Source organism: Phyllostomus discolor, chromosome 2 (assembly GCF_004126475.2).
Source record: "Phyllostomus discolor isolate MPI-MPIP mPhyDis1 chromosome 2, mPhyDis1.pri.v3, whole genome shotgun sequence".
Classification (NCBI taxonomy): domain Eukaryota; kingdom Metazoa; phylum Chordata; class Mammalia; order Chiroptera; family Phyllostomidae; genus Phyllostomus; species Phyllostomus discolor.
Genome location: NC_040904.2, coordinates 80755244 through 81209337, shown reverse-complemented (window position 1 = coordinate 81209337; position 454094 = coordinate 80755244). Strand labels below are relative to the sequence as shown.

Sequence of the window (454094 nt, the reverse complement as noted above, 5' to 3'; positions counted from 1 at the left end):
GAATGTTTTAGAAAAATTATTTTGATCAATTTTTGGAGAAGAAACAAATAGTAAAGCAGGAGATATTTGCGCAGTGACAATCCAGGAATGGGATGAGAGGCTGATGGTGGGTGGTCCTAACCAAGCCTCAAGAGTAAGGGCCAGATGTCAGGCCAGGTGTCAAGGTTTAAGGGCTATAAAACAATGGAGCTATTTCCAAAGCTAGGAAATGGCATGAAGAATGGAAAACTGAAAAGACATTGGCAAGAGTGAATTGAACTTGGGGACAGTCCCAGGATGGCCTTATGAGGGAGAAGGAAGCTTGTCCCCAGGGTGGTTTCTTCACATTGACACACTTGGAAAACAGGGATGGCACCACGGACAGGAATGTATAGTCCACCAGCAGAGCCCATTCCAGGCAGGGAAAGAACACACTCTGTTTAGTTAGAGTCTTGCCTCCAGATGAGCCTTTGGGGGAGGATGACAGGCACCAACCACCAGACTTGGCAATCTCAGTAATGCAAGGGAGGAAAAAGACTAACTGGAAATTAGTAGCACTATTTGCAGACAAAAATTATGAAATTGCTTTAAAATCTCCTTTACTTACTGCATGAATTTATTTAACAAATCCTTTCATTGTAGATACAGCAAAGGTAAATGTCATCCCAACCCACATGGAATCACAAGTAATTCAAATATACAGGGCCAACACACAGTGTAAATCAATCATGTTTTACTCTGTTTCAGGAAAAAAAAATTCGTAAATTCGTGAATGGTCCTTGTTACTCTAAAAATGCAAATATTTATGCTCATTCTATATCATGAAAAAAATATCTGTGGAGTGAACGTTGGAATTATCTTTCTGTTAACAAAGAGTTAACAGAATTTCTAATGCTTTCTGCCATTTTCAAAACAAATATTTGTGTGTCAGGACAAATTTTATCCTCAGCCAAGCTATTCTTTATGCCAAATAGTGGTTAATAATTTTTATTATTAGAAATGTTTTTGCTAATTCCTGGAGATAAGTGTAATGGAATTTAAATCAAAAGTGGAGCACATTGTCCCTTTTTAACAAGTAATTCAGAAGTTTCTCTTGTGTATAACTAAAACACAGGACTATCTCATCACGTTTTCCTTTGAGGCATCCAGAACCTTTCCAGAGATTTTTTTTTCTTTGCTATCTTACTGCAAATAAAAAATATTTTTATTAGAATAAAAAACACCTTTAAATTAAAGTTAGTGAATCCTGCAGAGACATACACTTTACATGCCTTGTTAAATCCACCGAGACCTCAAAATTAATTTTGTAATGAGCACAGCCAAGTCAGTTCTCGTCCGACAAGTGAGTGGCTGGCAGCAATGTTCACATCTGCTCCTCATTTGTGGGGTGGGAGGCACATGGGAAAAGCTAATGGAACATTGACCAGTCTCCAATTTCCTACTACTAATAATATTTGCCTTTCCTCACCAAACACAATGCTGTCCTTGTCATTTGTTCTGCCAGAGTAGAGTCACCAATATAGAACATGTGAGGAGAGGGCTTTGGGGTCAGACTCAGAGAACAAATTTCAATTCCTCCATTTACCAGCTATGTCACCTTCACTCAATTGCTTCACCTCTCTAACCTTCTGCTTTTGCACCTGTTACATAATGTGCTAATAGTGACCACCTTCTATAGTAGATGGAAGGGTGGATGATGTACTAGGGTGTGGTATGGAGAGGTAACCATTGTTACCATTTGCTGAGTGCCAACCATGTCCCAGAAACTGCTTTACGTGTTTTTATGTATTAAAACATACATAAAACCTATGCCCTGGCTGGTGTAGCTCAGTGGATTGAGCGCGGGCTGGGAACCAAAGTGTCCCAGGTTCGATTCCCAGCCAGGGTACATTCCTGGGTTGCAGGCCATAACCCCCAGCAACCGCACATTGATGTTTCTTTCTCTCTCTCTCCCTCCCTCCCTCTCTCTCTCTCCCTGCCTTCCCTCCCTAAAAATCAATCAATCAATCTTTAAAAAAAAACATACATAAAACCTTAGTTACTCTAGTAACTCTAGAGTTTTCCTCGTAACTGTAGTATTAGCTCCATTTTACAGCCGAAGTGACGGGGCATAGTAACTTGTCCAAGAGTGAATAAAAATGACAATTCTAGGATTTTAACCCAGGTATCTATCTGGCTTAAGGTTCACACTCCGAACTATTACATCATATTACTTCAAGGCAGGGAGTAAACGTTCTGAACTTTCTAAGAAGCAAACAACTGCTCAGAATATTAGCTTGCCTCAAGAGAGAAAGCAATGGCAAATTTCTCAGGTATTCCTTACCAGACACAGGAGAAATAGCCAGCTACCAGAAGGCATATGGATAGATGTGATGGTGACATTCCTGTCCATTTGGACATATGAGGGCAGATATATATGGCTTTAAACACTAGCAAGACCACCTCACACCCATAAGGATGGTTATTATTTAAGAAAAAAATGGAAAAGTGTTAACAAGGATATGGACAAACTGAAACCCTTTTGTGCACTGCTGGTGAGAATGTAAAATTGGGCAACTGCTACAAAAACAGTATGGTCGTTCTTCAAAAAATTAAAAATAGAATTACCAAATGATCCAGCATTTCCACTTCCAAGTATGTACCCAAAAGACTTAAAAGCAAGGACTCAAAACAGATACTTGTCCATCAATGATCATAGCAACATTATTCACAATATCTAAAGGGTAGAAGCAACCCAGATGTTCATCAGTACATGAATGTATGAACAAAATGTGGTGTATACATACAACAGAGTATTATTAGCCTTAAAAAACGAAGGTAATTCTGACCCATGCTACAGCATGGGTGAACCTGGAGGGCATTATGTTAAAGAAAAATAAGCCAATCACAAAAGGACAAATATATTATTCCACTTATTGAGGTATCTGTAGTAATTCAATTCATAGGCAGAAAATAGAAGAGTGTTTGCCAGGAGCTGGGGGAGATAGGAATGGGGAGTTATTGGTTAATGGGTATAGAGTTTCAATTTTGAAAGATAAAAAGAATTCTGGACATGGATGGTGGTGATAGTGAGTGTATTTAATGCCACTGCACTATACAGTTATAAAATGGTTACAACAGTACATTTTATGTGTGTTTTATCACAATAAAAAAAGACACTCAAGGGAAGAAACACCTACTAATAGGAATAACCCATGATGTAAGTGGTTATTGGAAATGACCTCCAGCAGCCACCCTCACCTCCAAGTTCATCACGGTGTTTCCCTAATGGATAAAGAATTTAAGCAACACCACTGTGGCGGGTCAGAAACCACAAATCCCAGCCTCTAGGCCTGTCCCGGGGAAGCTCTGCAGACCCCGATGGGGACTGCCACTTACCGCACCTCCTCCACTTCAGTGGATGTTACCTTCTAGGGACCTTAAGACTTGCCTGCCACTCACTCCCCGCCTTTACCCCATAATCCCAAATTGAAAAGTAGGATGAGTTTCCTCACTTCAAGCATAAGCATGCAATCTGCATGTCAATTTTCTGTGCTAACGGTGAAATTAAAGACCAGTTTTTTCTTTCTCTAAATGAAAGAATCTTTACAGAGCCATATGTACTCAAGATATAAGATAAAGAAAAGTTTTATTTAGGCCACCTGACCTCACCAGGCCATATGGAGAGAGAAGAAAAATTTGTTGCCACTCTGGGCAGAGTATCCAGCCGTGGTTAGGAGAAGGGGAGTGAGCATGGTTTCAGCATCTGGCAGGTCCCAAAGGAACAAGTGCTCCCTCTCATGGCCAGAGGAGAAATAGCAGTTCCACAAGCAGGTTTTTTCTTAACATGAATTCAGTGGGTCAGGAATTTGGAGAGGACAGAGTAGGGACAGTTTCTGTGATATCTGGGACCACAGTCCAGGGTGAATCAACAACTGGGACCCAGAGAAATCTGGAGGCTTCATTATCTGCAGGCCTAGCTGTTGATGCTGGTTGTCAGCAGAGACCTCAGCTGGGCTGTGAGCTGGAATACCTACATATGTTCTTTCCATGTCATTTCTCTATGTTGGCTACTTTGGGCTTTTTTACAGCATGATTCCTGGGTTCCAAGTGTAACAAGGTGGAAATACATTGAATTTTAATAATCTAGCCTCAGAATTTTAGAGATCTAGCCTCAGAATTCACAGAACATCCATCCCTTCTACCATATTCTATTAGTTGAAGTGATAAAAATGTGCCCACGTTCAAGAAGAGGAAATGCAGACCTCACTGTTCAATGAGAGGCATGGAAAGGTAACATTGTAAGAAAAGTATGCAGGACAGTATATATTCCTGGGCACCTTTGGAAAATACAATCTTCCAGATACCTACCTGGTTGTTCGGTGTCTTATCTGTGACAAATATTAGACATGGTGGACCTGGACATGGGACACAAGAGTCACACACTTTTGCCACTCCCTCAGGTCCCTCCACATGCTTCTTCCAGATCTCTTTGCTATTGAACTTCAATTATTGTCCTACAGGTCCTTGACACCCTCTAACATACCATTCACTATTGCTCAAGACTATGTTCATCCTTACCTCAATTTCTCTCTCCATTCAAAGGCAATGACTAAATGTACATCTCGGAGGTCTGCCCACCAAGATTTTCCTCATCACTGTCCTCTAGAGCCCCTCCTTGAGGGGGACTGTCATGCAGTAGTAGTCCAGCTCCACCAACACACCTACCTTGAACATTTTCCTCCATAATCACCTGGCCATAGGTGTGAGTTGAGGAATACAAGCTCACACTTATGGAGTACAAGACATGGAGATCTGGACCATCTGTTCACATAACTTACGACTTCTGGACCTGATTTTTTTTTTTTTTTTTTAGATTTTACTTAATTTTAGAGACAGGGGAGGAGAGGAAGATAGTCATCGATGTGTGAGAGATACATCGATAGGTTGTCTCCCCAGCTGGGAACGCAGCCCGTACTCCAGGCACGGGCCCTGACTGGGAATTGAACTGGCAACCCTTCAGTTCGAAGTCTAGCACTCCACCACTGAGCCACACTAGCCAGGGCTGGACCTGCTTAAATGTGATCTCACCTACACCATTTCTATGGTTCAGTGGATTTTTGCTGTGCACACCTGACCTTACAAAATCCAGGTCCTGTGACACAACCACCGACCTGCAGTGACCACAGAATGCTGCAGATGGCTCATCAAAACACAAGAAAAACATACACAGAGACAACCAGGTCCTGTGGGGAAATAGGGACAGAATGGCCACTCTCTCTAGTGGGGAGCACCTCAGCCACCCTCCCTAGGGGAGAGCGCTGCAGTCTCCCACCTGAGCAGGCTTTTATTGGGTTCCTTTACACAGGAATTCAGGTAAAGCTCATTAAACATTGCCAGGATGTAAGGATCAAACAATGGATAACAAAGAACTCTGAGGGCCTATTTTGAGTCAGGGTCAGATAGCTAAAGAGCCCTAAAACTTTGAGGAACAAACTTACTTCTTCCTTGGACCCTTATCAGTTAATTGAGAGCATTCTAAACAAAGCAGGTTTCACAGGATTTTACATATTCTCTCTTAGGCCTGATCACCCGGGGAACCCGCCCTTTCCAGCAAAGGGCTGCACCACCCTCTGTCATTGTTTCAGGCTTAGGTGGAGCAAGGGAAGTAAGGCAGCCAAGAGATTAGGAGATTTTCTCGAAGACAATGAGGACTCAGGTTTTGCCAAAGCCGAGGGGCAAGGGTCCATCACCCCCTTTTGCTGTAGCTCCCAAAGTCCTTCCTTGGGGGCCTCCCACATGATCATGCCTGTCTTAGATCATTCCCCCCTTGGGGAATCTCACCCATCATTGGATAACGGACCAAGCATTGGGGGCCAGGCAGGGTGAAGTAAAAGGAGCAGAAGCAGTGCTCCTGCCAGGGAGATAAGCTTTTGTCTCCTTGGTGGCTTATGGTCCAAGGCCATTCCCTCAGCCTTAGCCTTGGTGGGGGTTACAGCTTCTGATACCAGGCAGGGTGGTTCCCAACAGTCCTGAAGGGTAGCTGTGCTCATATAACCATTTCATGTTCTATAGTCAAAGATCAGTTTCTACTAGAGCTCAGTATCATGGCAGTAGGTGCTGTCTGAATGGTTTGGCTGCAAAAGGCACACGGTCTTATTTTAGAACCCTAGGAGTTTGTGCTGCAGCTCTCCTTTTAGGTCTTGCTAGATTCCACAGAGCATCATCATCACTTAGCACCTTGGAGTCGACCACACCATCATGAACTGAGTGGAAGAACAGCTTGTACCACAACGGGAATACGCTGCCAAGCCCTTTCTTCTCTTAACCCTACTCAAAACTGGTAGCCTTTTGACTCACTTGATAAATGGGTTACAAAAGTATTTCCAGATGTGACACAGGCTATCTGTCCAATCCAAAGAGGTGCAACAAATACTGTTTCTTTTCCTTGGTGGTGGGAAATGAAAGATTCAGTAACTTTTCCTTTACCTCGAAGGGGACACCCAGGCATGCCTCAGATATCCAGACTCCTAAAAATGCGATCAACATTGCAGAACCCTGAACATTTGTAACCTATCACTCTTGATGAACTATATAATGACAAAAAGCAGGAGAGTTAACCAGCCTTAGAAAGTAGGAAAGCATTCACAGCTTTGAGTAAACATGAACTCAATATTCCCAAGTGAATGCAAAATTCTTTTGACCTTGTTTCCTGATAGGAATTGAGTATGCTTAGCATATATTTTCCAGATGAAAATCACACAGAAAAGTGCTAGAGGCTGTGTTGATGGGTTCAACCAAAGGTACAACACCTGAGACAGCCTCTATGATTGAAGATATCACTTAAGTCAGGGGTGTCACTCATTTTCACAGGGGGCCACATCGGCCTCGCAGTTGCCTTCAAAGGGCTGAATTTTAGGACTATATAAAAGTAACTACTCCTTAACTAGGGGCAAGGAACTCAGAGCTGCCACTGGGTAGAAACAAGGTGCTGGGCCAGATAAAACAAGGTGGAGGGCTGGAGTTGGCCCGCGGGCCTTTGTTTGCCACCTGTGACTTAAGTTTACAGTAGCTCACCATCATTTGCTATGGTCCATCTGATTTAGGAGGGACCATGCTGGCAAACCAAACCCCCTGCAGCCTCTAAGTCCTTCAGGTTGTCATTAATCTCTGCAGTTCCACCAGAACGAGATAGTGCTTCTGAGTTACTATCTTTATGATGGAGTGGAGTGGAAGAGGCAGTTTTAGGGCCTTTCACTTGGTTCTTCCTACCGTAATGGTTCTTACATCATAGGTCAGAGGGTCAATGCAATGGTTCTACATACTGCAAAGTATAACTGTCTTAACTATGCACTTGGCGACTGAAGAGATAACCAACAATTGATGGATCCATTGGAATCGCCACGAACCAGATTTGGACTAGGACTCTATTACCTGGCCCCTGTATGCTCTGCTCTAAGAGGAAGTTATGGTAGCAGTGCAGATTCCCTGCATCAATGTAGTTCACCCTCTATCCAACACCCCTTGAAAGAGCTGGACATTTTCCCAGCTCTTTTCCCCAGTGTAAAATATCTCTGGGAAATGGGCATAAGTTCTGTTGGAAAAGGTTTGAGTACATACTGTATACAAGATAGGGTAAAGTAAGTTTACAGTTAGGAGTATGCAAAACACAGATTTTATTCTTGTATTATTGTTAATTATTGTATTTTTTTCCATATGAACAACTTTAAACCTCCTTTTGCCCCAACCTCTATACAATGGCATTGCAGAGAACTTCCTTGGGGGAATTCACATTCCCTTTAGATCAATGCGCTCTTGGTTTGAGAACTGGCTCATTTCTGCAAACAGGTCCAGAGATCATACTTTTCCATCTGGCAGTTGACATCTGCCTTCTGCTCACCGGTTGTTGATTGTATTGTTTCTGGTATGTAAATCAACCAATGGCTTCATCAGCTTCTGATCTATCTTATCTCTAGGAACACCATGGTCTGCCAGAACACCAGACCCCCTACATTTCAAAGATCCCTGACTGGTAATTACATTCACTTTCTTATGATTAAGTGATGCAAACTGCCCTTGCTATTCTGGAGTCCTGTCATACTGATTAATGCTAGGGCATCTCCTACTGTCACATCCGGCCTCCACAGAACAATCACCACTGAACCCCTCATCTAAGTCAATACCTACCCATTACTGCAATCTTCTTGCTTTAGTGAAAGGATTGTCCTCTGGGCCCTCCCAGAGAACACAGCTGGCAAATTCTCTGGTCTTATATGACAAATATATTCTAAGAAGTTCACTACTCAGAGCCTCCTGACCCTTTCCTTAATAACCTACTACGACAGTGCTGAGGTCTCCATCTCATTTACTGTAGATAAACATTGCACCCGAGCTTCAAGTTGCTATCCTCACAGGATGTTAGGACTTGCTGAGACATTAAATCATCAGCTATTGGATATCAACTTCATTCCTACTCAGCTTTACACACTGCCGGTCCAATACTCTCAAGATCCATTACCTTGTGAAATTCTTGGTTCCTGCTGACATATATATTAACCTGTGGTTTTTCTTGTGAATAGTTTTCTCCTGTAGTAAAAGCTGCACTTTCCATTCTATCTCTACTGAGATCTAACGCTAGCTATTCGTGAAGAAGCAATGAGGGAAGGCAAGGGTACAAACATCATCTGGTGAGGCAGCTGACTGAGGTGCAGCTTTGAATCATCTCCAGGTAATGGGAGTTTGCTTTTTTCCAGCAAGGGAGAAAGTGCCCTTCTGTCAGCCCAGAAAGCTAAGGAATCTGGGCATTTGGGCACCTCAAACATATCTACCTAAGTGTCCCCATCTCAGTCCCAGAGTTTGACTTGGATTTAACACAGAAAACATGTCAGCCTGTGCATTCAATCTTTTTATAGCTCTGCTACCCTTTTGATGAATTTCTGGGTTGAACTGAAAGTACAGTGTGACCTCTGGTTGCAGAAAATAAGGGTCTCTGAATAATGCTATGTTGGTGTGGATCATTTTTTAGTCACAGACTGCTTTGGGAATGCTGTGAAAGCCATAGGAAGATGGGAAACCACCTACTAGAGGGGTGACAAGAGCAAGTGATTTCTCTGTGCCTTAGTTTCATCATTTATAAAATGGAGAGAATAACAGTACAAACCTAGAGCAGATGCTTTTTGTACACCCCCCCCCCCCAGGTGGCCCTGAAGCAGTCCACCCACAGAGGAAAGTTCTGGTAGCTGCCAGCATCCCACCTCAAGGAGGCAGAGGTGTGGCTCTGCTCTTCTGCCTCAGGGCTTTCTCCAATCGCAGCATAACCTGGGATGAGCTGGAAATTCAAATCCCCTGGGACAATCTTCACCTCCCCCCTGCCCCACTACTCCAAGGTAGATTGCAAGAGGTGGATAAATGTCCTAGTCTCCTCCTTCCAGAGGATAATTCCAAGGCACAGTCTACATTATTTCTTGGAAAGTCCCCAAGAAGCTATAAAAGCCAGTTGTTGACCATATCGACAACCAGTTTAATATTCACCTTCCTGGTCTCACTCTCCTTGCCTTTATTCCTGTTCCCCACCTCCTCCATCACCTCCCCCATCACCTCCCAAGTAAACTACTTGCATCCATGCCCTGCCACAGGTTCTGCTTTTCAGGGAACCCAAAGAAAGCCAGAGGGAAAAAATGACCACTTTAAACTGGATAATTGAAAATAATTTAGTAAAGGGATCATGAAGATGAGGTAGAGTTAGGGAAACAAGGGATGGTGCAGATCACTAGGGCTAGTAATACAGCTAAGGAAGTGAGTGGAAGCCCTGGTCTTTTTTAGTACAGGCAGGAGGGCCAGGACTATGGTGAAGCATGTACGCACCCCCAGCACAACATTTAAGGAGGCATGGACTCTCAGGTTTGTGTAAGTGCCAGCCTGAGAGTGAGTGCTTCCTTAAATTTTGCACCCTAAGTCTCTGCTTGCCTCGCCCTGCTCCCAGCCTTGGAAAGAACACATAGGTGTCATTTTTCTCTCATCCTTTCCTACTGATGCCTCCAATTTGCTGAACCCAAATGTGAACCCAAAGCTCCAGGGGCACTTATATTAGCTGTCTAGAGCAGTGGTACCCAACATTTTGGCTGACACCAGGGATCAGTTTCATGAAGACAACTTTTGCAGGGATGTGGGGGCCGGGAGGGGATGCAGCTCAGCAGTAATGGTAGTGTTGGGGAGCTGGATGAAGCTTCACTGTGGAGGGCGGGGGCAGGGGGGTTGGAGGCCCCTGTTCTAGAGCACAGAAAGGTACAGTGTTAAGCAGAAACTACCCAATTCCGCACAGTGCCTCCATGCAGTTACGATGATTATATGAAGATATCAAGTGCTTAGAGAGGTACTTGAAACATGCTGTTCTTGTTCTTATGACTATTGTCCATATGATGCAAAAATTTGTATATTGGGTTCATGGAGCCCCTGAAGTATATTTACAGACGAGGTTTCAGGACTAAGAACCCCCGCTTTGACTAAGTTCTTTTCATTGTATGGTGAGCCTTCACAAACTGGCCTTCAAACTTTTTTCCCTCCCCCTAGTCCAGTCTTTCCCAACGTTTTTACATCATAGTACTCAAAGAAAATAGCAATATTTATACAACACTAGAGTGAAGAGATGAGGTGGCCCTCAACCTGGAGTAAATGGCTCAGGGACTCTGCCTGCCCCAAAGACTGAGGGGCTCAGTATCTCAGAACACCCCTGCCAGATGGAAAGCTCTGCTCAAATCGATTATTTACCCTGCACAATAACAGCAATTTAGCTTTCCTAAAATACTTCCACACATCCTTTGTATGTAACGAAAATAATACCCAGAATTCTTGGTCTGATGTTCAAGATCAAGGCATGGGGTTGAAAAAGACAGCAGAAATTTTCTTTATTTTACAGATGACAAGGTGAAGCCCAAGGTTAAATGACTTATCCAAAACATGCTAGTAGAGGTCCATTATCAAGGTCAAGTTCAAGTACCACTACCTTTATCAAGGCTTCTCAGTTCACATTAGGAAATGAATGCTTCCTCCTCTAAACTCTCAGAATACTCAATCACATACTGTACAGGAAGAGGAAGCAGATCAAGACCTGTTTCAGCCTGACTTTCTCTGTGTTAAAAGAGGTGATCATTTGCTAGGTGCAGGATTTTATAATGGACTGATTTATAAATTAGAATGCCAATTCACTGATAAATAGAAAATAAATGTACAACTTAAACTGGACAGTCAATGTAACCTGGGGTCAGCAAACATTTTTCTGTAAACTGATAGTAAATATATGACAAACATAATCTCTGTTACAGCTTTTCATATTTTTTTACAATGCTTTGAAAATGTAAATATCATTCTCAGTTCACCATAACAAAAAAGGCCATGGGATGCATTTGACCAGGTGCCTTAGTTTGCTGACCCTTGATATCTATTACCAGAAAGAAAGCTGACTTGGGAAGCAAACTGCATCATCAGAAGGCTGTTTGATGAGTAAAACAATCAGAATAAATTCAGTCAGGAAGTAAATATAGTTTGAGAGTCTACTCTGTGCCAGGTACTGTCCTTGGTCCTAGGGCCACAGTAGTGAATAAGATGCAAATCCAGTCCCAAAAGATGATGAGTATGATGAGAGAAGACTGAAGCATTTTAAACAGAGGAGTAAGATAAATCATTTGCAGTGCTGTTCAGAAGCAAGACTGAGGTGGGACAAGAAAAGTGGAGATGGAGTACAAGGCTATTACAGTAGCCCAAGAAAGAGAGGACTGTCTCAGACCAAGGTAGTAGTGGTGGAAGTGATAAAAAGATGGTCGAACAGTTAGATTTAGGATATATTTTGAAGACAGATCAACCAGAGTCACCAATGAATCAAATGAGAATGCAACCAGGAAGATGGTGTTGCTATTCTTGAAACTGAGGAGGTTAGAAGGTGAATAGGATTTGGACCCTGGGCACAGAGGGAGATTGGTCCTGGGATAAGCTCAGGGACATGGAAAAGTGAACTCACATGGGGAAGGCAGAAGGGCTATCTGGCACCTTTGAGTATCACTTTAGATGTAGGGCCATTACAATCACTTTAATTGTAATTTTTAGTGAGTTCTTAACAAAAAGTACCCAATTTAACTCTACCGAAAATGTTGTTTTTATAAGTAGATCTTTTCCCCTTTTAAATTATATAGATAAGTATTTCTGATGACAAAAATATATATAGGTACAAGTTAGAAAGCATAATAAATTCAATCTGCCCTTAAATCTTTGCCAATAATTTATATCTACCTTTGTTCTCCTTCCTAATCCCATCTCCTTGTCCACTCCCTTCCCCAACCCCCAACAATCCATATCCTGAATTTTGTGTTTACTGTTCTCTTACCTTAAAATCACGTATGCATTTTTTTTTGCGTAAACAATTTTTAGTCTTCCTTGTATTTGAACTTTATAAAATGGCATGTAGGACTCAGCTTTTTAAAACTCAGCATTGTTTCCAAATATATCCATATAACATGTGTATTCATTCATTTATTCTGCTTACTTTTATGGCAGTATTATAATTTAATTATCCATTTTCTATACAAATACGTTTGGTTTTTCCACTTTTTGCTGCTATTAACAGTGCTGCTGTGAATATGCTTTTATAGTTTCCTGGTGCATATATGCAAGAGTTTCTCAAGTGTATATTCTGGGTCAGTAAAAAGTCCATACAGTTTTTTCCATAAATTAAAAGACACATTGTTCATTTTTACCAATAACTTTATTGATCTGGGTATTTTGAATAAGTCAGCTATCTCCTGCTATTGGCTTCCAATGGGTAGAAACCAGGGGTGCTGCTAAACATCTTGCAGTGCATAAGAGAGCCCCACAGCAAAGAATTATTTGGCCAGAATGTCAATAGTACCAAGAAACTTTGCAAACCACTTTCGACATGTTCGAACAGTCACAGCACCTTCTTCATATACTGCACAAATCTTTTTTTGTGTTTCAGTTGCATTTTTACCTTCTTTGAAATAATAAAACATAATACACTGAAAATGTTACCTATTTTCTTCCGTCTTCAAAATTAAAAAGGCTGCACAAAAATTCAACAATTTTGGTGATTTTTTATAATGCACGCTGATTTGACACCTGTCACAACACAGTCTATCAAAATTGTTTCAAATGAAGTTAAAGATAACTAACCACTACTAGAGCCATCGTTCGGAAAAAAACTGAATGAACTTTCTGGCCAACCCATATACAGGGTCCAGCACAAATAATACCCCTTTTCTATTACAAAATAATAAACATATAATTCTGTAACAAAATAATATCACACTCAAGCACACCATATAACACTTTAGGTGAAATGTTTAAATTAAAACCATAAATTATTACACCCATATTACCCTACAAACCACATTCAAGCAGGCTTTACTTCTGCTGGACCCTGTGTATGAGTGGAAGCTGCTGGATCATAAAGTGTGTATGTTGACCTTTACAGGATTTTGCCAAATTGCTTTTCCAAGTGGTTATATCAACTTACACTCATGGCAATAATGTGTAAAAATTCCTATTGATGCACATGTGCTCCAGAATTTGGTATTCCTAGACTAAATTTTGTCAATTTACCGAATGAAAAACAGTATCTCAATGCAGTCTTTTTTGTATTTGTGGATTAATAACAGACAGGGCATCTTCTCATCTATTTATTAGTCATTGCATTTCTCCTTCCACATTGGTATTTCTTATCCATTTTTCCTTTTCAATAATCTATCAACCATCATAACCTTCTGCTACTTACATTTTCTCATGAAAGATTACAGGTTATTTTACATTTGCCACATGTATACCTCCTATTTCCCCTTTTGGGGCACTTAGAGCACATTGATAAAGTAGAATCTGTAACGCATTTATAAGCCACCTAATTAGTTCTGTGGGTTTTGGGTAATTGTTCACATATCACTAATCCTATCCTTCATCAGATTAAGATTCTCAGTCTTTGTCATTTACGAGGATGTATATCCTACATTAGTTTAGACCTTTATTCTTACAAGTTTTAACTCCTCTACTCCGTGACGTTGAAAAGGCGCGACCATGTCATACATATCTTTAAACCACTATTGCATATATAGCGCCAGCACACTGCGTGTATTTAATACCTTCTTCTATGATTTTTACCGCTGTGTACGAAGACCGTCCTGAAAATAGCGTCCACACTTATTTTACAACTGGCACCAGCATTCGGCGACCATGGGGTTTTACTCGCCCATCTCTGCCACTTCACGTTGAAAATGTGCCAAGAATCACCTGCAGGTCTCTCCCTATAGTTAGGCGGCGATGGGCTCCTTTCTTGTCTTGTTTCACAAAACTGAGAGAGGGGTCACAACCGAAGGGGCTGTGGGGGAGAAGGTTCTCACCTCTCCCTACAACCTGGGCTTTCCGCGGGAGAACACTTCAGGAATTGTTTTTCTTTAAATATACAGCATAAAAAGAGCAGTAACCACATCTACAACAAAGGCCCAAAATTCATGGTCATGAGTTCTTGTGCAAGTTTTGTAAGAGCAAACTGTACAAACACAAGGTCGCCCAAACACTAACACACGTGCGAAAACACACCCACGAAAACACACCCACGTGCTCGGATCTGGTCCCGCGGCTCCAAGTCTTTGAAACCGAACAGAGAAAAATTACCTTAGCATCCTACTTCACACTTTCGACAATACCTTTTCAGCAAAAGTAAGGCCTAAAGATTCAAAATAATTCATTAAAAATGTAATCTTTTTTGTTTTTATGTGTCTTTTTGTCTTTGTGTTTTTATAAGGATTAATTTGAGTCTTCATACTGAGCCTGTCCAGGAGCACACGTGTGGAAACTGCGACGAATTAGACCAGGCTGCAGGGGAGGCAGGATGGAGATTGTGACGCCATCGCTACGGGGCGGAGGCGACGCTGTCAGAGGAAGGGTTCTGAGTGCCACTACCGCCAGACACCCCACCCCCACCCCCCCACCCCGCGCGGCTAAGAGACGTCGAGGGTCTCTGTCCCCTTGAGCTTTGGTCCGCCGACGTGGAGTCCCCGCGTGAAGATGGCAGACGATCTTGGAGATGACTGGTGGGAGAGCCAGCGGGCTGGAGCAGCCAGCAGCCCAGGTACCTACTCTGCCTCTTGCCTGCGGGGCCTCATCCAGCCCCCACCACCACTAATCCGCCCCACACCCCCGGCACGGCCCCAAGCCCTTCCTGGCGCCTCCTCTGGGGCCCGCCTGTGCCGGTCACCGGTTCAGTCCCGTGGTGGCGCGCACAGCTGTGGGAGCGCACGAGCACAGCCGAGGGGGTGCGTGCGACTCACTAACACGTGGGACAGACAAGTATGACATTACCTAAGATCTGCCCGGCAGTCACGAAGGGCCCTTTTCCAACCTTTGTTTTTCTTTGCCTTATTTCTTAATGGATAAAACAGTTTTTATAAAGACATACATTTTGGGTGTAGTGATTAAGAACAACTTCTGGATTAGGTTCAGACTGCTTCTGCTCAAGTGACGACTGCAGCCCTCTAATAGTGTTTTGATTTTTTCCCCCTCGTCTGTAAAATAAGGATAATAATGATGCCAATTTCATAAGGTTGTGATGAGGATTAAATGAAGATAATATAAATGAAGCACTTCAGCACAGCTCTTGGCACATAGTATGTGCTTGGTAAAATAAGCTGGTTTTTCTTGCTATCATCATCATCATCATGTAATTTGGATTATTAGAATCTAAAGGAAGCTTAGATAGAGATTGTCCTTTTGAACTCAGTCATTTTACAGATGAGGAACATGAGACCTAAGGATTAAGTAACTTGGCATAACTAGTTGGGATAGAAAACAAGCCTTTAATTCAGTTAACACAATTCAGACAATGTTTACTATGCTGTGTATACCCAATGCCAGTGCAGTTGACATTTTATTCTAGAGTAGATAGCATTAACTCCTCACAGTAGGTCTGGCCTTGAACTTTTCTTTTCAAGTCCCATAAGGCTTAGTAAACAATTATGTTCTTTATCTTTATTCAAAGTCTGCCTCCTTACTAGCTTCTGAGGTTTGTTTTTTGTTTTTGTTTTTGTTTTTTGGACAAAGCCGAAGTCTGATTTGTGTCTGTATAGTTCACAGGGCCCTGCACATGACTGACACTTGATACAGATTTGCTGCACACATTAATGTTGAAATATGAGTTGTGAGATATCTGTTAAAAACAACAAAATTCTACCAAAGCATGTTTCCACAAGGGCAGCTCTCAGATACAAACTGAGCAGATGTCATTTTAAAAAACATAGCCTTTATAATACTTTCTCCATTAAACTTCCTGACTCTTTTGCATCTTTGTTTCTAGTAAACGTATCTCTTGTGTTTCAAGGCACAAATATCTTTCTGTGTAGCCTGTGTTGTCCCAAATTTACGCTAATAACCCTTGTCTCCCTAACTCAGGTGTTAAAAGCTATATTTGATGGTATGATTCAAGGGTAGAAACCCCTTAAATAATTGAATTCTTTTCTAGTGGTGAAGTGGGTCCTAATTCTTGATTCTAGTCCTGCCTCTTGTTCCTCATCAGCTATGTGTCTCTGAAGTTAGTTACCCTTTGAAAAGAGGGAAATCCACTTGTATAGAGCATCAATTATATGCTAGATATTTTCATAAATATGAATTTATTTCATCTTTATAACATCTTTTAAAGATAAGTGTCATTTTTATAGATGAAAAACTGAGAAATAGTAACACACAGCAAGGAAAAGATCTGGGAAGAGTTTATTCAAGTGTGCCTGACTTTCTAAGTCACAGTTTCCCACTGTTACTACATGGCTTCTCTGGGCCACAGTATCCTGTTTTGTAAAATGAGGGATCCCTAAAGATTATCTTTTTAGGGGTTTTACCCACCAACATTCTACGCATTAAATCTAGTAGGACTTTAAAGTGTTACAGCCTCATTCATCTCAGTTGCCAGGATCCCCATCAAGATAGTGTGTTGGAGTCCCCAGGATCACCGTACTTCTTAGATTCCCTCTAGCTGTAAGATTGAAGTTTGAAAATCAGTAACATTAATTGTTTCAGAGGCCTTTGCTTTGTTAACTGCTTTTAACTAAAGTGAGCATGTAAGCTTCCTTGAGATCTGCTTGAGTGATTATTTACTAGTCATTTGCCTAACTAAGGTTTTATTCCTGTTGTGTATTATGCTACTTGCCTGTAAAAGTTAACATCTTTCCTTATCACCTCTTCACAGTTTATACCTATGGTGATGATACAATGGAGCATTTTAGTTACTTATTCAACAAATATTTGTTGGCTTTACACTGTGTATAACACTTGCCTAATATATCCACTGTTTATTGTGTGTCTAAGAAAATGTACCATGTTTTTGCTGTTTTCGTGACTTCTTAGATGTGGAATGAAATTCACAGGCTCTTACTGTTGCTCTTGACTTAAATATGACCCTTTTTGCATGCATTTTATGGCTCTTCAAGACCTGTCATGTTCATATTAGAATCCTGCATTGTACTGGAGCCCAACATAGAGCTTGGCACTTGATGTTTCATAGATATAGCTGAATGAATGTGTGAATACATACATACAAGATGCTATAGAGTTCTTGGTGACCATATCCATAAGCAGACATATAATTTCTCATCCAATCTAGACACTTTTGAGAGTGGAAGGCCATGCTATTAGAATTTTGCTGGGACTGTCTTGGTCCACCTGGGATGTCTGATCACTCGTTTGGTGATGTCATTGGTGGTGATTGGAGTCACTGTCCAGACAAGACAGCCAAGGGTTACTTCTGTTGAGGAGCATGCAGTGCAGTCTGCTTTAGGCAGCAGAGCCTAGGAGTCATCTAATGGCTTCTAATATTTCATTTTATTTCACTGATTTTCTTATGCCCTGCCTACTTTAAGAAATTATTTGAATTGATTTACAGTAAAGAATACATGCAACAGTATCATGATTGCAAACATTAACGATAAAGTCAGCAAATGCATCTGCCTGAGATTTAATGTAGTTGACCCACTGTGAGGCTGAAAACTGAGAGAATGTTATTCACTGCATGGATTTTGTGAATTATGGAGTTGGAGGTGGCCATTTAATCAGTCACTAACTGAAAAGAACACTGTTTCCCTCTTTATTCCAGTAAAATGCCTATTAAATTACCAAGTCAGTGTCCAGCAGGCAGCTGGGTTTGGAGCTCCAGGGTTGGGTCAGGGCTGCACATACAGATTTAGGAATGACTGGCAAGCACGTAGCTTATTTTTAAAGAGGATGGTGTTAACAGTCTACAAACTCTTAGCCTCCATTTCTTTTAGGTGGGGTTTTCATGTGCTTCCCTAGCTCATTCTGTGTCTTTGATGACATATCTTACCAAGCACCTAACTAGAAAACTGAAGTGTGAAGGCAGACACTTCTATGTGTAGTGTGAGAGACTGCAGATAATAATACCAACTGGAATCGTTGAGTGCTTACTGTATGACAGATACTGGTTTGATTGCTTTATATGTATTAGCTCATTTAATCTTCTTAAGTACACCATGAGGTAGTTAACTATTGTTGTCCCCATTTTATAGATGAGGAAATTGAGGTATTAAATGGTTAAGTGATTTGCCCAATGTTTTTCAGTTGGTGAGGAGGCTGTCATTCATAGGCAGGCAATCTGAAACCAGTCTGTGTGCTTAAATGTCTCATAGATAATTACTCTAATTATCAATGGTAAGAATCTCATTGCTAAAATAATAATCCTTTATCAATTCAAAGAGGCCCATACCTTACAAACCCTTCTGTTTATATACATTATTCTTATCAAACTGTGTCTATTAACCCCTAATCTGCTTAAGTTTACTCTTAAGTATATTGATTACTTGGATACAAATACATAGGTTGTACCATTGGACTTTGAGAACCATCTCTTTGCCAGGAACTCAAACTTGATCCTGGAGCTCAAGGCTCACATACTGGCTGTCTTGATGAAGTCTTTACTTATTTCATAGGCATGTCAAATGCAGATGAGACCCGATTATTCCCAAACCTGCTTTTTCTCCAGACTTCCCTATCTCAGTAAATCAAATCACCAACTTCCCGATTTCACAAAGACCTAGGGATATGCCAATTTATTTATTTATTTCCTTCTCCTCTCACATCTGATCTGTCAACTCTTGACTCTACTTCCAAAACATATTCTAAAACTTTTTTTCCATTTTCCCTTTTTTGGTAAATCCATCAGAATACATGTTATCATCCTTTGTTTCCTTCACTATTGCAGTAAATTAACAGTGCTTCCAGTTTCCATCATGTCCCTCTGTGGACTGCTCTTCACTCAGCATCCAGAGTGATTCTTTTAAAATAGAAGTAGTTTCCTCCTTTAGTTTCTCCCTGACACACAGGATAAAATCAAGATTACTGATCGTGGCTGGTGTCTGCCAGGTGTTCTACTTACTCCACTTTGTGCTGTCCCAACACACCAGCCTTCATTTTGTCTCTCAACAGGACAAGCTCATTCAGTTTTAGGCTTATGCAATAGCTGTTCCTTTTCCTTTCTGGGCCATCCTTCTCAATTTCAAATGGCTAGCCTTTAATATTAAGACCTCAGTTCAAATAGCACCAAAAAATCAGCCAGTCTAGAGTAGTTCTACTAATTATCACATTATGGTAATTGTCAGCAGAACACTTATCACCAGCTTTTTTCCTTGATAAATTATTATAGTCTCCTCACACTAGAATGTAAGCTCCGTGTGAGCAGGGATTTGTTTATCCTGTTCTTTGCTGTATCCTCAGAGCCTAAAGTAGTATCTCGGTACACAGGGACACTTATTAAGTATTTGTTCATTAAATAATTAATTTCATAATCACATCTTAGAAACCTCAACATAGGAGTTGCACATCTAAAGAAATTTGATCCACGAGAAGAGTTGCCATAATCCTGCCTAGGGTTTTGACAGAATTGGCAGATGCTGCTTTTCTCTTTCAAAAATATGTTAGAAATCCTTGTTGTACAACCGTACAAGGTTGTATTCTAACCATATTTGGATTTAGTTTTATAAGTTATCTTTTGAAAGGGGACAACAGACTGTTGCATTGTAAATGAGCCAATAATTCCTACAGGTGACAGCTTTTGTCACTTAGAATCAATGTGATCATTTTGTTCACAATTGCTGAAGTGATCATTGTAAAATTTTTGGTAATATTTATAGTGTCTCCTTCAAATCATGTTGCTTTATCTGTTTTGATTTCCTTCTTGAAATGATGAAGTAGGGGAATACCTTGAATTTATCCTTGTAACCTGAATAACTCAGGTTTTTGTTTTTTATTCCTTTTTCACACCAAAGTTAGGCCTTTACACTATCAGTTTTACCTATAGGCAGATGTTGTAAAGCAGTGCCTCTACATATAAAACTCAGACTTGGAATGTTTATAGTAGTTTTTGATAACAGAACAGAGAGTCAACTTTAGGGCATGTCGTTTTCAAAATAATTTATTGAGTTCTCACACTTGGCCCTATTTGAGACACTTGTAATGGAATTAGAGGAGGAAAATAATCTGCTTACATTAAGGGATTTATACATTGATATGGTTCCATCAAAATTCAAATAATATGTTAAGACACATGTTAAAGGGCAAAAAAAAAAGGGCAGGATACATTTTAAAAGGCAAGATGGAGAAATGGAGAGAGGGAGCACTTCACTATTAGTCATTGTTCTGAACTTGAAGACTATAACATGTGGATCCACAGGCAACAGTCATTGGCTAGTTTCACTTTACTGTGTGTGTTATATAGGACAAAGGTCTCAAGGTCTGGGCCATTCTGACTAAATGCTATCCTTGCTAAATGTGAAAATGTATAACAACATTTTGCAAACCAGCTCTAAATAGGATAAACTTGATGGGAACCCAACTTGATAAGTACAGCCAATTGCAAACAAGAAAGCAACCTGTAAAATTGATGAAATAGCATATATAAGCAATGGCTAAGCTTCCCTTCAGGGAGGCAAACCTTAGGATATGAGCACCCTGTCTCTGACTTGCTAGAAGTAAATAAAAGTACCTTGCGACATCCACATCTCGTTTTGAATTGAGAGTGCCCCAAGTGGTGAACCCCTTGAGTTCAGTAACATTAGTAATTTCTGCGATTCTTGCAAATGATTAAACAAGTTCTTGAGAACAATTATGAATGCTTAAAGATACAATTCACACAAATTTCTCCAAATCACATGGACAGTAGTAGTTCTGTAATTTTGCTAAATGTCTATGGATCTCTTCAAAAATACCAGGAGTCCGGAAGGCTTAGAAATTTTTCCATTTCCTCCCTCGGATTCAATAATAACACATTATTTTGTGGCACAAATTCTTTGATCTGTGCTTATTTGATGTTTTTTAGTTGAATACTTTAGTGCATTCATAGAATTACATACACATTTACTAACTATATCACAAACAGCTTGAAATATAGTTTCCCCATTTTTATCAGCTATCATAGAATTCTTAACTGAATTATTAGTATTTAGTAGTATTATTAGCAATTACTAGGATTGCTCCTGTTCCTGAGTTACTTGTTAGTCCAAGTCACACTAGACAGAGGTCAGCAAATGTTTTTTTGCAAAAGGCCAGATGGTATGTATTTTAGGCTTTGCTGGCCAGATGTTTACTGCTGCATCTACCTGACTCTGCCATTTTAACAAAAATAATTGCAGACAATAAATATGTTAACAAACAAGTATGACTGTGTTCCAGTAGAATGTTATCTATTGATAATGAAATGTGAATTTCATGTAATTTTCACATCTCGGAAAATTTTCTTCTTTTGAGGAACAGATAGTAGGCCAAATTTGTGCCCTAGACTCAAAGTCTGATGTCAAGTTGTATGGTGCATCTTTCCTGAAGAAGGAGAAATTTAAATGTATGCTAGAAAGAAGTGTGTTTTATATCAATTACTCCATTACTCAGCCCATAATTATCAGTCATATGTTAGAATAGTCACATTCCTGATAAAGTCAGATACAGGCACACCTTGGAGATATTGCAGGGTCAGCTCCAGACCATCACAGTAAAACAAGTATTACAGTAGTCAGCCTGTTGGAGGAGCTTGCCCTCAGTTTGTAAAAATACACATCTCTGTACCTGTGATTTATTTCTGTTACTAAGGAAAATAGTTCAGAATTCACTGAAACTAAATATTCAGTTGGCCAAAAAGTCTGTTTTGTGTTACATATTGCTTAAAATAAGTATGGTTTTGGTTGGTAATCCTTTTGTTAAAATAGACTTTGTTAGTTTAAAGACGTTTCTTTTATTGGGATAAGAACTGTACTGTCATTTAAAGATGGATTTCTGTTGCTTACTGGAGAAGTATTGCTATATTCCTACCTTGTTTTAGTACTTTGTACAATATCTTGTCCCTCTTTTCTTTCTTGAGCTTGAACTTGGGCCAGCTTGCCATGAAAATATATTTTAGGGAGTCTCCTGACACAGGAGAAAACAATTTTGGAATCTCCAACATAAAATGTATTTTGTGCCCAGGGTAAAATGTTCCCAGGGTATTTGGATTTGCTGGGGCTGTTGGTGCTTGGTGCTTTTTCCTGTTTTATGCTTCTTTTCAGTCTGTTTGGTTTCCACTATAGGAGGTCCAGTGTTTTTTTCTTTCCATTAGTATAATCATCAGTGTTGGATGTTATGCAAGCAGCATGCTCTTTTTCCCAAGTCTATTGTACACCATCGCCATCTCTTAGGACATCCTCTCACTTATGTGTTAACTGAATAGCTCTTTTATCCTTCCTTTACTCATCCTCTGCTCACTTTACATTACCTGATTATGACAGGCACAGTGCTGAGTTCCCTACACAGTGTTTTCCCACTGCACTATCCACCTGTTACTGCCCTGCACTTCCCTCTGAATTGTCTTTTGTATTATTTTTGGTTTCACAGCTTCATCACCTTCTTTTGTAGTCCACTTCTTTCCACTATTCTCTTACTGCTTTCCTTTACCTTAGATTTTAATTCACCTGGCCTTCCCACCTTTTACCTCTGTTATTTGCCTTCTGGGACCACTGCACATTATCCCTTTCTTTGGCTTGCATAGCTCAGCTGCCCTTGCTTCCAGTCCTTCTCCTCCTCCTTGAAACAGAGGCAGGAATGGCATCAATGCTTTGAAGCCAGCTTCACTGGATGAATATGGAGAATCGCAGTTTCTTTGCTCCTGCTCTGTTGGCTCCATCTCGTGACAGTGGGCTGAAGCAGTGAATTTAGCCATGAGGATTTCTTCCAGGATTGTGCCTCCAGTTCCCCATGCAGGATCACAGAGAACATTAGGTCATGCTCTTCATATTTTTTTTCTGACTGAAGCTTTATAAAATATAACTGTCTCTCATGTCAAAAATGCTTTGTCTCAAAACATCATGTTACTCTATACACACTGAATTACAGACACTTTTTTTTTATTCAATGAGAGTTTTCAATGTGATGAAAAGAATGACTTTAGCTTACTGCTAGGTAAGTTAAAGTTCCGCCCTGTAGATGACTGGTTGAATTCAACATTTAGTACTTGGACATACATATGGGTAATCAGAAATGGAAGAGACATGAAGAATAGTTCAACTCTCCTGTTTTACATATGAGAAACTCAAAGCCTCAACCAATGAATGCCAAGCTCAGTGTCAAATGAGTGAAAAACTAAGGTTGGAATCTGCGTCTCCTGATGCCAAGTTTTTGTTTAACCAATTGATTTTTCTATAGAGTTGATTCGGGGAAGAGATGTTGATTAAAGAGTGTCCTATCATTTATCATTTTATTTTAACACTCAGGACAATGATTCACATCTCCCTAAAATATCTCAATGTTATTGAACTTTGACTCTCAAATGTCCCAATTGCTTATACAATAGAAAGCAGCAGTACCAATTTGAAATGGTTTGCCTTACAAGCCTATGATTGCCTTACAGTATAATCCATGGCCTGGTATATACAGGGGGAGCAACTTACTAGAAAAATGGGATAAGTATCAGAAGTCAAGTGTGCACAGTGCACCAGCAATTATCAGGTAGGCCACATAAAGGGTGTATTCAGCTGTTACTCATTTTTGTTGTTCTTTTTGTTGTCCTTGTAAGTAAGAATTGCCACTTACTGTTTTTCTCCAGCTTGTAAAGAAATCATAGTTTTAGACCTAAGTGCAATTTTAATTGCCTCCTCATTTTGATGGAAATAATATTACTTTCTTGAAGCAGATTAGGAATTCGTACCAGCACATCTTCTTAGCAGAGTATGATTCAGTAAAGTTCTATAGAAAGAAGGATTACTTCTCAGTTCACCAGGAAACTTTTGAACTATTTGAGTGAATTCATTCCTGTCCTAGCATAACATAGATAGTCTCAACTTTGGATTGGGATACAGTAGGATGAAGAATTGAGGGGTATGTGTGGACCAGTGATTGTGTGTATCTGCATTTGCACATATTAGTAAAAATAATTGTAGATATGATGCTCTTTCATTATGCTCTTTCATAGTATTCACAGGTCCAGCCACCTGTGAATAAACTATCTGTCATTTTGCTGCTTCACCATTTCCTGGAGAGATGGCTTTTCCTCTTTGGCCTTCCATAGTAGCACTTGCAGCTTTCCAGGTGTTTCTATAGATGAATTTATCCAGGCAGTGCAATGGCATGACTTACCTTTTCCCTCCCATGTGGAGGAAAGTGTTAGACGTTACAGTCCTTATGATGTGTAGCTTCCCATAACCCGTGTGGTGAATAGGCTTATCCATTGGCCCTGGGGGAGCTTTAGGGTAAAGCTTATTGATGCCTGTAGATTTTGGTTTAGGGATCCATGTTGGGACTCTCTGCTTGCATACCTCCTTGATCTTGAATTAAACAGAAGAACAAAGGTAGTTAATGGTACAGTCAGTGGAGAAGCAGACATTTTCAGGACACAAAGTCAGCTTGGGGGATTTGACTTCTTTGAAACCACTGGGTTCTAGGGACATACCCGATTAAAGATCGTGGGGTTAAAAAAAAACAACTTCAGTGAAGCAATCTCAAAGGGTCATAAGGTTGCCAGATTAATCTCAAAGGGTCATAAGGTTGCCAGAGAAAGGTTAATTTACCTGAGGGGTCTAAGAGAGCTTCATGAAGAAAATAGCATGACTTGACTTAGACCACCGAAGACTTGTGGATTTTTAACAGCAGGAATGGGAGGGCATTTCAGAGTAAGGAAATACTTTTGACAGTAGGATAAAGGAATGCTCTTGACAGTATCTATCCCTGGGGTAGGAAATCGGACACAGTTGAGAAATGAAGTGACTTCACCTTAGCACCTTAGCTTGTATCTGAGAGCTAGAATGGGAATGTAGATGGGGGCCAGGTAGGGAAAATTGTACTGATTCTATAGACAGTGGGTAAGTGGTGGGGGGAGGTGCTGGGGGGTTAATAAGGACAAAGTTTGGAGGAAGACACATTGTAGAGATAGACTTGTATTGATATTTGTTCACTATTAGTGAATGAATGGTGAGAGAGGACTAACAGCTAAATGATCTGGACTAGGAGAGTGGGTTGTGGAATGTGAAGAGTGCAGGCTTGATTGAGTTCATATTCACTTAGAAATATACTTATTTTATTTAAGGAAAACTCCTCTTGGATAAGAATAGTAATTGTTAAAGAGATAGGGAAAGGTAATTGTAGTTCTTCCATTATAATCCATAGTTGATTGTTGTTAATATCATTTCCCCCTCTTTGGTTGCATTTTCCTTTCCTTTCTATGAGCTCAAAAATATAAATCTTTTAAAAATGTATTTTAGTTTTCATCAGAGATTTCTAATACTGTTTTTATGGGAGCCCTTCTTATATTGTTTTATTGTTTCCACATTTTATTGTACTGATAAAGTACAGTAGTGAAGTCCCTTTATCGCTACTTACTTAAAATGGGGACAGCTGTGTTTGAACAATAATAAAAAATGATTTAAAAAAAGAAACAGAAATGTATCCAAGTAGAGAAATGATTACATAAACTATTCTGTGAAGTGATAATTATACAAATAATTTTCAATTGTGTGGTAAAATGTTCATAATATAATATAGAATTTAAAAAATATCAGGATAGAAAAGGGAATATTCAGTATTATTCCAAATATATATATTTCAAAAATAAAAAACTAACAATAAAATGCCACCAACTTTTATAGCAACCATATTTAGATTTTCCAGTAAACACTACATAGACTTGGTTAAAAATATGAATCTTGAAATTAAGGATATGCTGTATGGTTAATATGATTTCTGTTGGTACATTAGTTAACATAGCAAATGAAATGTTGATACCCTGCTTCAGTCTCCTTATATAAATGGTAATTGGTATTCCTACCTTTCATCCTGACCTCATGGTCTCATCTTCAGTGCTAAAGAGCTCATTCAATGTTTTTACCTCTCAAATAGGCAAAGTTTTTTTTTTTTAATAAACTCAATGCCTAGTAATGGTTTGGTGAGGTGGGTAACCTCCTGATGATTAGAAGAGTAGGTTAGTTGTGTGTATCAAGATCCCTAAAACTCACACCTGCACCGTGACTCATTTATTTTGTTGCTAGGAATTTTTTTCTAGAAAATAATCAGAGATGCTCACAAGGCTCATTTTAGCATCACAATGATGATAAATGGACAGTTTAAGACTCCAAAAATCAGGATGGAATAAAGGAATTATGCCATGATTATATGAAAATATCATGCTTAAAATATTTGAATAAATGATGCTTTTGAAGATAAACAAAGTGTTTATTCAGAAATGTTGAAAGCAGGATTCAAAACTATATACATGCTTTAACCACGTAGTGAGAAGAGAAAATACTGGAGTACATACACCAGTGCCATCAGTGGTTAACTGGTCAGTAGAGTTATAGATTTTTATTTCTCTTACATTTTATATATTGTCTACATTTTCTGTAGTAAGTATACAGTTATAAAAGACAACACTAAGTTATATTAAGGGATAAAAAAGGAAGGAGGCACTTCAGAAATCAGAACATCTCTGTGAACATCTACCATATATTGTTCAATCCATGTGCAGTAGCAGCTGCAGTTGAAATTAGTGGTGGACTAATTGAAGTCAGCTGACCTTGTGACCATAGCATTAATTATAGCCTTTCTAAGATAGGTTTCTTTGGTGTCTTTTAATTCTGTCAAGATTTAGATTAGTTTTGCCTATTCAGTATACAAAAATCTATGTTGGGGTTCTATATAAATTATAAATTGCTGTGTCTTCCTCCTAAAAATTATCATTCATTTGTCTATGGATATGACTAGTAATCCACACTTTAATAAACTCCCAGGGTGATTAATCTGATACAGCTGGTCAGCCTGCCACACTTTGAGAAACACCTCCATGTAACCTCCTTTAGAAGTTAGCTTGAAGGTTTCTTTCACCGAGAACTCTGGCCTACCTGGATGTGGGAGGTTTAACACTGTGAAATGCCCTGGCCCAGTGGTTTCCTAGATGCTTGTCAGAACCGCCTGTGGGGCCTATAAAACAGTGCACATGCCCAGATCACACCTTAGAACCTACAGACTCACACTGTCTTGGGGATATGGGCGTGTGAAGTTTTAATGAACACCACAGGTTATTCAGAACTGAAGTCTGTTTGATAAACCAATTGACACGGAACACAGTATTGATGGGGCTTGTTTTCTTAAAAAGCTATGCTGATACATGTTGGTGAACTGCAGCCTGGAGTAGTGGTCACTGTTAGGGCCAGCTGCCCAAATTGGTTTTCCCTTGTTTCTACACCACTGACACTGCAAGTTAATTTTTTTTTAACTCTGATTTTACTACATAGTTTTACCTTTAGATGGCAGCAAAGGCTGGTTATTTTATTAGAATAACCCTAAATGTCATTCCCAAATCTTACCAAAAAGATGCTGGGAGTTTTCTGTTTTTTGTTTTTGTTTTCTCATATGAATTTTATACTCCAATATGTTTCAGTAAATGAGGAATGGACCTTTAAAATATGTCATCTCTTGGACCATTTTTATAGAACATTATATCAAATAGCTCCAAGAAAGTTCTATCCCAATTTGAAGTGCATATTGAAAGAAGTGCATATTGAAGTGCATGTGGCTTAAGACCACACAGTGAATGTTCTACTCAGAGTTGGACACTCCTGGTTTTCATTAGAAAGCAGATGTCTTGGAGGAGATTAAGGAAGTTGGAAAGCTCATTCATAGAAGAAAAAAAAATTTAGTGTTTAACTCAGTTCAGCATGGAAATTGGGATTTGGAATGAATTACACATCTGAAGGATGCTTAGTTCAATGAAATGGAGTCTTTGGTTCTATCTGGAGAGCAATAGAAAGAAAAGTGTATGTGTGGGATGTATTTCTTAAGTTCTTAAAATCTTGGCATATTTGGTCCATAGGTTGTAAAATGAACTGAGCAACCTACAAGACTTCCTGGTTATAGTAAGTCATTAGATAGTAGTGAGTTTTAGTGACCAAAAGAAGTACAGAAAGGTGAAAATATTTTCAGTTTTATTTGAAGTCTTAGTTCTAGATCCTGGTTTCTACCTGATCCTTGTACTCTTTCACATTATTGTGGGGGGCAAACATCTGAAAATATACTGGAACAAAATCAGCATTTATGAGGAAGTTATCAGGTCCTAGTTAAACAGCTGGAGTCAGGATGTTTTATTTTTCCTAAATAAAATTAGTTTTGTAAGCTCTTTGAACTTTTGGAGATATATTGGCAACATACTGTGTGAGAAAGCAGTGTTCCCTCAGGAGTGTTCCTGACTGCAGGGACTGCAGGGCCCTCATTACATCTCTAGCTCTAGAGATAGAAAGACTCAAGACTCCTGAAGAGATCAGATCATTTTGATTTGTGGTCATTGGGGAGGTTCAAGGCTGCCTGACTCCCTCAGGGACCCAACTGTGGAATGCGTGGTCAAGGCCGAATGTTATCAGAATGGCTGTCTTTTGTATTTTTGTTTTTTTAAATCTCTGTTTAATGGGAAAGTGTCTAAATAATGATGATGGATATGGTAATGAAAAGGAGGAAATGTAAACTAGAGAAAAATATCCTTGAAATATTATTTCTTCTTTTGTCTTTTGTATTGTTTGATAAATCACTGCTAATATTGTAAAAAAGGAGGGGGCAGCGGTAGAATAACAGATAATGACTCTGGCAGATAGCCCAGGATCTTATAAGCTGCTTTGGCGTTTTTCTCTTGATTTTTCTCAGAATTTCTTCATTAAACAGTAAAACTTTATCACTAAACATTTTATAGTTTTGTATGGCAAGAGGCCCTTCAAAAGGAAACTTGTGTAATTTGATTAGCTTATTTTCATTAACCTCCTGTGAGAGAACATTGGGTTTTAAATATTGTTACAGTGCTATGATTTATATTAAAGAGTTGTCTGGTTTCTGAAGTGAGGGTTAGAGGAAATTGATGCCTTTGAAAAACAATATAACATGGTTTGTTATTGTATCTATTCACCTCCCAACCTCTCCCTGGTAATGACACCATGGGCAGAGAGGGCAATCTGAGAATAAACACTGAAATACAGTTTTGAGAAATCCTTCCTAACCCCAGTTGCTCCATTTTGTGCTCCAGACACATAGCATCACATGTAGAAATAGTATGCTAAAATAAAGAATGCTAGCCTTGACATGTCTTCCTTGTTTTATCCCCTTTCTTTTTATTCATCTGTCAGTGTTTCATCTTAGCTTTCTCATTCTGACCTCTCCCTTATTTTTTATTCTTTTATTTGCACCCATTTACTTTTTAAAAATCATCTGCAGGCTTACATATTACAACATCCTCAGCTTAGTGACTAGAGCACAGGCTGCAGAGCCAAATAGACCTGGGCCTTCATCCTGGTTCTGGCACCAGCTGTGTGTCCTTGAGCAAGCCAGTTAGCCTATGCACACCTCAGTTTCTGCATCTGTAGTCCATATCTGAGGATTAGAATACGTATTGGCAAGTTCTCTGGGAAGTGGAATTGTTTTGGAAATTCCCTAGCACATCCAAAGTGTCAGGTAAGTGCTAGTTGTTAATAATGTCAACATTATCATCTTCGTCTTCTTTCCTTATATCCCTTCTTAAGACGCCCATTTCTTGATCATAATCATAACTTATCTTCTTTAATTATTTTACCTTCTTGTTTTCCTGCCCTGTCCCTTGTTCCCTCCTCTCTTGGATTAATTATTGGAAATACATTACTAAGCCTAGTGGTTGAAACAGTGCCAATTCCTAGGCTGTGTTTTTAACCACCTCTGGCCCAGAAAAGGATCCTGTCACACATCCTTTTCCCTCCTTCCTCTACTTGGTTGGTCATTGTGACTCTTTCTTTTTTAGAATTACCCCTGCAGACATTATTTTCTACTCTTTTCTGTCTTTTCCTATTCTTTACTTGTTTGAAAAAATGAGCATTTATACTATCTATAAAGTCCTTTGGTCCTGACATCCTGTGATTCTACGAAAAGAATAATGCTGGTCCGCTAAGGCCACCCAGGTGTTGTGTGGAGCCGGTGTGTCTTGTTGAGCATGAGTAATGTAAGCCCGGTCCTGAAATGTTATATGTCCAGGAGTGACCCAGGGAGCTTGTTAAAGATGCAGATTTCCTGCACTGGAAATCTTGGGAGTTCTAGGTGCTTCTGATAAAGGTGATCAATGACTACATTTAGAGAAATATTGACATGAGTTTCAAAAATAAATGATAGCTGTTTCTTGCTCTCAAGAAATTATAGGATGGAAAGAGTGACAAAGAATTATAACAGGAGGTGAAATGAAGGCTATAATAGAGGCATGGAGAGAAGCGTTTGGAAATTCAGAGGAAGAATTGTAAAAAAAACAAGGAGTGTTTTTCCAGAGTACATGGCATTGAATTAAGGAGTAGGTTTTCAACATGAGGAGCAAAGAGAGAGGAGCATCCCAGCCTTTGGAACAGCATAAGCATAGGAACAGGGTAAGAAAGTGTGATGTTATTTGTGAGGATGGTCAGTACCATGTGCTGGTGAGGGTATAGGGTATGTGCAGAATTTCAAAGGGAGATGAGGTGAGAGATGGAGGCCTGGTAGAAGGTTTGGACTGGGCACTTAGTAACGTAAGTGCTAAGTAAATGATGGTTTTGGGGGGACTAGAGAATTGCCATGATCAGAACAGTGTTGTAGAAAGATTACTAACAGTACTACTGAAGGTTGGATTAGAGAAGTGAGGGGTTCAGTGTAGTATTAACTGTATTAACTATCTTACAGTACTATCTGTATCGAGGGCTGGGGACTGGGGAGTAGTAACACAAATAAAAGGGGGAGGGCAGAGAAAGAGTGAGAGTGCCCCACAGTGTTGGGTGCATGCTTAGCTTGAATGTAGTTGGAGCTTCTATGTGAAACTTTTTGGTAGGCTTTGAAAATTAAAGATGTTGCTTTGAGAATCATCATAGAGAAATTGTTGATACCATGTAAGTGTCTGAGACAGCCCAGGGAGAAAAATGTAATTCTTCTTCACTTACCACTCTTCTTCTCCACCCTGGGTACTTTTACATCCCTTTCCCAGAGTGTGAGAGTTGAATTTTGTCTGGCCTTATTCTGTGCCCATCCCTTACACAAGGCTGTTGATCTTATTAACTGATAAGAGTGTAATCAGTTCTGAGAGCAGCCCCCCAAGGAGGCATTTCTTTCCAATACTTGAACACTGCACAGCACGTGAATCATTATCCAGGCACTGATTGGCTAGCTGAGGGAAAGGAAATCCTGTCTCTCTCCTCCAGTGACCAGGCTGGCCCCCCAGCCATTGTGTCTGTGCTGAGCAGACAGAACACGTAAACTTGTACTCTGTGGGAGGATCTGCCACGTCTTGGTCCAGAAGTGTTCAGTTAAGCACAGGATAGCCCTCTCAAAGCACATTTCCTTCCTCTTTGGCAGTCTGAGAAAACCTGGAATAGGGCCATAGTTGATAGGCTGGCCTAAAAAAATTAGTATAATTGCCCATTGTTCTCCCTAGTTCTCTTATTCCCCTTTTTAGAAGCTAAAAGCAGCAGTCCTAGCAGCATTTAGTTTCCAAAATTTTTTGTAACAGACATGTTATTTCTTATAGTCAGAAAAAGTGTTTTATATAAAAAATAGTGTGCTGCTTCGTCACTTATGAAAGATGTCATCCTTCTTAGTGTTTCCCTACCCACCGACCCTGTCCCTGTTGCCCTGTGGAAATGTCAGGTATTTATATGTTTCTTATGTTATGGACCCTTTAGGAATCTGTTGAAGTTGTTCATTAACTCTTTTCTATAAATTGCACTTTTGTGTGACTTCAAAACTGACTGATACCAGTGAATTCAGGCAGAAACTCCATTGGAAAGTCAAAGAACAGAAAAGGAAATGGCTCTGTGTTTTTTAAGAGAGGGGAAAACCACCAACTCACTAACAGTGAAGGATAGTCAATCATTCTTGAGGAATTTTTTGGAGTTGTTTGGAAGGTTGTTGCATTGAATCAGGCTTTTAAATGCACTTCATTGTTATGAGAGTTGCATTGGAGAACAACTTGAAGGTTTGACTCTAAAACGGCAATTTCATTGGGATGCTTCCTTGGTTTACAGTTATTTAATCCTGAATTGGAAGCAGAATTTGGAGACTGACAAGGTTGAACCCTTACACTTCTCTCCCTGAGCTGGGAAAATACACAATGCTCTTTTTAAAGTGATTTTGGACTACTAGTCTTTTTAAGTAAGTTACGATGTTGCTTGAGAAATGGACACCCTAATTTAGGGTATATACCATCTAGGAAATTTTCTAGGCTCCTATAAAAGCAGCAGCCCCCGCATCTCTGGGCTACTCTGATGGTAATTATCTTTGTGTGACTAGACCTTGATCCCTTGACTGCATTTTCTGGTGGTCTTGGGTCTGTATAAGGACTATATAATGGCCACCTACTTACAGCTTTGATGTGCATGGTTGTGATGCTCCTTCTATGCATCATCTTTACTCATTCTGTTGCTTTTCTTCCAGTCAGCCTCTGAGGTCCATCAGGTACCCTCCTGCTCTGCACCTGTTTGATAGACTGTCCAAGCTCATTCATTATTCAGACACTTGTGCCTGAAGTGTCTGAAGAAGTATCTGCTTATAGAATCTTGCTTTAGAATGGAGTGGGCTTTGACTGCAGCTCTAGTACTCTGAGCCCCTGGCGATGAGGACTCGTGCTACTCCCTGGTCATGCTTTCTCCCATCTCCTGTCCACAGAACCCATCCCCAGGTCCCTCTTCCCCATGCCTGCTCATTTGTGTGGAGCTTGGCCTCTCACATTGATTATCTCTTGTTACCCTAACAGTGCCCTCCAGGAGATGGGAGGAGTTGGAAGGGGGCAGATCAGTCTTGGCTATGAAGAAGTGAGAGCTTGAGCCAGACCTTTCAGTGTGGGTAACTTAATTATTGAAGAGAATTCTGTCCATGTAGAGCAGTGAGGAGCAGAAAAGGAAAAACCTTGCTTATCTTTAGGGCATTCTGAGTGTTGCCATGGAAGGAGAAATGGAACAATGAAGTGAGACCTGTGTTCATACTTCATTTTGTCACATGCTAACACAATGATCTGGTACAATTTTCCTTCTCAGAATTTTAATTTCTTCATGTTGAAAATTGGATAATACCCACTTTATAGGATTGTTGTGGAATGAACTAATGTTGTGTAAAGGAGGGGTTTTCAACCTCTGGGCCTCAGACAGGTAAGGTCCGTGGCCTATTAGGACTGGGCCACACAGCATGAGATGAGCCCGAATGTAATGCATTTGAATCATCCTGAAACCATCTCATTCCTTACCCCGTCCGTGGAAAAATTGTCTTCCACAAAACCAGTCCCTGGTACCAAAGATGTTGGGACCACTGATATAAAGGATTAATTTTTCTCCCCTTTGTTTTATGGTCTCACTGCCCAGAAGCCTGCTCTGGGGACACAGAACACTCCCTAGCACTGTATCAAGGCCTTTACAACCTGACAGAACTATGCCCTTTGAGCCTTACCCCTGTCCCAACCATCTCAACTTCAGCCATACTGTCCTGCTCATTGTTCTTTGAATGTTGATTTTCTGCTCTCCTGCCTTGCCCTCACACTTCTGCTCTGTGGGCATCTCCCAGGATACCTTTCATCCTCTCCCTGTCTCTTCATTCCCCAGCCCCTGATCAAATATTATCTGTTCCTGAAATCTAACCCCCATACCTTGCCCCAGAGCAACCTGCCCCCGATTCCTATAGTACAGTGCTTAGTAACTATAGTATGATTTTCCTTTTTCTGTGTTGTGCTCTTAATTACCTTTAAGGTTGTCCTCAACTCCACTTTCAATTCTAATCTTATATCTGCAAAGCTGCCTAGCATAGTAATGGGTAATATTAGGGTACATCATAAAATATGCAGTTTAATCTTGTAGGTACTTGTTGAGAATGAATAAACTTGTATCCTAAGACGAGGACATTCATGCCTGTGATGGTTATAATATAATACACAGGGAATTAAAACTCCTCAAAAAGGACTTTTTAGAGAGGTTGTAAAATAGTACAGAGAGTTATTTCTTAAGTTCTTTGGTTCAATCCTCCTGAAAATCATTTTTTCCTCCAACATCGTTTTTTTTTCCTCCTTTAAGGCAAAGGTGGTTGGTTGTCAGCTCTCTTGCTCATCTGAAAAGTCTAGCTTTAATATGGTGTCTTGAAAGAGACAAAGGTACAGGAGTCTTAATACAAATATAGATGTTTAAATATTCACAAGCTTGGGTCAGTCTGTCAATAGAAACAATCTTTATGCAACTATAATCTTCAAGGCAGATATTTAAATTTGCTTTGAGGCTTATGTTTGTCATATTCAAGATTCTCATCTCTACACACCAGACATAAGAGATTTCAAGTGAGCTGTCAATTTTTTCCACAGCAAGTAATATAAAGGAGGAAACTGGTTTATAAAGTCGGTTTTGTCTGTCTCTGAATACAGCAGTTCTCAACCAGGGGCAATTTTGCCCCCCAGACATTTGGCTATGTCAGAAGACATTTTTGTTTGTCACAGTTGGGGGATGTCACTTGGCATCTAGTGGGTGGAGGCCAAAAGTGCTTCTAAACATCCTACATTGCACGTGACATCCCCCCACAACAAAGAATCACTGGACTCAAACTGTTAATAGTCCTGAGAAACTTTGCTCAAATGAAAAAAGGGAGCTGATCTGGTGAAGATAAAAGGACGTTAATTCATAGACTCTTAGAGAAAAAAACAAATCTTTAGAGACCATCTCGTAGTGTTAAAACACCTACAATCTGGAAAATGAGGAAGGAGAAATTTAATTTCTGAAAGGAAAGAGACTCATGCAGGTAATTGGTTTATTTATGCCCCAACTTTATTTCCCAAGGGAATTTTTAAACTATTAAAGGAGAGTGGCAAGACTTGAAGACAGTTCAGAAATCATTGAGTTAGAATTAGATGTGATCTTAGAGATCACCAAGTCCAATTCTCTTTATTTCACAAAAATTAAATGATTTATTCAGGACCCCACCGCTGACTGGAAAAGGCACAAACTGGAACCTGATCTTCTGTTTGCTGGTCTCAGATGCACGCCCCCCACCCCCACAACCCTGTCCATCACTCCACTTACCTAACTCTTTCCTTGCCCAGTTTCAAGTCTTAATTGCCAAATGAAGCTTTGTTAATCTACTGTAGTCCCTCTTAATCTCTAGATTTATTGCAGGAAATTTAGTTTGCCACTTGAATAAATATTATGTGATGCTCTAATTTCATGTCTCCTTTCCTTGCCCAGATTAATAAGCTCTTCAAGGATAATGAATCTCTTGCCTCCATAATAATCTGCCCCAGTGTTAGGCAGGAGGTAGGCAATTCGGTATATCATGATCAGTGGATTGATCATTTGTGTCCATGTGAGGCTTTGAGGAGAAGATACTGAGTGTTGGGACACTGTGCATGTCACTGAGACACAAGTGGTACATCAATTAGTAATCCCACTCCGCATTTTCAGAGGCCTGAGGAACGGCAGAGAGTGAGGCAGCCTTTCTAGGCCTATATGCATTGTTAGTTATTCAAAGATGAAAACAAAAACAAAACTCTGAGATTAAAAAAAAGGTTATCCTGGTAACCTTAAAAAATATGCAGGAAAAGTACAGATTGGAGGTTACAAAAGAATCACAGGAATGTAAAATACAGCATGGGAAATATAGTCGATAATATTATAATAACTATGTATGGTGCCGGGTGTGTACTGGAAATATCAGGGGGAATGCTTTGTAAAGTATATGATTGTCCACCACTGTGCTGACACCTGAAACTAGTACAAAATAATATTGAATAGAAACTGTAATTGAAAAAAAAATTTAATTTTAAAAACACATAGGGCCATTTGGTTATGAGAGGGAAGGGAGCTCACAAACATAAAACTAATTTAAGGCTTTAAAAAATTGTCTCAAATAATCAAATAAATTTTATTCTCATGCCCAATAATTTTGTGGAAAAAATAAGTGAAACTTTAAAATGACACAATAGTATTATCCCCAGGATAGCTGATTGCAGTGCCAGAGTCTATTTTTATGGTACCTTTCTAAGTGTAAAACTGTGTGTCCTGATGGAACGTTGACAGATTTGTGTGTGCTGCCATATAAACAGTGTTAATTCATTATCAAATTATAAAGTACTTAGCAGTGTTGGCCAGTTAACTTGCTGAACTCCCTAAGGATTCCTTATCCTACAGCATTGCCTTCTGGGGATGCTGCTCTCAGATATTCGGCTGCATGAAAGCTTTACCCTGCTTGACTGAGTTTGAAGAGTAGAAGGGTCCATCATTTGGAAAGGAAAGGACTTAGAGTGTAATCTAAATGAAAATGAATTTTAAAGGGGTTTAAGGTTTGTAGACTTTAATGAGCTACTTGTTTTCTTTGCTCTTTCTTGCATTTGCTTCACTGTGGCCTGAGGTGAATGGAGTCCTTTGTTTCGGTTCATCCAAACTGCTCTCCTTAATGTGTGTTCTGGACCATTACCAAGAAATGCTGTAGGCTTATGTTGAAGGCCTGGGACCTGAGAAAGAAACGGAGCTTGAAGGTGTCAGACAGCCTGCTACCGCTCTGTTAAGGATTCAGGCATCTATGCTTTCCTAAGCTATAACACTGGGAACCTTCCCTCCCAATAAAATGGCTTGTTTTTTTTTTTTAATTGAGCTTTTCTTTTGAAGAAAACCTGAGGAACAAGTCTTCTGTTTGTCGTGCCCACCACCAGAGGGCAGAATAGTCACATTTCCTGGAACAGGTGTTATGATTAGGGTGAGCTCAGAGTCGGGACACATTTACTAATGTTTATCAATATAGAATTTGCAAAAACAATGGAGTTCCTACTTTAGGGTGCAATACTAATCAGTGGAGAACCTTATTAAAAATTCAGCTTTGTGGGCCTCTACCCTTGGAGATTCTGATTTGATAGATTTGAGTGGAGTCCAGGATTCTCTTACAAGTATCTTGGATTTTATTTTAACAGATACTTATCTTAATGTTTTGGACCATGCATTGTTACCTGATTTTTTTTTCCTCTTAGGATTCCAAAGCAAAATGATTATTTTGGAGGAAAAACTTAATAGAAAGCAAGGTGTAGGGAAACTAGAATGTCGTTTATAAAGATCTTTGTTTAACAAGTTTATTTAAAAAAATTTTTCCTGTATCTCTTTTTTTCTAAATAGGATTTTATTGTTGTTCAAGTATGTTTAACAAGTTTCAAAGGAGACTGGCTTTGTAAAGATTCAGAATCAAAGAAGCTACTAAAAACTTGTTTTTGTGTAGAGTTGTATTTCAGTCAAAAGATTATAGAATCCTTAGGCTACAAGTCTGAGAAATGTTAATTAAATATCTCTTTTATGGCCATCTCACAGTGCAACCTAAGGATAAAATGAACTTTTAGATGTCCTAAAGACCCCACATAGAATGTCTTGGCAGTGTGAACTGTAGTTACAGAGACCTCCAGAGTTCGTGGAATCCAGTCATCATCTTGAACAAGCATAGAGACTTTCCTTTATATGTAAAGATCCAACTACAGTAATGTACATTGTCCTTCTAGTGAGCACAATGATTTTATTTTCATCAGTACCTCCAGAGAATAGTGCATCCTTGAAGGGAAAGTTTTGCCATTGTTCATAAACGGAAAGAAGAATGTGGTAAAATCATTCAAATCTGATAGGATGCCACAGCTCAAAAAGTTAAAGAGAAAGAGAGATGAGTGAAATGAAGCTTGGTTCTGAAACTGGGACTTTGACCAGTGAAAGGAAGATACTATTTTCTTCAGATGTATATAAAAGCAATCTATCTTCTGTGACCCTCTCCTGGGCCTTTTTTCCAAGAATGCAACCCTCCACCCTCACATGTCTCATACCAGGATTTTTTAGTGTCACTTCCTCTCTCCTTCCTAGTTTTCAGGGTTCTTCTGTGATTATATGTGGGTGAAAAAGTAAGCTCTGTAACCACACACACAGATGTAAACAAATTGTTTTTTAAATTAGAGTTTACAAATCTAGAATGTGATTTTAGGGATGATTTTGTAGAAATAGAAATGATTTCTCTTAGAAATGATGCTCTCTTTACAATAGGCTTTAATTAGTAGCACTTTGAATAATCTGTATATGTTATTAATCTGACAGTGCTCCTAAATATTGATGCTGATATGAATTATTATACTGAAGTAATCCTGCCAGTACAGGAATCTAAAAAAGAGATTGGTTCCTTGAAAGTTCAGTAAATCCAATAATGTTAATCACTTGGGAAGTCTGTTTATAGTTAATATCTGGAACAGATGGTAAATGAGAATCTGTGCATTATGATGGACTTGTGGTATGAACTTTATTGTAGTGAATTGCCCTGGCTCACATAGGATAAAAATGTTGAATCCTTATAAAATGGAAGGACTAATAAATAGCCCAGAGCTTCTCAAACTCTCTTAATTACAGGTGTGTCAAGAGTCAATCTTCCCCTCAGAACTGGGGCAGCCAGAGGAAACCTGGTGGTGACAGGGGTCCTTGGCTGATCATCTCTGTTTCTTCATCCATTTCCCCGAGGGCCATGGAAACAATTTTTCTGTTTGTGCCATTATGTGACAAAGGCTGGGAAGCCCTGGAAAGACCTTGTCCTTTAATTCTTTCTAGTTTCTGTTAATAATTTTATGGTCAGTTGATCAATACCCTTCAAAATCAGTACCCTCTCTTGATTATTATCTAGAAAAACATCTTGTACAGCAGCATTATCAACGTCTACTTTGCAATATGTAAAATGAAATACTCAGTTCCTTCTAAAGTTCTAGCCCAAGATGACTTAAAAATAAAAATAGTTTGGAAAAACATTTAGGCCATCATGTATTTTGTAATACAGTTGGGTGACTGCCGATTCCCAAGATAAATGTGTTTAAACAGAAGCTTTCTCATTCATCACTAGCCTAAACGTTCATCCAAATTTATTTAATGATGATGCAAGCCCACAGCATTGGTGTTATAGTTCATCACCATGGAAGTGTTTCTGTCAACAAATCCTTGCTTTGCTATCATGAAACTGATTTTACAGGGAAAAGGAGGGTAACTGTGAAAGATTTCTTTTACTTCTAAAGATCTTTATAGTTTGCCTGAGTGTCTAAATGAATTGTATTTAAAATCAATAACTAGCAATAACATTAACGATACTAAATTAACAAGAGGTTGGAAAAGGGAAAATGGTAATGAGTTACTTTGAAACCATCTCTTTGGAATTTGACTTGGGGACTAGATTTATAATTTAAAATGTTCCTTTGAAAGTTGTTCTCTGCTACAGAAGTATGGATTATGCTCAGAGACTCCCATGAGCTGGGTATCAGATTTTTTAAGGCTGCCTTGGATGAGATTTTATCACCTACCTTACAAGTGGCTTAAGTGGCATAACAATAATCAGAAGAAACATCCTTAACATACTTGAAGATCTTTTTAAAACATTCCTTTTCTATAACTGGTGTTTGTAACTTTCTTTGGCTTTTATTTGCTTGAGGTTAAAAAAAAGACACAATTAAGTTGAAAGCTTCTAAAGGCAGCCCACTTACAAGCAAGGTGGGGAGCCACCTACCTTAAGTAATCCAAACGATTTGGGGAACTGAATAGGAAAAAGGAACAAAAATGACATTTTTGCTTTGAAGTAGAATGTTCAAGAGTATATGTCATAGTAGCTGATTCTTGGTTTGAATGTATGCATATATATTTTATGGAGATTTTCATCTATGGTAGAAATACAGTCAACTCTTGATTGTCAAGGTAACTTGTATTTCCAAATGTGCTTTTTCTGGCTTCCTGGCACATTTCAAATCTTTTTACTTTCACCATCAGTTCATGTGCTCACAAAAGCTAATTATTTAATATTATTTTATTCAGTTGTTATCAGTACATTAAGTTCCTAACACATGCCAAGCACTGTGCTGGGCCCCAAAGACATTGAGACACATCTCAATCATGAAGCTAAGTTTGCTCCTGAGAGATCTTATCGTTCACATTGAAATCAAAGAGACATAAATTTTTATTTATTTAAACTTTTCACTTCCTCTGATATATGATCAAAAGTTGACTGTAAATGGGAAGTAGGTTGTTTGTTCTTTTTTTTTTCAGGAAGAATTAATAGACATTATGAACAGGAAATAAAATTCTACTGTACATGCAAAAATTTAACACAAAATGACCAAAGAAAATTCAGCAAGCAATGGTAAAAACAACAAATTATTTACTGCTTTATAATGTTAAAGTATTTCACCAAAACAAGTTGCAATCAAATTAATGTGAGTTATGGAAAATGAAATACATAAAGATGTATTTATACAAGTGCAGACTACATGTTTTCCATACAGCTATGTAAATGAAAAGATATACAGTAAGTGCACACTTGATATGACTATGCAGGCAACAGTTAGTTCAGATACTCTTGAATAGTTCATGCACAAACCTTCCCAAAGTACAAGTTCAGTCAGTCTCTGGGGGATGTGGAGGGATTATTAAAGAGGGTTGAGTTCTTTGCAATAATATCAGTATACACTGGATGAGGGTCAGTTATATATATTACTTACTGTAATTTGTGATTGTCGAGGAAGAGGTGTGGCTGTTGGTGTGATAGTAATACTGCTGGTGACTTTATTGGTTGTTTTGTTTAGTGCTCCGTTAGTTAAGCATTGAGTTCGGTTATCCTGCGGTGGTGTTGAAGGGCTGGCAGGTCTCACGGGGCTGGCTACAGCTTGCATGTAAGGACTTCCTAAGTGAATGTGGATTTTATTATCCTCAGTAGTTATCACACTTGAACTATTACTGTTTGAACGTTGAAACTGCCATGATGACTGCCGGTCTGGGGAGACTCTGAAAATTGTGTGCTTGGCACTGATTTCTATTGGCTCTGGGGAGCGTCCCTGCTCAGGAGAGCTAGCTGAACCAGTCACAGCCAAAACCTGAATAGGTGACATTGTCCTTTCTGGAGTTATAGAACCACTAGACTCTGGGGTCTGTGCTCTGGCAAAGGCTGCCACGGTAACTGGGGACATGCCTTGCTCTAAATTCATGAGGCCTTCGGCAGAGGTTTTGGATTTCACTGGTGTTATGGAGGCATTTTGGAGGATGGTTATCCTTGCTTTGGGGTGCCACAGTTTGGTATTACCGCAGTACTTGTGTAAGAGTGAGGACTTTCTGTGGTTGGACTTGTGATTTCAAGAGTGGCTGTGTTTTGGACGTGGTCTGGAGTAACTTTATATGAAGCGGCTGCCCAGGTGTGTGGCTTAGGACTAGATCTCCAGGTTGCACGAAGTTGCCATTGGGTTTAGTTTGTATTTTTCCATTCTGAGGATGGCCCTCCTTGGATTTCATCCAAGGAATCCACAGCTTCCTGTTAACAGGACAGGGAATAGATGAATTGCATTTGAAGGACAGCACAGATTCCTCCTCATTAGGATCCTCATCCTGGTCCTCACTCTCATAAAACTGACCATTGATGACTGCTCGTTCCAGAGGAATGAGACTCTTATAATCGGGTGGTTCATTGTCTACTGCTTCTGTTTGCACTTCTTTGGAAAATACTTGAGGGTCAGAGATTTTTCTTCCATTGAGACTAGGTCGTAGGCTCTTACTGAAATGCCGGTACCTCTCTAACTCTTTAGTGAGGTTTTCAATCTCTCTTCCCAAATCTCTGTTCCTGTTTTCTTGTTGATTGAGTTTCTTTTGCAAAACTGAATGGTCTCCCTGGAGGTGACATATCAGGTCCTCAGTTGCCATGTATTCATGAATTTTCTCTTTCAGTGCTTCCACTTCTCTTGAGAGATGCCCTGATTTAGCTTCTTCTTCTTGTAGCCTTTTGAAAAGCCATTGTTCATGGCTGGACTCAGTCTTTTCTGCTAACTGGTACTTGGCGAGTTCCATTTTAACAAGCTCCAGCTCTTCAGATAAAAATCGAGCTTTGTCTCGTTCATTAGCATACCTCCGCTCTAGAGTCTCATACTCATCTTCTGTTTTCATGAGGTCGTCCTCGATGGCTTTCATATCCTTTAACCTCAGTCTCAGTCTTTCTACTTCTTGAGAGAGCTCTTTAATCTTATTGTTTTCTTGGTGTATTGCTGTTGTGGACTTACTAGAATCCTGATTTAGTTTGTTTTTAAGGAAATCTTTCTCAATTGCTTCCAATGATTGAAGCCTATTTTTCAACATATTAACTTTGGACAGGAGATCATTTCCTTTCTCTTCTTCTGCTTTTAGTTTGTTTTTTAGATCATCTCTCTCCTTGGTTACACTGTACATTTTTTCTTCCACCTCAGTTTTTGACTTCAGTGCCCTCTTAGTTTCCTCAATTAACTTCTCAGTAACTGTTGTCACTTTATTTTGTTCCACTTGAAGCTGAGAAGAAGCAGCTTGTAACTTATCTTCAGTTTGCTTTAATTTTTCACTCATTGTTTTTCGTTCATCTACCAGCATCACAGTTAATGTTTTCAGTTTAGTTAAATCTTCTTTTAGGGTGAATTCTGTCTTTTCCAGCTGACTTTCAATGGCTTCTAGCTCTTTGATCCTTATTTTAAGCTCTCCAGTTCTTGAGACAACTGCTTTGTGGTCATCCTTTCTTTTTCTAAGTTGCATTTTAGAGAGTAACATTCTTGTTTGCTTTTGTTGAAAGCATCTTCTAATTTTTCCAGAGCCATAATCCTTTTATTGAGTTTTTCAACCTCGAGTTTAAAGTCTTTACTCTGTGATGTTTCCTTTTCGAGCCTCTTATTGAGATCTCTGCACTGCTCCTCCATTTTGATGAGCTCTTCATCCTTCCCTTCCATTTCTAGCACACGTTTCCTGAGCTCTTCCACCTCGGCCATGATGCCAGAGTTTCCGTATTCTCCCTTGTTTATTTTTTCTTTTATATCTTGGAGCTCCTCTTCTGCTTTTCGTAAAGATCTATTTGTCTCTTCTAACTCATCAATTTGCCGGCTGAGTGCTGCCAGCTTTTGTCGAAGCTGGCGATTTTGGCTGTCCTCATTGGTGAGCTTCGCCATAATTACTTCTTGGTTCTGGTGAAACTTTGTGGTCTGCGTTTGCAGTTCTTCCTCTAGTCTGGTTGCCTTCTGCTCTTCTTCCTGAACCCTGGCTTCAGCAAGGGCTAGTTTAGCATGTGTTTCCTTCGTACTTGTGGTTAGGTCTCGGATTTTTTGTCTTTGAAGGGCAAGCTGTGCTGTCAGCCTTTGTTGTTCGTCCACCACCATCAAAGCAAAAGACTTCAGTTTGGTCAACTCCTCTTTCAGGGTGGCGACCCTCTTTTCCTTTTCTTGTTCCTTCTTCTCCTGGAATTCAGTTTCTTGGTCAATTAGCTTCTTTAATCTGAAAAATACAAAAGTGCATTCTATTTTGTGATTGGTGCTTTAGTAACTTATCAGCTGTGATTAAATTCTTACATAATTTTCATTTAGAAAGATTGTATCAGTTGTTAAGGATACAGAAACTCTTGAATTTGATGGGAGAGGAGAATCTTGATAAACAGTTATCTTGCTTTTCTGCTTTCTATCATCAATCAATCCCCCTGTACCTCACTGATTGGTAACAGTTGCAGTTCACCAGGAGCCTTAGTAGAAAAGTAATGGCAAGAATATTTGGGTTAAATTATTGCTTGCATAGTTTATAATCCATATGCAGTCTAGCCTGAAGGCTGTAAACACAGGCACAAGTTTGAGACTCAGCTGGACCTGGCTTCAGGACTGGCCCTGCTCTTACCAGCTAATTAATCTGGACAGTTGTTTAATATCTCTGAGCTTCAACTTCCTCATGAAAAATGAAGGCAATAATTATATGGTATTATCTCAAGGGTCATTTGTGAAAATTAAATGAGATAATTCATCTAAGATTGTCGCAGTGCTGGCACATAGTAACCATATGGTGTTAGTTACAATTATGTTTTTTTATTAATGTGGCTATTATTATATTTATCAAATAGTTTGCCTGAACCATTACAATATGTGTACATTAATGTTTGGTGCTCGACTTCCTGATTCATAGTTAAGGTAAAATTTTGTTCACATTGCTTAGAAGTTATGTACTCCACTGATGGACTTCTCTGTCAATTCAAGCTTCGTTTACACTAGCATGACATTGTTCCAGGAATCACTTCCATATTCTTTATCCCCATAGTGGATGGTAGTTGAATGAAGGGAATTGAGAGGCATCTGAAGGGGGTTATGGTTTTTGTAATATGTGGAAAGAGCACAGGGTTTGATAGAAAAGCTTGCTTATTTGTTTATTTACCTATTTTAATCCTCACTTAAGGATATATTTATTGATTTTGGAGAGAGAGAAACATCGATCTGTTGCCTTCTGTAGCACCCTGACTAGGAATTGAACCTGCAACCTTTTGGTGTATAGGATGATGCTCTAACCAACTGATCCACCTAGCCAGGGCAGGAAAGAGCTTATTGATGAGAGTCAGATGCTAGAGGAAAAATTTTATATCAGGAACATAATGATATCCTCTTAAAAATGATTCTGTTGTAGCTTTTTTTTTACATTTTAAATTTGTCAGCATAACAGGAGGGCACTTTACATGAAACATAAACTGTCTCTCTTCTATATACTTTTTTCCTTAGTAGTAAGCTCATGGTTTTAAATTTGTGGTACTCTTAATTACACTAGGAATGGGCTGATTATAGAGAGTGTAATTATAGCTTTGAAGTATTGTTATACAGAAGCTAAAATAGAATGGAATCCCTGAAGAATTGAACTGAAATACTTGTCATGGATGAAAGTTATAAATATTTGTTTTCTGGTCAAGCATGAAAAGTTCATAATATTTTAATACATCTTTTCTCTTAGGAATGAGTTAATTATTCAATGCATTGGATAATTATTGGATAATTATCCTTGCCATTGCCAGAGAACTTTCTTTTTAAAAGTTGTTTAAGGATCTGAGAGGACATTTTAAAAGGGAACTAATATGGGTGAGGCTTTTTGGAAATAAGAGAGTATTTTTGAGATCCTAATCTGCTCTTCTGTAATTACACTACACAAGAGGAACATGTTTAAAATAACTGTATAATGTAAGAATTCCATACTTTTTGTGGGGAGCATCCACTTTTAGTTTTCCGTGTTTTGAGAACCTGACAGGAGGCTGGGCCAAGGGCTGTGGTCCCAGAAATTTTGAGAAGCTGGGCTAGATCCTTGGGTGGGGTTAATGATGATCTCATCCACAGTCTTGGCAAGACTGTCCCACTCCCTACTTGAGACACCTGGGAGCCTGAGAATAGAAATATGGCAGCTCCTTCCTGCATGGTCATGGAACTCCTCAGACCGGTGACAGAGTGCATGGGTGCATTGCTGTAGTGGTGAAATAGTTACAAAGACTTTAGCAAAGTGCTTCTTTCTCCAACCTTAGCATTAGAATTGTGTTAAACAATGTGCTGAGCATAATTGCAGCAAAATATTTTCCCCTCTTCTACATCACTGTTCTTAGAGTTTTATCAGAGCACAGCTTCACAAAACCTTTTCAAGATTTCTTTTCACCTTATTTAAATAATACCATATGCTATTTCATTTTCATGAGAAGGTGTGTTTTCTTAGAATATAAAGGCGGGGGAGATTGTTTCGCAGTGTAATGAAAAGACCACTAAAATTTAATGGTGATTAGTGAATCTTGGCAGTGCCATGACAGACAAGAAGGATTTTGAAAAAGTTTAAAATGTTCCCATTGTGTTCAGTGTTTTTAGCAACAAGCATGATGCACGTTTCTCAGCATGGTGCAACCTCACATATCTCTGTGGTTTCTGGAAATTGGTGGGCATCCCCATCTATTCCTAAGCCCTATCTTACAAGGTAGGCACATAAAAATGTCAATTTGAATACATCTGCTCTCAGCATTTCCTTACTACTTTCTTCCTAACAACCCGCTATTTCCCTGGGCCAGTCTCATGAGCACAGCATATGATACTCAACAAGCAAGTCAGGTAAAGCCCGTCTGGAGGGAAACGGGAGTTTATGTGCAGAAAGAGTTATACCCCAGCCATCATTTAAGGTAGACCACCAGTGATGTAACCCTTTTGGAGCCAGCTGGGTGCTTGTGCTTGTAAAGCTATTACATTGTGGCGTTGTGTACATGTATGAGAGAAAGACAGACAGACAGAGAGAGAGACAACAAACTAGTTATGCTACTGTATTGAAATTAGCACTTCTTCTGGTATGGTGAATGGGCTTACCCCAAATCATTGTCCAAAACTTTTTAAGTCACATATTCTCAAAAACCCTAAAGTTTTCAAACATTACTTTTTTAATGAATTTATTGGAATGACATTGGTTAATAAAATTATTTAGGTTTCAGGGGTACAATTCTATAATACATCATCTGTATATTGTATTGTGTGTTCACCAGCCCAAGTCAAGTTTCCCTCCATCATCATTTATCCTACCCCCCTCCCCTTTAACCTCTTCTACCTCCCCCTAGTTTTCAAATTTTAGAAAGGCCAGAAGGAGCACCCACATATTATAACAGCTCCAGCAAAGCCTGTGGCACCACCTTCTAAGCAAACCTCTAAATATTTCTGCAGTGAACCATGTGAATGGTTACATTAAGTGGGATAATTAATAGCCTCAAATCTATTCAGGTTTTGCTGCTAAATGAGTTCAGGTAAGAAGCTTTGCTACCACAATTTAGCAAAAACTTTTGTGTAGTCTTTAGATTTTTGAAATTGCAGACAAGGGATTGTACACAGTGAAAGTGTCTTTTGGGTAAGGAGGTTGTGTAGGTGAGGGTCTACGTCCACTTCCTTCTTCAGTAGGATTGGGTTTTAAACCAAACAGTAACTTAGTTTTCTGTCTCCATTATTTTTCTTTGCTTAACAGGTTTTAGGCACTGATGCTAACTGACTTTATATGCTAATACACGTTATCATTGACTCTGGGTTTGCTAGGAAAAGCAAGTAAGTGGTTTTGAGAGCTTTTAACCCGGGTACCCATAATCTTGAAAGTAGCGTAGATCCTGAGATGCAGAATGTCCACCTATGAAATTCATTCCACAGAGCTGTATAGTCAAATTATTGTTCCTTTTTCCCCTATTGACATTTTGGGCCAAATGATTTTTTGTTGTAGGGAATGCCCTGTGCATTATAAGATTTTGAACAGCATCTCTAGCCTCTACTCACTAGATGCCATTAGCAACCCGTTGTAACAACCAAAAATGTCTCCAAACATTGCCCATTGTCTTCTAGGGGGTAAGAGAGGGGGAGAGGGCAGCTGTCCCCAGCTGAGAACCACTGATCTGTGTATGTGTGGTGTTTGTTTATATGTTAGTCTATCGTTAGAAATTAGACACTCCATAGCCCTGCCTTACACAGCTTTAATTAAACAGATGCAACAGAAAGTTCCTGCCTGAGTTACATACACACCCAGTGTTTTCTCTGTGAAGGGCCTGTTCTTTACCAGTACTTACCACAGTTTTAGGCGCATTTAAAAATCACCTGGGAATCTTGTTAAATCTCAGATTCCAATTCAGCAGGTAAGGATGAGCCTCAAATCTCGTAGTATAACAAGCTACTAGGTGATGCTGCCACGATGACTGTGGATAGTAAGGCTTTACTGAGTATACATCAGAAATGGTGTTCTGACTGAGTATTAACACAGCCAGTTCTTCATTATTGATTATACCACAATCTGTGGACACAGCCTGTATTCCTAACCTATATGGCCATTCATTTTCTCACAGGGAATATCATGACTGAATTAGCTAACACCTGTCCACATTACTGGAAAAATGAATGAATATGCATATTATAGGTGGTTGGTCAGTAGCTAAATTTTCACCTCAAAAAGGTAGTAAATAATTTCAGTTCTAATTGGTGATTTTCCTTACACAGCCCAAACACTAAAATTTGGAGACTATATAATAACTACCATTCTTTATTTAGTGTCAGCGATGTGTTGCCAAACTGTGAGCTAAATCAGTACATCTATTGGTGCTAATTATCATGGTAAATTTTTAGGGTTTGGGATTATTATCTCTATTTTTCAGTTATGAAAATCAAGGGTCAGAAAGGTCAGGAAGGGCAAAGACTGTTTCTGCATATCACATTGCCTCTCCAACAAAGAACAAAAACTATGGCAGGGACCTGGTCCACAGACAAAGTGTCTTTCTCCAGGAGCACTCTCTGTAGTAGAAAAACTGTCCACTTGAAGAAGAAGTCTCACCATTGTGCATGCATTCTTGTTCATTCATATTGCACAGAGCAGCAGTTTTCAAATGTTTGCTCTTACCTCTCCTGAAATAATTATTTTATTATGTACAATTAGTTTGTTCATATAAAGAGTAATCATGGCACTTCCCTTTAGCACATGTTATCTACTTTTTAAATTTAGCCCATTGGGGTATGAGTGAAAAATAAAGTTGTCAGATATTCAAAGTATATAACACAATTATTTAATATATACATAAATTGTGAAAGGATTCTCATCTAATTACCACATTAACACATCCATCACCTCACATATGCACCTTTTCCTGTGTGTGTGAGAACACTTAGTTCCACTCTCTTAGTCAGTTTCAGTTGTGTCACAGTACTGTCAACTCTGGTCACACAGTATACATTAGATCCCCAGACTTGATTCATACTATAACTGTGCTCTTTTACCAGCCTCTCCCTATCTCCAGCCCTCGGCAACCACCATTCTACTCTGTTTCTATGAGTTAAACTATTTTTTAAAAGATTTTATTTATTTATTTTTTTAGATAGAGGGGAGGGGGGTGATTGAGAGGGATAGAAATATCAATATGAATGAGAAACATCGATTTGTGGCCTGTCATTGGTGCCCCTAGCAGGGACCAAACCTGCAACCCAGGTGTGTGCCCGACAGGGAATCCTGCTGATGATGACCTTTTCCTTTGCAGAAAGACGCCCAACCTAGTGAGCCATACTGGTCAGGTAAACTTTTTTTTTTTAGGTTCCACATATAAGTGATACTAAGCAGAACACACCTGCCTTTCTTTGCCTGGCTTATTCATTACCATAATCCCTCCATTTACATCTACATTGTCGCAAATGTCAGGATTTCCTTTTTTTTAAATGGGTGAGTAATACTACATTGTATATACAGGGTCCAACACAAATAATGCCCTGCCCTGTGTTATTACAAATCTTTTACTACAAATATCATAGCATGGAATTCTGAACATAACAACATCACACGCACGCACACAGAAAGACCATTTTAGATGAAATGTTCAAATTAAAAGTAAAAATTATTCCACCCATGTTACTACCCTACTACTACACTCAAGCAGCCTCAGTTTGCTGGACCCTGTATATACACATGTTGTGCATTCAGAGGTTGGCAAAAGTAGGTTGTACAGTTGTCATATAAAAAAATACAATAATTAATGATGCAAAGAATAAATGGTTTTGGTTGTACTTATAAATGTAAATGTACTTTTGCCCACCCCTGTGTGTGTGTGTGTGTGTGAGTCATATTTTTTTTTATCCATTCCTCTGTTGTTGGACATGCTTTCTCCACCTTGGCTCTTGTGAATAAGGGTGCAATGAACACAGAAGTGTAGATATCTCTTCAAGATAGCGATTTTCACTTACTTTGGATATATACCAGAAGTGGGATGGCTCGATCTAGTTCTATTATTAATTTCTTGAGGAACTTCCATACTGTTTTCCGTATTGACTGTACCAGTTTACTTCACACAGTGAACAAGAGTGCCCTTGTGTCTATGTCCTGGCTAGCATTTGTGCCTCCTTTGATAATAGACATTTCAACGGGTGGTGACTGATATCTCATTGTGGTTTTGTTTGTGTTTCCCTGATGATAGTGATGTTGAGTACTTTTTCATGTACTGTTGGCCAGTTGTGTTCTTTGGAAAAAAACACTATTTAGGTCCTTGGCCCATTTTTTGTGGGTTACTTGTTTTTTTGCTATGAGTTATGAGTGCCTTGTGTATTTGGATAGTAATTCCTTATCACATAGGTGGTTTGCAAATATTTTCTCCCATTCCACAGGTTATCATTTATTGTTGTAGTTTCCTTTGCTGTGCAGAAGCTTTCATTTGGTTTAATCCTAATTGTTTAATTTTTTGGGTATGAATGCCAAAAAAATCACTGCCAAGACCAGGTCTAGGAGTTTGCCCCCTATGTTTTCTTCTAGGAGTTTTACAGTTTCAGGTCCTGGTTTCAAATCTTTAATCCATTTTGAGTTCATTTCTTATGTAATGTAAGATAGCTTCATCATTTATGATGTAAGTCCAGTTTCATTCTTTAGCATGGAATATCTAGCTTTCCCAGCACCATTTCTTGAAGAGACTATCCTTTCCTCATTGTATATTCTGGTTCCTTTGTTGATAATTAATTGATCATATATGGATAGGTTTATTTCTGGGCTTTCTATTCTGTTCCATGGTTCTATGTGTCTGTTTTTATGCCAATTCCATACTGTTTTGATTACTATAGCTTACACTCTGGTTTAAAATTAGGACATGTGATGCCTCCAGTTTTGTTCTACTTTCCAAGATTGCTTGGCTCTTCAGGGTCTTTTAGGGGTCTTATTTCATATATCTTTTAGGATTAAAAAAATTTATGTGAAAAATGCTGTTGGAATTAATCGGGATTGCACTGAATCTGGATCATTTTGGATAGTATGGACATTTTAACAAATTAATTCTTTTAACATGAACACACAATATCTTTCTATTTATTTGTATCTTTGGTTATTTCATCAATGTCTTACAGTTTTTACTATACAGATTGTTTACCTCCTTGATTAAATTATCCTTGAGAGTTTTATCTTTGTGATGCTATTGTAAACGGGATTTTTTTTTTTAATTTCTCTTCAGCCCTGGCTGGTGTGGCTTAGTGGATTGAGCACCACCTGCGAACCAAAGGGTCATGGTTCAACTCCCAGTCAAGGCACATGCTTGGGTTGTGGGCCAGGTCCCCAGTAGGGGGCACATGAGAGGCAACCACACACTGATGTTTCCTTCTCTTCCCCCCCCCCCCCCCCCCCCCCCCCCCCCCCCCCCCCCCCCCCCCCCCCCCCCCCCCCCCCCCCCCCCCCCCCCCCCCCCCCGTCTAAAAATAAACAAATAAAATCTTCAAAAAATTTTCCCAGCCCTGGTGGCATAGTTCAGTGGATTGAGCACGGGCTGCGAACCAAAGTGTCGCAGGTTTGATTCCCAGTCAGGGTACATGCCTGGGTTGCAGGCCATGACCCCCAGCAACCACACATTGACGTTTCTCTCTCTCTCTCTCTCTATCTCCCTCCCTTCCCTCTCTAAAAATAAATAAATAAAATCTTTAAAAAAAATTTCTCTTTAGTACTTTGTTCTAAAAGAATTTTTAAAAGCTAAGTACCCCTTCACACATTTTAAAATTGGTATCTGGAATTTTTTATTCAAGGTAAATACTTGAAAAGATATATATTAACCTCTGCCATATAATCTAGAGTCATCATTGGCAAACCAGCCACCCAAATACGATATTCAGGAAAAGTATGATTTCATTTTTTTTTTTAACTTAAGTAAATGTGTAAATACCATCGACTTCTGAAAAAGCCGAGGCATAGGAGCTTGCCTGAATTTGTCTAGATGAAGTAATAGACATTGCTCCATCCAGTGGTTGGTTCTGAAACTGCAGCTGGTCTCTCATTGGACCCTCTCAGGAATCTTTCCATAGCTTTCCCCTTGTCTGTGCCCCAGAGGTGTTTCTAACCCATGGAGATGCATTTGGTAAGATTTTAAGTAATAAGATTATTTCGAAAGGGTTGTTGGAAAGGGAGAGCTCAGAGCACAAGCACCTTTTCTGGCAGATCAGTTTTGGAAAGCATGTGTGTGTGAACTGCAGATGTAGACATTGATTCCCTTAACGCTCTCCAATGCTTGTACCTCTGGAAAGTCTTTGCTGCCCTCAGGGGTATGTGTACTCCAGTTTAAGGACTACTGTCTTGGAGTACTCATATTCATGTTCAAGTACTGACACCACAGGATTATAGGAACATTCATTGAATCCTGTCCAATAAAAACAGGTTGTGGAAGCTGGTTTTATGGACACAAATGTGAGGCAGTTAAATCCAAACTGGCTTAAAGCAGTATCTTATTACAGCTTTTCTTTACAGTTTCTAGTATGACTTAGAACTGTTATAGCTTACTGTGGTTTATCACTATTAATATGCAATACCATTTTCTTGCTTTTTTTAAAATACCACATCTATCATCTTGAATGTTCTTTGGTACTAACTATGATACTGGTTCTTTATTATAAATTATATGTTCTGAGGGTGTTTTCAGTTTTTATTTATACACACATGTCAGCATGTGTGTGATACACTGAGTGTTGATAATATGTATTTATGTAACACACAAATGAAACATGATGTGCTCAAATGCTTACGATAATGTCAGCCATACTCATAATAATTTATATTATTGAATATAGTTCTCACCACTTTCCATTTGGTCTTATTTTTGTTCATTACTATCAACCCTACTAAAATATAAGCCTGTTAAAAATAAGACACATGTCTGATTCATTTTTGTCTTCTATAGTGTCCACCACAAAGCCCTTAACCTGTAGAGGGCACTAAATGAGTATGTTTTGAATGAATGAAAGAATAAGCAAATATACCTTCCTGTTGAAAATACTGTAACATTGTTCTAAGTCACTTTATTCATCTTTTAAATAGGATGCTTTCTTTTTTACCATATGCATGGTTTTAGATATTTAAGAAAATGAGGTGTAAATGGGTTTCTCATTGGTATTCTCCAAATACATTAGCTTCTAGAAAGAATGGAGACTTGGAGCATCTCTGTCTCTTCCTTCTTCAGATCCCTGTGTTAGAACTGTATGTGCTTGCTGGTTGGAGAAGAGAGATGGGCAGTCAACGTCTACATCCTGTCCCCTCACTAGCCTTTGGTTATTTCATCTCTGCAAAGATGTGGTTCTTTTATTTATTTTTCTCAGAGTCCAGAACTCTACTGGACAAATATGCTTATTTATCACAAGGAATATTACATAAACCAGTGAATGAAATTGAAACGGAAATATTCATCTATAATCTGACCATCCCAACACATTAATTACATTTCTACTTTTCCAGATTCTTACCCAGTTTTTCAGTCACCTGGCCCATATAAACTTAGAACTAGCTAGCAATAGTTCTAAGCCATTAATGACATTATGTTTTTTCTGTTAGCTATAGAAATCAACCCATAAGTAGTGAACAACTCCAAAAACTTGACTGTATTCACTATGTGGATCTTGAATTTAAACTTTTTATGTTATGAATATGGCAAGACTTTTGTTCATTTACTTTGCAAAAACATTAAATGATTATAGTTAGTACTGGGGCTGTGCTGAGATGAAAAAGAGTTTCCTGTTCTTGGAGTCTGCAGGCTGTTTGGGAAAGAATGAGCAGACAGTTCCAGTACAATTCAGTAAAAGGTCCAGAGTGGTAGTTCTCAAATTTTTTATCTCATGACTCCTTTACACTCTTCAAAATTACTGAGGGCTCTAAAGAGTTTTTGATTGTGTGGGCTATATATACCAATATTTACTGTTTTAGAAATTCAGAGGAACCCATTTTAAAAATATGCATTTATTCATTAATAAACCTATTATATGTTAACATAATAGCATGTTTTATAAAAAATAACTTTTTCAAACCAAAACAGTGGGGAAAGTTATATTGTTTTATATGTCTGCAAACTCTAATGTCTGGCTTAACTGAAGACAGCTGGATTCTCAAATCTGTTTCATATATACCATTCGTTGTCACAGTCCTGATGTCACCACACGTCATGTATCCTCTGGAAAACTCCTTGCACACTTGTGAGAAAATGAGAGTAAAAAAGATAGTGTTGTTATGAAAATAGCTTTGACCTTACAGACTTCTTGAAAGGGGCCACACTTTGAGAACCATTACTCACAAGGACAGACCATTGAAGCCTAAATGGTAAATGTCTTTCTCTGGAAAAGTCTCTGGTTTGTTAAGCAGTCGCCGTCTTCAAGCTGTTACTAAGCAAGCCCTTTGCTTCAATCTGATGAAGTCGCCAGATTTACTGGCCTAGTCACTGTTTCAATGTTTCCATCATTAATAAAACCAGTTGTTTGCTCCCTACCACAGATGGAAGACTCTCTGCTTTGAAATCCCTCTCTCCCAGTTCTTAGAAAAATCCTAAATGACAAAACTGTCTTCATAAGATACTGGGTTTTGTTTGAAACCACTCTTTGAAAACAGGCATTGAAACCACCAAGTTGTCTGGTTTTTAAATGGGTCCATCTGCACAGTGATGTGCATGCAGGTCAGCTGACATTTCATTCATTTCAGATCTTTACGAGGCAATTACATTGAGCACCTACTGTCTGCACAAGGTACTGTGCTTTTACTTATCAGTTTACCTTTTTCAGTCAAAACCTGCTTGTATACTTGCACAGATCACCCTGGTCATAACTTATAATAGTTTCCCATCAACAACCAAATAGCATGATATCAAATCTTGCTTGGCCTTTCTTAAGGTATATGAAATATAAAATTATATGTCTCAATCCAAAATTTGTAACTTCACTTTAACAAAGCTCAATTCCTATATTTGCTTTCATTCTTCCAGAGCTAGTTTAATACATTACTTTTTCTTCCAGATTTACATGTTAATTACTAAGCAGAAAACTACATATATATATCACACTGCTTTATTCAATTTTATATCTGCTCTCACAGCTAGACTTTGATAATCTGGCATTTATTGGAAAGCTTCCTTAGGCTGAAATAGGTTCTTGGTAATTGAGCCTATAATTTGTTTCCTTGCACTACTCCCTTTTTCAATGGGACTTTTCACTATTTAGTCTGATTTTTAGGAGCACTCATAAAAATAGCTGTGACTAGTCTTTGTTTTATTCCATGTATGTTGCTTCCTTTTATTTCTCTCACAAGTCAAAGGTTTTTTTAAAATTACAGCTACAGCATACCATAGTCATAATGTAATGCTCAATTCATTTGATTTGGTCAGCAAGATGTAGAAGAACAGTAACACTTTTTTTGGCATCTGCTAGCTGAATATGAGTGTACATCTGTGTCTGTTTTATGTCCTTGTTACTGAAAATCCTGTCATCATTATTGAGATCATTTTGAGACACCAAAAATGGGTCCAGATCCAGCAAGCTGGATTACCATTTTCCTTCCTTGTGAAATAAGGGTTAGGGCATGGAGTGATGGAAGAGTCTTCAGGTGCTATCAGAGGGATATAATGTAAAAAATTGGACATCACTAGTCAGGGCTTTTCATCACCTGAATAATCTTGTTTAGCTCCCCAGAGAATGGGAAAGTAAAAAAAGAAGATACAAATAATCAGATGATCTATTAATTATAAGGTGCTTGGGAGCTTTTAACAGAGAAATTGGATCTTGAGAGTTCATGAAATTCTCAACTTGAGCAGAGGGACCTGGGTCTGGGGCAAATCTCATTTTTTTTAAAGTAGAAAAAAAGAGCAAAGTAACTAACTGAGACAAAGGCTCTCCTAGAAAGAAAAACTGAAAGATGAGGTTTCAGAACCAGAAAAAGACCAGTCTGAGAGCTAACAGACACAGAGCTTGGAGAGTAAGGCTACAAGGAGACTATTTTCAGTTTGAGACTAGGTACTCTGGGCTGGAAACGAAAGACTCTCCGCACCTCAATCAAAGGGCCAGGTAGACTTGGAAAGGTGCTCAGTGTAGGCCTGGGAGAGAAAAATGGGAACTAACACAGAAGTGACAATAAAGGACAGCATGTGTAAATCTGTACTGGGATAACTACTTCGAGCCTGAGTCATGCATTGTCGCTTCTTCAATGTTGTATTGTCATTTAAGGAGCTTTTTAGAGAGAACCATCAGATGATGGATGTTCATTTAACACCACTAAGCTGTGCCTGCCCATCCCACATTTTAATTTGTCATTAAAAAATATCTACTCAAATGGATTTTTTCCTTTTTGCAATTTACTCAAGTGGATTTTTTTTTGTCTTGCTTTGAGTATAGTATAGCTATCAAGAGGGAACTTTTTAAAAACCAATTACTGTGAATACACTACTATGCTTAAGAGCCTACTCACTTTTCTTTTTGCATTCTTAATTATTTGAAAAAGAGTCCTCAGTCCTGGCTGGGTGGCTCAGTTGGTTGGAGTGTCATCCCATGCACCAAAGGTTGTGGATTCAATTCCCAGTTGGAGCACACACCTAGGTTGTAGGTTCTATCCCCTGTTGGGGCACATACGGGAGGCAACCAATTGATGTTTCTCTTTCTCTCTCTCCCCCTTCCTCTCTTTCTCTCCCCTCCCCTCTAAAATCAGTAAGTATATCCTTGGGTGAGGATTTAAAAAAAGAGTCCTCTGACAACATAACACTTTTTTCCAGATATTCCATTGTAATTACTACTACACTATGCCTACCACTACCACCACCACCACACACGCATGCACGCGAGCGCGTACACACACACACACACGCGCGCGCGCGCGCTAGCCTTTCATTAGACTGAGACTCCATGTCCATGGCAGACTGAAAGTTTCAGGTCGGTGTCTCCCTGATCTTTCAAGGCCTATCTGGACCTGAGATAGCCATGATGCCTTCTTCTGGCTGCCTTGCCCCTCTCTAAGGAGCAGCATTCAAAAAGCTACCCAGCATGTGAAGCTTTGGATTGTCACAGGTGTGTGTGTGTGTGCGCGTGCACACTCTTGAACTTCTAAGAGTACCTTGCCTGATACATAGCATGCAGAGCTGCCTTTAAGTTTCAATTGGTGATATGATGGTGATATAGGGCTTATCCCCAGATTCCTAATACTCTCACTGTTGATCATTCTCCCCTTTCCATCCTGCCCCTTTCTGTGGTTGATTTTATACTCCTTGTGACCTCTGTTCTTCTCTGTCTTACCCCACGCTTGCCCCAAGGTAGCTTTCTTCTGCCTGTTCCCTACTGCCACTGCAAATAACAGTAAACAGTGAGGGTGGCTGAATAGCAAGAGGCAGCCAGGATGACTGACAGGGAGCAAGTATGCTCGCTAACACTGAAGCACCAGTAGGAAAGAGTCAATGGAGTACTATGGGCGGCCGGTAGTTGCTGGGGGGAGAAATTCAGATTCTTGAGTTCGATCTTCAGAGTTCAATCTTGACTTCTCCAATTTCTACCTAGTGTGACAGAGGAAGCTATCTGACTGCATTTTCTTCATCTGTAGAATGGGGATAATATTGGATCCTCCTTCATAATAGTGTCATTCTAAGATTAAGCAAAATAATCCAGACAAAAAAGCTCCTAGCCTACTGCCTGTCATAATACATGTTGCCATTAAAAGGAGAAAATTGTACTGACGGTGAGACAACACAGAAGAGCACCTCAGCCACAATGTGCTGGCCTAAGGTAGAGGTCACTTGGGAGAGGGAGTCAGAATTTACACCACAATGAAAGGTATCATTACACAGTCTATTTACTCTCATCTGCCTTCAGGCCATTCATGCATCTGTTCAGCCCTGCACGTGGATACCCATACTGTTTGTCATTTCAGGCCAGGGTTTCTCAGCCTTAGCACAGTGGACATTTTAAAGCAATTCTCTGTTATGGGGGTTGTCCTGTGAGTGTAGCAGCATCCCTGGCCTCTACATATTGATGCCAGAAATAACCCAGTAACCCCGGCTCAGTTGTGCTAACCAAGAAAGGTCTCCTAACATTGTTAAAAAATCTGGGAACAAAAATCACCTCTGGTGGAAAACCATCATTTTAAGGCATGGTTAATTTTTTTGAAAAAATTCTGCTTGATCTTTTTCTGTTAGCCGTCTCTGACATTTATAACTGTTCTTCATTATCTGCTGCTCAAGTGTATTTGGGACGAGCCAGTATTTTCCATTTTCCATTTGTTTACAGATCTACACCATATAGCTCTTCTCCCTTCCTGGAAAAAAATGATGCTTTGAATGTTCATTCTGTTGAAATGTCAGCAAATCACTTAGTGGATGCTAACAGCTGACCTTCCCAAAGCCTCTCTGATGTTCTGCTCATCTTACCCCATCCTTCGTCCCTTGAGAGTGAACGTACACTTTCTTTGCTGGGGTCAGATACTCCTAGACATGTCTATTTGCCGACTCAAATGGGGTGGGCTGACCTATCTGGCACAGACCTGAAGGGAACAGTCTTTTTCTGTATGTGCTACTTCTGGGCTTGGTTTCCACAGTGAAAAAGATGGAGAAAACTTTTGAAGATAGCTTAAAAGTTTTTGCACTTCAGAAACAATACAAAATAATAGGTTGAGGGATGCCCAAACTGTCCAAGAAATAGGTCATTTGCAGTTTTTATATTGTTGTATAATTAACTTTGTAATTATACAAAGTTCATTTTTGTTCATTTTTAACCCTTCAAGCAAGTCTGAATTTTACTTAGATTTTAGATTATTATGCATTCCCAAATACATAATATATATTTCCAAATATGTATATTAAAAGGTATACTGTAAAGTATCTTCTTCTCACCTCATTATTCCATCTGCCTATTCTCCCCCCAACCCATAACCATTGGTTAATTTCTTATATGTACTTTCAGAATGTCTTAATATGAGTAAACAAGCAAATATAAATAAAGATTCTTATTCTCTCCCTTTTTTATCCAAAAATACAGCTTACTATAAACACAGTTCATCTTGATTTTTGCAGTTAAACATTTTCTTGGAAATCCTTCCATTAGACCAGTATTCTTAAACAGGGGCAGGAAAAGGGAGTGAAACATGACTGCCAAATAGATCTTTACTACTCCATGCTAAAACAGTTAAAATTTATAGGGTATTTTATCAAGTGATGTAGAGGAATGGGAGTCACATACTTTTGTTGCTTTGAAACTTTAAATACTAACATAGACTATAAAAATAATATTTGATTATAATTTTAAAACAGCATTTTGACTATTATATATCTGTGTTTATAAGGTCTGTGTGTAGTATTTGCATTTTGTTAGTTGGGAAACTGAGGCCCAGGAAGATTAAGTATAAAGATTTATTTAATCCTAGTCTAATTATTATTTTTACCAATTTAGAGATGAGGCTAGAGACCAAAACACTAAAATTTAGAGTGGTTAAATAATTACCAAACAGCATAAATAACCAAACCAGAATAAAAACTCACTGACTGCAAAGCATGTGTTCTTTCCACTTAACCAGGCTACATTCCAGAAAGCCCAGACAGAGTACTGACCTCGAGAGTTTCCTCTTTCTTCCATCCCACGTTTTTAGTGCTCATTTGTTCATCCCTGCACTGTCCTCACCTCCTTAGCTCTCTGACCCCTCCTACCTTTGCTCAGGCTGCTCCAGTCGCACCAGCTTCCATATTATTCCTTGAATACAGCAGAGCCTGTGGCTTTTGTACTGGCTGCTTCCCCAGGGAGCTTCTGGACTCCCTTCTTCATCTCTTCTAGTACCATCTGGCATACTACTATATTTTACTTATTTGATCACTGGCTATCTCTCCTGCTATAATGTAACTTTCATGGAAGTAGGGGAATAGGAGTATGTGTGTGTTTTATTCAATAACTGGTCAGCTATTTGTTTTATTCAATGTTGTATTTCTAGCTTAAGTATCGTGCCTGGCACCTAATTGGTATTCAATAAATACTGGTTAAATTTTTAACTGCATCTATTCCAGTTTTGAACTAGTACCATTTTGGGAAGTAACTATGCAACAGTCACATGGTAAACAGTTTCTTCTTTTTACAGTCTGTGAATAACATAATTACCATTTATTAAGCAATTATTATATGTCATGTAGCATGTTAGTCCTGCAAACAGTCATAGCAGGCAAGTATTACTGTCCTTATTTTACAAATAAGCAATTGAGGCTCAGAGATGTTAAATAATTTTCTAAAGATAATGCTAGTAATTGTCAGAACCACAACACCAACTCCAAATCATGTTTCTCACCACCATGATATACATCCACACATCCTACCTCATGTATGTACCATCCTCTGCAGTGAATTTCTATGTTGCAATATTCTGCCTGTCAAAAGCACAGAAAATCACCACCACTCGCAACCCACTGTTTTGTCACAGTATTTTCTGTAGGTTCATGGCTACTTTGAGCCTTGATCATGAGACATTAGCAAACATTCTCTTAATCACTGTAATAATAAAGCAAATTTAGTCATTTGGCATAAATACATAATTATTTTTGGATGGTTTAAAAATTTGTGACTTTGCCAGTAATAACATATCATGTTCCCCAGAGGAGGTGGGTTTGTCATAAATACCATTTCCATAGAACATTTCAAGGAACTTAAAGTTCTTGGAAAATATTTTTAACAGGCAGCCTTTTCTCAGACAGGCTTCAAGGGCATAGTACTATAAACCTTTAAAAATGTATGTGTTTTATCTAAGAAAATTTATATGTATTTCTCTTATTGCTCAAAATCCATTTTGTATCTTGTATCTTAGTAGATTGAGGAAAACAGAAATTAATTCTTCAGAAGCGCATTCTGATGTACCTGCAGAATTTTCTGTTTTTAATTTCTGTTAGTCCTTTTTTTCTCTTCCCAGATCAGACTGTTTTCAAACAGATATTGTAAATAGGTGTTTTGGAGGATTAGTATAATTCCTTTCTCTTAACACTTATTTATTCTCTGGTAGGTTGCTTTTCTTTCTTCTCTCCCTTTTAAAAAGTTTCCAAATCTTATTCTGAGCCAAAAAAGAATTTTTTTAAAGCCTCTAGTTCCTGTAGGCTTTAAGAAAAAGGCTTCCCTCCTTTATTTGGCTTTCATGCGTTAATTCACTGGTGTTCAGTTTGTCAGATTTAAAGTAAAAGGCCAAAGCAGGGACCAGTCATGTGCCCAAGTGGATGAGTTCACTGATTTTCCTTCACCTCTTTGTAGTGTGGCTGCCTGAACAGAGGCAGCGGCTAATGTGGTATGCTTGGGAAACCAAAGTTTCCTAACTTGTTAGTGGGAAATTCAAACTACAGAAACTTAGAAACCACAACAACAGAGGCTTAGGTTTTGTTGTGACTACCAAAGTCATAGTTTGCCATGAGAAATGGTAGACAGGAGCCGAAAGAGTGTAAAATATGAAACATTTTTATCCCTAGAGAACTTTCTTTTTATCCCCCAGTTTATTTTAGCTACAGATCAGTAAATAGGGGAAAACAGAACTGGGAACACTTAATAGCACTGAATAGTATATTTAGATGTCAGGGCCATTGGAGGATGAAGGCTGATGCCTGGTTTGGCTTCCTGCTGAGCAGTCAGATCATGAACCACAGTGAGTATCCCCCATATGCCCTCACCCACCTTTCCTGGCTCCTAAGGATGGTTGGTTTCTGTTCCCTCCACAATGTTTTAGAGGGCCAGAGATTGGGCCATATGTATAGTTCAGTTACACACAGGTTTTATTCTAAAATCCATTGAAATGTAAATGATCATTTTTCTTGTGGTCTGTGTTTTACACGTCCTCTTATGTACACTATAAAATTAAAATTACTTTAGTTATCTGAGCCATAATTTTCCCAGCTCTGAATTTGGCAGTTCAGAGTTGTTTGCATTACATTTTCCTTTTCTGTCACTTCCAAGCATTGAGAAGACAGAATTCATGAACACAGAGTTTGACCCTATCATCTCTTCTCTAATTTGGGTTCTTTTAAGATGAAGGTGTTTTAGGGTGAGGGGCAAGTCAATCAAGATGTCACAGTGGTTAGCAACAGTCCTGCTAGAGATGAGAGCAATGACTTGACACTTCACTTCCCTTGGCCCTGGGTCTGTTGCTGGTTTTGTACTTGAGCAAGAGTTTGACCCATTTAGTTATGTTTATCTGTGAGAAAAAAACTCTGTTTATAGCAGAATTAAAGAAAAGGCTATAGTGTCTCTCATGTATGGGCATGAATACCCACCCAATTTTGCCCTGACCATATCTTGTGATTTGAATTCTAAGGGAGGGCAAACTATTTCAAACTATGTAGTTGAAAAAAAAAAGTGTTTTTGAAAAAAGTACTGACTTCACTCTACCTCACTTTTAAAGTTCACTCATTCACAGCTAAAAACAAAGAAAAAAGCAAAACCCCAATTCTCAATAGGAAAGCCACTTTCAGAAGAGCCATGTATTCTAATGGACAGGGAATATTAGACCAAAATCTGCTATTAATTCTGTGACCTTGCCTCATTTGCCTGTCACCTCAGCTGCAACATGGGGAAAGCAATACAATTTATTCTCTAAGGTTTACAAAGATATTGATGATCCTCAAATATCAGTTCCATAGAATAAAAATCTCCATGAAACTTTTAGAGTCCTTTCCCTTAGCATTGTGTATAAATTCGCATGTCAAAAATGTATGTTTCGTTCCATCGGAAGAGATTTTATGACCTGTCTAGTCTCAGTGGTTCATAACTATATGAAAAAGTCTAATTGGAATGTCACAGAATTCAGATTTGGTTTTGGTGCTTTATATGTCAAACATTTGTTCCAGTTCAAGATTATAAGTGTGCTGTAAAAGTAAAGAAGTAAATCTTTGAGTGTCTGACACCAAAAATGTTATGCTAAATTGAAAGTACAATTAACACCTGGGAGCAGTATTTAGACTATTAGTTTCTGAAAAGGGAATCTTCATTAACTGTGTCTAGGATATGATAAAAGCTATTGGGTTGGCCAAAAAGTCTGTTTAATTTTTTTCATAAAATAAAAGGCACACTTTTCATTTTAGCCAATAACTTTATTGATTAGGATATTATGTCAGCCATCTCCTGCGTGGTATAACACTGACTGTTTTCAATTAATGTCTTGATTTGATCGCTATCAATTTCAACTGGTCTATCCAACCTGGAGCATCATCCAGTGAGAAATCTCCAGCATGAAACTTCACAGACCCCTTCTCACACATTCAATCTCTCACAGCACCTTCTTCATACACCGCACAAATCCTTTTTTGCGTTTCAATGGCCTTTTTATCTTTCTTGAAATAATAAAGCATAATATGCTGAAAATGTGTATTTTCTTCCACTTTTAATATTAAAATGGCTACATGAAAATTCACCAATTTTGATAAGTTTTTGTTTTAATGCATGCTGATAGGACAGCTATCACAATACAGTCCAACAAAATTGTTTCGAATGAAGTTCAAGACAACTAAGCACTACTAGAGCCACTGTACAGAAAATAACCAAATAACCTTTTGGACCAACCCAATATTTAGCCCAAGTTGTAAGATTTGTCTTTTTGTTTTTGTGTGTGTGCCTCTCAGGCATGGTAGAACTTTCCAGGTAAAACGGAAATTTCAGGCTAGCTTTCAAACCTTTGCTCTCTTTGGTCCTTTACTCAGTAACTTATTTCTTAGGCAACATATTTAGGAACACTAATGTGGTTTTCTCATAGGAAGAATTCCCTTCTATCAGAGAAATTGGGATAAAGGATAACCTTGGTTTTTAGAGTGGCTATTTTAGAGAGGTCAGACACTAAAGACATGGATTTACTCCAACAAGCTTAACCTTTTGCTTCACTTATGGCTGGGTGTAAGAGAAGAGCTCTTCAGGACTGCATCCTATAAGGCACTTCTTTAGCCCTGAGGCAATGCCTTGTTGCCCCCGCCTGGCAGAAGCCCGTAGCAGCTATGATGGTGAAACACCATTTTGTGGGAGGCTGACATAACGGGAGTGTAATAGGGTACTGAATGGGTGTTATGATTCTGCCAGTGTACTAACTGCTTTATCACTTTAACCATCACTTTAAGATGCCTTCCTGTGAAAGTTGAGGTTGTTTTAAATATCAGAATTTGGTTGTTCTGATCGTGGTTCAAGCCTTCTTTCTCTTTTAACCTCATATGCCCTTTTCATAGTAGACTTCCAAGGAATAAATTTGGAATGCTCTGTTCAGTAGCCTCCACTGACATTTCAGTTCCCATCTTTTCTGAGAATGTTACCTAACTTGTCTGACCCTAGCTGATTCCCACTTTCTGATTCCCAGCAGCCCCTTACAGCTTTGTGACACAAATATTCTATATTGTTTTATAGCACTTTCTAATTTGTTTTAATATATTTGTTTTGCTCTTAAACTAACTGTAAGCTCCTTGAAGATGTGATACCTCTCTATCCCTCCATGGGTTTGAGCTCATATACTTGATGACCAAATGATTGTGGGGAGAGAAGAACCATTTCTGAGGGGAACATAACCCCTCTTAAGCTGAATTCTTCTCTCAGAATTCACTTGTTACTAGAGCAGAAGTAGGGTGATGTTCCTCTTGTTCCTGTCACGTCTCAGGAGGGAGAACCATTCAGTGAAATGAGGAAATCACGTAGCGACAAATTTAAATAAAGTTCAGATGCAGGACATACAGCCAGAGAATCTTAACTTTGCTGCCTATGATTTTTTGCATCTTTGCTCAACCCAATGAATTTTATGGGACTATAAGAACCTTGTGAGGCATAATTTTAGGAGAAATGAGTGGAACTCCAAATAACTTGACAAGGTTGTTCTCAACTTTATCTAAAATATCTTAGTGTGCCATATAGCCAGTTGCATGAAAGCCTGAAGAATAATATGTAACCTCAAATATAATGCATTTCTTTTAATAATGAGTTTTTAACCATCTTGATAGCATATTGATATATTTTTAAGGAACAGATAATCTTCCTTTTATCAGCAAAAGATTAATTTTCACAAAACTCCACAGTGAATTTACCTCCTCTGCCATTCCCACTTTATAGACTAACAAGTAGATCAAGGGACTTGCACAGCATCTCACTGCATAGCCCTTTGTCTTAAGCAAAAAAACCTGAGAACTTTCTCATGCTCTCCCCAATGTCCTAGGCCAAGCGGCTCTTTCCTTTTCTTTAAATGTAATAGCAGCAGCCACTTAAGTCTTGTCAACCCAAATGTGATGAATGTTTTACATTCCTCTTAGGATTTCTGCTCAGAGGTTTGTTTTTGTTTTGATTCACTTAAAAAAAGAATTTTAGAGAGAGAGAGAGAGAGAAACTTAGTTCACCTTTAAACTTTTGTTCCAAGACTGCTGGGCCATGAGATAAGATAAATCTGGCAGATTTGCTCCTGTCAGAGCAGCCAGTCCTGGAGGGCTGACCTCATCCTTGAGGCTGCTTTTGGTATAATGGTTTCGAGTTCTCACAGGCTCATGTACTGCAGTTATGTTAATCTTTCCTCTGTGCTTGAGTATGGACTTTTTCCCTCACATTCTTCCCATTTTCTTCAGCTGAGTTGTCTCGGTAATGATACAATCAGTAGCTTATATTTTTGTCCTCGTTACTGCCCACTATTCTGTCTTTCCCAGCACTGAGGTGACTTATGGTGGATGACACTGTTCCCTTTTTATAGGTTTGTGGAAGTGAAGGCTACAGAAAGCTTACCCAGTGAATGGCTGGCAGGGCCAGTAGGAGCAGAATTTGGACTTATGAACCATTATTCCTACTCTTCAGTCTTACCATTAAGATAACACTATTTGTCCATGTCAGTTTAGTGTCACTACTAAGCAAGCTTGGAGACTGACTGTATTCTGTTGAATTTTTTTAAAGAGTCCCACACTGTTTATCCTTACTTAATTTTTATGTACAACTGACCTGTCTTATCTCTATTGCTTTATCAGTGCATTAAGAAAGAACAGAAAAGTACTCTAGCTATAGTGAGAGGTGTGTCAAAACATCCTGGACCATGACTGAGTCTTTGTGCAAGAGCAGCTAATGATCTTATTAGTCCTTGTCATCAACACAGTGCCAGTCGATGCTAAAAAGTAAAGCTGTGTTAATGACATGGTGTGGCATGTAGAGAACTCAGTTGCTGGTCTATTGTCCTGCCTTCCAAGGAATTATGAGCCCTAGGCTGGCTTTATAGGTTGACATTGGAGTTATCTAACTTAAAAAAAATACAGGAAAATCACTTTTTGTTTTCTGTACAATCTGGTAGATGTATGGGACTACCCACAGGAACTTTGGAATCCAAATGTATGGTTGGAAAAAGACAATCTGAAGGTTTCTAGTTACTGTAAGGACAAACTGTTTGGGCCCAGTCACTGCATCTTCTGGGCCTCTAGCTGAGGCACAGACATTAGGGAAAAACAGAGGAATCTACCCTTCATTAAAGACAAACCTCTATAGTCTGCTCCTTCATATGTTACATTAGAGTCCATTCCATGCCCCAGGGCAATTCACCTGGTATTCTTTGACCAACTTTATTCTCATTATTTTGGGAGGAGGTTAAAGTAAGGTAGGCAGAGGTGGGCAGCAGTAGAGAAGCATCTGACTTAGTCTGCCTCCACAACAAGCACTGTATAGTGCTTATACAGCAGATTGGACTGTCTTGACTTCATCTGAGCCTAATATGGTTTCTGGGTTTTGTGTTTGTTAGTCAATTCTATGTGGATACCTCAAATACTGGTAGAGATTTGTTTTGGGATCCTGAACAAAATCTAGAAGAAGGGGCCCTTCTAGTGGACTAAGGTCCACTGTTTTCAGAAATACTCTTTTCTTACCAACTAAGAAGCTTCTAATTGTAATTTATTTGTTTGTACATTTATCTAACACCTTTTGACACACCTCTGACTAGCTAGAGTACTTTTCTATGTGCTAGGGATAAATTGGTTACAAAATTGACCCTAAAGGAGTTTACAGTCCAGGAGACAGAAAATAACCAAATAAGCAATTAATGTGTAATTTCATGTCATGTAGCAGTGCAGTGTGCAAGCAGGGCAAAGTAAAGCAGGATAAACTTCCTCTGCTGTTTTGGGGGGGATTGTTTTCAAGGATTAAGTCACTTTTAAGTTTGAAAGAGAACCTGCTAGTTGGGGAGGTCTGGGGGATGCAAAATGCTTAGTTGGAAGATACAGAGAAAAAGTCACTTGTCAAGTTAGTGGTTCAGACATAAATGTCTTTGACTACAGAGCACAGACTTTTTCTAGCACACCTCTCAGATTCAAAGCAAAGTGAGCTTTGCCATCCCAAGAACCTTTATGTACATTTATTATTTGTTTTCTCTTTCCTCACCTTATCACCCCCTTTCCATTGTTGCAGCCTGGTTGAACTACACTGACTTCACCTCTTTCCTTTCCCTCTGCCTTCTTGCTGCCTATACTTACTAACAATAACTTTGAACCTTTTATTTTCCTTTTTAAATGGGTTTTATAGCCAAATTAACACTCACAGTGTCAAGACTTTTGGGGCTTCTGTATTATTCTCTTCCTACCACTAATTTACAGAGAAACCAAAGGCTGTAACCTCAAAGTTCAACGGGCCCTGGCTCTGCCTCTGAGTAGCTCTGTGTCTGAAGCAAGTCACACTGTGGATATCAGCGTCTTTTGTAAGGTGAAGCATTTGGATCAGATGGCCTCCAAGGCCTCTTACAGCTATACAATTTTCTTGCCAGGTGTGCGTGTTTGTGTGTACATCTGTGGAGTTGAGTGTTCGGTATTCTCATGTAATATATGCTCTCTTTTACTGATAGTGACTGTCCTTTAGGCTAGAATCAGTAGTTATAAACAGAAACAAGGAGTTGGGTGTTCGTTTGTCTGCACCCTTACCTGCGCCAATAATAACACTTACCACTTACTCCTCTATACACTTCACTAGCCCCTACAACACACAAATGTCCTTCCCCAAGCTTATTATAAAAGGATAATAATTGTATCTTTAAGATCTAATCTTATTTTGGAACCAGTGGGGCATAGGAGTGTGAGGATAGTCAGATTGGAGAAAGGAGACTACTAATGTGTTATTCCCATTTCTTGGACTCAATTAAAACTGCTGCTGTCCGGTCTTAATTTGCTAAAGCATCTGAGAGAACAGTCATTAAAGGAGAGTGCTTCTCCATATCTGAAAAAGAACCAGGGACTTTCCTTGGTGAGCCTTCCCACTTTTGTTTGCCAGGCTTTCTTTCCCAGTCGGAGATAATGTTAGTGCATAAGTCCAGAGAGAGAAAATATCTACTCTGTTTTTAAGAAAAAGGGATGTAGAAGTGCTTACAACAGTGTTGGTGACCATCACTAGGAATTAGTGCATCTGACATTAGTGCAAGTAGAAACTGACCAGCCAGAGGTTTGAAAAGTCTTTGTAGCCCACATCAAGCTTAAGGATTGGGTTGGTGGCCCAAATATACTGTAATGATGGCAGAAGCAGTCATAGAAATATTTCTTTGAAAGTTTGTGATGTTGGCTGTATATGCAATGTTTCTTCATCTCTAAATTCTTATTTAAACATAATGTATAAAAACTAAATAGTTTGAATTAAAGCTAAATTCATATTCAAATACAAACTACATTCTAAAGACATTTAAAATTAATGATATGCCCGAGAGGATAGGTAAGATGTGTCAGATGTTTTAAAAGATAATGACTGGCTATGTGAACAACAGATTTCAGTTTCTAAAGTGGGTTGAAACCAATATTTCTTTATATCCTCAGATTATTACTCCACAATATCCAGACTTTTATAAACAGTTCTCTTCCTGCTCCCCTTCCTTTTCCCCTTAAACAGGAGGTTCTGTTTTGTTTCCTCTCTTCATCTTATAAAAGCATTTACTTTGCCCTGAAGCACTAGATATGGACAGAACATGACCTAAGAAGAATTAATGGAATTTTATTCTTCCACATCTTGTTACCTCAAAATACATTTATTACCAAAGTCACTTTTGGGGGTGGGGGAGGAGGGGTAGCATAGAGCCCTAAAACAAAATTTACAGCCTTTTGAGAAAGCAAGTTAATGGTAATTGCAAGTAGACTTGAAAATTAGGAAGCTCAAAGCTTAATTCATGTTTTTATATTGGCTGTTACTATAGACTCCATCACAGCATTAGGAAAAATATCACAAAGATACCAGTGGTTTAACAGTTTTATGGCTTAATCACCATAAAAGTGCAAATGAATTTAGTTAAGCATAAAATATATGCTTTATTTGAAAATGTAAAAAAAATCACTTTAATTCTATGTATAACATTTTTTCCATCATATAGATTGTCCCAAGGACTAAGAAATGATCACTCACAGAACCATTGTGGCTTTACATATCCACAATAAATCTTGTTCAACTTTGAGTTTTAAAAGGGGTCTTAACGGGTTATTTTCCTTGAACATGCTTTTAAGTTAATAAAAGGGAAACAGTGTGGAATATTGAAGTGTGTCATTTAAATTTTTTTTCAAAATTGATGCTTGCCTGTTTTAAAAAAATAAAATGCAGACTCTGGGAAACAGCTGTTAGAGCTTTGATAGAGGTTATGATTTTCAACAGTTGAGCTACAGTTGATGGTACAGATGGTACTTTGGGTATAGCTGAAACAATAATTGATGGTTTCTGTTTCCCTCCTCTTCTATTAGATTCAGAAGGGTGGAATACCTTTTTCCCAAGGCAGGAATTTTTCAGTTTCCAATTACAGCCTATATCAAATAAACAACTTTTCTATTGCATATTCCATACTTCTCCACAGTGACCTGGGTGTTGGTCCTTCTCTCTTTTCATTATGGTAGGCTTTTCTAGATTTGAAATAATAGTTTTAGGAAAATCCTACTTCTTGTTACTAACCTGCAGTTTATATAGCCTATCTTCAGGACAAATAACATATAATTTCTCTTTTAGAATACTAAAACCAAAACCTTGTATTGCTCTAAACAAAATTAGCAAAAAAAACCCACAAAATCCTATGAAGCAAAAATGGTAGGCACCAATGTCTTATACTTTAAAAAACTCACACAGGAATTACTAGAAACACAGATACATCCCAATTTAAGCATGTAAAAATGTGATGTTTCAAATGATAAATAAAACAGAGGCTATTTTAAATGGGAAATAATTGTCACAATTTCTTGAAAGATTTGTTTCACAATATATGTTCAAATCAAATAAAGTTTGAGTGATAAATCAATTTTCATCTCTGATTCCAGTGTTTTTAACTTGACACAGCACATTTTAATTATTCTGCTTATTTTTATTCTGTAAAAAATGTAGATTTTCAGCATCTACCAATTGTTCAATTATCAGACTTTAAGGGTTCATTTATAGCAGTAGCCTGTTCAGAGTTCAAATGTAACTAATTGTGGTTTGAAATGCCACTGATTAGCAAAAGTCTCCCATAGGCTTTATCTTTTAAATAAGTTTTGTACATAATAAACTATTCCCCAAAATTTACTCTAGAGAAACTAGTTTATCTTTAATTTTCAGTGCAGTATGTCATTTATTCACTGACTGGAGTTGAAGTAAAAAGTTATAGCTCAAAACTGTGATAGCTGTTACTTCCTTGTGCAAATTGACGTAAACTTTTAAGACAGAATAGCGTTTGTAAGATTTTTTTGTAACTTAAAGACTTACATTTCTATTACAAGTTGTATTCCCAACAAGAGTTTTTTAGTCTTTTATATTAAGATTTATAAAAGGCGTGTGGGCGGGTAGGGGGTGTTTCACTAACAAATCCACTACCATGTGGCAGTGTTTCACACTCTGCTCTTGTAAAACTTAAGGGAGTTCTAGTCGGAGGGGAGAGATCAGGAGATAGAGTTGTATTACAATATACTCCTCTCCACCCTTTCCCCGAAGATTTCTTAATGCAGGTAGTATTCAATGTGTAGCTCACTTGGGAAGTCTGTGTAATACATAATTATACCCCACCTCTCATCATTTAAAATTAAATCCCAATCCGTCTTCTCCATGAAAGAAAACTTTTACTTTCAAGTTTTGTAGCAGTTGGAAAATGTTTTGAACCTAGAGTTCATTGGACGCACTTTTCAAAACCTGTCTGCAGTTCATGATGCTGATACCTTTAAAATCCACCTACTGTCTACCTGGCTTTCTGACAGTAGTGCCCTTGCTGGAGCAGAGCGGCTCTCTCGGGCTTACCTGAGCTCCCCGCGCCAGGGCCGGGCTGGGGCTGCAGTCGCGCCGCGCTGCAAGCGGGCTGTGTGCGCTCCGGGAGTCGCCCGAACAATGCGAGCTGGGCGCCGAGCGCGCCCGGCCTATGGGCGTTACGTCACTGCGCTGCCTTATAAGGCGCTCCGCGTGTGCGGCGCGGACTGCAAGGGCGCCGGTGACAGCCAGCCCCCCGGCGGCGGCGGCGGCGCAGCTAGCGCCCGGGTCCACGCTGAAACCGTGTGAAAAGACCCTGAGTCCCAGGTTCCCCGCAGAGAATGGGCGGCGGGCCGGGGATGCTGGAGCCGTCCTGCAGGAGAAACCAAGTGTTTGGGGTTCATGGTTAAACCGCTTGTAACTTTTCTCCTGCTGTTGGGCTCTAAAGCTTCCTTTATTGCTTCGGATTCTTAAGTACACATCCTGTTGTTATTTTAAAAATTTTATTATTTTATTTTTTAATTACAATTTATATTAAATATTTTGAATTAGCTTCAGGCGTACAGCATAGTGGTTAGACAATCACATACTTCACACACACACATCCTGTTATTCTATTTAAACTTTTGTAAATGCATTTTTTTTTACATTTGTTTTTTGGTTGCTGGGGGGAGGCAGGAAAGGAAAGCCAGAAGTCTTTTTTTAGGGGGGGATATCTCTAGGGGGGACTTAGACTTCAAACTTTCTCTTTCCTCTTTGTAAAGAGTAAGGGTCCTCAGAGGATAGTATTTTATTTCCTGATGATGTAACTACCAAACAATTCTTCAAGTGATGATGGGAAGGCCAGATGAAATCTTATTTTTTCAGTGTTTTTCCTGAAAGAACCTCTTCGTTCCTCATTTCTGCTTGCCTGTGTTTTAATGAAAGTAGTTAAAACTAATCAGTTTGGGAGGGAAAATATTTATTAAAGAAGTTAACTGTTTCCAAGACAAAGTATAAAAATAAGTTTAGAACTGGTTTTAATCCAGTTGTTCTCTTCCACCAGCAACAAAATAAAAAATAAAGATATGAGCAGAAAAAGGAAACTGACCAAGTATTACTGAATTAAATCTGTTACCCTGTAGTGTGGCGCAGATTTACTTACATAAATCCTTTCTTCTGATAAATGAGATTTAGCTTCCTAATTACTTTGCACATCAGTAAGAGAGGTAATCTCTGAAGTCTCAGCCAACTATATGAATCTGCTAAATAAATTAGATATGTGGCTGCCATATTTGCAAGCTTCATATGACTTGAGTAGTTTTTATTACTTGAGTCTATTTAACTCTTTTTAAATTACATTAAGATAAGATTGCTTTCTATTATGATGTACATATGTTTATAGAACTAGTGTTTCCTTATGTTTTGTCACACAAGAATAATGAAAATAGTGTGCTTGTTTTTCAGTATGCAGTGGGGAAAGGCCAGTTGCAGAGAATGTAAAGCTAGTGAAAATGGTGTGGAAAAAAGATGCAGGGCATAAAAATAAATGTGTGTCATCATTGCTAAACTATGGGCTCACTTAGACAATTCTAGATCACTCTGCCTGTCAACTGAAAAGCCTAAATTAAACTAACCTTTACTTTTCACATAGAGGTGAATGACCATACCCTTCAACTGAATTTAATATTTGATTAGCAGTTTTGTGTTAACCTTTTAGATGTTGGTTTGTTAGTTTTATTATTCTTTATACTTGTAAAGTTCATTTGAATCATTTTTAGTCTCAAGCCTTGTGCTTACTAAACATCCATTTTGAGACTTTAATGCTAGATTTGTTTTATTACAAATAAGATGAAATGATTATCATGAAAGTTACATGAAGCATAAACACCTGAAACTCAGCTCCAAACTGGTAACATAAACTTACCTTTACTTCAAGCTAGTATTTGTAACTTGTTTTGCTCCTTTTCTTCATTGGTGGGTACAGAGGTTTCTTAACATTTGACACTACCTTTTATTTCTTTCTCACCTTTTTGTACTCATGCTTAGCATTTATATTCATTTTTTTGACTTCCAGTTCCTCTGTAAAATTTGCCAGTATTATTCCCCCCCCCACCTTTTTTTTTTCTCCCAGCTGGGGTAACTGCAAAATGGAGAAGTTAAGTGGATACAAGAGTTGTCTAGGGCTTTTGTAGCAAGAGAAAAAAGAGTCAGGACTCCTACTCCTTGTGTGCCTTGCCTGGTGCCCTGTAGTACTGGTTTCTAACCCAGTTATGGCTCTGTTCCAGCTGAGATTGCAGTATGTGAACACTCTTCAGGAGCCCATATTAACTCATTTGTTGATCTTTTAATTCAGATTCATGCCAAACACTGTACTTAGTGTTCTACATTCACTCTGTCATTTAACCTGCACAACACATTTTGAGGTGGTGTTAATCATACTTTTCAGATAACACAGTTGGAAAGGTAAAATGACTTGACCAAAGTCATGCTGCTACTAAAGTAATGAATGCAGAGATTTGAACCAGACTTAGTCCCATTTTCTCTTAATGGTTTAAGACTTTCTCAAAAGTATTGTTGGTAAAGAAGTGTTCTGATTTAATTGAGAAGTTTCCATCTCTATTTTCCAGATTGAATGTTGAACTAAGAATACCAAGACTCTCTCTCTTCCCAGGCCATACATGGAGCTCCCCTGATTGTGCACTGACTAACTCTAGGGAGTGTGTTGTTCACGTTGGATCTATTTACTAAGGTAGTCTTCTTGACAATGTTAACAACATGTCTTGTTCTGATGAAATTAGAATGTTATAACAATTTCCCAAATGGTGAAAGTCAAGGGTCTTAAGGAAAGGGGATCTTTGATACAAGAACACCTGGGGTCTTGTGTCACGTACTCCAGCCAGCCATTGGCATTGTGCTCCATTGGCCATATAAGTTGAAGAGTAGACTTTTATTTCTTTCCCACTTTCTACCAGCATCATCTTTGAGATGAAATTTTGTTCTTTTGACTTCTGACATATATTTATTATGAAAAGAATAAATAGAGTTATGACCACTGTGCCTCAGTCTTGGCTAAGAAAATTTTACTTCCTTTTACTGAAAGTTTTACTCAACCATTGCTATATGACTCTTCTTATTTTATAACCAGGAATTTCTTACAATTAATCATACCTACAAATCAAAGTCCTTTCTTCAACTAGTAATCTGCATTTATGATCTAAATCAGCAGTAGGTTTAAGTTGTTATTTGGAATTAGTACAAAGGAATTTTCCTACCAAGCTAATTACCTTCTAATGTGGAAAAAGGGTTTGCAGGCCACAAGGCTGACAACTAAGATGTATTCATTTGATTGAACTGTATAAAGTCACTTTTGTTAGATAGTCAAAAACATTTGAATATCAACAATTTCCCATGATTCAAACTAACACCAAGTTATTACAATGACCATGGCAACTAGTATTAGTAATATCCATGATATTTGCATTATTTAACTGTTTTAAAATACCATTAAGATGTTACTAAGCATGTCAAAGCTAGTTCCTCTTTGTGAAGTAACTGTTCTTATTTTCTTTCATGTCCTGTCTCCCAGCCTTTGTTTCTTCTTAAGACTGGTAAAGTCTTCTAGTCATCCAAATAAGTGCCAGAGAGGTAGTATTCATAATTAATGGAACCTTTCTTGCAGTTGCCCACAATTTTTATTACTGGTTCTTTCATCACTTCAGGGGTGATGTACACTGCTGCCTGAAAGCTGTGCTTCAGGATATGGGATGGTAACGCTAACTTCAAATGTTGGCTCTTTTATCTCTATAATATAGCATGTGTGGTAACACTATAACATGCAAAGAAAAACAACAATTCTTAGTATAAACATGGTCCTATATGAGAAACTGAACAGAGTGAAGACAAATCCGGGACAGCAGGGGAAGAAGCAGAATATTGTGATCCTGCATAGCTTTAGGCTGGAGTTAATTGGCCAGAGTGCCTTAGCGCCCTTGGCATTAATGTATTCCATCTCATGGAATATTCTGACACCTCACTTTTATCCTTCTTGCAAAAGCAGCTTTGCCTCCAAGCACTGGGCAAACCTGCCATGGATCCAGTGCTGATTTCTCCTCCACCCCACAATTAAGGAGAAAGGCTGAAGGGACTGAGCACACAGGTGGGCAATTTTAGAATGGGGAGCTGAAAGGAAAGACTGAGGGGTAAAAGCATGTTCTCTCCATGCCAGGTGCTGTTTTCTAACTACCCTCTTTCTTTCTCTCTTCTTTCTGTTCCCCAGTGGCATCTGCCTAACTCTGTACACATAAATGCCCACAGAATATACATCCCCAAGCAGCACAGCACTTAACACTGAGCACTGAGAGCCTTTTACCAGCAGTTAATGACCTGCAGAGAACTTGGATTTACCTGAAGACCCTCTCACTTCTCTACAGCCCAAATGTCCTGTCCCAGAGCTCCGTAGTTCTTGAAGCTTCTAGAGTTCTGCAGCTATTCCTATTCATAGTCCATCTAGCTTTGATTGTAGAACAGGGACCAATACCCTTGAGAGCTAACTTGGACTGATTACAGCAACAGTGTCAGTGGTGATACTGAAGAATGGAAAGCCCTTTATTAACATGAAAATGAATGCTATGTTGTGGCTTTAAAAATTAATTTTTTAATTCTTTGAGTTTAAAGAGAGAGAAAGAGGAAGAGAGAGAAACATCAATTTGTTGTTCTACTTATTTATGCATTCATTGGTTGACTCTTGCAACTGCCCTGATCAGGATCAAACCTGCAACCTTGGCTTATCAGAACAGTTCTCTAACCAACTGAGCTTCCTGGCCAGGGCTAAAAAGTAAATTTCAAAATAGTTCAGTTCAGTGCCCATGATAATTTGCAAAATGTAAAACACTCAAAGACATTTTACACTTAGTCCTACTCTATGAATACTTCCAACTATTAACAATTTGATGTACTATATTCCTTTTTAGTCTTTCTCTAAACATTTATAAAACAATTGTTTTCATACTGTGGGTATATGTGTGTATTATGTCTTAACCTTTTACCTTTTTAAAATATATTTTAATCATGTGTACACATTGGATTATTTAAAAGCACATATTTGTATATTTTCCCTAGAAATAATGTCACAAGGTCAATCACTGCCTAGTTCCGCAGCCCCCCTCCGCCGCCCCACCCCAGTATTGCCATGGTTTTTGTTCTTCACCAAGCAGGGGAGTCTGTATTTAATAAGGAATCTCCTGCTGATCATAGATCTTCTGGTCTTGGTTTACATGGGATGCTATGAGTTGGCTATGGAACTCTAGTGAGCTGCAAGTAGGTAGCAAAAATGGCTTGGAGAGAATGAAGAATTGATCATATGATGCCACCATAGATTATTAAATGGGAAGCAGGAAAATCCTGCTATTTAGGTCTAGTCCATTTGCTTATTTATTCCTGCAAACACTTTGGGTTTCCTTGGCAACTAATAATAGTTTTGAGAAGTTGTTGAACTCACAAGTATTACTGCAGGAGTAAAAAAATCCTCAAATCACAGAAATTAGAGACGGAAAAGACCTATTAGATCATCTTCGTCCCTTGCCAGTACAGATTGTTCTCAATGCTTTGTCCAGTTCATTTTTTAAAGGGACCTTGTAAAATACTTTGTACACCTTATCTGTTTTAAGAAATGTATTTTTAAAGAAACCACTCTGACAAATTTTCTGTGGTTGTGGAGCTTGATTTCAGGGTAAATATTTGTGGAAAAAATACCTTTGAATTTAAAGTACAATTTAACAGGTTTTATTAGTTGTAAGTCATTGGAACTGTTAAGTGTATAATTGAGATAGTCCACCAGGTAAGGGTTTAATAAATGGGTAAGTTACATTTAGTATATGATTTCTTTTGTCATTGGAAACTTAAATATAGGAATGTATGAGAATTAACCTTTAATGATATAAACTAATTAAAATGGGTTTAGAAGGCCTGAGGAAATTAAGCACCTAATAAGTAAAGAAAAGTAGGAGTAAAATAGTTCATTCTAAGATTAGTTTTATTAAAGAGACATTTTTAAACCTCTTTTCCTGTCCCCAATTCTGCTTTGTCCATTATTTTATGATAAATATTGCTTGATAGGAAGGTGCCTTTTAACTGTAAAATCCTTTCCTTCAGTTGGGCAACTTCTTCCAAACCCCACCAAGAATAGAATTAAATTGTCTTGTAGAGCACTCAGTGGTGGTGTTACGGACTAAATTATTCAATTCCCTGTGTTATGGCTAAAGACGTCTTCACTAGGAAAAATGATGAACAAATTAAACTAAGAAATATGCTTTGGGTTTTATTATGAAGGATGATTGTTTCATAAAACATTTTAGAGTAAAAAAGGCCTTAAAAAACATCTACTCTATTTATTGCCTCCTCTTATTCCTTCCTTTTAAATAGATGAGATCATTGGAGCTCAAAGAGGCTAAAGGACTAGCCCCAAGGTCAACAGTAAATTGGTGACTCAGTCACTATGTTTTCTGGGTTTGCATGTCTGTGTTGCAAAATGTGAAAAATTTTTTAAAAAAGGCTTAAACAAAGGGATTAGAACTGTCAAAAAGAGTATGTCTGAAATCCTGATTTAATATTACATCAATTTACCTAAGTTTGTACTAACTACAGAACTAATTTGGAGCATTAATGAACTAATTTTTTACTTTATTGATTAACAGTGCAGTTCTTTGTTGCATTTCTTTAAAATAGGAGATTTATATATTGCTGGTAATCAACTCAAGCCCTTAAGATTGGCCATTTGTTGAAAATTCTGGCTAAAAATTTAATGGAGAGGCCTAAACTTTTAATATTCTCTGTTATTCTTTAACACCATTGGTTTGCATGCTTATCAGTTGTTCATTCTCTATGTGAGAAATCCTTTTATAATTTATGTCATTATGCATCCCATCTACATCATAAAATACAGAATTGGAAGGGATTTCAAAAGCTGTGTGTCCACCCATATGATACTGAATTCTCTCTCAAATGAGAACTTCATCTTTCTTTCCAGGAGTTGGTCCGTATATGTTAGTTGTCATTAGTTTCATTAGTTAGTGCAGAACAGTTTGCAGGGATTTGTTACCCAAAAAGTCAATTTTATTCCAAACATAAAAGTGGCTACTTCATAAATTAAATGATCACAATTTAAAACTTATCGAAATTTTAATCATCTTCTAAAAAATTTAAGGACCTTAGAATACTGTAACTCTGAGCATACCCTCTCAATTAATATGTTGTTGTTACATATTCTAGTTCTTTTTTGAACTCCATAGACTTCATCTATTATTATTCTTTTAGTCAATGTTTCTTTAGATATACCAATATATTTACCACTTTCTTTGCTCATCATTCCTTCTTTTGTTCCAGACTTCCATCTGGGATCACTTTCCTTCAATCTAAATGCATCCTTTGAAGTTCCTTTACTGGAAGTTGGCTCTTTGCAGATGCTCTCTTTTTATTTATTTGAACATGGTTTTATTTTATACCATTGTTATTGGGAAGATTTAAATTCTGAGTATAGACTTCTGGATGGACACTTGTTTTTTATCAGCCTATTGAAGATATTATCCAGCTGACTTCTGGCGTCCCATGTTACTGTTTACAAGTCAGTTACCAGTCTAAAGTCATTCCTTTTCTCTCTGGCTGCTTTTACAATTTTCCCTTTGTCTTTGATATTCTGCAGCTTCATTATTAGCCATTTAAGTATACATTTATTTTTATCCATTCTGGGTTTCATTGAGATTCCTGAATATGTGGATCAGTGTCTTTTTTTCAGTTCTAGAAAATTCTCAGCCAATACTGATTCATCAACTATGACTTCTCCAATATTTTTCTCTCCTTACCTTTTAAAACAGACACATGTTAGACCTTTTTACTCTTTCTTCATATGCTTTAACTACTGTTCCAGTTGTTTCATCTCATTAGCTTTTCACACTGTGTTGTATAATTTCCTAAGATTTTTCTTCTAGTTCACTATTCTCATTGCTGATCTGGAATTGTATATTTCATTTTCAAAAGTTTTGTTTTCCCACTAATTTGTTTGGCCTTTAATAGTCTGTTACTCTTTTTTAATATATTTTATTGATTATGCTGTTACAGTTGTCACACTTTTCTCCCCTTTATCCCCCCTACCCTGCACACCCCTCCCACCAGCATTCCCCTACCACCCCTTAGTTCATGTCCACAGGATGTACATATAAGTTCTTTGCATTCTCCATTTGCTATACTATTCTTAACTTCCCCCTGTCTATTTTGTACCTAACCTTTGTGCTTCTTATTCCTTGTACATTTTTCCCCATTCTCCCCACTCTCTCTCCCCTCTGATAACACTGCACGTGATCTCCATTTCTGTGATTCTGTTCCTGTTCTAATTGTTTGCTTTGTTTTTTGTTTTTTAGGGTCAGTTCTCGATAGTTGTCACTTTGTTGTCATTTTACTGTTCGTATTTTTTATCTTCTTTTTCTTAGATAAGTCCCTTTAACATTTCATATAATAAGGGATTGGTAATGATGAACTCCTTTAACTTTTGACCTTATCTGGGAAGCACTTCATCTGCCCTTCCATTCTAAGTAAAAGCTTTGCTGGATAGAATAATCTTGGATGTAGCTCCTTGCCTTTCATGACTTCAAATACTTCTTTCGGCCCCTTCTCGCCTGCAAGGTTTCTTTTGAGAAATCAGCTGATAGTCTTATGGGAACTCCTTTGTAGGTAACTATCTCCTTTTCTCTCGCTGCTTTTAAGATTCTCTCCTTCTCTTTAATCGTGGGTAATATAACTATGATGTGCCTTGGTGTGTGCTTCCTTGGGTCCCACTTCCTTAGGAATCTCTGAGCTTCCTAGATCCATTTCCTTCATCAGATTGGGGAAGTTCTCCTTCATTACTTTTTCAAATAAGTTTTCCATTTCTTGCTCTTCCCCTTCTCCTTCTGGCACCCCTATAGTTCAGTTGTTAGAATGTTTAAAGTTCTCCCAGAGGTTCCTAAGCCTCTCCTCATTTCTCTGAATTCCAGTTTCTTTGTTCTGTTCTGGCCGAATGTTTCTTTCTTCCTTCTGCTCCAAATCGTCAATTTGAGTCCTAGTTTCTTTCCCTTCGCTGTTGGTTCCTTGTACATTTTTCTTTATTTTACTTTGCATAGCCTTTGTATGTGGTGGTGGGGTCTGAAAGGGGACAATGCCGCTTGCTCAGCTCTCGGCAGGCTTTCAGTCACCTCCTCTCCTACCCAAGCAAATTGGGCCCTTCTGGTGCTGATTCCCAAGTGGGTGGTTTTGTGTCCATTCTAGGACACTGTGGGTCTCTCCAGTGAACTCTCCTGTGAGGCTGAGAGTTTTTCCTACCACCCCAAAGCCCACAGATTTTTACAGCCCGAGGTTTTGAGGCCTTATTTCCCTGGGTTGTGCCATCTGTCTCACTCCCCAGTTGTTCCTCCCAGTTTATCTGAACACAAATGTGGGACTGCCCAGTCTGCCAGCCACTGCCTTGCCCCTCTTTTCCTCCAGCTGCAGCACATCATCTCTGCTGCCCCTCCTACCAGTCTGAATAAATGTTTCTTCTTTAACTCCTTGTTTGTCAGACTTCCATACAGCTTGATTTTCTGGCAGTTCTAGTTATTTTTTGTTTTTAAAGTTGTTGTTGTCCTTCCTTTAGTTGGGCAAGGAGGCAAAGTGTACCTACCCTACGTCTTCATCTTTGCTGAAAGTGCTCTATTACTGTTTTAACAAGAAATGTTAACACACGCTTTTTATTTTTAACATAGTAAGTATGTTTTGTATTCTGTTTGATCATTTAAATGTTTGGAGTCTTTAAATATCATCAGCCTTGATTCTACTGCCATTTCTCTGACTTTCAATCATTGTGCATTATTTTCTACTGTGTTTTTGAAATTTTTCAAATGAAGTCATACACCTCAAAACTTTATATATGGGCATTCTTTTAACCCTGGGCTGAAGGTGGCTTTCTCTAGAGAGGATTTACATTTGTTTTTGCCAGATGCCAGAATCCCTAAGCCCAGGTTTTTGTTTTGTTTTGTTTGTTTTTGGACCACCTAGTTTGTATGAATTTGTGCTGCAAAGTCTCATATGGTTTATCTTGTTATTATAAATTCTCAATAAAGTATATTTCTCCCCTTATTCTCAATGCCATAATTCAAGTAAAACAGTTTTCCTTAACAGTTTCTAGATGTCAGTTTTGTTTCTAAGTCACCTTTATTTTATACTGATGGTTTAGCTCTTTGCAGTCCCAGCTTTATGTGAGACTTGGAGGACCCTAGGCTTTGTCCTGTGTTCCCCATGCCCTATTATTGCCATAAGAACTAAAGTTTAAGTTCTCAGCGATTAAAACATGCTCTCAAAGCAAAAGCCAGCTTTGGTGCTTTGCCTACCTCACTGGGTTTTCACTTTTATTCAGTCTTTGATCTTTGAATGTTCCTTAATAACTTGCCATCTGAGAGAGGTATATTTTATAATATTTTGTTTTATTTAAGCATTTAAGTGGGAATTTTTATTTGTTTTGTTTTTAAGTGAGACAATAGCTTAGAGTAGCTAATCAATTTAACCATCAGAAATGGACATTAGTACAATATAATCTAATACTGAAAATCAATATAAAAATGTAGGAAATATCTAAAAGGAAATATTTCAAATTAACATGTTAGAACCAATTGTTTGGTCTTTGTTAGGTTCACATGTTAATGGAAATATAGGTCTGCTGTCTAGGATTGCTGTGATCTCCTTCTACTTCATAGTTATGTTTATATTAAATGTAATCATTTCTCTGAGTTTTCACAGTTGTTACTCCTTTGTTTAGGCAAACACAAAAAAGAGAGATGGTCTAAGAGAGTAAAAGGAAGCTTCCTTTATACTTTTAATGAACCACTATGGGAAACCGAGCATCATTGAAATCTCATTCCCAGTGTTTCAAAGGGAAATTATTCTCATGGGAAATAAGCCACTTTCAGTTAGGCAGCCCCAACTTAAATCCAAAAGCTTTTGACAGAGCTTTAGGCAAGCCTCTAATTTTGTATAGAATACCATATAATGTAAGATGGCTTCACATTTTGGAAGTGCTCCCAGCATATGGTGACTTAAACTTGTTTGTCTCCACTTAGAACTGTCCTCCAAGTAGTCTAGAATGTGAGTAACCAAAAGGAAATGACATATTAGCTAGGATGCTTCCAGCTGCAGTCAACAAAAAACCTGGACTCCCTTTGGCTTGAACAGTGGCAAAATTTATCATCTCACAACAAAAAAAACAAATCTAGGCTTCTGACATGACATGTTGCTTCTGCTTCTCTGGTTTTATGTGCTTCTGGCCTCTTACCCTGGATGGCTTTATCGATACTCTGGTAGCAATATGGCCTCAGCAGTTCTAGGCATCATGTCCAGACCCAGAGGTAAAAACAAGAAACAAGGACTATCTCTTCTGGTGTCTCCTGAAGAGACAGTAGACATTTCCCATAACTCTGTGTCTCCTTTGCCACCCACCCAAAGGCTTGCCCTTATGTCTTATTGTCTGGAACTGTCAGAGGGAAGAAGGACAACATGACTGGTTTATAGACCAATCAGATTTTATTCCTGACTTGAACATAGGTTCACACTCATGTAAATCATATGGTCTCAGTGGATTATTAGTCTTGTTTCTCTTTTGTATAAATTCTGAGTACAATATTTACCTATAATTTTCTCCAAAAAGGGTATGGAGACCCCTATTGATGCTGATTCCCACAAAGAGAACTGCAGGGATGCTATGCTCAGCATACTGTAGCAATGTTCACAGACTGGATGCATTGAATGGTACAACAAACTAACCCAGCTGGTCTGGACCTTCATATTGCTGTCTTTAAATCACCAGATGACTTGTACATAGTTCTAAGTGAGTGAGTGACCCATTATTCTATGAAGTAAATTTTAAGGCCAAAACAGGAAGTTAGGAAGTAGTAATATTTGAAATTCTGTTTTGTACCCACAAATGCATGATTTTCATTTTTTACCTCCCCCAACCCCAAATTAGAGGTGATCAGGCTTAAAGCTTTGTGGCATTTAAGTCCATCAATCTTTTTTTTAAAAATTACTTTATTGTTATTCAATTACAGGTGTCTGCATTTCCCCACACACACACAATTCCCCCCAACTCCAGCCAATTCCACCTCCCTCCCTTGTTTCCACCCTCCCCCTTGGTTTTGTCCAAGTGTCCTTTATAGTAGTTCCTGAAACCCCTTACCCCCATTATCCACTCTCACCTCCTCTCTGGTTACTGTCAGATTATTCTTAATTTCAATGTCTCTGGTTATATTTTGCTTGCTTTTTTCTTTTGCTGATTATATTCCAGTTAAAGTTGAGATCATATGGTATTTGTCCCTCACCGTCTGGCTTATTTCACTTAGCATAATGCTCTCCAGTTCCATCCATGCTGTCACAAATGGTAGGAGCTCCTTCTTTCTCTCTGCTGCATAGTATTCCATTGTGTAAATGTGCCATTTTTTGATCCACTCATTTACTGATGGACACTTAGGTTGCTTCCAGCACTTGGCTATTGTAAATTGTGCTGCTATGAACATCGGTGTGCACAGGTTCTTTTGGATTGGTGTTTCAGGGTTCTGAGGATATAATCCCAGCAGTGGAGTTGCTGGGTCAAAAGGCAGTTCCATTTTTAGTTTTCTGAGGAAATTCCATGCTGTTTTCCACAGTGGCTGCACTAGTCTGCATTCTCACCAACAGTGTACTAGGTTTCCCTTTTCTCTACATCCTCTCCAACACTTGCTTGTTGATTTGTTTATAATGGCCATTCTCACCATTGTGAAGTGGTATCTCATTGTGGTTTTAATTTGCATCTCTCTGATGGCTAGTGGTGCTGGGCATCTTTTCATATGTCTCTGGGCCCTCTGTATGTCCTCCTTGGAGAAGTGTCTGTTCAAGTCTTTTGCCCATTTTTTAATTTTTTTTGTCTTCCTAGAGTGGAGTCGTGTGAGTTCTTTATATATTTTGGAGATCAAAGCCTTGTCTGAGGTATCACTGGCAAATATGTTTTCCCATATAGTTGGTTCTCTTTTCAGTTTAATGCTGCTTTCTTTAGGCATGCAGAAGCTTTTTAATTTGATGAGGTCCCATTTGTTTATTCTTTCCTTTATGTCCCTTGCTTTAGGGGATATATCAGTGAAGATGTTGCTTCATGGAATGTCTGAGATTTTCCTGCCGATGTTTTCCTCTAGGACTTGTGTGGTGTCAGGACTTATATTTAAGTTTTTAATCCACCTTGAATTTATTTTTGTGTTTGGTGTAAGTTGGTGATAGAGTTTCTTTTTTTTTCTTTTTTTTTTTTTTTTTTGCATGAAGCTATCCAGCTCTCCCAACCCCATTTGTTGAAGAGTCTCTTTTTACTCCTTTTTGTGCTTCTCCCTTCTTTGTCAAAATTAATTGACCGTAGAGATTTGGGTTTATTTCTGGGCTCTGTGTTCTGTTCCATTGGTCTATGTGTCTGTTCTTACGCCAGTACCAGGCTGTTTTGATTACAGTGGCCTTGTAATGCAGCTTGATATCAGGTATTGTGATCCCTCTTGCTTTGTTCTTCTTTCTCAAAATTACTGCAGCTATTCAGGGTCATTTATGGTTCCATATAAATTTCTGAAAAAATCCATCAGTCTTGAAACTGAAACATCACTACAGTTTTGGGGAGGAAAAATCCCCCGTGATTTCTAACTCTTGCCATTATTTTAGAGACTCTTTCTTGCCCTTAGCCTTTAGTATCTATGGAATAGAAGCAACAGATATAATGCTTTATTGGTAAAACTGGAAATTTTTTTTGTGAAAAGTGAATGTTAATATCACAGTGATCTTTTAATCTTTTTCTTTAGACAATATAACATTTTTCTGTAGGCTAAATGTATTCTGCTTATTCTCATAGAATATTAAATGCTTGACAAAGTGAATTTAGACCTCTTCTACTGCCTCCTTAACACTACATGTGGAAGATTATGTAGCTCATGTGAAGAACATCACATCTCTGATTTAGGGTTAATGTAACATTTTATGAAGTTTGTGTGAGAATGTAATGTTAGTTCTTCTTAAGAATCTCAGCTGTAAATGATAATGAAATTGATCATTATGTTGACATAGTGGCTCATGTTTCTATATGCTGTAGTTCTGATATAGAAAGAAATCAGGCAATAAAGTCACTTCCTTTCTCCGCAGATCATTCCCTTTCTCTTAATTCACTGTCATTCTTTTACCCTTAAAAAGTGGAAACTAGTTTTGGAGTAGAAACAGAGTGGTAGCAAAATCGAAGAGGTTCAGTTGATAGAAATGTTTTTGAGGGCTCTGTTGGCAATGTTTTCTGATTTTGCTAAGCCTTTCTAGTTAGAAGAAACAAGTCACCTGCCTAAGGCTATTTATTGGGATGTTGCCATATATTATTGCCAGATCATTGCTTTATTGATATGATTTGGTGAATAAATTTGTTTTAAATACCATAGAAGCCATTTATTTCTGTTTGCATATTTTTAGTCACTCATTAAGTAGATGAATGTGAGTACGTGCACATGTGTGCAAGTGCTTGTTATAGTACCTGTTTGTGTGTGTTTGTATGTTTTCATTATCACTGTATTACAGTTGCTTTATCCTCAGCTTGAAGTTAGGAGAATAAGATTCTGAAGATAATTTTCAGGAGGGAATGACTTGAAGTTCTTAACAATGTATTATAACTCTCAAGTGAATAGGCCTGCAGTCCTCACCTCAAGTCAGACCTTCATGTTTAATGGTCCTGGTCAGCCTTCAAAGAACAAAGCCTACAGCTGTTTCCAAAGAAGGTGGGGGGCACTCCAGTGGTACCTGTGGACTAGGAGTGGTAATGCCTTGCTTAGATGAATGCAGGATGCTTTCTGTGTCTGTTCTTTTAAGGTGTTCCTATAAGAATATCTGGGGACTCTTAGGACACATCCTTCTGTGTTCAGGTGTCTCCTTTTCCAGTAACAACATTTTGGAATCTAGGTATTTTTAAATGGTAAGCTCAAAAATATTATTGTACATTTCGTAGAATTTCAAGTCTTCTCTCCAATTTAAGACTAGATAATAGCTGTTTAAGGTATTAGATGTATGGATTTTCTTCTGTCATTGTGGACATCTAAGGATTATTCGGTTTGTTTGAAAGCAGATAGCTCATTCTTTTCATGTAAGTTATCAGAATTGGCTCCTTTCAAATGCCTTAATCTTTACAACCTTTTAGGCTTTTTAGATAATTGATTTACATGTTTTTATGAAAGAGAAGTTAAGTTCTATACTAATGAAAATGATTTTTGTTTATCAACACTTTTTTAAAAGATTTTATTTATTTATTTTTTAGAGAGGGAAGGGAGGGAGAGAGAGAGAGAGAGAAACATCAATGTGCGGTTGCTGGGGGTCATGGTCTGCATCCCAGGCATGTACCCTGACTGGGAATCAAACCTGTGACACTTTGGTTCCCAGTCCGCACTCAATCCACTGAGCTATGCCAGCCAGGTTATCAACACTTTTTTATAGAATATATATATAATTTTAAAAATATAACTAGATTTTACCACTAACCCCAAAGGTATTTTTAAGGTAAAAAAATCTGATTCCCTCTTTTCTGAATCCACGAATGTTTTATTAATTTCTGTGCAGTTTTCTTCTTGAAGTTGGGTGACTAGACATACAACATTTACTTATTAAATATCTACTATTTTAAGTGAGATAAATTTGAGGAGAGGAAAGCTACTTAACATAAAACCAGCATATAAGTAAGTTTCATTAAACTTAGTTCCTTTCCTTTTTATTATTATATCCAAAGTTTTGTGCTCTATGGGGAAAAGTAAGACAATCCCTCTGCTTCAAGGAATTTACATCTAAAACTTGGTTGGAGAAGTATTAATATGGAAGAGGAGACTGACTAGTTAAAGACTAAGTGAATTACACAGGTACATAAATAAAGTGCCCTTCCTGTGCAGAGGAAGAAGTTCTGCATCTAGAGAGGTGTGAGGGAAGGTGGTACTCAGAACTTCAGGTAGAAAGTTCTGCCCCATTTACTTCTCTGCTGTGGGTACATAAAATGTACAGCCACTGAGGAAGAGCTGATCTGGTGACAGATCTGACTAGGCAGTGGGGATTCGCTGACCTTGTTACTCTCATGTGCTGTTCTCTTTTTTCCCTGAACAACCATTTCTTGGGGGGGGGGCAGTTATGTTTTTAAAGTCTGTGCTGCTTATAGTTTCTTCTGCTTTTGGGATAATGCTCAATATACATAGATCTTAGAGCAATTTGCATTCTTATAGCAAGAAGGAAAGTGAATACTTTAATCTTCAAAATGTAGGAAGTTCCTCATCTTGAAAAAAGACTTTCAAAGGTTTATTTGTAAGATGTTTCCCACTAATAGTCGCACACTATGACAAGGAGTCTTACTAAACCTACAATAAGGCTGAAAACCTGTATGTAGGTAGCTGTGATGGAATGGTGATATTGTAGCACAGTAATATAGTTCACGAGATTTATAAATGTGATTATTACAGCATGTGCTGAAGAACAATATTCTTGTAAATGTATAAAATTCAAACTATATTTGGAGTCAGCTAGCTTTGTGGGGACTAGCTGGGAGCCCATGTTTTACATAAAACATGGTATTTATTAGTAAAGGTGTATCATGTTCATACTTTGGATTCCAGGTGAATACCTCCCTGTCATATCCATGACCACCCTTGGCCAACTGGCCTGAAGAAAATTAAGTAGCTCTGGAAATACACTTGCTTTCCAGGTGTCATCCTTTTGAGCAGAAGTGGAGCTGGCTTTTTATATAGAGGGAACCTTCAATAGTCACATGTTTGTATCCCAGACAGTGCCTGTCTATATTTTATGTAGCCAGAATCATTAAACTTAATATATTTTATTCCTAGCTCTCTGAGGTTCAAACATGACAGCATGTTCATTTGGCAACTTGCAGTCACCCATGTTGATGGCTGGAAAAGCTGAAACCATTCCCCTTTAAAGGATGAATCATAATTCAACCACCTTAGCAGTTGTCTTCACAGATTTAATGGGCTGTCACTCAGCAGGACTGCTTTTTGTTTGTTACCATATCCATAACACATGAATGGTAATATTTGTGGATTCTTCAGGGTACTATATTTCCTTTCTGCGCATGAACAAGAGCTTATTTGGGGGGTCCTATCTCCTTTAACAGAAAAGACCAAATTCCTGGTAGTATCAGCCAGATACAGTTCAAAGAACTTAGTTCAACAATAACCTAACTATTAGTCCATGGCAATGCTTTTGACCTACAGATTAGTTTCAGTTAGCCAAAATAGAACAGTCGATAAAGACTAAGGATTTCCAGCCAAGACAGAGCTGTAGATAGATGTACATTGCCTCCTCACACAACCAAAAGCAGGACAACAACAAATTTAAAAACAGAAAATAACCAGAACTGCCAGAAAATTGAACTTCATGGAAGTCGGACAACAACTTAGTTAAAGATGAAACATTCATTCAGACTGGTAGGAGGGGCAGAGATAGGCAGCCAGGGCAGAGAGGATGCACAACAAGGCAGTGGCGAGTGGACTGGGCAGTCCCACATTTGTGTGTGGATACCAAGAAGAACAACTGGGGAACAAGACAGGTGACGTGACCCAGGGTTCCAGTATAGGGAAATAAAACCTCTGATGGCAAAAACTGGTGTGGGGGGGGAACTCCCAGCCTCACAGGAGAGTTCACTGGAGAGACCCACAGTGTCCTAGAATGGACACAAAACCACCCACTTGGGAATCAGCACCAGAAGGGCCCAATTTGCTTGGGTAGGAGAGGAGGTGACTGAAAGCCTGCCGAGAGCTGAGCAAGCGGCATTGTCCCCTTTCAGACCCCACCACCACATACAAAGGCTATGCAAAGTAAAATAAAGAAAAATGTACAAGGAACCAACAGCGAAGGGAAAGAAACTAGGACTCAAATTGACGATTTGGAGCAGAAGGAAGAAAGAAACATTCGGCCAGAACAGAACAAAGAAACTGGAATTCAGAGAAATGAGGAGAGGCTTAGGAACCTCTGGGAGAACTTTAAACATTCTAACAACTGAACTATAGGGGTGCCAGAAGGAGAAGGGGAAGAGCAAGAAATGGAAAACTTATTTGAAAAAGTAATGAAGGAGAACTTCCCCAATCTGATGAAGGAAATGGATCTAGGAAGCTCAGAGATTCCTAAGGAAGTGGGACCCAAGGAAGCACACACCAAGGCACATCATAGTTATATTACCCACGATTAAAGAGAAGGAGAGAATCTTAAAAGCAGCGAGAGAAAAGGAGATAGTTACCTACAAAGGAGTTCCCATAAGACTATCAGCTGATTTCTCAAAAGAAACCTTGCAGGCGAGAAGGGGCCGAAAGAAGTATTTGAAGTCATGAAAGGCAAGGAGCTACATCCAAGATTATTCTATCCAGCAAAGCTTTTACTTAGAATGGAAGGGCAGATGAAGTGCTTCCCAGATAAGGTCAAAAGTTAAAGGAGTTCATCATTACCAATCCCTTATTATATGAAATGTTAAAGGGACTTATCTAAGAAAAAGAAGATAAAAAATACGAACAGTAAAATGACAACAAAGTGACAACTATCGAGAACTGACCCTAAAAAACAAAAAACAAAGCAAACAATTAGAACAGGAACAGAATCACAGAAATGGAGATCACGTGCAGTGTTATCAGAGGGGAGAGAGAGTGGGGAGAATGGGGAAAAATGTACAAGGAATAAGAAGCACAAAGGTTAGGTACAAAATAGACAGGGGGAAGTTAAGAATAGTATAGCAAATGGAGAATGCAAAGAACTTATATGTACATCCTGTGGACATGAACTAAGGGAGGTAGTGCGGGTGGGAGTAGGGATGCAGGGCATCCCTAAGTGGGAAAATGGGACAACTGTAATAGCATAATCAGTAAAAAAAAATAAAGACTGAATAAGTATTTGTGTCTTGTTACTGTACATATTATGCCAGACTTCCACATTTTTATCTCCATAAATACTTTTTATCTTTGGCAGAAAACCCTTTCTTCTTTACTAATCTCCATAGTGTTTTCTCCTCTTGACTCAGGGCAATCAATCCCCTAGCAACCTGAACCCACGGAGCAGGTGGCTTATTAAAAGACTTTAGGTAAATGTTGGATAAACTCTAGCAGATATTGCTAGAAAAGGAAAGAATGTTGATATTTGGTGATGGTTTGACAAAGGAGCCCCTCACCTATGTTTGATCAAGTGCTGAGCTGTAAAGATAGGCTTTTTGTTGGGGAGGCATGTGGCTCAGTGGAAAAGAGAACCATTTGCTCTACAGGGAATTTCTGTGGTTCCATATTCTAAAGCATGAGTCATGGATGTCTTTATGATTACACGTCCCTCCAAGCATATGAGGAATAAACTTTAGAGAAAAGGAAGTTAAGAGAAAACAGAGTGTGAATAACTGCTAATGGGGCTCTCTCTGGCTCCATTCCGTCTGCCATTTCATCATACATAAAGAGGGTAGTTCAGAGATTCCTTTCCTGGCAAATAAGTGGCAACATATGTTTGAAACAGTGAATGGAAACTATAAGGAGAAAATGACAGGCATATGGCAATAGGAAGGCAAGGGAAAATTTGTTGCCCTCATGTTAGCCACATAATTGGTATGCTCTTCCATAGAGGGGTTGTTTTACTTAAAAAGTCTGTATGCCCCATTAGTAGAGCATTCCTGTGTGTGGAATGCATATACTTTCTAGGGTTTTTGTTTTTGTTTTGTTTTTTGAGAGAAAGGTTCTTAAAAGGAGAAAGAACCTAGTCAGGAAATTTGATTCTTTTTTCCCTTTTTTTTTCCAATTCTTTATTAAAGTAGTAAAAACAAAAAATGGGGAAGCACTTAAGAACAGTCACTTTGAACGGCTGAAAACTTACTATCTTCAGGCATGCTCTTATTTTAAATGATAATTCTACAATAGCAATATTTATGATATATTTGTTGTCACAGCAACTAAATCTTTGCTCAATAGTTTAAGATTCCACAAGTTACCTTAAAGGGCAAGGGTTTGATTTTTTTTGTTCCACAAACTATGTATTAGCCAATATTTACCCTCTATCAAATTGAAAGCACATGATTTTGTTTGGAAAAAAAATTTTTTCTTAACCAAAAAAAGTTAATGTATATTAAGGGCACTGAAGTGCATTTTTAATTGCATGTATAGCATACATGGCTAATAAATAGGAAATACATTCCAAGTCTCTAAAATTTAATGACAGCCTATTGTTATATCAGTGAAAAATACTAGAAACATGATTTTTTCTTAAACCTTTTTTTACTCAGAAATGATTACGACAACACTATCAGCCTTTAAGTTTATAGTATTTAGTTAACTTCTTGATAAAACTTTAGTTGTTCAGGTTGTGGGGGAAAAATCAGAGTTATTTTCGATTTGGACCTTGATGATCAATAATATTAGCATGAACAAAGGACTTTTAAATATGTATATATCTGTAAATATGATTTAAATACTTGTCAATGCTATAAAACCCAGGTATTTTGTACCTTCTTTCCCACTATCCTGCCTTATTTTTATTGGCATGATTTTTTAAATGCCTGATCTCATGCTTTAAAAATAGATACCTCAGAAGGTAGTCTAAATAAACTGTTTTGTTTGTAGTCAGACATTTTTATCTATATTTACATGTACAGCAAGACATGGCAGAGGGAAGACATGATTAAGTTTTATATTCTGCCCACTACCAATTTTTGTACCACCCACAAGCCAGGAATGATTTTCACATTTTAAAACAGTTGAGCCCTGGCCAGTGTGGCTCAGTTGGTTGTCATTGTACTGCAAACTGAAAGGTCGTGGGTTCAATTGCCAGTCATGGCACATGCCTGGGGTGCGGGTTTGGTGCCCAGTTGTGGTGCATGCAAGAGACAACCAAATGATGTTTGTCTCTCACATCAATATTTCTATCTCTTTCTCCCTCCCTCTCCCTCTCTCTAGAAGCAATAAAAGAAAAAAATTAAATTAAGTAGTTGGAAAATGTCAAAATAATGATATTTCATTACATGTGAACATTATACAAAATTCAAATTGTAGTTGCCCATGAAGTTATTTTCTGGAACACAGCCATACCCATTTGTTTACATATTATCTGCAGCTATTTTCCTGCTACAACAGCAGAATTGAATAGTTGCAATAAGGCCATTTGACCACAAAGCATAAAATATTTAGCACCTGAAAAGTTTGCAGAAAAAGTTTGCTGACCACTGTTCTGTAGCTGTGGCAACAAATTCAAAACAAAGCCAAAAAAAAAAAAAGCAGGGGCATGGCAACTAAAAGTTGCACTTTATATATATCAACTAATTTGTGTTTATTTGCCTGATACTGACATTTAAATTTCTGGTACTAACTCTTTTTTAAATTTCAAATAGTTTACATTCTCTGAAGGTTAAAATTATTGCCAAGACAGTTGATACCTTTTGATGAAGTACTTAGGTGACGTATATTTGAGGGGAAATCTAGAATAGTGAAAGTAAAAAATGAGTGTTTTGGTTTTGAGACTAATGGGAAGCAATGAGGTTCTGAACTGGTTTTATTTAGTTTCCTATGTTCCTGTCACATCAATTCCTCTCCTTTGACCTTGCCCAGAGAGGGAGTGTTCAGAATGGATGATGATGATTAAGGACAATTATCTAAGAAACCCTACCCGCATAATGTATCAGAGCTTCTTGCTCAAGTGTATATGGCAAAACAAACCACCATGAAAGGGTCCAGTGCTTGAGACTAAATGAAGGTTTTCTTGTCTGTTAATCACCATGAACAACTGAGGACTGATTATGTTAAGAAAAGATCCTACCTCCAATTTCGATTCCTCATAAGTATTAAATTTAATATTCTAACATTAGTATTTTTATTCCTGAATAAGCCATCAAAATGTATTTCTAAAACATGTATATGTAAAAGAATAAAAATGTATTTCTAAGTAGACTTAATCTAATTTATCAGACTTTCAAAAAAAAAGAAATACTGAAACATAGCCTTATATAAATTGTTGCTTATTTGAGAGTTTAGAAGTGACACATCAGGGGTTTTGGGTTTTTATTTTTTGCATATTTTGAAAAGTTATTAAGAAAGTGAAAGCTGTATTTCCATATTGTAGGTGGCATTATTATTTGAGTTGTGTTGTGGATGTATGGAATAAAGGACATTTTAAATAAATTGGTCGACATGGAATTGCACAATACCCAGGACCTATGTTTACTCTGATTCTTTATGCTCAATTGCATCCTTTCCAAAACCCCCTTAAAAATAGATACCTAAGAAGATTGGCTTAACAAACATTTTTTTTTTGTAAAGACCAATTTCTAACAGATGGACTTTTTTTTTACAATTCTATAATATATTATCTGTATATTGTATTGTGTGGTTCACCACCAAGTCAGATCTCCTTCCATAACCAGTTATCCCCCTTAATACCCTCTTCTATGTATTCCCCACCCCTCTTTCTCTCTAGTAATCATACTGTTGTCTCTGTCTGTGAGGTTTTTTTGTTTTTATTTTTTGCTTAATCCTTTCACTTTTTCTCACCCAGCCCTGAAACCCTCCTCCCCTCTGATAGCTGTCAGTCTGTTCTTTATGTATCATGCTCTTTCTATTTTGTTAGTCACATGTAAGTGAGATCATATGGTACTTGTCTTTGTCCGCCTAGCTTATTTCACTTTGCATAATGCTCTCCAGGTCCATTCATGCTTTCACATAGGGTAAGATTTCCTTCTTTTTATGGCTGAGGTAGTATTCCATTATGTAGATGTACTACAGTTTTATTTATCCACTCATCTACTGGTGGAGACTTGGGCTATTTCCAAACCTTGACTATTGTAAATAACTGTAGGGAACATAGCAGTGTGCATTTTCTTTTGAATTTTTGTTTCAGGTTTCTGTGGATATATTCCCAGAAGTGGGAGCACTGGGTCATAAGGCTGTTTCATTTTTAATTTGTTGAGGAAACTTCATATTGCTTTCCACAATGGCTGCACCATTCTGCATTCCCACCAATAGTACACGAGGGTTCCCTTTTCTCCACATCCTTGTCAACATTTGTTGTTAGTTAATTTACTGATGATAGCCATTCTGACAGGTGTGAGGTGATATCTCATTGTGGTTTTAATTTGCATTTCTCTGATGATTAGTGACATTGAGCAACTTTTTATGTGTCTGTTTGCCATCTGTATGTCCTCTTTGGAAAAGTGTCATTCAGGTCCTTTGCCATATGGACTTTTGACATATATATACTCACACATAAAAATTATAGGTATTTTTCATATTGTCCTAGTAGGTTTGTTTTGTTTTATTTTAATGTGACTGAGACTATCACACAAAAATATCAGAAGAAGGTACAGTTGAATGAAATGCATTCCACGAACACTGAATCCGAAGTTCTCACAGAAGTTTAAGTAAATTTTAAGCTACTCTATTATTAGGTGATTATTAATATTAGCACAAATCAGATTTCTGTTGATATTTTAAATCACTGGAAAAGGGATGTGGCTAAACACGCATACAGAAAAAATGTAATCACTTCATTTTACTTAGGGCTTTAGAGACGGCACAATAAATGTGCTTTGATTATATTAAGTGGTGATTTTTATGTGTGCATTTATTTAGAGCTTTAAACTAGAAACTCATTCCTTTTATCTAAAAATGTCTTTTAAGAGAAAGTAATTTTTGATTTTTGTTGATTTTCATTTTACATCATATAAAAAGTCTGTTTAATTTAATTTTGAACAAACATTTGGTTGTCATTTTTAATGTTAGATTGCTGGTTTCCAATATCAAGTTATATACTTTGCAGGTGTTTTGGTCATTTCTTAACACGAATACATATTTGTAGCCTTAATAAGCACTACTAATGCACTAGAGTAAGAAATGGAAATGGCATATTTTAAAATCATATAGGAAATATTCCACCTAATTTTTTCTTCAAAGAAGTTCTTCATGAATTATATTGACTATATAATTAAAATAATCAGAAGTTATTGTATACAAAGGCTTTGGGGTTTTGTGAAGTCTCTGATTACTGCTGTTTCTTTTTTTCTAGCAGTTTCCTAGTCCCTACTGCATCCTGAACAAAATATATCAAAGGTAAAAGATGAGGAATAATGTATAAGGTATACTGTTTCCTGAAATTGTTACGATGGACATTTTGGACTCCCATCTCCATCTTAATTGTGATTCCACCATGGTCCACCTTCAAGGCATCTTTCCTCAGCGCACATTAACATGACAGGGATGGCCCTGGAAGCAGACTCTTTGTATGTGATCTTGAGTTTTTCATTCATTAGTGATATAACCTCTTTGTTCCTTCATTTCCTCATCTATAAAATGGAGATAGTGAGAGTACCTTCCTCATAGGTTTGTTGTAGTAAATGAGTCATGGCCTATAAGTGCTTAGAGTCATACCTACATTTAGTAAGTAGTCACCTAGTTAGCTCTAATTACACATTTCTGAGATGCCATGTGTGATGTTCTGGTTGTATTGGATCTTTGAACCCCTATAATTCTAAGGTCAGAAGTAGTCTAGAGTATTTTAGAGTGAAATAAATATAAATGTACGTGAATGCTTTTTGAAAAGTTAGAATGCACCACATCTAGAACAGTGTTAGGCACATAGTAGATACACAGTAAGTATTTATAAAATGAATGAATTAAAAATATACACATGTAATGGTAATGTCATTTTTAAAAGTTGTAATGACTAAATTATGGAAATAATGCTATTCAAATCTCTTATTTTTAGAAGAGGTCTTTCAATTCTTGTGTATGTTAATAAGTTGTGAATAACAATGATGGGAATGGAGGATATTAATAACAATACATGCTGGGTACTTACTCTATAGAAAATGCTACTCTAAACAAACACCTTATATTTACATAATATTTATATAGATTAATTCCTTTCATCTTTACAGCAACCTATAAGATAGATACTATTATTGTCCTTACTGAATAGATGAAGAAACTGTCAGAGGGCATAAATTTCTAGGATTCAAACCCAGGAAGTTTGGCTTTAGAGTCCATTCTCTTAATTCTGTGTCATAAGTAAGCTATACTTTAACAACCGCTATCAACATTTAGTTCACCCATTTTTTTTCTCTACTTCATGTTCATCAGAACAACCATACAGTACCAAAGGTGCTGATCATTGCCTAGCCCTGCCTTGTTCTGCTCACCCATGCAAGTCTAAAAAACTAATACTCAAACTGTGCAGCACATGGAATGACAGGCGCTTTAATCACTACTGATGCTTTGTTAGAGATTCTGGTTTAATTGGTGGGTTTTTAAAACTCCTCCAGTGATTCTAGCATCTAAGAAAACTTGAGGTCCACTGGACTAAAGGAGAAAGAAATTGGTGTAGGCCCTAGGCAGGGTTATCCAACCAGCAGCCTGCAGGCTACATGTGGCTCAGGGTGGCTATGAATGTGGCCCAACACAAAATAGTCAATATACTTAAAATTTTATGAGATTTCTTTGTGATTACATGTCATAATGTATTTAATGTGTAGCCCAAGACAACTCTTATTCTTTCAGTGGGGCCCAGGGACGCCAAAAGTTTGGGCACTCCTGCTAGAGCATGCCTGAGGAGGGTGTGAAGGTATTGGGTTGGCCAAAAAGATCGTTTGTTTTTTCCTGTAAGATGGCTCTAGTAGCACTTAGTTGTCTTTAACTTCATTGGGAACAATTTTGTTAGATTATATTGTGACAGCTGTCCTATCAGCATGCATTTAAAAAAAGATTTATCAAGATTGGTGAACTTTGTGCAGCCATTTTAATATTGAAAATGCAAAATAATACACAACCTTTTCTACATATTATGTTTTATTATTTCAAGAAAGGTAAAAATGCAACTGAAACATAAAAAGAGATTTGTGCAGTGTGTGTAAAAGATGCTGTGACTGATCAAATGTGTCAAAAGTGGTTTGTGAAATTTCATGCTGGAGATTTCTCACTGGGTGATGCTCCGGGGTTGGGTAGACCGCTTGAAGTTGATAGTGATCAAATCAAGACATTAACTGCAGGAGATGGCTGACATACTCAAAATATCCAAATCAATAAAATTTTTGGTGAAAATGAAAAAATGTGTCTTATTTTACAGAAAAAACCATACAGACTTTTCAGCCAATCCAATAGTAAGACCTGGTAGTAGGACCATTGCATACAGACTACTGGGTAGAAATACTAGGTGATAATTTACTCAGGGATTAAATTATGTATACTATTCTTTATACTTCTTATTTAAAAAATCACCTAGGCTTTGGCATTGCTTTAGATATGGGACCTTACAATGGCCACATTGCTTTAGATATGGGGCCATTGAAAATGTTCAGGACACTTATTTGGAAAAAGCAAAATGGCTATAAATGAGAACAGGATAGTGCCTTCCTTTAGGGTTACCAGCTTATTGCTCTAATGAGAAGAGTAGCCTGACTTTACTAAACTGTTTAGGAAAATTGATATTTATTTCAATTGTTTATGGTTTATCATCTCAGAAGATTAATGCCAAATCCTCAAAAATGTTGTGATGAGCAATGACTCATTTTAGCTCATGTCAAAACAATGCACTTTTGTAATTTTCCTGTCCCTGGAGAAGCTATTAAACACTAAACAAAATGCCTCAGAGTGAAACTGATTGAGTGTTTTAAATTATGTACTTTTGCTTGGCTATTAGCCAGACATTCTTTGTAAAAGCTCATTGCACATCAGGACTTGTGATTTATGCTGACAATGATACTACGCAGTTTATGCTGCTTAAATATCAGTGGTGTGTATTCTAAAGCTAAATAGTCAAACACAGCACAGTCTTCTTTGTATAAACAATTTGTGTAACTGTACTCTCAGCCAAGTGATTTTCTCTTTGTTAAACTCTGGACAGGATATACCTAATGGAGAAGGTATTTTTCTCTACATTATCTTGTTGATATATAACACAGACTCAAATAAGCTTAAGAATAGTTTTATATGTATGTGTGTGTGTGTGTGTATTTTTAATATTTATCTCTTTGTTTCTGTGTAAGGAGTACCACATATCTTGCCCCCAGGAGAGCTCAATATAGTGTTTTGTGTGTAATAGGCACATAAAATACATGTGTTCCTGATAATAATGATACCAATAAAAGAGTGACTTTTTCCTATGGTCTGTCTGCCAGTAATATATGAGGCCTTTTAAGAATCAGCATTAAGCTAAGTACATTTTATTTTTTTTAAGAGCAAAATATTTCAATGATTGACTTGCTTTCACTGACCTCCTAAGTAATGAGGATATTTACAATGTTAGATGAGACATTTTAAAAAATCACTTTATAATTGGCTCTTAATATTAGTAACCAAGACATTCTTAATACCATGTGGCTTTTTTTGAGTAGGCATTTGGGGGCATTGTGCCCTGACAACTAAAAATGTGGGGTCACTCAGAGAGTTTCTGTCACACCCAGTACTTAGGAAACAGTAAGTGCTTAACACATATTTGTTGAACTGAACAGATGTTCTATTCATACTGATTACTTATGCAATAAGAATCAATTTCTCAAATGCAGTTCTGTGAGAGGACATGGAAAAGGTAGTGAAAATTAAATACCTTTAGGGTAATTTCATAACATGGTGGTAAACTATCATTCCTAAGGAAGTTATTCTGATGCATAAGAGTATTTAGCTATCAGCCCATTCTGAGTTGGCAAATGGTATGAAAAGTTCAAGCTGCATCTGAAAACTATAGTTTTGATCCAGGGAAGAAACCTTGGATTACAATCAGTTGTTACCAATAGACTCTGGACAGCCAGAAGGGTTAACAAGGCAACAAAATACTTGTTAGAAGGGATTCACATTAAATCAATAGCATGATATTTTTTATTAAAAATGCAGCATATTCACAAGTTATACTTCTTGCCATTTTAGTTACCTGTCCTGACAAAGGTTTAACCGGAGTTGGAGGTTTCACAGAAGTGCAAACAATAGGGTAATGAGGTAACATCCATGTGAAGATAGTAAAAAATTTAGATGATATCACCTGGCTGGTGTGGCTCAGTGGATTGAGTGCTGGCCTGCAAACCAAAAGGTCACTGGTTCAATTACCTGTCAGGCTATAATGGGGGTCAGAGTGGTGGATCCGAGCAAGGGAGTTGAGGAGGGCAGGAGGGGAGGAAGGGAAGCAGAGAATCTCTGAAAATAGCAAAGCATATTCCCCACAGCCTGTGGTTGGGGGATGGGGGAAGGGAATGATATAGTACTTACGATACTTTTCATAGCAATGGCAAATTGATAGCTGTGCTGCTGCCCCTGGCAAAAGGTCTTGATGATTTTCAGACTCAGACTCCTGACATCCCTGGGGAACTTATACCACACCTGCACAGGAGGCAGGGAGGCTGAGGCTCCCCTGTCACAGGGTACTCTTGCCCTGACTAAAGATGGCAGCCAAAAGGAGGTAAAAGATACAGGGGAACTGGTGAAAGTAGCATATTGTAGAAGGGGCCAGATATGAGGTTATGTAGGGAGCTCCGGGTCAGCATTTAAAATAAGGGCAGGCAGAGAGAGTGAAAGAGGGATTCTGCCATGCTATCTGTAGTGAAAGAGAAGTTACTTCTGCTTCTCTGGGAATTCCGCCATGAGGGCCAAAAAGTAGGGTAGTAGGCAATGTGGTTTGAAAGGGTGTAGAAGGGTCACTCTGTCAGCCATAAAGTCAGTAGTAAGTGGCAGCCATGAGGAAGGAGATATGAAGTAGGGGAATTCAGCCATAAGGCTTGGAATGAGGAAATGCTGTGTAGTTCTTGAATTAAAAGCTAGAGTAAGAAAGAGAAGACCTGCTGAGAAGCCTGCCTAAAGAACACAGCGGCAAAGCTGATGGACCTAGGAATTGCGGGAACCTGCCTAACCAAGCATAGATTCCTGGGAAATGCCTGGAATGCTGAACTGTGAATGGGGAATGCTGACTTCTGATTCTCTGAAGAACATACGGAGAGACCACTCTCTTGGGACATGTGCCTTCATGGACTCCACCATGATCCTGTGTAACACAGCATGTTTTCCTGGACTACTACATAAAGGTTGGGGACAACATACCCCAGATCCTGAAGGAAAGAGCTGCTGCAAAAGAATGGCCGTTCTGAAACCCACAAGTGTGCCTTCCAAAGGGGTTGGAGGACTATAGACACAGCTGGCTTAAGAATAGATAAGGAACTGGGGAACTTCTGCGCATGCTTTAGGCTTATAGCCTAGTGGGGAGCTAGAGAAGTACTGGGTCTCATGGAAGAACAAGGCTCTAAGCAGAAGTATTCCCAGTGCCCCTGAGGTTGGAATCCTGTAAATAAAAACCTGTTTCCCTCAACAGTAATTGTTGGGTGATGCATCTAGGTGCCACGTGCATAAGCACCTGTTTGCTTGATTACAAGGCCACATACCTGGATTGTGAACCAGGTCGCAAGTTGGGAGTATGTGAGAGTCAATCTATCAGTGTTTCTCTCACACATTGCTGTTTCTCTCCCTTTCTTTCTCTTTCCCTTCCCCTCGCTCTAGAAAATAAATTAATAAAATCTTTTTAAAATTTAAATTATGGCCCTGGCTGGTGTAGCTCAGTGGATTGGGCATGGGCTGTGAACCAAAGGGTCACCGGTTCATTCCCAGTCAGGGCACATGCCTGGGTTGCGATCCAGGTCCCCAGTAGGAGTTGAGTGAGAGGCAGCCACGCATTGATGTTTCTCTCCCTCTCTTTCTTTCTCCCTTCCCCTCTTTCTAAAAATAAATAGATAAAATCTTTAAACAATCAATTAGATTATAAATTACAAAGATGAAAGTGAAAAAAAGGACATAATTAAAATCTGTAAAATCACAAGCATGGTGGCAGGGCAAACACACCCTTGATCACCCAAACCTAGAACTGTTAGAATCAGTCCAGAAGGAAGTACCTTTACTCAAAAAGCAGTACACTAAAGGCAATACAGACAAATGGCCCCCCAACAGTAGGTTCAACATACCTCCCTGCCAGTTTCTAGCTCTGTGTCCTTAGGCACCTTATTTTCCCATACCTCAGTTTCTTTATCTGTAAAATGCTGATATTAATAATACTTATCTCTAAGAGTTGTTATGAGGATGAAGGGTTAAATGTAAAGCACTTGAAACAATGACTGGAAGAGAGTAACTTGTGTGCACATACATGCGTGTTTTAAAACATCCGCTATATTGGTTGGTGGGCTAAAAAAGAAGTCAGTTTAAAGGAACTTGATAGAATTATGGGTGAAATTCAAAATTGGCTAATAGGAGTAATTCATCTGTTAAGGTTGCATCTTCACTAGCCCCTACATGACTTCTTTGGCAGACACTAGAGGACACCAGGACCCTGGGCTGGTTGATTAAGTGACATGATCCAAACAAGTATTTGTTTCTGCTTTTACTAAGATGCTTCTCACAGAAAACTATGCAATGCTTCTTCTTTATTTCTAGAGCTGAAATAATGATAAAGTTGTTGTCCCCTGCTGCTTCATTTATTTGTACTAATTTGTCCTAAATGGAAAACTCTTCATTTGGTCTGGCTTCAAGTAATAGAAACAAGCCCAAGCTAATTGAGTTAAGCAAGATCTTTGGCCAGGAAAAGTAACTATTGAGATATGCATCTTGTTTTTCCAAGAAAATACTCCTACTTCAGATTCTGAGTGGGCCTTAATCCGATTACCTGGCTGAGTTGCCCAGTTTTCAGACAACACTTTACATTTCTGAGAGCAATGAGTGTGGTGAATGTTTTTGTTATTGTTGCTGTTAATGATAATTGTGTGGTTTTTATTCTCACTGTAAATAAAGGTTTGTAAGGACCATGGACCAGATTGTTTCTCCATTAGAATGTGCTTATTTGGTTATTTCCATCGTTTGCTAGTATTTTGGTTTCTAATCTTGGAATAGATTTTTCAGTAGCAAGAGAAAAACATTGCTTTTCAATCAAGTATTTATAACCACTTTAACTAGTAGAACCTGCCTTGTAAAAATTTATTCAGTTTCTATCAAGGCAGTTTTTTGCCACTGGTATTTTTCAATAACCAAATTTAAATAGGCCCTTTTATACTCCTTTAAAATAGCATATTCCATTAAAATGAGGCCAGAGCCTTCTAAACATTAATTTTTGTCTGTTTGACATCTTCCTATTTCAAACCTAAGAAGCATAGAGGTTTTTTTTTATACTTCTTTGCCCCTCTCCCCCTTTTTTTAATGACTGCTAATTGCTTCTCAGTCAACCTGAGATTCATACTTATTTCAACTCCTTGTCACTGTCTGCAGTGACTCGTCTGCCTTTCCTCCATGCCCACTTTTCTCTGGGACTTCACTGTTTGTCCTCTTATTCCAGGATCTTCAGCCTCAGTTGGCTCTTTTTCCTAACTTCATTGTTTGTATAAGTAACCAGCCTCTCTCTTCCCCTCTAGTCCCCAACAAATTTCTTGAAAGAATATTACCATACTCAATATGTCTACATCCTTTCTACACTCTTTGGATCCCTGTAATCAGAATCAGCACCTGTCATTCTGATGAAATTGTTCTTCAAGCCCTGGCTGGCATAGCTCAGTGGATTGAGCACAGGCTGCAAACCAGGCATCGCAGGTTCGATTCCCAGTCAGGGTGCATGCCTAGGTTGCAGGCCATGGCCCTCAGCAACTGCACATTGATGTTTCTCTCTCTCTCTCTCTCTCTCTCCTCCCCTTCCCTCTCTAAAAATAAGTAAATAAAATCTTTAAAAAATTGTTCTTCAAGAGGTCATTGATGACTTCATCATCAGATCCAACTGGCTTTGTTCTCTGGCTTCATGCTATGCTACTCCTCTAGGCCAGTTACCACAGTTGACTTTTTACCCACTCTTTGAAACTTTTCCTTTGGCTTCAAAGACTCTGGGATCTCCAAATTCTCTTTCTATATCTTTTCTATCTTCCTTCATACCTTATCCCCCTTTGAAGGTAGCCATTTGCCTGGACAGTCCAGTTCTTTGTTTTCTATACTGCTTCCCCTTGGTAATTTCATCTACTCCTACTGTTTAAACACTTCCCTCTATGCTATAATTCCCAAATCTTTATCTTTAGCTACTGTTTGCCTAGATCTCTCAAGTCCCATTTGTTCAGTTACTCCAAAACATCTCACCAGTTGCTCAAGCACAACAGTCCAAAGCCAAAAACTCATCTGCCTCTCCCAGTCTTTCAATTGCTGTTATTAGGACCAATCTTCTTGTCAACAAGTCTCACTAACAGTTGCTTCAAGTCCAGTCATTTCTGTCTTTCGCACCTTCAGAATATGTAACATACTCCATTCTGCACACTATAATCTAAGCATTATTTTTCTACTTTTCTCTTTTATTGAGGTATAATTTATATTTAGTAATGTGTACAAATTTAAACATACATAATGATGTTTTTTACATATGTATATACCTGTACAAACTCTATCCAGTTCAAAATATGGAATATTTCCACCTCTGTGGCAGGCTTCCTTTATGCCACCTTCCAGGTAATATCTACTATTTTTCCCAGGAGGTAACCACCATTTTGACATCTATTAACATAGATTACATTTGTCTATTTTGAACTGCATGTAAATAGACTCTCGTATTAATGGAAATTCAACTTCATATAAATGGAACTTATACTCGTATTGCCACTACAAATGCGTGCAAGTCACAGTTGTTCCATTTACTCATCTACACTTGATGTTGTCTTTTAATTTTAGCCTTTTTGGAAGGTATCTCATCATAGTTTAATTTGCATGTCTCTGTTGATTAGTAATGTTAAAGTTCTTTTTCACATGCTTATTGGATATCCTCTTTCATGAAGCATCTCTTTACCTTTTTTATATTGGATTGTCTTTTTATTGATTTGTAGAAGTTCTTTATATATTCTGGATATTTGTTGGTTATACATATGCAGACATCTTAATGTGGCTTGCCTTTTCATTCAATTGTATTTCAACTAACAAGTTATTGATTTTATTATTTTAATAAAGTCCAACTTATTAATCCTTTATGATTGGTGCTTTTTGTATGTTTTTTTCAAGAAACCTTTACCTTCTTCAAGATCATAAACGTAAACTGAGGCACGGAGAAGTTAATAGGTTTGCACTAAGATTGTGGCAGACCATTAGTTTTCTTTAAAATATAATTGTCTCTTTCCTCCTGGGCATATGGTTGCCCAACCAGACTTTTTTTTTAAATTGATTTGAGAGAGAGAGAACATTGATTTTTGTTGTTCCACTTATTTATGAATGCATGAATTCTTGTATGTGCCCTGACCTGGGATTGAACCTGCAGTCTTGGCGGAGCAGGACAGTGCTCTAAACAACTGAGCTACCTAGTCCAGACCCAACCAGATATTTCTAGCTTTTCCTGTATTGAGAACTGGTTCTGTTAGTTTGAATTGAATCAGTAGGATGTGTACAGAAGAGATGGTCACCTCCGACTTGAAAGCAACATACTTTTCTTGTATTTTACACTTCTTACTTACCCTCTCTATCCCCCATGCACTGTAATATGGACATAGTAGGGGCTTAGTTTTGATGATCTAGATAAAGGCAACACTCTGAATGATCTCAAGGAGCAGAGTTCATATGTTTGTTTAAATAAGATTTAAAATTATTTAAATAATAAAGGTAGCTCAAATGCTGCCTTTTTCACAAAGATGTTCCTTATCCCCTAATTAGTATTTGCCTCTTTTCTATTGCCTGAATGCTTTTCTGCTCCTGAGGACAGGTATCACGAGTTTGGACTAGTGCCTTGCACATGGTAGGTATTTAGTAACTATTTTTAAATGAATGTATAAATCAATTAGAGATAAGTGAATTTTTCAAGGAGTTAACACTGTATATTTAATATTAAGAACTGTTAATCACTCATGCAATGAGTGTAGCCTAGCTGGGAACATAAGCTCTCTCCACATTGGTTCTGTGCTTTCTCTGTGGTGAGGTTTTTGACTCAGCAGTTCTGAATCAGCAGAGTTGCTGTTCTGTATGACTTTCATCTTCCGTAACACAGCCCGTGCAGCTGAGTATCTTGACACTAATTGCTGACATAGTGTGACCATGACCTCATTTGGCCTTTCAGCAAACAAGACCTTTCTGACTGCCGTATAGTGAGAAAAGGTTCATGTGGACAAAGAGATTCTATTTTCTATTTGAGGCAAATGACTTGACTTAGACAACTATGTGACAACTGACTTCACTTGGGCTCTCTTGGCATCTTAAAAGAACATTTAGACCATATTTGAGATGCCATTGTGTTCCTACCTTCCAGATAGATGCCACAGTTGGAGATTCTGATTCAGTATGTTTGGGATTGGGCTCATAAATCTACATTTTTAAATAGTTCCCCTGGCAACTCTGATGACCACTTACTTAGTTTTGGGAATCACTGGCAGAGAAGGGTTAGGAGCCCAAAATTAGGAGTCAGAGACACCCAAGTCCTAATTCTTCTATACAATTACTAGCAATATAACTTGGGGAAAGTTAGTGTTTTAAAGTTTAAATTTGATCATCTGAATATTATGTAGCCAATAGCAATACTCACTTTAAAAGATTATTATGAGGATTAAATGAGAACCATATTAGATGCTTAGCACAGTGTTTGACAGTAAACATTCAGTAAACTAACTATTGTCATTATTGTATTATTATAACTAATTATCCAGTTCTTTTAAGGGATCTTTCCTTGCATTGTTTTAGAATATAATGTATAAAATAGAACCTACTGTCTACAAAAAAAAAAGGATTTATGTTGTGTGTAGGTGTGTGTGGTCTTTCCCTAAATTGGGTTCTTAATTAAAGTTTTATGCGGGATTACTTTGATCTCAGTTACTCTTCATGAATAATTTACCAATTAGCCACTCTTTTAAAAAAATAATTATTGAGGGGATATTTTTCTTTCTCCTTCTCTCTTTCACTTTCCTTCTCTTACTCTGTGTGTGTACATGAGAGAAAGACAGAAAGAGAGAGAGACAAAGAGAAAGAGAGAATTACAAAGAAGCTCTGCCTGGAAAATTTAAGAGCCGAATGTTCTACTGCATCATTGTCAAATAAGTAGATAGTTAACATGTCATAATTTAGGGGCTGGAAGTTGTATCTGTGGGTAAAAAACAAATGTACAGAGCCACCCATCTCAAGTTCTGGTCTCTGGTCTCTATTCATGTAATTCTCTATCTGGTCAAACATCAGAGAATGGAGCAGAGGAATTCTGAGCTAGGTTTTGGTTGTGTGATCTACAAAATAAACCTGAATTTTTTATCTGTGTGTAGGCGAAGTTCATGTATACAAGGAGAAGTGATGTGGGATCCTTGGGGCAGGAGGGAGGAACAGAAATAGGGAGAGGCACATTGTCAGAAGGTTGTAGAGCCACTCTTTGAACCTTAGTTTATTTGTTGTGAATTTATTCCCAACTAATAGTGAGTAAATGTAACAGAAACACTGTCTCATGGCAGGGACAAGATTTCTGTTAGATTAAAGCAGAAACTCTCCAGGGCAAGAAAAGGAGTGGATTCATATGAAATGTCTTCTTTGCATAGAGAAGTAATACTGTCTAAGAATAGGGTGTCAAAAGAGGAATATATAATCTTTTAGTCCATGCATTATATGCCTTTCAACCACATAGATTAAACAGTCTATCACATCGCAAACTTTAATTACTCTTACAATAACTTAAAGTTTCTATCAGTTCTACTTAATTTAGGTAAATTGGACATGTTTTGCCACATTTGATCCTGTTTGCATTCAGCTGCTCATTGAATTCTCCAGTTGCCTGGAGAACAGGTGATGAGAGTCACAGTCTACAGCTTTCGCTTCAGTGAGCCCGTCACAGAGTTAATTTATGTCACCCACAAAGAGATGTTGACGTTAACCAGAGTGGGGAGAAATTTCAGTTCTTGGGGCAAGAAGTATATTTAGAACTGAAATTTTAATTAGAAATAAGGTTGATTAGTTAACAGTTAAGGTCCTCATTTTGAGGTCAGATTACCCTCATAGCTCTTTAAACTATTAGATATTCTTAGTTATCCAGGACCCATGGAATTCGTAACAGTTGGCTTACATATAATTTCTACTCTTTGACTCATATGAACTTAAATCTTGTCTAAAAACCTGTATGGATTTCAGACTTAGTGAGGATTAAAAGGCTGTAAAATTTTAAATAACTTCATCTATGGAGCATGTTTACCTAAATGTGTCATCAAACCTCTCAGTTTTCTGGTTAGAAAACCGGTTTGGGACAGGCTGACTCACACTGTTGACTGATAGAATGCAAACACATTCAGAATTCTCCTGGCAAGACTAATTCTACAAAAAACAGAGTGCTGTGAGCTTTTAGAGATGAAGTGTTCCATTTTTCTAATAAATCTTCCTATCACTAAGAGCTTTCAAAATAAACACATGTCTTCATGGTTGTTAGGTGCTGGGTTCAGTGACATAGGCATACTAATGTATCTAATACCCCCTTGCTGAGTAGGGGGTATTAAGGGAGTAAAGGAAATAATTTTTAAAGGTAATCTGGGAAATAGTAGTAGTTAGCCCTTGGATTGATAAAGCTAATACTCTAATTCTAGATATTACCTTCATATATAAATAAACATTTTACTGGGTTTATATTTCACTTTTGACCCATAGATATCAAAATCTTTACCCAGATAGTTACACATATCCTTCTCTATTAGCCCTTGTGCAAGGAAGGTACATAGCAAAAATATTTCTGCCCATTTTTCAGATGAAAACCTCAGCACAGAACTCATTATTTTTTTAAATCAAGTTCTCTCAACAAATTTCAGGCCAAACTGAAAAGGTGGTCAATGTTAGTGATATTCTCTAAGTAAGGGTAGCTGAGTTGCTCTTTTTAAGGATGGAAGGATAGAGGTTGGAATGTCATCTTGGCAGAGGTCAGGATACTGTTCTTTTCTCCTTTCCAGTTGTATCTCACTGCCATTTGTTCACAGGGTTGCAGTAATTAGCCAATGTAAGGCCAGACAAACTGTCTTAGGTAGTGCATTACACACCCACACCTCCGTTTTTGAGATTTAGTGTGGAATGAGATTTTCTTTTCTATTTACTTTAGCCAAATGGACAATTACTTCTTCAATCCCAGTTTGTTCTAAAGTAAGACTTTATCAGGAAGTTGTACAGTATAACATGGAAGTCATTTCTAAAGAGCCTTGCTCTGTTTGGTATTTCCCTTATAACAGTAACTTTCTGTTTATCGTTGCTACTATTATTGTAATTGATATGCTCTTTCCCAGTTTGACCCTGGAACACCTAACATGTATGCTGTGGGTTCTCTGACAAGTTAGCAGTAATGGGTTGAGATTTTCTGCATGACAAATTTCTCTTGGACTCGGGAGAAAAGGGAAAACTGGGCTAATCGCACATAGGGACTGCACACCCTGGTCCTCAACCGCTCATCCTCAATAGAAATTTAATTCCACGTAGTTGTCCTGTTTGTTTGTACCAGTAGGTGCATCTTTCTGCCTGGAATATCTTTTCCCTCTTCTCTTGTACTTAGTCTTTAAGTTAATTGCTCCCTGCTGTGATGTCTTCCCAAGCAGACCTTATCCTCAAACAGAGCACTCCCTGAGCACTCTGTACAAGACGTCGTTGCAGCCCACAGTTAATTACCTTATACTACTTATGTATGTTCTGGGACCTCAAAGAGAAGATCCATATCTTATTCTTTATTTTTCCCCCTACATCCTAGTTTCATGCATAGTATTAGGTTAAATGAATGTCAATGGGTGAGTTAATAGATGATAGATATCTTCATTTTCCATTTCTTTAATATAGAGAACAAAAATGCTCTTTTTTCTTTTTTCCCCAGCAAATGTGGCAGTCCCCCATTATCTGAATCTTACGGTAACTTTATATTTAACTGTTTGAGAAACTTTCAAATTGTTTTCCAAAGAAGCTGCATCATTTTATATTCCTACCTAGCTGTGTATGAAGGTTCCAATTTCCCCACACCCTCACCAACTCTTATGATCAGTCTTTTTGTTGTAGTCATCCAGTGGGTTTGAAGTAATATCTCATTGTGGTTTTGATTTGTATTTTCCTGATGGCTAATAATATTGAGCATTTTTTATGTATGTATTGCCCATTTATTTATATATATATATTATATCTATAGGTACATTTATATCCCTCTATATTTTTTTCTTTTTTGGAGAACTGTCTATATAGATTCTTTTTCAAATTTTTTAAAAATATTTTTTATCCATTTTTAGACAGAGGGGAGGGGAGGGAGAAAGAGAGGGAGAGAGAAACATCAGTGTTTGGTTGCCTCTTGTGCACCCCACCCCGGTTAACCTGGCCCACAACCTAGGCATGTGCCCTGACTGGGAATCAAACTGGTGACCCTTTGGTTCACAGGCCAGTGCTCAATCCACTGAGCCACACCAGCTAGGGCTTTTTTCCAATTTTTTAATTGTATTTTTGTCTTTTTTATTATTGAGTTGTAGGAGACCTTTGTTTATTCTGGATACAAGCACCTTGTTATGTACAAGATTTGCAAATATCTTCAATCATTCTATGGCCTGACTTTCAACTTTCTTGATGGTTGTCTTTTGAAGCACAAATGTTTTTGTTTTGATGAGTTTCATCCAGTTTGTTTATTTGCTTTTGTTGCTTGTGTTTTTGGTGTTATATCTGAGTCTCATTGCCTAATTTTCATCGCCTAATTAAGTTCATGAAAATTTATGCCTATATTTTCTTCTAAGAATTTTATAATTTTAGGTCTTTGATGTATTTTGAATTAAATTTTGGATGTGATATGAGGTATAGAGGTCCAGCTTTATTCTTCTGCTTGTGAATATCAATTTGTCCCAGCAACATTTGTTAAGGAGACTGTTCTTTTCCTCCATTCAATTGTCTTGGCACACATTTAAAATCAGTCGACCATCAACGTGACAGTTTATTTCTAGATTCTTAGTTCTGTTCCATTGATTGATTTGTGTGTTCTTTTCCTGGTACCATACTATCTTGATTGCTGTATCTTGGTAGTAAGTTTTGGAATTGGGAAGTAGCAATCATCCAGCTTGGACTTTCTTTTTCAAGACTTTTGGTTATTCCTGGGTTCCTTTAATTTCCTTATGAATTAGAATCAGCACATCAATTTCTGCAAAGAATTCATCTGGGATTTTGACAGATCAGATCTCATGTTAAATCTCTAGACCATCTAATTTGGGAAGTATTGCTATATTAAAAATATTAAGTCTTCTGATCCATGAACATAGGATATCTTGCCATTTATTTAGGCCTTTGATTCTATTAATATTGTTTTGTAGTTTCCAGAGTATGAGTCTAATACTTCTGTTTATTCCCAAGTGATTTATTTCTTATTGATGCTGTTGTAAATAGAATTGTTTTCTTAATTTTATATTTTGGCTTGCTACTGTACAGAAATGCAATTGATTTTTTAGTTTTTTAGTTTCTTAGGATCTAATTATCATCTCTATTTTTATCATTGCATTAGTTAACTTCCAAAGTGAAAATGTTCTGAGATTGTTTATCTTTCATAAAAGGGAAAGCATTAGTTCTATTCACTTTGTAGGATTGTACATTAGCTACTTTATCTCTACCTAGATCTAAATTTTTATGATTTTATGTCTACTTTATATGTCTATATCATTTCTCTTATTTTTGTATTTCAAAGGGAAACTTTATTTCACCTATAATCAGTGTTTGCATATATTTAAAACTATTCTCAGTGGAGATTTTTAGTCTTATTGTAAAACTTAGAGTAGTTTAGAAAACAATTGTTATTATCTATATCATTTTCTCTGAAAGAGGAAAGTAGTCATACCTGACAGTGACTCACAGATTCATAATAGTTTTAACCTCTTATTTGGCTTTATTTCTCATTCTCCAGAAAAAATCTAGGACAATTTGTTCGTGAATTACCTTGTATTTACCTCAGTGGTAGTATTTTGTCCAAATAAGCAACATCCCTTATATTTGGGAACATAAAGAAAGCTGTGGGGGAGGACAAACTTTCCTTTACCCTCTAGGTTCTTCCGGCTGGTCTAATCAAATAGACAGGAGACAGATTAACAAGAAAATGTAACCAAATTTAATACATACATATGTATGGGATCACCACATACATGAGAGAGAGACCCCACATGTGCAAGAGGTTTAGAGAAACAAAGGGAACGTGGATATGTAACACATCAGGAGCTAGGAATAAGGTAAGGTGCCTTGGGGGCTTCAAAAGATCATTTCAGTGTGATGAGAAGACCAAACATCTAATACATAAAAGTTTGCACTGCCCTACAGATAGGTCAAAAGAAGTTATCTCCCATAGTAGCTTATACTGTGGGTAAGGACCCTAATTCAAGTTCTTCTAGGTAGTTAGAGGGAGGCTCAGAAGTTTCTCTTGTGCCTGAGGCTAAAGTTGCCTTTAACTCAGTAACCTGCATACCAGTGGGCTCCTTCTGAACCCCGACACAGCTTATGTGGGCTTTGCTTTTATAAGTCTTTGTTTCTTCTGTACTACCCTACTGGCAAGTAACAGAATATGCCACCCCAAAATATGCCTCTTTGGCATAAAGGTTATTTTGACTTGATCATTTTCAGAAACATCACATGCAGAAGTTCTAAAAATAAAAGTAGAATTACCCTTTTTCCAAAGGAAATTTTACATTTATGAAAGAAATATTTTGTAAGAGTGTCTCACTTTCAGTACCTGGAAGAGGAGGATGACTAAATCACAAGAGAACCTTATCAGTAGAAAAGGCAGCAATTTAAATCTGTATAATGCCTTGGTTGGAGTATCATTCCAATGTGCCAGGATTTTGTGTTCCATCCCTGGTCAGGGAACACACAGGAAGCAATCAATGAGTGCATTAGTAGGTTGAACAACAAATTAATGTTTCTCTTTCTATCAAAATCAATAAATACAAATTTTTAAGTTACTAAGTCTGCATAATAAATTGTTATGCTTCCTTTTCCTGATATCTTCCTGTAACTAGCTGTCTCTCCCCTGCCCCATCTTTCCTTTTGTCTTTAGCTGAAGATGGTATTTAAGTTGGTGGCTTAGGTCATCTTTGCACTTACTTATTTTTCCTGGGTGTCTCCTATATATGTGTATGTAAGGTATTATACATGTTAATAAACTTCTGTTATTTTTTCAGATATATTTTAAATGAAAATAATTATTAATGAATACAGCGTCTGTGAGAAAAGTTTGAATAAGCTATTGCCATTTAATAAACTAGAACTTCAACATTGGGAGACATTTTGGAATGTGGTTTCATCTGAATTGTCTGTGTGAACAAAAAGGGATTCTAAGAAAAGTAACCTCATAGGGTAATCTGATCACAAATTCCTAACTGGGCAGGTCATGGTTGGTCGTCACTCCCCAGGCATGTAACTTCTTTAGTTAAAGGCTTATCTCTATCTTCAGCAAGCCCTGTCCATTGTTTGGGTATCTAGGTTAACACATCTTGAAAATGCCTCTTTTCAGATCCCTCCTTCTAAAGCATGGCCACCCTCCAGAGAGCACAGAATCTTGTTAACTACCCTGTAATTCAATCTACCCTTGCTTTCTCTAACCTTCAAGTAATCCCTTCTTAATTGCAAATGCATAAAAGAAGCTGCAAACTGTCATTTGTAAACATTTATCTCAGTCTGTTGAGGCCTTGCTTCTAGGAGTATCCTCTATGTTTAGCTCAAATAACTTTTGATAAAAATCCTCTATAGACTTGGACATTTTTATGTCAACATATGTATGTTTGTCCTATTTTTCCCCCTCTAACCTTCAACCTTGTATGCTATATCTGAAGTCTAAAGAAACTAACCAACTTTCTTTGGGTCCTTTGTATGATTTGGGGAGTTGTGAGGACTCAGCCATGGCGCAAGAAAAGTCTGTTTTGAAATCACAAATCTCTGTGGATTCTTAACTGGAAGTGAGAGGTGACTGACTGTCCCACATGTTTCCCTAACAAACAAAATAAGAGTATAATCAGTCTAAAAAAATACAAGCCTATTCAGAGGAGATAGGAAGGTATGTTTCAAGATTAAACTTTCAGTCTAGAAGAGAGTTCTCTTCCTGGAATCCAGAGGTTAGTTCCGATGAAGTTTTATCTGATTCGCTTGTTCTGTTATGATTGAGGCATGCCTCACTTAGACTTCAACACAGATGAAGATTAAGGAGTAATTTTTTCCCCTTCCAACATTTTTTGTTATTCTGTGCCTCTTACTGTGTTTATTAATACAAAAATCTTAGCCACCAAAGAAATGATAAGAATAAGCCACTGAATTCTTCTGCATGAAGAAGCCAGTGGAATTCTCTTAGTCTCCACAAATAAACACATAAAAAGACCATCCATTTAATCTCAATGCTGTCCTAATGTTTTAATGTTATCATGTTTGAAAGTATGGCTGTAGAACAGCTGGAGTGTTGTTGAGTAGATTATATGCTGGAGTTTTGGTAAATCAACAAATCTGTTTAGAGTAATAATAAATAAATTGACATAAGTAAATGACATATGTGCCCTACAGGGAAATATCCGTTCTTTTTTCTTTTCTTTCTTTTTCTTTTCTTTTCTTTTCTTTTCTTTTATTTTATTTTCTTCTCTTTCTCTTTCTCTTTCTCTTTCTTTCTTCCTTTCTAGTTTTCAAATAATAGGAAATTACATTTAATAATTTCTCTTTTAAAACATGCAGGCATTTATATGTTTTTCATAAATTTTAGTTTTTTAATTATAGTTAATGTATAATATTATAATAGTTTCAGGTATACAACCCAGTGATTAGACATTTATGTACATAACTTATGAAGTGATTACCCTAATATCTAGTACCCACCTGACACCATGCAGTTATTACAATATTATTGGCTATGTTCCCTATGCTGTGCTTTATATCCCTATGACTGTTCTGTAACTACCAGTTTGTACTTCTTAACCCTTTTACCTCTTTCACCAATTTCCCCAGTCCCTCTCTTCATCTGACAACCATCAAAGTGTTCTCTGTATCTATGAGTCTGTTTCTGTTCTGCTTGTTCATTTATCTTGCTCTTTAGATTCACATTTAAATGAGTCACATCTCATTTAAATGAAATAATCTGGCATATATCCTTCTCTGTCTGACTTACTTCATTCAGCACAATACCCTCTAGGTCCCTTCATGTTGTTGCAGATGGCAAGATTTCATTCTTTTTTTATGGCTAAGTCATATTCCACTGTATATATGCACTTATTTATTCATTCATCTGTTGATGGACACTTAGATTACTTCCATATTTTGGCTATTGTAAATAATGCTGCAATGAACATACGGATGATATACTTATTGCCATTTTACTATTCATATTTTTATCTTTTTCTTTTTTTTATCCTTAACCAAGGACATATTTCATTGCTTTTAGAGAGAGAGGAAGGGAGAGAAAGAAGTATCAATTGGTAGCCTCCCATATAAAGCCTCACTGGGGATTGTACATGCCCAGATCAGGGATCAAACCTGCAACCCAGGCATGTGCATTGGCCAGGAATCAAACCTGCAGTCTTTCAGTTATGGGAGATCCTCCAACCAACTGAGCCACACCAGCCATGGTTCTTCTTCTTAAAGAAGACCCTATAATATTTCTTATAATACTGGTTTCGGGGTGAAGAACTCCTTTAGCTTTTTCTTCTTTGACAAACTGTTTATCTCTCTTTTGATTCTAAATGATAGCTTTGCTGGCTATATTAATCTTGGTTCTAGGTTCTTGCCCTTTATCACTTTGAATATTCTTTACTAATCCATTCTAGCCTGCTAAGTTTCTATTGAGAAATCTGCTGATAATCTTATGGGAGCTCCCTCGTAGGTAACTGCTTTTCTCTTGCTGCTTATATGATTCTGTTTTTATCTTTAACCTTTGGCATTTTAATTGTGTGTTGGGGACTGCTGTGCCTGGTCTCAGGAAGCTGTAACCCACTGTGATTTAGGCTGAGTGAGAGACCTCCGGACCAGGAACCACTAAGGAGACAAAACTTATTCCCCTGGCATGAACACTGCCTGTTCTGTGCTTGACCTCCTAGGCTTGATCAGTTAGCCAATGGCGGGTAAGATTTCCCACAGAGGGAATCGTCTAATACAGGCATGATCACAAGGAGGCCTCAGGGAAGAAACTTGGGGCTGTGGAAATGAAGGGGTGGTGGACATCAACCCCTGCCCCCTTGGCTTTGTCAAAGCCTGAGTCTTTGTTCTTAGATGTGAGAAATCCAAGTCTCCTGGCTGCCTTTGTCTCCTCTGCCCGACTCAGGCCTGCAGAAATAGCAGGGGCGGTGCAGTCCAGACCAGAGTCGGCGGACCCCCAGGGTAATCAGGCCTGGGACATAGAATATGCAGGATCCTATGAGATCTGTTTGCTGGAGGATGATTAGATTAGAGTTTGAAGGCACAGACAGGAAACCAAAACTAGCCCTTTGAGCCCTGTAGTCCTTTCAAATGATAAAACTCCAAACTTTGCCCAGAATCACAGCAGGAGTTCTGTCAGTCCCTTTGAAAGTCACCTGTTTCTTTTGATCTTTTCTGTCAGACTGTGAGTCCACAAACTAAGTCTGTATTCTTAATAAAAACCTGCTTGGGAATGGAAACAGGACGCTCCCCACTAGAGAGAGTGGCCGTTCTGTCCCTACTTCCCCACAGGATCTGGTTGTCTCTGTATATGTTTTTCTCGTGTTTCGACGAGCCATCCGCAGCATTCCGCGATCACTGCAGGCTGGTGAGCACGCGACAATTGTGATGTGTCTTGGTGTGGGCCTCTTTGGGTTCTTCTTGTTTGGGACTTGTATGTCTATTTCCTTCACCAGGTTAGAAAAGTGTTCAGTCATTATTTTTTCCAAATAGGTTTTCAATTTGTTGCTCCCTCTCTTCCTGTTTGGGCATCCCCATGATGTTAATGTTGGTATGAAGTTGTCCCAGAGGTGCTCCTATCCTCATTTTTTTTGGATTCTTTTTTCTTTTTGCTGCTCTGATTGGGTGTTTTGTGTTTCTCTATCTGCCAAATTGCTGACTTAATCCCCTACTCTACCATCTACTCTACTGTTGATTCCCTATAATGTTGATTCTTCTTCATTTCTAATGGGTTCTTTTTTAATGTTTTCTAGCTTCATTTTTATATTTCCTATCCCTTTGTTGAAGTTCTCACTGTGATCACTGAGCATCATTATAATCAGTGGTAGATTGCTTATTTAGTTCTTTTTCTGGAGTTTTGTCCTATTCTGTCATTTGGGACATGTTTCTTGGTTACCTCATGTTGGCTGCCTCTCTGTGTTTGTTTCTGTGTATTAGGTAGAGCTGCTGTATCTCCTGGTCTTGATAGGTACCCTTATGTCAAAAGTGTCCTGTAGGGCTCAGAAGCACAGCCTCCCTGATCACCCAAGCTGGGCACTCCAAGTGTGCCCCTTATGTGGACTGTGTGTGCCCTCCTGTTGTATTTGAGCCTTCATTGCCGTCAATGGAAGGCATTTACCTACAGGCCAGTTAGCTGCAAGGACTGGCTGTGACCACAGCAGAGGTTCTGCTTTGCAGGGGTTAATTATAAACTAGGAGTTGCTTTGGTAGGGCTCTGGTGCCCACTGAGTCCACCCCTTGAGTATGTTGCTTGTGGTGGTGGCTGGGTGTTGCTTCATTGCTGTCCATTGGGTGCTTTGGCACTGGGGACTCCCAGGAGGTGCAGACTGAGGTTAGGCACCGCCTGTGCCCTACCTGGGGCCACCTATCATGAGCTACAATATGATCTGCAAATGTCTGCTACTTGTGCTGGTCTTGGAGGTGTCCAAGTGAGGCCAAGCTGTGAACCAAGGCCTGCTACCGCTAGTGCCAGGCTTGGGGCCACTTAGGAAGAGGTAGGGGACACATCAAGACCACATGTTGCTTATTTGAGAGATGTTAGGGAAGTTAGCATGAGCCAAGACAGGACATTTGTATGGAAAAGACACTGGAAAGAGCTTGGGTGGGCCCAAATGTTGGGTAGGGCAGGGTTTCAGGGTATCACAGGGGCGGGGGTTGTAGAGGGAGACAGTGGTAGCCAGACTGATGGAGACTCAGATGTGGCATCCTGCCTGAAGGATCTGGGGCTGGGGCAGGTGATGGCGCAGCAAAAGTACAAATGGCCTCTGCCAGTACTTCTGTCCGGGAGAAAATTGCCCCACCAACCCTCATCCTTCAGCCAGATAATTCAGTTTCTCCCCATATGTCTCTGGCCCTGAAGCTCAGAGTAGGTGAGTCCTGAGTCCAAGTAAGTTCATATGCAAGTCCTTTAAATAGAATGGACTCAGTATCCTTCAGTCTCACTTAGCCACTATTGCCACTGGTTTTCACAAGCAGAAGTTTAAGGGACCTCTCTTCCTGACACTGGAACCCTAGGTTGGGGGTTCTGGTGTGGGGCTCGGAAGCTTCAGTCTTCAGGGAGTACCTCTGCAGCCAAGATTTCCCTCCTGATTTTTAAACATCACACATGGGTGCAGGACCAACCTATTGGCATCCCCACCCCTCCTATCAGTCTCAGGGTGGTGGCTTCTTTATATTTTTAGTTATATGAATTCTGTTCAGCTAGATTAAGAGATTTTGAATGATGGCTGTTCTTTAGTTTACAGTAATTGCAATTTTGATGTGGTTGTTGGAGGGTTTCAGTACTATGTTTACATATGCTGTCATCTTGACTGGAAGCCTGATTTTTTTCTATTTAATTTTACTTATGTTTGGTACTCGCTATTGACTCAAATGGTAAATATTCCATTTTGAGTTCTTTCTGCTATCTTTAAAGGAAATATTTACTAAACAGTGTTTTGATAGCCACATGAAATTTTCCCTTATACATATTCCAGTTTTTATTATGGCATGAAATGTCTTTAATGTCATATTTACTCAGAACAATAGTTGCATGATAAGAAGTGACAAAACTGTGAGTTAGAAATTACTTATTTTTAAGAAAATGTGTGCTCAGCCTCATAACTATTGCTAATATGTTTCTTCTGAAACATCTTCTTAAGGTATAAATTACTTTTCCTCAGGTACCTCAGCTACTTCATGCTGTTACTGGGAAATGGAAAATGCTATGGGTATAAATATGTGCATGATAAATAGGGAAGAAATGAGAATTGGTGAGTATAAATTGGGTTTTAAAAGAGAGAAATTAGTGTGAAATTCTTACACACTTCAAACCAACTGAATCATTAGAGAGGGAATCTGACAGTGAAGATTGGATTCTGCAATGTTAAACAAACTTAAACTTGTCAGTACCACATAGGCCAGTGCTGTAAGAATTGAGAACTATTGTCAAATGCCTCATGTGGAGGGAAAGATGAGCCAAGATCCTGGATTTGAACTCTTAAGGCATAGCATGGAGTTGTACTGAGGGAGGTTTCAGACCATTTATAGGAGTTACAGAAGCAGTATTTGTAAGACCAATGATGCTAGGCCCTCAAAATCTGACTTTGATGGGGAGAAAGAAGTATATGGAAATTATATTGACAATGGCAAAATATTCTTCCAAGAAAATGTTGTGTTTAAGAACAAACTGACAATGTACAAAGGAGGGGGGAGTGGATCATGGGGAAGTAGGGGAAGGGACAAGCAGAGGAACACAAATAGAGGACTTGTGGGCATGGTCAGTGGCGGGGGGGGGTTGACTGTGGGAATGGGGAGGTAGGGCAGGGGAAAGCAGTGGGGGAAAGGTGGGACAACTAACTGAACAACAGAAAAAAAGAGGGAGAAAAGAACTGCTGTGTCTAAGTATGGTTTTGATGCTATGTGTTAGGATTTTTTTTCTAGAAGTAACACGTCTCTAAAATCAAAGTCCAAGTCAGTGTGAAAGTCTGATACATGTTAGTAACATTCACTTTACATACTATTAAACATATGTTTAAAATGTGGTCATATTCAAGATTAGCCCCAACGTTATAAAGTAAGACATGGGTACTCTCCTTCATTGCTAATAATACAAATAGAGTCCATTTCATGAGTGCTATTTAGATACAGTTTTCAGACCCTTAAAAGGTTCATAACTTTGACCCAGCAATTCCACATCTAAGATTTTATTCTAAGGCAACAATCAGGAAGGTGTGAAAATTAATTGAAGTCTGAGGCTTTACATCATAGTGTTCTTTATAAAAGTGAAAAAGGAGAAGGAACCTAAATACCCACAATAGGGAATCTGTTAAATAAATTATATCTGTATGAAGCAGTGTTATTCATGTACTTAAAAATTATGGTGTAACTACAGATGATCATATAGGTGAGTTGCTGGTAGTTTAGGAATATGTCATGATATTTTTGTTAATGAAAAAAAAATAGGATACCAAAAGGCACAAATGGAGAGTTGTTTTTAGATTTTTTTGTAGTTAATGTTTCTCATGATGTTTAACTTTAAAACCCTTTATAGGATTAGTTTTTCTTCGTGCCTGCTCTTTTTTCTGTCTGCCCTCTTCGGGACAATCACAAAGCTCTCAAGCTTGTTCAGCTTCCACTGTCAAAATTGGTTTTGTTTTATATACTGCTATTCTCCAAAGCTGAATTAACAGAGAGAACAAATCCAGAAGCTAATTTATGGTAAGATGTTAATGAAAAATAGTAGATTAAAATGTGACAACTTTTTCTACATTTCCACCACTTATTCAACAAATTGTATTTCCGTGCTCTTGGCCCTGCAGAAGAAACTGGGAAAGTAAGCCCACTTACCATATAGAGGGAATATGTGATTTTTGACAATCACTTTAGGCAAGTCAATATGATAAGTGTAGGGATCTTGTGACAGTGGCAGGCCAGAGAGCAAGTGGAGTCTCTCAGTGCACTAAAAAACCACTACAGTGGAGTTCTCCCTCCAGGAAGCACGCCCAAACAAGCCTTTCCCTCCCTCCTCCTCTTCCCCCAGGCACTTTATTGTTCTCTCCCTCAAGCTCTGCCCTTCTTTTGCTTCTGTAACTGGTTTCCTGAGCCTACCCAACTCAGTCGGCTCACTCCTACTACCTCGGTAATCTTCTGAATAAACTTTCTCTTATAATTTAAAAAAATAACCTACCATATTGGGTGACTTTCAATTTTGTATATGTTGTAGGTTATGCTCTTCATCATACCATTATATTAACATTTCTCTGTATTTAAGTAGAATGATTTCCAAATTTCCAATTTCATTTCCAATGAAATTTTTAAAAAATTTCATTGAGCACTATAGTGCCCAGCCCAGTGTTATAGTGTTATATCATTAGAACATTCAGTAATATCCCTACTCTGAAGGAAATAAGATACAACCGAGCCTGAGGAACAATCTCTCATTTTTGCCTTCTGTGTATTTTCTGTTGTCATTGTACCTATAACATGACATTTCACTTGCTTTTCTGTTTGCACCATACTGAAGGATATGCCCCTTGAAAACTCCTACTCATCATCATATCCTTAGCACCCTGCACAGAGTCTAATTAAATGCCTTCTTAGCAATCCTAAAAATGCCCAGTGGTGTGACACAGAATACAGAAATCACCTACTTTTAAAAAAGGCAAATTTGAAGCGAGTTACAAATGTCTACTGAGTGCTACTTATGTGGCAGACACCATACTTAGCACTTTCTGAGTATTATTTAGTTTAGTAGTACCAGGAACCTGAGATTCATATTGCTTTTTTAGCAGATAGGGAAACTGAGACTTACAGAGATTAAGTTCAAGGTAGAAACATAGTTCAAGCTCTTGTTCTATGAGTCTGTGCCTTTAACTCCAATACCCTACACTCTTCCAAGGAAAGTCCTTTCTGGAAGGTCATATTTCCTCCTTATTTATGCCAGGCATCTCCATCCTCATGGCTGGCCAAAGCTATTTGGCTTCAACTTCCCATGAGGAAAAAATGTACTTGCCAGGAAAGTTTACCTGCAAGTTGTGAATTCAGGATACAGTCTAATCCTGTTCCACCTTGATTTCCATTTATGAGGCAAAAATTTCCTTTTTGATATGGTTTAATGACTTTTTTCCTGTTTATATTTTATAATCAGATGGAAGAGAAGTCTGAGGTTGCCTTTCCACATTCGGTCTTTGCTTTCTGTTTTAAAGGGCTGGTAAGTTAGTAGCTTTGGACTGGTTAGATGTATTTACCCAATTGTTAATGTACAATATGTCCTGCATTCTCTTAGGGCTGTGCTGGATGGGATAATTACAGTTTTTAATATTCTTTTTGCCTGATCTTCCATAATGTTGAAACGGTGATATCAGTACCATAGAATGAATACCTGAATCCTCATTGAATGATTTATAGATTATTTTATCTGGGCCTTGTCTCTTTGACTATATTATATCAATAATTATGTCTTACATTTCTTCTGGACCTCCCAACACCAAGAACAAGGTGTGAGCCTGGTAATGGTTCTAGGGAGAATAGCTCCAAATATGTTATCAGGAGAGCTAGTTTCCAGTCTGGTTCTACTACTACTCACTAGCAAGATTTGGTGATTTCTTAGCTGAGATGTGATGGGCCTTGTTTTTCATAATCAAAAATCAGAGGGTTGTCTAGATTGCTTGGTCCTTTCCAGTTTACATTTGGGATACAGAGATCTCCATAGGTTTTGTTTGTTTGTTTGTTTGTTTGTTTGTTTGTTTATGGTTAAGCTGACAGTCCAAGTCATTGTGATGGCATTAACAGGAATAGAAACATTGTAAATTGACCTGGATCTGCAACGATAATTTTAAGTTCAGTTTTGAATATTTGACATTCAGGAATGCAGTTGGGTGTACCTAAATCTGGACATCCCTTATGAGTGAAAATAGATTGAATTTTTAAGTTGATGATAGCTGTCATTCTCACTGACCTCTTTTTTTAAATTAATGAATGTCACCCCAATAAATTTAATAAAAAAATATTTGAGAAGAGCTAAGGATATTTTAGGAAAGAAAAACTTAGGAAACCAAATCTCAAAGAATTTAAGTTACTTGCCCCATACCAGACCAGACAATCAGGTGAACATGAAATTAAACCAGGTCTGTCTGACATTATTAAGAAATTCTGTCAACTCTGAGGGCTTGTAATGTGAAATCATATTTTGCTCATATTAATATCAAATTTGTCTTAGTAAGGAATTTGACATTGTCGAATATTCCTTATTGCTTCCTTCCTGAAATCTCACTTTCTTCTGTTTTTTTTTCTTTTCTTTTAATTGGTGGATGTTTGTCTTCCCTTCTTTCTGCCAGTACCTTTTCCTCTTATATATTGATTTCTGCCACTTCCACTTTTTGAGTTCTTTTTGTGTATCTGGGTAGGGATTTCTTTAGGTTTTTCCTATTTGAGTTCTCTGATTTTCTTAAGTCTGTAGGCATGTCTTTCATCAAATTTGGGAGGTTTTAAGACATAATTTCTTTCAAAGTTTTTTTGCACTTTTTCCCCTTATTCTTCTGTTACTCTGATGACATAAATGTTAGATCTTTTAGTGGTATTTCCTAGATATCTGGGCATTTGTTCATTTTTGGAAAATAGGTTTTGTCCCTGTTTTCCAGACTTCACTGACCTCTTTGGGTAGTGTGGATTAGAATCATAAGCTTGAAGTAAAAGGTATTTGCTTATAACAATCATATAATCAAATCACAGATTTTTAGACCTGAAAGAGATGTACAAATCATAATACCTATCTCATATGTCCTGTACTTAAATTGAAGAAATAGGATTTGCCCAAAGTTACACACTAGCTAGCTACAGATGGTCTGCTGACCACAGTCCTCTGTCTCCAAACTCCTGGTTCATAGCTTACTGTGCTTATGTTTCCTTCAGACTTCCTTTTAACATTTGTGGTATTCTTTTGCAAGCAATAAATTCACTAATCATTATGTATCCAAATACACACCAAAATTATTTTTTAAAGATTTTATTTATTTATTTTTAGAGAGGGAAGGGAGGGAGAAAGAAAGAGAGAGAGAAACATCAATGTGCGGTTGCTGGGGGCCGTGGCCTGCAACCCAGGCATGTGCCCTGACTGGGAATCGAACCTGCAACACTTTGGTTTGCAGCCCTCGCTCAATCAACTGAGCTATGCCAGCCAGGGCTCCAAAATTATTTGTAAAATTTTAGCTCAGTTTTCTGGGATGGAAAAGCAATCAAACAGCATTATCACTGTATCCAAATTGTGACCTCTACAATTGAATGGTGTGGTAAGGAAAAGGCTGAATTGTGTGCAGTTACAAGGGTATGGTTTTATGACATCTCTTGAAAGTTAAGTCATGGTGTACAGTCCTCAATGGTTTTTTGGTATTCTCATGAGATATTAATCTGTCTGCATCCCTGCCCAGATCCTATTTAGGTCTGGGGTATATGAAGTATAGGCTGATCACGTTGTGACTCTTTATAGAATTATGATACCAAAATATGTGTTTGTGGTGGGTCTTCATTTTTTTCTGACAAAGAGCTGTATATCCATGACAAAGGTCAAATGGAGATCTGGCATCCATTTCACTACTTACAAGACATAATCTCAAGAATATGTAATACACATAACTCTGCCAGAACTCTGAAAGGAAATGATTGCATTTAAATACAATGTATTCTACAACAATAGTTTAGTGTGCATGAAATTTAAAACTGCTGGTTTTCCAAGTATGATTTTTAAAAAGCAGACTTTTTTTTTAAATATTGTACCCACTGTGTTATGCTTTGTGGAATGTTCTTAATAGCTGAGATTTAAGACTGAAGAAATTAAAAATCCTAATGGTAATAGTTTGTAAGATATTGAATTCTCTAGTATTCTAGTTTGTTTATTGATTTCTCCTGAATGTTCTATTTTCATGAGCACTGCATGTTGTTATGTTATTTTACATAATACTGCCTTTTCTTGATGCTATCCATCATGATCACCAAGGGCTTTGGAAGAATTAGTATTAAGTCTTAAAGTCTGCAGTGGTGTCTCTGTTTCACATCTCCACAAACTAGTTGGGATTTTATGTAGGTAGAGACCAAATCCACTTCCTTCACCTATTTATCTAGCACAGGACCTGACATATAGCAGGCATTTAATTAATTGGGTTTTGGGTTTTGGTTTAGAGGGGTTATTTTTGAGAGACTGAATTAATGAATGAATGGCAAACAGCACTAACTAGCTAAATAACTAGTTATTTAAACTAACTAAAAATAGGCAAATTAATACACTCATTCACAAGTATACAGTTCAAGGGAGCATCTGGAAATATATCTTTGAAAGTAATCCAGTATATACTGACTCGTGAACAATACAGGTTTGAAATGCTCAGGTCCACTTTTATGCAATTTTTTTTCAATATATCCCCAGTTTTGCAACTGCAAATTCAGCGATGGATTGAAAACAGTATTTTCATCTGTGGTTGGGAATCCATGGATGCAGAAGGCCAATAGCGTGCATTTTTCTATGTCATTTTTAAAATTCAAATTATATTTTATTATTTATGTTATTACAGTTGTCCCAATTTCCCCCTCTTTGCCCCCTCCACCAAGACCCCTCCTCTCCCTCAGGTAACCCCCACACCATTTTCCAAGTCCATGGGTCATGCATATGATTCTTTGGCTATGATATTCCCTATGCTGTTGTTTACATCCCCATGACTATTCTATAACAACCAATTCATACTTTTTAATCCCTTCACCTTTTTCGCCCATACCCCCAACCTCCTTCTCATCTGGCAACCATCAAAACATTCTCTGTATTTATGATTGTGTTCTGTTCTGCTTGTTTGTTTATTTTGGTTTTTTTAGGTTCAATTATTGATAGGTATGTATTTATTGCCATTTTATTGTTCATATTTTTTATCTTCTTCTTAAAGAAGACCCTTTAACATTTCATGTAATACTGGTTTGGTGGTGAAGAACTCCTTCAGCTTTTTCTTATCTGGAAGCTCTTTATCTGTCCTTTGATTCTAAATGATAGCTTTGCTGGGTAGAATAATCTTGGTTGTAGGTGGTTAGTTTTCATCGCTTTGCATATTGCTTGTCATTCCCTTCTAGCCTGCAGAGTTTCTTTTGCAAAATCAACTGACAGTCTTACAGAAGCTTCCTTGTAGGTACTTAACTGCTTTTCTCTTTTTGCTTTTAAGGTTCTCTCTTTGTCTCTAACCGTTGGCATTTTAATTATGATGTGTCTTGGTGTGGGTCTCTTTGGGTTCATATTGTTTGGGACTCTCTGTTCTTCCTAATCTTATATGTCAATTTTTTGCTCTCTCTCTCCTCTTCCAGCACCCCCATGATGTTAATGTTAGTATGTTTGAAGTTGTCCCAGAGGCTCCTTACAACATCCTCATTTTTTTAATACTTTTTCTTCTTGCTGTTCTGATTGGGTGTTTTTTGCTTCCTTATAGTTCAAAGCAGAGATTTGATTCTCAACTTCATCCAATATACTGTTGATTACCTGCAAATTGTTCTTCATTTCAGTTAGTGTATCCTTCTTTTCTGACTGTTTTTTTATGGTCTACATGTTCTTTTTTATATGTTGAACTTCTTTCTTCTCTGGTTCATCTACTCTTCCTCTAAGTTCATTGTAACTAGTGTTTTGAACCCTGCATCTAGCATATTGTTTGTCTCCCATTTGTTTGGTCCTTTTACTGGAGTTCTGTCCTGTTCTTTCATTTAGGCCATGTTTCTTTGTCTCCTCATATTGGCAGCTTCCCTGTGTTTGTTTCTATGTATTAGGTAGAGCTGCTATGACTCCCTGGTTTGGTACAATGGCCTAATGTAGTAGGTGTCCTGTAGGGTCCAGTGGCACAGCCTCCCCTATCACCCATGCCGGGTACTTGATGTGCACCCTTCATGTGGGCTAAGTACACCGTCCTCTTGTAGTTGAGCCTTGGCTGCTGTTGGCAGGTCTGTGGGAGGGATTTATCCAGGCCAGTCAGCTGCAGGGACTGACTGTGACCATTGACCACCAACTTTCAACCATCTTGGAGGACCAGCTGTTCAGGGGCCTATTGTATAGAGCAGGACTTACTTCATCGATGCTCTGGTGCCTGCTGAGTCTGCCCCTTAAGTGTGTTTCTTGTGGAAGTGGTTGGGTGGTGGTGCTCCAATGTGGTCTGTAGCTTTCCACTGGGTGGGCAGTCTCCGGGGCCTTCTGGGAGGTGCAGGCTGAGGTAGCCACTGCCTGTGTTCTATCCGGGTCACCAAGCATAAGTACAATGTGATGTGCAGATGGCTGCAACTCTTGCTGGGCTAGGAGGTGCTCAATAAGGCCAAGCTGTGAACCAAGGCTGGCAGCTGCTAGTGCTAGCCCTGGGGCCACTTAGCAAGAGGTACAAAATTCATTGAGATCAGATGCTGCTTGTTTGAGAGAATTTAGGAAAATCTGAAGCATTAGCCAAGACAAACCATTGGTACAGAACAGCCACTGGAAACAGTGTGGGTGGGCTCAAAAGCTGGGTGAGACAGAGTTTCAGGGAATTACCAGGGTTGGGCAAAGAGTGTGAACTAGGTGGATGGAATCTCTAATGTTGCTGGCTTGTTGGCTCTGTGGGAATAGGGCTCAGAAAAAGAACAGTGGCCCTGGCCAGTACTACTGTCTGGGAGAAAGCTGCCTCCCAAGACTTGTCCTGATGCCATATACTTCCGTTCTTCCCTATATGTCCCTGGTGCCTTTTGAGCTTCTGCCCCAGCACTGGGGCTCGAAGAGAGTGAGTCTGAGTAAGTCTGTGTGCAGGCCTTTTAAGAGGAACTGCCTGGGACTCCAGCAGTTTCTGTGTTCCACAGCCTCAATCCCCACTATGGGACTAATCTCCTGGCACAGGCAACCTGGACTGGGGGACCAGATGTGGGATGGGGAACCTTCACTCTTGAGATATCCCTCACAATTTGGGACCATCCCATTCTACATGTCTGCCCCTCCTATCAGTCTCAATGTGGTTTCTTTAATTCCATAGTTGTAGGACTTTCATTCAGCTCGATTTCTGGTGGTTCTGAATAATTGTTTTTTGTAGTTGTAATTTTGATGTAGTTTTGATGTGAGGAGGTGAGCCCTGCTTACCTATGCTGTCATCTGCTGGAAGTCCTACATGACATTTTATGTAAGAGACTTGAGCATACGCAAATTTGGGTATCTGTGGGGCAGGGTAGGGGGTAGGGCTTCCTGGAACCAATTCCCCATGGATACCGAGGGACAACTGTTTATTAAGTTTTGGGGGAATCAAAAGTTATGTGCAGATTTTCAACTGATCAGGGGTCAGTGCCCTTAACCCCTTCATTATTAAAGGGTCAACTGTACTCATTCAAGAGGAGGGTCAAATACAGTTTAGTCTTTCGGTCACCTGTCTGATGTCAGTCTGGAAAACAGGCTTGTCATAGCAGAGAAGGGTTGATGATGCAAATACTTTTTACAAAGTTGTTTCAGCCAATGGCAAAGGTAGAAGGGCTTTGTTTCTTGTTTGTTTTTTTATTGTTTTAGTTTCTATTTATTGGTTTTTTAGAGAGATAGAGAGAAACATCAATTTATTGTTGCACTTATTTATGCATTCATTGGTTGCCTCCTGTATGCATTACTTGAAGTATGTGCCCTGACCAGGGATCAAACCTTCAACCTGTCATATTGGGACAGTGTTCTAACTACCTGAGCTATCCAGCCAGGGCAGAAGAGCTTTGTCCCTTACTCAAATTTGAATAGCATAGGACTTAGCCTAAAGTGTGGTAAAGCCAGCCACCCTTGAAGCCGGGTCCCTGGTGACTTTCCTCCAAAGACCCCTCTGCCTCCTGAGCCAGTGCTCTCTTTAGTCACACCTAGGCAGGCGAGGAACAAGAAATTAATTCTGCCTGTGATTCATAACTCATTCATTATGTGGCTTTTGAAAAGCTATCATTTGAACGCCTGCTTTGTAAAACAGGACTATCAGTACTAACCTACTTGGCCCAGATATTATGAAAAGTAATTTAAGGCTTTAAAAGAATCCATGTTTGAAGCCACATTTTTATACAGAGTTGCCATAACATACTTGTTTCTCACTTTAATGATTACTTCAAGACCAGAATGCAGTAATATATTTGGTTAGTATACATGGTTTGTTTTAAATTTTTTTTAAAAGAATGCATGGTTTCAAAAAAAGGAAAACTTTTTTTTGTCTTCACAGCCTTTTACCCCATTGAACTGAAAAAGGGAAAAAAATTGCAAACTTTATGAAAGTACAGAAAAATTGGCATTTCACTTATGGGAAAATTTTGCAAAATTGCACTGACTAAAAGTGATTTCTGTTTTGGCTTTCCTGTGAAGCCATCCAGAAAGGCCAAAAATTACTGGCATTGCTTTTGTATAAAACCTTTCACATAGACTCCACTTGTAATTCAGCCAAGTACATAATTCAAATCATTGGTGACACACATATCCACATGTTGGAACTGGTCAGTGAACAGAAAGTTGTCATGAAATGTGGATATTATATTATCTTATGGACAGACCAAACCGCATAGATTACAGTGAAGGAAACTGCATTAACATGCTTAAGAACAGGGTTTCCTGAGCAGATCCCTGTCCTGCAGTCCCTCAGTGGGGAAGCCAATTGTTTACTGATTACAACGAAGACATCACTTGGCAAACATTTTGGCCTAAACTCAATGTATGACATCAGTCTCCTTTAGGATTTTCCACATAAAATGAATTCTCCAAAGAAAACACAGAAATTGAGCCTTAATTTGAAATCTAAAGTTTCAAGTTAACTATCTCAATATATATTTCTTAATTTTTATTTTATGTCCAAATAAATATTACCCAACACTTAAAATACAGGCACTAAACTTTCACAGTGTTTTGCAGAGCTTCCATCAGATAGTCCTTTTATAGCTGTTGTCACCCAACCCCCTTTTATGGGGGTGATATCTTTCTTTGTTTCTCAGTACAGAAGGTCACTGATTTGGGAGTGGTTTTCCAACACTTTGAGGAAGGAAGTAAATGTTATTCTTTGACCCCTTAGGACAAGTTAGCCTTGCTTTTGTGAGGGGTGGCTATGTGCTTGAGAGGTACTCTCACTAAAGTTAGAGAGGCTCAGCAATGATGCATGTTTTGTCATTTGTTGTTCAAAAATGAGACATGTGAATAGTATTTCATTCTATTGTGTAAACACCTCTTCTGTGTATATTTACCTGAAATTATTAGTTTGCCCCACTTCCTGTTTTGTTAGGCGGTGTTCATTTAATACTTTGATGCACGTGGCCTTAATCCAGGTGGAAGTGAGTTATGGTTTATGAGGTCCATAGCTTCCCTGCTAAAGGTAGGGAAGCCAGGAGGACCAATTCACCAGCAGTGCCAAGGTAAAGGAATCGTGATGATATACAAGAGGGGCAGGGGAATAATTATCTGTGTATCACAAGATGAGAATAGGTTTAAAGTAACCATGGCCAAGGAGTTCCATCTGTAACCTGTTTCTTAGCAAACAGAAAGAGGCGAATATTCTCATATTTTGGAATGGCTAAACAGAGAACGAGAATCACTCCAGCCATGTTTTCCTATTTTTTGGTAATAGTATATTCACTTCCATTATCCTTCAAGACAAAGTCACTTTGTGTCCTGTAGGACTAGGAAATATGATCTTTTGTATCTTTCCTCCTGAACCCCTTAAATGCATGTAGAAATACCATTCCTAACATGTTGATTTCATGATGTGCAATTTACTTTCACCTCATTATTTTCCTTTTCCTTTAGCTCATGGCCTTTATTCCCACTGATCTTTTGTTCTCATTTCTCAGGGTTCCTGTCTTCTCTCTCTTGCTTTAAATAATCTTCACCATCTGCCTCCCACAGTTACAATTTCACTTCTGTATAGCACTTTTCAGCCTTCTCCAGAATATAGTAGAGATACAACAGCAAATATTAGAACTATACTACCAACAGCCCTCTACTTTCCCACCCTACATGTGTACATTTTGCAGCTCCATTAATGTGGTAAGCCCTCTGGGTAGGGACAGCCAGTACCTCTCTGTTCTCTGTTAGGCAGCATACTGACCATGGTCGGTAAAGGTTCATAATAATGAGAGGTGAACAGAAGTGTTGATCTTCAGCAAGCTAGTGCCAAAGAAGTGTGGAGGCCAAATGAGGCCTCCAGTGCCAAACCACAGGGGTTTGAAATAATATTTAATATGACATTGCCTCACTGAATATAATCTTATATTGTAATATTTGAGTCAAATCTTCCCTTGGTGGCAGACTTCTTGTGCTCCTTTAATCTTCCCCTGAAGATACTGCAAGTTCATTTGGGGCACAGTACAATAACAAGATCCCACTCTGTGCAGTTTGTAGACAACAAGCCTCATGACGAGTGTGGAAAATGAAACTGGATATGAGGACCATGGATTCTTTGTCACTCTTACCAAGTGTCTACCATGAAGTATGTTGAAAAGAAATAAAAGTATGCCTTTAACTCAGCTATTATGTAACTTCAGTTACCTACCTAAAATATGAATTGTAAGTAGTTAAGTAAAGCAATTAAGACTATTGGTATTTTAGAAAAAGGAGCTCACAAGTAATTTTTCCTGCATTTTTCTGTAATTGTTAGAAATCAGGACCATTAGTTCTGTAATTCATAAAAGAAATATACATGGAATAACAAGTAAAATGATGATCCAGTAAAAATTTGCCATTGTAAAGTGGTTATTTTCTATCTTTGAAGTATCAATAGAGGGTCAGTTGTCCTTTCAGTTAATATGGATGCTCATATTTTCTACACTGGTTCAGAACAGGGAGGTCAAAGTGGAGCAAAATAACCTGCCTTCTATATGGTTATAAAATGTTTTCCAATCAATCTCCCCATTTTTGCAGCCAAGCTTCTCAAAATACTAATTTACATTTTAAGCTTCTCATCCTTTTCTGTATTATTTGCTGTTATTTGACTGCTTGTTCTTTCTTGAGTCTTTCCTTGCTTGATTTCTTTGCTTTATTTCCCTTCCGGTTCTACTAATCCTTCACCATCTTTCTTAGCTTCTTTTCTTCACCTATCTTCCTTCAGAAAACCACCAAATATTGATGTTTTTTAGGGTTCTTTTCTCAGAATTCTCCTCACCACACCAACACCCACAGCTTTGGCTGTCACTGGTTGCAAATTCACATCACCAAGCCCATCTTTTTCCAGATGTATATTTTCCAACTATGGGTTGTCTGTAGACATGCTGTTCTCTCCTCTCTCCAGACATTGGAACACACTGGGTACCTCACACTCAACGTGTCTAAAACAGAACTCATCTCCTACCCCCCACTGCCACCTTTTGAACCATCCTCCCCCACCCTAATCCTTCGGCAACAAAAAACTGTGTCCTATTCCTATATTCTATACCTTGGTGAATAGCTAGTACTTCTCAATAACTTCCTGTTTTCCTTTTTCTGCTCTCCACTCTCAGTAGTCACTAATTCGAATGAACTATACATCATAAATATTTCCTATTTATATTTCATTCTAACTCCATTGCCATGGAAAAACGTATGTTCCTCCTGTCTTTCCTCCATGTTGCCTTAATGGTTCTTTAAGAAAACATACCTGATCGATTCATTCCTCTTCCCACAATGTGTCATCTGCTCCTTGCCAACATTATAAAATCCAATTGTTTGTGGCTAGCCTTTTCTTTCCTCATTCTGCAATAACACCCTATTCTGTAGCCATGTGGAAAGCTTGAGTTCCCTCAAGACCCATACTGTTTTCTTACCTCTGTGATGTGACACTTATTTCTGCCAGTGCTTTGGTGATATAGTTTCCATTCTTGTTTGTATAGAGATTAAACCCATCGCCTTCTCTGGTGCAGCATTTACAGAGTGATCCTTTGCAGAATTAGGTGCCCAACATTTATGTTTCCACAGTCCTTATTATACTTGGTTATTCTTGCATTGTACTGATAAGTGTCTTTTAACATATCTTTTTCATCACTCTGGACCATGAGATCTTTTAGAGCATGCATCTTTGTATCTCTGTATCCCTCATACAGTACTCAGCCAATAGTGAGAGGTTAGTAAGAGTACAGTATGGTTCATTGTCTTGTTCAAAGTGGCCTTACCTTTTACATTCCTGTTCTAGTAAGCTTATGAACTCATCGCTCTTCTCCATGTATTCTTTATGTTTTCTCTTTTCTTCCTCCAACTCCAATATGGTTTGCCTGTGAGATTTTTCTACCATTAAAAGCTGTTCCAGGATTCGTTTGTGAGATTCTCTATGTTTTTCCACAACTTTGTCCAACTACAAAAGAAAATAAATTTGTAGTCTGTTATCTATAAATCATTCATAATATTGCCATCTTTCACTCTTAGAAATGTCCAGGTTTTGACTAATTAATTTAGCAATGGGTTCTCATCTCCTTTAGTTTTTAACATTCCTCATGTTCACTGATACTTTTTGATGCATTTCAACATAAATGTAATCTTTTTTACTGTCATTTTTTTTCCCAGAGAGAATAATTGGTGCCTCTGTAGATATCAGAACAGTTCCCTTATACCCCCTTTCTGACACTTCCTTCTCTCTCCAGAGAAACTGTATCAGAGGAATGATATCCCCAATGTTTGAGCCTGCAGCTGCCCTAGTGACCTCTCCTGCCCAGCCCTTCCTATAGTAATCTACCACTGTATGCCTTTTGGATCCCATGGTCTGTTTTTCTCTGTATTATACATCAAGGTGTTTGAGTATTTAAATGTTTGGTAATCAACTACCTGTTATTAGTAGTGTGAATGTGACCAAATATAAGTATCAGATTCTTTCTGGCTTTCATGGCCTACTTTCATGTCTATTGTAAGGCTATCACTCTGTGCCTGATTTATGTATTTGTCTTCCCTAACTAGACTGTGAACTCCTTGAAGACAGGGCCTACATTCTATTTTTCCTAACTTCTTAGTCTATTACAAAGTGACTTGCTTATGTAGGTGCCTAGTATGTGTTTTCAGATTGAAAACAAAGTAAGCAAGCAAGGAATCAAGAAAAAAAAGGGGGGAAAGAGGTTGATTGAAACAAATGTGGCTCAGGATCTTTGGCCAGTGATAAATTGATATCCAATTCAGAATGTAGTTTTGAAAGAATGTGACTCCCTAGTTTGTTGAATACTAAGTGTTCTAACTGATAATATTGGTTGATTTTATACCCTATGCCTTTATCATAAAAGATTGAAAATTTGTGACTCCGAATTAGAAGCCAGTTTAAATCATAAAACCTTAAAAAGCACATACTTGACAAGGAATCCAAGGCACAAAATAGCCAAGCTATTTCAGAAAAAGAATAGAATAAAAATGTGTAACAGCATATAGGACCTAACTAATTCTCTTGGACCCCTAAATCCTAGGCTGGTTGTCTAGTTTTCTACTATTGGTTTATAGTGGTGCTTTAATACACACAAAATGCTTTATTAGTCCATGTGGTGTTGATAATTTTTAATAAATGTAACCAGTCCTTTTGTGGAAGCTGAAATTGCTAAACTGTATTTGCCTGCCGGCAGGGTCACTGTTAACAAATGACCATATTCTGAGAGGAAGGTTGTACTGTTTAATTGTCCTGGGCCTCAAACCCAAACTTTAGAGCAAATTGTAAAGGACATTCAAATGAACTGCTTTTGGAATTTGAGAGTGAAATAGTGATAGGATCAGCCTTCCTTCAGGAAAGTTGTTAGTTGACTTATGAAGACATTTAATTTAATTTGCATAAGATCAGCCCTAGAATTAATGAGTAAATGAATGATTAAGGGAAGCTTCTTAAGAAAAATGTCTTTTCTAGCCCTGGCTGGCATAGCTCAGTGGATTGAGCGCGGGCTGGGAACCAAAGTGTTCTAGGTTCGATTCCCAGCCAGGGTACATGCCTGGGTTGCAGGCCATAACCCCCAGCAACCGCACATTGATGTTTCTCTCTCTCTCTCTATCTCCTTCCCTTCTCTCTCTAAAAATAAGTAAATAAAATCTTAAAAAAATAAAAAAATAAATAAATGGGCACATCTCTTTAAAAAAAAAAATAAATAAATAAATAAATGGGCACATCTCTTTAAAAAAAAAGAAAAATGTCTTTTCTTGCAGAAAAGCTTCTGCAAGAAGCATCCACTAAAACTATTAAAACTAATAGTTTTAATCCACTATTGTTTTTTCATTGTGATTTTTTTCTCCTTACATTGTTTGTCTGTATAAAGGGACAAGAAAGGAAGGTTGGAAAGAATCATTGCCCTTCATTTACTATATGGTCTTTTAAGTGATCTCCCTTCCTTCAACCTCATCCCCTTCCTGCCTGTTCTCATCAGTGACAGCGTGATCTTTCCACCAATGGAATTACACCACTCTCCTGTCCAGAGCCAAAAGGTGTTTTCACCACTAGTCTCCTGACACTTCCCCATTCTCACTGCATACCTTCACATTTTTCTCACCCACTGGACTTCAGGAAATTCTTAGAACATACCATGGTGATTCAAGACTGCGTTTTCCAGTGCTGAAACCTAGCTTTTTTTTACCCTTCCACTCAAAACTTTCCAGTTCTTTTTTTGTAGTTTTCTCTGATTACTTCTGGGTAGAATCATTTATTCCTTCATATCAGTGAAATGCCTGATTCTCTGAGTTTTCCTCCTCTCACATTCCATGACTCTTGGAAGATGACTTGAACTTACACTCCATGCTGTTTGGTAACTTCAAGCAACAGTGGTAATTGCAAATATGTCGAATAGTATTCTGGCAAAGGGAAAGCTCCCAAAGAAAGATTTACTGATTCTAGAGATGTTTTAGTGTATATCTGAAGTTTTAGTCTGTGCCTTCATTTCTCCATGCCCTGAATTCCTTTAGAAAATATGCCGGTTCAGTCTCTTCTTCATTCCTGACAGACCCAGTGATGGACTGGAGTCTCCCTGAACTCCTTTCGGTTCTCACCACCTGTAAGTGAGTGAGCTTGACCAAGTCACTTAACCATTCTGTATTTCAGATTTCTCATTTATAAATTAAGTGATTGGACTTGATTTTTAAGATCACTTCTTGCATCACAGTTTGCCCAAGGCAACAAGTATTTATTGTGTCTGTTACACTGTATGGACTCAGTGTTATGATAGTTGCCATGGGGAATAAAAGAGAAGTTTGAAGTCTCAGTGCTTATACTTTCACTAGGAAGATAAGATACACATGCAAACAGTTAGGAACAGTGTAAGGTGGTCTGTCATTAAGTACTAAGGGACTATCAGAGAACCACTGTCCCCTTTTTTATCTCTCCCCACTTACAGACTGAATGAAGCCTGGGAAAGAAAACAGGAAGAATGGTCAGTCATTTCAGGGAGTGACAGGGAGAAAGATTGAAAAGATGGCTCCTTAGTGTTTACTGTTCAGTGACAAGCTTCCTGCTTATCATTTTAACCTCCCTGGTGTTCTCTCCTATCCCCAGCCCCTAATACAAGTTAACTCCTTGCCTAGGATGAAAGAAGCACAATGTGTTTCATTAGATTGGATTTCTGGTGATTCTTCCATGGTTAGACAGAAAGAACAGAGAGGTTTTGCATCTTTTTGCTTTAAGTTGCTTATATATGTTTTAAAATGAATAATGACCTTTGTTTTAACATCACCAGAGTCACAGACCACCCTGATGTTAGGTTTGAATTCCTTCTGTGCTATGTCTTTGGTTCCATGTGTTCTTTTTCTTTGGCTCTTTGAAGATTGCCCTTTTCAATAAAGCTAATCCACAGAGCAGAGAAATTGTTTGGCCACTTTAGTAGATCAAATGTAACCAAATATACTATTTATAAAATATCCCTTTTTCCTTGTCTTTATTGAAGCCTGCTTTCATTGGATAACACTGGAATCTCTATTATATAGAGACTGATCATTCTCATTGTCTTAATATCTCAGAATCTGGAAATGACATCGTGATTCACACGGCTCTCCTCTACCACTACCAGCTCCTTCTGAAAGCTCTTCCTTGTTTTCATTGCCACTCTCAATAGTGGTAGTCTTCTCTCATTTTCATCTTGGTCAACTACTGAGCTTCAGGTCACTCTCTCTACAATTTACCTTTCCACCTTCAATCTTGGTAGCATTCTGGGTGATTTTCAGATTTAGCAGGACCTTCCAAGTGGCTCTTTCCCTATATGCCTGGTCAGCAACAGCCTGTCTCTTTCCTCAAGCCTATTTGAAGCGCATCCCATTCTCTCTAAATACTAAATCTGATCACATCATTACCTTCTTAATTTTATCTCCTATTTAACTGAATAGACTCTATCAAGTATACGCGCTCTTTTTTCTTCTAGTTCTGCTTCACTTAACTTACCTATATTCTTCTACATTCTCAATCACCTCACCTGTATGAACTTTGCTCCACCCTTTTTGTCTTCTTCCAGCCCTTGTTTTGTCTATGAATGTCTCTTTCCTATGTCTTTGACCCCACCTCTGTCTCTTCAAAGCATGCCTACAAATGTAGTCAAGTCTTCCTTTCTAAAAATGTACACATGTGCCGACACACAAAGAGAGAGAAGGGAGGAGGATTTACCATGCAGCTTAGGTTTTAGGGTCCTTCACTCGCACCAGTATTTTCCATGACCCTGTCAGGGTCCCAGCAGTGTGTTCACCTAATCATATATTTTGTAAAATTTCAAAAGTAATACATTTTAATTATAATCAGTTAAGACCTCTGTCTTTCTTCTTATTTTTACTTACCCACCATCATATTTACTTTCATGTCAGGTAGTTTTGGAGAGGCTGTGAGCATTTGTGGGGTCCTGCTAAAGGGAAGTTCAATTGGTCTCACAGTAACTTCCATGTATAGGCAAGTTATCGCTAATAATCTCAGTGTACGTAAGGCTTCTGAAAATGTTTTTATTGGTCACTGTGCCAGCTCACCTGGACATTGTTAAATAAAAGTGGAAGGCTAGAGACTATATTCCAAAATGAATGTGTCCTTTGGTTCCCAGCAATAGAAGTTTGTGGATTGAGAGGAGAAAGATTCAAAATATTTGCAGCCAGAAGCTAGTATACATAAATTTCCCATTTAGTCCCCAGCTTCAGAATTTCTCTTGCTTCCATGTCAGCTCATACATATATTGAAGAATGTGTTAGTTTATCTAAACTTTTTGTTTTTATGTATTTTTGGTGATATAATTTCACTGGACAGGCAGCTCTCAATATTGCTGGAAATGGAATTCCTTTAACGCCTACTCATTCTCTGGACCTTGGCTTTCCTGATTCCTCTACCCAAGTCCAATCCCCCGTTACACTCACTCACAGTGCTTCTTGGTTTTAGCCACAAAATTAACATTTGTGTAATTATTCACTTGCGTGGTCACATTGTTTGTCACTCTCTTAGACATTGAACACCCTGAATATAAGAAGCACATCTGTTTTCATATATCAGCTCTTCAAGGAATATTAAATAAATGAATAAAATGAGATTTAAAATCTAAATTATACTTTGTTTAAAATAAGTATTCTGAAGATTGCCATAGGGTAATGCTAATAAGGTATGTAGATTCTTTTATGTTCTTATATTTTTCTTAATATCTTTTTTGGAAGAACTAAGAATATGTTAGGCCATTAACTCCTGTATTTTTTAAAGGTAACTTCTTGTATAGAACCCTAGGTTGGAAAGCAATAGGAGGTTAAATCTGTGTGAACTCTGAGTTCTTGGGTCTCCCTCCCTCATGACACCCAACTACCCGCTTCCCCATTATCTTCCTTTCTTCTAGCTCCTCCGCCTCCATCAGTTTTTCATCTTAAGTCAGTGTTTTTATCATGTGATATAACTGAGAACAGTTTGTTCTTTAATTTTGCCTTAAGGATAGATAAATTCATTTTAGTTTACTCTAGACATGTTTTAAGATTTTTACATTTTTCCAAAGGAACATTGTGAAGAAAATGAAAAGTGGGAGAAGTTGATACCCCACAATGAGAAAAAGAAAAAGGTTATTTTTTTTTCTTTAGCATACAGATCCTTATTCTGATGTAACTAGGGTGTAGTCTTAGTGGAAACACTGCCTTCTGTTTTCTTCAGCCCTATCTAGGGAATTCCCCTTAGTTGTTTATTCTCTGGATATCTTCCTTTTCACCTATTCCTTCCCATCCGATACAGGGAGAGGGTAGACAGCTGGGTTGAGTAAGGAGAGTTCTGTGGGCATCCAGGAATTTGATAGACTGATAGCTGGGGAGAGATAAATCTACATGGAGAAAGTAGAAGGCAAGAGAAGAAAGTGGGCAAATCATAGTGATGGGAATGTCCGGTGTGCATGTGTGTGTATGTAGGGGTATCTGTTGAGGGAGTAATCAAAAAAGGTTGGATTTGTAAAGCAGAGCTAAATTGTGGATAACGTTCAGGGACAAGCATTTGTAGAGGGTCAGGGTGTTTCCAATTTTGCATGTGTGCAGTAGAATTATTTTGTAACAACTTTTTCCTACCGATTTCAGCATAAGTTTGGAAACATTTTGTTTCATTTCACATTGAAGTGTTGAGGGGTTGTGTCATTCTGTGGAGTTTTGTCAGGATATGTTCAGTATCATTAATTTGCATTTGTGCTCATATGGGTTGGGGAATTTGTGCCTAATGCTGCTTCACAGTCACTATGTCGGGAGCCAAGATAGAGTTTCAACACTATTGACTTGCAGCTTCAGTTCCTCTGTTTAAAATTTGGATTAAAGCACAAGTTAACAGACTTTGGGTGGTCTCATGCTCACCACTCAGAAGCAGATCCATATGACCAAACTTCTTCACAATTTGGCAAGACAGTAGTCTTCTCTCATGAGACACCCAAGACGAGAATAGCAAGGACATTGGAGGTCAGTCCTGAGGTAGGTTGCCAGAGCTTATGTGGGGGATATTTGTCCAAAACTTGCTTTCATTCTCTCCAGTCTTAACTCATACTCCTAGTTGTTTCCTTTTTATAAAAATGAAAAATTATGAAATTTTCCATTGAGGTCTCAAAGGAAAATAGAAGAATAAAAGAAGGATGCCAAAGAGTTTTAGAAGTGTCAGCAAGTAAAAAAGCAAGCAATAGAGCAACTTCGTGCAGTGGTGGCCATTTTGGGACTGCTTCTCTTTGCTCTCGTCATTGCTGAGCACATGCGGTAGGGGAGAGGTCTTTGTTGTCATTAAACTTTGGAAGAGAAAGGAAGATATGCACTCATCTAAAATACATGCTTTCTAAAACTGTATTTCTTGGATAGATCTTCCCGTCATTTCTATTCATGCTCAAAATTTCTATGACATAGTACTTCAGTGTTTTCAAAGAAACTAACCTTTATAGTTGAACTTTATCTGGTTTTTATTGTAACTGGAATAGCATTCAAGTCCCCTAAAAGAGTTCAGACCTCTGGGGGGGGGGGTGAGAGAGAGAAGAGAGAGGGAGAGAGATTCTCTTGCATCTGTTAGGTTTCAGTCTGATGTGAAGAAGCAGACCTAGTGAAAACATCCTGTCCATGATTTATTCTCATTTTCTTTCCTGTAGAACATGATATTTATCTACCTTGGGTACATTTTAAATGTCTTATAATGTTAAAACTTTAATCATAAAGGAGTTGTATGTCATGTTCAACTGCCAGGCCTAGTGCTTGGCTAGCTGGTAAACTTCTATCTCCCAGGTGCACAGCCCTAATGTTATACATACCTCATTCATTGGTTTCTCATAGATGTCCTCCTGCCAAGGGGCAGATTTTGCTTGAAAAGCATCTCTCTGAAGAGCCTCTAACACCTTTTTTGGAGTGACAAATCCATACTGAGCTTCCAGCAAAGCCAAGTCCATTTTTTCAGCCTTTAAAATGCCTATGACTTCATCTCGAGCCTGCAGCAACAAAAGGCATTTCAGAAAACCACTTTATCTACCAGCAGTCTCCAAAGGTGATTTCTTAATAGAGTTAAGTGTTTTTTTATTTCTCTTTCAAATGTAAACAAATTATATTTAACTATAGCACCTTTTTGAAAAGGTAGCAAAACTATGTCCCTTCATCCTTCTTACAATATAATTACACATTAATATTTTTAAAAGTGATCACTATACAACATTGAGAAACTACATTTTTTATTATGTTTGACAAGCAGATATAATATGATACCCCTCAATGGCCTGTCATTTGCTTTTTCAGGGGTAGGAAATAAGTCTCCTATGGGTGTAGCAGCTGTATTGGGGTTTTTATGTAGGTCAGCGATGCCAGGGCAAGTCTTAAGAGCCAGTTCACCTTGGGTACAAAAGCACCTATTGTTATTTTAACCAGTCTGGAAGTCATCTGGTATTATTGTTACCCATACATGCCTATGCACTGAATCTTGTGAGCAGCATGGGCAGAAGATATGACCTTTCACAACATGCATGCCAATCACACGTCATATGACAGCCCTTTTAGATGTGATTAATTTCCCTTCAAGTTGGCAGAAGAGAATTCTGTGTATGTGTACTTACACTTCTCTTTCATGCACACATAAGTATGAATCATAGATACATATTTCTGTGTCAGCAAACACACCAAATTCACAAGCAACCTTCCCCTTAAAGCATGGTGGGGATAATTTGAATTCAGCTGACCTGCAGTTCTCCCTCCAGAATGCTTAGAAGAAATAATAGGTCATCCCTTGAGAGGTCTTCTCCTTGGTGGCCATTATCACTGTGTGAAGTAGGATGTAGACTTGCATCCGACTCACTGGTGGGGTCTTTGTCTCGTTGCCTCTGCTTCATGTCTTCAGGCCCTTGGAAACTGTGGTCTTTACTATGTCTTGGAAATTGCTTTAGGGCTGAGCCCTCTGTGTCAGTGCTTCTGGAACGCATTCTTTAAGGACTGGAAGGAAGACAATTTGTGACTCTTAATAGAAGTGGAATTTTTAATAAGGGCACCTATTACTGCTTTAACAAGTCTGCAGTCTTATATTGACAGCAGAGAACAGCATTATCAGATTCACAAATCACAGTCTTATTTACATCTTTGTTTTTAAAATTGACATTTAAAAAAATGTGTTCTGCTATGATTAAGGCCACCATGTCCATGAGTAAACAGTACTTGAAGTTCATCTACCAAGCAATCAACCTCAGGGTCCCATTAAGATAGAAGTATCAGAATTACTGCTACGAAATACTTTGGGTTATTTTGTTGTGATGACAGAGTCTGATATTAAAGGAATTCAGGCTTGGTTCCTGGCTATATCTTTGGATTTCTGCTAAAATTTCAGATCTACCCTTGGATAAGTCAAAAAGTTGTATTTAGGACCCTCATCTTTAAAATATGGACACTACTGCCTATAGTAGTTGATCATTATAGGAACAATATAAAATAAGTTACTATTTGAGGGACACATTAGCCCCACATCTGATTGTATAATTATCCAAATTAATTTATAACAGCAAGACAAATTGGCCTACCTTTGATGCTTCTAATGAAAAGAGATTATGTCAGTTGAACTCATAGTCTGTTTTAATAATGCACTGATTATTAATTTTAGTCATCCCTACAAATCATGAAACTATCAGTAATGCCTTGCTTTTAGTTTGTAATAATATTTCTTTAAAATTCTGAAAAAACTCAAGCATACAGAAAAGTATGGAAAATACAATGAAAATTTGTAAAATCTTTATTTACTGTATATACTGGAAAATATTTTTAAGTAAAAATATTAGAGATGCAGTTGAAGCCCCTTATGTATCTCTTCTTTAACCTGCCCTCTATCCTTCCCACCCCAGAAATAACCATCTTTAATTTGGCATGTTTCATCCCCATGCATGTTTTATATTTTTTAAAATATGTATATATGTTGCTGAACAATATATACTATTGCTTTGCATATTTTTAAACCTTGTATAAATAGCATATTGAATGTATCTTTCTAAAACATGCTTTTACATCCTATATTCTTCCTTGTTCCATTTTACTGTAGCTTATGTATTTTGATAGCTATATAGCATTTCATTATATGACTAGTACACAATTTTCTCACCCATTTGACTCTTGATGGATAAATAGTTTACATTTTTTCAGTATTAGAAAAACTGTTGCTATGAACATTCTTGTACATATTTTTTCTTGTGTTCACTTTTCTAGGGAATATTCTTTGGACATTGGGGTAGAATTTCTAGAATATAGAATGTGTATGTTCTCAACATTACTAGGGATTATTGCTCTCCTAAATGAAGTGCTCATTTATAGCAGAGTAGGAGAGTTCTCGTTGTTCCATATTTTCATCAAAACTTTTTTATTAATGAATTTATAATTTTTTCCAATTTGATAAATGGAAAAATTTTAAATTTTTAAATTTTAAATTTTTACCCTGGTACTATTAGTGAGGTCGGCATGCTTTTCTGTGTTCAGAGGCCATTTAGGTTTCTTTATAAATTGCTTGTTTTCATGGTCTTTGCCCCTTTTTCTTTTGTACTGGTTGCCTTTTTCTTACAGATTTGTAAGAATTAATTACATATTCTATAAATTACTGTTTTGTTGATTAAATGTTTTGCTATTATCTTTTCTAGTATGCATCTTGCATTTTCACTTCATGGTGTCTATTATGGTATAGTTTTTGTTTATTTTTTTAGTCCTCACTGAGGATATATTTATTGTTTCCAGGAAGAGAGGAGGGGATGGGGAGAGAGAGAAAACATCGATGTGAGAGAAATATTGATCGGTTTTCTCCTCTATGTGCCTGGGCTGGGAACCAAGCCTAGAACCTTGTCATGTGCCCTGACCAGGAATTTAACCTGCCATCTTTCAGTTTATGGGACGACACTCCAACCAACCAAGCCACATTGAAGTTTTAAATTTTAATTTAGTCAAATTTAATCAATTTTTAACATTTAAAAAAATAATTTGTACTGGAGCCCTGGTTGGTTTGACTCAATGAATTAAGCACCAGCCTGTGAACCAAAGGGTTGCTGGTTCGATTCCCAGTCAGGGAACAGCTTGGGTTACAGGCCAGGTCCCGGGTGTGGGGCGCGTGAGAGGCAACCACACACTGATATTTGTCTCCCTTTCTTTCTCCCTCCCTTCCCTTCAGTCTGAAAATAAAATAAATAAATAAATAATTTGTGCCGGAAACTAAAACTTGAACTGTGACTTATAAAAGAGTGGTTAAAAACCATGCACTCAGGAACCATACTGCCTGAGTTCAAATACTTAACTCCATTAGTTATTGGCTATAAAACTTTGGGCAAATTAGTTAATCTTCTGTGCATCAGTTTTCTCATCTGTAAAATGAAGATGATAATAGTATGCTCGTAACCTAAAGTTGCTGTGACAATTAAATATCAACACATGTCAAAAGTTTGCAACATGGCTGGTACACAATTATACTCAACAGGAAGTAATTATTATTAATATTATTAATTTATTTTTATTCTTAAAAAATATAGAGTGAACCTATGTTTTCTTTACAGTTCAAGGGAAAACTCAAGAAGAGAAGCAAGTTTATGTAATTGTCTCTTTTAATAAATGAGATGTGAGGCATGATTACAGGAGAAAAATGACTTCGTGTTTTTGCTGGGTTCTCTGTTTAAGAAGTGATTTTTCTCACCAGCCTCAGCTTTCAGGCACCACTTGGGAGACCTAAGGGTCAAGTCTTGAGGACTCCGCAGCAAGCCAGCTAGGCCTCCATTCATCCCTCATCTCATCCTTCAGCAAGCATGTATGGAAGCGTATATGGAAATTGGTTATTTATGGTGTGGCTTTCTTATTTTTCTTAATACAAATGACACACTTTTACTCAAAGGGTTTAGGGGAGTAGTTTCTAAAACTGGGGTCATGAGAAATGCACTGAGCTAGACAGATCTCAAAGGAAAAGAAGTATCAGCTGTGGGACTTATTAAGACACTGACCCTCTCTGACTCCAACATCCTGATCTGTGAAGTGGGGGAGAGGGAGATATCTATGACCCCTTTGCCTATGATACGTAACAATTTCTGCCACTCTGCCTTTCTCCTAGCATAGGTTGTCAGCAGTATTTTTAGAAGAGATGGATTTGTGAGTCTGAATCTTATAAGAAATCCACAAAAATCAAAATACTACATGTGGATATGCTGTAAACCTGTGTCTGATGATTTCCACCAGGGGAGAGATTACAGCTAAAAAACACAGTGCTTAAGGAAAAAAATCCCCAGTAATAATTTTCAGCTGAGAATTGCTTTATAGCCTCATCATTATCAGGCTATAAAAGCAGAACTCAAAGGATTTTATTGTCTTATATGCTTATTATTTACATGTTTTATTTGTCAGTAACACACCAACTGTCAGTTGATACTAGTGAGCCACTTCCCCTTGAAGTTATATTATCCTGGAGAAATTTAAAACAGTCACTTTCAAAATTTCAACAAGTCACATACTGTATTTGTTCTATAACTCATGCTCTTCTTGCTTCCCTCATCTAACATTTAGTGTATTAAACATTGGAGATAGAAAAATGGTGGTGGTGGTGTTGATGGTGGGGGGGGGGTGGTAATAAGGAGGATCGCTGATACTTATGACCACTTATTATGGCGCCAGGCATTCTTCTGAGCATTTGACATATATTAATGCATTCTAGTCTCACAACAACCCTATGAGATAGGAAACATTATCTGCATTTATAGCAAAGAAGTGGAAGCACAGATAACTTACTGAAGGTTGCACAGCTACTAAGTGGTAAAACTGGGATTTGGACCCAGGCAACCTAGCTCCAGAACCTGCACTCTTAAAAATCATGCCGTAATGCCATTATGCTATACTGCAAAGACAAATGGTTACAGATTCCTTGTCTGAAAAGAGTCTATAGCCTTGCTGAAGTGACTGCTTATCAACAGTACAGATGAACAATGATCTTTGACCGTAGCTATTACTGATTCTTCTTTAGGTAGCTATAGAAAGATTCATTTATCTGAGAAAAGTGAAGGCATAGAAGAGGTATATTCTGTGAAGGGTGAAAGTGGAGGATGTGTGGGAGATACATGTGGTCTGTCCAGAAAGTATCCAGTGATGCACTATGATAAAGAGAGACATTTATTGAAGAAGATACAAGAAACATTGTACATAGGACAGTGGTACCTCAGTCCCCTTCAAAGGAGGCATCTTGGGACCTCACACAGTTCTCCCAATCGCCATTACCTGCCCCATCGTATTTTCCTGAATCTCATTAATGGTCTGAAATCTCTTGCCTTTCAAAGGTGATTTTAGTTTTGGGAAAAGCCAGAAGTCACAGGGCACCATATCTGAACTGTAGGAGGTCTAAGTCATCTGAGTGATTTGATGTTTTCCCAAAACCACTGCAGGAGACATGATGCATGAGTGGGCACATTGTCGTGATGAAGCTGCCAGCCACCAGTTGCCCATAGCTGCAGCCTTCTGAATCATCTGAATAGTTTCCATGGAGGAATGTTCAAGCTTAACGCAATATTTGATGCAGATTTCGTTGCTCTACTTGCTCAGTCATTTTGAATGTGATGGCTACACAGTACACATGCTCACTCAACAGTGTCTACCACCCCCACTGTCTAATACAGTGAAGTTGTCATTGTCTACTTCCATCCACACTCTTTGGCTGCCAGGTTACATAGAAGTTCCACAAACCGTTCTCGTTATATTAACAATGGTTGGACTTTTTCCAGACAGACCTTATAAGTAGAAAACCTTATAATGTATATGTTTATGTATTTATAAATTATGTTAATAAACTATCATATACAATATATGATGTGTACTGTATGAGACTGTGTATATAATGTACCTTGTGGAAACATTTGAAGAATCAGAGGGAAAAATATTAATTAAAAATAATAAGTTATTTGATTATTTTTCTCTTACCCCACTGGATTGTCTTGAACACTCCAGAAAGACCCTTGCTTGGCTTGTAGGAATAATGGAAGGTTGTTAACATAGATTAGATATATTTAAAACAAGTAAGTATTATATGCCACTTTAGTTGTAGATATGTTTGCATATGAAGGACAGGTCTATTTAGTCTTCTAGTCAATATTATTAATCTTCATTTATGTCTCTTAGGGAGTATCTGACCTGGTGCATCATACCTAATGGGTGTTCAGCAAGGTGACTGGTATGCTCCTTCTGCTTTGTCCCCAAAACTTAGGTAGAGCCTTAACAACAATGACTCAAAATTCTGAGTCACTCTGTAGCCTCAGCTATCTGGCGGTTCAGCTGGGCTGGTTGGTCTAAGATGGGGTCACTCACATATCTGGCTGTCAGCTACTTGGGCTAGGAGGCTTCAGCTGGATTCACCACTTACCTCGGCTCTACAAGGGTTCTGAGCCTCTGGTAGGCTAGACCAGGCTTCCCCACATGGTGGTCTCAGGACAGCATTCCAAGAATGTGAGAGCAGAAACTTAAGAGTGTCATTTTTTGTGTGTGAAAGAACATTACAAGGTCAGCCTCAATTCAAGAAGTGGGGAAATAAATTCTACCTCTTGATGGAAGAAGCTGCAAAGTCACATTGCAGAAGAATGGGAAAGTTACCTGCAGCCATTTTTGGAAAACTGTAGTTTTACCACACCTACAGTTTCATGTTTCTATAAAAATCTAATGAAAGTCTAATTTAAAGGAGGAGATAAAGTGTATTTGGTTCTTTACTTCTTTCAGTATCCTAGGATTATATGTTTACTTGTATTATTAATATTATGCATCACTGCACTTTCCTCTTACCCACATACACTCATATGTGGAACAGTAGCCCACTGACAAGAATCATCTTGTGTTCTGCTGCTAATCACTAGGTATTTCTCTGCCATCATTAATTTTAACCATGGTATTCCTTCCAGAATATCAAGGTAATGTTAACTCTATTTAGCAGAGTCTGCTAAGCTTTGCTCATAAGTAATGCCCTTTGAGTTCAAGACAACTCTGAACTGCTGCAGAAAATTGAATGGAACTCCATAAATCCTAGGTTCCCGTGCCCACTCTTAAAGTGGGTTAAGTGAAATCTGCTAGGAGAGCACAAGTCATTTGCCAGTGATGATATGTATGAGTGATTTAAAAAGGAATGACCTGAAATATTTTTATACTGTGTTTATTCTTTTTAAACTGATGAGAGTTTTTCTGAGACCACCAATCCTTTTGAGCGGTGGGATAGTAGTATGACCACTCTCGTTGGCATGCACTTTGGATTTGTGAACAGACCTATCATGTGCAGACCTCTGATCTACTGAGTAGGTGTGTCTCTGCATGTTTACAGTGGTGGAGTTTCCTGGCCCTTCTGCCAACAACCACAAAATGATCAGTAATGAGAAGTAATTACGTATCTAGAGGAAGAAAACAAAGACATGAATTTCATGACACTCTTATGCTTTGTATTATCAGTTACTTCATTGTTTCTCTTGGCAAATTTTTAATACATCTGTGCTTTGCCCAGAGGTGCATACTGAGGAAAAGAAAAATTTTGTAATAGCAACAGTGGTTTGAGATTTTCAGGTTACACACGCACAAAAAAAAAAAAGGAATGGAAAGTTGCTTTTGTTTAAACCAAATAATAACACCTTACTCCTTTCATAAAGTGCCGGCAGTGACATAATGCCTGATGGTTTTGCAAGGAGAAAAACTGCTTAGTTGTCAGTTTAACACAGTCTGATGTGTTTTTTTACCAGTAACTGCATAGCCATAGAATGGCAGCCTCCAGGAATGTAAAAGAGCGATAAACTGGGAATCAGGAAACCTGGCTTCTGATCCCCGCTCTTCATTTGATTAGCCAAGCTCCGGGTTGTCACTTATAAAATGAGGATATTAGGTTAAGTTGACCCCACGAGGTCGTTTATAATTGCGCAAGGATCGGGGGTTTTTCCACTGACCTCTACTGTGTCCCTCATCCCTTACAGATCCCCTAACTGCAGGATTTGGACTTGGGACTGAACGATCTCTGAGGTCCTGGTACTTCCCACTTTAGAATTCTGTGATTCTCTGTTGTCTAGTCTCTATGGATACAAATAGAGTGCAGTTGGCCCTGAGGAGCAGATTCTGCTTTGTTTTTCTGTGTGGTGACCTCAGTCAGTTTTTTGAGGGTTTAAGCTGATTGAAATTATGGTGGGTCCATGCTGGAGGAGGACTAGTGAAGAAATTGCAATTATTTACTTAATTTAGTTAACAGGAATTGGCTAAATGTAAATAGCAGCCTATTCTACCTACTGTCTTCCCTCAACACACAACTGAACCAGCCAAAACTCTTTACTATAAAAGTTAAATTTTCTTAATCATTCTTTATCAACCTTATGTATCAAAAATTGCTTATTCTTCATAATTGGGTGCTGTTTAGACATAATTTAATTTCCATGTTCTTGTTTATTTTCCTGTTAGAATGGTGGAAAGGAGGATATTTTATTGATATAAAGGAACTTCAAAAGACCTCTAAGAAAAAAAAGTGTTTTTTGATCTTGATCATTTACTATATGATATTGAGATAGCCAGTCAAACTTACTCTGATTCAAGAAGAAAAATAATAATGACAGCTTTCATGTATTCAGTACTTACCAATATAGCTCTTTTCTAAATGCTTTCCTTTGAATAACTCATTTCATCTTCACAAACACTGTTATTTATCCTCATATTGTGGAGAAGGAAACTGAGCCTTGTAGCTATTAAGTAACCTGGTGAAGGTCATGCTGCTAGAAAATGGCAAAGCTGGGTCCCAACCTGGGCTCCAGAGTCCAGTGAATCATTATGTCATATCTACTTAGGGTCTCATAAGAAGGCAAACATAGTAAAGGAAAAGTCCTGATTCAAAGTTATTAATCAACAAACACATATGAAACACAAACACTTGACAAACGTCTAGGTCAAGTATAGTGCTCTGCAATTTATACTGGCTTATTTTCATCTCTGGACTAATCTCCCATTTATTGATATGGGTGCAGTTAATTCTAGGTCCCCAGAATTACTCACAAATCTGAATAACATAAATTCACCACTCACTGGCCCTTTCAGTAATTTGTCCATTCAGTGAAGGTGTTTTGTTTTCATGCATTATTTATGTACAGAAATGTATTTGAATGGATTGTTATTCTCTAACGTGATTTTCTCCACTACTTTGCTGGCATCATGAGGGTGGCAAGAGTAATCTCATACCATGATGGAAAGGGTATGAGATTGTGAAATCAGGCAGAACTGCACTTAAATTGGGGTTCCAAGTATATTAGCTCTGTGGCCTTAGACAAGTTCCTAAACCTCCCTGAGCCTTCAGATGTAAAATGGAGATAATAGTACCTGATAAAAGATTTAGAGTTCACGCTGTGTGAGCACAGGGCCCCTGTTGTTCATATTTATATCCGCAGCATCTGACAGAGTTGGACCTCACTAGGCATTCATTGAATGACTAAATCATGCAGTCCTTAGCAGAGCTGGTTGGCTCTGAGTAGGAACTGCCTCATGGTACAAATGATTCATCTGTGAACCACTGACGAGAGATTTAGGAAAAATGGTGCTGAGAATCCAATAATAAAAGTAGGTACCTCTCTTACCACATGCCAGACACTGTTTTAAGTGCTTTGTGTGTATCTTATTTAATATTAAAATTTCTAGCTTAAAAGAGCTTGCTAAGGGTAAATTAAGGGTAGTGACTCTGGTAGGAGATATCAAAGACAAAGAAATTAATATCACTCTCAGGGTGGTCGTCCTGGTGCCTACACAAAGTTCAGAGAGTGTGTGTGGGAGAGCACACATACATGTGCTGGTGGCAAGTGAGACTAGGTCCCCAAAACTTAATAGAAATCTCCAGGTAATGTCACTGAAGTTTGAAAACCTTTGATCATGTATGCCCTCACCTTCTGTGCTTCCTCATCCCAAGCTTCCCACATACAACCTCACGTGCCTAAAATGAGCTGAACACCCACTACACTACTTTTTATTTTACACTTTTAACAATCATTAGTCCTGTCTTTTTTAAATCTGTGTGAGATTTTATAAAGCAATGTTGTTTAAACTTGGTTTAGTAGGAGATTTTGGGGGCGAATTGTTTTGATGGCAAGATGGCTGCATGATGCAGAGCCGGTCTGTGCTAACTACAGGTCACTCCTCACCAAGGCACAGAGCTGGAAGGGCTCAAGGCCTTAGGTTGAATGTGTTTAACGTCCTTACTTTGCTGAATTTAGGGAGTAGGATGTCTGCTAGCTTTACATTTCCACTTGGATTTCCCCCTCTCTCTTTGTGGAACCATTAAGCTCTAACCTAGTTCCCTAGAAGGGGAATGGAAAGAGATGTAGTAAGATTGTTGGGTTCTCAGCAGAGCTGGTCGAGCCCTTAATATTAACTGTCTCATGGTAAATGTGATTCATCTATGAAAATACTGACTATAAATAGATGTTAACAGTGCTCAGTTGCAAACCAGCCAGGTTGTGCTTGCATGGCCACATTTGGGAAAAAATCCTGTGGAGTATTTTATTTGGTTTCTCTTAAAATAAAAAAAATAAAAATTTTGTTTCCTTTTATTGCCCTAGTCACCCACATTTGAAGCCACTAAATTCAGCCAGCTGCAGTAAAGCCATCTGATGGCCAAAAACAGATACACTGACAACCAGATAACCTAATTTAGCAATGGCCACCTTTATCTTTTTCTTCCATTTTCAGTAAAAGTCACTGAAACATTTTCTTAATGGTGTTTTTCCTTGTAGGGAATGCATGGGTAGCTCTTCAAAGAAGGTAATGAAACTTGAGAATGGGCGATTTGGGTTTGTATTCCAAAGGATTCTGAGTCCTAAGAGAATGTCAAAGTTACAGAAAGAGAAAAATAAAATAATCAAGTGTAGAAGGCAGTGTCATAGTCATCTCATCCACCCCCCCACCTACCAGACAGTCAGCATTTTCTGTGATCACCTGCTCCATTGTGACACAGTTCTAAGTGTCTCAGAATGTTTCCTTGTAAACTGAAATCCAGCTCCCAGGAACTTCATTCATTTATCCTGCTTCCACCCCAAGAGCTTAATCAAACAAGTCTGCTCCTCTTGCCACATTGTAGTCCTTCAATGGAAGGGCTCTATTTTTGTACTTTTCTAGATGAAACACTCTCAGCTTCTCCAACCACTCCTCACACCTAGTTTAGACTGTCACTCAACAGACAATGTCACACACACATTTGATTATACCCCATTAGACCTATTCTTGATTAGGCATGGTGTTTCTTAAAGAATACATGGAGTTAGACAAAATTTTCCAGAAATAACAAAACAGAAGCAGTGAAATAGTCAGAGGATATATTGATGGGAGATCTCATTAGCTCTTCTGATTCCAATTTCAGTTGGAATTTTAAGTATAGATCTAGAAACTTGAAAGTAAGCATTTAATGAAGATTTATTTCAGTTTATCACGTCAGTGCTTGCAATACCTTTCATGTGTATTTTGCTTGATACATCAGTAGATAGGTAATCATTTGCCCTGTGTTCAAGATAAACTTGAGATTCAGAAAGCGTAAGTAACTTTGGCTAATAAACCTTGGAACAGAGATGAAAAATTGGGTTTTCTGATGCCTGTTTCTTTCCAGGTTCATGTTAATCAAAAACTCACACTTTTGTGTGTCCATGGCTTGAATGTTTTCTTGGGTTACTTGTCCACTAAGTGCTGTAGGTGAAAGAAGCTGGTAGGCTGTAGATACAGAATAAACAGCCTGCCAATGAGGTCTGATAGAGCACACTTACATCAGGGCCTTTCTTAGCTGTGTGTTCTGAAGAAAGGACAAAAAAAAATGTAAGAATATCAGAATATAAATAGTTGATTTATCTGAGTTTTCCATTACAAATCAGTGGCTCTTTAAAGATTCTTTTCTCATCTAAGGTTAACACGGGACTGGGAATGTTTTCCAGATCTTTGTGGAATACAACAGAAAAAGAAAATTATTTTCATATAGTCCAAGATAGCTTTAGATTCATTTTTAAATGCCATATTCCCAGCACTAGATCCGAGCTCTTGAAAAATCATGATTCTTTTAACAGTTTTCAAACTACATCACTTTTCATATTTCTTCCAATTCTGCTTTCTGGTTTTTCTTAGAAGTACGGTGATACTGAGCCAGTCACTTAACCTTTCTATTCTCTTTGAATTTTTGTCCCTTCAGCTCTTGGAACCAACTTTGTTCAATCTCCTTACTCTGCAGCTGAGGCCCAGCACAGTTAACTGAAGTGCCCATGGTCATACCCTGAACCACCTCCAGAACTCAGATCTCTTGCCTACAGCTCTGTTGCTATTTTCCAAAGCAACACTGCATGTTCATAGGCCAGCCCGTTTCTTCCAGCTCTAGAAAGATGTGAATCCTGAAAAATAGAAATGCACCTTTCAAAGCACCCTTACTCTTCCACAAAATTTTAACTTTCTCCACCTCTTCCTTACCCATTAATCTCCCTGAGCATTTTTAGGCCTCCTCTAGACACACCCGACATAATGAAGAGCTCAGAGGTGAATAAGAGATTCACAGGTCAAGAGTTTCCATCTGCAGATTACAATGTGACATCTTTCCTTTCTCTTTTATCTAAGGACCTGTGAGTAGAATAAATAGATGTGTGTTACAAAGAAAACATTGCAACTGGTAAAGTTTCTGGGGTGTGCTAGACCTTGTAGCCATTTTAGGAGTAAAATGAATCCCAGAGATTCCCAGAATCTCTGGTATACTTAGTTTAGACTCAGTTTAACAGGGGAAAATTTGACTCCTTGCCTCCAGGCATATAAGCCAGGTCTGACACACTTATACTTCCTTTTTTTTTTTCACATTTTTTATTGTTGCTCAAGTACAGTTGTCTCCATTTTCCCCCTTCCACTCCCCCAGCCCAGCCATCACCACTTCCCACCCTTGGTCCTACCCCTCTTTGGTTTTGTCCATGACACATTTATATTTTCTCTTATTAGAGGAAAAGAAGGAAACCAGGAAAGCTCCAATTATCTGTCAGATAATATGATTCATAATTTCTGTTCTTTATATCTTTTTTTAAATTCAGACACATAGAGTTAGTATTATTATCCTTATTTTACAGATGAAATACTGAGGTGTTGAGAAACTCACAACTTAGTGTGGTAGATATACCAGTTCATGACTAAATACAAAATACCAGGAAATACTATAAAAAATGTGCAGTGTACAAGGTGTTTTGGGAACATTTGAAATGAAATGACTAACTTTGCCAAAGAGATTAGTGTAAGCACCTCAGGGATAAGTTGGCCCTTGGAGGATAAGAAACAGTGCAGGAAGATGGCAAACACGATGTGTGGTGAATGTGAAATTGTCTCTGTGGCTGAAGCACTGCAGGTGTTCATCGGTGAAAGATGAGTATAGAAAAGTACACCGTGGGTGTGGCTAAAGCTGTCATCACAGTGTTGTTTAAACTGGTGAGGATGAAACAACCAAGTGTCCAGTAATGGAAAATAATTACATAAATTATGGACTATCTCTATGCTAGCCAATTAGGCAGCAAGTAAGAGTCGAGTATTCAGAGAATATTTCATTATTATAGGGAAATATTCTCAATATACAATAAGTTAAAAACTACACAAATTAAGCTAATGTATTGTCATATTGCTTTCACATTTTGAGGCCTTTTCCAGAGGAGAGAAAATGACAAGTGAGATAAAGCCTTGCAAGTCGTCAGCAAGGCAGTGAAGGTTGCCTTGGCAGTAGCTGTTGACTGTCTATGGAGTGTGAGGAAGGAAGACCAAGGAAATTTGAATATGGACTGTGTATTAGATGATAGTAAGAAGTTGTTAGTTTTGTTAGATGTGTTAGTGGCATTGCATTTATGTTAGAGAATGTCCTTTTTATTTTTCTAGATATATAAAGAAATGTCTAAGTGCAAAATGACATGATGTCTTGAGATTTACTTTTAAATATTCCAGAAAAAATAAAGGCAGAGGATAGAAGAGAGACAAGTAATAAGTATTATTGAAGATGGGTGATGGGCACATGAGCTTTGTTACATTATTTTTTCTATTTTCTGTATAGTTAGAAATGGTGATAATAAAAGATTTTAAATGAAAGTACTAGGGGCAAAATATTGGGTATGTAAACATTTTAAGAAGCAGTTCTCTTTAAAAAGGGGAGTGGGGAGCAGTGCAAGGCAGAGAAAAGAAGGAAGGCCACCAATGCTCGAGTCTCCAGCAGAGACACAGAAGCAAAAGACTGAGCTGTGTCCCAGGAGCCAAATGATTACAAGGAGCAGAAAGCTGCTTTGACCTTACTTTAACAACATTGCCACTAAGAACAGCTTTGGAACTCCACTTTTGGAGTTTTCTGTTTTGGAATATCCCTCAGCATGGCAAAATCTGGTCCACTGAAGGTGAATTTGACTTCTGACAAGAGGGAAAAGTTCCTTGGAACCAAGTCTAGTGAATCAAGTAAGAGTTTGGGTCAGCTGATACTAGGTCTAGTCAAAGAATCAGTTGTGACCTTAAAATAATGGGATTGGATTTGTATGTGGCCTTAAAGGGGTTTTGAAGACGTTTCCAAAATTTGTCAGCCAGGACACATTTTCTAAATAAGTTTCATAAGAGAAAACTTTCGACAAAATGACACATTTGGATTTATAACTTACGGCTTTTTGTTTTGTTTTTAATATTTCATTTACATTAGTTACATGTCAAAATCCTGGTATCCTGAAACTTCTGATTGTTCTCTAGAATTCTAGTGTGAGCAGAAAAAGTAGGAAACAGCATGGTATATGGCAGAGTTGAAAGAGCGCAGGCTCCAAAGCTGGCCAGGCTGAGTTATAGCCCTGCCTCCCTCTCTACATGCTGTCCAATTTGGGGCAAGTTACTTCATTTCCTCAAGACTCAGTGTCTTCCAGGGTTGTTGGGAGGCTTCAGGATCTTACGTATGAATGCTGTGCTCAGTGCCTGGCAAGTGATAGGAACACGTAATTCATCTTGTTGAGATATCATGATACAATTTTATCTCTTGGTTCATCAGACATGCCATCCCTCTTGGGGCATCAAATGAGATAAGAAAATAACTAATGGATGTTGCCTTTTAACATCATGAGGAGAGTATATTACTCAGCCTTACATCGCTGAAGGGGGAGCTCTTTTAGTCAGTGCTAAACCTGTATTTTCAGAGAGTATTATTTTGTGCCTTGCCAAGATGGAGATTGGCAAGCTGAAGACACTGGAATTTTGCCAGCAGTCGGTGCCTATTGTTTAGCAGAGAGGTGATAGGGAACTATGATCCTGCCAGTTTGGAGGGATTTAACATGAAGTGACTGACCGCTTGGTCCAAACTGGCCATAACTGTTCTGAACAAGATGACTAAGTCTGGTGGCTCAAATGGGTTTACTCACACAGGCTCTGGCTGATGTGCCCCTTCCACCAACCAACACTTTTAAAATCTTCTCTAACACAATAATGGCACACAACTTGCTGTCTTCCTGGCGAGACACTGTGTGTGCTAAGGCCCATTAAATGCACTATTCCCTTTGTTACTGAAAACGGCTTTATCAGGCAAATACTATAATTTGCACTTTATGGAAAATTGGTAGTCCACATGGCCTAAGCTGCAGAACTGGTAAGTGACAGAGCAGGAGTTCCAGCTGGCTCCAGAGACCACCCAGGCTTCACAAGCCCACATTCTGTTGCCTGAGTTCTTCTCATTAGGAATAATGATTTCTTTAAAGATGGGAGAGACATATTCTCGACACTCATGGTACAGCTTTGACTACGTCAGAAAAGTTGAAAAAGCCACAGTCCTTCCACCAAAGACCGGCATTATGAAGTGGTAAGAGAAGAGAACATAGAGAGCACCAGGGAGAAAGAAAATATGTAGGCTTCATCAAATCTGAAATTAGGGCACAGTGTGAATTAAAGTCATGCTCTTTCACTGCTGTCTATCGTTCAACTCATTCCAGGTGGTAGGGAGGGGGTTATTATAAAGCAGGAGGTCTGCTTAAATCAAAAAGCATCAAGGAGCATCATAAAGCATCAAGAAAACCACATGCAGCAGGGTGAACACTTGTCCTAGTAGTATGACTCTGGTTAGACCCCATGAGTTTGGCCAAACTGTATCACGGTCCTTCAAACTGATATCAGGGCTCTCTTTATAGCCTCCTCTAAGAAGGGTGTACCAAACCCTTTCCAAAGCCCTTAGCCCCATTGAGCTCTATGAAGAAGCGCATTTCCAGTACTTTTTAATTAGAGGAGACCCCTTCTGAGTCCTGTTGAGATCTGTACCTCCAGAGACCATGGGACTGGGATCGATTGAGCTAGGGTGTTCTACCCACTGTGTGTGGTTCCACATAGCCCTTTGTTAGAAAGCGCCCAAGGCAGCCAAGAGTGCGTGTTGACCAAGGAGGGCAGTGACTGCTGCTAGGAGCTGTAAGTAAATAAATGGATGTCAGAAGCTTACAATTAAGGGAGTTGGGGGAAGGGAACAAAGAATCATTACCCTCCCTTGAGCATGTTGCTTTGGATGTTTTGTTAATGATTGTGAAGCATTTACACACAGACTAAACTAAGCTCTTTGTGTTCTTTGCAAGATGGAGAGCTTGCCAAGTCAATTTTAGCATGCAAAGCTCAGAAAATTATTCTTTTGGCATTTAGGGGCCACCCTTGTTTTTGCTGGGGTTGGGAATGGGCAGTCTGTTGACACAGGAAGGTTTTATAAGGGAAAAACAAGGGCAACTTTACCCCTTACTTTATAGGGGGGAAAAACAGTCAGAGTTCCCATGTCCTTGCCTCTCATGCTAAACCTCTGTCACAGAGCCAACAGAAGAAAGCCTCCGGCTCAGAAATGCCTCACACACTTTGGTGCCCACAGCGTGTGACTACTTCATGGATGTTTTCATTTCCTCTGTCTAGCACCTCCCCATGAAATTGTGTGTTTCTTTAATGAGTGTGTGCATGCAGATGGTTGGTAGCCGTATTTATATCGATAACCATTGGAGAGAGAACGTTCTTGAGAATATGGCCTTGGTCCATTACATAATACATGCTTTGCAGCAGTTGTTTTCAACCTGTGGACGGGAACACCTAGGAGCTTTCATACTTGTCAATAGGCCTTCCCATCCATATTCCAAAAGCAATATAAAAAACTTCCCTTGCCGGCTTGGCTCAGTGGGTTGAACATAGCCAAAGATCACTGGTTTGATTCCCAGTCAGGACACATGCCTGGGTCACGGGTCTCATCCCCGGTTGGGGAACACGCGAGAGGCAGCCAGTGGATGTTTCTCTCACAATCAATGTTCCTCTCTCTCTTTTTCCCTCCCTTCCCCTTTCTCTAAAATACATAAATTTTTTTAATAAACTAAGGATGTAAGGTATCTTTAGAATAGTTATGGATATGGTTCTGATTGATACTATACAAGGTATTTACATGATTTCTGAGTTTGTTTTAGGCTTTTGTGGTTATATCTTTTTTCAGTCTGTGGATAGGAAAATTTACAACTACCTTCAGTGGGGAATTAGGAAACTTTTTGTTATGGAAAAGGAGTTCTCATCCTGGAAAGGATGGGTAAACAGTGTCTGAAGGTCTTTGTTGTAGCTAAACACAAGACTCCTGTTCCCTTGTTATTGAACCTTTCAGTGCTGTTTCCTGATGCAAATAGTTTCACGTCTGGATGAGAATTCCCTAATGGTTGCAGTTGCAGCTGAGGAGTGGGCTGAAGACATTTGGCCTTGCAGACTGTCATCTTAAAAACTAAAGGATGCATTTTTTTTATTTGTGTCATAAAGGACCTCATGTATCTACCCTACTGTCTTCAGTGTAAGTTAACGTACACACCCTAATTACTTTCAGGTGAAAAATGATTGGAGTTTTACTTGGTCATGGCTACATGTTGAGGTCTGGATCCAGAATATTCTTATTTTCAGCACTTAGTGGAGTCCATTTCTTCTAGCACATTGGCTATAATTTTTAAAATAGAAGTCTGCTGGCTCTATAACATAAAGTCCCAAATTGACAAGCATACACACTTTCCCCATCTGAGGCGTGTGAGCAAGGTCGTTGCACAGGTGCTAACACTTGCCTGCCTTCTGACGTGTTTTGTTATTATTGTAAATGATAACAAATGATAACTTTTAAAAATAAAACATTTCCCTTTTATTATTGTGTTGTCAACATTTCTCTTTTTTAAAAAATTCCTAATTAAAAAGTAATGTGTTAAGCACTAAAAAATGGGGAAGCAAGCATAAAGAATAGAAAAAATTATCTTTAATCCAACCATGCTGAGATTTCTACTCTTTATCTTTTTTGTATAATTTCTTCCAGGCTTCTCTTCTGTGTCTATAATAATGTGCATGCTGCTTTGGCAACATTATCCATTGTCATTATTCTTCCATACCACAGTTTTTCAATGGTTGCATAATGTTTCATTGTATAACATTATAACCATTATTAATATAATTTTTCCTATTTCTGCATATTTAGTTTACCATCCTCTTTGTGTCTTTTCTTTACCTTTCCCTTCATTTTCACCTTAGAGGCCTGTACCCTGTGGATTCAGAAGGGATCCAGACCTAACAAGGAAACTTGACCACTTATCTGGGCTTCATGAAAATAGCTGGAGTCCATGAGAATGTCTTGGCTCAGAAAAATACCTATTTGTTGTTTTAAAGACATGATTTTGGCCTTTGTATGACTTAATCATAACTCATAATCATTATTCTACCTCCCTTCTAAATTCTTTCCCCTTTACCAAATTAAAAATAAGAAATATTTTGAATACTTTTAAAAAGTCAAAAAATATAAATAGAGCTACAATCACTAGATACTGGTAGACCACTGTAGCACCTTTTTTAGGCCCTGAAAGTTGAGAATTTGGAAATGAAATAAGAATTGGAATATGTATCCAAGTAATTCATCTTTAACAGTGGAAGGATGTTTATTTTCACAAATGTTTTCCTTTTGTGGAAGAGGCTGCTATTATATTTACAGATTACTTCATTATGTAGACTTGAATTCAACAAGATGAGAATCAGACTGGGGGAGTATATTTTTAAAAAAGTAAAAGCAAAGCAGTATCGACATTGCTGGTGGTAAGATAAATACTTTTTCTTTTAAAGCAATGACATTGTTTCTTATCTCTAGAATGAATGTGTCACTATTATAATAGTCCTTTGTTACCAAAAGACAGCACTTTGTGTATAAAACATGGTTACTAAGCAACGTACCAAATATTAAATTGTTATGTGACTTAGGACGTGCAGAAAAGGACTAAATTGGCTTACAAAAGAGTCTCAGCATCATAAAACATCATCAGAGTTGGAAGAGCTTGGAGATGGGTTTGCCGAGCTCCTTCCAGGCGAGCACTGGGAGGGGGGCGGGGAGCACCCTCTCTGTAAGTGTGCATTTTTAATAACTTCATGCTCTTAAAAACATAGCCAATTCTTTCAAGACGAGTGCAGAATTCTTTACCCCACAACACTGTTATTAGTTGAATGCTACCTGATAATATAAATTATGGTGAGTAAACTTCAAAGAATTAGAAGAAAGATTTTCTAAGTGTGAAAGCAGGGAAAAGTTACCTCAAACTCAGCAAATGACCAGAGTGATTTATCATTAAGGGCATAACCTAAGAAAATTTTGTCATTGTAAGCTCTTGGTTCTAAAAATGTTGAGGCTAGCCTTGACTGGTGTGACTCAGTAGGTTGGGTGTCGTCCCTCAAACCAAAAGGTCGCTGGTTCAATTCCTGGTCAGGGCACAAGCCTGGGTTGCGGGCCAGGCCCCTGGGTTGGAGGCGTGTGAGAGGTAACCAATCAGTGTTTCTCTTGCACATGGATGTTTCTCGCCCTCTCTTTCTCCTTCTCTTCCCCTCTCTCTAAAAGTAAAAAATATATATTCAATAAGTAAATTCATAAAAATCTCAAAGCTAGGCCTATGAAGAAACCTTAGTCTGTTTCCCTACATTCTATTTTGATGTATCAGTACTATTCAGTTTGTTTGTTTTTAATAAAATGACTTTAAATAAAACCTCCCCTAATTGGCAACTGTCTTCTTGCTTAAATATTTAAAATGTTTTAGATTTTTGTCTTTCTACTTTATCTAAATGCTCAGTTGTATAGCGAGGTTTGATTATTCATTTGGGGCAGCCAGGAATCAGCGTCTGCCTGTGCGTCCATCTGTAATAGCACCTCAACCAAGCCACTTCCCTCTCAGTGCCTTTCATCAGTAGAAAGAAGGAAAAACAAATAATCCAATTACAACCTTGGGTTCCTTCTCAGAACACTATCTGGCTACATTTCGAAGGACTTAGTGTTTTCCTAAAAGGTGTAAAGAAGGATATAGTGTTCACATTCACATTTCCTAATCAGAAAGGTATAACACACTTAAAAGATGGTTAGAGTTGCACAATAAAACATATCTCGTGCTTTTTTAAAGTCCTGTATGTCTGAAGTATACTTTTTATTTTTTAGTTCTGTGTTTTGATAATCAGTAAGGCTGATTTCATATGTAAACATAATTATTTCCTTTGATATTGCCAATCTTCACATTAAAGCCAGTCACAGTGCTTCCCAAGGACACCCTTAGCAGCCAGCCTCGTAGCACATGCACGCATGGGAAGAGTGGGAGGTGTCGGCTGAGGTGTGCCATTTTTTAACTTAGAAATATTCTCAAGCGTATCATTAAATATTATCCAAAATGGCCTTCAATTCCATAATCAAAAGTACATTTCCACCTTTGACTTGATGTATTTTGCTACCTGCTTAGGAGAGTTGGAGATAAAGTCATTTTAAGGTATTAGTCATTGTGAGTCATTAGGTTAGAGAACAAAAGTCTAAATTTTACTATAAGCACTATAATCCAACCAGGATCCACCTACTATAATTGCAGATAAGACTTTTCCACCTTTACTTCCTTATCTGCATCTTCTATAGCTACTTGTACCAGTCTGTAAACTTGAGAAAAGGAGGAAAACAATGATTAGATCTCCTATTAGATGTTAGAAATGTTTTACATTATTTTACTTAATCCTCTTAACAGTCCTGTGATGGACACCTGATTATACTCATTTTTACAAATGGGGAAACCAGAACTCAGAAAACGTAAGTAACTTGCCCAAGCTCACACAGTTAATAAGTGGCTAAGGTAGATCCACATGTCCTGTTCCTGGGGTCTTCTCCTTTTCTATATTACCTCCTGTTTTCTGTAGTCCCGCCTCCCCGGTACCTTTCCTTGTCTTTTAGCTGCAAGATACTACTCATCAAATAGTATAATTGAAGTTTAAAATTTTGCTGTTCCCAGCAGGAAGCAGCTCATGGCTATGTGAATATTCCTACCCACTCACCTTCTCAGACAGAAAATAGGAACGTGTATACAAGTTTAATACATTAATGAAAGGCCACTTAGTAACTTCTTTTTGTTGTTTTTTGCTTTTCAACTTATATTTCTCAATTTTTAAAGATTCGGTGATATATAACATTGTATTAATTTAAAACATGCAAGTAAATTCATTATTATCTTGTTTTCTTTGGTTTTTGCTCACTGAATATGTTGAAGACTTACATGAATTTTTTAAATAGAGCTTGATTTTGGTTAGGGTTTTTAAAAGATAGAAAGGAGAGGAGAGGAATGGAAAGGAGAGGGTAGGGGAAAGGGGAGAGGAGAAAGGGAGAAAGGAAGGGGAAGACAAGGGGAGGGGAAGAGGAGGAGAAAAACACTAACTGATCATGAAGACAGTAATTGCTCAAGGGAAAAGACTGTCACCCAGGGATTACTGGGTTTAAGTCTGCCTTTAGAGCGGAGGTCCCCAACCACTGGGCCACTGACTGCTAATGTCTGTGGCCTGTTAGGAACAGGGCTGCACAGCAGAAGGTGAGCAGTGGGGAGAAGGAGCAAAGCTTCTTCTGTACTTACAGCCACTCCCATGGCTTGCATTACCGCTTGAGCTCTGCCTCCTGTCAGATCAGTGGCCACATTAGATTCTGTGAACTGGACACAAAAGGGATCTGAGATGGAGCTGAGGTGGTGATGCTAGCACTGGGGAGGGGCTGTAGCAGAGAGGTTCGACTTCACTGAGACCATAACAAAGCAATTGCTTGCAGACTCATATCAAAACCTGTTTAGTGAGTGGTAAGTGACAATTAAGCTGCATCTGATAGCAGGCTATAAAGCCACTCTCCAACCCCCAACATCCTCATCTGTGGAAAAATTGTCTTCCACAGAACTAGTCCCTGATGCCAAAAAGATTGGGGACCACTGCATTAGAGTAACTCAAAACTTGTTTCTAGCACTTCCCAGGCCCTGCTTAATCTGGCCCATAATTTCACCTCACACCCTTTCCTTCCCTCTTTCTGCTCCAAATGTGCTGGCCCTCTTTTCCTAGCTTTCACTCACCTTTCTTCCTCTCATCCCTAGGCCTTTGCCCATGTTGTGCCCTCAGTTTGGACTGCTTTCCTCTGTTCCTCACAAGGTTCTCTCCTCCCGCTCAGCCTCAGCGCTAGTGATGCTCCCTTCAGAAGTCCTTCCTGACTTTTTTTACTACATCATAACCCCATTATACATTCTAGTGGTGCCATGACCTCTCTCTTAAACCAATTTTAGCAATTTAATATAATACACACAGAGATATATAGAGGTATATACCCACACACACATCTGTATTACCTAAAGAATTTCTTCCTCCCCCACTGGACTATTAGTTCCCTGAGTGCAGATATAATCTGTTTGCTCACCACTATGTCCTTGGTACTTTGCACACAGTATGTACTCAGTCTATTGAATGAGTGAATAAATGAGTTTATCTCATCATCAAATGACCAGGTTTTGTTTTAGCCCAGTCTTCCTGGCAAAATTCGCATGGACTTAACCTAACCAGCTCGTGTATTTACAGAGTTGTTGGATAGTAGATAAAAGTGGGACAAGGCAGAGAGGCAAGTGTTTGTGCGGTACTGTTTCTGCCCGACCACCTCCCCCACCAGCATGTGTAGTTTGGCTACATGACATCTTTTTCCTAATGACATTCTAGTGACCAGTTGGTCCAACAGGAACCCCTCCATCAGGGGCCAGCAATTTTTTTCTATAAAGGTCCAAATAGTAAATATGTTAGGCTTTGCAAGCCCTGTATTTTTTGTCACAACTATTCAGTTCTGTGTTGCCAGAAAGCAGCCGTAGAACAGTGCACAAATGAATGGCCATAGCTGTGTTCCAGTGCAACTTTATTTACCAAAACAGCCATATTTTGCTGAGCCCTGCCTTACATGGGGTTTTGAACCGATTGTAAGGGAATTTAGGACTAAGTCAATCTGAAGAAAAGAGTGATTATCCACCCCTTTTGATGAAATTTGTTCACAAAGGTATTATTTATCCCAGTGGGATATATGTAACTGTGTGTAAGACCTAGGGCCAACTTTGAAGCTGTTAAATACAAGATAAAAATGTGGCACAGGCACCACCAGAAGCTATGAGAGCCATGACATTACATAGACCACAGTCTCCTGTGGATGTGACTTCTTCACTGACTTAAGGGGAATAAGGGGCAGTTGCTATTGGAGATCTGGTAGTCCCTGATCATAAAATCTGTGTCCCTAAATCTAATAGGGCAATTTCAGTGGAATTATTTTTGGCTTTAGCTATATGTCTGAAATATTTGTAATGAGCAAATTGTAGTTTTGCACAGAAGTATTCCAACATTTTCCTCACCTGTTCTTCAGTAGTCATCTTCTCTGTTCAAATCCCCCCACCCCACCAAAAAAAAAAAGAATTTTCTGGCTGATCCTACCCCAGCCCAGAAATTCCCAACTCTTAGAAGCCATGTAAAAGAATTCAGGATTTGTGTTAAGTTCATTCGTCGTTGATTTAGTCATTGTGGACGAGAAGCCACGTGGAACAGATCATTTATATTCTCAGATTATTGACCTTTCCATTCTAGAAAACACTTCACTATACAGTTCATAGAAATACACAGCTTTTGAACATATACACATGCATAGAGAGAGCTATAGAGGAAGTAAAAATTTCCTTTTCCCACCCCATATTTTCTTTTATTTTTATTGTTTACATTATTATAGGTGTCCCTATTTTTCATCTCTTTGCCCACCTCCACCCAGCCCCCACCCTTCCTTCCCTCTGGCCATCACCCAGATCTTCTTATAATGTCTATATATACTACTTTGAGTGAAGAAGGAAGAAACCAAACCTCTAGGTTCTTTAATTAAATTGCTCGTTAATTAAGTTGCTCATTACTAAGGATATTTAAGAAATTTTTTTTCACGTATTTCATTTGAATTGGTTGAGGTGGTTGAGGATGTTAATCTTTATATTTTGAGTTGTTTTTCTGCTGCATGGTGACAAAGTGAACACTATAGAGGTATATCCCTAAAATGTACAATAGAATTGTAGATATGTTTGGAAAGAATACAGAATAACATTTTATTGAGTTTGGTTTTGCTATTGAACCAGGCTGCCTGTGAAGGTGAATTTTCCAACAACTGTTTTCCCTATGAAGTACCAGAACTCTTTTTTAAAAAAGATTTAATGTTTGCATATTTTTAAAGGTAAATTTATAGTTCCTTGCTTAAAGTTCAGTGTCATTTCTATGAACATTTGAAGTATTAAATAATGATATCTTATTATATTCTGTTTTCCACCTCCTCTGTGTCAAATTATAGCCAACCATTTATTTGCTCCTCATATGCCTTCACCTTCTACCTTATTTCTGATTTTTGCTTTGAGATCTTCCATGGGGTGATAGAGTGGGTTACCTACAAGGTTCTAAGGTGGGGAAAATGTTTTTCCTGCAGAGATTTTGAGAGAGTTATTTGAGGTACAATTGCCTTTACATCCTTTTGTCTGGATCGGAGTTGTATGAAAATTATGTCCCAGTCATCTATCTCTACTTTATGATACAATGGACCATTTTATCTTTGAACAGAGTCCTAAATCTCTACATTTAAAAAGAAAATCAAATCCAACCAGTCTCTTCTAAGGTGACTTTGTTAGTATCTTTGTAAGACCTGTCCCCATTGTTCTGCATATAGGAAGATGCTATAAATATCTTTGAAACACTTCTTACTCATCATTCCTGCTGGAAGGTGCTTTTCCTGGATATGAAATCACAGAGATAGCCTTCCTAGGAATTCAATTGACATTGATAGAGAACTGCTTCAAACAATCAACAGGAGCAATTAGCTAGCTTGTTCATTTATACCCTCTTATGGGAACTCCTTTCTTTTCCTAGGTGCCCAAACAATCTGTCCATGCTGAAATCAGAAGGCAACAAGGCACATCTGCCACACCGACCTGATCTGTAATTAACTAGTGCCTCCTTTCCACATAGTAGGTTTCTTAAACCTCTCCTGCCAACTTCAAAGAAGTGGTGTTCCTTGTTTTTGTTGTTCTCTTAAGAGAGTTACCACATGGTCCTCAAAGAAGGAAAGGAGATAGTACCTTGGTTTGTAGCAGCTAAGTCTTTCTAAGGAATCCTCTCAGTTAATCCTTTAGTACTCTGTGAGGTGTAGGTATTGCTCTTCATATTTTATAGGTGAGGAAATTGAGGCTTGGAGAGGTGAAGTACCTGCCTAGTGTCACAGCTAACAAGAAACAGAGCTGGGCTTTGAGCCCAGGACATTTGATTCCACAACCCAGGTTCTTTCTAGTACCTCCTGTACCTCCAAAAAGGAAAAGCATATTTATGGCAGGTGAGCTTTGGGCCAGTATCTCACATAATCTTCCCATCTACCTTGTGAAGTAGGTATTGTAATTGTTCCATTTATACAGTCATGTGAGACTAGGTAGCCTTGTGATAGTCACACATTGGTAAATGTTAAAATCAGAACAGGAACTTAACCTCTACTTGGCTCTTGGCTTCTGTAAGCCTCCATTTTCTCATTGTAAAATAACAATAATACCACCAATCTCTTAGGATTATTGTTAAGTCCAAAAAGAGATAATCCTTGTAAAGTGCTTAGCACATGCCTGGCACATAATAAGCCCTCAATAAATATTAACTATAGCTAGTATAGAACAGAAAAGGCAAAGTTGTTTTGAATAGAAAAATCCTGCTCTTCCACCGTCTATTTCACTGTTATAAAGGTTCTGTTACATTAATAGTAAAAATGAAAGGGTGTCTTCTCTCACTTAAAAAGTTAAATCAAGTGATGGGTTATATGCTCTCCATCACCGAAATGATTACACAAATGATTTCAATGTCTCTTCCAACTCTGTAACTGTACTTTCTAGTGATGGAGTGTTTTTCCTATTAAAAGATCTTAGTACAGAGGACAGAACAGAGCCCATTAGCAAAGCTTAGTGCAGACTTTGGTTTTCAGATTGGTAACTGGCAAGGAGTATGCAGACTGAGGCCTTTGGAATATTTGTTTCTCATGGAAAGATAAGATATCTACAGCATTTTTAAGATAGAACAAAGCCCAGATAATTTGATTTTTTTTATTAAGCAAAGGTATTTAAGAAAATACTTGTTTTGTGCTTGGTGCTACAAGTAATAATTAATCCAGAATTTAGTGGCCCAAGTTGAATCAGAGTTCCCCAGAATATTTTCCACCAATGCTTGAGGACTCTAACAAAATGTATGCCGCATCCAGAGACTTTTTTGCCTGTGAAAAGATTGTGGAATTTTTTCTTTTTATCATATTCCTGTGGAACTCTGTCTAACCTGTCAGACACATGGGTAATCGTGAAAATTACATCCTCAGGCATTGATGGTCAAGATCCCCCCAGTACTGTTGTGTAGTTACTTGAGTTCACATGGAATGTGGTTAAATACCTTTTCATTAGTGCACCCTAAAGGGTAATGGGATGGAGATCCAATGGCCCATTCTCTATTCTCACAGTTTACACATAGGACTATGTTAATAATTTAAGCAGCTCCTCCTCTAGGAAACTATATCCCTTCTCACCCCTGGATTAAATGCATCTTCTCTCTTCTCCCATGTATCCTATGTAGGTCTCTAACATAGTATTTGCTACCTGGCCTTATGGTCCTTTACTTGCCTGACATCCTGATGGAACCCAATCTTTACTGACCAACTGACTGACCTACTTAAACAACATGTTTTTAAATTTCCAGCTTCAAATGGGCCCTTACTGTCAGTAATAGTTTTATTCATTCCACATTGCTGGAATTCATTCCTCGCTGCTGGAATGAAACATTCCTTGTCTCATTCCTAAACCACGATTCTAAACCTTTTCCACTCGTCTTACTCCCTCTCTTACCACTCTTGCCCTTAATAGATAACCATTCTTTTTTCCTCCCTTACTCCACCCCCAAAATCCTCCCCATCTTTACACATTTTTTTCTCTTCCTATCGTAAAAGAATGTTCCTCTTGGTTTCCAAGTCTGTTCCCTCATCTGAGCTTTGTATCAGAGGCATCTCTGGAATCTTTCCCCATCAGATACCTCCTTTTCCTTGTGTACCTATAGGGTTTTTTCTCTTCTCACTGTCGATTTTTTTCTATAACTACGTAACATGTCCAATTGTCCTTTTTCCTAATAAAATCTTCTCTCACACATTCCTACATTTAATTGTCAATCTCTCTCCCATCTTCATGTTGCCTGAACTCATTCTGTTAGTCTCTAACTTCTCACCCTCACACACACACTTGTAGTCCAGCTTCTGCCTTCACTAGTGGCTTCCTAATTGCCACATCCACAAACCTCTTGTTAGTCTTCATATTTCTGCCTAAGCTTCTACCTGAATGTAATAATGCTATCTTTTCTCCAGATAGGCAGGCTAGAAATCTTGGTGTTGTTTTCCACTCCCCTCTCCCTGCCTTAACATACTCCCTTCTATAAGAATAAAAATACTTGTGTTTATATTTATAAGTTTATTTTTATGTGATATACAACAAAAGATATGTACAGTAGAGGAGTGACTTGAAAACATTATTCAGGGTGTTCTGATTTGGCAGTACAATATCGGTACAAGCAAAAGGCCAAGCCAGTGAGAAAGTATGGAAAATAGTAAAAGTAGTGAATGACCCACATGCATTGTATGCATAGCAGACTATTCCTAAAAATTCTAACTTCCACATATTCTAAGCACTAACAGAAAGTATCTAGTTGAAGAAAGGCCAGCCCAACTAAGGCTTGGAGCCAGAATGTTCTGGTTTTTCACAAATACTTAATGACATTTAAAAAAAATACTAACACAAATTTTATGTATTTACATATATACACAATTTCCTCATTATGTTTTTATATGATAATATCAAAAGTCTTTTAAAGAACAAACTAGTGCTTTTTAGTCACATCATATATAATTGGAATTCCTTACCTTTGGGGCCTCCGGGAACGTCTGTAGAGCAGTTCAGCCCTCAGACTGGAGGTTAAGCTACTCTAGTAGTTGGCTTGCCTGTCACTCTTCCTCGTCCTTTTACAACATTGAGTCATCTGCCCACTTGATCTCCTGTGCTCCTCTAATCTGTTTTTTTGTTGTTTGTTTTAAGTAAAATGAAGGTTTAATTTGAATTTAAGGGAGTAGAAACAGAAGAGGGAGGTAATCAGCTACCCAGTGTCTGTTTTTACTACCCTTGTTTGGTCAAAGCCATGAAGGTACAGACCTGGGCTTGTCACTCGACCGTGAAGCAGTGTGTAACTGAGGCCCAGCAGGAAAGGTGTTTACACAGAACCTGGTCCTACCTTTTAAGTACTCACAGAGAAAAGGGACATTTGTGAACCAAGAAAGAACTACGCTATGTTGCTTGTGCCACCAAAGGGTAGAGAGGTCCGTGGGAGGAATTGGTCACGGGGGGTCCACAATTAGTAGACTTAGATAGCATTTCAGAAAATACTTGAAGTGAAGCTTGATCTGAATCTCAGTGTTCATGCAGGGGAAGAAGGTAGTGGCGGGCAGAGAGGGCATCGTGAGATACAGAGGCATGAACCAGCAGAGGTTGTTCAGGGAACTGCAGAGCAGACCATTGGGCTAGAACTTGAGGTAGGGAGGCTTGTGATACGCTGGTGGAAGGGAGCAGAGACATGGGAGATGTCAAAATGAATTGGAGAGGGAGCCATACTGACACTCATCTAGCATCTTAAGTTAATTTTACTTTATGCTTAAGGCAGTGGAGAGCCATCAGATGTTTCTAAGCAAGTCTTTTTTTATCTGTAAAGACAGGGATAATGAGCTCTGCAACACTGAGGTCGTATGAGTAATACCATAGTAAATAGTCATGCCTTGATAAACATTTGCTCCTTTACTTTTTTCATCACATAAATTTTTGAACTATGTTGTAAATCTAATAAAATTTTAAAAGCATGTTAAGATATAATCATAATTTTTAAAAAATATTAGTGTATAAATGTTCAGGCCATTGCCATTTTCCTTACTTTAAACATTCTAGTTTATGTATAAATGTAAAAAAGATGAAGACAAATTGGGTTATTTAATTTTTGTCTGGTTCTAATTCATTTTATGTCTTGCATCAATTCTCTGGACCTCCTTGAGCTTTCATTCTCCATGTGTAAAATTTCTTTTGCAAACTGAATTGAATTAGGAATCCATAGAACAAAATGCTACAGCCCATAAAGAGGCTTTAGTGATGTAAAAAACAAAATTAGTCATAATAAGCACACTTTATTTCTGACAGACTCCAAAGATAGAGCAATAGTGAGTCTCCAGTGAACTATCAAGTTAGCTCCCAGAGGGTATAGGATAATTGTGTATAGAACAATTAAAGGAAAGAGTTTTACTAGTATAATTTTTTTTGAATTACCTAATAGTAAGATTATGAGCATGGTTCTCTGACTGAGACCCCAAGCTCATTCATGTGGTTGGAATAAGACTCAGGCTACCTCTCGGGAGGTGCAGGGGAATGGCATTAAGGGAGCATGTCTGTCTCTCTTGCAAAAAGAAATGTTAGGATTTTACCTACTATTTTCTTTTACATTTTATCTTTTCCTGCCTTCCTCCTTCCTTCATATATTAATTATCTACAGTGTGTACAACACCATGCCTTTTACTGTTTTACTGATGAACTCTGCCATAAGCTGGGCTAAGTTCAACATCGAAAAAATAGTGGTAGCTCAACCAGCTGAATACCAGAGAGGGCAACAGTTTTTTTCTCTCTGAACAGATGAAATCTTGGAGGGTTTCTGGCTGTTTTTCCAGCCAGAGGTGCAGTCACCTCTGCACACATGGTTTTAGTTGTTCCTCTTAATAATGCTATGAGGTAGGTTTTAGGATCCCCGTTTTACAGATGAGGACACTAAGGCTTAGAAAAATTAAGTGCAGAAAGTTGATGACAGTAATACTAATGTTAATCCAAAGGCTGTCCATCCCAGCACAGCCCTCTTTTCACAGCTACTTCTCAGCTATGCAGCCCAGACATTTAAAATTTTGAATACTTGTTGATATAGCATTTCTGGTGAAGAATACAGGGTGGGGAAAAAGTAACTTAATAGTTATGAGTACACACAAAAAAATAGGTTTTTCTTGTATTATTATTTATTAATTAATAAATAATTACAAACAACTGTAAACCTACATTTGCCCCACCCTGTATAAAAGCTCAGAGGGCTTCCTGAGGTTGCAGTGTGAAAATGAGATTGCCTCCCACTTACTCCCCATCTTCTGCAGGTCTTGCCCAAATCATTCTTAGGGCTTCATCCTCTACCCCTCCCTCTTTCAACCATTTGCCTACTTCCTGATCCGATCATTACCTTGCCTTCTGGGGTAGGGGAGTCGGGGTACTAGGACAGGAGTGGGGAAGATCACTTTCATAGTTATACTGTTCATGCTTACTTTTGGATGATGTAGTAGTTTCTGTTACTCATTTTATGTTTACTTACTGTCTAAATCCATGTCAATGTGTGTGCCTTTGGCTCTGAACCACCGTTTATATATTTCTATGTTGTTAATATTTTTAATTGGTGTTTTTAAAGTAGATGTACTCTGCGTGTTTGGCAGACCAACAAAGTGGAATGTAAAAAAAGGTCAATTTTGTTCAACCATATAAGGTGAAAAGTCCCTTTTTGTGTGGGTTCATGTGTGCACATTACAGGTTTTATCAGCCCGATATTCATTAGTGTTTGTTGTAACATTTGCAGTGTGGCCCCTTGAGTCCCTCTGAATTATATGTGTAGTCCAAATGACGTAACTTTGGAAAATGCAATAAATTTAAAGTTGAAACCACTTCTAATGGGAAGTTTCTTGAAAGTTGTAAAGCTAAGTTGCCTCCTCCAGGATGAAGGAGGTGGTGTGAAGGTGTCCCAGGAGGCCCAGATTTGCCTCTGACCTTGTCCCGTGTTGGAATGCTGGGTTTGCGGTTGGATTACTTTGTTTGTTTGTTTTATTTAAAATCCTCTGACTGTTTTTTAGCCCGACGTACACCTTGGTGTGGCAGACCCATGGTGACATTAATACATGACCTATGATTTTCTCTTTTATGTATTAAAGGTGATTCTTATCCTACTATACATACATAGGTTGCCCATAAGTAGAATTTTATGAGTCACAGAATCTGACTTTGTAAGGAGACTAGGCATCATGCAGTTTGTTTTTGCCAGCCCCTATGAGAACTCCTCCAGTTATATGTAGCTGAATACTGGCCAAGGTATCTTATTTTCTACATTTTAGAAAGGCCTTTGCTGTATTGTTTTGGAATATGGCTCCCCAGAGCCTACCTGCATCATTGGTCCTGGTGTCTCTTTCTGAAGCTATATAGAAGAAATAGTCCTCCATGATACTTGTAGGTGTTTAAAAGCATTGACAATGACCTTGCCTTTCCCCCTTTTTAGGTGTCAAACATCTCCAAGTCTATGAAATGGTTTTCTTATGATACAGTGCATTTGTCCATTTGTAGAGTATAAACTACATTAGAGACAGCTAGAAACTAGGGAAGCAGAGGGGACAAAGTAGGCTGTGATCCCTGCCCTGTGAGAATTCCAGTCTAATTCATATAAGAGTGGTAAGAGCTATAGAAGGGGCACCAAATGCTTCGTGACTGGAGATTGACGATGTCAAGGAAAGTTTTCTGGAGGGTGTACCATGTAATGGAAGTCCAGAAGAATACAATGATTTGCCCAAAGGAGCAGGATAAGTGAGGGGAGAAAATTGTTCAAGTACAAAGGATGGCTTATTGGAAAAGCTGAAGGTGAGACAGTGCATCGAGTAGTGCAGGGAAGTGAGGATGGTTCAGTCTGAGTCAGGCGTTAAATGGGGAGGTAGTGGGTGAGGAGAAAGATGCAGCAGTGCTGGAACAGAAAGCAGGGCTGACTGGCAGTGGTAGGGTGGGAAGATGGGGTTAGACATAGGAGGACAGAGAATGACGGATAGATAGCCCTGGTGAGGAAGGACATTTATTATTCTCCAAGTTACACAGTGTCTCTGGGAAACATGAGAGGTTCAGTATGAGGTTATATAGATTTGGAAATATTTTGCATATTCTGTTTTGTTGTTAGAGAAAATGGTTGCAGTCATTAGGGTTAGACTAATATGGCTCATTCAGTAGCAAGACCACTTCTCCATCAACAATGTATTTGGAGAAACAACAGAAGGAAAGAGATAATACAGGTTTTGGGGGGGGTGCGGTTTAAGATTTTTTTTATTTTAATCATTGTTCAAGTACAGTTTTTTCCCTTTTACTCCCAAAGATAATACAGTTTCAATGTCCTTCTGATTGTGAGAAAATTTGGGTGTGTTCTGTACATAGGAAATCAGCAATAATAATAATTGCAAACATATATGACTATGGTCTCAGCCCTATTATACTAACAAATTTAATGCCCACGTTAACTCTATGAGGTACGTATTGTCCCCAGATACAGAGTTTAAATAACTTACTAGAGGTTAGAAAGCTAAATGGCAAAGCTAGTATTTGATTTTGGGCCCTCAGAACATGTGGGAAGAGATTTAGGTTTTAGATAAAGGAAATGAACTGAACCTGCAAAATTAATGACATCTTTATATGTGGCTCCTGATTGCTATTGATGGTCATGATGACACACTCCCTGGAGTGGTCGTGACCAGCATAAATAAAGCAAGTATTCACACATGCATGTTTCACACCTTACCCATAGGCATTACTACATGGATGGAGCAGATCACTCTGCTGATGGCTTTTAGGAGTTGGCCTGGGTTTTGCTAGCAGTTGTGGCCACCTGAGGCTTCAGTTGATCTCCCTGCCGCTGACAGAGAGGGTTCAGCCTGCCTAGAGAGCATAAGATAATTAGGGTAACAGTGAACCAAAGAAGGTTTGGAATACCCTTGCTTTCTATGGAAACAGCATTGCCTAGCAGCTTTTCTAGGCCAGGCCAGTTAATGCTGGCAACCGTGATAAATATGCAGTTGTCCCAGTTTCAGACATGTGCTTTTCCTCTAAGGTAATATCTTCTGTGTTGTGTGTGTACCGACAAGTGCTTCTTGGGGACAGAAGAGATGAAGATAAGTGAGAGAGAGGTTGCAGTGACGATCCTTGGAGCCTCTATGTTGGATGGAAAAAGAAGTCAAAGTAGAAGCAGGGTGATGCATAAGGATCTCGAAGAGAAGTAAAGAGATTAGGGTCTCTCTGGGTCCAAAAAGTGAGGTGGGAACAATTGCTTGAAAGGATTAGAAAAATAGCAAAAATGTTGAATGAGTGGTATATATGCACTTTTTTTAGGAAAGGACTCACAGCACTCCTTGCTTAAGTCAGTGTCATATGCACATACATCAGTCTGGTATGACCTAATTAAAATGTCTCATAATGAAAATGTTACATAGGCCAGGCCTGAGCTCCTAGGTACAATCAAGGTGCAGCTTATCTCTTCAGATCACATGACTCTACAATCTTTGAGCACATGTTTGAATATTTGAACATGATAGTTATTCTGTTGTATGATTAATAAAAGTAGAGGTCATTAACTAGTTCTGTGATGCGAATTTACTCTAAAGATTTAAATGTCCTGTAGGAAGTGCCACTGAGGTACCATAAGCAATGATAATTTTCAGTCCTCCAAACTCATTGCAACTCAATTCGATTTTATATTTATTCATTATTGCTTGTCTTTATTAATGATCTTGTCTCTAGCTGGATTACAGGTTCTTTGAGCATAGGGGCAGTGTCTGTGTCAACCCCAAGAGTCCTCTACAGCCCATAGGCCAGTATGAGGTTGATGATGCTCACAGATGTAGGGGCCTCATGTTAGATAAACCCTTAGAGAAGATCAATGCCAGTCATTTTGCTATCCCTAAGGCAGTCCAGGTCTCGACAGGTGGAGCTGATGCTCAGGGTTCAGGGCTGGGTAGTGAGAAAGCCTGAGCCACAACCCAAATCTTATTCCCACTTCTGCTTTTTGTACCCTATAAAACCTACTCAGCTCAGTCAATCAAGTTTTTACAGTGATGTGTGTGTGTGTGTGCGCGCGTGCGTGCAGTCAAAAGAAAGTTAGTGTTCCCTAAACTAGTGCTTCCCAGATGGTGTTTCCTAATATGGCTCACAGAGAAAATCCCGATGTTTAGGACATCAGGACAAATAGAGGAAGCTTTTGGTGGGAAACTGCAGCAAGTTACAGGTTTTTTGTTTTGTCTTTTAACAAAGAAAATTCTTGTTTCCTTCTTATCTTCCTCTCTTCCTTATTTTCTTCATTTTCTTATTCTCTTTCCCCTTCTTTTCAACCTAAAGTGTCATTCCTCCAAATAATTGTAATTTGGTGTGGGAGAGGGCATGTAAAGTTTGAGGACATAGAGCTAGCTATAATTCAGTATAGCAGATTTCTACTTCTCTATAAATGATTACTGCTGTGCAAGGCTTATCAAAATAATTTGGAGACTTAGAATCATCCTAATAAACACAGTGTGTCGGACTTGAAAAACTATTGGGAAAGGAAGATGTCTGTTATATGGGCCACTTGTATGAGATGTAACTGAAGAGAATGAATTCAGTGGAGCATGCCGTATTTATTTGTACGACACAGCAATTTACTCAAACTGAATGAACTCAAGCTGGCAGAGACTGGAGCTGCCTTGATTGAGAGCCCCAGGTAGAAGTTAGATGGAACCTGACTGAACTGCACTACCCCAGATGCTGCACAGATGGGACAGTGGATAGCTCCTCAGTGACTGTTGCATTGTCTTTTTGTTACCTTTTGAGAAGGAAAAATTGATAGGAGGGAAAGAGGAACGAGGCACCAAAAAAGAAAGGATAAAATTCTTCGACTCTCTTCACACTCTAAGAAAGACTTTTTGAAAAGCTTGTATTAGGTCTGGCAATGAATACAAGCACAAGACTCTTGGAGTATGTTCTTGGCTCTTATCACTACCTCTGACTTTGAGCAAATCAGCTGACTTCTCTGCCTGTAAAATAATATTCCCTCTGACATTAATACTTACCTCATGAGGTTAACTAGAGGATAATGTTAGTAATAATGTCTTGTGTTTACATCAGTCCTTTCACAGAAAGCTCAAAGCATTTTATATACATTGAAAGTGAAGCTTCTTGTGAGAAATGAATATAAGTACTCAAATTTTGGAAATGAACTTAGACTCTGAGAGCCTTATTTAACATACTGCAGGAGGACATATGGTACATAGTGATCCTGTGAGTCAAATGAATTTTTTATTCCACTAATAGTCTCATCTCTCCTTCTTGTTCTATTAATTGAGAAAATGCAGTGAGCCCACATACATACATAGGAGATCTCACGTGTGCGATCTGAGTGGTGTCTCATGACACATCTAGGTCTTGAAGAACAGTCAGAACATCTTTCATAATGCTCTTTGGACCTTGGGAAATCTTAGACACTTGGGAAATCTTAGCCCTGAGCAACACAACACCACTGAAGAACCAGAGACAGAACATCTAAATATGGGAGTGTTTTCTCTGTTCACTTCAACTCAATTCAACCAATATGTCTTGAGTGCCTACAGTGTACATGATTTTGAGGAGTGTGGAGAATGAAAGAAGCACAGCATGCTCAAAAAATTAAAGTGGTTTTAGAGAGAGGAATGAGATTTACAAACAGATATATATGGCAGTACTAAGGAGAGTAAGAAAACTACCACTGGATTTCAAATGTTTAAAGAGGGGAAAGATTACATCTAACTGAGTAATCCCAAACATTTATTACCAAGCTACCTGCTGTTCTTGGGGAGACATGATCCCTGCCCTGGAGACTCAGTGGGAAAGATATGTGGGAAGAGTTGGTTTTAGCACATCCGAGGCAACACAGTGATTAAGATGACTTGGTCCAGCATGGAAATTTAGAGAAAGCTTCTTGGAAAGCAAGACTTCTCCTAAAGTCTAAGAAAATGAAAAGAACATGGAAGTGAATACCATGCTGAAAGATTGTCGTGTGCAAAGCTCCTCTCCCCCAACGTTTAGTCTTCTTTCAAAAGAAAATAGTTGGCTTCTTTCAACAGTTTGGCATCATTATAGCCTAAACTTTAATTGGCGAGAGTAGTGAGAAACAAGGCTTGAGATAAAGGGCCCTATCTTGCTGTCTTGTTTATTGCTGAATACTACGAGGTATAAAGTATGGATCATCGGTGAGTATTTTCTGAAAAAAGGAATGAATGATATGCTGGGTTTTAGTTCCTGTGCACCATCCAAGTAAATAAACATGGTGGGCATTGGGAGAGACTTGGGGCTGGCTATATAATGGGAGACCAAAAAAATAGAATTTATTTGTATAAAATTGTGTTTTTACATGTTTAAACTTCAGTCACCTTCAAAGTACTCTCCATTTGATGCAATACACCTATCAAGACATTTTTCTACTGCTCAAAACAGTTTTTGAACTTGTCAATTTTGATGTCTTTCAGTGCTTCTGCCATTTTTTGTTTCACCTCTTCCATATAGGCAAAAATATTCCCCTTTGAGGAGTTTTATCATCCAGGGAAACAAACAAGTCACTTGGGGCAAGATTGATTGGGTGACTAGGGAGGGTGGAGCATGGGGGTCATGCCATTTCTTATCAAAAACTGCTGAACACGCAGCGCCATGTGGACAGGTGCACTCGTAAATCACCCATTTCATTTGTGAAATGAGCAAACACATTGCTCAAAAAATATTCACTGAAGCTAAACACAGCCTCTCACGACAACACCAGCTGGTACACTGATACTGATGGGTTCCTAGAACACTCACGTAATGGGAAGCCTGTACTACAAGGGGCCACCCTCCAGAAGATAATTCTGTTTTGGGGGGCATACCCCCTTGTACAGACTGTAAAATCACCTCATGTCAATAGTGTTTAAAATCAAGAGCAAACGAAATTGCATAAGTAGGGTAGGTACAATGAGCAAAGTACCAAGGGTGAAGCCTTGAGATGTACAAACATTTAAGGGTCAAACAAAAGAAGTCCCAAGTGAGGGAGACTGGAAAGGAAAAGACAGAGAAGTAAGAAAAAAATAGAAGAGAGATTTGATATATGTCCATCAGATAAGGCATTACAGGGTTCATTAGTGAGCTCATGAGAGACATTTTCAGTGCAATGGCTGGGGCAGAAGTTTGACTATGGCTTGTTGAAGAGTAAATGGGATGGGTGAGGAAGTTGAGAGAGAAGGTGAGCATAGACCTCTATTTCAAGTCACTTAGCTCAGAAGAGAAGTAAGGGGATGGTTTCTAGGGGCAACCCAGGTTCAAGAAGAAAAAAATTACCTTAATGTGATAAAAGATTTAAATATCGGGAAGGAGCAAATAGGCAGTGAGAATTTGAAGATTTTGGTAAATAAAGGGGATATTGATAGAACAAGGCCCTAGAAGAGATGGAAAAAGAATGGGGCCATGTGTGGAGAGCTAGGCCTTGAGCCAGAGGAAGGATAGATACCTCATCCTCTGAACTGGAAGAAAGAGTACTAGGATAGGTCCAGAGATACCTAGAAAGGGGAGGGGGGAGGATGCTGAGATAATGTATGTATAATTGTCTCACTGAAGTAGATGATGTCATCTGCTAAGAAGGATATGGCTTTGGTTGGGATCTTGAGCATGATGACAATTTTGAAGTGTTGCTGAGTAAAACAAGAGTAAGCTAAGCAAGGATGAGTAAAAGATTGAACAGAGTTGATTCCCTACTTGAGATTAAGGGCTGCAAAGTTATTGAAAGCTGGTTTTCTCCAACTGTGCTCAACAGCCAGGTCAATATAAACTGATTTTTGAGTTGATTCTCTATTGAGATTTTGTTAAGTGAAGGAAAGGGACAGAGGTTCTGTGTAGTTGAAGATATTGGTGAGAGAGTGGTGTGGGCAACGAGCCCTGCTATTCCAGCTGTGTAGAGCAGTAAGACTAGGAGAAAGGTCAAGAAACTATGGTTTTCCTGGGATTGAAGAGCAAACATGGTCAGAGCAGAGGCAGAAGACTGGGAGGATCAGAGATTTGGGTCATCTTTAGCTATCAGCAGCTCACTTGCTGATCAATACCAGGGTATGACCTTGATGTGCGTGACTCTGGAGGTGAAGAAGGTGAGTAATTAGATGGGTTGTCTAGTGGATATGGAAGTCACCCAGGGTGGTGAGAGGGCAGGGAATATGTTAAAGAATGTAGCCAAGTGCCCTGGTGTTGTAAAGGAACCAGGTTAGTAAGGGAACCTCAATGAGAAAAGACCATTGGGTGCTACAAACCTTAATAAATAAAAGCTTTTACATCAGAGGCAAAAGGAATAATGGTTTAGAAGCATCTGTGAAAAGAAATGACACTTTTTGAGTGTGTGCTATTCGATAGACATTGTTTTAAATGGTTGAATCATGTGAACTTGCCTATATGTGATCATTTTGACCCATAGAAATGGTAATTTCATATGGTGTAGGCTCATACTTTGCATATGCTAACTCATTCCTTCTCACAACTATCTTATGAAGTAGATTACCATTTAGCAGCTAAGGAAGCAGAAGCATAGGAATAACAAGTAACTGGCCCAAGGCCACCTGCTTAGTAGTAGAGCCTGCTTTCAGACCTTGGCAGTCTGGCTCCGGAGCCTGCAATCTTTCTCTGAGAAGGGAATGCCCACCCTACCCATACTACCAGCCTTATGGTGTATGAGGTATGTGAGACTGAATTCCTCTCTAGTGTATGACAAACAGATAAGTGCCATAAAGGAAATGAACGTAGTCCTCTCAGCATTCCTGAAGTCTCATACCTCTGTGTACTATGTCCTCCTTCACTTCCAAACTTTGTATGGCAAAATATAGGCATATCTCAGAGATATTGTGAGCTTGGTTCCAGAGCACCACAATAAAGCTGTAATTGCAGTAAGGCAAGTTGTAATCTTTTTGCTGGTGGAGGGTCTTGCTTTCAGCTTGTAAAAAACACATCTGTGAAGCACAATAAAAGGAGGTATGCCTCTACTTTTTTATGCCTCCTTGCCCAATGTAAACCTAGTGTGTTCCTACTTTCCTTATAGGAGCTTACCAGCAGAGAAGCAGGAAAGGGAATTCTCAACATCACACATACATGGCTGTAGAAGTTCAAGAAACAGCAAGGAACAGAGTTCACTCAGAAAACAAGACATTCTGTGTATGGGGCATGAATTGGGATAGTGGGAGAGGTAGAGTTTGTAAGAGAGTAATAGAGGTTTTTTTTTTTTTTAAGTCAGAAGCTGGGGTTGATCTTGAAGGACTTTACCATTTTAAAGAACTAAAACATTATCCTCTATGTTATAGCCAGCCATTAAAAACTGCCATGAACAAACTATGGTTAAGTATCTATATGGATACAATTAAAAGGGGAAAGACTAGAGGCAGGAAGATGAGTTAGGAAGCTTTGCAATCATCCATGTGAAGGGATAAGGCTTGGCAGTGATCTTATCTATGTGACTGAAGAGTAATTTCCTAACATAAATGAATGAAAGAAGAATCACATTGGGGGCCTCTAGATTTAGGTCATCCTAAAAAAAAGCCACCTTAAAAACTGGTCTGTTTTAATGCCCCAGTTATGCAAATCCTATTTCAATATGATTATTAATTCAATCTCCCCAATATTAAACCATATATTCTTATAAAAGAGAAATTTAAAATATACAGATGCAACTTTTTTATCTTGCATACTTTGACATTTTAAATTGTATTGCCAGATGTACACACTCCTTTGGTGAGACTTGTAGGGGTAGAATTATATAGACCTAGTTCCCAACCAAAATGTACTTAATCTAGACAGAAAATGTGGATTAGGCATATAATTAGCACACTGACAAGGAGTATAGTCAACAAATGGGTATATTGGTTAGATCTGGCTAAGATTGCTAGATAAGTGGATCTTATCTAATCTAGTAAGTGAATCAGTGTGAATATTATCAATGAGAGAGACCTGGTTCTGATAGGAACAGGATAATATCGCAGGACATAAAAAAGTGTTGACAAACATGCAAAAATGGGAAAAGAACATGGAAAAAGATGGTATTTAAATGAACCCTTTCATGAGCTTAATAAATTTTATAAAGGAAGACAACCAGTCCTTGCCTTCCCTTAGATTGAAATAAACGTGAGTGACGCAGTGGACTTCTCTAGTCCTGTTCACTTGCCGAATTGACTTAGATTCCAGGGATTTGTGCACGTGGAAAATTAATGCCATGGCAGGATTACCAGACCGTAAATTCATCAAGAAGTCTGACGATACCATAGACAGTGAGCAGTCAGCATCCTGCAGCAGTGTCAGAAACTTCCCCATTGGCTCCAGTGCTAGTAATCCATTTTTTTCCTGTCCATTAGTTATTACAATCATAACAGATTGGCCACACAGCCCCACTTTCTGCTGCTAGAGCTGTCTACTGCTGGGCACAGCTGCTCCCAGTCATTCTTTCCAGTGTAAATAATGGTTCATGTTTCCACAGGCTGTTGTGAGATGTTTCTGTGCTTGTGAAAGGAGCCCATGTCACCACCCTGTTGGGGGAGATTGAAGATATGGGTGAAGCCAAAGAACTGAATAAGAAAGCCAAAGCAGCCCCCCTCCCTAAGAGATGGTTTTTGCTCTTAATGACTTTTAGATTGACTGGATGTTGATGATGTGAATTTCATGAGTGTGGGGCAAGAAAATTCAAATGCATCTGTCTGATGCAGGCCTTTTACTTGGGAACTTTTTCTTTCATGTTAGATGTAAATAATGAAATTCTTTGTTGTGAGATGGTAAGTTACAGGCAGTAAACACTTAGCAAAGAGCATCTTTTGATCTTCACGCCTTTGGCAGTAAAAGCTGAGAGCCAGAAACAGGCAGAAACCACTAAAAGCTTCCCTTTTATCTTTTCACAAAATTAAGTACAGAACTATAGGAGTAATGGATGGAATGACAATTATTAAGAAAGATAAAGGGCAAAATGAGGCCACCTGAATGATAAAAGCTTGACTTTGGATTTTAAGATCTGTTTTAGAACTCAGTGAATTCTTTGAGAAATTAGGAGCATTATATAGACATGGCATAAAGGAAATGAGTAAAAATGTTTCTCTCTCTCTTGCTGTGATCTCTATAAGGACTTCATGGGTGTGTTAAAGAATTTTAAATACCAGTTTGAGAATTTGTCAGTAGGTAAACACTCAATTTTTGCATGTGTGGGCAAACATACATTTTAAAAACTGGTCTGTTTTAATGCCCCAGTTATGCAAATTCTATTTCAATATGATTATTAATTCAATCTCCCAAATATTAAACCATATATTCTTATAAAAGAGAAATTTAAAATATACAGATGCAACTTTTTTATCTTGCATACTTTGACATTTTAAATTGTATTGCCAGATGTTATTGGTAAACACCTAAAGTCTGCCTGCTTTGTTATGTGAAACTTACCAATATTTCCACCCCAGATCTTACAGAATTCATACTCACATCCTGCAGGTAAGTAATAGACTGAAAATTAAAACCCCCACCAAGGTAAGGGAGTAACGAATATCATACACACTTGACGAGCAATGAATGAACTTGCACTTAACTATTTAAGAGGACATCTTCCCCTCGTTCCTGCAGCAGTAAGGAAGACAGGGACTTGGGATGCGGTATCCTGTCAGCTGTTCAGTACCTCTGTTCCTAGGCCTGGTGTTTGGGACCTGGTGTGGGGTTACGGGCAGATTGGCTCTAAAGTTCAGCTGTCCTTGACTGATAATATATAATTGATAAATAACTTTTAAAAGATCCTGCATAGTTTTCCCTTTTATTTTTATTCCACATTTTCCTATAGTCTACACTTTCCAATAGCTGATGGGATTGCTCTGTGATAAAAGGAAATCTGAGACTATGTACCATATTTCTTCCAAGTTTTAAGACCAAGAAGGTCCTCTGAATATTTTTCAGAGACAGATTGGGAGAACTGTGCTCCATTTTAATGGCCTTTTAATTTGAAAGTTAAACTCAATCCTTCTAATTGCTTGTAGGTATTGGACAATATGAGTATTTCCATTGGATAATATGGAGGGGACAATTTATCATTAAAGGACTTCTCATTTTTATCTTAGCCGAATCAGGTGCCAGTATATACACATTGTGCTTTCAAGCACGGTTGATTTATTATGGTGTGGACTTGCAGTTTTTAGAGGACTTCATAAAACTGAATTTTTTTGTACCTTAGTAAAGGCCACATTTTGCCTTGTTGACTTTAAAGCTGTTGTTATGGGGTCACACAAGTCAGAAGGCAAGAATAAAAACCCAGTATGGAGGGAAGAGCCCATCATTTTATGGCATATAATAAAAATTCATTCAATTTTATTCAACTAAAGATCATAATTAAGGCATGATGAACTAATAATGAGGGTATGAAACAGGCTTCAAGGAGATAGGCAGCGAGCATTTCAGTGTTCTCTCCCACCTCTGGGCGCAGGCTCCTGTCTCCTGTACCTGGGTAGATTCAGCGTCACCACTTCCTAACATCGTAATCGTGGGCACACTGTTTGACCTTTCTGAATTTGCAAAACTGAAAATGGTAGCATCCTGACAGGTTTGTTAAGATGAGTTCATGAGATAAGGACAATGATGAATAATTACAAGGACTACTACTTAGCATCTGCTAATGTTCAAGGGACTGTGCTGAACACCTCAGATGATCACAGGTAAACCAATTAAGCACTTTCACATAGGCATTCAACTTCTACCTGCTTCTGCTCTTTCCCACCCCAAGTTTACCAGATTCCTTATGTGAAAGGGATTTCTTTTATTTGTTCATATATTTACCCATTCATTTGTGCATTTATTCAACAAATACATAATGAACTCCTTCTAATTCCAAGAACTACTCTAAGGACTGGAAATATAACAATGAGTGACCAAGAGGGAAAAGGTCCTTACTGTCATACATTCTAGGGCAGTAGACTGACAATGGACAGACAGGTAGATAAAAAATATGATATTATATGTAGTAATAAATGCTATAAAAAATTAGGTAAGCAGATAGAAAGTGACCATAGTACCAGGAGACATGGAAGAGAGTGCTACTTTATATAGAACAGCCTAGAGCAACAATTTTCAACCTGTGCACCACAGCACACTGGTGTGCTGCAAGAATTTTTAAAATACCCAGTACCTATTTACTGAGGGGCACTGACCTCTTTTCTCTTAGATTGTCAAATAAAAAAAAAAAAGACAACAGCCAACACAACAATAGCTGTCCAGTGTGAATGAATCAAAGTTATACCTGTTTCATCAGATTGGTAAAAAATATATTTTTTGGTGTCACAAAATTTTAATAATTAGTTTATATGTGCCATGGGATGAAAAAGGTTGAAAATCACTGGTCTAGGGAAAGAGAGATTTCAGCAGTCCTGAGTATACTTGTGTTAAGGTCTTTCCAAAAGTAACATTCTTATTTGGATGTAGAAGTCAAGCATGGAATGAATTGTAGAAAGTAAGTTTAGAAAAATCAGCAGCATACATTATTGTATATTTTCTTTGAGCTAGCAAGCAAACAGTAATACAGTGTTTCTTTTAATACATATAAAGCACTTAGAAAGTAAAGTAAAGCATAGTAAGACTGTATAGGTGTATCCAATTATTAGTCTATGTGAGGAGAATGAAAAGATACTGTGACCTACATACACTGCTCATTCCTGCTTATAACTAAGCAACAGTCATACAGAAATCATACATATAGAATAGAATTTGATGGTAATGTGGTGATGTCTTTATTATATGTATTAGATAAATTATTAAGCCATGTCCAAAACAAATATAATATAGACACCATGAACTTGGGAATAGTCATTCCACAAGGGAACCACAGCCAGATTACTGGTAGGGCTCTTGGTGGATCTAGGCTTTACTCCAAGAACTAAGTCTTGGTCCAGTGGTTTTCTTTCAGCACTTAAAGATGGCACTTCATTGTCTTCTGGCTTATATAGTTGGTGGCAAGAAGTTTGCTACAATTCTTTGTTCCTCTCTATATAATGTCTTTTCTTTTTCTGGCTGCCTTCAAGATTTTCTCCTTATTTTTAGTTTTCAAGTAGTTTGAATATGATACAATTTATGTTGTTAATGATGATCCTACTTAGGATTCTCTGTTTTTCAGATCTTTGGTTTGATGTCTTTAATTACTTTTTGGAAAATTTTTTACTATTGTCCCTTCCAACATTCTTCTGCCTTGTTCTGTCCTGTTGAGAGATTTTTTCTGGTTTACCGCCCTGCTTCCGTATTTCTCATGAGCATCTGGTGAGGTCCAGGGAGATGAGTCTGGGAGTAGGTGTGAACATCCCTGTGATTACAGTCCCCAGGAATCATGTACTCTCACTCTAGCCTATAATTGTCCTTTAGGAATTTCTTAAAGATTTAGCTGAATTCTTTTTAACTGCTTATAGCACCCGATGTCTCTTGCTCTGTGCTGTGCCACAAATGAGCCAGTCTATAGGTTCCAAATATCCTTGGAGGAGCCTGTCCCTTCTTGGATATTAGGATATTTACCCTGTGACCTGGGCTCAAAAGTTTTTTGTGGTTTATTTGGCTTTTCTTTTTAGGGTGAATCTGACACTCTTTTCAGCTTTCTTTACACTAGGTGGAATCAAAATTCAAGTTCAGTGGTTTTTAAATAGTTCTATAGACATACTTCAGGAGTTCCACAAACATATAATTTAAATTTTAACTGTGTAAAAATTGTAATAAAGTAAATCAAGCTAAAATGTTTTATGTACTAAAGCCATCACATTGGAGAACTACCAATTTAAATAATTGTGTTGCTCTGTTACCTTGTCTGGATTTTTTCTCTAGGCCTCATGAGTCTCCTGCCACCCCTTCACATTATCGTTAAACTTCTGTCACGCATGGCATTGATTAGGATGGGTGTGGCTCTGCACACCAAATTCAACCTTGTGTGTGTCCACACATGTAAAATTCCAAAAGCAGGGCCACTGTTATAACACAGCAGTCATTTAAATGCCAGGCAGTGCCAATGGTGCCTGCCTTCGTTGCACACAGTTGGTTATGCAGGAACAAGTAAGTGGACAGCATGCTGCATCATGACATTATGTTCTTAACACGCATTATTCTTTTCCTGATTTAGACTTATCCTAAGGACATAAACAGTTCTTAAATATTTCTAATAATTCTTCAAAAAAAATTCTTGCCCTTTGTGCTTCAAGCCTTTGGATCAATTTCATTGAATACCTTTTTTTTAAGCTTTTGCAACTACTTATCTGTGTAAATCAAAATTTTCTTGACATTGTACAACAAAAATGAAATGCAGGAATAAGATAGAGGTTAAGGATAATTAAGATGTAGAACTATCATCTCTCAAATTAGAAATTTTTATGTGAATAATCCTGTTAACTGATTAACTTAAAACTGCGTTATATATTTAAATGTATGATATAATTTTTTAGTCAAAACTTCTTTTTTCTGTTTATTTATTGGGGTCCTGTATGATGTTTTGTTTGTTCTTAAAGATCTTATTTATTTATCTCTAGAGAGAGGGGAAGGGAGGAAGAAAGATAAGGAAAGGAACATTTCAATGTGTGAGAGATACATCAGTCTATTGCTCATGCCCCCAACCAGGAACCCGGCTCACAACCCAAGCGTGTGCCCTGACTGGGAATCAAACCGGCAACCTTTTGGTTCACAGGTCAGCACTCAGTCCACCAGCCAGGGCATGTTTGATTTTCAAGAAGGAATTCCACTGCCAAAATATGCTTGCCCTCATTCTAGTTCTCAAAAGAAGTTTATCATATTTTACCATGATGATGTGCAATTTTTTGTCCAAGTTTTTGAGGGAAAAATAAGGGTGTTCATTATACATAGGTAGTCCTAATTCCTTATCTACATAAATGTTTTTAATTCCTTTATTTATGCTTATGTGTTAAAAGTGTAATTCTAGAAAGCAATAATAATATTTGTATGCAAAATAATACCCTGGAATATGGTAATTGGTTTTGTTTCTAAATATAAATAAATAAATAATTGGATTAAAAAATTAAAAGGAGAATTTTTTCCTGAAAGTTCGGGCCAAAAATGTGGGTGTGCATTATATATGGGAACACATTATGCATGGCAAAATATGGTAATTTTCACTGGTTTGGTGGAAAGAATAATAACGATGATGGTAACCCCTTAAATAGAACTTACAATAACTCATAATTTTCTGTGCATTTTATATGTGTGATTTAATCCTTATATCAACCCTGTGAAGTAGGTATGTATCATCCTCATTAATTAGATAGGGGAAACAGATACACAGTGTATGTGAGATCACATAGCCAATAAATAACAGACCCAGGATTTAAACCTAGGCAGTCTGGTTCAGACTGTGGATTTCTAACCATGGACTGTGATCTCTACTGGTAGATAGAATATTAAAATGGAAATCCAAGTTCATTGTGAAATTTTATACTTTTTCCTATACAACACATCTCTCTCTCTCCCCCTCCACTCCCCCGCCCCATACTGTCATGTTTCCATTTGTAGATTAAGGGACAGGTGTACTATTTTTCTTTAGGGATGCAATGAGACAATAAGTAAATGCTTTTAAAAGTACTATGAGTGTCAGAAAGTAAAGGGCAAACAAATGCAGCATAATTGTTGAAGGTAGCTAGGTTTTGGTCTGTTCCCCTTTTCTTTTCTGAGTGAATTTAAGACACTATACATCAACAGAATTGTGTTCATCCCACCTCCTCCACTTGCTACTATGGACATTTTCATCTATTCTTCATTAAACTGGTTCTCACTGAACACTCACTAGGTGCCTGAGGCACTGAGCGGCAAGGACTGGAAAAATTAAGTAGCTTAAGACGTGGCCTCTTGCTTGGAGGCATTCCCTCCTCAGGTCACAGGTCCTGGAGCTCACAGTTGAGGCACTAGGTGTGCTTATTAAGTGATATTCAAAATCTTTGCTATGGAAGAAAAGTCCCTAAGGAATAGCATTTAATTTTAATGGTATAATTTTGGGGTGGGGCTTTTTTAAATGAAAAAATATTTCTAGGATTAAGAAATTAAAGCTTGCTGGCTGGCTGGCTGGCTTGCTTTATTTATTTATGCAAAGCAGCCTTTCAGCAAAAGCCATTGAAAATCATATTAAATCAAGTCCTCGATGGCTGGATTTGAAAGGACTTTAAAATTATTCACCTCTGAAGTATGCCTATGGATTTTATTTTTGCTAAACACAGTGGAGTGGAAAGGAAGGAAAGCCACATGGCTTCTGACACTGCCGTGTATTCTCTTTGTGCTTCCAGACATCTTCATTCTGGAAGTCGGCTTTGCATGTCCTGGGTATAAAACATCACAAAGTAGTCAAAAATAGATACTTTGCTAGAAAGCTATATTTTTGCATAGGCACATTTGACATTTTCCTGTCTTAGGAGACTGGATTTATATGCTTGAAATTCATAAGGATTAATGGTAATATTAAACATGAATATATACTTAAAGAAATGGTCTTTCTTTCAGAGACAGACTCTCATTATTTGGTATATACAGTGTAAAGAGAAGGCATTCTCGACACATTTTTAAGAAACTTCCTTTCACTCATAATTTGACAATTTCTTTCCTCAGTAGAGTATGCTTTGTTGGCTAACATTTTTTATAGGAAATTTTTGCAGAAATTGTTTTGTCCAAATAATGATAGAGGAACATAGCTACATTTTGAAACCTTGTTAAATGAATGAAAAAAATTAATATTTTTATGATAGTGTGATTTGTTCCTGGGGCACAAATCAGAATTACGTAGTGCTAAATCCTAAAACCCGAGTGTTTTAGATAAGAGCAGCATATATAGGATCTGTTATTTCTGGTGTACTTCTCCCAAAAGTCATTTTCTAATTGAATGTCTGGCTTGAGAGCACTAATAATGCAGGCCCATATGCAGATAAAGTGGGAGACCAACAGAAGTTGCCATGACAAACTGAGTCCAGGGAAGCCAGAGATTTTAGTTGAAACCGAGTGTTTATCAGAGGCTCTACACCTTACCCCAAGCAACAGATGTCAAGAGAGATAGTTAAATATGAGATTTGCAGCTATTTCTTGTCCTCTGGATGAAGAGAACAGCATGGACACTAGCATGGAGGGATGCAGCAACCTGGCATGCACTGTGCACAGTTCCACTGTAAGGAGCCTAGAGCCAGATGACCAGGCAGGCAGCATAGCATGGAAAGAGAGTCAGCCACACTGTGCAGCTGACCATCCCAGAAGCATGGAATCTGGGAAAGAGATTTAAACCAGAAAATAGTACTTATGGCATCACATTTTAGGAAGGTCGTTCTGGCAGCTGAGTGCAGGGCAGATTTGGAGGGTAGAGGAATCTGAGTCAGGGAAGCAAATTAAAGGTGTGCTGCAGTGGTGCAGCATGTTAGGATGGGGGCCTATAGGCAATAGAAGTGGATTCAAAGAGGAGCTGGATGGATTGAATATGAAAGATGTTAAAGAAGATAGTAAATAGACCAAAATGATTTGTTTTCATGGAGTTTTGCCTTTAAAAGAAATAAAATTCTTCTCTGGTGTTTCCATGAAATACATTTCAACAGTAAGAACAACAACAACAACAAAAATAATTTTAGCACAGAGACCTGGAAATGTATAGTACATACAGTACAATATCTTGAACTACCTTTTTTAAGTTCCAGAAAAATAATAGAATGAAACCTTTTGAATGGAATGTGATACTCCTAAGATCAGGACTGTTGGGTGGGTTTCTTTATGGACCAATTAATTTACTTTGATGGCCTAATTCTAGCCAGTTATTCACAAAACTGCATGGAATATGAGGAATCCATTACCATTACTAGAAAGACAATTCAAAGCACATAATATGCATATATCCATCATTAACCTAAAATAAAAAGCTGTAAGAAAAACAGAAATTGGCCAGAATTTCCATTTGCAAATTATTATATCAGCTGTTCCTCTTTTAAATTAATACTCTTTTTAAAAGTACCTCATAATTTCATTGCAGGTCATCCTTTACATGAAATAAAAATGGATGTTTCAAAAGAAGTACTTTTTTAAGCCCTACCTCTGGAAAATACTAGAAATAAATTCTTAATAGCAAAACATTTAAAATTTTTATATCCAGAATAGGATATAAATATAAAATGTCATCTTCAATAATTTCCTCATGGAAACAAAATTAAAATTCTCAAATCCATTTATTTCCTAGAAACTATTTAAGATATAAAAAATGAGAAAGACTACCTAAAATTTCACAGTGTTCTCTTTTTATGACCAACTTTTGGGGCAACATTAAAAATATAAAAAGCTTATCTGGATATATGGCTCAGTTAAAAGATGCTAACCAAATATATGCTTGTGGAAAGTTTCTAAAGATATTACATTATATTTACTTTTCTAAGGATAATTTTTGGGTGGGAACTAGAAGTCAAGGTGATGAGCCAGCATTGGAGTCTAGATGTTTGTAAGCAAAAATGATTTATTTTTCTTTCTCTATGTTGTAAGGCTCTGTTTCATGAGCAACAGGGAAAAAAATCTTTATGAAAATTCCCCTTGAAAATGGTAATGTTTTAAAAAGGAAAAGACTAAACCGGCCATTGTATAAGTGTTAAAGATCATCTATACATATTAATACAAAGTCATTCATTAAAATTAGCTTGTTATTCTTGCAACCAACAGGTACAGAACAAGGAAGATAAGCATGGCACTGGTCTAGGTATGTGGGGATATAGAGATGAATGGTGCATGGTCCCTCACAGCCCTGAAAGAAGCCACAACTTAGTTAGGAGACACATTACAACTAGCTATCATGAGGTTGAATTGAATTTCTCTAGTGCCAGAGAGACAGAGAGACATACAAGGTGTACTATAAAGGGTGTGATAGAAAACTCATTTGTGGTTGAGGGAATCCAGAACATTATGTGGGAATTCTTGACATTTAAATTGAGCCTGAAAGGACAGGTAGACATTGTTCAAGCAGTGTTGAAGGAAAGGGAATTCTGAGCAAAGATAACTTAGAAGTTTGGAAAGCAGAGGATATGTCTCACAAGTGATGGGAAGCCTTCTTCAGTTGAAGCAGTAAGGATAATAAAGTGAGACTCACAGTACCATAGAACTGTCTGTGGAAGTCTTTGGGGTTTATTGGACACTAGAACAAGTTTAGTTAATCCTTAAGAATTTAGGAGCTAAAGCCGGATTGCTTACTTTCGAGACCTGGGTCTACAAAATCTTAGCTATGTGGAGCCGGACAAGTTACTTAACCTCTCCGTGTCTCAGCTTGCTCATACCTGAAACTCTTGCATCAGATGTTTTGAAATTCAGAATTTTTCAGTTTTTAGAAAGATTATATTGTATAGTAATTAGATGTGTTAGATAACCTCCCCATCGAGGTCTGACACAGTACCCCATAACCAACACGTTTGTATCACTACAGCAGGCAATGTCAGGGATTTATAATAAGTGAAATAAAGATGATACATGCCCTTTTGTACATTCGGTTCAGGTTATTTTTTTTTATTCAAGTGAGTTTGTTAGAAAATTATGAAAAACTACTGGCTTTCAGTACTTTTTAGATCTTGGAATTGTGGATAAGGATTGGGGGCTTATATTAGTACCATTCTTATGTTGTAAGAATCAAATGGGACAGCACATTTGCAGAGCTTGTACCCTGCCTGGCACTTGGTAAGTGCTCATTGTTAATTTTTCTGCATTATTAGTTACAAGTGACATGAGAGAGCAAGCAGCATTTCTGAAGTCTCTAGTTATTTAACAGTTGACCAGGGCGGGAGCTGCCCAAACCAGTGCTTCCAGCCAAGCTAGGCTGGAGTCAAATCACTGAAAGCATTCACTACTTGTGGAGTATTATGTTTACTGAACAGTCGGAATCTTTCCAACCAAATAAGGTATAATGAAGGTGTGAACTTTAGTAAGATAGTGTGACCAAGAGATAATGGCCTTGCTAATGAGATGAAGAGGTGATGAGGAGGCAAAGATGACCTGAAGGTTTTGAGAACAAATGACCTTGCATTTGTGTGAATACATATTCCCCACTCTGTGAAAACATTGTCTCTTGCATTGCTTAAGTGAGCCTCACACTTTCACACCTCCCTACCTGCATGTTACCTCACTGCCTCCACTGCCCAAACCCAACTCTGCCCCAGCCTCCTGGCACACTCCTACTTCATCCCCAGAACTAAGCTTGAATGTTACCTTGTCAGTGAAGCCTTTCTTAAATGACTTATGAAAAGTCAAACCCTCCATCCTCCAGGCCTCCGTGGCACCCATACCTGTACGGCATTTGACATGTTGTTGTAGTTCCTCATCTCTCTGCTCTGTCTCTCAGTCATTCTCCTCATTACTCTTCCCAGCACCCTCAATAATACATAGTCAACATTTAATACAAAGGAATGTATGAATCCCCACTTTACATGTGGAAATTCAGTGTTTCAATAACTTTTCCAGCATTGGACAGTTTAGTTGGAAATGGGGTTTAAAACAGGACTGCTCAATTCCAAAGTCTGTTATTTTTTCATCTTCACCGAAGTGAGGAAAAAATGTATATAGATGTTTATTCATGTGTATAGATGTTTATTCATGTACAGGTGTAAATACTAGTGAAGGTACATGAGAGGCTATTATAAGGCCAAGCATAATGATTTTTGTATTGTAGTTTTCTGACAAATACAATATGCTCTTTTAGTCATTTATACATAAATAGAAACTTATGCTTTGTGATAGTTGTTTAAAAGTCTTAATTCTTTCTACAAATCTAATATGATCTTTGGCTTAAAGCACCAAAACAATATAGGAAAATGGAGAGAAGTCAGTAAATCACCTAAGATCTACCACCCAGAAATAACCTTCATAGGATGTTAATGAGCGTCATTGTAGATATTTCTCCATGCACTATAGACCTGTTTGGAATTTACATAGTGGGAATACTATGGTATATAGAAACAGATAAATTTTTACTTTCAATATATTTTTAGTGTAATACTCTTATCTTAAAAAGCCTCAGACATGCCAGATCTAGCCCCACTTTCAAGTCTCCTGACCAACTGTTCACCACTCTGCCTAGCATACTGTCCCCCAGAACTACTCGGCTAATATTCTGGATTCCTTCCAGCTTTACTCAGAGCTGGCCTTTTCAGCGAGGCCTACCTGACACTTTCACTGCTTTCTTAGACTACCCTTTTTCTTCTTTTTTTCCACAACACTTGACACCTTCTAACCTGCAGTATCATTAGTTGCTTATTACTGGGTTCACCAAAAAGTCTGTATGGTTTTCTCCATAAAACAAAAGACTAATTTTCCATTTTTACCAATTACTTTATTGATTTGGATATTTTGTGTGTCAGCTCTCTCCCACATACTATAACATTATTTGTTCTCAATTAATATCTCAGTTTGATCACTATTGACTTTAACCAGTCTAACTGACTGTGGAGCATCGCCCATTGAGAAATCTCCAGTACGAAACTTCACAAACCACTTCTGACACATTCAATCAGTCACAGCACCTTCTCCATACACTGCACAAATCTTTTTGGTGCGTTTTAGTTGCGTCTTTACCTTTCTTGAAATAATAAAGGATAATATCCCAAAATGTTGGGTATTTTCTTTCATCTTCCATATTAAAATGTCTGTGCAAAACTTCACCAATTTTAATAATTTTTTAAAAAATGCATGCTGATAATGACAGTTGTTACAATACAATCTAACAAAATTGTTTCAAATGAAGTTAAACTAAGTGCTACTAGAGCCATCATACAGGAAAATCCAAACAAACTTTTTGATGAACCCAATATTTATTGTGTGTTTCTCCCTAGACTATCAGCTCCACAGAGGTGGGGTTTTTATCTCTTTCATTCACCGAAGTATCTCTTTTGTTTCTTGTCCTTGTAGTTCATGAGGCACATGAATATGTACATGAAGCACCTAGAGCAGCACCCAGCACATAGGCATTCATTTGATACAGGAATGGGTAAAAGTGGGTTTACAGTTGTTTGTATGAAAAGTAATATAACAATTAATAAATAATATCCAAGAATAAACTCTGTTTCTTGTACTCACAACTGTAAATCTACTTTTTCTCACCTATATTTGTCAAATGAATGAAAATGTTAGAACAGAGTTCTGAATACTATTTCATAGCTGGTTAGTTGGAGGCTTTGTCATCCCCCTATTTAGTAAATTTGTGTGAATTAATAAATTCTTTAGTATTTAATGAACTCAAGAGTAAATTAGAGCTGGAGATATCTTCCATTTTTACTGAAAAGACAACTGAATAGCCCTAGCTATTCAGGTACATTACTGAACCCAATACTACTGGGAAATTGTTACTTAGAAATTAAAGAGTTTGGCTAAGAATGTATGAACTACATTTCCTATCTTGAACATATACTATTCTATACTAAATTACCTCATAGACAATTAAGGCTTTTGTTCTGTGGACACTTCATTCTTTCTAGAATCCAGAACACTCCATACTTTATCAGAATTCAGAGATGAGTCAGGCCAATGGTATTTAAAAGCAATTCACTCTCTGTTTTATTCTAGTTCTGCTTGATAATACTTGTTGTCTATTTGAAAAGATTAATTCCTATGTATACATGTGGAAATTTAGGGCAGAATTCCATAGAAGTATTTTGATATGTGTCCAGTGTATGTCCTTTAATAATATTATTTATAGGTATACATTTTTTCATTTCTTTGTTGTATCATGGTCTCTTTTCTTATGACAGTCATGCATATTACACATTTCACACCCACCAATTTAATCCGAGGCTACGTGTTCATGAGCAAGTGCAAATTTTCCTTCAGGTAATTTTGAAACTGTTTGTGAATCATTGAATTATTTATTCATGGAAGTAACCAGACCAGCATTCATTTGCATGCATCTGTTAATACCATATGTAGTATTTCATAAAATGATCCTTTCTAATTTTTCAAAAATGTGCTTATAAAATTTGTGATGACAATTGAACAGCCCAACCCTATGAAATTGTAATTTATGTAGCAATAAAAAATAAATAAATCCATGTAAATGTGGGCTTGCAGCTGAAGGCAGCTGTGTTAAGCATGTTTTTAAGTCTCTTACATCAAAGTGATACATATAGTGCTATATGAGAATGTATAGGGCAGACGTCTTTGAAGTATCCCCCTATTATCTGTGCTTTTGTGCCCACTCTATGAATAGGAGGGAAGTTACTGTTCTATGTCCATCAGGAATGATATACACAATAATGAACATATCAGAAATGCTTTTCTTTCAGAGGGTTCAAAGCATTTCAGCCATCCTCTCACTTGTCTTCAGTGCCTTTTGAAAACAGTTTCTCAAGGACATTGTTCTTTAACTTATCTGAATTACTGAAGTAGCCAAGAAAGATATCTTCAGCATTAATGCAGAGAAATTAGGGCATCACAGTGTTCACCTAGAATCTTCATTCCTATCCATTCAAACCAATATTCCATATGACCCTGCAGTAGTTACTGAGGAAAGTAGAATCAGAGGACAAAAGCAAAGGAGAATAGGTCTTCTGGTGGAATAATTTCAGAATGTAGAAGAACTTGCCAAAAGTAGCAGAAACATGAGTTTGATCTGAAAATAGGCTGAAGAACAGCCAAGAGAGGAAAAATCTTATATTACGTGATAAAAATCAGTTATTTAATATAAATTTTCTTTTACTGTTCCATTGGTTAATTTCCTGACTTTTGTAATATGTCAATTAGTATGAAAAAAGTGTGTGTGTGTGTGTGTGTGTGTAAAACACAGGGTAAAATAAAACTGAGTTCTACCAAAAGTTCAGGTGTGAAATAATTGATCCATATTTCTAGAAGTACATTGCAATTGGCTTAATCAGACTTTTTTAAAGGTAAAATTGGAATGTAATTGTTGGGAGCCACAAGATGCACTATTTGAGTGCAGTTTTACTAGTAGCAATTCATTTTTTTATTATGCAGGATGTCTTCTCAAAACAAACTAAAGGTTATATTTTGTTTTCTCCACAAGTAATCTAGAGCCAAGAAGAAAACCCCATAGTATATTTTTAGGATTTAACCACTTATCATGACAGATAATGGCAGAACAGAAACAGAAGGTACCAGTTAGTCTGCATTAGCTCATGAGCCTGGGATAACTTTTTTATGACCTCTGAAAGTTTGTGAAATTCTATCATTTGCATTAGCTTTCTGATGTGGTCTGCTGTCCTCTATCCCTGGTCATTGCAAGTCATTCTGTGCACCACCAAGGGGCTTCTATCCTCAGTAAATTTTTGCCAAGAATTTCTCCTTCAGATACTTTTCGGAAAGAATGAGCACCTTTGCCAAATAAACTAAGCCTCTTCTCTGGGCACACACTTTAAGCTCTGTGAGGGAGGGATCCCAGTATGTAGAAGAGAAAGAGTTGTGAAGTAATAAAAGGAGAACTTATTTTTTATTTAGAATCCTGCCTGATTGAAAAAATAAGTATATGATAAAAATCAAGAAACATGTACAGCTAACATTTATTGAGGACATTCTGTATTGCCAAATACCAGTCCCAAACGGTGTATATACAGTAAAAGCTGAACTGGTCCTATAAGTCTAGCACATATGAAATAAGGCCTTTAGATCTGGGTGCCATATTTTTAAAAGGATATTAACATACAAATGACCACAGTGATAAGGAATTTAGACAACTGGAATTTCAGATTTAAATAAACTGAGGATATTGCTCTTGGAAGAAAAGATTTGGTGGGAACAAGATAAATCTTGTTAAATATAATTATTTAAAGGGTGTACCATGAGAAAGATATAGGGGTGGGAGTGCAGGACATATGGAGGTCTGTCCAGAAATAGTTCAACAATTGTTAATATAATGAGAATGGTTTGCAGACATCTATGTAACCTGGCAGCCAAGGACAGTGGACTGGAATGTGCATGTGTGAACAATGATGATTTTACTATACTAATCAGTGAGAATAGTAGGCGTCACTGAGTGAGCATGTGTACTGTGTGGCCATCACATCCAAAATGACTGAGTGAGTAGAGCAGTGAATCTGTATCAAATTTTGTGTTAAGCTTGAACATTCCCCCATGAAAACTATTTGTATGATTCAGAAGGTCACAGCTATGGGCAACTGGTGATTGGCAGCTTCATCAGGACAACGTGCCCGATCATGCATCCCATCTCATGCAGAGTTTTTTGGTAAAACATAAAATCACCCAGGTGACTCAGCCCTTCCTACAGCCCAGACTTGGCACCCTGTGACTTCTGGCTCTTCCCAAAGCTAAAATCCCCTTTGAAAGGGAAGGGATTTCAGACCATCGATGAGATTCAGGAAAATACTACAGGGCAACTGATGGTGACTGGGAGAACTGTGTGAGGTCCCAAGGTGCCTACTTGGAACAGGACTGAGGCATCATTGTCTTATGTACAGTGTTTCTTGTATCTTCTTCAATAAATGTGTCTATTTTTCCTAGTATGTGGCTGGATACTTTCTGGACAGACCTTATGTAATTAAAAAGAGCATATGTAATGTCTTTTTCTTTATAAAACATATACTGCCAAAAGTAAAGCTTAGTAGAACTTGGATTAATTGGAGTAAAGAGAGGATTGAGTGAAAAATCATCCTAGAGGAGATCAAATTTTGTTTTGTTTTATTTGTTTTTAATGTTGAAGAACACTTTAGAACATTGAAAGAGCTCCAGAAATGGAATGGTTGTCTGGAAAGATAATAAGCCTCAAGAAGGTGAGCTAGCCTAACCTTGCTTTTTAAGATAACTTTGAAATTTCTCTTCAGTCTGCTGAGTTTCTCATATAATCATAAGAAAGTCTTTGTGTCCAAGGTCATTTCTAAAGTCCTATTGCATATATCCATACAGCACATTGAAGTCTAAAGCTAGGTTGACTATAGAACACATTTGTATTACAATGCTTTCATACTAATAGGACCTCCTGAGATACAGTTTGCACATTTACCTAAGTCAGTAGCAAGAAATGTATTTGAAGATGTATTAATTGCTATCTTTCATATGTGTTTTTGATTTTAACAAGACACAAGGTAGCCTATTAAATCATTTTTATTTTAATAAGAACCAAATACCCCAAATTGGGTACTGAAATTATAAGACATAAACATAGCTTACATCAACAGGGTGGTTGATGGATGGTGCCACTCATGGATGTGTGAACTGATCGTGATGTATCTGTGGATCAGAGGGGTCTTTCATGAAGCTTGCTTCGTTAACTGTATGGCCCTCCACTCCATAGCTATAAATACATGCCATTTTATAAAATAAAGAGAGTAATGATATGTGTTCTTGTTGAGTTTTATACCTTTAAAAAATAAAATTATCTCACCAGCATAGATTACTTTTAACAACACAGTTTGAGAAGTGCTGGAAAAGGTTAGTCTTTGTAAAAGTTCCTAGAGAAAAAAAAACACAGAGGGCTATAACTACATAGTTGCAGAACTTCAGGTTGGTTGATTAGTATGTTTATATTTTCTTAATTGGGGAAGAATTGAGATGTTAGTTTGTCAGAGGGAGGAATCACAGGTTTCATATGGGGGAGAAGAGAGATTGACTGACTGAGATAAAATGAAGTGGTGATGGGTATGGACCCAAAAACTTAAGTGGAGAGAAAAGAATGTTTCTTTTCCTAGTTAACTGGTTCTTGGTGGAGGACACCTTAGCCTTCTAAGGCACATTTGTCAATGCCTGCTGACAGTTTTGGTTATCACAACTGGGGCTGTGTGGTGCTGTGGCATCTAGTAAGTACAGGCCAGGGATGCTGCTAAACATCCTACAATATACAGGACAGCCCCCACGACAAAGTATGACCCAGTCCAAAATGTCTATAGTACCAAAGTTGAGAAACCCAAACCTACTTGGGAGAGCAAGAACATATTGGGGGACTATACAAAGAAATATTTCTATGCTAGAGATTTAAGCTACATAAATGTGAACCCTAAGTCCTTAATCTTATTAAAATAGAAAGCCACATGTCTGACATGACTAAGAGTTCTGTTATTAACATGAACCAAAAATCAGAATTAGTTTAGTGGAGAGCATATAACTGAGTCTTAAGACCTCAGTTATTTTCTTCATGAGTGTATGTAATAAAAGTATTTTGAAATTCCATTTTAAATTGTATGCATATGTTCAATGAACAAGTCAGCAAAAATGCACTTGTTAACTTAAAATAACACTCTAGCAGTAAACATTTCATTAACTTTATCTGGAAATCAATAATATACATAGTTCTAAAACAGAGCTGGGGATCTCTTATCCTATTGGATTCTTAAAAGATTTCTAGGGCAGCATTCTTCCAGGCTATTACTCTTTTTCTGAGGAATAGCTATATTTTGCTAATCAAATCAAAGAAAAAAAAAGAACTAGTATGTCAAACCACAAAGATGAACTTCATTTTCATTGCTTGTCAATACATGCTTCATAAAATTCTTGTTTTTACCTTTGTTCTACTTCAACAACTTTTAGATTTTATTATAAATTAATAAAAACTGAAAGAATTGTTAAGAGGTCTTTTATTTCATTCCAAACTATTTCTTTAGAAAGTCTGAAGCTGCAGTTTTCCAATTTTCTCTTATAAGAAAAACTGTGTCTTAAAAGTCATTTCTAAAATCCCGTTTCATAATTATTAGTTCAGTCCTGACTGACAGCTAGGTGGTACAGACAAACAAAAAATGTAACCCTTTCTGTTTGCTTCCCCCAAACATAGAAAAGTGAGGACTGTTCAGATTGCCTCTCTATTTTTTACAGAAACACGCCCTAGGGTAACACTTCAACTCCCACCATTGGCCAGTTCTTGGGATCAGTTCTTCCGTTTTTAATTTTTTGCCTTGATCCTGAATCTGGCAGGTGCCTTCACTCTTCAGGCTTCTGTTTTTTACTGAAACTTTCTTCAGGGTACCAAGTGATTGGGGACTTTCTGTGTTTCCACATTTTTGTATGGAATTGTTAGAAATGTGGTATAACTGTGTTTATACCTTTACAACTAGGTACATTTTCTGATAGATGTCAAAGGAGAAATTAGGGGTGATTTTTTTCTCAACAAATTCTTCAGTCTAAAGTAACATTTATCTAGTGATTCATAGTTCATAGAGCACTTTCTTATACATTATCCTGTTTAGATCTAGCAACAAATGTATGAAGGGAATATTATTATCATTATATTCTTCTTGTAGATAAATCAGCTGTCAACTTAAGTGAAGCTTATGCCTCACAAAGTCCAAAATGAGCCTCTAGAAATTAACATCCAGGTGTTCAGACTCCTGCTTTATGTTCTGCAGTCCTGAGTTCTGCTCTGCTTTCTCAGGGATTCACTGCCACATTGCTAGGACTCCAGGTAATAAAATGGGGGTGGGAGGAAGACCAGGGGAGGAAACAGGAAAATTCCCTAGAGAAGTCCATTTCTTCCTATCTAATAACCTATTTATCGTGTCCCCCTCCGCACCCCATCCTCCTGGAGCCCCACTACTGCAGAAATCTATCTCGGCCAGTTTCTCCAGCTTCCTTCAGCTCTCTGACCCATTCCTCAGTCTAAGCTGTGACCCTGTTCTCTTCCTCCTCCCCTTGCTGCATTTCACTGCTCCTGCCAGCTACTCTGCCTTTATAATGATACATTTTTAAATTGTGGAAGCAGTTTTAAAAAATTATTTATCATCCCTGGCTGGCGTAGCTCAGTGGATTGAGCACAGGCTGCGAACCAAAGTGGCACAGGTTCGATTCCCAGTCAGGGTACATGCCTGGCTTGCAGGCCATGACCCCCAGCAACCGCACATTGATGTTTCTCTCTCTCTATCTCCCTCCCTTCTCTCTCTAAAAATAAATAAAGTCTTAAAAAATTATTTATCAATTCAATCTCCTTAATAACTTCTGCAGAAAAACACTAAGGTGTAAGGAATAAGGTAATCATGTTTTAATATGCTAGTATACTATCAGTAAGTTAATATTAAAAGTTAGGCATTAATGTGATAGGAAGGAAAGTGGAAGTAATAAACCTTTACTTACTCAGACTGGTTTTAACAAAACTCACTACTATATATAGTCAATATTAAGATCTCAGGTGGATAAAGAGAGTGGAGTAGTCCTTCAGTTCTAAAGCACTTAGCACCTTCTTACTAGGTAATTATACCCAGCAAGAGCAATAATGCTCTTTCTGAATGTAAATTAAGAAGGCTGAGTCTTAAAATCCCATAAAGGGATTATTAGTTGCAATTGTCTATTTGCATTTGTGTTTGTGTGTGAAAGAGAAAAATAAATATATTAAAGTCAGAGTTACTGAGCGGTTATTATATGCCAGATATTGCTTAAAGCCTTGAACTACTGTCATGAACAAAATAGAAAGTGCCAGTCCTAACAGCAGTTCCACTGGGAGGCGGGGAAGGTAGTCAAGAGAGGAGAGGAAGGCAAAGACAGTGATGCACAACAGAGATATATATATCACACATTGTGTTTCCATATCACCTGAACCAGCAGCCCAGCCGAATGACGCACATCACAGAACTTCCATTCACCCATCTGTTCACTGTCTCGCCAGACTTGACACTAAGAGCCTTGCACAAGGTGAACATTGAGTGCTGAACCCCCTAACCCAACCACAACTCCCAACTTAACATCAAATTAACACATACTTGTCAAATACCTACTATGTGCTCCAAAAGGTTTCAGTCCTGACTACAACTCCGGAATTACTGGAGATCCTTTTTAAAATACCCATGTTTATGCTCCACTTAAAACCAATTGAATCAGAATATTGAGGATGAATCCTGACATCAATATTTTTCCAAAGCTCCCCAGTGTGATTCTGATATACAGGCAGAGTTGAAAACACATTTCCCACCAGTGTCCACAGGGAAGAAAAGAAAAAAGTAAGAAGAAAAGTCCACCCGTGTTTTTAAAAAAGATAGTACCTTTCTGGAATTCCATAAAGAAGCCAGGAGTGGGGGGTGGGAGAGCAAATATTTAATTTCCCTTCATATTTTTATCTAACAAATATTTGTTGACTCCCATGAGCAGGGAGGAGTTGGAAAAAGTACAAAGCATGTCCCTTCCCTCGAGGCACTTAAATTATTGTTAGATATAAAAGTCAGAGAGTCTAGAGAATTAAAAATACAAGAATGCTCAAGAAATATCCCCAAATGGCAAAAGACACACATAATCTAATCTATGAATTTCCATAATGACAAAGGACATTTGTGGGTCAGGATCTTCTCTGCTGCAAAACCAAAAAAAAAAAAACATCCATACCACATTAATTGTGAAAAAATTAATCTACTCATTAGTTCTGCAGCAAAAAATTCCTGCTCATTTACAAATAGGCAACCCATGTCTTTTTAAAGAGAGATGTTCTCATTGGGAATGTGTGAGCATTTCAAATGGCCAATCCACCTATTTGTGAATGTGATACCTACTTACAGAAACATACACCTTGCAAAATGTTTAGAACGGTCTGTGTACACAGTGAGATTTTTAATGAATAAATAAGATTTTTCAGGAATTTAATATAGGAATAAATTTAGGAATATAATAATTGTTCAAGAACTATTCCCATTGTTACAAATATATGAAGTGATTTTTTTAAATTTATTTATTCTTAGAGAGAAGGGAAGGGAGGGAGAAAGACAGGGACAGAAACATCAGTTGGTTGGTTCTCACATATGCCCCAACCCAGGACAGCGCCCCCAACCCAGGCTTGTGCCCTGACCAAGAATTAGACCAGCAGCCTTTCATCTGGTGGGCCAACACCCAACCAACTGAACTGCATCAGTTCAAGCTGAAGTGATTTCATTTATCTTATTTAATCCTCACAAGTGTATTACTGAGAAAACGAATCACATGTCACTATTAAGTGACAAATCCAAGCTTTGAGTTTAAATCTTCCTAGTTCTTTGTTATTTCTTATACCCCAATGGTCCTCAGTCTTAACTACACAGCTGAATATCTAGGGAAGGTTTTCAAAATTGTCTGTGGCCCAGTTCACCAGTAGTTCTTACAATAGGTGGATGGAGGAAGGGGAGATTACTGGGGGGAGGGGATGTAGTAGGGAAATAAGATGGGTGCTTCAAAAAATATTTTAGTGATCTTTACCGTTGCTTTCTTTCAAATGAATAATAGATTTGTTAACAGATAAAAAACTTTGTACTCAACTATGAAATGGGAAAATATTTATGAAAAGATGAAATAAGAGCATGAGGTAACAGAACTTTGATATACCATAAATACCAAATATCTAACTTCTAAATCACTCAAGCTTTTTAAATCATAAATTAAATATAGTGTCTTTTAAAGAAAATTGCTTTTAAAAGGTGGTTGGGCTTTCCATGTAAAAAATCAAGATCAAATTGAATAAAATTTTTCAGAAGAGTTTTATCAGTCTCTGGCTAGACCATAGAGTTGAAACCAGTTAGTCTTGTATAGAAATTCAGAATCGTGTGCATTACTGAATGAGTATTTAATCTAAGCAAGGTCTGTTGCTGTTTAAAAATTTACATAGTTCCATAAAATAGTACATCCTTGTTAAAGATAAATCTACCCTAGGTATCCCTATTTTAGATCTGAAAGTATTTTCTTATAATGTTTCAGTGGTAGCCCATTGAAAACTCCTTTAAGTAGGATGAGTTTTAATCCATTTTGTCTGTGTTTAAGTGTATGTGTATCAACACATTCTATGAATGGAGAGAAGGAGATTAAATACACCATATCCAAAGAGTGCACTTTGGAATTAGGCATTTACCAAACACAGTTTGCAAGGGAAGTAGGATTTGTGGGCGATACCACTTTTCTAGGAGAAAATGCACCCTATTCACAATTTTGTAGAACTTAGTTATCTTGTAGCTTCTGTAGACCTTTGATCATCCTCATACTCCTTTTATGTGTGTAGATGCCTTTTCATCACATAACCTACTAAGATTTCTTCAGGCTAATTAAAGAAAGATGAAACTCAAAGCTTTAACTCTTCCTATTAATCACTTGGTATTAATTTCCAGAGAACGAAGAGTTCTTTTTTTTTTTACCCAAGGTAAACTCACTTTATAATCTATATTCTGAATTCCATTATTGCTGATTTACTCTAGGATGGACACCTTCAAGCTGGCTCTCTGTCTTATGTATCTTCAGCCTCCCCTTTTCTTTCCACCACCTTCTTTCCCTCAACCTAAAAATGTGCTCAGACTTTTCCATTCCAACTAGTGGGGGTCAGGAGAAAGCTTCTTTGACCTCCCTTTATCTCCTCACACCCAATTTCTCCTACAGCCCCTTCCCTTCCGGCAATACGATCTGCTCTCTCCACGTCCCCTTCATTCCTCTGTCCACACTTGGACTGTCACCTCGGAAGTCATTGCAACATCCTCATAGTCACACCCAGTGAACGCTTTTCTACCTGCATTAACCTTGTATCACCTTTCAACAACATTTAACACTATAGACCACTCTGTCTTATTCCTTCCCTTACTGTCTGTGACCTCTTTTGCTTTGTTTTCTCCCTTCTTGTATGACTGACTGTTTTTTCTCAAGCCCCTTTCCTGGCTCATCTTCTGTCCATCTCTTAAATGTTCCATACTTCTCAGGGTTTTATTCTTGCTCTTCATCTTGTCCCTGGATAATTTTGTTCATCCTTGGCTTCTGCCAGTGGTATGTTGGAGCCAGCTTCTAAGAACCAGTTGTGTATGCCTTTTCTCAACTCTTTATTCAACAACTGTCATGTTGGAAGCTTTACATTGGCCAAGGTGGGAGTATTTATGCCATGGAAATGGGCAAATCCTACCAATGGGGGAGGGGTCTATGAGAGTTAGTTTAACAGCACACCAGTGGCTTCAGCAATGACGTATGTGCTGCCAGTTCCCAAACCCGTGTCTCACACTTTCTGAGCTCCACTCATTATTTCCAGCTGATTTCTAGCCAGCTCCACTTGAATGCCCAAATGGAACTCATTTCAGTAGTCTTCCCTTACCCATGGTTCCACTTTCCACAGTTTAAGTTACCTGTAGTCAGCTGTGGTCTGAAAATATTAAATGGAAAATTACAGAAGTAAACAATTCATAAGTTTAAAACTGTGCACAGTTGTGAGTAGCATGATGAACTCACGCCGTCCCACTCCATCCCGTGAGTCATCCCTTTGTCCAGCATGTACACCCTTGTATGTGCTTTCTTCCCATCAGTTACTTAGCAGTCTCAGTTATCAGATCTACTGTCGCAGTATCACAGTGCTCGTGTTCAGGTCAGCCTCGCTTTATTTTAACAGTGGCCCCAAAGCTTAAGAGCAGTGATGTTGGCCATTTGTATATGCCAAAGAAAAGCCGTGAAGTGCTTCTTTTAAGTGAAAAGGTGAATATGATACAATATTTTAAGAGAGAGAGGGACCTCATTCATATAACTTTATTGCAGCACACTGTTATAATTGTTCTATTTTATTATTATTTATTGTTGTTACTCTCTTACTGTAATTTATAAATTAAACTTCACATAGGTATGTATAAGAAAAACAGTAAATATAGGTTTTGGTACTATATAAAATTACAAGCATCCACTGGGATCTTGGAACATACTATTTCCCACAGATAAAGAGGTACTACTACTGCATCTTCTTCCAAATAGCCCTCTCCTGCACTAGTCAATGCTTTGGCTAATGGCCCCACTAATTCTCCTGTCATCCTTGCAGAAAACCCACGTTTCTCTCTTCCTTGAACTTTGTATCTAATTGATTACTATGTATATATGTCTCCACTTCGTTTCACAAAAGATTTGTTAGCTTACCTATATATACACTAGTACAGGACAGAATAATTTCTCTCAGTGATGGTAAAGGAAGGAATCTGGGCAAGAGAAATAAGCACAAGAAAAAGAGAGGAAGTCAGAACTGAGATGGGTACACAAATCACATGCCATGAAGTCCAGACCACTGTATCCCACCAGTTAGTTGAACATCCTAAATTGCTGTGGATCCATCTCTGCTAAGAACTGTGACAGCCTAATTACTCACTACCCCTGCCCCCAGACCTACTGCTTTCCCACCCTCCATTCATTTTCCACAGTGCTCCAGAGAATGGTTCTTAAACTCTAATCTGATTCTATCACACCACCTTATCTTCAGTTTAGAAACTTTTAATAGCTCTGCACTGATTTTGAGATAAAGTCCAAACACACACCCAGAGGAAACCTCCTCCAGAAGATTTTTGGATCATCTTCTAAGATTCCTCTCAGATATCACCCCTCTGTGAAGACTTCCCTGGCTCCCATTGGCACTTCTACTGTTCATCTGTATCCCTCATATATATCTGTTATGTGACCCAACTTGCTGTTGTGGAATGCCTGCTCTATGCCATGAATTGTATTTGGTATTAAGGATATAGAGTAAAACAGTCTGTTTTTTAAGGACCTCTAGTTGAGAAAACATTTAAGCAAATTATAGAAAGTGTGATTAAGTGTTGGAGAGAGTGCAAGGTTCAGAGATAACAGGGAAGAAGAGGAGCCTTGCCTCACTGCACGTATCACATTCTATTGTGACCATTACTTGTGTTTCTCTCATTGGAATAGGAGGGGTGTGCATTACATGCATCACAGTGCAAAGTACAGGGTAGGTGTACAATGGTAGGTATATGTTAAATGGATGGGTGAATGAACGGACATTGCAAGAACAGTCTGAAATTATTTAGAATATTATGGACAAATTCCAATGATTCTTGCTTCCCTTGCCACCTATTACCAACCTTATTTAGAGTTGGATGAATGGAGATGTATAAATATGAGAACATTTATATTCTTACACTGTATAGACTAAATCCTTGCCTTGGGAACTTTTCTTTGTGGTTCAGCAAGTTTTGAATCTGTTAGCCTTCAAGGAGGAGCTCAGGGCCTAGCTTTTTCAATCAGCCCTTTGCTGAACACATCAAAGAAATCTGTCCCTTGATGGTTCATTTGCTTTACAGCTTGCCAGAGGCTCAGGCAAAAGGTCCCAATTAAAAGATCTGTGTGTTTCTGTGGTCTCTTACTCAATGGTGAGGGAAGAATTCCCAGGGCTTCATCACATCATCAAACAATGCATCCACTTAATCTTCCTGGATTAAACAAAAAAAGCCCCACACCATTCTAAAACTTTATAGTTCAGTTTCACCCATAGTCCAATTCCCTCTAATCTCTGAAGACTTCTGTTCATGCTGATATAAAAGTGTCTAGACTCTAGAACATTATTTCTCAGTCCTGGCTTTAAAAAAAAAAGGAAAAGGAAAAATGAAAGAAAGAAAAGCAGTATCAGTCAACTCCACCTCCAGAGAATTGCTGGCCTGCATTGGGGCCCAGGCATCAGAATTTTTTAAAGTACCTTAGTTGATTTTAATGTGTAACCAGATTTGAACACTCTGGCTTAGAGTCATAACCAGAGTACTTAGCCTGGATATTACTTCAAAAGACTGCAACCTTCTTATCCTGCAGACCTCTACCTAAATGTTACCTTTTCATTAGGGCCTTCCCCATCACCTCATCACTCAGAACATTTACCACAATCTGAAAATAATTTGTGCGTTTATTTTTTTCTTGTTTCTTCTCTATCCCCCCTTTTAGATTGGAACTTTATAACATATTGTCATCTACTGTCCAGGGAATGTGAGCTGTAGATCTAGGAATATGTGACTGCTGCTAGACCTAATCAGCAGAGGGGAGAAGGGACTGGAAGAAAGAGTGAAAGTTTAAAGGCAAGAAACTCTGTACTTAGAAGAGAATCACAGAATGCCTTCACTGTTTGATAAAAGTCAAGAGATAGTACTAAACTGCAGTGCAAAGATTGTGTACCCCCACCACTTCTTTACAAATCAGAATAAAACACTTTTTTATTCACAAAGCAATCTATGTCTGTAAAAAATTCAAACAATACTGCTGAAAGTGAAACTTCTAACCCCCATTCTCCAGGAGTAACCATTGTTTATAGTTTTGTGTTTATCATTTAAAGTATTTTATAATGTGCACACAAGTAATATACAAGTTGATTAAAATAGAATTGAACACTTTCAAAATGTGTTACTCAGTAACTGTGTTTTTTTTTTTAATTTATTTATTTATTTATTTTTAGAGAGGGAAGGGGGTGGGGGGGAGAGAGAGAGAGAGAGAGAGAGAGAGAGAGAGAGAGAGAGAGAGAGGCAGAGAAACATCAATGTGCGGTTGCTGGGGGTTATGGCCTGCAACCCAGGCATGTACCCTGGCTGGGAATCGAACCTGGGACACTTTGGTTCCCAGCCCGTGCTCAATCCACTGAGCTACGCCAGCCAGGGCTGTAACTGTGTTTTATATAAACATGTAATTAAAGCCTGGAGTTGTCCTGCGGTAAGACACTTGTAAGGGTAAGTTTATGATTTAGTACAAAGTACATTTTTATAAGATAACCTAGTTACTGAGTGATAGATTCTTGAAAGTATTCAATTCCTTTTGAATTACCCTGTATTTTACACACACACACACACACACACACACACGCACAGCGCAAATGGGTTCTTAACACACCCATTGTTAATGAAGGTTAGTTATTTTAGAAGTTAGTTCTACTCCCAAAATTGAAGATTAGATTTGAATTGGTCTAAGCAGTGAAAAATTTGGTAGTACCTTCTTACTTGATCACAGTTCAGCTATTTGGAAACACAGGGATCAGCAAGCCATGCTGTCAAATCCAACCCTTCCCCCTTTTCTGTAAATGAAGTTTTATTTCGAAATAGCTATGCTCATCCATTTACATATTGTAGATAGCTGCTTCTGTATTGTAATGGTAGAGATGAGGAGTTGTGATAGAGAACATATAGCCCATAAAACCTGAAATATTTACTGTCTGATTATTTAGGGAAAAAGTTGGCCGACTCCTGCCCTAGTTAATCAAAAAGATTATACCGTCAGCCTTGGCTGGTGTGATTCAGTGGACTGAGCCCCGGCCTGCGAACCAAAGTGTTGCTGGTTCGATTCCCAGTAAGGGCACATGCCTGGGTTGTGGGCCAGGTCCCCAGTGTGGGTGTCACACAAGAGGCAACCACACACTGATGGTTCTCTCCCTCTCTTTCTCCATCCCATCCCCTGTGTCTAAAACTAAACAAATAAAATCTTTTTTAAAAAATTATACTATCAGTAAACAATCAGTACAAACCAACCAAGCCCCAGTATATGAGCATATGAGCATGTGTTGGTGGTTCTGAGGTTTTATATTCTAGCAATAGAAAGAGTAGACTGTACACATCTGATTGCTTCTCATAGGAAGAAGTCTGCCAAAGCATTGGTAAGTGATGGGGTGGGGAAGGAGTGGGAAGACATGTTTCGTCTAGCTGGGTCCTGTCTTGTTAGGGAGGTCACATCTTCTCTCTTTCTATTCTCCTCCCTCGCAAGGGGAGCAGTGCTCATTACAGATGTGGTCACAGTTTTCAGAACACCTGTAGGTTGGATCCTTTGAATATAGACCAGTCTGCCCTGTCTTTGCTGCCAAGCTTCATAAAGCATTTAGTTGAACAGTTAAAGGGCTGGGCATCTTTTTGGACCCTGCTCCAGGTGCAGTGCAATCACCCTTTCCCCTCCACAGCTGCTCAGCATGCAAGGTAGGAGACCCCACACAGTGTCAGCTGTGAGGGAAACACTACAAGACATTTGGTTTTCATCTCCACTGGGTTTATCTATTTCCCTCCAATCCCAAATTTGTTGGAAATGCCCCTCCAGAGATTCCACTGCAAATCTTCCAGTGACAGGCGTCTAAGTGTTTGCACTGACCAGCTTTGGAAAGGTGTAGTGCCATAACTGGTGGGGAAGCATTATAGCAGGAGAGGCTTGCCAGGCTGACCACTTCCTCTTAGCTCTGTGTCGGTCCCTAATAAGTGTTTCCTTCCTGTGGAGCTTGTGGTTTGTGAGCTCACAAGCTGCTGTCTTTTGGGTAAATCCTGTATAGACTGGCCCTGAATTTGATTTAGGGTGCCAACATCCATCTTAAGGTATGAAATATTTGGAGGTTGGACTAGCCTCTCTCTTCTCCCTTTACTCCCCTCCTTTTTTTTTTTTTTTCATACCTTGCAACTCCTTGTTCAAATATTGCCCCTACAGAAAATAGGTGTTAATACTTTATAGCCCCTAAAAAGTATTTGCTTTTAAGCTTCTATGGTTTAGAGTATCCCTATAATTTTTGGTGAAAACGTTCACATTTTCTAGAACTATCAATTCTTACCTTCCATTTTTTTTCCTTGCTTTCACAAGCTGCATACACAGCTACACACTACTAATAATTCAAAAAAAGGATGGAAGTAGCCAAAAATTTGAATGATCTATATAGCTGAGAATAAATAAAGTTGATTATGTGTCTGGCTTATATAACTAAACATTTATATCCATTGCATAGGTGTGATTGGTCTGAATTTTTAATGGTGAAATTGCAGAACTGAAAGGGACCTTGAAGATCAAGTAAACTGTATAGATGTGGAAAGGCCCTATAGACCTGGAGTGACTTGTCCGAATGATGAATCCTTGTCCCATAGGCCTTTAGACCAGAAGGCTTAATCTACAGTTACACATTCCATCCATAAAACTTCCCCTCTAAAGCATGATTTAAACAAAGCAAATACCAGAAACTTTGCTTTGGGTTTATATTGCTTTCTCTGATGAGTATGTGTGTGATCTGAGACTCTCTCTGCTGTCTGCAAATCAGACATTCTTACTGGATTGCATCAGAGTCCAGGCGACATGATTGATGAAGAAAGGGCAGGGGAGGGATGACGTAATGGCTCATGCAACGTTTACCTGCGAATTATCTCTAGCTGTGTACTGCTCGGTGTCTGTGTGACTCATGCACTGAGGCACTGCCATCCCTGTTATTCAGCACTGTAGTCTCACACTTACCTCACCCTATGTTTCTCTCCTTTCTTGCCAAATCTGATTAGAAGCACTTTTGTTTTAAGCCATGTTTATGAATCCATAAGAGGACTTTGTACCAATAACCATGTGGAGAAAATAAAAGACTGTTAGAATAAGCAAATTACATACTGACTTGGTCAAATAAGCTTGATGCCTCTCTCAGTTTAGTTCAGTAAATGCTTACATAGCACCTACTATGTGCCTTGTAGTATTGATGCTGATAGTTTTTCTTTTACTTACATGGCTGTTTTGTCTCTCAGCTTCAGTTTCACAGATTGACAGCAAACAAATCTGCACCGTGCCAGTGACTAGGTACATGCTTTCACATGTACTTCTTATAAACCTTAAAGCAAAGCAGTTCAATTTGTACCCATTTTAGAGGTTAGGACACTGGCTCAGTTCCCTCAGCAAATATATGTCAGAATTTGAATTGGAATCCTAGCCTCTTGATTTCATGTACAGTATTTTTATCACTTTTACAAGTGTCTTTGATTTAGGTACTCAAGGAATTTTTTTTGAGAAAAATGCTCAGTTCTCTCAAGTTGATACTTGAAACAGTCTTCATATTTGAAACAGTCTCTGCCTCTGTTCTTTGTTTAAGGTCGGGATACTATGAGTCAAGAAAATAGACATGTATACAAACACGTGGTCTCTCTAGAAAGTAGTCATCCACGTAATAGGAAAAACACAGACATTTACTGAAGAAGATACAAGATACAAGAAACACTGTACATAGGACAATGATGCCTCAGTTCCCTTCAAAGTAGGTACCTTGTGACCTCACGCAGCTCTCCTAGTCGCCATCAGCTGCCCTGTTGTATTTTCTGGAATCTTATCAACAATCTGAAATCGCTTCCCTTCCAAAGGTGATTTTAGTTTTAGGAAAAGCCAGAAGTCACAAGGTGCCAAGTCTGGGCTGTAGAGGCAGGGCTGAGTCACCTGGATGATTTGATATTTTGCAAAAAAACTATGCATGAGATGTGATGCATGAGTGGGCATGTTGTCTAATGAAGCTGCCAATCACGAGTTGCCCATAGTTGTGGCCTTCTGAATCATCCTAATAGTTTCAATGGAGGAATATTCAAACTTAATGCAAAATTTTATTCAGATTCATTGCTCTACTTGCCCAGTCATTGTGAATACGATGGCCACACAGTACACATGATCACTCAGTGGCATCTACAACACCCACTGACTAGTACAGTGAAGTCATCATTGTTCATGCATGTGCATTCCAGTCCACTCTCCTTGGCTGCCAGGCTACATCGATGTCACGCAAACCTTTCTCATTAAATTAACAATGGCTGGACTTTTTCCAGACCAACCTCATCTCTTTGTGTGTGTGTGTGTGTGTGTGTGTGTGTGTATACACACGTATATACATACACACATATGTACATATATGTTATGTGTTCTATGGTGGATTTGTATTATATGAACACTAAATTCATTGTCTATATGGGTGGCTAAATATATATTCCATTTTCTGTTTGTTGTGCCAAGTGGAAGGATTAATACCAAGGAGATGAGTGCACTGTATTCATAAGAGAATTGTGTTATCATTAAACCCAAGGGAGGAGAACCAACAGAAGAATAGTGCGATCACCCAACAGAGTAGTGAAGGGGGATGGATTAAGAAAAGCCCATTGAATTTAGCCACTGTTGACCTTTGAGAGAATAGTTGTGATCCATCATAAGATCAGAAGCAAAATACAAGATATTAAGCATCATCTAATATCAGATTGGAGTAGTCAGGAGGATATCATGAATCCAAGAAAGAGGCAGCAGGAAGAGAGGGCACAGGGCTGGGAATTGAGGTGTGGAAACCAGGGCTGGGTGATGGTAGTACCTAAATGGTAGAATTTGGAGGTTAAAAGCAGAAGCAAATGGTGTCATCAAGAAGAATTCTGGCTTCTGAGATTCTCTCTGTGGTTCTAGTAGGAAGGTCCAGCCTCTGGGGGAGTAGAGGCAGGACAATCATTGGTGCCTATTGGCAAGCAGCTTCTTGTAGCCTCACACCCATTGCATAGTGGATTTCATGCAGTTATTACTTTTCTAAGTAGTTAGGTAATTTGCTTGCAATTTGGGAAACCAAGGCTGGCTCTCCAAGGATGTCATTGGGTTGGAGAAGAGAGTGCCAGAAGTTAGTATTAAGTGAAAGGCCAGTAAAAGTTCAACTCTCATAAATAGAAAAAACAACTCATTCATAATATCAAACTTCATCATATTCAAGGAAACAGAGTTAAAGGGCACCTCCCTTTCCTGTATTTGTGTAGCTAATAACACTTTGCATTCTTAAAAGTCAAATCCTGTTAGTGATCATTTTTTTCTCTCAGATTGCTCACTTCATATTTTTTTACTCACTTCGTATTTTTGATTCAGTGTGAACTGTAGGAGACTTCTTGACTCCTGTCACCACGAACCAGGCTGCTTTGGAGAAGTTGAAGCTTGGAGCCTAGGGCACTGAGATTCAGACAGGTTCCTACAGTGGGACCCCTGTATGCCTGACGTATGTGTAAAAGAATCCCTTTGGGTGCTTATTTAAAATGTAGATTCCATGCCCTGACTAGTGTGGCTCAGTTGGCTGGATGTTGAGCTGTGAAGCAAAGGGTTGCTACTTAGATTCCCAGTCAAGGCACATGCCTAAGTCGTGGGTTCAGTCCCTGATTGGGGAAGCATGCAAGGGGCAGTCAGTTAATCTTCCTCTCTTACACTGAAGTTTCTTTCCCTCTCTTCCTCCCTTCCTTCCCCCCTCTATAGATAGATAGATAGATAGATAGATAGATAGATAGATAGATAGATTTTAAAAGCGTAGATTCTTGAGCCCCTCTCTAGGCCAACTAAATAGAAATCCACGATCAGATGTGGCTCAAGAATATGCATATTAAAAGCACCCCTGAGAAGCTTTATGAAGCCTATAATTTAAGAACCACTAGTCTAGGAAGTGTGTTTGGTCTGTAATAAGCCAAATTCTAGAAAAGTAACCTCTTTTACAAACCGAATTCTTATTCTAAAGTTAAACTTTATTAATATATAATATGACCAGGCTGATTTGCTTTAATGAAAATTTATAAATCTATATGAAACTCTTAGGAGAAAAGTTTAAATGCAAGATACATGCAAAATGTTAGCAGTTAGTAGTAAATAAAATAAACACTCGGGTATGAGGAAAAGAAACTTTTATGAATGCAGAAAGTCTGTGTGTTTTGTGAAATTTCTATCATTTCCCATGAAGGGGTAAAAGGAGGGGAGAACACAGGGGAAAGCTTTCCTTGGCTTTGAAGATCCAGATCCTTTCTTCTGCTTGCTTCCAAAATGCAGCTGCTTCCTACTCACAGTCCTTTTGTCACAGGCCAGCTGTGTCTCATTTATTCCCATATCCACTACTGCTACTCAGCCCTTACACACCCCAACTAGAATGGAGATTAGCAGAAAAGAGGAGCAATTTGATAGAAAATAGAACTGAAGTGTTATAGAAAAGAGGTAGGCAAATGTTCTGAGTTCTGAAAAGACCTAAAGCTTTAGACTAGAAAGCCCTTAGCCATAGACCTCTGGGTAAAACCGTTTATTGCCATTATAAACTGTGGGGTAGGGGCAGTGAGAGAGACTGGTCCACTTCAACTGTCCCAACTGAGATCCCCTCAGAAGCTAACTCAAACTAATCTCTCCCCAGCCCTCATCTGATCTTTGGCTCTTAATTAAATTTTGTTTTTGTTGTTTAAATTGTTGACTTTGTGTAAGTCATTTTCCTAAGTAATCTCTAAATTTCTTTATGATAGGAACTATTATGTACTTCTTTCAAGTACATTCACCAACACACTTCTTTCTTCCTTTCCCATAATCATCATCACTACTACCCACAGCTGGATAAATTGGAGTTTCACCTTTCACCTCTTTTCATCAAATTATTATCTGCAATTTTCATCTGTAATGGCTCCTTTAAAAAATTCTTCTATATAGTCATTGAAGCCATCATTTAAATCCCAGAAGTTTTAGATTTCCTCTTTTTATTTTATATTTAAAACTCAGCTTTGGAATGATAAGAATCCAGCTTGTTTATCTTACATCTTCTCTTCCCGTAAGAAAATCCCAATTTGGGATGTACTCAGCCCTAAGCATAGTGACTTCTAGAATTTGCTACTTAGGTTAAGAAACTCATGCTAAGAGCAAATGTTTCTGGCACTGTTTTAAATCAGATAACCAAATTAATTGCGGCATGTCTGCCAAAGCAAGCACTCTTGATAGGCAGAACCATGATGCGTTGTCTTGAGTTGTTTGATTACTAAACCACTGCAAGCTCCTAAAAGTGAGCTATTATTAATATGCATTGTCAGGGATTTAAAAAAATTTTTTTTGGCTTTTCAAGTATTTTAGAATGGTCTCATTTTATGTACTCTTTGTCCAAAATCTGACCATATTCATCTTCATAACTCTTTCAGTATTACTGACTTTCTTAGTGTTTTATTTAGCTGGTATTTGTTTTGTATGAGGCTTACCCCATCTCCTGGCTTCTAATTTTTTCTGACTTACTGATTATTGTGTCCTTGGCATTCACTAGCCTATTGACAGGTGTTTGAAATGGGAAGAAAAAGCAGAAATCACCTGTTCTACAGGCCTTTATTATTTTTCCTGTTTTCTCTTCATGAGCATGAGAGTCGAGGATTTGAGTCTCTCAGATTCAGTGTTTTTATCTTTTATTTATTGAAATCAACATATCTTCTTGCCTAAAATTTTTATGTAACTGGAAAACCATGTGTACTAGAGCCTTACTGACACGTTCATAAAACGGATGTTTTCATGTTCACTGATTCATTTTTGTCTGAAATATCAAATTCTAAAAATTCATACTTGTTCATCTCCCACCGCACAAAGATGGGGCAGTAAAAGAAACCAAATCATGAAGGATGCAAAAGTACAGTCAGGGTAAACTATAAGCAATACATTACACAGTGAAGAACAGAGGCAGAGGGAGGCCTAGAACTGGCAAGGAAAGAGACTTTGTTCTGGATGCAATTAAGGCCAACCTCCAAAGTGCTTTAAGTTAAACAAACACTTCACTAATGGGAGAGTGTTGTATAAGCAAAATAGGCCTTGTTGCATTCAGTACCACTGTAATTAATTATAATATGGGACTGATAGGAATCATTGGGAAAGATACGTTAGTAATCTGGTGGCAACAGGGAGTTGGCAAGAGCTGGCCACTGAGGGAGTTGGGGCAGATGTCTGTTGGTATCTCTTGGTGAGCAGATTATCATGGCCTCCCACTGGTTATTACAGAGCATGGGGTTATTAGTTTTCTAAGTAGGTACATGCTAATTTTCTTGCAGTTTGGGAAACTCAGGCCTCCCTTGGGGTTAGGATCAGAGTTGGCTTCCCCAGCACAACCTTACCATGAGATCTATATATAGGGTGTTGCCCTTATCATCTACCAAGTTGTCATAATATTTTCCACCCTACTGATCCTTATACTATCATAATTACAATAAATCGCCGCTGCCCTTGGAGATAATCTCTTTTCTCACATCTGGGCTTTAGTCTTTCAGTAAAGCTGCTTAAAGCAGCTTTAAAAAATTCTTCTATATAGTCATTTGGAGGAAGGAGCCTTTCCATAAAGTTGAAGTTTTTCCTGATAAAGGTGACTACTCCACCCCTGCTTCCCAATTAGTTCCCTGCCAGCAATAGCATAGACTTGAGCCAGTGCCATATGTTTTAATACCATAAGGACTCACTTGATAAAGGCTGTGCATGGCAAAGGGAAAAAGCAGCCAAAGTTTCTAAGCTAAAATTTTCCAAGATTTCCATATGAGATGCAGCCAGGGCACCCTTCATCTAATTGTTACCATGTGTTTGCTGTAGTCATTGGTACCCTGCAATTCTCATTCTTGAGCACTTCTAGAGATTAGACATTACAGGATGTACAGGCCGTGTCACAATGGAAATCTACTCTAGCTAGAGAATTTGGTCTTTGACAAGATGAAGTACAATGGCAAAGACAAGGAACAACTGTGGGATTAATTCTGTGATCTTTCCAAATAATTACTAAGTAATTATTGGTCTGTTAGTCAGGAGCATTCAGTATTATATTTCATTGTTCTATTAATATTTTACATGTGTTTGCTAGCTTTGCTTTCTTTTTTGTTATGTGCTCTAAATAAGAAAAGGATTATTGTCTTGCTTCGACCCTTATATTTTGCATGAAGAAGTACACAGCGCAGGAATGCCAACAGTAGGTAGTTGTTAGTATCTGACTAGTTGAAGCAAAATGATTTCACAGATTCCTGGGCCTAGGAGAGATTGTTTAATGAATAATAATTGCAAAATAGACAATTTGGAAACCTGTATACCTACAAATATAAGATAGAGCTGTTTTTCTCAATGTGGCTGATAGTGATTTTCAGATCTCATATAATGATAATTTTAGCCTCAATATCCACCAAACTTTGTCATACTTGCTAATTAATAATAAAATTGACTGGTTCATGGTAAGCACAAAAGGAAAAATAAAAGATCTATGACCATTAAATACTAGAATGTCCCTGAATGAGAATTCAACTTGCCCATTCAAGTCTTTGCCTCCTGTTTTAAACAAATTAATGGATTTTAACCAAACCTGCAATATTACTTAAGAACATAACATTCATCTTCAGTTCTGTTTATTTTCCTGTTGTATTGTACTGAAACAAAATGATAGCTAATGTAAATTTCCATGTAATTTCTCTGAGCAAGTTAGAGCTCACAGTAATGGTAATAATAATGGTAGCATTAAAAGCAAGAACAAGATTTCCTGCCCCTGTTAGCAACCTAAGCAGTCAAAGGCATTAATGGACCATGAAAACTGGAGAGCTGGGGTGACCGTGGGTCAGAGCTAAGGTACATAGGCGAGCACAGTATAGGGGAAACTTTCATCACCTCCACTACACTGAGCCTTTTCTCTTGATAGAGCAAGTTCTTAATTTCCTCAGGTTGTTAATCTGGCACCTTTCATGAACATCAGTGTTCACTTTGGAAAATAAAAAAAGGAAACAGCCAAAACATCTAAGTGTTAAGGTGGAAAGAAAATCAACAGAGGAAATTGCAGTAGCACTTGATACAGTGGCACCTTTTTCTTGAGTCATATGAGGTGAAGATATTTGAAAGTTTGCAGCTTTCACAGTCTCTCTTTAAGACAGTAACCAAAGGTATTGGGAGGGAATGTGGCAAACATATACTGCCACAGTTTAGCTATGGCTTTTAATGCATATGTGCCCGCATTTTGAAAATTAGCCTCTTAAAATGTATTTGAGAGTCAAGTGATTTGAAAGCAAATACCACTTCCTTTCCCCTTTGCTTTTGTTCTCTGTTTGCCATTTCCTTTCTAAGGTTAATTACCGTTTCTAAAGGAATTGGTGTTTCCTAGCCTGGTATAGTTTCTGTTTGTTTTGGACAGTCAGTATACCTGCCATCTCTTACGGAATCTAGTATACCTAGGGTTTGATTATGATACCAGTTTTCACTTTATTCTCTCTTGTTTTCAGGTAAGTCATCGGATCAGAATAACATTTCGTTTAACGGAATTTTCCATTTGGTAATGTATTACTATTTTTGTCAAATGATGTAAACTTTCATTTTTGTGATTTCTCAGTCTGTATTTTCCCACACTTTTGACCTCTGTAGTACACTCTGTATGGAAGGCAAAGGGGGATGGGGTGGCTGGGAAACAAGCAAAAAGGCATAGAACTAAATACATTTATAAGTCAAACAAATACTATGGAAAGAAACCTACCTCTTTATAGCTATTTCCATCAAATTTGGCTTTTAGAAAATGGAAATACAAGTTATTATATTTAAATATATTTAGAAAAATGGGCTTACTGTAGAGCCTTCACCAAGTTTAAAAGAGTGGATTTCCATTTGTTCTTGGTGAAAATCTGGCATTCCTCAAAATGTTGCTCTACATCTTGGGAAAAACATTTTATATTATCAAAGAGCTTTTCTTCTGAATCATAGTTTTGAGTCTTCAGATATTTGTTTATTTTAGAACACAGTTATTGAATAGAAGAAACAAAATACATACTTTTAGATGTATAAAACCAGGATTTCATGGCACACAGATGGTACCAGTGCTATGGTCCATAATGATAGAAGATCAAAGTCTCCGAGAGTTAGTATAATGAGAGCGACAAGGGGACACATCGAAACATCAGATGGCTTCTTCCTGATGTTCTGGATCTTTTCACTAGTAAGAAAGATGTGTGTATGTGGTTTTATACCATATACACTTACCCACTTTCCACAAAGGTAGGTAGGTTAGTCATGGATCCTAACAATTCTTTTCCCTTGGGGGAATGTTTCTCTTTCTATAGAGAAAGAGAAACATTCTCTTATACATCTATTATACTAGGCATGTATAATCTACTGAGTAATGAGCAACCACAACCTAAAAATCCTACTCCCGACATCACGCCTTTCCCAGTGTTTTTGACTGGGAATCTTTTGTCGGTTTTATTTTAGAGATTAACCTTATAAAAAGATGAAATACTCAGAGAATCAGCTGGATGCCATATTCCTTCAATTCTACTATTCTGTTTTCTCTTTGCCTTCACCAGTTTTAATTTTTCAAACGAAATACCTGGTAATTAGTAGTTATAAATACTGTTGAGTCCATGAAACATTGGCATTTATTGTTGCTGATTGAGAAGAGTCACAGTCCTTGTACACTGGATGAAACAGTGAGGGGATGACATTAACACTTTATTTTTAAAATGTGGTGGTTGAAGCAAACTTCCTACTAGACTTTTTGAGTTTTAATATTTTAATATTAGAAACTTTAAAAAAGATAACTTCACATTTTAGTCACAGTTGCCTTGTGTTTGACATATATATATATATTATTGTATGGATGATTTTTCATATTGATAATCCCCATATCAACAGTCATATACCTGTTTTAGATTTCTTTGAATATCTTTGTGAGGGGAGCGGTAGGTGGCAAGAAAGGCTTAAATGGTATCCTTTAACTCAAAATATTCAAAAACAATTTAGAAATAAAGTGTTGGTTGAATCTATACTTTAATTATATTGTTAATACCTTCCTCTGTCTTTTATGTTCCAAAAGGATACAATACCTAAAAATTCTTTCTGGTCCTTTTATATCTTTATACTAGAAAGGATATTGGTAGAATGACTATCTTGTCAACTACTCATAAAGTCTGCTGATTATGAGTTGTATAAAAACAAATTAATTCAAATGCTGTTATTCCTTTTTCTTTCCTGAGACTCTCTCTAATTTTCTTATTAATGTCATTAAAAGTCCAAAGCCAAACAAAATATTCTTTGTATTTCCTGAGAAATCGTCTATCCAGAGAAAACTCTAGCATTCTAGTATAGTATCTTAGAACTTTGGAGAAAATGAGGAGCCCTTGGAAGAATACATACCATCTAGTAAAAGGCAAGATCACTTGGGATAAGAATTCTTCCTAATACTGTGAGGACTGGGAGACGTTAGGGAGGAATTCAGATCCCCCCCACCCCATCCTGTGCCAAATTAAGTATTTTATGCAATTCAGCTAAACTCCCATCAGAAAAGGCAGAGACATGTGGGTTCCTCAATTATAAAATGAGTTGATATCAAAACTAAGTCACCAATGCCCTGGCTGGCGTAGCTCAGTGGATTGAGCACGGGCTGTAAACCAAAGTGTTGCAGGTTCGATTCTCAATCAGGGTACATGCCTGAGTTGCAGACCATGACCCCCAGCAACCGCACATTGATGTTTCTCTCTCTCTCTCTATCTCCCTCCCCTCTCTAAAAATAAATAAATAAAATCTTTAAAAAAAAATCTAAGTCACCAGTAATGGATTAATTTCTGGATACTAAGCATATTCTGATAGCCATCTCATTTCAAGGCCAATAATACATTGTATTAGATAAAATATGCAGAAACTGCTTGCAATTAAATTTAATAGAAAATAGAATGACCAAATTTTTTGTTTCTGTTCTAAAATAAGCTTCTTCTACACAGTTGAACAGCATTTTTAAATATTCTCAATCTCAAGTTCATTGCTTCTGGAATTCTGATGACTCTGGAAACTGAGTGCTGAGATTATTGAAGTAAAAGTTGCTACAGCTGTGACTGACATTACAGAAGAGACACTGGCTCTTAAATTCTGTATGCCTCAGCTTCCCTCATCAGTTTGCCTTCACTGGGCTGAAAGCTCCAGTTAGGGACTGTGTGCTTTTTTGCTTGCTTTTGTACTCGGAACTCTTGCCACACTGCCAGGTACACAGTAGGCACTCACTGAGTATCTGATCAATGATACATCAAATGTCAAATAATCTCCACCATGTATGAGAGTTGTGAGAAATGAGAGATGTATATATTTAAAAAGTGCTCAAAAATAGGTTTTTTAAAAATATATTATGCATGCTAATCTAATTCACACATACCAGGGCAACCCTATTAATTTGAAGTGGATGACCTCTTTCTTATACCTGATAGAAGAGCTAGAGTTGCTTATATTCTAGTTGCTTATGTATTCTCCCTGATAGTGAATATACCTACTTAAGATAATTACAACTCAGAAATTGTTTGAATATGACATGAGAATAAAGGGAATACATTAAAACAGGCCTATAATTTCCCTTTTTATTCTAAGGTTTCTGTTTCAAATTCGGACTATAACTCCCTTTGAGTAGTGCTAGATAAACTAACAAGGTTTTATAACCCAGTTTGTGTATTTTTTTTAATCTGTGAGAGTTCCATTACTGCAGGCCAGTCATTATCTGATTTTTCAAGTATGTTTATTTTTCCTCCAAATATATCCCACTGATCACCTTCATTAGATTAAGAAGTGCCACCTGTACTCATTTTTAATACATCAGCCACTTTCTAACCACTCTAGGTTTGATTGGTAACCTTTTTCTGATCTTATTCCCTGTTTTGATCTTGAAGTCCACTTTGCACCTTCTATCCCTGTGTTTTATATTATGGAAAACAGTAGCATCAGTGATCAGGAAAAACCAATATGAGAGCTAATTTGATACTTTTTCAAATACTGTTTGTTTCAGTAAATACACATTAAATGTCTATTGTGTGGGCATCCTGGAATGAGATTCAACAAGTAACATAAATCATAACGATTTGTGAGTCATAAAACTGAAAGCATAGATTTTCCCTGTGTTCTAGCCCTCAAATACTAGAACAAGAAGGATGCCATGATGTCCAGCAGTGTTTCCCAAAGTGTGTTCTATGCAACACCAGTCCTGTGGCATGTACTAACAAAAGCCAAGTAAATTTAAGAAAAATAGCAATCAATATTCTTGAAGAGTCACGGTGAAAATATGATAAATTTTATAAAATATTTACAAATTATTTTCAACAATATTTATATACAAAGACAAATTTAACTTTGTTGAATTAATTTAATTGGGAATATACTTGGAAGAAAACTAAGAATAGTATTGATACATTTAGAAGCTTATAATTCACTCATTCTATTTTTATTTTGATTCTGTAACAGTGAAAAATGATTACCTAAGAAGGTGTTTTCTGTATATAGTAAATGGAGTTAAAATCTGTATTGGAAGAACTTTTCTTTTGCACTTTATATACACAAATTGCTATTGTTTCTATCATGTTTTTACCATGGCTTATTAAGTTTAAAAGTTTAAATACTGCACTCAGAAAAAATAAGTTATGAAGATATTTGCACTATAGAAAAACTTCCACTCTCTAGAATCTTTGAATGGTGATTTTAGATAATAAAATTTTCTTAATTCTTAGAGGAACTTCCCCCAACACTACCATAAACTCCAAAACTTCAAAAGTATATATTGTTTTAACTGGTTTAGATGAAAATGGTTCTAAAATATTTCCACTAAGTCGCTTTAAAAGAACATATATGCTGACCATAATTTAAACTTTTTCGATGACCCGATCTAGTTCACTTTGCATTTCATTCAGCAAGTGCTTGTTCTACACCTCCTGTGCGTGATGATGCTGCCAGGCTCTTCCGTTTACTGAAGTCTGTTTACCACCACTAGACAGCTGCTGAGTGCTGTGCTTTGGGGCTGTCAGGTCAACTTTTTATAGCATTTCTGAGTTCCTTGCTGTGAAGACTGAGGGACACCTGGGAAGGTGCCTCACTGGAGCTCACCTTCTAATGTGATGCTTTTATTCCTCTATAAGTATGAAACTAAAATGACCAACCATATGAACATGCAAATAAAACAAAACCACATAAGGAAGTTCTTTCATGTGTAAAGTCCATGAAATTTGTAGATTTTGGCTGCTCAGGAGTCCTTCTTTTCCTAATTTCTTGAAACTCTGAAATTGTTCAAACATTTTAAATATATGAAAAATTGCTATAAATTTATGGAGCAGACATGTCCTCGATCCCTTCCCTTAGTAATGCTTCTAGGAACAGATTCAGTTTATATCACCTCAATCTGTGTTATCTTATGACCTAGTGAGAATTAGTTGTGTCTAAAATATTAATCAGCATATTTTCATCTAATTATAGTCAAAACTTTCTTATGAGCCATTTCATATTTGCCTGAAACTTGGATTAATTTTGAACTATAATGGAGACCTTTAAAACCATTCTTACTAGTTTTTCAAATTCACAGTTTGTGAATATATACATACATATATATAAATTTACATTTTGTCATATTACATATACACACATGCCATAGAATTCTTAATAAAGGCTTCTATACCAGGCTCATTTTTATATTCTCCTTTGTCAAATTGATGTATCTTGAGAACGGCTATCACTAAAAATCAATATTTACAAAATATTTGTTAAATTATATGACTGTGATACCTGTTAAGCTGAAAGTGAGTTGAGTGCTGGAGTGAAGGCCAGCCTCACGTGTACATTGTACAGAGCTGAAAGGACTGACGTGTTAGGTCAGGAAAGGTTTCTAAGGCTGTGGTACAGATTGGAGGAGTAAAGCTAGGTGAGGTTTTTAGCACCTCCCAGTGACCATGTTGATCATACCTGTTCTGCAATTACCTCTCTCTTCATTAGTCCCTGTTAACTAGCTCATCACATCCTTCAACATCTTTTTACCTCTTTAACCCTCTGCTGTATTTACACGTCCAGGTCTACCTGGCACCCATATTACTGAATGAGAATAAGCAAAAAGCACTATAATAAGCAATGTATACTGAGATTTTTTTTTAAATCAGTTAAGAAATGTGAGAATCTTGGGTTATCTGCCATTTAAAATTAAATTGTGGTATTTTGGTCTAGTTAAACAGTGTAGCAGATCCTTTTTTTTTCCTCTAAAATTACTTCTAGACTTCTTGAGTACAGCTATTATCTTTCCATTCCTTTTCTACCTTAAGTCTCCCCTTTTTAAACCATATAAATGTAAGCCAATGCTTGTTTGTATCAGAGTGCGATTTGTGTTTGTATAAAAGTGTGATTCACATTCTGTAGGACTATAATCTTACTTTCAAGCTGTTATCACAACATTAAGGAGTGAGAGAATTTTCATCATATTTTCATCAGGCTTTATGGCTTATTTTCATTTGATTTTTTTTATTCACTTGGAATTTATGGGAGAGAATTCCAGAAAGCTACAGTTGTTCTTTTTTTCTTTTTTTTTCTTCAATTAGAGGAAGTGGCTAGTGCGAGATTGAGGGCAGGGAGAGTGTGGCACAAGGAAACTGGCCTGAAACCGCTACATGTTAAGTGCAATTTTATTTCTGAGTAATATCTCTGATTGAATAATCACCCTGGGCAGTAGCCATACAAGTTTTATTCCTTGGAAAGTCTTACTATAATCGAGAAGTTTGCTAGCCTATCATGTACCGTGTAATTTTATTTTCTAAAATTATGTGGCATTTAATGTCTTCATTTCTCCATGCAACCTTTTAAAATCTTTGTGTCTTCATTTTTTGCTCTGACACACTTTTTCTATTTTATCTGATTTTTGCTATTCATTTAGCTATTTTGCAAATAAACCTTTTGCTGATTTTCTGAAAGCTGGATTGTCTCACTATGGCCTGATCCTGTGGTTTCTTAGTAGAGGACAAGTTTACAACGGGAAGCTGTAAGTTTCTGAAGTTCAAAATCTGTACGAGTTTACATTAGAAAGCCAAAATATTTCCTCTGTAATCACTGAGCTTCCAAAAGAAGGCAGATACCATCTACACAGAAACCAAGTTGATTCCTTAAGCTTCTGGGTATTTTGAAGGCCTGAGATAGTGAGACCCAGCATTGTTTTGGTCATTTTTTTTTTCGAGAGCTGCAAGATGGGGTATCTTTTGCCAAGACCTAAAAGACATAAAAATATAAATTGCCAGGAAGGTGGCCTCTCTTTCACCCTGTTTTTACCACACCCTCAAAAAAATAAGATTAAAAATGAATAATGAATAACATTTTTTCAAATGGTCTTAAAAGTTTTTTTAGTGCTTATTTTAAAGATTTATTTTAAAATTTACCAAGTCAGTATATATGTTGCTATTTTCTAAGACATAAATTAGAAGGTAATGAAAAATTTTGAATTTTCTTTGTATTAGGGTGTTCTACTTTTTTAGGCCTATTGATTGCCTAGACCTGACATCCCCATGCAGAATTCCCCAGGTTACTGATCTCACCGAGAAAAATTGGAGAACAGTTATCCCTATGTCACTGCTGTTCTAGGCACTAAACAAAACTGGTCACAGTACTTGAATTTCTGGTGACACTCTCTCAAACTGTCCTTCTATATAATAAGTTCATTCTCCTTTGGAATTGCTAAGAAAGTGAGACTAAGTTTTTGTGCCCTCAAATATATCCTTCTTGGCTTATTGTTTCCTTCCAAATTACACATCTTTAGCACCATCACTTCCAGAAATAAGCTACTGGTGCATAGGATTAGGTAAGAAGCTTCAGGAGAAAATGAACCCTTCCCAGAATTTCAGAAATGCTTCATTGGAGAGAACATTTTAGAACTCAATTTTAGAAAAGTACTGGTTCTCCATAAAGCAATGCTTTTAACAAATTAGTGAATTTTATATCAGGTTTCTTAGTCACTCATATTTTTAAAATCTCAGAATATACAGAAAGAGAATATCTCAGAAAGAATGGAAGACAATATCATTCCTTTTAAAGAAAGAATATCTAATTCTTGATGTTTAAAGAAAAAGAATATCTAATATTTTATGAAACTCTGAGAAAGAATAGCTTGGATACTAGCTTTCAGCTCGCAGGTGTTCATGTGTATGCGCTAGTGAAAGAGGGGACAGGAGACAGACCTAGTTACGCTCATCTTCTTTTTCACAAAGCATTTGCAGTAACTTGGAAACAAAATATACAATAAAATTTTCTTAGGAATTTTAAATAAGAATTGAGAGGGAAGGCTAGGGAAAAAGAGTGGTATTAGTAGAATAACTTTGGGTCTCTCAGGAATCCTATAGACCTTTTGATTCAGATACAGTCAGTAGCAGTAGCATTAAGAGGAGAGTCAAAGCACAATCCTCTTCTGAAGAAAATGGCAGACCTTCCAGTGGCCCTCCCACCTGTGCTAGCCCATGTTGAACCAGTGCCAAGTCCCTACCAGCCCATGGGTTTTACCTGGCCATTCTAGCTCTTCCTGCTTTGCCTGCACACTTGTTATGGCTTGGATGTGCCAGAGTGTTGACAACCATTGCTTTGGAAAGGTCTGCAGTTTCGACAATTGCACATCCCATTCAGGAACAGCATTGAGCATGATTTTGGAAAAAATTGCACGTGCATTTTACATTGAGCTTGAGTATTTAAGAGGCCTTCAAAACATCACTCTCCGTGTACTATTCTGTTGGCTTCACAGGTGCTTCCATAGGACTGACATAGGTAAGGGACACCCAGAAACTGGCCAAGCACAGGGGAAAGGAAAGAGATTCCATTCAGCCTGCCTCAGGTGTAATAGGTAGAAAATCTAAGGATATTTTTCTTCAGTGATCACCATTCTATCATTTGTTCTTGTGGTTATTTTTTCTGCCCAGTTGTTATTTGCATTTGTTTTGCAACATCAGTGAGGAGCCTTAAGAGGCAAAGAGAATTGAGATGCTACACCAGAGTCTGAGAAAATTCAAAGTTTCAGACTGAGCTCCCCACCTCCAAACTCACACTTTTTTATTACACTGTTTGGCTGAAGATCTTGACACTAGATGCACTGTAACCATTGCAAAGGTAGTACAATCTCTTGCTTCCTGGATTTCTACCGGCATTTTTGCCTATTGTTAGAGTAACCACACCTTTCCATGAATTTCGGGTGTTTTAACCATTTTGGAAAGAGAGGGGAGGGGAAAGGAAAAGAATTGGTGGTAAAGAGATGGCACCTGAAAATGGAAAGGTCATGGATGAAAGTGGAGTACGTGTTACCTTCTGGCTCAGGCCAAGAGGTTGGGTGTGGATGTCATGTGTGTCCCTACTGCAGTCACCCTTGCGGTGGTAATTCTTCCAGTTTAGCCACCACGGAGTATTGTTCCTTGTTTTTCTATAGTGCTTGTCAAAATGCTATGACAACTGGCTGGTTTTACACAAACAGAGCCTGGCTCTCAAGAGACAGTGTGTCTGAAAGTCAAACATGGATGGCAGCCATTGGCAAGCAAAGGAGTCAGAAACCAGATTGTTTTCTCGTTGGACGAACAGCTTAAAGCAACGTAAAGTTAATTGAAGAATTCCTTGAAAGTGAAGTCAGACTAAAAGAAATGTTCTGAGTCTATAATTTACTAAATGTGAAAGATCTGTAAGTGGTAGTGAGACTAAAAGAGTTCAGAGGGGAAAAAAAGAACATTTTTGTAAACAGATCTGGCTTGTATTATTGCCTAAGCAGTTTTAATTATTTGCTCTAATAATGTAAATCCACAGAAGAATCTCTAATTAGGTAAAGCTTGATTTATAGAGTTGGCCTCAAATAAACCATGATGTCATGGTATGTTGCAGAAAATCACAGGCCTGGTCTTGCCGTTGAAAACTATTATTTCTACCTAGGACTACTCACACTCTGTATGTCTTACTCTCACGAAACCAAAGTATTCTTCATTCTCCTTCTCAGTGCCCATTGCCCAGGTATATTCCGTATGTTATTACTCATTAAGTAGTTTATCAAATGTATATTTTAAAAACTGAGGAGACAGGGGCAGAGTGTAACTACTAACTATAGTAGGTAAGAAATCTTGGGAACTTAGTAAAGACCAGCCTAGGATCCTCTGCAGAGTGGATTCATTCTCTCTTTAACTGACGAACGAGCAAGGACATGCCACACTGTCAAATACCGTATCTGTGGGTCTGTCTGCCCTTTTCTGTTACAACCCTGAACTCATCCTCCATGTTTGCTCTCCCTCCCTAGCCACTTCCTGGAAAACCATTCCAGTGTCATCGTTGCCTTTTTCACCTGGTATTCAATAAGAGCATGGACTTCTGTAGCATTTCACCATGGTGCTTGTTCCTTCTGCCATTCCAGTGGAGCCTCGATGTAGGGCCAAGGCCTTTTCTTTGATTCTAGGTCTGCTGATTGTAATTTCCTAACATTTTTCTTGCATTAATTATACCTTAGTGATTACATTTTCTATGCCTTCCCATTTCAGTTTTGTTACAGTAAAACATACTTTATAAGGTATCCTTCTGGATTTTATACAATTTCTTTTTCATTAGACAATTCTATTTTAAGATTTGCCTTTATCAGGTATTCTCAAACTATTCCATGTGCTTTGCATAGAAAACAATTCTTGCCTTTCACTGTCATATTTCATTAGTTCACATAATATGGGATTAAATTATGTAATTGTAATAACAAGTCCAACAGGCATTAACAGGTTTGGAACCAAACACAACTCTTTAAATAGTTGGAAGAAGTGCATGGGATGTACTAGAGAATTGTCTTCCAGCCTCCAGCATTCAGTATGTGTGGGCTCAGTTCTGATTTAAACAAAGGGATAAAAGTGGGTAAATGGAGCTCAGTTATGAGAACTCCTGTATCTCATGCTCCACAGTCTCTTCATTTCACAGATGTAACCTGGTGGTTGCAGGAATTTCCCCAGATTGTGTAACTAGTTGGTCCTCAAGCTGGTGTTCTGCCTTCCAAGCCAGGATTTTCCCATGGGACCAGAAAAGAACTGATATGCTGGCCCTTTTTTGTATTTGTCTGGCTTTTGGCTGAATACAGGTTTACAAACAGAACTTTGATTTATTACCACAAAATATCTGTCTTAATAGTTCCTTTACCCATAGTTTTTGTGTTACTGATAAACATACATTTTTCTTTTAATTCTTCTTCATATCAAAACTGATCCTTCTTTATTTTTCTTATTTTTAAATACTTTACTTAGAAATTAAGTATAGTTTATTGATTATGCTATTACAGTTGTCCCAGTGTTTTTCTCCCCTTTATCCTCCCTCTGCCCTGCACGCCCCACCCTCCAGCATTCCCTCACCCCCACCGCTTAGTTCGTGTTCATGGGTTATACATATAAGTTCTTTGGCTTCTCTATTTCCTATGCTATTCTTAATCTCTCACTGTCTATTTTATGCCTACCAATTATGCTTCTTATTCTCTGTACCTTCCCCCCCCATTCTCCCTCTATCCCTCCCTGCTGATAACCCTCCATGAGATCTCCATTTCTGTGATTCTGTTCCTGTTCTAGTTGTTTGCTTAGTTTGTTTTTGTTTTTGTTTTTTATGTTCAGTTGTTGATAGTTGTGAGTTTGTTGTCATTTTACTGTTCATATTTTTTATCTTTTTCTTAGATAAGTCTCTTTAACATTTCATATAATAAGGGCTTGGCGTTGATGAACTCCTTTAACTTGACCTTATCTGGGGAGCACTTTATTTGTCCTTTCATTCTAAAGAAAGCTTTGCTGGATAGAGCAGTCTTGGATGTAGGACCTTCCCTTTCATACTTGGAATACTTCTTTCCAGCCCTTTTTTGCCTGTAAGGTTTCTTTTGAAAAGTGTGCTGATAGTCTTATGGGCACTCCTTTGTAGGTAACTCTCTCCTTTCCTATTGCTGCTTTTAAGATTCTCTCTTTATCCTTAATCATGAGTAACATAATTATGATGTGCCTTGGTGTATTCTTCCTTGGGTCCAACTTCTTTGGGACTCTCTGAGCTTCCTGGACTTCCTGGAAGTTTATTTCCTTTGCCAAATTGGGGAAATTTTCCTCATTGTTTGTCCAAATATGTTTTCTATTTCTTGCTGTTCCTCTTCTCTTTCTGTCACCCCTATGATTCAGATGTTGGAACATTTAAAGTTGTCTCTCAGCCCCTCATTTTTTTGAATTCTTGTTTCTTCATTCTGTTCTGGTTAGATGTTAATTTCTTCCTTTTGTTCCAAGTTGTTGATTAGAGTCCAGGTTTATTGCCCTTCACTGTTGGTTCCCTGTATAATTTTCTTTATTTCACTTTGCAAAGCCTTCACTTGTTCCTTCATTTTGTGTCCATACTTAATCACTTCTGTGAGCATCCCAATTACCAATATTTGGAACTCTGCATCTAACAGGTTGTCTATTTCCTTGTCACTTAGTTCTTTTTCTGGAGTTTTGATCTGTTCTTTCATTTGAGTCATATTTCTTTGTCTCTGCCTACCTGTTATGTTGTAAGGGGGTGGACCCTTAGGTATTTGCCATGGTGAGGCAACCCTCTTTGCTCCTTTGTTGCACTGAATGTGGGGGAGAGATCAGAGAGGAAAAAATGCCACTCCCTTGCTCCATGCTAGCCCCACTTTCCATCACTTCCCCCCGCTACCCATGAACAGACTGTGCATGCCCTTTTGGGTGCTGATTCCCAGGCAGGTGGGCTTGTGTATGTTCTAGGACCTCATGGGCCTCTCCAGTGAACTCTCCTGTGACACTGGGAGTTTCTCCTGCCTTCACAACCCCCATGGGATTTTACAGTTAGAAGTTTTAAGTCTTTAGTTTTTGGGTCAGCCAGCCCCACCTCACCCGTGTGGTCCGCCGCTTTGCTGTGGGTACACTCTGTCTGGCTGCCTGTCTCCACCCCTCCTACCAGTCTAGATGAATATTTCTTTAACTCCTTGGTTGTCAGAGTTCCATGCAGTTTGATTTTCTGGCGGTTCTGGTTGTTGATCATTTCTATATTGATTGTTATCCTTTTGGTTGTGTGAGGAAGTGAAGTGTTTCTACCTACACCTCCATCTTGGCTAGAACTCCGGAAATTATCTGACCCTTTTTTATTATTGGGAGTTAATCCAGGTCATGAAATTTGTTACTTCTGTCTCTAAATAATCATAATTAGATAAGAAACAGAGAGGCTTCATGGAAGAAATTTTCTAGCAGGGTTTGTCCTTCTTACCAATCTGTAGCCCCATTTTGTTCATGGCTGCTTTTGTCCATCTAAAGGCAGTTTTTAAAAGCCATAGGCCTCTGAGACAAAGCTGGTTTTGGAGTAATGCAGAGCTCTAAGGTTTATATGTATTTAATCTCTTTCACAAACTATGTATACTGATGTTTCTAGTATAAAGTTGGATTTTTTAATACCACTTTCCTTTTTTCTACTCCTTCCAGTGCTTCCCTTCTGTTCCACTTGTCTTCATAAAATATTTGATATTGCCAAGAATCAAAATGTACCTACAATTGGGCAGTTAAAAATAAAATCAAAACCATTCAAATGAATATGAAGGAAGGGGGAAAATGTTGTACTGAAATCCCTTAGGTAAAATGGTTTTGTGGTCACCAAAGACTGCATTTAGCTCTGAGCTTCCTGATAGACAAAGCAAAGCAAGATATTTGGGTTCACGCTCTTTTCATTTGTTGTAGGAAAACATTATCAGGTTTCCCACAGAGATATTGGTACTAAGCACTTTACTCTAAGCCAGGGACCCTTATGTAAGTGAAGCTGAATAACCATCCAGAGCAGGGGATTCAAATACACAGTAGAGTTTAAGAATCGCTATGGTAGTCCATCTCCATTGTTTGTTGACGAGGAACAGAAACCCAGAGAAGAGAAGTAATTTACCAGTCACCAGGCTTGTTGGTAATAGCACCAGCCTGGAACCAATATTCCTCACCAACATGGGACTCTGAGCACCCTTGTTTAGAAATCACAGGTATAGTAAGATTTGCTACTGAACTTGGTATGGTCCAGCACCATATCTCCCTACAGAGCACCACAGACATAGACTGTCAAGTGAGTGGGATTTAGACTTGACCAAGTCACAATATGCAGAAAGTCATTCCTTCAAAGAGCTTCTCTCTTCATTGAGAAGAGAGATAGAGGATGGATCTCTGTCCCAGGCTGCTGTCAAATCACTATGGAAATAAAAATCTGTACAATAGGTGCCCTTTTTAATATCTTGTTTTTAAATAAATACTTTGTCAAACCTTCCCTTTCTTCAGTCAAAGTTATGGGCAAGTTTATGTTCTATTGTATGACAATAAATTTATGAGGAAACTTTGGGTAGGGGTCCCAAACTCAGGTGCAGCAGTCAAACAGATCCAAACAGCTGTTTACCCAGAAGGCCAAGAGTAAGACACCAGGGAGCAATATATACAGTGCATCAGAAGGCCAGTGTCCTCTCTTCAGGGGGCAGCTGCTTCCCAGCTTCAGCTGACTTTTGTCCTTTAAATAATGTAGATATAGTTGTATCTACATTACTAGTAGATACAACATTATTTAGTTGTAATGTGTATATAGTTGACCACATCTCCTAGTGTTTCCAGAGTAGTTGGAAGTCTGGATAATTAAATCTGATTTTAAATGTTGACAATTCCTTTCTTCCCTTGCTCAAGCCAGAAAACTTACAGTTGTCCTTGACTCCTCTCTTTCTTTCAAAACCCACATGTAATCCATCTGAAAATCCTGTTGCCTCCACCTTCAAAATATGTTCAGAATCTGATCACTTCTTACAGATCTCTGTTGCACCACTGTAGCCCAAACCACCATCATCTCACTCCAGGATTACTGCAGTAGCCTCCCAACTGGTCTCTCTTCCATGCTTTCTCCCTACAGTCAGAGATATCTTAGTGCTCCTCTGCTCACAACCCTTAAAAGGCTTTCCATCTCACTCAGAGTGAAAGCCAAAGGCTTCCCAATACGTTAAGAGGCTGTCCAACCTCATCGCTGCAGCCAGTGGTCTCCTACCTGTTCCTCAAATACACCAGCTCATTTCTTTATCATGACCTTTGCCCTGGCTGTCCCCATGCCTGAATGTTCTTTCCTCAGGGGTCTCCACAGCCCATTCACTCCCTCCAACCTTTTGCTCTAACGTTATCTTCTCTGAGGCCTTCCTTAGCCTCACTATCTAAACTTGTGGGCAAACTTCCACACCCTACCTCTCCCCTTCTCAGCTGTTTTCTCTTTAGGACATACCATGATCTAGTGTACTGCATGTTTTTCCAGACTATAGTTTTTAAAACCATAGGTTTGTATGTTTTTGTGTATTTGTTCACTGCTCTATACTTAGCATCTAGAAATGTCCCTCACACAGGGTATGTGGTCAGTAAATGTTTTTTTCCATTACATTTTATTGATTATGCTACTACAGTTGTCTTGATTTTTCCCGCTTTGTGCCCCTCCACCTAGCATCCCCTGCTCCCTCAGGCAACTCCCCACCATTGTTTATGTCCATGGGTCACACGTAAGTTCTTTGGCTACCGTACTCCATTTCCTAAACTGTGCTTTACATCACCATGGATATTGTGTAACTACCTATTTGTACTCTTTAATACCCTCACCTTTTTACCCATTCTCCCCCTCCCTCCTCCATCTGGCAGTCATTTGGTAAATAACGTCTTTTCTCTTGCTGCTTTTAAGAGTTTCTTTTTATCTTTAACCTCTGGCCTTTTAATTATGACGTGTCTTGGAGTAGGCCTCTCAGCATCCATCTTGTTTGGGAATCTCTGAGCTTCCTGGACTTGCATGTCTATTTCCTTCCCCCAATTAGGGAAGTTTGGGGTTTTTTTCACAATTTTTTTAGATAGATTTCCAATTTCTTACTCTTTCTCTTCTCCTTCTAGCACCTCTATAATGCGAATGTTGGACCTCTTGAAGCTGTCCCAGCAGCTATTTATGCTATCCTCAACTTTTTGGATTCTTTTTTCTTCTTGTTCTGCGTGGTTGTTTTTTGCTTTCTTGTGTTACAAATCATTGATTTGATTCTCAGCTCATCCACTCTATTGTCATTTCCCTGTAAATTATTCTTTATCTCAATTGTATCCTTTATTTCTGAATGGGTCTTTTTTATCCTGCTGACATCCTCACTAAGTTCTTTGACCATCCTTATAAATAGTGTTTTGAACTCTGCCTCTGACAGATTGCTTATCTCCATTTTATTTGGCTCTTTTCTGGAATTTTGATCTGTTCTTTCATTTGGGCCATGTTTCTTTGTCTCCTCATTTTGGCAGCCTCCCTGTGTTTGTTTCCATGTATTAGGTAGAACTGCTTTGACTCCATGTTTTGGTAGTGTGGCCTGATGTAATAGATGTCCTATAAGGTCCAGTGGCACAGACTCCCCTATCACCAAGCTGGGCATCTGAGGTGTGCTTTTTGTGTCAGCTGAGTACAACCTCCTCTTATAGTTGAACCTTGGTTGCTGTTGGCAGATCAATGGGAGGGTTCCACCTAGACCAATCAGCTACAAAGACTGGCTGTGATCACTTACCCCAAACCTCTACCCTCCATGGAGGATCAGTTGTGCAGGGGCTGGGTGGTTGTGCTCCAACATGGTATGTAGCTCTCCACTGGGTGTGCTGGCCCTGGGGTATCCTGAGTGGTGTAGGCCAAGGTCAGCCCCCACCTGTATTGTCCCTGAGCTGTAGATCAATATAAGATAGCTGTTACTTATGTTGGGCTTGAAGATTCCCGGGTGAAGCCAAGCTGTGAATCTAATCTGGCTGCCACTAGGGCTCACTGAAGCTAGCTGTTGCTCATTTGAGAGAATATAGGAGCCAAGAACAGCCATTCTTTTGAGAAAGCAGCTTGGGTTAGCCTGTAAGTTGGGTGGGGCAGAGCCTCTGGGGAACTCCAAGGTGGTTCGAACAGTGTTAGGCAGGGTGATGGAGTCTCAGATATGGCACCAACTTAACAGCTATGTGGGAGGAGGGCTCAGCAAAGGGACATTGGCCTCTGCCCACCTTGATGTCAGACATTTCATTTTCTCCCTGTATACCATTAGTGCTTTTCAAGCTGCTACCCCAGTGCTGGAGCTCAAAGGGATTGAGTATGAGTAGGTGAGTCCTTATGTGCATTCTTTAAGAGGGACTGCTTGGGGCTCCAGAACTTTCTTCCACCGACTCAAACCCTGCTGGTTTTTGCATCCAGAAGTTATCTGGACTTATCTTCCTGGTTCTGGAATCCTGGGCTGGAGGGCCTGGTGTGGGTCTGGGAATCCTTGCTCCCAAGATATCCTTCCCAAATTATTATTCACCACACATGGGTGTGTGACCAGCCTGTTCCACATCTGTGCCCCTCCTACCAGTCAGGATGGATGTGGTTTCTTTAATTCCATAGTTGTCAGACTTCTATTCAACTCATTTTCATAGTTTTCAGACTTCCACTCAGCTTGATTTCTGACGTTCCTGAGTGATGGTTGTTTTATATTTTAATTGTAATTTTGATGTGGTTGTGTGAAGAGGTGAGTCATGTCTCCCTAAGCCACCATCTTGACCAAGTGTTCAATAAATTTTTGGTGAATAAATGAATCTTTAAAAAAAAATTTTCAACTTGGCCAAACAGAACTCTCTAGTGGGTCAAACCCAGCTTATACCTGCTTTGAGCTAGAGTCAAAAAGAAGAGTAAACAGTTCTCCAGTTGCACCTAATATCTTAGAGACAGACTTCATGGCAACATCCTGACACTTCCCTGCTCTGAAAACCCTAGAAGAATTCTACTCCACTCCTACATTGTGTCTTTCTGCACCCACTGTCCTGACCTTTAATGCATGCTTGTTATTTTATGTCTCATCACTATTTTCCCCTGTGCATTGCTGTGTAGAATATGGAGAATGTTCTGTGATTTAGCTGAGCCTCCTGAGTGAATTTTCAAACCTCTAAAGGTAGGAAACACTTGAATAATTTAACTTGCTTTCCACAACACAGAGTTTAGAGCTAGACAAATAATGAGGAAGGAGAAGAGCACTACAAACAGAGGGTAGAGCATATGTAATGACAAAACTCAGGTAGAAAAAACCTTGATGCTTTGGAAGACAGCATGTGAAACTATAGTAGGAAGTAAAGTGGAAAAGTACTTTAGAAATGTAGGCAGAACCAAATCCTGTAGGCTGTGGTAAAAAAAAATTGGATGTTATCACTAAATCCAATTGGGAGACCAGAACTTATGAACTATTCATAGTGGCAATTGTTTTAAATATAGTTTTTTACTGAAGTATGATGTATATATACCCTGTGATGTTTTTCAAGCAAGTCAGTCATTTCAGCATTTAGACCTCATTCCTTGTTTTAAGAAATTTTAGTACTTAATTGGCTGAAAAAAATGTTTATTTTCACATTTATAACTAAAATATTTAAGTTTTAAAATATATTGCTAAAATAAGTAAATGTATTTGTACATAAAACAAGCTTTGTTTTAGTTACATAACACTATAGAGTTAGGTTATTATGATCATTTAATAAAGTAAGGTTCCCCAGGCACATTCAGTCTTTTTAATTGTATTTACTTTAGTTACATAAATAAAGTGATAGTCATTCATTTTACTGTTGTATTCCCAATCTTTTCCAAGTTACTATTGCATTAAAACATGTAACTTATACAAGAAAACATTTTTTCTTGTAAAAGTATACTTTTATTGGGTTAGCCAGAAAGTTCATTTGCTTTTTTTTCCGTAAGATGGCTGTAGTAGCACTTAGTTGTCATGAACATCATTCAAAACAATCTCATTAGATTGTATTGTCACAGCTATCATATCAACATGCATTTTAAAATAACATCAAAATTGGTGAATTTTTTGCATAGCTATTTTAATATTAAAGATGGAAGAAAATAAGCAACATTTCTGACATATTATGCTTTATTATTTCAAGAAAGGTATAAATGCAACTGAAACACAAAAAAAGATTTGTGCAGTGTATGGAGAAGGTGCTGTGTCTGATCAAATGTGTCAAAAGTGCTTTGCAAAGTTTCATGCTGAAGATTTCTCGCTGGACAATGCTCTATAGTTGAACAGACCATTTGAAGTTGATACCAACCAAATCGAGACATTAATTGAAAACAATCAACATTATACCATGTGGGAGATAACTGACAACTTAAAATATCCAAATCAATAAAGTTATTGGTGAAAATGAAAAATGTCTTTTTACTAGAAACTGACTTTTTGGCCAACCCAATATATATACTTACACTATACCAAATGTACGTTTATTGCAATTTTCAGAAAAGGTATGGCTTTTATAAAAGGCAAAGCTCAAGGTTTATTCCATCCTATTTGTTTCAGTCATAAAATAGAATCATATATTAAGCAGTATACTAATATTCCATAGAAGATAGAACAAAAGTTTTTTTTTAGTTCAGTGCATGAGAATAGTAAAACATTATTCATGTGTTGTTTTTTAACAAAAGAATTCTGCAGGCCACACTGAGCTACTTGGAGGGATTTTGTAGCTTAACCTTGGCTATCTGTTGGCTAAAAGGGTAGATTCTGAGTCATGATAACATTTAAAATATCAATAGTCAAAGCAAAATCAAGCTATAGATAAACTGGAAAGCTAATATAAAGACAAAATGTTAAGCTGAAGTTTAAAAAGTCTTACAATATTCAGAGGTAGCCCAGGTGTAATGTGAGAACTATAAGAAGAAAGAGACTTCTGGCCAAGATGGAGGTGTAGATAAATATGCTCCACCTCCTCGCATAATCATTAAAAGGATAACAATCAACCTAAAAACAAAAATCAACCAGAACTGCCAGAAAAGTTGAACTATATGGAAGTCCAACAACCAATGAGTTCAAGTAGAAACATTCACCTAGACAGGTAGGAGGGGTGAAGATGTGCAGCTGGGGTGGAGAAGATACATGGTGAGGCAGCTGGCAGAATGGGCAGTCCCACATTCAAGTGCGGATAAAAACCAGGAGCGACAACTGGGGAATAAGCAATTCCAGACCCAAGACAGACCGTGCAACCCAGGGTTCCAGCACTGGGAATAACCTCTGTCTGTAAAAATCTGTGGGAGTTGCAGCAGTGGAGGAAACTACCAGTCTCTCAGGAGAGTGCATATGAGGGCCCCTGCCACTCAGGGAATCAGCACCAAGGTAGCAGCTGGAAGGGCACCAGTTGCCTGTGGGAAGTAAGGGAAGTGACTGAAAGAGGGGCAAGAGCCAGCAAGTAGCATTGTTCCCTCTCTGACCCCTCCCCCACATACAGCACCTCAACACAATGAAATAGGTTACCCACCCTCGTGAATACCTAAGGCTCCACCCCTTCCAGTGTAACAGGTGCACTGACAAATTGAAGACAAAGAAATAAGGCCCAAATGAAAGAAAAGATCAAAACTCCAGAAAAATAACTAAGTGATGAGGAGATAGCCAACAAGGGAGAGGCAGAGTTCAAAAGACTGGTAATAGGGATGCTCACAGAAATGATTGTGTATGGCTACAAAATAAAGGAAGAAGTGAAGGCTATACAAAATTAAATAAAGGAAAGTGTACAGGGAACCAACAGTAAAGGGAAGGAAACCAGGACTCAAATCAACCATTTGGAGCAGGAGGAAGAAATAAATATCCATCTGGAACAGAATTAAGAAACAAGAATTCAAGAATTCTGGGACAAGAATTTCCCAGAGGCTTAGGAATGTTTGGGAAAACTTTAAATGTACCAACATCCAAGTCTAAGGGTGCCAGAAGGAGAAGAGGAAGAGCAAGAAATTGAAAACTTATTTGAAAAAAATGGTGAAAGAAAACTTCCCCAATCTGATGAAGGAAATAGACATACAAGTCCAGGAATGTCAGAGAATCCCAAACAAGTTGGAGCCAAAGAGGGCCACACAAAGGCACATCATAATTAAAAGGTTAAAGATAAAAGAGAATCTTAAACACAGCAAAAGAAAGAGAGAGAGTTACTTACAAAGCAGTTACCATAAGACTGTCAGCTGATTTCTCAAAGAAACCCTGCAGAAAAGAAGGGGCTAAAAAGAAGTAATCAAATTCATGAAAGGCATGAAGCTACATCCAAGATGACTCTATTCAGCAAAGCTATCATTTAGAAAGGAAGGGCAAATAAACTGCTTCCCAGCAAGGTAAAGCTAAAGGAGTTCATCATCATCATCAAGACCTTATTATATGAAATGTTAAAGGGACTTATCAAAGAAAAAGAACAACAAAACTATGAACAGTAAAATGACAACAAACTCAACTATCAATAACTGAACCTAAAACAAAAACAAACTAAGCAAACAACTAGAACAGGAAAAGAATCATAGAAATGGAGATCACTTGGAAGGTTATCAGTGAAGAGGGGAAGAGGGAAGAATGGGGCAAAAGGTACAGGGAATAAGTAGCATAAATGGTAGGGAGAAAATAGGCAGGGGGAGGTTAAGAATAGTATAGGAAATGGAAAAGCCAAAGAACTTATATGTACAACCCATGGACATGAACCAAGGTGTGGGGTGTTTCTGGAGGAAATGAAGGTACCAAGCAGAGGGAGACAAAGGGGGAAAATCAGACAACTGTAATAGCATAATCAATAAAATATACTTTAAATACAATAAAATAGCAACATTTATAAGAACTATAAGAAGAAAAATTTCATAGCTCTTCATAGCTTTTTCACAGCTGATTTTTTTATTTCAGTACCATGAAATGGATATTAAAGAAGTAGAAAAATTTATAACTGGAAAGGACTATAGAGATTGTACAGATGAGGAAAATGAGGCCCAGAGAGGACCAAAGACTTACTCAGTATCATACAACTAGGGTTAATGTAGAAACTAAACTTGGAATTTGGAACTCCTGTTTTCTAGCTCACTATTCTTCTCTCTACTTTTCTGGGCATTTTTTTAAAACTCTGTAGTCATTCAAGTTATACTAAAATGAAATGAGCTGGCTTGGGTAAGGAAAGGAGCTCTCTGCCACCGGAAGTAAGTTATTGGTCAGAAGCTGAACTGTGGCTACTGGATATGCATGTTGATTTTCCATGAAGGAAATGGATTCAGAACCCTTTAAAAGCTGTTCCAACTCTAATTTTAATGAGTTTAAATAATTTTCATCATATTTTTAATAGTCTAATTATTTGATCTTTATACTTATAGCAGTTAGTGTTCATTCTCATTCATGCATATCTTATCCACTCTAGTCTTTTCACAGAACCTGTTTTCCCTTTGAGGGCACCTCTTCAAAAGTTGCTTAGTAATGTGGTATGACCGAAAAACAGACCAAGACTCCAAGCTCTATTCACCACTTGCAATAATAAGTAATCATTTTACCCATAATTAATTTAACCTTCTGCATTAGATGAGTATCCAATAACTGTTGATTTTCTTCTACCACACAAATACAAAATTAGCTATGTATTAGCAAAAGGGAGACCCGTGACAATGAAGCCAACCAGCTTTCCTACTCTACAACAAGGCCTTGGAATGATAAACATTTTGGTGATTTCATAACCCAATAAGGTATAAATGATTTTTAAAGTATATCATGGTAAAATTTTTTTACTGTGCTACTATATAGCCTATTCTTGGCTTAGAAATGATAATGTATATTTTTGTATTACAATATAAAATGCATGAAATAGGATATGAACTCTGATTAGAAATGTACTTGCCAACTGATGTCTGTGTGAGTAGAAAATCTCTGCATATTGCTCTATTTTGGATATGCAGTTATCTCTGGCCATCCCATCTCCATCCCTTCGTCTAGTTTTAGACCCTATTTTTTTCCTCTATAATTTCGGAAGTATTTTCCCAGACATTAACATTTTTAGACTGTGTGCTTCGCAGTCATATTTATCATAGGGAATTTCCAGAAAACAAGTGATTCAGTCTCATATGCACTAAGTATCCCCATTCTCCAGGGGAAGACCATGGTGAATTATTCATTGTAGTGTATGTGGTCACATTGGGACCCCCGTCTGCATAGCTTTAAAACCGTTTTAAACTTTCATCCTGCAGTCCTACGGGAGGATTACTAATATCTTTATTTCCTTTGCTTTCACTGACCCTGAATTTGGGATTTGGGAAGTGGGATGGGAGAGAAGATGGTAGGGTTTCACATATTACCATGGTGATTCAGGAAGGCAGTGAAAGAATGACTCTGCTTTTTCAAACATAAAGGAAACTGAGAGCCCAACAAGGGAGAAGCCATGGTAAAGGACTAGAGAAGAGTACTCAATGGCCTAGAATGAAGATAAAAACAAAACCTGAGACCCATATCTCCTGGCTCCTGTGTCAGTTCTTTTTTGTTGTTGTTGTTTTTCCCGATCCCATTTCATCCCTACCAATAAGCCAAGCTAGACTCTAAAGCTAAGGTTAGGCCCTGTGTCTTATGTGTGTTTGCCTCACTTTCTCCCAAGAAGAAGACCCCATAGGCAGTATTGACAGACTTTTGTAAACTTTCAAATATTAAATATTTTAGGGTTTGCCAGACCTATGTTCTCCATAGCAACTACTCAACTCTGTTATAGCACAAAGTAGCCACAGGTGATAATGTGAACAAGTGAGCATGGCTGTGAGCCAGTAAAACTTTATTTATGGTCACTTAAATTTCAATTTTGTGTACTTTTCATGTGTCATGAAAAATTATTCTAATCTTGATTTTTTCCCCAACTACTTAAAAATGTAAAAATTATCCTTATGGGTTCTACAAAAATAGATTCTGATAGAAATTTTGGCCCACTAGCCATAGTTTGCTAAGCCCTGTGCTAGAGGAAATAAATAATGAAGTATGAGGAAGACAGTGGGTGTTAAACACGAAGGGACAAAATATGATCCTTTTTGTCAGATGGACAGATGACTTAAATACAGTAGGGGAAACAACTGATGGGTGTGCGCATGCTGGGAGAAGTGGATGGATGTCTGGCCCTTGATTCTATTTTAGATAATTTTAGTTGGTACTCAGTCAAATTCCAGATTGCTTATTTTGATTTACTCTCCTAAAATTACTTACTCTCCCAAAAGGCAGGTTTTAGCTGGCCGTAGAGAAGCAGATACAAGAAGAGGACATGTGATTTAGAGTTTGCTATACAGTATGTAGAGCCAACAGAAAAGTTTATTAGAAATGGCAGCTGGTGGTTTTTGTTATCAGTGAATCATTGTGAAGTCTGTCAGAGGCAAGGAGGAGGCAGCTAGCTCTATTCCTTAGCAAAAATTAGTTCATAACATTGTAACACTCTCCTAGACAGACTTCTGCCTAGATGTCTTCTGCCACTCTGAAAGAACCCATAATAATCTCTATTTTTATGACATAAAAGCTATATTGATAAACTTTAAATTAAAAGACCTATAAACTCAAAACCATTAAGTACCATTTTTAAAAATAGTATGGATGCTTACATGCAATTGAATATAGCTTTGTTGTTTGCAGGTCAAATCACCAATAATTGTATAAATGGTAGTTTGGTTATTTATAACAAAGAAACATTAATTATTATGATAATGATAATATAATTAGCATTTTTTGAGCAGCTGTCTGCTGCCACCTAACATACATTATCTCATTTATTCCCACAACAACCCGGCAAGGTAGCTGTGACTCTCCTTTTGAAGATGAAATTGAGGCTCAGTCACACACACTAAGTAACAGGGCCAACTCTGTATCTTCCTCACTAGAAAGTTTTTGCTGTTTCCACTATACCATTACCATGATGAGAAACAGTGGCAAGACAAACAAACAGAATTTGGAAAAACCATCCTCAACTACATTTCTGGCTATTATTACTTTGTGCTAATCTTACTCCGCATGGTTACTATATAGTAATAAAATTATTTCAGCCCCTTAAAACCTTGGAAAATCAAACCACTTGTGTCTAACATTTGTGGTTTGTGTGTCCATTCATTGCCGGCACCTTCTAAGTAGGCTGCAGCCTTGAACTATTCACTGTCTGAACTTGCCCTCAAAGAATTCTTCCTCCCACTCTGCCTCTATCAAGTAACAACCAATGAAAAACCCACAAACTCAGCAGCTGCAGCTCTGGAAAACTTCCATCAAAACCCTCATTCCTATATCCCCTTTGAAAATCACAGTTCCTAGAACTTGCTGTTACCTTACCTTCTTGAAGGTCATAACTAATGCTTTTAACATTGTAAAACTTCCACTGCACACACTGTCTGGAAGACCCAGATTCCTGAACTTGAGCTCTGTGTTAACTTACCTATACCAAGACATTTACTGCTCTATCCTAAATTCTTACCTAGTGACCAGGAAAGCAAATACTAGGATATAAGTGTTTTAAATAGTCAATAGGAAAACTGGAAAGCTTAATGAATTTCAGAAAGTGCTTCTTTGACAGTTCAGAATTGAATAAAAATCCCTGTCATATTGAGAATCCGAGGTGACTCAGCCCTGTTCTTGTTTCTCTAAATTTTTTTCTTTCCATGAATTGTTTTTAGAATTCAGAGATCAAGTATCCAGCATACCTGTCTCAGAGGAAGCAATTTTATTTTTCTTAAATGTGGAAATGTAGTGCAAAAGCGGCTGTTTTATGTATGACTGAGTGATACCAAAATCCAGTTTCTAACAGCCTTTTCATATGTGAATCATGTTATTTAATCCAGATTTCTTTGAAACCACAACCAGACACACAGTGTGGATATTTGATTGAAGAAATATGGTTGCTATTATTCACCCTGCCATGCTCTATTTTGCTTACATTAATGACCCAGTATACTTAAGGAAAAAAGTAAATTTGCATCATCAGCCGTTGAAATTAACAAGACTGGATGCTGGTGATTACCCACACAAGACTCCATCAAGAGGTAATTTCCTGATCTGCTTGTATCACAAAACACTTATTTTTCTAGACTGTCCCACAAATATGTCCAGAAACTTAAGGAGAGAAAAAGCTGCAGCCAGAAGACAAGTATGTATGTGCTAATGCACCACTTATTGTCTGGAGAAAGTATATGTTCATGGCAGCAGCAAGGAATTATTTGGTTTGTATTTGTTTACTATATGCAGGCTGCCGAATGTTAGCACCTCGGTATGCCCAGACATTATGGAAAGAACTCACTAGCACTTTCTCACTAACTTTAGTATGGAATGCACCTTTTGAATCAACATTGATTAAAAGGTTGTCATTTAGTTCCAGTAATCCCAAAGCATTATTTCTGTTGTGTAAACAATGGAGAAGATTATTTGGAACTTTAAATCCCATCTGAATTGACTGCTCTTGGTCACATAAGCATATTTCCTTATCAGTAAATCTGACCAAACACATTTCTTTTAATTTGACAGAAAAATACATACTATTTAGGTAAGACGATGAGATTAGATTTATAGTGGGGAAACCTCATAATTCAAAAGAGATTGTCTTAAAAAAAAGTTGATAAGAAATATCTGTGTCAGTTTTCCTAATGGAAAGGAGCCAAGGTTTTCTGTTGAATAAGCAGCCTCAGGAGAAGGTCCACTTACATCAGTGAGCAGTATATACATACAGATATATTTGTGTGAGACTCTCTGCCTCGCCACCCCTGCCAGAGTAGGATATTTCAATGCAATTTTCCACTCTCCTGTTTTAGTATTTTGACTGTCGGTTAAATTTAAGTGTCAGAAGACAACTTGGGATGTCAAAAAACAAATCTTTGTATATTTTGTCAGTAAAATGCTGGGGCTTGTCTTTGTCTAGTTAGCTTTAAGGCCTATTTGCCTTATGTTATTATATTTTTTAGGGGTTGACATAGCATCAGAAATGTACAGGGTCCGGCACAAATAACACCCTTTTTTATTATAAAGTCTTTTATTACAAAATCATAAGCATGTACTTCTGTAACATAATATCACACTCAAGTATACCGTATGACATTTTAGGTGAAATACTCAAATTAAAACTATAAATTATTACATCCATATTATTACCCTACCAACCACACTCAAGCAGGCCTTACTTTTGCCAGACCCTGTATATTGAAAATGACTATACAAATTATTTGTGTTTCAAGTTGGTGCTTTCCAAAATGAAGTGACTAGTGGTTTGACATAGAAAATCATAGACATTTTCAAGTCCTTTAGACCAAATGTATTAAAAAGTCATATTCATAAATGAGTGAGCCTTCTATAAGCAAAATTTTCTTAAATTTTAAATGAAGAGGCGTTCACTTTAACCTTACTCTGCTGTCTGGTTCCAGGTAATCCAAACCCTTCGGCATTTTTCACCGCACCAAACTGATAAAGAAATTGAGGCATAGATGAGGCAGAAACTTTCTTTTTATTTGGGTAAGGGAGTATTTATTTCTTGACTGCCTTTAAGTTATTTCATTATTATGCAAAATTTCTTATTCAAAAGAACCCCTGTGGCAGCTGGAGCAGCGTCTTGGCCACCTGCATTATCTCTCCCACACTGGATTCCTTTTCCCCACACTGCATTCCTAGGAAGCAAGTCCCAGACATCATATAATTTCCATGGATTGTCTGTTATGTGATTTGAACTTTGTTAGGCATTGATTTTTTAAAAAATGAGTGAGGCGTGGTTCTTGTTCTTAGAGATGCCATGAAATCCATCTATAATCCAATGTAACTATAATGATAGTGCATGGTAACATGGGCAAAACACTAAAACCCTTGAACCAGCTCTCAACCTAGCAAACCTAATATAAAAGGAATAATTTTATAATATGAGTTACTGGAACCAAATTTACGAAAATTTTTAAAGTATGTAAATTTCCCTGGTTCCATTTGCCACAAGGGCCTTGAAGCAATGGCACCCAGTAGCAATGAGCACACATATCACCTGGATTTTGGCTTCTAAATATCCTTCCCCACTGAAAGGAACCAGTGCTCCTTGGAGAAATGGCTGACTCCAACACCAATGGAGGAAATGAAGATGAGCCTTGGAATATCTTTTCATGCCAGGATGTTAGGAAGTAGTCAGAAAAAATGATGAGGACATGTCAAAAGAACCAAGGAACCAGTTTGAAAGGACTCTCACTGGCCAAATCTGGGACAACTTGAGCAACACAGTAACTAATAATAATAATGGAATATAGCTCATTGAATAAAATAAGAATCCATGAGTGAGTTCATAGTGATAATAATCAGATGCAACATGCATAAAAAAGAAAACCTTACTTTACAGTAGGCCAATTAATGAATGATAGAATAGAAAATTATTTTGCAACCATGATGTCTATCACAAGAAGTATAAATGGATGTTAAAACTTGGAAGTAGAAGTGAGGTACAGGATACTTACATATTTCAAAGAGTGCACAAATTACTTATTATTAGGGATAGTAGCTTTCAAGTAGAGAGGTGTGACAGTGACGTCTTAATCAAGTGATCAAAATTACAGTCACCAATAATGGAACAAATTGACATCCTGTACCTCTTGATGTTATGCATTGAGAAAGACATCAGTGATATTCTCACCCACAAAAAGGGTCAATTAATTTAATATTAAGGAAATAGGCAAGTCCAAACTAAAAGATGATGTTAAAAATTGCAATGTCCCGAAACACAAAGAAAAGCTCAAGAGCTGTTTCAGATTAAAGGAAACCAAAAAGATATGAAAACTAAATGTATGTGTGATCTTGGGTTGAATCCTAGACTAGGAAAAGATATGAAGAAAGAACATTATTGGGGCAGTGTGTAAAACTTGAATAAGGCCTGTGGATTAAATAATAATACTGTGACTATGTACATTTCCTGATTTTGACCATTGTACTCTCATTAGGTAAGTGGTTATCTCTGTTCTTAGGAAATATGCATTGAAATATGCATAAAATATTTAGGGCATGATGTCTGCAACTTAATCAGATGGTTTAAAAGAATAATGTGTATATATGGAAGAATAAAATACATAAGGACCAAATTCTAACAATTGGTGAAAATAGGTGGAGTATAGAAGAATTTAGTGTGCTGTTCTTGCAACTTTTAAGTTTGAAGTTACTACAAAATAATAAAATTGTAAATGCTAAAATAAAGCACATGCACACACCTGCATACACACCATACACATGAGTACACAGAGTTATCTTCACTTTAAATAAAGCCAACTCAAAATATAGAAATCTGAAAATTATACACATACCCAAATACAAACTGAGGAAGTTCATTTTTATTCAAACAATATTGCAACAGAAATCTTTTAAATGGCATGCTTTATCCAAAAATTATAAAATCTATAAAAATTTAATAAATATAGAAATGCAGTTTTCCAAACCCCCATCTGTAGATGGAATCACATCTGCATTTGTTTTTCTTTGTCATGGTACAGTAATAGTTGCTATATGTACCTAACTTGCTTTGGAAAGCTCCTTGCACAGAACTGTGTATGAGTGCATGCTTACATGCCTTTGAGGAAAATCATGGTGATGGTCTCCTGCACCAAAATACAAACCAAGGCCTTTGTGGAACTAAGATTCAACTTCAGTTTTCTCTCTTCCAGCTATCTGATAGCTTTTCAGGTCAATTGCAGCCAGGTTTTAGGAAACCTGGTCCTTCTACTAGTTGTCTCTGAACCTCTTGGATTTTCCCTTTTACCTCTTTTCTTCTCATTAAAATACAACTTTTGGAGGCATGAGAAGAGTAATAAAGTTATGAGATTATTATTTTGAACCCATACAAATATATATTGATTACTAGTCACAAAAAAAGAGTAAGATCTTCAATTTCCCAAAAGCTGATTAGCCAAGGACTTGTTTTGCCTCTTTGCTTTCTTTTTTTTTTCTACCATTTCACCACTCAGAGAATTAGAGTAGGAAGTGAAACAAGCAAAATTAGTCAAATGTAGTTTCTTATAAACAGTTTGTTTTAATTTTAAAATTACAGGCATTGTATGTACTAGCAAAAGTACAAAATATATTAGCACAAGTAACCAAAATGTATTTCTTTAGGGACTGTTTAATACTGGTGGAGTACTATGCTTCCATTAACAAAGACTGCCAAGGTCTTTGTATATTGATATGGAAAGATCTCCAACATGTAATGTAAAGTCCAAAAAGTATAGTACAGATCAATCTATATTGAATGCTACCTTTTGCATATAATAAGAGGAAGAAATAATATATATACTATATGTATATGTGTGTGTTTATGCCAAGATATATATAAAATATCTCCAGAAAGATACATACACATAAAACTGTATGCCTAAGGAGATGAGAATATGGCATTGGGGCAAAAGTTCATTAATTTTAGCATTAATACATGTTGAAAAACTCATAAAGTGAATACTAATAGGAAAAAAATAGGAAATTGCACTTTTACCACTGTTTTATTGCTATAGAAATTACTGTCCTATCATGATAATCCAAAGACATAGCAACACTCCCAGACCTTTCACTATAGTGATGAAAACCATTATGCATTTTATTTGATTCAGTTAGTCTAGTTCACTTACTAACTTGATCTCAGAAAACTGGTCAACATTTTCTTCTTAAGTGTTTTTGGTCACAGGAGTACATTCTATGAATGACGACAAGACTTGCAGGCTGCAGGTCTATTAAAGACCTAAAGAGTATAAAGCCGATTTCAGTAGAGTTCTACCAAAATGCCAGTATAGTTTAATACCCCATGGGAAGTAGAAGGGTAACACTTATTTCAAATTAGTTCATGTAAGATTCAGTGTTCTCATAATATTAAATAATATGTGGAATATTAAATAATATGTGGAATGCCAGGAGTGTCTCAGGAAATTCAGAAACCAAGTAAGACCGAGGAAATGTTTAGGAATCCAAGAGAATCTAGAAGAGCATCCACCCTGAAATTGAAATGTTAATCTATCATCAGTTTCTTTTCAGCCAAGATCTTAAACAGGATATTAAATGGCTTGTAGTAATTTTTTCCCTTAATGGTTATCTTTGTAGTTTAACAGCCTTCTTTCTTAGTCCACCTGCATTTTATAAGTGGTTAAACAGAATCACTCCAAGTTGTCTGAACACTCCTTTTCTTCCTGCATCTGCCAAAGTCAATCAGAAGTAGGAACCTAAAACAGTCCCTGGAACAGGTAACAGTCTATTGCCATTTACCAACATAAAATTAAGCAAAGAGAAACTTTTGTGGCTTATTTATATATTTTATGGTTCTGGTGTTTAACTCCTTCTTTACATAAATTTATTGTCATTCAAATTAAAACTACTCATCCAGCCCATATATATGGCATATCAAAGCTCTCTCTGCTGAGACTTATTTGTATAGTTCTGCATTTTAATAGGTAAAAGTACACAGTTGTGACAAGAGTTTTGGAAACAACTTAGATAGCATCAAGAAACACCTGTACATTTTTTCCAACAGTCTGACTGACAAAGTAGTGTTTTGTACATCCTTCTCTACATCTGCTCTTTCCCTCCTTCCTTATTTCAGCACATCTAGGTGATTAATAAACTGAATAGTTTTTATGTGCATTCTGATGGCCACAAGGACTGTCAGAGTTGATAATATACACATCACGCAGTGCTGTTATGAAACACCCAATTGGGGGCCCTGTACCAGAGCACTGTGGCATTTCAAGAGGGTGATGCTGGGAGCTGTTTTCTCAGGGAGCCATGGAGTCAGTGGCTGGGCACGTGTTCTCTTGAGGCTGGATTATGCATTTAAAGAAATAGTTTCTTTGCCTTAGAGAAGAGAATGTAGTCTCATCATCTTAAAAAGTAAAGCCTTTTTATCTTAAAAAATAAAAAGAACAATTTTAATAACTATTTCATTCATTATGCTATGAATTGTGCTGAAAGACCTGTTGTAAAGCATGCCTCTGCTGCCATGTCCCACATTTAGCAATTACCAAAGTTAACTGTATGACCTTTTACATTTTCCATAGGTTGGATGTGATCACAGAAAAGTGATTGCCAAGGTTTTATTTCGATTCAGATATAACTAAATGCACCTTTATTCTGCCTGCCCCACCCTAAATCACCATTTTGGGGAATAGTTATAGGATCTACAAAATGGTCTGCCTGTGTTCCAAGTTAATTTTAAGAATTACTTTTTACGTCTGGTTTCTAGTCTCTTTAGAAAAGTAAATCTATGATGGAAACACTGTGACATCCTAAGCTGTAACAAGCAAGCTGTTCTTGAAGATAAGTGTAACTTCATGTCTGTGAAGCTATATGTTTACAGATGATTTAGTTTATCTTTGCTCCTTTCCACACTAAGCTTACTCTTTCCGTGCATCCCTTCATCTCCAAGCTACTTTTTTGTAGCCCTGTTATATCAGTGTTTTGCGATGTTACAAAAAAGCAAAGAGTATGAGGTCAAATTTTCCATTACATACCTCAACAAGAATGCTAGGGAACCTAGCCAAACTAAGTCTACAAAAAATAAAAATTACAGGAAAGATGATTCATTAATCAACAATTGCCCTACCAAAAAAATAGAATTAGTTGCATTTGGTTTTGGGGAGCAAGGAATTAGTGCAGACAGACCAGCTATGGGGCAAAATGGGGTATTTTGTGCCTACATGGCATGCATTTAATCTACTGGGAATTTTTTAAACTGTAAAATCCAGGGGAAGAATAACTGACTTTGTGCCTTAATTTCACTCAACCTTTTCTCCTGTCAAAATGAAAGTAGATATTGGCTCCAACTATAAATTTATTTTTTAAAAAATAATAGTAGCTGAAAGATATGAAAGGAAGGTACAGACTGCAGCTCATGAGCCATGAGGATATGAGCTGTTCCTTCCTCTCCCTTCTTTGTCACATGGTCTTCGTTCTTCCTCTTCCTTAACATCCCACTCCTCTGTTTCCCTTTCTTTTGCCATAAATTCAAGATCTTGGTCTCTCCTTAAAATGTAGATCAATAGAAATGCTCGACTTTTGTTTTCTGAAGTTATTCCTAAATATTAAAGGAACTAAAAAGAGTAAAAATTCTGACAATGGAGAAAAAAAAATTAGTCACTAAAATTAGTAAAAGTCCCCAAGCTCCTAAACAAACAGAATGATCTGATCACAGAACAATTACCATAAATTTCAAATTCAATGTGAAGCTTCATTTTTTGGTATGCTAATGAGAAAACCAGCCAGTAACAAACACAGACGGCTCTGTGACCTGCAGTAATAGATGCGTGTACTGTGTTATCTAATGTTTCATCAGCCAGCACTTGAGCACCATCGTGCAGCAAAATGTTCAAAACAGTGACCCAGGGTGCTGCAAGATCTTTGCACACCTTCTGACTCACCAAAGAAAGGTCATGTTAGGGTCCTGTATCATTTTATTAATAAGTGTATTTTATTGTAATTCTTTGACAATTGGTATGCAATGTGTGGTTTAGACACTATTAACCAGAATATGTAATTAGAGCAATTCCAAACATGTTGAATAATACTGAAATTACAGAAAATTTTTGTTGCCTTTTATGGAAAACATGAGGGGGAAGAGGAGTACAGGTTTTTTTATTCTTTTGTCAGAAAGCTGATCACCCAATTATTATCATTTCATTCACACAAAGACAGCAATTCAAGAAAGAAACTTTTTAAATGTCCTAATAATTGAGTGTTTCTTGTGAGAAGCTGGGACAGTTCAAGCAAAGCAAAGGAACAAAGCCAGCGTTCCCAGACTTTGACAACTAGAGCAAATGTGAGAACTTCCCATTCATTGTGGGAAAATGTCAAGTCCTGCACTCTTTAGACGCCTTGATTACACGAACAGAACCAGGCTGCAGGCCTCCTGCAGTTGAAGCTGGGCAGACCCTTCTGTGCTCATCTCTCCTCACCGCGCTCTGGGGGTCAGTGACAGACCACCCAGCAGAAAACGTTTTTAAAATAGTACTGATGGAGGCAAATATCCTAGGTCTCATATAGAAAAGAACAACTTCCCAGTCCTCAAAGCTCAGAGAGGCATTTTTCAGGCATTTCCTATAGTTTTTTCCTTAGTCCATTCTGCCTTATCTGCAGTCCCCCCCCCCCCCCATATGCATACGTTCAGCAAGGAGAGAAGAAAAGATATGTGTAGTAAATTTTTCCCGCCTTAATAAGATTATATTTTGTCTTTTCAGAATCTCTTTGCCTTTGCTTTTTTCAGAGTTATGAAAGACTTGTTTCCTTGGTTTTTAAATCTCATTTTGTTCAGCCTTATAGCAGCTCAGCAATCTAAATGATGCCTTTCTCTCATCCGTGTTCTCATTTCTGTATTACGACTACTCATGTAGGCCAGTAGATGCTTCTTCTGTCACATGTACAATGGGAGGCAGGTTTCACCCCATGCCAGCATACTCCCAGACCCCATTCCTTTCCACTGTCTAACCTTCCATCCATCCATTCATCCACTTACTTGAGTCAAAGGACTTTGAAACTTGGGAAATTGACATCCCTGAAACTAATCATATGTTGAATATGTAAGGAACCCTTTTTCTGCTTTGAAAGGTTTTAAAAGAGAATGTGCTTTAGAATAAGACAGATCTGAGTTCAAATACTGTGTGACCTTGAGCAAGCCCCTTTCATTTAACAAATATTTGCTGAGAATTTCTAAGTGCCAGGCATTGTGATAGGCATGGTGGGTAGTTATTGACAAGACAGACACGGTAATTTACCTCATTGAATTTATACCACAGTTGGGGAAACTAGAGAAAAACTTTTAAATAAATTCTTTGGTTTTTATAAAAATAATGAAATGGGGAGTTCTATCTGAGTCAGAGGAGCAGGGAAGACTATTTTTTGTGAAATAATATTTAGGCTGAGGATCAAAGAATAGCTAGGAGTTAGCTAATCAAAGAGGGAGTGTAAGAGCATTACCAGCTGAAGAGCAGCTTGTTCTAAGACCCAAAGTCAGAAAGGAACTTGGGTATGGAAGAGGAATGACTGAAGATGGGCTGGACAGAAACCCAGTGAATAAAAGGAAAGTAGAAAGGTACAGAAACATGGCCTTGTAGATACTGGCAAGAATTTTGGTCTTTTCTAATAGCAATGAGTAGCCACTGGAAGTTTTTTTTTTTGTTGTTTTGTTTTTGCGGGGGAAAGCATGATCATATTCATATCACTTTGTTGTATCTCATTCCAAAGTGGGTTACAGGAGTGTAGGCTAATGTCACTTTCCACATGAGAGATGATGGTGGTGTCAATGGAGAAACAGATGGATCCAAGGCAGATTTAGGAGGTAGAGTTTATAGGACTTTCGTTCCTTGGGTTGGTGGCATAGCAGAAGGGGAGAGTGTTACTGATGACTTCCAGTTTCCTGACATGAAAATTTTTGGAGGGGAGCTTATCCTGGGGGTGGAGTGAGATGGGGGATATAAGTAGACCCCAAGTTGAGTTTTAGAAATGTTTGATCTTAGATGCTTGTGATTCATCCAAGTGGAGATGCCATGTAGGTAATTGTGAAAATCAGGTTTGAAGCTCAGAGGCTGAAGATATAAATTGGGTAACAGCTGATAGACAATATTTAAAGCCATGAGTATGGACAAGATCCACGAGGAAGAGAACATGTCTCCAGAAGAGAGCCCAAGACACCTCTTTGAGCCTCAGTTGTCTCATCTGTAACATGGAAGTAGTGACCTGTCTGTGCGAGGAGGTTGAGAGGCATGCATACAGTACCTAGCCCTGTGTTCAACTCATAGTAGGCACTCAGTACATGGTAATTGCTAGTATTATTACATCCAATAAAATCTCACAGCCTTGTTCTCTGTAGTGAGTCGGCACTAATTCACAGAGAGGAGAGTGGAGAAGAGTGAATGAATGCATGAAGAAATGAACATGAATCTATAGGAATATGCCTGTAAAAATTGAGATGAAAGCATTAGCTTTTCCTGTGACATTGTGTTAAAAACAGTTTTCCTAATTTTCATTTTCTAGGCAGCCCTCCTCTTGCAAACAAGTTCCTATAATTCTTCCCCTGAAAAAGCAGGGACCTTCATGTCTTCTAAAATGGGACTTTTGTACCCAAATGACCTGTGAGGCTACCACCAAGTTCATCATCTTGGTGGGTTCTCGTCATTGTTGCTACAGTTGCTGATGAGTTTGTTAAGAAACATCTAAATGTTATTTTGGTAACGTTATTTTTAGGAAGGCAAAGCCTTACATTTGCAGACAGCAACTTCTTTGTGAATGTGGGGAGACCACAGAGCTGTAACATATTGCACATGTCGACAAGGCCATCAAGGCTGTCTGGGCCTCTTGGCATCATTACTAATGATGATAATGATCCCACTTGGTGGAGGCAGACCCTCCCTGCAGCTGGTGTCCTTTCTGCGCAAATATGAGGTCACTTGGTGGGGAGGGGCAAGACAGAGCTCTGGAGGAGGAGAGAGAAGGGGAAGAAGCCGTCACATCTGCATTCTTGGTGGAAAAATAGAAGCATATTTGCCACGTGCTTGACTTATTTATTCATTCATTTATTTTTAAGACACGGGAATGGAAAGGCATGTGGATGGTGAGGAATTGTAAAATAGTGACAGCTCAGTTTTCCGAAGAAACTGCACCACCTATCAGTGTATCAGTGTTCACAGTACCGAACTAATGAGATCTCCAGGGTACTGATAGCCTTATGAATTTGACCTCTAGAATTTTTGGAACTGCTCAGATGTTCCAACAATGTAGATCCCAGTAACTTCTTTAGAGTTCTATAAAAGCCTAATTCTAGACAGCTCACTCTTCATTCTGCCTCAAATGTGCATAAAAAAAAGAGAAATTTAGAAATACAATTTTTTTGGTAATATAATTAATGTCATCAGATTGTTCTTCATCCACTTCTCAATATCATCACCAAAAATAAATAAACCATGTTTTTTTTAGTTTACCAGTAATAGTCTAACTGGTGAAGCATAGGTTTATTTCCAGAGCTTATATATATACAATGACTGTATGTCCCCATGGTTTGGAGTTATTGTTACAGTTGGTTGTTGTTGAGGGTTTTGTAAGAAGAGCTGAAAGAGAGGTCACTTTGACATCCCAGGGAAGGACCCTACCCTGGGTACAGCCAGCCCTTCACAATTAGTCATTTGGCCCTATCTGCCCAAGGTTGTAGAAGTGAGTCAACTCTGATTGAAATGAAGAAAATACTGCCGTGGCTGGTGTAGCTCAGTGGATTGAGCGTGGGCTGTAAACCAAAGGGTTGCCAGTTTGATTCCCAGTCAGGACACATGCCTAGGTTGCAGGCCAGGTCCCCAGGAGGGGCCACCTGAGAGGCAACCACACATTGATGTTTCTCTCCCTCTGTTTCTCCCTCCCTTCTCCTCTCTCTAACAATAAAAAGAAATAAAATCTAAAAAAAAAATTGAAGAAAATACTAAGAATGTTCCCAAAATGTTTTTGAGCCCTTCAAAAGCTAGGCTAGGTCTTATTAGTCTTTGTGTCCTCAGTGACTCGGCCAGGGCCTGACACAAAGGAAGTTCTCAGTGAGTGGTAAGCATGCACATGACCCTGTGTGCCCGTCTCTCTTGGCTCAGGGCTATTGTTAGCAAGTGCAAATGACCATGAGTGGTTATGTGGAGGAAAAAAAGTAGTATTTTGTACTAACTGCTGGAGAAAGAAGCTGAATTATTTCAGTGTAATTATTGATTCTCAACAGTGCTCTTGACTTGAGTTTTCAAGATACGATGTAGAGAATACTGACCGAACTGGAGGTTTGAAACTTGACCCTCTAGAAAACCACTAAAATTTCTTAAAACCTCAGTTTCTTTGTAAATAAAATGGGGGTAATAATATTTTCTCTGCCTACCTCTTAGGGTTATTTTTAGGATTAAATCCTATCAAGGATTGAAACTGATAACTATAAGGGATAGGGTGTTATTATTGGCTTCTTTTGAGAAGACTATATCTTTAAGTATTTTTAGAAGAAAGAAAAAATTTTTGATGAAAATATTTTTGCAAAGCATGTTTATTGGTATTATTGTTAATTGTTGCTAATCTCTCTTTAAACTTTGTTTATTTTTTAATTTTTTTTAAATGACAACTCTTCTCTCCCTTTCTGGAAAGCTTCTATGATTTCACCAAATTTTATGTGCTTAAAAATCAAAGTATCATTTTGCATGCTTGTTCATTATATTGATTCAGCTTCAGTTAAAGGTGAGACCATATGGTATTTGTCTTTCACTGTCTGGCTTATTTTACTTAGCATAATGCTGTCCAGTTCCATCCATGCTGTCGCAAAGGGTAGGAGCTCCTTCTTTCTTTCTGCTGCATAGAATTCCATTGTGAAAGTGTACCATAGTTTTTTGATCCATCATTTACTGATGGGCACTTAGGTTGTTTCCAGCACTTGGCTATTGTAAATTGTGCTGCTATGAACAAGCAAAATATAACCAAAGACACTGAAATTGAGAACAGGCTGACAGTGACCAGAGGAGAGAAGGGAGGGAATTTCAGAGGAAAAGGGTGAAGGGTTTTGCAGGAACAATTATAAAGAACACATGGACAATAACAAGGGGGAGTGGAAACAGGGAAGGGAGGTGGGGAGGGCTGGGGTGTTGGACTGGGATGTGGGGGAAAGGCAGAAAACTGTACTTGAACAACAATAAAAAATAAATTAAAAAATCAAAGTATCAGATTCTCCTTGAAAAATATCATTATTGTTATTAATAACCTCTGAAACTAGTAACAGTTGTAAAGCTGCTGACTTCATATGATTAAGTGGTCACAAGAAAACACAGGTGTTACCACATGTAAATTCTTTCCCTGCAGTTTTAGCCTCTACAACAGCAGGTGTCTCTTGTGGACTAGTAGAATTTTGCCCCAGAAAGAGCACTGCATACGATGTTAAGAACAATGCCTCAGCCACTTTCTAGATATGGCTTTAATGAAATCATTTAACCTCTCTCAGCTTCATCCTCCTTATTTTGCAACTGAGAGAGCACCTGGTGGCCCTGCAGCAGGGCTTTACTGCTTTCCCCAGAAAACATTTGAGAAGAGGGAGGGCATTTGGTGCTGTCAAAGTGATAGGGTGGATGTATGCTGCTGGATTTAATGGGCAGAAGGAAGTCTGCTAAACCTTCTACAGTGAGCAGAGCAGTCTCATGAAAGGAAGAATTCTTCCCCAGTAATATAATGTGCCCTCCTAAGAAATATTGAATCAGAGCTTTTAAGAGGGAAAGGAGACACAATTATTAGTGTCTCAGGCAAAGGAATATATAGACCACCTAGCCACAGTTCAAGGCCACTTTTGCTTGCACTGTCTTCTTACATTCTTGCCCTGTCCTCCTCCCAAAGGACAAGATCCCAAGCAATGCTGAGTAGACCCTACGTGGAAGGGGACAGACAGGTATGGACCACATACCTTCTATGATCTCTATTTTACCAGGAAAACTGGCAGTAGAGTTAAAGTTAGCTCACCTATTCACCCCTCAATCTTGTTATGCTTTAGAAATGAGCCCCTCTCATTTTTCCTCTCCCCTCAGCCTCAGAGCCTTGCGCTGCCAGGGCTCAAGTGTGACAGCCTCCTGAAGCATTTGTTTGGGGTGGGTGGGGAAAGAGGAAGGATAATGGAGCCAGTTCTTCCCTGCAGCTGCAGCTAACCAAAGCAAGCTGCCAACACAGACAGCTCACTCCGTTGCAGGGCCACCCTGAAGCCATATTTGTGGGTGCAAAATTATTGTGACACATTTCACCATGGGGTGTGAGGGGAGAAACTGCACATGGCAGTAAAGGTGCCAGATGATTCTTAACACTACTTTTTTAGACTGCCATTTAGAGAGGGAGAAGAAAACCGGAGTCAGGAATTCCACACTGTTGACACCTCAACTGAAGCAAGCAGTCATGTCTAGGTGGGCTTTATGCAGTGCGTAGATAAAGACTGGGATTCCAGAATTTTCTGTTTAGCCCCAGGTTTTTCTCCTGGTTAAATTTACTTAAAAGCGATTTAAATTTGCTTTTTAAATTGTATTTTACTCTTTACAGAAAATCTGTTGTGCAGAATCATATAAGGCTTGACATGATAGTATAGACTAATTGCTCAAATATGGACTTGGCAAATTGCTGGAAAGTAATTTTGTTCGTGTCATTGAATGAAAGTTACCACATACACAATAGTCTCTTTTCAAACCTAAATTAATTACCTCTTTAAGGGAATAAAAGAGCATAGCAAAAAAAGGAGGAATAAATGTATTAAACCAAAAACAAAGTTGATATTTAAATTCAACTGGAAAGAACTGCAGAAATTTGCCTCTGACGTTGACAAACAGGTCTCTTTCCTCTTTTGTATTTGAAGTCAAGTCTCTGGGAATATGTGACTTCTCTACATTATGGAACAGTGACAAGCATAAGCCATGGTAGCAAACAGACCAATTCTTGTCTTATTTAACATACTTCCAAGGAGTATCACCTCGTTTTGAGGTTTGGCCATTGCTTTCCTAACTTGCCCATGAAACCCTAGGATTTTCCAGAACTTACCAAAGGTAGAAGAGTTAATTTGGGGAGAATTTTTTTTTAAATCACATTGTTGTAGGAGAGTTAATAGATACTAGAGTTTCATGTTTTTAAAAGGGATTCTTCTTTTTATTTATTAACCAATTTATATTTCCCATCTAAAGAACATGCAGTACAGAAGATAAAATAATTAGTTGAAGAAATTTAGGTAATTGGAATATAAAGCCAGAGATAAGAGTGGAAAGCAGAAATAAATATTACCTGGTCCTTTTTGGTGGTTAGCAGTAAATTACAAATTCAGCTGTAAGCTTTCTAGTGACCTTGATAAAAAGGAACATGCTATTTTAATCACCCAGACTCATCCTATAGAATAAATTTATTAAGGGCACCATGTGGCATTGTTCAGGGGAAAATGGTTTTTTATTTGTTCATTTACCAACATTTCTTGAGCACCATCTAATGTACTTATATTAACAGCCAGCTTGGATAATATCTGAGAAAGGCAGATCTTTATTAGATTTGTGTGAAATGTTCTCTGTGGAAGTGTAAAATCTTTAAAATTTACTTTAACCATGTTTTAACATAAAATAGAATGTTGATCTGTTTATGGGCAAATCCAGATCAGATCAGACAGTTTTGCTATTTTCTTTTTTTAGAGAAGTCTCTTGTCAACTTCCCCCAGGTCTTGTTTAATTACCACCTTTGACCCCAAAAGATGGCACATCTCTGTGAGACACGTTCCTTGGAACCCAGTAGTTAAAAGTCTACAGAGTCAGAATTGGGTTCAAAGGCAGCTCTGGAACAGTCCTATACTAAACTCATTTTCACATGTTTTAGGCAGCAACATCCCTTCTCGCAAACAATGTTATGCTTACTCTCAATATAGGAAACATATATAAGTGATATTTTAGTAACATAAATTTATTTTTTAAATTGTTACATATTATTATTGAGACACTTGCTAAGACCAATGAAATGTTTTTCATAAATCAGAAATTTGAATGCATGATAATTGTTTTCTGTCAGTCCCAGCATCTTATTCTTTCCCCACATTCTGTTTTGTTGCAGTTTTTAAAAACTCATTTTGATACCTCAATGTATGCTATGCAATTAGACTCATCCTGAATCTTGAAAAAAGAGAAATAATTTTATTGCAGAGTTAAATAACTAATAAAACCAACTAGTCACATTCCTAAAAACATACATATTATAAATGTGTAATTTAACATTATATATAATCTTATAAATATACTTTCTGTTAAACCATATGAAATATTTTATATATTATATAAATATAGATTATAAATATATAATACAAATATGTTAACAGGAAGAATACAAAACTTATCAATACACTATGAAATGATCTATAATACATAGCGAGGCAAAAGTAGGTTTACAGTTGTGCGTACATGAAACAGTCATTCTCATATTATTATTTATTGTTATAATATTGTCCATACAAACAACTGTAAACCTACTTTTGCCCTACCCTGTATTATCATGGCATATGTATCTGTCAGGTTATTTAGGCTATCAATGGGCATAATTTATGGTCTGAGAATTCAGCTCTCACAGAGACCCTGTGATACAAATTGTAATAAACAGATGTGTTCAAGCTTTTCTTGACATGTAATTAAGCATGGCACATGTTTGCTATAGTAATGTATTCTGTTGGAGTTTTACATGAGCAGACATCCACAATCCAGAAATCAACCAGATTGATACAGATCAATACCCTTCCTAATGAATGGCACATTTAAAAGAGATTTATTTATGTGTGCCAAAGTTGCAGGGGGAGCATTGGGTCCGAGATCTGGGTGGTGGTTTAGTGTTGGTAATGGTGGCTGGTAGTGAGAATGTGGATGTGTGTTAGTCCTCCTAGAACTGAGTGCTCCAGTTGGAGGATGGGCTCTATGGCATTGTTTGTATTATTGTGGCTTTGGTAACTGAACATCGTAAATGAGACTCATGAAGCCTCTACTCCCTTTCTCTGGGCTTAGATGAGAAATTCCAGGCTGGCATGGTGGGTGTGAGACCCCCATGAAAATACAAAACCAAAGAGAAAGTATTGACACTGAAAACCAAAGATAAATTCATGTTTTGTTTCTATGTTTTTAAATGGTGCAAAAGCAAAATGAAAGGTACGCCTCCAACATGTAACCCTGTTGTTTGAGTGTATACTGTATCTGGAAAACTTCCTGCATATGGGGCAAAGTTGTAAGTAAATTAGTTAATACTTAATCTTGTTCTTTACACACATAATGAAAGTAAAATACCTGTAGTTATTTTCTTGTTTTTTCACAGGAAGGAAACTAAGTTGCACAAGGATAGGATGACTGCAGTTGTTGTTTTTTTTTTTAATTTGTAATACATAAGCTCCCTTAAATGAAATTAAATGTAGTGCAACTTTGGGATAAATGTTACATATAACACCACTGGAGTTTGAGTTCTCCTGCTCTCCATTTGGTTACCAGTCATTACTTCTTATTTCCATTCTCTCCAGAAACAAGTGTTTTTACGCTCTGTTGACAGTATGTTTCCTGTGCCTTTATCTCTTATACCCTGCATATTGCTCCAATTTGGGGCATAACTGTAAGTCATTGTACAATTCACCGTAGCAAATCTCCCATCCCAGAAGAGGCTTGAAAATACATAGTTTCCTAGGGCTGCCATAACAAATTACCACAAACCGGGTGGCTTGTAACAATAGAAATTTGCTCTCTCCCAGTTCTGGAGGCTAGAAGGCTGAAATCAAAGAACCCATGGGGCATTGCCTTTCTCCGAAGGCTCTTGGGGAGCACTATTCCTTTCCTGTAGCATCTGGTTGTTGCCAGTAATCATTGGCACTTTGGCGGGGGTGAGGAGCGTAACTCCAAAATCTGCCTCTGTCTTCTCATGGTTGTCTTCTTTCAGTATGTGTCTGTGTCTAAATTCCATCTTGTAAGGACACCAATCATTTGATTAGAGCCCACCCTCATCCCATATGAGCTCATCTTGTTTGCATCTGCAAAGACTGAATTTCTAATAAATTCACAGGTTCCCAGTGAAAATGAATGGGGGAGCGGGGGAGGGTGACAAACTATTCCACCCAGTACAGGTAGTGAGAATCTTGTTAAATTCTTTCACTACCCTGAGTATTTAGGGGTCTACCCTTCAGCACTTTTATTTTTCTAGTCTCAAATAAAGCATCATTGAGTTTTCCATCCACTGGAATGTGGATATTTGTTTTCAAGGTAATATCTTTTACCTGAGAATTTATCCAAAGCCTCAGAAACCTTAACTATTCAATTCTCTAGTCACTGGCATGGCACGTGCTGTGTCTGTATCATGTCCATATCATTTTTAAAAATTGACCCTGGGGGGCAGGTTTTGTTCTCCAGTATTCATATGCAACTTCTTACTGGAATCAAAGTAAATCGAGAGCAAGTGTTTTCAAGCTTTGACTCTGGTCCACATTTAACTCCTTCCCAAATTCTGTACTTTGTTCTTTGTACATCTGGACATTAGGCTCGCTTAAACTCATGTGATAATCTCCCCAAGGGCATTAGCTGTGAGAAGCTACATTATCCCAGATTGTTTAACCACTAGAGCTTTCCTAGCATTCTGAAGGCTGGCCAAAGGTCAAATATTTGGGTACTTTCATGATAGCATGTAGTGTTTAAACCTCTCCCTTAACCAAAGTTGCAATTGTACTGAGGAGGGGGTGTCCAGGAAAAAGATTACAAACTAGCTTAGGCCCAACATTCCTCCCCAGATATATTTTCTTTGATCTGCATGATGTTTTTTTAAAGAAATTGAATTACTTACCTACAATAGCAGATTTCACAAAGAAATCCAGATATCTGTCTTTTGAAAACTAAGAAGATTTAACAACCCTGGGCCCATATTTCCTCAGATGTCCCCTCCAACAGCATGTGCTCTCACCTGCACCAGGGCCACTGCACCGGACCACTTCATTTATGTCACCTGTCTGGCCCTTGTTGACATCCAAGCTGTCCACCCCTGGCCCAAGACGTAGGAATGCAACCTTAATTTTCTTCCTAATGTAGTTCAAAGAAGCTATATTAAACACACTGGAACAAAGGAGGGCAGATCAGTGGTTTTCCCTTCCCTCAGTTGTACACTGTCTTTTCACAGATTGCCACCAATACCTCTAAGCTCAGGGTGAGATGCACACCTGCAGTCACAGTGCCTCCGGATTCTATAGCCTTCTCACCCTTTTTCTCTCCGTCTCTGATTTACAGTTGCTTTCAAATGCAAGAACTAACATTTTCAGAAGTGGGAGATGATTTCAAGTTCTGCCTCATGTTTCTTCAGTTTGGATTTTGTTAATCACAGCACAGTCCCTTCCTGAAATTTTTAAATGCCTTTTTATAGCTTGTGAAGCCTCTTTTGGCCCTCGTGCTCCCATCTATTCTGCTTCTATGATCCACCCTTTACCTTTTGGTCCACAGTATTTTGACTTCAGGTTACAGACACTTGGCTTGCCCTATAGAATCTGGTCAGTCCCTAGCCTGGGTGTAGGGTCTGCCAGTTCTTCCTGTTAGGGTTTGTATAATTTCTTCTTGTACCCACAGTGTACCAGTAGAGGGCTGTCACTCCAAGGTCTAACCTCCCGATCCTGAATAACACCTCTCTAGCTTTCCTCAGAATCAGTAACACTAAAGTGCCTTCTTAGTTCTTTGTTATCCCCAACCCCATTGGCACGTCCATGCCATTCTGCCCTTGGAAAATGATATTCAGTATACAGTCCACGTGGCCACATGCTCTTCCTGGGACTCACAGACTCGCGGTCATTACGGCACTCACCGTCTAGTGCTGGAAACACCCTCACCTGTCCTTCCTCAAATATTCATGAATTCTAGAGACCTTGTATTTACCTTTGTCTTAAAGCTTCTTAGAGTTTCTCTTTGATTATAAGAGTAGTATGTTCATTGCAGGGAATGTGGGAAATACACAAAGATGCAAAGATAAAAACAGCATTACCCATAAGAGATAACTGCTGCTAGCACATTGATATGTTTATTTTCACATTTACATTTTAATGTCTTCCATGCCCAGTTCTTTAGTCCTCAAACACCCTTGAGAGAAGGGTAATTTTTGTGGTTATCTCAAAAAGTTAGAAAAAAGAAATTATGTAACTCAAGAAAATTCTAATTCTAACATTTCTTAATCTAATTAATATTATACACATTCTTGCATGTTTTATGTTAAATTATTTTATCCTTAAACAATATGATGAATGTTAGGATTTTTATGACTATGTTTGAGGAGTCCGAAGAGTATCTGTACAGTCCCCTCATTTTTCTGATAGGATGATTTATATCATGGACAACCCATGGATGCAAAGCCTTGGCTTAGTTCTAGGCATTCGTTGTAATCTGACTTGTGTACTACTCACCCCAAATTCTTATAATGGAACCCTCCCTACTGCCCACAACGTGATGGTATGAGGAGGGGGTTCCTTTGGGAGGTAATGAGAATTAGATGAGATCATGAGGGCAGAGTTCTTGTAAAGGAGATTAGTGTCCTTACAAGAATCATGAGAGATTGCTGTCCTCTTTGCTCTCTACCATGTGAGGATGTGACAAGTTGGCATTCTACAGCCCAGAAGCATGCCCTCACCAGGTTTGACCATGCTGATGCCCTGATCTCAGACTTCCAGTCTCCAGAATTGTGAGGGAAAAAATTTTGTTGTTTATAAGACCCTTGGTCTGTGATATCCTGTTATAGCAGCTGGAACTAAGACAGCACTCAAGGAAAGATCCTTCTTTGAATGCTGTCTAGTTGTGGACATAAGACACAGATATAAGAAGATACATACTTGCCCAAAGTAGCATGTACGTATCAGGTAAATGGTAGGTCATGAGTAACAACTGGGGTGGACCAAGATCTTAAGCTGGGGCTTGAAGAGAGTAAAAGACTGAGAGGAGGAGAGCTACTTAAGTATATTTTATAATGGGAAAATGTTAGAATATCAAGAATTATAACTGGCTGAGAGTGTGGCAAGACCCTGGGTGGGAACCAAATCCAACTCTTCCTTATGAGATTCCCTCACAACATTTCCAGCTGATGAACTGACAAATCTCCAATATATCATTCCATAAATACTATTAAAATTTCTAAACTTCACATCTACTTTCTTTAAAGGTGTATTTATTTACTTATTTATAGAAAGAGGGAAAGGGAGGGAGAAAGAGAAGGAGAGAAACACTGATGTGAGAGAGAAACATCAGTTGGCTGCCTCTCCCATGCCCCCAGCCAGGGACCTGGCCCACAACCCAGGTATGTGCCCTGACTGGGAAGCAAACCAGCAACCTTTTGGTTCACAGGCCAGCGCCCAATCCAGTGCCCAAAGTAGATGTAAGCCACACTAGCCAGGGCTCACATCTACTTTTTTTCCACATCTACTTTTTAAAATTTTATGTGAGAGTTTTTAGGAAATTTTTAGTTAATAACCCAGAAATCTATTTTAAACAAAATATTAAACTCAATATTAAAATAAATACATCACAGTTTCTAACTGCTTATTAGCTGGTAATACAAAGTTAAGGAAAGTTCATAATACATTCTAGTTGAGTGAAAAAGAAATATCATTCCAACATTTTAGCATCGAGGTGAGAATTGCTTCTAGCACTTGCTGGTTTATGTGCTAGGGATTAACAAGTGTGCCATTATAATCAACATAGCTGATGTTGGATTTATAGGCAGATGTAAACAAATGTCTCATTGCTTTGGACATCCATACAACCTGGTGGCAGCTCCAGACTATAAAAAGTTTGAACAAGTCATTCGTCCCACAACTTCTGGGTAGCCCTGTGAGAGGAACAGATGATTGAATGGCTCAGGGTAGCAGATTGCAGTGGGAAGCCCAGACCTGAAGTCAGGGAAACTCTAGTGCTGACAGAGCCAACACTTAGCTGTATCATCTTTGCCTATCACATAGTTTCTTTGCTCCTCAGTAGACTAAATGAACTCAAAAGACTCTTCTAGTTCTAACATTCTGCGACTCTGTATTCTTCAAGTGTCTTTCTTTAAAAAGCTAAGAATACAGTGAGATGTTACTTTAAGAAAAGATGACGTGATCTCTAGTTCTGAGCTTCATGCAGCCATGGGCATGTCAATTTCAGGTACTCATTACATCATCAGGGAAAGAAGCCAGTAAAAAACCCATACCTCTCAGGTTGTAGAATCTGCTTATAAATTAAAGTGGACAGAATAGCTGTGGTTTTTCCAAACTCTGAAACATTACATGTTCTTGGGTATTACTAAAATGCATTTTGTGTTCTGCATCTTGTTAAAGTTTTTGTGACGTGTCCCTGTAAAGGTCTGCTGAACTCCTGCAAGCAGGAACCATGCCTTCGGTTATCTGTTACCAGTTAGCTCAGCTGGATAAAATCCAAGGCTGTGGGACCCAGCTCCAAATGGGAGAGTTGGCTTCATGGAGAACAATCCCCTCTTGCCCGACAGATTCAGAAATGCTTGCATTTGATCACTGAGGGCAGAGGTGTGAGCATGGCTGGCTCAGCCTACTGGAAAAATCACTCAGAGCCCATGTTCCTCTGACAGGGGTTATTGACCTCAACCTTGTTTAGAATTACCAACTGTGAGCAAAATGCCAAGCCAGTTTATGTATGATTTGAAGCGCCTGATGACCTTTCACCCAACTGACCATCTAAATCTTTCTACGTTGTAAAAAACTGATGAAAATAGCCTGTTATTAGAGCTTGACTCTCTGCAAGGTGCTGTGCTAAGTAGTCTGCATGCATTTTCTCATTCACACCTCAGAGTAATTCCATGCAGTATGCACTATTTTTACCCTCCTTTTGTAGGTGAGAAAACTGTAGCTGCATGAAGTTGTATGACTTTCCTAAGGCCCCACATCCACTGACTGGCACAGTCAGGACTCCACGCTTAGACTCATCTGACCCCAGAGCCCATACATTACCCCCTACACTCTAATACAGGGGTGTCAAACTCATTTTCACCAGGGGCCACATCAGCCTCGTGGTTGCCTTCAAAGGGCTGAATGTAATTTCAGGACTGTATAAATGTAACTACTCCTTAACACTTAAATAAGAGCTCGACGCAGGTGCCTGGCCAGATAAGGGCCTTGTGTTTGCCACCTGTGCTCTAATGCCTCTGTCAGGAGATTGCACGAGACACCAAACAGTTTGAGATTTTAGAAATTTTGATAAGCCCCGACCTATGAAATGAAAGTTTCCACAGTCAGATACTTATCAGTGTTTATGGGTTTTAAGTTGTAATTTCTTGAAATGAAATGGGTCACCTCTGCAGGCAGACAAAGAAAACCTGACAAATAGTCAAGTGAAGCAGATGTCTGTTCTTGGATGCTTTCACACATTTTCCATTCGTGACCTCCTCTCAGTCCCAGCACCCTGAGAAACATCTCAAACCTAAAGCTTTGCTCAGCATTATTTCCTCAAATTTCTAGTTCAAAACACAAACTCTCATAATGGACAAATTGAAAAGTCTTTCCACTCTCCTGAATTCCCCGGCACCTCACCACCAACTCAACTCACTTTATACCCTCAAACCCAGGCATCAACAGATCAGTGAGACAAATTTTTCCTGACTGTTCTGCTCAGCAGTAACATTACAGAGGCTTTTCAATAGAAGGGGAAAGCTGTAAAACTTCCTGTGTTAGAATATTGACTTAAGCTTCACTGAAGCTACAATTTCATGATGTTTAACTTAAAGTTTAGTCATTAGGCGATGTGTTTAGTGTTCTGGAACCCTGTTCTTCCTGACCTTCTGAACTTCACTCTCATTTGAGTGAAAAGGGACAGCTCGTAGGGCGCACAGAAGCAGTTGGTGCAAGTTTGGGAAAAGGACCTTGGTAACATGCATCTCTTACAGTGTATTTCTTTTGAGATTTTATAGGTAGACATGAAACAAATGCACCCTTTAGGGTAATTTCCCTTTTACCTAGTCAGCAGTACAAAGTGAGGCATAAAGCTTTGTGGTTTTCCTTTTAAAAAGGACAGAGTGACTCACTTCACTATTGACATAGTAAAGTATACTCAGAGTTGAAGAGCCTCCTTAGATAACCTAAGTTGTTCCTCTAAGTTAGGAAGTTATTTTTTAAATGAATTACCTCTTTTAATTTTCTAAAAGAGCGTTATACATCACCCCCATTTGAAACTGTAAAAAAACAAGGTCCTCCCTTTCACACTCTTCCTGAGGCACTGAAAAATGCTTCACTCTGTGTCCTTACTGTTGTTCTCCTTTTATCCTCACCTCCCTGATCCGTCCCTTTCGGCCGCTTCTTTACTTCTGGCCTTTCTCCTTCCATTCAGGAAGTAGTGTTTAGCAGCTAGTATGTAAATAGCAGTGTGCTAGGCACTGAAGAAGTAAGGAGATGAAGACACAGGCAGTGTCCTCCATGGACTCAGAGTGTCCAGGGTTGCAAGTTTAGAGGACTGTAGGAGACAGTAAGTTTCGTGAGGGAACAGAAGGGGCCAGACGCAGGACAAAGGAGTGTATCATCACCCCAACTGCAGCTGATTGAAATCCTCCAGGAACACTGATCCAGTATTGTCAGACTTTCAGTTTGTCAAGAAAAGTCAGAAATCCAGATTTTTATTATGTGCCATCTCCTGATTTTTTTAAAATGCTGGCAACTAATTCAAATTCTTCAAAAACATTGTGTGGGCCAAACAAAACATGTATGTGGGCTGAATTCAACCCATGGCCCTCCAATTTGGGGAGTTCTGGTCTGGTTAGTGAGGTAAATCACACATGTATGAAATCATTCACTTAAAATGTGGCCCATATGACTAAGAGTCTTAATGAGTGACACAGACAGTTCGTGCTAGGGGAGTTCAGAGAAAGGAGAAGAAAGAGAAGAAGGAGGATGGGGGAGACAAGAGAAAGATGAGCTCCAGGTGCCGAGGCCTCAGCGCTGCCAGGCACATTGGGGATGTGAGGAAACTGAAGGGTGTCTGTTAGGAGTTTGAGAGACGCACTGAGGCCATGTGTTGGACAGCTTCCAGTGTCAGACTGAGGAGGTTGGACTTTATCTTCTATGTCATGGGAAGCCACTAAATATGTGTTGATTTGCTTTTTTAGAAAATAAACATTATTGGTGGGTAGAGGGTTAAAGTAGCATGCAAAGGAAAACCATTGGGAGTCTCGTGCTGTAGTACTTTCTCATTTTCCACCCCACCTCCTTTTCCACTTCTCTGCAGCACATCCCCAAACCTTCCACCTTCGTTTGCACTTCTTCTAGGGAGAAGCAGCCTCCCTCTAGCAAGGTAGCTTTAAAGCATGCCAATGTCCTAAGCCAGAAAAAGAAAGTGAAATCAGACCAAATTAGAATGGCACCCCCACCAAGAAAATAAGTAAATAAACCCTAGGCCACCACCTTTTGCTGAGTAAAACCCACTGTTTAAAAAAGAGATAGGGCATCTCTTTGAGACATTAAGATCTAACTAATAGGCAAGGCTTAAGGGGCTCTAGAATGAGGATGGAAAAGCACAGAACTGTGTTCTCATTAGGTACACATTGATCAGGACTAGCTCAGCAATAGCCACAATTGAAACCACACACTTTGCGCTAACATAGATTAGTAAAGTTCTCTTACTTAAGTAACTGATAGAGATGCACACAGAAAGTACAGAAAGGCACTGTTATAAACAAATATATTTTTAAGGAAGAAAAGGTACAAATTTTTAGATATTAAAATATATAGCAATCTTCCAGATAAACCTAAAGTATCGAAAATGAATTATCCCTAAGTACCCAGTGAGTGTGTTTGCAGGATGGTTGGCTACCCTTCTATATCACTGGACAGTTCGTTGCCTGGACCCCACCTCTGGCCAATCAGAGCTGGTTAGTGTGACATGGGACCAAGCAGGTGGACTTTTGAAAAATCCTCACAGGTGATTCAGGACCCTACACAATTTTGCTCAGAGGTTGGCATTTCAATGTTTGGCTGATGTAGGCAATTCTTGGTTATTCCAGGCTTGGTTGTGCAGGGTGTTAATTTTCCAGGGCCCTTGTTTTACTTATTCTTTCTACCCACGTTTTCCCCATTATATTTTTTATGCGTACTTGAATAGAGAATGAAAAGAGAAAGAGGCCAGAACTTTTTAAAAATTTATAATTTTACCGCATAGTAAGGGCAACAATAATAATTACAACCTATAACAACTAGCATATCTTAAACATTTATTATGGCAGGCATTGTTCTAAATGCTTCATCCATATTGATTCATTTTATTCTTACCAAACCTATGAGGTACATGCCTTTAGCCTCCCCATTTTGAGGTGAGAAACTGAATCTGTATCTTCAACTGTGTTGGTGATAAAATATATATAACAAAGTCTATCATTTTAACTGTTTTTAACTGCACAATTCAGTGGTATTAAGTACTTTCACAACATTTTCCCAATTGAGAGCCTACACTTTTACTGTCTCCCAGTAGTACTTAGAGATCTGGAAATGTTCGCTACTTGTGGCGATCCTGACTTCTTTTAACACAGAAGGTTTAATACCTTTACATTCATAGCATCATTTCACTCCACGTGTCCTCTGTGCCACTGTGTGCATTGCAGCCAGCCCCTCATTTAGTCACACCAGCCTCACCATGCTTCAGAACGCTACCCCTCTTCCCAGAGATTTGTGTGTTAGCCATGACAGCTACTTCACCTAACCTGCTTCTCTTTTGACATTTATTCTTAGCTTTACCCTAACATCAGAAATCTTTAATAAAAGTTTCAAAGCCATGTATGTATCTTAAGCTTGAGGAAATCCAGCATTCTTCCAGGCTGTCCTGTCACTGCAAAGCAGCTTTGTTCTGGTTCCTCAACATTTACCCCACCCCAACTCTGTTCCAAGCTTCATCCCCTCTGGCCTAGATTACTCTCATAACTGGTCTCCTACTTCTCAGTTGCTTGGTTAAACTGGACATCACAAAATCTGGTTCTAGTCCTGTACCTTGAGCAGTGTGCTTCATCTTCCTGAGCCAGTAGACCTTTCGTTCAGCAGGAGTAGAGCACAAAAGTAGATGTTTCCTTGTGATTCAGGAGACCAAGATTCCAGTCCTCAAGGATCCTCAAGAGGGTATTTGCTGCCGCAATCAAAAGAACTTCAATCTGGATTAAATGCTTCTTTGTCATTACTTCATCACTTGGTACCCTGTTTTCTTTAGTGCTGGGGTACCAGTGCCCTTATCTGCTACTTTTTGGCCATCTAAAAAACCTTTTTACCCCAAGAATTCACCCCTTTCCACTTGTTCCCAAATAATCAATCCCTGGTATTTCTTCTCCTTTTTTTGTATTTTCACATTTAAAAAAAAATTTAACAAAAAAATTGGCTCTATCATTAATAATGACTTCAGCCAACCATTAAGGATCTGTATGGCTTGTTACTGTGTATTATATAGCTATATTATTACTATGAGTATAATTATTATTACTGTATTATTATTAATATACAGGGTCTGGAATAAGTAAGGCTTGCTTGAGTATGGTTGGTTAGGGTATGTGAATGTCCCACACGAGATGGACAGCAATTTGAACATTTCACCTAAAATTTCATATGGTGTGCTTGAGTGTGATATTGTTATATTACAGAATTATATCCTTATGACTTTGTAATGAGAGATTTTATAATAAAAAGGGTCATTATTTGTGCCTGACCCTGTATTATCTGAATAGCTAATTACTGTAATTCAAAGAGTAACAGCCTTAATTTTCTCTGGGTGAATTCATATGTATAATATATGTATTCTATATATATAATATGTTTATTTTATATATATGCATATATGTAAAACTAAGAGCTATACATATACACACACACACACACACACATATATATATAAATTGTGAAGGAACTTCATAAACCAAACTTAAATACTCTTGAACTACGCGACTCTGAACAATTAGCAGCTAATGTTCAGAGAGGAATATTTCTTGTCTAGAGTTTGACAGTCTTTCTTTTAAGACTTATTTGAATTTGGGGGCTTGACTTTTCATTTAAATAACTTGATTAGCTAGTCTTGTTTTTGTTTGTTTTTCAGTTTACAAGGTCACTGCATAACACCTCACCAGAATTCTGGACTTGAGAGCACAGTGGATGACTAATTTTTAAAAGCATCTCATTTCTTCTTTCTATAAAGAGGCTCCAGTTCAAGAAATGAGCTGACTCATCCTGCTATTTGAAGTGGGCTTCCTGCCTAATCAAATGTTAAAGTCTCTTGACATGTCTGCCCCCCAAGAATATTACAAATAAATACTGTCAACCATAACCATTGTTAGTACTGAATGCTCACACCTAAGGTTGAAAAAGTTGTTTCTAGTCCTCCTCTCAAAGCTCAACTTTCAACCTTATAGAAGCAGGTGGAAGAGCCCTTGTTTTATTTTGTTTTGCTCTTTGTGTCACTGCTTCTGAGTCGGAGATCGCAGAAGAGATGTTAAAAGTGAATTTGAGTCTGGTGTAAACGTCCAAGGGCTCTCTTTCCCTTAAGAGTTACTAGATTTTCTCCTGAGAATGTATTTGGGATGCTGTGGATTCGGGAAGACAGAGGATGTATCAAAGTAAACATTATATGAGCTTGTATTTTGTAGTTTAATTTACTAAGTAGACAAAACCTCCCAGTATTTCCTGTGTATCTTAAAGGATAAATTTGTCACCTGCTCCCAGACCCCACGGACTCTCTTTTCCCAACTACCCTCCCCCAACCCCCACACACATTTTTTTAACATTAAAACCACTCATCAGCTGTGGTGCTGGTGTGTGCATTTGCCTGAACCATGCTAGATTATGTGTTGTAACTTAATGGAATTTATGGCATAAACCAATTTTAATTCTTTATCTTTTAAAATGCAGCCCAATATTCAATACAGAGAACTTAAACACCCTACAGCTCTCTAAGGGACAGAAAGCCCTGGAGTGGAGGAAGGGAGACTCTGGCAGAGGCCTTGGAAAATGCTTACAGTCCTAATGGAACTTGTGATTTTCACTTGCTGATTTTCTTTAGCCTCAGATTCATTGAGGGCATGTGGACAAATCATACTCATATGTAGGAGCACTTTTAATAAGTTCTGTGTTGCCATCTACCATATAAGACTGATTTTGCCAAACAGCTAATTTTTAAAGAAATTCAGCAGTTTGATTTACACACAGTGAAGAGATTGATAGAGGGCAGATTTGAGCAAAAAAAAACTAAATAAACAAACAAATATGTATTCATGTTGCTGTCCATACGTGCTGTATATATCAAGCCACCAACATATGTTATACACCCACACATATACACACACATGTGCTAGGGATTATGTGTGCCATAAGGAGGAACAAGACACAGTCCTTGCTTTAGGGTGAGACTGATAGTGTTGAAAACCATGAGCTGAAGTGACATAAGATAAAATATGGAAAGTGATGTAATTGAGGTATACATTGAGAAATTTACTCGGTGTGATGTTTAGTGGCAGCTGGAAGGTGCTGCTCAAAGTGTAGTCTGAAAGCTGGCTGCAAAAGCATCGGAAATGCAGATTCTCAGGCTCCGTTCCAGACCTGCTGGTTCTGAATCTCGGGGGGTGTGACCCAGCAATCTGTATTTTAGAAGGTATTTATGTTTTAGCCAGAGTCTCCAAGTCATTCTTAAGCCTGACAAAGTTTGAGAACCATTGTTCTAAATTACAGTTCCCAGGGCATTCCAGTTCTCATGATCGGCATTATCATTCACGTCACAGGCAAAGGAAGGGAGAGTCAGAGATTTCAGTAATTTTGTCAAAAGTCACACTGCTAACATTATGCCAGTCTAAATCCAATCCCAGTCCTGTTGAACCATATCATATAATCTATACTCTTTCTCTCCCCTGTTGTCTCATTCTAGAAATTATTCTCAACCATGGAAACCATTTTCCTAAAGATTCCTTTCTTGATTTTCCACTTTTCATGTTACTCTTTCTGCCTATCTAGAAAGGTACTCACTTTAATAATTTTACCACTGACATAGTGCCCCATAGTTGTCACCATTGTGATGCTGAGGTGCAGATGACACTTTTGGTTTCTTTTGCTTGCCGTGTTATCATCAGATGGTCACTTGATACCACCAGTAGCTATGCTCGGGTGCCACCAATATAGGTGGGTGGGGACTCAGTGCCTGTTTTGAAGTCTCCCAGTTTGAGAACCACTGCTGTGAGAGATGTGAGAAATTAGAGATAGTCTTTACTCTTAAAGATTTTATCATTTTAACTTGCCCACCTGTCAGTGGCTAAATTCAAACTGAGGTTTTAGATGGCTGACTGCTGATGGGGGTATTATGACTTTTCTTTACTATATCTTCAAAAATTCGGAATGCCTCCTGCAGCTCTTGGTGGGTTTTGTTTCTTCTTCCTCTTTTTGTGAGAGTCAGTCACTCACTTATAAACCACTTACGGAAATTTCAGTATGTTTTAGATGGCAATTACACTTTTTTTTTCTCCAGGGGCCTCAGCTGCAGAGAATTCTTATAGAACTGAATTGTTTTGTTTGTGTAGGTAGTCATTTGCCATGTGGTGAGCTTGAAAATGGACTAAATAAGCAGTCTGCACAGTGATGTCATGGACGGTGATGATTAAAGCAAGGGCAATGGGACGGCTGTGCTTCCCAAACACCCGGGACCAGAAGGACTCCTGAAATCCCAGGTTGAAGATTTTTGAGTGACTATATTTTAGCCATTCACTCATTTTTTCTCTCTCAGGATATTTTGTTTCAAGAGAGAGCTGTTTACCTTCTTCAGAGAGACATCTGTAAATGTGTATGCCACACAGATTTCCTGCTCAGGTGTCTTTCGTATGTATAAACGCAAGCCTGGACTAGGATTAGGTTGTCCTTCACAGAGTCACCCACATTCACAGTCTTGGAGCACCAGTCTTGTAAAATACAGGAGCTTTGCGCTTTGGGGTTCTGCCTATGTTTTCAAAACTTATTTATAAAATAGGGAAATTTCCAGTACTCACAGTTGACCTAAATTAAGGGATCCCTATTCAGACTGAATTATACTGACCCTTTCTCTCTCTTCTTGCTTTTTCTCTAGGAGAGACCCAGGTAACTTGTGAAAGTGCAAGAATAGAAAGAATAAATAGCATAGACGCTCATACATTGGAAAACTAGGACCTAAACACTCTGTGGAAGTGTTATGTGTAAATAAGCTAGGGGAATTTTAGAGTGTCTGTTGAGTCCCTGGGTCTGATTTGTCCTGTTCCTCCATTGGTGCACATGACTGAGAAAAGCGAGTGATTTGCAGGTGAAGTCTGACCTAAAATCACTTAGCTAAAATGTTGTCAGATCATCTGCATTTTGCAAATGTTCTTCAAATAAGGTTTATTTAAGGTCACCGTAAGCCCTTATGGGGAAGGAACAACACGCAGAATTCAGATGGTCTAGGCTATCCAAGTTGGTATTGTACTGGTTTTGGTAATAAACTGTGTATTGTGCTGTGAGTAGGTGATGAATAGTAATTTAAAATATAATCCCTGAGCTTTCTACCCATGCCTTAAGCCATGTGGGCTGCTATTTCAAAGAGGCTTTGTTGGCTACCTTGGAGGCCTCTAGGTTTAGTGTAATAGAGAAGCACTGTATGGAAACATAATATAGTAAACAGATACAATGAAAGCTGCCCCATACCACACAACTCACTTCATGCTTTTGTGCTTTGAGTCATTTCCCAAAGGCCCAAGGCACCTCCAAAGACCTTTTCAAGTGCCTCAACAACACAAAATCTCACAGGGGGTCTTGGAAGGAGGATAAGCTCTGAAGTCAGACCTGGATCTACCCCTAATCATGGGAATTAGGAATAACTGCTTCATAAAATTGTGGAAGATTACAGAGTCTATCAAAATCCAGACAGAGAAATGCATGTTTAGTTGAATAAATACCATTTTTAACATATCAAATTGGCAATTCTGTTAATGATCATACAGGGAAATAAATGCTCATGCACACTGCTGTTGTGAGTATAAATTACCTTTAAGGCAATTTTGCAATGTTATCATAAACACAAATGGATGACAGATAGACAGACAGACAGACTTACAGTGTCTTTCGACCCAGCAATTACATTTTAAGGTATTTATCCCAAGGAAATCATAAGGGACATGATACAGAGATTTAGCTACCAGGCTATTTATCACACTATTGTTTATAATATTGAAAAACTAGAAGTAATTAACATAGGACTATAATTTTGTCAGTATTGGGTTATAACTTATTCTCTCCCACCTACTCAGAAACCCCATCCACTGTCACTCCTACCACTGTTTCATTCCAATGCAAACAGTAAGAAAACCAGGGTTAAAAATGTTAAGTATCTTTCACAAAATCCCCAAACCAAGATAACCACCAGTGTTTCAGCCATCTGAGGACACCTGTGCTGGTCACTGATTTGCCTATTTATCATTAAAAATCAAGACTAGCTTGTTCAGGCCCATAAACCACTATCCTCAGTTCTGAAACCCAAAAATCCCCTGAAACGCAAACCTGTTAAGAAGTTTTATACATACTTCTTTGCAATAAAACCTGATCTGAACTGCCACGAGTCCATGTAGAATCTCTTCCCATTTAGTGTGACTATAACTTACTGCAGGAATATTAATGTTTGATTACTGGGCACTGCCCAAGATCCCACTAGAAGTTTTACACAATACATTCTATCTTACATTTCTAAAATCTAAAAAATTCTGAAACACTTTCGGCCAAGAAGTTTCTGATGAAGCATTTTGGGCGTTTAGCTGCTCCAACAAGGAGAAATCAACATAACTATCTATTTAAGGTTAAATGAACAATGCTTAGGATATGACCTAATTTCTTCTTAACATTTCTGGGATAGAACCTAATGCTTTATGTACAGTGAATCTTTAGCCATACTTTTCTCTTTTTTTTTAGCTGCCCAGAGTTTAGGTGTTTACTATGTTGACCTCTGGATATTAAATGTTTTCCTGAAGAGGGTTAATTATGAGGATTTAATTAACTTCATTTAGAAGGGACACTTACATTGCTCTCTGCTCTATTAAAGGTAATGAGAAAACCATTCAACTTTTAAAGGTTATGATTCAGATGATCTATCTGTTAAGATGAGTGTGTAGCTATTCATCATGCAAGTCCCATATTTTATGATCTTGGTTTTAATGCTCCTATTTCCTGTTTGGACATCGCAAAGGAAATACTCATCACTGGGCTGTGGATGGCTAGGACAGCAGCAGCAATGAGGACGGCCATCTCCTTTGTTGTGAATTTTCCATCATAGAAAGCACTGCTTCTCAGTGTTTTGTGTACAGTGGACAGAGTGAAGACATTTCTCCTTTCTTTGACTTCGTAGGTTATGCTTGTATCAATCCAAGAAACAAAGTTCAGCTCCTTCCATTGTCACCCAGCAGGTGGTGCTGTGAAGTAGAGGGAAGTGACATTGCTTTGAGCTAGCTGCCTTTCTGCTCCACAAACCCAGTCAGGACCTAGCAAATACCCACATGACTTTTGCATTTTAATAACGTATCAGCTGAAAGTATCCTGTAGGTCCAATGCCTCAACGAGTCTTATTTAATTTAGTTTCCAGTCTCCTATAAAGCTCCTGCTTCAAGATCAGCTGTGTCAAGTGCTCACAGGGTGTCTCTAGCATTAGCAGAATCACTAAGGTCCTTTAAAAAGGTAAAATTGTTTCTGCACCTGGATGTTAGAATGGATCCTTTCTTCCTATGTGTGGGGGAAAGCCACGCTCTCCTCTTCCAGGTGCAGGCCTTTATACCGCTCCTGCTTAGGAAAGGATCTATTAACTATTTGAATGAATTAACTGATCTGTGGAACAGCCTTCACTGAGCCAGCCGTCAGCTGCCTGCTCAGCTACTCTACTCTGGGCAAGAAAGTGATTAAGCAAAAGGGAAGAAAAACTCTGTTGTGTCTCCTGGACCTTTCTTTTTGGAAATTCATTTTCCTTTTCTCTGCTAAATAGTGGGGTTTTAGAGCTCTGATACAGCAGCCAGTCAAATCAGTGTCATAGCCTAAAGCCCAGTGGTTCCTTCAGGCTGCAGTCTCCTGGGGCACCAGGCAGTTTATGCTCATAAGAACTTTCACTTCTTTTTCACAGACATTAATAGTTTCCTGGCACTGCCTTTCAGGAAATGTCGTCATGATCTGGAGGAACCAATAAAAATACAAGTAACCTGTTTTGACAGATCTTTTTTTCTTCCAGAAATTTCAGAATTGGGGTGCCGGGTGAAGGTGGAGGAGGAGTGGTAAACCAGTCCATTTGTGAGGACATGAGGAGAAATTGTGGATTTGCCATTAGAAAGGGGGGTGATAGCTGCCCTAGACATGGCACAGAAAGAGCTCTAAAGCTAAAAAGGAATCCCAGCCCATTTTGGAAAACTAAAAACAAGTCTGATTTGGGAGGGCAGTTCAAGTCTATGGTACATTAGGAGATTTATCTCATTTTTTTCCTTTTCATTTCAAGCACAATTTTTAACTCTTTTGATCCTCAAAAAAAATGCACGCATGAAAATCAACAGCGCTGGATGTGGATGCACACGTGGCATTGCCATAAGGGATGCAGAAAAGAGGCCATGGCTTCGGATAATGATTACCAAATGGCCAATGCCAGCTGCTCTTTGCACAGACCTGTGGTGGCCAGAGCCTGAATCTGAATCCCATTAATGTGAGAAACAATGAATATTGCTCGAGGACATTGAAATTAGTGTGGTTTTATTTTGCGGAGTGGGGTGGGGGGAGTTCAGTTGTTACTCCCTTGAAAGTTTTTGAGGAAAGTTGATCATCACAATACTAAAAGAATGTGCTAAGAGCAAAACTGATGGGACATTGGATATGATTGTGTCCTGTTTTCTAACCAGTGAATTAAAAATATTTTTTCACACTAGTGCTGAATTTCTGAATACTCTGCTTTTTCTTAGGACTAGAGTTTTAAATAATAATGCTTTACTCTCCAAATCAGTTTAAGCTTCAACCTAAATACAATGCAAGATGTATAACTTAAAGATTAAACCTTATACCAATTTAACAGATGTATGTATGGGGTTGTAATAAGAGGCTTCCCCAAACCCATCAAAAGTTACCTATGAGTAAAGATCAGCAATACTGTGGTTTTATCTGTGTGTGATTTTCCTTATTAAAGTCTGTCCCATGCAATGTCCTTTTTTTTTAATTAAAAGAATTTTTTGCTTGTCTATTTGGTTTTAAAGAGAATGTACTCTTCTTATTGGTTGGACTAGCATTTCCAGTCTTCCTTTTTATGTCAAGTCCTTATAATTGCCTCTATTTCAGACATATCACTATCAGTTTATGTTGGGGCAGTAAGGGAAAAATAGATTTTATCTTGGTTTTCTGTCACCCACTCTATCTTTTAATTAAGAGCCTGCATTTGGTACACAACTTGCTGGATATAATGGAGAAGTTTATAGGTCAAGAAGAAAGCCGAGAACAGGGACTAGGACCTCCTGTTCCCTGGGGTAGAGTTGCCTCAGAAGATGTTCAGTCACTGCTAAGACTGTCAGCTTCTTCCATCTTGCTGTTGCCGGGACCCTACCCGAAAAAAGCAATCAGAGTGGATATTTTTTCCTTGCCTAAGCTCTTCCAGTTTTCAAAGCATTCACTAAAACTTTCTTGGAGGAAGGCACAGAGGAAGTTCAGAAAAGCCCAGGAGTGTGAATTCATACTTCTGATTCCATCCAGAACCAAGCCCCATTTTGAATGTGCCGGGGCCAGCAGCCATGGAGGCTGACCATGGACAGATCTTTCTTGGTCTGTGTTCAGGCCTTTCTTTCACACTGCTTCAAAATTGCCCTGTCCTGTCCAAGACTATTCCTACTCAAATAATCCTGTCTAGCTTCCCCCCTTGCATTCAACTGTTGTCATCCTCTTCTTCTATCTTATATTTTCCTCATAGCTGCCACTGGCTCTTGGTTTCCCCCTGAAGAGAGAGTCTGTGACAGCTTTCAGCCTGAAGAGGTGATAGCTCTCAAGGTTCACACTCATTAGGAGCCCAACTGCATTATTCCCCAAGTTTGAACCAGTGTCCTGTCATCACGTGTCTTTAGGGGGGCTCTGCCATGCCAGCTAGTTAATTACCTTTTTATAATTTGACATCTTAATCCACAGACTAAAACTGAAATATAGAGAACTTACCTACAGAGGTTTCATAGGCCATTCTTCCCACAAAATGGGAAAGGTAACTAGCACATTGTGATAAAAGTCCTCTCTGATGGTCTTAGGACTGTCATTCTTCCATGGGATTTACCACTCACTCGAGTGATGCGTGGACCATATTTGAAGGCAAAGCACCAAGCAGTAAGCTCTGAATTAAAGATCCACTGGTCTCAGCCATTTTAAATCTTGTCTGCAAGTTCCCTCAGCTCTTATTTCCCCAAACCCGTGGATTACTCAGTTGAAAAGACAATGTGCCTAGAATTAATGGGAGATAGTTTTATCAATGACCACCTGCCTTAGTTGATTCTCTGAATATTCAGATCTAGACTCAAACTTGAGCATAATCATGGGCTCCCACTGGCTCAAGCTTGGGACCTAGATACGAGCTGTCTCTGGCCAGTTTCCTGATTTCTCCTCTAACTGTGGTCCTAACTAACTGTTTCTGCTCTTTTCTTGTGACTCTGAATTTGTCAACTTAGTGTTTTGAATGATGAAGAAAATGTTTGCTCATCTCTGACTGACAGCAAAATGAAACAAGCTTTCACATCACTAACTTACACATTTAAATACAAATAATGTAGGCTTTATTTGAAGCTTCCTGGAAAACATTGGGGTAGGGGAGGCAAAAGGGGAAATTTGTAGGCCTAGGTTATGAAAACAAATCTTGAGATTTTTTCCTTTTGACCTTTAGTCCAAAACTAAATAAGGAATTTGGGCCCAGGATGCAAGAAAGTGAATTCTGTGAGCAAATATCTTCATTTGGCGCATGTTGTTAGGGCTTCTCGAAGGCCAGGAAATGTTCAGTGCCAAGCTCTGACCTCAGGGGATCCTGGGAAATAGCCTGCTCGTTTCCCTACTAACTTGACAGCTAGTATTCACTTTAACATTCAAAGTGAAGAGCAGTTCATGCCAGGCAAGAGCTGCCGTTTGATGCCTCTGTGGATTGTGGCACCAGGAAGACAGTATTAAGAGCCCTCCTATTCATTTATTCTTCTGAAGCTTGCAACTCTTTTCTTTTAAAAGCCTAGAGTTCAGCATTACCTCTCTCCCTTTGATTACCCACACACAGAGGAAGTAATGTTTTTCCTGTTTCCTTTCTGGGGACATTTAGCATACTGTGGTTCTACTCTCCTTTTTTCAGTCCTGTATGTGAGTCAAAGCAAGTCTTCCACAATAACTGCAGGAAAAGGTTTGTGGGAGCCTTCTTTCCTTGCCTACCCTCCTCCACAACTGGAAAATATGAGGCAGATCCTGTTTATGTATGCTCTAACCTCAAACGAATGAGCCGATATGCTGTTGTCATTAAAGAAGAATCCAGAGCTGTTTATCCTGAAGAGGAGCAGCAAAGCTCTAAATCGGAAAGCCCCCCTGGGCCCTCCAGGCAGACTGTGGAGAGCTCTTTGCCTCTCTCCCAAAGCTGCTGCAAAATGAAAGGCAACATTTCTGCTACTGAATCTGCTTCCTCCGCTCTGGCAACAACCAAGACATCAACAGAGTTGTACCTTTATAAGAAATCAGGGGCCTTCTTCCTTTGTATTAACTTGTTCTTTGAAATCTGTTTTCCAGAGCCTTTTGCACTCCAAAATGTAACTTGAATGCATAATCTTCCTTCCACTGCTTTCTCTATGGATCTTTAATCATGTTCCAGAAATCACTTTGTAAGTCAATTCTATAGCCAATAAATTTGGCAAATTGTAATAAAATGAGCTTTTCCCTGAAGACTAGTCAAACTGTGCTTTGGGAATATGTCTTTCTTTTGAAATTTACTTTCCAATTTCTTCTTGTGTTTTTTGATCATCTAATTTTCTGTGCATGTCAAAAAAGCATACTCTGTTTTATAATAATGATTTTTATTATAAAGCTATGTTTATATAAGGATAATTTAACCTGTTAAAATTTTCAATAATATACTTTATTGATCCCCGTTAGTTCTCTTTCAGGTTGGTTTGCCTTGAGGGCAAACCGAGATTCCCATTACAAGATAAGAAATTGTCAAGCCAGTAATGGCCAACCTGAGACATTCCCTGGCCAACTCTTGCTAAAAGAGGGCATTCTGGTGCAACATGATTGCTTTTCAAATAACAGATCCCTAATGAGATGAGAGAGCTGTCCAGAATATGCCTATCGCTGCATCTATTCCACAGAAAGTTACGGATACAACCCACAATCTGGTTCTCATCCATATGTCCTTCACCCTATAGGCTTGTCATAACAAGGCAGAGATTTTACATTTTTTAGGAAACTAAAATGTTAGGAATGACCGAAATTTATTCTTTGAACTTCTCTTCCTTTTTCATGTTCTCTTTTTATGGAAGCTTTATTATACTTTTTTCTAATAGTCAAAGTAAAAGAAGACAGAAGTTAAAAGCCATTGTAAATCAGGGAATCTAAAAGGTGCTGGAATTCTAAAACTGTCACACAATTATAGGAACAAGGAATGTGAAAGGTTTGGTCTAATTTCTTTAAATCCTGTGGGCAGTTTTTGAGTTGTTGAAACAGTAAGTCTATGAGAGTTGAGAAACTATAAGGAAAACCTTCGAGTACAGGACAGTGTGTGGTTCTGTCTTTCACTGATTTACATGGCACTCTGTATTCAGAAGTCATTTCGCACTTGGAGAAGGGGTCCTCACAGTGCCATCCCTATGTGGTGGCCCAGAGGGAACATTTCCATTTACCCATCTCATGCCATCTCTTCCAAGATGGCAGATTCAGAGGTGGGCCCGGGAGCAGGGTTGGGGGGCGGGATTGCACAGCCATTCCTGAAATCACCTGGCGCCTCTTTGAAGATGAATTTATACAAGGTCTATGGGATTAAGCCAAACCTACCTATTAACCTCAGTGTCCTTTTAGGGCCAATTTCTTTCCATTTTTTTTTCCTCTAAGTGTATGTTTGGCTGATGGGAGGAAGGGGAAGGGATTACAGAAGGACTAAAGGCCTTCCTATTCAGACAGTGTTTTAACTTCATGCATTTAAATATTATGGTACCTTTATCAGAGGCTAGTCATTTCTGACTAGCTGAGTTTTTCCTATTTCCCTATCTTTGTTCTCTATTTTCTTTCATCTCCCCTCCCTTACTACCCAAGTATTAAATGAAACAACATCTAGAATATGAATTAAATTCTCAGAAAATTACATAATACAATAATAAAGGCAATTTATAGATTTGAAGAAAGTTTCAACCCAGACTGGTGGTAACAGCCTTGGACCAGGAACCAGGACTTACTAGTACCTAACCCTGCACAACTTAACCTCTCTGGGCCTGGGTTTACTTATCAGTAGGAAGATGCCCTTAAACACTACAAACTTCTCAGGCCAATCCCCCTTGCATATTAGGGTCCAGGATGGCTGGGAAAGCTTCGTTTTTAACAAGCTCTCCCGGCAGTTCTGTTAGGTGGCCTGCAGACCTCACTTTGAAGGCACCAAACTAGATCATCTCTAGCTTGAAAAAAGATTACATGATCATGAGACTTCTTAGTTTTTTTCTTTTTTAAGATTTTATTTATGTATTTTTAGAGAGTTGGAGAGAAACATCGCTCAGCTGCCTCTCCTACACGCCCCAACCAGGGACTGGGCTCCAACATGTGCCCGGACCAGGAATCGAATGTGCAACCTTTTGGTCCACAGGACAAAACCCAACCAACTGAGCCACCCCAGTCAGGCGAGACTTCTTTTAATTACATGGTTTTGTGCCTGATGCTTCCTGTAAATTCACTTTTTCATCACTGTATGTATAACCAAAAAATATATTTGTTCATTGTCTTGCCTGGAAAACCCTTAAACGTAAACAATAATTTGATCAGAGTTAAATACCTCTTTTTGTCATTGCTCAGCAGAGTTTTTGTTTCATTCTTTTAATCTCTCATCATATGCCTATTTCTGTATAAAATTTTTCCTCTAAATGTCTCTCAGGTATTTTTCTTCTTGCTGAAAATATGTTTAAATCCAAAGAAGAAGTCCAGGTATCCACACTCTTGGACCCAAAAACTGAGTTGTTTCTACTCACCTCATTTTTTTTAACCACCTAACATTATCATTTTCTGAGGCTCTCTGATGGGCAGCTTGAGATAGAATTTATGTTTTGCTATTTCTGTTATATCACAAAATCCTATCTGTTCTGCAGGTTACAATGTTCATCCAGTTGCTTTTCCTACTTTTGAGGTTTTATCCACATTGTCTTTCCCCTCTACCCCCCCCCAGTGAATATCAGTCTTCTGAGTTAGTTTTTCCTGAATTCTTGTACTTCATTGTATTTTGCCAGACTGAACTCATGGTGTACTTACTTTACTGCCTATGTTTGTAATCTCCATGGATTTGTTAATATTTGGCCTCACCTGTCTTTCCCACCATCTCCACGTTTATTGCTGTCTGGGGAACTTATTAATGTAATGTCCACTCAAGTTTCCAGATCATTAATAAAGTTGTATAATGAGATCATTATGCAACCTGGACATTATGCAGGCTTAATTTTTTACAGCTCTGTTATTGTTTCATGTCTAGCATTGTGTCCTGTATAGTTACAGGTATAGTACATACAAAAGATACTTTTAAAATTATGGTTCAGACAAGAGACGCCTCTTCCCAGAAAACCCTTTGCCGTTCCACATTGGAAATCAAAACCATCATTTACTTAGGCCTTTTAGTACAAGGTTGGCCAGGGTATGCTTACATAAGCTTGTTTGCAAATTCTGGTTAGGTCTTCCAAGGTCACAGACAACTGTTATGAAATTTGCATCCTTTGAAAGAAGAGTAGATGCTGGAATAGCTCTTATTTGATATGTGAATACCAGACATTAACACATTGTTCCTAGGTTTATAGGTTAATAGGAGCAAGTGGCAACACATCCTGTGTTTCTGTCATTCTTGTGATTTCCCACACAGTGGTGCATTGTGTTTCTAAGGAGTGGGCCCTGAGGAAAGGGCTGTCCCCACAGCCCCTCTCTTGGAACCTGAGAAGCAGAAGTGTTTGCACCTTGCTTGTGTTTCCGGGCAGCAACAAGATTCAAAATGTGAAAGCAGTTAAACAAGTGGTATTTAGCTACTAGACCATGGCTAGATCCAGCTTTTAAGGAGCTTATAGCATAAAAAATTCATGTGAATCAGTGTGTATTTAAGATTAAGAATATTTAGGCAAATGGAGAGGGGAGAAGAATAACATTCCAGGTAAAAGAATTACAAAATAATGTTCATCCCTGAAGGTTAATTTGGAATGTAAATAACCCAGAATGAAATAAGTTAATTAAGAATAATAAATTGTTAAAAAAAAGATTGGCCAGCTAAAAGATTATTAATTAAGAGTATTGAGTTATTCTACTTATAACTTAGAATGGGACTTTTTAGCAGGTAACAGTACTTACTAGTTTGATAAAAATTTCATCTCAGCATTTGGAATAAACACTATATTGATGGAAATATATTTAGTCCCACTTCTCAATTGGAACAACTAAAGAAACAGAAAATAAGTGGGATTCTCAAAGCCTCAAAGTATATTGCAAAAAAAAAATAACAGTTCTTATTGAAATGAAATACCCATGAGAAATACAATCTTTAATATTAATCTATTTGTATTTTTGCCAGCAATTGACTAATCCAGAACAAATATAAAACTTTATATTTTTCTCTGTTTTAATTTTAAGACTTAGAACAGTAACTAATATAATGCATAGTTGTTTTGGATCCTTATTGCTGCAAAGCAAACGACTCCAAAGTGTAGTGGTTTAAAATAGCAATTTATTTTTTATTGACTGGGCTCAGCTAAATGTCTCTTCTCTTCCACATGGCATGGCCAAGCTCTCTTGCAGCAGCATTCATCTGAGAGTTCAGCTGAGGCTGAAATATATTACATAGCCCCTTCTCTTCCAAGGCCTCTCTCCTGAGGTCTTCTCAACACCCAGCAGTCTAGGGCAGGCTCCTTACAGCATGGTGACTGGCTTGCAAGAGCACAAAAGTGAAACCTGCCAGGCCATTTTAAGGCTAACTTACAGCCAGGAAGTGACAAGGGGTCATTCTTTATACTTCCTGTTGGTCAAAACAATTATAAGGCCAGTCTAGATCCAAAAGGAGAGGAAGTAGCCAATACCTCTCACCTCTGGACAGGACAAATGGCAAAGAATTGGTGACAATCTTTAATTTACCATCTAGTTACTTAGTATTTGTTGATTGATTGTACAGATACTCTGTTTGAAATTCCTTATGTCCTTGATTGTATCTGAAGTGATGTTGTACTGCAGAATTATTTTATACTTCATGAAAAATCAAAAGAAATATTTTACCATGTCAGCAAAAAAAAGTTCTTTTTTGGGGGGGTAGATATAGTAAATATTATTACTCTTTGTAAGGGTATACAATGAAAAGTCCTTCAAATCCTTCTGATTTTCTCTTCATTGTGGGGTTGTGTTATTTTATATGAAATTGTAAATTCCCAGAATATTAGATATCTATATGCACATTTCAGAACAAAAGTTAATCTCATGATAAAACCCAGGTTGGAAAAGTTACTGCCATTTTATAATTTCTATGGCTCATTACTCTTATGGTAACTTAAAAAAAATCAAGTTTTGATAACTACATTATTTAAAAGAAATCACACAGAATAAAATAGATATGAATATATTTTTATTTATTTTGTTAAAATATAGTAAACTCATATATGGTGTAATCTCTATCAAAGATTTCCATGGCATGTTGAGAAACAGAGTAAAAGCTTGGCGGAGATGGATCAAGCAACTCAGAACTCACCATGTGAGAAATTCAGTGCATCAGAAACTTAGTCTCAACCTTGGTCTTCCACAGTCTGTCTTAACCTTTACTTCATCCCTCTGTTGAAATGAGCTCACCTCTATTCTTAAACCTCTCATAAACTAGCTTAAAGGGAAACTGTAACTCTAGGGTTCTAATTCTCCCTAAACAGACTCTATACAAAGAGTTTCATCAAAAAATACCCAGAGAACATGTTAAAATGCAGATTCCTGGACATATATCTAGACAATTCCAATTCTATAGTGAGAGATGGAACACGGGAATCTGAATTTAGTACCACGGGTAATACAGATAAAGGTAGTCTGTAGATCAAATGTTAAGAATTCCAGCTTAGATCTTCTCCTACCAACCCTAGAAAGGTTAAACCAGTTAGGTTTGAAAGGTAGACTGGGCGGGGAGGGGGATAACGGGGAAAGAAGGGAAGAGTCGTCGAGGAACATATATAAAGGACCCATGGACAAAGACAATGGGGGGATTGAATGTGGGAGTAGGTAGGGCAGGGGAGAGTAATGGGGGGAAATGGGAACAAATGTAAGTAAACAACAATAAAGAAAGAAGGAAAGAAGAATGGAAGGAAGCAAGGAAGGAGGGAAGGGAAGGGAGGGAGGGAGACCTGTCCTGTTCCTCCACTGGCAAGAAGTGACTGAGGTGGCAGAAAGGCAATGCCTGGCTTCAGGAATAATTAGAACTGATGTCATTTCTTGGGCAATATCAGCTAATTCTTTATTTGTGTCGGATAGGGAAGGCCTGTGAGAACAGATATGGAATGTTATATTTTTTTACCAGTCAGTTATTACCCAAATAAGGCATGGGCTGAATTTTCATGCTTGATCCTATTTTGAGATACGTATGTATGCTTTCCTACCAGAGTTACCAAAACAATCCATTTGAAGCTGGCCCTTACTGGTATCCTAAAGTATGAGTTTAGCATACAAATTGGTTTGAGGTCTGTATTTGCAAAGGATAGAATTGTGTGTTTCTGTCATTCTTCATTTACTTATTCAGGAATCATCTATTGGGCATGTTTCATGAGGAAGGCATTGTTCAGGCACTGCTCACAGCCAGTGTTATCTCCACTAGTCTCGCTGATATTCTAGCCCTCCATCTGATGCTCCGCAATTTTAGACAAAAAAAAGATTGCAGGACCTCAAACCCCTTCCATTGTCCATAATTCTCTTTCATGAGATGGAGTTTTACCAAGCCACCCAAGAGTCCTTTTTCTGGTCTCAACATTTTCAAGATTCCTTGGTACAATTTATAGTCTGACATTTTTCACAATCTCTGCCTGTCTTCTACCTAATCTTAATCCATGCTAGTACAATTAAAGAACACTTTTTTTGTCAGCAATAAAGATGGAGAACAGTGGATCACCTTTTATATAAAACAGATTATGTACCACCATTTATCATTATGATTCAGCAGACATACTGATGGTTAATATATGTCCTTGGAAACCTAACAATATTTTTTGAAAGCCCAATGTCATTCTCTTGGGCAGCCTCTACAGTTGCTTCTCAATGCTGGCCTCTTAAAAGAGTCTGACTGTACTTGGTACCCCTTATCTTCCATGATTATTTGTGTAGAAGGATCTCTCTAAGCTTAGGGATTAAGAATTTATGAAGATTCCTTGGTTTGGGGCTGAGATCTTATAGCTTGGCCTCTGCACCCTAATTTTTGCATCTTAAAACCTATGTGCCAGTGTAGTTTGATTTTATTAATGTAACTGTCACAAAAAGTTCTCAAGAAAATGAATTTTTTTAAACAGTAATACAAGAAAATAGAATGTTTACCAGAATGGTCAAGCTGGCTATATTATTATTTATATCATGTCTTTTTATTATTAATGTGATTTCTTAGTTGTTTTAAGAGCAGGGTTTTTCAGCAACAGCACTATTGGCCTTTTGTACTGGGTAGATCTTAGTTTTGGGGGGTTGTCCTATGCATTGTAGGAGATTTAGCAGCATCCTTGGCCCTCACCTACCAGATGTGAGTAGCACCCTCCACTGTGACAATAAAAAATATCTCCTAACATTCCCAACTGTCTCCCAGGGACAAAATTACCTTATTTTCTAAACCACTGTTGTAAAGTAGGAGGCCTGGCATATTCAGACCTTAGGCTATCTGCAAAAGAACTGTGCCGATATCTTGTAATATTCCCTCTCCATCTTTGAAAAACTACTACATAACATTCTGAAAGTATGATTGCACAAAGATGGCATGCTTCTAGACATAAGTTCCACTGCATCGTTAGAATGGAATTGCAAAGTACAAGAGCCTCTTGATTCTTCATTATGTTATTCACAACAAGCCAAGAACATTATTAAACTAAGGAGTCCTATAATGATAGAATAAATTATGCTACATAGCATTCATAGATTAGAAACTATTCTGTGTAACATACTAAAACCAGACATGTAAAAAGTAAATACTAGTTAGTACTAATAATTTGTAGGCAAGGATTTATAAATACAATGTAGCAAAAACTTAAAAGAGCTCTTCTATACTGTTAGGGAGAAAAAATAACCATTACAGATGAGAAATTTTATTCATAAAACTTATAGCTTAAGAGTAGTAATTAGTTAATAGTTCTGATCCTCTTTTATCAGTAAGATATTATTCATTTACAGAAATGTCTGGGAGAAGGTGGCATATGATATCTGGGTAAGGCTTGAGCCACCTATGCTGGGCCTTAGCAGCGTGGAATCTGCATTTCTGGTCAGAAGAATGCAGATCTGGAAGACGTCCTCCAGGGTAGCCGCCTTTTACAAGCTCCAACAACTTTTCTGCAGCAAAACTTTACAGGCCACACTCAAACACACCCACTTCGTATACCCTTGTCTAAATTTATTGTTATGTGTTTCTGTTTCTGTGAGGTCCATAAATGTCACAAAATCTGCTTCTCAGCGTGATAGTCAAAGACTTGCTCTTACTGATTTAAGATGCCACCTAGTTTGAAGAGATATAATTCACTCTCAGGATTTATTTTGTGAGAATGGCTTATTGTACATCTTTCAGTCTGCAGAATTAGCTTGCTTGTGGTTTTGAAATAAGAATAAATGGAGAACTCTTGCCCTTGTGGTTTTATTTAATGTTTAGAAAAGTTCAAGTTTAATCTAGTAATTTAGAATGTGTATGTTTGACTGCCTATATTTATGAAATTACAGTTCTTTGGTAGTAGTTTAAAACTCTAAAAACTTGTGTGGGTTTTATTGTTCAGGGTCAGACATGTTGGCAGCAGTACCTGACAGAGTCAAAATTGTCTAGAAAATGATTCAAAAAAGGGAATTTTACTCAATCTCAAGAGTAGTAGTACCTATAGCAACTTTTTTTTTTTTTAATCTTTACCAACTAGCTAATTGCTAAAGGGTTTTTCTGAGATGAGCAGTTCTCAAAGTATGTTGCCTGGAATGGCAGCATTAGCATTACCTAGTAACTAGTTGGAAATGTACATTTCTACCCCTGACTGGTGTGGCTCAGTTTGTTGGGCACCATTCTGCAAACTGAAAGGTCGCTGGTTCGATTCTGGTCAGGGCACATGCCTGGTTACCAGTTCAGTCCTGGGGGGGGGGGGGGGCAGCGTGCATATGAAAGGCAATTGATCAATGTTTCTCTCCCTCTCGTTCTAAAATATATAAATATTTTTTAAAATAAACATACATTTCTGGGCCTCATCCCCAGAGCCTGTAGTTCAACAGGCTCTCCAGGTAATTCTGATATACAACAAAATTTGACAACCATTGTTTTAGACTATCATACTCATTGTGGTATTTTTTTCTGGCTGATTTGATGGTTGTTCTCTCTGATACCATATAAAGTGGATGGTTTTAACTAAGAAGGAAATATTATTTGCTTAGAAGCATACTTCTTTATTCCCTTTATGAGGTCTACATTTACTGTAACATTAAAAAAGTACTAGAATAATTAGTCTTAACTGAGTTCTGTTTTCAACTTTATAAAAGATTTTTAAACATCACCATTTCTTTGATTCTTGCCATAGATATTCTACTCTGGCTGTTGAACTGAAGTATTAAGATTGTGAGCATAATTATTACAATAAAAATTGTGTATCCTGAAATTGACAACTGGTTTACAAAAAACATTTCACTAAGTCATGAGTAATTTGTGTTATTTCTTCCTTTCACAAAATAATAATATCGTGTTAAGACTCTAGTTGCCCTGCTGTCTTCACGCCAGCAGGAAGGTGCTCAGTATTTACGGAAAATCAGACAGTGCATCCCACCTCACTTGCTGCATGTCTGGGCTTCTAGTGCGTGCTCAGCCCAGTTAAGTCACTGGATGAATTAACCATACATGTGTATAGTTTAATGCCAACCTTTTGAATGGCTCATTTTAAAAGGCCCTGTTAATCTCCTTCATCATATTTTTTACTAACCCATAGGGAAGAGATTTTTTTTATAGTACACTCTTAAAAGTATGCAAGTATTTATAAGCTCAGGTCAACTTAACTGGTTAACTAGATCCTAAATATGAATTCTGATCAAGGTTGCTTATAAACTCACACTTTGGGCTTACTTTGAGATACATTAAAAAATTAAAAGAAAATTTGTCAGGTTATTCAGATTTGTTTAAAGGAAGCATCCACTAAAACTAGAAGACAATATGATACTATGGGAAATAAGTACCTTGTGGGTCCTGTGTCTATTCAGGGAGCTTTATAAACAGGAACTGCTCTGGTTTTATTCTACATATCCAAAGGATTTGGCCATAAAAATTATTAGTTACAGAAATTATTACTTGTATATAAGCACCAGCATATACAGTTGGACCTAACTTTTTCCACTTAGATGGGTTCCTAAAATGTCAGATGAAAACAGAATGTTTATAAGTCAAATCATAGTTTTCAGTTGGTTCATATTATCTAAGAGATGCTGCATCTTCTCTTCTGCTAGCCTAGGTGAGATACAGCTACCAAATACCTACCTATCCCCAGTTAACCCAAGCTTAGCGTCAAGTGAGAGAATTGTAAAGTAGCCACCATTTAAAGAATGACTCGAGAAAATTATTTCATAATGTAGAAATTCATTCCAGGTCCATCTCTGTTTTTTAAAAAATATTTTATTTATTTATTTTTAGTCAGAGGGGCAGGGAGGGAAACATTGATGTGTAAGAGATACATTGATCAGTTGCTCTCACATGTCCCCAACTGGGGACCTGGCCTGCAACCTCCTGGGCATGTGCCCTGACTGGGAACCAAACCAGTGACCTTTTGTTTCACAGGCTGGCACTCAATCCACTGAGCCACACCAGCCAGGGTCCTGGTCCATCTCTTTAGCTTCAGATTTTTCTGTAAAGTTTGTTGAATTATGGCACATTTTCAAATATGTATATATGGTTGAAGGTCTTAGCTGATTCTCCTAACCAAATCATATCCCCAAGGCACTAGTTCACAGCCCCCTCTACTCGACAGAATCACAAAAGGAACTTTTAAAACTACTGATGCCTGATCACAACCCTAATCAGCGGAATTGGAATCACTAGGGATGGAATTGTTTAAAGAGTGTTTAAGGTGATTCCATTCCACTGTGCAGGCAGAGTTGATAACCATGTATCTGAAGAGAATGTTGATATTTTTGGACAGCCATGTGATGTGACCATAAACTAATGAGAGTATTTCACACCAAGACAGCTGATGTTTTTGTATCTTCCCTCCTTTAAAACTTCATGTCTTATTATGTTTTCTCATTATGGAAAAATGACTATGTTTCACTATGTGGCAGAATCATTTTACACATTTGTTGCCAATCTGGGAGTATGTTTTTTTTTCTAAGTCCTTGTAATTTCTTGAAACTGAATGCCAATCCAAATTTTCTTTTCCCTTTTACTCAGAAGCGAAAGTATTCCTATTCCTTCCTCTCTCCTCACTAAAACCCTTCTATGATCCTCTTCCATCATGCCTGTCAGCACAGCCCTAAGGTATGGGCAGATAACATCCTCACAAATATTCTTCCCAACTCTAATGAGGGGACTAAGTACCTATCCTCAGACTGAAATGTTTCTCAAGTATTCTTCAGCCACCTAAGTGTTCAGTCATTTTTGTCTGTCACCTAAGGTCTTCCGTAGTAGCCAAATAGAAGAAATTGTATGTCTTTTATTCAGTGTTTCTCTGGAGATCTCCACTAGCAGGAACAAAGGTGGTTACTTTTTTGTGAAAGTAACATACCTCCATGTTGGATTTTAATGGATAACTTAGCTCCTGGTTAGATTCTTGGGCAAAAAGGTCAGTACATTTAATGTGGAGTGTCATGAGTTCATCACTGGACGAGTCACTCAAATGGTTGCAGTTCAAAAGTACTTATCTGCATTTGGATAAAATATGATTTGTGTTAGAGAGCTAACCTTGACATTTGGTTTCCACAGGTAATGAAATAACTTCTAATGAAATAAATACGTACCTTCCTGCAGCAAACCTGCATAAAGCGTATAGCATGGTTACATTTCCTCATTGGCAGTGGTGGGAAATCTTAGACCTGTGGCAGGCCGCTTCATTTTATTTAGTCTCAAGTATTTAACCTGGTTAGCTGATTAGCAGAACAATTTGGAGCCATTGTCAGCACCACGGATGAAAGGAATAGAAAAGTCCCAAAGTTAGTTGTATCTGTTTGGACATCAGCATCACTGATTATTTTAAGTGCTCCTGCTGACGAGTCAGCTTCTCTGTGTGTGCACAGCCACTTATACCTCTAACACCATTTAGGATGAGAAACAAGTTCTCTTGTCTGTTTTGATCACTTGTAACAGTAGCTGACCCCTACTGACACCCTTAATACTTTTTAAAATTTAAATAATTAAAATTCTATAAAATTTATTATCCACCAGTCTACAGTCTAAAATATAGTGTCTATTTCTGTGGATCATTACAACCATTTAATATAGAACCACTTAAAAAATTTATTGGGTTTACATTGGTTAATAAAATTACATGTTTCAGGTGTACAATTTTATAATACATCATCTATGTGTTTACCACCCTAAGTCAAGTCTCCTATCACCATGTATTTCTTAACATTTTTTTATAAAGATTTGATTTACTTAGAGGGCAAAGGAAGGAGAAAGAGAGGAAGGGAAACATCGATATGTGAGAGAAACATTCATCTGTTGCCTTTCACACACCCCAACCAGGGACCTGTCCCACAACCCAGGCACGTGCCCAGTGTGGGAATTGAACCGCGACCGTTCGGTATGTGGGACAATGCCCAACCCACTGAGCCACACCAGTCAGGGCTGTCCCCTTAAAATCTTTAACAAAAATCCCTGGAGAATTGGGAACAATGACTAACATTTTTCCACTTTTTAAAAATTGACATACATTAAAATTTACTTTTAGTGTATAGTTCTGTGACTTATTTCTTTTAGCAACCATCAATTTATTTATTTTTAAGTATATTTTATTGATTATGCTATTACAGTTGTGCCATTTTTCCCCTTTATCCACCCCCCACCCTGCACACCCTTCCACTAGCATTCCTCTGCCCCTTAGTTCATGTCCATGGGACATGCATGTAAGTTCTTTGGCTTCTTCATTTCCCATACTATTCTTAACCTCCCCCTGTTTATTTTGTACCTACCATTTATGCTTCTTATTCCCTGTACCTTACCACATTCTCCCCACCTACCTCCTCACAGATAACCCTCCATGTGGTCTCCATTTCTGTGATTCTGTTCCTGTTGTTTGCTTACTTTGTTTTAGTTTTTGTTTTAGGTTCAATTGTTGGTAGTTGTGAGTTTGTTGTCATTTTACTGTTCATAGTTTTGATCATCTTTTTCTTAGATAAGTCCCTTTAATATTTCATATAATAAGGGTAGCTGATAATGAACTCCTTTAACTTGACCTTGTCTGGGAAGCACTTAATCTGCCCTCCCATTCTAAATGATAGCTTTGCTGGATAGAGTCATCTTGGATGTAGATCCTTGCCTTTCATGACTTGGAATGAAATCAATGACTTGGAATGAAATCAGTATAATTTCATGACTTTTTTCCAACCTCTTCTTGCCTGTAAGGTTTCTTTTGAGAAATCAGCTGATAGTCTTATGGGAACTCCTTTGTAGGTAACTGTCTCCTTTCCCCTTGCTGCTTTTAAGATTCTCTCCTTCTCTTTAATCTTGGGTAATGTAATGATGATGTGCCTTGCTGTGTGCTTCCTTGGGTCCAACTTCTTTGGGACTCTCTGAGCTTCGTGGACTTCCTGGAAGTCTATTTCCTTCCAGGAAATGGGGAGTTCTCCTTCATTACTTGTTCAAATAAGTTTTCAATTTCTTGCTCTTCCTCTTCTCTTTCTGGCATTCATCCAGAAGTTGAAATTTTTTAAGTTGCCCCATAGGTTCCTCAGCCTCTCCTCATTTTCTTGAATTTTTGTTTCTTCATTTTGTTCTGGTTGAATGTTTGTTTCTTCCTTCTGCTCCAAATCATTGATTTCGGTCCTGGTTTTTTCCCTTCACTGTTGGTTCCCCGTATATTTTTTCTTATTTCACTTTTCATAGTCTTCACTTTTTCCTCTATTTTGTGACCATACTCAACCATTTCTGTGAGCATCCTGATTACCAGTGTTTTGAACTCTGCATCTAATAGGTTGACTATCTCTTCCTCGCTTAGTTCTTTTTCTGGATTTTGATCTGTTCTTTCATTTGGGCCATATCTCTTTGTCTTGGTGCACCTTTTATGTCATAAGGGGTAGAGCCTTAGGTATTTGCCAGGGCGGAGCAAACCATGCAGCTGTGTTGTGGCACTGTATGTGGGGGAGGGGTCAGAGAGGGAACAATGCCACTTGCTTGGCTCTTGGTAGCTTTCAGTCACTTCCCCCACTACCTAAGCAGATTGGGCCTTTCTGGTGCTGATTCCCAGTTGGGTGGGTTTGTGTACATTCTAGGACCCTGTGGGTCTCTCCAACAACTCTCTTGTGAGGCTGGGTGTTTCTTCCACTGCTGCAATACCCACAAGTTATTACAGCCAGAGATTTTGAGGCTTTATTTCTCCACACTGGAACCGTGGGTTTCCTGGTCTGTCTCACTCCTCAGTTGTTCCTCTCAGCTTATCTGCACACAAATGTGGGACAGCCTGGTCCATCAGCCACCACCTCATCTGCTCGGTCTTCCAGCTGCCACATTGCTACACATCCTCTCTGCCCTGGCTGCCCATCTCCACCCTTCCTACCAATCTGGATGAATGTTTCTTCTTTAACTCCTTGGTTGTTTGACTTCCATACAGTTCAATTTTCTGACAGTTCTGGTTGTCTTTGTTTTTAAATTTGTTGTCCTTTTGGTTTTGCGAGGAGGCAAAGTATATCTACCTATACCTCCATCTTGGCCGGAAGTCTCCTAGTTCTGTGATTTAGATAGATGCATACAATGATGTACCACCACCACAACCAAAACACAGAACACTTTCATCACTCCTAAAAATTCTCTCATGCTGGATTTTTTAATGGTTTTCCCCACTCTCAACCCCTGGCAATCACTTGGTTTTCTTCTCCTCTAATTTCACCTTTTCCTTAATGTCATATTTAGAGTCATAGTATTTTAAATTTTGTTTCTTTCACTTAACATAACATACTTGAGATTCATCCAAGTTTTTATGTATACCAATAGTTTGTTGCTTTTACTGCTGTGTAATATTCCATGATACAGATGTATCCTAGTTTAGTTACTCACCAGTTGGAGGACATTTAGATTGTTACCTGTTTGTTGCAGTTATGAATAAAAACACTGTTCATGGACAGGTTTTTTGGATGAATGTGACTTTTTGTTTCTCTGAGATGTTTCTCTAGAAGTGAGATTACTATGTTTTACTCTAAATGTATGTTCAGCATTTTATAAAGAACTGCCAAACTGTTTTACACAGTGGCTATACTACAGGCCACAGGCACTGTATGAGAATTCCAATTGCTCCCAATCTTCACTGGCACTTGGTGTTGTCAGTGTTTGCTTTGGGGTTTTGGAGGGTTTTGGGTTGCTTTCATTTGTTTTCTTTTGGTTTTTTTAGGCATTATCTTTTAGGTGTTCTTATCTTTGCTCCTTACAGTTTTAATTTGCATTTCCCTAATGACTAATGATACACAGGATCTTTTCATGTACTTATTTATCCATGCATATTTTTAGTGAAACATTTATTCAGATCTTTTACCTGTTTTTAAGTTGCTTGTTTGTCTTATTGAGTTTTGAGATGTATTTAGATATCCTGAATAGAAGCGTCTTTCAGATAAGTGATTTGCCAAGAATTTTCCCCAGTCTGTCTTGACTTTTTCTTTTCTTAACAGTGTCTTTCATAAAAGAGAAGTTATTAATTTTGATGAAGTCCAGTTTATCAGTGTTTTCTTTTATAGATTTTGGTATCACACCTAAGAAATCTTTATTTGAGACATGGTTGGTGTGGCTCAGTGAATTGAGTGCTGACTTGTGAACCAGAGGGCTGCCGGTTTGATTCCCAGTCAGGGCACATGCCTGGGTTGTGGGCCAAGTGCCCAGAAAGGGGCACATGAGAAGCAACCACACTTTGATGTTTCTCTTTCTCTCCCTCTTTCTCCTTGTATCCCCTCTTTAAAAATAAATAAATAAAATCCTTTTAAAAATCTTTATTGAACCCAAGGTCACAAAGGTTTTCTGTTTTCAACTGAAAAAAATTGTAAAGTATTTTTATAGGTTTTTAAAGTTAAATTTAGGAGCTTATTGGGAGCTAGGAGGCAGTACAGAAAAAGAGGTTCTCATTACATGTGTTCCCTGAATATCTCTTAACTAAATCAAAAGCTTAATTTGATGTGAAAAATTAGTTTCACATTTGAAACTAATATAGGTTGCCATATAGCCTTCAGACATTATGGAATGAGCACATCTCACTATGGAATGAAGGCTTCCCAAATTAAAAATAATTCAATGGAGAAAATTCCTATTATCAAAGAGAATATGTCAGACATAACTCATATACAGGCAGATTACATACCCAAAATACTAACATTTGTGGAAAATACTTTATTCACTAATAATTCATAATAAATTACTGAGAAATGGTTACATTTTCAAAACTGTTGGAACAAATAATTAAAAGCCTTGAAGAGGAGATAGAAAGATTTTTCTGCAGTCAACTATATGTCAAAGCCTTATGGTCAGGCAAAAAAACATAATGAAACAGGAAAGAGTTTTTAAATAATTATGCTTTAGTTTAACAGAATGGAATGAAGCATTCTTTATTATGGTTCTTTATATGGTATTCTGTAACCCAGTCATTTTTTTAATCTTATCTTTGAGGGGAATGATACCTCTCTACAGAACTGGTATAATATAAATAGCAATTTCATTAAACATATGTATAAAGTAAGAAATCCCTATTCCTTAGTATCTGGAGGAGAAGATGTGGGGGTGGTGGGAGGGGCTCTGCCTGCAGGCCCCCCTCCCTGGCTGCCATAGATGAGAATAAGTCTACCAAGACATGATATGCTTGGGGAGGGAAGGTGGTGGATCTCTCAAAGGACAAGGGCCAGGAGCCTGTTGCTCAAAGGGTTTTTATTGGGTTTAATTTGCATAGGAATACAGGGGGTATATGTAAAGCTCATCAGTCATTGTCAGGCAGTAATTATCAAACAATAGATAACATTCAAAGAACTCTGAGGGCTTATTTTGAGTCACTGTCAGAGAGCTAGAGGGTCATAAAACTTTGGGGAACAAACTCATTTCATGCTTGGACCCTTACCATTTAAATTGAGAATATTAGCAAAGCAGGTTTCACAGGATTTTATGCTTTCTTTCTTAGGCCTGATCATCCAGGGAACCTGCCCTTTCCAGCACAGGACCATACCTACCTCCCGTATTATTTCAGGCTTAAGGCATTGTTTTAGGCTTAAGTTAGGCAGGGGAAATAAGGCAGCCAAGAGATTAGGAGACTTTTGCAGACAGAATGAGGACTCAGGCTATGTCAAAGCCGAGGGGGCGGGGGTCCATCACCCCCTTTTTCTATAGCCCCCCAAGTCCTTCCCTGAGGGCCCCTTCATGACCATGCCTGTCTTAGGTCGTCCCTCCCTTGAGGAAGCTTACCCGTCATTGGTTAACCAGTCATCTGCCCAGGGCCAAGCAGGGTAAAGTAAAAGGGGACAGAGGCAGCGCCCTTAAAAGGAACATAAGCTTTGTTTCCTTAATGGCTTATGGTCCCAAGGTCTTTTTACTCAGCCTTAGCCATGGGGGATTACAGCTTCTGGAACCAGTCAGGGCGGTTCCCAACAAGAAGACACCAAGTGTATAACTGAGGAAGATTTGGACAGACTTTTTAAGTTACATGTGAAGTAGAAACAGTTGGGGTCTAGTCTCCATTTTGCTACCTACTAACTAGTTTGATAGCTGACCTAGAGCAAGTTAGCTTGTCTCTGATTTTCCATTACCTCAACTGAAATGTAGGAATTAAATTAGATGATCTCTAAGGTCTCTTAGTTCTAAACAGAATTCCAGGCGGGTGAAATTCACACACTTATGTTCCATACCCTCCCCGCCCCAAAGCCAGCCAGTTTTTCTCATAATAGACGTAGTAGTGCCTGTAGCCACAGAAAACCTTATTCAGATTTTCTCAAAGCTCTTTAGTTCACTGTTGCATCCTCGTGGTTGCCCCAGTTCAGTCCAGGGCAATGACTCCCCGGACTCTGACACACCCTGTGAGCACCCTGTCCAGTAGAGCCCCAGGCAACTTTGTTCGCTTCGGTCCACGGTGCAGCTGTTTGCTGTTGTTTTCTTCAAGATTCACATTTAATTGTCCTGCCCTTCTAACTCTTTAAGATAGTCAAGGGAACATTAGCTCACTGAAAATAATTGAAAACACCTTTTGGAAAAGTGCAGCTGGGAATGCAAGCATGAGATTCAGTCATGCTGATCGTGGTTTTCAGGGAAGAGGTTATTTCTCTACCATGTAATATTTTCTAATAAATTTCGAGAAGCAGTCTCACCTCAGATTTTCTGAGTCATAGACTTTCGGAGCAAGACAGGCCATAGAGACGTGTGACTTCCCCAGGGCCTCCAGCTGGTAGGTTGTAAAGCTCTCCCAGGACCCCTCCCTGGGCTTTCTCTGCCTTACCAGCCTGCCTATCTAAGCCATGCAGACCATCCTGGGGTTACAGTCAGTCATACTGACTCGAGCTTTCCCTCCCCTGACCCACTCTGAGTGTGAGTTTCACCAAAGGGGGAAACAGGATTTTCATCATTAACCCACCTGAATGCAAAGGAAAATGCCTCCAAAGAACTGCACAAACTGTCCCACCATCACTCTGAGGAGCAGTTTGCAGGTGTGCCAGTGCTGACAGGCCCGGCTCACCCTGGGAGTACAGTGTCTCCGGTCCTCCCCAGAGCTTGCCTGCTGCATTCCGTCCCATGTAGTCTAAAGTGTATTTTAAGAACACTTGACTTAGTGTAGAGGTTTAACTTTGGCAAAACAACCCAGGCTTACAGGTAATTTTAACACAGGGTCATTTAGAAAATGTCATTCTTGCAACCTTACCCTACCTTTGGGAAGTGTGTGTGTGTTGTGTGCTCTTCTCCCCAAATAAAATGCTTTAATAAATGAATTCCGTGGAATTTGATTAGAAAGACTTCTTGTTATGTAAGGGAAGGACAGTATGAGAAATTACAGAAACCTGGAAAGAGCATTCAGTTTTAAAGATACTTAAGAGTAAAAGGCTCCTACCATATTCCCAAGTGATAAGCAGATCATAAGTTATTCTGTCACTGCAGATATAAACATGTTCTGATGTCAATGTCCAACTGACTTTTTTAAAAAGATTTTATCTATTTATTTTTTAGAGAGGGAAGGGAGGGAAAAAGAGAGAGAAATATCAATGTGCGGTTGCTGGGGGCTGTGGTCTGCAACGCAGGTATGTGCCCTGACTGGGAATCGAACCTGCGACACTTTGGTTCGCAGCCTGCGCTCAATCCACTGAGCTATGCCAGCCAGAGCCTGACTGACTTTTAAAAAACATAATGGCTCCTCAATTTTCCAGATAATCTATGTATTTGAACCTACTTGAGCATCCCAAATCCCTGTTCCTGCCATCTCTGGAAGAGAATAAAAATAATATTGGAAAACTAATGATTTTCTACCAGAATCAAGCTAAACTTGCTTTTGTGAACATTTTCTAATATTTTCTTAAGACAGAATTTTTGTTCAGCATTTTCTGTCATGAATCAGAGGTACATTGTTCTGATTTCGTGGCAGGACTAAGTTGAAATTCGGAAGACAATATAGTATATGTTAGGGGGTGGTTAAGGACTCTGGATCTGGGGCCAGATTTCTCAGGTTAGAATCTTAATGCTGACCTTTAACAACTATGCATTCTAGTGCAAATTGCTTAACCTCTCTGAGCCTCATTAGTGCAACATCTGTAAAATGGAGATGAAGATATTAATATCTACCTTATAGGATTTTTAGGAGCAGTGGTCTTCAAAAATGTACTTTCAAAATAATTTAGAAAAATTCCATACTTTCTAAAAAAAATTAGTTGAAAAATAAAACGTTTCATCATAGGCTTTAATTTATTTTTGGTAAAGATAGAAAGGAATAAATATTACATAACATGAAATAAGATGAGGATTGGTTGTGGCTGAAATAGTTGACATGACTCGCAAAACTAAGTTTTACCTGCTTTGTTGGATAACTCAAAGGGAATTGGAAAGAAATGAAAAAAAGTTATCCATATGTTTTAGGTATGTGTTTTGAGTAATTTAGCATTCCCAGAAGACATACATAACATGTAAAAGAGTTAACATCCTTAACATATTTCACTCTGACTGTTGTTAAGAATGTAGAACAACCCAACACTGATTATAAAACCAGTAGTATTTCTAACCATAACATTTGTTGAATTCCAGGAGGTTTGTGTACCCCGAGAGAATGAACTACAGTAAAATTAGTGTTTGATGAGGACTTCACCTTTTAGTAAAGTGAAAAGGTAGATATGAATGGTAGGTTCTCAGGATGTTAAAAAGCAAAGTACAAAAGAAAATTAAGAGAATTAAAAGGTCTAGAGACTAATTTCCTTAAAATACCCTTGCATGGGCACATCTTGCAAGACATTGATGTATGCAATGTACACAGCCCAGTTTGAAAACTACTAGTGACAATGATTAAATGGGTCAGATGAGCTCCCAGAACAATTCCTGTTACCCAGTAAGCACTGAGCAAAAGGAAGTTGTTGTTGTTGTTGTTGTTGTTAGGCTCCCCTTCAGAAATAATTTTTTGTGCTTAGCATATTTCAAGTTCCTACCTTGTCCTCAGGTCTTCTCTGCCTGCATTCAGCATTTGTTAGAAGTGACTAAGTATCAGAAAAATCTGTTACCTCAGTATTTGAATCACAGTTCCATTCTTCTCATGAGAGAAATTCATTCCAAGGATAAGGTATGGAACTTTCTGGTCAAATTCCTTTCAGTTTGGCTATCCATAAATGTGCTATTTTCATGGATACACTTAACTTTCTCTATGAATGGATCTAGCCTGATGCTGAGGTCCCATAAATTGGGACTCTGTGATTTCATAAGTACCTTGAGAGATTAGAAATTACTGGATAACTGAAGAAACAGAATACAGAATGGGGGGAAAATTGAAATGTTAAGTTTAAAAGGAAAGGGCAACTCATTTTAAACATTCTATGCAAGCCACTGGACCCCTTAAAATCTCAAAATCAAGACAGGGCCTGGCCTAACATATAATAGTGAGAATTCCGAGTTTGCTTAGATCACTAGAACTTAGGTGTGTTCTCATAGCCGATGTCTTTCTTAACTTTTTAATTAGCAAACAATGTATGTTCATTGTAGGAGAAAATAAAAGTCGCTGATTCACTACTACCAAAGGAAAAGATTGATATATATCTACACATTCTTTTTCTTAGCATGTTTTTGTAAAGACAAAAACATGCACTTTTGATATTTTTAATTAAACAGTGTACTTTGAGACACTTGCAGTGTCGTTCAATTGTAAGAAATCATGTAGCCAGAACCCATGTATATTCCTTATTCAGTTTCCTCCAATGGTAGTATCTTGCAAAACCACCGTACAGTATCACAACAAAGATATTAACATTGATGCAGTCAAGATACAGAACATGTCCATCGCCCCAGGGTTTATAACCTCTTAAGGCCACAGCCATTTCCCTCACACCTCTACCATCTCTTTTTTTATATATATATTTTATTGATTATGCTATTACAGTTGTCCCATTTCCTCCTTCACTCCCCTCCATCTTGTACACCCTCTCCCACCCACATCCCCCCCTTTAGTCGTGTCCATGTGTCATACTTGTAAGTTCTTTAGCTTCTACATCTCCCACACTATTCTTACCCTCCCCCTATCTATTTTCAACCTGCAATCTATGCTACTTATTCTCTGCACCTTTTCCCCCTCTCTCCTCCTCCCACGCCCCTGTTGCTAACGCTCCATGTGATCTCCATTTCTGTGGTTCTGTTCCTGTTCTAGTTGTTTGCTTAGTTTCTTTTGGTTTTGCTTTAGGTGTAGTTGTTAATAATTGTGAGCTTGCTGATCTTTTACTATACATTTTTTTTAATCTTCTGTTCTTAGATAAGTACCTTTAACATTTCATAAAATAAGGGCTTGGTGATGATGAACTCCTTTAACTTGACCTTATCTGAGAAGCACTTTATCTGCCCTTCCATTCTAAATGAAAGCTTTGCTGGATAGAGTAATCTGGGATATAGGTCCTTGTCTTTCATGACTTGGAATACTTCTTTCCAGCCCCTTCTTGCCTGTAAGGTCTCTTTTGAGAAATCAGCTGACAGTCTGATGAGAACTCCTTTGTAGGTGACTATCCCCTTATCTCTTGCTGCTTCTAGGATTCCCTCCTTCATTTTTGCCTTGGCTAATGTAATTATGATGTGCCTTGGTGTGATTCTTCTTGGGTCCAACTTCTTTGGGACTCTCTGAGCTTCCTGGATTTCCTGGAAGTCTATTTCCTTTGCCAGCATGGGGAAGTTCTCCTTTATTATTTGTTCAAATATGTGTTCAATCTGTTGCTCTTCTTCTTCCCCGTCTGGTACCCCTATAATTCAGATGTTGGGACGTTTAAAGATGTCCTGGAGGTTCCTAAGCTTCTCCTCATTTTTTTGAATTCTTATTTCTCCATTCTTTCCTGTTTGGTTGTTTTTTTCTTCCTTCTGGCCCACTCTATTGTTTTGAGTCCCAGTTTCCTTCCCATCACTATTGGTTCTCTGTGCATTTTCCTTCATTTCTTTTATGGTAACCTGCATTTTTTCATCTAATTTGCACCCAAAATCAACCAATTCTGTGAGCTTCCTGATCACCAGTGTTTTGAACTGTGCATCTGATAAATTGACTATCTCTCGGTCGCTTAAAATGATGAGTCCTGGGGCATTGATCTGTTCTTCTATTTGAGACATGTCCCTCTCTCTCTCTCTCTCTCTCTCTCTCTCTCTCTCTCTCTCTCTCTCTCTTTTTTTTTTTTTTTGGTCTGGTTGCTCCTGTTACCATGAGGGGCGGAGCCTTAGGTGTTCACCAGGGCTGGGTACCCCAGTCGCTAGATTGTGACATTGTATGTGGGGGCAGGGGCGGGAGGGAACAATGGCAGTAGCTCTGTTCTCCTCGGGACCTCAGTCCCTTCTCTGGGATCCTGGGTTGCGCACTCTGCCCCGCTGCTGCTTGCGTACTCAGGGTCCACCCACTGCGATCTTGCGTGCCCCAGATGCCTTACGCGCCCCCAGTTGCCTTATGCACCCAACTCTCTCTGCTCTCTGCGCCACGACCCCAGCCACTCCCCGCACCCAGCAGCTCCTCTCTGCCCCTCCTACCGGTCTGGATGAATGAGTCTACTTCAACTTATTGGCTGTCCGACTTCCATTCAGATAAATTTTCTGTCAGTTCTGGATGTTATTCTGCCTCTAAATTGTTGTTGTTCCAATCTTGGTTGTGCGTGGAGGTGCAGTGCATCCACCTATGCCTCCATCTTGGCTGGAAGTCTACCATCTCTTTAAACCCGTGCAACTGCTATTCTATTATGCATCTCTGTGAATGGAATCACGTAAGCTATAACCTTTGGGATTGACTTTTTCCACTCAGAATAATTCTCTGGAGATTCATCTAGGTTCTTATGTGTAGCGGTAGTCTGTTCCTTTTATTTGTTGAGTAATAATCTACAATATGGGTATAACCATATCATTTATCATTAAAGAACATCTAGGTTGTTTCCAGTTTGGGGCCATTAAAATAAAGTTGCCATAAACTTTTGTGTACAGGCTGCTATGTGAACATAAATTTTCAGTTCTCTGAGATCTGCGCCCAGAGCTCCAATTGCTGGATCACATTTTAGTTTTTTAATAAGCTGCCAAATTTTTCCAGAGTGACTGCACCAATTTACATTCCCACAGCTAGCTGTGTATGAGTAATCTGGTTTTTCCAAAACCTCACCAGCAGTTGGTATTGTCACTATTTTTTAATTTTAGCCATTCTGATAAGTGTGTAGTACATCTCATTTTCATTTTTATTTGCATTTTCTTAATGACTAATGATGTGGACTATCTTTTCATATGCCAATCTTCCATCTCTGTATCCCTTTGTAGAATGTCTGTTTTTGCTTTTTGCCCATTTTCTAATTGGATTATCTTTTACTGTTAAATCTTAAGGTTTCTTTATGTATTCTAGATGGATGTCCTTTGTCAGATATGTGGTATGCAAATAATTTCTCCCAATGTCAAGCTTTTATTTTCATCCTCTTAAATAAAAGGGTCTTTTGCAGAGCAAATATTTGACATTTTGGTTAAATCTAATTTATCTGGGGTTTTCCCCCCATGGATTGTGCTTGTAGTATCAAGTGGAGCAATACTTTATGTAGCCTTAGATCCCAAAGATTTTTTTCTCACTTTTTTTTTCAGTGTTCTACAGTTTTATACTTTACATTTAAGTCGATATCTGTTTTTAGTTACCTTTTCATGTAAGATGGTAGACTGAGATTGTAGTTCTCTTTTTTTATTTTGTCTGTGTGTTCAATTGCTCTAACACTGTTTGTTGAAAAGGCTTATCTTCTTTTTCTTTTTTTGGTGGAGTTGCATTTCCACCATTTTCAAAAATCAGGTGTATTCATATGAGTTATTTCTGAGTTCTCTGTTCTGTTCCATCTAAACATGTGTCTGTCTGTGCACCAATATACACAGTCTTGATTAGTGTACACATAATTTTTGAAATTAGGTACATTGTTTCATCCCACTTTTTCCTTATCTTTCAACATTGTTTTAGCTATTCTATTTCCTTTGCCTTCCCATATAAATCTTAGAATTATCTTGTCTGTGTATTCAAAAAATTGCTATAGTTTTTGTTGAAATTGTGTTAAACCTGTATATTAATTTGGGGCAAAGAGACATATTTGCTATGTTGTGTTCTAATCCTATGAATCCATAGTGTTGTGTTCACACTATGAACATAGTATGTCTCTCCATTCACTTTTTAAACATTTTTTAAAGGTTTTATTTATTTGTTTTTAGAAAGAGGGGAGGGGAGGGAAAAGAGAGGGAGAGAAACTTCAGTGTGCAAGAAAAACATCCACCAGTTGCCTCTTGCACACCCACAGCCAGGGATCTGGCCTGAAACCAGGCATGTGCCCTGACTGTGAATTGAACCGGTGACCTTTCAGTTTGCAGGATGATGCCCAACCCACTGAGCCACACCAGTGAGGGGTAGTGTGTCTCTCCATTTAAGTCTTTGATAATTTTCATTAGCATTTTATAGTTTTCAGCATGCAAGTACTGTACATGTTTTATTGGATTTATATGTAAAAAAAATGGGATCACACTCTGTTTCAGACCCACTTTTTTATGAGCATGTATATCATAAATATTTTCCAAACCATTCCTTTTCACATCATTTTTCATTGACACTAATAGTTAGCTCTGGGTTTGAATATTCTTCATTATTCAGCTAATATCACAAAGATTTATTCCTTGGTTTTAAAATTTTCTTCAACCCAAGATTGGGCCTCTGTTCCAAAAAACTATTCAGCTAGGATATTTGCTACCCTCGAAGTTGCAATGGTTTTATTGCATTTTTTTTTCTGAATAGCTTCATGAATTTTTTTTTTACTCAATAGGAACCTTTATCAGTTAATTTGTTGCTTTTTAAAATTTTATCAACAATGGCATCTCTTGTCAGGTAATAATTTTGAGTGTTTAGCTAGGCCCAGTGACGTACATGCTACATTGCTATTTGAAAAATCTAGTAAAATCAAAATAGCAACAAGACCATAGGTCAGCGACTGCTTTGACTCTTGGCTGTGTTATAATTTGTCATTGCCACACCATCAGCTTCTGCTGGGCTGATGGCAGCACAGGCTGCTGAAAACCCACCTGTGTGTCCCTCAGCAGTTAGCAGGTTCATACTGACAGCAGACAAGAAAAATAAAGTGGGTTGGTGGTGAGACACTTTAGCAGGAGATAATTAGATAGAATGGAATAAGCACTGTGTTTTAGTCCCAATTCTACCATTTAACCAGCTCTTTGGCTTTAGACAAGTTACTGAATCTCTCAAGCTCAGGTTCCTCATCTGCAACATGGTGATTGTAATACCTACCTCATAACATTCTTAGAATTGAATAGGTTACTATATTAAAGTATTCAGCACAGCACTTGACATATAGTGAGCACTTAGATGTTAGCTGTTACTGTCATTTATTTTTATTAATGATAATTGAACTTTGGCTCTTGCTGCCAATAGATATCAATACATGCCAAGGAAAATTGCTTATAGTATGCATATGTTTGTGCATATCTTTCTTCACTACTGGAGTGTAAGTCCCTATAACTAGAAACCTTTTAAGTCCCTATAACTAGTCCCTTTTTAAAGAATGTTGAATTTCACAAAAATCATTGCCATATACAGGAGTGGAAACATAACATTAAAAGAAACCATTAGCTATAGTCCCCCCTTTTTTATATGGCTTCCTTTAACTAGGAAAATATTTTAAAGATCACAAATGCCTCAGGTAAGAAAGATTTTTCATTCACTCCTGAAACTACATACTTCACAATTTGGGACTGTAAATCAGATTCCAGTTAAGAATTTAGGATTCATCCATGTATGGGACGTTGCGTAAACTGGTTCAGCGGGCAGTTTTTGTTTTGCCAATTTCATGAGGGAGTTATATATATTAAAAGGGAGTTTTCAAATTATGGCCAATGACCATGTTTCATCGGTAACCCAGAGGAGTTTTGAATTGTCATTTTGTGGGCTTTTTCAGAAAGCGTAAATCCAGGATTAAATTAAATCAGAGAACACAAGATTAGATTTCTGCATTTTCCAGTTTTACAATCTACTTAATGTGAGTAATAGACTGAACATTTATCATGTTAGTGTTCACACTAGAGGCAATGAAATATAACATTACATGTTTCTTTTAAGAAGATCCTGAGAGTTTAACGTACAGTCTGATGGCAGGAGACCTCAGGAGCACAGAGATGCATAATCTTCTCAGAACTACTCATATGTACATGAGATGAAGAAGCTATCACCTTTCCGATTTTTCTTTTTCATTTTCACACACACACACAAAAAGTATACAAGAGTAAGGAAGGGAAGGGAAGAAGGGAGTTTTCTTGTAGCTGGGATGGTAGGAAAAACCTCAGCTGGCCTTTAGGTGGTTCTTGTACCATTTAACCTTGAGTAAGTCACTTAATTTTTCTGAGCCTTAATTCTGTATTTACAGAGAGGAATTATAATACTGTTTCTACCTTCCTAAAGCAATAATCAAAGTAAGTAACAGAGAAACATATTGTAAACTGGAAAAAAGGTAAAAATGCACCATGTTATTCATTCCATAAATACTTATTAAACACTCACTGCATACCAGACTCTGTCTAGAAATAAGGATAAAAGTCAAATAAAATGTGGTATCCAGCAGTGAGGAGCTGAAGTTCACAAAGGAGAGACAGACTTGTGAACCACTTAAGTACAGTCAAGTAACACAAGTGGGCAGAGGTAGAACCTTCCATGTGTAGCTGTGAAACTGAATTGCTGAGGTGGAGTGTGCACAGGACTTTAGAGTCAAGAAACTCTAAATCTCATCATTATAAAGATCATCCATATTCAAGAAGTTGAGGCTACTCACAATGGGGAGGGAATTAGGAAGGAAAAGTTTGACCCAGTTGCCAGTCCTTATTAAGTAGGTGGAATGATGAGAGGTCAGTAGGCAGAACTGGGAACTGGACAAGTGTGGCATGAGTTGATGGCTGGAGTCTTGAGAGAGGATGGGTTTTGATATGGAAAGGAATGGCCTGGAAGCAGCACTGTGGGGCCTACAGAATGCTGCTACCCCATGCTTGGTGCTCCCCGTGCTCCGACGCTTAGGCTGTGGGAGCATGAATTCTTCTCTTGAGAGACTGCGATGTTGTACGTCCTGGAGGAAGGATTGGACAAGAAATGAAATCAGAGGAGGGAAGAAGAGTCTGTGAGAAGGGTAAGCATGTGGAGACTCCCGTAACAGCAATATCTGTCATTTATTAAGCACCTAGGATAAGCCAGGTACTGTACTTAACTGTTTTATGCATTTAGTTTTCACAGGACCCTACAGACTAATTACTGTCATCTGGATTTTGCTGGTGAGGACATACAGCATAGAGTGGCTATGTTCATCATTTAGAGTCACACAGAAAGTCGATATTAGAATTAATGAACCCAGATCTGCCTGACTGCATAGCTGTGCTTTTGCACTATTCCACATGTCTTGAAAGTCAGTACCATGGGGAGAATTTGAAGGGAAGTCAGAGAGGAAGGGAAGAACCTGAGGGAGAAAGCAGAGTTGTATGGGAATGAAAATACAGTAGAAGAGAGGATGATTGACTAGAGATGGCTACACTTTGCTGCTGGCTGAGAATGTAGGCTGTGAGGTCTCTGGTGGAGTCTGGGGCCCAATGAGGTTAATGATTGCCTTGGTGCAGGTTCAGGTGGACTGCTGCTGTGAAGGTGTCCTAGGCATTAGTAAAGAGGACCTCCCTTTCCTGACTCTCCCATTCTGATGGAGTGGTCCAAAGAGGCTTAGTTAGCTTCTGAGGTGTCAGGAGTCAGGCTTTTAGCCCAGCTAATGCGGAGCAGAGAAGGAAGTGTGGGATGATGCTGGCCTCTCACTTGCATGTAGGGAGCCAATCAGACTTTGGAATACCTTGGCTGCTTTGTACTTGGGGACCTCTGGAGTTGTGTGGTGCAAATTGGAATTCTCATTAGACTATGGTGAAAGGCAAACACAAGCAACAATTTCTCCTGAATGTTGGTTACCAATTACTATCTGAGACAGCTTTATACAGAGACTGGGGAAGGAAATATTTTTCCTTCCTCACCATCCAGACACAGCTGTTGTCCCCCTTTCCTTGACTAAGGAACAATTAATGCTACAGCTGAAATGGCAACTCCTCCTTGTCCTCAAGAAGAGGTGGTACCTTGTCTATAAGCACAAGACAGGACCAGAGAGACTCTTCTGAAACTGGACTTTGCTCCTTGGCCAGGAGGAGCAGTCCAGCTCTGCAGCTGGGTGAGAATGGCCTCAGGTAGGGGGATCAGGTTAGAAAACGCAAAGAAAGGGCACAGGGTAAGCAGCTGAAGAAAAGTTACAACCTTGCTTTCAGCAAAGTGCTTCCATCGGAATTCCTGATTGTAGTGAAAATAAATATGCCCTGCAACATAACTCCTGTGCCATCTGATCCACGCCAGGACAGGAGGGGTTGGGGCGGTGAAAGAATGCATAAGTGTCCTCAGAGAGGGGATGAGAAGGAGAGCAGAAGAAGTAACCTTAAAGGCCTTCCCTCTGCATAGGGTGCTTGTGGAGGGAATCAGATCCATGTAGTAAATGCGATTTCTGTTTCTCCACCAATGGGCGTTCTCCTTCCCTTTGAATCACCCCAGCACTTTATATCTCTTGCGACACTTTTCATATTCTATACTGTTTTATAGTTTTGATGTTTTTCCTAGTTCTTCTACTAAACTTATAGCCCCTCAAGGGCAAGGATTAGTGCTGCATTCCATTTTGTCTCTCCCACAGTGCTTTGCGTTCAGTCGCTATTCAGTGATTGACTGACAGAACAAGCCCAGGGACACTGTGAATCTTCTGAATTTGTTAGGTCTTTACTTGGCTACCAAAGACAACACCTTGCAAAGCCTACTTTCTCCTTTTTCTGGGATCAGAGACTGAATTATATTTTTTAAATGTTCTATAATACTTTGAGTATATAGGAAAGATATTTTCTGTTTAGGGAATGTTGCTAAGCCCTCTCATCAAAAATAGCCTTTCCTTCTACCTTCAAGCTCTGCCAAGGCAGAGCAGATTGGCACAGGCAGTTTAAAGGAAAAGGCAATGCAATGCCTTCTGCTCATGGCTATGCAGGTGCCAGTGGGGGAGAAAAATACATGTGGTTGAGGCTTGGGATGCTAAATGCTATAAAAATGAAGCCAAACACTGAGTAGGAGGTGAATAGATCTATACTTTGTGAAAGACCTTCTCCAGCTTTTGTGTATTCCTGTGCACTCTGTGATCCTACGCCAAGAGTCTCTGAAAGGCAACTAGTGATTAGAAGTCTCACCACATGAACAGAGTGGCTCTTTAAGTGGAACCCAGTCAGGCCATGGAGAAGGCAGCAGCTCAGAATGGATGCAAGGGCTGGCCAGAAAGACAAGCAGGGAACCGTGAGTCCTGAGCAGAACAGCTCCGTTCTGAAGGCTATCATTGCTCTTTTAGAGATGCCACACAGGTATTGGCATGGAACCAAACCAGTGAAGAATAAACACTTCAATTTTTCCAAAATCTACTCTCAGCATGAGCCCTCTATGTACCTAAAGATCTAGAGTGTTTAGGGGTTTGTTCCCCAAATCTTGAATCAGGTTTTTCTAGGAAAGTTGGAAGCATGGATTTGGCAGGTGACGAAACCATTTTGAGTGTTGAGCACAAAGGAGGTATGGGCAGAGAAGGGCTGTAGCAGGGATGTGGAGATGCATGCTGGCTGCCACCATGGACTGAACTAGAAGCCACAGCACAGACACTTCCAGTGGCTGTTACAAACGTCCCCCTGGGAAACTGAAACAGGAAAACCTCTGGGTTTGGCCTGACTGGCTTTACAATAAGCAGGTTTGTTCAAATAGCTTGTTGCATCAAAATGGATCTGCCTCTTTACCCTAAAGAGAAAGGCCTTTGTACCCTGAATGCTGGAGACATTATTAAAGAATTGATGATCTTTGTGTAAAGATGAACCCCAACTAATCAGAACCATGAGGATGGCACTGCCAAGATTCCCAGTAACTTGTTTAATCAGCTGCCTTAATGCAGAGATTTTCTATTATTAGAAGTGTCCATTTATACCCCTTTTTTACTTGTAGGCCCAGAGGCCTGGTAACCATATAGGGGCTTCTAGTCATCCTCTGAGGAGAGGTTGCTTCTTATTTCCCTGAAGTGAAGATAACTACTGTCTGTGTGTGTTGGGGTTGGAGAGGTAGGCTGTAGCGGACACAGCCCTCCCTAGCCACTCCCACCCCACAGTCACGCAAGTTGCATGGTGGGGGCTGCAGAGAAGCTGGCTCTGGCAGAGCATCCAGACTGGTTGGAGGCTCTTTTACTGAGTGACCCGCCCTGACCTCTGCCCAAGCAAGTATCAGAAGACCAAGATCTTCTGTGGTCACACAGACTGTTAACTATGCTGATTATCTTTATGTGTTTGTTTAAAAACTCTGAGCTGCTGCTTTTTTTTAACAAGAAATTTGAACCAGATTTTGTTTGAGATACCCCAAAGAGAATTAGCAATGTGGTTACCATTGTTATAAACTTTTAAACAAAACTGTTAGCAATTCACAACTTCATTTAAAGGACAATGTCTTGGAGCACAGGCTTGTCTTCTAAAGACCAAGAGGACAGTGACCAAGGCAGAGAAGAATGCAGTGCAGTGAGCAAGGCCTGCTTTTGCAGGCCCTAGGAATCCAAAGGTTAGGGTTGAGGACCTCTTCCCAGTCCGCAGGAGTGGCAGAAGGTGTAGCCCTGTTGATTTAGTGATTGACACTAAAAAGTGTCAGTAAGTGCCCTTACCTTTTAACTCTCCTCAAGTGGAAAGAAACTCAGGAAAAGTGGGGGTGAAATCAGTCACCTCTGTTGTGTTCCTTTCCCCTAGAGAGTGGCTGAGGACAACTGTTTTTGTCGCTGGTGGGCTTGCTGTCCTGCCACTGCCTCCCTCATTTCTTCACATTTTCCACCTCTGTTGTCACTTCTGTCTGGAACAGCCACACTTCACCTGTGCTGTCATTCTAATCTCTCTGTTAAAATATTTGTTTCTAACTCTCTCCTCATGAAATGATTTATATTTGGCATGTGATTTGTTTCTTCTGCTATAGTTAGCTGTAGCTATTGTCTTGCACAGAGTGTTCACAAGAAATCTTAACAAGTATTATAAGTCTCGAATATTCTTCTAGCAGCATACAAATATTCATGCCTATATCACTTTTTCTAGCCCATTTACAAAGCTGTTTTAGTACATAATGTATTCTCCTACCAAAAATTAAAATTGAAATAGCCTATGATTGAACCTGACCAATAATACTGATTTAGGGGTGGCAACATTCAATTTCCAAGTACATGAAACACATACTAATTTTAGGAATTTAGACTAGTAACATCCTTTTTGACATATGTTTTTGAAAATTCAGTTTACCCTCCAAGAAGAATTTTTCTTTTTTAAACTATGATTAAAATGTTAATGAATTCTGAGGCAAAAAGGAATTCCGGGAAGTCTCAGTAATCACTGAAAGGGGTAGTTAAGTGGCTGTAAGATTAACCATTTTTAACCTAACATGCAGAATTTCTCATGTATCATTTAAGCAGGGCCAACATGGCATTACCTGGAGATTAATGACACTCCAGGTCAGTGCGCTGAGGGGAGGTCATTAATCCTTACCCAAAGGTGGTTTGGAAAGTGGAAATGAAAAACAACTGCTGGTCAAGATGCTGCCATCCCGGGAGGCGTTCCAGAAGAGCAGTTCCCTCTTCGGAAGCCCATACTTGCTACTGTCCTCACTCCCCCTTCTCCACATGGCATACTTTAGACTCAGGTGTGCAGCCTCCTGTGCTGCAATTAAGCTTTTGAAAGTAGCTTGTACTCACTCTCTCTTTTTTATCAGTGAGCTATTTCTTCTCACTCTTTCTTACTTAAAACCCATCTTGGAAGTCATTCATTTTACATAGCTCCTCACCATCAGATTTATTTTGTTTAGAAAGAATTGTGCTTGGGAATCTAGAAATCAGGTCAGTTTTGAAGAGAAATCTGTGTGTGCTATGCACAAGATCTGCAGAAAATACAAAATTTCTGTCAGTGGAAGACTGGGATTGAGGAACAATCAGACCTGGACACTTCAGTAAGTCAGAAGGGGTTGGCTCTTTAAAGGGACACAGAAACAAGTTGGGACAGTCAGGACACCATTATAAGCAAAAGCATAGCCTTCCAGGTGGTGGAATATCCCAGAGACATACGCTTACAGGTGATGATGTCAGACTTGGTGGGAGCTCAGTTCTCCTCCAGGCCAGCCTAGGCTGTACCCATTCTGCATGTTGGCTGATCGGGATCTGTTCCAGTGACCCTCCCATCTGGCCAGGTTTATTAATCTCAGCATTACTCGAGATACAGTATGACTTCTAGAGCAGGAAGAACTCTTGTAAAGATAGCAGGAAATGGTGGCAAAGGATCCAGAGCCAGTCGGTGAAGGGCTGTCTTACAAAGCCCCACTTTGGCTCTTTACCCAAAGAATGGTTGAGAACTGAAGAATGAGTCCTTAGCTGAACAAGGGGATCTCTTTTTGTGCATGGGCAACATCCTCTGTGACTCTGTTTCCCTAGTAAGTGCTTTAGGATCCAGAAGCTTGCACCTTTGACTGTTCTAGGGTATGTCGCTCACGTTCTGCTGAGAATGTAAGCTTCCTCTGGAATCATTCAGATGAGTTAAATCTCATCTGATTCATTTATGTGGTGCCTGACTAGTTGTTTCACTAATCCCTGTACTCTGATCCTGTCATATATTTTCACATTTGGAAAATTTTAAACACCAGAGGCTATTTTGCTGCTTTAAAAAACCTACATTTGGCCCTCTGTAACCACAGGTTCCTCATCCTGGAAGAAAAATACTAGAAGAAAAATGTGACATCGTTGCTGATGAGTACTATTATAGTTAGGCCTATGACATTTGCATCTGAACATGTAGAGACGTTTTGTTTTGTCATTACGTAAACAATACAGTCTAACAACTGTTTATATAGCATTTACATTTTTTTAGGTATTATAAGTAATCTAGAGATAATTTAAAGTATACAGGGTTATATACAAATACTGTGCCAATTTATGTAAGGGATTTGAGCATCCACAGATTTTGGTATGGTGGTCCTGGAAACAATCCCCTGTGGATACTGAGGTGTGAATTTACTGAAAATTAGTAATATAGCCAAAGTATGCTAAAGGAAACTCTGAGAAAAATGTTTTCTGGTCAGTGGGGCAAAGGGTAGAAATGCAAAACCCCATTAATATGGCAACTGGCATTTTGCCACTAGAATGTATCTGATCTAACTCTGAATTCATTAAATACCTGTGTATTTTGTAACACAGCCAAGAGATGTAAATTTGTAGCTACCAGTTCAAGCTGAACTACTGTTTTAGAGTTACAAGTACAAGTGAAAATCTTTATGTTCTTTCCTGGTGTTAAAAAAAAAGTCTTGTTTTTATACAGATTAGTTCCACTAGACCTACCTGGACCTTTTGAATTCTCTTTTCAGCAGAAATTGCCTTGTACAAATGAACTATCCAGATGTACATGGGAATATAATAATAGAATTCTCATTGAAATAACTATATTACTTAGGTCATGGTTGCAGTTTTATGATACCATCTGGGAAAATTACAAAGTGCGTATGAATTTGAGGTAAACTAAAGAGGCGTGATGGCCTCTTTCAACACTTAGCTAGGAGTCCAACTTCCTGGTCATTTTGCTTACTTTAAGGGTATCTGCCTCACCATTGCTGAAGAGAAAGACAAGACTGGCAGAAAAACAGACAGTGGGTGATATCTCTAGGTGACAGGACTGGAAAAGTCTTTTTACTTAAAGATAATACAACATGAAAAAAAAAGTGATGGACCTACAGCTCCCATCTGGCCTGATTTCTTAATCTCAGGATTGCGCAAGATACAATACAGTTTGAGCTGGAGCCCTCCTTCCACACACTGGGCAGGTTTTTAATGCATCAGTACAGTTTTTCTGAAAGCTGACCTAGCCACTTACCAATAGGATAGCAAAAATTGCTGTTTTGTGTGTACAATTGCTGTCTTTCCAAATTAGGAAAGAACAAGTAAAACCCTGTGGAAGTGCCTTGTTTTAAAAGGAGTAATTTAATGCTTTCCCATTAACATTCTCCCAAGGTGGTGTTATATAAATAATCATGGCTACACAGGAAGAGTCATTTCCCATTCTGAAATAATTTACACACATTTAGGAATTTCATTGTCTCCTCAGAATCCTCTGGGCCATAAGCCCATAAATTATCACATTGTGAGTGTGGAACTTTCATTACATGATTTAAATTTTATGGCAGGAGAGAGCAAGATAATTGGAAAAAAAAAATAGTTACTTGATTGTGGCTAGAGAATCTCAGGGAATAGAAAAGAATAGTTCTACTTCTTTAACATAGATCAAGGAAATGTATGGTCTGTGTTTAATAATAAACTTCCTGGTTTTTTTTGAATGGAAACACCACAAAATTTGGCATTTTAAATTCATACCTGTGCATGGGTGTGTAGTGTTTGGAGAAGTGGTTCTTGGGGTCCCAAAGAAAACACATCATTTCACTGCCAGTTCCCTTGGTTTCTAAATGATGTTTCTAGCCCCAGTCTTCTTAATTTGGTCCAAGGGATCCAAGGTTTTGTATCTTTGTGTATTCTGGGCCTTGTAGCATTATTTGTTTCTCAGAAGGATCTGGCATACTACATTCTTAAGGCTGAATCTTGTTAGACCCAATCTATACCACCATGATGGGAGTTTTCTGTCTTAATAATAATAGCTCCTGATTGTCGAACACTTATGTGCCAGTGACCATACTTGTATTTCTCGTTTATTGCTCCCCACAAGGCAAGTACATTCTTATCACCATTTTATGATTGAGGAAACTGAAGGCTTTGAGAGGTTAAGTAACTTCAGATTGCACAGAACTGACATTAGAACTGATGATGCCATCTGGGAAAACCCATGCTCTTAGGCATTATGCATTATAATAAACACATGCATTTACTGGTTTAGTTCTAACTGGGATTTTGTCTAATAATTCTGTATTCAAACAGCCCTTACTATGTTCTAATCATGAGCATTGCTCTTTATCTAGATGCTACTATGTTGTCATTCCAAGATCAGCATTGGATTGTAGGACCCAGAAAGTGCCTGGCATTTGTTTGTTACATAAATAAGTAAACAAATGAACAAGTGGTTGCCCCTCCCAAATATGACCAGGGTCATCTTCTTTTGTGACAACCTCCCACAGTGAGTAAGGGCTGTGGTGCTAGTGGTGGCAGGGTGGTGACTGTTATTTTTGACAGATACCATGTATACAATAATGCCTAGCAACTACTAAAACCAGCTGATTTTCCCTCGTAATTATGGATTTGTCAGAAGCCAGCAGCCTTTGGCCAGTTTCTCAACACAGCATTTGGAAGGCAGCTACTTAGAGTTTTTTGCATAGTTTTACCCATGCCTTTTTTCATCAGACAGTGCAGTTTTAACTAAATCAGTGTCACATGAGAGTAGTTAGAGAGTTGAATTTCTGTAGCTTCATCATTTTTAACTATCTCTAGAAAAACAAGTATATTTAGTCCCGAGACTTTGGGAAAACTCCCACAGCTCTCAATTCATTATCTGTAAAATGAGCGGTAGGAGTGGAGTATGTCAGTTATTTGCCACAGATTGTTTTTTCTTTGTTTATTTTAGTACTCTATAATTGTGTTTTATTTTCTTCCCACTGAAAACCTTGGCAAGAATTCCATATATCAACAAAAAAGTAGAATATGCTGGTTGAAGTTTGCAATGGAAGGCTTTTAATGTAGAACAACAAAGATGGTGATTCTTAATATCTCTTTTGCATTTATTTTATTAAGGTTTGATTTATATGCAGGGAAAACATATAAATTTCAGAGAAATTTGCAAATATTTAGCTTAAAACGTTTTAAAAGAAATGGGTTTTGTTTTGTATTGCATTTACTTTTGTTTCAACTCTGTGTAGCTTCAGGGAGTGGATCTTTGTCTCTAACTGTCAAAATTCAAGAGGGAAACGATGGCAGAATCCAAGATGGCAAAGAAGTTAAGTGGACGCTACACTAACCTGCTCCAGGACCAATTGGAATTACAACTAAATTGTAGAGAAATCATCCTGAATAACCAACTGAACACTAGCTGGAGAGAAGCCTTATACCCAAGGACAGACAGAAGAAACCACTTCACCACAACAAGACTGGTAGGGAGAGTGGAGGAGACATGAAATGGCAGGCTGAGCTCCCAGCAGCTGAAGTGCAGGAGGGATGTTTCAGTGGCCGGGGATTCCCTCAGAGAAGTGTGGGGTCTAAACCCAAGCAGGGCTCCCAACCCGATAGCACCAGAGCTGGAAAGGAACCTACATAACATCCAGCTTTGAAAATCAGTGGTGTTTCTGTCTGCCAGGGGGAGACAGATGGAGACACAGAGAGCCTCTTAAAGGGCCAACACACAAAATTTTATTTGCAGGCACTTATACTGGGCTTCAGAAGAGGGAGAGCAGAGAAGACTAGAGATATTTCAGAACAATCAGGGGCCGGTGGCTCTATGGAGAGAACTGAAGGAAGAGCCACCAGGATCCCTGTGCTGAGTCATTCCCCATACTGCAGAAGCCATCTTTCTCTGGGAGAGCACTCCTCTCCAAGTGGCATCAGCCTGAGGGGAAGCAATAGCCTCACCTACAAGAAATACTCTGTCCTGCCCTGTGGTGCTTAAACTCAATTGCAGATTACAGCTTGAGGGAATATCGCTGATCAGCCATTCCCACTGCTGGGGGCAGAGGAGAAGGATACGCAGAAGCAGCCAAAATGGGAAGGCAGAGAAACAGACCCCAAATGAAAAACAAGAGAATTCCCCAGAAGAAGAACTAGAACAAATGGAGGCAAGCAATTTATCAGATAGTTTAGAGTAATGATTATAAGGATACTCAACGGCATGAAAAAAGGCATAGAAACCATAAAAAAGGACCAGTCATAAATAAAGAATGCAATATCTGAAATAAATAATACACTGGAAAAAATAAAGCATAGGTTAGATGAAGCCAAGGATAGAATCAATGATTTAGAAGACAAGGTAGGAAAAAATACCCAGGCAGAACAGCAAAAAGAAAACAAAAATTTTTTAAAAAAGCAAAAGCTTAAGAAACATTTTGACAACATGAAGCATAACAACATCCTCATCATGGAAATACCAGAAGGAGAGGAGAGAGAGCAAGGGATCGAGAACCTATTGAAGAAATAATGACTGAAAACTTCCCTAATCTGATAAAGGAAAAAGACACACAAGTCCAGGAAGCTCAGAGAGTCCCAAACAATTTGGACCCAAATACACCTGCTCCAAAACACATCATAAATGAAATGACAACTTTTAAAGACAAGGAGAGAATCCTAAAAGCCACAAGAGAAAAGCAGATAGTTACCTACAAGGGAGCACCCATTAGACTGTGATCTGATTTTCAAAGGAAACATTTCAGGCCAGAAGGGAGTGACATGAAATATTCAAGGTGATTAAAAGCAAGGACTTATAACCAAGGCTACTTTACCCAGCAAGGCTATCACTTAAAATCACTAGAAAAAAAAGAAGTTTGCCAGAGAAGAAAAAGCTAAAGGAGTTTGTTAATAACAAACCAGTACTGCAATAAATGTTAAAAGGTTTGCTTCAAGAAGAAGAAAGAGGAAGAGGAGGAAGAGGAGAGAAAGAAAGAAAAAAAGAGAGGAAAATAGTCTAACAATAAAATGGCACTAAATACATATTTATCAATAATCACCTTAAATATAAATGGCTTATCTACTCCATCCATGAGACACTGGGTGGCTGAATGGATAAGAAAACAAGACCCATATATATGCTGCCTTCAAGAAACCCATCTCAGATTGAAAGATACACACAATAAAAGTGAAGGGATGGAAAAAGATTATTTCATGCAAATGGAAAGTGGGACTAGCAATACTTTCATCCAACATAATAGATTTTAAAACCAAGGCTGTAGTAAGAGACAAAGAAGGGCACTACCTAATAATAAAAGGAACAACCTAACAAGAAGATATAACCCTAGTAAACATTTGCACACTCAACTTAGATGTACCTAAATATGTGAAGCAAATCTTGATGGACATGAAGGGAGAGATCAACAGAAATAAAGTAATACTTGGAGATTTTAACATCCCATCAACTTCAATGGATAGATATTCCTGACAAAAAAATCAATAAGGAAACAGCCGCCTTAAACAACACCCTAGATCAAATGGATTTAATTGGTATCTTCAGAGCATTTCATCCCAAAGCAATAGAATATACATACTTTTGAAGTGCACATGAAACGTTTTTTAGGATAGACCACAGGTTAGGACACAAAATAAATATCAATAAATTTATGAAGATTGAAACATGTCAAGCATCTTCTCTGACCGTAATGCTATGAAACTAGAAATGAGATTCAAGAAGAAAACTGAAAAACACACAAAGACATGGAAGTTAAATAACATGTTATTAAACAATGAATGGGTCAATAACAAGATCAAGGAAGATGTCAAAAGATACCTTGAAACAAATGAATATGAGGACACATTGCAAAATCTGTGGGACACTAGGAAAGCAATCCTAGGAGGGAAATTCATAGCATTACAGGCCTATCTCAAAAAAAAAAAAAATCCCAAAAACAAGAGGAAGCTCTAAGCAATCTAATTTTACACATAAAGAAATTTTAAAAAGAAAACCAAAGCCCAAAATGAGTAGAAGGAAGGAAATAATAAACATCAGAGCTGAAATAAACAAAATAAGAGTCTTTTTAAAGTGGTACAAAAGATCAATGAATCCAAGATATGGTTCTTTGAAAAGAAAAACAAGATTGACAAACCTTTAACCAAACTCATCAAGAAAAAGACAGATGACCAAATCAATAAAGTCAGAAATGAAAGAGGAGAAATAACAAGTGATACCAAAGAAATACAAAAGATTTTAGGAAAATACTAGGAACAACTATATACTAACATATTGAACAACCTGGATGAAATGATTAAATTTCTGGAAACATACAATCTTTCAAAACTAAATCAGGAAGAATCAGAGAATCTGAATAGACAGATTACACCTTGTAAAATTGAAGCAGTAATCAAAGAACTCCCAACAAACAAAAGCCCTGGACCAGATGAATTCTACCAAATATTCTAAGAACTAATACCTCTCCTTCTCAAACTATTTCATAACATTCAAAAGAAGGGAAGGCTCCCAAACTCATTTATGAGGCCAGCGTTATCCTAATTCCAAAACCAGATAAAGACCTACAAAGAAAGAAAAGTATAGGCCAATATCACTGATGAACATACACACTAAAATCCTCAACAAAATATTAATAAATCAAATATAACAATGCATCGAAAGGATCATACACTGTGATCAAGTGAGATTTATATCGGGAAAGCAAGGTTGGTACAACATGCACAAATCAATTATTGTGATTCACCACATAAACAAAAGGAAGAATAAAAACCACATGAGCATATCAACAGATGCAGAAAAAGCATTTGATAAAACCCAGCATCCGTTTATGATAAAAACTCTCAGCAAAGTGGGAAAGAGGAAACACACCTAAACATAATAAAGGCCATATATGACAAACCCACTGCCAGCATCTTACTCAGTGGGCAAAAACTACAAGTGTCCCCCTGAAGATTGGGAATGAGACAGGGATGTCTGTTTTCACCTCTTATTCAACGTAGTACTGGAAGTCCTAGCCACAGCAATCAAACAAGAGGAAGTAAAAGGCATCTAAATTGGAAAGGAAGAAGTATAACTGTCATTATTTGCAGATGACATGATACTGTGCATAGAAAACCCCAAAGATTCCACCAGGAAACTCTAGAACTAATAAATGGATTCAGCAAAGTAGCAGAATACAAACTTAATATCAGAAATCAGTTGCATTTTTATATGCCAGTTAATGAGCTAACAGAAAGGGATACTGAGAAAACAATCCCATTCACAATTGCTACAAAAAGAATAAAATACCTAGGAATAAAACTAAGCAAGGATGTAAAAAAAACCTGTACTTGGAAAATTATAAGACACTGAAGAAGATACCACTGAGTGGAAGCACATACTGTGTTCATGGATAGGAAGAATTAACATTAAAGTGTCCGTACTACCCAAAGCAATCTATAGATTCAACACAATTCCTATCAAGATTCCAATGATGTATTTCACAGAAACAGAACAAATATTTCAAAAATTTATATGGAACCACAAAAGACCCTGTATAGCAACAGCAATTCTGAAAAAGAAGATCAAAGTTGGAGGACTCACCCTACCTAATATCAAACTATACTATAAGGCCATAGAAATCAAAACAGCATGGCACTGGCATAAAAACAGACACATAGATCAATGGAACAGAATAGAGAACCCAGAAATAAACCCACACCTTTAGAATCAATGAATACTCAACAGAGGAAGCAAGCATGTACAATGGGCTAAATATAGTCTACTTAATAAATAATGTTTGGAAAATTGGACAGATACATGCAGAAAAATGAAACTAGACCACCTTCTTACACCACACACAAGAATAAATTCAAAATGGACCAAAGACGTAAATGTTAGACATGAAACCATAAAAATTGTAGAAGAAAGCATAGGCACCAGACTCTGGTACATTGCTCTTAGATATATTATAGGACGTATCTCCCTAAACAAGAGAAACAAAAGAAAAAATAAACAAATGGGACTATATCAAACTAAGAAGTTTTTGCACAGCAAAGAAAACCATCAACAAAATAAAAAGACAACCCACAGGATGTGAGAACATATTTGCCAATACATCTGATAAGGGTTAATGTCCAAAATTTATCAAGAACTTACAAATCTCAACACCAAAACAACAAACAACCCAATTGAAAAATGGGCAAAGGACCTGAATAGATACTTCTTCGAAGAGGACATACAGATGGCCAATAGACAAATGAAAAGATACTCAACATCACTAATCATCATAGAAATGCAAATTAAAACCACAGTGCGATATCATCTCACACCTGTCAGAATGGCTATCACCAATAAATCAACAAACAACAAGTGCTGGCAATTATGTGGAGAAAGGGCAACCATTTTGCACTGTTCGTGGGAATGCAGATTGGTGCAGCACCTGTGGAAAGCAGTATGGAAAGATACCTCAAAAAATTAAGAAAGGAACTATGTTTTAACACAGCAACCCTACTTCAGGAAATATATCTGAGAGAACCCAAAACACTAATCTGAAGGAACATAAACACCCCTGTGTTCATTGCAGCATTATTTACAATTGCCAAGATATGGAAGCAGTCCCAGTGTTCATCAGCAGGTGAGTGGATAAAATAACTAGGCGACATTTACACAATGGAATTATACTTGGCCTGAGAAAAGAAAACTTTACCCTTCTCAACAGTATGGATGGACCTGGAGAACATTATGCTAAGTGACATAAGTCAGTCAGAGAAAAACAAATGCCACTAAATTTCGCTCATATATGTGGAATCTAATGAACACGCTGAACTAACAAGGAAAATGGGACAGATTTATAGATGGAGAGCAGATGACAGCTGGAGGTGGGAGGTGAGAGGGTGGAGGGATTGAGCAAAAAGGAAAGAACTCATGGACAACAATGTGGTGAGTTGGGGGATGTGGAGTCATAAGAGGACCAAGGTAATGGAAAAAAATACAATAAAGATTAAATCAAAAAAGTAAAGTAGACATTGGCAAACAAAAAAAAAGATGGAAACCACAGTTAGATGTTGTCAGACAATCCTAAATGTCCATAATATACAGTGGTATCCTTGTCAGCAATATTCTAAGAATAATAAATAGGATATAATGGGCCTGAGCATAGTTATATATTATCCTAATTCTAGCCAAATGGTTTTATTTTTTATATATTTTTAACCAAAATTGCTAAACAATAATTATGATGGAAAATATCAGTGATTTCTAAAATTCAAGTCCTAAAAACTTTTAATTTTATTTAAGAAACATGTCTCCGTCTCCATAACATACTTTTCTTCTTTATTATAATGTTATTTTTGTATTAGCTGGGGTGATATACAATAATAATTTTCAAAATTCTGAACTACTAACTGCACCTGCTTAGGATCTAAAACTGAAATGGAAAACACAAGGCTTAAACCCCATGTGCCCCCTGATCAAACGCAAAGGTTCTTAAAATAGCTTCGTGTGAAGATGTTCAGAGTAGCTGAAAACCAAGATGTTGGTGTCGCTAGTCACAACCTGGTAGTTTAATACCATGGCTCAAAGGCAGCTGCCTCTCTCTCTTCGTTTCCAGGACAGAGCAGCAGCTCGAAGAAGCACACAGATGCAGCCTCTTCTCGGTCCACCTTGTTCTCCTCCCCTGAGTCTGTTTTCCTAGTCAAGGGATTATCTCTAGACCCTTTTTGAAGACCTAAGACATTCATTTTAAGCCATCAAAACAAGAGAAAAGTAGCTTAACAATGACAGTAGCTTACAATGCAGCTTATCTCCAAACAATGACAGCAAACTTTAAATAAGTACTCAGTAAATTCCAGGAAAAATGCAAGGAAGAAATGAAGTCTTGTGTGTCTAATTGGCCATTGCTAGTAACGTAGTACTAACTATATGTCTGGTAGCCTATACACTGTTACCCTCAGGAGCTTAGTTGCCAGATCAGTGTACTCTCTCAAAATCTATCAAAAAGATCTTCATCCACTTAAGACTGCTCTTAAGCAGTCTCTTCTCTGCCTGTCTGATATTGCTCTTGGTTAACGATGCTTACTATTTTTCCACATAGTGAATTTTTTTTCCTGTGCTGTGTTCCCTCTTACCCATAATACACTGCTTTTCACAAGGACAGACTTATGCTTCCACCACACACAGAATCAAAACTGGGTGGCAGTTGGTCTGATCTGATGAGACAGTGTTTTTTGTTGCCAGGACGGTGGTAGCACTTATGAGCAGTTTAAAACTCCACTTGCGTTCACATCCAGGTGAAGATACTAATATACTATACAGTTTCTGCACCGCCCCCCCCCCCCCCAAAAGGAAAAAAGCAGGAGCTTTTATCTGTTTTATCAACTAACCTGATTTTTTACAGGTCGGAGGAAAGAACTGAAGTGTGAGTACCTACCTAGAAGGGAAATGGAGGCAGGAAGAGGGTGGGTTGTGGGAAGAAGCCTGACACTCTCCTCTTGTGGCATAGTTTCCAGTGTCTGCCGCCCTCATAAGTAGGTTAGAGCTGTGAGTACTGATGTTGAGAACTCAGAATTCTTCTAGTCTTTCATTTGAGAAATTACTTAATGAGACTGCATCAGAAAGAAATTAACTGGGCTAGTCCCTTAAACATATAAAACGTAGTTTTTCCACCTGCTGAACAAGGAATAAGACCTGCCTTTCCTTTTGTGCAGGGTCACCATAGGCTCAGGTGAGTGACTGATACTGCGATTTATAAACAATGTTAACACTTATAGGTATAAAAATGGCAATGTTGTTATGAGTAGTATCCCCAACCAAATACTGCCCCTCTGTCAGATGTGGCCTCCAGTGATTGACTAATTTTAACAGACAGATTAGATAGAAACATCTTAAATTTCCATCATATTTGAACCCCATATAGCTATGAGATTATAGCGCAAATTTTGTCCTAATGTCTTCTTTATGGTCTTCCTCTCTGAGCCAATTCTAAAGGAACACCTATCGGTATGTGAGCCTTTTGTGTAGTTTAGGTCAGCAGAAATGTCAACACCCTTCAAAGAAGGCTCAGGTACTTGCACTAAAATGTATATTCAACTTGATTATTTGGTTATTTGATGTGTAACTTTGTCTCCATATCTCACAGACACTAAATAACCTTCAAAAAGTAGGAAATGTAATTATGGGAGTGTCCTTAACTTTTCTTTTAATCAGAAAGGAGGGAGAAAGCACTTACATGGTCAACAATATGAACAATATATATGTTCAAAGCACTAGTAATTGGCCCCTCTGTGAAGATTCCTACACTTGGCACATAGAAACCATATTTGCCTCATGTACTGCACATAGTAGGTGCTCTCAAACATTTGCTGAATGAATAAACAAATGAGAAAACAAATTAAGCCCTTTACTACAAATATGCTTCCCTTAATTATAATGAAACAGAAAGAAGGCTATTTTGTGCTTATTGTGAATGATTATTAAATGCTGGTGGTCAGTAGTTCCTATCCTAAAGCAAATAAAAGCAAATAACATTTTTTAAATGTTTTGTAATGTGACATCTTAGAAAAGCAAGGAGCTGTTGTCACTGGTATTGAAAATTGTGCTTTAAATTAAAAGAAAGAATAATATGAACTCTATCCTGAAGGGAGAATACAAGGCCCTTTACTTTCTCCCCATTTTTCAAAACGAAGCTCTTTTAAAAAATTACATTTCTTTGTTTATAATCAATACTTTGCTTTGCCCAGAATTTTTACAGGGTATTTTTGCATTATCATATAAACCCGAACCACATTGCTCTGGAAAATGCTCATCAAGAATAGTCCTGTCTTAATTGCCCTACATATTTGTTTTAAAGAAGTGGGAATAACCTGTGACCATCATCTGCCTTTACAAATTTTCAAGAGCAAACAGCTCATAAAGTATGCTAACTTTTAATTAAGTATAATGGGAGTTTCATAGTAGTATCAGTTGATACTGTGGAGGTGTATTTACTTGGAATATTTGTTTCTGAGGGATGATTGATCATCTCAGAGATATTGCAAGTTCAGATTCAGACCACTGCAATACAGCGAGTATCACACTGAAGTGGGTCATAATCATTTTGCTAGTGGAGGATCTTGCCTTCAGTTTAAAATTTTAAAAAACCATGGCATCTGTGAAGTGCAATAAAGCAGAGCACAATCGAACGAGGTATGCCTGTATACTGGAAAGTGTCACCACAAGAAAGGCATTTTTTGTTGCACCTAGAGGAACATTGCCTTAACTTGAGAGCGCTCTCCACTAGTACGATACTCCTTGCCCTCCTTTATACAAACCTAACACACACATAAACGTCATGAATGTATGGTGTATACACTGCATGTCTTGAAGTTCTTGAGACTTGCACAGATATTGAAAAAAAATATATGTGATCATCTGTCACATATATTTTGAAGAGAAATAAGAATCATTATGTCGAGCATTTTAACTAACATATATATATATTCTCCGTTGATTGGGGCTCCAGTATTCAAAACCATGCAGTCACCCTAAACATTGACAAGAGTACTCCCTTTGAGCAAATACAGTGAGCAGAACTTTCTCCCCTATCATTTGGCAGCAATTCAGCATCATTTCCTATTGACATTGAGATGTGATGTGCCAAGGATATCCAATCATGTCCTTTGAGGTGGTAACCCTGAAGACCTTCCAAAAACTCTACCTCAAAAATATGCTTCTGTATTCTGGCTACAATTAATGAAATCTTAGTATCAAAGAAATATGAAGAAAGGTAAAGAAAAAAAGAATGCAATGTATTTGCAGTTTTAAGATACTAGTTCCTTCTGTCTTTCCATGAAAAGAGAATTCTTTTCTCTAATCTAGCCTACCCAGTATAATTCTCTATTTTCATCACATCATGATGGTTTGGAAATTATATATTGATCATTCACATCAGCTTATAAAATCAAGCTATTAACAAGGAAGATTATTTGCCTGAACCATTTTTTAAATTTTTAACCATTTGTCTTATTCTTAAGAGGATAATAATTTAAATTTTTATTTTGGTTTCCTTTCAAGCCTACCATTCTGGCAAAACTTATTGTCTGAATAGTCCTTCTATTTTGCAAACAGCTCTTATTCATATCAGTTTAAAAGTCATCATCCTCATAAGCTCTTAATTGTACCTGAGATTAATGCATCCCTTTGTATAATATCCAGAAGATCCTGCTATTGGAGAGTGGTGGTGTCAGTTTCCAGATGTCACATTGTGCAGAAATGTCCCCAAAGCCCATCCTCAGCAGCAGTAGGGACACTTACCTTACTGTTCAGGCACCTTTGCTTGATCAAGCCTGGCAGTCCTCTCTTCTCATTCCCACCAAGATCCAATAGTGGAATCCAGGAACCAACACCAATGTTTTCTTCTCTTCTTTTTGGACACTCTCTCAGTTTTTGTTCTGTGAACTTCAAAGCCACAGAGGATTTGCAACCAGGGGCCACTGATAGTTCTGTAAAGGAGAGGCAGTGGGGAGCCCAGCGCTGACTGGGCCCAAACACTAAATATAAGCCTCTTCACTTTCGGGGCAGCGTCCTTCATGCTCTGAGGACAGGCGACCTTGCAGAATCTCTCACCCCACGGCTTGCCAGTCTCCACTGAAGAAAGGGTCTAACTGGACGGGGCTTCAGAATGAGGCAACCCAAAAGCCAGGAGCCATCTGTGCAGAGCAGACAAGTTGAGGCAGGTATAGGCTCTGTGAGTATGTCTGTGTGTGTGTTTGCATGCCTGTGCCCAGCAGCTGTTCTCCAGTTTAGAACACACCACTCGTTGGCAGGCAGCTCTGAAACACCCTCTTGGGTAATTTCAAATTCATGTGCACATCTTGGCCGAGAGAAGAAACTTCCCAGTCACAACCTGGGTCCCCTTCTCTGACCTTCACTTCCCCAAATACACTGTGAACCACAAACACAGCAGTGCCAGCATCTTAGGAACAGATGCCCAGATGGACATTAAATGGCACCTCATTTTGTACCTTGCAGCCATGAACCACTGCAAGCCTTGTTTGATATTTAAGTAGCAAGGGCATGACCTCTTCTTTGACAGTCAACCCAAGGCACTGTAGAGATTCGCTATTATTAACACAGTGTTGAACTTTCACTTGAATGGCTGCCTGTTCCATTCAGTGTCACATGAAATATGAGTACAAAGTGCTGAGCAAACTTTGAAGCAACATCCAAATGTGTGGTGACATTTATTATTATTCAAGTTTTTGTTTAATATTATTCATAAATCGCATACCTTAGATTGCTAAAAGTTGAAGAGTATACTTTTCTCTAAGTAGTATTACTTGGTCCATTTGGAGCGAAAGGGGCAGGAATAAGGAACTTGTTCATTTTTTCAGCAAGTATGTATTGTGCCATTCCTTGGGTATCAGGTCCTCTACCAGATAAACCCACCACTGACCAGTGCTCAATTTATGCATTATCTTATTTAATCTTCACAGCATTCCTTTATGTTAGTCCTTTATTGGTGATGAAATAAGGAAACCGAAGCTCAGAGTAATTAAATAACTTCCCTGGAGTCTCATGGATGATAAATATTAGACTGAGAATTCAGAATTGGATCTGAGTCAACCAAAACCCATGCTCTTTATTTTTAACTCTTAACCATTAAAATAACTTAAAACACAGAAAATATATAAAAATAACAAAGAATCACCATATACATGTTTCTCAGGTTCTCCAGTTTTTAGCAGTTTACATTTGCTTTCTCCCTTTCTTCCATCCCTTCCCCCACCTCCCTGTATACATATGTATGTGTGTGTGTCTGTGTGTTTATATTTCTCTGAATCAATTTATATATTTTAGGGTTACTATTCTAAAAGATAAGTACAGTCTTCTACATAGCCACAATCAAATCCAGTAAATTAACATTGATATAGTATTAACTTCCAATCCATAGTTCCCATTCAACTTTTTACCAAAATAATAATAGTGATAATAATATGTTTTAAGGGAAAAATTATTTTTTCCTTTGGTCCAGGATTATGTGTTACAGCTAGTTGTCATGGGTCTCCTTGAATCTTAAACAGTTCTGCAGCCTTTCCTTGTCTTTTGTGATTTGATATTTTTGAAGAGTAAAATGTTCATCAAATTTAGGGTCAAATGATGTTTCCTCATAATAAGACAGCATTTGTGCATTGTTTTGGCAGGAATACTGTAGCACAGGGGTGTCAAACTCGTTTTCACCAGAGGCCACATCAGCCCCGCAGTTGCTTTCAAAGGTCCGAGCATAGAGTTCCTTGCCCCTAGTTAAGGAGCAGTTACATTTATACAGTCCTAAAATTACATTCGGCCCTTTGAAGGCAACCTCGAGGCTGATGTGGCCCCCGGTGAAAATGAGTTTGACACCCCTGCTATAGCAGCAATGCTGCACTCTTCTTAGTTAATTGTATCAGGAGACACATAAATGGAGTTGGTCCATACCAGCCCTACTTGGTTAAGGTGTATCTGACATATTTCTCCACTGTGAAGTTAGTTTTTCCCTTTGCAATTAATATCTTTGCAAAGTATCTTTGTGGAAAGATACTTTGAGACTGTAAATATATTGCTCCCAAATAAACTGTCTACTGCAAGAAAGAGCTTTCCCTTCTCCCCTATTTATTTTTGTATTTATTTAATCAGTGTGCATGTACAGATTCCTATTTTAATCAATGGGCTATAATCAACTAATACCATTATTTATTTTGATGCCCAAATGATCTCAGATTTGTTCAGTGGGAACCCCTTCAAGCTGTGTTTTGACAAGTCCTCACATTTTCTGAGTACTTTCTTACTTTCTGGCAGAAGAAAATGTTCTATATGCATGTTGTACTTTCTCTACCAGCCTTGGAATTAGCTACATCTTCAAGGAGACCTGGGTCCATTATGGAAAACAGTATATGGAAAGCAAGATCTGGGCCTCGAGTGTGCTCACTGAACTAGAACGTGCCCATTGCTTACCGACCCTCTCAACCGGAAGAACTAGGGAATAGACCCCCACATACACACATAGCCATATCTATTACTCTGCCTACCTGTATTAAATACAATGATTAATGCATCCTGAGAGCTCCAGTTCCAATCTAATACTGTGGGAGTAGTCCAGCTGTTTCCCCTTTCCACATCTGTAACTCCCTTACCCAACAGTGGTTTCTATTATCTTCAAACTCTTATTTGTTCATTGCCCCTGTGTGCAGCCCGTCTTCCCACCCTGTCAGCTACTTTCTCAGTTCTGACAGTTTTTAGCTCCATCAGCCCTAGTCCCTCAAGGAAAGGGAACAGATTCTCTAAAAGTTTATATTCCTCCTGCCTACTCATGGGCAAGCAAGCAACCAAGAAGAGAAATATGAAGAAAAAATATTCCTACTCCTTTAGCAGTCATTTTTTCATTGACTCTAAACTTCTCTTCTGTAAAGGTTTTGCACTGAAAAAGGTCATATCTTACTGCCATTCGGGCACTAACATTCTGTGAGTCTGTCAGTTGATGACTTGAAAATGATCCAGGAAAACCTAAACCTGTTTGCTCAACTTTTACTAACAGTTACTACTGCATGTCTGGAAAGTGTAGAAAGAGATAAATAGTACTAGTTCTTGAAAATATATGGTAAAGTTTAAACTAATTTGTCCTTTTGTTTGTTTTGATGAGTTGCAAAAAAAATTTTCAAAAGACATTTGGGGTTCTTGATAGCAGAGCTAGATCACAGCACACCAGAAACCATGCTCCCTAGCATGCCTCACTTTTTCTTGACCCAGATTCCAGATCCCATCCTTCCTACTGTCCTCTTCCCCCGCCCCCAGGTGGGCTATGTTCCTCCATAGTGTTCCCAAGGCACCCAGAGTTTAACCATGCCTTGCCCTCAATCTCACTTTATTGCAATTGCCAGCGTACTTAGCGCTCCCCTGATAGACTGGGAGCTCCTGAAGTGCAGAGTGCACCCTCCGACACAGCGGCCCCAGCTCCTAGCCGACGGCCAGTGCACAATAAATGTGTATTAACTAGCGGAAGCATCACTGACCACTTTGACCAAGTGGACAAAGGAAAGAAGTGATCCTAGAATAAAGCAATTTTGGAACAGCACCTCAGTGAGCTGAAAGGTAAAGAAATAAGAAAAACACAGATATTAAACCTATCCATCATTTTTAAATTCCAGGGTGTTAAACTTTTTTCCTAACAGACATTTTACCAGCAGCAAAACTGACAGATTTAAATGTCACATATTATCCTCTCCTTCACCTTCTCTGCTGATGGGATTAATGACCTATACATAAAAATAAAAGGTCTAGATAACCCACAAAATAAAAAAGTATCTCCAAATAAACAAGTATGTTTAGGAAAATGTGGTATAATTAGGCATGCTGCTCTCTTCCTTTGAAACCAACATGTACACAATGTTTTGGAATTTTACATATTTTGGGGCTTCATGTTTTTCTAAAGTGAAAATGACACTAACACTTTAACTTCAAGAAAGTGAGAGATAGAGATAGATGAGGAAAACATATTCTTGGCCTTGGAATCTTGTTTTTGCAAATAATTTGTACTCTTCAGTTTCCAGGGGCTATTTCTTCATATACTTCAAGAATGCCAAAATACCAGGTGACAGCTGCTTAAGCTCTAAGACATTCCTCAAGTGTCCTATTTTGATGTCATTATGTAATGTTTTTCTCTTGGCATGGCTATCATCACTCAATAGCTTTGTTGATATATATCATTGCATGGCTCTCTTCAGTTTTAAGTCTATATTCCTTTTCCAAATGGGCATGGGTTCTCTGAAAACTAGAGAAAAAAGGAGAGAAGGAATACCAGCAACATCTCAAAATGGACCAATATTTTCTCCTTGGCTAGACGTTCCTTTGTGAACAGGAAAATATGAGTTAGAAGTCTTTATCCCCTCTCAGCCCTTCTTCTCTTTAAAAATGTTAGTTCATTCTTGTCTTTTCTTTTTCTTGTAAATTTTATATCTTATTAAGAGATATTGTATCACCCTGGCCTGCGTGGTTCAGTTGGTTGGAGCATCACCCCGTGGACCAAAAGGTCATGGGTTCGATTACCGGTTGGGGCATATACAAGAAGGCAACCAATCAATGTTGCTGTCTTACATTGTTGTTTCTCTCTCTCGGTCTCTCTCTCTCTCTCCCCCTCCTCCCTCTCTCTCTCTCTAAAAAAAAAGGAAATTAAAAGATGTCCTCTGATAAAGATTTATAAGGAGAGACATTGTATCAGCAAAGAACCTATTTAATTTTTCAGCTCAAAGCTTGCCTTACTAACTGTTGTCTCTGATAGCCTAAAGGACAGATATACACATCCATAGGTACCCAATTTTCAACTCAGATATTTGCTAAGTGCCCTCAATATGCCATGCAAGGTCTATGTGCTGTGCAAGGTCTCGGTGCTGTATAGATAAAATGTTACACCATCCTGCTCCTCAAAAACAGTCTAGTAAGACATCAAAATTCTGATTTTACTGAGCCAGTGTCATAACATATGGCTAAACATAAGTCTGCCCGAGTGTACCTGAGCTGCAGAGTAGGGAAGCTTCACAGGGTGGGGGTGGGGTAGAAATATTTAAACTGGACACCTTGGGGGAGGGGTAGTGATTTCTGCCAGGGAAGGGCCAGGAGGACGTTCTCGGCAGAGGACGTGATGTAAGCACGTGGCAGGAGAGCACGTGCTGTGTTTAGCAGTGGCAAGCTACTCCTGTGCCTGGAGGTCAGGGGTGCGGTGTCCAGCTTGGAATGAGGTAAAGTGCAATCTTTATTTGCTCCCAGGATGTTAAAGACCTTAGGTGCTTTGATGCTAGAAGCTGTAACTATACTCCATGGACAGTGGGGAACCACCAGGGGTGTTTTTGCAGGAAAGCATGGTCAAGGAGGTTCAGTGGGAAACACATAGCATTTGGAACCCGATGACTTTTTCTGGGATACTGGAATGTTACACCTGAAAAGAAACTCTGGGCTCATCTAATTTTAGCCTCTTGTCTTACTCTTGAAAACTGTGTGACCTGGCTTTAAATTTCACACCATTGGGTGCCCTGTACTTAACATAAGCCTTGGAGAAGCCGCTGTGTCACAGCGTCCCCAGAGTAATGGCCAAGTTTAAGCAAGGCTATCCTGTGCGCTGAAGGGGCCACTAGTGTCTCTATGCACTGTTACTGATGAAGCATGCTGGAACCTCAGAGGCCAGCTCTGAGGTGCAGATGAAGAATGGGTGAGTCTGCCCCAGCATGGGGATGAGTGGTCTAGATTACAAGTGGGTGTTTCAACCCTGCAGGGAGAATGTGAGCAGGTGGCTGCCGTATTATTCCAGGTAAGTTGCCTAAATTGGGGGCAGATCCCAAGTACCAGCTAGGGAATGGGGAGCAGGTAACATGGAAAGACAAGATTGTGCAAGAAAGCTAAACCCCATCCAAATAAAGTGGATGCTGAGCAACTATGGTCCTAGCAGAGAAAGTAAACACACCAAGGAGAAAGAGCGATCCTAAGGGCTGAGCAAACCAGGCCACTGGAGAAAGGCTGCTGTTCCCCTGGTAGACAAGCACCCGGAGCCCTGTCCAGGCTCCAGAGAGCATCCCTAAGCAGGAAAACAATTCTAGGCCCCCTTCTGTGGTGTGGCCAGACTCCTAGAAGCCTGCCAGACTTGGTCCTTACTGACCGAAGAACCAGACAGGGCACAGCCTGAAGATTGCAGATCCTTATTTTTAGCTATTGGGCAGGGTTGGGAGGCAGGGACAGGCACCCAGGGCACTTCTCAGTTTTCCCAACTCCTTGGTCTATCATCCCAGACTAGGGCTAAATGGCAGGGTGAACAAGGTGCTCCATTCAGCCCAGTTTCACACTAACTTCCCAGGAAAACATTGTGAGGTCTTCATTCTAAGTGTTCTGATTGACGTTAAGGTTCTTTTGTGATTTTTCTTAAGGAACTACATAATACATACATAAGAGCAATTCTGCTTTCAACCACAAATGAAATGAGAAAGGGCTAATCCCCCCTATTCAAAGTGCATTATATGCCAGACCTGGTGGTTTCAGGCAATCCCTTTGAAACTTTCTAATTGTAGCCATAAGTTAGGTCTCCATTCTCTCAGCCTCTCAAGTTCAGGCAGGGTGGTCCTGGTTAAATGAATACATGAAAAACTTCCAACGGAATTCGAAGCTTTACTTTAGTATAACAGTATTTATGGTGGTAAAGACATAAAATAAAATAAAAAGATGTCCCTCTTATATTGTTTCTTTTTAATTTATTATTTGCAATTTAATTCACGTCTCTCATCCATTTAACGATGGTTTACTACAACTCTGCTGTGCTGGGGCACTGTCCCGCACACTAGGGATATGGCGTTAAAAGGCGGTTGTTATTGGTTCCAGCTGTCTTAGAGTTTTAAAGTCTATGGGACGAATCAAATAAAAACAAGTTAACAAATAAGTCAGATAATTACAATTTGTAACAGCACCAGGAGAAAAAAGTAAAAGAAAATCATGGCCTACTTTTGATGACAGAGGAGACCGGAGTAGTGTGAAGGAGCGAGACCGGGAGCAGTCCAGGTGTGGGAACAGTAAGCCAAAGGGCTCTGAGGTAAGAAAGGAGTTCTAGGAACCCCAGGAGGTCAGTGTGGCTTGGGGTGTAGTGGGGCAAGTAGGAGGATCCAGGGAGGCCAAGGGGTCAATAGAAGCCCAGTCAGGGCAGGGCCTTGTGGTTTGTGGTAGGGAATATGGGTGTTATTCCAAGTATAAAATCAAACTACTGTGGAGTTTTAACCTGGAAGGTTACATAATCCTATTTACATTCAAAAAAGATCTTTCTGGCTCCTGTGGAGAATGGCAAGGGTCAGAGTGGTTGCTGGAGGATCCAACACTGTGGGAGTGATGAACTACCGGGTCTCACTCTAGGCTTTTCCTGAGGTTGGTGACGTGAGAGTTCTTGGGCTCTAGGAAACCAGTCAATTTTTCTTTGCACTGCTTTTCCTCTAAATGCCCAAACCACTTCTCTCCTTGATAGATACTGGAAGAAACAATTCCAGAGGCACTGTCTTCAGGTCAGCCAGGTAGGGTGCTGGCCCCAACACTTTTCATAGGAATCTTATGTGTCATTTTCACTTTGCAAGTCAGTTATATTCATGCCAACTTCTTATCGCCCTTCAACTTTGCTCCTGGTACACAGAAAGTATTCACTGCATGTTTGTTAAGTTGGTTTGGACTTGGATTCCCAGTGGTGTGAGTAGAGAGGGAGACTTAGAAAGGCTAATGGGATCTTTACATCTGCTCTGGAGATTGTATGTGTGAGTGGGTTGCCATCACTCTTAAGAGTTAGTATTTTTAGTCTATGGTGGATGCAGTTCAGGGGTGAATAAAATGACTCTGCTAGAATAAAAGGTGTAATGTACATTCAAAAAAGCTTTTAAAGAGCATCTGGTTAGAGTTTAATGTGGCTGAAAACATCTCTATTTTTTTCATGTTTCAATTACGCAAATATGACTAAAGTGTGCTTTGGAGATTTTCCAAAATAAAAACACTTGAGGTGAGAGAAATTTCAGCCCCAACAATAACTTGAAAATTGGAAGTTGGAATAGTAACTGTTTTTTCAACTGTCTTAACTCTGTCACCGACACTATGATGATTTGATTGCATGTGACAAGTCCGGTTTCTGGCCACTGAACTGCACACTTCAGCTATAGGCATCAGTCTTTCCCTTCTTTTCTTTAACCATGTGTCAATTTGGGGGCAGAACAAGAAGGGTGGGAGAAAGCTAGAGGTTGTGGAACCTTCCCATTAGCCCCCAGGTCAAAGCTGGTGACCCTGACCTTCTCAGCAGCTTCATGTGATTCAGAGCCCATGGGCAAACCAGTTACAGGGTCGCTCTCTTCCCTTCCTCACAGTCCTCACCATCCCCTTTGTTATTCATGTGTCATTAGCTTCCTTGAACTTCAAGGACATCCCAGAAGGTGAATTACTTCCCCAAATGGCAAAGGGCCACCTGGGAGCTATGTGGGAAGGGAAGAGCCAGCACTTGTCAGTGAGGTCGTGGACATGAAGCTCTCGGTGCAGTCCCTGGCACAGAGCAGTCACTTAATGTATGGTGACAGCAGTTGCCGCTGCCATTTTTATTATTGATGAGTGGTTTATAAATTGATAACAGTGTACATGAGTAGTCTCACGTTGTCGGAGACCAGCTTTCAGACCCACTGTTTCCACTGTTTCTCATGCCCACCAACCCCTTGGGCATTCTTTAAGTAAGGGAGCTATTGTCCTTATTTATTCCTTATATTTTAGAGTCATTCCTGTTCATGGTACTCTTGTGATTCCAACATCTCCATCTGGAAATTGGCATTTCTTCTCTTGCCACTCTGAATGTCTTTGTTGGGGAAAGATAAGGCTTCAGAGATTCAAAGGTACATACCTGTACCATTCTAGCCACACTGTTCATGCCCTGGCTTCCTCCTCTTTCTTACACAGTGGGTTGTTTTGTTACCATTTCACCTCCGGGCTTCTCATGATGGAACATAACTCAATTAATTTCTTCAGTCATCTTTTGCACTTTGCTAAAGAGCTCTGAGATCTCATTTTGCTGGAAAAGGAGGAGCATGATACATCTGATCCCCCACTTAAAGAGGCAGGAAGTCATTTCACTTATGGGCCTGGGAGACATATCTATTTATAAAAGAAAGCTATTTCTCTGACTGTTTGCTGTCTTCTACCTGCCCCCGAGCCCACCCTTGGAAATCCTGGCTGGGCATCTTTCTCAGTGAAATAAATATTGTAATGGGTCAAGTAATTAGCAAGCAGAATGATGTTTAGGCTGTAACCTGACTCTAATTGCTGACCTCAGAAAATTAATTTCATATGACATAGCACCTTAGCAGTGTGCTGGCTTAGAAGTTTCCATTCGTCTCTCCCTTTCAGCCAGATTGCTTATTCTATTTCTGGGCTTGTCCTGTCCATGAGTCAGATGGCCCCAGACTCTTCCTGTGGATGAAAGGGGCATACCTGACTTGGATGTATTTTCTGCATATATAAATTATAAAAAGGAAAAACTCTGTGTCTGTTCCTTGGCATAAAAGTAAGGGAAACTAGAGGGTTGAGTGAGGAAAGGATAAAATAGCCAATGTAAATAAAGCCTGGCCATGTGGCCTGAACGCAGCAAGATGTGTAGCATAGGAAATGGCATTCGGGAATAATGGTTTTCTGTACTAAAAACAGTCATCAGAAACATAACATGTGTCAGGTCCTGTTAATTTTTGCCACCATGTCCTAATCATGAAGTCAAAACATGTCACAAAGTGAAATAAAACATCTCTATGAAGACCTGTTTATTTCCGCAGCACCGTGGGTTGGTTTTTGTCTCTTCTCCTTCAGCCAGTATGGAAACAGTCACCGGTCCCATCTCCCTGGGTCCTGAAACTATTTCAACAACCAGCGACGTCAATGAGGTCTTACCTGCTTTGATTCCATAAATGGGGTTTGCTACAGGAGTTTGGAGACTGTTGTATACTGTCAAAACTCTGTGAAACCCAGAATCACCTCCCCCCCCTGCCTTGAGTTCAGCTTTTTATTGAGTGTGTTACAAAAGAGGTTTAATCAAAAAGACAAAAGTCATCATTGGACTCCTCAGATTCTTCTTTCTTTATTTCCACTTTCTTCTTAGCTGGGGTAGCAGTGGTGACAAGGGAGGGACCTCCTACTGGAGCCACACCAGCTGCTGGGGCAGGTCCGCCAGCTCCTGCCTTGCAGATGAGGCCCCCCATGTTGACATTGGCCAGAGCCTTTGCAAACAAGCCTGGCCAGAAAGGTTCAACATTTACACCAGCTGCTTTAATGAGGGCATTGATCTTATCCTCTGTCACCATCACCTCATCATCAAGCAGGATAAGGGCTGAGTAGGTGCAGATGAGCTCCGAGCTCTGAGAAATGGAGGCCATGGTGTGAGCAAGTGCAAAGGCGAGTGCTGCTAGGTGCAGTGCTGGTCCCCAGATGCAGTGAGAGCTTCACCCCATTGCAGCCCTAGCTTCCTCGGAAGGACCCAGCACCTTACCAGCAGCTGAGGAAAGGGGCCAGAATCACCTTTTAAGGCCTAGTTCAAAGCTGTGAAATTATCAAAGGGAGTTGCTGTGTATCATGGCCTCTGTTGTATTTATTAAAACATTAAATCATCATATTTCTGAGAAATACATTGTTTAGTAGTTGTTTAAGGCTATGGCTACACCCATGGGTTTGAAAGTGTCTGATATACACCAGCAGGTCCTCACCAAAAGAGAGTCGAGTTCTATCCTCCTTACCCCTCTACTGCTTCATACTCTGCACATTGCATTTTAATTGTATATCACAAGATTTATTACTGGAAAATATGTTGATTTGATTAAGAAATCAAAAAATATAATTCCTCTTAAAAGGGAAATGATAAGATATGATACAGAGGTGGTTAGTGTTGCTTACAACTGTAAGTTAACACCATAAGAAATTGTATGCTGTGAAAGATAAGCCAAGACCACAGAATACATATTTTTTTATTGAGGTATAATTTAAATTGAAGTACTCAATAAGTCTTAAGTGTACTTTTCAATCAGTTTTTACCAAGATCTAGGACATTTCAGTCACACTTGAAAGTTCCCTGAGATCCCTTCCCAGTCGGTCCCTACCCCATCGCACCCCGTGTGGTGCGACCACTGCTCTACCTCTGTCACTCCGTGTTAGTGCTGCCTACTCTAGAGGTTCACATGAATGGAGTCATACAGGATGTACTTCACTTTATCCTGCTTTTCTTGGTAATGATTTTGAGGCTTATCCATGTTGTTGCATTTACCAGTAGTCTATTCCTTTTATTACTCAGTAGCATTCCACTATTCAAATATACCATAGTTTATTTTCTGAGTTTCTGTTGACAGGCATCTCTCACATTGTATTTTTTATTTTAAGTCATCATACAGTAAAATTAGCCTCTTTTTGTTTTGACGTACAGGCTCTATGAATTCAATGCCCCCATAGATTTCTGTGACCACCGCCACGGGCAGTACTGTACACACAGTTTCATCGCCTTAGAAAATTCCCTAGTGCTATCTATCTCTTTCTAGTGCCACGCTCCTCCCCAAAGCACCTCATCACTTCATATTTTTTCTCCATCACTATAACATCACATTGCATTTCAATTACTTATGCAAATCTGTCATTCTCACTTGCCAGCTTCCCGAATAAGGACCATATTTTATTCATCTTGCTCTTGCCTCTGGGCTTAGCACAGTACCAGGTACATAGCAGGTGCTCATTAAATATTTGAAGGATGAATGAGTTACTGTCCATGTGGCCACCTAATGAGTCCTTTCATAATTCCTAAGAGGGAAGGGGAAGTAGAAAACTAAAGGAACCAACATTTTGTTCTTTTTAAGAAAATCTTGGGTCCTTTTTTGACAATAATGATTTTATGATTTGAAAGCATTCTAAAGAGTGCTGCCTGGTAACTGCCACTTGAGAGAATATGTTGAGTCACACAAAATGAGTAATTGGCCATAAAAGGAGTTCAGCAAATGTTTAATTATACTAAATATATCACTGCTGGTTAAGTTTGAACACGGAAATTAAAAGGAATAAGTTTAACATGGTTCTTTTTGTCTACTTACTACCTACTTTTAAGTGTATTCCAGAACTCTAAAATTCTCCTTCAGAGTCTTCAATATATTTCCCAGGCATTCTTAGCTCCACAGGATTCTCTACACTATATTTAGAGAAACTCAATATTCACACTTACTTTTGAGTGACATCTTGGTTTCCATATGTTCTCCTAAACCAGTGTCATCTTTATCTGAAATTTATTTTAATAAATCCATTATTATTGCAAGTGATACATGGTTCTTGTCATTAGTGCCTTCCCTGGGGTATATTCAGTTCCGTTCAGCTTCAACTTTTCTTTTTTTCCCTTCAGTGTTTATTGGAGTTTCCTTTTCCATTCATCACAATGCTGAAATGACTCTGTATACTTACTTTTTGTCCTCTTAATTTCACCCACCAAGACATTATCTCTTACAAACTGAGCCCTTTGTCAACTCCACATCACATTTCAAGCAAGTAAATTCTCTCCATATGTTTAGCATATACTCCTGAACCCTGTAGCCACTTCCTTTTTTAAAACAGAAATGGAGAAACAGCTGTTTCTCAGTTCCTATAAAGTGTGTCCTGCTTTATAGATCATGCTGGACAGCTCTATTTTGATGTCTGCAGTATTACTTGGTCCTTGAAATTGTGAATTTTCTGGACCTGAATTTCCCAGACCTGAATTTCCCTCTCACATTTGGAAAAGAAAGATTAATTCTATTAGATGTTTCGATGTGTTATACAGACTATGAGGTCTTCTCTGTAGTTTGTCTTGGTAGCTACTGAAGGGCTCACATGAAAGAAATTCCTTGTTCCTTGTAGCACAACAAAGTTTTTAACTGTTAAGATTGATATTATGTGGTCGTCTTATCCTGTGTTTCAGGAAATGTTCTTTGACTGTGTCCTCCAGATTCTCTGCTACATGCAAAGCACACGGGGATGAAAAGACACCCGGAGCTCAGATAGCCTGCAGTCCAGGAGGAAGGACAGATGTGCTATGTAGAGTGGTCTAATTAGGTGATGCCTGAGCTGTAACGATACCTAGAGGAGGTGCTGGCAAACTGTGGCCCATGGGCTGGCTGCCTATTTTGTATATAAAGTTTTATTGTACTATAGTTTTATTGTACTATAGTCATATATATATTTTCAGTGGATGGTTTCATGATTCAATGTGTGGAGATTGTGTGGCCCAGAAGCCTGAAGTATTAACTATTTGGTCTTCTAATAAAAAGTTGCCAACTTCTATCTTAGGAGAAGGAACATGAAGAAAGTGTATGGTCATTAAAGAATAGGGCAACTTGGAGAATGCCAGCAATTTTAGGGATAGGTAAAAGAAGACAGTGTGCAAAGTGATGTTTGAGAACCAAACCATAGTATTCCAGAAAACAAAGGAGGAGTGTCAAAAAGTTGAAGGTCAACAATATTGTCAAATATTCAGAGCAATCAACTAAAATGATGGTTATGGGGACCATGTCCTGAGAATTAACTTGTGTGCCAGACTGTGTGCAAAGCAATTTACATTCATATCAGGATTCCGTTTAACAGCCTTATAAGGTATGAACTATTAATACCTCCATTTTATAAATGAGGAAATTAAGGCACAGAATGAGCAAGTAACTTTTCTCAGGTCACACAGCTTATAAATGGCAGAGAAGGCATTTTAATGCAGGCAACCTGATTCTAAAATTATAGGCAACCTGTAATTTTAATCCTTGTGCCACATTGATTTGACATTTAGGGAATCATTGATGTCCTTTGCAAGAGTAATTTCAGTAGCATGATGAAGGTGGAAGATGGCTTCAAATAAGTGATAATGATGTTTGCCATGGGCTACACATTGGTCTAAGAGTTTTAAACTAATTCACTTTATCCTCTCAACAACCTCATTATATAAGGAAACCATGGCACAGGAGGGTGAATTTACTTATTCTAAGCTGAAGAGTTATTGAGTGACAGAGGTATATTCGAACATCTGGAGCAAAATTGCTTACCCTCCACACCTACATCCTTACTGACCTTCATCTGTCCCTGGCACTTTCCCAGCTCTTTCAAAGATTATGGCCTGAATCTGGAGCTCCAGCCTTTCTAGCTATTCACTGTACCCTAATGTGATAGCCATGTAGGGATACAAAAGAGAAGGAAACTCAATATATATATATTTTTAGAGAGTTGTTTTTTGATAGAATACTGAATTTTAAAATTTTTTTAAGATTTTTATTTATTGATTTATTTTTAGAGAGGGAAGGGAGGGAGAAAGAGAGAGAGAGAAATATGAATGTGCAGTTGCTGGGGGCCATGGCCTGCAACCCAGGCATGTGCCCTGACTGGGAATTAAACCTGAGATGCTTTGGTTTGCAGCCCACGCTCAATCCACTGAGCTATGCCAGCCAGGGCTTTTAATATATTTTTTTAAATAATATTATAGTATGGTGCCCACAGAAGACTCAGAGGCAGATCAGTGGAACCAGAGCCTAGTTATGCTTTATGTTTTTATTTGTTTATTTCAAAGAGTTTATTCATTTTTTTAAGAGACGGAAACATTGATTTCTTGTTACACTTATTTATGCATTCATTGGTTAATTCTTTAATGTGCCCTGACCAGGGATCAAACCCACAACCTTGGTATATCAGATGACACTCCAACCAAATTACCCAGCCAGGGTGTATGCTTTACATTTTAATTAAATGGAAATGCTATGACAAAACAGTGAAGGTAGGGAAGCATCATTCAGGAAGATGTCAGGACAGTTGATTAACTATTTGGGAAAATAATAAAGTTAGAGTTTCACTTTACACCATACAACAAAATAGACTTCATAGGATTAAAATTAAATGTTAAAAAAAAAAGATTATTTCAATTTTGGCCTTAGCTAGCATGGTTCAGTGGATTGAGCACTGGCCTGCGGACCAGGGAGTCACCAGTTCAATTCCCAGGCAGGACACAATCCCTGGGTTGTGGGCCAGGTCCCCAGTGGGGAAGTATGCGAGAAGCAACCACACATTGATGTTTCTCTCCCTCTATTTCTCCTTCCCTTCCCCTCTGTCTAAAAATAAATAGATAAAGTCTTTTTTTATTTTAAAAACATTAACACATTTTTAAAAAAATAAAATTTAACCATTCATTATTGAGATCTGAATCATTGATGTGGATATTGATTGCTGTACTATGTCATTGTCCAAACTGCTGTGCTCACTTGAGTTTTTGTATCTATTTATTTTTATAGTTTTCCCTTCTCTCCCTCGACTTAAGGATATGTGCTATCACTTTTTGCTTCCCTCAAATCTCTGTCTTTCAAAACCTGTGTTCCTTCTTATAAATTACTGCTTTTAATACCAAGACTTTCTGATAATAAAACAATAATATTTGTTATAATAATTTGTAAGAAAACTAGATTAAAGTGTCTGTTTTGGAATGGGGAGAATTTTTCTAAGCATAATTGCAATGAAAAATAGGATATATTTGATCTCATTACAATTTAAAACATCTGTAGATCAAAAATAATTTTTAAATTAACCTTAACATTAAAAGACTCATATCATTGATAAGGAAACCATTAAAACTCTTTTTGATAAATGAACAAAAGTTAAGTACATTCTATTCATATAAGGAACACGGCCAATAAAAACAATAAAATATTTACCCTTCAGTGAATATAAATTAAAATGCAATATTATTTTAATCTCTTAGCAATGGTTAAAAATTCAGTGTTTGTGGTGGGTGTTGCAACAAGGTATTTTTTACACATGTTGATGACTTGAAAATGGATCCAAAACCTTTTGTAAATATTCCCTAAGTTAAAACCCTTAAGAACATGCATAAAATTTTACAATGTATTTTCTTCTAAAAATCTATTGTAGTCAGAAATACATAAAGTGTTACAAAAATATGTATTACAACATATTTGCAAAAGCAAAATTTTTGGAAATAATCTAAGTAGTGATAAAAGAACAAATAAATGTAATGTAGGCAAATAGTGTTTTGTTATACAGCCGTTGAAAAAGTTTTCCAAGACTAGTGGACGTGGGAGAGTGCTCATGATAGAATATTAAAGTATTTGTATAGGCTATGTAATTCCAGATCTGTGAAGTTGTGTGCATATGTGTATATATACATACATATATTCATATGCACAGAGAAGAAAAAGGTAGAAGTAAATGTGTCAAAATTATAATAGATTTCTTTTTATAGTGGGACCATCTTTTTAAAGTAGTACCATATTTTTGTTTCTTTTTACTTTTCTTTATTTTCTCAATCTCTACAGTTAGTATTTATTGCCTTTATATCAGGGAAAAGGTAAAAAAGAATTTAATGATGACCCCATCAAATTGGTAGTATAATATTGACAATTCAAATTTTATTTTAGTTTCTCTATTTACCTCATTAGACTGTTACATCTCAGCTTTATCCTACATCATCATGTAAGAGCTCAGAGCTGTGGTTCTTGAAGGTCATTCCGAATACAAATCCCTCTCTGTGTATTTCCAATGTAGTGGGTAATTATGTGATAGGTAACTATCTCTAAGCCTAGTTTGCTAATAAGAAACTCTAAGAATGAAACAGTAAAGTACCTTGCCCTAAGCTACACAAAAAGGCAGTTAAGATCTTGTTTTTTCCATTGAGAAGCTAGGTAAGAAAGTTAAGCATTCTGAAGCAGAGCATGTGAGCATTACACCCACTTTTAACAATTCACAAAAGGTACATTAAGGGCATACGTTAAGTAATGTAGTAGGAAGTTGAAGTCTCTATGAAGGCTGTAGGGCAGTATTAATAGAAACAGTGTGCTTTTCCATTGTAACATTTCTCTTCCTTGGGGTCGCACTTTATAGCAAGGGTGAGTGTGCAGCAGCTCTAACTGCAGCCTCATAGGCTTTTTCCTTATGAAATTTCTGCTCAGAGGACATGATGTAACTCACCCATATAACAGGCCATGTTCTCCTATATATATTTTTAATTTTACCTTATGCCTCTGTACTTCAGCATTCCACCTCACTCTGGAAATTTTGACTTGTCCAGGGATACAGCATTTTTAATAGAAATTGGCCTGAACCAGAAGAGAATCATAAATCACAGCAGTATGATTTCAGTTCACAAATGGGAAAACACAAAAGTTGGAACTAGGATTTAAGCCTTCTAGGACCACCTTCCTCACTCTTCTCCACTGGTACTTCCAAAAATGCGTACACAGAGGACTGTTCTGGGAGTTACAGTCATGCTGTGCGGAGCAGAGGTCAGGGGTCCGAAAAGTCTGAGGATGACATTTTCAGTCCGGCACTTGGATGGTAACACATGTTAATATATTAAAGAATCCTTGCAATAAGACAGATACTAAGCCAGATAAGATGTGGGAATGACAAGCATAAACCAAGACTGGCCTAGGCAAAGCAGAATGTATTTTCTCCCCAGGTAAAATGTAGGATGGGCTGGGGTGGGGTGGGGGGGAGAGTTACTAACACATCTGGACAAATTGGGTGGGTTTGTTTGTTGTAGTGGAGTGTAGCTCAGCACTTACAGCAGCTTCAGTTAGATGAGTGTTATTTATTTAAAAAGAATACATACTTTATCATGTTAAACTATGCTCTACTACATGAATTCCAATACAATGCTTAGAGACCAGGACCCCTGGAGAGCTACTTAATTTGCTTTTTTAAAGTTAGAGGGGCAGCATTGCACAGCGATTAAGAGTAGACTCTGAATCAAGACTGCCTAGATCTAAACCCTGGCGCTGACTTTTATTAACTTTGGGCAAGTGCCTCAGGTTTCCACCTCTGAAAAACATTATAATAATAGTACCTATCTCTTAAGATTGATGTGAGAGTTAAATGTCAGTGTATGTAGAGCATTTAGAAGCGTCTTGCACAAAATATGTTAGAGGTATCATAATCATTATTAGTTTATTCTAGGAATAGGGAATTTATATAGCACTGCTTCCAAGTGTATCAAGTATGCTCGTCCAATTAACGCAACAGTTATATTACCCAAAATGCCACTGCCAGCATTCGAGGCTCTCCGCCGAGCTCCAGCTACACAGGGTGACCAGAAAAGGTGACATTGAAATTACTCATAGTTTGAAAACTGCCTTCAAATACAGTAGTTCCCCCCCCTCCTTTTCTGAAGGGGTATGTTCTAAGATTTCCAATGAATGCCTGAAACCTCAAATAGTACTGAACCCTGTATGTACTATGTTTTTCTATACATACCTTTTCACTTAAAGGCTCCTTTTTGTCATATCGAATTGCCAGCATCACTATCTTTGTGGTTTTGGGCCATTATTAAGTAACTAAGTGTGACTTGAACACAAGCACTGCAATACCCAGCCAATGAATCTAAGAGTGAAGGACCATTACTGAGTGACTACTGGATGGATGGAATGTACAGTGTGCTACACAGGACAAAGGGATGCTTCCTGTCCTGGGAAGGTTGGAGCAAGATTTCATAGCACTGCTCAGAATGGCACACAGTTTAGCACTGATGAATTACTGTTTTTGGACCATGGCTGACCCTAAGTAACTGAATCCGCAGAAACCAAAACTATGGACAAGGAAGGACTACTGTATATAAATGTTCCAACATTTAAAACAAACCAGAAAGGAAGAAGAGTGGAGCTCTAACACTCAAGACTAAAGCTGAGGTCCTGCTGCTTAAATTGACTTTCCTAATTTCTTTCCTTAAGCTAATATTAAATAGGATAAAAGAAAAATGCCTTATTGCAGAACACACAGCACATGGGTAGCTGTTCTTCCTGCAAAGTTGTCCTCTGAGAGCTGTATGATCTCCAGTGCACTGATGTAATGTAAAGATAAGACAGGTCCTATAGCACCTTGACACTTGGCCTCCAAGGCCCCTCCACTGGCACTGCAGCCAGGCTTAAGTGTGAGCCTTTATGCAAGAGGTCAGGCTCCTATGACTCTGGGTGCTTTGTTCTGATGCGGACTGATGATTCCTGAGGATGCTATCCTATGTACATTTTTAGAAATTAGTAAATGAACTATTACTAACCCAGAAGCCAAAATTTTGAGAAACAACACTCAAGATTTAATTCTGCTGACATTTAACTGGTGACACAAATCTTGTAGCATTTAAGCTCCCCACAGAAAGGAGGTGAAACAGTTTTCTTCAGTCATGTATTTTTGAGATGATCTTACTGGTCTTAGTATTTTTATCTTCTTTCAGAGTTTCAGGAACTATAAAGCAACTCCAGTTTAGAGTTTTGCCATCTTATTCCATATTCACTAACTTTAAAGTTTTCTGTGGGAACTGGCAATATATTTTGTAAGCCAGGTCTGGGTCCTTTGCTAGGAACATCTTCAGCTGTGAAAAAAGCCTTTTTGGAAGGTAAGATCAGGCTGTAGCAGTTGAGACTAGAAATGGCAAAATTAAAGGTCGTAATAGAGTCCCTCATTCCCCATTCCAGTTCAGAATGACAACAAAATTTCTGATAGAACCCACTCACATTCAGAAATACTTGTTTTGTCAAATCTTTCAGAGAGAGGGAGAAGGCAACTTAAAGAGCTTAAGAGATGGAAGAGGTAAATCATGCCTAGTTTCTTGCTGGATATGGAGTACAAAAGCAAAAAGGAAAAGATGGTAGTTAGGAAGAACAAAACAAAACCAGAGAGGTTTTGCTAGTGTAAAGCCTGATGAACCACCACAGCCTGCAAAAGACTTTGAGTAGTCCAGTGTTCCCACACCTGGACCTGGGACTGCATGGCCAGGAAAAGCTGTGAGACTGAGCCTGCCCAAGCTTCTCTGAGCAGCCCCTTCAAAGCGGCCAGAGGCCCTGCATTAGGCATCACAAACTTGGCCTTGGATTTGCTGCTCCTCCTGCTGCCTGTCACTGAATTCTTCATCTGTACACTAGATCCTAGTCTTCTTTTCTCCACATTTTTCTTTCTCAGTGAAAATTGTGGCTACTCAGAAGGTCTTTACAAAGGGGGTGAAACTTGAGCTGAATTTGAGAGGAAAGAGTAATATTTTGATAGAAAAGCAGAAATGACAAGGATAAAGGGAGAGGTGGCATTCTGAACAGTTAAATGAGAGATACATTTACAGACTTTATGATTGTCTTCTGGTTTGGACTGATTGATTATAAGCCCTTATTCTTTGGTCATGACATAGCTGTAGTAATTATTTTGAAGAGTGTGCAGAAGCAGTAAAGGATAGAACACAACCATAGGTCCTCCCCTCTTCTTCCCTCCACTGCCCTGTGTTCTGTTTTGCTGGCGTGGCCTTAGGACCTTCACTAAGCTCACTCTTCAGAGTCCTGTTCTTTGGAATGTGGGAATTGTATTCTTTCTTAGTGATGCTGGTGGGAGTCCCTTAATGAGCTGGGAACATGGTTCTTAAAGAGTAGTTCCCAGCCCTGCTTCTCCCAGCCAAATAAAACATTCTGACTCCAAGGGATGAGTAATTTTAGCAAAACACTTTAGACTGTTGAAGTACAGCTGTGTCTCCAGCATTAGTTTTCAGTGTGTATAGTTCAATTTCTCAGAGAACAGCTGACCACCTCTAGAGATATAGAATACCCCCACAGTAAGTGAAATTGAACTACATTAAACAGGAACAATTTTTTAAAACTGGGTCACAACATAGTAATAAAAGGAACAATACAACCAACAGAAAGTTTAAACAATTCTCAACTTGCATGCACCTAATATACCATAATGCTTATTACATCACAAAAAGGAAAACTTAGTGGGCTAAATACCCAATTTCAAAGGTTATAAAATCAGTAGAGTAAACCTTAAGAAAGTAAAGAACATTAATTAGTGTAATAAAAGTCAAAGATGTAATGCAAAGTATCTATAAACAGAGAACCTGTTTTTTCTTAAAGCTTTCTCCAAGGTTGGGCAAAAAAAAAGAAGATGCAATTTTAAAAATGGGAGAAAAGGAGACATAGCTATATGTAATGATCAACTCTTACTGATGAATTTGAAAAGTTAGAGAAAACAACCAATTACCTAGAAAAATATTACCCAAACAGTGAAAAATAACTAGAAAAGACAAAATAATCATATAATCATTAGAAATTGAAGCATTTATTAAACAATACCTTCCTGCCACACACACACACACACACACACACACACACACACACCACTCTGAGGACTTCCAGTCAAGATGGAGGCATAGGTAGACATGCTTCACCTTCTTGCACAGGCATAGAAAGAAGTACAACCAGATCTCAAAAACAAATAACACCCAGAACCATCAGAAAATCAAGCTGTATGAATGGCCAACACCAAGGATTTAAAGAAGCCACATTCATCCAGACAGGTAGGAGGAGTGGAGTTGTAAAGCCAGGGCAGAGAGGGCACAGTAAGGCACAGAAGTGGTGGCAGCAACAGCATAACAGATGGTCCCACATACTCATGTGGTGAATAAAAATTGGGAGGGATACTTTGGGAGTGAATGATCCCAGCCCCAGGTCAGATCACACAACCCAGGGTTCCAGCACCCCATTTCCTCTGGCTGTAGGTACCAATGGGAGTTAGGGCAGCAGAAGAAACTGACAGATTTTCACCACTTAAAAGGGTCCATATGGGCTTAGAAGGTACACAAATCCCACAGTAGCAGCTGGAAGGGCACCAATCAAATACAGGAGGTGAGTGAGGTGGGGCATACTGAAAGTGGGACAAGGACCTGGAAGGCCTCTAGAAGCCAGGGAGTGCCACTGACCCTCTCTGAGCCCTGTCCCCACCACATACACACACTGCCACAAAGTAGTAAGCAGATTGCCTTACCCTGGCAATTACTTAAGACTCTGCCCCACACGATTTGCAAGTGCCTTTTCTATATAGGCCATGCTACTAAGACAGGGAGTAAAAGCAGCTTTACCTAATACACAGACACAAACACAGAAGACTGCCAAATTGAGGAGGCAAAGAAATATTGCCCAAATGAAAGAACAGAACAAAACCCCAGAAAAAGAACTAAGTGAAATGAAAATAACCAACCTATCAGAGTTCAAAACACTGGTAATCAGGATGCTCAGAGAACTCATGGAGTATGGCCACAAAATAAAGGAAGAAATGAGGGACACGGTAAGTGACATAAAAATATACAGGGAACCAAGAGTGAAAGGAAAGAAACCAGAGTTCAAATTAATGAATGGGAACAAAAGGAAGAAATACATATTCAACCAGAACAGAAAGAAGAAACAAGAATTCAAAAAAATGAGGGGAGGGACACTATACAACTTTAAACATGCCAACATCTGAATCATACGGGTACCAAGAGGAGAAGAGGAAGAGCATGAAATTGAAAATTTATTTGAAAAAATAATGAAAGAAAACTTACCTAATTTGGTTAAAGAAGCAGACATAGAATTCGAGGAAGTAGGGAGAGTCCCAAACAACTTGGACCCAAACAAGACACATCATAATTAAAATGCCAAAGGTTAAAGATAAAGAGAGAATCTTAAAAGCAGCAAGAGAAAAGCAGTTACTCACTACAAAGTAGTTCCCATAAGACTGTCTGCTGATTTCTCAAAAGAAACTTTTCAGGCAAGAAGGGGCTGGCAAGAAGTATTCAAAGTGATGAAAAGCAAAGACCTACAACCAAGATTACTCTATCCAGCAAAGCTGTCATTTAGAATGGAAGAGCAGATAAAGTGCTTCCCAGACAAGGTAAAACTAAAGGAATTCATTATCACCAAGCCATTATTACATGAAATGTTAAAAGGACTTATTTAAGGAAAAGAAGACCAAAACTATGAACATTAAAATGACAACAAATTCACAACTATCAACAACTGAATCTAAAAAACAAAAACACACTAAGCAAACAACCAGAACAGGAACAGAATCATAGATATGGAGATCATTTGGAGGATTATCAGCTGGCAGGGGGAAGGGGGAGAACAGGGAAAAGGTGCAAGAATTAAGAAGCATAATTGGTAGGCACAAAATAGACAGGGGAGGTTAAGAATAGTATAGGAAATGGAGAAGCCAAAGAACTTATATGTATGACCCATGGACATGAACTAAGGGGGGGGGGCATTGTGGAGGGAAGGCGGGTACTAGGCAGACGGGGCCAAAGGGGGGAAAATGGGACAGTTGTAATAGCATAATCAATAAAATATACTAAAAAAAAAAAAACCCTTTGCTTGTTTTACTGACAAATTTTACCAAGTATCAAGGAACAGATTAATCTCAACTATATATACTGTTTCAGAGGATAGAAAACAAGTAGATATTTCCAACTTCTAATATAACCTCAAGACTTAAACTAGACAAAGAATAGTACTAGAAATGAAAACTATGTCATCCTCACTGTTAAACATTGATGAAAAAAGTCTAAATAAAATGCTAACCCCCCCAAAAAATTATAAAAAACAAATATATAATGACCAATTGGGATTTATCCTAGGAATAATATCCTGTCTTTATAATTCATCACATTAACAGAATATAGGGGAAAAAATATGATCATCTTAGTAAATGAAAAAACAAAAATCACTGCATTAAATTTAACATATAGTCATGATTTAAAGGGATAAAAATGAATTAGCAAACAAGGAATAAAAGGAAACATCATTACAACTGGATAAAGGTGTAGTATATACAGGGTGGGCAAAAGTAGGGTTGAGTTCATGCAGAAAAAATACAATAGTTAATAAATAGTAATACAAGAATAAACTCTGTTTTGCACACTAATAACTATGTCTATTTTTGCCCCACCCTGCATATACAGTGGAATAGTACTTGGTCATAAAAAATGAAATCTTACCATTTGCGCCAACATGCATAGACCTAGAGGGTTTTATGTTAAGGGAAATAAGTCAGACAGAGAAAGAAAAATACCACATGGTTCTGCTTATTTGTGGAATCTAAAAAGTAAAGTAAATGAACAAACAAAACAAAAACAGAGTCATAGATACAGAGAAAAAAAACTGATGGTTGCCAGATGGGAGGGAATTTAGGAGGCTGGGTAAAAATGTGAAGGGATTAACTATAAATTGAGAGTTAAAAAATAGTCAAGAGGATGTGAAATACAGCATAGGGGAGACAGTCAGTAATATTGTAATAATTATGTATGGTGCCAGGATCACTTCACAAGTTATATGTGTCTAACCACTATGCTGTACACGTGAAACTAATGTAATATTCAATGTCAACTATAATTGAAAAAAATCAAAATTTAAAAAAAAATGTTACTATGCTGTAAGAGGCATCTTTTCATGCAGGACAATATTAAGATTGTGGACTCTAGGTTTAAGCATACCTGAGATTCAAATCCTATCCCTGCCAATTACTAGTTGTGTTATATTGTACAATCATTACAAATTGTTTATGAGAGTTAGCTTGTATTATTTTTAAGCAAGGTTTATTGACAAGTAATTTACATATAGTAAAATTAACCTTTTGCCATGTACAGTTTATAAATTTTGCTTAACTCATACAGTTGTGTGGCCACCATGACAAGTTGGAGAACATTTCCATCACCACCCTGCCAGAGATCTCCCATCTCCAGTGCTCAGTGACTGCTGACCTGTTTTTTGTCCCTATAGTTTTAAATAAACTAGAGTGTTAAATAAATGGAATCACACATCATGTGACCTCTTGAATCAGTCTTCTTTTGTTTAGCATTAGGCTTTAAGAACTTATTCATGTTGTTGTATGTTTTAGTAATTTGTTTTGTGAGAAACCATGAGAACTAATAAGAGGATTTGGTAGGTTGCTCATCAGGGCAGATCTAGGCTTTGTGAATCTTGAAGCTTATATGATTTGGGATCCATCTCTTAGGAAAAAAATATAAAATTACTCATACAAAATTAGGTATGAGAGAAGTTATTTTAAGAAATCACAACTGTATTGCTAGAAACAAAAGAATTCTGAAAACTTTTCTTTTACTCACCTCATCAAATAAGAAATTAGCCTAGCTGGTGTGACTCAGTGGATTGAGTGCCTGCCTGCAAACCAAAGGGTCTCCAGTTCAATTCCCAGTCAGGGTACATGCCTGAGTTGCAGGCCAGGTCCCCAGGAGGGGTCCATGTGAGAGGCAACCACACATTGATATTTCTATCCCTGTCTTTCTCCCTCCTTTCCCCTCTCTAAAAATAAATAAATAAAATCTTTAAACAAAATAAGAAATTAAAAATATGATTTCTTTAAAAACTATGCAAAATATACCATCTATTCCTACAGGAAAGATCTTCCATTTTTAATAGACAAAAATTTTCTGCTTAGTTTTACATTTTTTGATGATTGGAAGAATTTTTCACTAACTAGTTTCTGGTTCAGTGCTTGCCAAACCTGGCTTCTCTTCCTCCTCCCACATGGTTCTAGGATGAGTGCTACAGGCACATTCGTCCCCGATCCATAACATCTGGTCCCACTCTCTTTGTAGCAGGGTGTCTGTTAGCACAGGATGGAAGGATTGTTTATTCCTTGAAGCAGTCCTGCCCTAGGACAGCTAGCAATAATTTAACTATAGACTATATGATTGTGAACCACATAATATCCCATCATACTCATACTAAATGTGTGTTCAACCAACTTCCTCTGTATCCCCAAAAGTCCCACTCCCACCCCGACACCACTCACTAGAGATATGTGACAAAGGAGAATTCTAACTGGAAATAACAGTGGTCATAACATATTGTAGTTAAAATACCTTTCTTTTGCAAATTTTTCAAGAAAATTTGACTCTATGATTTACTGCCAGGGTTCCTCCAAGAACCTAGAAAGGGTTCATTCAAGCAAGCACTTGGAAGCTTAAGGAAATTGCTGGGAAACTGGACTTGATATTTCTCATTAAGAGGACAAAGACAGGGATTGAAGGAAAGGAACCTTTTAATTTCAGCCTGCTCTTTTTGCCGTATATTTAAAAAGAACAGTGTACTTGAGTACTCTTTTGGAAGAATTCAACAAATTTTTGATCTTTTTAAATATTTTAAAGTACACTGAGTGATTTGGAGACTAGGTGGCACCATCTTGGTGGTTCCATTCCATGGGCTCAGTCAGCCTCTGGGTCTGATTGGTACAGGTCTGGTGTCCCTCTTCAAATGCCAGCAATTCTAGAGCAACCCTGGTGCTGGACCCGGGCTGGATAGCTTGGGTCTCCATACTTTTCTCTTGGTATTTTCTTAGTGGAAATCACAGAACCAGCATCCTTAATTCAGGAAACCACTTTACTCTTTTAGAACCAAAAAACAACTAATATATTCAATCTATGGTGATATGAGATGATGTCATTTTATATATTAAAAGGTTGAAGATGAAATAATGTTTTGGAACAAGAAGTAACTCAGATTTAAAGCACTTGATTAACAAGGTATTTTAAATATTTCCCATGGGTTTTTGTTGTGTAAGAGTCACATACCTTTAAAAATGTGCTATTTTCAGCTAAATTGCTTAAACACAGACTGTGTACACTTCAGTTTTCAGACTCTGGGCAATGGAGAAATACAGAATTCAGAATTTTTTTTAAAGAACATTGCTTGGTTTTTAAATATTTATGGGTTTCATACTGACAGTTACCTATTTGTATTTCATCTTTTTATCTTAAAGTGTTGTTAAAGCTAATAAAGGTATAGAAGCTTTAAGTAAGGGTGTAATGTTTTACAGATAATACATATTACTTTTATAATAGAAATATAAATAAAGCATTAGACAGGAGTGCCATTTACTTGTAATCAACACTGGGTCAAGTACTTGAGGTACTCATGGGTAACTCTCAAACTGTTTACAACTGAGGTGGAGAAAAAGCCAAACATTTATGCAGTACCAGCACACACTGTGAGGAAGGATAAAACTATGTGCTGAATTTATAAGGTACAGTAAGTGTAAGTACAGAGGCAGAAGAAAGGAGGGCTGTGTAGTTCTAGCAGAGGCTTACCTGAATGATTCCCAATGAAGATGGGTTGGAGGGTGTTCAGAGAAAGGGAACGCCATGAATAGAACTCAGTATAAGGAATTTCACAGGACCAAATGAAGGTTGTCATTTCTGGGAAAGGATATTCCCCAGGTCAGATTGCCAGATTTAACAAGTAAAAATGTACAACAACCTGTTAAATTTGAATTTTAGATAAACAGTAATTTAGATATTCTCCATGTAATATTTGAGAGTTGCCTATACTAAAACATTATCAGCGTTTCTATGAAATTCAAATTTAATAGGGAATCCTGTATTTTATCTCACCCTAGCCCTCAGACTTTTTTTTTAAGACACCACGTGACTTCCCTGGGCTGACTGCAGTGCTCTGAACCCAGCAGTGGGGATGCTGCTGTAGTCCGGGCTGCAGCCAACCACATGCTTCTTAGCTTTTCCAGCATAATAATTTTGGGCTTCCTGAAGAAGAGAATGGATTTCCTTTAAAGAGTATTTTAATTGAACTTTTTATTTTGAAATAATTGTGAATTCACATGCAGTTGTTAAAAACAATACAGAGAGATCACATGTCCCCTTTCTGAGATTCCCTCAGTGATAACAACTTGCCAAACTATAGGACAATATCAAAATAAGGATATTGACATGAATACAGTTAGGATACCGAATATTTCCATCCCAACAATAATATTACTTGTTGGTCTTCTATAGTCACACCCGTTTCTGAGACATCCTGTTTTGTTTTATATATTGGGTTGGCCAAAAAGTTCATTTGGTTTTTTTCCATAAGATGGCTCTACTAGTGCTTAGTTGTCTTTAACTTCATTCAAAACAATTTTGTTAGATTACATTGTGACGGCTGTCATATAAGAGTTCATTTTTTAAAGAGAGAGAGAGAGAGAAACATCAATGTGCGGTTGCTGGGGGCCAGGGCCTGCAACCCAGTATGTGCCCTGACTGGGAATCGAGCCTGTGATGCCTAGTTCGCAGCCTGCGCTCAATTCACTAAGCCACACCAGCCAGGGCAAGAGTTCATTTTTAAAGAACTTTTCAAAACTGGTGAATTCTTGTGTGGCCATTTTAATATTGAAGATGGAAGAAAATAAGCAACATTTTTCATGTATTATGCTTTAGTATTTCAAGAAAGATAAAAACACAACTGAAATGCAAAAAAAAAAAGATTTGTGCAGTTAATGGAGAAGGTGCTGTGACTGATTGAACATGTCGAAAGTAGTTCTCCAAGTTTTGTGCTGGAGATTTATTGCTGGATGATGCTCCACAGTCAGACCAGTTGAAGTTGATAGCAATCAAATCAAGACATTAATTGAAAACAATATTATACCATGTGGGAGATAACTGACATACTCAAAATAACCAAATCAATAAAGTTATTGGTGAAAATGAAAAATGTGCCCTATTTTACAGAAAAAAATACAGACTTTTTGGCCAACCCATATAATGCCCAGGATTTTTAGCTGTACTTAGCAGGAAGAATGTGGGGAAATATGATTACTAATACTATCTCCCCAAAGGGAGAAGTTCTATAAATACTTTTAATACCAACTTAATTCAGTCATTGAAAATTCCTTGTTAACCCTCTACCTGCTACTACTCCATTGCAGAGAGTTTTTTTTTTTTTTCATGTTACACAGTTGAAAGTATGTGTGTTGATCAGGGGTCTCCAGGAAAACAGAACCAATAGGAGGTAGAAATCTATATATATATATCTATCTGTATCTATAGAGGTAGATGTAGATATAAAGTAAGGAATTGGTTCATGCAATTATAGAGGCTGACAGGTCCCAAAATCATCAGGATGAATTGGCAAGCTGGAGACCCAGGAGAGCTCATGGTGTAGTTCCAGCCTGAGATCTGGGCTGTCATACTCCAGATCCAGGAAGAGCCCATGTTTCAGTTCAAGTGCAAAAGCAGGAAATATTCTTAGAGGAAGGTCAGCCAATTCAGGCTTTCATCTGATGTTTTATTCAGTATGCCCATGGAAATGTTAATCTCGAGAAACACCCAGAATGACGTTTGACCTAGTATCCAGGCATCCCAAGACTCCATCAAGTTGACACAAAATTAATCATCATGGTATGCAAACATTTAAAAACTCAAGACTACCAAATGGGTTAATTTGGATCTTAATATGAATTCTGACCAATGTTTACTCACCAAATACTCTTTTGGGCTGCCTCTGAGATATATAGAGAAACTCAAAGGGAATGAGTAAAGCCTTTCAAAGATTCAAAAATGTATACACAGAGAGCAACTGCTATAATCTGGAAGGCAGTATGACATTATGGAAAGTAAGAAATTTATGGTTGCCATGTTTCTTTGAGAGAACTTTATAAACAGGAAAACCATTAAAGCTTTTATTTTTCCCAATTCTTTGAGTAAAAATGTATCTCTTTGTTGAAAGATTTTAAAAATTTAAAATAAGAATTTCTCATGAACTATGGTCTTCTCTAAGCAGCAGCTTTCTTATCTGAAAAGGAGGTGTTTTATATCTGTAAAATGAGTGTGAATGTGAGTGTTCCATAATTAAACATTCTCTAATGTTAGACATCTGGATAACCTTCAGTTTTGCAGCTTTATAAATAAGACTGCCATCTTGGTGCTGAAATCTCTATCTTCATTTTGAATCATTTCCTTAACTATATCTTCCTAGAGATGGAGTTGCTAAGGAATAGAACCTTCTAGAAAGGTGATATACCAAGATTGTACTAGCAGTGGTAGCAATTGTGGGGGAAGGGAGAGGCTTTTGTAATTTTTAAACTTTATATCTTCCAGAAGCATCAGATGGTGAAGGAGGAGAAGACATAGAAATGATGCAGCCGGAGACAGCTCCAGTTTCTGTCCCGTCAAAGAAACCCAAACAGGTGACAGTAACTGTGGGAAAGTCACAGCTGTTAGATTCTGCAGTCACCCTCTTCTACCCTCTACAGTATTTCCTGTCCCTTAACATCAGTTGTTGGTCATATTCCAGGGAAACTTTTACCTTCTCTGCCTTTGAAAAAGCCATGCTTCACCAATTATAAACATGCAAGGTTTATTTTTTCCCCTAATACATTTTTTTACACTATAAATGTATTTTTACAACAATGGTATCTTAGATCTCTGTGTCACGTTTTCACCGAAAATCCAGTCTTATTCTTTTAGGTACAGTTCCTAGAAGGAGAAAGATCTTCATAAAAATATTCAAGATTATCCGCTCCCCACGCACACACCAGTGCGTGACTGCAGCATCCTGCCATGCTGCCAGCAGGCTCCCAGGCCCACATGCCACCCGGCACTATGGTCCATTGGATGAATTCTTATCACAGGATCTGCCACCTTCACAGAACCACAAGTGGCCATTTGATAAACTTTATTTCTTGGACCTATAACCTATTTCTTTTTAATCTTCCTACTACCTAGTCACATCCATTTGCAGCTTTTTCACATGACCCTCAAACCTGATTGATTACCATGTGTGATTTTTCTCTGGAAATTTTATTTTGTTTTTAATATTTCTTATTTTCAAATTACAGTTGACATACAATATTATATTACTTTGAAGTGTACAACCCCATGATTAGACATTAAGGTTATATAACTTACAAAGTGATCACCCCAATAAATCTAGTACCCATCTGACATCCTATAGTTATTACAATATTATTGACTATGTTCCCCATGCTATATTTTACATCCCCATAATTATTCTGTAGTTACCAATTTGTACTTAGTCCCTTCACCGTTTTCACCCAGTCCATTAACACCCCTCCTATCTGGCAACCATCAGAATGTTCTCTGTATCTATGAGTGTGTTTCTGTTCTGCTGGTTTATTTTGATTTTTAGATTCCACATATAAGAGAAATCATATGGTATTTGTCTTTTTCTGTGTGACTTCACTCAGCACAATACCCTCTAGGTCCATCATGTTGTTGCAGATGGCGAGATTTCATTCTCTTGTACGGCTGAGCCATATTCCATTGCATATATGCACCACTACTTCATCCTTTCATCTATCAATGGACACTTAGGTTGCTTTCATATCTTGGCTACTATAAATAGTGCTGCAATAAACATATCAGTGTATATGGCTTTTTGATTTAGAGTTTTAGGTTTCTTTGGATAAATGCCTAGAAATGGAATTGCTAGGTCCTGATTTGTCTCCTGCTATAGCCTTTGTTTTAAAGTCTATTTTGTCTTGTATAAGTATTGCCATCCCAGCTTTGTTTGTCTGTTTGCATTTTCATGAAATATCTTTTCCCTTCCTGTTACTTTCAGTCTGCGTGTGTATTTCTATCTAAAATGAATCTATTGTAGACAACATATGTAAGGCTCTTGTTTTGTTATGCATTCAGCCACTGTATATCTTTTTTTGAAATCCTCAACCAAAGGTATGTTCACTGATTTTAGAAAGAGAGGAAAGGAGAGAGAGAGACATCGATGTAAGAGAGAAACATTGATCAGTTGCCTCCCATATGTGCCCTGATCAGAGATCAAACCCACAAGCTAGGTATGTACCCTGACCAAGAATGGAACCTGCACCTTTTCGTGTACAGGACATTCTAACCAACTGAGCCACCCTGCCAGAGCACCACCATGTCTTTTGATTAGAGCATTTAATCCATTTGCATTTAAAGTAATTGTTGATGGATAGGTTTTTATTGCCATTTTTTTGTTTATATTCTTTATCTTTTTTCTTCTTCTTAAAGAAGACCCTTTAACATTTCTATGTAATACTAGTTTGGTGGTGAAAAACTCCTTTAGCTTTTTATTGTCTGGGAAGCTCTTTATCTGTCCTTCGATTGTAAACAATAGCTTTGCTCAACAGAGTAATCTTGCTTGTAGGTCCTTGCTTTTCATCACTTTGAATATTTCTTGCCAATCCCTACAGCCTGCAAAGTTTCTGTTAAGAAATCAGCTACAGGACTTCTGGCCAAGATGGAGGCATAGGTAGACACACTGTGCCTCCTCACACAACCAAAACAAGGACAACAACAATTTAAAAACAAAATAACAACCAGAACTGATAGAAAATTGAACTGTATAGAAGTCCGACAACCAAGGAGTTAAAATACACACGTTCATCCAGACCGGTAGGCGGGGCAGAGTTGGCCAGGACGAAAGGGGTCATGGCACAAAAAATGATGGCACTGGGTACGCAAGATGGAAGCAGGCAGTCCCTGGGCGCACAGGGGGCGGCTGGCAGACCCAGTGAGATGGTGATTGTGAAGCGAGGCACTGTGTGCCAGGCAGCTGGCTGACCAGGCAGTCGCACATTTGTGCCCAGGTAAACCAGGAGAGGCTGGGGAGCGAGACAGACAACACAACCCAGGGTCCCGGCACCGAGAAATAAAGCCTCAAGGCACCAATTGGGGACACCTGTGGGATTGAGGCACAGGGAGAGCCTCCCAGCCTCACAGGAGAGTTCACTGGAGAGACCCACAGGGTCCTAGAACATACACAAGCCCACCCACCCAGGAATCAGCACCAGAAGAGCCCAATTTGCTTGGGGGAAGCAGCTGAAGGGACTGAAATCCAACTGAGAGCACAGCAACCACCATTGTTCCCTCTCAGACCCCACCCCCACATACAACATCACAACCCAGTGACTGGGTTGACCCGCCCTGGTAAACACCTAAGGCTCCGCCCCTCATATGTAACAGATGCATCAAGACAAAAAAAAAAAAAAGGGCCCAAACGGAAGAACAGATCCAAGCTCCAGAGCAAATACAACTAAGCGACCAAGAGATAGCCAACCTATCAGATGCACAGTTCAAAGCACTGGTGATCAGGATGCTCACAGAATTGGTTGAATCTGGTCACAAATTAGATGAAAAAATGAAGGCTACACTAAGTGAAATGAAGAAAAATGCACAGAGAACCAATAGTGATGGGAATAAAACTGGGACTCAAATCAATGGAGTGGACCAAAGGAAAGAAAGAAACAACCAAATAGAAAGGAATGAAGAAATAAAAATTCAGAAAAATGAGGAGAGGCTTAGGAACCTCCAGGACATCGTTAAATGTTCCAATATCCGAATTATAGGGATACCAGAAGGAGAAGAGGAAGAGCATCAAGTGGAAAACTTATTTGAACAAATAATAAAGGAGAACTTCCCCAACCTGGCAAAGGAAATGGACTTCCAGGAAGTCCAGGAAGCTCAGAGAGTCCCAAAGAAGTTGGACCCAAGGAAGAACACACCAAGGCACATCATAAGTACATTAGCCAAGATTAAAATGAAGGAAAGAATTCTAGAAGCAGCAAGAGATAAGGAGACAATAACCTCAAAGGAGTTCCCATCAGACTGTCAGCTGATTTCTCAAAAGAGATCTTGCAGACAAGAAGGGGCTGGGAAGAAGTGTTCCAAGTCATGAAAGGCAAGGACTTACATCCAAGATTGCTTTATCCAGCAAAGCTTTCATTAGAATGGAAGGACAGATAAAGTGCTTCTCAAATAAGGTCAAGTTAAAGGAGTTCCTCATCACCAAGCTCTTATTATATGAAATATTAAAGAGACTTATCTAAGAAAAAGAAGATAAAAAACACGTATAGTAAAATGACAGCAAACTCACAATTATTAACAACCACACCTAAAACAAAAACAAACTAAGCAAATAACTAGAACAAGAACAGAACCACAGAAATGGAGATCACATGGAGAGTTAGCAACAGGGGAGTGGGAGAAGAAGAGAGGGGGAAAAGGTACAGAAAATAAGTAGCATAAATGGTAGGGAGAAAATAGACAGCAGGAAGGCAAGAAGAGTATGGGAAATGTAGGAGCTAAAAAGCTTATGACCCATGGACATGAACTATAGAGGGGGAATGTGGGTGGGAGGGGGTGTGCAGTGTGGAGGGGAATGAAGGGGGAAAATGGGACAACTGTAATACCATAATCAATAAAATATGCTTAAAAAAAATAAAAATAAATTATTTAAAAAATGAAAAAAAAAGAAATCAGCTACAGCCTTGTAAGTGCTTTTCTATTGCTGCTTAAAATATTCACTCTTTGTTTTTACCTTTGGCATTTTAATTATGATGTGTCTTAATATGGGCCCTCTTTAGGTTCATCTTGTCTGGGACTCTACTTTCTGGACTTTTAGGTCTATTTCCTTCACCAGGTTAGGGAAGTTTTCCATTATATTTTTTTCAAGTAATTTTTAAAATATATAATCTTCATTATTTTTTCCATTACCATTGTGTAAATGTCCCATAGTTGTTGGGTTTTTTTTTTTTAACTTTTCTTTATTGTTGTTCAAGTACAGGTATCTCCATTTTTTCCCCAACTCTCCCCACTACCCCAGCCATCCCCACTTCCCACCCTTGACCCTCCCCACCTTTGTCTTTGTCCATGTGTCCTTTATAGGTGTTCCTAGAAACCCTTCCCCCTTTTCCCCCCATTATCCCCTCCTACCTCCCCTCTGGTTAATGTCAATTTGCTCTTAATTTCAATGTCTCTGGTTATATTTTGCTTGGTTGGTTGTTTTGTTGATTAGGTTCCACTTATAGGTGAGATCATATGGTATTTGTCTTTCACCTCCTGGCTTCTTTCACTTAGCATAGTGCTCTCCATTTCCATCCATGCTTTCATGAAGGGTAGGAGCTCCTTCTTTCTTTCTGCTGCATAGTATTCCATTGTGTAAATGCACCACAGTTTTTTGATCCACTCATTTACTGGTGGGCACTTAGGTTGCTTCCAGCACTTGGTTGTTGTAAATTGTGCTGCTATGAACATTGGGGTGCCTAGGTTTTTTTGAATTGGTGTTTCAGGATTCTTAGGGTATAATCCCAGCAGTGGAATTGCTGGGTCAAAAGACAGTTCCATTTTTAGCTTTTTGAGGAAATTCCAGACTGTTTTCCACCATGGCTGCACCAGTCTTCATTCCCACCAACAGTGCACTAGGGTTCCCTTTTCTCCACATCCTCTCCAATACTTGTTTATTTGTTTGCTCAGGTACTTTGCCCATGTTTTAATTGGATTTTTTATTTTTTTGGTATCAAGTTTTGTAAGTACTTTATAAATTTTGGATATTAACTCCTTATCAGATGTATTGGCGAATATGTTCTCCCATTCTGTGGGTTGTCATTTTATTTTGTTGATGTTTTCCTTTGCTTTGCAAAAACTTTTTAGTTTGATGTAACCCCATTTGTTTATTTTTTCTTTTGTTTTCCTTGCCTGGGGAGATATATCCCATAAAAAATTTCTATGAGCATTGTCCCAGATTTTCTGCCTATAGTTTCTTCTGGGATTTTTATGGTTTCAGTTCTAACATTTAAGTTTTTGATCCATTTTGAATTTATTCTATTTCTTGCACTCTCTCTTCTCCTTGTGGCACCCCCATGATGCAAATGTTGGTAACACTTGAAGTTGTCCCATAGGATCCTTACACTATCCCCATTTTTTAAATTTGTTTTTCTTTTGCTGTTCTGAAAGGGTGTTTTCTACTTCCTTATTTTCCAAATCATTGATTTGATCCTTTGCATAATCTACTCTACTACCGAGTCTCTGTACTGTATTCTTTATTTCAGTTAGTATGCTCTTCGTTTCTGACTGGTTCTTTCTTTATGTTTTCTGTCTCCACTTTTATGTTTCCTATCTCTTTGTTGAAGTTCTCACTATGTTCATGTACTCCTTCCCTAAGATCATTGAGCATTCTTATAACCAGTGTTTTGAACTCTATATCTGTTAGATTGCTTGTCTACATTTTGTTAGTTCTTTTTCAGTTTTGTTCTGTTCTTTCATTTGGGACATGTTTCTTTGTCTCCTCATTTTGGCTGCCTCACTGTGTTCATTTCTACATATTAGGTAGAGTTACTACATCTCCAAGTCCTGGTTGAATGGCCTTATGTACTAGGTGTCTTGTAGAGCCCAGAGGTACAGCCTCCCCAGTCACCTGAGATGGGCATTCCAAATGTGTCCCCCAATGTGGGCTATGTGCACCCTGTTGTAGTTGAGCCTGGATTTCTGTTGGCACATCAATGGGAGGAGTTTACCCCCAGCCTGATGGGCTGCAAGGACTAGGTGAGACCACAGTGGAGGATCTGCTGTGCAGGAACTGACCCCACAGAGAACTCACTTTATCAGGGCTCAGGTTCCCTGCCAAGTTCACTCCTTGGGTGTCACTTCTGGAGGTGGTGGCATGGTGCTTTGGCATGGTCTGAAGATGCCCACTTGGTGCACTGGCTCTGGAGCCTCCTGGGAATTTCAGACCAAGGTCAGCTGCTGCCTATACCTTGCCAGGGGCCACCTGGCATGAGCTACAAAGCAATCCTTAGGCAACTGCAATGTGTGTTGGACTTGGGGGTGCCTAGGAGAAGCCAAGCTGTGAACCAGGTTTGGCTGCTGCTGGTGCTAGGCCTGGAGCCATTTAACAAAAGGTACAGGGTACACAGAGGCTAGATGCTGCTTATTTGAGAAGTTTTAGAAAAGTCAGCAACATGAACCAAAACATGGAAAAGCCATTAGAAACGATTTGGATGGGCTCGAACATTGGGTGGGGCAGGATCTCAGGGAATCACCAGGAAAGGTCAACAGTGTTAGGTAGGTTGATGGAGACGTATATGGCACCCACAGGCAGGCCCTGTGTAGGGAGGGCTCAGCAAAGGAACAAAGGCCTCTGCCTGCACTTCTGTCTGAGAGAAAGCTGCCCCTTCAGCCTAAAGTCAAACAATTCAGCTCCTTGCCATTTGTCCTGACACCTTTCATGCCACAGCCCTTGCACTGGAGCTCAGAGCAAGTGAATCTGAGTAAGTCCATGCTGAGGCCCTGTAAGAAAAACTGCCTGGGGCTCCAAAAACCTTCTCTTACTCAGCTACAATCCCTGCTGGTTTTCATAGCCAGAAGTTATGGGGTCTTCTCTTTCAAGCCCTAGAATCCTGGGTTGGGGGTTCAGGTGTGGGGTTGAGGCCGCTAGTTTCCCAGCAGACTTCTGCAGCAAAGACATCCCTCCCAATTTTTACCTGCCTCACATGAATGTGGGACCAGCCGGTTGGCATCCCTGCCCCTCCTATCAGTCTCAGTGTCTTCTTCTTTGTGTCTTTAGTCCTATTGGACTTCCGTTCAGCTACATTTTGAGCAGTTCTAAATGATGGTTGTTCTGTAGTTTGGTGATAACTTTGATGTGGTTGTGGAATGAAGCCGGTACCACATTCACTTGCACTGCCATTGATCAGAAACTCCCCATCTTTGATTTTTACGGGACTATCTATTGTCAATCCAAAGTTACCACCTTTGTAATAATGATTTGTGGTCTTATTGTAGGTAACCCTAAACTCTTTCCACTAGGGGGTGACTCTACCCAAAGTGTGTGACCACTTTGTGAAGCAGATGGCATAGTGGTTACCTACCTACAAGATGTGAAGCCTTAAAGAAATTAAACTCTCTGTGCCTCAGTCTCCTTACTGGCAAAATGATGATAATAATTGTATTTTCCTCATAAAGTTGTAGTGGGTACTAAATGATTAATACTCATAAAGCACTTTCAATAATTGTTGGCAAAAAGAGTAAACACTGAAGTGTTCATAATTATAGTGAAATACATACTTCAAGTCTCTCTTATTTGAGTCATTATTTCTTTCTTCATGGAAGGAGGAAGGCAGAAAGATATTTTATTTATAGTCATCTTGGTTTTCTCTCTGGCCATTAAAGTTTTTGCCCAAAGGCCTTACATCAGTGTTACTTTTAACCATTCTTTCAAAGACCTGCAGGTTAACATCCTTAGCTTTCAGAAAGGTGGGGTTTGATTTTTCCCTACATCACACTGACTATGCAATAGTCATGACCTTGCTGGAGAACTTGTTTCCAAATAGTCTTCATACCTCATTTGGCTTTCTTTTTCTTTACTTTCTCCTTTGATATTCTTCTTGCCTGCTGCTCACATTTTCTGGACTCATTGCTAAAAGAAGTTTGCATTGATAAATTTGCCCATGGCTACATCTTTCCCATCTTTTCACTGGTGGAGCCATCTATGTTGCTAAATTTGCTGTGTTTAGCTGCTTCTTCTTAGCCTCTTCTTTGCCCACAACTGTCACATTAAGATAAATGGCTGGGAACCATAGGAAACAGAGGACAAAATAGAGGAGGAAAAAGTTAAATATGTTCTTCATTTCTTGAGCATTCACCTATCTTTCTGCGGCCCAGTTTTCAATAATAAAGACCACTTATTAGACATTTAATGCAAGCAACATGCAAAGCACTGTAACTCACATAATCCTCACAGCTACCCTATGAAGTACAAGGTACCTCATTTGACAAATTACCTGCAACAGAGAGCTGAGTTCTTGGGGTCATGGCCCACTTGGGTGGCTATGTGCCAGGTGCTGAAGATGCTTCTACTTCCACCTCCCTTTTCACCTTTCTCTTTCAACTTGGAAACACTGGATTCACCAGGTCCTCATGTACTTCATTGATCACATGCCACTGCTATTTTCTGCTAAGAACAAAAAAATTACAAAGGCTTATTTTATGGCCCATTTTATCTATCTTCCTCTTGCTCTATTTTTTTTTTTTTTTTGCTATCAATTTGCTTTAAAGAATTCAAGCCATAGGTAGACAAAATGCCCTAACTCCTTCCTTCAAGTCTCTTCTCATTCCCCTTGCCAGAGAATTTACAAGGGAGTCTTCTGTGTCCTTCTGTCTCGTGAGTGTTAACCATTTAGCCCCCAACATGGCTCTGCATCTTGGGGAAGGAGTTATCTGCATCTCCACAACACCTGGCACAGAATCTTGCCCTGAATTGATGCTTATTATTTGTGAAATGAAGGAATGAGTGGATGTAGCAGTATTCCAGTTTTCTCACCATTCTTTCCCTCTCAATGATTTGTGTCCCAGTCATCAGCTCTCTGACACTGCTGCCTGCAGAGGTCTTTCAGACCCTGGAGATCCAGTGTGCCTCCAGTCCACCTCCTGGAAAGGTTTCCCCACCTGAACATTCAGAGCTGGGGTGTCTCTTCCTCTACCTGACTGCCCATTGGCTCCTCTATGGCTCCCTACCTTCTCCCTCCAGGCTTCATCTTACCACCCCCACAGATGACTTTTATGCCAGACAGATCGTCCTTTCTTGAATCTTCCTTTAAATGTTTATGCACATATAGCTTGAGTGTCAAACTAGTTAATAAGCACCTTGGGGGCCAGGGCAATTGTGTTCACTACAGTACCTAGCACAGTGCTAGGCAGTTGACTCATTTGGTAGATGTGACTGGATATGTTTTTTAATAGTAATTAATTTTTTTCCAGAATCAAAAGAAAAGTATTTTATGCTCTATTTAAATTTTTTAAGATTTTATTTTTTATTTATTTTTAGAGAGGGAAGGGAGGGAGAAAGAGAGAGAAAGAGAGAAACATCAATGTGCAGTTGCTGGGGGTCATGGCCTGCAACCCAGGCATGTACCCTGACTGGGAATCGAACCTGTGACACTTTGGTTTGCAGCCCGCACTCAATCCACTGAGCTATGCCAGCCAGGGCTAAATTTTTAACTTTTTTTAAATTAGCTTAGTTGCTTACCATTCTTTATATTTTGAGGGAGTTTTATGCTTGCATAGGAACTGCGTGGAGTTATGCTGCCAGCTGTAATATACACTTAGGCTTTGATTTCACCAGGTGAGTACCTGTCAGGTTAGATAGTATTCCCTCCTGTGCCGTAGCTGGCCTCACATTTTCATTACTGAGCTCATACCTCTCATCTGTCCAACATTTCAAGCCCCAGATTTATAACTTTATAAAAGTTTTTTACCCATGCAACTACATCATCTCTAGCAACCATTTCACATCTAAATAATCATCCTTGGCCTACTTAATAATGTAAGTATAAAGATTTGCCAGCAGTTCTTGTTTTTCCAGATATTGCTTCCAAAATAAATGATGAATTCTCCTACTCCTAGAGATTGCATCACCCTCTTCCTTCCTCAACATCAGTCATTTCAGAGCCAGCCCTAGTGACTTTGTAATTATGGTTCCCTGACAGAATATAATCTCTTAGGAGGGATTTTGTGACTTTTCATTGATGCCTCCCTGATGTCAGTGTCCTTTCATGATTCCATAACCCATCCTTTCCCCCTCAAAGACCACACTGTACTTCTTTTTTCTTAAACTAGCCTTTTGTTTATCTCCTTGGTTTATAAAAGAATCTTCAGCAAGGGTACTTAACCCTTTTTCTCTTTATTCACCTTTCTCTACTGTTGTATTTTCTTACTATTTCCTATTTCAACATTGATCAATTTAAACCACCCCCACTCTTTAAGATTACTCTTGATGATTTTAAGTGAAAAGACTATGTCTTATCCACTCTCTTATTTACCTTCATTGTTTCCATGCTGTCCCTCTTTATAGCAATTCTGTCCCTCTTTATAGCAATTTATTATAAAATAAATCGATACAGAAGTTAGTAGCTTAAAACATAAAAAATTCTTTACCTCATACTTGCTCATATCTGGCAGACATGACTTAGCCTGGTTCTTCTGGCTCTACATCTCTCATCAGGTGCCAGTCACCAGGTGCCAGGGATTGGGGAACTCAGCCTCACTGTAGGCAGGCCTCAGTCCCTCACCATGTGAGCCCTCTCCACAGGGGTGCTTCACAACATTGCCACTGCCACAACCACAAGTCTTTTCCAGATAAGCTCTTCTCTACCTGTCAAGGGAATTGAGGAACAAAACCCCTTAAGCTTGCTAGAGATATGTTTGAGAAAATCTGTAAGGCAAACCTTTAATTCCTTTACAGAGCCCTAATGTGGCTTAATAGTACTCTGAGGTCTTCCTGAGGTCTTAACAAATGGATTTGCAGCCATACTCATGACTTCTTTGATAACCTTTCTCCCAGCTGAACTCTCTCCTTTTGCATTTATACTCTAAGCCACAGGAAGAAGTCAGGTGACACCTTCAACGATATTTGGATCTTCTTCACTAGATAACCCATAGCATTTGATATTTACTACGTTTCATGCAAGTGCAGACACTAGTATTGCTAAAATTTCTACCACTACAAACAAAGATTCTGTCTTCCTCCATTTTCAGTAATATTTTCTTCATTTTCTCTAAGTCCTCACCCTCAGTGTCCTCAAAATTCAGAAATTTGCAAAATCAGTACACTCCTCCCAGACACTTCACCATGCACATCATTAACAAATTTTAATATTTAAAGATTTTTTTGTCCTTTTGAAGTAAACTTAACATACAATAAAATGCACAAACATCAAATTTACCATTCAATGAGTTTTGTCAAATTTTTGCAGTTCCTTAACACAGACTCCTACAGGGTCATGAACATTGCCATCACCCCAGAACCCTTTCAGGCAACCTCCCAGGCAGTCACCATTCCTAACTTCTTATCCCAGAGGCAGCCACTGTTCTGACGCCCCCGCCCCCCCAGTCAGTTTCTCCTGTTCTAGAATCTCATGAAAGTAAAAGTATATAGGATATGGTCTTTGTTCAAGGTTTCTTTTATTCAGCACAATGTTGATGTATAGTGGCTCTTTTTTTAACTGGGTGGCTTTGTAAAAAAATTTATTGAATTTATTGGGTGACATTGGTTAATAAAATGATAGGTTTCAAATGTACAATTCTATAATACATCACCTGTATATTGTATTGTGTGTTCACCACCCAAAGTCAAGTCTCCTTTCATCACCATTTATCTCCCCTTTACCCTCTTCTACCTCCCCCCACCTTCCTTTTCATCAGGTAATCATCATGCTATTGTCTGTGTTTATGAGGGTTTTTTATTTTAGCTTAATACCTTCACCTTTCTCACCCAGCCCCAACTCCCCTCTGACAGCTGCCAGTCTATTCTCTGTATGAGTCTGTTTCTATTTTGTTAGTTGGTTTTATTCATTAGACTCTACATGTAAGTGAAATTATATGATATTTGTCTTTCTCTGACTGGCTTATTTCACTTAGCATAGTAATCTCTAGGTCCATCCATGTTGTTGCAAAGGGTAAGAGTTCCTTCTTTTTTATGGCCAAGCAGTATTCCAATGTGTAAATGTACCATAGCTATTTTATCTACTCATCTATACTGATGGGCACTTCAGCTACTTCCAAATCTTAACTGTTGTAATAATGCTGCCATGAACTTGGGGACACATATACTCTTTAGAATCAGTGTTTCAGGTTTCTTCTTTTTTTTTACCAAATTTAATTTTAATGTTATTAAAATAACAATAAAATGAGACTATGAATATACAATGCGAACTCACAAGTTTAGGGTGTTTTTTTTTTAAGTCCAAATAGCAATTCTGATTTTGAACTAGTGAGGTGGAGTATTTTCAGTATAACTAGGTATTATAAATTTATAATTCTGTATTTAAAAAACTCTCAGCTGCAAAATTTGGAAAATGTTAAATTACATTTTTCAAATACCAGCAAAGAGGAGAAAGATTTTTAATTTGAGGGCAGAGTAGAGATTGGAGTATTGGTGAGAGAAAATGAGATCCATTCACTGTCACACTCTTCAGTTACAAGTGAAGGAATTTGAGAAGACACAGGAAGAAGGTTATAGAATGACTACCCATTCTACATTGTTCTGCAGCTTTGGAGAACATGCCTCTTAAGTATGTTTTATCAGCATTTCCCCCCAAACCCTAGAATTCACCAGAAGAAAGGGGTTGACATAAATATAAAGAAGAAACCTATCAATTACAATTAACAGCTCCTAGTGGGAGACATAAATTGCCACGTGCTGATGATCTCTTCAGATTGGATGGATGACAGTGGCATCATACGCCCACTTCCGGCTGCAGCGGCACTCAGGCCCACACCTATTGGAGTTGCACTTGGGGCAGGGCTAGAAGCAGCCCCGGCAGTTCTTCCCCAGGCAGTGGCACAGGCCCACATTGTTACAGATCAGCCTGCGGCTTTCGTCATTCTTCTTAACTTTGTATTTTACAGAAAAATACTCATTCACCGTTGACATTCGTGCTTTCTTATTATCCTGTCATGCTTCAGGACTAAAGTCTGCTCCCTGGGGTCCAGGGTTTGAAAGGTCAAGCATTATAACTGCCACTCTATCTGTTGCAGTTGCTTTTGTCCAGTTTGACAATTTTTCTCAGGAGAACTTTGACCTGTGTGTCCCTCTTCACAGGAACTATTTTTTTCTGATTATTCAATCATTTCTAACCACTGAAAAAAGCAACTGAGTTGGTTATTAAGCCACTCTCTTGGTTCCAAATCCACCCTGGTGATTTCCCTGTTTCAAGTTTCTTCTGATATATTCCTAAAAGTGGAATTGCTGTGTTACAAGGCAGCTCCATTTTTAATTTTTTGAGGTAACTCCATACCATTTTCCATTGTGGCTGCACCAGTCTGCATTCTCACCAACAGTGCATGAAGGTTCTCTTCTCTCCACAATCTCACCAGCAATTGTTGTTTGTTGGTTTATTGATGATGGCCATTCTGACAGGTGTAAGGTGATATCTCATTGTGGCTTTAATTTGCATTTCTCTGAAGATGAGTGATATTCAGGATCTTTTTATATGTCTATATCTCTCACAGATCTAGAGGCTAGAAGTCACAGATCAAGGTGTGGGCAGATTTGAGTTCTCGTGAGGGCTCTCTCCTTGGCTCGTAGATGGCCTCCTTACTGTGTCTTCACATGGTCTTTCCTGTGTGTGCATCCCTGGTTTCTCATCCTCCTCATAAAAAGACAAGTCCTATTGGATTAGGACCACATTCTCATAATCTCATTTAACCTTAGTTACCTCTTTAAAGGCTCTATCTACAAATACAGTTGTATAGGAGAGTTAGGACTTTAACATATGAATTGGGGGTGACACAATTCAGGCCAAAACACTGAGTAATATTCAATTATATAAATATACTACGGTTTGTTTATATACTTTTCTATGATGGATTCCTGGGGATATTTCCTGTTTGGGGTTCTTATGAATAAATTTTCCATGAATATTCGTATATGTCTTTTAGTGAATATTTATATATATATATTTACATATAACGAATATATTTTATATATAGTAAACATATATATATTTTTTATCCTCACCTACAGACATTTTTTCATTGCTTTTGAAGAGAGTGGAAGGGACAGAGAAACATCAATGTGAGAGAGAAACATTGATTGTTGCCTTCTCGTATGTGCTCCAACCAGGGGTTGAACCTGCAACCTGGGTATGTGCCCTGACTCGGAATCAAACCTGCAACCCTTCGGTCTATGGGCAGACACTTCAACCAACTCAGCAACACCAGCTATTTCTCTTGAGTAGATACCTAGAAATGAAATTGCTGAATTATGTTTAGGTTTATAAAAACTGCTAGGCTTTTTCCCCAAAATGATTGTGCCATTCTTTCATTTCCACGACCAGAATGTGAGATTTTTGGTTGCTTTATATCCTTATCAGCATTTAGAGTTATCAGTCTTTTAATTTTAAAGATTTTAATGGGTGTGTTTTGAATAACTTTTGACCAAACCCAAAAGAAATGAAAAAGCTACTTCTAAATTGTTTTTCTTTTTACAATGAACATTCTTGTTTTTGTTATAAAATGGCAATTTAAATTTTTTTTACCAAAGCAATACTCAAACACTAATAAAGTTTTTAATAAAAAAAAAAACAGCAATCCCTTTCCCTGCTGTTACCTTAGGTCTTTTCTCAGAGGCAGTCACCCTCAACTTTTAGTTGTTTTTTTTATTTGCTACCTTATACTTTTTTACTGCTCTTCCTTGATTTATCAATTTCTGACATGATATTTAACTTCTCAAAGTAGCGTATGAGGACATAGCTCTCCCATCTACCCTGTAATCCCTCTCCAACTGCTACATGTCCTGCCAACACAATATCACACTTTGGTTAAAATAGTTGTCATTATTTCATATTATGACCATGGAAATACAGTCCAATCCTGAAAAAAAAGAGAGGCTATAATCATTCCTCCTTTCTTATATAACTCTTTATTTTAATGACATTAATAATTACTGCATTTCTTCATTAGTCTAGCTTGCTGTGTCCCTATTTTTAATTGTTCCCATATATTTCAACATCTCTTCTACATGCCCATGCATAATATTTTCCATATGCTCAAATAGATTATTGTTCTTTTATGCAGACCTCCATGCTTATATTCCACTCTGAATTGGTTATTCTCCAGGCCTGCTGAGCAATTGAGACTTTTCTTTACTGCCCCTTCAACACTCTTCTGGGTTAGTCTCCCTATCTGATGAATCCCATATCTTTCTTTGTATTGGTTTAAGCCTTTATTTTGCTGGGCTACAAATTTTAGTATCTCTGAATGGAAAGTAAAATTTTTGAGACCTTAATTTACCATTGATTGATAGTTTGGCTGGGTATAAAAGTGTAATGTGAAAATAAATTTTCCTCATAATTTTGAAGGCATTGTTTCAATGAGTTCTAGCATCCAGTAATGCTATTACAAGATCTGGAACCACTGTTTTTTTTCTGAGCCTTTTTTGTTTTGTGTGCTATTATTTTGCGCTTTGGAAATTTTTAGAATCTCTTATTTGTCCATAATGTTTTCAGATTTCACAATGATGCTCCTTGGTGTGGGTATTTTTGTATTTATTATATTCTATACCTAATGGGGCTTCAATTTTGAGTTTCATGTTCTAGGAAGTTTGCTTCATTCCTATATACTTTTTCTTATATTATTTCTTTTATCACTCCTTCCTCACTATTATATATGACCCCTTTATCTGATAAAAATACCTTTTATCAGGATGTTAGCTCTCTTGGGCTGATACTTTCATTTTCTTACCATTTTAAAAATCTTGGAGATTTCCTCTATCTTTAAGCCTTCCTCATACATTTTTATTCCAACTTTTTAATTTGCTTTAATGTTTAAATGTTTTCTGATTGTATCTTTTGTATAGCATCTTGGTTTTTCTTTTATGGATGCAAATTCCTCCCTTATCTGTCTGAGAATATTAATTGTAATTATTTCAAAGAAACATTCCTCTTTCCTCAGGATTCTTTTTTGTTGTTTATTCTCTCTTAGGGTGGAGACTTCCTTTAGCTGTCTGATGAACTTTAGCTATCTATTCATATTAAAAAGAAATACACTAAACAGCTGATAGAAAATTTTAGTACATAGTAAGTCTTGTTGATTATGAGACTTTGTGATAGGGTGATAGGGTAACAATTTAGATTCTTAGTATGGCACCCCCAAATGTCACTCTTTTGTGGCATTTCTCTTAAGCCATTTCATTTCTCCAGAGAAGAATTTGGTGGTCTCTTGCCTATAATATGTAAGCCTGGCTTGAAACATTCTAAAAGAGGGACGGGGAAAGGAAGTGAGCTTCAGCCTCTGTTCTCTCTCTCCTATACCAGACTTCTTGGTCCTTTGGTTCTCTCCAGAGAACAAACATCCAGTCTGATGCCATAATGAGAAGAAGCAGTAATAAGAGTGTTGCTTGGTTGCCTAGACAGGAGATACAGCTGAGAAGAAGCAGTAATAAGAGTGTTGCTTGGTTGCCTAGACAGGAAATACAGCTCAGTGGGAGGTATGAAGGAGTATAATCTATCTAAACATAAACTTTCAAAAAAACCTCTTCTTTTTTAAACACTTCACTCTCTATAGCACCTTGTTCCTCCAACCACTAAACCTTTTCAAAATTCAACAGGTCAGACTCACTTATTATTAGCTTCCATCTCTCTAGAAACCCAGGTTCTAGCTTCCTCTTTCTGTTGAATCACTTCCATCCAATCTTAATCACTTTCTATTTCCCAAAAACATGTTGAAATATCTCCACTATTATTATCCTCTCTCCTTGTTTTTTAGTTGTTATATTATAGGTTTGTACCTTTCCACTCTTCTTTATTTTCAGTATATTGCTATTTTGTGGTTGATCTGCCATATTTAACCAGAAGAATTTTTTTATTGGTTTGAGGGAGAGAGAGAGAGAGATCAATGCATTGTTCCACTTATTTATGCATTCCTTGGATGATTCTTGTATGTTCCCTGAATGGGGGTCGAACCCACAATCTTGGAGTATTGGTACAATGCTCTAACCAACTGAGCTACCCCACCAGGGCTCAGAATTATTATTAAAGAATATAATTTTTCTAAAGATTTATTTATTTATTTTTAAAGAAAGAAGGGGAAAAATACAGAGACAGATACATTTATGTGAGAGAGAAACATCAATTGGTTGCCTCTCATACATGTCTCGGACTGGAAACCAAACCTGCAACCCAGGGAACCAACCAGTGGCTCCTCACTTTACTACCAATTGAGCCATACTGGTCAGGGCAAGAATATAAATTTTGATAATTTAAGGAATTCAGTATATGCCCCAATTGCTTCATGTAAAAGCTTCATTTTTAAAATACATTTTTAGGAAGTATGATTTCTCTAATATTTAAACTACATAGGCGAGATCCAAGATGGTAAAGGAGTAAGTGGAAGCTACACTAACCTCCTCCCAGGACCAGTCTGGAATTACAACTAAATTTTAGAGAAATAATCCTGAATAACCAACTGAACACTAGCAAGAGAGAAACCTTATAACCAAGGACAGACAGAAGAAACCACTCACCACAATGTGACTGGCGGGGAGTGCATAGGAGGCACAAGAGGGCTGGCTGGGCTCCCACAAGTAGCAGTTGAAGTTCCAGAGGAATATTTCAGCAGCCAGGAGATTCCCCTAAGAAGAGTGGAATTCAAGACGCCAAACTGAGCTCCCCAGCCAATACCGCCAGAGCCGGAAAGGAACCCAGATAACATCTAGATGTGTATGTTAACATCTAGATGTTTAACACTTGTTGCAATACTGCAACAAATATCAAGGGCTTGCTTTAAGAAGAAAAGGAGAAAGAAAAAAAAAAGAGGAAAACAGTCTAACAATAGAATGGCACTACGTACATATCTATCAATAATCTATCACCTTAAATATAAATGTCTTAAATGTTCCAACCAAAAGATATAGGGTAGCTGAATGGATAAAAAAGTAAAAGGATGAAAAAAGATATTTCAGACAAATGGAAAGAAACAAAAAGCTGGGGTAGCAGTACTTATATCCAACAAAATAGACTTTAAAACCAAGGCTCTATAGTAAAAAACAAAGAAGGGCACTACATACAAAGGGAATAATCCACCAAGAGGGTGTAACCCTAGTAAATATTTATGTACCCAACATAGGAGCATTTAATATGTAAAGCAAATCTTGATGGATATAAAGGGACAGATTGACTGAAATACAGTCATAATTGGGGATTTTAACACCCCATTGACTTCAAAGGATAGATTTTTCCTGACAGAAAATCAATGAGAGACAGCAGCCTTAAACCACACACTAGATCAAATGGATTCATTGATACCTTCAGAGCATGTCACCCCAAAGCAGCAGAATATACATACTTTTGAAGTGCACATGAAATATTTTTTAGGATAGACCACGTGCTAGGACACAAAACAAATCTCAGTAAATTTAAGAAGATTGAAATCATATCAAGCCTCTTCTCTGACCACACTGCTATGAACTGCAGTTTCTGGGAATGCAGATTGGTGCAGCCACAACTTTCCCGCTACCCCAGTCACCCCCACCTCCCACTGTAGAAACGAGTATGGAGATTCCTCAAAAAATCAAAAATGGATCTGCTTTTTGACTCAGTGATCCCACTTTTGGTAATATACCCTAATTAACCCAAAACACTAATTTGAAAGAACATAAGCCACCCCTATGTTCATTACAACATTTACAATCACCAAGATATGGAAGCAGCCTAAATGTCCATCAACAGATGAGTGGATAAAACAACTATGGGACATTTACACAATGGGATACTACTCAGCCATAAAAAAGGAGAAGAAGAAGAAAATTTTACCATGTGTGACAGTATGGATAGACCTAGAGAAAATTATGCTAAGTAAAATAAGCCAGTCAGAGAAAGAACCATATGATTTCACTCATATGTGAAATCTAATGAACAAACTGAACTAACAAGGAAAATGGGGACAGACTCATACATGGAGAGCAGGGTGACAGCTGGTAGGAGGGGGAAAGTGAGGGGGTAGATGGACTGAGAAAAAAGGGAAAAAGACTCATGGACATGGACAACAGAGTGGGCATTGCTAGGGGGAGTAAGGTATAAGGGGACTAAATGGTAATGGGAAAATACAATAGAGATTACAAAAGCTTTTTTAATAAACTACATATTTTGCTACATATTAAAAATCACTACATTTCATATAATGACATTACTTATCAACTATCAAAAACATATACTGTTGGAATTGGTTTCCAGAAATGGTTAGTTAGCCTGGCCTGCATCTTCTACATCTTCTTACCTAGTCTCTCTGAGTATAAATATCAGCACTCATAAGACAGTTAAATTTAGGAATTTTTTTTATATTAATCATTGTTCAAGTACAATTTTTTGTCTTTTACGCCCATCCCAGCCCACCCCCCAGCCCTCCCCACCTTCCTCCCATTTCCACCCCCCCCCAGTTTTTGACCATGTGTCCTTTATACTTGTTCCTGTAAGGAATTTTCTTTTTTATTATTATTATTATTATTATTGATTGATTTTTATTTTCCTTTTTAAAATTTATTGTTTTTTAATTATTGTTCAAGTACATTTGTCTCCATTTTCCCCCCACCACTACTCCCCACCCCAACCGTCTTTACCTTCCACCCTCAACCCGACTTCCCTCTGGCTTTGTCCATGTGTCCTTTATACATTTTCCTTAACAAACTCTCCCCCTTCCCCTCCCCCACTATCCCCACCCACATCCTCTCTAGTTACTGTCAGTTTGTTCTTAATTTCAGTGTCTCTGGTTATATTTTGCTTGCTTGTTTCTTGTGTTGCTTAGGTTCTACTTATAGGTGAGATCATATAGTGTTTGTCTTTCACTACCTGGCTTATTTCACTTAGCATCATGCTCTCCAGTTTCCATCCATGCTGTCCCAAAGGGTAGGAGCTCCTTCTTTCTTTCTGCTGTGTAGTATTCCATTGTGTAAATGCACCACAGTTTTTTGATCCACTCATTTATTGATGGGCACTTAGGTTGCTTCCAGCACTTGGCTATTGTAAATTGTGCTGTTATGAACATTGGGGTGCATAGGTTTTTTGGATTGGTGTTTCAGGGTTCTTAGGGTATAACAGCAGTGGAATTGCCAGGTCAACAGGCAATTCCATTTTTAATACTATAGATTTGTATTTTCTCATAAAACCATCTCGCCACTGTGGAAATTGACTCAATAAATGTGGCTTCCTCATTAGCACCCTACCTCAACCAGCTAAGGTAACTGCTCCCAGAAAACAAATATTAAACTGCATTTTCTTTAGAATGATCAAAGAATTTGAACCTAATGTGTAACCTGATTCTGTATCTTGACTAGAACAATTCATCAAACATGTTTGTTTTTCCCATGCATGATTCAGAATTACATTTTTATTTTTCTTCCAGAGTCTGTATCCTTATAGCTGATTTCATTTCCAGATTTGTGTCACGTTGAGTTGATTGGCTTTGCAAACCTAGCATAAATGCAACCCAGCACTTTGAACGTACCTTAAAGAGCACCTCCAATTGCTAAATAGGAAAGTGGAACAAGTTTCTACCAGTGTCTGCTTCCCAAACACCTTGATACCAGTGACAAGATACTGCAGTATGCCGTAATGGATCTGCTGATCACATCCAGGCCTTTGCCTTAGGAACATGAGCTGCATGTTGGCCTGGTGTGTAATTGGACTCTTAGAACCATCTGGCAGCGTCTGTGACATATTAGTGGCCTTGGCCCAGTTTCTAATTGGCGTGTATCTGCTGCATCCACAGGACAGCTTAACTTTCTAAGCAAGAGAGGTCATAATATCTTTTTATTCTTTAGTTATGATGCAATTGCTCTTTGCAGGTTTTTCGTTTTAACTGAGAAGAAGCTAAAATTTCAAGATTCCATGTTACTTTAATCTTGAGCCTTTGAATCTACTTCTCTGCTAACTGAAACAGAGTCTAGAAACCACGGATCCTGATCCCATGTCTTGAAGAAATTATGTAGCATTATATATCTCTCTCTGGCTTCAGGCCATAAACATTCTTAATCTGTAGACTGTCTGCAAACTTTAATAGAAAGCTTCATCTGTAATCATTTTAAACAGAGCCAGTGGAAACAAGATTGCTTTAGTTAGTAGCTTACCAGCTTAAACTGACTACTCTCTAGTTGGAATGGAAATTTAAGGAAAAATTCAGAATAAGTTTTCACTTACATTTTATATCTTACTTGGCAACTTGTTTGAAAATGTTGCATAAAAGATCCAACACAGGAAACATTTTATATTCCTGCTTATGATTAATAAATATGGAATCTGAGGCATTCTATTTTATAAATTGAAGCCTTAGTCCAGATTTCCTGTTTTTCTACATTTTAAAAAAAGACAGGGTAAAAATAGCACTAAACTATATAGACTACTCAGGTCAAGGCAACAGGCAGAATTGACTACTCAAGATGCCATGGCGCCAAGACTTCTCAGACCATCAATAGAAACATTCATTTTATAGTCACTGTAGACAGATAAGACATTTGTTGCAGGTTTTATAAAAATATAAGTAAATATATTCTACTTCAGATTTTCTACGCTTATTGAGAAAAGTTAAGAATAAAAATAATAAACAAAATAATAAACCAGTGACTTGAAAATATAGGCTCACACATTGATAGCTCATGGAAAATGCCAAACAGTCAAATTTCTTACTATATCTTCATTTTAATCACATTTATTTCTGCCTATATTTACAAACCTGGCTATTGTCTTTAATCTGTAAGACCCTGCACCCCCACCCAAACACACATGTGCACTTGCACATTCAGACCTTTGTTCCGAGATCTTCCAGTCTGTATAACAGCCTATAGTGGATCTTCCAGCATCTCTCTGTATGTAGAATATTACCAAGATACACTGGAGAATATGTTTATGGCAGTAGGTATTTTGGGATTGTTACCATTAGTTGACTCCTCATCATACTAAGAGGAAAGTTTTCTCGTTTGTATTTTTTATAGCCTAAGGAATGTTTCTTGGTACAACCAAAGGAAACAAATGAAGACACCACCAAAACCAGGAAGAGGAAAAAGGTAATACTAATAATTCCTTACAATGGTGTGGCCCTACGTGGTTTACATTGCCTATTTTTATAGAGTACTTTGATGAGGCAGTTATTGTAATCACCACTTTAGTGAGGCAAAAATTGCAAGATTCAGTGAGGTTTGGTGACTTTCCTAAGGTCACTTGTAATAAGAGTTTCTGCTGGAGTTAAAAATAAGTCCTTCTGATTCCTATTTCAGTTTTGCGGAGCACTAAACATCTTTCTTACCCACCCTGTGTTTTCCCTGTGGTTCGCAGTCAGACATGGGTTTCTAATTCTAGCAGGGGCCCAGAGCTGTCCTGCCCTCTGGCCCCTCTGGCTCTGTCCAAGGAAAGAAGTACACCAACCTCCATTTCTTAACCATTTCAAGTTTTGAAACCTTTTATCTTAGAGTATTAACAGAGAAAATAATAAGCAGATGAAGGTAGTATAAGGCATTTCTGACTCTCACTTGGAACCATAATTTAAAGCAAAAGGGCCCCCTTGTATTTTAATACTTGGCTGTGAGCATATGGAAGGAAGACTCCGTTGCTCCTATACAAACTTTCTTATGGCTCAGACGTGGAGAAAGTGTGGTTAGCTTTGACCTTCCACCACAGTTGTGAAAACAGGAGTGCAATTCTCTCCCTGCCAAGAAGGGTCTACTGCTGAAGTCAGCAGAGGAAATATGATTGAGATTAGAGGAAAGAGGATGGACTCAAACCAATTACTTAACAGCAAGCTTTTAGAAAACTGTAGTGTGTGTGCATATGTTTTCTTTGCTTGCAAATGGCCAAATAGGAAGATAGGAAATGCCAAATTGGCTGAGGTTTGGCAAGTCCTTAAAGAAGTAACTTTAACTTCTCTTTGATAGTTTGTGCATTAATGGCCTTCAGGAGTGTTAAGTTCTTGGCGGCTCAAGGTCAGAGCTCTAGCTAGATAGTTTAGCCTTGGATGAGGTCATGCTAATGTGTGCCCACTGATGACATATTTTTAAAAGTTACTTCATGTGACAGGACTCTGACCATTCTTGGCAGTGGTGTAAAAATGAGGATATTGTGGAAGGAGGAAAAAAAAAAGCTGGGGGCTCCGGGAGGATGGGGAATGGCTCTTTCTAGATCTTTGGTGAAACATTAGAAGGAAATGAGAAGGGAAGTTTATGATGAAAGATTGTGTGTTCCTAGTACATTGCAGGCATTCAGAAAGTGCTGCACAAATAAGTCCAGGGCAAAATAGATGTTTACAATATTTTCTGTTCTTATTTCCCAAGGACCACTTTAAGACTGTCTCCCAAGACTTGAAAATTGAGGGTCTAAAGTTCCCCTTTTCAGTGGGTCTTGTGCTCAGGTGGCTCTGCAGCTTTTACTTTAACCCCAGAAATCCAAACTGAGAGTCAGTGCCTTAAAGACCAGGTTAGGCAAGCAGCTCTCAAAATTCTGTTCTCCCAGGCTAAGGGAGGGTTCAACAACAACAAGATTTCTTGACTTTTACCAGAAAATAATACCCTGTTTTGGAGACTCCTATAAAAACATCAGTTCTCCTAGGAGTCTTTGTAACTAACAGTTGCAAGGAGTCTTTGAGATCATCCATTCATTTTTCAGAGCAGTAATGTCCAAGAAATATCTGTTCGGTTTTCTCAAATCTGTTTATTCACATTCATCCTCAGCCATCACCGAACTACGTGCAGTTTAAATGCCAGAGGAATCGATCTCTCCTAAGCCAGATGCCATTCTAAAATCTTTCCTCCCTCATTTTCTTTCTTCTTGTGTCTTAGAAGAAAATTACTGACATTCTCGCAAAATCAGAGCCAAAACCAGGGACACCTGAAGACCTGCAGAAACTAATGAAGGACTATTACAGCAGCAATCGCTCAGTGATTGAATTAGAAGAACTTAAGCTACCAGGTACAGCCAGGCTTCTTTGGTTTGGTTTGGTTTGGTTTGGTTTGGTTTGAGGATGGAGGGGGGTCCTCTTTTTTTTCTTACTGTTCAGAGGTTAGTCATTCAGAAGGACCCATTGTTATTGCTAACAGTTTTTCTGATGAGGAGGAGCAAAACAGACTCATCTTTATGCTATGCAAGGTACCTCAGCCAGACATTAACAATACAGGGTCTGGCAGCAGTAAGGCCTGCTTGAGTGTGGTTGGTAGGGTAATAATATGGGTGTAATAATCTATAGCTTTAACTTGAACATTTCACCAACTTGTCATATGGTGTGTTTGACTGTGATATTGTTATGTTACAGAATTACATGCTTATGATTTTGAAATAAAAGATTGTATAATAAAAAGGGGGCATTATTTTTGCCAGACCCTATATATTTGCTGTGCTAATACTCTTTTCCTCAGCCTCGTAGTTGTAATTCTTGGAGGATTTCTTTGTTAATATGCTAAATAATGTTTGTTCAATCTGATAGAAAGATTTTAATTGTATTTTTTTCTCAAAAGGCTAATTGTTGGTCATGCATTGTTTTAGCAGGATCTTCAAGGAGTAAGAATTCCTAAGGAGGATAGATGTTAAATAAAAATAAAGTCAAACCATGCATTTAAAAGTACAGATATGAAACATGGATTTATTCATTTTTTATGGACAAGAATGTTAGCTTTAATAAGCAGCTTGGTTGCTGCTGTTATCATGGATATCTAATTATACTTTTGTTTTTAGGATAGTTTTTGAGTCCCAGCCCAGAGCTTTTCAAGCAAACCATCTAAAGATAGGGTCAAAATTCTGCATAAGATATTGCAAATTCTTAAAACAACATATTTTAACTAATTTCAAATCTATGAAACATCCTGTTCTCTTGGGCAGAGATGGCAGAGACGCTGTCCTAAGCTCAAGACACATGCAGTCTGGGTGCCATGCCTGAGATGGGCTGTTCTATAGACTCCGAGGGATATCTAAGCTGCTTCTGGAAAAAGCCAAGGGTAGTTTGATTTCCTTTTTCCATTTCAACTTTATGCTTTATAGAGGCTTGAGAAGCTGAAAAACAGCCCATTCCATGAATTTTCATAATTCCTTCATGATACGCTTTTTTGTTTAAATGCACGTTGGATTGGAGGCGTGAGTGCCCATTTGTTTACTTTCCAAGAGGGACGGCCGTCAGGGAATTGAAGGGGTGCACCTCCCCGTGAGCGAGACCCAGAGTTGTTGACTTGCTGAGCCCAGACAGCTCCACCAGCAGTGAGAAACCAGTCTTCTCCACTCAGCAGTTCCTCTGGAGCAGAGGTTCTGACTGCTGTTTCTCAGGAAGCAAGTGTTATAACAAAGCCTCTTTGCAAGGTTCAAGTGAAAGTTTGGTTTTGCTGTGGGTCAATTTTTCTTTCTAGTTTTTTGTGGGGGCAAACCTCCAACTTTGGAAGGACCCAGGAGATAATGGGACCACCTCAACTCTGTAACCTCATGGAACATCATAACCCTTAATTTACTAGAGCTGTAGAGAGATGAAGGTCAGAAGATACCTTTGAGGAGTCATTTGAGTTCCATAGTGAGTTTACATTATATCATTGCTGAATTAGAGTTCAGTAATGCAATAGGCAAGAATGTGCGGTCGTGTGTTGGTTTAGGGAGGAAGGAAAAAATGATAAATATGTTTCAAATACTGTTACAGCCAACAAGAACAGGTTTTCATTTTCCGCTAAGACATTAGGCCATTCTGACTCACAGTAATCGAAGGCATCGTAGGAAGGTTGTGGAGAAAAGGCCCGTCACTACATGCACAGGACCAAGGAGAGAGAGGAAGTCCATGCTAGGTGAGAGGAGGGACACGCCATGTGTTATTTGGTGCAGGCTCAGGAAGGGGCACGAATATAAGGGGGCTAAAAATAATAAAGTACTTTTTCTTCTTAGTTTGCCGAGTGTGTGACTTGGTTTTGATTTGAGGTGGTTTGTGTCTGTAGGACAGGAGCGTGTCTTTTCAGTTAGTGCGGTCACTGTGCATTGTTAATGTCACACACAGGGGCACTTGATTAGGGTTTCAAGGCAGGAGTCACTCGGAGCGAACCTGCTGTCCTCCTGAGGGCTCTGTTGTGGTTTAGATCAGTGCTAGCTGCACCTGAACCACCTGGCAACTTTAAAAGCAAATCCCCAGGCTCACCCCCAAGGAACTCGAAGTCACTATGAAAAAAGGAGTCCATCCCAGGAATCTGCATCTTCTGTAAAGCTCTCCAGGTGAATCTCACCACGTCCAGGCTTGGAAAAATAGTTTTAAAGACCATTGAAGGCTCCGCAACAGTACAGGAGGCAGTATCTTTGAAGTCCATTACTCACATAATGTATAAATGCTAGGTTACAATGTAAATGTCATTTAATTTAGTAATAATTTAGTCTGCTGCATTTATAGACAAATGTTTCCTTGTAGAAAAAATTAGGACAAAAACATGACGCTGCTTTTCATCCATCTCAGTTACAGAGTTAATAATACTGTATAACTGCTAGACCATATTGTCATTGGTTGAGCAAGCCCCGTGTTTTGGTGTTATACTGTCTTTTATTGTGGTCTTATATTGCATTTGACATATTATTTCCTAACATGCACTCCAGTTTCCTTTCCCTGTAGGCATTCATTCTGTATCAGTGGTTTTAAATGTAAAATATGTCACATTGCTGTAGGTGTGTACATTTTACAATTGTTCTAAATGATATTGTACTGAACTACTCATTCTGTGTCTTCCTGACTTAACACTTTTTTGATATATTCCCATATGGCTTTATGTACATCTAGCTGAGTGCTTCTAAATGCTACATAGTATTCCAACGACTTCATCTATTATCTATTATTCACCCATGTTCTCAGATATGGACACCTAGGTCACTTCCAGTTCCCTACTATCACAAATAATGCTGGGGTGAATATACTTGTGTATGTCTCTTTACAGACCACACAAGAATTTCTTTCTGTTATTTACTCAGAAATGTAATCCTGGGGTCATGGGGTGGTATGCATCCTATTTTTACTACTTTCCAGAATAGCTACACCAACTTGCACCTTCACCTACCATTCACAAGAGTTTCTGTCACCCTGCACTCTAGACAGCACTTGGTGTTGCACATCCAACAGTTGCCCTCCTCATGTGTGTGTAAAAGTTATCATGCCCTAATTTGCACACCTGTGATGACTAGTGAGTTTGAACACCTCTACATAGGTATGTTAGCTGTTTCAGCTTTGCCTTTGTACATTGTCTGTTTTATGGATTTAAAAAATAAAGATGCTTCATTACTCCAATGAATAATACAATAGCTTTTATTTCACTACTCTAAGAAACTAGGGATAAAGTTTAATTGTTGTTGCTGCTGCTATTGTCTTAAATACTAGACAACACTTTAAAATACATAATGAGCCCCCAAATCACTAATTTGTACAACTGTGTTCAAGAAAACACTTCACATTTAATCTATTTTTATTATGTGGGTGTTTGCAAAATTCTGTACAAAACATGTTTCTTATCTTTCTAGACTCCTGTTTCCTCAAGGTCAATGATTTGACTCATAGTCTTTCATCATACCTAAAAGAAAGTAAGTAAACTCTCATTTAAAAAATTATTCACCAAGTTGTTTTTACATTAAAACATAAGTTCAGTCTCTTTAAAAACTGTCAAAACTACATTTAAAATAAAGTTTCCACCTTTTTTAAAATAAAGTTTCCACCTTAAATGGATTTTAAATGCAGAACCTTAAATGGACTTCCAATGGAGGATTTTTTATGTCCCTCTTGATATTAATTTTTATTTATTTAAGTTTATTCTTGTTTTATTCTGGCTTTGGCAATTTGGGATTTTGTCTCATTTTGTTTTGTAACACATTGGAAGTATTGGTCTAGGAATCTAAATGCTAATTACTGTTCTAATCTCAGGCCCCCACTAATTTTCTGTTTGACCTGGGATAAGTCACTGATACTTGGGACTTGTTTTCTTATCTGAAAGATAAGGACGTGGACTGTCTGACCTCCGCTCCAGCCAGGAGATTCTGGAATTCTGTTCACATCTTTAGAACTCAGACCTTGGGTATTACAGAGTCAATCTAATTTGATTTTTTTCAATATGGATTGTGTTGTAGTCAGTAATAACTACATTATTCACATGAGCTAGTCATTTATTTGTAACCAACAATGAAATAGTATAGATATAACATTCAGAGATTTAGCATTCTTCTTTCAAACTCTAATCAATTCTGATGACACTCAGGTTGAGTTTATACACCTTTCTCAGCCCCAAATTCAGCAAATATAAATGTAGATAAATCAACCTCACTGGGTTAGCATCAAACGAGAATGCATGTAAAGTGCCTGATACAAGTCACAGTTTAACAAATGTTAAATGTTAAATGTTGCTATTATTTTAATGTCATTTTCATTTTATATTTTATGCTGTGTCCCTTTAAAAGTAAATATTGAATCACATTTCTTCTCCTACTCAATCTTGCCTTCAAGCATCAAACAGATTAAAATATTGCAAATGCATCATTCCAAACTTTTTTTACTTAGTCTTAAAACTAGCCACATTTAGCTACTTGGCATAATATGTTTTGTGTTGTAAGTTAATGATACTTCATTTTAATCTAATACCTAGAATAACCAGTGAATAGAATCTAAATAGTGCTCACTATGTTTTATTTTACTTAAACACTAACAAAGAAGTAATTGGAGAACACTCAACTTTGGTGGCCCTATTTTGCCACGTTTAGAATAACATTTTCCTTATGGTCTTTTTTTCAGTCTGTCCTAAGTGGGCAAAGCTGCGGAAAAACCACACTGAGAAGAAATCAGTCCTAATGCTGATCATCTGCAGCTCCGCCGTCCGAGCCCTGGAGCTCATTAGGTTGGAAGGTTCACCTATTACTCGTAAATGTTTTCTGAATAACCAATCTGTGCTGAACTGATGTGTTCTGTGTGCTGGAGATGGACTACACAGCGTGAACCAAACAGAGTCCGCTGTCTTGTAGAACTCTTTGTGCGGAACACAGACAATAAAAAATCAATATACATTATAATGTCAGGTAGCGATAAGTTATATAAGGAAAAGTACAGCATGACAAAGGGATAGAAGTGAATGGGGGCTTCTTTTAAAAGAGTGGTCCCAGAAAGCTTATCCACAGAGAAGACATTTGAGCAGAGCCTTAAACAAAGTGAAGGAGAAAGCCAAGCAGATATGTAAGAGCACTCCAGGCAGAGGGGACAGTTAGGACGATCTGAATAATCATTCTAAAGGATCGCTTTGGCTGCTGTGTGGGGAACACACGTTGCAGAGGGCCATGTGAAAACAGAGATCATAGGAGCAATAACCAGTCAGAAGAAAAAATAGAAGGAAGATCTAATTTAAAATAAGAAAAGAAAGAACACCAAGAAATAAACTTACCAAAGTCTGTATAAAGGAAATACAAAGCCTGTATACTGTACAAGAAGCGATGCAGAAGACCTTGAACAAACAAAAAGCCATACTGGATTCTTGAATAATCTGACTCAATGTTGTGAAGATTGTTTTACCTAGGATAATCTACAAGTTCCACAGATTCCCAAAGAGGCTCAAAAAGAATTATTTTTATACTAAACTGTATCTAAGTTCATATGAGAAGAAATAGGTCCTCGGGAAAATTCTGAAAAAGATACTATGAGCAGATACTGTGCCTATAACATCAGATTTTTAAAAAATATATTACAAAGTCTTAATAATTAAAACTGTATGGGACTAGCACATGCATGACAGACAGATCAGTGGAACAGATCTGAAGCTTCAGAAATAGACCCATATATATGAAAATGTAGCCTATGGCAAAGGTGACAAATCGGTAGGGAAAGATGGATTATTTAATACACTGTGCTGAACAAGTAGGCAGCCATCAGGAAACAAAGAGTTGGATTCATATCTCACTTCTTAGATCAAGATAAATTCCAAGTAGGAATGCCAAAATTTAAATGTGAAAATTAGGCTTTAAAGATAATTTGTCAGTGCTTTTACTATTTCTTTCATGTACTTTTCCCCTTACTGTAGTTGTGTAGAATCAACACAAAGGCCCCTGCTGGATCCCAGCGACACTCAGCCTTCAGAGAAGAGCCATCAGAGTAAAAGGGGATTTACTGAGACTCACCCTCTCCCACGGGTGGGCTCTGTGCCAGGTTTTGACACAAGATAAAGTAAGGGAAAATTTAAGTCCTGAAAAAGAGGAACTTTATCAAGTAGACTAAGGTGCAAATGTAGACACTCGGTAGTTATTCAGAATCTGTTTTTCTAAATGAACAAATCTGATCATAAATTTAGAAAAGTAGTCATTATTAAGCTTTGTTAATAGTCATTCAAACTCTCCATTTCCCATTAGGCACACACAAAAGTGATCTTTCAACTATTTCTGTTTTAAACATAATTGATATTCACGACTCCATCTGCTCCTGGGAAATTGTATTTGAAATCATAGGAGTTTACATAGACTTTTCAGTGTTTTAAAATCTACAACCACAAAACTTATTTCATATTCAAACACTAATGGCAAAGACATTGGCCTCAAGGTGGCCTCTTAAAAGCAAGTTGTCAAGTTGATTTGAATGTTCACTATACATAAATGCCTTTCTGAAGGGCATAAAAGCACTATGTTGTCGCACCTCATTTACCAATTCTCAGTGTTTTTCTGTGTCCCCAAGCAAATACTATGATCCATTTCTAGGTTAGGTGATTTGTAAAAGGTGATTTTTGAGCAAGCACAATGAGCCCTATTCATAAAGACCAATGGTGAATAATTCTGACTTTTGTAAGAATCTGCTCCCTTGAGAACCATGAGTTATGTTAAATATGTCCCCTAAATTGTCTTTCTACTTAACCTTGCCATGGAGAAAGCTTATGTATAAGTAAAAAATCAAGTGCAACAGAACTGTATAACGTGATTTACTGCTTGCGAACTCATAGATTCCTACTGGTCAATACTATTTCCCAAAACATAATAATAATATATAAAGGAAAGAAATACTCTTGAGCAGTTTTACCATAGTGGTTCTTGCCCCAAACATCAACTAAGAGATTTTATTATTTTATACCCATTTATATCCGAACATATCTACATATAAAATTTTAGGGAAAAGCTCACTCTGCAAAGTAAACAGAAGTAGGTTCCTCTGATGAAAGACATGAGCTGTCCTGCCACTCCCAGTCATCTCATCCCTGTCTCCCCCTCAACCACAAACAACTTTTGTACACACCCCTGGGCTCCACAGAGCACAGGCTGGCACCACTGCTGTAAGATACTGGTCTGGCCAAAAAGTTCGTTCCGTTTTTTCCATGTGAAGGCTCTAGCAGTGCTTTGTTGTCTTTAACTTCATTCAGAACAATTTTGTTAGATTGTATTGTGACAGTTGTCATATCCACAAGCATTTTTTTTAAAAATCAGCCCTGGCTGGTGTGGCTCAGTGGATTGAGTGCTAGCCTGCAAACCAAAGGGTCACCAGTTCAATTCCCAGTCAGGGAAAATGCCTGGGTTGCAGGCCAGATCCCCACTTGGAGGCTGTATGAGAAATGACTACACATTGATGTTTTTCTCCCTCTCTTTCTCCCTCACTCCCTCTCTCTAAAAATAAATAAAATATTTTTTAGAAAATAAATTTTAAAAAATTGGTGAATTTTTGTGTGGCCATTTAAATATTGAAATGGACGAAGTACACAACAGTTTCGGTGTATTATGCTTTATTATCTCAAGCAAGGTGAAAACACAACTGAAACATTTAAAAAAAGATTTGTGCAGTATATGGAGAAGGTGGGGTGACTGATTGAACATGTCAAAAGTGGTTTGCGAAGTTTTTGCTGTGGGGCTGTCTTGTGCATTGGAAGATGTTTAGCAGCAGCCCTGGCCTCTATCCACTAAAAGCCAATAGCAAGAGATAGCTGACATACTCAAAATATCCAAATCAATAAAGTTATTGGTAAAAATGAAAATTATATCTTTTATTTTACAGAAAAAAACTAAACGGACCTTTTGGCCAACCCAATCATTCTCACAACCAAATATTATATGACAAGTATACTGCAGAAGTTGAAAATAAATTCTCTGCCAGGGACCTGAAATACAGAAATTCTGTTTTGCAAGTAAAGTATAGGTCTGTTTCAATAATCCAGGGAAACTAAGTAAAGCCAACCTTAAGTGTGAGAGTGACAGGCCTAATTAAAAGGCTACCCCACTTCCAATTCAGAGATGGCTAACCTGAAAATCTCAGAATGTTTATGTGTGTGTACACATAAAATACAGGTACATATGTGCATATATACATACATAAATGCACATATTCTTTTGAATAAAGTAAGATATAATACTTAAGTTGTCAACATAGCCCAGAATGAGTGACTTTTTGTATGGATTAATCTATTCTTTTTCATTAGGTCAATGACATCATTCAGGGGAGACAGCAAAGTTATGAAATTATTTGCAAAACACATAAAGGTAAGCAAAGAGCCTGTGGTTCTTGGTGGGTGATGTTAGTGATCTTTATGGGCCATTTGTAGACCCCAGGTTTTCCCTGCAATCTCTACTTATCTCCTTGGCAAGCATTTTCTTTGGTGCCTCCTTACATAACATACTTAACCATTCTGCCTTTCTTTGCATTCCTGCCTCTGCACTCCCACCTCTCCCCACAACAAGCACTACTCTACTCCTCCATGCTCCAGGATTCCTCTACAGAAGCTGAGGTTTGACTCCTGGATTCTTTGAAGATCTACCAGTTTTCTTCTATCTTGATGTTAACCTTCTTTGCCCTAGAAGTTGACCCTAAATAAGGGTAGACCCTTTCACTGTTTAACTTTCTTAACTTTTAGATAAAATACTCAAAATTGGCCTATGATTAATTATACTTTCTAATGACTCTTTGAAATATATGGGAGAGGTACTTCCTCATACATCCAAGAAATGCTCTGGACACTAGCTTGATGTCCTGCAATGCAACTCAGTTCTGATATTATCTACCTAGAGACACATCAGATTTCACAGGTTAAGGGTTCAGCACTGCAAGACTGCATATACATCCCCAACCCCCAATTTCACGTGCCAGTAGCAAGCCCAGGCTGTTACCTATACTTCTGACCAACTCGTTATAAATCAAAGGTTCCTACCACCCCCTCCTTCAAATTCACTTAATTTGCTAAAGCAGCTCACAAAACTCAGGAAACATTTTACTTACTAGATCACCAGATTGTTATAAAAGCATGTAACTCGGGAACAGCCAGATGGAAGATGCACAGGGCAAGGTATGGTAAAGAGCATGAGCTTCCGTGCCCTCTCCAGGCGCAACACTCTCCCCAGTCTCCACGTGCTCACCAACACGGAACTTCTTCACACCCCTTCCTCTCCAATATTTTATGAAGGTTTCAATACATAGCCATGATTGATTAAATCACTGGCCATTGGCAGTTGATTCAACCTTCAGCCCCTCTCCTCTCCCTGGAGGTTGGGGGTGGGACTGAAAGTTCCAACCCTCTAATTACATGGTTGGTTCTCCTGGAATCAGCCCCCATCCTCCAGTGCTCCCAAAAGTCACCTCATTCAAATAACAAAAGACAGTTTTATCACTCTCAACACTTAGGAAATTGCAAGGGCTTGGGGAGTTGTGAGTCAGGAACTGTGGATGAAGGCCACATTTATATGAGAATAAATGGTAGCATGCCTCAGATCACACTTCTCTTTATTCTCTTCCATCTTGGAATAGGTCCAGGAGCAGGTAAAGTTGCTGGAGAAGCGTGCCGTGCACCTGGGTGTAGGAACTCCAGGGAGGATTAAAGAACTCGTTAAACAAGGTATGAAAAGAGCCAGTGATACTCTTCAGAGCTGGGAGTTTGCCTTATCCCCATGTGAGCTTTGGGATACCACATGTGTGATGTATGATGTGTGAAACCAGATCTCTGTGTTAATTCGGAAGTTGGAAACTCTGCTCTCAGTCTCTAGAGTCAGCCAGCAGGTGGAATAGGGAATGATAAGGACTGGGGCAAATGGCAGTACCTGTGCCCACCTGAATAAATTCAGGTTTCAACTGCTTCAAGCAGGTTAGTGGATCTACAGTTAATTCCATCAGTTTGCACCCTCTGGAATTTGTAGAACTGGATGTGTTGAGTATTTCCCCCTTACTTAATCGAGGCTTTGTTCTCCCAGACTCCCGTTCCACTTAAGAGCTGGTATTTAAACCATGTTGAAACAAAAATGCAGTTCCTGTGGATGAAATACTGGTATTCTAGAATATTTCTCTCAAATGCATTTTTCTTTTAGTGCTTTACCCAGAAAGTATTGTTCCAGACAACATCTACCTGCTAACCTGCTGATGATCTTATTACCTGTTATACCTGCCAGGCAGATTAAAGATTTCTTGTCATTACTCATTCCAAATTACTTATTTAATATAGTAATACAACATTGTTTTATAACTGACAGGAGCTATTCCATGTTTTTTAAAATATGTAGCAGTCATGTTTCCAGTACAGTAGCGTTTCTCTCCAGATAAAAGCTATTCAGTTATTGAACACACTGTATACAGAGCTTTTTACAATTACAAGTAACAAACTGGAGGCTTCAGATGAGGAAGGGAAACTAATATTTTTTGAGTTCTTATTTGTACTTAATGGTATTCTTGACACGCATACATTGATCTCCTTTATCATTCACATCATCCTTGCAGGCTGGCGTTCTTATTTCATAGGAGAGAAAACTAAAGCTCTCAAGGGTTAAGTGCCCCTTCCAAAGTCACTCAGTCTAGGCCTTTCTGGTTCCTGAGGCTTTCCTGGTCGGGTAGCTGCTGATCCCTTTGAAGAGATAAGTGCTCGTAGAATTAGACTGACAAAGGAGACAGTAAGGCCCAAGGGCCCAGTGAGCACTTTGAGGCTAGAGGAGTTGAAATGAGGGAGAGATTGATGAGGTTCCTGAATCTGCAGGGAAAGCTTTACAGAGGAAAGTTAGGTTTTTCTAGACTCCACACATAAGTGAGGTCATACAATATTCGTCTTCCTCTGTTTGATTTATTTCACTTAGTATAATGCCCTTAAGTTTCATCCATGTTGTTGCAAATGACAGGATTTCCTTTTTTTATGGCTGAATAATCTTTAAAGCATGGGGAGGATGGAGATAGGATTTTTGAGTTGTGCAGATGTGAGGAGAGCATTCAGGAGTGGGAGAACAGCTGGACCAGAGGAGGGCAGGCAGAGGTGTGTGTGTATCTGGAGAAGGCGGTAAGTAAGCAAACCTGTGTTGGGTTTAAGAGCCCCTGTTATGGACTCGGGCCTCCTGACCTAGATCCTGTGCCCAGCAACTTACCATACTGGCTCTGTGACCATGGCAAGCTCCTTAACCTTTCCAAACTTATTTCTCTATCCAAATGACAGAGATAATAATTGTACCTTTCTCAAAGGATTATTATGAAAATTGAATGCCAATAAAGAGCTCAGCACAGTGAGTGTTATACCTTAAGAATGCAACAAATATTAGTTGTTATTTGTATGAAAGAGACCGTCTTTCTCACTTGGAGACTTCGTGGGCTGTACTAGCCAGTGATTGAGCAGGAAAGAAAGGTTGTGGAGGAAGGACCTGCAACAGTAAGCTAAGGAGTTTGGATTTTTTTCTAATAGGTATGAGAATTCAGGTATCTTTTTTATTTATTATTTTTAGAGAGAGGGAAAAGAGAGGGGGAGAAACACTGATGTGCAAGAGATACATTGATCAGTTGCCTCACATACACCCCCTGCAGGACCTGGCCCACAACCCACACATGTGCCCTGATTGGGAATCAAACCGGTGACTTTTCAGTTCAGAGACTGACAATCCACTGAGCCACACCAGCGAGGGCAGAAGTTTGCATTTTCATCTTGTGAACATAAAAGTCGATGAAAATGAAAGAACAGATGAGATGTGCTCATAGTCCACCTGTGAGATACAGAATTGGCAGAGCTTGGCTGGGCCCCAGGGGAGGCCAGGGATGGACACCTGTCTCCCACGGGCTCCAGCCAAAGATTCGCCTCTCCCTTTCCTGGAGTACAGATGGTTTTTAGTGTTTCCCGGGCCCCCATGCAATGGGGGTCCTCTTCTTTGTATTTAAAAGAGAGGGAGGTGGGAAACCAAAGTTGTACAGATTATTGAAATTAGATTTCTGTGAGAACTCAATATGAAAGATTATTTCATTTAAGAAGTAGGAAAATAATTTAGGATACTAATAAAGATAATTTTTACTTCTGATTCTGGTTGAATGAATGGTATAATATGTATTAACCAGAGGTGATAGGCTACATACAAAGTGTTTAAAGAGAACAAATTCCAACACTCTACAAACTGAAAATCTAACAAAGCAAGACAAGGAGCACATAACTCATTGTGTGTAGCTATTTATGACTTAAGTTTTTATGTGTATCATATATCAAGAAGAGGTTCCAGATGTCAGATATCTCATGACATTGGGATCTGTACAATTATAGACAGAACTATACTGTTTTAATGTAATAATGAAGGGGATTTTTTTACCATAATGGCCTTTGAAAATGCAAAAAGATACAGAAAAGAAAATCATTCACTTTAGAGATAATATCTTGTTAGCTAATATTGAATATATGTCCATTTAGTCTTTTTCCTGGGCATTTCCTTTATTTTTGTAGGTAGGGCTCATACTGTATCATTACCTAGTGACCTCCCTTTGCCACACACTGTATCTCATGAGGACTTTCCTTGTCATGAAGTAGTTTCAGTTTTTATTTTTAATGGCTATATAATCTTCTATTATAAAGTTATGGTTTTTTCTCATTTCATTGAGCTATAATTGACATATAACATTGTATTAGTCTGAGATGTATGTCATAGTGATTCAATACATGTATATTTGCAAAATGATTACCACCACAACTTTAGTTAACACCAGTCACTTCACAGTTACATTTCTTTTCTTGTGATAATTGTTAAGATCTACTCTATTAACAACTTTCAAATATGCAGTTAATTATACCACCATGCTGTACATTACATCCCAGAACTTATTTTTTATCTTATAACTAGAAATTTTTGTCTTTTGACCACCTTCGCCTATTCCCCCTGCCCCCACCTCTGGCAAACATCAGTTTGTTCTCTGTATTTGTAAGTTTGGTTTTTCAAGACTCCACATATAAGTGAGGTCATACACTATTCGTCTTCCTCTGTTTGATTTATTTCACTTAGTATAATGCCCTTAAGGTTCATCCATGTCATTGCAAATGACAGGATTTCCTCTTTCTTTAACATTTTTTTAAGATTTTTATTTATTTCTTCTTAGAGAGGGAAGGGAGGGAGATAGAGAGAAACATCAATGTGCGGTTGCTGGGGGTCATGGCCTGCAACCCAGGCATGTACCCTGCCTGGGAATCGAACCTGCGACACTTTGCTTTGCAGCCCATGCTCAATCCACTGAGCTACACCAGCCAGGGCGGATTTCCCTTTTTTTATGGCTGAATAATATTCTATTCTATATGCTTGTCATTTTTTAAAGTCACTCACTCATTGATAGACAATATGATAGTTTTTATTTCTTGGCTATTGTAATAATGCCACAGTGAACACGGGGGTGCAGATATCTTTTCGAGGTAGTGATTTTATTTCCTTTGACTATATACCCAGAAGTGGTATTGCCAGATCTTATGGTAATAATCTTTTCAGTGTTTTGAGGAACTTCCATACTGTTTTCTATAGCAGCTGCACCAATTTACATCCTCACTAGCAGTGTACAAGGGTTTCCTTTTCTCTACATCCTTGCCAGCGCTTATTGTCTTTCATCTTTTTGATAACAGGTGGGAGGTGATGTCTCATTGTGGTACTGATTCACATTTCCCTGATTATTAATGATGTTGATCACTTTTTCCTGTACTTCTTCACCATTTGGATGTCTTCTTTGGAAAAATGTCTATTCAGTTCCTCTGCTCATTTTTAAATCAAAATTTTTTTTTTGCTATCGAGTTAGACAAGTTCTTTGTATATTTTGTATGTTAAAACCAAGTTAGACTTTTTTTTTTACAATTCTCTTATGCTAGAATATTTGGATTGTTTCTGATTTTTTGCTATTATAAATAATAATGCAGTGATCATCTTTGCAAGTAACTATGTTTAAATTTCTGCTATTTCTATTGGGATATATCATAGAAAATTATTCTATCAAGTGGGAAACATTTTAAAGCTTCTATTCTGTAATGCCTGGTTGCCTTCTAGAGAGGTTGTATGTTTGCTCTGCTACCAGCAGTGAATTATTTTTAAGGGAAGACTATCAACCCATTGTCATTCTTTATTATTTTTAATTTTTCAGAGAGCTTTATAGGAGGCATTGTAATCATAAGAACCATGAAAAATGCTTTTGGGCAGAGAGGAAAATATTGAAATATAATCACAGGGAAAAGGTGAAGGGAAGTGCTGTGGCTCTGTAAAGGAGGGCTTCAGTTGTATTTCCACACAACTGAAACACAGAACAGCTTGGGGCTGGGGCAGCTCATGGGCAATTAGAAGAGCTCACTGTGTCCAACTCTGAGGCCTCTGAGACTCAGACAATCCTGGAGGTCTCCCGGAGCCACATTCCATTATTTTCTCTAGACAGAAAGGACCACCGTGGAAGTGGAGTCCGTAAGCAGTTTAGCAGTCTCCCCAAAGGAGAGCAGCCTCCGCAGAGGATCCATCTGCCTCAACTTCCTTGTCTTCCTAAAATTTACCTCCCAGTCCTGTCCTCATCCTCTTGCCCACTCACCTCCTCAGTCACACAGACTCCAGTGGACTCAACTCCCCTGAAGGGCCGCTACCCCAAACTGCAGGAATCTTATCAAATCCCTGTCGGGAATGAGACATCACCCTCTGGGACTTCCTGGAGGCTCAGGATTGATTCTTTGCCAGTACTTGAGCACTCGACAAGCTTAGCAAGAGCGGCTTCTTTGCTGCTCTCAGAATTAGTGATAAGATTATAAGGAGAATAAGTGTCGTCTCAGAGCCACATTTGTTTTCTGTCGGGCAAGAGCAGCGTTTAATGAGCAAAGATTAGTTACCGGGGGAGAGGACAGCAAATGAAGCAAAAAACATCCAGGAGAACAAAAAAATCATTTTATTGAGCCTATGTCACAACATCTTTACTGCAGTAACTCTCTCCCTGTCTGTTTCAGGTGGCCTTAACTTGAACCCCTTAAAGTTTCTGATTTTTGACTGGAATTGGAGAGATCAGAAGTTGAGGAGGATGATGGACATTCCCGAGGTACCGTATAACCAGCAATTGCCTTTAATCTTTTTTTTTTTAATTTGAACTTGAGTTCAAACACCATAACAAAGCCTTTGACATGAGAAACCAGCACATCCTGGCCTTTGACAGTTACTTTTACGTAACAATTACAGCAGCTGTCTCACCCCTTACATACATGTCTGTCCTTTCCACGTGTTTTCTAGGAATCAGCTTCGTTCCTTCACTAAATGGCCGGTGGCTTCTTCCCCAGCTACCACATCTCTACTGGGCCTTTCAGAAACAGGAAGATCTGGAGGACAGGGCACATTTCCCTGTGCCTCACTTTAGAGTCACGATCACCTTGGCTTTTTATCCTTTTAAGTGTACTTGGAGGTGGGGACACAAATATGCCTCACGGCCCACATCTCTACATTCCCCTAAACCCACTTACTTAATTTAGAGGCTATTTTGATTTGGGGGCACAGGGAAATTTTTGACATTTTCAGTGGATTAAAACTGAATGCCTTTGTGGGCACAGCATTAGCTCATATATTTATGAAAGCAATTCATTATCATCACCGTGTGAAAAAATTCACTTGCCACCAACCATGTTATCGTGAGGTTAGTTTTTCAGGTAGCCAGTTGATTGTTTACAAGTAGCTGTTGCAGAGAAAAGGGCCCGTGCAGTAGCAGACACGACCGCCCATCAGCAGCCGGGAACAAATCACAGCAGTAACAGGAGAGGAGACTCAGAGTCACTCCTCCAGCCATGCTGAAGGCATTCGTTCAGTCTACAGTCCCAGAGTGACCACACCTGATTATAATTGATCAGCGAATTATATCAGATATCAGTTCACGTTAAGAGAGAATTTTCTGTTTCCTACCCACTTGCACGTGTGTGCACGCACTCTGTCCCCTGCGCTGACTGGTTTTGTAAAACTGGTTTAATCAATTTGATGTCCAGCACATGAGGCCATATTTGATTATTTCACTTTTAATATTAAATCTGAGTAATCCAACACTAGTTTTCTAATTACGATAATAAGGAGAAATAGTAACAAAAAAACGTTGTTGCCCATAGCTATTTTCATTATGTTGATGTTATTATCAGTTATCCTGTATCGAAATATTGTGTATAATCTGGACACTCTTTGGATATCTTTGTATGAGATTTCCTTGTATAAGGTTTTGTTCTGAGTGGCTGCACACAAAAGAGCACTTTAATGAAACTGATGCTTTGTATAATACCTCCTCCTTTATTTATCTGAATATTCCAACTCTGGGTAAAACATGGGTTAGGATTTTGTCATCCCTGACTCTGTCCATAACAGCTGCATAAATACCAGGGAGTCCAAATGGTTGAATTGATCCACCTAGACCATCTTTTCTTGATCTTAACCTTTTTTTTCTTTTCTCTCATTTAGATAAGAAAGGAGGTTTTTGAACTTCTGGAAACAGGAGTCCTCAATCTGTGCAAGTCAGAATCTTTGAAGCTGGGCCTTTTCTAAGTCTGTGTCCTCATGAGAATCCCCAGTTTTCATTGTGGGGTTTGCATCTCATTTAATGGCTCTGGCACACTGCATACACTCGGTGCATATCAGCTATTGTGTTCCTGTGTGAGCTGCATCACCACGTCGATTGCTGGGAATATTTGATGGGGATCCTTTGACCAAAATGAGCGTGTCCTCCTGGCTGATGTGGCTCAGTGGATTGAGTGCCAGTCTGCAAACCAAAGGGTCGCCAGTTGGATTCCCTCCCAGTCAGGGCACATGCCTGGGTTGTGGGCCAGGTCCCCAGTAGAGGGCACACAAGAGGCAACCACACAATGATGTTTCTCTCTTTCTCCCTCCCTCCTGTCTCTCTAAAAATAAATAAATAAATAAAATCTTTTTTAAAAAATGAGCGTGTCCTTTGCCAACTCCCTGCATAATAAAGTGTCACCAGCTTGTTTTCCTCTCACTGACTGGCCTCTGATGTGACTGCACAAGAGAAAGCAAAGAGCAAAGTGCTTTCCTTTGTGAGCCACAGTTTCAGCAGCTGCGAAACGGGAATGACATTTCACAGTACTGTTGAGGATTCCATCTGATGGGACTTGTGGAGCAGATCTGTCAGCTGCAAAGCCTGGTCCCAGCATGAAACTGGCAGCAGCAGTAGTGGGAAGAGCTGCAAGCGTGTGGCACTTTATAAACATAAAAGACAACACTATAACTACACCTGTCTTACTCATTTATTATTTCACTTATTTTAAAATAATTTCAAACTTACAGAAAAGTCACAAAAATGATATAGAGAATTTCCATATGCTTCTTCCAATGTTAACAGCATATATAACCATGATACAGTTACCAAACTAAGAAATCAATGTTGGTACAATATAGTACAGTTAATGGAACTAGAGACTTTGATTTCACCAGTTTTTCCACCAATGTCCATTTTCTATTTTATATTCCAGGATCCAGTCAAGGGTCTCACGCTGTGTGTAGCTGTCACATCTCCTTAGCTTCCTCAGACTGTGACTGTTCTTCAGTCTTTCCTCTGTTTCATGATCTTGACACTTGAAGAGTACCGATCAGGTAGTTTGTGGAATGTCCCTCAGTGTGAGTTTGTCCGTTGTTTTCTGCATTGTTTGTCCAGAATACCACAGACTTGCTATCTCCTTTCTGTGGCATCACAGCAGGGAGACAGAGTGTTGACCAGTCTTCCTACTGGTGATGTCAACCTCATCCACCTGGATAGAGTGGTTTCTGCTGTATTTCTCCCCATGAGGTCTCTATTTCTCCCTTTGTAATTAATATATATCTTGGGAGAAATACTTTGAAGTTATACCGATATCCTGTTTTCCCTCATACTTTACTACTAATTTTAGCAACATTGGTAGTTCTCTTCTGAAATCATTATTACATGGTGATTTTTCTCTTTCCCTCATTGCTTCAGCTGTATTCATTGGAATTCTGCAAAAAAGAACTGTCTCTCTTCCCCATTTGCTTCTTGTTCACTTGTTTATTTACATCAGTGTGGGTACATGAATATTTAGTTTGTTCTATGGGTTATAACCTGATACTATTGGTTTTGATTTAGTTGCTCAGATTCACTTTTTCACTCATTTAAATAATGTTTGTTGATTAATCATCTGTGTCGAGCATTGTTTAGGGCTTTCACTTACACATAGTCTGTTGTATTTAATCATTGACACAGTCTTGAAGACAGAGTATTATTCACATTTTTTGATGTTGAAAGGGACTCTCAGAAAACATAGAGTAGTTTTAGGAAGCAGAACCAGAAGTCCCCAGATCTCCCATATTCACTTCTGGACACCATGATTGCCTGTTTGGGGATTTAGGCATGGAAATCAAATAAGAGATTTTTTTTTAAGGTACATAGATGCCACTAGCGGCATATAAAATTCCACATTTGAATACTGTGAAATTTTAAGTGAGTCTGGCAGTCTAGCAAATCAAACTTCAGCACGCACACATTTCTACACACCAGTGACTTGCAGCTGGTGCACTTCTCTTGTCTGGAAGCCACACGCAGGGACTCAAGAAAAGCAAGCTCTATTCTGTAGGACCCTGCCTCAGTCCTGGCAAGTTAGAGGAAAAAGAAAAAAGCCACCACAATATAAAGATTTATTTAGCTATGGCTAAACTTAGCCCTATTATTTTCATCCGTTTAATCCTAACATGTGAGATGTTCTTGGCCAATGGTAAGAAAAAAAAGTGGATCACATGCCTTCCCATTATAGGCATTTAATTTCCTGTCAATTAATATGTCTTAGATTAATCTGGAAGAAAGCATCAAGCACAATTGCATAAGAGGACAGATGTGCAAATTGAGACATGTAGCATGTGCATTTCAGAATTCAGACCAATCCACTAAACCACTACGATACACCAAAACCAAAGAATGAGACCATCATGATTATTAGGTTTGCACATAAGTATATGTGGGTGTGAGTGTACCACACACAAACAACCACTTCCTGATTCCAAGCTCCTGTTTAGTGCATTTGCATCCCAGCAGTTAATAGGAAAAGGCAGTGAAATATGGGGCAACTCCATGCATACAAAATGACTGGCATTGCCTGAGGAGGCTATCTATCTACACAGCAAGAAAAGAAAATTGAAAGCAAGGTCTTAAAAAATCACTCTCTGAAGTTTCAACTGACACAATGCAACAGCTGCTAACAGATCGTCATATCCATATCAGTTTGGAGCAATGGTTCTCAACCCAAGACGATTTTGTCCCCCAGGGGCCATTGCCATGTCGGGAGACACATTTTGTTGTCACAACCAGGGGGCTACTGGCACCTAGTGAGAGAGTCGTGACTGGCGTTTAGTGGGCACAGGCCAGGGACGCTACTCAACATCCTACAACCCTGCCAGGCAGCCCCTCACAACAAAGGTCTCCGGCCCAAAATGTCAGTGTTGCTGAAGTTGAGGAGCTCTGTTCTAGAAATTTGAAAAGCAGAGTATATGAAGCATTGTACGCTTGAGACAGGCTTATATAGAAGCAAGAAATATATAAATACAAAAATACTTATAAAATGTGTATCTGGCTATCTCTCAAGAATGTTGCCCAAAAAATGTTTTTCTTATCACCTGTGCCAACTTGACTGGGCCACAGAGTGCCCAGATAACTGGTCAAATATTCTGGCTGTTTCTGTGAGTGCCTTTGGATAAAGTTAATATTTAAATTGGTGGACTAGAGAAGCAGACAGCCCTCCATAATGGGGGTGGGCTTCGTTCTGTCTGTTGAAGGCCTAAGTAGAACAAAGGTCAAGTCCTCCCTCTCCCATCCCCCCACCAAGCAGGAAGGAATTCTGCCTTCCAACTGAAACATCAGCTCTTCCTGGCTGATGGCCTTCGAGCAGGGACATGAGCTCTGCAAATTTTGGACTTTCCAGCCTCTTCCATAATCACGTGAGCCAATTTCTCTCTCTCGCTCTCTCTCTTTCTCTCTCTCTCTGAACCTCCTTTAGTTTGGGGTTTTGGTTAGTTTGGTTTTGTTATTTTATAAAAAGTCTAAGAAATACAGTTCTTGATTTGTTACCGTAGCAACCATTTTGCTATGCATTTAGCTATGTAGTATAATCCCAACCAATGTTGGATCAGGTACCTAGAAGGCAAACACACCTGGTAATTTCTGGGCTAACCTTGTACATATAACCTCATCTTATGGGCTGTTACGAGCTTTTAAACCCAAGCTTTTGACCATGTTTATTTAGTAAAACAAGTCATAGACGTAAACGAGAAGTGTTCATTGCTGCCTCCTTACACAGGCTGCCTGATACCAACAGCCACACCACCCTCCTCACCGCCTCCCGGCCAGATTCAAATGACGCACTGGAGAGTTTCCAATGGCAGTGCGTTTTTTTCCCATTCCGCAAGTGGGAAGCTTTGACTCTGAATTGGTTGCATTTATTTTGTATTCTTTTAAACTAGGTACATTTGCCAAAGTTATTGCCTTCCTTAATATAAAAATAGTCCAGTGTGACTTCCCTGTCTAATGAAAATAAAAGAGGAGGACTAGAAACTCACCTAATCTTTTAAGAATCCTAATTCTACACCTTAAATGCATCTTAAGAAAAGGACATAATTAACAGCCAAATGAAAATGTTAGTGGATTTCTAATATGTGAGAAAAAAGAAACAATAATACATATTATAATGTTGAACATTTAATTGTTATCTTTTTCTTTTGCCTCATTTGGGCTATTCCAAAGCATGCACTTGCGAAAAAGGAGAGATATTTTAGTCTACATTTTTTTTACTATAGTATTTCTTGTGGATGAAAAAATGAAAGCTGTTGAGATTAGACATCTGTATTCTACAACTCCTGTTTGCAGCTCTCTGATTATGCGAATAGAAAAATTAGCTGTAATCTGAGAGCATTTTCCCAAGTTAATTTGTATTCATGTTATCGGATAGCCACATTTGGAAAAAAGCTCACAATCCTAACTTTTATTTTTGGTATAAATTTCCAAGGACTTAGGTGAGTTTGAAAGATGAATTCATTTTCCCCCTCTCAGGAAGCTCTTGCCTTGAATTAGTCACCACATCCTAGCAGTAGCCCATTGGAACTGCTTCCCAGTGTCGACAGATGCTGGTGTACCCAGACCGTGCTGCAGAGTTTCCTCCTCAGGATGGCATTTAGCTCAATCTTTTTGAGCCTAAGTAAAATATACCATGTAGTGGCTGATTGAAGAGAGCTGTGCTCCTGCTAAATGTCAGATCTGGTTAAGAAATAATTCAGGAATTCAAAAGACTGCAACTAGAAAGGGAGGTTCACAACATTCTTAAGTTAATATTACCATTAAGTGGGATTACTATGAGTAGTAATGTAAATGACTTAAAAATACATCTCGGTCACCTGCAGGACCAAAATGGACAGGACATCCCAGAGCTGCCGGTCCAGATTGCCGGACAACACTGCCTTGAAGCAGCAGCGATTGCCTGCCTACCGCCTGCAGCTCTCAGCCACCAAAGTCCTCTCTGGCTTTTTTGCCACAGGAGCATTCTGCCTTGGCATGGGCATCGTCCTTATATTGTCTGCAAAGAGCATCAAGGAGATAGAGGTCTGCCTCCTCTTATATGTCTAATGCAATTTCTAAGAATTTTCTGTTCTGGGACTATAAGTGAGTGATCCATTTAAGAACACAGCCTCTCAACAGGAAACTAAATGAGACTACACCATCCTGTTTCAGCTGGCAGGTGCAGATGGTGACAGAGCTTCTGTTTGGTGGCTTCATTCATCTCCATTCCCTCTTGATAACAGTCCCTGTCACTGTCACACTGGTTGGCTCAGCCATGCTTGTTTACAGGGGTTTGGGAAGTCAGAAGGTTTTTATGCTGGCAGAGGACTGAAGGAGCAGTTGGTAGAGGTGGGAGGAGGAGAGGCAAGGCCAAATGCCTGCCAGGTACCCATGAACCATGCTAATGAGTGTGAAGAGCCAAAGATAGAGGTCTTCAATTTTGCCCCACTTTCAAGTATAGTGACTACGTGTTTGCAAATGAACCCTCTCTGAGATCATCACCGTCTAGGAAAGGCAAGAACCCAAATCTTTCTGGCCTATTAAGGACACTTAGCAAAATAAAACAAGTTCTACTCAGTGAGTAAAGCTGAAGCTAAGAGCATACGCCTCAGTCACAAGCCTTTTGCCAATATGACTAACAAGCTGCTGAAGGATGAGACCCTTGCCCTGGAAGCTGGTCTGGGGAGGGGGGACAAGAGCTGGTCTAAAGCTAAATCAGCCATGCTCATAGTCAGTCAAATGAATTAAGCAAATGTCTTACTTAAATCAGCTCTGAGCAGATTACCAGACATCCCAAACTGTATGACCTTCCCTCCAAAGGCAGTCATGGGAAGCTGACCTGTTCCGTCTTCCCACGTGTCTAGTGATGAAATTATTAAAGCCAAGTATGTCAACATTGATTTCATATTCATGAGTATGTGATAGTGCTATGAGTTCTGTTGGGTATGAAGATGAGTCAGATAAGTAAAAGCGGATTTCTGCCCTCAATGAGCTAATAATGATAGAGTAGGTGGGACTGTGTGGTAGGAACAGAGACCTCAGCGATGGCTGACTTGTTCACAATATACACAGCTCCTTCCAGGTACATTGACCAGTGCATAACAGGCACAAATGTACTGAAATAATTAATTATTGCAAATAGTGAGGACTTCAAAAAGGAGAATGTCAGTTCAGGTCCTACTCCTATTGCCTTTCTACTTAATATTTTCTGCTGCCCCTCCCAGCTGCCCCCATCTTATCTCTCCAGGAATCAGGTGCCCCTAAATCGTTTAAGTCCTCGAGTGTGATTTGGAAACCAGCAGTCCCCACCAGGTGGCAGTGGCAAAATGGCAGGAAGAAATTAAACTTGCCTTGTGGAAATGGATAACAAAGTAATTGGCTTACAAGGTTAATATTCATTTCCACAAACAGCTCCACCTGTTAACTCTTCTGTTTTCTTCTTCACCAACCCCTTTCTGGTTCTCCCCCGCCATGTCCTCCCTGCTTCTTTCCTTCTGGTTGCCTCCCCACCCACTGTGAAGTGCAGCCTCCATGAAGAGGCAGCCGCTGTTGAATGATGTCGCCTCCTGCATGTGAGGAGGACCTCACCTCACGGTTCTCTAAGGCCACTCTGCAAACAGCTTTCAACAGAATGCTTTTATCATAATGTTAAGGGGGAGTTCCAGTTGTTTTATTGTTGTTGTTGTTGTCGTTGTTTAGTCACTTTGGACAGAACTGTTTCTAACACTTTGCTTTTATACAAGAAAACCAGAAACCACCCAGAGAATGGGATCCCCTTCTGCACATGAAAGTGTTTCATCATACCGGGTGATAGGGTGAAGTGCATACCCCAAGCTGTGAGGTCAAGCACAGACCGAGTTGAAAGAAATTCTGAGTGGGCTTTGCTCTTCTCACTTAGCCCTGGGGCACAACAAGGAAATGCCCTTTTTGGAGGATTTTGGAGGGGCAAGAGGAACCCACTAGAATCTGTGCTGTCATTTTAGAGCTATAGGCTTACCAATCCACTTGAGCACCAAAGTAGACAATAGGTAAGAGTTATGTTGTCCTCATAAAATTTTTGGAGCTAGAAAGCACCCTAGGTATCATCTACTCAAGAATCATTTGACCATGAAACATTCCTTTTTCTAACTCTGCATTGACAGAATCCATGGAGTAGAATGTGTACTACAATGGTCTGTAGACATAAGAAACATTCAAACCTGTACAGAATTTTTGGTCAAGCAACTGATGACAACTGCAGGGAAGCAAAATCTCAATGGACTGAGAACAGCCCTGGAGAATGGCAGTTTAGCACCTATTTTATACATTACAACCAAAAGAGGATGCAAGGGGGTTGCAAGAAATCCGTTGGTGATTAGGGAAGCAGGAGAAAGCAAAGGTGGGGGGAACCTCTGGAATTGGATAAAATGAAGATGAAATGGTAGGCCATCTTCTACATAGATGGGCACAGGATAGGTAACAGTCAATAATTAACATGGTAATACTAACGATAAGGGGATCTGTGGTCTCCCCCTTGGTGCATTGCCTGTGCTTTGAGGGGTCCAGAAAGAAGAAATTTGACATTCCAAATGTATGTTATCATAGATGCTAAAAGACAACTGACAGGCTCAGTTAATGTAAAAACTGGCCTTTGTTAGGGAAAAATACTGGAATGACTACCTGCCATGAACTGCTTTAGTTAGAAAGTTTTAATTTCAGACGATCCTATGTGGTTAGGTCTCCGAGTTTGTAAGGCTGCCACGCAGGTCCTTCCCCTCCCCCGAGCTTGTCAGGTCTTGCATGTGGCCCCTTTTTCTTCCACAGACCTCACAGACCAATTAATTGCTAGATGAAATGATGCTGAAGAACAGAATGTGGGCCCTGGAGTTTAAGTATTTAACTCAGGTCAGGGACTGGCTGAACTAGAATCCTAGTTTCCTCAGTCACAGTTCAGTATGCTAGCTCTCAATTGCAATAACAACACGGTTCTGTAATGCTTTATAAAAATTAGAATGCACCTTCACCAACAGAGAAGACATCAATATTTTACAAAATAATCATTCAAGCCTTACAAACTGGGGCTCATCCTCATGGTGCCTTGATGTGTGACCCAACAATTAGTGTTGAAGGAAACAGGATTCCAACCTGAGGGTGGCAAGGAGTGGTTGCTGAGAGCACTCCTGCGCAGAGCCCTGCTCTCCCACAAGACCCAGCACTTCCCCTGCTCCCTACCCAGCTATAAGCCAAAACAATGCCCAGAAGTTCCCCCTATCCTTATCTGTTCTTAAGTCAGCAAACAGGTCTCCATTCCCTCTGGAACGTACATTCGTGGGTTACAGGGTCACCATCCTCTCCTAGCAACTCTCTCCTTCAGGGTCTAGAGTATGTTGTCCTCTGCCTCCATATAATGGTTCAGGGAAATGTGTGCTGTGTTGCACTGAATCATGGTGAGTCCAGGGAGGCACATGTCCCAAGAGATAGGCTTCTCTGTATGTCCTTCAGAGAAGCAGAAGTCTGCAGCTCAGCATTCCTGGTCACAGTTCAGTCCATGCTCCAAGCATCTCCCACAGATCTGTGCTTGGTTAGGCCGGTCCCACACAGCTCCCTCAGCTCTGCCTGGTCCCTGCACAGCTCCATCAGCTCTCCCCTTACACCCTTCCCTCCCACATGGCTTCCACTACTTCACTACAGACCACATGGCTCCTTCCTTCCTACACTAGGTGGCATGGTGGTATTTCCTTCCCTTTCAGCCAAACCTTATTATAAATGCTTGGCCTGGAACTTGTTATGTGACCTCATATCCAACCCTCCTATGATGTGCTACTTTGCCAGTTTCCCCATATGCTTTACCTTCTTTTGGCTGCCATCTTTAGTCATGGCAAGGGTTCCCCATGACACAGGGGCATCTGCCTCCCCTAGCTGTCTCACAAGTCACTATACGTTCTTAAAGTCACGTACTTCTTTTCCATATACTCCTGAGGCAGCACAGCTATTAACTTGCCATGGTTATGCAAAGTACCTCAAACACTGTGTGTCTACTCCCCCTTCTCCCAGTCCAGGTTTGTGGGGAATATGTACTGCTATTTGGGGGGATCCCCACTCCACATTACATTGCTGCCTGTTTAAAGAATGAATTAAGTAAATATAGGCATCTAAATACAATTAAGTAGCCTTTTGCCTAATCTTTAATTTAGTACTAACATTTTACCTATTTGGCTTCAAAATTCCCAGTGGTTTTGCAAGGAGCTAAAATTCCTACAGTCTTGTTAGTCTTCCCTCCCAAAGAACCCTAAATCCCATTGGCCACTTACCAAGGATAAAGTCACTCCCTTGCTTCTCTGCTCCTCCCCATTCCCATAATCTTTTTTTTCCAGAAAATATGTTCCTTTTTACTTCATCAGTTCTAAAATAATATCTTCCTTTTAGAAAGTTTAAAACTGGAACAACAGTTGCAAATACTGCAAGTTCATCAGCAGAGTTAAGAATCAATGTTTTTTCTTTAAGTTTGAACACATAAGGGAGAAATAAAATAGATTATAAACCTCATTTGACCTGATCTTGTAAAAAGTCATCCCAGCTCTCTTCAGTCCTGCTGTCTCCAGATGGAGCTCCAGCAGGGGCTTGTGTCACTTGGTCTACCCACAACAGGCTGGGTAGAATAGTCCATTGTCACAGCCCAGACACCCCTTTCATTCTGGACTGCTCACCTGGCGTTTGGCTTTACATTCCACTGTGCTTGGTGAACAGTCCTTTCCAGGGAGGCTGACAGGGTTATGGCCTCTCTCATAAATGTTCCAAGTTTTTTAACATTTTCTTACTGACTATTGCAAATCTTGAGTCAGCATGTGGAAATGCTGAGAAGGTGTTGGATGACCTTGGGCCCAATGTACATTATTCCTAGGTCCTTGGATAACAACCTTACTGGTGGCATGACTGGTTCCTTCAGTATGTTGAGTATTCAAAATCACTTGGTCTGGATGCATTGGGATCCCTTTCCTTTCTGAGGGTACCATTCTGAAGGTCTTCAGTGTTGTCTTCTAAGTACTTTCCAATACACAGAGAAAAGCAGGAGCTCACAGCAGCACCCACAACAACCCTGGGTGCCTGAGATGAGCATTTTCTGTAGCAGGGAGGTGTGCAGCCTCTGTGGCCTCTCCCCAAGCCTCCCTTCCTTCCTCTTCCCCCAGCTGCACCTTCACGTGACTGAGTCCCTCAGCCAAAGCGCACAGGATTTGCTCATTTGGGACATACTGTCCTTTTTTATAGTGTCCACTCTACCATTTTCACAGAATCCAACTTTTAAAAAACAGGTGTAACAACATTTTAAAACCAGAATGATTCCACACACGTCAACAACCCTACATTTGGGGAACAGTTCTTTTTCCACCTTTGGTCATTTTTATTATCTTCTTCTATATGCCACATAGGAGAATTCATTAGTATAAATATTTTCCATACAATAAAATGGAAAAACAGTGAAGTGACTTCCCCATAAAGCTGATTAGACTCAGGCCGTAGGCCCAGCTCTTCTGAGACATTGACTAATACTTTCCTAACAACACCTCTTTATGATCCATGCATAAAACTTCTTCACAACAGGTTACATAAATATGCAATACAAACAGTGAATTCCAGGTCAGTGGCAAAATGCTGCAGGCCCCAAAATGAAAGGCCACATGAAGGCCCATTCCCCCAGAGCATCTGCAGAAACACCCCTCCTCCACAGTGGGCTGCTCTGTACTCATGGCCACACAGCATGCCCTTGACCCAGACAGCGTGGAGGCTTTGGTGAACTCACAGACTGAATTTTAAGATATATATTCATGTAATTTCTTTTTATTTTTAATTTATTTCTTTTTATTTATTGGTGTGACAATGGTTAGTAAGATTATATAGGTTTCCAGTATACGGGTTCTATGATACATCATCTGTATGTTGCATTGTGTGTCCACCACTCAAAGTTAAATCTTTTTTAATAAAGGAATTTCTTCATTAAATTCTTTTTTAAATTTTATAGATTCTAGAGAGAGAAAGAGGAAGTGGGGAGAGGGAGAGAGAAAGATTGGTTTGTTACTCCAGTTATTTAGGCATTCACTGGTTGATTTTTATATAGAACGAAGATACAATAGAACCCACAACCTTGGTGTATCAGGATGACACTCTAAGCAACTGAGCTACCCAACCAGGGTCCAAAGTCAAATTTTCCTAATTTTTCTTTTCCCTACCTGATAGATTAATTACACAAATATATGTGCAAATTGTGCAGAACTGCGGGAAAACGCCATTAATTTTGACAAAGAATGCACCTGTTCCATTCCTTTTTACCTGCCAGACACAATGCAGGTAAGTGAAATTCAAGGGACTTCAACTGGCTATATGCTGATCTCTTCCTATTTCAGACCTGGCAGTAAGTTCATGATTTCTGTCAAATGCTTCTCCAAACTGAAAATACAAAAAATAAGACAGGGTGGGGGTAGGGGGGTCTTACAAAGTTTTGGGTTCATGTATGACTCTTCCTCCCTTTTTTGTCCTTTGGAATTTTGTTCTCCTTTGTTTTTAAGTTTCCAGGTTCTTTACTTACCCAACTTTGTAACACAATTCTTAACATCAATCAAACAAGTTTTATTCCAGTGTCAGCACAAGAGGGGATTATAGAGATCATGCAATCTAACCACTCATTTTATAGTGAGAAAATTAATGGGCTGAGAGGTTAAGTGACTTGACCAAGGTCACACAGTAAGTGTCAGGGGTCACACCTGGTGGGACTCTCCTTGGGTCTCCCCAAGTCATTCTACACATGCAACTGCCGAATCCCTAAGGCAAGTCTTGGCCTGGCTCTCAGGCACTGTGAGAAATGCCAAAGAAATAGTAAGAGAGTCTCTACTCTTGGGATGATTAAAATCATGTGTTAGCTAGTCCAGGTCCTCTGAGAAGCTGATGCCAAAACAGGATTAGACATGCAAGAGATTTACTGTGGGAACTGACTGTAAGGAAAAATGGGGAGGGTGCTGGTGGAGGCTGAGAGAGCTGTCAGGCCACTACACAGCTCTGACCCCTATGAAGGAGAGGGAACTGAAAAGAAGGATGGAAGCTAGATCTTAGACAGTAGTGTATTCTTAAGAAAGCTTCAGCAAGGCTCAGTGAAATTGCAAGGTTATTGATGACTTCCATGTGGATAAACCCAACAGTGAGTCCTTGCTGCCTTGTCAGCCCACCGGACAAAGTGATGGATCACTCCTTCATCCTTGACACACTTTCTTCTCTTGGCTTTAAGGATACCACACTCTCTTGAAATTCCTCCTAGCTCTCTGGCCTGCCCTTCTGTGGTTTCTTGCTGTTCCTCCTGCTTTCCTCAAACTCTGTGTTAAGAGCTGCAGGGTTTTAGTCTTAGTCTTCGGCCTTCTCCTCCCTATGTGCACTCACTTCCTTGAAAATGTCATCAACCTCCTGGCTTTAAATGCCATCTGTTACCAACACTCTTTTATATCTCTGGCCCAAACTTCTCTTCCAGTAGCCACACGTGTATTTCCAATTGCCTTCCTGATACCTAAATTTGGATGACTAACAGATATGTGAAGCTCAACATTTCCAAAACTGAACTCCTGACACCCACTTCTTCCCTCCGAAAGCAACCCATTCCACCCACAGACTTCTCAGCTGATAGCAGCTCCATCCTTCTGGTGCCCAGGCCAAGGGCCCAGGAGCCATTCTTAACTCCTTCTGCTCTCTACCACCTCACACCCACTCTCCCTTTTTACTCCTGTTTACTCTTTCTTCAAAATACAGGGCCCAGCAGAAGTAATGCCTGCTTGAGTGTGGTTGGTAGAGTAATAATATAGGTGTAATAATTTATTGTTTCAATTTGAACATGTCACCTAAAATGTCATATGATATACTTGAGTAGGAAATTGTTATGTTACAGAATTACATGATTTTGTAACAGAATATTTTGTAATAAAAAAGGGCCACTATTTGTGCCAGACCCTGTATATCCAGTCTGCCCACTTCATACCTCTGCTACTGCTACCTAGCTCCATGCCACATTCAACTCGCACCTGAATTTCTGCAATAGTCTCCTAATAGGTCTTCCTGCTTGTATCTGTGTCTCAACAGAGCAGCTAGAGTAAGCTTTCTAAAGCATAAGCCATATTATGTTATTCCTTTGCTTAGAAATTCCTGCAATGGCACTTCTTTCTGCTCAATGAAAAAGCCTATGGCTTTACAAGGCCCTGCATGACCCGATCTCTCCATTCTCTTCCACCTACCAATACACCCACCACACTGCCTCCTCGTTTCTCAAATAAGTCGCACATGCTCTTGCCTTGCGCCCTGAGCCTGATGTCTGCTCGGCTAACTTCCGACCTCCTTCAGGTCTTGGCTCAACTCTCACCTTAGCAAGGCCTGTGCTAGCCAACCTGCCTCATGCTACAGCCTGTAGACGCACCCCACCCCTGCACTCCTGGTCTTTGTTACCTTGTTGTGGTTTCTATTTTATCCATAGTACCTATCGCCTTCTAGTATGCTGTAGAAATTAGCAGTTTATTATGAACATGTGTTGTTTGTTGTCTCTCACTGTTGTATCGTAAGCACCTGTAACAGTGTCTGACACATGGTAGGTGCTTGATTATGTTTATTGACTGAGCATATGAATCTTCTCCTCCTCCACCCTGCACAGCACAGTTCATTTCACATGGTAGATGTGCCGAAAATGTTTGCTAAAATATTAGATGAACGGAAGAAAGATAAAGTTCTATATGGCGTTATGTTCTGGGAAGCTTTGGTTTTATGTGTCTGTTTTTTTCTGCCCCGCTTAATCCCAGAAGAAAGTATGTTGGTGTCAGTATTATTCTAAATACATCTGTATTGATTATGGGTAGCTCTGATCATTTTTGTAAGTCAGATATAAATTATAAGGAAATTATTGAGTTGTACTTCAGTTATAACTGAAATCTATATAAAGTCAGTGGGGGAAGTTTTACAAATGTGTTCTTTTATTGTAGGTCAAAATTCTAGTTCTCTACAGCTAAACCCTCTCTTGCCTTCCTCAGCTCCCCCCACCCCAAAGTAAAAGTGAGTGTCATTTAATTTGGAAGAGGGGAGGCTTAAAACAACAGAAATGTATTCTCTCACAGTACAGGAAGTTAGAAAACTGGAGTCAATATGTCAAACAGGGTTGTTCCTTCTTGGGGGCTCAGAGTACTTACATTTTTGAAGAAAAAGACCCAAAGGGCTTCGGTTCTCATCTGTCTGTGTTCTTTGAAACCCTAAAGGCAAATGAAGCATTACCAGTTGCTAACCATTCCTTTCAGGCAATGGCTTTCCCATAAAAATGCAACCCATTACTTCAGGCAGACAGGGCCTTCCACTCTGCAGTCAGCACACAAGGCCTGTGCTTGGTGACGAGTCCACGTGAGACTCGTGGCCCTGAACTCGGGATCCTGCACTACGTGCTGCTGGTGTAAACAGGGAACTCCTTAGTGAAGTACATGCCTCCAGGACTAATCGAAATGATGATGATCTTTGAGGCCTTGTTAAACTAAATCCTGGGCAAAGAATCATTGAAAAAAGATTATAAAAACACTCCCCTAGTGTGGTAAGTGTTCTCTGCCTATTTATTTCATCATTTATATGAATATATAACTTTGGGTAAGTAGAATTCTCTTTTTAGCTTCCAAGAAAATGTATGGTAAATTCCTTTCTGTGGATTTCATGTTTTTTATAGTCAAGGGTCAACAACAGAGGTTTCCTCCTTGGGTGAGGAAATGCAATCAGCCATTCCCGCCATGCCTGGCTTGTTCACCTTCACATCCCTGCTCTGTGTTTAGTGCGTTGCCCCTGCCTCTTTGTCAGGGCCCAGCACCTCCCCCTCTCAGCGCCCAGAGATTTTTCTCTCACAAGTGAATGAGCTTGCCAGCTTTTGTTGTTTCTCTAACTGGCCACACTTCCCATTGTCTTTATTTCCAGCCGGCCCTAGGTACCAGTTCCCATTTTCCATACTCAGCCTCCTAAAGATCCTAAGGGTGGGGCCAAAAGCCTATCCAAGTGCTGTTTCACAGAGTGTAAGAAAATCAGTTGACTCGGGGAATTGCAAAGAATACTTTTGTGTTTCTGGCACTGAGTATAGCACCTGACATTTGTGAGGCACTTTAAATAAATGTTAAGCCATCATATATTTTTGGATGCAGGCCTCCTTATTTTAGAGGTAGCTCATATATTAATTATAAACAGCTACACTGGCCATTTCTTTTGCATTATATATGCTGTCAGTAAAATCTGCATCAAGTCTGCAGAATTATTCTAGAGAATTTCCAGAGCCTTGATACATCACATTACCATCCAGGTAGAAGCGTGATAGTAGCCTATGCCCAAGCAGCTTCACACAGCAGCATGTGTGAGAAGACACAACCCTCACAGCAACAAGTCTGCTTGTAGCTAAAGTGAAAATCACCTTTTTGGGGTCAAGTGAATTATTCCATCTGTTTTTTTTGCCATGACAAGTGGTTCACAATTTCTTAAACGAGAACTATGTGCCAGGTACTGTGCTAGATCCTAGGGATAAAAACCCAAAAACAATGGGAACTAGGCCACAAAGAGCCAGCACACACATCACAGTGGGTCCAATTTTAATTTGTGCTTTGTGGGCTTTCTTTGAAATCATGTGACTTTGACACCTACTACAACCCTGGACAAAACATTTTTCTAGTATTACTGGGAAATAACAACATTTTTAAAGTCAAATTTTATATAATTTGAGGATACAAAACCTGGTTATAAAAATTTTTTTTCAAGGCAGGAGTGTAGTAACCCTTATAAAAACTAAAAATAAGTTATTTAGTCATTTTAATAATTCTTTATAGACCAGGATATTTCAACACTGATTTTTATTTTTATATTTTAATATTTTTCAATTCCAATTGGCATTCAATATTACATCCAACACTGAGTTTTAAAAATGATTTCTTAGCAGCACAACTTACAATAGCCAAGTGCTAGAAGCAACCTAGGTGCCCATCAGCAAATGAATGGATCAAAAACTAGGGTACATTTACACAATGGAATACTACACAGCAGAAAGAAAGAAGGAGCTCCTACCCTTCATGACAGCATGGATGGAAATGGAGAGCATTATGCTAAGTGAAATAAGCCAGGTGGTAGAAGACAGATACCACATGATCTCACCTATCAGTGGAACCTAATCAACAAAACAAACAAGCAAGCAAAATATAACCAAAGACATTGGAATAAAGAACAAACTGACAGTAACCAGAAAGGAGGGGGGCTGGGAATAACTGGGGGAAAAGAGGAAGTGTTGTCAAGGAACATGTATCAAGGACACATGGACAAAGCCAAAGTGGGTAGCATCAAGGGGGGGAGGCAGGGATGGGTGGGCGGAGGGGGGAGTGGTGCAGTGGTAGGGAGGGAATGGAGACAACTTGAACAAAAAAACTGATTTCTTGGGTTTCCATTTAATATAAAGAAACTTTTCAGTTCCCATCACTTTTTTCTTTACTACTTTTCATATTTTGAAAATTCTAGCCATGTATATTAATACTCCAATGTATTTTTCTTACTCTGTTACTTTTCCCTTTTCTCCTTTACAGGGTAATGTTTATATGTACTACAAATTGTATGGCTTCCATCAGAACCTCTATCGATACATTCTATCCAGAAGTAATAGCCAACTGATGGGTAGAGATGTAAAGGTAGGTAAGGCTTCATTTGCTTTGGCATAATGCAACACTCCTTTTTTAAAAACAGATGGATCTTTCAGTCTAAAAGAGAGTATGGAAAATAAATTCAAGACAGAAATGTTCATTTCATTCTTGCATAATTGAAGAGGCTGGGTAATCAAGATACCTGCTGTTGAAAAAATGAGTACTTCCCCTCTTTGGAGCAGTAGTGTGAATCTTGTTCCATCAAAAGGTTATGCTTTCATGTACCAACCATTTTTTTTATTTGACCTCATTTCATACTAAAATTGGATACTCATTGGGTTGTTCAAATCTTAATAATAATGAATGTGTCAGAAGGGCAAATCTTTAAGTACCTTTCAACCACAATTCAGGATTTTATGTTTCTGTTCATAAAGTTGATGGCATAGTCAATGGACACATTGATTTCAATATTATTTCTTTATACATACTATCTGTAGTCATCTTTAAAGTTGCTCAGTATAGTCAATCAATTCACTATCCATTTTGAAGGTAACTTTGAGCAGTTTCATCTTAGTCGGGGTCATACTCTGTCTAGCATTGTCTTTCCTATACTTGGGGTCTTCAATCCAGACAACTTTAAGAAATTGGGGTCTACTTGAACAAAAGCCTTTGGTTTAATTGAATACCCTTGCAAATCTAGGATTGCAAAATTTAATTCTTGATAAATGATATTCAGCATCTTGACCAGAAAAGCTAGAAAGAAACCCTTTTTCCATACTGACGTTATTATATGAACATAACAAAAATTATTTTTAGCAACAATTCTTCTAAAAATGTATTCTGGTTTTTAGGTAGATGGATTCCCTATAGTAAATCATCTAGCTATAGACTCATGATTTTGGTAGCTTTTGGAATATAAATTATACTTCAATAAAAACATGTTTTAAAATTTATTCCATTGTAGAATTAGAGTGATATTTAACACAGCCAGCAAGGTAATTTCCTTCCTACAGATGTATTTGGTGTGGTACATACTGTTAAGGAGAAAAAAACTACACACACACACACCTCTCTCCAAAACACAAAACTGTTCTAGTCTAAGTGAAGCCTGGGCAAAATCAGTTAGTAGTCCATAATCTTAGTCTGAGTCAACAAACCAGTGTGGGTTGATTTACATTGCTGTCATGCTCACTTTCATCATTCTAAAGGAGGTTATAAAAGCACTTCTCAATCATGTGTCATCTTGCCTTCAGGATGTTGGAAACTGTGATTCATTCAGAAAGACCCACAATGGGACCCCCATCTGTCCATGTGGAGCTATTGCCAACAGCATATTCAATGGTAGGTGACATTTTCTGTCTCCGTGGTGTGCCCTTTCATAAGTGTGGAACCCAAAAGTCCAGAAGATCATCTCTGCAGCCAAGTGGCAGTTTTCTTTAAAAATTTTGTATCCATTATCCACTGGTTTATGGTATTTCATTTGCAAGTAAGTCCTTCCTTACCAGAGATTCAAAGTAGTTTGGAGCATGGGTTAAATGGAGCTTAAGAGTGTTTTTCAATAATTGGGACCTTAGCAAGAAGTTTCAAATAAAAATAGTGTTGTAATTCCAGCATCAGTGGCATGTAAGCAGGTGGAGTCTGCTAAAACCTTGGTTTATTTTTCATGTCTAGTTTTGTGTGTCAAAAGGTGGCAAAAATGCTTGTTTGAATCTCTGACACTTTTCATTTCCCTACAGACACCATTATTCTTTCATACAACCTTACCTCATCTGTACGTATCAAAGTCCCAATGTTATCGAATGGAATTACATGGTGGACAGATAAGTTCATCAAGTTTCAGAATCCAAATTCCAATAATCTTCCTAGTGCATTTGCAGGTAAGATCCATACACTAATATTTTTTATTTCTTTATAGAAACTTTGGGTTTTGTGTGTGGGGAGATACTTATGATTCCTCCATGTTTCCCTCTCTGTTGACTTCCTTTTTGTTCTCACTCTCCCTCCCCGCGAGCACATCTGTCACACACCTATGAGAAACATGAAACATTGGTGCCTGGCTTCCTTCATTTACCTTAGTAATAACACAGTGTTTTAAGAAACTTGTTACTTCATCTAAAATTAGGGTGACTATGTAATTTTTGCTCTGAACTGGTGCACATTTGAGAATGAAAGGGGGGCTAGAATAACTAAAGTTGTATATTTATTTGAAATTTGTATTTATCGATCAATAAATTGATATGACCATTTTGGTAGACCTATAAAATAATTCTATTACAAACTACCTTTAAAATGATAGTATGTAAAATATTAAAATATGCCTATGTATATTAAACCAATTTTTTAAAAAACTACTTTCTTACCTACATGTTAAAAGGTAACATAAGCACCCTGACTGGTGTGTCTCAGTGGGTTGGAGCATTGTCCCGCAAACAGAAAGGTCGCTGGTTTGATTCCCAGTCAGGGCACATGCCTGGGTTGCAGGCCAGGACCTGAGGTAGGGCTATATGTGGGAAGCAACTGGTAAACATTTCTTTCCCTCTCTTTCTGCCTCCCTTCTCCCTCTCTAAATATAAATAAAATCTTTTTAAAAAAGATAAGCAAAATAGTAATTCTAGATGCATAATCACTGACTTTAATCAGTTTCTTAGCCATATCTGTCTTCATTAACATGCCCCTGTATTTTTCTAATGAAATTTTTCTTTAAAAAATATTTTATTAAAATATTCTTTTCTTTTTCACAAAATTATCTACAATCTTTTTTAAGTTGCATTTTATGGTTAATCAATTTGTATTTGTTAACACCTTTCATTGATTCTTCTCTTTCAATCCCAATTTTTTTTAATTGAGAAAATACCTATAGGTGCTGAGGTACCAATTATACTCACAGCCAATTTTACTAAACAGAAGATATCCTCAGTTTCAGTTTTTTTTGTATTGAAATATGCTGACATTGCATCCCAAATATTTTCATGGGGACTGTCTTTTCAACTTCACTTTTTTTCTATTTATGATTCTTTTGAATGTATTGTGAAATTTAGATGCTACAAAATCTTAGACTGTCTTGATATTATTTAATTCTGGTGAAGAAAATTTTATTTAGTTAAAAATAGGAGCTCCATCAAAATATACATCGAGATATTCTAAAGTACAATTATATAATTTAAACTTACTGTCTTGCTTTTATAGGGGTAAATTTCAACATCTTCTTCTTTGCAATTTACTAAATCTTCAAAAACTAAAGGTTTTTGGCATTCTATGTTTCAGACACTTTAAAATCTTTTTCAACTATTTTGAACAGAAGACAACCAAAAATTGGATGGTTTATTTACCAAAGCAAGTTCAGGATCATTGTAGGACATGTCATTTGATGTACAAATCAGTCCTTCATGGGCTCGAACATTTCTAAAATTCTGGTTGATGATATGTAGAAAGACAGACCACATGTACTACCATGCTGAAACGTTTCTTTCATTTAGCACCCATGTCACTGGAAAAACTTTGCAATTCAGTTTCTCTACTGTGAAAATATAAAAATATTCAAATTTGCACAACAACTCTCATTTTGATTAATAAAGTATTGTGGCTTGTTTAGGTATAATTGTGAGTTGTGTATGTACCTCAAATGATTTTAAGCACATTTCTCTTTGGGTTTCTCAACTAACCAAGAAAATTATCTTTACTCTGGTTTTGTGTTCCACTGAATTGTCACTTATGTTATCACAGCAAAATCAAAAAATGTACATTTGATTGTTGACCCTTTAAATTGAATTTACAGTAATATTTGTTATAGTGCAGAGATTTTACTTTCCAAATTCGAATATCAAAAACCTTTACTCTGATTCTATGAAGAAAACAAAAAAAAGCCATTATTATAATTAACTTATTCTGATTTTTCTGTGAAGCATTTGAAGACACTGATGTAAAACTGGCCTTATTTAACTGTTAACAAAGTTCTTTTGTGCTAATGGAGCCAGCACATCAAAGGTTTCCTTTGCCTACAAAAAAAATTTCTAATAAAAAAGTGAAACTAGAAGGAAACTCACTTGATCTAAATAAAAAGTCATGCCCACATACTGATATAAATGGACCTTCTGCAGCTACACAAGGTAGAGCACTGTCTTTAGATACACTCTTGAAAATAAGCACAAACGTTTGAAATAGATTCCGATGTCCTGCAGAAGATTTAGGTCTTTTGATTTTCATGTGAGTCATTGACATCAGGATGGCTCCTGTGGTGGGGGATAAATGCCAACCATCTTTGCAAGTATCACATTTATTAACTTTCTTGAGAAATTGTACTTAATCTTACACCAAACATACATGTTCCATTTTTATCTCTGTATAACTAGGGATTTACTAGCAAGTAAAAAAAAAGTAAAAAAAAAAAAACTGATACCAAACAATAAAACAGTTATATATTTACATTATTCAATAAATAACAAAACCGATGTTGCAAGACAATTCAAACTACTCTCAGCAAGACCACTTAGCATCTGTTTCCTACACTCTGTCAAGTACATATAACATGACCTGTAACTTCCCAGGTTATGGGAAGTTACCAGGGGGGACCTGACCCCTCTGACTTACAGCTTTCTGGCTTCATGCATCTCACAGGCCAAGACAGAGGCTACGGCCCAACTGACTGGAATGGCGAGCAGCTGGCAGGGTTCACAGGGACATGTCATTTTGACTGAAAGGGTCTCTGGTTATCTTTCATTAATCACATGTTAAAGTAAGCACTCCATTCACTGCACATGGGTATCTCACACACTATAACCAAGACTGTGGTTGGAAGCTGGAAGGATAAAATCATATGTACATTATTTGTTGGGGATAAGTGCTAAATCGGATGGGATAACAGACAACAGGCATAAACTGGGACTGTCTTAGGCAAAATGACATGTATGTCAAAATATAATGGAATTCCTAGCATTTAGGGGTTTTCTCTTTTTATTTTTGTTAGCATTTATTTTATGCGCACTTTACTCCTGGGCCATAAGTTTTTGTTTCCTCGTTGTTTTTTTCTGGGATAGCTTTTCCTCCTGTGCAGCCTCCTCTTCTGGTTTAGGAACAACCTGCTCTTTTTCAGTAGTACCATCTGAGTGTAGCAGGGAGAGCTCACAAAGGGGTGCATCTGCACGAGAGCTCCATGAGCTCTATGCTACATCCTGGGAGCTTTGTTCACCTGGATGTGCTCAATGGTCAGAGGATCTACATCTACACCCTTAAGTTCAGCATTACTCTCTGCATTTTTAAGCATGCCCAGCAAAAATTCAGCACTCTTTTTGGGCCACCAACCCTATGTGTCCAGCCCCACTCTGGCCTGGGCGCACCTGACAACTCCAGCGTTGTAATGAGGGCATGGCACGCATGGCTTCTGTGAAGTGATGTCCTTCAGGTACTTGGTGGCTTTTGTGATATGCATGCCCTTGGTGGCCTGGGCAGTTTCGTGAGCGTTCTTAAAGTGAACACGAAGGAGCCCTGGCTGGTGTAGCTCAGTGGATTGAGCATGGGCTGCGAACCAAAGGGTCGCCAGTTCAATTCCCAGTCAGGGCACATGCCTGGGTTGCAGGTCAGGTCCCCAGTGGGGGCCACGTGAGAGGCAACCACACATTGATGTTTCTCTCCCTCTTTTTCTCCCTCCCTTCCTCTCTCTAAAAATAAATAAAAAGATTTTTAAAAAATAAATTTAAAAAGTAAAGTGAACACAAAGATTTGAACCTCTTGATTTGCATGATTTTCTGGGTCAAGTGAATAGCAAATCATTTTCAGAGGTCACCTCAGGCTGCTTAGGGGAAAAGCAAATTCCCAGTTTTTGAAAGGAACTTTACAATATTCTATTCTTTGTCTTACCACGTAACCAAAGGCTGTAACACAAAGGGCCCTTGACTTTCTCTTATCTCCCACTGCACTTTGTTCATACCTCTATTGTAAAAGTTACCACATTTTACTATAATTATCCATTTGAATACCTGTCATCCCCACTGCATTCTGTGAATTCCTTGAGGTAAGGGGTGGGATCTAGTGTTGTTTTGTATCCCTGGTGCTTGATACACAGTGAGCAATCAAGAAATGCTTATTGTTGAATGAATGGATGACTACAAATGACCCAACCAAACTTGGGAAATGAAGGACGTTGTTGCCTCTTTGACCATGCTTCCCATACTGCCTTGGAGACTCACATGGAGTCAGGAGTTAGTAGAGGAGTGTGTACTTGAACCTGCCTTCTTAACAGGCTCCCTGAGTGATTCAGATGTCAGTGCCTCATAAGACACATGGCCTGGGTTGTGAGCACTGGCTAAAGTGAGAAAGGATCCCTATTTATCATTCTGGATTCTACAAATAGTAGAACCAGTTTTATGGAAGTGAACAGTTCATTAACCAATTATTGTTGTTGACTAGCTCTTTAAACTTCAGTGTGGCTTTCACCCAAGTCTCTATGGTCAATTAATATTCAACAAAGGGGACAGCAACATAAAATGGAGTAAAAATAGCCTCTTCAACAAATGCTGTTGGGAGAGCTGGGCACCTACGTGTAAAAAAATAAAACTTGAACACCAACTTACATTATACACAAAAATAAATTCAAGGTGAATAAAAGACTTAAATATAAGTCATGACACCATGAAAGTCCTAGAGGAAAACATAGGCAGGAAAGTTTCAGACATTCCACACAGCAATATCTTCACTGATATGTCCCCTAAAGCAAGGGACATAAAGGAAAGAATAAACAAATGGGACCTCATCAAATGAAAAAGCTTCTACATAGCTAAAGAAAACAGCATTAAAATGAAAAGAGAACCAACTATATGGGAAAACATATTTGCCAATGATACCTCGGACAAGGATTTGATCTCCAAAATATATAAAGAACTCACACAACTCCACTCCAGGAAGTTCAAAAAAATTAAAAAATGGGCAAAAGACTTGAACAGACACTTCCCCAAGGAGGACATACAAAGGGCCCAGAGACATATAAAAAGATATTCAGCATCACTAGCCATCAGAGAGATGCAAATGAAAACCACACTGACATAATACTTCACACCAGTCAGAATGGCCATCATTAACAAATCAACAAGCAAGTGTTGGAGAGGATGTGGAGAAAAGAAAACCCTAGTGCACTGTTGGTGGGAATGCAGACTAGTGCAGCTACTGTGGAAAACAATATGGAATTCTCTCAGAAAACTCAAAATGGATCTGCTTTTTGACCCAGCAATTCCACTGCTGGGACTATACCCTAAGAACCCTGAAACACCAATCCAGAAGAACCTATGCACCCCAATGTTCATAGCAGCACAATTCACAATAGCCAAGTGCTGGAAGCAACCTAAGTGCCTGTCAGTAAATAGTGGATCAAAAAACAATGGTACATTTACACAATGGAACATTATGTAGCAGAGAGAAAGAAGGAGCTCCTACCATTTGTGACAGCATGGATGGAACTGGAGAGCATTATGTTAAGTGAAATGAGCCAGATGGTGAGGGACAGACACCATATCATTTCACCTTTAACTGGAACATAATCAACAAAAGAAAAAAGCAAACAAAATACAACCAGTCATTGAAATTAAGAAAAATCTAATAATAGCCAGAGGGGAGGGGGGAGGGACCAGTGGGAAGAAGGGTTGTCAGGAACTACTGTAAAGGACACATGGACAAAACCAAGGGGGAGGGTGGAAGCAAGGGAGAGAGGTGGGTTTGGCTGGGGTAGGGGGGAGTGATGGGAGGTAAATGCAGACACCTGTAATTGAACAACAATAAAATAATTAAAAATAAATAAAATTCATTGTGGATTTTATTATCAACTTCTGTAAGCTTTCATTGGAATCTCTCATCCCTTGATTAAGCATTTATTGAATACCTACTATGTGCCAGGCACTAAATATGAAAAAAGACAAGGAAGATACTGTACTCAGAAGTCCACTGTGGAATGAGGGACAGACATGCCCACCATGATGAAAAGAAGGCAGTGTGAGACTGAGGGAAAACTCAGCAGACTCACCTCTGGCACTAGCCCTCAGGCGGTGCTGCCAGCGTTGCTACAGCACTCAGATGCACCAGTGCTCCTGGCTTCAGAACAGGCTTACGACCCTGTTATCTCCGTCTCCTCCCATTTACCAAGTCCTCATACCTGTCCACATGCCTGTCTGCCCTATACAAGATTTCCCATTTCCATTGCCTCATTGATGGTTGTTCTTCTTTTTCCTTTAAATATTAATCAAGTATCTTGTTTTAATTTTTTCACTTCAAATTACTAGTGAAGTTATGATGCTATCAGAGAATATGATGCTATCACAATACAACCACAATTATTTTGCTCTATTTTTTCAGTGCTTCATTTGGGTATATAATATACAATATATATAACTTGGTATTCTACTTCTTTTAATCTTATGAAAATATCATCATCATGCCCCTCCCACATTTCCTTAGAGTTTTCATAACCATTATTTTTAATTGTTGCATACTCAGGCAGTTTATACACATACACACCTTTTTAAAGTCTAATTTCTGTTTCTCCTCAAGAACCCAAAAGTTATTTCATTCTCTGCATTCTAACAAAAACTGAAGGGGGCAGGTGATTTTTCTCCACCACATGCATCATTCTCTTCCCACAGGAACTGCAAAGCCCCCTCACTGGTCTAAGCCTGTCTACGAACTGGACGAAGAGGATTCGGGAAACAGCGGCTTCATCAATGAGGACTTCATCGTGTGGATGCGGACGGCTGCCTTCCCCACCTTCAAAAAGCTGCACCGTCGACTCAACCGAATACAGTATTTTACTGAAGGCTTGCCTGCTGGTAACTATAGTTTCAACATAACCTACAGTATCCTTTCACGCTACCTCTTTTTGCAGTGAAGGGAAATCAGTGTCCATCTGGATACTAGTTGTTGATTTATTTCATCCTGTGCTTTTCTCTTCTTCAATCAAACCGATCTGTGTAAAGACATACAGAGGTAGCACTGTTTTTCCTTCACCGTATAGCCATTTGTCTCCAATTTATGTAATCAAATGTGTATTTTTTTAAGAGTTAACAATTAATAGCAGTATCAAGTAAGTAGATGCAGGTAAGTAGGGAAGTAGATTTCTGTCCCCCAAGAAAGATTAAATAACATGGCCTAGAGATCTAAAACAGTGAGCAGGAGCCTGCTGTATAGGATGCAATGAGATGGGGGACCATGAAATAAAGGGAGAGTGGCTTGATAAGCAGTAAATTCGGAATATGGACGAAAAATAACTAAAACTGAGAGGTATTGTAGAACTTTTTATTCTAGACAAAACCACCATAGACCAAAGGAGCCCTGGACTCAAGGGGCAGCTCCATTTCATCCAACCCATGTGGGGAGCCCTCTGAGCCCCTGCAGGAGCTGTGCTCTGCCCCCTCACCCCCCGCCAGGGGGTAGGCAGCCAGCCTGTGCAAGTCAGGGCCTTTTGGTTATGGACAGTCCAAGTTGGGAGACATATGCCTAATATGAGCTTCTGAATTTTTCCACTTAATTCAAAAACACGAATGTAACTCTTGATTTTAAAACAAAAAGGACTTCACTTCAAAATGACACCAAAACACTATCTTTTAAAAAATTGTATATTGAAACACAATTTATACTAACTCTGGTCTTCAGTCTTTTTTTTTTTTAATATTTTTATCTATTTATTTTTTTAGAGAGAGAGAAGGGAGGGCAAGAGAGAGAGAGAGAGACATCAATGTGCGGTTGCTGGGGGATGTGGCCTGCAACCCAGGCATGTACCCTGGCTGGGAATTGAACCTGCGACACTTTGGTTCACAGCCCGTGCTCAATCCATTGAGCTACACCAGCCAGGGCTGGTCTTCAGTCTTAAAGTCTCTTCCTGATTCCCCATGAAGCAGAACTCTCTGGGAGGCAGAATTTTTCCAGGGCTTGTCCACAGCTCTGAGACCTCAGCCCTGGGGCATGTCAGGGCTGCTGTTAGGAGTGACTCATGGAACCCCAGGAGGACCCAGCACCAAATGCTAAGGTCCTCCATTTCTTTATCTCTCGGGGAGCTTGAATGAGAAATTCTTGGGGATAGTGAATGACTGCTTGTGCTCCAGTGCCCTGCTCCATCTTTTCTGCCCTAGAGTAGAGTGAGGGCACTTCCATCCTGACAGGGGATGGGGATGTTCCTCAGTCAGACATACCCCCACTGATGGGACACCATCTACCTGCCAGTTTGCTGCCTCCTTCTGTTTACTGACCAGGGGTACCCCTTGCCTTAGTTCTTTCCTTTAGCAGGGCTTCTATTCCAGTCTGTGAATATGAAAGCCATAAATTGCTCCCTTGCAACATTATATATACAGATCAAAGAATAAGCCATCGAATGCTGTCTTTTAAATAAAGTTTTTGCAACCCCTCCTTCCGCCCCGCAAAAAAAACTTGAGATCGAAAGTCGTTAACGATTTGTTCATTTTTTTGGTCTCTGGAGTTGGACCTTCTGACTCTCTCGACTCTTTGATGGCCTTGCCATAAAGCAGTTACAGCTGCAATCAAGAAACAGGGTGGGGGAGGGGGCAGCCATCAGGAACTACTGTCCTTCCAGTGCATGACAGTGAGCTTGGGTGGAGGGGAGAGGAAGGGAGTCTGCATTCCAAAGGAGACACTCTATTTCTCCCCGTGGGTGACTACATTCACAGTCATATTTTAATGCTGATGACTCTCAAATCTAAGTCTTCCACACAGAACCTCAGTCCTATCCCTGCTCTTCCTGGGTTGAGCCCTGGTGTGAATATTACCCAACCAGCCTCGTGGCCTGGCTGATTTGCACAGAGAACTAAGCCTGAGCTGCTGAAAAGCCTACCACTTCTAACAGAGAAAAGATGTTCTTTGTGTGAGGAAAAGACCCTCTCACAGAGCTGAGGCAGATGAGTGGAGGTGGCACCCAAGGACCTGGTGACAATGAGGAATTTTGATGCTAAAGAGAGAGACCTGGTCTCCTAACAAGTTTCCTGGTGCTTTAATAAATAGCATGCTGCCAAGGGATGTGAGGCTTTTTAAGAGCTTTGCTGGGAAATGTTGCTGTCCTGTGCCGTTGCTATGAGAAGCCTTTATTTGTTTATTAGTTGGTTTACAAAAGGCACCAGATGTTTAAAAACCTCAGACCACATGCATAATCAAAATGACATCATTAAAATGCTAATGATAGCAAACCCACTTCAAACTCTCTCTCCCCAGAAGTGAGGGATGCCGGTCTTTTTAAAACCCAGACCAATGCCCCCCTTTAGTTTGCCCACCAAAAATGTTTTTCCATCTAGCTCACTGTTTTTTGTTCTTCATGCCTCTTGAAGAATTTTCCCTGAGGTAGGAATTCAAACTCTACTTTGTGTATGAAGGACTTTAGCCTGCCCTGGGTCTCTTGATTCATAAAACAAAAATTTAGGTTTGCTGTAAAACCTATCTGTATCCTTTTCATTTTCTTTGGTTTAAATATATTTGTTCATTTTTTTTTGTCTGTAAATCATCCCGATCTATCTGTGTCCGAATCTCTTTTGTGCATTACAACTATGTAGAGAGAAGGCTCATTTTCAGTTAATTTCACTCCAGTAAGACACAATGCACTATTTGGTAAATATTAGACCATAGGAAATTGAATCATCAACCCTGTTTTTACCTACAAAAACAGGGATTGTGTATGGTTCAACCGAATGTACCTAGGATATGCAGTGGTATGCAGATCTGAGAAGTGTGAAGACAGATCCTTAACAGATCTTTCCTCAGACTTTCCCGTAACCAGATTCCAAGGAGAAAAATCTGTTGTTCTTTCCACCCTGACTTGGAGTGGAGGCAGTAGCCTTTTCTTAGGCCTTGCCTACACAGTGACAGGAGCCATGACATGGTTGGCCTCCTTTTCAATGATGGCCATTCACCTGATGCGTAAAGAAAAGAAAATGTTCTTCCCCAGCTGTCAAGTCAAGCTTTGAAAAGAAAAGCAGAAAACACAGAAATGAACAGAGTAATGAAGTAACAGAGCCAAAGATTTCTGACAAGGCTTGAAGTGACTGGGCCGTTTGTCATCGAGGGGAACTGCATTGATGAACCAAGTACAATCCCAGGTGGATAAATGAGAGTTTCAGAGTGAAGAGGAGGAGGCGGGGGAGAAAGAGGAAAAGGCATAATTATGTATAGTAAAATGTCCCTGGGAATTATAAATCATCCTTTAGCTCTAAACCAAGTCTCTGATATTTATTTAAAGCCCTAAGCCTAAAGGCAGGTGACTGCCTAAGAACGTACCATCACCAAACAAGAGCAAGCAGGCCCAGGGGCCCCAAGATTAGATGGATCCTTTCAATATCAGTCAGGCTCAGACCACGAGTCTTTATTGGCTGTTTGAAATTATTATAGACTATTCTACAACAATTGCTGAGCATCAAATTGAACAATCAGGATGATTTTGAAAACAGATTTAGTCAATGTTCTCTCTCTTAGGCCATTCTCTCTCTTAGGAGTCAGAACTAAGTTTTCTCTGCTAAAAATAAGGTGAAAGTCGTGGCGGTGTCCCGAGGACACACAACACAGCGATGCGCTGTGCAGCCCAGAGGAAAGCACTGACAGTGACTGATTGCCTCAAAAATGGTCCTTAGCACAAAACAATTCCACACCTTTACTGGGATAACATATTCTAGAATGCAAATGGTGACATGGAGTTATGACACTTGAATTCATATGTGTTGAAGGAGTGCCTCAAAGTCTATCTCAAAAAGTTTGAATTCTTGCTAAAAGTCACTTACAAGAGACTCAACAAAGTACTTGGTAAGGCTGCCAGGTCAATAGGTACATAGAGTCGTGTACCTAGATGAGCAGAATATTGTACTTTTAAAAACACATTACTTTATTCTTATTTTTTGAGGTAAAGGAAGCCTTACTTTGTGATGACAGTAGGAGCAGAATTTTCATTTTTAAAGAAACATACAGTACCAACACATGTTTGTCCCTTTAGCAACCAAGAAAGTATTTCTTGGTGGCAACTTTCTGCATTCACCAAATAGTTGAGAACTTTTCATAAAAAAACCAAATGGTTTCAAGTACCAACTAAACTCTAAACTCTTGGAATCCCTCCCCCTATCTCACCTTCCTTGTGTAACCAGTGACATGTCTGACCAGGTGTTAGGCTAAAAAATGCCCTACCCCCACTCCAAGGATACTCCTGTTTTAATCCCCAGAACCTGTGAATGTTACCTTCTATGAGGTCTGTCCAGAAGGTATCAATCCATGTAATATGAAAAATAGAGACATTTGTTGAAGAAGATTCAAGATACAAGAAACACTGTACATAGGACAATGACGCCTCAGTCCCCTTCAAAGTAGGCACCTTGGGGCCTCCCACAGTTCTCCCAATTGCTATCAGATGCCCCGTCATATTTTCCTGAATCTCATGATCTGAAATCTCTTCCCTTTCAAAGGGGATTCTAGTTTTGGGAAAAGCCAGAAGTCACAGGGTGCCAAATCTGGGCTATAGAGGGGTGAGTCACCTGGGTGATTTGATGTTTTGCCAAAAAGCTCTGCACGAAATATGATGCATGAGTGGGCATGTTGTCTTGAAGCTGCTAATCACCAGCTGCCCATAGGTACAGCCTTCTAAATCATCCAAATAGTTTCTGCAGAGGAATGTTCAAGCTTAACACAAAATATGATGCAGATTCATTGCTCTACTTGTTCAGTCATTTTGAACGTGATGGTCACACAGTGTGCATCCTCACTCAGCTGCATCTACTGTCCCCACTGACTAGCACAATGAGGTCACCATTGTTCACGCATGTACATTCCAGCCCACTCTTCTTGGCTGCCAGGTTACATCCATGTTGTACCAACCATTCCTGTTACATTAACAATGGCTGATTTTTTTCCTGGGACAGACCTCTATCAAAAGAGACTTTGCTGATATGATTAAGTTAAAGGAATTGCTATAGGGAGATTATCCTGGATTACCTGAGTGGCCCCAATGTGATCACTATAACTTTTTTTCCCCCAGCATCCAAAATCTTTTTAATTGCAAAGTAGAATCTGAGGTTAGTTTTTGTAGCTGGACTGGCCCTTCAGCCTCTGTCATGCTTGAACTTACAGCCCTTGGATAGTAAGAAGGGTTGGATGTGGCTGTGAGGACACCTAGGGCCTTCCCAAAAAGCCTGTACACCTCTGAGCCCTCGCAAGGACCAGAAAGCAAGACACTGCCACAGCCATTGAGGGAATCCAGGGCCCGCTTGTCCAAGATGAGAATCTTGCCCTTAACCTTGAGGATGTAGCTCTGGGCATGACTGCTCACACAAAGTGCACACACTTTCAGTTTGGGAACCCCTAAACATGCACGTCATTGCTTATAATCCCTACAACCACAGCAATTTTGCCCTCACAGCCAGGAAGCTTCATCTTCCAGATCATCAGGAAAAGGGACAGAGACAGCCTGTTGGTGCAACTCATGAACAACCTCTTCAGTAAACTTGGGTGAAAGTGGAGTTGGTTCTCTGGCCATAAATCTGTAGAGCTTGACCAACAGCCTAGGAAGATCTTGGGCTCCTTACACTGAAACTTTCATTCTTTGTAGTAGCTGATGTCCACTCCCGTGATGGTGCCTCCTGTGCCACCAGGTCCAGAAAGCAATCACTAGAGTTCATATGAGAGAGATGCAGGAAAGCAGAAGACTAGTGGGAAACATGATAACATAAGCAAAAGGTTGGAGTGATGGAAGGAAGGAGCCATAACCAGAGAATAAAGGCAGCCCCTATTTCTTCTTTTTTTATTATTTTTTTAAATGTATTGATTTTAGAGAGAGAGGAAAGGAGCAAAAGAGAGAGAAACATCAATTTGTTGGTCCACTTATTTTATGCATTCATTGCTTGATTCTTTTATGTGCCCTAACTGGGGGTCAACCCACAACCTTGGTGTATAAGGATGATGCTCTAACCAACTGAGCTACATGGCCAGAGCTTCAGGTGGCCTCTAGAAGCTGATAAAAGCAAGAAAAGATCCTCCACTGAAGCCTTCAGAAGCTGTGCTATCATCTTGATTTGAGACTTCTGACATCCGGAACTCTAAGAGAATATCTTTAAAACTCATTGTGTGGTAATTTGTTACAGCAGCAAAGCAAACTAATAAATCGGGGGTTGGCAATGCTCTAATCATCTGAGCACTGTTGTTACTCCAGCTTGGAGAGCTATGCAGGGCAGAGAGACTAGAAAGGAACAGACTCACACATGAACTTGGCCCAATGACTTCAGATCCTGGTTCCACATTCACAGTGCTAACTGGAAAAAGACATAAGCACATCGTTACATCCCAACCCTGTTTGTCAGCTTATAGAATACTAAGGGTGCTGCAAAGAAATAGAACCACTAGTGTGTTTGTGTGTGTGTGTGTGTGTGTTTACTTAATATTGTATTTTCTTTTTTTAAATTATGTTATTGTTGTTCAAGTACAGTTGTTTGCATTTACCCCCCCACTCCCCCCACCCCAGCCATCCCCACCTCCCTCTCCTGCTTCCACCCCTCCCCCTTGGTTTTGTCTATGTGTCCTTTTTAGTAGTTCCTGAAAACCCTTCCCCCCACTGTACCCTCCCCCCTCCCCTCTTGTTACTGTCAGATTGTTCTTAATTTCAATGTCTCTGGCTATATAACAAACAAGCAAGCAAAATGTATTTTCTTCCATTACCATTTAGTCTCTTTTTAGTCCTCTCACCCCAGCAATCATCACACTGTTACCCACGTCCATGAGTCCTTTTTCCTTTTTGCTCAATCCCTCCACCCCATAACCTTCCCTCTCCCCCAATAGCTGTCATCCTGCTCTCTATCTGTGAGTCTGTCCCCATTTTCCTTGTTCAGTTTGTTCCTTGGATTCCACATATGACTAAAATCATATGTGGTATTTGTCTTTCTCTGACTGGTTTATTTCACTTAGCATAATGTTCTTCAGGTTCACCCACACTGTCACAAAGGGTAAAATTTTCTTGTTTTTATAGCTAGGTTGTATTCCACTGTGTAGATGTCCATGTTCCATAATTGTTTTATCCACTGATGTGCTGATGAGCACTTGGGCTGCTTCCATATCTTGGCAACCGTAAATAACACTGTAATGAACAAAGGGGTACTTATGTTATTTTGAACTAGTGTTTTGGGTTCCTTTGGATATATTCACAGAAGTGAGGTTGTTGGGTCAAAAGGAAGATCCATTTTTAATTTTTTGAGTTATCTCCACACAGCTTTCCACAGTGGCTGCACCAATCTGCATTCCCATCAACAGTGCAAGAAGGGTTCCCCTTTCTCCACATCCTCGCCAGCACTTGTTTGTTGATTTATTGATGAGAGCCATTCTGACAGGCGTGAGATGGTATCTCACTGTGGTTTTAATTTGCATTTCTCTGATGATTAGTGACATTGAAATCTCTTCATATGTCTATTGGCCATCTTTGTGTCCTCCTTAGATAAGTATCTATTCAGGTCCTGTGCAAAAACTTTTTAGTTTGATGCAGTCACATTTGTTTTTCTTTTGTTTCTCTTGCCTGGGGAGACATATCCGATAAAATATTGTTATAAGTAATATTGCTGCTTATGTTTTCTTCTAAGGTTTTTATGGTTTCAGGTCTAACATTTAAGTCTTTGATTCATTTTTAATTTATTCTTGTGTGTAGTTTCATTTTTCTGCATATATCTATCAAATTTTCCCAACATCATTTATTGAATAAATTAGCTTTAGCCCATTGTATGTTCTTTCTTCCTCTGTCAAATATTAATTGTCTAAAGTTGAGGGTTTATTTCTGGGTTCTCTATTCTCTTCCATTGATCTGTGTCTGTTTTTATGCCAGTACCATGCTGTTTTGATGACTATGACCTTACAGGATAAAATTATATTAGGTAGAATGATTCCTCCAACTTTGTTCCTCTTTCTTAGGATCACTGTTGCTATGCAGAGCCTTTTGTGGTTCCATATAAATTTTTGAAATATTTATTCTAGTTCTGTGAAATATGTCCTTGGAATCTTGACTGGAATTGCATTGAATCCATAGATTGCTTTGGGTACTATGGACATTTTAATAAAGTTAATTCTTCAAGCCATGAATTGTATGTGCTTCCAGTTATTTGTATCTTCTTCAATTTCTTTCTTCAGTGTCTTACAATTTTCCAAGTACAGGTCTTTTACATCCTTGGTTAGGTTTATTCCTAGGTATTTTATTCTTTTTGAAGCAATTGTGAATAAAATTGTTTTCTTAATTTCCCTTTCTGTTAGTTCATTATTGGCGTATAAAAATGCAACTGTTTTCTGGATATCAATTTTGTATCCTGCTACTTTGCTTCATTTATCAGTTCTAGAAACTTCTAGGTGGAATCATTGTGGTTCTCTGTGTACAGTACCATGTCATCTGCAAATAAAAACAGTTTTACTTCTTCCTTTCCAATTTGGATGTCTTTTATTTCTTCTTTTTGTCTGATTACTATGACTACCATATCCAATACAATGTTGAATAAGAAAGGTGAAAGCAGACATTCCTATCTTGTTCCCAATCTTAGGAGAATGCTTGTAGTTTTTGCCAGTTGAGTATGATGTTGGCTGTGGGTTTGTCATAGGTGACCTTTATTATGTTTAGGTATGTTCCCTCAAATCCCACTTTACTGAGAGTTTTCATCAGAAATGGGTGTTGGATTTTATCAAATGCTTTTTCTGCATCTATTGATATGATTATGTGTTTTTTATCTTTCATTTTGTTTTTGTGGTGTATCACATTTATTGCCTTGCAAACGCTGTACCACACTGCATTCCCAGAATCGCACTTGATCATGATGTGTGATCTTTTTGATGCATAGCTATATTCAGTTTGCTAATATTTTGTTGAGGATTTTAGCACCTATATTCATGAGGAATATTGACCTATAATTTTCCTTCTTTGTAGTGTGTTTATCTGGTTCTGGAATTAGTATAATGCTGGCCTCATAATATGAGTTTGGAAGCCTTCCCTCCTTTGAATGTTATGAAGTAGTTTGAGAAGGAGCGGTGTTAATTCTTCTTGCAATGTTTGGTAAAATTCACTTGTGAAGCCATCCAGTCAAGGGCTTTGGTTTGTACTGCTTCAGTTTCATTAGGTGCAATCTGTCTCTTCAGATTCTCTGATTCTTCCTGATTTAGGTTTTGGAAGATTACATGTTTCTAGGAATTTATCCATTTCATCCAAGTTTTCCAGTTTGTTGGCATATAGTTGTTCATAAAATTTTCTCACAATCCTTTATATTTCTTTGGTGTCAGTTGTTATTTCTCATCGTACATTTCTGACTTTATTTATTTGGGTCCTATCTGTTTTTTTTCATGATGAATCTGGTTAAAGGTTTGTCAACCTTGTTTGTCTTTTCAAAGAACCAGTTCTTGGTTCTTTGATCTTTTGTATCTTCTTCCAGACTCTATTTCATTTATTTCTTCTCTGATCTTTATTATTTCCTTCTTCTACTCATTTTGGGCTTTGTTTGGTGTTCTTTTTCAAGTTCCTTTAAGTGTGAAGTTAGATTTTTACTTGAGCTTTATCTTGTTTTTTGAGATAGGCCTTTAATGCTATGAATTCCCCTCTTAGGAATGCTTTCCCAGTGTCCTACAAGTTTTGGATTGTTATGTCCCAATTTTCATTTATTTCAAAGTATCTTTTGATTTCTTCCTTGATCTCATTGTTGACCCATTAATTGTTTAATAACATGTTATTTAGCTTCCATGTCTTTGCATGTTTTTTTCAGTTTTCTTCTTGTGATTAATTTCTAGTGTCATAGCATTGTGGTCAAGAAAGATGTCTGATATGCTGTAATCTTCTTAAATTTATTGTGATTTGTTTTATGTCCTGACATGTGGTCTGTCCTAGAAAATTTTCCATGTGCTCTTGAAAAGTATGTATCCTGCTGCTTTGGGGTGAAATGCTCTGAAGATATCAATTAAATCCATTTGATCTAGCATGTCTTTTAAGGCCACTGTCACCTTGATTGTCTGGAAGATCTATCCACTGAAATCAATAGAGTGTTAAAATCACCAATTATGACTGTGTTTCTGTCAATCTCTTCCTTTATGTCCATCAGATTTGTTTTACATATTTAGGTGCTCCTATGTTGGTTGTATAAATGTTTACTAGGGAAACAATCTCTTGGGTTTCATTTATCATTAGCCAGTGTCCTTTTTTTTTCTCTTCGTATGATATTGGTTTTAAAGCCTATTTTTGTCATATATAAGTACTACTACCCCAGTTTTTAAAATTTATTTCCTTATTTTTAGAGAGAGGGAAGGGAGGGAGAGAGAGAGAGAGAGAGAGAGAGAGAGAGAGGGAGAGAGGGAGAGAGAGAGAAATGTGTGGTTGCTGGGGGCCATGGCCTGCAACCCAGGCATGTGCCCTGACTGGGAATTGAACCTGCAACACTTTGGTTCACAGCCCGTGCTCAATCCACTGAGCTACGCCAGCCAGGGCTTGCTACCCCAGTTTTTATTCCCTTTCCATTTGCATGAAATATCTTTTTCCATCCCTTTACTTTTAGTCTGTGTGTATCTTTCTATCTGAGGTGGGTCCCTTGGAAGCAGCATGTATATGGGTCTTGTTTTCTTATCCATTCAGCTACCTTATGTCTTTGGGTTGGAGCATTTAAGCTATCTACATTTAAGGTGATTATTGATAGAATGTATTTAGTGGCATTTTATACTTAGACAATTTTCTTCTATTATTTTTCCTTTTTCTTCTTCTTAAAGCAAGCCCTTTAACATTTGTTGCAGTACTGGTTTGTTGTTAACAAACATCTTTAGCTTTTTCTTATCTGGGAAGCTCCTCATTTCTCCTTCAATTTTAAATGATAGCCTTGCTGGGTAAAGTAGCATTGGTTGTGCGTCCTTGCTTTTCATCACCTTGAATATTTCATGCCCACTCCCTTCTTGACTGAACTGTTTCTAATGAGTAATCAGTTGACCATCTAATTGGTGCTCCTTTGTAGGTAACTACCTACTTTTCTCTTGCAGCTTTTAGGATTCTCTCCTTAGCTTTAAGCCTTGTCAGTTTAATTATGGTGTGCCTCTTTGTAACCAACTTATTTGGAACTCTCTGAGCTTCCTGGACTTGTGTCTCTTTTTCCTTAATCAAAAGGGATCTTTCCATAATTATTTCTTCAAATAGGTTCTCAATCCCTTGCTTGCTCTGTTCTCCAACTGGTATTCCTTAATTTTCTTTTCAATTTTAAAGCAGTTCCTGTTTATTAACTGACTAGATTACAAAAATGACCATGGTAGATACCTTAGTTCATCTTTCTAATAAGCCTGTTGATCTGGTCCTTCCTGTTACCAGCATCTCCTCTTTCTACAAAATGGGTGGACTTTTTCTTCATTCCACCTGATGGAGAAGATAATTTGAAAGGCCACAGGAAGTTGTTTGCTTCTTTGAAGTGTTTTCCGACAGTACAGATCTCATGAATTAGATCCTCCATGCAGATGATGCTATATTTACCAAGAGATCTAGCAATCAATGTATTATCTGTCAGGGCAATTCATTTTTGTTTGTTTTTTTTTTTTTTTCTGTTCCCGTACCACACTTGTAGATCAGTTCATTTACTGATTTCAGCTTAGGGGACCACCATCCAATAGTTCCACAGTCCTCAACATGCTACTCAAAACCTTGTTGAGCTTAACAAAGGTGCCATCTGGTGAAGGCAGAGAAGCTATAGTACCTTTTGGACCTTTGGCCTCACACTGTTGGTACCTCCTATCCTGATGACAAATACCAATTTGGTTTCTGCAGATACATAGAAGTTGCTAGCTTTTCTTGCCACTCTAATCTCAGTTCTGTACATTTGCTTATATTCTTTGTGATAGTGCTTAGCCTTTTCATAAATAAGTTTCCTCCTTGCTTTTCAAAGCATCTTTTGGGCAAACTTCTTTCTCAGGTGCTTGATTTTCAACTCTGTGAAATTCCTTCACTTTTTCTTAAGGGTTTTTGGCACAGCACAAATCTTCTCTTCTATACCCTCCATGGTTCCAGCTGGAAAAAGAGGAAGTTGGCGCATGCTCCAACTTTGATGCATCCGCTGTTATGCTTCACTTTGTCCAAAATGTTTCTTAAGCTCTCCTCATTATTTTAAAATTCTTCTTTTCTTTTTGCTGCTTTGCCTGGGTGTTTTTTTCTACTTTGTCTTCAAAATCACTGATTCGATCCTCTGCTTCATATAACCTACTGTTTATTCCTTCCAGTGTATTAATTTCAGATATTGAAATCTTTATTTCTGAATGGTTTTTGTTTATGGTTCCTATGTCTTTTTTCATGCTGTTGAGTATTGTTATAATTATTACTCTAAACATTCTATCTGATAAATTCCTTGCCTCCACTTCATCTTGTTCTTCTTTGGAGAACTCTCTTGTTCTTTCACTTGGGGGTTGTTTCTTTGTCTTCCCATTCTGGCTGCTTTTTGTATTTTCTGCCTTAGTTATTAAACTGATGAATGATATAGCCTCAAACTGTAATCAGCAGCCTCAGGGTGGGGCAGACTAATTCCTGGAGGTGGGGTTATTGTTTCCCCTCAGACTGATATCACTTGGAGAGGAGTGCTCTGCCTGAGAAAGATGGCTTCTGCACTATGGGGAATGACTCAACATAGGGTTCCTGGCAGCTGTTCTTTCAGTTCTCTCCCCAGAGCCACCTCAAGCATCTATAGTTCACTCTGCCCTCCCTCTGCCAGAGCTCAGGGTAAGTGGCTGCAAACAAAATTTTGTGCCTTGACCCTTTAAGAGGTTCTCTGTGTCTCTAGCCATCTCTCTCTGTCAGATAGAAATCCTGCTGCTTTTCATGGCTAGATGTTATGTGGGTTCCTTTCTGTCTCTGGTGCTATTGGCTGGGGAGCCTAGTTTGGGGTTTAGACTCACACTTCTAAGGGTGAACACCCCTGGCCACTGAAATATCCCCCTAGCACCTCTGCTGCCACCTGTGGGAGCCCAGCCAGCTCTCTTGTGCTTCCTCCACACTCCCTACCTGTGTCATTGTGGTGAAGTAGTTTTCTCTGTCCTTGGTTATAAGGCTTCTCTCCAGCTAGTGTTGAGTTGGTTATTCAAGATCACTTCTCTACAATTTAGTTATAATACCAGACTGGTCCTGGGAGGAAGTTAACGTAGCTTCCACCCACTCTTCTGCCATTTTGGATCTTCCCCTGTGTGTGTGTTTTTAAAGGGTTTATTTTAAGGAATTTGCTCACATGATTGTGGAGTCATGGCAACTACAAATTCCAATGGGGTAGGCTGGAGGCTTCCAAATTCTGATGGAAATCCAGGAGGAGTCAATGTTGCAGATGAAGTCTAAAGTCCATCTGCTGGGGAACTCCCTCTTGCTCAGACGAGGTCAGCATTTTGATTAGTCAGTCCTTCAACTGCTTGGATGAGACCCATCCATATTATGGAGGACAATCTGCTTTACTCCATCTACCCATTTAAATGTAAATCTTATCTGAAAACATTCTTACAGAAACATTGAAAATAGGGATTGACTCAGGAATCCTGGGCACCATGCCCCAATCAAGTTGACACATAAAATTAATCATCACAGAAGGCATCTGCATTCACCAATTAATCAAGACTTTTCAAAAAAGTACTCCTTGTCTCACTTTGTTCTAGAGATGACTCAATGACAAAGACCTATACAAAATATAAGTCTATCCACAATATATGAGAATAAATGCATAGAGCTAACCTTTAAATGAAATTTACCAATTAGTTTCCTACTTTGCATGACAAATTTACACAGTGAAAGATACCAAAATGAGCCAGCTGGTACTCCTGCTCTCTAGGGCCTTACATCACACACATCTTTGTGTCCTTCTGAACCCAGCTGCACTTGCCCTGCACAGTTGTGCATGAATTCCACACTCACCTTAGGTTTCTCTCAGTTTCCTGAGTATCTGGCGTCCTCCATGGAGCACAGAGTATGTTCCCACAGGGCAGCACCAGGCTTCCCACTCCCTCTGTGTGACCCCAAAGCACATTAGTCCATGCTGGGCAGACAGGCCTTCAAGTTGATTTTTTTAAAAAAAAAGTAAATCCAAAAAAACCTCCTGACTTGGATACAACAGCCTAATCTTTCCCAGCCAGCAAGGCTTTCCTCATGAAGATTGACTTTCCCTCTGGTTTGTTTCATGGTAGAGACTTTATTAACTGAATGTTAGTAAAAGAACCCCACTTCAGACAGCTGCAGGTAGTTTTCCTTTGCAGTCTGTGCAACAAAATCCCATAGGGCCATGGTCTACAGTTGTCAACATAGTTTGTCTCCAGACATTCATAAATGAAAGGACTGCTGAACAGATTTCTTCTGCATTCTCCAGCAGGTACAACACAGGGGAGCCACGCAGGGGCTCAGTTCCAGGTACCTCTCACCTGGACTGAGTCAGAGTCCATTGCTAAAGCAGCCTTGCTTTGGCAAATGTAACACAACCCCTTGAAGTCCTTATCACTACTAATCAGGTTTCCAAAATCTTTATTCTCCTTTTACCTATTTACAGTGTCCATATTTCATTAGCACTGAAAGTGCATTTTAGGTAAACCATGACCTCGTTTTCATCTCTACCCTTATTCCCAACCTGTTAAAATAGCTATCTGGTAAAATGATTAGAAGAGGAGGTAAAATTATAAGATTTGGATTGCAGTGACTCAGAGAGCAGCAAGAAGGGCTCAGTTAATAAGAAAATTGTTTCTGCGAAGGGTCTGGCTTGTACAATATCACCACTCTCATCCTGTGGCAGTCCATGAGATGATTCAGAGCCACTCTGACAAGTCTAGGAACTCTTCAAAGTCTGGAGTGTGAAACATTGTCTTATAATGAAGCTTCCTTTTTTGATTAGTGCAGAGCCTGCATCGTGCTTCCAGAGTCAGGATCCAGGTTTTTTTATTCATTTTCACCACAGTGGGAGTGGAAAAACTGAAGTCATCCCTCTGATGGGAAGAAACATCTCATGGTGGTTACAGAGCCAGCAGCCAGTACAGACAGTCATAGGAGTGCTTTTCACTCCTTTTCTGTATGAAAAAGCTTCGCTCCACTTTCACAGATGGTTTTTAGTGAAGGTTAACATTGTAAAAATAACATACTCTGTCAGTCTTTTTCTTTTTTGTTTGTAGAGATTTTTTAGTTTCTTATTTATAACCAACATCCATGGACTGGCTATAAAAATGTATTCTTCAGTCTGAAGTCAGGAACTTTCTTGAGAGGTCAGGGAGTTCCAAATGGTTTGTAGACTAGAGCTGCAGAACTCCAAAAAGCAGGTTGGGGTGGAGGAGACAAGTAGTGCCTTTGTTTAGGGAAGGTAAGAAAACTTTTGGATTTCCACTTTTCTTCTGGAGCTGATAAATGAGGAAGGAAACCTGAAGGAGAGAATGGTTGAAATGAAGTAATGAAATACTGGGGGAACCTTTCAAGTGCCCATTCCAGTGAAGTGCACCTTATCCACAGTACTGCATTTAATCCTCAACAATAGAGTGAGTCAGGTCTGTTATCCTCTGAGGAGTCATTTCTCTTAGGATGCTCCCTCATGATGCTCCTTCTTCCATCCTGTCAAAGCCCACATCACATCAGTATAAAAATGCTGGATATGTGGTGTGCCTTTAGGTATGAATGAGCAACGGACACATTTCTGATTATGGAACATAAGAAAAAGTCTGGGGGATTTAGGAAAAGATTTTCTTCCAAGGCAAAACAAAACAAAAACAAACATGAGAAAAGCTTTTTTGCCACCTTACCTGTTCCCTGCTTCCTAAATATGAATGTAATTGTATGAGGACATGATGCCTAGGGCTGTAGCATCCATATTGCATCCAAGAGGTGAAAAATCTGAGAGCCAAAAGCTTTCCTACTGAGGGTAATGAAATGGAGGATGGAAAGACCTGGATTCTTCATCACATAGTTGAGACCATTGCCTCAACCATAGAACCACTTACTTGTGGAGACATTTTTTATGTGAATAAGAAACTCTTACTATAACAGCCACTTTTAGTTGAATATTCTGTCACCTGAAGCCAAAAACATCCTAAGAGATTAAATATGACTATTTCCATTTTACTCTACTAGATGTGTTTCATCTGACACACCAAAAAAATTAACTCAGTTGTCACTGCAGTAGAAATAACACAATTGCTTTATAATTTGTTGGAAATCACCTCGTATGCAGTCCTGTAGTTTTCAGCTTAATACACTTCCTCCTCACTGTCCTTTATGTGTGGATGATAATACATAGCAGTCCATGAAATTATCACATACCACAGCTAGTAACCTCACTTCATATCATTTCTTGTAACTCAGTTGCTAAAGGTTTGGTTCCAACTTTCAACCATTTGTCTTATACTTTGGCTAACATTCTTCCCAGCAGACTGACACATTCAGACGCTGATGCTCTGAGGCCAATACAACATATGAATCTATAATTATGGTCTCCTACCACAATGATGGTATCAGGTTAATGATTTAGGATAGTTCTTTGTTCAAAATGGTTGCTAGCAAAGTCATCAGTCACACTTGGGCTCCTACTCACTGTGTTATGCAGTGTATGACATTCTCAAAATGACAAAACTGTAGTGATTAAGATTAGTAGTTACTGGGAATTCAAGGTAGGGGAAGAATGTGACAATGTAGGGCTAAAACTCAGGAGTTTTTTCAGGGTAATGGAACTGTTCTGTATCCTGATCATGGTGGTAGAAACTTGAATCTATACATGTGTTTATTCATAGACCTATATACCCCCAAGAAGTCAATTTTACTGTATGATAATTTAAAAATTAAATTATTTTAGCCCTGGTTAGTATGTCTCAGTTGGTGGTGTTGACTCACAAGGTAAAGGGTTGCCAGTTCAATTCCTGATCAGGACACATGCCTGAGTAGCACATTGGTCCCCCCATCAGGATGCATACAAAAGACAGCTGATTAACGTGTCTCTCTCTCTCTTTCTACCTTCCTCCCCCGTCTCTAAAAATTATTTTTAATAAAAATAAGTAAATAAAAATTAAATTTATTTTCATAAAAATGCTTCCTAGCCAGGCATTTACTGATAAGTCCAAATAAATTTACCTTTTCTTCTAATTATTAGCAAGAAAGAAGGGGATGCTATCATAAGCTATTGTCTGGCTTGAAAAAACAGTAGCCAGGTCAGAGAAGGGAAATACCTAGATCTAACTCCTGCAATTGACAACAGTGGTTGGCTTCTCTTAAGAGGTATAGAAGAAGACAGAATTTCATTAAATAAAACTTTAACTTAATTTTGACTCTCCCAATATCTTCCAAGCTAGGAATTAGAACCATTTCCCTGGTTACAGAATTTCAGTGTCCATAATTTCAACTGGTGCAGAAAATGCACTTGACAAAATTAAACACCTTTCAAAATAAAAACACTCAACAAACTAAGAGTAGAGACAAATTATTTCAACATAATAAAGGCCAGATACAAAAAACCCACAGCTAACATCATACTCAATTATGAAAGACTCAAAGCTTTTCCTCCAAGATCAGAAACAAGAGAGGGATGTCTCCTCTCATCAGTTTTATTCAACATAACACTGGAAGTTCTAGCCAGAGCAGTTAGGCAAGAAAAAGAAATAAAAGGCATCTAATTTGGAAAGGAAGAAGTAAATTATCTCTTTTTGTAAGTGGCAAGATCTTACATATAGGAAACCCTAAAAATTTCACACACACACACACACACACACACACACACAAACATGTTTGAACTAGTAAGAGATTTCAGCAAAGTTGAAAGATACAAAACCACCCAAAAATTACTTGCAATTCTATACACTGACAACAAATAATCCAAAAGGAAATTAAGAAAACAATTTAATTTACAAGAGCATCAAAAGAATACAATGCTTGGGAATAAACTTAAGGAGATGAAAACTTACACATCAAAAAAAAAATTGCTGAATGAAATTAAAGACACCAATCAATGTGTTGGAGTTCACCCTGCCTGGTCTCAGGAAGCCGTAACCCCCTGTGACTTAGGCTGAGTGAGAGACCTCCTAACCAGGAGCCACTAAGGAGATAAAACTTATTTTCCTTGCATGAACGCTGCCTGTTCTGTGCCTGGCCTCCTATGCTTGATTAGTTAGCCAATGACAAGTAAGATTTCCCACAGAGGAAATCGTCTAAAACAGGCATGATCACAAGGAGGCCTCAGGGAAGAGACTCAAGGCTGTGGAAATGAAGGGGTGATGGACATTGACCCCTGCCCCCTCGGCTTTGTCAAAGCCTGAGTCCTTGTTCTTAGCTGTGAGAAATCCAAGTCTCCTGGCTGCCTTTGTCTCCTCTGCCTGACTCAGGCCCGCGGAAATAACAGGGGCGGTGCAGCCCAGACCGAAGTGGGTGGGCCCCCAGGGTAATCAGGCCTGGGACATAGAATATGCAAGATCCTGTGAGATTTGCTTGTTGGAGGATGTTATTAAATTAGAATTTGAAGGCATAGGCAGGAAACGAAACTAGCTTTTAGGTCCTGTAGTCCTTTTAAGTGATAAAATCCCAAACTCTGCCCAGAATCCCAGCAGGATATCTACCAGAACCTTTGAAAATTACCTACTCCTTTTGATCTTCCCTGCCAGACTATTAATCCACAAACTGTGTCTGTATTCTTAATAAAAAGCCTTCTCAGGTGGGAACTCAGGAAGCTCTCCACTAGAGAGAGTGGCCGTTCCATCCCTACTTCCCCACAGGACCTGGTTGTCTCTGTGTATGTTTTTCTTGTGTTTCAATGAGCCATCCGCAGTGTTCCACAATCACTGCAGGCCAGGGAAAGATGTTCCATGTGTATAACCCATGGCTTAATATTGTTAAGTAAGCTTAATATTGTTAAGTTGTAAATACTACCCAAAGTGGTCTACAGATTTGTTGTAATCCTTATGAAAATCTCAACATATTTTGCATAAATATATAATTCATTTAAATTTATGTGGAACCTCAAGGGACCCTTCGTAGTCAAAACAATTTTGAAAAAGAAGAACAAGGCTGAAGGTATCACATTCCTGATTTCAAAACTTACTGCAATACTATGGCAATCCAAACAGTGTGGTACTGGCACAAAAACAAACATGTAGACCATGTAGTGGAATAGAATAGAGAACCAAGAAATAAACCCTCATGATTTTCAGTAAGTGTGTGAAGACTACTCAGTGGAGAAAAGACTATCTTTGCAATAAATAGTACTGGTAAAACAATCTCCACATGCAGAAAAATGAAGTTGGACACTTACCTTATATCACACACAAAAATCAACTCAAAATGAATCAAAGACTTAGATGTTAGACCTAAAACTATAAAACTCTTAGAAGAAAACACAGAAGGAAAGAAAGCTTCATAACATTGGATTTGATCATTAATTCTTAGATGTGACACCAAAAGCACAGACATGGACCTCATCAAAATTAAGAACTTTTGTGCATCAAAAGACTACTAACAGAGTGAAAAGGTAATTTCCAGAACAGGAGAAAATATTCACAAATCACATAACTAATAAGGGATTAATTTTAAGAATAGAGTTTTTAAGATACAACTCAACAACAAAAAAATTAATTTAAAATGGGTGAAGATGCCTAATTTAAAATAGGCATCTTCAAAGAAGATATACAAAAGGCCACTAGCACACGAAAAGATGCTCAATATACAATCTTTACAGAAATTCAAACCAAAACCACAATGAGACACCTCTTCATATCCATTAGGATGGCTATCATTAAAAAAGAAGTGAAAGAAAATGTGTTAACAAAGATGTGAAGAAAGTAGAACCTGTTGCTAATGGGAATATAAAATGGTTCAGCCATTGTGAGAAATGGTATGGTGATTTTTCACAGAATAAAAATAGAGCTACAATATGATCTAGCAATATCACTTCTGGATATAAACATATACCCCAAAGAACTGAAATTGAGAACTTGAACAGATATTTGCATAACCTTGTTCATAGCAGCATTACTTATAATAGCCAAAAGATAGAAGCAACTCAAATGTTCATCAACAGATGAGTGGATAAACACATTGTGATCGAGATATCTATGTCTATACTAGTATATCATTGAACTTTAGAAAGCAACAAACTTCTAACACATGCTACAACATGGATGAACCTAGAAAACATTATGCTACATGAAATAAGCTGGTCACAAAAGGACAAATATTGTAGGGTTCTACTTGTATGAGATACCTGGAGTCATCAAACTTAATACAGACAGAAAGTAGAATGATGAATGTCAGAGTCTGGGGGAAGCTTTGTTTAAGGGATACAGAGTTTCATTTTGTGAAGGTAAAGTTCTGGGATGGATGGTGATGATGGTTGTACAACAATATGAAAATACTTAATTCTGAACTGTACACTTCAAAATTACTTAAAAGGTAAATTTTATGTTGTGTATATTTTACCACCACAACAAACAAACAAATCTCAGGGCCAGTGTGCCATGCTTAGAACTTAGAATGGCAGAGACCAAAAAGCCTTTCTGAGTTGCCTTTATACATGTCCCAAGCATTTAAACAAGTCAAGTATCAGCAAAGAGCGTGGAGTGATGATGGCCGTGGCTTTCAGCTGCAGCATCTTCCAACACGTTAGGACAGCGTGCTTGTTGTGTGAGGTTCCTATCCTGCTAGTTTCATTGCAAATGAATAGTCTCCACATCAGTGGGGAGTTTTGTTAACTAGGATTTACTGGGTTCAATAAATCAGTCCCATTATTTAACCACTCAGAAAGTTCTTCAGCCACAGACATCTTATGTCACTACATCACCAAACAGAACTCTGAGATGCTCTGTAGATAACTTGTTAGCACAAGGAATGCATTCTCCTGGGAACACACTGGAGCCTCCACACGGCCCTTAAGAGGACACTGACGTCTTTGAAACTAGCATTGCAAGATCCAGAGGAGAGGGGATGACTTCCAGTTGCACAGATTCTTCTGAACTCTGGTTCTCAAGAAAGATGAAATGAAGGACTAATAGGAAGACCCAAAATAGAATCTGTCACATACTGATCCTATGAGGTAATGCATGATCTTATAAAGGCATTAAGAAGAAGGAAGACGGATAATCTGAGCCTCTTTTAATGTGATTTATTGGCTTCTAGAGACTCAAAGACTGGAAAAATTCTCCTGTAAGAATATATTAAAATATATAGATTTAAGTGGAAAATAATAGTTAAATCCTAGGATCAGGACTAGCACTAGCACAAGAAAGAAGGAATTTCTGACTTCCCAACCTCCTTCCCACAAGTTCAGATACCATTATTCTCCCAGCCAACATAGACACAGAGTCTGTATTTCAAGATTTTCATCTTTGACCTTTCTGTCTACAACATGAAATAGCATTGTCAGGGGTTTTAGATAGCCTATAGCTTCATGCAAGCTTCTTTGGTTCACACCAGTGAGTTTTCCATATGGACTGAGTTCAGTTCTTGACCTCTGGAATCCTCCATATGTTATCCTCAAGGCAGCTGCTTTCTTCCTTATAAATCAGCTGTGTATTTTCTGGGATCAACCACATCCTTGGAAAACTGACTGCAGCTCATCCAAGAAACCTGGCTTCTATTCCGTACTCTCCTGAGACAGCTGTGTGAAAGTGTCAGGAGGAATAGCTCAGGCAGAGGGTCCCTTATGGTCACAGATCCCAAATTTGGATAAGATTTCACTTGAGTATTCATTGGCTTGAGCAGTTTGGCAAAAGAAGGCAAGGACTCCTAATTCCATGGGGTCCAGTATCCTCCCTGAAAGTAAAATGGAAAGGATGAACTGACTCATGGGAAGGATTTTATGATAAACCTAATGTCCTGGGGCCACTTTCATAACAGTACCTCCTCTTCTCACACTCATTTCCCTTGTGTGTCTATTGAATAATATTACTTCCAAGGACTTAATAAAGATGTCTCTGTTGGCAGTCCAAGTCAAGTCTTCTGGAGGAACTGGTACATTGTTTGAAAATTCCAGCACCCACCGTTCCAGTGAAGTGTAGGAATAAAGAGGATGTAATGAGCAAGAGACACCCTGGGATCTGAAGGAATTAAGAGACATCAGCCCAGTAGAGATGTTTAAACAGACTGGAGTTAGATGATATTAGCATACAGATAGCAAAAAAGGTACATGAAAGGACACTCAACATCATATGTCATTCGGGAGTCACAAATTAAAACAACAATGAGATCCTATGCCCTTCCTCTTGGAATAGCTAAAATCCAAATACCAACCACACCAAATGCTGACAGTAGAAAGTGTGGCAGTTGCTAAGGGTTTTGGGAAAAGGAAGAAGGGATGAATTGGTAGAGCACAGGAAGTTTTTCAAGCATCTGTGGAACTTTCTCCACTTTATGCTCAACTTTTTTGTAAATCTAAAACTTCTCTAAAAAATAATGTCTATTAATTAAAAAAAAAAAAACAGCTGTTGCCAGGAGGGCTAGTAATGCCTGTCTGAATGAGGATGGCCTGGCAGAGGTTTACCTCCTCTGTCACACGCAGCATTTGAGCAGTTGTTAAATGAGGGTTCTCAAAATGAGTCCAAGAACCACCTCCATCAGAATCTGCTGGTTTGATTGTTCAATGCAGACTCCTGGGCCCTGAGCCAGATGACTGAATCAAAGTCTCTTGGGGTGGGGCTTGGAAATATGCACTTAGAACACTCCAGTGATTCCTGTATCAATCTACTAAATTGTCGGTGTTCTGTTTTATTTTTGTAAGCGTGGGGAATAAAGAGAAAACGTCCACTAAATTGTTATTGAATATATGTAACATGCCTATGAAAATGGGGGCTGGAGTTGGGAAGCATGGGATTGAGGCACACAGGTGAGGCTGACCCAGTGGAAGATAATTCATGAGCTTTGAATCAAGGAGTCACAGGTGATTTTCAGGAGAACTATGAAAGCACACCAAAACACACACACACAAAACATACAAAAAAACCCCACCCCAAAATCAAAACAAACACCGCAAAACAAAGAAACAAGGATATGAAAAATGAGCATTTTCCCTCAGAGATGTTACATTCATATATTTGCCAAATTGTGGTTTTCTTTCTACTTGAATAAATTACTTTAATTATAGTCTGAGGCTAAAGTAACAAAAATGCCATAAAAGGGAGAATAAAACATCTTTTTATTTCTCCAGCATACACTTGTGTAACAAACTAAAGTCCTTTTATATTTGTATAATGCTGTTTTTGCTGTTTTAGCACTCACAGCCAGATGCATACCTATGTGCCTCCTTTACTAGTCTGTGAACTCTTTAAAGGCTCTCATTTACCTCCGGGTTCTCAATGTCAGGCACATAGAAGGTATTCTGTAAATACAGGCTTTGTTCATTAAAATATGTCAGGATAGAGTCACACTCTCGGTTGGAAGTTGGGTTGTATAAATGAGAGTAACATCAAAATCTCATTGATTGAGCAAGTAGAAGGGAAGAAGGAAGTGGTAGGCAAGGTTAGGAGTCAGCAACTGCCAAGAGTAAGGAGGAAGATGACGGTGAAAAATTAAGAGTTCCCAGTGCTTGAGAATTTCTGTCAGATCATGGAATAGGCCCACAGCTGTGTTTGGTCTGCTAACTACCACAGCCATTGTTAAGTACAGGCTTTCACCTTATCCTCTATTCCAACATTTATCTTATTATAAAATAAAATAAAACATAACAAAACAAAGTAAATCTCTAGCAGAACTACTCAAAGTCAGATGTAGAGAAGTCAAGTAGTGGGCATAAAAGAATTGGATGAATTTTGTTCTTAGTGGTTAGGTTACTAACTTTGCATACAAAATTAGATTTGCATTTCAAGTGCATGCATTTTTTGTGTGCTATATTCTCTGGCCTGTGGTCTATATACAGTTGGACATCTCCAGGCTTATGAATTGGGAGGAAGTAGCCTCTGTTGTCTATAGAACATAATTAGCATTTCTGAGAAACTTGCGAGGAAAATCAGGAGAAGGTCATTCATTTTGCTTATTTGGCTTACTTTTATTTGAATTAACAAAGGCTGCCCAGAGGCAGTAACAGTCTGAAGAGAGCCTGTCCATATGGAAGTGACATTCCTAGTGTTATCTTTGAGTCACTTTGCATTTCTTAGGAACGAGACAAGTAAGCTAGTACAATAAAATTGGGAAACATCTTCCACTTGAAGGACAGCTGTGGTTTATGAAATGATTTTATGTATATTAAATCCTAACACAAAATGTACCTAGGGCTGGCAAAGATGTGCAGCAACCAGATGTTTCATATGAAGGGGGACCCAAAAAAGCCAGAATTCATTTATTAAAAATTGTGTATTTATTCTTACATGTTTAGGCACCAGTCACCTTCAAAGTACTCTCCATTTGATGTACTACACCTATCAAGAGGGAATATGGGTATACTCAATAATATTGTAGTAACTATTGTGTAGTGCCAGGTGGGTGCTAGAAATATCAGGGGAAACACTTTATAAAGTGTATGATTATCTAATCACTATGGTGTACACCTGAAACTAATACACAATAAAATTGCATGTCAACTGTAATTGAAAAATTTTAAAAATAAATAAATAAGGGCAAAAAATAAAATTATTCACTAGCAAATTTTGATTCTAAACAAAACCAAATAAACCAAACCAAAAATCAGTCATATCTTTGGGCATAATTAATATTTTACATAAAAAGTTATATACCTAAAGTTCTCATCTTCTGTGAAAGAAAATCTGAGTAGGAGATAAGCTAAAATATCTTACATGCAATTAACTACCAGAGTTAATCTTAAAGTAAAGCAAGAGAAAAGATGATTTCCTGCACAATTAGTCTTAGAATAAATCAAGTCAGACAAAGTTTACAATTATACAATCATTAAAAGGAGAAGACAAAGTGGTAAGAAAATGGCCAGAAAAGTCAACAACCTGAATGCCCTCAAAAGCACTGTAAAGTTAAAATAAAATCTTAATTTGAAAATGGAATTATAATTATAAACAAATTCGCACAGGCGAGATTAAGTTTATCTTTTGTTAGTTTTAATCTTTAAAGTTATCACATGAGAGTTTATGCAATTTTTTCTTTAAAATATCTCTTTTCTTACTGAAAAGCTGATAAATAAGTAAAATCACAAAGTGTTATGGAAAAACTTTAAACAACTAAAATTTTGCTTCTTAGTACAATAACAATTTTTGCATTAGCTTCCAGGTGACTAATGGAAATCCTAAGGTGTGTTCTTTTTTGTGAAATTTCTTTTTAAATGAAAATAGCAATATTATGCATGCTCCCTGAAATGTTTTCAAGTAAATAGATGTATGTAAAGTAAAAGGAAAATCTCTTTGCCTTCCCACTCCCACTCAGGAGGAAGCACTATAAGCACATCCCCCTTTTCCTTGTGCACTTACCCATACACACCTCCTACTGTCTTTGGTGACTACCACCTAACATTTTCCCATGTTTCTGCAGATCTGCTATTTTTTAAGGATACATAGCATTCCTTTCTGTGCATGTAGTAAGCAGGGCTCTTCATTGTTAGTGACAGAAACCCAACTTAAACTAGCTTAACAAAAATGGTGGCTTAATGGCTTGTATAATGGAGTGAGCATGGGTAGCTCCATATTTTTTTCAGTCCTTCACCATAGAAGCAAGATGAGGTCCTCCTGATTAATTCTAAAGGAAAAGTCCTAGGGAAGGACTTTTATTGGCTCATCTCTAAACCAGTCACTGTGGGCTGTGGAGATGGGACAATCTGATTGGTCATCCTAGGTCATGTGCCTAACCCTGTGTTTGAGATGAAGGAAGTGGTAGGGAAGAAACATGCTAAGCAGGCAGAAATAGTTTCACAGATACTAAATGTGGGCCTTTGATATTGGTTTAGTATTTTAGCTGTGATTGATAAGCTTAAGAACATCTTCAAGGATGTTGCTCCTATAGGGTTTTTTCTTTATAAAAATTTTTTGGAGTGGAATTCCTAAATCAAACAGTATCACACAGAGACATTCCTATGATTCTTGTTATATGTTGCTTTATTGTTTTCCAAAAGAATTGTGTGAAAGACATAGCTTATAAAAAAATGAGGTCCTATTAAAATTTTAAAGTCAATTTATCAATTCAACAAATATTTGTTAAGCTATACACCAGGCATTATGTCCATCCAACATGTCACACTGGAGTCAGCAGGGTCTAAATCCAAACCCACCTGAATGATCTGCCCATGTCTTAGCAAGAAGAGTACATGTCTAGATACATTGAGTTCTGTTTAGAAGTCATTGTGGATCTACTTACCCACAGGGTAATGGATCTATCAACTATCAGCTTTCTTAGAAAGGTTTTGGCCATTTTCAGTTACCCAAATGATCCCTTTTCATTCAAAAACTTTATTCAAATTAACTTTGCAGACACAAATTAAATTGTAACCTGAGGCACCATTATCCACCACCTAGTTTTTTCATTACTCTGAGCTTCAGTTTGCTCATCTTCTGAATGAGAATATCTGCCAAGTTCCCTCCTCAGGGCCACGGAGGGGATCAAAGGTGGAGAAGGGGGGTGGGGGCAAGGAGATGAGGTGCATAAGGAGTGAAGAGAAGTGGTTTAGAAGAGCCAATGAAGAGAATGTGATAGAAAATTGAAAAATCCTCACCCTGGCTGGCGTAGCTCAGTGGATTGAGCGCGGGCTGGGAACCAAAGTGTTCCAGGTTCGATTCCCAGCCAGGGTACATTCCTGGGTTGCAGGCCATAACCCCCAGCAACTGCACATTGAGGTTTCTCTCCCTCTCTCTCTCTCTCTCTCTCTCTCTCTCTCTCCCTCCCACCCTTCCCTCTCTAAAAATAAATAAATAAAATCTTAAAAAAAAAAGAAAAAATTCTCAAGATAAATTTGTTAAACTTTAAAGCATGTAATGAATGCAAGATATAATGATTGGGAGAAGCTGCAATAGCAGGGGTTTGTGGGGGTTTTTTTCATAGAAATGTGACACTAAATTATTACTGTGGAATATAAAGCTGGGTATTGAAATTCTGTCACCACGTTTACAAAAAAAAAAAACATAAGGAAAAAGCATTTCTGAAAATGCCTCTTCCTTTAATTTCTTAGAAAGTATTATTAGGTTATGACCATTTTATTAAACTTGTAGATGGAATGATGAGTTAATAAAAACAAATGGATGGATACATATAGAGTTTCTAACTTCCCTCAGGATTTGAGTCACATTAATACGCAAGAATTTATCACATAAGGCCCGAATAACAGGGCATGTGAATTCTATTCAGGTTTTTTCAGAGTTAGAGCCATAGATTTTATTTCTCCATGACTGAAAGCAACCTTAGATATCATTTAGTTCAATTCCCTCATTTTACACACTATTTCTGTTCCATTGCTTTAGCAGAAACTTTCAATATATGCTTCCATTTGGTTAATATCCTCTATTTCAAAAAGACATGTTTGTTTAATTCTCCTTGGCAATGTTGTGGCTCTTTTTGAAAGGGACTTACATAGGGAAACCATTAGAATTATTATGGAGCAGTTGAAATTGTTTAGAAAAACATTTTCATCATGTAATCACAAGATTTAAAAATAGTTGGCATTTACACTAAAAGGTTTGTAAAATGCTTTATAAATGAAGGCCTCATTAATCTCTAAAATGTGTTCATGGTTGTTAGGTTCCATTATTAGTAGATGGGAATGGAAATTCTAGAATCTCAAACCTATTGTTCAATTTTCAACATATGGTTCAAAGATTTGCTTACTGTTGGGACCACAAGCTGTTTAGAAGCTTCTTTCTGGTCTTGCCACATATTTACACTATCAAGTGGTTTCAGTTGATTAAAAGCCAAATGCTAGCAGAAAGGAAGATTAATTAAGAGCTTAATTATCATTTCTGCTAAATGGCATTTGTTTAACTCATGCTTTATAATTTTGTCACCAATGTTAGCATATACTAATAATGGCTAATGTTGTTCTCGTGGTAAGAAATTGAAGGCTTATGGAACTCAAATGGTTCCCAAATGATACCCAAACACAGTACCATTTATCAAGTCATGGATGACTTCAAATCAAGGTAAAACAATTACAATAAGATGTTTGAAGGGAACATGGAAAATGTACAAACTAGCTAATCATCCTTCTTATAATATTGGGTACAGTCTTTAGAAGTAAATAAAGCAAGTAAAAATTATAACTTCACCATTTTGATTGAAGTATCACATGAAGAATCTTTTCTTCAAATTTGATCATTAAATTGTGAGATCTTGGACAGTTGGCAACACTTAATACAGACAGAGCCACACAACACCACACAAAGTATACGGACTTCAGAGGTGACGAGACTTGGGTTTGTGCCTTGTAATTGGCCATTTGTTGGTTCCATCACTTATCTGATCCCTCTGTTAAGCATCATCTGTGTGTCAGGCAAGGCCCAGAAGGTGGAGCTGCAAAGCTACAGAAATGAATCAGATGTAATATTTTCCCTCAAAGAACATGTTTAGTGGCAAGATATAGGCAACAAATAAGTCTATAGAATAGAATTATTATAACCTACAGAGTGAGAGTACTATGAAAATTCAGCTGATATATATAAAATACACACATATGTAAAGTATGATATATTATATATAAAACACTTGACACTATCCCTAGCCTACAATAGGCATATAACAAATTTAGTTCTTCTTCATTCAATTATTTATTCATTCAACAATTGTTTTCAGTGCTGAATAAGTTCATGACACTGTTCTGAGCATTGAGGAAGAGTCAGAACAGTGCAAGTCACAGCCCAGCCCTCAAGGGTTACCATATAAAAGAGGGAGGAAGAAAATCGGATGTGAGTGTTCCGAGTATATAGCTGTCTCCAGCACAAGGCAATGTGGGATAAATGCCAATCATCTCCTGCAATGTAAATGCAATGTAAGTGGAACAGGGAGGTCATAAGAACTGGGTAGAAAGATTGTAACCATAAATGCCTTGATGAAGTTGGCTGTCATAGAAGTGTAGTTTCCCATACAGTAGTTTTACATGAATTTTTCCAGTAAGGCTCATTACTCAAGTTTCTCAGGAAAGCAGACTGTGGAGTGACTCAGAATTAAAAATCAGTCTTTCAGCCATGAGAATCAAAAGATCAGAAGAGCAAGAGAAAGCAACATCAAAATACCAGACTCTTGAGTCCAAACTGGTAAACCTTGTTAGGGAAGCAAGAGAAATCAGAAGGAGGTGACTGAAATAGGGGTCACAGAGGGTAGGAGGAGCAGCATGTTCAGTGCTCAGAGGGGAAGTGGATGGTATCTAAGGACAGAAGTTTGTGGTCAGAGAAAAGGAGATATAGTCTACACTCTCCAGTGGTGGCTCTGGTGGAGTCCTACTAGGAGCCAGTCAGGGTCCCCTTTCTAAGAAAGGACTTGCCAGGCCATAGACATATTTTAAAATTTGAGATGATAGAAAGGAGAGGAATATGAAATCAGAAGTATGTAATTAGTGAAAGTAGCTGTAAAATACAACAGGTATCCACAGATTCAAAAGCTCTTTTTGATAAAAGGAGGGCCCAAGCAGTCTCCCTACAACTGCATTATTTCTCAAGTTGTACCCAGCCCGTCCCTGGGTCTTTTACGGGACAGAGGGAGCATGGCTGCCAATGTGCCCCAACTGCTCTCCATTGGAGTTACATGAGTGCCACCTAGTGTCACTTGTTAAAGCTGAAGGGGGCCAGACAGATCATCCAGTTCAGTTTCCCTTTTCTGAGGAAATTGAGGCCCTGAGAGCAGGGGTGCTTTAAGCAACACCACAATCCACCGGTGGCTGAGCCAGAACTAGAAATCCAATGTCCTGACTCACAGTTTTCTTAACTGGTGGGAACCTCTGGAGTTGGGGAGTCAGGAGTCCTGGCAGCTCAACTGGGCCAAAGAATAAAGCCTAAACCTTCCAGGGCCTGAATTCCCATGTGTTAACTCCTAAAATAATATTTGCTTGTTCTTAGAACAGAATCCGAAAGTTAGTACAGGTCGCCATTGCCACAGGCATTTAATCTGCTCCTCTTCTCCATGAAGGACGGCCCCTAATCCAGCTGTACAAGTAATCAAACTATCTCCTACAAGCAAGTGCTCCGGTTGAATCAGCAGCCTAAAATCAGGATGATGCCTCAGCTGTCACATTTTTACACTTTCTGCCTTCAACCTCTACCTTTCTGAATGAAGCCGGCCTGACACCATCTTAGAAACCAGTGCCATTAGAACCATTCAGGCTTTAATTTCCTGAAGTCAGTTTTCTCCAAGTAGAGTGTCTGTTCCAAGATTAATCTAGGCCAGTGGTTCTCAATGCTGCCTGAATATTAGCATCACCCAAGGAATTTTCAGAACACGCCTGTGCTTGGGTCTGACTCTATACCAGCAGAGTCAGTTTCTGTGGGGGCAAGTCCCACATCATTTTTTTTTAAAGCTCTCTGGGTTATTCCAATGCTCAGAGGATTGAAAATCATAGTGACGGGCTGAACTTGCACTGAATAAAAGTGAAAAAGGTAAAAGTAGAAAAGGTGGGGGGTAGATAAAGTCCTTCTCATCAGGGTCTGGAATAGAACTTGGTGTATACTAAAGTGCTTAATAAATAATTGGCAAAAGGAACTTGTCCAAAGAAAAATGAGATGATAATACTGAAGGAGTTCATAGTCTACTAATGACTTCAGAGTTCTCTAAACACCCTTCATAACAAACATCTATGAAGACCCACAAATAAACCTAAAGGCAAGAGAAGCAGATAGACAAGAAAATACATATCAAGAAGAAATGTTCCAAAACATGCATACCACCACTAAAGTACATATCACCCTCCCCTTTCCTCCTCCTTTCCCATTTTTAATTTTCTGTTTCCCCCATTCAAATCACATGTCGTGTATCTAAAGATGCACATAACAAAGGGTCCTTCTGTATGCTGAAAGGCTGCCCTGTTACTGCTCTCAGGCAGTGGTAATTAAGCTGAGGTGTGAAGAGAAAGGAGTAAATATGTTGGGGTCTGTGTGTGTGCAGAGGTGGGGGGATTTTTGACAGCAGAGACAGCATGTGCAAAGGCCCTATGTTAAAGGGCTTATTCAAGGAACACAGAAGGGGGCAGTGTGAGAGGAAGGGAAAAGTGGTGGGAGAGGGAACTACACTGTTCGGGAGCAGCCATATGAGGCAGGGCCTTGTCCGTTCGCTTCCACATACAGCTACATCATGTGCCCCTCACACACGATGGAAGTCTGTCATGGCCTCTCCTACCTTGCTTTGACCTACTTTTATGATCTTACATTTAGTATCAGTGAGACTGACTGCTTTCTTAAGAAAATCTGTAAGTGGTTTTTCTTAACATCCCAAACCTTTATTCTTATTA

The 454094-nt window shown here is 38.6% G+C and overlaps 4 protein-coding genes, 1 long non-coding RNA gene and 3 pseudogenes across 5 annotated transcripts; 3 read left to right on the top strand and 5 right to left on the bottom strand.

Moving 5' to 3' along the window:
- Nucleotides 1–14848: 14848 nt before the first annotated feature.
- Nucleotides 14849–397562, top strand: CMSS1 (cms1 ribosomal small subunit homolog). Its single transcript, XM_028505249.2, has 10 exons — nucleotides 14849–15085; nucleotides 356309–356397; nucleotides 378468–378539; nucleotides 380304–380433; nucleotides 383980–384039; nucleotides 385238–385340; nucleotides 388878–388938; nucleotides 390197–390284; nucleotides 395622–395710; nucleotides 397099–397562. Exons 1-10 carry the CDS (start codon nucleotides 15022–15024, stop codon nucleotides 397180–397182), a joined length of 840 nt encoding a protein of 279 aa, XP_028361050.1. The 5' UTR covers nucleotides 14849–15021; the 3' UTR covers nucleotides 397183–397562.
- FILIP1L (filamin A interacting protein 1 like) lies at nucleotides 37757–326847 on the bottom strand. The gene is given in 8 exon segments (XM_028505248.2): nucleotides 37757–41532; nucleotides 41535–41651; nucleotides 41654–42958; nucleotides 42961–43751; nucleotides 132070–132248; nucleotides 139597–139770; nucleotides 140509–140758; nucleotides 326395–326847. Coding segments are annotated over 7 exon segments (3378 nt in total). The 5' UTR covers nucleotides 140749–140758; nucleotides 326395–326847; the 3' UTR covers nucleotides 37757–40960.
- Nucleotides 43750–57940, top strand: LOC118498877. The gene is made up of 3 exons (XR_004901367.1): nucleotides 43750–45623; nucleotides 50106–50112; nucleotides 57929–57940. It is a non-coding gene; the product is annotated as an uncharacterized LOC118498877 (long non-coding RNA).
- Nucleotides 336642–337022, bottom strand: LOC114491089 (60S acidic ribosomal protein P1-like). The gene has a single exon (XM_028505250.2). The coding sequence runs from the start codon at nucleotides 337020–337022 to the stop codon at nucleotides 336678–336680; it is 345 nt and encodes a 114-aa protein (XP_028361051.1). The 3' UTR covers nucleotides 336642–336677.
- LOC114490672 lies at nucleotides 369149–369616 on the bottom strand (annotated as a pseudogene).
- Nucleotides 397563–398726: 1164 nt separating the features above from the next.
- LOC114490834 (cell cycle control protein 50C-like) lies at nucleotides 398727–426854 on the top strand. The gene is made up of 7 exons (XM_036018012.1): nucleotides 398727–402247; nucleotides 408416–408526; nucleotides 413785–413886; nucleotides 415092–415179; nucleotides 415575–415715; nucleotides 422460–422669; nucleotides 425575–426854. The coding sequence occupies exons 1-7, from the start codon at nucleotides 402056–402058 to the stop codon at nucleotides 425775–425777; spliced, it is 1047 nt and encodes a 348-aa protein (XP_035873905.1). The 5' UTR covers nucleotides 398727–402055; the 3' UTR covers nucleotides 425778–426854.
- Nucleotides 426855–427778: 924 nt separating this feature from the next.
- LOC114488448 lies at nucleotides 427779–429117 on the bottom strand (annotated as a pseudogene).
- Nucleotides 429118–434017: 4900 nt separating this feature from the next.
- LOC114490893 lies at nucleotides 434018–434864 on the bottom strand (annotated as a pseudogene).
- Nucleotides 434865–454094: the final 19230 nt, after the last annotated feature.

Bases quoted from the DNA above. Each gene is read 5' to 3' on its own strand.
- CMSS1 (XM_028505249.2), top strand. From the start codon at position 15,022: ATGGCAGACGATCTTGGAGATGACTGGTGGGAGAGCCAGCGGGCTGGA. The intron at 378,540-380,303 runs GTAATACTAATA...CTTGTGTCTTAG, and splicing joins AAACCAGGAAGAGGAAAAAG to AAGAAAATTACTGACATTCT. The intron at 395,711-397,098 runs GTACCGTATAAC...TCTCTCATTTAG, and splicing joins GGATGATGGACATTCCCGAG to ATAAGAAAGGAGGTTTTTGA.
- LOC114491089 (XM_028505250.2), bottom strand. From the start codon at position 337,022: ATGGCCTCCATTTCTCAGAGCTCGGAGCTCATCTGCACCTACTCAGCC.
- LOC114490834 (XM_036018012.1), top strand. From the start codon at position 402,056: ATGGACAGGACATCCCAGAGCTGCCGGTCCAGATTGCCGGACAACACT. The intron at 415,180-415,574 runs GTAGGTGACATT...ATTTCCCTACAG, and splicing joins TGCCAACAGCATATTCAATG to ACACCATTATTCTTTCATAC. The intron at 415,716-422,459 runs GTAAGATCCATA...CTCTTCCCACAG, and splicing joins TCTTCCTAGTGCATTTGCAG to GAACTGCAAAGCCCCCTCAC.